Raw genomic sequence first — 576,716 nt, forward strand, 5'->3', positions numbered from 1 at the left:
CCTGAACATGTACCCCTGAACTTAAAATAAAGGTTGAAGGATAAAAAGACCATAAACCAGTCCTTGGAGCATAAAGAAAAAAAAAGGAATATTCTGTTGTGTCTTAAAATTCAATAAACAGCACACATCATAACCTTGTTCAAATGCATATTTTTTTCTTGGTTAATGTATAGGTTCAGAATTGGAAAACATAATTAAATTGTACCATATCAAGTACTTTCAAGTATTTTCAAATCCAAATTTGAAGAGAATTTGAATCAATCTATTAGTTTTTTAGCCCTGATTCTTTGCATTATTTTTAGTGATTGCTTTTGAATGACAACATACATCTTTATCTTCTCACAGTCTTCTTAGAATTAATATTAAGCCACTTCACATAAAATAAATTTTCCATTATATAAGTCCCCTCACCTTTATCTTCTGTCCTTTATGCTGTAATTGTCATATGCATTCCTTACATTTTCATACAGCAAAAATCTTATATACAATATTATAACTTTTCCTTTAAGCAGTCATATATATATATATACACATATATATATACATATATATATGAAATTAAGAATAAAATGTAATTTTGTGTTTATCCAGTTTTCTGTACTGTTCTTTATTCCTTCCTCAGGATCATAGAGTTTCCATCACTATCATTTCCCCTAATACTGAATGATTTCTTTTAGCATTTTTTGTAGCACAGGTCTGCTGGTAATTAATTCTCATTTTTTTAATCAGAAAATGTTGTTATTTTGCTCTATTTCTTGAAGGATATTTAGATTTTATTCTGGGTCTAGAATTCTAGGTTGAAGTTTTGGTCTTTCAGTAAGTTCTTGCACTGTCTTCTGGGCTTCATTGTTTTTGCAGATAGGATTTTGATTGCTGTTTTACTGTTTGTGTTATTTTTCCTTAGTTGCTTTTAAGATTTTCTTTTCAATTTTGATTTCTAGCAGATTGACTATGATGAGCATAGGTGTGGTTTTCTTTCCATATGTCCTTTTTGAATGCACTGAACTTGTTATTTTAGTTTATTTATTTCATATAAAATGGGTAGCTTCTCTCCTCAAACGAGGCAAATTCACTAAGAAAATTGAGGTGTCTGGAGATATCTTAATCAAAGAAAAGGTAACTTTATGACAGAATAGAATAAAAGATTATTCCAAAAACATTGATGACACATCAGATAATAGAAGTGATGTATTTGGGGAAAGGAAACCAAAAAAAATATTTTACCGGAACTCAAACCAGGTTTGAATTACTCCATTTTTCTATACTGTTGATCACCCATGCTATATTGTGGAAGAATATTAAAACTAAAGACACAAAACAGCACTGAACATGGAAGAGAGGGGGAAGCCAGTGCAGAATTTTTGCAACAAACAAGAAAAAATTCAGCAAAAAGGGTTATTTTAGAAAATGATACTGTTTGTGTTGCCTAATAACATAAGCTAATTTTAAAAAGGGTTCTGACATCTAAAATTAAAATGGCAGGCCCTTTATACAGAATTGGGCAAGTATCTTGAATATTATCAAACATATTTAAAGAAGCATTCTTTATTTGGGGTGCCATCTTTATTGCCCCCAGCATAATTAGCTATGGTGGAAAATAAGGTAAAGCATTTTAACAATCTACGAGAGTTTCATGAACGCAACTTCTTTAGTAATACCTATTAGTTTATCAATAGAAAAGCACTTTCTGATCACCTGTTTACACACAATTCCTGCTGCTGAGTCATTTACACATTAAAGAGTGCATTGATGTAGGTTGACAGAAACAACCAACTGATCAACCTGAACAAGTGTTTGCATTCAATAATAATTTATATTATGCATAAGCAAAGGTAGGTGCACTCATGATGGGGTGGCAGATAGAAAGACTAGCAATTTCTTGTTTAGACAGAAAGACCTGACAAGGAAGAGCTCATTAGGGTCTCTGGAGAGTGGCTGACAACTGAGGAGCTGTCGGCTCTGTCAAAAGACCTTTGAAAATAGTTCTTGTTTTTGAATCAGTATCTTCTGAATCACCAGCAGGGTGCCAGAATCACATTGTTTGCCTCCTTGCCTAGTTCCTTACCCTTCAGTGCTATTAGAATTTGCCCAAAGCCTTAGCTGCCTTCAAAACTTTTTTGCTTTAGTCTGCATGCTCACAAACAAACTGGAGTCTATTTTCTCAGATATCCCTTTATTTTTCCTTGCTTCTATTTCAGCTAATTACTGTCAGACTTTGCTTTGATATATGCAGCTACTGAGAATATGTGATTGTGTGTGTAAGACACACACACACACACACACACACACACACACAGGGACTAACCTTGACTTTGTGTCTATGAACAAAAGGAAGATGGTAGGAATAGAGAACTGGACTTGGAAAAGGACTGATTCAAATAACTGCTATTGAAAAACAAAAACAAAACTCAATCCAAACCAAAAGTCCCTGCATACAGGTCCGGTCTAGGTAACACACTTTGATGAACTGCCTCTCGGACTTTTTCTGCTTAGGCATAGCAGATTCTAATTTTCCATCCTGGAATAAGGATGTAATTCAAGATAAAAACGTGCTAGCCCTCAGCACCACCATTCCCAGATCTTCCTGTGCACTCCTCTCCCTGCCCCCAACACACACACCGGTATCATCCTCACAGCAGTATTTCCCTCAACTCCACCCTCTGTTTCCAGCATTGTTTATACCAGCACTTATCAGAGGTAGGAAGGAACATGTTCATAAATATATGTTTATGTACCTTTTTATGTGTGGGGAAAATCCATTAATAACAGCTAGCATAAACGGCATAAGAATGATTATCCCCACTTTACAGTAAGGCAGGCTGAGAAATGTTTATCACTGGTTCAAGGGTGTATGGTCAATAACGGACAGTCTAGATTCCTCCTACTCAGATCTGACTCCCAAGCCTTTGTTTCATCTTAACCAACATGCTAGCCTGTCACCCCTGAAGCCAGCCTCTCTATCTTTGGTTGGTGTTTGCAGCCTCTCTGGAAATTACAAGATGTATGGAACCTTAACTCCCAAGGCTCAGAGTAGTTCAATAATCCCTCTTGGTAACTCTACCACTGCTGCATTAATTCCTTTAATGAAATCACAAAACCTCTGGTGTGTGTAGTTACCCTGATTTTCTTCAAGATCTGACTGCTTCGGAAGTGTGATGGTGGTTGGGTCACTGATTAACCTGAAACAGGTATTATCATCATCTCCATTTTATAGTGAGGAAATTGAGACTTACTGGAGTTGAGTACAGTCAAGATCAAACTCAAGGTCTATTTGTCAACAAATCTCCTTGAGAATGGGAAACTTATCTTTGTATTATCTAGAGTTCTAGTCACACCCAATACACTTTTTCACTTGAATTGCCCTAAATAACTCCTTTCAGTATAACCTCTTTCCTGTGCCAGCTCTCTCACACTGAGCAGGACCTTCTAGTGTGCTCCAACATTCTGATCTCAACATGATCTCAAAATCCCCTTTATTTTCTTCTGTAACAAGTCATAATCCCTAAAAGAAGAAAGAAACATATTATAAAGATTTGGATTTGTTTTTTATTTTTTAATAGAATAACCACTTTCCCAGGGATGTGGGTAGGGTTAAGAGCATCACGCTAGAAAGAGAAGACTCAAGTGCCCAGGAATTAGCAACAATTGGGAATCTATAATAGCCTGCTGGACCTAAAGAGGCAAGAAAAGGATGGTATTAACGGAACCATTAACGGAGAGCTGGAGCCTTGGTAGCAGGGCTGTCTGACAGGAACAGTGGTTGAAGGAAAATGGAGTCACTCTCAAGGGTGGTGAAGCAGGAAGAGAAGAGAGGGAATAAATACTGTAATCTCTCTCTTCCCATTCTTCAGTCAACTGCTGGGCCTTCCATTAGCTGAATCCAACTAGGAGCCCAAGTACAAGGGAACTAGGGTGATTTAGGGTGCAAAGCAAGACAGAAAGCAAGGCAGAAAGAAAATGTATCTAGAGGGAAAAACAGAGAGCCACCATCTACCTCCCATCAATGCAACTCCTTAATACATATCAAAGAGAAATGAGTGTGTATAACTACCAAACCACATGCACAAGAATGTTAATAACAGCTTTATTTAAAATAGTCTAAAATGGAAATAACCCACATGTACCTCAACAGTAGAATGAATACATTGTGGTATATTCATAGAATAGAAGAGCACAGAGCAGTGAAACAGAATAAGCTACTCATAAGTGCAACAAGATGAATGAATCTCACTGATACTACATGATGTTTAAAAGCCAAACACAAGACTACTACTGAATGATTGCATTTATAAAAAGTTCTAAAATAGGTAAAAACCAACTTGTGGTGATAGAAGTCAGAATAGTGTTTACCTCTTGGTGTATGTGGGAAGGGAGATAGTGCTGTGTATTGACTGGGAAGGGGCAGGAAAAAGCTTGTGGGTGGTGGTCACTTGGGTTTAGAAATATGTAAAAATTCATTGAATAAACAGTTAACACAGGTTTACTTCAGGCAAGTTGTATCTCACTTCTAGCAACAATAACAATGACCATTACTGTTATTCTTACCCTGCATGGAGCAAAGTCATCCAGAATTGAGTTGTCTGCTGGGTGATAATAGCAAGTAATAAACTTAATCAAAATAAACTCTTCGGGTTTGTAAACTGTGTATTTCTCATCGATGACAAAAATGAAAACATGACTAAGATGCAAATGACGAAGGCAAAAACAATTTCCTCTTCAGAAAACAATTGAACAAGGAATTCAAAGAAGCCCTTTTGGAAACACAAGAAGACTGTCAGTAGCATTAATATTTTGGGGAGGGCAGGACTTTGAGGCCCTCAAGATCATGCCACGCTGGCTGGTGCCTGTGTTAAGTCTGGTTCACATCACTGTCCTAAAATGTTGCTATGTCACATGGGGTTAAAGCCTTAAAGAACTATGACAGATAATCCATTTTTATGAAAAGTGGCCAGAAATATTGCGTGACTGATTTTCAAACATAATTTATTTTTTCTTGGTAAATTGAGTAGAACATAGAATTGAGTGAAATCACACAAACCCACCTGGCTTGCTGTTTTCTCATTTACTACTAAGTCGGTTTTCAATGCACTAGTTATTAATATTTGTAAATAGGAGCTCCAATTACATGGCATTTTAATATCCTGACCCATAGATAAGAATTTAACAGATCTCTTTGCTATGATGCTATCTCAGTGGGCCTGATCCTATGGTGAAGAAGCCCTACCCTGGGAATAAATTGTTCCCCATAAAAGTGGAATTAACGTTTCTAAGCACCATGGCTCCATTGTGTAAATTGTTTCTCCATGGTATTCCACTGGGCTGCCAAAGATCAGCGTATAGAATTGAAACACAATAGAAAGGATGACTGGATTTCAGGATAACTAGATCTGGAATGAAGATCCAGGACAACTAGATTCAGAAGCAAAAATTCCAAAGATGGCCTCAAGACCAAAAGGGAATTTAGGGCTACTATTTGTGTGGAATGTGCATACTTCATGTCTCCAGGGCCACAGTAGCTTATAGATTCATCATATACAGTACTTCTCTGGTATTTCCACCATATATGAAAACTCCAGCCCAAATTTCTGTCAAATTCACATGGGAGTCCCCAAAAGTCATCTCGTATGTATTCTGTGAACAAACCCGCAAGGTTACTACATGTTGTTCACCACTTTCCTCCTTTCCCACCCAGCTCAAGCTGGGTGTGTCTCTTGTTAGGCCAGCATTGCTCTCCAGAGCTCTACATCTGTGTTGAGGCCCTATCTTCAACCAGTGGCTGGATTGTCACCAAATATTTTTGCTGATGCCTTAGTGCTGTCTCAATGTCAGAGAGATTTCAGTGAAACTGCTGTCAGTTTAGGGATTTTTTAGCTTCTCATAAAATATATGATCCATTAAAAAGAGTAATAATACCTTTAATAAATAAAATAAACAACTTGTACCTACCATTCAGCTTAGAAAATAAATCATCACCATAGCTTTGTAGATTCCTCTACATCCCTGAACTCCTTCCTCTGTTCCCAGCGTTTATAACTAAACCTCATCTAGGACATACTATTTGAGGTTTTGTTGATTTTTGGAATTAAGCAAGATCTTTATTTTTTTTCCAAAAAAAGGTCATTTGGGGCAAAACTGGAGAGGAGTTTAGACTGGAGCAACAGGAAGGTGGGTGGGGCAGCTTTTCCCAAGCAGGGATCCCAATAGTGCCACTACAATTCCCAATAGCCTAGGGCCAGCGCACAGGCAGAGAAGCCAAGTCTGGTACTCTGGTGCTGAGCCTAAAACCTTAAAGTAGACATAAATGCTCCCAAGTCAGTGGTATCTCCTGGCTACTTATAAAAGCAGAGGCAGAAGTAGAAGCAAACCATCTCTGGAGAAAAGATATTTTAATTTAGGTACATGGAGATTATATGTATTAAAATCAGGCAGTAAATTCAGATGCAAAGAACAGCAAGTACAGTCAAAGAATACACAAGCAACCATGGGTGAACATCAACAAAAATGATAAATAATAGCTAGAGATAGTGCACCTTTGAAGGACTGTAGATACTGAAATTATTAGGTACAGGATATAAAACAGATATATATGAAATATTTGAAGAAATTAAGGACATAAAAAAAGTAATTAAGCACAGGGATTTTCAATTTTCTGAAAGAGCCTAAACCCGGAGTTTTTAATCCTTTTTTTGAGTGGGAATTTTTTAACTACTTTTTTAATTCCATTAATCCTTTAGAACACTCAATTTCTATATATTTATAGAATTATACATACATAGAAATAGAAATATATAAAAATATACATCTATATTAAAATATATCATATAAATACATGGAGACATATCATATATTGAATATATATTTATATTTTTATTAATATATAGAAATTGAATGTTCTAAAGGATTAATTAAATAATCCCTAAGATTACAGCTATAATAATTGTATTGCTCTCCAATATGCCTGTGTTATCTGTTTCCAAATGTGTTAACATAAAGTTGTTCATATTTTCATTAAATTTAACCTTGCAGCATTTTTAGTTACCTTTTTTTTTCAGTCATAACATTGTGGCTTTTTTCCTCCTTTTTTTTAACTCAAGCTTGTAAGAATTTTATTTTGTTTTCCCACTGAATTAAAATTTTGTTTTGTTGGTCCTCTCTATCAAATGTTTATGTCTTATTTTATTTCTGCCCTTCCCTTTGTTATTTTCATCCTATACTTGCTTTTGGCTAATTCTGTTGCCACCTTTGAAACTGTGCGATGAATGATTCACCCGGTATTAGGTTCCACATCTACTTTCCTAGCCTCTACTTTGTGATGATGGTTCTGAAGACAACATGTCTCCTTTGTCAGAAGGCTTACTATTAATTTCCATCAATAGGAAGAACTAGGGGAAGAGTAAATGGCAGGAGAAGGGGAGAAGGAACTTGTTCATTTCTGCTTGTTTATTTTTTCCCATCAGATCACCCCACTTTGGCCTTTTACCCTGGCAGCAGCTGTTAATTACAGCTTTCAGATCATCGGGCCATTCCCACTAACAGAGTCATTGTGCCCCTTCACGACCACCAGCTGCAGAGCCCACTCATTATGTGTCTGCATCTCAACATCACAGGACCTCTTCCCAACTTCTGAGGTACCAGCACTAGCTGGTAGCTCCTCACTTCAGAGGTTAGGCCCCCATTGTGTGAGACCCTCCCTCCAAGCTCCTGAGATTTCAGTAGCAGCCTCCTTGGAGGTAGGTAACACCCTCCTTGGAATTCTGAGTCCTAAATCTTTGGGCCCCTCTATGAACCTTGTAAGTTTTGATCAGCTTCCCAATGAGCTTCCTGATCTCAGCTTCCTTTCATTCCTCCAGCCTGAGGGGAGGTAGCAGCTTTTTGTAATGATCTCTTCTAATGTTCTCATTTTCCTTTTCAGTTCCCCATCATCTGATTAACAAATTCCCTATATGAAATTATCTCTGTTGAAATACCTCGTGGGGTTTGTTCCCCTGAATGGACCCCAAGTGATACAGGTTGAACATCTGTTATCCAAAATGCTTGGGATACTCAGCCTGTTTTACTGTTAGATTTTGGAAGTGCTTAGGATTTTGGATTTTTTGGGCGCAGGGAGGTTGGAATATTTGCATACATATATTGAGATATTATGGGGATAGGATCCAAGACTAAACCAAAAATCACTAATGTTTTATATATACCTTACATATTAATATATAGCCAAAGGTAATTTTATACAATATTTTAAATAATGTTGGGCATGAAGCAAAATTTTGATTGCATTTTGACCGTGACCTATCACATGAGGTCAGATGTGGAGCTTTCTACTTGTGGAGCCATTTTGACACTCAAAGCTTCAGAACTCAATCAGTTTTTTAGCAGTTTGGATTTTGGATTTTCAGATTAGGTCAGCTCAACCTGTGTAAATGCTAAAGTTTATTTCTTTCCATTCTTTTTTCTATTATAAACATCTAAGGATTATGTTAGAGTCTTTGTTCTTGCTCCTTTTTTGTCACACCTGTATAGCAGAGGAGAATCTGGGACTGTGTCTCTCAGAATAATCTTCGCCATATGTCCTATGTTTGGATTTGGATTAGAGCTTCTCTCTTTCTTTAAGAAGTAAGGCTATGACTAGAAGAGTGGACATGGGCCTGATAGAGAATTCACAGCTTCTTTTGGGAGAGCTCCTTTTATTCAGCACTTCAGGTAGCCAAATTATTCGATGGGAGCTTCCTGGATGTTTTTGAGATTTTTATAGACTCCTGTGAAAGCCCCTGAGAATAAACTAAAATTTCTTTTTATTTGGTTTTTTAAAATTGTCTTTTGGTACATTTGCTTAACTAATTCTTAAGCCACACTTAACCAGTTCTTTGGGGTCACCTCATGTTTCCCACTGAAGTTTAATTACAGTAAGATAAACTGATTGACATATGTTTTGCTTTTTCTTTGTTAGATGACTCAAAACTGAGGCTAATTATCAGAATAACCACAGGAGATTTTAAATACACAGATGTCTGAGCCTCATTCCTGAAGCTGGGTTCAGGTAAATACATATATTTAAAGTTCTTCAGATGAATTTGAATGATCAATCTTGTTTTGGAACCTCTGCTCTGGCTTCTACCCTTTAATCCATCTGTTATCTTGTGATCTTAAGATCCAGCCTATGTTTTTCTCCCTTACTTGTTTTTCTCCTTCTTGGGCCCCAGAATCAAAATACACTTCACAAAGTCATTTGTAAGCTAGTGCTTCAGAAAGCAGGATTTAAAAACTCCTCCTGCCAGACATCATTCCCGAAAACAAGGATCACTTATTTTGAATATGATGTCCCTAACCATGTTTATTTCAGAATGACTGATAATGGTAGGCTCTGTGAGAACATGATGGACTATGTATTTCGATTTTATAAATGCAGAGTAAGTCAAGAATGCCAAATGGCAATGCCATAATCCTTCTGTTCTCTGCCAACCTATTACCTTATGGACTCAAATATGTCGCTCTTGAAGCAGATGGCTCTCACCGCTCTCCAGGTTATTACATAAGGAGATGAGGTGCAGTGGACTGAGTTTGCCTGATTTCCAGGAAGACTAGCACAATGCATGTAATAAGCTCCTGGGTGTAGGAAGACAACTGAATTCAGAACCAGGCATGTCTGGATTTAAATCTTAGCTCTGCCTCTTTCTGATGATGAGAACTTCAGCAATATGTGATGTTCACTTCATATATGTGGAACAGTGCAATATTTGTCCTTTGGTATCTGGCTTCTTTCACTTAGCATAATGTCTTGAAGGTTTATATATATTAGCAAGTGTTAGCATTTTCTTTTTAATTGAATAATATTCCACTATATATATAAATCACATTCCGTCTTCACATTCATCTGGCAATGGACCTTTAGGTATTCATCACAACTCTTAACTTTATTTTACTGTACTTTTTTAGGTTATCTGTCTGTCAATTTACTCTCATATTTGCACATCAATATCACCTTCTTTAATCTTAAATATACATGAATATCTAACAACAGAAGCAATCATTTTTGGCCAACTATAGGGCCATACATCGAAAAAGAGATAATTTTTACTTCCTTTCCTTGTTTAAAATTTTGGAGACTCAAATTCAGGAATTTCTTGCATCCTGAAAGCTTTTGACACTGAGTATAGTATACTTAAAGCCAGTATTTCTCACATGTCTATGTCAGAAGCCCTTGGTCTCTCAGCATCCCATAGAAAGGCATATGTAGACAAAGTCTGGCTGTATGGACTGAGGGCTTTTCTTCAAGAGAAGAGCCTGTTCCTTTCCATTCTCTTTTCTTTCACACCTCCTATGAGAGGAGCCTTCCAAATGGGTTAGAAAGGATGTCATCTGAGCTTGGGCACCATCTTGATTCTTAACGTTAAATGAGTTGCTCAAGGAAACTCAATTTGGCCTTCATTCTCTTGTCTGTAAAAATAGAGATGATAATATCATGTTTGTATGTTTATTGTAAATTTGAGTATTATGTATATAAAGCAACTGGCAAAGAGAAGGTACACAGTGAGAGACTTACTTTTTTGAGATTTTTTATTTTAAAAAATTCCTCCTAAGTTTATTTCTGAATGTCATTTTCTCTGAATTAAGGAGGCCACCTGATATGATTTAATGTAAGCACAGGTTAGAAATCCTTTTTCAGGAACCCATAAAAGTGATTATTATAACACGAAGCATACACAGACTGAAATCCCAGTCTGTAAAGGGATAATGCTTATCTGATTTTGCTTTCTCAAGGCACTGGGATCTTGATTGGCAGCCCAGCTGAGTTCAACCCATTTAGGTATCTAAAAATATAAATATATGAATATGTGCATGTTGTGGAGTTGGAGCGAGCCATAGGACTTTAAAAGAAGGCAAAATAATTTGATAAAAATTACTGAACCCACTCACTGAAATGCGAACTATATGAGAATATTTAAACAACAATTTTAAGTATACTTACATAAAACAAATGACAAATAATAATAGGGAATTGAGAGTCATTTCCATTTTCACTCCTGAACAGGAATTAGTAAAATGACAACAATAGCCAAGGGAATAATTCAAGTACAATATGCCATCTTTTACATCCTGCTGAGTATTTTGTATGTCCCGCATCCCTGTCCCAGCCAGGCAGGTGGTGTTTTCTTGAATTAGAACCCTTACATTGTTTCAGTTTTTGAACTGTTCACGTTTGCCTAAGCAGTTTTCAGCAGATTGTTATCAAACACTTATTGAGTCATGCCTCAAGGCTTATACTCCCTCAATGGTAGCCACAAATCAACTTCAGGCTGCTAAAGCTTGTCAGCACCCTGTCCCCACTACACCCAGTTTGCTTACTTTCTGCATTCAGACTTCTCTGACATGGGATGCCTATGAAAACCTGATTGGTACCAATGCATGCATAAATCTGGAAGACTGCCATCCTGTGAGGCAACCCTTGGTCAATGCAGAGCTGGAGACAGTGGATAAATACCTTCTCTTCTTCCTTTCATACTGACAATTCAGAGGCACAGCCTATATGGCTCTTCCAAGAGTTACAGTGGGACCAAACCCCAGTTGCCCACAGCTATGACTGGATAGATAATGCATTCTTATTTTAGCAGCCCCTCCTCCCCAATTTCACCCTCCCTAGTCTCCAACTTGTGGCCCTGAGATCACATCCCCAAGCAAACTACCTGGATAAAAGATGTGTTTCAGACCCTGCTGTCTGCCAGTAAGCCAGGCTAAGATAGTATCAGTAAGGCCAACCAATCAGCTAAGCAAAACTGCTGAGTGCCTGAGCTCACCTACAAGGGTGACATGACTTTGCAACAGCTGTGTACTGTGTCTCTCTAAGCGTTCTGTGTTCCTCCCTGTACTTCTGTTTCTCTGCAATGGCAGAGAAACTGATATATCGCTTGGTCTGGTGGGCCAGGACTGATGTTCCACCTCTACTGGGGTCAGATCACAAAACAGATTCTCCTTGGGCCAAATCACGGAAGTCATGACCCTCCCTGTGAAATACTCTTAAACCTCCACCTCCACTCTAGAGTAATTAGCTGTGGAGACTTTCTGTTTAACCACTTACCCATTAAGTCATATTGCTTAAACAAGTTCCCCCAAAATTCAAGGTCCTCAAATCTGTTTCCTATAACACCCTTTTTCACCACCCCCGTAAAACAAGAATACATCCTCCTTTAAATGTTACTTAGTGTGGCTTTTATTTTAGCTGAACAATGTCACCGAAGATGTAGAAATAGAAAATTATGGTATCACGTGGCATATTCTTGGCAAAATTCTCCTTGACCTCTTTTCACTTTCCTACTAGAGGATTTTCCAAGACCTGGTCTCCCCACCATGTGCTCTGAGCCAGAGATTGTTGTCTTGGTGGTGTTCATATTTCCCTGTTACTATAGGTGCTGTGTTTTCCCCTTGTGTATCCATTTCGGGTGGGTGGGGAGCATCAATCTGCAAACAAGTAGAGCCATCCATATTCTGCATATTTCGATCTGGCCTTGAAGAGATGACTACAGATGGGGCTTCTTTCACTCTAACCTCTATTATAGCCCAAATGCCTTCTGTTCTCTAGTGAGGCCAGCTTTGCTTTCTCTTTTTAATCAGCCATGTGTTTTTGCTAGGTTTTGTTTTGTTTTCACCACAGGCAGTTTCCCCCATCCTTCCAAAAGCCTGAAGGATTTTTCCCCTGACAGTTTTGTTTATCTTACTTCATCTCCCAATACAATCTCCCTTGTTGAATTTCCCTTTTTTTTTTTTTTTTTTTTTTTTTTTAGCACACAGAAGCACAGAAACTTTGGAGTTAGACTGGCTTGGAGTCTAATCCAAGTTCTATCATCTACTATCTGTGCGACTTTGAGTAGCTATGTCTGCTTCTGATCCAAAAATCATGTATTTCACATAACCACAGAATTTTTGCAAACAATAAAGAATATACAAGACAAGCACTTGGCAAATGACTATTTCTTCATCTCTCTTTGCTAGTAGCTATAGTTTTACTGAACACATAGGTGTGTCTTACTCTGTTGTTCATTACAGGCATATGAAATTTTCCCAGCCAACACTGGTTCTTTTCTCCAAGGTTCCATGCTCACTCTGTTCAAGACTATTCCTTAGTCAGTTTTCAGTGAATGCCCTTGGCCTTTTAAAAAATGTCTTGCATGTTATTGCACGAGTTATCTATTGCTGAGTAACAACAAACATTTATTATCTCATACAATTTCTGGGAGCCAGGCAGGAAGGAGCATCTTAGCTCAGCTCAGGGTCTCTCACAAGGTTGCAGTCAAGCAGTTGGCTAGAGCTGCAGTCTTCTCAAGGCTCTATGGGGGCTGAAGAACACAAAACATAGGATCTGCCATAGACCCTATCTCAGCAATCAAGCAAACTGTCTGATTCCAGATTGTAGATCTCATGATGCTTATTGATTTATTTACTGGAGGCTTAGCCTGGCACTTTCCGCCTAGGCAAGATATCCCTAAGTTAGGATCAAAGCCATCTTCTAAATTGGGAACTTAACGGTTTGAAGGTCACAAAACACAATAGGATTTTTACCCTGTGAAAATTTGCCCTGTCTCCACATGGAAATGACCAGGCAAATGCAGTCAAGCCAGTATTTTTCTTATGGAGCCACTTTGTATGCATTCCAGGGGCTGAAATATGCCTAGTGGATCCAGAGTGCCGCACTATCTAATTGAGCAAAGATTGTCTGGGATTGCAACATTATTTTGAGTAGATTTTGACCGTTCCCATATCAACTATGGGCAAACGGCATTAACTATGATACTGGCTGCTTTCTGTTTGTTCCTCCAAACCCATGCTTCAGTGTTTGGCGCTCTAGAAAATGAGCTGCATGGAAGTAATCAGCAGGCTCCCTTTGTGTCCGGAATTGGTGGGTTCTTGGTCTCACTGACTTCAAGAATGAAGCCGCGGACCCTCGCGGTGAGTGTTACAGTTCTTAAAGGCGGCATGTCCGGAGTTTGTTCCTTCTGATGTTCCGATGTGTTCGGAGTCTCTTCCTTCTGGTGGGGTTCGTGGTCTCGCTGGCTCAGGAGTGAAGCCAGGGACCTTCGCGGTGAGTGTTACAGCTCTTAAGGCGGCGAGTCTGGAGTTGTTCCTCCCGATGTGTTTCGTGGTCTCTCTGGCTTCAGGAGTGAAGCTTCAGACCTTCGCGGTGAGTGTTACAGCTCATAAAGGTAGTGTGGACCCAAAGAGTGAGCAGTAGCAAGATTTATTGCAAAGAGCGAAAGAACAAAGCTTCTACAGTGTGGAAGGGGACCCGAGCAGGTTGCCACTGCGGGCTTGGGCAGCCTGCTTTTATTCTCTTATCTGGCCCTACCCACATCCTGCTGATTGATCCATTTTACAGAGAGCCCAGTGGTCTGTTTTGACAGGGTGCTGATTGGTGCATTTATAATCCCTGAGCTAGATACAAAGGTTCTCCACATCCCCACCAGATTAGTAGATATAGAGTGTGGACACAAAGGTTCTCCAAGTCCCCACCAGAGTAGCTACAGAGTGTCCATTGGTGCATTCACAAACCCTGAGCTAGACACAGGGTGCTGACTGGTGTGTATACAAACCTGGAGCTAGATACAGAGTGCCGATTGGAGTATCTACAATCCCTTAGCTAGACATAAAGGTTCTCCAAGTCCCCAACCAGACTCAGGAGCCCAGCTGGCTTCACCCAGTGGATCCCACACCGGGGTTGCAGGTGGAGCTGCCTGCCAGTCCTCTGCCCTGCTCCCGCACTCCTCAGCCCTTTGGTGGTCGACGGGACTGGGCGCCGTGGAGCAGGGGGCCGCACTCGTTGGGGAGGCTCGGGCCGCACAGGAGCCCACGGACGGTGGGGAGGCCCAGGCATGGATGGCTGCAGGTCCCGAGCCCTGCCCCGCAGGGAGGCAGCTAAGGCCTGGCGAGAAATCGAGCGCAGCGCCGGTGGGCCAGCACTGCTAGACGACCCAGTACACCCTCTGCAGCCGCTGGCCCCGGTGCTAAGCCCCTCATTGCCCCGGCCGCTCCGAGTGCGGGACCCGCCAAGCCCATGCCCACCTGGAACTCCAGCTGGCCCGCAAGCACCACCCGCAGCCCCGGTTCCCGCTCGCGCCTCTCCCTCCACACCTCCCTGCCAGCTAAGAGAGCCAGCTCTAGCCTCGGCCAGCCCAGGAAGGGGCTCCCACAGTGCAGCGGTGGGCTGAAGGGCTCCTCAAGCGCACCCAGAGTGGGCGCCAAGGCCGAGGAGGAGCCGAGAGCCAGCAAGGGCTGTGAGGGCTGCCAGCACACTGTCACCTCTCACCTTGACCTCATCTTCTATTAGGGTATAGCCAATTGGAAGCTCTAGAAGGGGATTTGAATAGCAGGAAGAGAGTAAGTTGGGGTAGTTGTCTCCTAGCCCCTTTATAGCCAGGTGGCAACATTAACTGTGTCTCTCTACTAAAAGTCACAGCCCCTGTTAAAAGGGCCTAATGGCCAGGCGCGATGGCTCATGCCTGTAATCCCAGCACTTTGGGAGGCCGAGGCGGGTGGATCATGAGGTCAGGAGATCAAGACCATCCTGGCCAACATGGTTAAACCCCGTCTCTACTAAAAACACAAAAATTAGCCTGTCATGGTGGTATGTGCCTATAATCCCAGCTACTCAGGAGGCTGAGCCAGGAGAATTGTTTGAACCCGAGAGGTGGAGGTTGCAGTGAGCCAAGATCATGCCATTGCACTCCAGCCTGGGTGACAGAGACTCTGTCTAAAAAAAAAAAAAAAAAGGACCTATCTTCCCAGCGATCCACTTCAGGGCCCTATAACAACACTCCCCTTGCCCTTTCAGACTTCGAAGTAGTAACTACTCCCCAACATTATCTAACTTCAGGGTGTTTCATCATCACTTTTTCTTCCTAAGCCCTGCCAACAACTTTGTAAATAGTTCTCTATTAAACTCTTCTCCATTACCTAGTTTGAATGTGTCACTGTTCCCTGCCAGGACCCTAACTGTAAAGTGGCTGGTTTTAAACATCATAGCCTCCCAGGATACCTACAGTTACACTCTGTGAGATAGAGTCACAAGTAATTAAAACAATTGGCTATTGAATTACTCAGTTGTGATTTGATTGAAGCTTAGTGACTGGCAGCAATTTTCATTTCTAGCAAGTCTGTATGAACAATCATTTATTGCCAAAAGTACAAGGGCTGAATATTAACTAATTGAGGATCATCAATACTAAACCTGGCAAAATACCTCATGATTTAAAATAACGGGTAACTTGTATTGAGTGTCGAGTGACAAGCGTTGTGTCAAATGATACACATTTTTAAGATTATTTTAATCATCACAATCATTCTGTGTGGTATAATAATTTTGCTATTCAATGGCGATCATTAAAAAGTCAGGAGACAAGTGCTAGAGAGGATGTGGAGAAATAGGAACACTTTTACACTGTTGGTGGGACTGTAAACTAGTTCAACCATTGTGGAAAGACAGTGCGGCAATTCCTCAAATATCTATAACTAGAAATACCATTTGACCCAGCCATCCCATTACTGGGTATACACCCAAAGGATTATAAATCATGCTGCCATAAAGACACATGCACACGTATGTTTATTGTGGCGCTATTCACAATAGCAAAGACTTGGAACCAACCCAAATGTCCATCAGTGATAGACTGGATTGAGAAAATGTGGCACATATACACCATGGAATACTTTGCAGCCATAAAGGATGAGTCTATGTCCTTTGTAGGGACATGGATGAAGCTGGAAACCATCATTCTGAGAAAACTATCACAAGGACAGAAAACCAAACACCGCATGTTCTCACTTATAGGTGGGAATTGAACAACCAGAACACTTGGACACAGGGTGGGGAACATCACACACTGGGGCCTGTCATGGGGTGGGGGGAGGGTGAGGGATAGCATTAGGAGTTATACCTAATGTAAATGACAAGTTAACGGGTGCAGCACACCAACATGGCACATGTATACATATGTAACAAGCCTGCATGTTGTGCACATGTACCCTAGAACTTAAAGTATAAATAATAATAATAATAATAATTTTGCCATTCAAAAGATGCGGAAACCTGCCAGGCATGGTGGCTTACCTCTGTAATCCAGCACTTTGGGAGGCCAAGGTGGGCGGATCACTTGAGGTCAGGAATTTGAGACCAGCTTGGCCAATATGGTGAAACTCTGTCTCTACTAAAAATACAAAAATTAGCTGAGAGTGGTAGCGGGTGCTTATAATCTCAGCTACTCGGGAGACTGAGGGAGAAGAATCCCTTGAACCCAGGAGGCAAAGGTTGCAGTAAGCCAAGGTCCCACCACTGCACTCCAGTCTGGGTGACAGAGTGAGACTCTGTCTCAAAAAGAAAAAAAAAAAAAAAAAGGATGTAGAAACCAAGGCTCACGGAGAAGAAGTGCCTTACTCAATGCCATATAATAAACCAGAGATGAAACTGGTATTCAATCCCAGGCAAAATTCAGAATCTGCATGTCACTCAATTTTCCTTGATGAGAAAATAATTATGAATAATTGACAATGGTATGGCTTTGTTTATGTAAAAATATTTGCTAATTTCTGTATGGTATAAGTAGGCTATTTAGAATTAGAAATTATGCTACCACTTGTAACACTTCTATTTATTCCGAGCTTGATAGTTGATTTTGCAAAATAAGGAGAACTGGGTTTTTAAGTGTGGCCCACAAATATAAACAATTCTGAATTCACCAAATACACATACACACACACAGACACACATGAGTCTAACTCTAGCACTTAGCAATTCCTCAACTGGGAAGTAGTTAATACCAGGCCTTCTTATAAATCTCTTTATAAATAATGGTTGTGTTTACACAACCTGGAAATACTGAATTTTTCCCTGAATGAGTCATTGTTTTAGAATAGTGTAAACAGAGCCTGTGTTAAGGAAGAGGATGTCTTTGTCTAGTGAAGCTCTGAGCATTTAAACAGCTGCTTCGTTTCCCTACATAGGTGTTTGCATTTCATTGATGGAGTAATTTCCAAATAGCTTTCAATCAATATATAGTAGACAAGTGGTTGAGAATGATCTCTTAAGGGGGAATAAAAAAACAGAAAAAATGCAATTCAACCATTGCATCTTATTTATTTAATTTTTAGCATCTGTTATTAAGTAATCACCACAAAAACCATAGCAGGAATGTGAAATTTTGTGTAATGGTCCATATTTACAGCTGTTCATTTTCATAGAATTGGTAGTATTTGTTTGTGTATTCTTGTTTATTTTCTGTTTCTTGGTTTTTGTGTTTTTCTTAGAGAAGGCACTGTATGTGTCTGCACCATGATTTATACCCAAATTTATACCCAAATTTATACCCATGTAACGCTGTACTCCAGCTTTTCTAGGAAGTATCAAATTTTAAGTATACAAAATATACTTAAATATACTATGTATAATTCAGATATTAGCAAAACGTTAGGAGATTTTAAAATAAAACCTACATGACATTATTATTTTATACAGTCAATATTCACTTAAATTTACACACATATTAACTATATTATTTGTTCTTCATTTTTTCTTGTACCCATTTCAGACCGTTTTCATTCTTCCTGAAATATGTCCTTTAAAATTAATTGCTTTAGTGAGGGGTTGCTGAGGGCAAATTCTCTTATCTTTTTTCCTTTGCTTCCTGAAAAATTTTTTATTTTACACTAACTCATGAAGGATACTGGATGAATACAGAATATTAGTTTGGCAGTTATTTTTTCAGCACATTTCTAATATTATTCCACTGTCTCTGGCATCCTTTGTTGCTACTGATAAGTTAGCTGTCAGTCTAACTGCCACTGATTTGAAGCTATAGTGGACTCTGTTATGTGCTGCTGTTATCCCTTTTAGGGACTGAAATTACCCTCAAATACTGAGAATGCTAGAAATTGGTCTTAATGGAAGAGAGCCACTTCAACCAAATTCATGTCCCATTCCTGGAGGCAGGAATCTGAATACTTTTCTGATTCATAAACCAGGTGATATGAAAGGCCGCCAGCTTTGAGTGGGAGCCAGGGCAAGAAATGACTCTCCCAGCAGCAAGTCTAGGCTGTGATGTAGATGGTTTTGCCATTTGGGCCACTTGACTCAGCAGAACCTAAATAGTTAGAAGTTCAAATCCCAGTAGGAGTATCTCCTTTAGAGTTCTGAAAAAAGGTCATGCCTTCTGTAGCAGAGAATTATACCCTTTTTCAAAAACTGCTTAAGTGTGATAATTGGTACTGGAAAGGCTAAGTGCCTGACCATGATGCACAAAGTGATCTCAAACCCAAAACTTCTCAATAGGAGCTGGGTTCTACCAGACACACCAAATTGGACAGTTCCAGAAGTTATCCAACATGTGCTGGAAGAGAAATATCTGGGATCAAAGCCAGGGCAGGGCCAGAGGTACAAATGTAAGGCACAAGAGGTGAACCCATGTCACTCATGGTGATTCCATTCATGATTCTTCCTACCCCAAGCTGATGAAGGGGGAGGAAAGTCAAGCTTGATTCATAGATGGGCTGTCTCATGACCATGAATGTGGGTCAGTATGTGGGTATAAGCCAAAAATGGACTTTGGCTACACTACATTCCCATTAAGCGATGGACCTTGAAGGTGAGGTCTGTGAGGTGAAATTATTCCAATGGGCAGATCTTCAGGCAATAATATACCTCGTTTTCTTTATGTGGAAAGAGAAGTATCCTGATATAAAATATACATAGGCTCAACCAGTAGCTTATCTGGTTAGTTGGAGACTTGGAAGAAGAAATATTAGAAGATCAGGTATCAGAAAATGTGGAATAGAAGCATGTGGATAGAACTTTGGGCCTGAAAAGAGATCTTTACATTTGCATTATATGTTACCACTACTATAGAGTATCTTCCAAGGAGGAGACACCAAGCAACCAAGTACAGAGAATAACTTGGACAGTTGACATCAGTCAGCCTCTGTCACCTGCTATCCTAGAGCTGGTACAATGTGTTTGTAAATGTAGAACAATGACGACAGAGAAAAAGGCCCTGCACTGACCCACAATTATGGATTTCCACTTACCAAGGTTGCTGCTGAATGTCCAGCCTGTCAGCAACATTGATTAATGTTGATCCCCTTATACAGCCTCATCCATCGAAGAATCAACAATCCACTTAGTGGTATAAGTTGACTTCATTGAAGCCCTTCTACTCTGGAGGAAACAAAGATTCATTTTGAATTGCCAGTGCATATTCTGGATGTGAACTGAATTTCCTACCTACAAGACTTCAACCAGAACTACTGTTTAGGGCTTATAGTTCCAGCCACTTAATTGGATTCCCATATAACATTGCATCAAATCAATGAACCTACTTTATGACTAAGGAAATAGGGTGATGGGCAAATGCTATGAGATCCACTGGACTTATCACATATCACCCACAGGGTGAAAGACTGAGAGAGTGACATAAATGCTGAGTGGTCCAGGGGATTTGAGGAAACCTAGGATACGAGTTCAGGGGAGCCACATTTTATTTTCATAGGGTGTGGGCAACGCTATGGACATTGCTAGAAAATTCTGGTACATTCCTAAAGGCCTGGCTGGTACAGTTAATACAAATATATCAAGGACAAGGTTAACACCAAAAGACCAAGCAGAGGTAGTAGGGACCTGATAGGGATGTGTGGACCAAACACACTTCCAATGCCATGATGATTGTACATTCCTGGGATGGGGGGAGGCAGTGGGGAGGGCCAGGGCCAGGAGAACAGAGAACAGCCCTTGTAGGTAGTTTCACCTTTGAGTTAATGACCAAATTCTGGGTGGAATTAACAATTCCACTGAGTTTCAAATGTTTAAACCAGAAGAGACCATAATAGCTTTCAGTGACAAGATTAAGAGGTTTTTAACAGCAGCAAAAATGGGGGTGCCAGGGCTAAATAGAGCTCAGTAATATAAAAGGTAAAGTTATGTTAATATTTCTTCACATCTGAGCTGTGACTATTTCAAAACACTACACAGGCAAACTTTTTACATGTGGGTGCCCTAGCAAGTAACTTTCAGAATTTCCTGGGACCTGACTCAAAATTAGCCGTCATAGTCTATTCTCATCCCTTGGTGGAGGGAGGAGGAGGGAAAGAAGAATTCAACTGAAGAGGAGAAGATAAATTCACCTTACTTTAAAAGCACAAATCAGTTTTCTTTTACTTACCATTAAAATATTATTTAATGATTCACTTATAGGTACGGGCACCTTCATAAAATACTCAAAAATGCTTCAAAACTGACTCTCATACATGATTGACAAGAATGTAAGACTGCTCCATCACTGTAGAAAGCAGTTTAGCAGTGCCTCAATAAAGTTAAACACAGAATTAGCATATAACCTGGCAAGTCTACTCCTAGACATATGTCAAAAATAATTGAAAATAGGTGTGCAAACAAAACTGTTTACAATAATATTCATGGTAGCACCATTGATAATAGCGTAAGGGTAGAAACAACCCAAATGTTCATCAACAGATAAACGGATAAACAAGATGTAGTACATCCATATAACAGAATATTATTCAGCCATAAAAAGGAATGTAGTTCTGTTAAATGCTACAACACCAGTGAAGCTTGAAAACATGCTAAAAGTAAAAGAAGCAGACACAAAAGGCCACATAGTGTATGGTTTTATTTATTTGAAATATCCAGAATAGGCAAATTCATAGAGATAGATAGCAGATTTGTGATTTCCAGGGGTTAATTGGGGAAGTAGTTGGAAATGATAGCTTAAGAGGGTACAAGGTTTCTTTTTCATGCAATGAAATAGTTCTGGAACTAAATAATAATGATAGCTGCATAATATTATGAATGTTCTTAATGCTACTGAATTGTATGCTTTAAAATAATGGAACTTGTAAGTTTCATGTTATGTGTAGTTTTTCTACAATAAAAAATTATACAAAATTCAATTAATAGGCACTTTCCTTGTTCCCCAAGATCATTTTTTGTCTCTGAGAAAGTTTTCTGTAGTGTTAACTGAAATGGGTCAGTTCTTCCTTGTGGGAGGCAACCCAAGACTCTGATTGCATTGTGTAAAGTTGGTCAGCTGTTTTACAAGGCAAACACCTGGCACCAAACCCTGAGCTCTTTAAAGAACTGCTAGCTAAGCCTCTTCCCCAGGGTAAATTCAAGGAGAAGTGCTATGAGTCTGAGCTTGCCAGATTCGTGTGGGCCACACCCAGAAGTTAATAAGTTGTTCCAAACTCTACATGCCCCATCTTAATCACTAGTTCTGCTCCCAGTTTGTAGGTTCCCATAATCATGTGGCTGCTCGAATGAGAACAGCAAAAACCACTTACAATTTGGAGATGAGACAGAGTCCAGAAAGGGAAGAAAAGTCATGAAAATATAAATTTAGCTTGAGGTGTACCATGAACAGAAGGCAGAGACCTAGAATTAGGCCTTGTTCTAAATTTCAAAATTGTCAATATAGTGGTGTCTCTGAAACAGTCATTCGGGTGAGGAAAACTCTCAAGTAGGGGCTAGACTCCATTTCCATCAGTACAGGGAACTGATCAAAGAATTCAACATTTTAGGAATTTAAAACAGCAGATTCTTTGGTCTAGCTGATGACAACTGGTCAGAGCAGCTTGCCATAACTTAAAGCTGAGAAAACCAACCTGTGAGTAGCAAAGAGTAAAAACTACAGTTACCTCTACCCAAAAATAACAGTTAAAAGTACTAGCTTTTAAGTTAGAAGCAGGTCAGCAGTCAGCAGTAGAAAAGTACAAGTACTGAGAGGTAGGCAGGAGCCAGATAATATAAAACCTTCAAGTCTGAATTTTCTTCTAAGTACAATTAAGAGATACTGCAGTGTTTTAAGCAGGAAATTTTATGTCATCAAATTTATGTTAATAAAAGATCACTCCCTCTGGTTGCAGTGTAGACGATGGAAGATTGTAGGAATCTGAGAACTGAAGCAAGAATAACTGCCAGGACAAAAGCTAGATGATGGTGGCGTGGACCAAGGGTAAAATAATAGATGAAGATCTAGAGAAGTGGATGGATTCTAAATGTATTTAGGAGCAAAGTCTATGGAACATCCTGGTGGAATAGCTTGTTCTTTAAACTTCCCTCCTTCCTTGAAAGCCATCTTTAACAGCACATTTACAAATAAGAAAAAATCTAACACTTTAACATTGATGGCCCTCTAATATTATCTCTCACTGTTTCCTGTTCTATATCCAACTCTCTGTAGATATATACTTGCATATTTGGCTTTCCTTCTCTTTTTTAATCTTAAGACTTTACTTAATATATCTTTTAATTAAGGCATAATGTTTATATACATTACAATGAAGAGAGCTTAAATGTACAGTACAATGAGTTTTGACAAATGACAAATGTGTACACTCATGAAACCCAAACCATACCAAAGAGAATATTTTCAGTAACTAAAAAGTTCCCTGTCCTCCTTTCTGATCAACCCCAATGCCAACCACAAATGCTATTCTGATTTCTTTCAATGTATATTAGTTTTGGATTTTTCTGAATTCTGTACAAATACATTGATACATAATGCATCCTTTTAGTTTGGCTTCTTTAGCTAAACATAATGTTTGTAGAATCCATCCACATTTTTCACATGTCAGTGGCATGTTCCTTTTTTATTGCTGTGTAGTATCCCATCAAGTGAACATGTCACAATTTGTTTATTTAGTCTCCTGTTGATGAATACTTGAACTGTGTCCCGTTTGAGGCTACTATAAATAAAGTTGCTATGAATTTTTATGTACAAGTCTTTTTGTAGATACATGTTTTTATTTCTTTTGGATAAATATTTAGTGACAAAACTTGGGGGTCCTGCAGTATGTGTATGCTTAACTGTATAAGAGATTATCATAGCTTTCCAAAGTGGTTTTTTCATCCTACACTCCAACTATCAATGTATGAGGGTTCCTATGTTTGCCATTTTCTTTTCAATTTCGGCCATTCTAATTGGTGTGAAGTGATCCCGCATTGTGGTTTAATGTGACAACAAGTGATGTTGACCACATTTCATATACTTTTTGTCCATTTATATATCTTACTTTGTGACTTTCAGGATGTTTTCCTATTTTTATTAGATTTTGTCCTTTTATTATTGATGTGTAATGGCTATGTATTCTAGATACAAATTCCTTATCAGATGTATGTTTTGCAGAGATTTTCTCTGTTTGCATTTTACCTTTTTCATTTGTAATGTCTTATGGTGAGCAGAAATTTTTAATCTGAACAAAGTCGAATTTATCATATTTTTTCTTAATATTAGTGCTTTATGGAGTCTAAAAAGTCTTTGCTTATCCAAGTAGGCAAACTGTTGATTCTTTCTTATAGAAATTAACAGGCTGCTTCTAAGGTTACATGAAAATGCAAAAGATTTAAAATATCCAAAAATGATCTTAAAAATGAAAAGAAAATGTGGAGACAAAAGCTACTTATTTTAAGACGTACTACCAAACAACAGTAATCAAGACAGGATAAGTGCAAGGACAGACTGATAGATCAATGGAAAAAAAGAGAGTCCAGAAATAAACTCATACATATAAGGTCAACTGATTTTTGACAAGAGAGCCAAGACAATTCAACAGAGAAAGGAAAGTCTAATCAACAAGTTATTTTAGAATGACTGAATAAATACATGAAAAGAATGAATATTAACGTTTACCTCACACCACTCAGAAAAATTTATTAGAGATGAATCATGCAGCCACAGATGAAAACTAAAAATATACAACTTTTAATTTAAAAAATTATTTATCTTCACCTACATTTTTCTCCTCCCTATCATTTTCTTTGACAGATTACCCATACTTCAAAGCTGAGCTCAAATGTAGCCTTCTTCATGAAGCTTTTATGACCATGCCTGTCAGAAATAAGTGCTCCTTCTTCTAACTCTTACAACAGTTTCTTTGTGCTGTTGTAAACATTGTACTATGGTCAAGTGTGTGCATGTGTTTACATGTATACATATCACAACTGTCCTTCTAAATGCTGTGTTCCTTGACAAGGTGCTATTCTTCACTAAATCCCCTGAACCATGCAAGAGGATATACATCCAACAGACTGTGCAATGGTGTATGGTAAAACATCATCCTGCAGAGTACACCAGTACCTGCAACAGGGTCTAGGAAACCATCAATAAACAACTGATTGCAAAGTTGTAATTCCATACAGAAGTATTGAGGAAAAAAGAAGGAAAGGGAGGAAGATAAAGAGTTGCAGCTTGCTTATCGGATAGAGAGGGGAACAGTAGGATATAGAGGCAGATCAAATCCAAATGAATTTTAGTAAGTATGTCAATATACATTTACACTCTTGCTGGTAAATTTCTAGCAAGAACATATTGTCAAAATTGGACAGGACCTTTGTGTAAACAACTATAAAACCTTTATCAAAACGTAATGTGATCTCTGTAAGTTTTTCTTTTGATGCAATCTAAGAGCATTCATAAATAACACTCTCTAGAGAAATCAATTGGTAGTAAATTTGACCTTCCCCTAAATGATTTTCTACATATGTCTATTCACAGCAAACATCTATGAGACCAATATTGTGAATAATTTTATTACCATTGTCACTACTGAATATTTTGCTCTGAAAGACTCTCTTACTCTCTCTCTTTCTCTCTCTCTATATATATATGAATACACATACATTTTATAAAATGAATAATTTATATTTATTTAAAAATATATTATTACTTTGGTACTTCTTGCATTGTCTCAAGCAAGAATACAGTCAAGAAAATACTCAGGTTCATGTCTCACCCTGATTCAAAAAAGATTTTGGCATGACAAAGAAACAGCTCTAATGAGCAAGATGAAATGGGAAGACAATAATAAGTGACTTTTCTAAATTGCTCAAATTTTTAATTTTAGTTGAACAATATAATGAAGCCCATTAAAATCACAGCTTATTTGTGAGACTACATTTATAACTTTCTCAATAGACCCCTATTTATTCTCTGAAATCATACCTTTGTTTCAAAGACTGAATCATCCTGGTTGTATCGGTATCTTAGGATTGTCTCTTTTTCTTATGAAAATATATTTGCGTTCATAGGTAAGATATTTTTAAATGAACAAATAAAAATAATCTAAGAATGGCTGCTGCTTTATTGTCAAGGTACATTTATTTTACATGCAGGCTCTAAAGTACTTAGAAGAATAAAGCTATTACTGTCTTGTTATTGTTACCATCGCTACTGTTAATAAGATTCTGCAGAAACACTAGACTAAAGGGCAAGGCCATCATTAAAACTCTTGATGTGATTTCACACACTCAGCCACCTTACTGGTAACTCCCTCTTCCTCCCCCAGACTTGGTTTCTCCTTAATTTGCAGCACAACCCAAGGTTAACAGGAAGAGGTAGGCTGAGGAATTGCAGCATTCAGAAGCCAGTCTGCGTAATACAAAACAGGCCTATTTCTACTTCTCCAGGGAGATCTTTAAATATTAAAAACTTTTGTCTCTTTCTTTAGTTCTCTCTTTCTCAGGACAAAATTCTCAATTCCTTTAACTAATCTTCATCTGACATGATTTCTAAAAATGACAACCTTGGCTTCATTTTTGTAAATAATAAACAACTTTTAAAGCAAAATTTATCTTACCTTTTATTTACTTTCCACTTCATAAATTAATATATATTCTTTCTCAAAAACGTAGTGCATATATGTATAGCCTGAATCTGCAATCTGAGATACTTCTACAATTTGTAGTTATATTACAAAAAGCAAACTCTCTTCTGTGCTCCTGTTAATGAACATAATAATGTATCTTCTGAAACCAAGATAACTCTGACTTTTGAGAAGAATGTCTTTACAGATATCCTTCTGTGCCTTTAAATATTTATTTGTTATTTATATATATATATTCCTTCAATGGAAACAAATCTATTTTCTACATTGTTTAGTGTCTGCTATGGTAACTGACTGGAGAAGTTTGGAGATCAGGTGGGGGAGTGGCATGGAAGTGCACATAAAAATTGTTTAAGAATTTCTTAATAATCTGAATTTGAGAAAACTTTAGAATTTTCATCAAGTAAAATTTATATGATTTTAAAGCACAAACCTGGACCTTATGCCAGTTTCAATGCTCATTTAAATATCTTACAGGTTTCACATTGTAAGTTATAACAAAGTATGTTTTTAAAAAGGCATTCAGAGCAAGAAGTCACATGACTTAAATAGATAATGATTATTAGTCTCTTTGTTCATATATAAACTTCCAGTATTATTTTATATTAATGACAAAGGGGGAAAATCTCCTAGAAGCTGAATGAATCAGGCCAAGACTAGAGACATGATGATTTACTTCCTTATCCCTAATTCAACAGTGAGTTCATTATTTCAGTTAAGCTATAATGAGAATCTTAGTTCAGTCTAAATACTTCATAGGACCAGATACTAGAAATGCACTCAATCATAAAACACTATGTTTTAGTCTATTTAATATATTTCTACCCCGATTTAATGTTACAGTTCCCAAGACCTCATGTCCTATTTCTGAATGCTGAAAATATCTTCAACCTGATCTTGTATTTTTGCCTGAGTAAGATAATTTATTCTTAAATATGACTTGCTTCCCTCCAGTTATAAAGGACAACATTATTTTTAAAAATGGATGTAGCAAAAAGAAAAAAAATTCTCACATGTCTACAAGTTAAGTCAAGGCTATGAATTTCCCTGATGATAAACTAACTACGTGCTTGGGCATGCTATGATCTAATTTTTGAAACTCATCATATAATTAGCCACGTTGAGTGGCTTTCAGCACCGTGTCAGACTGAATGTCATGAAAAAAATGGTTTATAATTTGTGGACTTTTACTTCTAGAAGACAGTATACCTTTAAGTGAAAGAAAATGGTTTTATACAATAATAATATAAAGAAAGCCAGAAATGGAAAAGGCATATTTACTATTCCTAAGGGAGATCTTTGGTAGGCCCAGAGTAACCAAAACATGGCCTTTTTTTCCAAGGATGTCACACTCCAGTGGAGGAATGGGAATTAATAGAAATCATTATGATACAAAGCATGGTCTACGTGGCAGAAGCAATGTCTAAAGAGTGATTCATTTTGACAGGGGTAGAAGTTGAGAAAAGCTTCTCAGAAGGAAGTAACATTGAATTTGACCTCAGAGGATCAATTAAGCAGAGAGAAAGGGAAAGACTCTGAAGGCTGGGATTGGTAGTTTCAGCAAAGATGCAAATTCAGGGAAAAAAAATGTAAGGCATCATTTAAGGAGTAAAATTGTTTATTATAGGTAAAACACATGGTGACTTAGAGAACGTAAGGCCAGAAATTAGAGGAGAAAAGGGATTGAGGTGAGATGTGGAAAGGCCTTGAGTGACAGACATTGAAAACTCTATTTTACCATCAATGCTCTAGGCAGGCAAATAGCACAGTTTTGTGTTCGGCAAGGAGTTCCAGAGGCAGTGTCTGAAAGGAATTAGAATGAAGATAGATCAGAGGCTGGTAAACCAGTGAGAAGTTAGTTGCAATAGTCTAGAGAAGAGGAAAGAAGGTAAAGTAGGCTTGAACTCAGTATATGGCAGTAGGAGTAGAAAAGAATGGATGATTTAAGAGACTGTAAAAGTGTTACCAATAGGATTTGGTGACAGATGTCACAAGATTGAGGAAGAGGAGGAATCAAAGATAATCCCCAACAGTTTTCACCCTATTGACTAGATGGACGAAGATTAGTCACATTTATGCCTTTGTAACTTTGTAAAGTTCTTCTTTCTGCCCAAACTATCCATTCCTCATTCACTTTCTATAGATATCCCAGCCCTCCTTCAAACATTGAGTCACATTCCACTTCCTGTACAGCAGCTTCCCAGATCCCCTTCCCTACACTCCTTCTATTCCTAGAATTTATCACTTCTATACTTGCACAAAATATTACTTTTACTTCTGTATTCTATAATAGGTGATTACTTACATGCCTGTTTCCCCAAAAGTGTGTAAGTGCCTTGAGAAACCATCTTCCTCTCATCTTTGTATTTTTCATAATACCCAGTATGGTGATGTTCAGCAACTAACCTCTACAGCTGCTTCTATTTGTTACATTCCTGGATATTATTCATGGTTAAGGTGGTCCAAAGAGAGGCAGTATTGAGCAGTGATTCCCAAAGTGTGCTACATGTGTTAATGAACAAATATGGAAAACAATTTACAGTGTGATTTTTTTATTGGTCGCGTTTTTGTTTTAGCATGTGCTTGAACAAAGCTAGATCGCTACCTCATCAACTCATCACCCAATGGGAGTTAAGAGTGAGATATGTGAACTCAGAGTAAAACCATCTTTCCCTTAACCACCTGTGTCCACCACCAAGTATGAAATGGGGGTCTTCGATACCCAGAATTCCCTGCACTCTAAAATCCACAACCATGCCACCATTTTATGCCTGGAAACCACATTTATTGTTGTTATGTCTGTTACCTCAAGAAGCTTTAGAATCACAGGTAACCCTCACCCTCCACGTTTAACAGTCGCATAGCTCCATAATCTCTTATTTTGTCCCCATCTCCCTTCCCTCTCCAATTCCTGAAGCTCTTTACCCATAGTCCATCATCGGCAAGATCTTATATGTCCTCAGTCTCTTATCTGAATAGTTCCCTCAGCTTTTTATATAGCAGAAACTAGATTTGCTAGTTATTTTACCTTCAGCCTTCTCAGAAGGTGGCTATTTTTCTGCACTATATTCATCCTATTGGACCTAAAGGGTGGATGAGTATCCTGCCTGTTTCTTCATTAAAATTTCCAGATCGTTCTCCCTTCCATACTGTCATAACATCAGACTATCCCATCCACTACTCCCTCTTTGATATCCTGTATTAATCTCTAGACTACTGTCCATGAGATTGCTTTAAAATAATTCAACAAATACAAAAGGAGAAAATTAAAGCAAATGTGTCAAATATGGATGAGTGTAGAATCTGGGCTTATGGGGATGTATTTTGTTACTCTAATTATTTTTATATTTAAACTTTGAAAACAAAAATAAATTTTAAAACAACTACTTAATAAAAATAAAAATTACCACATGGACAGTATCAAACCCCGTACTCAATCTACTTGCAAATTCTGTTGCCTCTTAATTTAAAATACATCCAGAATACATTAATACTTACTGCCTCCACTGCTATCCCCTTAAATTAAGCTGCCTTTATCTCCTAATTAAACTCTTACAGTAGCCTTCTGGCCACTCTCCCTATGTCCACAATTTCCCCATGGCATCTATATTCTACACTAAATTAAGAATTATTTTTTCAATAGACAAGTCAGATTACATTACCCTACATTTCAAAATCTTGCTTTCCCATCTCTCACAAAGTAAAATTAAAATTCTTTACTTTGGCTATTGGGGTCCTACATGAATTTGTTCTCTTCTTTCTGTCTGTACTCAACTATTACATTTTCCTCTTTTACTCATTCTGTTCCAGCCACACTGGCCTCCCTACAAAAAAAAAAAAAAAAAAAAGCAAGTTTTAGCTTGCCTCAAGGTTCTTTGAACTTGCTCTTAGAAAATTCTTTTTGGTAGAATGACTTATTTTCCTTTGGGTATATACCCAGTAATGGAGTTGCTGGATCAAATGGTAGTTCAACTCTTAGTTCTTTGGCTCTTTGAGAAATCTTCAAACTGATTTTCACATGACTGGACTAATTTACATTCCCCCCAGTAGTGTATAAGTATTCCCCTTTCTTGACAGCCTTGCCAGTGTCTGTTGTCTTTAGACATTTATTTATTTATTTCCAACTTTTATTATAGATTCAAGGTGTACACCTGCAGGTTTGTTACAAAGATATATTGCATGTTGCTGAGGTTTGGAGTATGAATGTCTCTGTTTCCCAGGTAATAAGCATAGTACACAATAGGTAGTTTTTCAGCCCTTGCCTCTCTCCCTCACTCCCCCACCTTGTATTTCTCAGTGTCTACGACTCTCATCTTCATGTCCATGTATACTCGATGTTTAACTCCAACCAAATACATATAGTGTTTGGTTTTCTGTTTCCTGCATTAGTTAGCTTAGGATAATGGCCTCTAGCTGCATCCATGTTGCTACAAAAGGCATGTATCTATTGCCTCTAACTTTAAGTTAATGCTTACAACCTCCACTGCTACCTTCCTAAATTAAGATGCCTCTTGGTTCTTTTTTATGACTGCATAGTATTCCATGGTGTGTATGTGCCACATTTTCTTTATCAAATCCAAAGTTGATGGCCACCTGGGTTGATTGTGTCTTTGCTATTGTAAAAAAAAGAAAAAATTCTTACCCCCCAGGTAGCCACAGGACTCACTTCCTCACTCTCTGCTCAAATTTTAAACAGTCAGAGAGGCTTTCCTTGACCACTTCACGGAAAATAGCACCACTCCACCCAACTATGCACTCTCTATTCCCCTTTACCTACTTTATTTTTCTTCCCAACTCTCTTTATTATCTGGTATGTTTTATATATTTTTGTCTGTCTGTCTGTCTTGCCTGACTAGAATGTACCACCCTTGGGGGCAGAGTCACTGCTAGTTTTGTTCACTGTGGAATCTCCAACACCTAGAACGGTATATGAACATGGTTGGTGTTCAATAGATATTGAAAGAGGAGTCAAAGAGTCATAGTCCCACCTTTAACCCTGGATTTGGAAATTCAGCTTACACCCCTGAACAAAAGGAGTTCTACATTCCTCATGCCCTGAAATAATGTTACCTATCCAGGAGCAGGATGAAGAAGCCATGACTAAGTAATTCACTTACTGTTTGGGAATAAGATTGAGATACAGTATAGAAAAGATCTCAAGCTAGACAAGGGCAGTTCTCATGGGGATCTCCACCAGGTCCAGCCATCCCCCAAGCATATGATTCACTGCTGCCCCAGCAAGGAGGAACAAAGTTGGGTGTAGGCAGTGGTGGAGGGGAATACCCATGTTATCTTCCTAATAAATTTTAAAAGGCCAAGTTTCTATTTATGGGACAAGGGAGATATACTGGGAAAGGGATAGAACATTTTCTACCAAATTGAAAATAATGATGATGACTACCATAAAGAAGATGGTGTGGGTCTTTTTTCATTCCCAATTCCCTTCTAAGCCCATCAAAAACAAATTATTACACGATAATGAGCAGAAAGAACTAATTTTTTTAGCTTCTCCACCCACCAGGGTTTTCATTATTTGTATTCCATGCTCAAGAACACTGCCCACTCACCCACAGAATTGCACACAAGGAGAACTGGGTGTATTGTATTGAAGGAGATGATGTTGCTTTCTAAGAAGGGCATAGCTGTTTGTTAGGTAGAATAGTGATAGTTAGAATTTGTGGCAACATGAGTATATACTTGAGAATTTTCTAGAACTGAGCCTGGTGACCCTTGAACTTACTGATTATATAACCTTGGACAGGTTACTTAACCTCTCTCTGCTTCAATGTTTCATTCGTAAAACATATAAATAAATAATACTTCCTTCATAGAGTTATTCTGACTAGTAAATAATACATAAAACATCTCAAAATGTTCCTGGCACATAGATATAATCAATTAATTACTAATATTTAGTTTTCTGCAATCAACATTAAAATTATCCTTCATGTAACTCGAGAAGACATAACTATATATTTCTTCAATGCAAATAATGTACTTTTTTTCCCTTGGAGTAATGGTAAATAGAAAGTGTATTTTGCACTTGTTAATACAGGGGTTCTGATATAACCAACGGAAAATGGCCATGTTCTTATATTCCTCATTAAAAAATAAAATTGCTTTAACCCGTATAATCCTTTCTCCTGATAACTCTTTGCTAGTTATCCAATGATGAAAGACTGAGACTGTTGCTATAACACAAGTTTTCATTAAAGATTTCCTTCACATTCTCTTATAATGAAGACATTAGATAATACACTTGTGCAGGGAAGAGATGTAAGACAGTAGCTGAAATCAATGCACAAGCCCAATCTGCAACTGAGCTATTTGGCAAAGATGGCTTTATTTTGGCAATTTGTGAAAAAAGAGCAACAAGACATTAGATGCTAGGATACCACTTACCAGTTCCAGAATTCTACTATAGGATCAGTCCTATTCAACATTTTCTCCAAATGATTTGAATAAAAACTAAGAGGGCACACATATCTAATCTGCCAGTACTGGAAAGAATGGCAAGATGATGAATAGCACTGATGGTCAAGTGGAAAATTAAAAAGAGAAGAACAGCCTGGAATGCTGGACTAAAACTAGCTGTAAGAAAAGATAAACCGAAAATGGTGTTCATAAAAATATAGAGCAATGTAAATAGCAAAATTCCATACAGTGGCTGATCGGCTGATCATTTACTCAGGTCCTTTGCTGAGACATGCAGATATTAAAAAAATGAAAAATATTTTATCCCAGTTTCTCATAATACTCAGTCCACTTGAGGAGAGAGAGCTATAAAAAGAAAAGTGCAGTGATGGGCCATTTATACAGTACAGAGAAGCAAGCAGCATTTAACTCATCTAATGAAGAGTGACGGGGGGAAGAAGATGTACCAGTGAAGTAGACATCTGAGCTGAAAGGGTTTTATTCTGGCTAAAGGGCACAACATGAGAAAGACACACAGGTGAAAACTAGTAGAGTGTACACAGAAATCTCTGAGTGCTAAAAGGCAGAGCAGAAAATGGTGACAGATGATATTAGAGAAGCCGTGAAAATACATAGTCATATTAGGGAGCAGGACCTCAAATAATCCCATGTTACTTTGGGTTCTCCAGGGTTTAAAAGCCAAAAGAAAAGGAAAAGAAGTTTATGGAGAAAAAGGAAAAAATGAAAGAAAGAGTGGTTAGAGGGACATGGGACAAACTCTGAGAGTTCTGGGTCTTGGAAGCCATGGAAATAGAGTTTCAAGAAAGATGTAATTTACAGTATTAAATGTAACTCAGAGGTCCATTAAGACGAGAATTTTAAAATGACCTGTGAATTTCACAGTCAAACCAATTGTTAGACTCAGTAGGTGCAGTGCCAGTAAAGTGGTTCAGATGGAAGCCAAATTAAAGTATATTTTAAAAACTAAATCAGAAAAGAGAAGAAAGCATGCATTTCTTCGAGAACTTGGTAATGAAAGGACAGAGATAAGGTAGTAGCTACCAGAGAGAACCTGTTTCATTTGTAATGGAAGAGATTTGAGACAGTTTAGAGGCACAGAGGGCAGAGTCAGTAAGAGAGAAGAGCAAAAGAAGAATAAGACAAGCTTCCAAGAAGAAAGAAAAGAATGGATTCCATGGGTAGAAAAGTGAGTTTTGATAAAAAGAGGGTCATCTCAACTTAAAAAAAAAAATGGAGAGAAAATGGAGGATGACTGTGGCTAAGTAATTGGTTAAAGGTGTGTGGGAAGTTAAAGGTGACCAATTTTCTCAATGATATCTTATTGTCACAGTGGGAATCCTATATTTTTTCTTGCTTAAAACCATATTAATAGGAGATTCCGGATTCTTGACTTGACAATATAACATGTGAAAAAGATCCTAGGAGACAACAAGCTGATAGAGGTATTAGGAAAATAATGGTGGTCCCAATCTACTTCCATAGAGATAGACATCCAGACCACATGACAATGATATGTTCAGTTTTGAAAGGCCACATTAAAAAAAAGACTCTGTGAAATAAGATATTGTTCAGAAAAAAGGACATCGAATGATCATAATCCTTTAAAACCACTCAATGAAAAACAGTTGAAGGAGGTTGGTATTGTTTACCTTAAGAAAGGAAAATTTAGAAAGCAATCTATCATAGGTATTGGGAGAATATTCACTCTAAGGTGCTTTATGTAGCAAAATTTGGATATGACAAAGAGGTAGGTCTTATTTTAAGAGAATAAAATACTCATTTAGAGGACTGTGCAACTCTCCATTGCGGAAAGTGTTTAAGAGGTTCAATAACTTAAACGCAGGAGGGTTGCAGCAAGGACTCCTGCATTTGGAAAATGTTGGTTATCTTCCAACTTTAAGTTTCCATAAGTCTTTCTTTGAAATTGTTTACCCATTTTTTAGAGGTTATGGGATAAGATATGGAACACATTAGTGGTAGTATCTAATGGGATGTTGAACACATTGAAACAGGAGAGCATTTAAAATCACAGTGTTTAAAGTTTGCACTATAGGGATTTGGCACTGAATTTTACAACTTGGTTTAACTGCATAAGTCACTAAAAAGATAATTCACTGTTTCAAAGCAGTGAATTACAATTCATAGTAATGAAGTTTGAAGAGGATAACTAGCAGCTTGCAGGATCTGGAACTTGACAAAATTATAAAGTGGCCATTGGCAAGATCCACATAACATGTGGGGAGCAGGGAGAGTAGAGGTGTGTACATGTGTGTAGAGATAAACCAAGAGGGGTGAAAGAATAAGCAAATATATCATCAAGCATCCAAGCAACCAAGTTTACTAGAGAGGAAAGGATAAGGAGATGGAGTTGGTAGGACACTAAAGGACCCCCACCAGGCAGCCAGGAAATAATGGTCCATGAGTATCAAAATCTTATGTGAGAGTTGCTGAGTTGTCAGCAGGTGTCTTCCACCAACCAATTAGGTGGTCAATTGTTTCTGAGCCTAACTTAAGTGAAAAAGGGGGAGTTCATCATAGAGATATCAGGGTATCCTTAAAAAACTGGGCTTTAAAAGGGAACTGAAACCAAGAACTGAAATACAATTGAGACAATATCTCTCCTTTGAGCATCTACTTTTTTCTCAATCCCTCTGGCCTCTGTCTTTTAGTCTACATGGGACCCAAATGCTATAATTTAGTCCCAGATTCAAATCTTCCTCCAAGAACTATATTTATCAGCCTAATCTCTGTCGGGAACTTATTCTTGATCCAATAGACTATGACCAGAAAGGGAAGGCCCCATGGAATTAAACAGCTGCCAGGAATACTTTGCTGGTACATCATGGATGGGGTTATGGGGAGGCTATTTATAGAGAGTTGGAACTGAACAAAGAACAAAATATATACTCACCAAATATATACCAACAAGCTTCTGATATACCAACATAACTTCCATAAATCCTTAGATTCCTCCAAACAACAGAAGGCAACAAGAACCATGAGAGTGGCCAACTATAAGACGTGTTTCTCCAGATTAGACAGATGATATTCATAAATGCTGAAAGTCAATAACATAGAGCAATTACTTGTGTGGACTTTGCAGTTAGAACCTGTCTTCAAATTGTGGCTCTGCTAAGCACCAGTTGTGCGACTTGGTCTATTAGTTAATTTTTCTGTGCCATTTTTTTTCGTCTGTGAACAAGACCCATGTTAGCACACACCTCTTGAGTGCGTAAATAAAAGTAAATGGGATAACACACTTGAAGTATTTAGCACTGTGTGTGACACAGAGTGAGTGTTTCCAAAATGTTGCCCTGAGTCTCCTGCAAACATTTTAGATGACAACCCAAGGAAAGCAAGGTGAAAATCTGTTGTATTGCTTCACCTTTTGTCTCAATAACAGTGGAAGACCTAGTCCCTTTTAATCTTACCACACTCGCAAACCAGTCAACTCTAAACCATCCTGATGTTTTAGCTTTGAGGGAGGCTTTTAACAGCAGGTAAATTTCAAGCGTGGCAGCAACCTTTCTTTTTGGTGGCTGTTCCCTAGACCTCCATGGTCTTCTTGAAGGAGTGGCCACCTAAGAGTCCTCAAGTCTCATTTCAGAGACAATGGGTGGTAGTGGGAAAAGTTTCATCCCAGCTGACGTAATGTTGATTAACCAGGTAATTCACAGGCAATTAATACTGGAGGGTTTTTTTGGAGGAGGAAAAGGGGGATATCATTTTTTGATCCACTCTTGTTCATTACTTATGCAAATTGAAGGCAGAGGATAGGCCAGTGAGGAAGAGATATTTTAGGGCCAATGGGTATCTTAGGTCCTTGAATATCATAGAATAGCAATGCCTGACATTTGTATAACACTTTAGGATAGTGGTTCTTAATCTTTGGCAAGCACAGGAATCACCTGAAGTGGTAGCTAAAACACAGATTGCTGAGCCCCATACCTAGAGTTTCTGATTTATCAGGTTTGGGAGTGGGGCCCAAGAATTTGCTTTCCCAGCAGGTTCCCAGGCGGTGCCCATGCTGCTGGCCTAGGAACCACATCTTGGAACTCATAGATTTAGCGTTTGCAGAGCATTTTCCCAGGTGTTATCCCATTTAATCCTGACCATAATTTTGCAGGGAGGCCTTATTATCTTCATTTTCAGGGGAGGAAGCAAAGGAATAGAGCTCCATGCTTTTCCTCTCCCCGCTAGCTTTCTGAAGCAGTGCTAACAACCTATATTTGTCATGACTTGATGAAAATAGTTAATGGCACATCACTAATTCAATTTGTAATAATGGCAGCTGATGAAAATGTTGTTACACTCTTGAAGAACAAGGGCTGTTATGTTTTTATACTGCAAAGAGTGGGTACTCAAAACTTTTTTGCTGATTTTCTTTTTACTTTTATCATGTCATCTCACCCATAAAGTCTCTAAATACCTAAGTCTCAAAGTGGAAGGATGTCTTGGTGCTGAACATAAGTATCCAAAACTCAAGTATCCAGGATGCAAATGCTACAAACTTGAAGAGAACCTTGGGAGAGCTGCATTAATAGATTAACTAAATTTCCTACAGTTATGCTGGCTTTTTTTCCCAAGTACTTTTCACCTATACTGTGTACCAGGAGCAATGATTCTGATGAAACATTATTAAGGTTGTCTGAATGCGAGTAAGTTTCTGTGTGTATTTCCTTTTGCAAAACCAACTTCTTTTTCTGCTCCTTTATAAGTCTCAGCAAACCATTATTAAATAATGGTCAAGATGTGCGGGCTATTTTACAGACTATTTTCTGATTTAATATTAGACCTGATTTTTAGTCTTTTTATATAAAACACTAAGCTTCATTGTTGAATTGTATAACCACATAGTTTAAAATGGTAGACATTATGATTCTGAAAACTGAAACATTATTTTTGAAGAAATGGGAGTAAGGAAAAGAGCTTCAGGGGGTCTTTGAACTTACATTTCTATGGTTTCAGATTTCAGATTCAATTATTCCTAACTTAATAATAATTTAACCAAGGGTATAACTGTATTATCAAGAAGTTTTCATATAAACAAATAAAACTTTTTAAGAATACATGACATGTAAATAATTATAAAAAACAACCAAAGACTATGTTCTAAGGGGTTTATGGCCCATAAAAGTTTCTATGTGTTAATGAAGGTTGAATCTGTAAACCTTCATTCAACAAACATTTATTTTGCACCTATGATGTGCTAGGCACTATACTAGCACCAACTCAGTACACCATACCAAGAGGCTGACTATAGCTGAACAACCATACTGAAACCTGATATGAATCAGCACAGTTTAGTGTAACCGTATTCTTGGTCCTGCTGTGGCTAAGGCCATTCTGATTGACGGAGCTATGGAAAGCCCATTTTTCTAAGTACTTACGTAATAAAACAGGGCTGTTGAGGGGCTGGGAGGAAGTAGGGATGAAAAGGAAACATCTAGTGTACAATTACTGTGAATCAAACACTTGCATTTCCTCATTTACTTTTCACAATGACCTTGAAGTAGGCTTCAGTAACTCCCTATTACGCATGAAAACACTAAGAATCGAAGACTTCAAGCAGTGAACTTCAGACACACCACTAGGAAATGAGAGAGCCAGGTTTTAACCCCATTTCACCCTCAAATCATGGACCTGGCCTTTGGACTGCTACCCAGAGCAAGTGGTTACATGTAAATGTTTTAATATACTCCATAGGACCATCGTCTACATCTATCTACCCCATCCGTGGACCTGCCCTTTTCTGCCATACACCCCTGTCACCTTCTACTCTCCTAGGTTGGCCTGTCACACTCTTGAAATTTAAGGAAAGCAAGCATGTGATCTATGAAGCTACAGAAGCCATCAATGACTGATAAAGTATTAATGGCTGATCACTCTGGTTTACTTCACCAGTAAAGCAATTGACAGCTGTCCATTAGATCTAAAGAAATGAACGTCTAATACCGGAATTTCAGAAATTCTTAACAAGCCAATGGCGTAAAGGTTTTAGTGAAGAAGGCCTTTTAGAACCCTTAACATCATACCTCATTAAAAGATTTTACTATAGTTGTAAGCAACAAAAGTAGATTTTTTAAAAGTATTTTTAGTATTATCTCAATTATGAAAAGGACAAAAATAGAGGCCAAAAGGCCTGTAGAATATATATCAGAATATTACTGCAATAAGAGTATAAGTGACTTTTCTCCCCACTTCTTTATGTTTTTCTATATTTTCCCTTTTTTTTTTTCCTTTTAACATAAGCATGTATTACCTTGGCCATCAGGGAAAGAAAATTAAAAGCAAGGAAAAAATATTCCCACAAGGCAAGTGTCCATTCTAGCACCAGGAAAGGCAGCTTGGAGGGAAATGCCGTGGATGTACTGTGCCCACAGAGATAAAGCCTTACACAGCCAGGAATATTTTGAAGCAAGCACTGCTGGCAGAAACATTGAGGTTTTCAACTGCATGCGGCCTTCCTGGGGACAGATGATAACATCCTGTTCTGAGTTATGGGTACATGTTGCTGAATACAAGGTCGCAGTATTCTAATCTCTTCCTCTTTTTTTCTCCCATAGTAAACAAGACTGAAGCCCATTTGAAGCCATGAATAAAAAACAGAATCAGTTGCTAAACCCTGCAGCCTTGAACCTGTACCCATTATGGGACCTGAATTCCTATATGGACACAAAGAGTATGAAAATTCCAAGCCCAGAACTTGAGCAAACACTGAAATGAGGCTCTTGCCTTTCCCAGGGCTCCACAGAGGTACTCAAGATTTCTATTTGGCCCTTTAATATCTGCTTAGCCTTTCTTTTTAACATAATTTATTGTTTGTACATTATTTTCTATTTTTTCTTAATTTCCCTGAATATTTAAACACACTCATTTTAAGATTACATTCTTTTTATACTAATCTGAAGTTCCTTGGATGTAGACAGAAAGTCTACACCACTCAGAACACACATAGTAACATTATCCATTCCAAAATGTGCTCACGAAAAGTATCTATGATGCCAAAAGGAAACCAAATGAGAGAAAATCAGAAGAAAAGGAAAGGGAACAAATTGGCTGTGCGCGGTGGCTCAAGCCTGTAATCCCAGCAAGTTGGGAGGCAAAGGCATGTGGATCACGAGGTCAGGAGATTGAGACCATCCTGGCTAACATGGTGAAACCCCATCTCTACTAAAAATACAAAAAATTAGCCGAGCGTGGTGGCGGGCGCCTGTAGTCCCAGCTACTCAGGAGGCTGAGGCAGGAGAATGGCATGAACCCGGGAGGCGCAGCTTGCAGTGAGCCAAGATCTCGCCACTGCACTCCAGCCTGGGTGACACAGCGAGACTCCATCTCAAAAAAAGAAAAGAAAAGAAAAAAAAAACAGAAAAGAAAAGGGAACAAATTACATCCAAGGAAACTCAGATTACTACAAAGAAAATGCAATTTTAAAAAGAGTATGTTTAAACAGTCAAGAAGATAAAGTAGAAGATGCCCAAAGTATAGGCATCTTTATGACTCACAGGCCCTCATGAAAGAACTACCAGAGGATACACACTGGCAAGAAACAAAATGAATCCCATAAGCAAAGGGAACTAAAAGCAATTATGAGCAAATAAATGAATCTAAAGGAAACATGTTGACCTTTCACATTATACAGATATTACAGAAGTATTCAATAATATATGGTATTATAGAAGTCTCTGTGCTTTTCTATAATGTAATTATCTTCCTCAATTTTTTAAAAAAGCAATAAAAATAGCAACAGTTAACATTTATAGTTGTTTACCATGTTTCAGGCACTGTACTAAGATTTTATGATGGTTTATCTCATTTATTTCCCGCAACAACCTTGCAAGACATATCTACTTGTTATTCTCATTTTATAGATGTCACAACTGAGGTATAGAGCAGTCATTTTTTTCAAGATCATATAGATAGCAAACAATAAAAATGAATCTGTGCGACCTAGGGAAAGTCAAAATGCAATTTCCTCATCTGTGAAACAAATATATGGATAGTTGCTCTGACCATATTCTAAGGTTATGTGAAGTTGAAATAATACTAATACATGTTAACGTGCTTTAGAAATTGCACTGTACAACTTGAAGTTATAATAAAAATAGAATGTGTGCCAAATTTTAAGAAGGACATTTTGCCACTAGTTAATAGATGATGACATATTTTTATTCATCCATTCAAAATATTCTTTTAATATGGCTTCAGTAGCTAAATATAATTTTGAGGTTATAAAGTAGTAGTGCATTTTTCAGTTTGCTTGCTTGTTTATTTCTGGCTCATTTTGCTCCAGAAAAAAATTTCAGGCAGCTAACAAAGGGTATACAATAATAATTAATAATAATAATAATATTATAAAAGGACTCATCTTGTTTTTTATTTTTAAAATACAACTTAGATTTTATTTCTGAATATACACACTTTTCAAAAGCAACTTGTTATTAATTTAAAACGTAACTTTGCTCCATATGTCCTCTGTCACCACCCGTACTCCGACACACAAATTTAAGCAGCAGGAAAAGTTCATATTGTCTCTTTTAAAACATGAAACTTGCTAATTTTCATACTGCTGTGGCATGGTTCAAGCTAATGATGTCATAATGTGATATTAAAGTAGTAACTACTGGCCAGGCACGGGGGCTCACGCCTGTAATCCCAGCACTTTGGGAGGCCGAGGTGGGCAGATTACCTGAAGTCAGGAGTTCAAGACCAGCCTGGCCAACATGGCGAAACCCCATCTCTACTAAAAATACAAAAATTAGCCGGACGTGATGGCGCACGTCTGTAACCCCAGCTACTCAGGAGGCTGAGGCAGGAGAATCACTTGAGCCCTGGAGGTGGAGGCTGTAGTGAGCCAAGATTGCACCACTGCACTCCAGCCTGGGCAACTGAGCAAGACTCTGTGTCTCAAAGTAAATAAATAAATAAATAAATAAATAAATAAATAAATAAATAAATAAAATAAAGTGGTAGCTCCTGCAGTTATAACAGCCTAATTGGGCAGCTGACATCACAATAGTATTGCTAAAATGTTGGATTTTACTCGATTTCCATAAGAAAATGGAATCTGACACTCATTGCATGCTAATCATTGCAATTTAGTATGTCCCTTATTTATTTTGGATAAGCATTTCATTCTCAAATAAAGAATTAAGTGAGAAAAATGAGCTAAAATTCGATAGAGACACTGGTTGGCAGCCATTTCTTTTGGCTCCCATAATACAGAATTTTTAAGCCTATAGAAAATGAGAACAGATGTAGATAATGACACAATTTGTTATTTATGAATGCAGGTTTTCTCTGAAGATTTAGGAATTATCATGAGAACTATTCACTGAACCTCAAAAAAATCAATAAATATTAATATCAGAATGCAAATGTTTTTACTATAATTTAAAACATGAAGAATATTTACCCATTTTGCTTTTGAAAACTCCAGGCCAGCCTGAATACTTATTAACTGTGTGTCATCAGATGATTCAGAGAGCTTCTCTGAACTACTTGAAATTCTCAAGCAAGGCAATAAGAACACATCCTCAATAAAGAAAAGCTTGTGCATTGTTCTGTCTAAATTTCCACTGGCTCTCATAGCTTAGCAAAAAAAAGGACTGAATATGTCATCAAGAAACCTGGGCTCTGGCTAAGTGCAGTGTAATTCCTGTAATGTCTGTAATTCCGGCACTTCGGGAGGTTGAGGCGGGCGGATCACTTGATGTCGGGAGTTCAAGACCAGCCTGGCCAACATGGTGAAACCCTGTCTCTACTAAACATACAAATATTACCCAGGTGTGGTAGCAGGCACCTATAATCCCAGTTGCTGGAGAGGCCGGGGTGGGAGAAGTGCTTGAGCCTTGGAGGCAGAGGTTGCAGTGAGCTGAGATTGTGCCGCTGCTCTCCAGCCTGGGTGGCCAAGTGAGACTCTGTCTTAAAGAAAAGAAAAAAAAAAAAAAGGGAGAATCTGTCTTTAAAAAAAAGGAACCTGGGATCAAATATTAGCCTTACCACTTAATAGCCCTTTGTGATTTCAGGTAAGTTCCTTAAACATGAGTTACATTTTCCACATCTATAAAACGACAATAATGATACCTCCTGCAAAGGGTTATTTGAAGATAAAATGAGAACAGAACCTTGTATACAGTTAATTATATCTAATTTAGAAGTGAGAATATTCAACAAAATTATTAATTAACCTTTGGGAATTCTATTTTGACTAATATGAAGCTGATGACACCTATCTGATGGAAATTAAATGACAAGACATATGTACATATTGTCCTCAAGTTACCAGTTACGATAGTTTGTATGGGACCTTCCTTTCACTTAAACACTTAGAGAACATTGTAGGTTTATTAATTGGCCTAATTTCCATATTGTTGTGTCTCAGGTAATAGAGAGGCCCAACACAGTTGTATGGGACCTGACTAGAAGCATATATATATATATATATATATATATATATATGTATATATATGTATATATATGCAAATCTGTTATGACAAATTGGTTCAATCTTTAATATCATGAGTTCAGAGCAATGAATTGGGTCACTAAATTTATTTAATCATTAAAAGTCTATTGCTTTTGTTGTAAGACTACTGTTTGGGACCATTCTAAGAGAAATGCAATAAAGAATTGACTTAATGAAAAATCATCCAGCTAACACACTATGCAAACATCAAAGAGCAGAGAGACTTGTTCCAAAGCTTCTTGGCAATCATTTATTCCTATCCTCTACTGAATCCAAGATGTCCTGTGTGGTGCCTCAGGCAGCTCCAGGCAATAGGGAGAGGGAAAGTTTAGCTCCTGCTCCACTTCTTTACCTTGATTCCACCAGCACTGCCTTTACAACTTTCAAACACTGACCTTTTGTCTAAGATTACATTTGCACAAAGGGTTTGGTTACTTATAAAAATGTTTAACTAGCTGATATTCCAACTTCCTCATTTTAGAAAGGAGGAAATTGAAGGCCAGAGAGGTAGCACAGGTCACTTAAGATTCCTTCAGAATCAGGAGCAGAAAAAAAAAATGTCCAGTCTTTTAATCCAGGTTATTTCCACCACATTGCTTTCTTGATGATAAGATTAATCCCTATCATGTACTAAATGTTGAGCATCTTACTTGGTGTTCCACCTGTATTTACCAATGAATAATTGATAAATACATTCCCTTACTTGGTGTTTTACCTGTGTTTACCAATGAATCCAGCAAAATCTCTAAATATTTGCCTCATTTGAAGATAAAGTTCAAGAATGTTAAGCAACTTACACAAGCCTACATTCAAATCCAATCTAACTGGAAATCCTGTACATGTATTTTCCAAGTTTAGATAAACTTAAATGTTTCTTGTTGGCCATCAAAACAACAGATCATCCTAAGGTGACCCAGGGGGATAAAGAGAGAATGGGTAGTTTATTGCCAAATTTTGGCTCTACTTTTTATGTGTGCTTTATTAAAATTGAAGAACAATGAATATAGTTATAGAAAGACCAAATGAAAACCTTATTTGAGAATTGCTTTCATCTCTTTCTGCCCTAAGATTATCAATAATCACTTCTTATTTTATGTTGATACTATATTTTATTAGAATAAGCATGTGGCTTTTCCAGTCTTTGATGTATCATAGATCATGCGTTTGTACATATTAATTTCTTTCCTTGTTCAAAAGGTTTGCTGCTTATATTGCAAATCAAATTTGTACATGTGCTCACAGGAGGGGAATATTGCAAAGATGTTTTCCACTGGCATTATCATTTTTCAAGTTGCATGTTTAAACCAGTTTTCTTTATCTCTTGTATCCTTTAACTCAGATACATAATGTAGTTTTAGCATAATTGTGATACAACTCTGTTTTTGTCCTGTTTTGTTTTTTTTCAAATGTAAATCTGCATTTCATTTGTACAGAACATCAAGGTAAAAATATGTATGTAGTTCTTAAAAATCTCTATAATATGAAACTATGGCAGATAGATCTAAAAAGAGGCTATAAACAGAAAAGTAATATGTAAATGCAATCAAATTTTAAAAGAGAATGACAATAACATTATACTGAATAGAGTGGGGTAACCAGAAAGAGAACACAAGTATATCTCGTTTTATTCACCTTGCTCTATTGTGCTTCACAGATACTGCATTTTTTACTAATTGAAGCTTTGTGGCAATCCTTCGCCCAACAAGTCAGTTGGCACCGTTTTTCAAACAGCATGTGCTCACTTCATATCTCTGTGTCACATTTTCATAATTCTCAAAATATTTAAACCTTTTCCCTTATTGTCATATCTGTTATGGGTAATCTGTGATTAGTGATATTTGGTGTTGCTATTGTAATTGTTCTGGGGCACTGTAAACCTCACCAATCTGACAGCAAATGCAGTGGGTAAATATTGTATGTGTTCTGATTGCTGCACCATCTGGCTGTTCTCCCATCTCTCTCCCTTGCCTTGGGCCTCCCTATTGCCTGAGACACAACAATACGGAAATTAGGCCAATTAATAAACCTACAATGTCCTCTAAATATTTAAGTGAAAGGAAGAATCACACAGCTTTCACTATAAATCAAAAGCTAGAAATGATTAGCCTTACTGAGAAAAGCATGTGGAAAGCTGCAACAGGCCAAAAGCGAAGTCTCTTGTGCCAAACAATCAAGTTGTAAAGGTAAAGGAAAAGTTCTTGAAGAAAATTCCAAGTGCTATTCCAGTGAACATGCGAATGATAAGAAAGAAAAACAGCTTTATTGCTGATAGGGAGAGTTTTAGTGGTCTGGATACAAGATCAAACCAGTCACACCATTCCCTTAAACTAAAGCCTAATCTAGAGAAAAGCTCTAACTCTCTGCAATTTTATGAAGCCTGAAAGAGATGAGGAAGCTGCAGAAGAAAATTTGTAAGCTAGTAGAGGTTGCTTCGTGAGATTTAAGGAAAGAATCCACCTCCATAACATAAAAGCACAAGGTGAAGTAGTAAGTGCTTGATGGAGAATTTGCAGCAAGTGATCCAGAAGATCTAGCTAAGATCGTTGATGAAGGCGGCTATACCAAACAACAGATTTTCAATGCAGATGAAACAGCCTTATATTAGAAGAAATGCCTTTTAGGACTTTCATAGCTAGAAAGGAAAAGTCAATGCCTGACTTCAAAGCTCCAAAGGACAGGCTTACTCTATTGTTAGGGGTTAACACAGCTAGTAACTTTTTGAGTTGAAACCAGTGCTCATCTACCATTTCAAAAATTCTTGTGTCTGTAAAAATCATGCTAAATTGACTCTCTCTGTGTTCTATAAATAAAACTACAAAGTCTGGATGACAGCACATCTGTTTACAGCATGACTTACTGAAATATTTTAAGCCATCTGTTGAGACCTATTGCTCAGGAAAAAAAAAAAAACTCCTTTCAAAATATTGCTGTTCATTGACAATGCACCTGGTCATCCAAGAGCTCTGATGGAGATGTACATGGAAATTAATGTTATTTTCATGCCTGCTAATACAACATCCATTCTACAATCCATGAGTCAAAGAGTAATTTTGACTTTTAAGTATTATTACTTAAGAAATACATTTCAAGGCCACAAGTGGTGACTCATGCCACCTCTCTTTTGAGGGCAGAGGTGGGAGGATTGCTTGAGGCCAGGAGTTTGAAACCAGCCTGGGCAACATCTATACAAAAAAAATTAAAAAAAAAATTATCCAGGCACAGTGGCACATGCCTATAGTCCCAGCTAATTGGTAGGCTGAAGCAGAAGGATTGCTTGAGCCCAGTAGTTCAAGACTGCAGTGAGCTATAATCATGCCACTGTATTTCAGGCTGGGTGATAGAGGAGAGATCTCATCTCTTGAAAAAGACAAAAAAAAAAGAAATACGTTTCATAAGGTTATCGTTGACATAGATAGTGACTCCTTTAATGAATCTGGGCTAAGTACATTGAAAATCTTTTGGAAATGATTCACCATTCTAGATGCCCTTAAGAATGCCCATAATTCATGGAAGAAAGTCAAATATCAATATGAATAGGTGTTTGAAAAAGCTGATTCCAGCTCTCATGGATAACTTTGAGGGATTCGTGGCTTGAGTAGAGGAAGTAACTGCAGATGTGGAGGAAAGAATAAGAGAATTCGAATTAGAAGTGGAGTCTGAAGATGCAACTGAATTGCTGCAATTTCATGGTAAAACTGGAATGGATGAGGAGTTGCTACTCATATATGAGTGAAAAAAGTGATTTCTTGAGAAGGAAACTACTTCTGGGGAAGATGTTGTGAACATGGTTGAAATGACAACATAGGATTTACAGTGTTACATAAACTTAGTTGATAAAGCAGTGGCAGGGTTTAAGATTGACTTCAATTTTGAAAGAAGTTCTACTATGAGTAAAATGCTATCAAACACTATCACAGGCTACAGAGAAATCTTTCGTGAAAGCAAGAGTGAATCAATGCAGCAAACTTTACGGTTGTCTTATTTTAAGAAACGTTACAGTCACCCCAACCTTCAGCAACCACCATCCTGATCATTTGGCAGCCATCAACATTGAGGTAAAACCCTCCACCAGCATACACTAGGATTTGCTGAAAGCTCAAATAATCATTAGCATTTTTTAGCCAGAAAGTATTTTTTAAATTAAGGGATGTACACTGCCTTTTAGGAAAAAATGCTATTGCATGCTTAATACACTCGAGTGCTGTGTAAACATAACTTTTAAATGCACTGGGAAGCCAAAATATTTTGTGACTCACTTTATTGTGATATTCTTTTTGTTGTTGCTGTTGTTGCTTTTTGCTGTGATCTGGAACTGAACCCAGAATATCTTCAAGGTATGCCTGTATTTTTATCTTATTATTATTTAAACCTTTAAAACAATCTTTTACTGACAAATGGGATCTAATTAAACTAAAGAGCTACATCACAGCAAAAGAAACTATCATAAACAGGCAAGCTACAGAATGGGAGGAAATTTTTGCAATCTACCCATCTGACAAAGGTCTAATATCCAGAATCTGCAAGGAATTTAAACAAATTTACAAGAAAAAAACAACCCCATCAAAATTGGGTGAAGGATATGAACAGACACTTCTCAAAAGAAGACATTTATGCAGCCAACAAACATGAAAAAAAGCTCATCATCACTGGTCATTAGAGAAATGCAAATCAAAACCACAATGAGATACCACCTCATGCCAGTTAGAATGACAATTATTAAAAAGTCAGGAAACAACAGATGCTGCAGAGGATGTGGAGAAATAGGAACACTTTTACAGTGTTGGTGGGAGTGTAAATTAGTTCAGCCATTGTGGAAGACAGTGTGGCTATTCCTCAAGGATCCAGAACAAGAAATACCATTTGACCCAGCCATCCCATTACTGGGTGTATACCCAAAGGATTATAAATAATTCAACTATAAAGACACATGCACACATGTGTTTATTGCAGCACTACTTAAAATAGCAAAGACTTGAAACCAACCCAAATGCCCATCAATGATAGACTGGATAAAGAAAATGTAGCATGTATACACCATGGAATACTATGCAGCCATAAAAAAGAATGAGTTCATGTCCTTTGCAGGGACTTGGATGAAGCTGGAAGCCATCATTCTCAGCAAACTAACACAGGAACAGAAAACCAAACACCGCATGTTCTCACTCATAATTGGGAGCCAAACAATGAGAACACATGGACACAGGGAGGGGAACATCACACACCAGGGCCTGTCAGGGGGTTAGGGGAAAGGAGAGGGAGAGCATTAGGACAAATACCTAATTCATGCGAGGCTTAAAATCTAGGTGATGGGTTGGTAGGTGCAGCAAACCTCCATGGCATATGTATACCTATGTGACAAACCTGCATGTTCTGCACATGTATCCCAGAACATTAAGAAAAAATTAAAAAAAAATTAGTAGTTGCCATAAGGTTTAAAATATAACTCTTTAATTAATCATAGTCTAGCTTAAAATAATATTATAATACTTTGCTTGTAGTGTAATAAACTTACAACAGTATACTACCAACTTCTCCCTTCCATTATTCATGCTAGTATTATCAGATATTTCACTTTTACATACACTACATACCCAGAATAGATTGCCACTATTTTTGCTTTAAACAAACCATTATCTCTTAGTGATTAAAATAATGAAAAATAATTTTTATATTAAAATTTATTTTTACTATTTTTCAGAACTCTTCTTCTGTATAGATCCAAGTTTCTATGTGGTGTTAAAACCTTTCTATCTGAAAGACATTCTTTAATACTTTTTTGTAAGGTGGTTATCATGGGAATTAATTCAGTTTTTGTTTGTCTGAAAAAGTCATTATTTATCCTTTGTTTCGGGAAAATATTTTGCTGGGTAAAAAATTCTGGATTAACAGGGTTTTCTTTTTTTCCCTGCCAATTTAAAGATGTTACTGTACTGTCTCCTGGCTTGTATAGTTTCAAATGAGAAATCTATTGTAATTCTTAATCTTCAAGTTTTTCTTCTCTCTTTCTTCTCCTAAGATACCCATTATGTAGGTACTAGACTATTTGACATTGTCCTGCAGCTCTCAGATGTTCTTTTTAAAACTGTTATTATTTTTTTAACTCCTATATCTCTTACTTTGAGTAATTTCTACTAACATATTGTCAAATTTGTGAATCCTTTTCTTGTCTACGTCTAGTCTACTGATAATCCTGTCAAAGGCAATCATCATCTTTGTTACCTTGGTTTTTCCTGTGATTTTTTAGTTGATGAGTCAATCTAGTCCGAAGTTGAGCTGGGGTTGGGTTGTGATGTTGCTCTGATTACCCTCAGTGCACCACCAGTTTCAAATTCCTTTCATATTACCTCGTGCTTAGAGTAGGGTTTCTCTCAATGTTCTAACCACTTTCAACCTCAGCTTTAGGCATTTTTTTTTTTTTAAATGGAGTTTTGCTCTTGTTGCCCAGGCTGGAGTGCAATGGCATGATCTCGGCTCACTGCAACCTCCGCCTCCCAGGTTCAAGTGATTCTCCTGCCTCAACCTCCGGAGTAGCTGGGATTACAGGCACCCACCACTACGCCCAGCTGATTTTTTGTATTTTTAGTAGAGACTGGATTTCACCATGTGGGCCAGGCTGGTCTTGAACTCCTGACCTCAGGTGATCTGCCAGCCTTGGCCTCCCAAAGTTCTGGGATTGCAGGCTTGAGCCACCGCGCCCGGCCCCTGAGCCATCGCGTCCAGCCCCCGCTTTAGACTTTCTTGAGACACTGTGCCCCTGAAAGGGTCTTTCTCTATGCTTTGCCGGGGCCACGGTGGCACACTGTTGTGACATGTTATTTGACTTTGTTAACCTGATGTTTGAGTGATAGAGGGAAGTTTTCTCTTGTGCTGGTTCATCCTCTCTCTTAGGTGGGTCCTATGTCTCTAGGTCTTGGGTATAGGGCTTTTTCAGTGATCCTACGACTCTCCAACAAAAGGAGAATTCTAATGATCTGGGTAGAGGGTGAGTTTCTGCTCTTCCCCCTGTGATGAAGAATTTATTTTCTCTGGCACCTGATTAGCTGCAATAGATTTTAACTGTGCCATTGGAGCAATAGAGTTTTCTGTGCTTCCCCCCAAAGATGGGAGGCTTTTTTCCTGTAGGAAAGATATGAGGGAAGGATCAGGACCAAGTGTCATGTGTTTTCCACATTGTTTGCTGTGCTCCACCCACTGCCAGCTTGGTATCAAAGAGAAAGTGTTTTTAAGCTCCTGCCCTGTTCTCCATCTTTCTCAAGGGTGCACCGTGTAGTCTATGGAGAAGAACATGTGCACAAACACAAACTCCTCTTGCATCTGCAGCTCCTGTGGGTTCTATACACCCAGGAAGCCACCCTTGTCTTTTAATAATTCAATCAAAAATGTATCTGAATTTTTTTATTCACTTTTGTGACAACTCAGTCTTCCTCCCTCACTCTGCCCCAGTAAACCAGTGTCCAGGTAAGTCAGTGCCCAGGTAAACCAGTACTCACATCCCCACTTCTCCTTGGAGGTGCCTGTCTTTCTTCAGATTTGTGGCTAATTAGTTTCCTTGTGTTATCAATTTTCTGATGAGGTCAAGAAAAATTATGATTTTGAAGATTATCTGGCTTTTTGTTATTGTTAAGGTGGAAGCAACATTCTAGCTTTCTACACTCTGACCAGAGCCATGAAGTGTTTCTGATCTAACTAAATATGCAATATTATTATTTATTTTCCTATCTATGCCTACTTACTATTTTTAAAAGTATAAGAGAGTTCTTAGTAGGCCCATGTGATGGTTAATTTTAGGTGTCAACTTGACTGAGTTAAGAGATACCCAGATAGCTGATGAAACATTAATTTTGAGTGTGTTGATGACAGTATTTCTGGAGATCGGCATTTCAATCAGTGGACTTAATGAGCAAAACCCACACTCATCCAATGTGGGCAGGAACCATGCAATCAGCTGAGGCCCTAGAAAGAACTAAAAGGTAGAGGAAAAGCAAATTCTCATTCACTCTGTCTTGTGAACATGTGACAACATTCTTCTCTTGCTCTTGAACATCAGAACTCCACATTCTCTGGCCTTTGGTCTCCAGAACTTGCATCAGCGGCCCCCAGTTTCTCAGGCCTTTACCTTGGACATAGTGTTACACCATTGGCTTTTCTGGTCCCAAGTCTATTTAAAGTAGATGGAGAGAGGAAATGCAACACCTTGGCCTAAGAATCTAGACGAACTTTACAACAATCCCTCTACCTTCGCACAATATATTATGAAAATGGAAAATCAAATTTGAGAAAACTGATAATTACCTGAACAAAATCATGCAGTCAGGGGAATTAAAATGCACTTGGAGAATAGGAAGTAGGCCGCAAATAGGTATGTCTCTGCATCCAGGAACATTAGAAACAAGGCCAGAGAAACAGACAAATTAGACCATGTTGTGCAGTTGCCAATCAGATGTGAAAGTCTCCTATCAGCTAAAGGACTCAAATTGAGAGGCAATAAGAAAACAATAAAAATTCTGTGAAGGAGAGTGACATAGAGAAAGTGATCCTTTAAGAAAATGTGTCCGGTGGTCAGTTGGCAACAGATGGAAGGTAAGAGAATCCAGAAGTAGGGAAATGGAATAATAAATTAGTATAATAGTCTAGGAGTAAAAGGGTCAAGGCCTGCATTGCAATGCTAGCAATGCAACTAGGAGGAAATGGGAACAACTTGGGAGACATTGTAGACAATTCCTAAGGCTGGTTGACTGATTTGATAAGCGTGGTGGAGGGAAAGGAGAAATCAAATGCACAAGGCTTCGTGCTGCTATCATAGGGGCCCAATTTTCTCACTAGTATCTTCAATTCTTCCTTGTCCAAGACTTTTCTCGTTTCTGCTTTTAAACTTGCCCGTGCTTGAATTAGCATAAATGTTTGGAAAAGATAAAAAAACATTTATCTTCGAAATGTTTTTGAGGTAAACCATCTCTGAAATAAGAACTTGTTTTCCAGCCAAAACTCAATTTGTATTAAAACTGTTGTTTAAACACTCTGTCCAAACATGACAGATGTTGGAATCAATTGGTTTGCAAGTCTTTATTTTTTTCCCTCAGCTTCAATAAACAAAATCTTCTTAAGTTATTTTCCATCAAATACATTTACTAAATGTTCAAAATGCATATAGACCTCTATAAAGTTAATTGAAAATCAAATTCTTGGCCTTGAAAAACTAAAAAGAAAGGTAACATGGACATAACTTTTTCAACATGCTTTAAAAGATACAAGAGTATATTTTTTAAAAGCCTAAAGACACAGCAATAAAAGAATTTTCTTTTGTAGTTACCTCTCTAAATTTTTTACTAACTTTTTTCCTAAGGTTCCAAAGAAATTTTAGAATAATTTTCATAATAAGATTTTGTATTTGCTATAGGTAATACTGTATAAGTCAAATGAGTCTGAGGCTGTTTCTACATATTACCATGAACAATAAATATTTATTGACACTCTCCTTGATGAAGATAATGAGACTAACAACAGGCTAAATTTAATCAATACAAAAGGAATTTAGAAGTAAAACTCAGCCCTAAGGCCCCCTGGCTCGTTTCTACCTATTTACTCATCTATAAACTAGGACTTATAATAGAATCTAGCTTTTAGGATTGTGGGGATTAAATGAAATGATATGTATAAAGTACATAGTATGGTTCCTTGTACATAGTAAAGATTCAATAAATATTGCCTAATATGATTATGCTATTAATCTGTTTCATTTATTATCTACTTATATTTTATTAATTATCCTTCTATGTCAACTACTTATTAGGATCTTAATATTTTAATTTAAATGTAGTGTTCTTTGTGTACTAAAATATTAATGTTTGATTATATTTATAGCAAATTCATTTCTAACTTTTTTGTCTTTCAAAAAATTTGATAGGCATTTGATAATATTGCATTTCTTCTTTTATTTTACTTATTTATTTATTTATTTTTGAGATGGCGTCTCCTCCGTCGCCCAGGCTGGAGTGCAGTGGCGCATCTCGGTTCACTGCAAGCTCCACCTCCCGAGTTCACGCCACTCTCCTGCCTCAGCCTCCTGAGTAGCTGGGGCTACAGGTGCCCGCCACCACGCCAGGCTAATTTTTTGTATTTTTTTCAGCAGAGATGAGGTTTCACCATGTTAGCCAGGATGGTCTCAATTTCCTGACCTCGCGATCCGCCCGCCTGGGCTCCCCAAAGCGCTGGCATTACAGGCGTGAGCCACCGCACCCGGCCCTCTTAAGCACTTCTTCTTGAGATTTACCATTGCTTTTAAAGGTAGAAAATCTTTTCTGTTCCAGAAATACATACAAGATAATATGTTTATTTGAGCATCTTCCTTCTTCCTTCATCCTCTTCTTCTTCTTCCTTAGCTGGACATTTTACATTTAACATGGTACAGATGGAATTGCAGAATGGGGTTGTGAAGTGGGGCTCAAATTTAATTTTCTAGCAAACATTGCTTGAAATAAAAGTCTCACATGTGGAATAACTCTTTCTGTCATTATTGATTTATATTATATGTTCAGTCTGGCTCATTAACCTTATGTAAGATCCAGCTGCTCAAACCCCTACTACAAAATTCTAGGTTCTGCCTCCTGCTCTCCATTCTGACACTGCTCCCTCTGGTCTGAGCACTTGGTTGAATCTACTGCTTCATGCTTAAATTTCCTTCTGTCCCTACAACAAGCACTTTGGTTTACCTTTAGTTACATCTTGAGCGTCTGACTTCACTTGGCTTCTATTGGCCAATCCGCCCCACATCACATGTGGTGGTGCCCAAATCTGGTGCCCTAGGAAAGGGATCGGATAACTACCATGTTTATTACTACTTTGGCAACTTTTGACAGATGCTGAATTTTACTTCTGTTTTCCTCCAGGCTATGAACCCTTCAAACTCACAGCTATATTTGATAGCTAATTTAAGTTAATTTATTTAATCTAAGTTTGCAAAGGTCCTGAAAGCCGAAGCAATGATCTGCTCACCTCTCTAAATTCTAGCTCTTAAATAATGTCTTATTATGTCATGTTAGATTTTTCAATGCTTTTATGAAAGCATTTTGTATTTTATCTCGTAATTTTAGTTGTTTTCAGCCTTACCTTACCAGATATAGACTTGCTCTGCATTACGTCTTTCCAATCAAATACACGTTTTGATTCCCTATTTAAATTATGTTTCTTCATTACAGAATTATCCTAGGTACATAGTACAGTGCTTAACCCACAGTAGACACTCAAATAATATTTGATAATACAGACGTGTGCCACATTAACAACGTTTCGGTCAACAATGGACAACCTATATGAAAGTGGTCCCATAAGATTATAATAACACATTTTTACTGTACCTTTTCTATTTTTAGATATACAAATACTCACTGTTGTGTTACAGTTGCCCACTATATTCAGCGCAGTAACATGCTGTGCAGGTCTGTAGTCTAGGAGAAATAAGCTATACCATATAGCCTAGGTGTGTAGTAGACTATACCATCTAGGTTTGTAAAAGAACACTCTATGATATTCATATAACAATAAAATTGCCTAACAAGGCATCTCTCAGAATGTATCCCCATCATTAAATGATGCATGCCTGTAATTATAGAGATAGCAATGATAATGTCAGCCAATCAGAAAGCTTCGGATTGCAAAAGTAACTCCAAAAACTCTAAAACATTGACTCTTAAATATGAGATTTCTTACCATAAAATACTTTGAAATAATTATAATTGGAACACGTTTGTAACGAGAGAGAATCTAGATTCTGTCTAGAACATGCCTCTGTTTATTTGATTACAAAATATTCATAAGGCACTTGAGGAAGAAGTATGTATAAACACGAAAGTCAGGGAGAGGGAGGAGACACCATCATTGGTATGATTTTTCTGGTCTCCAGCAAAAGCTTGGGAACAAATTTGTTCTGCATCCTTGATTTTAGTAACTGTATGGAGAACTCCCTGATGTTTCAAGTGTTTGTAAAACCATGTCATCATTTGGATTTACCACATTTCTGTGTCCTCTGCTAAACCACAAGTCCATAAGGAGAGGGAGAGTTGATTTGTTCATGACTGTATTCCTAGTACCAAGTGCACTGTTTAGTACATAATAGGTACCAAATAAATTTTTATTAAATGAATGAGAGGATGCAATATGTTCAGAGGCATAAGACATGGCTCTGTCTTGCAGAATTTAAAATTTTCATACATTTTGTCATTTGTTGCTGGCAAGAACCAGCAGAGAGACAGCTTTGACACCATAATTTGCGAAGACCACTATCTTTTTTTTTTTAATGAAGGAATTGAGACCCATAGAATATATGAAACTTACCCAGAGTCACATTGTTTTTTAGTGGTAAAGCCAATATTTCTCTGAATTCAATGTCTAATATTCTTCCTTTATGCTACAATGCCTCCCTATGAGTGAAACACAAGTGACAAAACAAAACAGAAAATTACATTTAAAATATCCAGGATGACTATAAATGATTTAGAAATTCAAAGAATAAAAACAGTGAAAATTAAATACAATAGGCTCATGGAGGAGTTAGAGTTTAGGTTAACTCCTCAAGACTGTAAGTAAAGAGTAGAAGAGAGGTTACCTCAGGGAAAAGAATTTCAGAACCCTCATCAGGATTTTTTAAAGTCAATTTATGTTCTTGCTTTTTTTCTAATGGTAATGGTTGATTAGCACTATAAATATTGTGGAGGTAAGAAATGGTTCTCTCACAAGCCACATAACATAGCATGGGTATTATAGTGGCATGTGAGCCATGAGATTGGTACAAGTCTTCACTTTTGCCTCAAAAGACTATATCGAAAAATAATTAAATGGGAAATGTTCAGGATATTCACACAATACTTTACTAATCTAAATGATAATACTCAGCATCTGAGTCCGTGTTATGCCTAATGATGACTGCAGAGAAAAGCATGAAGAGCCAGTAACAAGTTCTGATTCCTGCAAAAAGCTAGCATGGAAATTTCACCACTTGATGAGAAGAGGGATTGTTCAGTGCAAAATTGGCAATGACCTCTATGATGATTTCAAATGACTGGGCTCTGTAGATTCAGATAAAATGTCGACAAGATATCCTATTAGTTAAGCATTTCTTTTTTTTTTTCTCAAAGCAATGCTTACTGGCATTATGCTGATTTAAGAAACCCCATTCTGACTGTTAATGAAAACTTAATGGAGCTGACATAAGTAAGATGATCTTAAGCTCTCCTCACTCTCTAAATTGCCTTTTTTGTTGCCTTCTGGAAAATTGCTGGGTCATTGAACACTGATGTCATGCCACAGTATGAAAGGAAAACTGGTGAACAACACTGGGAAGGTGAATTATACTCAGAATACAGCCAGGCAGGTCCTAGGGTCATATAAAAAAATGAAGAAGTAGGAGCTAAGGTATCAGAGAGAGGGTCAAGAAATCAGTAATTTAGAAGTAATCCAGGCAGACCTGATTTTGCTTCCCAACTCTACCTGTTAATAGCTTTGTTAACTTGGGGGAGTTACTTAAGTTTTCTCAGCTTCAGTTTCTTTATCACTAAGACAGATTATATAAAAATAGTATCTACTGCAAATGCTTATGTGAAGACTAAAAGAGAAAAATCAGGCAAAATATTTAGCATTGTGCTTGACACAAAGCTTTCTACTATCATCATCATTTTCTTGACATTAACAGGAACAAGATAGAGGTACAGCAATTAAGATATTTGAAAGAAAAAAAGAAAAATAATAAAGTGTAGCAGCTCAAGACAGACAAGAGTCAGAAATCCAACACAGCAGCAGGTCCTACAGCCACAAGTCATTGAAAGAGAATTTAGGGATCATCTAGTCAAATATCTCTGTTTTACAGATGAGCAACTCCATGCTAAGAGATGTCTCAATGACAAAACTAGTTTTGAAAACATTTTGGCTTTTTTTTTTTATAAAGTTAAACATGGACTTAGCATGTTTACATGGGCAACCTAGTCATTCCCTTCTTAAGTATTCACCCAAGAGAAATAAAAACTTACATCCACACAAAGAATTGCATACAATGTTCACAGCTGCTTTGTTTGTAACAGCCTAAACTGAAAATAATCGAATGTCCATCAACAGGAGAATGGATAACTAAATTTCATATAATTGAATATATTCAGCAATAAAAAAGAATGAAGAGTGGTGCACACAACATGGATGTATCTTAAAAGCATTATGCTCAGCAGAAGAAACAGTATAAAGAGTACATACTGTCTGATTCTGCTTAAATGAAGTTCTAAAGAATGCAAGCTATAGAGATTCAAAGCATAACAGTAGTTGCCTGGGTCCCGAGGGGATGAGGTGGCAAGAGTTTGTGAAGGGGCGCGAGAGAACTTTTGGGGATGATGGAAAGATTTTATATCTTTTATGAAATGTTTTACATCTTAGTTGTGCTGGTGGTTACACAGCATATAGATTTGTCAAAAGTCTTTAAAATTGTACAGTTCAGTTGGGTATATTTTATTGTATGTAAATTATACCACAATGAAGTCATTTTTTCTTGATCAGGTTGATCATATTCAAATAAGTTTATTTTAAAGACAGAACTACTTGATGCCTTATCCTTTCCTAGGGCAGAACTAGGATTCAAAGCCAGATCTTTGTTAACTAGTTAGTTAGTTAGCTAAATTCACAATTAGCTAGTGCTCACTAAGCTGAGCTTTGCTGAGTAATTAGTAAAACATTCTGGTCTTCTTGCTCTTATTCTGAGAGGTAGCCTGGTGAAGTGGAATAAATCTTGGCTTTGGAGTCACAAGGATGTGTCTTGGTGACATGGCTTCCCCTCTTACCAGCCGTGTGGCTTTGGCCACTTTGTTTAGACCTATCTGATCTACCTTTCGCTCATCTCTCAGTTTGGCATAAAACTCCTATTTATAAGGTTTCTATAAAGATAAAATGATACAATATAAAAAGTAACCAGAAAATGGTAGGCTAAGCACTTGATAAATTGTAGCTATAAATACTATTAATTTCTTTGGCCACAGACCCAGAGCTGTGTCATAGATAAACCTTGACTTGTGAGCTGGTGAAACAATCCCTCCAGGCTGCATTTAACCATTAGTGCAACAAATATTACTCAGTATCTATGATGGGCCAGGCAGTGTTTTAGACTCTTGGACTTTGGTAGAGAACAAAAGAGCTGCATTCTAGTAGGAGGAGACTGAAATGGATAAGCCAATACATGCATAATATGGCAGGTGACGAACTACACCAAGAAGAAACATTAACAGAGTAAGAGGAAAAGAGAATGATTAGGGATTATAGGAAGTTGCCGTTTGACAAAAGCTGCTTAGAAGCAGCTGATCTACTACCGTGATATTCGAACAGAAACCTAAAGAAAAGAGAGAACTGAAAAAAAACAGAGAAGGGGCTAAGCAGAGAAATAGTTGGTTGGAAAATATTCCAGGTAGGGGGAAGAGCAGTGAAAAGGCCCTGTTGCAGAAGTCTGCTTGTCACATTTTGGGATATGCAGGAAGCCTGGGGAGCTATGTGCATGGTTTTCAAGATTTAGAACAGTGCCAGTCATTTGCACAGGGTATGATGACATACATAATTTACCAACTGTTCACAGTGTTGAATTCCACCTCTCCTGTATTTGCAACTGAATTTTCCACTCAGAAGCAAATCTTCCTACAAAATTCCTATTGCTATTGTCTTGCATAGCTAATGGCTTTGGTACCAGGAGAAAGTAGTTACCTTTCTTTGTACACTTTGTAAATAGTAAGCATTTATTAAAATACAATTAAAATAAGTAGATAGTAGTCCAAATAAGCTTCCTCTTTGCTTTACAGAGATGTAAATCTGCACACTCAGTGTGATGGGAAGCAGCTGAACTCTAAGATGCCATTTGTCATTGACATGGGAAATAATGTTTTCCATTCTCATTATGGACCCAGGAGCAGGAAAGAAGCTGAATGTGGGGATGGAAAATGTAAGTGCTCAAACCCACCACTTCTCATTCTAATTTTCTCCTGTTCCTTCAGGATGAAAAGCACAAAATCAAAAAGCACTAAATCACAGAAATAGTCCATACATTATTTTAGCCACTATATGCTAATCTAGGTCCACAAAATAGGGTGCACTGAAACTAGGAAAGGAGAAGGCTAACCTGTCCAAGCGAAGGTCAGCCGTGAACACTTACTGCCTTTAACAAGTGACTGTGTGCTTTCAACACAGTCTAGATGGCAGCCAATGGCTTCTCTCACCACAGCTTGTCCTAGTCATCTGAGTTTTACTTCTGGGAGAAATCTACAGAGGAAGACAAAAAGTAGAGATACTTCCTTATCTCTGGTACCAGCACAATTCGCTTGAACTTTTCAATATTCTGGCCACATACTGAGGCACAGTAGAGTTCAACCCTAAGAAGCCCCAGGGGTCATTCCTGGGGAGCACTAGTCTAAAGCCAGTCATATAATGGCTCAATGTGGTTAAGAAGTGCAAGCAGGGTGTTAACTGGCACACCATAAAAATCATGAGAAACAAATGTGATGTCAGTGATAAATAAGGGTAGAACTAGGATCTATCTGCAAAATAATGAAGATGTGCTTGGCAAAGGAAGAAGGCAGTCTCCTTGGTTCTCAGGGAAAGGATATTTTGGTGAGTAAATTAGTTCATTCTTGCCCTGAAATAAAGAAATGCCTGAGACTGGGTAATTTATAAAGAAAATAAGTTTAGGCTGGGCGCGGTGGCTCATGCCTGTAATCCCAGCACTTTGGGAGGCCAAGGCGGGCAGATCACGAGGTCAGGAGATCGAGACCATCCTGGCTAACACGGTGAAACCCCGTCTCTACTAAAAATACAAAAAAATTAGCCAGGCGTGGTGGTGGGCGCATGTCGTCCCACCTATTTGGGAGACTGAGGCAGGAGAATGGTGTGAACCTGGGAGGCAGAGCTTGCAGTGAGCCGAGATCACATCAATGCACTCTAGCCTGGACGAGAGCGAGACTCTGTCTCAAAAAAAAAAAAGAAAGAAAGAAAGAAAATAAGTTTAATTGGCTAACAGTTCTTCAGGCTGTACAGGAAGCATAGTGGCATCAGTTTCTGAGGAGGCCTCAGGAAACTTACAATCATGGCGGAAGGTGAAGGGGAAGCAGGCACGTCTTACGAGGCCAGAGCAGGAGCAAGAGAAAGAGGGGACAGTTGCTACACACTTTTAAACAGCCAGATCTCCCGAGAATTCACTATTGCAATGACAGCACTAAGGGGAATGGTGTTAAGCCATGAGAAACCACCCCCATGATCCAATCACCTCCCACGAGGCCCCACCTCCAACAATGGTGATTACAATTAAACATGAGATATGGGCAGGAATACAGATCCAAATCATGTCATTCTGTCCCTGGCCCCTCCAAAATCTCATGTTCTTCTCACATTGCAAAATACAATCATGCCTTCCCAGTAATCCCCCAAAGTCTGAACTCATTTCAGCATTAACTCACAAGCCCAAAGTCCAAAATCCAAAGTCTCATCTGAAACAAGGCTAGTTCCTTCCACCTATGAGCCTGTAAATATAGAAAAACAAGTTAGTTACTTCCAAGATACAATGAGGGCACAGGCATTGGGTAAATATTCCCATTCCAAAAGAGACGAATCATCCAAAAGAAAGTAGCTACAGGCACCATGCAAGTCTGAAACCCAGTAGGGGAGTCATTAAATCTCAAAGCTCAAAAATAGTCTCCTTTGACTCCATGTCTCACGTCCACAGCACTCTGAGGCAAGGCCTTGGGCAGCTCCACCCTGGTGGCTTTGTAGGGGTCCCTTCCCATGGCTGCTCTCATAGGCTGGTGTTGAGTGTCTGCAGCTTTTCCAGGCACAGAGTGCAAGCTGCCACTGGATCTACCATTCTATGATCTGGAGGATGGTAGCCCTTTTCTCACAGCTCCACTAAGCAGTGCCCCAGTGGGAACTCTATGTGGCTCCAACCCCACATTTCCTCTTTACACTACCTTAGTAGAGGTCCTCCATGAGGGCTCTGCCCCTGCAGCAGGCTTCTGCCTGGACATCCATGCTCTTCCATACATCCTCCAAAATCTAGGCAGAGGTTCCCAAGCCTCAACTCTTGTACTGTGCACATCCACAGGCTTAACACCATGTAGAAGCTGCCTAGACTTAGGGCTTGCACCCTCTGAAGCAGTGGCCTGTGCTTTACCTGGGTTCCTTTTAGCCACAACTGGAGCTGGAGTGACTAGGATGCAGGGACCAGTGTTCAGGGCATCAGGACCCTGGGCCTAGCTCATGAAACCATTCTTCTCTCCTAGGCCTCTGGACCTGTGATGGGAGGGGTTGCCATGAAGTTCTCTGAAATGCCTCCAAAGATTTCTTCCCATTGTCTTGGCCATCAGCACTTGGCTCCTTTTTACTTATGCAAATTTTTGCCACCTGCTTTAATTTCACCCCTGAATGAGCTTTTCTTTACTACCACATGGCCAGGCTGCAAGTTTTTCAACCTTTTATGCTCTGCTTCCCTTTTAAACGTAACTTGCAGTTTTAGGTTATTTTTTTGCTCACGTATATGAGTGTAGGCAGTTAAAAACAGCCAGATCACATCTTGAATGGTTTTCTGTTTAGAATTTTCTTCCACTAGATACTCTAAATCATCATTCTCAAGTTCAAACTTCCACAAATCTGTAGGGCATGGGCATAATGCCACCAAGTTCTTCACTAAAGCATAATAAAAGAGCCCTTTTCTCCAGTACCGAATGTTCCTCATTTCCATCTGAGACTTCCTCAGCCTGGACTTCATTGTCCATATTACTATAATTTTGGTCACAACCATTCAACAAGTCTCTAAGAAGTTCCAAATTTTCTCGCATCTTTCTGTCTTCTTCTGAGACCTCCGAACTCTTCCAACCTCTGCCCATTACCCAGTTCCAAAGTCACTTCCACATTTTCAGTGCCCCACCACTTGGTACCAATCTTCTGTATTAGTCCATTCTCACACTGCTATGAAGAACTATCTGAGACTGAGTAATTTAAAAAGAAAAGGGATTTAATTGGCTCACAGTTCTGCAGGCTATATAGAAAGCATAGTGGCATCAGCTTCCGGGGATGCCGCAGGGAACTTACAATCATGCCAAAAGGTAAAGGGGGCGTGAGGCATGTCTTACATGGCCGGAGCAGGAGCAAGAGAGCAGGGGAGGAGGTGCTACATACTCTTAAACAACCAGATCTCACGAGAGCTCACTATTGTGACAACATAATCAAGAGGAATGGTGTTAAACCATGAGAAACCACCCCCATGATCCAATCATCTCCTACCAGGCTCCACCTCCAACATTGAAGATTACTAATTGAACATGAGATTTGGACAGGGACACAGATCCTAACCATATTAGTGAGGACTCTTCTAAAAGGCTGAAAAAGCTCTTTCTCAATTCTGTCTCTATATACCTCCAAGTAGCTTCTTGCGACTGATCGCATTCACTTTGGATAATCTGCACCTGAGCTCTGCTTTTATTAGTACAGGCGGTGAAAGTCAATTGTATTAACAAATATTCCAAGGAAAAAATAACTGAGAGAGAATTCAGTGAGGAACCTGGTTTTTCTGTGAGAGAATTTTGAGTGTTTAGTCAATTCAGCCCATTAGCCTGAACTAAATATTAAATAAAGAGATTGCAGTTTATCTGATGACTGCTGGACCACAAAAGCACTGAGTGGAAATCCAAATTCAATTTTAGACAAACCTGGAGATAAGGTATTGCACAGTTTCCTGAAGTTAATAGAATGTCACGTATAACTGCCCCACACGTGGGCCAACCAGTAGTGACCACTGTGCTTCTCATACCTGTGGATAAAGGTCTAATAGAAGTTGCTGCTGAATCTACATTAATCAATATATAAAGTTATTAATACCCAGAAAAATTAGAGGAAATAGAAATATTATAAAGAGTTATCTAAGTTCAACAATATTGCCTCTATTTTAAAACAGAAAATATAGAAAGTTTAGTATTTTAAAACTTTAACTGAAGATTAAAAACATATGTTCATAATAACATTGATGAATAGCAATAGCTACTGTGTGTTTTATATTTTTTATAAGTTCTCCACATATCATTTATCAAAAATAGCCCATATTTGTTAGCACTTTACTGATTTAAAGTGTTGTCAGAAAAGTTCAGTCATTTAGTGCTCATGAAATCTTGAAAGATAGGTATTATTACCATCTCAGCCATTTTCCTGAGGAAACCAAGACTCCATGATGGTTCATTATTTTCCCTTATTCCTACAGGCAAGTATCAATGGCAGCACCAAGATTCACACAAAAGGTCTTTGATTCCCAAATCCTTTGAAACTTTCCAATTCTGCCTTTTTCTGTAAAACCTCAAAACATAATTTTACACAAATGAAACTGATGATTGAAGAGTCTCCCCATATGCAAGGCATATTTCATTCATTCATATTTCATTTCATTCATTATCATAGATAATGAATGCAATTGTCTTATTTTGTATGTATGAGCGAGTGAGAAAGAGACAGGCAGATAGAGAGAGAGAAACACATAGAGAAGCCATTTAAAGGAGAAGGAAGAATGACCTTATTTCATCCTTCATGCCTTTCTCTGCAATGCCTCCTGCCCTGTCCACTTTTTTAAAACCATTTTTCTGTCTTAAAACTACCCATTGCCCTTGCCAAACACCAAAGCTAATTAGTTAGCACTTTCTGAAATCCATAAAATGGTGGTCCTTGACATTAAATAGTTTTTGCTGAAAACTACTTTGATAAAGAGGTTTCTGATGTTAAAATACTGCTTTTTCTTGGGTTACCCAAGCACAATGCAGACTTAATGTTTTTTATAATTTAAAATATTTTAAGGTATATCATATGCATAGGACAAAGTGTCAGAGTATCTTGCTGTTACTTACATATGTAGTAAGTTAAAACATGTAGTGCAAAGATGGCAAGGAGTTTAAATTTCAAGCCTACTCCAACTAAGTGGTAGTTGCTACCTGTAACACCATGTTGTAAACTACTCTGAGGCCAGACCAGGACCAATGACAGGGAGTCCAGAGATGGATTAACAATGCCTGTCATGGCTTCAGGAATGGGGAGTGGCACTTACTTCCCATCCTAAAGTTATTATATCTTGCCAGGCTTAGAAATAAAATATTAAAATGTCTTTCATTAAAAGGCAAGTTCATAATTTACATGCCAGTCTATAAAGAGAATCACATACTTATTTCTAACTCCCTGAGTTGGACTTCTTGGATGGGAAGTGAGGGTTTTAATCAATGGCATGTTGGGTAATTTTAGAGCCTGAGACAGCCTAGTCTGACATCTGACTGGGTGTGTTTCAGTGTTTCAGTACGTGGGCAGTAAAGCAGAGATGTTGGGAACAGAAAAAGGAAAGGGAAGAAGTGTACTTCAAGACTGACCAGGATATTCAGAAGTTTGCTAAACGCTGAGAATATCTGACCTGGGTTTGTCACATCAAAGTTCAATACATCTGGCCAGACCAAGTGTATAGTGTCACTCCTCCACTCCCACCTCCATTCCTGCCATCTGTCCCTGGGTTCTCTCTCAAATTCACCTGTGGCCCTGTTTGAAGACAGGAGACATTCAGCCTAAAGTTCTTACATTAATATTGAAATGCAAAACAGCTTACTTAATTAAACAAAAACTGCAAATAACTTTTATTATTTTCCTACTGTCATTTCATTAGGTCCATTCAATTTTGGTATACTTTTCTGAAACTGCCTGCATTTGTGGAGTTAATCTTTAGCATTCTTATTGGTTTGGACAGAGTTGGTTATTTGTTTGTAGTATCTTAACACCTAGAAGACAAACAACATAAATGAAAAGCTGAATGAATATCAACCCCTGCCGCCCACACACCTCCACTGTGTAGATAAAGAAGCTGTGGCACATCAGGTTAAAGCAACTTGTCCCAGGTCACACTGTTAGCAAAAGGTAAGCTGAGATGTAAGCCCAGACAATCTAATGTCAGAGCCTGAGCTCTGAACACTCTGCTTACTATGCTGCCTCTCTAAATAGGGGATAGAGTATTGCCCTTAGAAAGTTAAGCTATGAAATCAGCACAGAAATATGCAAAATCTCCCCAAGCAGGCAACATGACCATCTGGCCAGAGTAGACCTTCCCTGTAAACTCATTAGAGTTATTAATGTGATAATCTTAAAAGGGTAGTTGGTCAACCATGGAACACAGAAAAATGAGAGTCCCAGAGACAAAGACTAACAGTGCATGTGCAGTGCTAATCAGGGGAGAGAAGCATTTGGTTACCAGGCAAAAACATTAGGGCGGCTTCGCTGGTACCCCTGTAGTGGAGAAAAGAGCCTCTAGTTATTTTAGTTGAGGTGTATTTCTTTAGATCAATCAACTCTCTTTAATCTAATTTATGCTTACCAGGTAAATGCCTGATTAGTTTGCCTATAGGGAGGCTCTAGGCATTCAAGTATTTTGGTAACATACTAAAGTAGCATTCTCTGAATAAAGTATGGACTTTAATTAATGTTAATGTATCAGTATTGGTTCATTGATTGTAACAAATGTGCCACCCTAAAGTAAGATGTTAATAATAGGGGAAGCTGGGTGTGGAGTATGTGGGAATTCTCTGTACCATCTTTAATTTTTCTGTAAATCAGACTGTTGTAAAAAATAAAGGCCATTACATAATAATAATAAAGTAGGATTCTGCTTAAACACCAGTCTGTTTGTTTGTTTAGTGTGCTATTTCCCTGAACATTTACTCTACTTTCAGAAAACACAGCATCAGAAGTGGAGGGCCAACATATAACAGAACCCGCTAAAGTAAAGGCTATGTCATAAGGGCTATAACATTGTCAGCTGGTCAACCTTCCCTGGTGAAATGCCTTCACTTTCATAAGCTACCTTTGTAACTTTAATATGGCTCAAGATAGGGCCAAGGCAGGCAGGTGCAAGATCCTTGATGCTTCATCTTGCTGTTAAACTACAGCATTGTAAATTCTTAAGCAATTCATCCTAAAATTAGGAGTGATGAGGCTGAGCTTACATATGGGTACTTGTGACTTGAAAAGTTAGTTGTAGAACAAGATGAAAAATTGAAAACAGGGGAAACCTAGTCCCTACTAACTGGGTGGTATTGGACAAGTCATTTACTGCTCTGAGCCTAAATTTTTCATATAAAGAATTGTAGATTACTTACGCCACTCATCTATAGAGCCTTTATAAGGATCAAAATCCATACGAAATTCTTTTCTAAAGTGTATGTAACTACACAAACCTTAGTGTTGCTACCATAGATCTTGAGTATAGTGACAGCTCTCTTGTACGCAGTACTTACCACAAGCCGTGTGCTGTTCCAAGCATATTTTGTATATTAACTCATTTCATGCTCACAATAATCCTGTAGCAAATTCTGTGACGTGTCACTCCAAAACTGACCACAGGATCAAGACCCTTATTTCCCCAGCTATTTAATACAGTGTTGGCGAATGACCACTCAGAGCTGAGTTGCTCTCCAGAAGTTGCTTTCAGCCAAAGGAACTGCCTCATTCAAGGTTATGAGCCCTCACTGTGGGTAGTCCACTTCCAATGCCTAGTTGTTGCGGGTGAGAGAGGGCAAAGCCTCAGCTTCCTTGCCTTATTATGAGACCGCTCTCTAAAGGGCCATCCAGCTCCCCAGCTTCCATGGTGGGCTGAGGCCTCTGTTGCACCTGCATCTCTTCCCCATCCTGCTCCTCTCCCCCTGTTACAGCGCTATTCCTCAGAAGCTTCCCCAGTGAGCCATCTACACACAATGGTCTGTCCTCAGAGCCTGCTTTTGGGAGCATTGAACATAAGACGGGTGCTATGGAGTACTGTCATTTCCTTTTTAAAAAACGTTTATTTTAAGGCCAGGGGCGGTGGCTCATGCTTGTAATTGCAGCACTTTGGGAAGCCAAGGTGGGTGGATCACCTGAGGTCAGGAGTTCGAGACTAGCCTGGCCAACATGGTGAAACCCCATCTCTACTAAAAATATAAAAATTAGCCAGTTGTGGTGGCAGGCACCTGTAATCCCAGATACTTAGGAGGCTGAGGCAGGGAAATCACTTGAACCTGGGAGGCAGAGGTTGCAGTGAGCCGAGATTACACCACTGCACTCCAGCCTGGGCCACAGAATGAGACTCTGTCTCAAAACAACAACAAAAACAACAACAACAACAACTTTTCTTTTAGAATCAGGGGTACATGTGTCAGTTGTTAGAAAGGTATATTGCATGATGCTGAGGTTTGGAGTACAAATGAATCTCCATCACCCAGGTAGGGAGCATAGTGCCCAAAGAGTAGTTTTTCAACCCTTGGACCCCTCCTCTACTTCCCTTCTAGTAATCTCCATTGTCTATTGTTATTATCTTTATGTTCATGCGTATTCAGTTTTTAACTCTCACTTGTAAGTGAGAACATGTGATATTTGATTTTCTGTTTCTGTATTAGTTTTCTCATGATAATGGCCTCCAGCTGTATCCATGTTGCTGCAAAGGACATGATTTTGTTCTTTTTTATGGCTGCATAGTATTCCGTGGTGAATATGTAGCACATTTTCTTTATTCAATCCAGAGTTGATGGACTACTGGGTTGATTCCATGTCTTTGATATTGTGAATAGTGCTGCAATGAACATACAAGTGCATCTGTCTTTTTGGTAGAACAATTTATTTTCCTTTGTATTATCCTGATTGTCAAGAGGTATAGTAACTTACCTGAGTTCATGTGGCTAGTAAATAGCAGAGCCAAGATCTGAGAGCAGGCCATCTAGAAAATGTTTTTACTGTGACATTTGGCACAGGCATCTCTCTCAGTGAATAGACTGTGTCGGATGTGTTGTTTGATTAATGTCTGTGCTAGAAGCAGAACCCAAGGACATGGGTATTGGTTGCAGTCACAACTTCAATGGAAGAGAAAAGCTACTCTGGAAAAACAGTGAGATAAATTTAAATATGAATATTTGGGGGTTAATCCAGGATGGAGGAGATGAGAAGAGAGAGTGAAGGGAGATGTGGGGCAATTTAACTGAGGGAGTGCTGTGGGCTGTGTGATGTGTTTCTCCCTGTGACATGCCTTCCCGCAAATGTCTTCAGTAAAATCTGGCCGGGCGCGGTGGCTCACGCCTGTAATCCCAGCACTTTGGGAGGCCGAGGCGGGTGGATCATGAGGTCAGGAGATCGAGACCATCCTGGCTAACAAGGTGAAACCCCGTCTCTACTAAAAATACAAAAAATTAGCCGGGCGCGGTGGCAGGCGCCTGTAGTCCCAGCTACTCGGGAGGCTGAGGCAGGAGAATGGCGTGAACCCGGGAAGCGGAGCTTGCAGTGAGCCGAGATTGCGCCACTGCAGTCCGCAGTCCGGCCTGGGCGACAGAGCGAGACTCCGTCTCAAAAAAAAAAAAAAAAAAAATCTACCCAACGTGGGAAAAGTTAGACATTGTATTTATTTGTTAGGGCTGCCATAGCAAAGTACCACAAACTGAATGGCTTCAACAACAAAAATGTATTGCCACAGTTCTGGAGGTTAAAAGTTCAAGATCAAAGTGTTGGCAGGGTGGGGTCTTTCTGAGGGTGGTGAAGGAAGGATGTGTTTCATGCCTGTCTTTTAGCATCTGATGGCTTCCCTGCAATCTTTGATATTCCTTGCTGTATAAACACATCACTGATCTCTGCTTCATCTTCCCGTGGCGTTCTCCCTGTGTCTGTGTTCATATTTCCTCTTTGTATAAAGGCAACAGTCATACTGGTTTAGAGGCCCACATTAACCCAGTATGACCTCATCTTAACTATTTATATCTGCAACAACTCTATTTCCAAATAGGGTCACATTCTGAGATACTAGGGGTTAGGACCTCACCATATAAATTTTTGTGGCACATAATCTAATTCATAATCAATGTAGATTAGATTTCTTGTGCAAATGTGTGAAAGGATTGGGTTCTACATCTGAGTGAATGTGGTGACAAACAGAGACAACTTATCTACCATGAGATGAGGACAGTAAGATTATGAGTCCTGGGAGATAGGTAGAGGGGTCTACAGCTCTCTCAAGTTGAAAAATTGGAATTAGAGGCAAGCCTACATGTGTCTCAAGCAGTGACAGACTGCTATGATTTGAATGTTTGTCCCCTCCAAAACTCGTGTTGGAAACTTAATCCCCAATGCAACAGTGTTGGGAGGTAGGGCATAATGGAAGTTGTTTATGTCATGAGGGCTCTGCCCTAGTGAATAAATTCATTCTGCAATAAAAATGGCTTTCAGGAGTGGGTTCATCCGCTTCTGCTCTTCTGCCGTGCAAAGAACAGCATTCCTCCCCCATCCACACACACATACACACACGCACACACAGGCAGACGCACACACATATGTGCACACACACACGCACGCGCACACGCACACACACAGGATGCAGCATTCAAAGCGTCATCATGGTGGCTGGGTGTAGTGGCTCACGCCTGTAATCCCAGCACTTTGGGAGGCTGAGGCATGTGGATCACTTGAGCTCAGGAGTTCGAGACCAGCCTGGCCAACATGGTGAAACCCCGTCTCTACAAAAAAATAACAAATAGTAGCCAGACATGGTGGCATCTGTGTGTTGTCCCAGTTACTCAGGAGGCTGAGGCAGGAGAGTCACTTGAGCCTGGGAGGTGAAGACTGCAGTAAGCCCAGATCACACCACTGCACTCCAGCCTGGGTGACAGAGTGAGACCCTGTCTCAAAAAAAAAAAAAAAAAAAAAAAAAAAAAAAAATTACTATCATGGAAATGAAGACTGAACCCTTATCAGACATCCAACCTGCTGGCACCCTAATCATTTTAGACTTGCCAGCCTCCAGAAGTATGAGAAATAAATGTCTGTTCTTTATAAATTACCCAACCTCCAATATTCTTTTAAAATAGCACAAAACAAACTGAGATAAAGACCTAGCTAAAATCTGGATGATAATGGCTTAAAATGAAGTAAATTCAAGGGTCACTATCAATTGCCTCTCCAATATGAACTTAAGACCTTATAGAACCAACTCTATCCTTTTAACCTCCCCAAAAGATCATCTACTCTTGTAAATCTTCAGGTCCATTAAAAGGAATTACTTCTCCTATTTCTTTTACATGCTTTGATATGTCTAATACACAAGGAAATAGCTTACTGGAGATTGATTATTAGATTACTAGATTTCTGTAAGGGAGGTCATAGTACCTAGACCACTTGTGAAAATATACAATTTTTTATGATGCAGCACTGCTATGGCAAGACAAATACAGATAATTTTTCTTGATATCTGACTTAAAGAAAGGCTGAGAGTACAAGTAAAATAGTGCTATATAGTATAAAATTTTCTACTCAAATTACCTGAGCTAAATCCACCTCTGGCATTTACTAGCTGTGTGACTTTGAGCAATTTATTTGATGTTTCTGTGACTCGGTTCCCTTGTCTGTTAAATGGGGATAATAATAATAATAGACCCCATCTCAATGGGCTCTTATGAGAATTAAAGGACTTAAGGGAGTAAGACACTTAGAATGCTGGCTCTCATGTAGTAAGCTCTTGATCAATGGCAGCTATTATAGTATTGTCAAAATAGCAACTGTCTTTCACACGACCAAAATGTTTTGCCACTGGCGCAGTTATAAGATAGGCTCAAAATAAGCACAACTCTTAAAATTAAGTAGAACAGAGGAAATGTTCTGCTTGCAGACTTATTTTGACTGTTGGATGAAATTTAAATCACTGGTCAGGGGCCAGACAATATTCACCAAATACTTAGGCCATTTTACATATTTCAGATAAAAATTGCCCAAGCCCAGTCTCTATATCATCAGCCAAGGCAACTGCATACTTATAAATAAAACTTCTTGGCTCAAGCCTCTGATGATAATAATTTAATTATATGTTTAGTCCATTAACATCATCAAATAAAAATTCTGATTGCTTAAGAATATAAATTATATGAAAATCTGGCTCTCTGGAAACAAAACAAAACAAACAAACAAAAAAGAATATAAATACCAAGCCAACATGCAATTTCAGAGTAACCATTATCTTTTTCTCATTTTAAAAATGTTTTGATAGAATGATTTATTTTCTTTGGCTATAAACCAGTAATGGGATTGCTGGGTCAAATGGTAGCTCTGCTTTAAGCACTTTGAGAAGACTCCAAACTGATTTCCATAATGGCTGAACTAACTTACATTCCCACCAACAGTGTATGAGCATCCCTTTTCTCTGCAGCCTCGCCAGCATCTGTTGTTTTTTGACTTTTTAATAATAGCATTCTGACTGGTGTGAGATGGTACCTCATTGTGGTTTGATTTGCATTTCTCTGATGATGAGTAATGATTAGCTTTTTTCATATATTCATGGGTTCTTGTATGTCTTCTTTTGATAAATGTCTGTTCATATCATTTGCCCATTGTTTAATGGGGTTAATTTGTTTTTTGCTTGTTGATTTAAGTTCCCTATAGATTCTACGTATTAGGCCTTTTTCAGATGCATAGTTTGTGAATATCTTCTCCCACTCTATAGGTTGTCTGTTTACTCTGCCGATAGTTTCTTTTGCTGTGCAGAAGCTCTTTAGTTTAACTAAGTCCCACTTGTCAATTTTTGTTTTTGTTGCAATTGCTTCTGAAAACTTAGCCAAAAATTATTTGCCAAGGCCAATATCAAGAAGAGTATTTCCTAAGTTGTCTTCTAGGATTTTTATATTTTGAGATCTTATGTATAAATCTTTGATCCATTTTGAGTTGATTTTTTTACATGATAAAAGGTAGGGGTCCAGCTTCAATCTTCTGCATAGGGCTAGCCAATACCCCAGAACCATTTATTGATTAATGAGTCCTTTCCCCATTGTTTTTGTTGGTCTCGTCGAAGACAAATCGTTATAGGTGTGTGGCTTTATTTCTGAGTTTTCTATTCTGTTCTATTGGTCCGTACGTCTGTTTTTGTACCAGTACCATGCTGTTTTGATTACTGTATGTTCACTGCTGTGCTATTCACAATAGCAAAAACTTGGAATCAACCCAGGTTCCCATCAATGGCAGACTGAATAAATAAAAGGTGGTACATATACACCAAGGAATACTATGCAGCCAAAAAAATGAAATCGTGCCCTTTGCTGCAACATGGATGCAATTGGAGGCCATAATCCTAAGCAAATTAATGAAGAAACAGAAAGCCGAATATTGCATGTTCTCACTTACAAGCGGGAGCCAAACAATGAGCACACATGAACACAAATATGAGAATAGACACCATGGACTTCTGAGGGGGTAGGAAAAAAGGAAAAAAGGGTAAAAAACTACCTGTTGGGTACTCAGCATCACACAAAATTCCCATGTAACAAACCTCCACATGTATCGCCTGTATCAAAAATAAAAGTAAAAATTAAAAAAATATATATCTTGGGGGAGAAAATAATGACACCTCATAGACAATAACTGTTATGAGAAGAATTGGGATCCATTTAAAAATTACAATGCTAGATTGAGTTTAAACAAGATTATAAAAGACAGAGATCTGATTTATTCACCAAGTTTGACCGTTAAAGAAAACCCCAACATGATGGGGCTCCTATCTTAGCAAAACCTGCCCATTACCTCAGCTTTATAAATCCCATCACATAGAAGACAACAGAGGTTCTGCAACTGCAAAATGAGAAAATAAAAATATGTTTTTCAGGGCACCATTGAAGAATCAAGGAGAGATAATTTATATAAAAGCAACCTGAAAACTATAAAATGTATATGTCTTAGCTATTATTATACTTATAAAGGGAGTTATGAGTTCTCAATAAGTACTAGATACTATTATGTGAAAACAAAATATAGTACAATGTTCAAAAGAAGTTATATTTGTGTACCACTTAAGAGTTTACAGGACATTTTTATATTTATTATATCTGTTCACTCTCATACTATCTCTGAAGGAAGGCAGGCAGGCAGTCATAGTTATATTTGTTTACCAAGAATAACTCTGAAGCTCAAGATAACATACATGGCAAAGCCAAGACTAAAGCATTCATTTTCTTTTGTGATCTCAGATCATGGCTCTTTTGTGCTTCTTTCAAAACAAGGGATATACATGTGTGTTACCTTGAGCTTTAATCTCTAAACTTAACTTCACTGGCCATATCTTTCTTTTAACAGTAAAGTAAAAATAGCATGAGCTAGCTCCCCTCCTTTTTAAGTGAAAAGCATCTCAGAAGTATGGAAGAAGCAGCAAAGCCCATGCCACTCCCACAACATCTCACATACTATCTTCCGGGGAGAACTCAAACTAGAACCATTTATTTCAGATAAAGTTTGGCATCCAGAAGGCCGTCATACCACTTAGCTATGCTGCAAAACAAAGCCTCCCAAAACTAAGTGGCTTCACAAGTTTATTATTGCTCACAAGTTTATGGCTCAGCTGAGCAGTTCTGGCCTCATCTGAGCTCACTTGTGCATCGGTGGTCAGCTGTGGGTTGAGTAAGCAGCTCTGTTGCTCTTGGTTGGACTTTCACACATATCTGTGGATGGCTAGGTGTAGGCTGCTCTAAGTTGTCCTCCTCTGGGACGGTAGGTCACTTGTGAACTTTCATCCTCCAGGAGGTTACCCCAGGCTTGTTCTTACGGCAGCAGCAGGATCCTGAGAGAAGTAACAAAAGTGGGTATGGCCTCTTCAGACCGGGGTGTAGAGCTGGCATGTTGTTCCTTCCACTGCATTCTCTTGGTAAAAGCAAATCACAGACCATTCCAGAGTCAAGGGCTGGGGAAAGAAATTCCACTTTTTGATATGATAAGCTGCAAAATCACATAGAAAAGGGAATGGATGGATATGGGGAGAATTGGAGAATTCGGGTCATCGTTGCAAGCATTCTACTGTAGCCATTATTATATCACGGAAGGGGGAACCCTGATATCAGCACACATGTTACACATTTGCAGGGATTAGTTGTCATCTTCAGCACGTTACTCAAGCAAGGAATTTGATAATAAATTATAATAATGTATTTCTAACGCATCTTTGTATTCCCAGCACCTAGCATAGCATCAGACAAATTCTAAGTATTCCACAAAAAATAATAATGACAAAAGAAATGGGAGTAGAAAAATTACTGTACTAGAAACCAGGGAATCAGCTGTAGCACAATTCACACAGGACAAATCCCCTGTGCAACTTTGGACGGAAGTGATTTTGCCTCCCCAGGATTTCAAGAGACAGAGTTAAACTGGGCATTCTCTAAATCCTTTCTTTTCTTTTTAACTTTCAAAATATTAAGGCTGTAAGAACCCTAGAAATTATGTAGATCCAACCAGTCATTAGCTACATGGGGAGACTGAGACTAGGAAAGCTAATCACCTGGCTTGAAAGCACAGGTGGTTCATGTCAGAGATTAGAACTCAGAGCTCATGACCCCCAGCCCAGTACCCCATGCACTACTCTAACACATTGTTATTCAGAGCGTATTCCATGAGCCAGTAGCATCTGCATCCCTTGGGAGCTTCATAGAAATGCAGAATCTCTCAGCCTATCCCAGGCCTACTGAATCAGAATCTGGATTTTTTTTTTACAAGGCTCTCAGGTAATTAATATGTGTATTAAAGTTGGAGAATCTCTACGTTTCCCGGTAAATGCTTAAGGGCTGAAAAACTAAAATAATGTATTTCGTTAAGGGAATATTCCGTTGCATATCTTAATACCAAAACCTTTTTTTCTATGCCCCTCTCACTAATTCATTTAACAAATATCCCCTGAGTGCTTACTGTATATGAGGTGTTGCACAAACCTAAAGGGAAGGCTCTTGCCCTCCTGGGGCTCACGTGTCACAGGGGAGTCAAAGCTCCTTCCTCTTTTCCTGCATCCTCCTTTCTCCCTCTATGCCCTCCTTTTGCCCTTTACCTTCCCAACCTCCTCTCACTTCCCGTTGTAATAATTCCTGACTAGGATCTATCTCATTTCTGAAGTCGTTGGTTTAAGAGCAAAGCATTTTATTCATTTGAAATTCCAGTTTCAGAATAGTGATTTAAAATGTTGGAAAAATTTGACTTGGCTGACTTCCAAGCAGCTTACATTATAACATCAGCATGACCCTAAAACCATGTATAAAGAAGACTAAAGCACTCAGAACACTTTGGGGGGAATACTCTATGAATACACTACAGGTTAGTCATACACTTTAGTTTTAATTTTTTTCTAATGCAGTCTTTTCTCTGGGAAGATATAAGTTTGGAAAGCTGAGATACGGGAACAAAACGACGAAGAGATTTTTTTTTTCCTGAAATATTTAGCTGGCACATCTGCATGTATAATAAAACATTTATTTTCTCATTGAGAAGGAAAGGAAAAATGTTAAATATCAACAGATTATTTTCATTCAAGAACCTTGTATGAAACACAGACAAACAGAAATCTAGTAAGTTAACTTTTTTTTTAATTAAAATAATGCCAGATACAAAGTTAACTATTTTCTGATGAGTAACGCAGGATGGAGTCTTTGCAATAAACAGCTGGACCACAAGTCGTGGTGACGTGATGCTGCTCAATTTCACTGAGGCTTACACGCCTGGCATTTTAACTTCCACTGTTTGAAAGTATTACACCTTTCTTTTTTCGCACTCCCTCACAGTTCTAAAAAGCTCTGAACTCATTTCGTTCTTCTTTTCTTCCCTTGTCTTTTCTCTCTTCAAAGATATTTCATGATGATTCTGCTTTTCAGAACTTTAGCTGAGAGTAATGAAATATCAATCTTTTGCACAATGGCAACTACATCCCTTTTCTGCTCTCTTGGGATAGTCAGAATAGCAACTGCCCAGCGTGAACAATAGGACTTCTTCTCAGTTCTGAGAGATTGGCTGTTGCTGAACAGCAGTGCATAGAAATAATCCTTGGCAATCCCATGGGTGACATTTCTCTTTCCTTATCACCCATGCTGCACACAGCCGGAACTTGATAAGACACCCAGAAAGAAGATAATGGCTGCTATCAAGCTGTCTAGGTAGAAATAATAATAATAATCTGTTTATGGAAGAGCAGCTGTCCTATTGTTTTGCATTTCATGAAATCTCAGAGTCAGAACCCTCTCTTCCATGCCAGCCCCATCCCCATTCCTCATGCCAATCCAATCACTTTGGGGTTTTAATGATGGGCATTTTATTCCCTGATCTTTTGATACAATAGACAAGGATGCATGTAAATCTCCCATAATCATATCCAGTCACAGGATGTGCTTAAAAGACTAGAGAAGAGGCATTGTATTGGAAGATTTGAAAGCTGGGAGGACGTTGTAATGAATATAGGCAAGCCCGGTATTCCTTTTTAAAATATGCACAAAACCCAGAATTACTGCAAATGAATAGTTCAGTTATCATTCCAGTCTGAAAGCTTAACCCCCCAAGGATTAAGGTAGGTAGGTCTCAATTTCTTAAAGTGGAGCCCCAAAGAATTGTGATACTACCAACAAGGCAGGTCACAGCTATGTTCACTGCTTTTTTTTGTGCACTGAACAGAATAGCCAAAGGCTTAGGAGCAGCCTGGCAGTAATGTCATTGTTCTCGTTTCTTTTGAGCCAGATTGCTCTCCTGGCTAGGGAAATATGCGGTCACTTTATTTACCAGTGTTCAGATCAAGCATTCCTTTCATCACTGTCACCTTCACAGAGGGCAGTCTGTGGATGTTACTTTCCTGTCTTTATCTGTCCACCTATCTCTGGAGAAAAAAATTAAGCAGCCATGCCCTTCAGGGTGAATCAAACAATTGAAAAGAAGAAAATATGTCAGTTTCTTTTTGCCTCCATCCAATACTTAACCACAGCCAAACTTGCATTTTCATTTCTAGAGAGGGTAGACACCTTCATTCCTAAAACAGTTATCCCACAAGGGTCCCACCATTGCAGAGAGCAGCAGGCCAGTGTTGTCTTTGTTTCTCTTTCCTGAGGCTTCCTAGAAGTCATCACAATCTCCAATTTATCCAGGCTGAGCTCACTTTCTCCTTGTGTCTCCTTTGAGTTAGGCATGGAAATAGCTAAAGGAGAACAAAGAGGAAAAATATATGGGCTTGTTCAGTGGAGAAACAGCCTTGAAGAACTTCCCACTAACTAGTTCCAGATGTCTCTTTGCACCTGAACAAGTCTACGTCTCATCCTACAAAACAAAGTCACACCCAGCTGAAATCTCTCTCTCCCTCCTTCCCACCCCCCCTTTCTCTCTCTCTCTCTCTCCTCTCCAGCCTCCACCTTTTCTCTCTCTGCTGTGTGAGTATCCCATACCCCAGAGGCATAGCTCAAGCACAACTTGCCCTATGAGGCCTTCCTCTACCCTCTTCCACCTTCTCCCACCCCGCAAGAGAACAAGTTAATCATGGTATTTTGTACATAGCTGTATTATAGCCTTTTATGTTCTGCATCATATGCCTTTCTTGCCAACCAGATTGTGAATCCAAGAAAGTAGGTAAATGCCTTTGTATCATGTTATTCATCTTTGGGAAGGCAATTTAACAAAGTGATTAAGAGAATGGGTTTTGCATCAAACAGATCTGAATGCGGATCCTAGCTCTAACATTAACTAGCTGCGTGCCCTTGAGTTTTCTGGAACTCGGTTTACTAATGTCTAAAATGGGGCTATTTCATAAAGTTTTTTAAGTGACTAAATGCATTAAAATATATGTATATAAAATATTTAGCATAATGTTGATATGCAATATGTTCTTGATAAATGGTAGCTATTATTATAATAAATTATAATTAACTTGGTATTCTCAGCCTCTCATAATAAATTATCAATAAATACATATTGAAGGATAAGATAAAAGAACAAATGAAATACACATACTGTATATACATATGCATATATACACATACCGTATATACATACACATACATACACATGACAGTGCATATACATAATCATCCTTCTGTGACAAATTGCATTGCTCTCTGCTTATCTGAGCTCTCAAAATGCAATTGGTAGACCTGCAGAGGGTATATGAGAGAAGGGAAGAAACTGATCACAAAAGAGTTTGCAGGGAATGTTCTTGGTAGCAGTTGTACTCTAAGCAATGACCTCACGAAGCACATAGGTTTCCCTCTGTGAGTGCCAAATTTGCCAGCCTCCTTCTGACACCTGGACAAAAACACAAAAACATCATTCAACCCTTGGATGATGATGTTGATAATGATGATAATGATGACGATGATAGCTAACATTTACTGACCAACTTCTATGTGTCAATCCCTCTCTACTCTCCCACTGTAGCCCTGGGTTAGGTAACATTGTTTAAATTTTACAAATAATGCAAATGTGCCCTCAAGAAATTAAGAAATTATTTTAGTTTATTCTGAAAATAGGTGGATGTTTCAGGACCCAAACCACCACATGAAGGTAGCAAGAGCAGCGTGCTTCTCATCCATGACCAGGCAGGCTAGCAAAGGGAAAAGCAGAGGTGATCAGGTCTATGTCCGCTTGCTGGAATTAGTCATGGCAGAATTCAGGAAGCAAGGAGCCGTGGCCTTTGACTTGCACTTCCTTCTCCCAATAGTCTTTTTTTTTTTGCACAAGTCATTATAAATCGCCTGGTCTCATACCATGAATGACTGTAAAATCCTGGAAATGTCTGGATTCAGACTTGGCATTTTCCCCCCTAAGACACCAAAGGGGTTAATCTCTGGCCAGTAATCAAAGTCTGGCAGCTTCTACTCCACACATAATGGGCATTGTTGTTCCTAAGAGTTTGTCTGTTTTTTCTGGCGGCTTTACTGTTTGGAACCAATTCTAAAACAGAAAAGGAAAGAGTCAATCTGCATTTTTTATGCACACATGCAACAAAACATAAGGCTGGTCATAGAACTGTTGTTTTGCTAGATTTCCAGGAAAGTTGTTGGCTTACTATTGAGAGAAGATGACTTATTGACTAAAATACATCTACCTCAAAAGGGAATTCATTTATATATGTAAGTGAGACACACATAATATCCTAAGGTGCTGCCTTCTCTCAGATATGAAGCAACACATTACAACTGTATTAGCTGATAAGTGAACTGTGGCTGGCCCACCCATCTGCATAGAAAATCCATTTGTGTGACGTTATTAATGTGCATGCTCATCAACCTTCCCAGGTCAATTGCAATCTCAGGACATGTTTGTCACTCCCACCTGATGGGCCCCCAGATGTTTCCATCTGAAGCCACGTGAATATGTCTTACTAAGTCACCAATACAACAAAATCCCATTACAAAACACCCGACTCTATTCCAGTGGAAAAGGCCAGGTTTTCTTTTTCTTAAATTTCCAATCAGTCACAAATCAACACTTTTGTATAAACCAAAATCATGCACTTAGATGTCAAAATAATGCACTTAGAAGTCACTAGCATTCTTAAATTGTTATATAAGTTTCTAAATAATTATTCACAGTTTCTGTACTCACCTTGTCATGAACCAATAACAAGCAGTTTGCAGATCAAACTCATCCATGGACCACACTTTGCTAGACCACTTTCTAGATGAAGGTTTCCAAACTTTTTCTATCAAGGATGAGAGGGCAAATATTTTAGGATTTGCAAGGCATGACTCAATTCTGTTGTTGTAATGTAAAAGCAGCCAGAGACAATAAGAAAATTAATACACTGTGTTCAGTAAAACTTTATTTATAAAAGCAGACCACAGGAGAGATTTGGCCCACCAGCTATAGTTCACCAACCCTTGGATGATGATGTTGATAATGATGATGATGATGATGATGATGATAGCTAATATTTACTGACCAACTTCGATGTGTCAGTGCCTCTCTATTCTCCCATTATAGCCCTGGGTAAGGTAACATTGTTTTAATTTTACAAATAATGAAAATGTGACATCAAGAAACTAAGAAATTATTTTAGTTCATTCTGAAAATAGGTGGATGTTTCAGGACCCAAACCACCGTCCCTAGGCTCACACTATACTACATATATAATGATTGAGACATCTTTTTCACAATTAATAAAAAAATTTAAAAATACTAGTATAATCTTGGTCATTTTCTTCCCTTTATCTCCCCACCCATCATCCACCTCAACAGTACCAAGCTCTTAGTGAACGATCATTCCAAAGAGTCTGTATATAGAGCAAGAGCCAGACATGAATACAGTCTGAAACAAACACACTCATTCAAACATACATTTATTCATTCAATAAATATGTATTGGGTGCTTACTCTGTATCAGGCATGAGTCCAAGGAATGGGGCTATAGTAGTGAGCAAAACACACAAGATCCTGTCCTTAAAAAGCTTACATTCTAGTATGGGGAAGTAGACAATCAGCAAATAAATATATTATGTTGGGTATTAAGATTCAGGGTTCAAAGAAAAATAAAGCAGAGTAAATAAGAGAATAGAGAGTGACAAAGTGCTTTTTTTTTAATCTAACTCTTTTATTATCTCTTCTTCACCAACTAAGATATGTACACTCCCAGCAGAGCTGTACTTTCAAATGTATCTACTAGGTATAAGCGCACATTTATAAGATGTTTTTGTACCATATTTGTACCAGTTATATTCTGCATAATTGTATAGAAAAAGACACTGAGAAAGAAACTATTTCATTAATTCATGCTGCAAATATTTATTGAGCACCTACGCTGGGCCGGGTGATATTTTTAAAACAGGGAATCCAACAGTGAGCCAAACGGACAAAGATGCTTGCTCTCATGGACTTCCATCATGGCCAGGAGAGTGGGAAAATAAACAAAAAACATAATAAACACATGTTAGAAGGTGATATGTAAAATGGAGAAAAGAAACGCACAGCAAGATAAGGAGATCAGGAGTACAGAGGAGAAACCAACAGGTTATAATTTAAAATAGTTGAACAACTTTCTCTTGATCAGGTAGTATGCAACTAAAATAACCCCCATTTGAAAATCAAGCCCTGGTTTTTAGTTCATTCATTCCTACAGTCAATGTGTCATCAACTAAAAGAAAACACAGGATGTTTTGCGTTGAATGTTCTATTTAAGTCCATAGAAAGAAATGTTATTCTTTCTAAGTCATTTTTGCCCTTTCCTTTCCCTTGCTTCAGAAAAAAATATTAGGGAGCTGGCAGCTGAAACAATGTAGGGATGGGAGAGGGGAAAGGAAGGAAAAACTAAAGGCCAACATTCATGCCGGTTGACTGTTTTAACAAGGATGTAGCTGTGATCCAGCCCTCCTGGATCCCAGTACAGCCTTGCTAGGAAGCCCACAAAAGCAGTGAGGACAGACAGTGAGCATTTTCCATTAAGTGTGGCATTCACTTTTTTCAAAAAGTTATGAGATGTTAATATAGATTTGAATTTTAATCAGATTTAATATGGGAACAGAGTATTTTTCTGCAAATGTGAAATTTTTCTAGGCTTTTGGGAAAATGTCATCCATATAAAGGCTAACTACTGTTTTACCTATAAAACTGCCATTCTTCATTGGTTTTTCAGGAAAGAAAAAGTACGATGATACAATGAAATATTATTGCAAAGATTTCTTATTTCTTGTGAACATTAATGGTTTCTGAGGGTATTTTAAAAATCAAACTAAGAACGCTTGTAAGCTTAAGGCAAGGATTACAGAATTTCAGTTAATAAATCAAGAAAACAGACATAACAAATCTATTTCTTGATAATAATAGTAATAATTTAAGAGCTCTCAACAAATTCTTTAAAATATCATGTAGACTTAGTGCTAGAAATGCCAATAGCAGTAATTCTGCCTCAAACCAAAAGGGGTTCAAAGTCAGGACTGCATGTCCAGAAAAAAATATACTTAGTGGCTACCACTCTCTGCTGCCAGCAATGTAATACTATTATCTCAGATGTATTGTGTTAGCAGCTACTGTATATCAAGCATTTTTCTGAATCCTTTTACAGACTGTAAAATAAATACTTTAGCAAACCCTTACCATAGCCATGTGAGGGAGACATTGTTCCCATTTAACAGATGACAACATTGGCTTAGAAATGTGACATAACTACCCAAGGGCATACAACAACTAACACTGGAATCTAATCCACATGTGTCTGATTCTGAAAGCAGCACCTTGGCCCATATTTTCTCCCTTCTTTTTTTTCCTCTGCATTACTTTTTCCCCACATACTCTTCCAAAAATATGTACTTATTTTACTATTTTTACAAAATTTTTGGAATATAATTTTTACATATTTACTACATCTAGTTGATTGACCAATCAGTGTATTCTGTAAACCTCAGGAAAGAAGTCCTCTGGGTTGTTACAGGGCAGGCTGGATCCTGGGAGTCACTATTATCTCTCTTAGATAAATCAAGCTGTTTTCTACATGACTAGTTTATCTAACAATTCATTGGTCAGACATCAGATAGGAACTCTCCCCCATCCTCAATCCGCTTCCTACCCACCCTCAACCCCAAGAATTCTCTAAAGGCCACTAAAAATCAAAAAAACAACATCAGAATTAGCATTTGCTGGAAATTAGGAAAATAGTGACAGAATTCCCTAAACCTCCTTTTTTTCAAGTCTGACTTTTGTATTCCTTAGAGAAAACAAAGGCAAAACCCCTTAAAATTGTGTTTGGGGGATGGACCTTTCCTGCAAGCTTGATATTTTCCATCTGTGCATATATTTGGATGTCTAAGCATGTGTTTATAACATATAATCCCATTATTAAATATACAGAATAATAAGAAAATATATTGGAGAGAGGGAAAACTATTTACTCAAAGGATTTTTTTACATTAAAATAGAAATCTCTACTGCATTCTTTTGCAAAATAAATTGCTAGGAACTGTGAGATGCCCATTTTTCTTTCTAACTCAGACCAGACAGGCAGACTGAGAAACTAAGCAACCTATGGCAAAGGCAGAAGGAAGGTGTGCAATGAGGGAATGGGGCAGCTCAGCTGGTATGCTAATGAGCTCTCCTCAAAACCATTGGCCCAAAATGTCTTAAATGGACTTCCATTTATAAAAATTAAATGTACCCATTTTTAAACTCACATATATAACCTATAGAAAGATCTGCCTAGGTAGTAAACTTGAATATGTGTATCAATGAATGAGAACATTGGTCTATGGATGTCAAGTCTGGTATGTATCAGAAGCGCTTGGAGTGGTTTTTAACTTAGGTAATTTGGGCACCACAGCTGACAATTCTGATTTAGTGGATCTGGGAGGAATTCAGGCATGGGCATCTTAACAAGTCCTTCCGAATCCACCCACATCCAACCACCATGTACATATATACACGTGATTCTGAAACACACCTAATTCTAGGCTATTTAATGGAAAATGGTCGATAGTTCCTCTATGTTGAGGGAGACAAGGTAGACATTCCACAGGACACCCTGGAGGAAAGGAATCATTCCTGACTTGTCCAAGATGTTAACTAAAAGGTATATGCAATCTTTATAAGGAGAAACTGATGCCCACAGCTCCTTAACTAATGCATTTGGTTTATAGAGCGTATTTTATTTAAAATTTTAAAGGCTACTGAAATTCCTCTCTCGAAACTCTCCCTCACTTACATAACCTTAGCCCTATTCTTACATTACCTAGCCCATTCTCTTTACTTCTATTATTGCAGTTTCTGACACATAATTTCAAATGAAGATCGATAGATGCTTCTAAGGGAAAAAATGAAAAACATTAGCTTTTCTCAATGCTCATTAAATTCATATGCGCTCTCTTGGTCAGCTGGGGCTGCCATAACAAAATACCATTGACTGGGTGGCTTGAACAGCAGACATTCATTTCTCATGGTTCTTGAGGTTGAGAAATCCAAAATCAAGATACTGGCCAATTTGGTTCCTCGGTGAGGGCTCTCTTCCTGTCTTGCGGTCAGTCATCTTCCCACCGTATCTTCACATAGTCAGAGGTCTGGAGGCAGGGCACAGGGGAGAGAGAAGGAGAGAGCGAGCACTCTGATGTTTTTTTCCTCTACTTATAAGGACACTAATTCCACCATGAGAGCTCCACCCTCAAGGCTCCTAAATCTAATTACCTAAAGGCTTGCATATCCAAATATCATTACACTGGGAATTAGGGCTTCAACATATAAATTTCAGAAGGACACAAACGGTCTATAACATGTACAAGGATAAACATTATATTCTTCAGAGAAGAGGCCATAAGCACCAGCCAACACATTGATATGCCAGGCCATTGTTCCCCCTCAAATGAGTCATTCCCAGTGAGAAAATTAACTTATTTAAAAGAATGTGAATCAATCTTATTTTCAAAAGAAAAATGCCAATGTCAGTTTCCACTATATCAGTAATCATGTATTTGTAGAAACAGAATGCTAACAAAGAATAAAATTCAAAAATCCAGCACTCAAGTTACCAACTTGGTGACAGTTGCCTAGTTAGTGACATCAACTGTTCAAAGGGAAGCAGGGAAAAATGACTAAAGTTATTCAACCATCTCTTAAATCTGTAATTCTGTCTATGAATTAGCCACTCTACTTCATGCTTCATTGCATATTTTTTGGAGATAGCTAATTTTTCTGATTTAATTTATTTCTCTGAGTTTAGTTACTTTTCAGAACATATTTTATAGAAGTACTATAAAGGCTAGTAAACTTAAAAGATGTTTCCATTTATACATGCCAAGGGTAGAACAGTTTTCTTCTCCCCCTATATTTCCATTAGTTAATACTTTAAAAAGCCCGTGAAATAGCATCTATTCTGTCATTTTATTATCTGCTTGCTCCCCTCCAGCCATCATGGGAAAGATTTTAAGTACAGACATGCTATCAGATCTTTACTTCTGGAAATAAGGAGTTTCTGCAGTGAATAACAGTTACATTCTAATTATATTAATTCAGGCTGCAATTTCTTTGAAATATAAAGGACCTGCTGTCAGGGTGGTGTGGACAATGGAGGCTGAACATGTCAATGACATGACAAATTCCTCGAGCAGAGTGCCAGATGTATTGTTGCCCAGGATTCTTTTTTGAGAGCAAATTCAGTAAGCACTACCAGTGTCAACTCTGGAGTAAGGAATTGGTTCATTTGTTATCTTTCCAAGTTGCAGGTACATCTGCCAGAAGAGTCTGCCAACAGATGAATTGGTAATTAAAATCATTTCCGTGGCTATAGGGAGTGATTCCGAAATTGTTTCGCTTTTATTTCTTTCTTTTCCTGTGTAGAGGAAAAAATACTTTGGTGAATATTGATATGAATTTACCATGGGCAATACTAGAATTATGTGATTCATGAGTGCCTCACTATCCACATTCATACATGATCACCTTTGCTGGGATTTTAAGCTTTTCTTATAGAATTTTAAATTTCCATTCTTTGCCAGTTCTGTATGTTAGAATAATGCTTCATCTTATAAGTTCTTTGCAGATATAACAATACCTGATATAGGTCAAATACACTTAATAATACCACTCAATTTAAGAAACGGTATATTGTATCCCTTGCCTATTCAAGCTACTATGCTAAAATAAATAATAAATAATGTTGATAAATTTAAAATGTTGATAATTTAATTAAAATTAAAAATACATTATATAATATGAAGCAGGTGCTAGTGTAATATCTGCTCATAGTAGTTACCTAACAAATATCATTTTAGCTCTTCTTTTCTGTCCAGAAAGATACTACTTTGCCATCCACGTATCTATACCACATCACCATCATCATCATCACAACAATGAAAACAAAATAAACTAACATTTATTGACCATTTCCTATAAACAATCTAAGCATTTTATATGTATTCATTTACTTTATCCTTACAAAACTCTGCTTTGTATCCTTGTTGTACTATTGAGGAGGATCAGCCAAAGAGAAGTAACTTGCCCACACTGACACCACTAGGAAGTATCAGACCTAGAGATTTTACCCAAGTAGTCTGAATCTCAAGCACTCAAGCTTAACTACTTTCCAATAATGTCACGTAAGACCATATAAATAAATTAACTACAATAATTTTCCCAAATTGTGCAATAGCCCATTAATTGACTTGTCTTTTATTAGTCATTTGCTTACTCTTTTTTTCTTTTCTTCCTCTTCTCTTTCTCTCCTTCCTTCTTGTTCTTGTGTGTGTGTGTATATATAAAGAGATATATATTTATATATTATATATTACATATATAATATATATAACATATAATATATAATATATATTATATATTTATATAATATATATTACATATATAATATATATTATATATTGCATATATATCTATTATATATAATACATTACATATATTAGATATATAATACATTACATATATTATATATATATAATATATATGTAAAGAGAGACAGAGAGAGAGCTGCTTCTCTTTTTTAGCAACAAAGCAAGGTTTTCTACCATCCTCAGAAACTCAGAGGAGTCTTTATGAGAACTGCTAAATAGAAAATACTGTTCTAAAATTAAATTTTTAATTGTCTTATGGATTACTTTATTTAAAACTAGACAACAAAGTAGGTTTATAAATGTTGGTGACCTATGAGTTTACAATCAAGTTATTAGGATATGATGTGTGTATACATATATGGATATGTGCATGTAGGTACACATACATATATATAGCTATATATACACATATAATAGAGCATTGGAATACTTCAAATATGTTTAAATATGTGACGTCTTAGTGATCTTAACAGAAACAACAATTCATGTTTACCTCAGAGGAGAGAACCAACTCATTATTTTGCAAACTGCTAGATGAGGTAAAGAACAAAACATTTATCCTGGGTTTTGTTACTGTAGATACAAGTAGGAAATGGGGAGGGGAAGAAGTTTCTCCTTACAGAAATACCCTAGTCAATAAATGAAGAATGAATCGTTAGTGGATACATGTTATTTTATATTTGTCAAAACCTATAGAATGTATAACACCAAGAGTGAACCCAAAGAAAGGATGGACTTTGGGTGATAATAATGTGTCAATGTACATCCATCAATTGTAAACAGCTTACCACTCTAGTGAGGAATATCAATAATGAAGGAAGCTATGCATGGGTGGGAGCTGGGGGTACATGGGAATTTTACATACTTTCCACTCAACTTTGCTGCAAACCTAAAACTGCTCTAAAAAATAAAGTCAATTTTTTAAAATCATAAAATTAAGATATCACCACTTTGCAATAGCAAAAGAATTGATTAATCCAGGCAAAAATCCTCAATAGTTGTTAACATTTCACACATGCACATTTCCACTTATGGAAATATATACCACTATTTGTGAAGTAATCTTGCCAAAACCATGGAAGCAGAATCTGATCTCTAGCCGTAACTGTGAATTTAAAAGAAGTGCATTGTACAAGATGATGAATATGTTTGAGAACACATTAGGGATGGAATCAAGACAATTCAAATTATTAGAAAATCTTCAGTTAAAACAATCTCGTTTCTCCAATAAGACCAAGGAAAAGAAAAAAAAAGGGACCAAGAAAAAAAAAAGTAGAGATGAAGATAGAGCCTACAGGTTAAAAGAGACCCTAGAAATATATCAAATAATAATAAATCATGAACCTTGTTTAGATCTGGATTTGATTGTTAAAAAAATAGATGGTAAGATAATTGGAGATACGTGTATACTGACTACATATTAATTGATATTAGAAACTATTGTAATGTTTTTAGGTGTCATAATGGTATTTTATTTTAAAGAATCCCTATCTCTTAGAGACCCAAACTGAAAGATATATAGGTAAAAAGAAATTAATGCTTGGAGCTTTGTCTCAAAATAATGGGAAAAAGACCCAACCCAACTATATGCTGCATACAAGAAACTCATCTCACCTGTAAAGGGTTACAGAGGTTGAAAGTGAATGAATAGAAAAAGATATTGCAAGTAAATGGAAACCAAAAGGGAGCAGGAGTAGCTGTACTTATATCAGAAAAAATAGACTTCAAGTCAAAAGCTGTAAAAAGAAACAAGCAAGAACATTACATAATAATAAAAGAATTAATTCAGCAAGAAAATAAAACAATTGTAAATATATATGCACCCCACACTGGAGCACCCAGACATATAAAGAAAATATTATTAGACCTGAACAAAGAAATCCCAATACAATAGTTGGGGACTTTGACAATCCACTTAGCATTCAGCAGATCATCTAGACAGAAAATCAACAAAAAAAAAAATCTGATTTAAACTGCACCATAAACCAGATGGACCTGACAGACATTTACAAAACATGTCATCCAACAGCTACAGAATACACATTCTTTTCATCAGCACATGGAATTCTCCTGTAATGCCTATATATTAAGACTCAAAACAAGTCTCAAAAAAATTTTAAAAATTAAATTATACCAAGTATCTTATCTGACCATAATAGAATGCAACTAGAAATCAGTAACAAGAGGAACACTTGAAACTATACGAATGCATGGAAATTAAACAACCTACTCTTAACTAATGAATGAAGAAATTAAAAATAAAATTAGAAAATTCCTTGAAACAAAAGAAAATCAAAATACAACATCCCAAAACCTATGCAACACAGCAAAACCAGTATTAAGACAAGTTTATAACAATAAATACCTACCTCAAAAAATTAGAAACATTTCAAATAAACAACCTAATGATGCATCTCAAAAAACTAGAAAAGCAAGGACAAGTCAAACCTAAAAGTAGTAGAAGGAAATTATAAAGATCAGAACGGAAATTAATAAAATTGAGACTAAGAAAACATAATTTTAAAAATCAACCACAAAAAAAGTTGGCTTTTCAAAAACGTAAACAAAAGTCTCCCATCAACAACAACAACAAAAACTCCAGGACTAGATGACTCCACTGCTGAATTCTACCAAAGTTTTACAGAAGAAGTAATACCAATTCTCTCAAAAAAAACTGATGCAAAGGGAGTTCTTTCTTACTCATTTCATGAGACCAGCACAACCCTAATACCAAAACCAGACAGGAACACATACACAAAATGAAAATTACGAGCCAATATCCCTGATGAACAGAGACATAAAAATCTTCAACAAAATACTGGTAAACAGAATCCAACAACAGATCAAAAAGATAATATACCATGATCAAATGGGATTAATCCCAGGAATGCAAGAATGGTTCAACATATGCAAATTAACAAAAGTGATACATCCTATCAACAGAATGAAGGACAAAAACCATATGATCATTGCAATAGATGCAGAAAAAACATTTGAAAAAACTCAACACCCCTTCATATAAAAATTCTCAATAATTAAGTATAGAAGGAAGGTACCGCCAAACAATAAAGACCACATGTGACAGACTCACGGCTAACATCATATTGAATGGGGAATAGCTGAAAGTAAGAACTGGAACAGGACAAGGAGGCCCATTTTCACTACTGTTTTGTGATATGGTACTGGAAATCCTAGTCAGAATAATTAGGGAAGAGAAAGAAATAAGGGGAATCCAAATTAGAAAGAAGGAATTCAAATTGTCCCTGTTTTCACAGGACATGATCTTATATATAGAAAAACCTAGACTCCACCAAAAAACTCTTAGAACTGATAAACAAATTCAGTAAAGTTACAGGATACAAAATCAATATGTGAAAATCAGTAGCATTTCTATACACCAGCAATGAATTAGAAATCAAGAGGCCGGGCGCGGTGGCTCACGCCTGTAATCCCAGCACTTTGGGAGGCCGAGGCGGGCGGATCACGAGGTCAGGAGATCGAGACCATCCTGGCTAACACGGTGAAACCCCGTCTCTACTAAAAATACAAAAAATTAGCTGGGCGAGGTGGCGGGCGCCTGTAGTCCCAGCTACTCGGGAGGCTGAGGCAGGAGAATAGCGTGAACCCCAGGGGGCGGAGCCTGCAGTGAGCAGAGATTGCGCCACTGCACTCCAGCCTGGGCGACAGCGAGACTCCGTCTCAAAAAAAAAAAAAAAAAAAAAAGAAATCAAGAAGGCAATCCCATCTACAATAGCTACAAAATAAAATAAAATACTTATGAATAAATTTAACCAAGGAGGTGAAAATTCTCTACAAGGAAAACTGCAACACACTAATGAAAGAAATTGAAGAGAATACAAACAAATTGAAAAACATCCCACGCTCACAGATCAGAAGAATTAATATTGTTGAAATGACCAAACTACCCAAAACAATCTACATATTTAACACAATTCCTATCAAAATACCAATAACATTCTTCATGAAAATAGAAAAGCCATTCCCAAATATTGTATGGAACCACGCAAGACCTCAACCAAAACAATCCTGAGGAAAAAAAGAAAAAAAAAAAAAAGCTGGAGACATTACACTACCAGGCTTTAAAATATACAATATATTACAAAGCTGTAGTAACTAAAACAACATGGTAATCACATACATAGACCAGTGGAGCAGATTAGAGAACTCCAAAATTAATCCATATATCTACAGTCAACATATAACATCATATTGCATCAGATTCCTGACATATGCAACATATAACATCAGATTCCTGACAAAGGTGTCAAGGACATACATTGGGGAAAGGACAGTCACTTCCACAAATGGTGATGGGAAAACCAGGTACCCATATAGAAGATAATGAAATTAGACCCCCACATATCATCCTATACAAAAAACAACTCAAAATGGATCAAAGACCTAAATGTAAGACCTGAAATTATAAAACTACTAGAAGAAGACATAGGAGAAACACTTCAAGACATTGTTCTGGGAAAATAATTTTGGTTTTTTTTTTGGTAGAGATGAGGTTTCACCATGTTGCCCAAGCTGGCCTCAAACTCCTGGGCTCAAGTGCTGGGATTACGGACATGAACCACTGTGCCCAGCCTGGAAAAGATTTTATAAATAAGACCTCAAAAGCACACACAACAAAAGCAAAAACAAAATGGGATTATAACTAAAAAGCTTCTGAATAGCAAAGTAAATAATCAATAGAGTGAAAAGATAACCCACAGAATAGTAGAAAATATTTGCAAACTACTCATCCAAAGGGTATTAATATCTAGAATACACAAGGATCTCAAACATCTCAACAGCAAAATAAAAAATCTGATTTTAAAATGGACAAATGCTCTGAACAGACATTTCTCAAAAGAAGACAAACAAATGGCCAAAAAATACATGAAAAGATGCCCAACATCACTAACCACTAGGGAAATGCAAATCAAAACCACAATGACGTATCATCTCACCCCAATTAAGACGGCTATTATCAAAAAGACAAAAAATAACAAATGCTGGTGAAGCTGCAAAACCAAGGAAACTCTTACACACTGTTGGTGGGAATGTAAACTAGTATAGCCACTATAGAGAAATGCATGAAATTTCCTGAAAAGTCTACAAATAGAACTATCATTTGATCCAGCTATCCCCCTACTGGGCAATTATCCAAAGGAAAGAAAATCAGTGTATCAAAGAGACATCTGCACCCCCAGCAGCACCATTCTCAATAGCTAAGATTTGGAATCAATTTAAGTGTCTAACAACAGATGAACGGATGAAGAGAATGTGGTAGGCTGGGCTCAGTGGCTCAAGCCTATAATCCTAACACTTTGGAAGACCGAGGTGGAAGGATTACATGAGGCTAGGATTTCAAAACTAGCCTAGGCAGCATAGAAAGACCCCATCTGTACAGATGGAAAAAAAAATTAGCCACTCATGATGGTCCAGCGTACTGTAGTCCCAGCTACTCAAGAGGCTGAGGAAGGAGGATTGCTTGAATCCAGAAGTTGGAGGCTTCAGAAAGCCATGATCATACCACTGCACTCCAGCCTTGGTAATAGGGAAAGACCTTGTCTCAAAAAGTAAAAGAAAAGAAAGGAAATATGGTATATATACATAATGGAATACTATTCAGCCTTTAAAAAGAATGAACTCTTTTTATTCATGGCAACATGGATGAAACTGGAAGACATTATTTTAAATTAAATTAGCCAGGAACAGAAAGTTAAACACCACATGTGGAAGCTAAAAAAAAAAGTTGATCTCATAGAAGTAAAAAGTAGAATAGAGGATGATGATAGAGGCTGGGAAGAGAAAGGGGAAGAAGGAGGATAGGGAGAAATTTGTTAAAAGACAGTACAGCTAAGTAGACAGAATAAGTTCTAGTGTTCTGTGGCACTGTAGGATGCCAATTGCCAATAATAACATATTACATAGTTTTAAATACCTAGAAGAAAGGCATTGAAGGTTTCCAGTGAAATGAAATGATAAATGTTTGAGATGATGAACATGCTAATTACCCCTGATAGGATCACTATGCATTACACGTATCACAGCACCACTATGTACCCCATACATTATTATGTGTCAGTTTTTAAAATGTTTAAATAAAAAGTAAAAATAAGTAAAAGATAATGGGGGGAGTAGATGGTGATTGACAAAATTGACCCTGAATTAGTGAAATAAGCATGGAAGTTCATTATTTCATCTTCTCTTATATATATTTGAAATCTTTTCCAATAAAAGTTTATATATAACTTGGCAATTAACTTACCAAAGCCTGTTTTCTTATTTATTAAACAGAAATAACAATATCTACAGCAGAGATAATATCTCCTTATAGATTTTTCTGAAATTTTAAGTAGTATATTTAAATCACATGGCACACAGTGGCTGTTAGATAATTTGTGGGGACTCAGTTTGACCCACTTATTGCTGAATTGGCTGGTCTGAAGTTAGGGAGTTTTTGCGCTATTCCTACAGCATAGCAATGCTGGGAGGGTGAGCAAGGGACAAGAAAAACCTATGTCCACATGAGTCACCCTTTCAGGCACCACAAAGATGCTGGTGGGAGATTTTGGCTTTTTTGTTTTTGTTTTTTTTTAAAAGTTCAATCTTCAAATGAGTTACTATTTTTGGATTTGTGAGCCCTGGAATATGCTGGTGCTGGTAGACACACTGGGTTGGCTAAGTGTTTATTCAGTCCCAGGCAACTCCAGGTGCAGGTAGAGAAGGTGCAAATATATCTTATCTTCCAAAGCCATTTACTCAGGCTCCCCCCTCACTTCCACAGGCAGTTTTCTTTTATGAAATACCAAAAATATCAGATTATCTTCAAAACTAAATAATTCTAAACCTCCCAGTTTCCCCAACTCATTCCAATTCTCCCTGATTATTTTCTTTTTGCTTTGCATTCCTGTACTACTTAGCCTTACCCTTGTTCGCAAAAGACCAAAGTGTAAAGCAAAAAAATTAAACAGTGAAGTACAGAGGCACCAAGGCCGGAAAAGATTAGATTGCTCAGAGGCACAGTCTGCTTTCAGAGATGATAAGCCCTGAGTAGTTCTTCTGGTTAGTTTTTCAATGGCTGAATTTTTTTGGCTCTCTGGATACTGCTGGAGACTTCAGTTTGTTAAGAGCTAACCCTGGACTCTCTCCCGTTCCTGCCTGCATGTCAATTCATCTTATTTCTAATAAAGCCAATTCTTATTTTTCTAACTTGTTTCCAATTCTCAAATGTAGCTCCAAAGAAAACAGAAAGTAATTAAAATGTCAACACTTCCCTGAAAAAGAACATAAACTCTCTTTGGATTTTCTTCCCATTGGAAATGTTACTTTTCTCCAAGGTGCCTGGGCCCCATGTGTGGCAACCAGCTGTCACCCACAGCAGACCCATCAGGCAATGCACATAAATCCCCTCTGTTCATTACTCTCGTTTGCATTTCTTCTTCTTCCTTACCATTTTCCAAATGGAGAGATCCTATAAATGAAGTACTTATGCCTGTCTCTTATAATGGACTAATATCTACGCCAATGTAATATATCCAAATTGTATGCAATATGAAATAAGCTCCAGCAGCAATAAGCTATTTAATCTAATGTGGAAAAAGCAATGTGGAGCCTAACAGCTTATTATTTAGTGCAGTGCAATAAATTAACTAAGCACCATTTTGCATAATAAGAGCTGATTATTCCTTTTACCTTCATTTGGATTGGTTTGGATGGGTTATGACTGTCTTCAGAGTTAATCGGGTTTATGTGAAACAACTTCTTTTTTAAATGTATTCCATTAAAGAATGAAATAAGGAAGAGCAAACATGTGCCATTATTTTGCGATTGGTGTTTTTGAGGTTAGTCTTTTAGAAGAAAATTCCCCATTAACAGGCAAACGTTGTGACCATTGTCCCAGAACTCTTTAATTGGAAAGAAGCCAATATTTGTCTCCCTTCTCACCCTTTTTCTACTTTTCCCTGTAGATTCCTGCCATTCCCTTGACTCGATTTTTCAAAGCACTTTTAGTAAAACACTTGGTTTCTTCTTTCCAGTATCTCTCCAACCCTGGCCTCTCTCATCCCCACACCCAATTACTTAGCACTTTGAGGTACATATCAGACTGATCAGCACCACTGGTCAGTAAGTGCAGCCGTTCTATCTAGTGTTACAGCCAGACCTCCCACCAAAGGTCTCCAAAATGCATCAATAAGTATCAAAACACATGTCAACAACAATGGCTGCAGCAAATCATCATAACTAGCATTTTAGAGAGCTGAACATGATGCTAGCACCTTAAAGAGGCATCTTATAGTAACCCCATAAGGTAGATATCATCATCATCATCCCTATTTTACAAGTGGAAATTGTGTCTGATCAAGATTAAATATGAGGGCTTGATTCTGAATAACATCAAAATCTTTGTAACATGTTATATTATCTGCTGGGGGGTAAAAAATAAAACATGTTAGCGAAAAAGTCTCTCTCTGTTTCTGCATTACTGTCCAGGGAAAAGCAATTCAAAGTGGGTGTCCTATCTGCAGTGAGGCCAAACCTTCAAAATCACTTAGATGAGGTTATTTTTACAGTACTTAGGATACATGTGGGGTCTGCCACCTCTGCCCTTTATAGAGATTTGCATTCCTTTTCTGGATTAATAAACTGCTTGAGGTTAGGACGTGTATTTTCTACACAATAGGACATCAGTGTGGTATAACGTCTGAGTCAGAAAATCCTAGGTTTTTGGGTTTTCTTGTTTGTTTGTTTGCTTGCTTGCTTTAGAGACAGGGTCTCACTCTGTCCCCCAGGCTGGAGTGCAGTGGCACAATCAGTTCACTGCAGCTTTGACACCCTAGGCTCAAGTAATCCTCCCACCTCAGTCTCCTGAGTAGCTGGGACTACATGGATGCACCACTGCACACAGCTAATTTTCTAATTTTTTTGTAGAGTCAAGATCTAACTATGTTGCCCAGGCTGGTCTCAAAGAAAATCCCACTTCTGGGATCAAGTGATCCACCCTCCTCAGCCTCCCAAATTCCTGAGATTACAGGCATGAGCCACTGCACCTGACTGAAAACCCCAGGTTTTAATTTTGGCTCTATTTACCAGTAACTATAGCAAGCTCTAGTCTGCTTAAAATAAAAGTAGGTAAATATACCTCATAGAGCTGTTAAAGACAGTAAATGAAATAACATAAACACATAGCACAGGTGATAAAATCAATAAATTCTAGTTCTCTCTCTCTCTCCATACTCATTCCACCTCTAATATCTAAGCATCAGTTTTCTACACATGGAAATATTCCATGGAAGTGTCAAGGACAGTAAAGTGTGAATGAAAGCCTGACTGAAACTCTTTCCTTGCATTATTTTCTCTTAACGATAATTCATTGCCACATATTTACCCGTCTCACCAAAATGATATTTTTAAAAAGTGATTTTAATTCTACAACTTTTAATTCTACAACAATTCATAAAGTGAGTAAAGGTAACTGTCATTCTTATCTAATAGCCCTTTTCTTCTAAATTCTCCTTCTCTATTGCTTCATTTCTCTTCTCCAAGTTGTGGCAGTAAGCACCACTGATTATCTAAGGAAGCTTTGAATCAAGGTCAAGGACATCTAATTTTAAATTTTATCTCCTCACTCTTCTGACATGAAACTTTCCTTTCACTTTAGGAGGAAAAAAAAGAGCTAAGAAGAATAGCAAAAGACAAACCTGAAGTCTTTCAAAACTTTAAGGAGAAATTCAAGAAGAAGCCAAATTGTGATGTCATCCACACACATGAAAAATTATATGGCAAATTTTACTTAACATTATAAATGGCTTCAAGTTTTAAAGATGCATGAGGGGAAACATTATTCTTTGGACATATTTACACATTGTTGGGTTCTAAATGAAATGGTTCATAACAAAAAAATTATGGACAAGCCGGGCGCGGTGGCTCATGCCTGTAATCCCAGCACTTTGGGAGGCCGAGGCGGGCAGATCACAAGGTCAGGAGATCGAGACCATCCTGGCTAAAACGGTGAAACCCCGTCTCTACTAAAACTACAAAAAATTAGCCGGGCATGGTGGCGGGTGCCTGTGGTCCCAGCTACTTGGGAGGCTGAGGCAGGAGAATGGCGTGAACCCGGGAGGCAGAGCTTGCAGTGAGCCAAGATCGTGCCTCTACACTCCAGCCTGGGTGACAGAGCAAGACTCCGTCTCAGAAAAAAAAAAAAAATTATGGACAGTTTTCTTCAATGAATGACAAGTTGTTTCATCTTTGGTTTATGACATCTTTTCCTTTAGAGAACTCGAACTGTTTAATATTTTTTTGAGTTAAAAGAAGAACATTATTTGATGGAATTCGAGTTGATAAAATGACAGCTCAGAGAGATTAAGTAAAATATACAGAGCCACACAGCAAATTATTGTCCAATATTTTAAAATTTTGAATTGAGAGAGTGGGAAAGCTTTAAAAAGAAAAAAAAAGACAATATGCTGGGTAGAGCAGCTTACTTGAGAATTAAAATTTTGTTCTTGAGTCTCCCTCTCAATGCCCTAAGGGAATGCACAACTTAATTGAATGTGGGAGGCAGTGGGGGAATATATGAGATGAAACTTTGCCTAGAAATCTGGGAAGGGGAAGAAAAGTGATGCTTAAGGTTGAGCCTTCCAGAATGAATTGGACTTCCCAAGATCAACATTGTGAAGTAAGAGTGATGGGTTGGGGAGGAGAAGGCATTCCAGGCAAATGGCAGGCTGTGCTTGGCATGAAAACATGGGTGTAAACCTTTTATGTTGTGAACAATGAAGGGGCTAGAAGCTAGATCATGATTAGGTTTGCCTTTTGGAAGGATGAACATGACAAAAATAAAGGGTAGAGCTAAAATTGGGACCAAAGAGAACAGCTAAGGAGCTCTTATCGTTGTCAAGGGTGTTGGCGGGGGTGGGGGGGTCCGCTCTGTAACACTTATTTGAGTTGAGCAAGGTGGATCACCCATCAAAGCTGGTCCTCATGCTGCACATCCTACTCTTCTCACATATAAATCACATTGCATCTCAGCAAATTACAAATAATGTCATGTATCTCTGGGATGGCTCTAAAATGACTAATTTGTTCAAGCCATTGTTGAAAAGAAAGAAAGCCGAGGACAGGATCCTGGAGGACGCAGGTCAATAAATTGCTGAAAGAGCAGAGAAATCCATGAAGGCTCCCTGGAGGAAGAAGGAAATCCCAGAGAGCTAAAAGGTGTCAGGCACCAGAGAAGTCGATCAGACTCAGGGAAAGGAAGAGCATGGGAGGAGGCCAAGTAGAAAGGGCAGACCTACAGAACAAAGCCTGTAAAAGCAGAGTTTCAGGGTCATTGGTGGCTCCTGACAGAACAATTTGTATGGAATAAGAGTACAGTGATCCTATATTACAAGTAAATTGGGTCAGGGGTAGAAATGGCTGGTATGGAGCATTTTTTTTTTTTTTTTTTTTTTTTTTTTGGAGATGGAGTTTCATTCTTGTGGCCCAGGCTGGAGTGCAATGGCGTGATCTCGGCTCACCGCAACCTCCGCCTTCCAGGTTTAAGCAATTCTTCTGCCTCAGCCTCTCGAGTAGCTAGGATTACAGGCATGCGCCACCACACCCAGGTAATTTTTTGTATTTTTAGTAGAGATGGGGTTTCTCCATGTTGGTCCAGCTGGTCTCAAACTCCCGACCTCAGGTGATCTGCCCGCCTCAGCCTCCCAAAGTGCTGGGATTACAGGCGTGAGCCACTGCGCCTGGCCTGGAGCATCTTTTTAAGAAGTTTAGCTATGACAGGAAGGAAAGAGAGTGGCTATAGCCAGAGGGGCATGCGGAATGAAGGTGGGAACTTTTTTCATTTCTTTTTTTAAATGGTAGAGAGATTTGGGCATATTTAACGATAGTAATGAAGATAGAAAAAGAATATAACCTGGGAATACTAAGACCAGCAGAAACACAGATGTAAGAAATGAATGCTTTGGGTGGGGAGGGATACGGTTATCTGTGAGTTAAGAAAGGAGAATTTCATCAAAAGGAAGAAAGACAACCCTGGTTTCTGATGATCATATATAAAATGGCACAGTGGAAAGAACACTTTAGACTAGGAGTCTCCAGCCTTCAGTCCCAGTCCATGGCCTGTTAGGAACCAGGTCACACAGCAGGAGGTGAGCAGCAGGTGAGCACAGGAAGCTCTGTCTGTATTTACAGCTGCTTGCAATTGCCACATTACCGCCTGAGCTCCTCCTGTCAGTTCAGTGGCAGCATTAGATTCCAATAGGAGTGTGAACCCTATTGTGAGCTGCGCGTGCGAGGGGTCTAGGCTGCGCGCTCCTTGTGAGACGCACTCCTTATAAGAATCTAACGCCTGATGATCTGTCATTGTTTCCCATCACCTCCAGATGGAACCGTCTAGTTGCAGGAAAGCAAGATGTCAGGGCTCCCACTGATTCTACATTATGGTGAGTTGTATAATTATTAATATTTCATTATATATTACAATGTAATAATAATAGAAATAAAGTGCACAATAAATGTAATGTAATGTGCTTGAATCATCCCAAAACCATCTCCCACCCCGGTCCATGGAAAAACTATCTCCCATGAAACGGGTCCCTGGTGCCAAAAAGGTTGGGGGCTGCTGCTTTAGACCCTAAAAAGTCACTTACATTCAAAGTCAAATCCCAGCCTTATCTCTAACTAGCAGCGTCCCCTTTGACCAACACTTGACCTCTCTAAAACTCAGATTTTTCATCCACAAATAGTGATAAATACACCTACCTTAATGAATGAGGGGAGGATTTCAATTTCGATGATTCCCTGCTGACATCTCCTATTCTCTTCTCAGCTTGACTTTTCCCCCTAGCACCTATAACTTTCTAACATACTCAGTATTTTAGTGATTTATCTCGGTTATTATCTCTCTCTCCTAACAGAATGCAAACCAAACAAGAGTAAGAATGTTTTCCTATTTTGTTCACTGCTATATCCTCAGCGTTACAGTGCCTAGCACCTGGTAGGTTATCAATTTAAAAAAAAGTGAAATAAATAATGATTAGGATACTACAGAGCAGTTTCTCAACTTTGACACCACTGACATTTGGAGCCAGATAATTAATTTGCTTGAGGGGGTAGGGGCTGTCCTGTACCCCGTGAGATGTTTAGCAACATCCCTGGCCTCTAACCACTAGAGGCCAATGGCACCCCACCCCCAGCTGTGATGAGCAAAATTGTGCGCAGACGTTGCCAAACGTTCATGGAGGGGCAAAATCATTCAGACTTGAGAGCCTCTGCAACAGGGTAAGTACTAAAGATGGTAGCTTTTAATATTATTTTAATAGGGGAAGAAATGCAAAATCAAAGTAACATTTGATCATCAAATTCTCCCACAACCTGCTTAATTTGAGGTGGAGAAAAATACTGCTGCTGTGATGGTGTTGGCTTCACAGTAAACTGACATTTTACTTATTATTTTACCAAGAAACATGTTTAGAAGAAAACAGCTCTGTAAATCAAAAAAGTGTCTCCTAAGCTTCTTGTGTGTTAGTCGAATGTGAGAGATTTTCTTTTTTGTCACCTCTCTGAACAAACAATAATAGCAAAAGTAATCATTCCTATCCATACAGTCTTATAACATCAAAGCTAATAATGTATGGTAGATAATTCATGGGCCAACACTTTAAAAATACTAACATCTTAGCATCTATATTCTAATTAATGAAGGATTATAAGGTGCCAGAAGACACAGCTGCAGTTTTCATTTTTAGGATTATCTTTCCCTTCAAATTTTCTGTTTTTACCAGTCCATTCCTTTGCTTTAAATAGAAACCAGTGTCTTGTATTAAAATGGCTAATACTGATCTTTCAGAAACATGAGGATCTCATAAAATGGAGACTCTTCCAAAAATTGCTTTGGGGAGCATGGAAAAAAATATCAGCAATGACTTGTCTCCAACTTCTCCCTCCAAATACAGACACCACTAACTAGGGAGTAGTCATTTGATCAACAGAGAGCTCATGGTTAGGATGACCATGGTTAGGACTGGGTTTGCCTGAAACATTCCCGGTTCACGCCAGCTGTCCCAGTACACTAATTAATAGCAGCCCATTTTATTCTCAAAAATGTCTGGATTTGGACATTAAAAGTATATGGTCACCTTTTTCAGAGTTCATTAGCATTTGACTGTCCACACAAAAGAGAGGTGAGCAGAGAGGGATTTGGTGCCAACTGGCTTTTTGCTTTCCCGTCTCTGAGCCTCTGGCACATCTCAGACTTTTCTCAGCACTCTATGGCAGACCTAGCTACAAGGATAGTCCTTTCTGTAGCACAAGCTCAAAGGTAAACTATCTGCAAGTCAATAAATGAATCGGTCTTCCACCTAGCTTGTTGATCAATACATCATTTCTCCTCCACTTTCAAAAAAAGTGAAATGGAAATTAGCTTATCATGTGACAGAGTCTGGCTTGCCTTGGCCTTCCAGAAGGCATTTGGATTCAGAGAAGCCAAGTAGCGTGAGATTTGCTTGTGGATGAGGCTGGCCTCTGATTGCTGGGCCTGCTGAAAAGGCCTTCCGGACTGCAAGGTGCTAGCCAGAAGAACCCCCTGATAAAAGCCTCCTTGCCCCATAGCCTCATACTCCTCAGAGTAGAGTAGAGATGATATGTAAAGGCAGCCAACTGACCAAGAATATCCAGGCTTTTTATGAGTAAGATAAGCCTTTCTCTTTCAGGACCAAGAACACAGCTCAGGAGATTATACAAGAATCAGGAGTTAGCAACACAGCTATATGCCAGCTCAGATCAAGAGTCCAGGGGTCAGCAGTACAAAAGGGCTCTTATTCCAAAGTCAGGCCGAGGAGGAGAGAGACCAAGAACTCTAAATAGCTAAAAGGTAGTAACCTGAGATTAGACAATCCTTACTCCTTGAGCCCCACACCTTTCATTATTCAGCAGTCCCATCTGTAATATAGCTAATGTATTATTTATCATGATGATGATTTTACTGGGATTTAGCAGTCCCAACTAAGTAATATAATAATATTAGCTACTATTTATTAAGCACCAAATGTATGCATTATCTAATTTAATCTTTATAATAACTTTGCAGGCCAAGTGCACGATACATGGTTTTACCGCATACAGGTAACACGGATAACAGGGTGCTAGAAATCGTTCATGCTCTATAAACAATAATAATAGCCACTGTTATTGTATTACTCAATTGTCACCCTGTGTCTCTTTAAATACCAGAGTGAACTGCTTTCAGTTCTCTCATGTTTCGTAGTCCCTCTCATCTTAGTACCTTCACACATGTAGTTTCTTAGAACACACTCCAACCTCAAATTCCCATTTATTTATCCCTTGGCTCTCAGCATAGATGTGATTTCTTGCAGGGAATCCTCCCTGAACCTCCAAATTGAGATGAGAGGCCCCTCCTAAAACATTCACTCTCTATTTCCTGCTATCAAAGGTCTCGTTTTACTTGGTTAGAGTTGTCAGTTTATTTATCTGTAACTCCTCCTAAATTACAACCCCTTTGAAGTTAGGAACTGTGTCTCATTCCTCGTTCCCCATTTTTCCCCTTAGTAACACACACACAACACCTGATACACAGCAGTACTCAAAAAACATTCGTTGGATGATTACATGAATAAATGACCCATTTCACTCTGGTGGTGGGAACTGTGGAGGCGAATGGCATGAATAATGACACCTGACAATTAAGTAAGTACACACTTACTCAGAAGACATGTAACAGAGAGCACATGCTATTTCCATCGTCCTGTTATTTACATTACCTGTATGTGGTAAAACCATGTACCATGCACTTTGCCTGCAAAGTTATTATAAAGATTAAATTAGGTAATGCACATATTTGGTGTTTAATAAATGGTAGTTAACATTATTACATGACTTAAGCCTCACTACAATCCTGTGATGTAAGTATTGTTATCTGCCTTTTTACCATATGAGGAAACTGAGCCTCAGAGAGGCTAAAGTGATTTCATAGAAAATGGCAAAGTCACGATTCTAAATGATAACTGCCTGACTCTAAAACCCAAGCTCTTTCACTACAGCAGCCCAACTCGATGCAAAATGAACGGAAGAATGAAAGAAGGCAGGAAGGTATAAAGGCAGAAAGGAAAAAAGGAAGGAGGGAGGGAGGAAAAGAGGGAGGAATAAAAGGAAGGAGGAAATAAAACAGGAAGAAAGAAAGGAAGATCGTGATTTTTTTTTTCAACTGTACCCAACTCTAATCCTTGCAAAATTCTTCAAACAAGTATCATTGTATTGATTTTCATATAGCATTCATGCTTCAACTGTTACAGGTATGATTTGCAAGAGAACATTATAAAGACAATTAATTGACTGCTCATTGTAGCTTAAGCCTGTAATACCAGCAGTTTGGGAGGCGAAGGCAAGAGGATCACTTGAGCCCAGGAGTTCAAGACCAGCCGGAGCAACATAGTGAAACCCCGCCTCTACAAAAAATACACAAAAATTAGCCAGTTGTGGTGGCATGCACCTGTAGTCCCAGCTACCCAGGAGGCTGAGGTGGAAGGATCACCTGAGCTACAGAGGTGAAGGCTGCAGTGAGCTGTGATAGCATCACTGCACTCCAGCCTGGACGACAAAGTGAGACCCTGTCTCAAAAAATAAAAATAATCAAAACCTCCCATCTAAACGAGTGGCCACATCATTCGGCCATGATACCTCAGCTTGTAGCAACCAAAGCTCTGTCCACACTGTCCCTTCTTGCCAGTATGGCCTCAGTTGGCACATCAAGCATCCATGAGTTTTGTCCTGGTTCTGGCCTTGCTCTGGATTGTTGATGTGAGTCCTTGCGGAGGATGATGAGTCAGGATGCTTGATCAAGGACTTCAGCAAAATGAGGTTAAGGATCAATATGGAGAGTCATAAAAGTTCGCAAGGAGGTGGTGAAGGTGGCATCCCAAATTAGCTGCTTGAGCCTGGTTTACAAACAACTTTTGTCTACAGATAACAAATAGCAAAACTTCTCCTGCAAAAATAGCTAAGAAAGTGCTTCCTCATCAGTGGTATAATCCAGATAACAGAAAGACTGCACATGAGTCACATATGTTCTTTATGGAAATTTTCTTGGATGATTTCAAGATGATACATGTCATCAGATGTAGAACCATCCCAGTCAGTCTACTCAACCAAATTTCCTTTCCTTTTTTATAATTCCAACTCTTGTTTTAGATTCAGGGGGTACATGTGCAGATTTGTTGCCTGGGAATATTGTGTGATGCTGAGGTTTGGAGTACAATTGATCTCATCACCCAGGTAGTCAGCATAGTACCCAAAAGGTAGTTTTTCAACTCCTGCCCACCTTCTCCCCTCTCTTGTAGCTCCCAGTGTCCATTATTGCCATCTTTATGTCCATAAGTACCTAATGTTTAGCTCTCACTTATAAGTGAGAATATGTGGTATTTGGTTTTCTGTTTCTGTGTTCATTAGCTTAGGATGACAGCCTCCAGCTGCATCTAAGTTGCTGCAAAGGGTATGATTTTGTTTCTTTTTTATGGCTGCATAGTATCCCATGGTATATATGTGCCACATTTTCTTTATTCAATTCACTGTTGATGGGCACCTAGGTTGATTCCATGTCTTTGCTGTTGTGAATAGTGCTGTGATGAACATATGGGTGCCTATGTCTTTTGGGTACAACTATTAATTTTCATTTGGATATACATCTAGTAATGGGATTACGGGGTTGAATGGCAGTTCTATTTTAAGTTCTTTGAGAAATCTCCAAACTGCTTTCCACAGTGGCTGAACTAATTTACATTCCCACTACCAGTATATAAGTACTCCCTTTTTTCCACAGCCTCGCCAACATCTGCTGTTTTTTGATTTTTTAGTAATAGCCATTCTGACTGGTGTGAGATGGTGTCTCATTGTGGTTTTAATTTGCATTTCTCTGATAATGAGTGTTGTTGAGCATTTTTTCATGTCTGTTGGCCACTTGTATGTCTTTTTTGAAAAGTGTCCATGTCTTTTGCCCATTTTGATAGGGTTATTTATTTTTTGCTTATTGAGTTATACAAATTTCTTATAGATTCTGGATGTTACACTTTTGTCAGATATGTAGTTTACAAATATTTTCTCCCATTCTGTAGGTTGCCTGTTAACTCTGTTAATAGTTTATTTTGCTGTGCAAAAGTCATTTAGTTTAATTAGGTCACACTAGTCAGTTTTTGTTTTTGTTGCAATTGCTTTTGAGGACTTAGTCATAAATTCTTCCCCAAGGCCAATATCCAGAATGGTGTTTCCTGGATTTGCTTCTATAATTCTTTTTTTATTTTATTTATTTAATTATTTATTTGAGATGGAGTCTTGCTCTGTCGCCCAGGCTGGGGTGCAGTGGTGTGATCTCGGCTCAGTGCAAGCTCCGCCTCCCGGGTTCACGCCATTCTCCTGCCTCAGCCTCTGAAGTAGCTGGGACTGCAGGCAAGTGCCACCACGTCCAGCTAATTTTTAGAGACAGGGTTTCACCGTGTTAGCCAGGGTGGTCTCGATTTCCTGACCTCATGATCTGCCCGCCTCAGCCTCCCAAAGTGCTGGGATTACAGGTGTGAGCCACCACGCCCAGCCTAGAATTCTTATAGTTTGAGGTCTTATATTTAAATCTTTAACCTACCTTCAGTTAATTTTTGTATATGGTAAAAGGTATGGGTCCAGTTTCGTTATTTTCCATATGACTAGCCAGCTATTCCAACACTATTTATTTAATATGGAGTCCTTTCCCCATTGTTTGTTTTTGTCAACTTTGTCAAAGATCAGATGGCTGTAGGTGTGTGGCTTTATTTTTATCAGTTTCATTGTTCTATGTGTCTGTTTTTATTCCAGTAACATGCTGTTTGGGTTACTGTGGCTTTTAGCATAGTTTGAAGTCAGGTAATGTGATGCCTCCATTACCCCAGTTTTGTTTTGTTTTTGTTGTTGTTTGTTATTTGTTTGTTTTGCCTAGGATTGCTTTGGCTTTTTGGTTCCATATGAATTTCAGAATAGTTTTTTCTTTTGTTTTTTTTTTTTTGAGATGGAGTCTCGCTCTGTTGCCCAGAATAGTTTTTTCTAAGTCTGTGAAAAATTACATTGGTAGATGATGAGAATAGCACTGAATCTGTAGGTTACTTTAGGCAGTGTGGCTATCTTAATGACACTGGTTCTTCCAATCCATGAGCATGGAATGTTTTTTCATTTGTATGTGTCATTTATAATTCCTTTCCACAGTGTTTTACAGTTCTCCTTACAGAGATCTTTCACCTCCTTGGTTAGATGTATTCCTAAGCATATGTATAGCTATTGTAAATGGGATTGTGTTCTTGATTTGGCTATCAGCCTGAATGTTATTGGTGTTTAGAAATGCTACTGATTTTGTACATTGATTTTGTTTCCTAAAACTTTTTAAAAAAATTTTATTGTTATTAGACTTTAAGCTTTAGGGTACGTGTGCACAACATGCAGGTTTGTTACATATGTATACATGTGCCATGCTGGTGTGCTGCACCCATTAACTCGTCATTTAGCATTAGGTATATCTCCTAATGCTATCCCTCCCCGCTCCCCCCACCCCACAACAGTCCTCAGTGTGTGATGTTCTCCTTCCTGTGTCCATGTGTTCTCACTGTTCAATTCCCACCTATGAGTGAGAACATGTGGTGTTTGGTTTTTTGTCCTTGCGATAGTTTGCTGAGAATGATGGTTTCCATCTTCATCCATGTCCCTACAAAGGACATGAACTCATCATTTTTTATGGCTGCATAGTATTCCATGGTGTATATGTGCCACATTTTCTTAATCCAGTCTATCATTGTTGGACATTTGGGTTGGTTCCAAGTCTTTGCTATTGTGAATAGTGCCACAATAAACATACATGTGCATGTATCTTTATAGCAGCATGATTTATAATCCTTTGGGTATATACCCAGTAATGGGATGGCTGGGTCAAATGGTATTTCTAGTTCTAGATCCCTGAGGAATCGCCACACTGACTTCCACAATGGTTGAACTAGTTTACAGTCCCACCAACAGTGTAAGTATTCCTATTTCTCCACATCCTCTCCAGCACCTGTTGTTTCCCGATGTTTTAATGATCGCCATTCTAACTGGTGTGAGATGGTATCTCGTGGTTTTGATCTGCATTTCTCTGATGGCCAGTGATGATGAGCATTTTTTCATGTGTTTTTTGGCTGCATAAATGTCTTCTTTTGAGAAGTGTCTGTTCATATCCTTCACCCACTTTTTGATGGGGTTGTTTGTTTTTCTCTTGTAAATTTGTTTGAGTTCATGGTAGATTCTGGGTATTAGCCCTTTGTCAGATGAGTAGGTTGCAAAAATTTTCTCCCATTCTGTAGGTTGCCTGTTCACTCTGATGGTAGTTTCTTTTGCTGTGCAGAAGCTCTTTAGTTTAATTAGATCCCATTTGTCAATTTTGGCTTTTATTGCCATTGCTTTTGGTGTTTTAGGCATGAAGTCCTTGCCCATGCCTATGTCCTGAATGGTATTGCCTAGGTTTTCTTCTAGGGTTTTTATGGTTTTCGGTCTAACATGTAAGTCTTTAATCCATCTTGAATTAATTTTTGTATAAGATGTAAAGAAGGGATCCAGTTTCAGCTTTCTACATATGGCTAGCCAGTTTTCCCAGCACCATTTATTAAATAGGGAATCCTTTCCCCATTGCTTGTTTTTGTCAGGTTTGTCAAAGATCAGATAGTTGTAGATATGTGACATTATTTCTGAGGGCTCTGTTCTGTTCCATTGGTCTATATCTCTGTTTTGGTATGAGTACCATGCTGTTTTGGTTACTGTAGCCTTGTAGTATAGTTTGAAGTCAGGTAGCGTGATGCCTCCAGCTTTGTTCTTTTGGCTTAGGATTGACTTGGCATTGCAGGCTCTTTGTTGGTTCCATATGAACTTTAAAGTAGTTTTTTCCAATTCTGTGAAGAAAGTCATTGGTAGCTTGATGGGGATAGCATTGAATCTATAAATTACCTTGGGCAGTATGGCTATTTTCATGATATTGATTCTTCCTACCCATGAGCATGTAATGTTCTTCCTTTTGTTTGTATCCTCTTTTATTTCATTGAGCAGTGGTTTGTAGTTCTCCTTGAAGAAGTCCTTCACATCCCCTGTAAGTTGGATTCCTAGGTATTTTATTCTCTTTGAAGCATTTGTGAATGGGAGTTCACTCATGATTTGGTTCTCTGTTTGTCTGTTATTGGTGTATAAGAATGCTGTGATTTTTGCACATTGATTTTGTATCCTGAGACTTTGCTGAAGTTGCTTATCAGCTTAAGGAGATTTTGGGCTGAGACGATGGGGTTTTCTAGATATACAATCATGTCATCTGCAAACAGGGACAATTTGACTTCCTCTTTTCCTAATTGAATGCTCTTTATTTCCTTCTCCTGCCTGATTGCCCTGGCCAGAACGTCCAACATTATGTTAAATAGGAGTGGTGAGAGAGGGCATCCCTGTCTTGTGCCAGTTTTCAAAGGAAATGATTCCAGTTTTTGTCCATTCAGTATGATATTGGCTGTGTTTGTCATAGATAGCTCTTACTGAGATACATCCCATCAATACCTAATTTATTGACAGTTTTTAGCATGAAGCATTGTTGAATTTTGTCGAAGGCCTTTTCTGCATCTATTGAGATAATCATGTGGTTTTTGTCTTTGGTTCTGTTTATATGCTGGATTACGTTTACTGATTTTTGTATGTTGAACCAGCCTTGCATCCCAGGGATGAAGCCCACTTGATCATGGTGGATAAGCTTTTTGATGTGCTGCTGGATTCGGTTTGCCAGTATTTTACTGAGGATTTCTGCATCAATGTTCATCAAGGATATTTGTCTAAAGTTCTCTTTTTTTGTTGTGTCTCCACCAGGCTTTGGTATCAGGATGATGCTGGCCTCATAAAATGAGTTAGGGAGGATTCCCTCTTTTTCTATTGATTGGAATAGTTTCAGAAGGAATGGTACCAGCTGAAGTTGTTTTCCAGTTCCAGGAGCCCTTTAGCAGAGTCTTTAGGGTTCTTTAAGTATAGATTCATATTGTCAGCAAAGAGAGTTTGACTTTTTCTTTTCCTATTTAGAAGCCTTTTATTTCTTCCTCTTGCTTGATTGCTCTGGATAGGACTTCTAGTACTATGTTGAATAGGAATGGTGAGAGTGGGCATCCTTATCTTGTTCCATTTCTGAAGGGGAACACTTCCAGCTTTTGCCCAACCAATATGAAATGCACTGTGGGTTTTTCATAAATAGCTCTTATTATTTTGAGGTATGTTCCTTTGATGCCTGGTTTCTTGAGAGTTTTTATCATGAAAGAATATTGGATTTTATCAAAGGCTGTCTCTTTACCTATTGAGATGATCATATGATTTTGGTTTTTAATTCTGTTTATATGGTAAATCATGTTTAATGATTTGTGTATGTTGAACCAACCTTGCATCCCAGCAGTAAAGCCTACTTGTTCATGGTCAATTAACTTTTTGGTGTGCAGCTGGATTCAGTTTGCTAGTATTTTGTAGAGGACTTTTGTGTCTGTGTTCATCAGGATATAGGCCTCTAGTTTTCTTTATTTGTTGTATCTTTGCCAGGTTTTTGTATCAGGGTGATGCTAGCTTCGTAGAATGAGTTAGGGAGGAGTCTCTCCTCCTTGATTTTTTGGAATAGTTTCAGCGTAATTGGTACGCACTCTTCTTTGTACATCTGGTAGAATTTGGCTTGACTGCATCTGGTATGGAGCATTTTGTTGGTTGGTAGGTATTTTATTACTGGTTCGATTTCAGAACTTGATATTGGTCTGTGCAAGGTCTTGATTTTTTTCCTGATTCAATCTTGGGAGGTTGTATGTTTCCAGGAATTTACCCATTTCATCTAGATTTTCTATTTCCCTCTGAACTAATATAAACACCTTCTTCTTTTGTATTTCTGTGGGGTAGATTCAACCAAATGTCTTTCTTCATTGAACACATACTAGATGCCGTGCTCTATGCTAAACTCTAGGGTTAAATTGTGAACTAAGCAGAAATAATCCCTGCTTCATGGGACCTATTACAGGAATATATAGGTGAGTATGAACTATTATATTCCTCTTGGAGAAAAAGTCAATTAAAAATCTTTATTATATAGTGTACTGATTGTGGTAAAGAGGTCTAATTGAAATTTTAGTTATAATAACCAAAAAGTTGCCAATAATCCCCAAGAAGATAAAGCTTGCTAGGTTGATGAAGAAAAATATTTCTAAATATAGGCTGTGTCCTGTAAGACAGAATACTTTCTCATGCATTTCTTTCCAAGAAGAAAATGCGGTAACAAATCATTCTGACACTTATTGTTGCTAAACAATATCTAGGATCAGCAAAGTAAGAATACTTATTTCATTGAAGAGAATTATGAAACTTCAGGGCTGGGAAGGGGTTTTGAAATGGAATGTCATTCTCTTTGCTTTTACAGATGAGGAAACTGAGATTTTGAGAAGGCAAATGGCTTTCTTAGCATCACACAAGTAGGAACATGAGAGTTAGAAGGGGAACTTGAGTTTTCTAATTCAGTGCTCTTTCCTCCAAACCAAGCTGCAATGAGACCCTTTACTTTTTTTATGAGTACTAATTTACCAAAGAGGTAGTGATTTGCTTATAAACTCTCTCTTTCACACACACACACACACACACACACACACAATAAAATAATATGCTTTAGGCAACATATCAACTATATAGTAATCTAGCTTTCCACTACAAGTGTTACATGGCAAACAAAAAAAAATCTGTTCTTCATTAATTGAACCTCTAGAAATGGCTTTTACACAAAGCACAGTTGATTACTTAAGTTACTTCACTGTTTACTTGTGGGATTGTTTGATTTTACCCAGAAAACAGTTTAGCTTTTAAACATAAATACCCAAGTTTAACAGACCAGAACTCTTTCAAGGACTCATGATAAATATTATATTACTGTATTTGTTCTTTGGCAAGAAACATTTTTATCCAATTCCGGTACTCTCCATACTGTGGTTATTAAAGATTTACCATAGCAACTTAATTTATTTTATATACTCACATAGAATAAGCTCAGCTATAGTTGATTAAGAAAAAAAGAGAAGAAAAATAAATTTTAAGTGTAAATTTCTTCAAAAGTAAAGCAGATATATAATATGTATTATCCACATTCTAGAGCTGAGAATATTTTTAGATACCTTGAAATTTGGCATCAGCTTAACTTGAATCATCTGGCTCGAGGCAGGAACAGGAGTGAGAGATGCTGAAAAACCTACTCCACCTACCAGTGATGTACACTTCTATGGTCGATGGCTAGTGCTAGCCAGTTGTGAGATTTTAAGGCATTTAATTTTAAGGGATTTCTTTTCCTAGGCCTAAGTTTTCTCATGTAAACAATGAAAAACATGGAATAACTTGCCTGGTAAATCTCTTGCAGCAGCAGAATTCTCTGTGCCTTTTAGTTCTCATTTTTATTATTTACCCCAAAATCTAGATAAGACTCAACATATGTTCCAAGGACAGAGACATCTGTCATGACTGTAATATGCACAGCAAAAGAGGCCCCAACTAACGTCCAAAAGTACACATGAATCACACCTGTATCAGAACATGAATCGTGATTGAGAGAAAAATGGTCTAGCTGAGAACCCAAAAGTCAGATATACAGACTTCAAGTTGTTAAAAACATTAAATATGTAAATATTCCTTTTTATTTATTTTTTTACAAAATACTGTTGTCTATATAGTGATCAGATTTCCTGAATTTACATAAACAATGACATTGCAACTATGAATATGTTTCCTTACAGGGTGTGAAAGAAGAGTCATCATTCCTTCAATCTAAAAGGATTACATCAATTCAGGTAAACCATATTTTATGATATGCATTTATTACATACAATGTGATAATACTAACTCTACCCTTAACTCTAATGTGGGAAATCCCTAAAATAAAATGTCATAAGTTAACTTATATTCTTAGGCTTTACATTTTAACTGCAGAGATGGAATTCATGGTGGAAGCAATAATTGTTGCCCATAAATGAGAACAATTTACCTGAATGAGTACGGAAACACCTCTTTTAAAATCATATACTTTATAGAAAACATAACTTTCTAATAAAGTGTTAATTTTTCTTTGTACTGATTAAAGTATTGAACAACAGTTTCATAATGCAGTTCCAGAAAATGGAGTGACTGCCAATTAAAAATGTGGGAAGAGAAAGTCTCCATCTCCCTGAAGGAACATACAGAGTCCTTTTAAGATAAGTACATTTAAAGAAAATCGTTATGCACAACACTAACTTCATTGTAGGTTTTTGGCTCTCTTTCATATGACTATGTCTTTGCAGATGCCTTTAGTACCAGTGGGGAGTCTATACTGGAAATGCATTCTTCGCCACTTGGCAGAGTATTCACAGTAAATGAATATCAGAGCTAGGATTTTGTTGTTAGTTTTTTATCTGTGGCTGGCTAAAAAGACAGACTTTTACCTACAGGTTGGATTATACTAAACAAAAAGAAGGATAAGCAGATTTTCTTTTAAGGCAAGACCAAAGGAAGGAAGGAAGACCAAATCAAATTTTCATTTTGAAACAATGAACAATAGCAGACAAGTTGGTTAGCAGGGACACTACGTTTAAATATTTGTGTGTGTTTGCATGTGGGGGGGTCTGTGTGTCTCAAAATAGGAGCAGAAGGGCAGACTGAACACGTGTTCTTTCCCACCCCAATTACTCTGATATGATCAAATAAATAAATACATTCGTAACGCACTAGAAAACAAGAAAGGGTGGTGTCAACATCAAAGATGTTGAGATATTTATAAAAGATATAGAGCAGATAGGATTGAATTCTTCATAAAAAAAAAGACCAGAAAAAAACACATAGGAGAGAGAGAGTGCAGAGATGAGAGTGCTTATGGGAACTTCAGGCAGCCTTAGGAGGTCAAGGAGCAATTGTCACAGTGATTAACTGGGGCAGTGCATTTAGAGGGACTAGGCTGATCAGCCAGCCCCCCTACCTCCTGACTAAGCTGAGCAAAAGAGAGCAGGAATTGCCCTCAGGCTAAACAGATGAGCATGGGCTCTGAGACCAAAGAGATGGGACAATTCATTGTCACAAGTAGCTAGTGATACCCTTGAGACCAGCTGAAACCTCCTCCTAGCAGAATGCCCTGTCCTGTCCCCACGATCACTGCAGATAAACTCCTGTAATCCGAATCAATTTCTACTAAAATGTGAACAAGTTATTCAAATATGTATGCCAACAAAACTAAGATTCCAAGATAAAGAAAAATGTGGGATATAAGAAAGCATGATAAGAAAAAAATATATATATAGTTAAGTTTAAATCTTTTTTCTTTAATTTCAGCTTTTATTTTAGATATGAGGACGGGAGCTACATGTGTAAGATGTGTACACATAAATGTGTACATTATATGTGTACACATAAATGTGTACATTATATGTGTACACATAAATGTGTACATTATATGTGTACACATAAATGCTGATGAACTCTATAGTCAAAAACTAATTATAGTTGGAGGCATATTTTAAGAATTTAAAAGTAAAACTTCTGGTTAAACTTAATGGATTAAGTCTACATATTTACTTTATTTTATTTTAGAGTGCTACTAAAAACTTAAAAGTAAATTAAACAGGCCAGGCGTGGTGGCTCATGCCTGTAATCCCAGCACTTTAGGAGGCCAAGTCGGGCGGATCAGGAGGTCAGGAGATCAAGACCATCCTGGCTAACACGGTGAAACCCCGTCTCTACTAAAAATACAAAAAATTAGCCGGGCATGGTGGTGGGTGCCTGTAGTCCCAGCTACCCGAGAGACTGAGGCAGGAGCATGGCGTGAACCCGGAAGGTGGAGCTTGCAGCGAGCTGGGATTGCGCCACTGCACTCCAGCCTGGGCTACAGAGCAAGATTCTGTCTCAAAAAAAAAAAAAAAAAAAAAAGGAAATTAAACACGTACACAGGTATGCACACACATACAAAGAGACATTTTAAACCAATAAAAGCTAAAAGAATGGGAAAGGAAATGACAGCAAATGAAGTGTGGTAAAAAGAAAAGAAAAGAAAAAAGAAATGAAAGAATAAAGAAAGCAGCTGTGTAAGTGGTAACTGATTTGCTAAATCTGAAAAGGCTAAATTTTATGCCTGAAGAGAGGCATGCCAACAGGAAGCAAGACAATTTGTGCAAAAGAAACCCAGAATGACTTAGGAATTGGAGGCTCTGAGTATCTCTGAAGGTGAGGGTAAAGGGTAGAACTGAAGAATGAACTCTTAGAAGGAAGTTTGACTACTGTAATCCCAGCACTTTGGGAGGCTGAAGTGGGTGGATCACTTGAACTCAGGAGTTCGAGACCAGCGTGGGCAACATGGCGAACCCCCGTCTCTACCAAAAATACAAAAATTAGCCAGGCGTGGTGGCATGCGCTTGAGGTCCCAGCTACTTGGGGGGCTGAGGTAGGAGGATCACTTGAGCCAGGGAGGCAGAAGTTGCAGTGAGCCAAGATCTCACCACTGACTGTACTCCAGCCTGGGCAACAGAGCCAGATCCTGTCTCAAAAAAAAAAAAAAAAAGAAGAAGAAGAAGGAAGTCTGACTAAATAAAAAACAATCAGACCCCCAAGTGTCCTCCCTTATTCCAATATCTAGGTGATTACCTCTAACTAAGCTGAGAAGACAGAAAAGTAATGATTCTGGAGAAATTAAATCTGAGAAGCTCTGAGCTCCAGGAACAGGAAGCACAGCTAATAGATTAAATGAAATCCTATGGAAAGAACTCCCGCTAGCCGGGCATGGTGGCTCAGGCCTGTAATCTCAACACTTTGGGAGGCTGAGACGGGAAGATGTCTTGAGCCCAGGAGTTAGAGATGAGTCTGGGCAACATAGTGAGACCCCATCTCTACTAAAAATTAAAATTAAAAAAAAAAAAACGGCCAAGTATGATGGTGTGTATCTGTAGTCTCAGCTACTTGGGAGGCTGAGGTGGCAGTATTGCTTGAGCCCAAAAGGTTGAGGCTGCAGTGAGCCATGTTCATACCACTGCATTCCAGCCTAGGCAACAGATCCATGGACACATAAAAAAAAAAATGGCCTCCCAGAACCCTCCAAATTTGACGGTGGGATTATTATTCCTATTTCACCCAAGACAGGAGACTAGAGAAGTCCTCTCTGAGGAAACCATCCTGTCTAAGAGACAGAACTACTGTTGAGTTTGAATTCAGTCTGTACACACAGTCTTCTTGAATGATTTGTTTATGACCAGTGCGTTCTGAGAGTCCTGGTACCTCTCTGAATGAATGATACCTATGCCATATCAGCCTTGGGGGCCCCCAATTAATGAGTTAGTTACTAGAAAACTCAGCAGTCAATAAGACTCAGCCTCATACACAGAGCATTTGATCAGCTATTTACAGTATCATTCTTATTGTGAAGAGTCAACCAAAGATTACCAGGTATTAAAGTACGCCACCAAGATGAAAAGCAAAGACATAAATAAATAAATAAATAAATAAATAATATAACTCGGAGGGAAAAGAGATAATTCAAAGGGCAGAATAAAACTCTTAAAAAGTTACACTTTCAGGGAATGCTTACATACTATTGGTGGGAATGTAAATGAGTACAACCTTCATGAAAAACATTATAGCAATTTCTCAAATAAGTAAAATTAGTACTTTCATTCAATCCAGCAATTTCACTATTTGGTATCTACCCAAAGGGAAAACATCATTATATAAAAAACATACCTACACTCATATGTTTATCATAGCACTATTCACAACAGCAAAAATATGGAATCAACCTAAGTGTCCACCAATGGAGACTGAATGAAGTTATATATATACACACATTTTATATAAATATAAAAAATACATTTTTATATAAGTATATAAAGTATGTATTTATATATGTTTTATATATATATATATATATATATGGCATGGAATACTACTCAGCCATAAAAAAGAATAAAATTATGTCTTTTGCAGCAACGTGGATGGAACTGAAGGCCATTATCCTCAGTGAATAACTCAGAAAGTTAAATACTGCATGTTCTCACTTATAAGTGGGAGCTAAACAATGGGTACATGTGAACATACAGAGGGAAATAATAGACATTGGAGACTTCAAAAAGTGGGAGGGTAGGAGGGGGTGAGGGTTGCAAAACTACATATTGGGTACAATGTTCACTCTTTGGGTGACGGGTACACTGAAAGCCCAGACTTCACCACTTCACATACAATATATGCATGTGAGAAACTTGTACTCCCTAAATATAAATAAATAAATAAATAAATATTATAACCTCAGAGAAATATAAAAAGATATTATATCCACAAAACAAATCAAACAAGAATAAGATGCTATTTTTTAAAGAGACCATGAGAAATATATGAAAGGATTCTTTCTGATTGACCAGAATTTTTTAAGTAGGTAGAATTAGAAACATAAAGTTGTAGAAATTGCCCAGAAATTAGATCGAAATAACAGAGATGGAAAATACAACAAATGGGGGGAAAAAACACAATTATAGGATTATACACAGGAGATCAGAGATCTGAATTATTGTTTCAGAAAAAATAAATTGAGAGGAAAAATATCAATAATACAAGAAAAGGTACCACATAAATGAAAGATTATACACATTAAAACCTTCAGCATGACAGCAAATATCTCAGAGTGACTTAATGCCATACACTGAAGCATGGAGTTTGCTAGTAAAGAATTACAAATACTTACTGACCAAAGATAGTCATGAGCTCAACTGCTTTATGGTAAAATAATTAGCAATTGAGTCTTCCTGCAATTGAGGATGTAATCAGTCATGAGACCACATCATGCCAATTTTCATGACCAGTTGAGTTCAGAAACTTTGTTTCTTTGTGGTTCATAGAAGTATTACTCCTAGATAAGAAGACTACTGTCTTTCGCTTTGAGACGGGAGTCTCTTTTAGAACTCCAAACATCAAATGTTCAAGTCTGAAAGCTCATAACTGTCCAAAAGGAGTTACCCACTAAGTGACTTGAATTACGCCTAGAATTCATTTCTCTATCTGTTCAATTTTCATCCCCCATGAGAATCTTCAATAATGCTAGAGAAATATCTTCAACAACAGCAGCGTGATGACTTGCAAACATTTACTGAGTAGTTCCCATGGAGGCATGAAAATACACTGGAAAGCAGGCTCATCAGATTACAGGGAGAGATGAGCAAAGCAATTTATTTATTTAAACTTTTTATATGAAAAATTTCAAATATATTTTGAAATTTCAAAATTCAAAAAAGAAAAAAGAATATAATAAACTCCATGTACTCTGCTTCAATAATTGTCAACTCACAGTCAAACTTGTTTTATTTACACCCCCATCTAATTCCATTCCCCCCCACACCACTGGATTATTTTGAAGCAAAACCAAGCCATCACATCATTTCATCTTATGTATATCTTCATATGTATATGTATATATGAAGATATACATGAATTTATACATGAAGATGAAATGAATATATATATAGGAATGAATATATATGAAGATGAATATATTTGATATATACATATATAATCAGAAATAAGAACTTTTCCTTAAATCTAAGCACAATTCATTATCATAATTAGAGGTGATTAACAATAATATATAATATTACTAACTATTCAATCACATGTGCATGTGTGTGTGTATGTTTTGGAAACACTATAGGTTAAAACATAGTTGATTGTTTTAATTCTTGTAGTTATTATTATTTTATTGAGGCTCACATCATCTCATCTTTGCCTAGAAAAAGGCTTCCCTAGCTGGCTCCAAAGTGTTTTAGACATAGCCCCAAAAGTCACTGCTAGCTCTCTTGCCCTTCAGTATGATAAATTATTCCAGGTTCATGTTACACAATTCCTGCCCCAGATCTGTGATCAGTTCTCGCCCAAAGATCCCAGGTTCCTTTTAGTGCTCACAGTCTGAGCACTAGATTTTGAACCTAGTAAATGAACCCAGAGATACTCATTTTACCTACCTTGTCATTATTGCTAAGTCTTTTCAGTCAATAGAGCCAGGGAATTTATATTTTTACATTAAAATACATCACAATTTCAATTAATAATTACAATATAATTTAAAGACTAGAAGGTTTCTTTTTGGCTCTGTTTTTGTTTTCTGAGACAAGTTCTGGCCATCACCTAGGCTAGAGTGCAGTGGCCCAATTACAGCTCACTGCAACCTTGAAATCCTGGGCTCAAGCGATCTTTCTGCCTTGGCCTTCTGAGTAGCTGGAACTACAGGCATGCACTACCATGCCCAGCCATTTAAAAAAAAAATCTCTTTTGTAGAAATGGGGTCTTGCTGTGTTGCCTAGGCTAGTCCCAAACTCCTGGGCTCAAGCAATCCTCCCACCTTGGCCTCCCAAAGTGTTGGGATTATAGGTGTGAGCCACCACAGCTGGCCAAGACTACAAGGTTTTTACTTAAACGTTTTTTCTCTTAAATCTAAATTACCTTTCTTCCATACCAAAAATCCTAGTTCCTGATACCAACATAATTTCACTTGCTTTATCCCATAATGCACACAACAGTCTCAAGAAGAACGAGAGAGAGAGACAGAGAGAGAGAAAGAGAGAGAGAGAAAAGAGAAAGAGAGGGAGGGAGGGAAGAAAGGAAGGAAAGAAGGAAAGCAGGAAGGCAGGCAGGCAGATGTAAACAGTAACAACACTATCATCAATAATAATTTTAAAAAACAATGTAAAATTGTTTCACAATTCTTTTTCTTAGGAGATATCTACATACTGTATCATTTGAAATCATTCCTCTCTGTGAGTATGCCACTAATTTGAGACTTAGGTTCATTCATGTCATTTCGCTTTCAAATTTCAGAGATTGCTTTGTTTCATGATTATTTTTTATAGTCGTGTTAAACATTTATATGCTTTTGAATTCAAAACAAAAACAAAATAGATTCAGACATATCTAGCTGTGAATCCTGTCCCCCACCACCTGGTTTCCACCCTCCTCCATAAATAATCGTTTCCTGCAATTGCTTTTAGCATAAGCAAATTTGTATTCAGATTCCTAGTTAAATAGTAGCATGGTGGACACATTTTTTTTCACCATGACTTTTTCTTACTTAGCAGTAAGCCCTAGGGGTTATTCCATAAACTTACTGATTTTTTTTTTTAAAAGTGTGTTACTTACTAGCCCAGGTGAAAAATTTTGTCTATAAAATGGGACCATTAGTAGGCAGCTGCTGGGAAAAAGAAGATTTAATCCAAGAGTATTATTTTTAAAAATATGCAGATTGGGGCTTTATAGTAAACCTTCATAAAATGACTCACCAAATTCACAGCATCGAGCTGGGAAAAATTAGAGTAGGTGGCTTTGCTTCTTACAGGCATACACAGTGTACAATTTTACCATGCAAAATGCTTTTGCTACTACAATTTTCCTTTGCTTTGCCTTTTTGAAAAGTAATGTTCCTTCCTATTTTAGTAGTACCATTTGCATTCCTATTATTCACACTGAACTGTGATTTCCATTTTTATCTTCCGTTTTTTACTTGTTTTCATTCCAGCATTTCTCCTCTTGGTCTTTGCCTTTCCTTTATCTTGCCCTTAAATGGAGGCCTCGTGTGCTATGGGAACAGTGCCATGAATTTTCTAACCATCATGCCAGGCCTCATCCCAATTTAATGATATAAGTTCCCTTGAACCATTGCCAACAAAGCTAGGACATCCCACACACATTTGCTATGGAAACACCTTCATGACTAATGGTCTCTCAAATTAAGGCATCTTAAAGTTAAAGCTAGAAATGGTATTCATTTTTTCAAAACATATTCTGCAGTCAAGGAAAAATATATAGCAGTTCTCTAAAAGTTATGAGTTGCTGTATTATTATAATACCCAGTTTCTCTGAGAGGTAGACTCCTACAAACCCAATCTCAAGGTGTGTGCAAAATGAACGCAAGAATTAGTTGATACTCCTCTGTGTCTTTAACTGAGTAGCCTCTGTTCTCCTCTGCTGTGTGTTTATGAGCTCAGGTCTTTGGATTGTGCCAAGTTCTTTACCTTAGAACAGAAGCAGAAACATTCAAGACCCTGCATGATTTGGATGCTGCCAAATCAGCAGATCACATCCCACCACTTTTCCCTCTCACACTGTCATAGCAAATTACACAGACTTCTTCAGGCCCACCAGGCCACTTTGTGCCTTTGTCCAAGCTATTGCCTCTGTCTAAGAAGACTGTGCTCATTTCCCAGGGGAATCTCTGTTTTATTCTTAAACACCTTGTTCAGGCATCACCTTCTCTAGCACACCTTCTTCTCCTCCCCAGTGAGAGCCGGCCCTTTTCTTTCTTCCATCTTTTCTTATGTATCCATGGATCTGTGACTATCTAGAGGGCAAAATAGATGTTCATTTGTTCCCCACTATGTGGCACCATGCCTGATTAGTACTGGTTCTGCTCAACCATAAATGATGGTTAATTAAATAACGGAATGAGTCAATGGGCATGTGATGTGCTCTCTTAGGTGTAAAAGGGAGACTACACTACCACCTACATACATGTTGCATTGAAATATCTGACTTAGATTTCCTCTGTTTCACATCTCTGTTTGGAAGGAATGGGGTTTTAACACACATCTCTGATTGCTGACCATGATGATTACCATAAAAATGGTGAGCATTATGGCCAGATGGAAATGAGATATGTTGATTAACTTGAATGAAGCAAAGTGGGCTTTGCCACTCTCTGTTCTTTTAACAACCCAGTCTTTAAAATCCATGCAGACGAACATCCCAGGAATCCTTTTCATCTTATATTGGGCTTTCCTATATGATGCCTCAATGCTCCTTACATTGGCTCAGCCTTGGCATATCCTTCTAATTGTCACCTTCCATTCCCTACCCACTGCTCCTAGTTGAAGACTGGCCTGCCCTGGAGTCATGTCTACACATCCTAATGAATGCGTGGCAAAAGTTGCTAATTTGATTGATTAATTTATCCAGCCCAATGAGGCAAGACAAGAGTAGTGACTCCCTGGTTAATTATAGTATGAATAACCTGTGTAAAATTATAGATGGACAGGCCTTATTCTTATGTGTTTCTTTTCAACCGGTCTGGGTTTGACAAAGGATCTCACTGTTCTTATTAAAGCAGTTTCATTATTCCAATGCTAAGGCAAGTTTTGGAACTGCCCAGTGAGAAGCAGAGTCACAGGACATACCTTATGCTCTCTAACAAATGCCATCCAAAAAACAGACACCACTGTTGTCCATCTCCTGGATGACAAAGCAGACACTTTGCAACACAGCAGAGGAGGCAGAAGGGAAACAGCTTCCTTTGCTGGTGACCAGCAGAAGCCACCCCTATTCCACTTATGCCTTTATAATCTCCAAATGCAATGGAATAATTTTGCATCAGGTTCCTGACCACAGAAATGAAACTTTTTTTCTTATTACATTTGTGTGTTTGTGATAGATGTGATTACTAAACACAGGTTTATTCGGAAGTTAACATATCTGTTGCACAAAAAGCCACTTCTCCAGCTCTTACTGAAGGGGTCATTGAGAAGTCAGAAATTCCAGTTCCTAAAAAGCTGGATGACTTTACTAATGCTGTCTTTTCTCAGTATCAGGCTTTATTACACCTTTTCCCAGAAGCCACTCTTCGTTTCCTAACTCTATCACAGCAGGGTTCAACAGAGTAGCTTTCTCCTATGCTAAACAAATGATTTTTTGAGATTTCTTTTCCACTCACTAAGCTTCCAGTACTATCTAAGTTTGCCAAATATCTCAAAGGAATTAAAGATCTAATTTAAGAGAAGATGGCAAGTGCCTTCTCAAAGAAACCGGGAGTACCCATCCTTAATGGTAAGAGTGACAAAGGAGGAAGCAGCAGTGGCCCATTTCCTCAGCCTCACTGAGCAGCATCTATGAAAAATGAGCTCAGCTGTTAACAGCCCGGGAGGGACTGCTATCTACCACATCACAGTCAGTTGAGAAGAACAGGATGTTCTGAGTACAGCATGAACCTCAAAGCTAGAGTCAAAAACCATATTTCCCAGGCAAGTGTTTACCTTTGTCTTCAATCTTCAAGAGAGAACGTTTCTGTTCTATGAAGAGTTAAGAAAACCCTGCCTGAGAAAGGAGCAGTGCAGAACTGATACACCTCTTTATTTTCACCTTATTAATGAAAAGAAAGCTCACTCTGGGTTGATAACAACATACCAATATAGGAAGAGTGCCAAAGTAACCCTGGCACTCTTCCTATATTCTTTTTTTTTATTATTGTATTTTAAGTTCTGGGATACCTGTGCAGAATGTGCAGGTTTGTTACATAGGTATACAAGTGCCGTGGTGGTTTGTTGCACCCATCAACCTGCCATCTACATTAGGTATTTCTCCTAATGCTATCCCTCCCCTGGAACCCCCACCCAATGTCAGGCCCCAGTGTGTGATGTTCCCCTCCCTGTGTCCATGTGTTCTCATTGTTCAACTCCCAATTATGAGTGAGAACATGCAGTGTTTGGTTTTCTGTTCCTGTATTAGTTGGCTGAGAATGATGGTTTCCAGCTTCATCCATGTCCCTGCAAAGGACATGAACTCATCCTTTTTGTGGCTACATAGTATTCCATGGTGTATATGTGCCACATTTTCTTTATCCAGTCTATCATTGATGGGCATTTGGGTTGGTTCCAAGTCTTTGCTATTGTGAATAGTGCTGCAATAAACATACGTGTGCATGTGTCTTTATAGTAGAATGATTTATAATCCTTTGGGTATATACCCAGTAATGGGATAGCTGTGTCAAATGGTATTTCTGGTTCTAGGTCCTTGAGGAATCATCATACTGTCTTCCACAATGGTTGAACAGGCACCCTACAGAATGGGAGAAAATTTTTGCAATCTATCCATCTGACAAAGAGCTAATATCCAAAATCTACAAGGAATTTAAACAGATTTACAAGAGAAAAACAAACAACCCCATCAAAAAGCAGGCGAAGGATATGAACAGACACATCTCAAAGGAGGACATTTATGTGGCCAATAAACCTATGAAAAAAAGCTCATCATCACTGGTCATTAGAGAAATGTAAATCAAAACCACAATTAGATACCATTTCACGCCAGTTATAATGGTGATCATTAAAAAATCAGGAAACAACAGATGCTGGAGAAGATGTGGAGAAATAGGAATGCTTTTACACTGTTGGTGGGAGTGTGCATTAGTTCTTCCTTGATTCTTAAAGGAACCATGCTTAATCTCCAGGTCTACTTGTTTACAGCTGAAGTGAGCCCCCAAGCAGTTATAGATTAAATTAGTTTGCATCAGGTAAATTGGTTTCCACCAAACTGAATGAAGGCACAGAAGCTGGTTGGGATTCTTCTGTTAAACATTGTCTAGTCTCGGAAAGCAAAAAATAATAATAATGAAAGGAGGCACTAACAAGGAAATGAAGTAAGTTTAATGCCTAAAAATAGCCATGCTTAGTAAATACTCATTTCTCATCCTCAGTGAGTCCCTTTGTAAACTGCAGTTAAAAATGAAGGCTTAAGATGTGCAATCCAGGAGCTGTCAGGCCTAACTTCTATCAAGTATCACTGCTTAGTTGATAGCTGGTTGAGCATAGAATTTTAGAATCAGACATATCTGGTTTTCATCTGGGTCTACTTCTACTCATCAAGGGATCTTATGAAAGTGAATTAACCTTTCTGAACCTGTTTCCTTTCTTAAAAAGAACTATTGTGATAATTAAATAAGAGAATGCATATAAAGGTTGTATACAAGTTTTGTCACTTAAGACATACTCAGTAAGTATTATTATTATTACTAAATCAGTATATTAATCAGGACTCAATTGATTGTAAGTAAAACCGATCTCAGTCAAACTGACCTAAACATAAAAGGAAAATTGTTGCCCCACATGATTGAAAACTTCAACGGCAAGTTAGATTCAGGCACATATGGACCTGGGCACTGAAATGAAGCCCCAGGTCTTGATGCTCACCCGAATCTTTTTCCCCACCTTCTTCCATCTTGTGCCTTTGTTTTGCTGTTTTGCCTTCATTCTTCTGCAGCCTTTTTTCAGAACAATTCTACACTTATATTTTCCCACCTGAGAAACCTTGGCCCTATCAAAAGCTCGCTCTCTATACCTCATTTATTGGATCATATGCCCTTCCATCTCTGACCAATCACTGTGGCAGAGAGATAGAGAGGAAGAGAGAGAGGGAGAACTCAAACTGACCAAGCTTGAGTCGTGTGCTCAACCTGGAGCTGGAGGGTGATGCCAGCCACACTAAACCCACAGAATTGAAAAAGGGAGAAGGGAGTGACCCGAAGAAGATAAGGGGGGCCTGTTACTCAAGAAAGAGAGCATGAATGCCAAGCAGATATACTTGCAGTCCAAAACTTAACTTTTGTTTTCTTAAAGATAGTTGCCAAGAAACAGATGAAATGCAAACTTCACCTTCAAACTGAGAGAACAAGGTCTGCAAAGATGGAACAACTTCTCCCTTCTAAGGTGAAAGAAATAGGAATATTGGATTCATAACCCCTTAAGATGTTGACTTGCCATAGGTATCACCAAAGGACGTTCCAAGAATAGAAATGTTCTTGATGTCAAGCTAAAGTTTACATGTAGCTGGCCCTTTTTGGTCACCACATATGGTTTGGGCACGTATTTATTTTGATTCATTTTGACTCTTTTAAATATGTTTTATCTGTATTTTATGTTGAAAATATATCTATCTAACTGCTTTCTTTTTATATGGCCCTAACCATGTCTCACTCAGAAATAGTGTCCCTTCATTCTAATGTGACTTCTTCCTAGTGTTTCACCATGCGGTGAATGAAGAGGGGTGCTGGAAATGTCCCCAGATGTTCTAACATACTTGCCAAAGCTGATTACAGCATTTTTGTTTAATTAAAACAAACTTACATGACATATTTCTTTTCATAAAGGTAGTTTTTGTTTAATTGTAGAAAAGTTAGAAGATACAAATAAGGGAAAACAAGGAGAAGAAGGGAGAGAGGGAGACATGAATGAAGAAAGAGAAGAAGAAAGGAGGGAGGGAGGAAGGGAAAGAGAAAAGAAGACTTGCAGAGAAAACTTATCATCCCCAGAGAAGCCATCATTAGCATCTAAATGTTCAGCTTTTCAAAGCCCCCACCCCTTTTTTTTAACTATATATGGTGGGGTTATTTTTACAAAAATGTGATCATAGTCTTTTTTTTATTTTTATTTATTTATTTTTTTTGAGGCACGGGGCTGGCTCTGTTTCTCAGACTGGAGTGCAGTGGCTTCCTGCAGCCTTGAACTTCTGGGCTCAAGCAATCCTCCCACTTCAGCCTCCAGAGTATGTGGGACTACAGGTGCATGCTGCCACCACACCTAGTTCTTTTTTTTTAGTAGAGACAGAGTCTGCCCAGGCTGTTATCAAACTCCTGGGCTCAAGTGATCCTCTCGCCTTGGCCAACCAAAGTGCTGGGATTACAGGTATGAACCATTGCACCTGGCTGAATCATACTTTTATAACTTGCTTGTTCCACTACTCCATATATCTAAATTATTAAATATTATTTCTACTAAATTCTTAATACTAGGAGTTCTTAACCTTTGAGTGATAGACAGGTTCCTGTTTAAATCTCTTTATATTACATGAAAATGTTGAGCATATGGAGATTTTTCTAGGGAGATGGTTCACAGCTTTTATTGAGCTCCCCAAGGGTGCCCACAATCAAAAATTTTTAAGGCCACTGTTTTACACCCTCATTTTAAATGGTAAAAATAGATATATCTGGAAGAGATATAAACAGACACATATCATGATTTTTTTAACCAAATTCTTGTTACACATTTAATTCCATCCCACTTTTGAACTATTATAAACAATATGCAGTGAACTTAGCTTTTAAAACTTTAACTACATAACTATTTCCCGTGATACTGGCAGAAATGACATTGCTGGGAATTTTTTCAGTGTGAAGTAACACAGATTGACAAATTGTCACAGCACTTAACAAGTGACTTTTTACACCATAGAACCCACCTTGTTCAGATACTACAGCTAGAACTGTATCATGAGAGAGCCACCCTCCTGCACATACTGCAGGAAGGAGCAACATTTCCTGCATTTGTTTGGTTTTGTTACCGACTTGCCGCCCTGCCTGCCACTTTGAGGCACAGTTGCAGCGCCTCTGTTTACATTTTTGGAGGACACGTGGACAAGCCCAGGCAAAGCCGAACAGCACACGGTACATCAATCACACAAGGAACATCTGCTGATTCCCTTGGGGGAAACAGAATGATTCCGAGAGTTGGGGCACTGCCAACGGGAAATTCACACAGATGAAAGCAACAGAATTCATGCTTGCAGTTTCAAGGGGGTGGAGGAAGGAGGAGAAAGAGAGTGGGTAAGCAGCAAGGTGAAATACAGGGTTCCCCCCCGAGTCTCACTTGTTACATATGAAAAGGTTTAAATCAGTGTTTTAAAATATCGGAACTGGAAGTTGTGAAAGCAAAACTATTCTTTGGTTTCAGATGTATTTTCATCTAGAGACCTTATTAAGGAATTTGCTAGAATAGTTTTAGTGACCCAAAAATAAATATTGATTGGTTCTGTATGTATTTATAAAAGTATACCTGGTCTGGGGGATCTGAGGCTACTGGATCATAAGAGAGTACAATGAAACCAGAGTGTGCTAACCTGCACATCTTGAAGGACTAACATCTTCCAGGTTTGCTGTTGTTTACGTGCTGCCTGTGAAAAGCAGAGTTTTGAGTGTTTTCAGCACCAAAGTCCCCTCAAAGCAAAAGAACAAAACCATCAAGATGTTATTGGTAATTCATAATCTGAAGCTGAGCATATAAGAATTTGTCTTTTTTAATTGTGGATACATTGAATTTGGGCTCCCAAATGGTGTTCTTATGATTTCAGTTTTTCTCTCAGAGAAAATACTGTACCAACAAGCCCTGTCAGAAGTCACCTCCAAATGCATGGAATACCAGGAATGACCCCTCCCTTCCTTCAGATCTGATATTTCCTTGGCAAGCACTTTTTCTCAGACTATCTTGCCATCGAATTTCTATACCGCCTCAAGATGACACTTTGTCTAGCAAAAAGTGATGCAAAGCTCTTTTGCAAAAGCCCCTCAAATTAATACACCTTACATATTTTCACTAATAAAACTTTCCTTGGAAGCCCCATATGTGTAATTATGCTTTCACAGATGTAAACAACTAAAACACAAGAAGATTAAATGATCTCTCTGAGATGACCTAGCAAATCATCCACCAAATGCATGATGTCTGACAACTTATGACATACAAATGCTTACACTGACAACTCGCCCTCATCCTTGTTTCTGTGCAGAAAAATAAGGGAAATCGTTTACTGGCCCAGAAGACCTCACGATGGCAAATTCAATCAGATCCTCATTAACCAGATCAAAATGAGGCCTGACAGAGTCTTCATTAGATCTACAAAATCCTGTTCGTTTTAGCTCTGAGTCTCCTGACTTGTCCGTGTCATCATAAATTGGTTGTTTTGAAGTCAGAGAGGACAAAGTGCTTGCAGATGATGGTCACCCTGCCTGACCTATAAGGACAAGGTTCTGTTAGAAAAAATGAAACAGTGCAGCAGTGGCAAGGCCTGGCCAAAGAAATAGGTTTGCTAACCGGCAAGAAACAGAGAAAAGAAAAACCCAGTTATTTAAAAATACTGACCAAAATACTAACAACTACAAAGACATTGTCCCAGTCCCATCACGGAAACCAATGTAAACTTCTCTTGTGAAGCTGAATTACAGGTCACTTAAGTTCTATTACATACATTTTACATTCCCAGTCAGAAAAATGGCATCCTCTATATCTGAAAAAATTCATCTAACCCCAGATGAAGTCTTCTTTTTTTTTTTATAATGGAATTAAATTCTGTCACTTTTTTTAGCAGTGGTGCCAGCGAGACCAGCCACTGAAATAAGCAGAGTTAATGGCCATTGAGTTAACGGACTTGAGAGGGGCCAAAAAGCCGGCTTGCCAATGTGCCCGTGGCTTCCACCATAAAGTCACTCCAATGAATGGGGCACTGCATTTCCAAAATTCTCCTGTCACAAATGCTAATGTTGACCTATCACAGTGCCCAGGCCATCACAGACACTCAATGTTTATTGAATGAATAAAAGAATGATTGTTGCCTGTGAATGATAATAAGTTTTGATTATATTGGTTAGATTCTATTCCAAAAATATGTAAGTATCTGGAACATATTAACTCACTTGCTCTCACTATATGTGGTTATGAAATAGGTTCTCAGATTGGCCCTTTGCCAACAAGCCCAAGCCAGCTCTTAAAGAAATGGAACACTGGAAAGGAAAGCGTGGGACAGAGGCAATGAGATATGAGAAGGAGGGACTGGGAAGATCCTGAGGTTTGGCAGAGAAAGAAGCAACTTGATAGGTTAACTCATATCCGTGGCTTCCAGCACACTGTGGAGACCCATACCAATCTCCCAGAGGCCTAGAGGAAGAGTTTTACCATCCAAAGGAACTACTGATTAGTGGTTAAGCACACAAATTCAGGAGTTCAAATTCCTGCTCTCCTACTTCCTAGATGTATGACTCGGTGCAAAGTATTTAACTTCTGTCTGCCTTAGATATTGTTGCCCTGAAATGAGCGTCAGAATAACTCTCTCCTTGGGCCTTGTGAGGAATAAGATAATACACATAAAGCCCACAGAAGAGTGCTGGCCTGGCCTAGGAAGCACTCAGTTAATGCTAATTTTTATTCTTATCATTAATATCTCCACCTTATACTATCTCTAAGTAAGACAGTAGGGGTGAGCAATTTATCTCATACCATCACAGCTTCTACAAATACATAATAGAGAAGTTGGCTAACTGCGTCAACAGCGGTTGCCTCCTGTTAGTATATGTATCTCTGCATGAAGGAGATAGATATGTGCTTTTCACATTTATGCTCCTGCTATGGGTAAATTACTAGACCTTTCCTTGCCTCAGATGATGAATAGAAAAATTAGATAATAATAGTATGTGCCTCATTGTATTGCTGGAGAAGAGAGTTATATGATTTAGGCCAGGGGCAGTGGCTCACACCTGTAATCCCAGCACTTTGGCAGGCTGAGACAGGTGGATTGCTTGAGCTCAGGAGTTCGAGATCAGCCCGGCCAACATGGTGAAACCCCATCTCTACTAAAAATACAAAAATTAGCCAAATGTGGTGATGCACACCTGTAGTCCCAGCTACCCCAGTGGCTGAGGCAAAATAATCATTTAAACTCAAGAGGCAGAGGTTGCAGTGAGCCAAGATCATGCCACTGCACTCCAGCCTGGGCAAGAAAGTGAGACTCTATCCAAAGAGAGAGAGAGAGTTAGATTATTTAATTCCTAGACATAATCTAGAACAGTACCAAGTAGATAACAAGCATGGTCAATATTATTTCATATGGATGTGGGGGGTAGAGGTATGAGTGTGTGTTCCTCACAGTTTTTCTAAGGATGAGTACGATCTTGATAACCAATTTTCAATTTTAAAAAATCTGGGAACACATAGGTATTTACCCAAAACAGTTCTTTCACAGTATGGAGGACAGGTGCCACTGACATGATAAGGTGACAGAGACTTTGTTTCCTCAGCTTTGTGTTCCCCCTGAACTGGTCTGAGTAAAAAATCCATGCCCAAATCCGGGCTCTGGGGCGAAACCACTGTTTAATTCAGCAGCAGCGATTAAGGTCACCTAAAAAGATTATTGAAAGCATGATGCTAGCACTCATTACAGAGGGCTAGGGTTGATCCCTGGGTTAGCAGTCCTCACTTCCTGTGCTGCCCTGGGCATCAGTCTAGAATCACACACTCTGCATCCAACCTCAATTCCCTCAGTGGCCCCTAAGGGAGAGACTAATCTGCCATTTATTTCCAAATCGGTGAAATGGAAGGGCTATTTCTAACTCTGGGAAAGTGCATTGGTAGGAATGAGGCAATAAGCAGAGGAAACAAGTTTTGGGGGCTCTTTCCTCTGAATTTTAAAGTCAGAGTTTCCTGTGTAAGCAAAGCCGGGATTCTTTTTTCTCATTTAAGCCTACGCACCTACTGCGCACAACTTTGAAACTCAGAATGATTGTTCATAGCATAGTTCTGTAAAATAAATATACACATATAGATCCGTAAGATTCTAGGGGTGGGCAATGTATTCCTTACCCTTCCAACTTCTACAGATACACAATAGGTAAGTTGTGTAACTGCCTCAGCAGCTGTTTCCTATGCTTGGAATATGCGCGTCTGGATGAAGGAAAAAGACATGTGCATTTCACATAGAAACTCAGCGCAGTCCCCAAGTTAGGGAAATGGCAGTGCTGTGTAATAGCAATGAGCAGAGAAATGTCTGCTCATTGATATGTAAATGACAATAGCAGGCATTCTGCTGTGTTGAAGGAATCCCATGACTGGTTTGACCACAAGCAGGTTATTAAAGTGAAACAAGGCTATTTTGTCCATTATGAAAAGCACTGTCCTTTCCCAGTGAGTGGCACATTCAGGGCTATTTACATTTCAACAACCAACAATACATCAATATAAATACTCCTTTAAATCCACTTTCTTTTTCGAAGAACAGTAGCTGTTCAAAATCATGCGGTTACACAAGAATCTGAATCAAGCAGAAATAATTAAAAATCCAACATTCAGTCAATTCTATATATATTAAATCATTCATAAGTAAAGTCTTTCAAAGCCCTGGAGTAGAATTAAGAGAAATCTCATTTTGTAATCCTGGAAACTGAGGTTCAACTGTTATAGCCGGTAGCTATGTGTATTAAGTATTATTATGTAATCTATTTATTATTGTATTTACTATATGATAAAAATACTGTATGTGAGTACTTACTATTGAGATAGGCATATTCCATGTATGACATTATTTAATCTTCACCATGAACCCGTGAGGCAAATACCATTATAATCTGCACTTTAAAAATAAACAAACTGAGGCTTGAAGAAGTTCAGTAACTTGCCCCAAACCAGACACCCAGTATATGGAAGATTCAGGTTTCTTAACCAGGATTCTGATCTGCACTGCAGTGGTGTTCTTAACTGTCACCCACACCTCCTCTCCACAGAGATTCAATAATAGAAAGTGGATTTCAGCTAGTAAACTATCTTGGGCACTCAGGATAGTTTGCTTGTGTTAGACAAAAGACTAAAAAACCATAGTTCAGGCTGGATGCAGTGGCTCATGCCTATAATCCCAGAACTTTGAGAGGCTGAGGCAGGCAGATTGCTCGAGCCCAGGAGTTCAAGACCAGCCTGGGCAACATGGTGAAACCCTGTCTCTACCAAAACAAAACAAAACAAAACAAAATAATGAAAAGCTATATAGTTCAATCTACAGGAACATTTTTAACTTTCATTTACAAATCATTGTGAAAAATCCAGTTATCCATAATAAATTCTACCATCCATTCATTTTTGCATCCAACAAATATTTATTGAGCAGTTAATAAGTGTGAGGCACATGTCAGAACCTGGGGTTAGAGCAGTGAACCAGACAGACATGGCCCCAACTCCACTTAATTTACAGTCTACTGGGGGAGAAAAACATTAAAAAATAATCATTCAATACAATTGTGACAACCGTATGTAGGAGAAAAAGACCTCAAGGCAAGGAAAACCAATGAAAGAAAGACCAACTTAGTCTAAGAAAGTCAGAGAAAGCCACTATGAGAAAGTTTATATGTATATGTATATATATATATATATATATATATTTTTTTTTTTTTTTTTTTTTTTGAGACGGAGTCTTGCTCTGTTGCCTAGGCTGGAGTGCGGTGGCACCATCTCGGCTCACTGCAAACTCCGCCTCCCGGGTTCACACTATACTCCTGCCTCAGCCTCCCGAGTAGCTGGGACTACAGGCACTGGCCACCATAGGCTTGGAGACTGGGTAAGAGTTAGCCAAATACAAGAAAGGAGAGGTATATCAGGATGCTTTAACAATGTAAATATGCTTTAAAAACACTAAAAGGTATTTATTGGTCACTAAGAACAGTGTCAGATGCAGTTTGATCAAAGCTCTGGCTTTGTTTCTTAAAGACTCTAACTGTCCTTCCAAATTATATGTTGGTTTCAGTCCTTTGGTTTCTATCATACTATGTCTACCAACAACAACTAGAGCTTTTTTGTTCACATTCAGACAGAGTTCCCTTTTTATGCTGATTAAGCCTCCCCCAAACCAGTCCTTCTAACCAGTGGATGCCTAAACCAATCAATGTGGTAAGGAAAATTAAATTTGTATACTTTTGTATCCTAGGGTGGATCCATTTCATCCAAACATATGGCTGCTAGGCATAGATGTGATGTATATTGAAGAGGCAACCACACTTTCCATGTCAAAGAGAAAACTACTCTGGTCAAACAGAAAAATGTGTGCAAATAATCTTAGGCAGTAAGATTAAAAGTTTGAATATCTAACATAAGCCCAGTGTGAAAAACAGAAAATAAAGAGGAGAATGATATGAGATAAGTTTGCATGGTCAGAGAGGGGTCAGATTATGCAGGAGCTTGAAGCCCATGTTAAAAATTTTGGACATTTATCTCAGGTTAATGGAGAGCTTTTGTTGTATGTTATGATCAAGTCTATATATTAAAAGCATTCCTATATAGAAGAAATGAATTATCAAAAATGCATATTATATATCTTATACATATATGTATATAAACTATTTCTGAAAAATATACAATCAACTGGTAAATGTGGTTGCTTATAGGAAGAGATCCTTGAGAAATAAAGAGCTGACTTAGTAGAGAGACCTACTTATCATTGTGCTCACTTTTGAATTTGGCTTTATTTTTTAACTATATTCATGCGTTGTTTTTAAATTTTAAAAAGTAGTAAATTGTTTGAAGTGATTATCCTGTCCACAGAGAGAAAAATTAGAGGTGGGAAAGAGTGCAGGGAAGCCAGTTAGGAGACTACTGCAGCTGGCCATGCAGGAGATGGTGGTGGCTTGGCTTTGTATGGTACAGAAACAGGATTTGAGCCCAGGTCGTCTGAAGCTGAAGTTCCTGCCTTTCACCACCACTATAGCTAACAAACCTTGTATTTCAATGGAAGGCACACACAGGTGGGGCAGGAAATGACTACAGAGCCAGTTATTTCTGAGCATGAGATGCAATATGGTGAGGAGGCCTGAGAAAAAGCCAGAGCCAAAGGAATGGTTATAACAGGATGATGGGAGCCTGGGGAAAGGGAGCAAATTTTCATTTGTGCAGAGGTGCAAACTTATTTGATTTACCTGAGCTACTGATATCCCCAGTTGTAACATTATGCAAATGTAACACCTCTAAAAATGAGACACTGCATTCGAATTGAACTCTTGAGATTCAAGATTGTCAAATGGAATGAGAGCCTTGAAACCCCTTTAGCAGCCAGACCACACTGGGCAAGAAAATGGAAAGTTGCAGTCTCCTCTCACTCTGCAGCCTGACGTCATGAGCTTCACTTAGTCTGTGCTGGGTATAGGTAAGCTGAATAGCATGCAATAAGCAAGCACTAGTAAGTAAGGAGAGGATTACCAAGGAAATGAATAAATGTCAGGGGAAGTTTGAGTGATGACTATACACAATTAACAAAATATAAAATGCAAGGTTCTGGAAAATTCTAGCAATTGCATTAACTAGCTAACACAGGAGAACAGCTGGTAACATACCAGCTTCATCGAGTTGAGTTGTACCTTTGTAGAATCATCGAGTGACCATTTGGGAAATTCCCAATTGTTTAAAATATGAGAATTGACTACCTTGATGGGATATCAGGTGGGTATTCATATGTCCAGAAATCATATTTTTATACTATATTTGGAAGCCTGGGTATTTTTCTGTTTTATCTGTTGCCTTCCAAGGGCTATAGGAAAGGGGACATTAGATGAAGTGATGGGTCTCACCTTGAAGAGACAATGGAATTAATGTAAGATAGAATTAGAACGCAGAGAATAGAAGACATGAATTCAAGACTTAGGAGAAGAAGCATAAGAGATAAGTAAGGACCAGTGAGATGATGACTTCACTTAAATACTACTCTCCCACTAGTAAGACTTTCCTGACTAATTTGGCCCCAGGATAATTATGCCATTCTGTATCCCATTTCTCCTGGGCTTGGCTACACTAATGGACAGAGTAATGTGACTAACAGATTGCACGACGACCTATTTCAATCACATGCTTGTTTTTCCTTCCTCTGGGCTTTCTCTGTGATTCCCTCAACAGGGAACTCTATTTATGATGTTATTTCCATTTCACTAAGCTTAATTCTCCCTATCTGCAATTCACCTCCTTTATAAGGTTCTGTTCTTATCTCTCAAACTGGATGCAATCACTCCTTTTGAACCTCTTACCATTTCATGATACTTTCCTTGTCTCATTTATGGGTACAGTGCAACTTAGTGGTAACAAACATTTAGAGCTGGATAGGATCTGCCCCAATGTTCTCATTGAATAAATAAGGAACTTGAGTACCAGAGCAGACAAACGAGTTGTCCTAAGCTACACAGTAGCATAGCTCATACCAGGACATGTATCTCCTGATTTGGGGCTCTCTTGTCCTCTGATGGAAATGTTGGGGTTCTCTGCCACATTGTTACGTGCAACCAGCCCACTCATTTTTACTTCTATGAATAGAAACTGGGAAAGTGGGTTTAAACTTTTAATCAAGTATCAAACATTTACTACCTACTACTACCTACTACCTACTACTACATTTACTACCTACTACTAAACTATGACTTTACTCTTTCTGCAACTCTATTTCCTCATCTGTAAAATGGTGATAGTCATGTCATGTACCTCACAGTGTTATTGTGAGGAATAAATTGATATATATATAGAGAGATAGATATAGATATCTATCAGCTTGGGGCAAACCATAAGCTCTCTGTAGAAACTGGTTATTATGACTACTACAACTGTACATAATAGTTTTTTTTGTTTTTTGGGTGTTTTTTGTTTTTTGTTTTTTATGTTTGTTTTTTGAGATGGAGTCTCGCTCTGTTGCCCAGGCTGGAGTGCAGTGGCACAATCTTGGCTCACTGCAAGCTCTGCCTCCTGGGTTCATGCCATTCTCCTGCCTCAGCTTCCTGAGTAGCTGGGACTACAGGCATCTGCCACCAACCCCGGCTAATTTTTTGTATTTTTAGTAGAGATGGGGTTTCACCATGTTAGCTAGGATGTTCTCAATCTCCTGACCTCGTGATCTACCCGCCTCGACCTCCCAAAGTGTTTACACTTTGGGATTACAGGCGTGAAGCACTGCGCCCGGCCAGTTATTGGTATATTTGTTGTATATTTTATTTAGATTATATGCATTTTAAATTATCTGTCTAACTCAGCTTGTTGTACATAATATATTTATCATCTATTGCTGTGCAGCAAATTATCCCCATAATTTTTCAGTTTAAAACAACAAACATTTATTATCTCACAGTTTCTATGGGTCAGAAAACTGGGCATGGCTTAGAGTTTCTGCAAAGACTGTAATCAATGTGTCTACCTAGGCTGTGGTCATCTCAAGGCTCAACTACGGAAGGATCCACTTCCAGGCTCACTCATGTAACTGTTGGCAGACTTCAGTCCTTGCTGGATGTTGTCTGGAGACATCAGTTCTCTGCCATGTATGTCTCTCCTTAGCCACAACCAGCTGGCAGCTGGCTTTCCCCAGAACAAATGTTGAGAAAGAAAGAGAAAGAGAGAGAAAGAGAGAGAGAGAGAACAAATCAGAAGTCACGATCTTTTCGTAACCTAATCTCAGAAGTGAAAAATTTATCACTTCTGCTGTATTCTATTTGTTAGAAGTGAGTCATTATATCCAGCCTACTCCTGAGAGAAGGGGATTAAACAAGGATATGAATCCCAGGATGTGGTGGTCACTTGAGCCCATCTTAGAGGCTATCTTCCACACATAGCAAGGAGTGGGTAAAAGGTATAGTTATTAAATGTGTTATCCTTACAAGACAGTCCTTATAATTCTGAAAGATCATACATCTAATGGACTGAAACTGTGACCTGAACAAGTAAATGATGTCTAAGAGAAACACTCATTTGTTTGTTTATTAAACACTGGGGCTTTTTGTTGTTTATTTGTTTTGTTTTGTTTTTGAGACAGGGTCTTGCTCTGTCACCCAGGCTGGAGGGAAGTAGCTTGATCATGGCTTACTACAGCCTCAACCTCCTGAGCTCAAGCGATTCTTCCACCTCAGACTCCCAAGTAGCTGGGACTACAGGTGTGCACCACCAGGCCAGTTTAATTTTTATATTTTTTGTAGAGACGAGGTTTTACCATGTTGTCTAGGCTTGTCTCAAATGCCTGAGTTCATGTGATCTGCCCACCTCAGCCTTCCAAAGTGCTGGGATAACAGACATGAGCCATGACTGCTGGCCTTTATCCCCAATTTTATGTCAGACACTGTGTGGCGAATTAGGGATGCTAAGAATTTTTTAAGTGAACTTTTGAAAAATGAGTTCATTTAGAGTAGGATAGGATCTGGCCCAATGTTATCATTTAATAAATAAGGAAATTGAGTTTCAGAACAGACAAACAAGTTGTTCCAAGTCACAGCAGCACGGTGGGTACCAGGATATATATCTCATGATTTGAGTCTCCCTCATCCACTTACAGAAATATAAGGGTTCTCTGCCATGTTCTCCTGTGCAAATGCTTCTCCCATTTTCTCTTCTTTTTTTTTTTTTTTTTTTGAGACAGTCTCGTTCTGTCGCCCAGGCTGGAGTGCAGTGGCACAATCTTGGCTCACGGCAACCTCCACCTCCCAGGTTCAAGTGATTCTCTGCCTCAGCTTCCTGAGTAGCTGGGACTACAGGCGCGCACCACCACGCCTGGCTAATTTTTTTTTTTTTTTTTTTTTTTGTATTTTTCAGTAGAGACGGAATTTCACCATGTTCGCCAGGCTGGTCTTGAACTCCTGACCTCAGGTGATCTGCCTGCCTCGGCCTCCCAAAGTGCTGGGATTACAGGCATGAGCCACTGCGCCCAGCCCTCATTTTCATTTCTATGAATTAAGTCATAGAGAAGGACTAAACCAATGGGACTTACATGCTTTTTAGATGCTTGTGGTTTTATTAAATTAAGGCGTTAATATTAGGACACTCTTTAAATGAAGACAAATTATCATCTCTGAAGTTTCTATATTACTAACATAGATTTTCACTGACTCATTTTTCCCAACTGCCTTGTTCCCTGTACTGATATTTCATTTAAACTTTAAGACATCATCTGACAGAAAAACTGAGTTAGACATAACCTATGTTAGACAACTTCAGAGAGGGAAACAAATGCATTCTTCTGGAAACACAAACACAACTTGCCCCCAAACCATCCAAGCTTCCATTCTCTTCTTTTGCTTGTCTATTGAGGCTGGTTTTTGTTGTTGTTGTTGTTGTTGTTGTTTTGGTTTGGTTTTGACACAGAATTTTGCTCTGCTGCCCAGACTGGAGTGCAGTGGCATGATCATAGCTCACTGTAACGCGTGTACTCAAGCAATTCTTCTGCCTCAGTCTTCCAAGTAGCTGGGACTACAAGTGTGTGCCACCATGCCCGGTTAATTATTTTTTTTTTTTTTAGAGATAGGGTCTTGCTATGTTGCCCAGGCTGGTCTCAAACTCCTATACTCAGGCAATACTTCTCTCTCAGTCTCCCAAAGTGCTGGGATTACAGGCATGAGCCATTATATCTGGCCAGGCTGATGTTTATTTGTTGTTTCATTTTGCTTCCCTTCCACCAAAAAGCAACGTGTACATTGCGTGCATGTATCAAATTCAACAATGCCACTTTCCCCTCCTAGAAAAATAAAATAACCCTAACCCTATTCATGCCTGGGAATAGAATGTACTTCAAGAGGCAAATACAAGAATGTCATATGATATAAATAGACTCCATCAGTTCAAGGAGAGGGTGTTAAAACTGAAACATTGACAGGTAATTATCAAAAGTACCTTAGAAAAGCAAGTTTCTGTGGACGATAGCTGCAATTTATTATTATTATTGTTGCTAGCCTCCCTGATGTTCTCCATTTATGATTCGAGTAATCTTGTCTCTTTTGATGAATCTACCTTTTGTTTTTCATTAAGATGTCAACGCTCTAGACAAAAGCCCTGCTGAGTACAACAAAACCGAAAACCTGACAGAGGAAAAACCTTTATATCTTTATATCTACAAGCCCAAACACAATTGTCCCTGCAGGATGAAAATGCATATGTAAGAAAACATAGGTACACATAGACACACGCATGCACACACACACATAAATTATTCTTGACAGCCCTGGAAATTATGTTAGAAATCTTTTAGCCAGGTTAAAGTGGAATATGTCAAGAGTTGGCAGTTCTAGATCACAGAGAATGAAACCAGCAACCTTCTGTTCCTACTGACATCTTTTTGTCTATTTTGTGGGGATCCTGCTGAATCCCTAGACAGATCTGAAAGGAGAAAAAAAAATCTTTCTCCTTCAAAAATTTTCAAACCCCTCTAGAGATTCTAAGCTACACATGGTGTGCCTCCAGCATTGTTTATTCCTAGGCAGTCTGCTCCAAAGCTTGGGCAGCTACCTTTCAGAATTGTCTCAGCCCCTGTGTGGTAAAGGGATGGGCGAAGCATTCATCAGTCAGAGTCTATAGAGGTATGAGATAGACACACTGTATGAGCAACCAGCCCCAGCACTGGGTGTTTACGTAAGCATTTCCATAGGTTGTTCTTCAGAATCAACCCACTCCTTCTGAGATGTGTGGGGTTTTATCAGCCTAATATCCCAAGCCAGTGACAAAATCTTGGAGACTTGTCAAGACTAATAACTTTTCACCATCATACTCTCAACAGGGAATGGGAAATGGAATTTTCCCAGTGCTCAAGGCTGAATGTCTGTAGAAAATTAAAAAATAATAACAATTCAAAAAAACACTTAAAGTTTGAAGAAAAGATCAATGTAAATTAAACTCCCTCCATTCCCAACATTGAAAAAGTTTATTCTATGTGTCCCAGGGGAAAAAAAAAGAAACTTTTGGAAGAAAAGCTCAAATTTAAAAATATATCCTGAGCATTGATTTTCAGATAATTAGAAAAAGCTATTTTCTAAGTATCTCAAATCAAAAGTATGTGTATTCTGTATTAAGGTTTTGCTACCAAGACATAAATAGCCATGGAATATGAAATATGCTGTCCATATTACTTGACATTTGAAACCTGGCTAGTTCTAAGAGAAAATGTAAGAGCAAAAATAATTGTTTAAAAGAAGTTGTTTTCCCCTTTTGCAACCTCAACTCCCATTGCCTATGTACTCATTCAAGAAAAGAAAATATTGGCTGGGAACAGTGGTCCATGCTTATAATCCCAGCAACTCTGCAGGCTGCAGCAGGAAGACCCCATAAGCCCAGGAGTTCGAGGCTGTAGTGTGCTATAATCATGCCTGTGACTAGCCACTGCACTCCAGCCTGAGCAATATAGAGACTTTTGCCTCTTAAAAAAAAGAAAACGTACTTTAAAACAAAGAGCAAAACTAGAAATTGCATCTATTGTAATATTCCAGCTTTGTTTCTTCAAATGCTATTCATTCATGTATTCGTTAATTCACTCAACAAGCATTCATAGAGTTCTTTTTTGACTAAACACTGTAATAAGAAATAATGGATAAGTTACACATAGCCGCTACTCAGAGGAGCTCACTTCTCAGTAAGAGTGGCACACATATAAACAAATAATTATGTTCTAAGTGCTACATAAGAACTACAGACGCAGCATTATTGGAGCCCAAAATGCTGAGTGGCTAACACCAGCAGACTTGAAACCGTCTTTATAGAGGAGGTGATATTTTAGCTGAGTCTTAAAATACAAGTAAGGGTTGGCTAGGTAGGCAAGGTGGAAGAAAGCTTCACACATCTTAGACATGATGAGGGGATGGAGAAGGAGGTAGTAGAAGATAAGGAAAAGTAGGGGCCAGCCTTTAACTGACGAATTCTTCGTGCTAAGATGTTTGAACTTTACTCCACATGCAACAGAAAGCCATCAAGGATTCTTAAGGAGGAAAGATTTGATTTTTATTCAAATAATTCAGGTGGTATCACAGAGCAAAGATGAGAAGGTCCAGCTATAATCAGTATTTCACATGGCTACCCAGAATGCCCCCAACCTAGACCAACCATAATTGCTGCACAAGCTGGATCCTGTCCATTACTACATCTCCCCTTTTTATAATCTTTTCCCTATTTGCCTTTATTTATTCCTGCTAATCATCACCCTATTTGCCTTTATTTATTCCTGCTAATCGTCTATTCATTCATTCAACCATTTCATCATTCAACAAATATTTATTGAGCCTTTACTAAATGTAAGTAGGGGCTGGCAATCCAGTGGCACACAGCAGCCAGATGATCCTTTTGAAACATGAATATAATCACATTATTTCCTTTCAATAGCTTCTAATCCTATTTAAAATAAAACCATGGAGGACAGTGTCTGGACTTTGGAAAAGCTGATAGTCTAGCAGGACAAACATTTGTTTAAATACAATTGCAAGGCTGTGTAATGAACAAGAGGATGGCAAGCTATGGAAGGGAGGTGGTTACAGAGGCTTTCCTAAGGAAGTGATGGTTAGCCTGTGACCTTAAGGATGAGTAAAATTGAACCAAAATGCATGTGTCGGAAGTAGTAGGGGAAGAGGCAGACATTGCCCAGCAAGCGGGAAATAACCAGAGGCAGGAGAAAACATGGCAACTTGGAGGAAGTGAAATTGTCTTGCATGCCTGAAGAGTCAGACAAGCTAGAGAGATGGGCTGGAGTTTGAGCCTGCAGGGCTGTGTTGGCCATGTGCATTAGCCAAGTAGGCCGGGTTGTGCTGCAGGAATGAAACTTAAAGTTTGCTAGCTCAACAAACACAAGTTTATTTCTCTGTCAAATAAATTCCAATGCAGTTCAGGTGATATTCCAGGGCGGTTCTCCATGATGTAACTGAGACACCCAGGATCCCACTATGTTTTGATATTGCCATCTCAACATGTGGCTTTCAAGATCCCCACAGCAGGTAAAGACAGGGTGTGGAAGTGGCACACCACCTCTTACATGTGTAGGTCCAAAAGTAACACATTCATTTCATCCCCTCCTTGCCAGAAATAGCTGCAAAGTCCCAGCTAACTACAAGAAAGGCTGGAAAATGTAGAGAGCATGTGGGGCCATTCAGAAATTGCCAATGTTTCTGCTAAGGCATGCAGGTCTTAGGCTATATCCTAGGTAATGAAGAACCACAAGCAGAAGACTAGCCAGGATCAAGTTCATGTTGTAGAGATTACCCCAGCTATACTGTGGAGAATGAAACAGCTGGACAAAGAGAAACCAGTTAGGAGGTTTTCCAAGATTCAAGTAAGAAAAGATGGTGGCTTAGAATATGAAGGTGTCAGCATACCTGCTTAATGAACACCTTAATGCAGATATTTTTATTAAAAACCCTAACAAGGAAATAGTATAAATTGATACTTATAACAAAGGAGGATTTAAAGAATAATAACAATCACAGAATGTGTAAACTATTGTCTGAATCTACCCAGTAGTTTAACAGAGTATAAATAGCTGAATTCTCCTCCCATTGGTTAAGAAGGAAGGGGTACTGAAGAGCAATGGTTGTTGGGATCTGGGTCTATGGAATGGTGAAACAGAATAAAAAACACCCAGTGATATCTGACGGAGCAGCGGTCACCAACATTTTTGGCACCAGGGACCTGTTTTATGGAAGAGAATTTTTCCATGGACTGGGGAAGGGTTGGGGGGATGGTTTGGGGATGATTCGAGCACAGTATATTTATTGTGCACTTTATGTCTATTATTATTATGTTGTAATATATAATGAAATATCAATAATTAAGCAACTCACCATAATGTAGAATCAGTGGGAGCCCTGAGCTTGTTTTCCTGCAACTAGATGGTCCCATCTGAGGGTGATAGGAGATAGGGACAGATCATCAGGCATTAGATTCTCATAAGAAAGTGTTCAACCGAGATCCCTCACATGCACAGTTCACAGTAGTGCTCACACTTCTGTGAGAATCTAATGCTGCCACTGACCTGACAGGAGGCAGATCTCAGGCAGTAACGTGAGCAATGAGGAGCAGCTGTAAATACAGATGAAGCATCACTCACTCACCTGCCATTCACCTCCTGCTGTGTAGCCCAGTTTCTAACAGGCCACAGACCAGTAACTGTCCATGGCCTGGGGGTTGGGGACCCCTGTGATGGAGTATCTTGAAGCCAAGGCTAAAGCTGAGATAAAAGGAGTATGCAGAGCTGATACTCAGATAAGAACCTGAGTAACAAATCAGAAAAAGGATAGGCTGGGTACTGTGGCTCACACAGTACTTTAGGAGGCCCAGGCAGGAGGATTGCTTGAGCCCAGAAGTTTGAGACCAGCTTTGGCAATGTAGTGAGACCCAGTCTCTACAAAAAATTTAAAAATTAGCTGCATGTGGTAGCGTAGACCTGTAGTCCCAGCTACTCAGGAGGCTGAAGTGGGAGGGTCACTTGAGCCCAAGGAAGTTGAGACTGCAGTGAGCCAAGATTGCACCACTGCACTTCAGCCGGGCCAACAAAGGGAGACCCTGTCTCAAAAATATATATATATATTTAAGAAAGAAAAAGGATAAACAATTTTCTAGAACCAGGCAGCTGAGTCAGAAACTAGAGTATGAAACCAGAGAACAGAGGGATGGGCAAATAAGCACAGGAAAGTGGGTGAGGTCACAAAGTGGATATTCTGAATTGTTTTTACAGGCTTTCAATAACCCAGAGACTTGTAGGTACAACTGCAAAAGAGATAAGTTGGCAGTAAACATGTTTCTGCAGTCATTTAGCCATTAATCATCCCCCTTACTATGTGCAGGATAGAACTCCTGATTTTCACATCCCTCCCGCCAACTCTTCCCCATCTCCAGAAAATCATCTGCCATCCACTCAAGCCCCCTGCAATGAGCCCTTCTTGATTCCTCTTTTCTCTCAGGTGCTGCATCTTCACATCCAATCCATAAGCATGTCCTTTGACTCTGCTCTGAAATAGGGCCTGATTTCTCATCATTTCCACTCTACTCCAAGCCACATCATTGCTTGTTTTGACTGCAGTGATACCTTCTTAACTGGCCCCCATCTTCTGCTCCTGCCCCCTACTATATCTTCTTACCACAGCCAGAATGCTCCTTTTAAAACATAAATGTAATCATATTACTTTCTTCTAATGGTTTCTAATCCCATTCAGAATAAACCATGGCCTACAAATCCTTTAGGATCTGGCAGCTTCCTTCCTTTCCAATCACATCTCCAACTCTTTTCTTTATCTGTTACCCTCTCCAGGCATGCCAAGCTCATCTTCAAGTCATTGCTCTATTGCCTCCCATCACTTGGAGTCTCTTCCTACTGATCTTTGCATGACTGTCTCTGTCTTGTCATATAGTCCTCAGTGTAAATATTGACCCCTCAGGCAGGCCATCCTTGAACATCCAATCTAAAGAAGCCATTCATTACAAAACTGTGAATCTACGTTGATGCCCTGTGTACACTTTTTATTTTTCGCATTTTTTTTTCTCAGTTACCTTCATGGTGTCATGATCGTGTTTTTGTTATTTTGTGGTTGTTGTTTGTTTTCTCCTGCTAGAACCTCCAACGAAAGCAGCACCCAGCCAGGCATGGTGGCTCACGCCTGTAACCTAGCACTTTGGGAGACCAAGTCAGGTGGATCGCTTGAGCTCAGAAGTTCAAGACCAGCCTGGGCAACATAGTGAAACCCCATCTCTACACAAAAATATGAAAATTAGCCATGCATGGTGGTGCACACCTCTAGTCTCAGCTACTCAAGAGTCTGAGGTGGGAGGATTGCTCGAGCCCAGGAGGTTGAGGCTGCAGTGAGCCGAGATTGTGCCACTGCACTCCAGTGTGGGTGACAAAGTGAGACCCTGTTTCCGAAAAAAAAAAGAAAGAAAGAAAAAAGTAGCACCGCAACTTGCCTCGATCATTACTATATATACACAGTGTGTAGAACAGTTCTTAATGAACGGTAAGCACTTTCTTCTACTTTGTAGAATAAATAAACGAATGGAGAAATGAACAAATGAGTGAATTCCTCCCTCTTTCTCACGTCTGTAATCTCTTCCTCTTCACTGTCTTCTTATTCACCCCCTCCCACCACCCAGCCTAAAACTTTGTTGAAATCTCTTACATCATTCAAAAATAAAAATTTTCTTTAATCATCTCTAAATTCTCTCCATCCTTTCTTCTCCCTTGTTTATATAAACTTTTCAAAAGCATACTCTACAATTAGAGTATGTTCTTCTCTAGCTTCTGACCCTCCACCCTGGGGAAACTGTTCCAGTTGAGGAAACAAAAGTCCTCTTAAATGCCAAATCAAATGGCCATTTTCAGCCCTTGCATTACTGTACCCCACTGTTGTATCAGATGGTGTCTCTTCTTCCTCCTATCTTGACCCCTTACCATTTCTTCTTCCTATTTGTACCTCTCTGACTATTCCCTCTCTGTTCTCTTCTTAAGGCAACAACCTTGACTTCGTCATACAATTTTCATGATTCCCCTTTCAGTCCTCTACCATTTATTCATTGTCCTATGGCTCGGGTCACTTTGAATCCATGGTTCATGGCCCTTCTGTCTTTACTCTCTCTTCCTACCTGATTTCATCCTCTCTTAGGACTTCAAATGTCCCCTAAAATCAGATTTTTTAAAAAGCTCTACCTCCAGTCTAGAACTCTTGCCCAAATCTGTATATACTCAGATATCCCATAATCACTTCAAACTCAGCATGTCCAACTCCGTAAAGTCTGAGTTAGTACCCCCATTTTATAATAAGAAAACTGAGACTTAGCAGTTAGACATTTCACCTAAGAGCACTTAACTGGGGAATGGTAAAGCTGGAATTTAAATACAATTCTCCCAGTCACCAAAGCCCATTTTGTTCCACCATGTTACCATGTCTTTGTGTTACAAGAGTAGAAAGTTGACAATAGCCAAAATATCTTTCTAGAGAGTAGTTACATGTATGATGAAATGCCAAAAGATGAAATTTTACACTGCTAATAGAAAGGATAATTTTGATGTATGTTTAATAGGAAAAATGCTCATGACATATATTGAAATTTTTTAAGTGAGACATAAAACTATGTATATTAAAATCCTAATCTGGTTCTTATGATTAGAATAAAGTCTGGAAAGAAAACAAAAAACACTTAATGTTATCATTATGTGATATCATAATTATAGTTTAAATAATTGCCTTTTTCCCTCTACCAGCTCATTTCTGCTCTCTACTAATGCCCCCAATTTCCTTTTAGAGAATCACTTCTTCCTCACTTATGGATCTTGATGATAATAATTGAGGTTCTTTGCTCCCCGTAAGGGAAGTTGAAAAGGATCTCTGGCAGTTCCTTAGCCAGATCTTTTTGCTTATTAGTGCAGTATAAGCCAAAGAGCTTGCTGCATCCTAACATGAGCTAATAAGACTTTTTAGCTGAGCTACACTGGGACACACACACAAAAATGATATATTTCATTCAATTCTATTGCACCTGAACTAGGCAGTCAAGTTTTTACTACATTGATGCCTAGAGCTGCCCTTCTTTTTGTCCTATTTCTAAACTGACTCTCCGGTCTCCTGCTCGTTCTGGATGGGAAACACTCTTACATCCTTTTAATATATTTTCTTTTTTGAGCTGGACACAGTGGCTCATGTCTGTAATCCTAACACTTTGGGAGGCTGAGGTGGGAGAATTGCTTGAGGCCAGGAGTTTGAGAACAGCCTGGTCAACATAGCGAGACTCCATCTCTACGAAAAAGATTTTTTTTTTTTAAATTAGCCGGGTGTGGTGGTACACACCTGTAGTCAGTCCTAGCTATTCATGAGGCAGAGATGGGAGGATAGCTTGTGACCAGGAGTTAAAGGTTATAGGGAGCTGTGACTGTGCCACTGCACTGGGTGACAGAGCAAGACCATTTATCTAAAAAGTAAATACATGAATTTTCTTTTTTGACTAAATTAGCTCTTAATTGGTTTCTGTTACTTATAGCCAAAGAACTCTGACTGATAGATGTCTTTATTTTCTATCTTTCTACATTAAACGTGTTTTGTCTTTATATTCAAAATAAATAAGGAAATGAAAAATTAAAGATCCAGTCCTAAAATAGTAAAATATATGGTCAGAAATGCATGTGACTATAAGAAACCTGGATTAGATGTGTAGCTTAATCTCTACTAATCCATGACTGTTTCTGGTAAGTCACCCCACTCTGTGTTGTCATTCCATACTAACAGCAGATCAATGGCATTACCTTCATATACAGACAGGAAATATTTTGATCTGTGTTTCTAATAAGTTTGTGGCCAACAAGACCCTATCAAAGCAAGGCGTGGCTTATACTGGAAAATAAATGCATTCATTTGGTCAAGTGATCCATTTGTTGAATGCTTTCTTCACTCCATTCAGTGGGTATACAAAAATAAATGGTACCCAGTTTCTGTTCCTGAGAAATTCCTCACCATATTTTGAAGCAAATGCACAGCAGATAAATTGCAAAAAGATGTGGTAAGTGCTATTACAGAGATATGAACATAAAGCAGAAAGGAAAGAACCGTCAGTTTAAAGATTCTAAATACAAGAAAGAAAATAACAAAAGCCTCAGCATTAACTGTTTTAACTAAAAAGTATGTTATAGCCAACAGTGAATATATGCTTATTTGCAAAAAGGAAGATCAAGCTGATGAGAAAGCATGCGAAGTTTGCTATTATCCTTTCAGTGGCAAAAGCATATTAAAGGCTATGATTTTCATTTCTTTTAAAAAGTGCATCTAATAAGTTAAAGATAAAACTTTAATTTTTAGTATTAAATCCCTTTAAAACATTGTAATGACCTTGCCATCAACCTATTTTAATAAAAGAAATTCACCATCAGCATCCCCTCCTACTCAACTTATTTAGTATTTATTTATTTCCAAAATCCAATCCCCATTTTCTCAGTACCCAGAGTACTGAAGTAATGAAGTCCCACTGAAGGACCCACCTAGATTCTGTCTCTTCACCAAGTGTAGGGTAAAATGGGTGGAGTTCTCCTAAACGTATCTTTACATCATTCTACGCCTATTATGGGTTTCTTTCTCACAAGACATGATCTGATACCTGCCTACACCAGAATATTGACAGAGGCGGTGACTCACTCTGCCACCACTTCCAGGTAACATGTTTACATTTAGACTGAAGCCTTCTACAGAAAATATCTTAACTGAAAGAAAGAATAATGACCCTGTTCGTGGAAGTTTTGAATATGATAGACCAAAAACAAAATAAAACATCAAAAAATCTAGACCCAGAGAGTCTAACTCAGTAATTCTGATGAGAGGTCTTAGAAAAATAAATCCATCTGTATAAAAATTTTTAATATTCTCCTTTCTTAGAAGATACTAATATTGGGAAAGAAGTTTGGATATTTAAGGAATGATTAAATAAATAAACATTTCATCTTACCCCGAAATAGCCAAATAAGCTCCAAGCAAAAATCTAGCCCAGGAACATACACACAGAGATGCTTCCGGGACAGGCCACATGTGAAGCTGTTTATGTCTTATGACCTCTACTTTCCCTGTCTCTGCCCTTCCAGGGTCAACTCCAATCCTCACAGGAGCAATTTAGAAATAATGACAGAGGATGAACTTTTTTTTTTCTGAACTAGTTTTTTTTGTTGTTGTTTATTTCTTAAAAAAAAAAGGGATACATGTGCAGAACTTGCAAGTTTGTTACACAGGTATACATGTGCCATAGTGGTTTGCTGCACCTATTGACCCGTCCTCTAAGTTCCCGCCCCTCATCCTTCATCCCTCAACAGACCCTGGTGTGTGTTGTTCCTTTCTCTGTGTCCATGTGTTCTCATCATTCAGCTCCCACTTATGAGTGAGAACATGCAGTATTTGGTTTTCTGTTCCTGTGTTGGTTTGCTGAGGTTGACGGCTTCCAGCTTCATCCATGTCCTGCAAAGAACATGATCTCATTCCTTTTTATGGCTGCATAGTATTCCATGGTGTACATGAACCACATTTTCTTTATCCAGTCTGTCATTGATGGGCATTTTGGTGGGTTCCATGTCTTTGCTATTTTAAATAGTGCTGCAATAAACATATGTGTGCATGTGTCTTTACAGTAGAATGATTTATATTCTTTTGGGTATAAACCCAGTAATGGGATTGCTGGGTCAAATGGTATTTCTGGTTCTAGATCCTTGAGAAATCGCCATACTGTCTTCCACAATGGTTGAATTAATTTACATTCCCACAAACAGTGTAAAGTGTTCCTATTTCTCCACAGCCTTGCCAACATCTATTGTTTCCTGACTTCTTAAAAATCACCATTCTAACTTGCAATCAGATGGTGTCTCATTGTGGTTTTGATTTGGATTTCAAAATGATCAGTGATGTCGAGCTTTTTCTCATATGTTTGTTGGCCGTGTAAATGTCTTCTTATGAGAAGTGTCTGTTAATATCCTTTGCCCACTTTTACATGGGGTGGCTGGCCATATTACCTGAAGTAATTTATAGATTCAATGCTATTCTCATCAAACTACCACTGACATTCTTCACAGAATTAGAAAAAAACTATTTTAAATTTCATATGGAATTAGAGAAGATCCCACATAGCCAAGACAATCCTAAGCAAAAAAACAAAGCTGGAGGCATCATGCTACCTTACTTCAAACTATACTACAAGGCTACAGTAACCAAAACAGCATGGTACTGGTACCAAAACAGACATATAGACCAATGGAGCAGAACAGAGACCTCAGAAATAACACCAAACATCTGCAACCATCTGATCTTCAACAAACCTGACAAAAACAAGCAATGGGGAAATGGTCTCCTATTCAGTAAATAGTGCTGGGAAAACTGGCTAGTCACATGCAAAAAATTGAAACTGGACCCCTTCCTTATACCTTACACAAAAATTAATTCAAGATGGATTAAAGATTGGATGTAAAACCCAAAACTATAAAAACTCTAGAAGAAAACCTAGGCAATACCATTCAGGACATAGGCATGGGCAAAGACTTCATGACAAGAACGCCAAAAGCAATTGCAACGAAAGCCAAAACTGAAAAACGGGATCTAATTAAACTAAAGAGCTTCTGCACAGCAAAAGAAATTATCATCAGAGTGAACGGGCAACCTACAGAATGGGAGGAAATTTTTGCAATCTATCCATCTGACAAAGGGCTAATATCCAGAATTTATAAGGAACTTAAACATATTTACAAGAGGATGAGCTTTGGAATCAAACAGACCTGCGTTAATAAGTAGACTCTGACACTTATTAATAATATGATCTTGAGCAAGTTACTAAATCTCTCTGAACCTTAGTCTTTTCATCTGGAAAATGAAAAATTAATTTATTTCTTGCAGGTCTCTATGAAATTTAAGTGATTCTATATAAGCACCTCATCTGACACATAGAATATGTTCAATTCAGTGGCTATTAGTACACAAGGAGTCATGCTTTTGCTGGCAGTAACAATACACCCAACCTTGCCCTTCCCTAAAAATGACATACAGTTCAAAAAGATTCCTTCTTTTCCTTTCCAAATCCCATAAATAACAAACAATCAAACATGTCTATGCCTTATTTGATAATGTCTGTAAACCAGCCAATCCAAACCTGAAAATGCCAGCTGATGGCTTTGCATTACAAAGTACCTCTGCTGAAATGAAGATGCTTGGAGAGCTGAGACTTGAATTTAAAAGAGTGTCAGTTGTGTCCCACTGTTCTATCACGTGAGGTATTCCAGAATAACTGGTGTCTACAGAATTATTCATACAAGGTGTCAGTGGGCTCATAGGCTTCAAAGGAAGGTCAAAAAGAACTGGCCTCCAGTCTCAGCACATGAACCCTTGGCCACTCTGTGTGGGCCCAGGAGAGTGGAGGTATAGGTGTGTGAGAGAGCCTAAGGAGGATTATCATTTCCTGTTTCTATATTCATACTGTGTTCAGGCAGGAACTCTAAGTACATTTCTTACCCATCAGCATTTTCAGAATTAGAAAATGAGAGGGCTGAGAAGGAAGTTAGAAACCATCAGTGTATGTAGCATTTCTCAAGGTGTGTGGACTCTGCCTCCCATCTATGGAATCCCTAAAGATGGGGTCAGTAATCTTTTTTTTTTTTTTGAGACGGAGCCTCACTTTGTCACCCAGGCTGGAGTTCAGTGGCATGATCTCGGCTCACTGCAACCTTCACCTCCTGGATTCAAGTGATCCTACTGCCTCAGCCTCCCTAGTAGCTGGGATTACAGGTGTGTGCCACCATGCCTGGCTTATATTTGTATGTTTAGCAGATAACGGGATTTCACCATGTTGGCCAGGCAGGTCTCGAATTACTGACCTCAAGTGATCCACCCACCTCAGCCTCCCAAAGTGCTGGGACTACAGGCGTGAGCCACCGTGCCTGGCTGTAACCTGCATTTTTTTAAACAAGCATCCCAGGAGATTCTAAAGCATGTTTAAGATTGAAAACCACTGAGCCAACCCAAATGTTCCCATTTCAAAGTGAGGGCATTAAAGCCTGAAGAAAATGAATGGTTTGTATAAAGCAGTATCTTAACCTCAGTGCTATTGATAGTTTGGTGGTGTATAACCCTTCAAGGTGGGGAGCCGTCCTGTGTACTGTAGGATGTTTAGCAGCATCCCTGGCTTCTACCAAGTGGATGACACTAGCAGCCCTTCTGGTGTGACAACCTAGTGTTTTCAGAAATGGCCAAGGCAAAATCGCCCCGGGTGAGAATCACTGTCTAAAGTCACAGGGATCATCAGGAGTGGAGACAGACCAGCGTACAGTGTCCTGATTCACAGCTCAGCCATATCCCTGCATCTGCTGGCTCCTCTTCTCTTGCAGTGGGAAGCAAAATGAGAGGGAGGGGGTCCCAGGCCATAAAGGTCACTGGGTGAGAACATGGAAGTCAGAGCAAGTAACAGTGCTGCTTTTTGTGGGGGGGGGGCGACCTGGAACATTCCACCTGGCTTTTTCGATGACTTGTGCTTTTAGTCATGCCTACTTCTATTTGTTCCCCTGTTTAAACCTTGATCTTCCAGGAGAACTGGCAGGATTTGAATTGCCAACATCTTGGAAATCCATGCAGAAAGACGCCATATAAAATGTCTTTTAAACTGAGATTGAGTTAAAGGTTCTGCTGTGTAGAAACCAAGAGTGTCATATTCTAAATTTAGTGCCATGCCGGAAGAGGAGGGTAGTGAAGAGCAATGCAAAAGGAATCAGGAAATGTGGTTTCTGGTCCCAGCTCTTTCCAAACTTTAGCAAATCATTTCAGCTTTCTGGTCTACAGCAGTTTCTCATCAAATGGAGGGATTAAAGTAGGCCCCTGTATCTGTGCCTGGAATCATTCTGTGTCCTCCACCCAAGAGGCACTTAACACTGTCATCAAAAATCCAAACTCTACCTTTCTTCCAAAATCTAACTCTGGTTGTGTTTCCTCAATTTTCTTTGGTGATTATGATAATGATGTTGTGGTTGCATAGGAGAAAGTCATTGTTCATTAAAAAAACAATGCACTCTGAAGTAATTAGAAACAAAGTGTAATGATATCTGCAACTTACTCCCAAATGGTACCAAAAATTATAAAATTTGTATCTTATATATACAAATATATATATATTTATATAGTGAGAGGGAGCACAAATATACCAAGAGATTACTAAATGCTGAATCTCATTGAAGGGTATATGGGTGTTCATTTTATGATTTGTTTTCATTTTTCTGTATGTTTTAAATTTTTCAAAGTCAAACGTTGAAGAGAAAAACAGCTCCAATTTTGTCTCCTCCAGAAAGCCTTTCCTGAATTAGCTGAAATAATTCCTCTGGATTCCCATGGCATTTATGTACTCTGTGTTTATCACTTTCTACTTTGTATTATAGTTATTGAAATATTCACATGGCAGGTCATAAAATAGCTAAGGCAATACTCAACTATGCAGAGAACACTTGTTCTAAATCTGTTCTTTCTTTAGTCTACAACTTCTGTGTTCCTCCTCACAAGACCTGCTACCAACAGGAAAAAATATCCAAATAAATTTTAGTCCAATCTTGTAATCTCAAATTGATCACATAATTTAGTTACTTTAGTAACTGAGACACATTTGGATAAAGGCCAGGCCCTACCTGTTCCTACTCCCATTTTTATCCATAGGATGGCAGCTGGGTGCAAAAGAGAAACTGATGTGTTGGGAGATGTCATGGGAAGGGGCCCCCAAGATCAACTTATGAAACTGGCTATTAATAGTATATCCATTGTGCAGACTTTAACTCTACACCCAGCAACAAGGTCCCTGAGGGACATCTTGGTGTTACAAGAAGTAGAAGGAGGAAGTTTTATTTCTGTGTCCTCTGGAGGGCCTGGACAGTACTTTATACCTATAGGTTCTTGATAAATATCAGCATCCACTGTCTTTTTGGTCTGTTTCTCTGATCTCCACAATGTTCCTTCTGCTCACATCACTTACCAAAATGTCATCATAAGTAATAAATAATAAGTTGATATTGGTAAAAAAAAAACTAATTTTCTGAGTGCCTGCTATGTGCCAGGCTCTATGCCAGGCTTTTCACATGTAATATTTAATTCCCACAATAAGTAGATGAGTTAGTACTATAATTAATTTATAATAAGGACAAACGTTGGTCTCTGCATTGATGGATTGTTGAATTAGGCTTCCTTCGCACACTTGGCAGGCTGTATTTGAAACTCCCATTTTCCATGACCCCCAATTTACTTGTACAACCATATCTTTTCTCCAGCCATACTGTTTCACTTTTGTCTCCTATAAATGCTATGTTTTCTGACCACCTGTATTAGTCCATTTTCACGCTGCTGATAAAGACATACCCGAGACTGGGCAATTTACAAAGTAAAGAGGTTTAAAGTACTTACTGTGTCACATGTCTGGGAAGGCTTCACAATCATGGTGGAAGGTGAAAGGCACAGCTCACATGGCAGCAGACAAAGTAAGAGAGGTTGTGCAGGGAAACTCCCTTTTATAAAATCATCAGATCTCATGAGACTTATCACTATCACGAGAACAGCACAGGAAAGACCTGCCCCCATGATTAAATTACCTCCCACTGGGTACCTCCCACAACACATGGGAATTCAAGATGAGATTTGGGTGGTGACACAGCCAAACCATATCACCACCCTACCTTTTTAAGTCACCTTTTGCATTCCCTTCAGCCTCCTTTATACTCCTTCAAAATCCATCTTTTAAGAGCAAACTTCCCTTCATTCAATCAACACACTCTTATTGAACACCTACTTTGTGCTTGCTACCCATTGTCCTAGGTCCTAGAAAGACAATGCTAAGAAAAAGAAATGCAGGCCCAATCTCTGCCCTGGTGGACTTTACAGTGTCTAGTGATTAAGTTTCAGTCTTGTCCCAGTTACTTTACTCTAACAAGAAAACAATCTCCCTGCTTGCACCTCCTTTCAAATACTCATATCTGTTTCACCCATTGGACACTTATTAGGTACAGCTATGTAGAATTCGTCATCCTATTCAGGGATTCTTTATTAAGGGTAACAATAATAATAATATCAGTAACTTCCATTAATTGAATGTCTACCCTATGCCAGGCACTCTACATATACTGTCTCTCGTCCTCACAATGACATTGCCTTGAAAGAGGTAATTTTTCTCTTTTTACTAATGAAGCACTTGCAGCTCAGAGATGATAAGTAATCTGCCCAAGGCCACATAATTAGTAAATGACATTATCAGTGCAAGAACCCAGGTCCCCTGGCTCTGAAGGCTCTCTCCACAACACAGCAAGCTGTCAGACGTCTTTGTTGCATCATGCATTGAGGTAGTGAATAGTCCGTAAACAGTGAGGAAGGGTAATGTGAGGAAAAGAACATGGTTTTGGAAAAAAAACAGACTGGCATTCAACTCCTAGCTATGCCACTTACTAGTTATGTGACCTTGAACAAATTCCTAAACTTCTTTGTATTTTGTTATCCTCATTTTAAAATCACCACAGCAAAAATAAATAAATAAAGTCATGTATCTCGCAGAGCTGCTGTGAGGATTAAATGAAATGATAAATATCTGGAAAAGCAGCATGTATATAATAGGCTTCCGGCCAATGCTTCTTCTCTTCTTCCTTTGTTGATGCAGATCAGTTAAAAGTTTGCCATCTATCTTTTTGTTGCTCATATAAATTCCTAAGTTTGATACTAAGAAACACCTGCAGAAGGGTCTTTCAAGCACCTGCAAGTATATTAAAGAGGCAGATACAGGAACTGAGAGATAAAGGCAGTATGGTTGAGAGGAGATGGAAAACCAATCTAGAAACCAGGCAGTGGGAGGCTGTGTGGTTCCTTTTGTTAGGAAAACTTTTCAAAGGCAGAGTCCTTGAAGCTTTTGTGCATCAAAAGCATTTGAAATGCTTTCCTCGGGTGCACTTACATAGTATTGCTTCTGTGGCAAAGAAGGTATAGTCTTGTCAAAATGCTATTGATTTTTTCAGAAGGAATCTAGAGACTTCATTCACCAATGAAGCCCTGCAAACAAGCCCTAAAGCCCACTTTTTTTTCTATAAATTGGTCACCCACTCCAGAAAAGAACATGGCTAATTAACTAAAGGTTCACATTTATTCAATCTGTACTAGGTACTTTGATAGACCTTGTACATCTACCATTTCCTTAATCTTTAAAGAAAAAAAGCTTTTTAAGGTAGGAATTATAATAAAATTGACACTCAGAGAGGTTAAATATCTTGCACAAGACCACACAGTTAGAAATCGTTGGTGAGATTTGAACTGATTGTTTATTTATTCAACAAATATTTATTGAGTGACTACTATGGGCTGAGTCTGCCTGTTTCTAAAGCTAATGCTCTTTTCACTATCTAATTCTTCCTGGTAAAATAAATAACAGTATTCTCTGTCTGTTACAATGTTCTTTCAGAATGCAAAAGCAGTTTGGCCAGAACATGATATGCTCATGGCTCAGAAAAGATAATCGGGCAGATTGGCCTGGCCAGGCAAGTGTCCATATGTCTCAGCAGCACTCCACGTGTATCCATTCATCTCAAAGCTAGATTTTTAAAAAAGAATGGTCCACTATAGTCAGGAGTGCCATTCTCGGGAAAGTATGACTATCTGTGTTTGATTACTTCTAAAACTTTATAACGAGGATACACTTCAGAACATCTATTTACTAGAAAGTTGAAAAGAGGTGAAGATCAGTACACGCGACTCACTAAAAAAGGAAATTATAATTTTAGTGCCTTACTTTTATATAGGCAATAGTTCTTTCCAGTGTACTATTTACAACATAAATGATGAGATTTTAGCCCCATACCATTCTGTATGATCAGGAAGGGAATGGTTATTATGTCCATTTCTCACAAGAGGAAACTGAGGTTCAAGTTGTCAAAGTCATTGGTACTTTCCAAATGTCCAAGTTCACATCATTATTTAATGGCAGAACCAGGATTTATCTTAGGATCTTTCTGCTCTTTCCAATGTACAATCTTCATTGGTCAGAATGAGCTAGGTTGTATTAGATTGTATTGCAGTAATAAATGGCCTTCAGATCTCAGGAGCTCACTATAATAAAGATTGATTTCTTGTTCATGTTCCTTGTCTGCTGTGGGTTTGGTCTGCTTTGTGTTTACTCCAGGACTTAGCGGACAGAACAGCCTCTATCTGGATCATTGCCAGTAATGTGGCAGTGTGAAAAGTGCAATTGATGGACCTCACACTGGCTTCTAGGGCTTCTGATAGAAAGTGGCTTTCACCCTTATTTCATTGGCCAAAGCAAGTCACAGCATTGCCCACATGCAATATGGCAGGTGTGTATCATCCTTTCACAGGGAGGGGCCCCAAATAGGCATAAAATTATTTCAGTTATATCAGGGTAGTAATGTATAAAGTGGTTGTCAGCCTCCCTTCCTTGTAGCATAAAGTTATTCTTTAATAAATGCGGTACTGACTAAGAATTATTTTAGGTATAATGAGCCAAGCAGTCCACTTAAATCATGTAAAAATTAAATAATTCAATAAATTTAATATTTAAAAACCAACAATTCTCAACTATCACTGTTGAGCACTAAACCCTCTGCATTTGCGAAGAGAGCAACTTTCACTCTGGGAATAAACTTTCCGTTTCTGGCAAGAGAATTGGATAGCAACATTGAAGTTCTACTGTGAATGGGCGTCAGGGTGTCATATTTGAATGTGTAATGAGTAAACATTGGCAGAAACCCCCTTTGCCACGTGACTTCAAAACAAACACCAGTCAGTAGGGAACTACCAGCTGTGCCCAGTAGAAAAAAATGCGCTCATATATTTTTCTTCCATGAGCAAAAAAATCCCCGCCGAGATCACCTCCCCTCAGAATGTAGGGCACGAATGTGTTCTCACATGAGTTCAAGAACAAAACCCCACCTCTGGAAAGTCCTCCTGGCAAAGTCATTTAAACAAATTGCAGAGGAAGACAGAAGTAGGACATGAAACAGAGTTCAGGCATTCACAGAATCTTGCATTCCCTTAAATCAATTCTCAGCTAAAGGAAAAAAAAATACAGCAGAGTTGGGGAGTGGGAGCATTTAGCAAGAGTTTAAAGTAGCTGATTTCTAATGTTGACTACATTATAATGTCCCTTACAATCCTAAGATTCTATGACTCCATAAGTTTATGTGATGACAAAAAGTTTCTGCTTTTTCAAGTACAGAAAAAAAAAGAGAAGAGGCTATGTTTTATGTAATAATAAAATTTAACAGAGAACTGCACCCTCCCACCTCCAAAAAAAATGTCCTGGTGACTATAAAGTTGTCTTGGGCTAGGCAATCTGCATATAGAATTCTGTTCCTTAAAAATTTTTTGGCACTGAGTCAGAACTTGATTTGTAGAAATGACACCTCCCCAATACTTCTTTTAGAGCAGTGAGGGGGAGGTAGAATGAACTGAGTTAGAACTTTACCTTAGACTTTTTGTAAAGGTCACCAAAGGGAAAATCCATAAAGAGTCATTGCCCTTTAGTCACTTACACGTATGAAATGTGTTGTCCTAGGATGAAAGAGAATCATTACTGTACATCACATTTCGGATTAAATAATTGTTGTGTCTTGCTTTTTTTTCATGACTTTAAATAGAATTCAGGTTGAAATGAACCTGGATTAATAGGAGATGTTTCTAAATATGTCAGTTGTGCTTTTTTGATATGCATGGATGTCATTCTACTATTTTGTTGGCATAATTGCTAGCAAATCCCCATAACTGATATTCAAATTTTAGTATAGATGTAAGTAAAAGTGTGTCCAGTTATCAAAATATAGATATAAGTAAAATTGTGTCTTAGTTATCAAAATACCAAATTTCATTTGAGCAAAAGAAATGAGGGGAGAGAAGATGGATATATTAACTTCTCTGATAAGCAACATACTACCCTGCTGCTTTCTCTAGCTACTTACTACAGAAAGAGTGCATGGTCATGAGATGCATGGAGTCTCTAGTATCTAACTGAACACAAAGAAACTTCTCTAATGGCTAGTCATGTTAAGTGATACAAGAGATGCATCCACTGGAAAAGACTGTGGCTCACTTTGAGGATGAGTATAATGTCACAGGATCAAAATATTTGAAAGAGAGAATTTGGAAGCTAAGGTTAATTTAGAATCTATAATTGCTCAGAGTTTTCTTCCCCTCCACAACCAATTCAAGTCTCTCTTAGACTCCTGAATCAAATAGCTGGTGGAGCCCATAAGTAGTAGCAGAAGTCAGTGAAACTAAATAGAGGATCAATAATTGTATATACACACATATATATATGAATGTATGTATACACACATACATGTATGTATATGGAAGTGTATACATAGATATATATCTATACATTTTTTTTCTTTTTGAGACAGAGTGTCATTCTGTTGTCCCAGCCGAGTGCAGTGGCACAATCTCGGCTCAATGCAACCTTTGCTTCCTGGGTTCAAGCGATTCTCATGCTTCAGCCTCTCAAATAGCTGTGATTACAGTCATGTGCCACCATGTTCAGCTAATTTTTGTATTTTTAGTAGAGACGGGGTTTCACCGTGTTGGCCAGGCTGGTCTTGAACTCTTGGCCTCAAGTGATCCACCCGCCTTAGCCTCCCAGAGTGCTGGGATTACAGGTATGAGCCGCCATGCCATGCCCGGACTATATGTATGTATTGAAGATAAACACATACATATATGGAGATTATAGATACACATATGTATATCATATATATCCATACATCCATACATATGGTGTGTGTGTGTATATATATATATGTTTACTATATGCGTGCACACACACACACCCCCCATATATATATTTCCATAGGTATGGTGTGTATATCTCTATATGTATATACCAGATATATATATATAAAAATATATATGTATATACCTTACACATGTAGAGATATACATGTATCATATGTGTATCCATATATATGGTATATATTTAATCTATGTGTGTATCTATAATCTCCATATATGTATATGTTTATTCTCTATATATGTATAATATACACATGTATACATTTCCACACACATACATATATGCATATATACATATATTGATATATGTATGTGCATATACAATTATTGATCCTCTATTTAGTTTCACTGACTTCTACTACTACTTATGGGCTCCACCAGACATTTGATTCAGGAGTCTGAGAGAATTGAATCTGTTGCGGAGGGGAAGAAAGCTACGTGCAATTATAGATTCCAAATTAATCTTAGCTTCCAAATTCTCTCTTTCAAATATTTTGTTCCTGTGACACCATACTCAACACCTTCTTCTCAAACTGAACCAGACTCTTTTCCAATGAAAGTATATTCCATATCCATAATACATGGATATACATATACACACATATGGATATATCCATGTACATATATGGAAATATACATGCATATATGAATACATATATACATACATATTTATATATGTATTTGATTGATTATGGCACAACTAGCTACTCAACTGATTTTTTTAACAAACCCCAATGTTATGCCATTTACAAAAAGAAATGCCTTCTGGATTAAAGACAACTGTAAAAAATAAATACTTCAAGAAAATCTAGCATATCATATATACATATATGTACAATCTATTATGTGGAAGGAGGCTTTCTTGTCAAAATGGAGAAGATATAAAAGAAAAGAGAGACTTACTTGATCATATAAGAATTTAAAACATTTTGTTAAAAGAAAGATTCCACAACAAGGTCAGTAGACTAATGATAGGTTTGGAAATATTTGTGGCATCAGCAACAGTTGGGTTTTTTGTGTTTTTTTGTTTTGTTTTGCAAATTGACAAAAGCAAAGACAATGAATAACGGAAAAAAAGGATAAAGAATTCAAATAGGATATTTACATAGGGGCAATGACCAACAAGCAAATGAAAATATTCTCACATTAAATCATAGTCGGGGAAATGTAAATTAAAGTTACAATGATATATATATTTTTATGTCCATCAGACTGGCAAAAATTGAAATGATCAATAACCTCTATTAGTGGTAGGTATATGGAAAAATGGATGTTCATACATGCTGAGAAAAATTTAACTGTAAAAACTGTTTTGGAAAGCCATTTCGCAGCAGACATAAAAAAACTGAAGATACATGCACCATTTAACCCTGCAATCTCTCTCCTTGGCAACTCTCCCAGACCAATATTACATAGAGCATGTGTAAAAGGGCACCTAATGTCAGTGTTTATAATAGCAAGAAAAGGAGAAGGGACAGGGATCAAAGTAAATGCCAGTCAATAGGGAATGTCTGAATAGGTAACAGCTCATCCACACCATGGATTATTAGGCAGCAGTTCCAAGGAGTTAGACTCATTAGAGCTAAATTTCTACTTATAAGAGATTTCTGTACAGTTATGCTTTACATGAAAAAAGAGATGTAGAAAGTATATATTATGCAATGCTCATAAAACAAACAATAACAAAACTTCCCTTATACATGTGTGTAAGTGTAAAAAGTGTATATATGATATGAGCAAGGGGAAAAATGTAAAAGTACATATCAAGTCACAAACGAGTTACATGGCAGAGAGGGGTGTAAAGGAGGAAAGAAAGGGAAGTAGAAGCTAAGCAAAAGTTTTAATATACTTCTCTAAATAATATATAATTATATGTGTGAGATAACATATATGCATTTATGCAAAAACTATATATATGCTTGTCTATATGAGAAATTAGAAAAAGATTGAAAAGCTAGTCTAAAAGCATGCTCAAACCATGACATAAAAATTAATAAAAAATATCTAACATTTACAGAGCCCTTTCTATTGGCAGACACTGTTCTAAACAGGTACCAACTCAATCCTCACAACAACCCTACGATGGGAATATTAATATCTTTGTTTGCAACAGAGGAGAGTCCAACTTACTTCTCTACAACTTTAGAATAGAACATTTAGTTTCAATTGCAAAACTGAAATTAAGTCAATCATCTTATTTGTTTCTTCAGTAATTTTGGCTTGTTTTCTTGGATGTCTGGATTTAGAAGACAGACTCTAACAGGATATCGTAAATAAAGAATTTAACAGGATACCATAAATATATCTACTCAACTAGCCAAGGTTGGTGAAAGTCATCTAAATCAAGGGCAACTGTCTTCACAAGTAGCCTCTTCCATCCCTCATTTGTTCAACCAGGAATCATGGAACACCTTCTGCACAATTCTGGGCCCAGGGGATTTGTTGGTGGCTATGACAGCCTCTGAATATTTGATGGCTTGGAAGGCTAATAACTCATGTTGCCCTAGCACATTTTTACCTCTTATTCTGAAACTAGGTGAGAAAAATTACTGGCTTTTTTGACAAAATGATGGGGCAGAATTCTAATCCTTTCTGGGAAAGAGACAGCTTCCAAGAACATGGCAGCTCTACCTAATCCAAACTCATGCATGGAAAATAACAGTGAAAGAGCCACAAAAGCAGCCCTCGATAGCTGCCTATGACTGGCACATAGCAAATAATTTCTTCATCACTAGCATTTTAGAGAGAAGTTAGGGGTTGCTAGTTTTTCCTTCTATTTGCATATCTAATTTAAGTATTCTTTGATCTTCCACCTTTATGAAGAGATGCCAAGCACCAGATCATCAACAATAGAATGCTTGATGCTCAAACACCATGACTCCCCACTCCATTTCTCTCCATTCTCTTCCGAAATCCACTTTGTGAGAACCCCTACTAAGGTCACAGTGTTAAAACAGAGATTGTGATCCGGGTAAGGCTACAGAAAGTCACTAATGAATTTATTGAGCAAGAGATGCCACTGAGAAAACCCAGGGCACTGGTCTACCGCTCTGAGTTTGGACCCTGATGAAGTCCCGAATCTGTAAATACACAAATTAAGAAAGCACTTCGATGTCTTGCAGCTCTGAGTGTCCAAGAGCCAAGATGTTCAATTGCACATGTGTGTTTTTGCAGGCTTCTGGCTTTTCCTTCTCTCTCTTAATCTGGCTGCCTCTCACGCCACCTCTGGCAAGGTACACTCTGGGGAGGCCAGAACAAAGTTTCCATCCAGTCATTCCCTTCGGTTAATTATTAGCAGCTCTGGTAAAAGTTGTTAGTGGGGCCGTTGGAAACAACAAACTGAAAATATGTTTTTAGTTTAACCATAAAGTTCATTTGTTTGGGGATTTCAGGAATCCTGTCCTGAAAGGATTCCTGTCCTGCCCAAGATAACAGTGGGCAGAGGTGAGATGGTGAACTAAGAAATGATAGATAATCTTTTCTCTGTAACTAATTAGCTAGGTGACCCTGGTCAAAGGAGGGAAGGTAACTCACAATATGACAAGTTGGGAACTCTGTGTTCTCTCACTTAATCCTCATAAAAACATATAACCTATGTATTTTTATCTCCATTATACAAAGAGACTTAAATCCAAAACTCTCTAAACTTTGCATTAAACCGGCTTCATGCCATTTAATTTACCCAAGTTCCTGTGTTCTTACCTAAGAAAACAAGGAGTTGGAATTAGTTGCTCTCTAAAAGGTCTTTCTAACTCTATAAGACTATGAATCATTTGACCTAGCAGGAAATAAACAATATTTCTCTAATAATTTCCGCAAAGTTTTTCTCTTCTTGGCCTTTATTTCCCCGTAAATTTGGGGGGCAAGTAGATAAAATTGTATTCTTCACATAAACATGATAAAATAGCTGTTCGCTCATTAGTTGTCTAATGACAACCCCTGAGGCTATTGCTTCACTCTTGTTTATATTGCTCAGTTCCGTCAGTTTAGAAGACATTAAAAAGCAGAACTGAGTTGGCTGTTTTACGTTAGTGGTGAACTTTGTGCCTCAACTGTGTTGCAACCCCACAGTTTACTCAACTCCACCTGGCAATTCAGCTGTTTGAGATAAAGTAGATTTTCTCCTGGGGAAACCAGTAGCAATTTATCTTGTTCTTGCTCTACTGCTGGCATACAGGAGGTTGGGCATTTAATAGACAGTCATCTGCCAGTAGGAGGTAATAATTGTTTTTTAGATTAAAAACAAATGAAATATGAAGGGAGTTACTGCCATATAGGAGGAATTGGAGCCAATGCTCAAGTAGTCTTGTCTAGAGCCAATGTAAGAACTTCTGTTGGAAAACTACACTTTTATGTATATGTATGAGTTTCTGCATGTGCATGCATATGAGTGCTTTAGCGTCTTGTAGATGTGTGCATGACAGCGGGTAGGGAAACTCTGGAAAAATAGCCAGTGAAGACCCAAAGCAACTCTTATTTTCTACACTCACAAGTACTATAAGAGTTGGATCGGCCGGGCGCGGTGGCTCACGCCTGTAATCCCAGCACTTTGGGAGGCCGAGGCGGGCGGATCACGAGGTCAGGAGATCGAGACCATCCCGGCTAAAACGGTGAAACCCCGTCTCTACTAAAAATACAAAAAATTAGCCGGGCGTAGTGGCGGGCGCCTGTAGTCCCAGCTACTTGGGAGGCTGAGGCAGGAGAATGGCGTGAACCCGGGAGGCGGAGCTTGCAGTGAGCCGAGATCCCGCCACTGCACTTCAGCCTGGGCGACAGAGCGAGACTCCGTCTCAAAAAAAAAAAAAAAAAAAAAAAAAAAGAGTTGGATCAATTTCTTGTGCTTAAAATTGGGTTTTATTTTGTTTATCTTTTCCACATCCCATATGTAGCCATTTTCTAGGAAAAAATTACACTGATAGCAACAAAATAATTTTTCAAAATGTATATAAGAAACAGTGCAATGTAAGACATGTAGAAGAGAGCCAGAATATGCCTTGGTGGATTGATGAGAATGCTAAGCAACGAAAGACATTCATGCTGCAATCTATACAACTAAGCAGCCTGAAACCTCCTCCATTATTCAAGTTTGAATTCAGAAAGAAGACAATGGCCTTATTCAGCTCCAGTCAATCCTAGTGTTATGCATTGAATTATTTCCCCCTAAAAGTTGTTGACATGCTAACTCCCAATACCTGCAAATGTAACTTTACTTGAAAATAGGGTCTTTGCTAATGATCAGGTTAACATGGGGTCATTAAGGAGTGCCCTAATCCAATAGGACTGTGGACTGTGTCCTTATTAAAAGGGGGAAATTTGCACACAGAAGAAGATACACACACACAGGGAGAATGTGATGTGGATATCAATGCAGAAATTGGGGTGACGCATCTAAAGCCAAAGAATCCCGAAGATCGACAGAAAATCCCCAGGAGCTAGGAAAGAGACATGAAACAGATTCTCCCTTACAGGCTTCAGAAGGAACCAAATCTGCCAGCACCTTGCTCTTGGACTTCTAGCCACCGGAACTGTAAGTCAATACATTTCTGTTGTTTAAGCCACCCAGTTTGTAGCACAGATGCCCCTCAACTTAGGATGGGGTTATGTCACAATATTTTCAAATTATAAAGGATTTATCCAGATGTAGATACTTAATGTGTCACTTTTGCACCATCATAAAGTTGAAAAATTGCAAGTGGAACCATAATATGTTGGGAATTGTATTAATCCGTTTTCACACTGCTGATGAAGACATGCCCGAGACTAGGTAATTTATAAAGTAAAAGAAACTTAATGGACTTATAGTTCCACGTGGCTGGGGAGGCCTCACAATCATGGCGGATGGTGAAATGCACGTTTTACATGGAGGCAGCAAGACAGAATCAGAACCAAGTGAAAGGGGTTTTCCCTTATAAAACCATGAGATCTTGTGAGACTCATTCACTACCATGAGAACAATATGAGGGAAACTGCCCCCATGATTCAATTATCTCCCACCAGGTCCCTCCTACAACACGTGGGGATTATGGAAGCCACAAATCAAGATGAGATTTGGGTGGGTGGAGACACAGCCAAACTATGTCAAGAACCATATGTACTTTGTTACAGCAGCCCTAGGAAACTAATACACTTAGGTTTTCTCCCAGCCAGTTTCTACAACCACGAGTCTTTCCTTTCTCATCTTTATTGGCACAGTGTCTCTAGAGAAGAGAGAAATATTTAAGAAGAGTTGGATTTTTCCTCCACTTTCTTTTCCTTCAGTCTTGTCTTCTCTAATTTCCAAAGAGACTCTTTTTTTTTTTTTACTTTTATTTTAGGTTCAGTGGTACGTAATTGTGTATCACGGGGATTTGGTGAACAGTTTATTTCATCACCCAGGTAATAAGCATAGTACCCAATAAGCAGTTTTCTGGATCCTCACCCTTCTCCCACCCCCCCACCCTCAAGTAGGTCCCAGTGGCTGTTGCTCCATTCTTTGTGTCCAAATGTACTCAGTGTTTAGGTCCCACTTATAAGTGAGAACATGTAATATTTCGCTTTCTGTTCCTGCATTAATTCACTTAGGATAATGGCCTCCAACTCTGTCTGTGTTGCTGCAAGAGACATGATCTCACTTTTTTTTTTTTTTTTGTGAGACAGAGTCTCGCTCTGTCACCCAGGCTGGAGTGCCATGGCATGATCTCAGCTTACTGCAACCCCTGCCTCCCAGGCTCAAGCAATTCTCCTGCCTCAGTCTCCCAAGTAGCTGGGACTACAGGCACCCACCACCATGCTCAGCTAATTTTTATATTTTTTAGTAGAGATGGGGTTTCGCCATGTTGGCCAGGCTGGTCTTGAACTCCTGGCTTCAGGTGATCTGCCTGCCTCAGCCTCCCAAAATGCTGGGATTACAGGCATGAGCCACCATGCCTGGCCTTAAAATAAAAGTCCCCACTAACTCATTCTATGAGGCCAGCATTATTCTGATACCAAAACCTGACAGAGACACAACACGAAAGAGATATGTTTATAAGAAACTCCTCATATTAAAAAAAAAAGTGGCTGCCGGGTGCAGTGGCTCACGCCTGTAATCCCAGCGCTTGGGAGGTCGAGGTGGACAGATCATGAGGTCAGGAGATCACGACAATCCTGGCTAACGTGGTGAAACCCCATCTCTACTAAAAATACAAAAAAAAAAAAATAGCTGGGCGTGGTGGCAGGTGCCTGTGGTCCCAGCTACTCGGGAGGCCGAGGCAGGAGAATGGCATGAACTAGGGAGGCAGAGCTTGCAGTAAGCTGAGATTGCACCACTGCACTCCAGCCGGGATGACACAGTGAGACTCTGTCTCAAAAAAAAAAAAAAAAAAAAAAAATTAAGTGGCTAATTCTACCCAAAGGCCAAATAGAAAAGAAAAGAAAAAAAGGGCAGCTATTGAATTGATCTCGGAACTTATCTCCCCAAAACGTTTGAGCTGAGAACTCTTGGGCCTGGATGGCCCAACAGTAGTTGAAGAAGAGAACAGAAAAACAATTTGCCTCTAGAGAGTCCTTCAGTTCAGGTGTGATATCAAATAATCTAATTGGATTCAGATATTCTGCTTGCAATACATGCTTTAAGATAGCTGCAGTGTTTTTAAGCAGCTGATTGGGCCATATATTTAGATAGGTTTGGTTTTCCAGTTTTGCTACTGTTGTGTCTTCTTAGAGAATTATGGATGAATCCTGATACTTAGAATTAGGTTGGAGTTAGCTGTTGTGTAAAGGAGTAGCTGAAAGGACTGACATAGAGAAGATGCTTTCTCGTATTAATTTAGGAAGGAAGGTGGGTTCAAACAGCTGAGAGGTGAACAGATGGCAGTGCATGCCGGGAGTTCCTGGCAAAAAATCAGTCACTAGAAGGGGAGGTTGAATGGAATGCTTTTGTGTCCAGGTTGCAGGAGAAACAGGAAGCTGAGACTAGATTTGGCAGCTTCTAATACAAAATTTATTAAAGTGAATTGAATTTTATTGTAAACAAATGACAATTTATTTTTCATATCTCTGCTCAATTTCCTCAGATACTTTTCTTGTGAGAGTTGAGCCTCTTAAATCACTATTCTCAGAGAATAGAAAATTCAAATATGACAACGGGGTTTAAACTGTCCATATCATTAAGCTTTGAAAAGATGGCAGGAATCTAAGAAAAAGATCCAAATATTGAGAAGACGTATTCCTTTCTTTCCATGATAAAAATCACAGAAAAAAAAATACTGCATAGGCATAGAGTTAATAAAAGATTAGGATCTTGATCTTTCAATGAGAAAACCTGAGCTTCTGGACAGTTCTAGGAAAAGCCACTGGAAGCTGTTGTCTTTGTAATGAAGGGTTCTTCTGCCAGATAACATGTGCTGTTGAAAGGCAAGTCTTTGCTGCATGACTGGTCACTCTAAGCATGCCTCTGACAAGGACACTTTAGAGGTAGCCACTGTTTCTGAACCAAGCCAGTTTCAAATACTCTTCCTTGCTCAGCAATGGACTATACTTCTTTTTTCACTTTGAGGCCTGTCCCCAAAAGCTGTCTAATAAGCCTTATAGCAGATACCAAAGGCAATTCAAATTCACTTTGAATCATGCTTCAGGAATCAGCTGCCGCAGACAGTGGTGCAACGACACATGCAAATTTCAAATAGCTAAGATACTTTACTGAGGCTTTAAAACATCAGCTCTATTTTCAAGTCAAAGATAAATGTGTCTACTGCTTTTCTCTGGGGTCATCACGTTGCTGCACTCAAGGGGAAACTTCCACCAGGTCTGTCCACTCCATATTTTTCATCCTTCTCCCTATTCAGCAGGATGCCTGGCAGGTTACTGGAACTGTGCTGGATATCAAAGATATAATTTCTGGGGGCACAAGAAGGTCTTTTTAGTCCTTCTAGAATAACATGGAAAGAAAATTCAACAAGTTATATGATGAAGTGTGATAACTATTTTGATAGAGGAAGTAGAATGCTGTGGGAATAGAGAAAAGAATTTCTAATCTAGACAAGAAAAAAAAAAAAAACAGAGAATTCTTCCAAATGAGCAGAAGAGAGCCAGGGAAGGAAGAAAGGGGCATGTGCAATTAGTCAACAAAATCACAGCCCATAACCTAACTCTGATTGGTTCACAAATCAGCCAACTGCTTCTATTAACTTCTTCCCCCAGATATCCACTTGGTTCACTCCTTAATTTCACTTGGGTCTTTACTCAGATGTCACCTTTTTACTGAGGTCTTTCCTCACCACCCTATTTAAATTACACTACACCTCCAACACTACCAATTTCTCTCCCCAACATTCACCTAACTACATATTTTGACTGTTGTTTATTTTTTGTCTATTTTCTTTCATACAAATAGATGCTCCCTTAGAACAATTTTTTTCTGTTATTTTCACTGCTATATCTTAAGCATCTAAGACAGTATTTGCAACATAACAGGCTCTTCGTAAATACATTTGGGCAGTCCATAAATACTTGCTGCCACTAGCTGATGAAGGATCCAAAATGAATTTGTGGGACAGGGTATGCTAATGTTGATGATCTCCACCCAAATCTTCTGATAGTTACCAGTCTTGATTTCAGTAAGCAAGACTTGGCAGCAGGAAATAATAATAATGTTTAATGTTTATTGAGTGATCGTGGTATGCTAGACCCTGTTAATAATCAAATACATCACTTCACAGTTTCCTCAAAATAACTTTGGGAGGTAGGGACTATTATTATCTTCATTTTACAGATAAGGAAATGGAGACACAGAATGCTAACCAACTTGCTCAAGGCCTCACACACAGACATTTAGTCACACCTCTGATAAGTCAGGAGCCAGGATTTGAGCCCCAATAATGGATCCAGAAGACTAACAATCTCCAGAAACGGAACCCATTCTGTACTCTGACAACACCGGACACTGATGTGAAAGATTAAATCTATGCTGGTAAGAAGAACTACAAGAGCTTTGATTCAACATTTTATGCAGGCCTAGATAATTATTTGTTGTAGGGAGACTGTTCTGTGTGCTATCACATGGTTAATGGTGTCTCTCTGGTCTCTACTCACTAGATGTCTCATATCCCAAGTTGTGACAATCATAGGTGTCTTCAGACATTACCAATGTCTTCTTGGGGGAAGGAGACAGAGGAGCAAAATCACTCCCAGTTGAGAATCAGTGACTTAATGTACTACAATAAAACTCATTATTCCACAGTGTAGCACTTTTTTCAAAGCCCAGTGAAATTATGGTATCATTTCTCAAAGTTATTTACAGAAGTTCCTCAAATACTTTTATTCAGCATTTCCATGGGGACTTGTTTGCAGCTACCCCTAAAGATGAGATTGTTCTAGAAGTGGGTAGAGACTGAGAGGGGAGGTAAAATAGCAAAAATGACAAAAGAAGACATGAGGTGTTTAATCACCCTCTTTTTCTTAGGTCAGGGCTATGCTGCCTAGGGCCCTTGTGTTTCCCTAGATTTGAAACATCAACAGACTGCAGGGCCCTCTGGGCATATCACAGCTTCTGCCATGGCTCCTAGAAGCCTTTGAAGCTGACAAAAAAAGGATGGAAGCCACTCTCATCTGCACATGCTATTTTTGCATATGATGCTCCCTCTGCCTGGAACACTTCACTTCCACCTTCCCTTCATCACTTTCAGTGGTAACCCCCAGGCCTATTTCCTTGGTAAACGTTACCTTCAGAAATAATCATGTTTGTTCATTGACTTATCTGCTGAATGTCTGACTTCTTCACCACTCCCCAGTTATCGCTAGAACGGAAGCTCAATGGAGCAGTGACCCATAACTCTATTTCTAATTCCTAGAGAAAAACATGACTGATGCATAATATATGTTCAATAAATATGTGTTGAATTAATTCACTAATCCTAGACCCTACCTTATACTATTTAAGCTTTTTACATGTCTCTCTCTGAACCACAGACAAACCATTCATGAAATGATCTTTATGGGGAAGGCATGACAAGAGTCAAAAGGAAGAGTCTTAAGAGATGAGTCGCTGAACATCATACTATTGTAAGCCTGAAGGGGTGGTTTGGTTTAGGCAGCCCAGTAACCCTGGAAAAGACTTGCAGACAAACTGTTGTCTGTGTACCAAGATCTTCCTATCCTAGTGTGGGAACATTAGTCTCTATGTGACTCAGCAACTTTTTGCTCCTACTGTGCACTCCACCCTTGTTATTCCTTCTTGTGAAGATATCTTGGGACTTTGCCCAACTGACTCCGTGCTCACACTTCATTGTTTTGTCCTCTCTTCTTTCTCATTCAGGAGCTCTCTTGGGAATAGAAGATTTCATGTGGGATGAAGAGAAACACAAATGTAATAGAAAAACAAAACTGGGAAAGGAAAAAAATGTTTTTGAGTGAAACTATGAAGTGACTATAGGTTGATTCATCAGTAGAAACATATGGAAACACTTATCTCAAAATTCAGTAGTTATGAAACTTGAAACCCGCTTCAATATTTTATTCAGAGTTATGTATTTGACCTTCAGGAATTCCATGTTAAGTTTCTGCTCAAAGACCAAGGAAACATCTAATTGATTGATCAAAAGGTTCATAATTAGATCCATTTTTTTCCTGAATCCATATTGGAGAAACAAGAAATAGATGACCTAAAAAAAATCCTTGAGTGGATGTCTCACCAGCCAGGAAAATTCCAAATAAAGTTTGCTTTGTGTCCAAGGGCTGAAATGAGGTGACTGTAATAGAAGTGATAGCAGGGAGCAGGTTGCTATTCTGACCTTGGTCTGCTCAGACTGCTGTAAGCATGGCCATCATTATACAGAAGGTCCAGTCACATCACGTGGGCAGAAACTAGACATTAACTTCAAGTTTTCTTTCCAGTTTTTATTTCTAATATGCCATTCTTCTCCTGGTATAATGACATAATAGCACATGAATGGACTTTACTTGGCAAACCAATGATTCCAAAAATTATTTTCAAAAGTTACACAGTAACCATAACCACAGTGTTCCATCACCAGGACAATATAACTTCAAGTCTCTTTGGCAACTCCATGAGGGGAGGGGGAGGATGAAGGAGTAATCACCTTGTTCTGCAGTTTCCTAGTCAGGCACCTAATATTCTCATTCTACTCAGTCTGTCTGTCTCTCATTCTCTCTCTCTCTCTCTCTCTCTGTCTCCTCTCTCCTCTTCCTCTCTGATCAAATGAGTTACTCTTGCCTCCTCTAAGGTCTTTAGATTCTGTTGCGATCAGAAAACAGGCTTTGGAATCTCTGCTTCAGTACCTTCATCTGAATATTAAAAAAAGGAGCAAAGTACCAACTGTCAGCCTATGTTTATAAAGCAAACTATCTGAGAAAATAATAGAAGTTTATTGACATAGACAAAACAGGCTACATATAGTGGCTCTGATATATTAAATATTTTTATAGTGTACTCATATTTAAACATAGTCAACCAAAAGCCAAAGGTCTTATTAATTAAGCAAAAATCAGAAAGCATATTATTAAATTTTAGTGTGACAAACACCATAACACAGGAAGGTACCACAGGGATGAGATTCAGAGGATTAATTGGGCAAAGAGATCTAGAAATAAACTTTATTTATTTATTTATTTATTTATTTATTTTGAGATGGAGGCTTGCTCTGTCGCCCAGGCTGGAGTGCAGTGGCGCGATCTTGTCTCACTGCAACATCTGCCTCTCAGGTTCAAGCAATTCTCCTGCCTCGGCCTCCCGAGTAGCTGGGACTACAGGCGTGAACCACCACATCTGGCTAATTTTTGTATTTTTAATAGGGACAGGGTTTCACCATGTTGGCCAAGCTGGTCTCGAACTCCTGACCTCGTGATCTGCCCCCCTCAGCCTCCCAAAGTGCTGGGATTACAGGCGTGAGTCACCGTGCCCAGCAGAAACAAACTTCTTTATGGAAATAAAATTGAAAAGAGAACATTGCCAAATAAAAAATGTTTGCACCACACACTTGTTACAAACAGCCAAGATGTTATTCAAGACTATTGCAAAAGAGGAGAGGGATTGAACTCAACTCCTAATTATTGCAAAGACAGCTGGAGATTTATACCCAATGAGGAGAGTGAGGAGGTCAGTGGATCAACAATTGGTAAGGATGAGAGATTCTTGAAGGACTTAGCAGGATTATTTGCAAAAATGGGGCTCAACAGGCCAAATTAGAAGCCTAGACGAGAAGAAGTTTCAAAGGACCCTGACTAAAGTTGGCACAGAAGAGAGTCTTTGTCACTGTGCAGGTGATGGATAGAAACAGAAACTAAAAGCCACTGTACTACACAAAGTTGGAGAAAATTCTCTTTGTGGTTTATTGAGTTTAGGGAGATAAAAAGCACCCTGGTGAAAGGAACCTGCCCACCACATAGCCTGGGGCCTCCTAGAGTATTTAGAATGGAGCATGACATTCTAAGGACATCGGGAAGTGTTTACTGAGAAACCTGAGTGAAAGTATGTCTGAGTCACATGCGACAGCAATCATGAAGTCAGGAATTTATGGAACTCTTAGTTCATCCACTCAACATTCACTCAGCAAGTATTTATGGAGAGCCCAAACGTATTTATGGAGAGCCTATTATGTTGCAAGCACTGTCTTAGGTGCTTAAGATATAGCAATGAAAATAACAGAAAGAAAATTGTTCTCAGGGAGCACATATTCATATGGGAGGGAAGAGACAATTTTAAAACACAACAAATAAATAAAACAGGCAGTTAAATGAATGACATGGAGAGAAATTGGTAGCGTGGGGGTGTGGTGTAATTTAAATAGGGTGGTGAGATCTCAGTAAGAAGGTCACATCTGCATAAAGACCTAAATGAAATTAAGGAGTGAACCCAGTGGATATTGAGGGAAGACGTTAATAGAAGCAGTTGGCTGCTTTGTGAACGAATCACTGAGTTAGGGTATAGGCTGTGACTAACTGCCCATCTTCCTTTCTTCCTTCCCTGGCTCTCTTCTACTCATCCCTCAGGTTTTGACTTAAAAACTTCTCCTTTGGAAGCATTCTCTGTTTTCTTCTTGTCTAGATTATGAACACTTTTCTGTATCCCCACAGCATTCTACTTCCTCTATCAAAATAGTTATCACACTTCATCATATACATTTCTTTCCATATTACTCTATAAAGACTAAGAAAACCTTCTTGTGCCACTCAAAATTATGTCTCTGATATCCAGCACAAAGCAGGAGGCAGAATTACGTTGGGAATCAGACTATCTGGGATTTATATAGTGGCTGTAACACTTTCTTAATACGTGCCTGTGGGCAAGTTACTTGGCCTTTCTGTGCCTCAGTTTCCTCATTTTTAACAATGGGAGTACAGATCTAGCAAGTGCCTGACACAGCGTAGATGCTTGATATAGGAATCTAACAATTGCTACTTCCTCCAGAAACATTTCAGTCCACAGGGAGCATTGCTTTCTGTGAAGTTCAAAGAAAGTGTGGCCCAGTGAAATGAACATGAGTTTTAGATTCAGATAAAGCTGAGTCAGTTTGAATACTCATATCCAATATTTTGTAATTATATAAATGGGTATAAAAATCTTTATTTCAACAGTTTGTTGAGGATTAAAAAGAGACAACACACACAGGGGCCTAGCATACAGCAGGTACTCAACAGACGCTTATTCTGCCATCATCATTACTCATATTTATCTGTTATTATCCTTCATTTGCACTTCACTGTCTGATATCTTATAAGCATCTCTTGTGGAGTCATTTAACTTTTCCTTAGGCCCAAACTCTGGCTTCCCCAGTAGAGTGTAAGTTATTTGGGGTAGAACTATATGTTTCACTTCTCAGAGATTCTCATAATGCCTTGCACAAGACCATTCCCAGAGTAGGCACTCAATATGAATTGAATGAATAATAAATAGGAGAAAGAGAGCGAGAAAGAGAGGAAGAGAGGTTTTGATAAGTCAAGGGTTGTATGAAGAATAGACCTAGGAATGGTTCATGGAAATCAATGTAAATGACTCTTGCAAATGAGCAGACTGAAATATATTTAGAGCTCCCTTAGGGGAAAAAATTTCATTTCCATTCCTAGGATAGATATTTATCTGTTCAGAATCATTCAGATATAGTCCTGCCTGAAGAAAGAGGTAACCTCTCAAATTCTTTCTTGACCTATTATATATATTCTCTCTCTCTCTCTCCCTATTTCTGTGTGTGTATGAGTGTTTTTAAAATCAATGTATCAATAATTTTAGACAGAGAGAAGACAACATGATTGTCTGAATGAGATGCATATTTTTCCACAGGGTACAAATAAAATATTCCAAGAGATAACACAGTTAGATTTCAAAGTATTACTAAGAAGAACTAGCTATGTTTTTATTAGTTGAAAGAATCTCACTGCAAATAAACCAATCTGCTATTTTAATGCTAAACAGAAAAACTTTGAATTATGCAAAAAAATAATGCACAGCTTCTGATGATTATAAAATGCATTACTAAAGGCTATGATGCATCATTTATAGGCTACTATTGGAAATCTGAGCTCTGAGAGATGATTAGTTTAAATAACTGAAAGGGAAAGTGACTTGGCATATGAGGAAAGATAACTATTTCACAAAATAAGCCCACCAAATTTGAGACAATGAATTAAACAACTTACAAATCTGCTCAACAAAAGCATAGGTAAAAAGAAAGATCTATGAATCCTTTTATCAATTGCTTCTTAAGTATTTATTTATTTTTAATTAATTTAATTTTGTCACTCTGTCTTCCAGGCTGAGTGCAGTGGTGTGATCATAGCTCACTGCAGCCTCAGCCTCCTGGGTTCAAGCGATCCTCCCACCTCAGCCTCCCGAGTAGAGGGACTACAGGCACGTACCACCACACCCAGCTAATTTTTTATTTTTTATAGGCGAGGTCTCTCTATGTTGCCCAGGTTTGTCTCCAACTCCTGGACTCAAGCAATTCCCCTGCCTCGGCCTCCCAAAGTGCTGGGATTACAGGCGTAAGCCACCGTGCTTGGCATCTCCTTAAATATTTAAATACAGTGGTGTCTCTCACTCTCAGAACCAAGGACTGTTGGAATATCCAGAGACATCGTTTCAGAGGTCATGAATTTTGTAAATTTTTTTATTTTTATTTTTGCATGTTAACAATATATTTTTTAAATCTTGTATAGTTTAACAACAAAACTGTATTAGTTTTCTATTACTGCTATAACAAAGTACCACAAACTTAGTGGGTTAAAACAACAAAATTTGTTATCTTACAGTTCTGGAAGTCAGACACCTGACACAGTTTTCATTGGACTAAAATCAAGGTGTCAGCTAGCCTGGGCTTTTTCTGGAGGCTCTAGAGGAGAAACCATTCTTGCCTTTGCAGCTTCTAGAGGGTAGCCGCATTCCTTGGCCTGCAGCCTTCTTCTTCCTTCTTCAAAGCCAGTGATGAAGCACGTGTCTGAGTCTGCTACCATCGTCACATCTCTTTCTCTGACTAAAGACTGGAAAGATTCTCCAAGTATAAGAATTCAGATTATTAGATTGGGGCCACCTGAATAATCTCCCTGTTTCAAGATCCTTAAACATAGTCACTTCTGCAAAGTTCCATTTGCCATGTAAGGCAACATGTTTATAGATTAGAATATAGATGTCTTTGGGGAGCCATTATTGTGCAAAACACAAGAACTCTTACCACTTACAATTGGAACAAAAAAGCAGTTTCTTAGAATAATACTTTAGCTTTATAAATCAGCATTTTTCAAATTGGAGTCAGTAGACATGCGATCTTGAATACCTATGATATTTTTAAGATGTTTCTTTATTTGAGGAACACAGACATTTAGTTTTTTCTATTAGTTCTAGACCTGTTGTCTAATCAGAGATAAGATTCCTATAGGAAACAGTTAATTTTTTTCAGCTCTATCACCAAAGACCTCATCTGATAGGGATGCCATCTTGCAAATATATACTTTGGGTTCAAGAGGGTCTATGGTAAAGGGTACATAGCATTATACACAATGTATTCTCATTTCTGGAAAACCAACTCAATAATCGTTTTTTACTCCAGTGTATCAGTATCATCATTACCTGGTAGAAAGAAGAGTCCATTAGACAACTCTTCAAAGAATAACACAGGAGAAAGACTCTTACCAAGGGACTGTGAGCCTGAAGGAACTCACTTTTCCTGCTCTGTTATTTTGCTTCTTTATTATACAGAAGAAACAGGACATCTTTGCTCAATCAACATTAGAAACAGAAGCAGTTCGCCAAGTAGCAAGTGAAAGGTGTTATAAGCAGGCAAGGAACAGTGGGGATTGAACTTCTGGGGAATCTCTGGGCTTCCTGATATTCTGAGTCCTTGTGAATTTTCCTTTTTCTCTTTTCTTTTCTTTTTTTTTTTTTTTAAGATATAGGGTCTCCCTTTGTCATCCAGGCTGGAGTGCAGTGGCAAGACCATAGCTCACTGCAGCCTCAAGCTCCTGTACTCAAGTGATCCTCCTGCCTCAGCCAAGAAGCTGCGACCACAGGTGTGTGCCACCACACCCAGCTAATTTTATTTTATTTTTTAATCTTTTTAGACACAGGGTCTTGCTTGGCTGCCCAGGCTGATCTTGAATTCCTAGCTTCAAACAATCCTCCCACCTCAGCCTCCCAAAATGCTGGGATTACAGGTATGAGCCACCACACCCAGCCTATGAATTTTTCTTAAGAGAAAAATTCTACCTCTCATGGGATTCTCAAAAGTATGTGACTCCCAAAAAAATTAAGAACCACTGTTCTCACATGAGAAAGAAAAAAAAAACTAACCCGAGAATTCTGAGAAATATGATAATCAACCAATAAAGTGGAAAATTAGAAAGATTGGCAGGGAAGTGGAGAGGGCAGAAGGCTTATTTGTATGTTCATATGAGTAAAAAAAGTTCACTAAATCATTGTTTCAAGAATGACTATGAGCAGGGAAAGCTCACAGAGATTTTTTTCATCACCAGCTGTCTTTTTCTTTTCTACCACACTGCACAGCCCAGCACAGCCACCGGATCCTCACAGCAGTATGGAACTTGGCTTTTGCTTTTGGTTCTTGACACCATTCATTACTGTGTCTTCAAGTGTGGAGTCACAGCATTTATAAAGCATGAGGAGTGCAGATGTTCTAAAGACACATTTACACACACACAAACACACACATGCAGACACACAGCCTGTTGTAAAATGAGCTATTACTATTTACTCACATCTCCCCAAATGTACTCTTCCTATCAAATTAACCCAAAATAGAAAAAACAAAACACCACTCTGAGATATTTTTTTACAGCTCATTTTTAATGATTCAGTTTACCACCCCCGACAGCAGTAGCCCCAAAAAAGAAGAAAGTGCATTACTGGCCAATGTAATGGAACTCTACCCCAGAAACAGAAAGGTCATGAGACCAGTTTTCTGTAAATATTTACTCACATTAACCTATGTTTAATGTGTCGAATGCCAAATTCTACAACTGAGTCAACATATGCTGACCTCTCATTGTGTCTTTTTATCACTTTTTCTCACATAAAGAGTTTGGGTTTCCAAATCTCTGCCATTCCATTATAAATACAGCTCATTCATGTTTTGTTAAAACACTTCATGTTACTTCTCGGGTTCCAATTACCCAACAGAAGGTGCATTGAATTTGCCTGGGAAACAGGGACAATGTCTGATTGTAAAAGTTTATGGCATTCCCTCTCTCCCCTCAGAGTATTTTAGACATATAAGAAAGTTAAACCCTGGGGGAAAATATAAACAAGCTGCTTGGAATATACACACAATTACATAACCTATTTGTAAAAATTGCTACCACCATCTTGCTAGGCAGTACAAAAAGCAAACATCTATCCCTACATTACTTACACAGCTATTCTTTTCTTCATCTGCACCAATGGCTAAATGGCCTAAATGATAACTACATCACATCATTTGGCATAAACATACCAAGATTCTAAGTATAAAATTGTGAGATTGCATTCTGCTTTTATTAATAAGCAAGGAGGTAAATATTAGATAACATCAATAGCCTCACAGAAAATGACAATACCAAAATTCTAAGAATACCCCAGCAAAAATATATATTTAAACAATCTTTTTTGGTGATTGGAAAAGACATTTAATTCCCTAGAAAGCAAGAGACTTCATCATATATACATATACATATACATATATATGCACACACATATATATACACATACAAATACACACACACGTATCTCACACTGGATCTTGCACCTATAAGTACCTCATACATTCAACAAAATTGATTATATAATATGGGTGAGAGGAAAGAATAAAGGATTTGGACTCGAACCCATAACCTGGATTAGAATTTTATATTTGCTACTCACCAGCTGTTTGATTTGGGACAAAAGATGTTACCTCTCTGAGCCTTGGTTGTTTTCCTCAAGTATAAATGGGGAAAAAATGCCTTCTTGTAACAGTGTCGAGAAGACTTGCTTGTACCTAGCATATGGTAGGCAATGGATAAATGAAAGCCGTTGGTATTAATCATGTAATTGATCAATTCATTCACCAGATGCTGAGATCCTACTCTCTCTCTCTGGTACTGTGCCATCATGGAACCCTGAATATACTCTGATTTAATGCAATGGTATATATTTCAGCTCATATTTTTTTCTATTGTTCAATTTAATTTATACATATCTATCATCCATATGTAGATTTTATATATATGTAGAATATATATATATAATATATTATATATAGTTAATTAGTTTGTTTGTTTTTGAGACAAAGTTTCACTCCATCATCCAGGCTGGAGTGCAGTGGCACCATCTCAGATCACTGCAACCTCCACCTCCCAGGTTCAAACAATTCTCCTGCCTTAGCCTCCTGAGTACCTGGGATTACAGGTGTGCACCACACCTAGGTAATTTTTGTGTTTTTAGTAAAGACGGGGTTTCACCATGTTGGTCAGGCTGATCTCGAACTCCTGACCTCAAGTGATCTGCCCACCTTGGCCTCCCCGCATGTAGGATTACAGATATGAACCACCGTGCCCGGCTTAATTTATATTCTTTTTAAATTTATCTTATTTTATTTAGAGACAGGCTGGACTGCAGTGGCATGACCGTAGCTCATTGTAACCTTGAACTCTTGGCCTCAAGCAATCCTCCCACCTTGGATCATGTGTGAGCCACCCCACCTGGCCTTAGTTTATATTCTGTACCCTCTTTCTACCTGTTGAAGATACCTAATTCAGGTAAATCAATCTTTCCATCTTTTCTCTGGTGTTATTACATGATTTAGAGAGTAATAAAAGGAAAGATGTAAGCTCACGGTCTGGGGAAGGAGAAAAATAAAAATTAAAAATAAACGATCTATATTAAAACAATATAATAAGTACTATTGCAGTGTGATGATATTTTGAAATATTGGGACCATTTCTTATTTAGAACCCCATTCTTTTGCCCCGTTTTAATATTATGGGGGTTTGGCAAGACAGTATTATAGTTAAAAGCAGAGGAAAAGCTTTTGAGTTTGAAAAGCCTAGCCCCAAGGGAGCTCAGAGACAACAAAATGGGGTTAGACAGAGACTTCCCAATGCCTCCTCCCACCCTCCATTCATCTCACTCTCTACTAAGTAACACTGCTTAGTGTGGGGAGGAGAAGGAGTCAGAAGAAACTGAGGAACTTAGATGCAGCCGGGTCTGTAAGAAGGGTCCGTATGCAGGGGAAGGGGGAATGACACGAACCCCCCCAAAAATGAAGAGCTCCCAGAATAGAAGAATGCAACCCCAGAAAAGAAATATCAGCATGCTGTATCTGGGGGGGCAGGGTGGGGCGGGGAGGCCTCAGACAGCCTCGTTGAGTTAACAGAATGGCCTCTTGTTTCTGAGAGCAATCCAGAAAAGAGACAAGAGTCCTAGCACCCTGAACATTCCCATTTTCCAACACTGCCTGGAAATATACACTTTCACGTGCTCAGGAAGGGCACCAAAGTAGGGAGTTTGGCTGAATATGAAGGTCTTTCAAAGCTGAGAATAAGAGTGATGCTATATGGTGGCTCACGCCTGTAATCCCAGCACTTTGGGAGGCTGAGGCGGGCGGATCACGAGGTCAGGAGATCGAGACCATCCTGGCTAACACGGTGAAACCCCGTCTCTACTAAAAATACAAAAAAATTAGCCGGGCATGGTGGCGGGTGCCAGTAGTCCCAGCTACTCGGGAGGCTGAGGCTGAGGCTGAGGCAGGAGAATGGCGTGAACCTGGGAGGCGGAGCTTGCAGTGAGCCAAGATTGCGCCACTGCACTCATGACTGGGCGACAGGGCGAGACTCTGTCTCAAAAAAAAAAAAAAAAAAAAAAGGGATGCTATCGTCACCTGTCTGGACCAACAATCAAAAGAAGAGAGAAGGCAGAGAATGGGCATCAAGTGGAGCCTACCAAGAATAGGTGATGACTGAGAACACATTCCCTATCTCATTTGGGTCTGTATAAGCCCTTTAGGCTTCACGGGTTTAGACATAACCCCAGAGAAAAGATAGAAAAATATACCCTGATTTGTCTGAGCTTAGATAGCAAGAGGTAGAATGAGGGTTCCAATTGCAAATTCAATTGGGCAATAGAAAAAAATTGTGAGCTGAAATGTGTACCTATTGCAGTAAGGTCAAGGTATGTCCAGGGTCACAGAATTCCACAGAGGAGATGCTGGAAGAATCAGAAAAGGGAGCTTAACTTTATGATTGAAGGATGAAAAGGAGCTCTCTATGCAGGACCAGGAGTGCTCTGGAGAAAAGCTCTGTGCAATGGTACAAAGGTGGGCGTGGTGAGTTTGAGGACTAGGAAGTAACTGGCTGTGCTTGGTCTTAGGGGACCAGATGCGGAGTGGGAGGAAGTGCAGCTAGAAAGGAAAACCTGGATTAGACCATGAAAACTATTATATTGAATGCTCTAGTACTGCAGGGGGAAAATCCTAGCAATTATGTATAGAGTGATTTAGGAGGGAGAGATGAGAGGCTTATACTAAAATTAGAGACCACAAGTCCAATCTAGCTCAGACAGAACATGAAAACAGAACAGATGAAAAGAGAAAGCAAATGAAAATCAAGCAAAAGAAGGCATTTAATAAGTCTAGGAAGAATTAATATAAAAGAACAGGAAGAAAGGGATTTAAATGCATTTGCTTCACTTACGGAAGTCCTAGTTGTGTGTCTAATTTTGATTTTTTCAGAAATCTTATTAGAAAATCTTTTATAAAAGATATCAAATTCTAAAACAATAAAATATCTGCATTCCAATTTGGTATTTCTGGTTAGATATCCCCATTTCTGTACATTTTTAAAGAATAGCTATGTGACTAAGACACGAATGTGGTTAGCTTTGAAACAATGTTTACTTTTTCCATCAAAGTTCCATTTTCAATGAGATTTAGCTCACAAGGTAATGTTCTTTTAGGCAAGTACAAGATTTCTAAGGATTTCCTTCATTATTGCTAGGTAGATTTCTTTTTTGGTTAGGACTTTTCTTTTCTATTCTTGTTTAAAATTATTGCAATGTACTCTTCTTGTTGCACTATAGTTATGGGTCATGTAATAAGAGGAATTCAGTGTTTCTAAAGAAGATTGTGAAACATGCAGAAAGATGGATCAGAGAAAAACATCTTGTATGCTAATTTTAATTTCTTTCCATTTTCCTAGTTACAAATTGCAGCTTCTCAGGTGCCTTTTAGTTTCCTGCTGTGGTACATAGCAAAATTGCTGGAATATAAAAAGCTTTCCTTTGGACAGAGAAATAAGCATTTAAAAAGCAAAGTTTAGTTCAATACCAGAAAACAAAGTTTAATGCATTTCGTGTGTACTGCTATGTCCAGATGCACAATCAGCAAGTTCTTTCTTGCATAAACACTGGGTTTAAACGTTATATATCTCATCATTATGTCAATGCTAAACCAAAGTAGAGAGAAGTGATAAAATGGCCTGACTATCCTAATTCTAAGGCCTACACATCTCAAGCAGTGTTTTCCCTAATGTTTTTCTTTATTGTATTCATTTTTTCTGTTATAAAAATAGTTTAATCATATGACCCAAAGTAAACTGGAAAAGAAAAATAAAAATGCCACTTAAAAGACTAGAATATAGAAAGGCTGCCCGAGGCCAGCAAAACTGGGGTGTAATTGATTAGAAGCATTACAACACACAAGAAAGAATATATTGTAGAAAATGGGGCTGGAACAACAGTAGAAGCATAGAAAAAAGAAAGTCAGAGGGATTAAAATAATCCTACACTAGTTGGGCGCAGTGGCACACACCTATAATCCCAGCTACTCAGGAGGCTGAGAGCTCAGGAGTTCAAAACCAGCACAGGTAACATAGCAAGACCCCATCTCAAAGAAAGAGAAAAATAATAATAATCCAATTTGATATGCAGCAATACTGCTAGGTGTCCCATGTCCTGCAAACAGGGGCAAATGGGGGAAGAGTTCACATTCAGACCTGCTGGAAACACATTATGGGGAGAACTCACAGGGACAGCAATGGTAGCAGGTAGTGTGGGATTCTCTTGCTCATCAATTAGCAAATTGAAAAGACCGGATATCAGACTCCAGAAGAGAGACTCCCAACTCTTGGGTGGGAGGCTTTTACATTACACGATTAATATTGAACCCTCTGCTTACCTGATCAGGGACCAGGAAAAAAATAGCAATATGGAATAGAAGAACTGGGACTCTAAAGTGATCAGAAGCTGGGGCACAAGCCTCGCAAGTGTCCTGTATAATGTAGCAGAGTAGCAGCAGGGTTCACTACCTCTATGTTCACGGGTGGGGATGCACTCACCTCTCCCTGGAATAATGAGAACTGGGGTCTAAACCTTGGGAGATCAGTCTTGGACAATGATCCCGTTCCCAACTTTGTCCACACTGATAAAGACCCTGATTTTTGGCGGATCATTTGGCTATGCAAGATAGAGACTTCATTTCTTGGGTTTTCAATGGTGTTTCTAAGAGCCCATTCCAGAGAAGCTAAGCCTCCCAATAGACTGGCCAAATGAGGTTTCTGCAAACTTATAGGCCAGTTCCTGAACAGGGCAAACTTTTCAAGATTGTGGCAACTTATATAATCCCTTTGAATAATCACCTCACCTCTCCTTCCACTTCTTCAATCTTGCCTCATGCTTTCTTTTTTTGTTTTGTTTTGTTTGGTTTTTTGTTTTTGAGACAGGGTCTCACTCTTTCACCCAGGATGGAATGCAGTGGTGCAATCTTGGCTCACAACAACCTCCACCCCCTGGACTCCAGCGATTCTCCCACCTCAGCCTCCCAAGTTGCTGAGACCACAGGTGCACGCCACCATGCCCAGCTAATTTTTGTATTTTTTTGTAGAGATGGGATTTCACCATGTTGCCCAGGCTGGTATCAGACTCTTGGACTCAAGCGATCCACCCACCGCAGCCTCTCAAAGTGCTGGGATTACAGGCGTGAACCACTGCACCCAGCCATTGCCTTATGCTTTCTGTTCTAAACATTTAACAATCACAATCATAATGGGATGTAATCACCTGAACTGATTAAGAGCGTATGATATTTCAGTACAATCCATAAGTTCACAGAAAAAAGAAAAGAGTGTACGATAGCCTGTTGTGCTAGCTCTCATTAGCCAATAACATATGGTATATGAAGAACATGGGGGCAAAATATATATTCAGTGTCCTGTACAACTATGTGTGTCCTGCACAACTATGACTAAAAGACTATTCTGGAGTCATGCTGTCCTTGAGTGTAATTACTGGCTATACCACTTAGCAGCTGTGTGACAATGAGAAAGTTATTTGGTTTCTCTAAGCCTCAGTTTCCTCATCTGTAAAACAGGAAAAAGAATGGCATGGTCTCATTAGGTTGTTCTCATGATTAGACCAATATAATGTATCTAATGCTCTGAGAACAGTGCCTGGCATACAGTTGGTGCTACTAGCTATTATTCTTTTGTGAGTTGAGACAATCCCTATAAAACACTTAGCATTCTGCCTGGCTCAATGTGTACGAACATTAGATGTTGGCCATTACCACAATTATTAGCCATTCACTTAACAAACCCTTCTCCTTGTTCAGCCAGCAAGGCTGGCAGCCACAGGCAGTGGGCTCTTGCTGCGGCGGCCCTGCTGGTAAAGAGGGCTTCCACTGTTATCTAGCCGTCCTCCCTGAGAAGGTTGCCCTTGCTACTGCCCAACTCTGATAAGGAAGGGGAATGATTTCCAACGAAGACCTTCTAGAAACTCAAATGAGAAGCATCCCTCTCCACTTTCTTTCCCTAGTCTTCAAGAAACAGACACAAGGAAGGGCCAGGAAAGCTTGTCTGAAAGGCTCTGAACAGGCTGAGATCGCACAGCACAGTCCTCATAGGCACCTCAATGAACCATAAAACTTGCATTATTAAAATAGGCTTTCTTTTGAGAGCAGTTTTAGGATCACAGAGAAATTAAATGGAAAGTTTTCATAATCCCTCTGCCTCCACACATGCACAACTTCCCCACTGTCAACATCCCCCACCAAAGTGGCACGTTTGTTATAATGGATGAACCTACATGACGCGGTATCACTCAAAGTCTATAGTTTACATTGGAGTTCACTCTACGTGTGCTTTCTATCGGTTTTTAACAAATATATGACATGTATCCGCCTTTACAGTATCATACTGAGTTGTTTCACTGCCCAAGAAATCCTCTATACTCTGTCTATTCATTCCTCCTTCCCACCTAACCTCTAGCAACCACTAATCGTTGACTGTTCACGTTTCCATGGAATCACACAATATCTAGCCTCTTCAGATTGGCATCTTTCACTTAGTAATATGCATCTAAGTCTTTTCTATGTCTTTTCATGACTTGGTAATTCATTTGTTTCGTTTTTTGTTTGCTGGTTTGCTTGTTTTTGAGACAGGGTCTCACTCTGTAGTCTAGCCCGGAGTGCAGTGGTGCAATCTTGGCTTACTGCCACCTCGACCTCCTGGGCTCAAGTGATCCTCCCACCTCAGCCTCCCTATTAGCTGAGACCACAGGTGCATGCCACCATGCCCAGATAATTTTTGCATTTTTGTAGAGACGGGGTCTCACCATGTTGCCCAGGCTGGCCTCAAACTGCTGGACTCAAGCAATCCACCCGCCTCGGCCTCCCAAATTGCTGGAATTACAGGTGTGAGCCACTGCGCCCAGCCAACTTCATTTGTTTTTATCCCTGAATATTAGTTCATTGTCTGGATATACCACAGTTTATTTATTCATTCACCTACTGAAGGACATATTGGTTGCTTCCAAATTTTGGCAATTATGAATAAAGCTGCTATAAACACCCATCTGCAGGTTTTTGTATGGACATAAGTTTTCAATTCCATTAAGTAAGTCAAGGAGTGTGATAGCTGGATCATATGAATCATATGCTAAGAGGATATTTAGTTAGGTAAGAACTGCCAAACTCTTCTAAAGTGACTGTACTATTTTGCGTTCCCACTAGCAATGCATGAGAGTTGCTGTTGTTCCCCTTCTCACCAGTATTTGATGTTGTCAGTGTTTTAGATTCTGTCTATTCTAATAGGTGTGTAGTGGTATGTCATTATTACTCTAATTTGGAATCCCCTAATTACATAGGATGTTAAGCATATGATTATTTGCCATCTGTATATCTTCTTTGGCATGGCATCTGTTCAGGTCTTTTGCCTATTTCTTTATTGCATTGTTTTCTTCTCTTTCTTTCCCTTTTCTTTTCTTTTCTTTCTTCTTCTTCTTTTTTTTTTTTTTTTTTTTTTTAAATTTTAGAGACAGGGTCTTGCTCTGTCACCCAGGCTGGAGGGCAAAGGTGCATTTATACCTCACTGCAGCCTCAAATTCCTGGGCTCCAACAATCCTCATGCCTCAGCCCTGTGAGTAGCTGGGACTACAGGCATGCACCACCATGCCCAAGTAAGTTTATTTTTTCCTTGTTTGTTTGTTTTTTTTCTGTAGAGATGGGTATGTTGTCCATCCTAACCTCAAGGGATCCTCAGCCTCCCAAAATGGTGGGATTACAGGCACGAGTCACTCTGCCTGGCCTTTTTTCTTATTGTTAATTTTAAGAATTCTTTGTATATTTTGGATAGCAGTCCTTTATCAGATATTCATTTTTCAGGCTGGATATGGTGGCTCACCCTTGTAATCCCAGCACTTTGGGAGGCTGAGGTGGGAGGATTGCTTGAGCCCAGGAGTTCAAGATTAGCCTGGGCAACAAAGTGAGACACCCCACCCCCCCAAACCCCAGTATCTACAAATAACAAGAAAAATTAGCCAGACGTGATGGCGCATGCCTGTGGTCAGAGCTACTCAGGAAGCTGAGACAGGAAGATGACCTGAGCCCATGAAGTCGAGGCTGCAGTGAGCTGTGATCATGCCACTGCACTCCAGCCTGGGTGACAGAGGGAGACCCTGTCTCCAAAAAAAAAGACACATATTTTGCAAATATTTTCTCCCAGTCTTCCCCTTCTCTTGATAACATTTACATTATAATATCTATTATAACTGTTTTTCTTTTCTTTCTTTACAGCAAGCCTATTGCTATTGCTTTTGTGTCAGCCATGAAAAGAACACAAATAGATGGCAGAGACACCACGGTGGAAGAAACAACACACACTGCAGACACACCAACTCAGGAAGGACAGAGTCACTCTCATTGGCTAAATGTGTACAGTCCAGTTTGCTGAGCCAGTGCTTATTGGCTGACTGCCTGTGATAACAGAGCATAGGAACAATATTGATCACAGCATAGTATAAGAGATTATTAAGTATAATTTATTTTAGGGAAATATTTCAGAGACAAATACCATTCTGATGAGTCAAGCACATAAAATCCATGATAAAGAGAATGTTTTGGATGGGTATGGGAGGGAGTTTCAAGGGACCCTGCCTCCTCCTGGAGGGCTGCAGTGTTGCCCTTCCAAGTTAAAACAAAAACTGCCTGGAGAAATGCAAGGGGTCTTTGTGGGGCTCTGAAGACTTCCTGAATCTGAATAAAAATGTTTCTTTATTTGGTTAAGAAGACAAGAGTGCACAAATCCTTGAATCTGTCATAGAAGGAGGGTAGTCTGAGTCTGGCGTGGCCTTCGTGTACTGTGCTGAAGAACACAGAAATTTTTGAGATATTATGCACAAAAGTAGGTTTTGGGTTACCCAAGTGCACTGTTCCTGACACTTGAAATTGTACATGGAGGTAGCTTAGGTGTTGCCCAAATCATGCAGGAAGCTTGAAGAAGATACCTTACTCTCTTATGCAATGCCAAATATCAGACACGCACATCTCCAAATTTAATATAAAGTGCTGAGCTCTGATATTGATATAAAATATTAAACATATTTATAAAGGTCACTTGCTGTTGGAAGTAACTGCTTGAGGAGAGGCTAAGGCTCAAGACACTTCATGTGGGAGTGGCCATGTACTTCAGCCATTCTCCATCCAATCCACCACTAAGGAAGGGCTGCACGATCTTGAAAGTCCAAGAAACGGGCCGGGCGCGGTGGCTCATGCCTGTAATCCCAGCACTTTGGGAGGCCGAGGCGGGCGGATAACGAGGTCAGGAGATCGAGATCATCCTGGCTAACACGGTGAAACCCCGTCTCTACTAAAAATACAAAAATAGCCGGGTGTGGTGGCGGGCACCTGTAGTCCCAGCTGCTCGGGAGGCTGAGGCAGGAGAATGGTGTGAACCCGGGAGGTGGAACTTGCAGTGAGCAGAGATCACACCACTGCACTCCAGCCTGGGCGACAGAGCAAGACTCCATCTCAAAAAAAAAAAAAAGAAAGTCCAAGAAATGAATCTCCAGAGCTGCCTTCTAACTTCAGGACACTCTATGCTCACATTATTGTAATGTCACAGAGGCCAATACAAAAGAGTGAAGAGCTTTCATTCTCCCCTACACACATAGAAGCTTTGCTACATGTGCTCCTGGAGCCGGCTTACAACTCAGTATCCCCACTGCAGGTGGCATATTGACCCAGCAGAGATCCTGAGGTGTACCCTTTCTTTGTCTCTCCTCCTGTAGTTTATCAAGTAGAGGAAACAGTAAATTAGAAGCATCTGAGATTGATCACATCAGCTTTTAAGAAGCTTGCATTTTAATTCAATACAATCCATAGGTTCAGAAAAATGAAAAAAAGAAACTCGCATTTTAGGCCTATATTCAATGCTGGCCCTTATGCCAAGTATCAACAGCCATAATAAATGCCAAATACTCCATTTTGACTTCACTTTAACAGACTGTATTTGCCATTCTGATTTTTTATCTTTAATACATCTTTAAAAATACCCTGAAAAAATACACTGAGTCATAGCCCATAAATTAGAATGTAATCTTAAAAACCCTGAGTCCAACCTCTTCATTTTAAAGAAAAGTAAACTATGTTCAATGGTGATGAAATGCTTTTCATAGGTTGTCTGTGATAGATCTCACTCTGCCAAGGATCTTATTTAAGCTAAAAGACGTGATATGGTACAGTCTTGCTGTTTTTGCTATCCAAAAATCCATTTACCCTTCTATTGGGCCTCAGTTTTCTCAAGGGAACTCTTGCCTCCCTTCACCCCACTCCTCTGTACACTATACACCAAAACAGACACATAGACAGATACCCTCTCAGTCTATGCCATTCTGGTATAGTAAGTGACACAAACATAAAACAATCAGCACATGGCATTTGCTCTGACCATAGTGATTGGTGCAGAAATGGGCAGTGACTCAATCAGAGTGAAAAGAGAAAATGAGACTTTACTGGCAATGCTGAGACAAAGCCCTTCACTCTACCCACAGAGTTGAAGTACAAAGACGTAAGAACCAGAGGTATTATAGCTATCCTACAGTCACAAAAGGCCAGCCTGTGTCAGAATAAAACAACACAGGGGAAAGCAAAGCAAAGGATGTTTTCTTAATCCTTTTATCAAGCCATGCCTGAAGCCAGCCTTGAGCCCTTGAGTTTTCAGATACATCGAGTGAATAAATTCCTTTTCTAACCTAGTCTCAGAAGTTACCTTTGAACTTACTGTTCCTTTGCCTGGAACACCCTCCCCGATAAATAACCACACAGTTAGCTCCATCCCTTCCTTCAGACCTTTATTTTAAATAAAATGCTTTTCAACAAAGCATTTCCTGACTATCATATTTAAAATTTTTTTAAATTTTAAAACCTTTAACTTTTTTTTTTTTAAGAGATAGGGTCTTGCTATGTTGCCCAGGCTGGTCTCGAACCCCTGGACTAAAGTGATGCTCCCATCTAGGCCTCCCAAAGTGCTGGGGTCACAGGCATGAGCCACCACTCCCAGCATCATCTTTAACATTGTCTATACTCCTTCATTTTTTTTCCTTTGTAGCACTTATCAGTATCTAATACTCTAAATTTTATTAATTTCCTTCATTGTCTCACACTACAATGTCAGCTCAGTGAAGTCACATGCCTTTGTGATGTTCATCATTGTATTTCTAGTCTCTGGAAGAACCCCTGGCACAGAATGGGTACTCAATGAAAACTGGTTGAGTTGAGTGGATGAATTAATTTACCATATCTACTTATCTATTACACTGTCTACAGTGATTTTCATTTTGGGAGACTTCTTTTGTGTGTGTGTGAGACAGAGTCTCTCTCTGTCACTCAGGTTGGAGTGAAGTGGTGCAATCTCGATTCACCACAACCTCCACCACCCAGGTTCAAGCAATTCTCCTGCCTCAGCCTCTCAAGTAGCTGCAATTACAGGCATGCACCACCACACCTGGCTAATTTTTGTATTTTTAGTAAGGACAGGGTTTCACCATGTTAGCCAGGCTGGTCTCGAACTCCTGACCTCAAGTGATCCACCCACCTCAGCCTCCCAAAGTGCTGGGATTACAGGCGTGAACCACCGTGCCCAGCCAAGATTTTCATTTTAAGCCTTTTGCTGGTACTCATCATAGGCACAAAGAATAACCACAATAACAAACATGGAAAAGTTATGAAAGTCCCAGAACCTGACAATAATCTCATTGTCTTTCTTTCTTATCTGTAGATAAAGAGGACTGCCTGAAATCCCAAACACCTCAGCTTTCTCTTCTAAAGCATTGGAGTTTGCCTTTTTTCCTCTGCTGGACCTTACCTTTAGGCAGAGAGGTATCCTCCTACCTTCAGGAAGGAACAATTCAACCAAAGAAACAATTAAGTCAGCCTGGGCAACATAATAAGATCCCATCTCTACAAAAAATAAAAAGTTAAAAAAAAAAAGCTAGGCATGGTGGTGCACCTGTCTTCCCAGCTACTCAGGGAGGCCGAGGCAGGAGAATCACTTGAGCCCAGGAGCTCAAGGCTGCAGTGAGCTATGATTGTACCACTGCTGATGGAGATCCTGTCTGTAAAAAATAAATAAGAAACATACTAGGTACTGTTTTATCAAATTGAATAATTTGCATCTCAGCACCTTTCCTGACTCTCAGAAGAATGATCTCTCTTAGGAGTTTTCTCACATTTTTAAATAGCAAGAAAGATAAATGAGTATATTTTCTGTTATTAAAACCTAACCCCAGCACCCTTCTAATGGCTAAGATAAGAAAATACCCATAATGCAGCCCTGCATGAGGCCATTACCATTAATATTAACCTGCTTGGCAGCTCTAGGATAGAGTATAACCACAGCTATTGTTGTTCCTTCCCATGTTCTTTCCTGCAACTTTAAATTAACACATAGGCCCCAGGAAATTCTCCAAACTCTCTGTGGTAGTCCAAAGCTAATGGTGCCATATTACATTTTGAGCACTATTTTTTGAAATACACCATCTATTAGTCCAAATGAAAACTTGGCAAAACAAGGCTGAAGGACAACAAGGACAACTCATTTTGCATTGAATAGAATAAAGAGCAATAAACCTGCAGCCCTTAGATTTCTATTGGAAGGGTGGGGGAGGTGGGGCAGGGAAAGAATAAAAAGCCCTGCAGCCTTGGCAAAACTCATGCGTTACCTTTCCTTTGTGGGAGCAGATTTAAATAAACAAAGGCCAAATTTTTCCATGAGGACTTATGTTCCCAGATACAGTACAGTTGACAGGATAAACACAGATTAGTTAATCATTATTTCCTGCCATGTCCTGGTTATCATGATCTGCTAGAATTTATTAACAAGATTATAAAGGTAGGTGTGCAAAAGAAAACCAAAGAAGAATGTAAGAAGATGATATTAACTTCTTACACCAATACTAGAGCCTGGATTTCTACTTATGGGTGTGGACTCCCACTGAATTCATCACAGATTCCTTCCCTGTCTCCCTAATTAACACCCTCATGCATTCGTACATTGACTGGCTAAGATTAAGGTAAAATCACAGGACACTGTTTCACATGGACTTCTGACTCAAACTTTCATGTCATTAGAAACACGACATAATACTTTGAACATTTCAAATTTAACCAAAATTTCAACTTTTACAGACCTTTATTATTCACTCCTATGGACAAAGCCTTGCACTAATGTTCATCCTTAAACACAAACCTGACCATTTTCCTGACTTAACTACTCTCTGGAGCTACTGCCTACTAGAGAAGAGGTTAAGCATGATCGGATTGGAAAAAATCGAGAGATGAATTCAAAATGGGGGTTCTCGGACAGATTCTGAGAGGAGATGGGGTAAGGAGCATGGCCAGGGCTTTTAAAGCCATTGATGCATTCATTCATTCATTAGGTATGTAGTATGTACTGCTGAGCTGGGTAGAAGGAATACAATGGTGAGCAAAGTGGTCCAGATCTCTCTATCCGTAGAGTTTACAGTACAGTGGGGAGACAATCCTTAATCAAATGGTCTCTCAAATGTGTATAATTAAGAACTGTGGACTATTTGGTACAGGAGCTGTGACAGTGACCTAGTATCTAACTGTATCACTATTAGTCTGTTCTCACACTGCTATAAAGACATACGGAGACTGGGTAATTTATAAGGGAAATAAGTTTAATGGACTCACAGTTCCACATGGCTGGGGAGGCCTCACAGTCATGGTGGAAGGTGAAGGAGGAGCAGGGGCACATCTTACATGGTGGCAGGCAAGGGAGCATGTGCAGGGGAACTGCCCTTTATGAAACCATCAGATCTCGTGAGACTTATTCACTGTCATGAGAACAGCATGGGAAAAACCCACCCCTGTGATTCAATTACCTCCCACCGGGTCCCTCCCATGACATGTGGGGATTATAGGAGCTACAATTCCCATAATCCCAAGACGGGATTTGGCTGGGGACATAGCCAAACCATATCACTGACCTAGTCTAAAGGTAGAAAATGGGGAGTGGCAGATCATGGACGGCTTCCCTGAGAAGTGATCGTGGAGTGAGATCTGGAGAATGAGTGACCATTATGCAGCTAAGTACTGCTGGAAGAAAAACCAGGGAGGGCCCTTCTGGCCATGACTATGTTGGGAGAAGGCAGGGAGGCAATCAACTGAGAGGAGGTCTGTGTAGCTGAAGCCCAAAGAGACAGGACAAAGAATAGCAGCAAATAAACTGTGGGGTGTGTCTAGGGAATGACGGGACACAGTCCTGGCTGGAAAATAACATGCATGGCAGGATACAAATTAAACTGGAAATCATGATCTGGGCCTTGCACATTCTGGAAGAATAGGCAAATTAGGCTCAAGAATTTGAATGGCATTCTCTAGGCAATAAGAAATCATTACAGGCATACAGTGACAAGGTCAACCCTGTTTAAGGATGATTGTTCTAGAAGCAATATTGAAACAGACTTTGGCAAAGTGGGAGAGTAGGGAGAGCCCTGGAAGGAAAAGACAATAATTACAGGCAATTGTAATAGCCAAGTGAGAGAGAGCAAGATCCCAAACTAGGGCAGTGGGAAATGGAAGAAATGAACAGGTATAGAGATACTGTAAAGAAGAATCAGCAAATATGAGGGTTAATTGGATATGGACATGAAGGTGATGGGGGATGTTGGGGGAGACAGAGAGAGAAACTCACAAATGAATGAAAAGGTTTGAGCCTGAACATTATGAGGAGGAGGAGAAGGAGGAACATTATGAGGAGGAGGAGGAGGCCGCCAATATCAGAGTTTGGGAATAAGAGGGTTTTGGGAGGACAAGGCAGGTGGATCAATTGAGCCCAGGAGTTTGAGACCAGCCTGGGCAACATGGCAAAACCCCATCAAAAAAAAAAAAAAGAAAAAAGAAAAGCAAGCAAGCAAGCAAGAAAGAGAAAGAAGAAAGAAAGAAAGAAAGAAAGAAAGAAAGAAAGAAAGAAAGAAAGAAAGAAAGAAAGAAAGAAAGGAAAGAAAGAAAGAAAGAAAGAAAGAAAGAAAGAAAGAAAGAAAGAAAGAAAGAAAGAAAGAAAAAGAGGAGTCAGAGGCTTTGTGTGAGATCTGTTTCAGATATGCTGTTAATGGCATCTGGGGCAGCCAAATAGCTAATTCTGATTAGTTACCATCCTTCAAAAGTTGCGTTTGGAAACATAGATATGCAGGTCAGTCAATCGACAATATTTACTGGGTGGCTACTATGTGCCAGGCATTTTTTAGCTTAATTTTACTATGTGCCAGGCATTTTTTAGCTTAACTTTACTTATGTTTATAGAAATGGGGTCTCACTCTGTCTGTCCAGGCTGGAATGCAATGATGCGATCATAGCTCACTGCAGCCTCAAACTCCTAGGTTCAAGAGATTCTCCCATCTCAGCCTCCTGGATAGCTAGGACTACAGGCACATGTCACTGTGTTGAGCCAGGCATTATTTTATACACTGAAGACAGAATTAGAAATTAGACCAAATTTCTGCCTTCATGGGGTATTTCTTGTATATAAAAGGTAGTTTAAAAAAACAAAACCCATACGGAACCAACGGTTATGTCGTTAATCCAAAAATAAGCCATAAACAAGTGATATATAAGCAAGATATCAGTTCAAAGAATTGGTCATTATCTCATATCAAATTCACAAAATACAACTTTGTGAAGGTTAAGTCTCTCTCCTTAGGAGACACATTAGAATGCAAATTCAAATCACCAACTCTCATCAAACAGCGAAGTAGACTCTACAAGCTCCTTGTGAATTTCATCCAGGAATTTAGAGGACACAGCAAAGGACAGGATAAATAATAGATTCCTATTCTCTAGAAAAGAGAAAGAGGACATACCGAAATGCCACTAGCAAGGCCACTTAGACATCTTGGCCCTTCATCAACACTCAGAGTATGTAATGAATTTCAGAAATATAAATAAACCTTCTTTGCCATTTTTACTTCCACAGAGATGCCAAAATTATATCATATGGAGCAGCAGAAGTGCAAGGGCTTTCCGGCCTAATCATTTTTGAAAATGAACAGATAATGAACAAAATATAATATACTACCTAAAATTATCTTCAGAAGGAATGAATAACAAAAGATTATAAAGCCTCAAAATAAAAACAGGATCTGAAAGCAAAAATAAATTAAATAATTTTGATTAATTTAAAAGCTAAACATCAAACAAGGGGAATACACAAACATCTGTATATCTGTATCTGCATATAAAATCAAGGCTAGAGGTTAAAATTTTAATGATAGGAGATTAAAACTAAAATGCCTGATTTGTGCAGCTTGCCAATGGTTTATTAAAAATCTGGTTTATTTAACTAACTGTTGCTAAAGTTTCATGGCAGAGTAAATGTGAATGAACAGCCAACAAAATGTTGACAAATAATTCAGTTCAAACTGGGGGAAGAGGGAGCTTAGTCAACTAGTTATCAACACTACTTCATGTATTTTTTTATTTTTTATTTTATTTATTTATTTTTTTGAGACGGCGTCTTGTTCTGTTGCCCAGGCTGGAGAGCAGTGGCATGATCTCAGCTCACTGCAACCTCCACCTCCCGGGTTCAAGTGATTCTCCTGCCTCAGACTCCTGAGTAGCTGAGATTGCAGGTGCCCGCCACCACACCTGGCTGATTTTCGCATTTTTAGTGGAGACAGGATTTCTCCATGCTGGCCAAGTTGGTCTCGAACTCCTGACCTCAAGTGATCTGCCCACCTCAGCCTCCCAAAGTGCTGGTATTACAGGCGTGAGCCACTGTGCCCAGTCTCAACACTACTGTAAATCTATAATAATTGAAAACAGTGCACATTAGGCAAGCAGATCACAGAAATGAAGAGTACAGACATAGACCCCAGTATGGGAATTCAGTAAATGAAAAAGTTTCATTTCAATCCAATTAAGAAAGAATTGGTTGAAGCCTACATAACTGGTATCAGAATAACGAGCAACTTATTTAGAAAAATAAAATATATTCTCCACAGAAAAGGAACATCTTGACTGCACTGATTTGGCCCCAAGACTTTTTTGCTCTAGTTTTATTAATACAATTTTTTAAAATAATAATTTACCAACACTGATGAATTTTCCATGAGAATTTTTTTGGGGATTAAATCAATTTTATTTTTTCTTAATCAATTTGCCATATAGCATAATTAAAACATTTCTAATTATCACCATTTCTAATTTTTGTTTGTTTTTCTTTTTCCCCATTTCTATTTTTATCTTATTAAAATTATTTTCATTAAGACCAAAATTTATTTTCATTTAAATCTTCTAATGGCTTGCAGCAAATTGTATTTTTTTGAACAAATCTTTCAGTTAAAACTTTTGCTGCTCTTAGGGAAAAACTAGTATTAGAAAAAAATAGAGGCTGGGTACGGTGGCTCACACCTGTAATCCCAGCACTTTGGGAGGCCAAGGAGGGCAGATCACGAGGTCAGGAGATTGAGACCATCCTGGCTAACACGGTGAAACCCCATCTCTACTAAAACATACAAAAAATTAGCCGGGCATGGTGGCGGGCGCCTGTAGTCCCAGCTACTTGGGAGGCTGAGATGGGAGAATGGCGTGAACCCAGGACATGGAGCTTGCAGTGAGCCGAGATCATGCCACTGCACTCCAGCCTGGGCAACAGAGCAAGACTCCATCCCCCCCCCGCCAAAAAAAAAAAGTAGATTTTTTTTATTTTTATAATCTTAGAGTAGAAAAAAACCTTTCTATCCATAACCCAAAGCCAAAGCCATAAAGGGAGTTTTCTTCTACTACCATTGTTTCTATGAAGTCAAATATTACAGATAAAAATTTGTCAAAAATATTTTATTCTGGATGTAACTAATTAATAATTTATTTTTACCATGTGCACTTGTAAATGTCAACTTTAATTTGTGTTGATTACAGAATAGTAAGGTCAAAAATCCTGTATCTGATTATTACCTTACAGTTTATACACAAATAAATTCCAGGTGGATTAGAAATTGTACAGTACAATAATCCTAAATAACAAAATATTCGAGACAAAATAAAAGCAGATTTTTTTCAAAATAACCTTGGAGTAGAAAAAGCCTTTCTATGCATAACCCAAAAAGCAAAAGCCATAAAGAAAGTTTAACAGCTTTACCCAACCCAGATCAGCTCTCATACTAACATTTTCCAAATTTTCCATGGTGGGGAATATTAGGGCTAAGCGTCAGGGTTTCTTGCTGTAAGAGAGGGTGGAAGTAAGGGGTTAATTAATAACAGATGTAGGTGGGACCACTGGATATTCAAAGATCTTTGGAAATATATGTGAGATTGGGATTCTTAAATTACTTTCAAATATTTTTATCATTACAAATGTAACACATAATCACAATTAAAATTCAAAATAAACCAACAAATTTAGCATAAAGTAAAAGTACTCATGACCCTAGAATCTACTTCGAGATAACTACTATTGACAATTCAATAAGTACCATTCCAGCTTTTTGGGTTTTTTGTTTTGTTGGTTTTTTGTTTGTTTGTTCAGCTTTTTTGTTTGTTTTCTTTTTTACTGAGACAGAGTCTCGCTCTGTCACCCAAGCTGTAGTGCGGTGGCATGATCTCGGCTCACTGCAAACTCCACCTCCTAGATTCAAGCAATTCTCCTGCCTCAGCCTCTCAAGTAGCTGGGATTACAGGTATACACCACTACACACAGCTAATTTTTTGTATTTTTTGTAAAGATGGGATTTCACCATGTTGGCTTGGCTGGTTTTGAACTCCTGACCTCAAATGATCCACCCGCCTTGGCCTCCCAAAGTGCTGGGATTATAGGTGTGAGCCACTGCGCCCAGCCATTGTTCAGCTTTTTACTTGTCCTTACATGCTGGACCACAAACCAGAAGTCCAGGTTTCTTTTAATGCAAATACAAAACACTCTTAGATACTTTCTCACATACACCTAATGTTTTTTAATAGGGTCTTATTAGACAGAATTGATCTATCTGGTTTCATTGATTGAAATACTATCTGCACATGTCTGGGCACTCTTCAGTAAGCAAAGGAAAGAAGCAATGTAGACACTGATTAGTAAGTAGAGATTACTGCTACACCAGTACTTTTAGAACCTTTTTTTAAACTTTCTTCTCTTTGATATAAAAGAAATACATGTTTCCCTTAGAAGACATAGAAAAGTACGAAGAGAAAAACAGTCACCCACAATCCACTACACAGAGCCACTGCTGTTAACTTTTGACGAAGAAAGATTCCATACTTAATAGATGCAGAATAGCTGTGGCCAACAATCTTGCAAAAGCTGGAGTTCAAAAAGAAGGTCCCAGCACCGTAAGATACAGTGGAGTCAGTAGAAAGTCATACGACCACACTCCCAGTAACCTCTGATAAATAGGATGAAGAGGAAGTAAAAAAGTGGTCAGCAACTTCTTTTGAGAAATATGCTGTTGAAATTAACAAAGGCAGAGAGCTAAGGGCAGAAAACCGGGCACCTGCTTGGGGATGGACAGATTCATTTCCGTTGGCTCAGACAAGCTTGCAACCTTGGGCTGCCAACCCAACACTGTGGATTGGCAGAGGGAGTCTGGAATGTGAAAATATCTTAATAAGAAGTTTTATCAGATCCCCTCCTTTCCCCTCAAATTTGCACTCAGGGTGCACAGACATCCCTGGAACATTTTAAACCTGAAGTATTTGTTTGAAGGTCTGCATAGGATTTGACTGTGGAGAGGCCAAGTACAGAAAGGAAGCTTTAGAAAGAACTTCAAAAATTCGTTCCATTTTAAACTAAAAAGAGGGGAAAGTGTAGAGGAAATGGTAGCACTGACAACGTTTTTCAGACAAAGGTGATGGAAACCTTGGGATTATGGACAGTTTCTCACCCATCTCAACTTATCCTCAGACTTCAGAAATGGTCAAAAAGGATGGTTTAAGCCAGGCAAAAAGCTCAAAGCAGGGATGGAACTTTTTCTGCAAAGGGCCAGCGAATATTTACTCTTCGGGCTGTGAAGCAACTCCTCATCTCCACAGCTGTTGCACAAAAGTGGTCGTAGAGAATGCACAAATGACTTGGGGTTCCAATAATGCTTCACCCCTGGACACTGACCTTTGCATTTCACAGAATTACCATATGCCACAAAATAGTCTTTTGATTTTTTTTCTGTCATTTAAAAATATTAAAACTCTCCTTAACTTTTGGCTGTACAAAAACGGTGGCAGCTGGGCGCAGTGGCTCATGCCTGGAATCCCAGCATTTTGGAAGACCAAGGCGGAAGGATCGCTTGAGTCCAGGAGTTCTCGAGGCCAGCCTGGGCAACAAAGTGAGACCCTGTCTCTACAGAACATCAAATGTATTAGCTGAGTGTGGTGGCCCAGACCTGTAGTCCTAGCTACTCGGAAGGCTGAAGCAGGAGGACTGCTTGAGCCTGGGAAGTCGAGGCTGCAGCGAGCCATGTTTGCACCACTGCACTCCAACCTGGGTGACAAAGGGAGACTCTAGCTCAAACATAAAATAAAATAAGAAGAAGGAAAAAAACAAAACAAAACAGGTGGCAAGCTGGATTTAGTTCACAGGCTGGCCTGTAGTTTGCTGACCTCTTGTCTAAAAGCAGAGATCCTGACCCAAGTTTATATTCTAACATAGATAAGGGCAAACTGAGAACAGGGAAGCATTTTAAACACGGAATATTTCTGGTAAAATGTGGGGGAGGAGGGGTCTAGATGGTGAACACACTTTTAGTGCCAGCAATTCAGCTGGGATTATAGTGGAGTTGTGGGGGGAGAGAGGTACAGAAGACAGGACGACTCCCCAAAGGAGTCCACACCCAAGGTGTCTCTCCATGGAGTTGGCCCGTAGCAGCAAGGGAGAGAGGGGTGAGAAAACGCCTCCCTATCCAATTATGCATGCTCTACTTTCCCAGTGAATCAGGCCAGTGAAATGATCAGCAGCAGCAAAGTCAAATTTAATTCAGACTTTTTTTTTTTTTTGCATAAGATGAGGCCCTACTTTGTTCCCAGTTCTCAGATCACCTCCACATTAGTAATTCCAGGAAGTCTTTGTTTACCTGTATATACAAGGCTCTTATGCAAATTCTAGCAGCCAGCAAAATAAGCCTGAGCTTGGCCTTGATGGATTTATTTCTCATTTGCTGCAGGCACAGACCACTTCTATTGAAAGGAGAAAAATACCAGCCCCTCCACAGCCGTTTGCCCAGGAGTCCCGGGCCTGCCTGGCAACGAGCCTGTTTGCCCCTTCTCCAGCTCGGGCCTGACATTACCTAGCCATTGAATAGTCTGATGGGAAGGGTTCAATGCAGGGTTTGCACTTTCCCAGCCATTAGCCAGCTGCAACGCATTTCATTAACTTAGGAGTGTTTTGTACATCAAAGAGAGCCCCAAACAGTGTGATCAAGTGGAAGTAACAGTGCCTGGTCAACATTATAACTTGCAGCTTTTTTTTTTTTCATGGATATAATGCCATCTGGCACCCAGGAACAGCAAAGGCCAGTGATGGAAAAACCCCACCACACTGTTTTGCTTATTGGTGTAACAGTTAATCCTGATAAAGGACAATGCCACAGAGCAACTGCCCTGTTATTATCTTGTATGTCTATTGTCTTACCCGGGCCAAGCTGCCCTGAACCGGCAAAAGCAAAGGTTGCACATGGAATTGCCTGGGGAAAAAATATCTAGGAGACCTGGGAAAAAGGATGTTTTGTCTTTTTGTTTGTTTAATTGTTTAGCATGTGCATCCACAAGCACACGCACATGCACACACATACACACACACGGGAAGAGAAAGGGACTTAAAGGCTTAATCTTTGCAGACTTTTTGGGGAAACATTAAGTAGCTGGCTTTGAAATCTACTAACTAGAAGTCTCTTATAACGTAACATCATTATCTTCTCCTACATATCCCCTGCTTTCGATTATTTTGAAAAATCCTTTATCGTCTCAGATTTTAGATTACAGACCACCAAGCATCCTCCAAATAACAGACTTCTAAACTGGTTTCTGGTGGAAAATTTCTCACTGAAACCTTCACTGCTCTTTTAAAATTAAGGAGAAAAAAATTCTGAAATGACAGGTAATAGAGATTCTGAATAAACTCTTCTGTAGTGTTTTTTTGGGTAGTTTTCAACTGACAAATTAGGAAATAAAATGCTATGAATACGTTGTTTTTATTTTGACAATCTTTAAAACATAAAAGGACAAAAGCCAAATGGATAATCATCTCCCCCATAAAAGCAGGACAAATGATTGGGTTTATGGTTTTTTTTCCCACAGTTTCAAATGTCATCTCCTCAGTACAGAGACTGTTTATAAACTCTTCAGTGACTTTTTTCTGCTCATTGCACAAACTCCTCCCCTCTTCCTATCTTCCTTACTAGCCCTCCCTTCTCCACTACCAGGCCGCCTCCTCTCTGCAGGAGGGAAAGACTGAAATTTTAAGTAAGACACTTTCTTCTCTGGTGTAAATTCGCGTCAAGGGATGATTTTGCAATTGCCATATGAGCAATTATGTAAGCTTTTCAAAAGCATACAACATTTCTAGGGCAATTGTCATCTACACACAGTTATAACAATCTAGATGGTTTTAAAAATAAGTAGCTGTCACCCAATAACCAACCTGTGGTCTGAAATTTTCCCAGAAAATCCAACTGAATCTCTCTTCTTCCACTGTTTTTCTCTTCACTGTCATAAATTGTAGTAGAATTATAACATGTGTAAGAAAATGTACTAAGTTGCTATTTTAGGTTGGCATGGAAATTGAATTCAAAGAAATAAAGCCCCTAGCAGCCAGTATTAAGAAGAAAGTTCTCCAACCTTAAGTATCCTCAATACAATGACTGTTTTCTTCACTCCTTTCCCTCCCTAAGAATCAGTGAAAAAGAGACAAAATAAGCCAGAATGGAGTGTAACTGAAATTTTTGGCAGTGTGAGAAAAAAAGAGTATATGATAGCCAGCTTTCCGACATGTGGCAATCAGATATTAAAACTTGAATTATTCATTTAAAACATGCTTAATGCTTCACATTTTACAAAATGCTGTGAATCTTGCTATAGAAATAAACATTTGCTGGAAGAAAATTTCAACGGCAGATTAAGAAGCATTAAATTGAGAAGAAACATTAAATCAACTGCTCAAAGTAACTTAATTAATGAAAGAGCATGAATTCAAATCCAGGACTGACTGACTTATTTATTTATTTATTTAGTTAGTTAGTTAGTTATTGAGACAGGGTCTCACTCTGTCACCCAGGCTGTAGTGCAGTGGCATGATCTAGGTTCACCACAGCCTCCGCCTCCCAGGCTGAAATGATTCTCCCACCTCCATCCCCCAAGTAGGTGGGACCACAGGTGCATGCCACCGTGCCTGGCTAATTTTTGTACTGTTTGTAGAGACAGGGTTTCGCCATGTTGCCCAGGCTGATCTCAAACTCCTGAGCTCAAGTGATCGGCCCACCTCAGCCTCCCAAATTGCTGAGATTACAGGCATAAGCCACTGCACTCAGCCCAGGCCTTTTAACTACTAATGTATATTACTCTTGTTATGGCATGCATTCACTCACTAAGCATTAGGTAACTGCCTACCATGGACCAGACACTGTGGCAAACATTTATAAATTTTACAAGTGTAAATAAGAAGAGATTCCTGTTCTCATGGAACTCAAAATCTAAGAGTGGAGGCAGGCATTTAAACTAAGAATTACAACAGAGAGTGAAAGGTACTAAAATAAAGGGGGTAGTAAAGGTCTTCACTCTTCCTGCTTTACATTAATGTTAAAATAATGACCCACTATTGTGTTAAGTCAAATAAGCCTTTGCCCTCAAATTATCCTAGAAAAAAATCAATTACTTGTGGCATGTTTTAAATTCCACATTAGGTCTAATTTAATCTGTTGAGTGCTTCCTCTGATTACTCTGGATTTGTTGGTGCGTAATTTTAAAGTGGGGCTCTGTGGTTTCCCCATTCTCATTGTTCAGAAGAGATGTTCACTGCAGGATTTTGCTGACATGCTAACTATTTTAGCTGAAATTTGGAAAGGAGTGGGCAAAAGGAGACTAGTTTAGATGAGAAAATTACACATAATTCCTTTCCTCTCATTTTGTGAAAATCTTAGACTCACAGTTGCTAGGGATTAGAAAGAACTTTAAGCAAACACCTGTCTTCTGCAAGGTTTTTTTTTTTTTTTTTCATTTTGGAATTTAAGTCCAAGTTTTTACTTTCTAAATTGACTATTCAGTCATCATTTCTCTGTGGAATTAATTCCAGTCTTGAGCTGTTCATTGACATCTTCCCGATAGTTGTTTCAACATCTCAAATGTTCATTCTTTTTTTACTCACAACCAGGTTAAGTGTTCCCAAGGGAAAGTTAGTGACTACCTGGAGTTAGTAACTGGCTTGAGGCAAATGTGGTAAGTGGGAGAGAAATGATCAACAAATACTATGGTGCTTACTTTGAGTCTGACTTGATAGATACAGGAGACAAATGCCCGGACTGCTTGAAATTCAGTACATCTTCCAGAATTTTTAATTCAGCACCTATCAGTTTCAAACTAAGTAAAATCAACGAGATAGAGTAATATTCTTATATGATAGAATTTGTCTTCTTTTCTCTCTAAATTAGTTTTTAAAAGGAAAACAAAACTCAAACTACAATCAGTTAGGCATAATAATTTCCTATAGATCTTCCCTATTTCTCTCTCTCTCTCTCTGTGTGCGTGTGTGTGTATTTCTTTCATCTTTGTCTGTCTCTCTAGACTACAGTGTAAAACTAGAGAAAAGAGAGGCATAAAAGAAAAATAAGCAGTTGAGTCCCATTGTACATACAAAGAACATAAAATACTCTGCCATTATTATTGGTATATTGTTTTTACTGGTTTATAAAATGTTTTCTGATATACATAATAATAACATCTGCCTCACAGAGGTATTGTGAGGACTAAATATACAAGTGAAACTAAAAGATTCTACAATAGTTCCTGGCACATAAAAAGCTGTCAATAAGTGTTAGATGGTATTACTATTATTACTCATGCTAATTATTTTTATCACTGTTATTATTGTCATAGCTTGCTAACCATATACTGAAAATAGTTCAGCAAGTCCAAGTTCATATTTAGTTGATCATAACATACTTAATTTAAAAATGAAGGATTCTATTTCTAAACCCTAAATTACTATCAATACTTATTTCACTAGTGTGGGAACATTCATACTGAATTTCTTCCACAAACTAAAAAGTACAATCATACCTTAAGTATAACTTTATTTGAAGGTTTACTATAATAGATTTGCCGTTAGTTAGGAGTGGTGGTGCATGCCTGTAGTCCCAGCTACTGAAGAGGCTGAGGTGGGAGGATGGCTTGAACCTAGGAAGTAGAGGCTGCAGTGAGCCATGAACATGCCACTGCACTGTAGCCTGGGTGACAGAGTGAGGCCCTGTCTCAAAAAAAAAAAAAAAAAGAAAAGAAAAAAAAAAGATTGGCCGTTAAAATTATTCTGAATGATTCTAAATTCCCCAGAAAAATAGTCACAACTTAATTCTGGTCTACTTCCCCAGCCTTCCTAAATGCTGCTTCCTATTTTGTACATCTGATGAACTGGACACAATGGACAATTTGTCAGTCCCCAAGCATGCCTGTACTTTCACATCATTCTACCTCTGCACTCGTGGTGTTCTTTAGCTCGACAATATCCTCTCTTGCTTCTCCTTCTAAGGTTCAGCTCCTCTCCTATCCATTGTAAAGCCTTCTTAGCCAGAAAATATCCTTCTCCCTCTTCTCTGCTTTCAAAGTTCATTCTTCATGCTATGTGCTGAGATATGTCCTTCCTCCATTTTGTTCTATCCCACTGCATGGGAATCCTTTATTCATAGGTTTGTGAGCTCCTTCGAGTGTACAACCTATGTCTTCCTGAAGAATATTCCCAGTGCCAACTATAGTGCCTTAAAGAGGCCTTTATTGTTTGCCAGATTTTAGCAAATATATTTCAAGCAGGAAAGACCAGACCCATGACAAATTACTAAGCTCCTGGTTCATAATCAAGAGTTGAGAACACAGCAAGAAAAAAAAAAAAGACTGTTTTATATTGTTCATTTGGTGACCTTAGGCTTACTGAATCAGCATTTAACATAAATAACAAAACAGTATCACTTGTAATAGTCATAATAATAATAAAAATAACCATTCATTGAGCCAGCCACTTTCTCATATTTCATGAACATCAACTTGATTTTTTTGTTTTTGTTTTTGCTTTTTTTTTTTTTTTTGAAATGGAGTTTCGCTCTTGTTGCCCAGGCTGGAGTGCAATGGCATGATCTTGGCTCACCACAACCTCTGCCTCCCAGGTTCAAGCGATTCTCATGCCTCAGCCTCCAGAGTAGCTGGGATTACAGGCATGTGCCACTATGCCTGGCTAATTTTGTATTTTTAGTAGAGACGGGGTTTCTCCATATTGGTCAGGCTGGTCTCGAACTCCTGATCTCAGGTGGTCCACCAGCCTTGGCCTCCCAAAGTGCTGGGATTACAGGCGTGAGCCACCGGGCCCGGCCATTAACTTGTTTAATCCTCACAACAACTCTATTAGTTATGTTCTTCTATTATTCCCATTTTATGGATAAAGAAACAAAGACACATAGAGGTTAAGAGTTTCTGCCCATGGAATATAGCCAGGAAGAACTGGATGCACAATGAGAGGATAAAATTTGAACCCAGGCAAATCCCCAATTAACAACCACTACACTATATGTGGCTGGTCAAGGAAAATATGATGTTTTATTGAAGACTTTAACAGTAGATAAAGGAATAGAGTTTTTCTAATCATCTAAAGGCTGTTAATAGTGTTGACAATAACAAGTTTTAAATTCTGATTTTTCACTACTACTAAAGATAGATACACCAGATTCTCATTTATTAAATTCATGACCAAATCCAGAATTTGTAGGCTTTCCCTAATCTGGATCCATCTTTCCAATTCTATGTCATCTCCCACTAGTTTCTAGCACACGGGCTACACACTCACTGGCCCACTTACCCTCTATTCTGCCCCCCCCTCCTCAATAGAGAGCCAGGCTACCTCATAAGCATTACTTATACTGTTTTCCTGCTCTCCCTCTTCTCCTCCTCCCACTAACTATTTCCTCTCCACTTTTCATAAACTTACTTTTAATAATACAGCCATCACAGCTTTCTTTTGGTTAGTTTTTGCATGATAGAATTTTCCATCTTTTTATATTCAACCTCTTCAGTATATGTTAGGTATTTTTCTTATAAACAACATACAGTTAGTTCTTGTTTGTTTTTATTTTAATCTAGTCTGACAGTATTGGTCTTTTAGTTGCATTAAGGATTTAGCCCATTTACTTTAATATAATTATTATTAATGCACTTAGGTCTATGACTTTGCTATTTGCTTTTTATCTATACTATCTGTCTATATTATTTTTTCTTTCTTTTTTTATGATTCCATTTTTTACCTTCTATTAACTTGGTAGCTATACATTATTTTATTTCATTTTATTGTTACCTTAGAGATTATTACACTCATTTGTTTTAGACACATGGCTTATTGAAGTCTAAAATAAATACCATAGAACCAGTTCCATTAATATGCTAAGCCACTTTTATATTACTTTGGTTTTTTTCTGAATTTCCTGTTCTGTTCTATTTATTTATTTTTGTACCAGTATTCCATTGTTTTTAATTACTATAGCTTTATATTATATTATGTTTTATATATACAGTCAGCAAAAGCTTCTTTCTTTCACACAGGCCCATGATGCCTGGGCTTGTCTGTTTGGTTTTTCGGGGCTAGCCTAGCATAATTAGTTTTATCATATAGACTTTAAAACCTTTGTCTTGACAGCCAGATCTACCTCCCCCAGCCAGATCTACCTCCCCAAAAAAGAAAATCATTGTGATTTTGATTAGGATTGCAATAATTTTAGAAACAAATTTAAGGAGAACACATATCTTTATAATGTTGAGCTCTTTTAGCTAGAAACATCTTAGATCTCTCAGTGAAACTGCATGTATTTTCATATAAATAGTGCATGTTTCTTAATAAATTTATTTCAGTATATTTTATATCTAATAAATGAAATAGTTCCTTTAATTATATTTTCTAATTGGTTATTTTTATATAAAAATGATTGAATTTTTTCCATTATTAATCTTGTAAAAATAATCTTACTTATTTCTGATTATTTCTGATATACTTTATGAGTTGATCCATTTGGCTTTTGAAGATATGGAATTGTATGGTTTTCCAGCAGTGAGAAATGTGCTAACTTCTTTCCAATATTTATAGTACTTACTCTGTTCCTTCGAATAATAGCACATTAACTTGAGTGGGAATGAATCTCAAGCTTCAATTTTAGGCTTCAGCCTTAATTTACATAAACTAACCATTTATCATAATACCGATCCCCTCACCAAAGTGATTGGTTCAAGGATAAGTAGCACAGACCCAGACTCAGTGTGGTATGGCATGCCATCATAGTGATTTGTTGGGGGATTAGACATAAGATTCAAGAGCTTTCAAGGTTTTCAGAAGAGGAGCTCTTTCTTCTGCTGGACTGTAAGGTGTAAACACATGAAAGGCCTGGAATCAAACCTCTGTGGCCATTTTGCTGCCACGAGAGAAGCTGCACAACACACCAGGAAATGAAAGCTGAAATAATAGAGAGAAATCAAGTCACAACACACAAACCATGCCTGGACTAGATCTGTCCTAGAACTTTATAAAAGCAAACATATCTCACTTCATTTTTTAAACCCTTGTGCATTATTTGCAACCCAAATTATCCTAATGGATACACCAGCTTATTACTATATTCAAGAAACATGCCTAAAACCAAATGACAAAGGAAGTTTTAAAATAAAGGCACATGGAAAATTACACCACGTAAATATATGCAAACAGAAAGCAGAAATGTCAAAATCAAAATCAGATAAGAATTCAAGATCAATATCATTAAGCAGGAAAAAGAGGCATATTATGAAATCTAAAAATATAATTCATGAATTCTTGTAGACCAAAATCTACAGCAGTAAAATACATGAAACAAAACTGTAACAAAGACACGTATAACCTTTAAAAAAATCACAGTCATGATGGGGAATTTTATATCAGAATTTAAGTTTTTTAATTTGTCTTAATTATTGTTTTATTAAAACTTAATTCCTTTTATGGAGACGGGGTCTCACTATGTTGCCCAAGCTGGTCTTAAACTCCTGAGCTCAAGCAGTCCTCTCCTCTTGGCCTCCCAAAGTGCTAGGATTATAAGTGTGAGTCATTGCACCCAGCCTGGGAATTTTATATCACAATTTAGTAAGTCAAATAGATAAAAATAAATAAGGATATAGAGAACATAAGTAATACAATGTAAAGAAAAAGGGAAAAAATTCTACTTTTCCTCATCAAATTTCCACCCACTGCCTCTTTCTCATATGAACATGATGTTTCTCCTATCATTAAAAAAATGAAAAACTCTCCTAACTCCATCTCATTTTCAGCTACCATCTATTTCTTTTTATCTCTTTAGAGCAGAATTGTCCACACTCCCTACCCCAAATTCTTTCATTCTCACATGAACTAACTCCAAGCAGGCTTCTTCTGCCATCATTGGCAGAAACTGCTCTTGTCTCTATCACTAACGACCGTATGTTGCTACACCTGAGCACTTCTCCAGCCTTACCCTACTTGACCTATTAGCATCACTTAATACATTCATTGATCATCCCTCCTCTTGGAAACCCTTTCCCCACTTGACTTGCAGCATATACTTTGTTCAGGGATATATCCAAGATCCCTGTGACCTAAAATTTTCATAGTTTGAGAGTGGAAAGCACATCTTAAGGAACATATAAAACTATGTTTTTAAAACTAGGCTGAAAAATGTGTAATGAGTATTTATTTAGAATGACAAAAGACATCTCAAAAATTATAAATTTTAAAAAGTTGGCAAAATCACAAACATCACAAAATCAAAAGAAGCATTGCTGTTAGGCATTAATTCAGTGCCTAACATACCTTATTTAGTGCATTTTTTGACTACATCTTTGATTGTCTGTTTAACAACCATTTTGTTATATAAGTTTCTACAGAGACAAAAGGAATGTACGTCAGTCTGTCCTTTAGTATGATTGATGAAAATTTGCTATTCCTGCTGCTTGAAGTGCTAGTTCCTCAATCTTAACTAAAAAGTCAATTTCTCAGACAGAGCTTCTCTGACCCAACCTAAATTTGAAATCACCTATCAGTATTTTCTATTCTACCTCTCAGTATTCTCACTTGCTGTTCCATCTGCCTGCAATTCCCTTTCTCTAGACACCTTCACAACTCATTTTCTTACTTCCTTTAGGTCTTTACCCAAATGTCCGTAAGACCTTCCCTGACGATCTCATTTAAAATTACAACTAATCACCTCTCCCCCTACAGTATTACAACACTCCCATCTTCCTGCCTGCTTAATTTTTCTCCATAGTATTTGTCACCAGACAACATTCCATTTTCGAAGATTTATTTTTTTATTTATTGCATTACTATAAAGAAATGAAGATTAATTTTTGTTTGTTTATTGTCTATACACTTCCATGAAAATGTAAGCTCCATAAAAGAATAAGGCAAACTTAGTTGCCTGTTTTGTTTACTTCTGTATCCTCTGCACTGAGAACAGTGCTTTGAACATTGTAGGCCCTCAACAACTTGTATTGAATTAATAAATTTTTGTTTTATGCCCACCTTAATAAATTTTTAAAAGTAGAGATATTAATTAGCCTTTATCTAGTAAAACGAGGTAAGAAAATGACCAAAAAAGTTAAATACTTGAATATTGAGAACTAGTCTTCTAAAAACCTAGTTTATCTTAAGATAAAATCAAAACTGAGATTACAAATTATCTAGAAAATCTTCATATAAAGACTAATAAAATAGAATTTTTAAGTTGTATAAGAAAAAAGATAGATTTAAATGTTATTAAAAATGTTTAATTTATGAAGTATATAACTTAGGATACTTAAAAATAACCATAATAACTGAAAAAAGTTAAGTTATTAGAAGAAAATTAATAAAGGCTGAAATTAATGAAGCAGCAAACAAAAATAATAGCAATGTTAAATAAGTAAAGCTTAGATCCCTGAACTAAAAACAATGAAATAAAACTCTAGACATATTGATTTTTAGAATATGAAAAAATAGAGATGGAGAGAAAGAAAAAATAATTACAACGTTGAAATTGGAAAAAGAAATATAACTACAGATACAGAATATATTAAAATAATTATAAAATAATTTCTGAGGAAAATTAAGTGCAAATTAATATCAATACATTTGTAAGTCTAAAGGAATTGGATTATTTTTTAGAAAGTATTAATAATCAAAGTTGACCTTAGAATACAAAGAAAACATGAAGAAACCAAAGAAGAAGTTGGAGCATCATGAAAGCCATAGACCAAGAAAGGATCTAGACCCAGAAAGTTTCATTGCAGAATTCAATTTAACCTTCAAAATAGCAAATAAAAGTTCAGGGAGTATTTCCCTCTATCTCAGCTCTCACCATACAACTTAAGAGCTGAATATATTCTGAAAATTTTAACGGATCCTTTGGTTTCTGAACTCTTGCTACTCACCACCCAAACCTCAAAAAATCAAATATGACCAGATACTGTATTGTGCTACCTATCTGAACTTTTTCTTTCTGAACTCCAGCACCAATTAAATTTGAATATTAAGAAAATATTTGTAATTCCTATTTTATCCATTTTATTCAAAATACACTGGATTCCCAAAGGTGATTAAAAACTATTAAGATGATCTAGTAAGTTAACACAAGAATATCCAAACTTACTAATTTTAAAAAACACAAAAAAGAAAAATAATTTACTTACAAATATAAGTGCTAATGTTCTAAATAAAATATCAACATATTGAATACATACAGGCATGAAAAGAGTAACATAACATGGTCAAGTAGAAATGTTTCAGAAAACTATAATTATTATAGTAAATTTTTTAAAAATATATCTTTCGATGCCAGAATATAGATATATTTTAAGTAAATATGTCACCAAAAATTCCAAATAAACACTCGGAATAAAATAAAAAATATTATCACATCATTTATCTAAATAATCTTATTTCTGGTTTTATTCTGACACTTTTTTAAAGAAATCTAAATACTAGGGGTCTCCAAAAAGTTCACGGAAAATGCAGATTATGAAAAAAACCCATGCATGAATTTCAAAATTTTGTTGCACCAAAATAAACTTGTACTAACTTGTTCTAAGATGTAAGGACAACATCAGTTTGAAAAAAGCCCCTATAAGAGTAACATGAATTCTGCTAAAATTGAAGTAAGAACAAACATCAAATTTATGGTGAAGCTTGGGTAGAAGAGTGGTGAAATCACTGATGCTTTACAAAAAGCTTATGGAAACAATGCCCCAAAGAAATCAGCAGTTTACAGATGGATAATTCATTTTAAGAAGGCATGAGGCCAAGCATGATGGTGTGTGCCTGTAGTCCCACCTACTAAAGAGGCTGAGGTGGGAGGATGGGTTGACCCAGAAGTTCAAGTGCAACCTGGGCAATACTGTGAAACTCTGTCTCTAAAAAAAAAAGGAGATGAGACAATGTTGACAATGAAACCCACAGCAGCAGACTATCCACATCAATTTGCCAGACAAAATTCATCTTGTTCATGCCCTAATTGAAGAGAACTAACGATTAACAGCAGAAAAAATACCCTACACTATTGACATCTCAGTTGGTTCAGCTTACAAAATTTTGACTGAAAACTTGAAGTTGAGCAACTTTCCATTCCATGGGTGCCAAAACCTTTGCACCCAGATCAGCTACAGACAAAAGCAGAGTTTTCAATGGAAATTTTGAACACGTGGGATAAAGATTTTAAAGAATTTCTTCAAAGAATTGTAACAGGAGAGAAAACATTGCTCTACCAGTATGATCCTGAAGACAAAGCACAATCAAAGTAATGGCTACCAGGAAGTGGAAGTGGTCCAGTGAAAGTCAATGTGGAACAGTCAAAAGCAAAGGTCATGGCAACAATTTTTTTGGATGCTCAAGTCATTTTGCTTCATTTTCTGGAAGGCCAAAGAACAACAATATCTGCTTATTTTGAGAGTGTTTTGAGAAAGTTAGCCAGAGCTTTAGCAGAAAAACATCCAGGAAATCTTCACCAGAGAGTTCCTCTCCACCATGACAGAGTTCCTGCTTGTTTGTGTCATCAAACATGGGCAATTTTGTGAGTTTCAATGAGAAATCATTAGGCATCCACCTTACAGTCCTGATTTGGCTCCATTCGTTTGACTTCATTTTGCTTCCTAATCTTGAAAAATCTGTAAAGGGCACCCATTTATCTTCAGTTAACAACGTAAAAAAAGACTTCATTCACATGATTAAATTCCCAGGACCCTCAGTTCTCTATGAGTGGACTCATCATTTACAAAATTGTCTTGAGTTTGATGGAGCTTATGTTAAGAAGTAAAGTCTATGTTTTTTTTACTTTTATCTTTTAACTCCATTTTTCAAAAACACTTTGAAGTCTCCTCATATATTAAGTAACTTTTAATAAAAACAGCAACAAACATGTTATAAATGGTAAAATTTTAAAGCCAATGCCACTAAAATCAGAATCAAATCACAAATTCTTCTTACCACAATTTTTTTTTCAAAATTATTTTGGAGGATATGAATAATGCAATACGGTAAGAAAACTAAATAAACATTTTTACATAAAAAGATAAATTATGTTTATTTGTAGGTTTTAGACTGTGTGCTTAGAAAACCCAGGAGATGCAACTACAAAACTATTAAGACTAATAGGAAAACCTGGCAAAGTATCGATATGTGAGAAAAATATAGACAAACTAATCACTTTCTTTATATTAATATTATAGATTTAGAAAAAGACATATGCAATTATCTTATTTACGATAGGGATATACTGTAAAAAGTATCTAGAATATATTTAACAAGAAAAACCTACAAAAAATATGTTTTATGTAATTAAGATATGAATGAATGTAAACCTATACAGTTTTCCTAAATGAAATGACTTGGTATTATTAAAATGTTAATCCTACCAAGTAATAACATAAGTTAATACAACTACAATTAGAATTTCAAAAGCTTTTTGTTAAACATTGTCATAAAAATTAAATATGTTATAATATAAAAATTTAAGATATAATAGAAGAAAATTTTTCTGAATAAAGGAAGTCCTGAATATAAATTTTGAAAATGCCCACTAAGCCCCAGGAATAATTTAGTAGAGCTCACAATGTCATTTGCAAAGTATGAGAAATCCTGCTCTCCCACATCCTCACCAGCACAAAACAAAGAGACATAAATAATAATACCATGAACATCCATGTTCCCACTACCTTACCTTAAAATAATAAAACATAACCAATGAAGTTGAAGTTCACTGTGTACACATTTTAGATTCCATTCTCCAACCTCCTGAAATAGCCACTTTCCTGAATTTGGAGTTTATTATTCTCAACCATTGCTTTATAGTCTCATGTTATACACATATAAATGTTTAAATGTTTTCAAACTTTACATAAAGGATAAAAACTTGCATTCCTTCTTCTGCTATTTGTTTTGTTTTGTTTTGGATAACAGTATATTTATAAAATATTGATGCATTATTTAGCTCCAGCTCATTTTAGTTTTTCATCTCCCAGTACACAAATCATTCCCAACTTGTCTCTCCACATCTGAGTTCCTAGTTAATTTCTTCCATTGCCTTGTATTTTTCCACTGCCTTCTCTGTGGTTTCTTCTCATGCCTACCCTCTTTACCTCTGATTTGTTTTCAGTGTTGATTCTGGTCCTTCTAAAGCAGTTCAAAACTGTTTATATTTTCCCCTTCCATTTCTTAAGCATGCCAGCTCTCCTTTCCATTCACCATGGCTTTAATTCCTTTGAGAGGACAAAGGAAATTTAGTCTATTATTTTTATTTCCTTAAGTAATTCTCTTCTGAATATGTATTATTTGTCTTTCTTTTACACATCATTTTTTTCATTATATTTTTCTTTATGAATTTCAGGGAAGTCCCATTTTTCCTACTTCTTATTCATCTTTTATTAGACACAGTTTCATCTGGTGCTGATATTTGCCCAACAGCATTGGTGGATTACCATCATATCTGTTCAATGTTTACCTGATCCCCTTAAATTACTGTTCCTTACAACTTACGCTGGAAAGCTGGACACTTAGTGGTTGCAATATTTTTTTCAGTAATTCGGGTAACTAAGGACAGAAGAGAAGGTAGAGATAGGTGGTGAGTAGCTAAAGTTCAGGTATGGTTATGTTACCTACAGGCACTTTCCCAATTAATTTATGGATTCTCACTCCTGCCAATTCCATGAGGAAATTGTAGTCTTTCTCCTCCTCAAGGTGACAAGTTAACTCTATAGAAAGCCAGGGCAGTGTGAGGGCTCTTGGCTCAAAGACCTTTTGTTAGTAGTTATTAGAGTTCTTACTTATCTCTGTTTGGTCAGCTTTTCTCAGGAGATATTTGACTCCTAGGTACTCCTAGCCCTACCCCTCTCCCAACCCAGTTTCCTTGTAGGCTGCTCTCTTTTTGAGAGCAAGGCAAATAAAAATGTGCCTGATTAGGTCTCTCTTCCCCTGCACCTCCCTTACTTTTGGGTATGCAAGTGTACTCAGAGTAAAGATATGGCCCTCCAGTCTAATGTCTCTGAGAGTTCTTGAATAGGCCTTAAAATACTATAATTTATTTCCTAGTAACTTCATCATTTGAAACGAGGCTAGATCTATGTGAACTCTCTGTCTTTGCTGAAATGATCATTGTTTAACTGACAGATGTTCCTCTTAATATGTAGTATGAGACTGTGGCTGTTCCCTAGTTGATGAAGCATCACTATAAACATGGAATTTTCATAGACAGTAGGGGAATTGTGTGTTCTAATATGTATATGATTCATTTAGAGATCTTGTTTAAATTACAGGGGCAGGGCCTGAGAGTATGCATTCCTAATAAGCTCCCAGATTATGCCAATGCTACTGGCTGCAAACCACACATTAGTCAGGGCTCTCCAGAAAAACAGAACCAATAGAATATATATATATATATATATATATATATATAGAGAGAGAGAGAGAGAGAGAGAGAGAGAGAGAGAGAGATTACATATAGATATAATGTACACACAATCTCTCTCACTATATATAGAGACAGAGAGAGAGATTTTTTGTTGTTGTTGTTGTTGTTTTTGTTTGTTTGTTCGTTTTTTTTAGTAGAGTGGGGATTATATTTCACTATGTTGCCCAGGCTGGTTGCAAACTTCTGGCCTCTCCTGCCTTGGCCTCCCAAAGTGTGTGAGCCACTGCACCCAGCCCATATATGTATAAAGAGAATTGTTATAAAGAATTAGATCACCTAATGATGGAGGCTGAGAGAAGTCCCATGATCCAGTCCACAAGCTAGAGACCCAGAAAAGCTGGGGGTACAGTTTGAAGGCCTGAAAGGTGGAGAGGCAATGGTGTAGATTCCAGTCCGAGTGTAAAAGCATGAGAAACAGGAGCACCAAGGACAGGAGAAGATGGGTCCCAGCTCAGTCAGGCAGATCTAGAATTCAACTTTCCTCTGCCTTTTTGTTCTATTCAGGCCTCAACAGATTGGATGAGGGCCGGAAGAACAACGTGAGGTCTCCCCACACTGAGGAGGGCCATCTGCTTTACTCAGTCCACCAATTCAAATGTTAATCTCTTGCAGAAACAGCCTCACAGACACACCCAGAAATAATGTTTAACTAAATATCTGGGCATCCCATGGCCCAGTTCAGGTTGACAAAATTAACTACTATAGGTTATCTTCATGCAGCATCCAAAGGATGAAAGGGCTGAATAGCCTGGGCAAAAAATTAAAAATAATTAATAGCTAATATTTATTAAAATGTTGACTACATCCCAGCCACAGCACTAAGTGCTCTCTGTGGATTATCTCATTTAATTCTCACAATGGTCCTGTAAGGTACATTACAGTCATGCATCACTTAATGACAGGAATACATTCTGAGAAATTTATCAGTAGGAGATTTCTTGTTATGTGAACATCATAGAGTGTGCTTACACAAACCTAGATGGTATAGCCTACTACACTACACACCTAGGCTACATGGTATAGCCTAGTGTTGCAAGACTACACACCTGTACAGCAGCTTACTGTATTGAATACTGTAGGCGATTGTCACACAATGGTAAGCATGTGCATCTGAACATATAGAAATATAGAAAAGGTATAGTAAAATACAGTATTATAATCTTCTTGGACAACCGTTGTATACACAGTTCATTGTTGGCCAAAACATCATTATGCAGCACATGACTGTATTTTCATTTTATAGAGGAAGAAATTGAGGCACAGGGAGATTGGGTAACCTGAGATTAAACATTTAGCAAGTGACAGAATTGAGCAATCAAACTTCAGAACCTCAACTTGAAACATCATTTCCTGATGCAAACATGAGGACATATTGCTCTACCATACAGAAAGCAGCAGGGCAGCTGCCATGCTTGTATAACAACTATTTTTTTTTTTTTTTTTGCTTATTGAAACTGAAGGGATGTTGGGAAAGACAGACTGGGAGCTTTCTCTAAATTTTAATACAGCATCAGTGCTTCCTATAATGTCCAGGTTAGGAGAGAAGCAAATGGAGCTTTACTAAGGAAGAGAAAGTGATCAATACCAGTGAGAAAGGTGAAAAAAAAAAAAACAAACAAAAACGAAAAAAAAACCTAAGCAAATTCAGTGAGAAAAGAAAAAGCAGAACTTAGAGTCCTTACCCTTCAATTTAAGGAAGGAGAGTTATTGCCTAGCAGAATCTTGAAATAAAATTTCCTTAGAAAGCCCCAGAAAGTTTTGTGTGTATTGCAAGTCCAAAGGATAAGGAGAACTTCTATATGCTTTCTTCTTATTTCCACTGGGCAAAGTACTGCTCTATCAAGACTCAGCCTGCCATGAGGCTTTCCAATCAACTCTCAACCACCACAACAGTTAGGGCTTTTTCCTCTATGTTGCAAAGCACTTTCTGCATAACTCAGAATGCAAAATGTACTCATTCATTTGTTTATTTACATTTTTTCCTCACTAGACTGATTTTTTTTTTTTTTTTTTAGGACAAGGCCTTACTTACACACATAACTTGTACTCTAGGTAAACTGGAATACTCTATTCACTAAACAGCCTTAGCTTTACAGTCTTGACATCATTGCCTTTTCACTATTGGCATCCCTCAGCTCGTCATGAGTTCTACTAAATGCCACTTTTACTACGAAGCCTTCCCCGGCTTCCTTCCCTAAACTCATTTCACCGTACCTATATCATAACATAAAACACTGCCTTGTTATGCTTTGTAAATCTCTTTTCTGCATTAGATTATAGACTCCTATGACTAAGTCGTCATAACCTTTGAATTCTCATTAGGGCTTACTTAGCTGAATCATGCACAATGGCAGACATTCATAAAATCAGATATTGATTGCCTATTTAAAAAGAAAGGAAAGGGGTCAGGCGTGGTGGTTCACACCTATAATCTCAGCAATTTGGGAAGCCATGGCAGGAGGATTGCTTGAGTTCAGGAGTTCAAGGACAGCCTGGGCAACTGTCTCTACCAAAAATACATAAAATTAGCTGGGGCATGGTGGTGACACCTGTAGTCCCAGCTATTCAAGAGGCTGAGGCTGGAGGAATGCTTGAGCCTGGGAGGCAGAGATTGCAGTGAGTGAAAATCGTGCCACCGCACTCCAGCCTGGGAGACAGAGTGAGACTCCATCTCCAAAAGAAAAAGAAGGAAGAAATAAAAAGGGAATTAAAACAAATTTAAAAAAAAAAGGAAAAGAGGTTTAGTTACAATGAATGTTCCTGGACTGGCTAACATAGGCTCACAATAGCTTAAAATAAAGTTTAAAAACCTCACAGGCTCCTTTAAAGAGATCCTCCAGATCCTTTCATTTATAGAATCTTTCCATGTCCAGGCTTCTTTTTCTATTGAACACATCCCTCAACAAGGAGCCATTTTTTCCCATGTTCTTCAGAAAGTTACCATGTACATGTTTTGGGTATAAGAGAGAAGACACAGGAGCCACATTTACCTTCAAACTAAAATCAAAATTAAAACAACCAGATTGAAAAAAAGAAGAAATTCAAAATTCAGAAAGGAATCTTAGAGACAAAAACGTATTAAATTCAATTTTGTTTGAGAGGAAGCTCAGACTTTGCTCATTGTTGAGGTGCCATACCTAGAGACTGAGTAAATGCAGTGCTGATGATAGAGAATTACTGATTTATTCTCAAGCGCATTGTGTGGGCCAGGAGCATCTTAGAGAAGGACAGGAAAAATGTGCTTATTTGCACTCTTCCATTACAGAATAAGGAGAGATCTTTTGCAATTGCCTTCTTTTCTTTCAACTCCAAATGTAAGTGCTTTAATTTTCTACATATTCTCTATTTCTTTCTTGAGGCAACATGATTGGGAAGGGGTGCTGTGTGTCATGTAGAACCAAGAAACCCATTACAAATAAAGAGGAAAGTGTGGATTCTATTAAAAAAACAAAAACAAAGAATCATAGTAATTGTGGGCAAGACAAATTTATTTCTTCAGCCTTTGAAATAACGTCAGCAAGAACCGACTAGTGGCTGAGTAGACAAAGTAAACATAAAATTGTATTAAAAGTAAGGTTCTCGGCCGGGTGCGGTGCGTCATGCCTGTAATCCCAGCACTTTGGGAGACTGAGGCGGGCGGATCACAAGGTCAGGGGATCGAGACCATCCTGGCTAACACAGTGAAACCCCGTCTCTACTAAAAATACAAAAAAATTAGCTAGGCGTGGTGGTGGGCACCTGTAGTCTCAGCTACTCGGGAGGCTGAGGCAGGAGAATGGCATGAACCCGGGAGGCAGAGCTTGCAGTGAGCCAAGATTGCCCCACTGCACTCCAGCCTGGGCGACAGAGCGAGACTCTGTCTCAAAAAAAAAAAAAAAGTAAGGTTCTCAGTGCTCTGTTTACATCTCCTTTTTACTTACAATGGTTTATTCCATTTGTTGTCTTTGGTTTTTTTTTGTTTTTTTTTTTTTGTCATGAAGACAACACAGAAATCCAGATCTTAGGCTAGGGTCTGAGAACCCATCTTAACATCAAAATAAAACACAACAAAAACCAAGAATACTTCTAACAACTTGAAATATTTAATGGAGTACATACTCAGAAATAAAGTCTCCCTTCTGCCAGTTTGGAAAACTGGCACAGACAGGCAAAATGAATTCACAACTTGCAGCCAGTTTGTTCTTTTTTTTTTTTTATACTAGACATCAAGATTTGTTTTTTAAATAATAGAAGGATGTTTTGATTATCACTGTGGGACAAAAAGCCTTTAATTTTTTTATTTCAATCAATCAAGTTCTTCCAGCCTAGACCCATTTATTCTTCTTCATACTCAACTTCCTAAATTTATGTTAGGAAAAAGAATTTTACCTTACCTCAGGCAACAGGACTTACAATGGAGAAAACACCAAACAAAATGCCATTCGCTCCCACCCCCCAAATCATCTTGTATTTATAGCCAAAGTTTTATATCGTGTGTATTCATTTTCCATTTCCCTCACTAAGTTGTCCCTGTTGAGAAGTTCTTAGCACCTGGCCCCTAAGAAATAACTGTTTCACATTTAGCATCTTTTAACTAGTAATCACTACTCTCAGAGAAAAGCCCTGCAGCCTCCAAAGTAACCAGCTCTCTAGTTCCCTGAGATCAGAGGAAAAGGGCTTTTTTTTTTTTTTTTTTTGGAGAGGGGGTCTCGCTCTGTCACCCAGGCTGGAGTGCAATGGTGCGATCTCAGCTCACTGCAAACTCCATCTCCCGGGTTCACACCATTCTCCTGCCTCAGCCTCCCGAGTAGCTGGGACTACAGACATCTGCCACAGCACCCAACTAATTTTTTTTTTTTTTTGTATTTTTAGTAGAGATGGGGTTTCACCATGTTAGGAGGGTCTCGATCTCCTGACCTCGTGATCCGCCCGCCTCGGCCTCCCAAAGTGCTGGGATTACAGGCGTGAGCCACCACGCCCGGCTTGGAAAGGGCTTTTGAGACACACACACACACACACACACACACACACACACACACACACACGGTACAGAGAGCGCTGGGGAGAAGAGGAGGGAGGATGGAAGGAGAGGAGCAGAGGAATAGTGAGGAAAATAATACTATTTTTCCTTTCCTTAGTTGGAATAGTGAGGAAAATAATACTATTTTTCCTTAGTTAACAAAGTGGATTTAAGGCCAGACATGGTGGCTCACACCTGTAATCCCAGCACTTTGAGAGGCCAAGGCGGGTGGACCACTTGAGGCGAGGAGTTTGAGACCAGCCTGGCCAACATGGCGAAAACCCATCTCTACTAAAAATACAAAAATTAGCCAGGGGTGGCGGTGCACGCCTGTAATCCCAGCTACTTGGGAGGCTGAGGCAAGAGAATTGCTGGAATCCAGGAGGCGGAAGTTGCAGTGAGCTGAGATTATGTCACTGCCCTCCAGGTTGGGCTATTGAGCAAGATCCTGTCTCAAAAAAAAATAAAAATAAAAAAGTGGAGTTAAGAGGGCAATGAGGAGACATCTAAAAAGAAAATCAGAACCAACTTCAATACTCAAGACAGATATAAACCACAGATATAAAAGAAGCCTATGTGTAACTGACAGGGTATTGTGTGCATCCTACAACTATCACAAAGTTTCACGGCTACTCCTGGAGACGGACATACTTGCACGTGTTCAAGACCACAGTACCATGATGGTCACAGCAGCCAACACTTACTAAGGGCCTCGTCCTACATCTATTACCCCATTCAGGATTCCAAATACCCTCTGAGGTGGATATCCTTATCCAAAGCCCTTAGGGCCAGTTGTATTTCTGGAATTGAGCATTTTTTGGATTTTAGAAAGACAATATGGAGCATGTTCCTATAGCATAAATCATCTCCCATGGGAGCTGGAATTCAAATGCATTAATCTTCCTGCAGTAAAATGTGTGGATAGACATTAAAGTAGGTTGAAGACCACATTAAATAGGGTCACATTGGGGGACCTCAAGTTTTACTGCCAAAAATGTTTTTGCAACCCTAGATTTTTTAAAATCTCTTTTCAGAGTTTGAAATCTGGAGTTGAAGAATGAATATATTATGACTCCATTTTAAAGGCAAAGGAACTGGGAGTCAAAATGGATGAAGTGCTTTGCCTCTTGGCACTACTGCCAGTGTTTGAACTGGGATCCAACCAGGAAATGTTTGATTCCAGAACCTGTGCCTAGATCTCCTGGCCCTCTGGCTCTCTCTCTCGGTGTCTAAGCAAATGCAGGGTTCTTTTCCCTAGTCTTTCTGCCTATCCTGAAGACTTCATCTGTCTTCTCTGTTCTTCATTATTTTATCTTTCTCTGCAACCTTACCCACAAAAAAAGGACTGCAGAAAGAAAGAAAAAACACTGTTTTTCCTTCCCTAATAGCAGAGAGAGGCAACATCCGCTTTGGTCTACTGAGACACAAAGAGAAGGGAAGGGAAAGGAGGGGAGGAGAGAGAAGACTGCATGGAGGGAGGGGGAAGGGAGAAGGAAGGGGCGATGGGATAAAAAGGAGAGGGGAAGTTGGGAGGGTAAGGAACAAAGGACCTGAGCCTGGATCCACAAATCACCAAAGCATTAAAAAATCCTAACAATTTGGCTGGGCGTGGTGGCTCGCACCTGTAATCTTAGCACTTTGGGAGGCAGAGGTAGGTGGATCACAAGGTCAGAAGATGAAGACCATCCTGGCTAACACGGTGAAACCCCGTCTCTACTAAAAATACAAAAAATTAGCTGGGTGTGGTGGCACACGCCTGTAGTCCCAGTCACTCGGGAGGCTGAAGCAGAAGAATTGCTTGAACCCAGGAGTTGGAAGTTGCAGTGAGCTGAGATCGCGCCACTGCACTCCAGCCTGGCGATAGAGTGAGACCCTGTCTCAAAAAAAAAAATCCTAACAATTCAAGACATCGATGTTGTTTCAGTGTAAGTCTCTGTTGTCATCTCACACCTTCCCCAGAGATGGCTTCTTTAAGTGAATGTTTGCAGTAGAAAGATGAGACGAAGCTTCACATCTACATAGTAGGCAAAAAGGACAGTCCAAGGAGGCTGATAAAATGGTCACCAAACTGACCTAATCCAGCAGCTGCTGGATTGGGTCCAAGGCCAGAGGTCAGAAGAGAGGATGTGCCACCTGGGAAGGTGCAAAAACTTGAGAAAGACATTGGACTTTATCAGGCCAGAAAAATGGGGGTTGATCAATGCATCTCTGGAGGTACAGGGTGACCCTGGTTGAAATGGAGGTAACCTTTTGCATGCATACGTATAGAGCTCTCAGCACTCTTACCTTTACCCTCCCATATTCTAATGTGCTTTCCCCAGGGAAGAAAATGAGTAGCCGCAATGAGTATACCTGGAATTACATGTAACCCTGAAATGTCCATGGGACTATGTGGTTTGTGACTGTTTGTACAATGCCTATCAAATCAAGAAAAAGGCTGAGACTCATCGTTTGTGTTTTTCATTTGAAATCCTAATGGTTAAACTTGAACCTGGTGGTCAAACTAACACCCCAAAATATCAACCCCACATAAATCAGAGACCTGCAAGGGCACAGTAGATTCTGTATCTTCCGGCCTTCAAATCGGGGCAGCTTGTCTGATCATGAGTGCTCTACAGTATTACATTAACAGATGGGTATTTGATCTAGGTCTAAGGTCAAAGGTGGGATTTTAACATCACCCCTTCTTTCTGTAACCTGAGTCTCAACTTGCTATAATACTTCATCCTTTTTAAATGATGTGGCATGCGGCACTTTACCACCAATGCACAGCTGAGGCCTTGTCAATCTGCCTCCCTTGTATATTTCATGTTCCCAACATGAAGAGAGCACTCAATGCCAGTGAGAGCCCCTGCACACAGTAGGCACTCCCTAAATGTTGGTGATTTGAGAAGCTTATGAAAACTCTACCCTCTTGGTTCATAAATTTTGTAGGTGCTTTAGTTTAAATTAAAAATAAAAAAAGGCTTTGCATGTCATGAACACAAGGGCATTCTTTTCTGGTGCACTGATAGATGGTAGTAAAAGAAGTATTTTTTTTCTCTTTGTAACTTTATAAAAATCAGTGGCCAGACATCAAAATAAACCATATCTTTTAAAAAACTAACCTAGGCCAGGTGTAGTGGCTCACGCCTGCAATCCTAGCACTTTGGGAGGCTGAGGCAGGCAGATTGCTTGAGCCCATGAGTTTGAGACCAGTCTGGGCAACATGGCAAAACCCTGTCTGTACTAAAAATACAAAAACTGAGGTGGGAGGATCACCTGAGCCTAGGGAGGTCGAGACTGCAGTGAGCTGTGATTGCATTACTGCACTCGAGCCTGGGCGACAAAGTGAGACTCCATCTCAAGTAAAATAAAATAAACAGCCAACCTTGCACTGTGAGTCTTGCAAGAAGAAAAAATTTAAAAACTGAAAAAAAAAAAAACAACCAACGACATGAAAAAAAAACTATTCGGCACATTACTTTCTCTACACTAATTTAAGAAGGGCAAAGGCATATACATATGACTCACAAATGTATGCAGAAATCTTCCTTTTGCACCATTTCTTGAATTTTACTTTCTTCCTTCCAGTGCTAACTCTGCCCGTCCTACTCTCGCAGCAAGCACATATGTAACACACCCACACACATACACACAAGACTCTATTTTGTTCCCTTGAAATAAATTTCTAGTGAAAGTTCCCACTGAAAAAACAAACTATATTAGACCAGAGATCTGTACTCAAGGTATTGAAATATATTTTTACTCAACAATACCCTAAAAACCTTGAGCTATGAAATAGGCTACTAAGCAACCTCATTTCAATTACCTTTATCGTAACTTGATTGCCTAACATAAAGTGTTACACTAAATGACTAAGGTTAAAAATAACTTTGTCCAACTACACATTTGGATGTTTTAATTTCATTCTACACGGCAGAGTATTTTCCTATCTAAGTTGACAAGTTCAGTGTGAGTAGGTGGGAAGAATAAAAACAAAGGGATACTCATTAAGAAATGAAGGTAGGACTTTTCTCATGAAAAGAGAAGGGCAAAAATACCTTTCAGAGCCAAAGAATCATAGCCAGCATTTTGATAAAGGACAAACTTTGATCTGCATTGATGAATCTGAGAGATCTTCTGGGAGAGATGCCATAGATTATTACAACAAATTATTAGCAGATTCACAAGGCTATAATCACTATCCGTATCCATGGTACCCAGTTTCAAATTAACATGGTTATTTTACTTGTGTTCCCAAATTTAACATTAGGGAATTTTTGGTTGTGGGTCTGTTATCACTAGAAAAATAGATATATTGGTGCTGAAGATAATTTTGAGATAATTAGACAAGACAGTTTAGCATTTACAAGAACAAGTTTGGCAGTTGAAGAATCTATTTATATGACTTAAAAAGAAAAAAAAGGTGTCATGGCACCTGTGGTAAATGTTTGCTTTGGATAAAATTTCTAGATCTGCATGAAACCTCACATAATATCACTATTGCTTTTCAAAGCATAGTTCCTTACTTTTTTTTTCTCATTCATTCCATTCCTCTTTCCCCCACAAGCTTATCCCACCATTTTTAATCAAGTGGCCAGAATTATCTGGTTATTTTTAATTGGGAGCTTTGACAGGGATTCTTTCTTAAACCCAGAGATTTCTGCCTCCTTTTTAGCTTTGCTAAGACTCTCAAGAGTGGGAGAGAATCATATCTGATAGTGATATGGACCCAACATTAACATGCCAAAAGTATTCAATTTTTATGCAGCAAAAGGAAGACAACTTAGACTAGATAGCTACAGCAAATTTCAAAATGGAAGGCGACATTCTTACTTCTCAGGCTGGGGAGCATGGGTGGGGTAGAATTCATGGTGAAATGTATTTGAGAAAGTACCTTTTCATCCATCTTTGATAAGGAAAGTGAAACCAGAGAAATATTCATTTTTATGTCTTAACACCAGGGACTTTCTGTAATGCAGGAATAGGCCAGATACTTGCCAGCACCTTAAAAAAAGTTAAGTGTTCCATGCTGTTTAAGTGACTGAATGATAAAGTTAATGTACCCTTGCTTTTCTCTTCAGTCATATATACAAAAGACCAGGGGCTCTAAATGATAACAAGTCTTTGTACTGTAATCTCAGATTTGGTAAGGAATAGGTGTTTGAGATAACTGAATTTCCCAGGTATTTATATATCAACAAGAAAACTTTTTGTTTTCAACACTTGTCTGTTAGCTTGCCTAGCCATATGTCCTGCCAAAACATTGAGTGCCTTGCTGAACCTGTTCATTATACTGAACATCAATTCTTATTCTATATTTATTGATATACAGTTTTTTTAAAAAATCAGACTTATATTTTGAAGTTCAGGTCTTCTTATAAGCCTGTTTATTATGATTTGCAATTATCTCTAAAAGGGAGAAGAAGGTGTGTGGGGACAGGGCGGAAACTCTGCTGAATTTTCCAGAAATCAAAGTTGTGGTGACTCCTATGGCATGCAATAACCAGAAAACAAATAAAAAGTGGTCAGGAAAATAACTGCCAAAAATCAGGTTGGTTGACATTATAATAGAGTACCCAAGAATGCCAAATTATAATTATATATTTGGGGAGAGATAAGTCTCAAAGGATTTTGGAATTCACTCAACTGTTTGAATGGAATGTTCTTTCCCCAGATATCTCCTGAGCTGTTTCTCTGGTCTCCAAGTTTCTGCTTAAATGTCACCTTATCAGTTGAGGCCTTCCCTGACTATTTTACTTAAAATAGTTCCACTCCAGCAATTCCCTCCCTCCCTCTCTCCTTTTTCAGACAAGATCATGCACAATTTTGCACAACTCCAGGAAGTAACACTCACAGAACTAACACAGCAGCTCTGATCGTCAGCACCTGTCACCATCTAACACAGCATACATATTCTTTGCTTATTTACCTCTCTGAGGGCAGGGATTTTTGTTTGGTTCACTGCTATATCTCCAAGTGCCCAGAACAATACTGGGTGCATAGTAGGTGCCAAATAAATATTTATAAATGAACAATCTGTTAATCTAATTTTGGCATCTTCTAAAGCTCTGGTCTAAGAGTTGTCCCTGACTTTCATATCTTCCTGTCTAATGGGAAAATCAGACATGAATGCAAACAATTACAATGCAACAGGATCAGAAAAGAAACCAATGCTTGGGGAGGTGATATGTATTGGTTAGAAGCTAGTGCTTGATCTTACACAAATCTGGATGCTAGCTCCAAATCAGCCCATAGCTGTGTGACCTTGGGCAAGTGATATAACATCTCTGTATCATAATATTCTCAAATGACAGATGACTATAACAACAAATGTCTACATTTACAGGCTTGTGATGAGGAGTCAGTGAGGGGATGCACAAAGGTACTTAGCACAGTCCTGACACTCAGGAAGGCTGCAGGAAGTGCCTGAGGCATCAGGACAGAATTTTACAGAAGCAGAGCAGCAGAACAGGGGGTTGAAAGCTGCCTAGTGGCACTGGGATGGCTTGCCAGGAAGAGGCACGAATGAAGGAAAAATTGTCCTCAATATGCACAGAGTTAAATGTCACATTGACTTGTCCTGTGCTTAATGAGTGATGGGATTCCTTTTTAAAATGAGGAACAAACCTACTAGTGAAATGAATGTGTAATCAGAGTAGGCAGGAGCTTCTCCAATTGAAAATGGGTTATTAACAAGTCTTTCCACTGACCAAATCTGGCTTTAACCCACGTTATATCTTCACTGATTTGCCATTCTTTCTAAAATGGAGTGTAGAGGGGAAAAAAAAAGCAAAAAGCCCAACTGGTACTGAAATATTATGTATTGCTGTGCTGAGAAAGAAATGCCTAAAAACCACCACCACAGCCCACCAGTGCTTTGACAGCAGAGGTTTTGTTAAGCAGACCACATTGACCCTCTCAGGAAAAAAAAAAACAGTTAATTCAAGATCTGGTCCCAGATCAGGTTCCAAACGAGAACCTGAAAACTACAGGGGGAAAAAGGAGTAAGCTCCCTTTTCAATCACTATCCCTCAGTAGATCCCAAACTCATTAAGAACAGTGTTTTTAGGACAAGACTTTGTCTCTGATTCAAGAATCTTTCAAGACAGTGACACATAACCCTTAAATTGAATCAATTTCACAACGAATTGCACTGTAACTTAGGTCAATATTCTAAATGCTCTCTGGCAACTGATGTTGAGAATTTTGAGAGGAAAAGAAGTACTCAAGGCTAGGACTCAGCTATATAACACTGGCTTGACACTTGTCCCCTCTTCTTATTTTCATAACTCACTATAGAGTGACATAAACAGGCTAAAATGAAAAATAGGGGAGGAGAGAAAGGTATTATGTAAATGTGACATTATCACAATCTTTTTTGATTGATCAAGATTCTAACGCTTAGGCCTAATAATAAACAGGCAATCCTTAGTAAGCTTATGAGTCAGTGATGGGGATATGACTCAGATTTTACTTTAAGGATGAAAAACCCATAGCAAATTGGGCAGGGATGTACTATATTACCAACCCCTAAATCATAACTAGTCGAAAGGCAACGGTTTCTTCTGGAGACAATTTGCTTCATGTTTAAAGTAACCACTGCCGCATGTTTAGGAAGCAAAAATAAAAGTTATAAAAGGAGAGGGAAAACAACTTATTTCTAATTTGAGGCCTGGCTCCACAGCCATATTTCTGAATCAAACATTAAGCGTCCCAAAACGGAATTTTCTGCGGTGGCAAAAATGTTCTAGCTCTTGATCAGGGTGTAGATTATATGGGTGTGCAAAATTCCCTGAACTCTTTGCATTTGATTATACAGATTTTTACATCAACTTAAAGAAAATAATTTAAGTGGCCCATACTTTGAAAGTTATTGTCCAGGAGGTACGTATACTCAAAATGTAAACCTAAAATGAAACTATTTTTTAAATCCTATTTAGGCTGGGCGCAGTGGCTCACACTTGTAATCCCAGCACTTTGGGAGGCTGAGAGGCAGGTGGATCACTTGAGGTCAGGAGTTCGAGACCAGCCTGACCAACATGGTGAAACCCGTCTCTACTAAAAATACAAAAACTAACTGGGTATGGTGGCGTGTGTCTGTAATCCCAGCTACTTGGGACATTGAGGCAGGAGAATCACTTGAACTCGGGAGGTGGAAGTTGCAGTGAGACGGGATCGTGCCGCTGCACTCCAGTCTGGGCACTCCAGCCTGGGCAACAGAGTGAGACTCCGTCTCAAAAAAAAAAAAGAAAAGAAAAGAAAAGAAATCCTATTTAAATAAAACTCCTTTGCAAAAATGACAAGTGCTATATTTTAAAGATATAGAAAATATTCAAGATCTGTTTGAATTGTGCTGTTTCATACACCATGAAAGTGACTCTAATCTAGTAGCTCACAATAAAATCCATCTTTTTATGCCAAACTTTTAAAACGTTAAAGGGTCACTAATATCTGTATCGGGAAAAAAAAAATCAATCTAGCCGTTTGGAAAAACCCAGCCTTTGAGTTCCATTTGGGTCCTTTTTGGACCAACTCCCTGACACCTTCATTAGGAAGTAAACACACTGCTGGTTGCCAACGCTTTAAAAAGAGATAATACTGTTAACAAGGCCTATAAAAGCGAGGTGACCATATGTCCTGGCTGATGCTTATAGTCTGTGTTTAATAATTAACAGCACCCTCTTTTACTCTCAAGAATCACGGTTTGGTTGATAAAATTCTCAAATTTTATCAACCAAAATGGTCACTCAAATGGTTATCAATCAAATGGACACGCTACCTGTAAAGCCCCACGATTTGGCCTCACTCCCATTAATTTCTCTCCATTCCAGTTTCACTGGTCTTTGTCCAACCCCTCCTGTTCACCATTACTCTTGAGCCAGGTTTTGTGCATATTCCTCTCTCTCTCTCGCCTGCCTTCTCCACTTAAACCCCTACTCATTCCTCAGATCTCAGCTCAAGTGTCCCTTCCTCTGGGAAACCTTTCTATGGCAGTCCTATCTCTCTATTAGAGCTCTCAGGACACCACTTCACCACTTCCCTTTTCCTCAGCATGTCTCAGATCCAGCCCAACATTTGTTGGATAACCCTCTCTCTGCCACTAGGTTCCAAGCTCATTGAGGGCAAGCACAGTGACTATTTTTGCAACCCTAGTGCTTATCACAGTACTTGGCACATGGAGGGACTCAACAAGTATGTGTTTAATAAATGAATGTAAGAGATATAGGTGATAGACACAAGACAAAACACCACTTGTATATTAATGACCAGAAAATATCTTAAGAAAGTTAAAAAATAACTGAAAGACTTAAAGGGTAGTGGAAAAAAGTGCAAGAATCTGAGAGGGAAAAAGAGCTTGTATCTAGTGATATTACCTAAGAGCTCCATCCTTAATTGTAACAATGACTACCGGCTTGAGAGAGAGAAATATTCCTGACAACACTGGCCACCTAACCCTTGTTTTAATGGGTTCCAAACTCTTATTCTTACATCACAATCTTAAACATTATAGGGGCACACTGACTGACTTATAAGGCTACACACATAGGTTCAAGCATGGCCTGAACCACACACGAGCTTTAAGATGCAAGACTTCTGAAAGGGTCAGAGGCTGATTTTCCCTAGAAGTCTCTTCAGGTTCAACAAAGAATGGGTCCTTTGTTTCCTATAGGATTGCAAAATAAATTAGCACAAAGCTCTGCTGGCTATCTACTTCCCTGATGTAAACCATAATGCTATACAAGCCCAACAGCAAGCTATTCAATGAGGATATCTGCACACAGAAAAAGCAACTTGAGTATAAACTAAAAGAATCCGTGATCACTGACTCATTTATGACTGGCTAGGGGAAATCAGTTACATTATTAGTGATTCAGGCAAACATTGCATCAGGTTACATCACAGGAAGAAACTCAAATTCAAACTGACAATTTATAAAAAGGCTGCTTTTCTTTGCAGTAAAGGAAATACTCACACCACTCTAGATTAAGAAGATTGAGAACCACTGAGTTCTGTTTAAAAATCACTGTTTGAAAATCTCTTGCAAAAGCATGGCCAAATACCAATGGTTTGAAGGACTAAAAACCCTGGGAAAAGTCAACTTCATATAGCAAAGGGTTGTTGTGAGGATTAAAAAACATAATGGAAGCAAACATGCTTTGTACAGGGCTACATTGCTATATATGTTCGGTTGCATTACTCCATCTCTCAACTTAAGGTGTCTTCAATATAGACAAAGGATCTGAAGGACTCTTTTTTTACTGAGAAAATAGCTCTGAAAACCACAATGTTAGGCACACAGCTCAGGAAAGCTCTATAAAATAAGATGCAAGGCCTGTGTTGTCTATTTCCATCCTTCACAATGGAAAAGCAGTTCATTTTCCTTCCTATATTATTGTATTTCAAAAACGCAAGTACATTTCTTGCAGCTATAGGCTAAAGCAATCTTTCAAGAAACTCCTAACAATCATACTATGATCAAATTGTTAAAACACACACACACACACACACACACAAGAAAACAATCAGCTATATTTTGTTGGCCTCCATGATAGAGTATTCAAATTCCAAGAATCCAAACATTCACTAGCTATATGATTTCATGTTTACCTTGACAACAAATGACTTGTCTCCATTATTACACAAGGAATGATGGGCTCAGAGAGGCTAAGCAACTGGTCCAAAGTCACAAGTTGGTACAAGTCAAGATTTCAACTTATTGGTCTGAGTCCCAGACTAGTATTCTTTATGCTAAATTCCAACTGCCTCTCAAAGAAAGGAGCCTAATTGTAGACTGCTATATGCCTCCGGAACATAGTGAAAGAGTTTCAAGGCTGAAAATAACCAAAGATGGCCAACTCACAATGAGAAGTTAAAATACATGTTCCAACAGTGTAAAAGAAGGTAGATAAATCATGCATCACAATGTAACAATAGTTAAGAGTTTGGATTCTGTGATCAGAAAAGCCTGAATTCAAATTGTGAATTAGCTGTTTACGAGCTGTCTGGCTTTAGGGTAAATTACTTAAGCTCTCTAAGCCTCAGTTTTCTATCCATAAAATGAAGATAAAAAATACTGACCCACTTGCCAACCTCATCCAGTTGTTGGAAGGTCAAATTAGAATATATATTGATAACTTGAAGACTCACAAGTACAATTTGTGGGAAATACAACTCCATTTAGTCTACTGACTTGGGACAAAACTGCCATAAATCAAGACAACTACTAGAAAGTGTACTCAAATCTGCTCATAAAGCAATTGTCAAGTCTAATCATTTTATGGCTTATGGTCATTTATGGAATCTTCTCAAATAAAGTCCAATTTGTTAGTCATCTTTTCCTTCAAAAATTTAGGGATGGCTCAGAACAAGAGGGAAAAGATACAGGGCCTTTCTTGCTAAGCCATAACTACTAAAATAATTAAATCACCCATCTACAACTTCGATAATTCAGTTCTCTTACAACCATGCATATCAATGTTACAAAGACCCTAAGATTTAAAAAAAAACTTCTGAGAAACAAAAATGTGAATTTCAACACACAGCAACACATAGTTGAATATATGGGAACATAGATTTCAAATTGGTGTAACACAATTTGGATATCTGTTGGCTGTAAAGGATGACTTAGTTTTATTATTATAAAGACTTATGCAAATAAGTTAAACTTATACAAGGCAATCCTCTTTGTATTGCTACACTAACTTGTCATTTTAAGACTTACCACTTAAAGAACATAATTATGAGTTATTTTGGGGAGAGCAAATATTCATCTACTTTAGTGAAAACCTAAAGAAATAGTCTCTAAATGTTTCTGATCATGCATCCTATCAACAAAATTTTTAGTGTATGTCAAATATATGTATATTTGTTTAGAAAATGTGCCACATGCTTTTGCATGCACACATGAAAATACATACAAAAATATTCTAAAAGAATGACAAAATAACTTTGGAGATGACCATCTAGAGAATCACTAAAAGTAAATGTACTCACGGGTGAAGTATCTCCTATTAATGCTACAATTTGAAATTATACATAGTGTTTGATGTAATATTCTCCAAATACAGGGATCCAGTTAACTATAATGGTACTAATGTGATGTTATATGTCTGGCCTACACTTGGTCATTTTTCTACCACCAGGAATGAGTCACAAATGGCCTTCACAACTTAAAGGTACAAGAAAAGAGGCTATAATCAAGTGGTTTGTAACAAGACACCTTTAAAAATAGTCTCCCTTTAGAAAATACTGAGACATTTGTGCTTTCCATCCACACCTCCCCCAAAACCAGTTCCCATGAAGTTCCACCTGTACTACCACTTTCACCTGCATGTTCACAGAAACAAATTGAATGCAGAGTCTCCCTGACGATTCATGAACTGCAGAATCCCCAGAGTAGAGATTCCTAAACTCTGCCAAGAGACTGTGCTGTGCAAACCTCTCGATACACAACTATGACCATAGCAAATGAATTTTTATCACCAAACCTTGCAATTCCTTCTCAGTTTAGCTTCCCAGTTTTCATTTTCCCCATCCTTTCCCTTTTTATCCAACTCTAGATTCAAATCATTTCACCTTTGAGCATCAGTACTCTCTTCTAAGCATACGTAATTCCCAAAAGAACACTGCATCTTCAATACTAAAATGATAAATACCATGAAAAGGCTCATAAATAACAGTCAGAAGTTGAACTACATTTTTTTATTCCTATCTTGGACATACTGAGCAATACGAAAAGTGATAAGCCAAGTTAAACCTGCAGTCAAAAAAAAACTGGTGTCAATCATACTCCACAAAGTGTTGAGGAAATGGTATCAATCCTCAGGATTAATACAATCTAAGGCTTACTTGTTTAGGAGCATTTCAAAAATATAACACTTAACATCAGAAGAAAATGATCTATAGGGATAAAGAAAATAAAGATCTATAGGCATAACCAGAAATCAGATCTCATAATGTACAGATTTCTCTATTTACAGTCCCATATATTAAATGATTTAAGGACTCAGTTAAGCAGCTGGGTCGGCTGGTATTACAAACTATCTTACTGTAAAAGATTTTGTGATACTGTTATATTAGTTCCAAATATGAAAATAAACCGGTTATATTTTGATAGCAGCCATATATAAAAGTTCAGTGGCAGAGACTGAGAGATAAGTCTAAAATGTTGGCAGTCTGTATACCTTCAGATAAATAAGAAATCTATTCAGTTTTAGACAATCCAAGATATACTTTTTGAAGACTTCCATGCATAGATAAAACTATTGACAAATGTTCTCCATATAGCCTATCAAGAGGATTTTATCACATCATTTGAAATAGGGGTGAAAAGGGGAGAGGAAGTATCTTTAAACTTCAATATGCAAAGTACAACTTCAGTTATCATACCTCTCTTCTGTAAAGAGGAAGAAGAGAGAGTATCAGAAATGTTAAAAGTCACGCAGGGAGAAGTCCAATAGTAGATTTATTTGCTCCCAAGATTAAAGGGAGCCTGGAAACCTGTAGTCATTAAACACTAGCCATCGGGAATACGGCTTCCTTCCTTTTAACTTGAAGGCCAATTTCATAAACTGCAACACCTATACAAAACAAAATTAATTACTTGCAATGTGTGAGTTATAATGACTTAAGGAAACTATTTGTGCAATGTACCTGAAAGCCACTTTCTGGTGGCCTTTCCAGTCTATTATTATAGAAATATTGCACATAAGGATAAAGACATGAGATTCCCATTCCAGATGACAAAGATAACAGCCGCATTATCCTGCATGAACCAGGGTAACTCTTGCTATACAATCCACTTGAAGCCTTGTTTCAACATTACAGAGGGAGGCACTACTTAAATTTGGAAAAAAGGAAATAATTTCAAAACTACCTGTTAAAACTTAGAAAGTAACACTCCTCAAACTTACTGCCAATCACAACTATGAATTCCTGGTGCCAAAGGCAACAATAATTTTGAAAGTAGTCATCCTATCTTAAAAGGATTTATAATAAAATATTTCAAAACATTCCCCAGAAACAGTGAACAAGAAATACATCACAAACAGCTACTGTACCGCAGATACAGGTTCAGCTCAATTGTCTGGGGAAGGTAAGGTTAAAGTCACAGGAAACAGCTGGTCTCAGAGTGATGTGTGCAAGCCTTTTTCAAAGACAAACTTATAAACAGCTCCTCACAAGCCAGACATCACCTGAATTCTAAAATAAACATTTTTATTAACTGTTTCCATCATTTTCAAAGATTGAAAAAGTCTGATGTCAAGATCTTCAAAAACAACTTTCCATTTGAAAAAAGGCTTTATGATAAAAAAAAAAAATGGTTGAGGTACTTAGTTTCAATGGAGTTACCAGATGAAATGTAGTTGGTAAACAACAGTAGTCAGCACTGGGGTGAGACCCATTTAAAAACAACCCTACCTGGTGTTTTTATTGTAATTCAAGTTTGAAATACCGAGGAGCTTTTTCACAGAATAGGTTTAAAAATAAAACCATAACAATTGGCAAGGGTAGTCCATGTGTTGCGGGTCTACGAATTCTAACTCTCGAGAATGGTGTGCCAATAATATCCACAGACATTTGTACTCTAAATACCTGCATATTCAGTGGCCTATTCCTGTGTTGTCTACAAAATCAGAATAATTTATTCCTGGGTGTAGAAATAACTTCTTAAAAGTTATTTGAGATTACTAATTTCAAGTAATTACTAATTTTATTTCAGACTGCGTATTTCCAGTGTCAACATGTTTACATATATACCAAAAAAAGGCCACTATATGTTAACTGTGTAGAGCAAAATTCAATTTTTCCACTTTCAATTTCCACTGAAAAACGCTGTTATCCTCTACAACTAAACAGCAAGTCCTTCTATTATATGGGGTAGTGAAGTAATCTACACTACAGCATTATCAAGGTTCACTTAGGTTTTTAGTATTTATCTGAAATAAAAGTCTGAAAATGAGGAATCGAGAAAGTCAGCATTTCAACTTTTGAGAATAAAAGTTCATAAACATACCTTTTGTTGAATTCCAGCTTATGTGATTTTTATGTACATCTTGCAGGTGATGAAAAGCAAAAAGCAACCAATCTCTCTGTGGTGTTTAGCCTGTTCTTTAAGACTATGGGTCACCTGCCCCGGGGAAATTTCTAATTGAACAAAGAATCCATGGGGCAAAGTAATTGTTTTTCAAAGGTGGGTCAGAATGGAACATTTATATCTTCACTTCAACAGGGAAGCAATGAAATGTAATCCTTTGAGTATCACATTTTTGGTAGATGCTACCGTGGTCTCTTATCCTTATTTCATGAGATCATTAGCCTGTGAATGTGTCCATGTTTTGACTTTAGAAATTTTTAAAACATGCTACTCCTGTGTTTCCTGTAAAACCTAAACATGTATATACAGAGCATCTTCATTCCTCATCAAATGTTTTTCCAGCATGACCAGTGTGCAACAGAGATTCAGTTTATAGAACCTGTCTTCTAAGAAAAAATACTTTTAGCTAAACCTCTATAATCATGACAAGAGATTGATTAAAATGCCAAGATAAGAAACGATTTATTATAGAGAGAAGAAAAATTTCTCATCCAAAATATAGAAATCTGTACAACTTTGCCACAATCAATATACATGAACTGTACAAATTTACACCAGTTCATAATTTACCAAATAAAAGATGACTAACAAAGTTCACAAAATAGATGGTGGTTTGTGGAAAAGACTTTTACCCAATTAAGTACAAGGAAAGTTACAAACCAGACCTCCACTTTCTAAAAATAAGAAGTTTACTCAGTCTTAGAAAACTACAAGCTAGCAAATGTACAGAGAGCTGGCTGGTGCTAACACCACAGTTGAGACAGTGTCTTTTTAAGGGTCTTTTTTAAAGCCTGTTGCCATGGCAGATTCTGGTCACTTGCTACTTTCAAGGCCAAAAACACAATACAAGGTCTGACCATTTCCCCAGGTCATGCTTACTAGTTTGTCTTTATGTACATTTATACATATTTAAGTGCTAGGTAAAAGTCTTGTAAAATTTCCAGTACTACCATGTTTAAAACGTTTAACTTTCCTATTAAAAGCTGCCGAAAAGGTTAACAATAACAACTTTCAAGTGTAATAGTGCAAATTCCCCTGCGAGATTTACTGCAGAGAAAGATTCTTTGAAATACAGATTTTCTTTAAAAGGATTGATGTAAAAATTTAGGTATGTCTGGGAGAAACTGAAACCACCCTAGGACTTCCCTCCCTAGCAAATAAAGTGATCATTTACTTGGACTCACAGGCTATTAAAATTAATCATTGAAAGGTACTGTCCAAACTATGGCACTGTCACTTAAAATTTTTTTTTTTTTTACCATTCTATCTTGTGCCAGATCTTCACAGCTGTGACATGGTTTAAATTCCATAATCCATCCCCAAGAGGAGCCCACCCAAAGCAAAAATCAAATTTATCCATCATCATCAGATGATCCATCCACAGACTATATCTTAACCTGATACAGTCATCATATTGTAGTTTTTGGAAGGGCTCGTTCTGCCCAAGAGAAGTTCCTCCTTACAGCTGATTCGGCTGTCTACCATTTGCACGTTGGTGCTGTTTTGAGTGCTACCTCCTGCTGGTGAGGCTTCATACAGCACACAGATGGAGCCATCCTCTCCAATTCTGTAGGACACTTCATAGGGGTCAACCCAGAGTGTGAGTTCACTTGGGAGAAGCCTGAACAGCTCCTGACTGCTCAGTCCAATCCGCTGTGCTGCCTGTCCAATCAGAGGATCCATTTTATGGTTGATGCGAATACAACGGTAACCCGATCCCTTGCATGGCTTTTCTGGGAACCAGTGATGTTTATAATGTTCTATAGAAGAAAAGAAGAACAGAGAAACAACGCTTAGGATCGTTAGCTCCCACTGCGGATTCCTCCTACCCCAGGCTCCTTTGAGGAGCGAAAATGAAAACTATCAACTTTTTAAAATGTCCAGGATTGCATCCGTTGTTGTGCATGTGCGGGGATGGAAAAAGCGGGCAGGGTTTTAGAAATAACACAGTAGTACCGGACAAAACAATCTCCAGGAACCAACCGGTTGAGCCGCCAAAACAGGAATCAGGCGCGCAGCCTCGGCCAGTCGGGAAGCCACTGGCACCTATGGCCAGGCGAGAAACTGTTTACTTTCTCCACCCCACCCCAGATGCACACAATGGAGTTGATGGCTTTGGAGATGAGAAGCGCCACCGGACTGTTAACCCCGAAGGGAAGAAAAACAAGCAACCCTAAACCACGCTCTGGGCAGGGCTGTTAATTGTGCCGGTGACAAATCCGATGATTAATGGGCAGGGGCAGGAGGCGCGGGGAGACGGCACGTCCGTTCTGAGCTGGCTCCGGGGCAGCGGCGCAGCTTCCCACCCCGGGGCTGGGCCGCCGACCACGCAACGGTTGGAGGGGGCTGAGGAAAGGGGACGTCGAACCCACCCCAGCCCCACGGCTCCTTTGTCCCCAAATCCGCCGACGGTCCTCGGACCGCAGCTCCCGCCTCGGTGGGCTTAAGTTTCTTTGTTGTGCGTGTTGTCTTCTCCTCTCCGTTTTGCCAGCTGGGGGGAAGGGGGCGCCCTCCGTCCAGCCCCTAAAGCCTCGCGGGGAACCGCTGTTAGCGGCCACCCAGCGCAACCACACCGGTCCCGCGGCGGGGCCCAAGCGCGACCGGCCCCGGGGCGCTGCCGAGGTTCCCGCAGCCCCGACGGCCGGACTCTGACCCAGGGATGTGGGGCCCGCGTCCCTCCGACGCCCTCGCCCTGCTCACCTGCCAGCAGCTCCTGCAGGCTCTGGCTGAAGGTCTGCAGCTGTCGCTCGCTCGTGAGCCCCTTGGTGCGGAGAAACTTGGAGATGAAGGACACGGCGGCGGCGATCTCGCCTATCATGGTGGCGGCCCGGGTGTAGAAGGGATGCATGGGGGCGGCGTGCGGGGGCGGCCCGGGGCGGCTGGGGCTCGGCGGCGCGGCCCCGACGGCGGAGCAGCCACCCCGGGCTTCCTCACCGGGCGGAAGGCTGAGAGGAAGAGAGGGCGTGAGGGGCGGACGACTACTTTTGTCTTTCTTTCTTTAGACTAAAAAAGTTATTTTCGAGACAGGAGGCGGCAGGAGAGAGGAAGAGACGAGCGATGGCGGCCTGGTCACATCGCTCGGACCTCCCCAGCTGCCTCCGCCTCCAGCTCCGCAGCATTCGAAGATCTCAATAGCTGCATTTCCAGCTCCGAGAGGCGAAGAGATGCAAGCGCCGTGCAGCACCCTTTATAGTGCCACGAAAAGGAAGTGGCGTAGCTGGAGCGTGATGGCCGACTCCAGCCAATCCGAATATCGCACCATTGTGACGCAAGCCGGTTCGGAGCCGAAAGGGGCGGGAAAAGAGTTCAGGAGGCGGGTCCAGAGATAGGGAAGAGAGGGAGGAGCTGACGTAATCCGCTTGTAAACAAATAAACCCGGAGTGGCGGCTGGAGACCCAGTTGCTTGTGTCGAGGGAGGGAGGGAGGGAACAGAGGGTGCGCGTGTGAAAGCTCCGCCCCCAGCCCTAGCTCCTCCTTCCCGCTTCAGCAGGTCCAGGCTCTGCGCCAGTGCATCCTTCTCCAAGAGTGCGCTGCCTGGGCCCGCTTGCCCTGGAGTGTAAGTGCTGGGTAAATAAGAACCGCCTGGCGCAGGCTGTGTCTACTCTTCACGCCGCCTTCTCAGATCGGGCTGCATGTCCCCACTCCGTGTTTACATCTCGTTCCCGCTCCGGGTCTCGGTGACTGGCTCCTCAAGCCGGAGACGCGTGTGGTGCGGCGCGATGCGGGCGCCAGCGCTGTGTGTGCTGGCGGTGCGCTGCCTTAGTGCGGGGGAAAGTGGAGGGAACGGTCCTGCGGGGCGTTCTGTCCAAGAAAAAGGACTGCAGCCTCGGGGAGCCAGGGTCCCCTCGCAGACGAGCTGCCAACGCCGCGGAGCCATTTCTGTTCCACCCTAGGGGAGGAGTAGGGGGATATCTTTTAAAAGTTTAATTGCAAAATAAGTAGGTTAGTAAGGCCATTTGTGGTTGCTGTTTCAGTAACTTCAGCAGTCAACGGAGAGAAGAGTGGAAACCTTACTGGATGCGGACAGGAGAGCCAGTTACTGAAAGCAGATATAACGCGGATCCTGTAAAGAGTGGTGTGTATCCAAAAAAAAAAAATCTGTACAATGTATTTTAAAACTTGTGTGCACAAAACTGAAGATTTTCTTTTTTACCTAGTCCAAATGCCGTCCTAGCCTGAGTCCTGCTCTTTATAAAAATAAAATAAAAAGAATTTGAAGCTTGTGAAAGTATTAAGTGTAGACATTCAAGTTTATTTGAAACCCTACCAAAAAAAAAAAAAAACAACCTTAAAAACCAGTGTAACAGGAAGGCGGGAGCCTGCTAAAACGATTAGGCCTAAGACAGGGTTAACCCCAACTCCATTAAGGAGAAGGGGGAAAAGAAAAAAAGAAAGATGAAGGGAGGCAGGCAGATGGAGAAAGCAAACAGGAGGCAGAAGTTGAACTCTACCAGATGGAAATAAATATCCCGACCTTAGTTGATCATCAATATTGCAAAACACACCACTTTGAGTGTTTTTTTTTTCTTTTTAATACTGAGCTAAAGGATATAGAAATGAAGCAAAAATAATGACATTATAAAACAGGAGAAAACGTTTTATTGTTTAAAAAATATGTAAAACTCGATTTGAAAAAATAACTTCTAGATTATTTTTTCATTAGTACACATAACTAAGTAGTTACATGTGAAAAAATTAAAGAGTGGTTTTTTTTTTTCTTATAGAACTTTTCAGATAGAACTCTGCTTAAAAATAGTAATTTCACTGGAGGCATGAAACCTCTTTTACTACTCAAAAAGAAGATCGAGAAGCAAAAGTAAATTCATGAAATTACCATAACACTAGAATAACAACTCCTGGTCTCCCACCTAACCTGACCCACCCTTAGTTCCCTGCTTTCACTTACATTGTCGTTAATGTGTCACTGAGTACAAATTAGGAGTCAAGTGAAAGTTTTTCTCTTCTAAACCTGGTCTCCAACTTGGCCTCTCGGTCATGTGCTTAAATTGTCTCATCTAAAAAACAGAAATATTAAATCAACAAAATGCTAGGATTGGACTCAGACTTCCCCCAAGCCCTTGTTCTCCATACTATTTTTAACTGCCTGCACTAGCAGCAGCAGGACCCCTTCTGAAAGCCTTATAAAACCAGTTGAACAGGGTTAACAGAAAGTTTAACCCATAGACTCAGGGAGAGTTACTTCCCGCACTGAGTTTTTCAAATTATATATGTGTGTTTCCCACCTTAAATCATCCCATTAGGAGACAAACTGATTTGAGAAACTACAGTAATTTTTAACTTGGGAATCTACAGAGTACTCAGAAAAAAACTGGAAATAAACATTAGTCTTAAACGTAAGCCTTAGATGGTACATAATGTTCATTGCTAATAGTTTTCAATTCCTGACATATATATGTTTAGTCACATTTTCTGGAAGTTTAGTCAGGCCCTTCCCATCTGGGAAACAAGCAGGTATTTCTGGACAGCTTTTGAATTACAAAGGTGCTTTCTGTGTTGTTGTGCTAAGTTTACCAAGGCTCTCCCAAGTACTTTATTATTATCATGCAATTTGATAGTAATTTATGAAATTTTTTTTTTTTTTTTTTGAGATAGAGTCTCGCTCAGTCACCCAGGCTGGAGTGCAGTGGCGCGATCTTGGCTCACTGCAGCCACCGACTCCCAGGTTTAAGTGATTCTCCTGCCTCAGCCTCCCGAGTAGCTGGGATTACAGGCATGCACCACCACGCCTGGCTAAATTTTGTATTTTTAGTAGAGATGGGGTTTCACCATGTTGGCCAGGCTGGTCTCAAACTCCTGATCTCAGGTGATCCACCCGCCTCGGCCTCTCAAAGTTTAGGGATTACAGGCGTGGGCCACCACGCCTGGCCTGTCTAATTAATTTCTAAAACTTAGAACATTTCTAATCAAAGTATTAAAAATCTTAGGAATGCTGTCAAAACAAATTCAAAAAATGAACCTGGGTTTTAAAATAAGTTGACAAATAAAAGCACAAATATTAGATATTGTTTCCCCAGTTGGACCCGCCCTTTCCCTGAAGGCACATTAGGGCCAGGGCCTTCCAGACTGAGCCAGAGGCAACCTGCCTGTTGCTAGTCAGCTAGCTGCAGTCACTAAAGTTGTGCTTATTACGCACCTACTTCCAGATAGAGTGCTAGGTGTCTAGAAAACTCACAACTTAACCAATAAGTACAGAGTCAAGTGAGAGTTCTTGAGAGAGTGTTAATGGCAAATAGAGACAGGGCACTTATTTATTTGTGTGTTGCGGGGCAGAGGGAAAATAAGAAAACCCCAAAAGTGAATGATCTCAGCTAAGCCAATGAAAGTGACCCAAGATTAGTTCTCCTTGGAGGAAAGGAACGGGCTTGATCTTGGAGTATCTCAAAGGCATAAACCAAGGAGGATAAGTATTGTTGAAAAAACTGGTAGATGGAGGCAGGCATAGGGTACTTGAGAGTACTCTTGAGAGTGTTTTTAGCAGACAGATTATATGATCAGATTTATCTTTAAATAAGTTAGCTTTTCTTGTGGGCTTATGTCTTCAACTAGATACCTATGCCTCTTATTTATCTATTTTTTTGTTACCCGCAGAAAGGAGAAGACCACTTTTAGTTGCCTCCCTGCTAGCACCCTGACTTGCTCTGCTTGAATAAGAATCCAAGGACACAAGCTAAGACATTTGCACTGGGTTTAGATCTACTGCGATTCACAAAACACAAAAGAACTTTCAGTCAGAGGGTGACACATAATGATTTTAGACAAAACTCAGTTTCTTCTGGTGGAAGCTATTCAGATTGTTTGGAGAGTGGGAGGAAAAAGGAGTGAAGCATCGCTTAACAACAAAAGTAATAATGCAGGTTATTATCATTTTATCATTAACAATGCATCAGTGCTAAGTGTTTTACATGCTTTCTATCTCTCTCTTTTTATTTATTTATTTATTTATTTTTTTTTTTGAGACTCACTCTGTTGCCCAGGCTGGAGTGTGGCGGTGCGATCACAGCTCACTGCAACCTCCGCCTCCTGGGCTCAAGCTTATCTTTCCACTCAGCTTCCTGAATAGCTGGGACTTCAGGCACGTTCCACCACGCCTGGCTAATTTTTGAATTTTTTGGTAGAGACGGGGTTTCACCATGTTGCCCAGGCTGGTTTTGAACTCCTGGGCTCAAGCGATTCACTCACCTCAGCCTCCCAAAGTGCTGGAATTGCAGGCATGAGCCACCGCACCCAGCCATGCTTTCCCATTTAATTCTCTAAGAAACCCAATCGAGTGAGTATAGTTGACAGCATTTAACATATAAGAATACAGTCTTAAAGAAAATAAGTAATTTACCCAAGGTTTTACAGCCAGATTTGAACTCTCAAGTCATGGACTACAAAATTTGAGCTCTAAATACCTGGTAGGGTTTTCAAGGGAGCTCCTGATATTACCTTTCCTAAAAAGGACCTTGAGAAATAAAACCTGATAAAGTTAGAAGACCATCTGGAGATGAGTAGAGATAGTAGTAGGAAAAAAAAAATCAAAACTCAAGGCAGCTGAGGGGACATCTCATAGCTGACATAATCTGTAAGATACAGCTACATTTATTAAAAGGCCCACTGGAAAATGAAACAAGGAACATATTAAAATGTTAATCTGCCAAATAATTTAACTGGAATGAAAATTATCCCTAGGTACAGATAAGAGAAAGTAGCAAAAGTGCTTTCTATTTAAGACCATTTAAACTTTTCATTTCCCCTTTGGCCTAAATTGACAAAAGGAACCAGGGGCCTGGTCAGTTCCACAATCTCTCTTGCCCAGCAACTGAGGCGGGCCCTGGAGGGTTCGGTGGGGGAGGTGGGAGGGCAGCAAGGAGGGATGGTTTTGTGTCCAGGTCACTGTTGAATCTGATCAGTGGCCTCCGGGAATTCTCACTCAACTTTCTACTGCATAGCTGCAGGGCCATTTCTCAAAGCTGGGCTCCTCCCCAAACCTTCTCCTTCCTGGTGCCAGAACCTCCTGGCCTATCTCTTTTTAAAGCTCTCACCGTCTATATTGTCACCGGAGGCAACCACGTGGTGGTCAGGGTTACTGAGTGTTTATCTGCACCCCCCAGCTGCCAAAGACCTCTTCAATTTTAAGGTTTAACAGTAGACAGCCGGGCGCGGTGGCTCACGCATGTAATCCCAGCACTTTGGGAGGCCGAGGCGGGCAGATCACGAGGTCAGGAGATTGAGACCATTCTGGCTAACACAGTGAAACCCCGTCTCTACTAAAAATATAAAAAAATTAGCCGGGCGTGGTGGCGGGCGCCTGTAGTCCCAGCTACTGGGGAGGCTGAGGCAGGAGAGTGGCGTGAACCCGGGAGGTGGAGCTTGCAGTGAGCCGAGATCGCGTCACTGCACTCCAGCCTGGGCGACAGAGCGAGACTCCCTCTCAAATAAAACAAAACAAACAAACAAACAAAAAACAGTAGAGTGGGGAAAGAGTTAATAAGAATTAACTCTGGAACATTGGAAACTTTGAAAAATCGTACAAAGTTCTTACAAATTATGATCCTGGAGTATAGTATTTATAACTTTCTGAAGGGGGAAGTGGGGTACATGGACCTCCCCTTCCTTGTATTCATTTAGTTTTTGAAACAGGGTCTCTCACTCTGTCACCTAGGCTGGAGTGCAATGGCAGGATCACAGCTCACAGCAGCCTCTACCTCTCGGGCTCAAGTTATGCACGGCCACTCCCCCCACCCCTACCCCGCAGCCTTGCCCATCTCAGCCTCCTGAGTAGCTGGGACTACAGGTGCGCGCTACCATGCCCAGCTAATTTTTTTGGTTTTTGTAGAGACAGGGTTTCCCTATGTTGCCCAGGCTGGTCTTGAACTCGTGGGCTCAAGCGATCCTCCCTCCTCAGCCTCCCAAAGTGCTAGGATTACAGGCGTGAGCCACTACGTTCAGCCTCCCCTTTCCCTTAAACTAATGAAGCAAGGGATTGGGACTTCTCACTGGTTCTCCCAATGTGTTCCCCAAACCAGCAGCATCAGAGTCTTCCTGGGAACTTGATAGGAATGCAAAATTTTGCCTTCATTCTAAACCTGTGAATTAAAAACTCTGGGGATAGGGTACTGTCTAGGTACTAATGTTGGAGAACCATTGCTGTGAAAAAGTAATGGCAAAATTCTGTAATTAAAAACAACACTGAAGAGATACCTGCACTTCCATGCTTATTGCAGTACTATTCACAATAGCCAATATATGGAATCAACCTAAATGCCCATCAGTGGATGAATGGATAAAGAAAATGTGGAATATATACACAATGAAATATTCAGCCATTAATAAAAGCATGAAATCCTGTCATTTGCAGCAACTTGAATGGAACTGGAGGTCATTATGTTAAATAAAATAAGCCTCCTTTTTCCTGTGCTGGAAAAACAAAATAATTTTAGAACAATTGAAGAAAAATAAGCCAAGCACAGAAAGACAAATATTGCGTGTTCTCACTCATATTGGGAGCTTAAAAAGTGGATCTCATGGGGATGGAGAGTAGATTGATGGCTAGATGGCTACTAGATGCGGAGAAGGCTAGGTAGGAGAAGGGATGAAAAGAGATTCACTAATGGGTACAAAATACAATTAAATAGAAGATTTACTATCTAGCATTTGATAAATCAATACAGTGACTATATTAAATAGTAATCTATTTTATATTTCAAAATAGCTATTAGAGAATAATTTGAATGTTCTCAGTATAAAGAAAAGATAACTGTGTAATGTGATGGATGCCCCAATTACCCCAGTTTGATTATTACCTATTATATGAATGTGTCACAATATCACATGTACCCTGAAAATATGTACATCTATTAGGTATCAATAAAAATAACCTGGCCAGGCACGGTGGCTCACGCCTGTAATCCCAGCACTGTGGGAGGCTGAGGCGGGCAGATCACGAGGTCAGGAGATCGAGACCATCCTGGCTAACACTGTGAAACCCGTCTCTACTAAAAATACAAATAAAAAATTAGCTGGGTGTGGTGGCAGGCACCTGTAATCTCAGCTACTTGGGAGGCTGAGGCAGGAGAATGGTGTGAACCCAGGAGGCGGAGCTTGCAGTAAGCCAAGATTGTGCCACTGCACTCCAGCCTGGGCGACAGAGCAAGACTCCATCTCAAAAAAAACAAAAAACAAAAAAAAAAACCTCACTTTTTTTCAGGTATATACCATATCCAATAGAAATCTTTTTCCTTAAAAGAAAAAGCACATCAATTGAATAGGTAAAAGCTGCCTTTAAAATGAACTAAGTTTTCAGTGAGTTATTTGCTTCCTTTAGGTTCTATAGTCTGGGTAAACTCCATTCTTCCCAGTTTCTGAGACAATAAGCAAGCCACAGCTACTCTTGTCCAGTAATGGTGTTCACATTTTGCTCTCGAGAGAGGATAATACTCAGGAAGCTTGGTAGGATACCCATATAATCAAATGTTGGCATATTCTATACTTTATTTTTACTTTTTTTTTTTTTTTGAGACGGAGTCTTGCTCTGTTGCCCAGGCTGGAGTGCAGTGGTGCAATCTCAGCTAACTGCAAGCTCCGCCTCCCGGGTTCACGCCATTCTCCTGCCTCAGCCTCCTGAGTAGCTGGGACTACAGGCGCCCGCCACCACGCCCGGCTAATTTTTGTATTTTTAGTAGAGACGGGGTTTCACCATGTTAGCCAGGATGGTCTCGATCTCCTGACCTCGTGATCTGCCTGCCTCGGCCTCCCAAAGTGCTGGGATTACAGGCGTGAGCCACTGCGCCTGGCCTATTTTTACTTTTTGTATACTTTATTTTTACTTTTTCTTTTACTTTCAAAGAAAAACAGCAGGGCTGGGCATGGAGGCTCACACCTGTCATTCCAGCACTTTGAGAGGCCAAAGCAGGAGGATAGCTTGAGGCCAAGAATTCAAGACCGCCCTGGGCAACATATTGAGAACCCCCTGTCTACAAAAAATAAAAAATTTACCTGGGGTTGGTGGTGCGTGCCTGTAAGTCCTAGCTACATGGGCCACATGGGAGGCTGAGGCAGTAGGATTGCTTGAGTCCAGGAATTTGAGGCTACAGTAAACTATGATGGTGCCACTGCACTCCAGCCTGGGCAACAAAGCAGGACCCTGTCTCTTAAAAAAAAAAAAAAAGAAGAAGAAAACAAAACAGCAACTTGTTTTTTTGCTTTTTTTGTTTGTTTGTTTGTCTTTATGGAAACTCAAATTTAAAATCTCAAAGTAGATTAGAATTTAGGTGCATTAAGATGAAGTCACAGCCGGGCGCGGTGGCTCAGGCCTGTAATCGCAACACTTTGTGAGGCCAAGGAGGGCAGATCTCGAGCTCAGGAGATCGAGACCATCCTGGCTAACATGGTGACAGAGACAGAGACTCTGTCACCATGGTGTCTCATGGTGTCCCTGTCTCATGGTGACAGAGACAGAGACAGAGGAGCGAGACTCCTGTCTCTACTAAAAATACAAAAAATTAGCCGGGTGTGGTGGCGGGCACCTGTAATCCCAGCTACTCAGGAGGCTGAGGCAGGAGAATGGTGTGAACCCAGGAGGTGGAGCTTGCGGTGAGCTGAGATGCAGCCACTGCACTCCACCCTAGGCCACAGAGCGAGACTCCGTCTCAAACAAACAAACAAAAAAAGATGAAGTCACAACATTCTCTTTAAACTAGGTAGTCAACTAAAAAAAAAGAACATTCATGTTGCAGAAGTACTGTATAACAAAACAAATAAATATAAATATAGAAGGCCTACATATAGATATCCAACATGATTGTGGAAAAGATGTGGACTCTCATGCATCTGAATATACATCAGCGGGAATTCAAGGATTGAAATCCTACTAGTAAATACAATTTAGGATATATTCACTTAATGGGGCATAGCAAGTTAGACACTTAAATTCCTGAAAAGACTATGTTCTAGCCATGGAAGAAAAGTTTTCTAAAGAAAAAAAATAGTTATGACTGGCATATCAAAGAGCATGTATTTTTCTTTTGAGACCAAGTCTTACCCTGTTGCCCACGCTGGAGTGCAGTGGCATGATCTCAGCTCACTGCAACCTCCACCTCCCAATTTCAAGTGATTCTCGTGCCTCAGCCTCCTGAGTAGCTGGGACTACAGGCGTGAGCTACCATGTCCGGCTAATTTTTGTATTCTTAGTAGAGATGGAGTTTCACCCTGTTGGCCAGGCTGGTCTCTAACTCCTGACCTCAAGTGATCCACCTGCCTCAGCCTCCCAAAGTGCTGGGATTACAGGCATGAGCCACCGCACCGGCCAAATTACATGTATTTTCTGATGAGGATGAGGATGAGGATAAAGTGATAGCCTCCCCACTATTTTGTGTTCTCTCATCCATTTACTTAATAAATACTTATTTTCCCTAAGTGAAGCAGAAGCAGTCTTCAGCTAGATAATATAGTGGGCCTTCTGAATCCTCAAGTTCTGCACTCATGAATTCAACCAACCATAGATTGAAAATATTTGGAAAAATCTCTGGCACAGTGGCTCACAGCTGTAATTCCCGCACTTTGGGAGGCTGAGGTGGGAGGATCACTTGAGCTCAGGAGTTCAAGACCACCCTGGGCAACATGGCGATACCCCATCTCTACAAAAAATACAAACATTAGGCATGGTAGTTTCAGATACTTGGGAGGCTGAGGTAGGAGGATGGCTTGAGACTGGGAAGCAAAGGTTACAGTGAACAAAGATCACGCCACTGCACTCTAGCCTGGGCAACAGAGGGAGACCCTGTCTCAAAAACAAAGAAAAGAAAAGGAAAATATTCTGAAAAAACAAAACAAAAAAAAATAATACAACAATAAAAATAATACAAAATTTTAAAATACAGTATAAAAACTCTTTACATAGCATTTACATTTTATTAAGTATTGTAAGCAATCTAGAGATGATTTAAATTACAGTCATGAGCTGCATAATGACATTTCAGTTAATTAGAGGCCACTTGTAAGAAGATTCTTCCCCTAAAATTATAATACCGTAATTTTACAGTTCGTCTTATAAATATCATTATGTTTAGATACACAAATACCATTGTGTTACAATTGTCTGCAATATTCAGTACCTTAACATGATGCATAGGTTTGTAGCCTAGGAGCAATAGGCCATATACCATATGCCTTAGGTGTGTAGCAGACTCTACCATCTAACTTTGTGTAAACACACTCTATGATGTCTGCACATGATGAAATCGCCTACTGACGCATTTCTTAGAACTTTAAGCAATGCATGACTGTATACAAGAGGATGTGCATAGGTTGTATGCACATACTATGCCATTTTATATTAAGGACTGGGGCATCTTTGAATTTTGGTATCCTTGGAGGTCAGGGACCCAATTCTCTGAGGATACCCAGGGAGAGCTGTATTCACAATCTGATGTGGTTGAATGTTGTTGGGTCGAAGAAAACAATTCCCCAAAATATGACACTTTGCCATACTGACTGCTTTGGAAATTGAAAGTCCTGAAAAATTAGCCTCAGAACCACGGTCTCTCTGTGACCTTTCTCCTTTCTCCCTGCCTCTCATATCCTCTTTCCCAAAGCACCAAGAGAGACTCTGGAATGTCCTTATCTGACTAAGAGAGCTTAAGTGCAGTTGTCTTAATACTCCCTTCCAAGAAATCTGGTCAAATAACCAGGAAAGAGCAACCACCAGAGAAGAGCAGAGACTGGAGTTACTATGCTAAGACAGATTTTTCATCTATTCTTCTGAGTGCAGCTCCAAGAAATTACCTGGGGGACTCTATCTGTGAAATATGACAATGGTTGTTCTTGCCCAGCTCCACTCCTCACCTTCCCATAATGTCTGCCTTCAGCCTCCCTAATCTATCCATTCTCCCTAATGACTTAATACCTATCACAACAATTATATACATTCCCCATCTCCCCTTGAAAAAGGGTATATAAGTGTCTGAATCTGTGATATTCTGAAATATACATGTGGTTTCCCTCCTGCTTCCTGGCATACAACCCCTAAAATCCTTGGAATCTCCAAAGTTCTTTCTTTTTGTATGCTAAAGTAGACTGATAGCTTCAGAGTAAGACTGGTCACCTGAAAGCCAAAAGCATGATTAGAGGGTTGGGACTTTCAGCCCTACCTTCCAACTTCCACCAAGAGGAAAGGGGCTGAAGGTCCACTTGCTCACCAGTGGCCAATGGGTTAATCAATCATGCTTATGTAATGAGGCCGCCATAGAAACCCAAAAGGACAGGGTTCAAAGAGCTTCCAGATAGCTGAACATACGGAGTTTCCTGGAGGGTGGTGGGCCCAACGAGGAAATGGAAATTCCATGCGGGTATACCTCACCCGCCTAGAGAGGAGGTCTTCGGAATCCCAACTTGAAGCCAGTAGACCAGAAGTTCCAGAGGCCTGCTTCTTGATGAATAGATAATGAAGAGAAAAAAAAAAAGGAAGAAAGAAAAAGAAGTTCCAGAGGCCTGCTTCTTGATGCATAGATAATGAAGAGAAAAAAAAAAAAGGAAGAAAGAAAAAGAAGTTCCAGAGGCCTGAGCTTGCTACTGGTGTTTGGGGTGGTGGGCAGTTTTGGGGTCTGAGCCCTCAACATGTGGGATCTGACATGATCTCCAGGTAGATAGTACTGGAATTGAATTGGAGGACACCCTTTTGTGTTCACTGCAGAAGTGATTGGTTGGTTGGTGGTGGAGAGAAATTCCCACATATTTTGGGGTCACAGAAGTCTTCTGTGTTGATTGTTATTGTGTTGGCTTAAGAGCAGAGAAAAAACATGGTTTCAGAATTTTTTCTGAAACAGTACCACACTGGGTATTAGGGCAATTACTCTGTGATTTCCTCCCCATGCATATTAATAAGTTTGCATACCTAGTCTCCTGTTCTACCTGTTGCCAAATTTTCAGTGAACCTTCAGAGGGCAAAGTGAAAGTTTTCCCTTTGGCCCTAAAATATGAAAGCAAAGCATCCTTTTATTAGCATTAAAGCATGCGTTAAAAACATTCCATATTTGCATGGTTTTTATTTAAACCTTTCATCAAGCAAAATGTAGAAAATATTATCTTCTGAAAGCCAATTTGAATTTTAACTGTAATGCTGATCATCAAACTCAAAGAATGGTTGCCATGTGTTTTTTTGTTGTCGTTTGTTTTTAATGTCTGACCCTACTGCTTATTTCACAAGTAGATTTAAAAAATGAAACAGTAGTAAAAGATAAACCATTAGAGTACTCAAGGAATGGTTCTTTTCTTGGTTTTCTCCCTTGTAGAAACAAAGCTGTCTGTACACTATTTAGATGATGGGAGATTGTAATAGTTAAGAGAACTTCTATCTTTATACTCAAAAAGTTCTATCCTTAGTCCCTTTGAACAGATGATGTTCTTGCCTTTTTTTAAGGAGCTTTATTGAGATATATTTTACATATTATAAAATCCTCCCATTTCAAGTGTGCAATTCAAGGATTTTTAATTTACTGAGTTATGCACCATTACTATAATCAGTTTCAGAACATTTTCATAACCTCTGATACAATTTCACCTTGCCCCCTGCCCCCACCGCCGCCCACCTCCACACCCACCTCGCCCCCAGGAAACTGCTAGTCTATTTTCTGTCTCTATAGATTTGCTTTTTCTGGTAATTTCATATAAATAAAGTCATATAATAAGTGGTCTCTTGTGTCTGACCTATTTTGCTTAGCACAATGTTTTTGAGATTCATCCATGTTTATCATGTATCAATAATTCACTATTTATTTACTTATCTATTTTGCAGTTGTATCTTCCTAGAATTTTCTCCTGAGAAAAATTATCTATCAGGAAAGCTTAATTTTATAGTTGCATGGCAGGCTGACCTCGACAGACTTTTGAAGAGTATTTCCACTTCTTTCCATGGCCTTTCCCTTTCAAACATTCTTCTCTCTTATCTAATGCCTTCAAGATGTCATTTCTTTATGGCTTAACCTAGGCAGTCCCCTCCTAGCCCCTTACCTGATGCAGAATTAATCGTGCTCACTTGTGGTGCCTAGCATATTTCAAACACCCACACCCCAACATCCAACTGCACAAGGAATAAGTTAACTGAATGAGAGGGAAAGTTTCTTCCTCAAGACACTCACTTCCTAGTATCCTCAGGAGAGGGAGAGACACACATTTCAGGTTGGAAAGAGAGTAATGAGCGGACTGTGGTTACATCGTCCAAGGACAAATATTCGCCAGATAATTTAGCCAAGAGGATTTAACTAAACAGTTAAGCTCTTAACGGAAGCTTTATTTAGGCTAATTCTAACAAACACGATCAGCAGACAAGTTCTTTTTAAAGAAAGTTCTCTTTCATCTGACTAAAAAGAAGGAACACATTTAAACCAAAACAGGAACTACTCTGGCAATATATGTGTGCAAAAATAAGCACCCTATGGGGCTCTTTTTAAATTAGCCAGAGTGCACAGAGAAATCTTTGAAAAGAAAACTCTGGGGGAAAAACATTTTTCTTGATTTCATAAACACTCATTGTTTAATCATCTGAAGAAAAGGCAAACTTATGATTAAATTCCCCCTCCTCCTAAACTGATGAACTCTTAGTTCACCTCCTCTCCCCAGCCTGATGTACTTAAGGAGGCAGGAGAAGTAACTTGAAAACCAGCCTACCAGAGAAGCAAGAAGTGGCCTAGGAGGTCCTAGCCTCAAACTGGATGCACACACATAAGGCTGCGCCTTGCAGGTCTGGCACAGAAAATAGTGTTGTCAAGTTGCAGCCATAGTATATTAATATGCTATTTACATTTCATAAGCAGTGGATAACTGGCTTCAGTTTATTTTGCTAACTTAAAAAAAACCATTAACTTCTAGGACATCACACCTAACCCTTTCCTCTCCCCCATGAGCAAGACAGTCATAGAATTTCAATCAGGACCCTTAGAACCTCTGAGACCAGCTGTAGCTTCCATCCTTACCAATTGTTCAGATATGGCCAAAGAAGTGCTATTTATATGCTTTTCTGGACTTAATCTGATGAGAAGAATGAGTCTTAAACAGAATCAAGATACAATTATGTGGCTTATGTGGCCGGGTGCAGTGGCTCACCCCTGTAATCCCAGCACTTTGGGAGGCTGAGGCAGGAGGATTGCTTGAGCCCAGGAATTTGAGACCAGCCTGGACAACATAGTGAGATCTTATCTCTAAAAACAAAAACAAAAACAAAAACAAAAAACTTGAGGTGACTAAATATGAAGCAAATACTTTTTTGATCCTCCTACCTCAGCCCCCTCAAGTAGCTGGGACTACAGGCATATGCCATCATGCCCAGCTAATTTTTGTATTTTTAATAGAAATGGGGTTTCACCATGTTACCCAGGCTATGAAGCAAATACTTTACAGATTTAAAAATAAACAAAAAGGCTAATAAGCTGTGTAAATAAGATAGGAAGAAATTTTACAAGAAATGTGGGTTTGGAGAGCATTGCTATAAATAAACAATAAATTTATTTTTGAGCTTCCTGATATCAATTAAGAAAAAAGAAATGCAATAAAGCATATGGCCTTCTCTTAAAAAAAAAAAAAAGAAAAAAGAAACTATCAAAAGAAAAACACATATTAGCATTACACTCGAGTTAGTGGATCACTTCATAATTAGATCTTGATAGAAGGAACAACTTCACATAATTTTGTAAGACATTCATGCTTCAGGTTGCTCAGTTTTTTTTTTTTTTGTTGTTGTTGTTGTTTTTGAGATGGAGTCTCGCTCTGTCACCCAGGCTGGAGTGCAGTGGTGCAATCTCGGCTCACTGCAACCTCTGCCTCCCAGGTTCAATTCTCCTCTCTCAGCCTCCCAAGTAGCTGGGAGTACAGGCGCACACTACCATGCCCGGCTAATTTTTGTATTTTTAGTAGAGACAGGGTTTCACTATGTTGGTCAGGCTGGTCTCAAACTCCTGACCATAGGTGATCTACCTGCCTCGGCCTCCCAAAGTGCTGGGATTACAGGCGTGAGCCACCGTGCCGGCCCAGGTCACTCACTCTTAATTTGACTCTCCCAATAACTACTGAGTACAAGTTTACTGCAAAATGTCTGATGTGTAAGTGTTCTAGTTGTTAATAAATACATTCCATGAATTTGACTGTCTGCTATGTATCAGGTACTGGCTAAGCACTGGAGCTACATCCGCTTACAGAAAAAATCTGTCCTACACTTTATGGAATCTAGTAGAAAGACAAAACTAAGCAAATAGCATAAACAAGTACATATTTGCTATTCTGAAAACTGCTATGGGAGAAAAATAGAGCAGCTATGAAAGTGTAACCTAGATAGGGACAGGGCAGAGGGACCTCACAGAAGTCTTTCCTAAAACAGTGATTTTTACTGAAGGATGAGTTGGAATTAACCTGGATGGAGGGTGGCAGAATAAGAGCTGCTGTTGAGACTAAGAAAACAAGTGTTCAAAGGGGACAGAGGTATGTTCAGAGCAGAAGTTTTTGATCTCTTAGTGAAGAGAATAAAACGAGAGACACCAAAGATAAGGCTGGAAAACTATGTGAGATCAGAATCTGAGGCACCTTGTGATTGTATTTAAGATATTCATCATATCTAAAGAATGAGGAAGAAGTTATCCAAGAGTTCTAAACCAAGGAATGACATGATCAAATTTGCCTGTTAAAAGTTACACTCACTCGGCAGGGCGTGGTGGCTCATGCCTGTAATCCCAGCACTTTGGGAGGCTGAGGCAGACTGATCACTTGAGGTCAGGAGTTTAAGACCAGCCTGGCCAACATGGTGAAACCCTGTCTCTAGTAAAAACAAAAAATTAGTGCATGCCTGTAATCCCAGCTACTCAGGAGGCTGAGGCAGGAGAATCGCTTCAACCCGGGAGGCAGAGGTTGCAGTGAGCCGAGATTGTGCCACTGCCCTCCATCCTGGGTGACAGTGCAAGACTCTGTCTCAAAAACAAACAAACAAACAAAAACACTCATTAAGCACCAGGGGCAATGGGGACAAAGCATTCTAATGTTATGAAAATTTGAAGGTGAAGATCTGTCCCTTATTTGCTTTTCAGGAGAGATATGAGAAGATCTATAAGTAAGACTGGATCCCTTAAGAATGCAAGGCTGCATCCCTTTAGATCTGCTCAAATATTCAATAACACTGTACTTGAAGCCCCAGAAATCTAGATCAGTAATGGTCAAAACTTGTTCTATAAAGGGCCAGGCAGTACATACTTTTTGACTTTGTGGACCAGAGGAGCTTTGTCACAACTATTCAATTCTGAAAATTTTTTTACATTTAAATTTTGTCAATGTTTATATATCTAGAGGGTACAAATACAGATTTCTTACATATAGATATTGCATAATGGTGAAGTCTAGGCTTCTAGTGTGCCCATCACCTGAGTAGTGAACATTGTACCCAATAGGTAATTTTTCAGCCTTCCTACCTTTTGGAGTCTCCAATGTCTATTATTCCACTCTCTATGTCCATGTGTACCCATTGTTCAGCTCCTACTGATAAATGAGAACATGTGGTATTTAACTTCCTATTTCTGAGCAATTTCACTGAGGATAATGACCTCCAATTTCACCCACATTGCTGCAAAAGACATGATTTCATTCTTTTTATGGGTGAGTCATATTCCATATTGTATATATGCCACATTTTCTTTATTCGTTCACTGATGGACATGTAGGTTGATTCCATATCTTTGCTGTTGTGAATAGTGCTACAATAAACATATGAGTGAAGGTATCTTTTTGATGTAATACTTTCTTTCCTTTTGGCTGCATATTTAGCAGTAGGATTACCAAACCAAATGTTTTACTTTTAGTTATTTGAGAAATCTCCATGCTGTTTTCCATAAAGGTTACACAAATTTACATTCCCACTAACAGTGTATAAGCATTCCCTTTCCGCCATGTCCTTGCCAACATCTGTTGTTTTTTGACTTTTCAATAATAGCCATTCTGACTGGTGAAAGATGATACCTCATTGAGGTTTTAATTTGCATTTCTCTGATTAGTGATATTGAGCTTTTTTTAAATATGTTTGTTGGCCACTTGTTTGTCTTCTTTTGCAAACTGTCTGTTCATGTCTTTTTATTTTTATTTTATTTTATTTTAAGTTCCAGGATACATGTGCAGGATATGCAGGTTTGTTACATAGGTAAACGTGTGCTATGGTGGTTTCCTGCACAGATCATCCTATCACCTAGGTGTTAAGCCCAGCATGCATTAGCTATTTATCCTGATGTTCCCTGCTCATGTCTTTTTCTTTTGCCCACTTTTGTTTTTTTGAGATGGAGTCTCGCTCTGTCGCCCAGGCTGGAATGCAGTGGCGCAATCTCAGCTCACTGCAACCTCCGCCTCCCAGGTTCAAGCAATTCTCCTGCCTCTCAGCCTCCTGAATAGCTGGGACTACAAGTGCCCACCACCATGCCTGGCTAATTTTTGTATTTTTAGTAGAGATGGGATTTTGCCATGCTGGCCAGGCTGGTCTTGAACTCCTGACCTAAGATGATCCACTTGCCTCAGCCTCCCAAAATGCTGGGATTACAGGCGTGAGCTACTGTGCCTGGCACTATTTTTTTTTCATTTTTTTTGAGACGGGTCTTGCTTTGTCACCCAGTGCAGTGGCAAGATCTCGGCTCACTGCAGCCTCAACCTCCTAGGCTCAAGTGATCCTCCTTCCTCAGCCTCTCAAGTAGCTGGGACTACAGGTGCACGCCACCACACCTGGCTAATTCTTTGTATTTTTATTTTGTAGAGATGGGGTCTTCCTATGTTGCCCAGGCTGGTCTCAAACTCCTGGGCTCAAGGGATCCTCCCACCTAGGCTTCCCAAAGTGCTGTGACTACAGGCATGCGCCACTGCACCCAACCTTTGCCGAGTTTTTAATGGAATTATTTGGTTTTTCCTTGTTGAGCTGTTTGAATACCTTGTAGATTCTGGATATTAGCTTTTTGTCAGATCCGTAGTTTGCAAATAATTTTTCCCATTCCAAAGATTGTCTCTTTACTCTGTTGATTATTTCTTTTAAGCTTTTTAGTTTAATTGAATCCCATTTGTCTATTTTTGTTTGTTGTATTTGCTTTCAAGGAGTTGGTCATAAATTCTTTGCCTAGGCTAATGTCCAAAAGAGTTTTTCCTATATTTTCTTCTAGGATTTTTATAGTTTCAGGTATTATGTTTATGTCTTTAGTCCATCTTAAGTTAATTTTTGTATTTAGTGAGAGGTATGAATCTAGTTTCATTCTGAATATGGCTATCCAATTTTCTCAGCACTATGGGGGTCCTTTCTCTGGTGTATATTGTTGCTGACTTCGTTGAAAATCAGTTGTTTGTAGGTATGTGGCGTTATTTCTGGGTTCTCTATTCTGTTCCATTGATCTATGTGTCTATTTTTATACAAATACCATGCTGTTTTAGTTACTATATAGTCCTTTGGTATAATTTAAAGTCAGGTAATGTGATGCCTCCAGCTTCATTCTTTTTTCTTAGGACTGCTTTGGCTATTCAGGCTCTTTTTTGGTTCCATATGAATTTTAGAAGTTTTTTTTTCTAATTCTCTGAAAAACAATGTTGGTAATTTGATGGGGATTGAATTGAATCTGTAGATTGCCTTGGGCAGTATGGTCACTATAACAATGTTGATTGTTCCAATCCATGAGTGTGGGATGTTTTTCCATTTGTTTGTGTCATCTATGATTTCTTTTATCAGTGTTTTATAGTTCCTTTTATAGAGTTTTTCACCTCTTTAGTTAAATATATTCCTAGGTGTTTTATTTGTTTTTTATTTTTGTAGCTATTGTAAATAGGATTGCCTTCTTGATTTGGTCCTTGGCTAGATCGTTATTGGTGTACAGAAACACTACTGATTTCTGTAGGTTAATTTTGTATCCTGAAACTTTACTCAATTCATTTATCAAATCTAATAGTTTTTTGGTGAGGTCTTTAGGATTTTCTAGATAAAAGATCATATCTTCAGCAAACAGGGGTAATTTGACTTCTTCTTTTCCAATATGGATGCCTTTTGTATTTTTCTCTTGCCTGATTACTCTGATAAGGACTTCCAGTACTATATTTAATAAGAATGGTGAAAGTGGTCATCCTAGTTCTGTGCATTTGCATTTGTATTTCTGTGGTATCAACAACTCTGCTATTATAGTGTGGAAGCAGCTATAGACAATACAAATTTGGCTGTGTTCCAATAAAGGTTTATTTACAAAAACAGAAGAAAGCAGATTTAGTTCTTGGGCAATACTTTGTCTATCCCTCATCTAGATCAACAAGCATCAGAGAGATGATCACTATTGTCCTCTAGGTATGGGGATTTAAAAGGGGGGGGCAAAAAAACGGATGATCATGATAGAAGATTTTGGAGGCCAGAGAAACCATCTAAGCAAAAACACTTTTAACAGGATAACTTTACTCCCTTAGGGCTTTAGTTTTGAGCAGTACTGCATTGTGATGGGATTGCCAACATTAATTAAGTACAAAATGCACCTTTTGTGAGCTGAACAAATTGACCCCGTGAACAGAATTATCATCCATGTAGATTCTGAAGTGTATAAGCTCCTTAGAGCTTATAAGACACATGGATTTGTGTCTGTTTTGTTCAATGTTTTTTTTCTGTTGTTGTTGTTGTTGTTAGTTTCTCTTTTTGCTTTTTTTGTTTTGTTTTGTTTTTACCCCAGCTGGATGCAAGGATACCCAAGTTTTGTGAATAGAATAAGATGTTAATGAGGTGTACCTCACAAGATGAATGTTTAATTAATGACCTTTCAGCAATACAGCTCTTGAAAAGTCATATCACTATTGGTAAAACTCCTTTTTATTCCCAGCGTAAAGATTTTTTTACCCAAACACATTAAATATACATACTAAGAGAAATTGTCTCAACATTATGATTCCAGGCATGAACACACTCACCAATTCACTCAACAGAGTTTCTAGTCAAAATATCACAGGAAAAAAAATTAAATGGAATCCGCTATTTGGATAATCCCAAACATGTTTGTTTTGCTTGTGAACACCAAGCAAGAAATGAAGATATAGCATCGTCATCTCTTATAACCCTTTGGTCTGTGTGTGCATGTACTATTTCCATGCGGTGTATGTACATTGTTTGTGCTTTGCATTTTTGTGCCTGAAAAATGATGTTTAAAGCTTATTTTAAGCAAAACTGACCTCAGTAATAATAAGATTCTTCAAAAGATTAAAAAATACATAAGAAAAATAGTGCAAAAAGAAGGAGATTTCCAAATCGAGATTCTCTCACTTCTTCCCTGCACATCCATCACCCACTATCAAGTCATCTCTTTCTCCTTTGCTGAGTACAAAAATTATTCATTGGATTACTATGCTTGATTACTTTCAAATTCTTTATTATTACTTACACAGATGTGCTTTTATTATATACATATGTGTATGGAGACATACTAAATATGTATATAATTTTTGAAAATTGTTTGGATGTCTTAGGTTAAGATGTACTACATAAAAACTTTCTCATTAAAATGAATGAAGTTTGTTTTGTTTTGTTTAAAGAGGTCACTTAAAAGCAGGGCTTTAAGAAATTAACGTTATTCATCAAGGTATAGGTCAATCAATTTCCGTTGCAATCCAATGTATTTTAATTAGTACAACATAAAAATATTGTTCAGAGAAAAAGTTTATACTCTTCACACTGCTAAAAAGCTCTATGACACACACACACACACACACACACACACACAGCCCCTAGGCCTGGATCCTAGAACAGTATCTAACATGCAATAGGGACTCAATAAATATTTCTTGAATACCAAATGACTTTTAACCCATAGAAACAATATTGGTTTTGCTAAAAAGATGCTAAGCTATTTAGACAAAAATTGTTTAAAAAGTGTCATGATGATGCCTACAGCATAAAAATCTTCTCTTTTAGATAAGGAACAGCATTGAACTTGTTGTTTTTTATGGCAGAAAAGCATAAGAAACACTAAAATCTGCATCATGTTAGTGTAAATGCTTCAAAGGAGAATTAAAGACAAAGAATGATTTCAATCACATTTAAGATTATAATTTGCTCAAAGAAGTACATAACTACCCAGCACTGTGACTATTTTGTTCACCAGTACATTCACAGCACTTAATATAGTACTTGGTAAATAGTGGCATCAATACATATTTGAGGAATGAATGAACTCAGAAATTCTGTGGCAGTAAAAGCTCTGATGGAAGATTAAGAATCTTGAATCAATATCAAAATCATATGGCCTGGCTAAGTGGTACCTGTCTATGGAATCAAAGATTGATGAGAGATCCATAAATATTGCAGAAGGAGTCTTGGGTTATTTTTAGCTGCATTTCCCATCCCCTATAGATTTAAAAGTACCAAAAAGGTCAGTAGTAGAATAGTGCTGTTCCAAATGTTCCTTCTTTTACAGGCAGAATATTAAATGGAGAAGCCAGACTTTCAACACATAGAAAAGAAAGCTAGTTCAGAATGTTGAGAGACTTGGGAGCTGATTGATTGAAGGTGGCACTTAGAAGGTTGCCCTTTTTAAAGATAAAGGCTGATACTGTGACTCTGTCCCAGGGGACCTGAGTAAAGAACTCCTCAGAGATGTGGGACCACTATTCAGAACAAGATTTGGAGAGCTGGGGCAGAGAAGATTTTACCTTGGGGATTTCTTCAGCTGCGAGTAGTAAATTGGTTATGCCTTAATGAATGAAGTTTGTCAAATTTTAAGATAGGATGTTATTACGCCTTTTAAAAGAATGAGGTAGAGTATAACATCTGATTTGGAGTTCTTTCCAGCATTTTAAGGTCTTTAAAGAAAACAAATTGGAGAAAAATAAATAAATATAGATCATGCTGTACATATAGTATTTATCTGTGTATGTGTATATATATACAAACACACACACAAGTATCAAAGGATTATATATGCATAGAAAAAAGTTTAAGGCAACACATCAAGGGGGTACTCCTCTGAGGGGTATGTTTAGAGAGGTAGTTATTTACTTTTTATAATCCTGGGTACTGGCTTTCTAGATGAAAGAAAGTTAGATTGCTACATTGTATATAAAACAAATTCTATTTGAATTACATTACTAGAATAAAAACCAATAAAAGAAAAATCAGGAAATGTGTAGATTTACAAGTGTGACTTTCTTGGTCTGTTTGTGATGCTGTAACAGATACCATAAACTGGGTAACCCATAAACAACAAACACTTATTTCTCACAGTTCTGGAGACTGGGAAGTCCAAGATCAAAGCACCAGAAGATCTGGTGTCTGTGAAAGCCTGATTTCTGATTCACAGAGGGCCATCTTCTTGCTATAGCCTCACATAATGGAAGGGGCAAGGAAGCTCTCTGGGATCTCTTTTACAAGGGCATTAATTCTATTCATGAAGTCTTCACTCTCATGACTTAATCACCTCCCAAAGGCCCCACCTAAAAATAGCAACACATTGGGGATTAGAGTTTCAAGATGTGAATTTGAATTTGGTGGGGAATACAAACATTCAGTCTATAGCAGTGAGGATGGGTGGAAAAACTTTCTAAGTAATTCAGGAAGACAAGAATTCATAAAGGAAAAGATTAAAACATCTGTGAAAAACAAAGCAAAACTAGACGTTTGTGTATGATAAAAAGCATCATTAAAAAAACAAGATAGAAATGCTAGGGCAGGAACCACCATCATCCGGTAATTTGCCAAAATGATGAACACAACGGGAAAGATGAGAGGCACCCCATATGTGATTTTTAGGCCTTTTAGAAAACATGAAGTTGTTCCTTTGGCCATGTACATGCAAATCTGTAAGAAAGGTGATATCATAGACATCAAAGGAGTGGGTACTGTTCAAAAAGGAATGCCCCACAAGTGTTACCATGGGAAAGCTGAAAGAGTCTACCTTGTTCCCCAGCATGCTGCTGGCATTGTTGTAAACAAACAACTTAAGGGCAAGATTCCTGCCAAGAGAATTAATGTGGGTATTGAGCACATTTAGCATTCTAAGAGCTGAGATTGTTTCCTAATGCTTGAAGGAAAATGATCAGAAAAAGAAAGAAGCCAAAGAGAATGGTACCTGGGTTCAACTGAAGCGCCAGCCTCCTCCACCCAGAAAAGCAGACTTTGTGAGAACCAATGGGAAAAAGCCTGAGCTGCTAGACCCTCTTCCTTATGAATTCATGGCATAGTAGGTGTTTAAAAAAAAAAATCCAAGACCTCTGGACTGTAAAAAAAAAAAAAAAAAAAGAGCTAGGCTAGGCAGAAAAAGGAACATTGGTGACACATGTGAGAAACAAGGAATTAATAGTAATATTAAATATATAGTAAATAAAAATTAAGGTATAATAATATCTTCACATAAAGAACTACAAATTGAAAATGATAATTAAACAAAAGAAAAATAGGCAAAATATAAGAATAGGCAATTTATTAGAGAAAAAAGTGGACAATAAATATAGTAAACATGCAATCTTAGTAGTAGTCAGGAAAATGCAAAACAATACAATATGCCAGTTATTATCAGATTGATGGATAGTAAAAGATTAATGTCTGGTGCTAATATAGTTATAGGGAAATGGAAACATCATACTTTGTTTATGAAATAATAATTAGCTATAATCTTCTTGGAAAGTATTTGGTAGAATTTATCAATCAAAAATATGCTATGCTTTGACATCCCACTTTTGATAATTTCTTTAATATAAATTTTATAGAAAAAGTCAGTTTTTATAGAAAAACTCAATATATAAAAACATATAGAGAAACACATACGTTCCCATACACATGTGTTAAGGGTATATGTTTATTGCAGCATTTAAAAATAATGGCCCCAAACTGGAAATAACCGAATGTCTATCAATAAGAGAATGATTTTGTGAATGATGAATCATTCATACTATAGTAATTTCATATAGCTAATAAAAATTATTATATCTGTGTACATTGACCAAGTCTTAGAAGAATAAATATGATACATTTAAGTTAAAAAAGCAAGTTGCAGAGATATGAATATGATTTCTAAAATACTGTAATAAAAAGAAAAACCCTAGTGAGAACAGAGAGATATTAAAGGGCACATATTAAAGTATGAACATACTCTATGACAATTTATTGGTAAACCTCAGTGTAATTTTTTTTACTGCAAAGAACAGTGATTTGAAGGGAAAATTAGATCAAGAGGAATTTATGCCTCTATACCATTAGTAAGGGGCCCCCAAACATGAATTATTGACCATAATTGCTAGTCTTAGGGCCTCTTGTAGTCATCTTGGTTTTTTTTCCCCTCAAATATTCTTTATAAAAGTACTTATTAGTAAATTTCTATGTTGCTTGAAAATAGTGTTAAAAAGTAAGGTTTTGAAGCAAGTAAAACCTTGTAGCAATTGACTGCTAAGCTTTTCATTGTTTTATAGCATTCCTTAGCAAATAAAAAACCAAATCAAAATCCTGTTTCCTGTTGCTCAGATTATGGGTGGGCCTTTTCTAGATGAAGTAAATAGTTACAGACTGCATGGAACACAGAAGACAACATACAAACTGAGAAACTCTGTCTTGTAAATGTCATCTTTCTGAGCTCATCATCCAAGCTGAGTGTACAGTCATTGCAGAGTAGTGTTAAGTCAGAATAAGGGTTTTATTTTGTTTGTTTGTTTGTTTGTATTTTAGGCTAGCCAAGTGAAGCAGTGGAAGTGGAGGAGGAACAAAGAAATCTGTAACTAGTTTTGATCAATTAGTTGTAGACACCATGCACTCAGACCAGCCAAGTCAGAATAAGTTTAAAGCAGGAGTGATCACCTTTATCCCCAAATTACCCATCTCAGAGATGGAGATAAACAGAGAAGGCCTAAGGCCTAAGTAATAGGTAGTTATGACTTATCCACATAGTACCTCCCTTCTTGGAAATCTCTGAAATACTCTCTCATTTTCTTTCCTCCCACTTCCATCCATGGCTACAGGAGTAGTCATGATGGGTACCTAAGCATAGCCAGTGAATTTATTCACTGGGGGTTTTAGATCTGGAAACACTGGAGATTAAGATGATCTCTGTCCTGTAGTTGTATGCTCTGCAAGTAAAATCTTGATACCGTTGGCAGCCATTTTTTCCTACTATGTAAAGAATACACAGAGAGAGAGAGAACAAAGAGAAAAGGAGATAAAAGGTATAGAGAACACCTTGGGGATATTTAAGCTCCTGGCTCGAGTTGTTCCAGAGCATTATCCTGTCCTGTAGGCTGGCCCTTCTTGTGACTTGGTTATTCACCTTCCCCTTAGATTCTATGAGACCCCAATAATCTGCCAATAAGTTCCTTTTATACTTTTTCTTAAGGTAGTGTTTTATTTATTATCCCTTGTAACCAATACAATCCTAAATAATTAAGGATTCTTATTAAATAATTAACATATTGATAAGAATATTCCAGATGTAAGGACCTTGAGTTAACAATTACAAATATTAAGTGAAGGCAGACACATGTCCTTCTCCTTCCACTTGGGCTCTGACATACCCTCTGGAGCACTCCAACTCCCCCGTCACCCGCAGCCTTCCCCTGAAGCTCATGCCTACCATGCTTAGTTCTACTTAATTTTTAGGACTGACTTTTCAGGAAAGGAAAGGGAAGAGGACAGGGAATGTCAGTAGAGCGTTTTACAGAGCATGAGGTCTGCATAGCTGGCATATGGTAGAGATCAGACAGGCATGCTCCTGACTCTGCTACTCCATTATCATACTGCTAAACACCATGAAACACTGTGTAAGTTTGCGCTATTATAGTTATTTTAAACTGTTTTTATATTTAGTTGCTTACTTTTAAATTTATATTTACACAGAATTGTTTTTAAAGCAGGAAGTACAAGAAACTGATGTGGAAATACACATTATTAATAAGGAGCACGGATTTGACTTCATTAAATTTGTAAACTTCTGAACACTAAAAAATCAGAATAACAAGGAAAACATGAATGACAAACTAGGAAAATATATTTTTAGTAGTTTAAAATAGTTAATATCTTTAATTAGACAGAAGAGCTGGCATCTTTTGAATTTCTCATTCAGCTAAGAGTCAGTGTCCACAGAACAGCTTACAAGTATATAATCACATCTTTTTTTCTTCTTTGAGACAGGGTCTCACTCTGTCACCCAGGCTGGAGTAGCGTGATCTCAATATTGGCTCACAGCAGCCTCGACCTCCCAGGCTCAAGCGATTCTCCTGCCTCAGCCCCCCAAGAAGCTTGGACTATAGGTGCATGCCACCACGACTGGCTAATTTTTGTTTTCGTTTTGTTTTTTTGATAGAGACAGGGTTTCACTGTGTTGCATAGGCTAGTCTAGAACTCCTGTGCTCAAGCAATCTGCCCACCGTGGTCTCCCAAAGTGTTGAGATTACAGGCGTGAGCCACCCCACCTGGCCAGATTATCATATTTTAGAAGACTCTTTTCAGAGTCTGTCCTCTACCTGAAGAGATCAAATCGGGAGCTAGTGTTATACGCCAAAATGATAAACAACAAAGAAAAACCAATTTTAAACATACGACATGCATTCACATCCATGTACACCCAAGCAGAGAAACAGGCAGTGAATATGAAGAGGTAATTCCCAAATGAAATCCATTGATGAGGGACGGGGGAACAGAAAGAGTATAGCAAGGGTAATAGCAATTGCTGGTCCTGGCCTTTGATACCTTATGAGCAGCCTCTGGGGTTCTCTTTTCTGGCAATTTTGGGAGGCTTTAGGGCTATTTACATTTTTCCTCAGAAGACTAATTTAGCCTGTGGTCTTCCTAAATTCTCTGGATGATTATTTTTAACCTGTGTCTTTAAAGCTGTCTACCAGGCCTGGCAAGAAGATACAATTTGAAGCACAGGAAGGAAGCCTGCAGAGCTACCTCTGGGATGGACACTATTCTCTGAGGTGCTGCTTCCTCTTCCCCGCTGCTAAAAGTGAATTATTAAAGGGAGATTAAAATAAGCTAAAAATTTAATTAACAAAGTAATGAGATCATCAGAACCAGCAGACATAATAAAAACAGGACAGATCCACCCACAGACAGTCCTAAGTCAGAAATAACTGAAGATAATAACTTGTTCTGAGTAGCAGATGTGACGTTGAGGGCAGGGACGTTTCTTAACCAAAGACTTGTAAATTCTCCACTGGACTACCCCGGAGGCTTACGTGCCCTGATGTGTCTATGGGCTTTTAGGCTCTCAGCTGTTTGCAAGTTCTCTGCACTCTGCTGACCTCAAAGAAGTCACATGCAAATTTCTTTCTTTCTTTTTTTTTTTTTTAATGTGAGACGCAGTCTCACTCTGTTGCCCAGGCTGGCGTGCCAATGGCACCATCTCGGCTCACTGCAACCTCTGCCTCCCTGGCTGAAGTGATTCTCCTTTCTCAGCTTCCCTAGTAGCTAGGATTACAGGCACCTGACAACACGCCTGGCTAATTTTTGTATTTGTAGTAGAGACAGGGTTTTACCATGCTGGCCAGGCTGGTCTTGAACTCCCGACCTCAGGTGATCCACCTGCCTCAGCCTCCCAAAGTGCTGGGATTACAGGTGTGAGCCACCACGCCCAGCCGCAAATTTCAAAACTGTAGAGTTGGAGTGTGTTTCCTTAAAAAGTGTCGTATGCGTGGTACAAACAATGCTCCTATTTTAGATTCTGTTTTTGGCTGGGCATAGTGGCTCACACCTGTAATCCCAACACTTTGGAAGGCCAAGGCAGGAGGATTGCTTGAGGCTAGGAGTTTAACAGCAGCTTAGGCAACATAGTAAGACTCTCATCTTTATTTAAAAAAAATAGATTCTGCTCTTGGGGAATGTTCGTCTGGTTTATAGCTCATTTCCCTACACATTCCCATTCCAGTCCATAACTGATTTCTTTATGGACACCAGGGGTGGGTTTTATAGAATGTGCGATATCTATTACTTTAGCTGAGGAATTCCAGACCAGCCTGGGCAACATAGTGAGACCCCATCTCTACAAAGAAAAAAAAAAGGAAAGAAAAAAAAGAATCCTATAGAAAACCAGGTTGCAACAGTGAGAGGTAATAATACTACTAAAGTTATAAGCAAGAATAAACGGTGTCCCAGAAGAAAGCCTTTGAAAGTAGGCTCTGACATTTTGCTAGTCTACAAGCACATTTTAAAGCAGTTGCAATATTAAACTACTTTAGAAATTGCTGATTTCGGATATTAGTGACAACATTTTAATTACAATAGCATTTAGGATAAAAATGATATCAGTTGGCATGATAGTATATTTATAAGAGCATTTCATTAAAGCAATTACACTTTTGGTATTCACCTCTCTCCCCATGAGAACTATGGTATCAGTTGAGCTCATAAGAGCTCGCTTCAGCCAGAGACGGGTGAATCCGGAATCCATTTTCCAGGCTTCACTTTACACATTCTAAATCTTATCAGATTTTAAGCAGGTGAAACAACAGAAATGACATACAAATCAACCATTCCTCCTTTGGTTTTCTTCTTTGCTTTCTACTGGAGAAGGTTGAAACTTAGGGTTTTAATGATTTGTACACCAGTCTTTCATGCATTATTGCCATAGAACCTGAAGAGTCTGCGCCTGATAATTACCCACATTATCCTCATTTAATTTCTTCACTGAAATACAAGGCAGACCTAGATTCAGAATAGGTGATGAACTAGACCTGTAGCATTTGTTTTACTGAAAGACAAAATCCAAAATTCAAATCAGTGAGAAAGGGGAAAAAACAAACATCCTTCAGATGTGACAAGTATTACATGGAGGTAGCAATGGCTGACATGTCCTATTCAGCTAAAAGGTTCAATGTCAGAGGGGGGATAAATAAATGCCGCCAGGCAGGGAGTGGTTTCTATGGAGGATTTAGCATTTCCCCTCTTGACTAGGATTATAGAATAAAGAAGATGCTCTTTAAATTTGTGGACACCACTAAATTTAAAGGCTAACATATCTTATGAAGATGAATTAGGATGAGAGTAGGGTTTGCCAGATAAAATACAGGATGCTCAGTTAAATTAGAATCTCAAACAAACAACACTTTTTTTAGTATACAAACAATTATAATTTTTAAGTGTGTTTTAAGCAACATTTGGGACATACCTATATGAAAAAATTATTCACTGCCTATCTGGAATTCAAATTTACCTGTGTTCCCTGTGGTTTTTATTGCCAAACCTGGCACCGCTAGGTGGGGGACTTGTTGGGGAAAACAGACTATAAACAGTGATGAAAAAAAGGTATAAGACTTAGAGCAGTGAGCAGCTTGTTTTGGAACTCAAAATGATCCCATATATCTAAAGAAATTCTTAGACTGCAAAACAATAAAATTGGTTGAGAGAAGAACCAACCTTCTGAGATGGTAAAGCTAAAAAAACAACAGTGAAAACCTTGGTTGTATGCTTCTAAATGGCAATTTTTCTAAAATTTTCATTTTATGTTTATTTATTTATTTTTAGAGATGGAGGTTTTGCTATGTTGCCCAAGCTGGACTCAAACTTCTGGACTCAAGTGGTCCTCCCTCCTCAGCCTCCAGAGTAGCAGGGACTACAGGCTCATACCACCTATGCCAACTTGGGCAGCTTTTATTCTTCCTTTCTTTCTTTCCTTCTTTCTTTCTTTCTCTTTCTCTTTCTTTTCTCTCTCCCTTTCTCCCTTTCTCTCTTTCGTTTCGAGACAGGGTCTAGCTCTGTCACCCAGGCAGAGTGCAGTGGCAAGATCACAGCTCACTGCAGCCTCGACCTCCCAGGCTCAAGTGATTCTCCCACTTCAGTCTCCCGAGTAGCTGGGACTACAGGTGTGCACCACCCCACCTGGCTAATTTCTTGCTTTTTTTGGTAGAGATAGGGGCTCATTATGTTGCCCAGGCTAGTCTCGAACTCTTGGGCTCAAGCAATCCTACTGCGCTGGCCTCCCAAAGTGCTGGAATTATAGGCATTAGTCACTGTGCTCAACCTTTTCGCTAATTCTTTTTGCTTTTCCAATCTGCAGGTTTTCACTTTAGGTAGATAAGCAATAAGTGTTTTTGAACGAAGCAATTCTTTCCTTAAACATAACCCCCTTTCCAGTGCGTTTACAAGGTTCTTAACAATTATTGGCTTTATTTTGTAAGAAAATCATGACACTTGCCTATTTCTTAAGAAAAAATCAGGGATATTTGTGTAGCCATCAAAGTGAGAAAATATCCAAGTTTGAGTGAAACCAGAGTCATTAAATTGTGACTACCCAGTCCACAGGAGTTCACAGACGCAAATTACCTACTTGGATGAATCTGTCCCCAGGATAATTTTCAAAACACTGAGCTCAATTCAACCAACAAGCTAATCAGAAGAGATCCACCTTGAAAGAAAAAAGTCAGGCAGCAGCCTTCCAAGGACTTTTTTCTATAACCCTCTCAGCAAGGGAGTGAGGACCTTTTAAGAATTAAGCTTTGTAACTGCCCTATTGTTATTTGTGGACTCCCTCTGCTATTGTTTCCTCCATAGTGATTGACAGACAAACCCCTAAAATGAGAAGGATCAGTGCGTCTGTCTGTAGAGAGTGACAGCGTTGAAGCAAGACATTCAGAAGCCAGCCTGACACAAAGGGGACAAGAACAACTGCCACCCCAGCCCCCATCTCATTCCAACCCAAGAGACGGTGAGTCTGAGTCTAAAGAGAGTATGAGGGTCCAGGTGTGGTGGCTGACGCTCCTAATCCCAGCACTTTGTAAGGCAGGAGGATTATTTGAGGCCAGGAGTTTGAGATTAACCTGGGCAAAATAGTCAGACTCTGTCTCTACAGAAAAAAAAAGAAAAAAAAATTAGCCAGTGATACAGGAGTTAAGAAGAAATCATTTTGGCAGATAGTGAGAGTACGGGAGTCCCTGATAAGGTTTTCCTTTTAAAGAAAAGCAGCCCCCAGATCATTTCTTTTCTAACAAAGCAGCCTGTAAAATCGAGCTGCAGACATAGACAAGTAAGCTGATTGCACAGGTGAATGCCCTGGCAGTTGTGACAACAGGAAAAGGCTACCTGGGACTACGCATGATCAACATGGCGGCTCCATCTTTCCTTCTCTTTGCTAGCCACATGTGCAGTAAGGAGCAGATGAGATGGTGCTGGCTAAGCGGAAAGCCCATTTACATAATAAGATTAGGGTGGGGCGACCAGCCTTCCCTGCGCTATGTAAGGGACACCCCTGGTCAAACCAATCCATGGGCCCTACGTAAATCCGATACTGCCTCCTCAAGCCTGCCTATAAAATGTGCTGTGGTCTGCCATAGGCCAGCTTTTCCCTTTCGGATGCCCCTCTGTCGAGAGAGAGAGGGAGAGAGGGAGAACCACAACGCTACTTTTCTCTCTCCTCTCTCCTTTCTTCTGCCTATTAAACTTTCCGCTCCTTAACCCACCCACGTGTGTCCATGTCCTTAATCTTCTTGGCAAACCGCGGGTACCTACGCCCAGACTATGACGTCGCTTCATTAGGTGTGGTGAGAGGTGCCTGTAGTTCTAGCTACTCAGGAGGCTGAGGCAGGAAGATCCCTGAGCCCAGGAGTTTGAGGCTGCAGTGATCTATGATCACGTCAGTGCACCCCAACCTGGGTAACAGAGAGAGACCTTGTCCTCACAAACAAACAAACAAAAGGAATAAAGAGAATGGAGGAATAGATTTGGCTCTTGAGGGAAGGGAGGCTGAGGAAGGGAAATGTGAATTCATTTGTACATATACAAATCCATTTGCATGTATACGTACTTTGGGAAGTAGGGTACATATCTTCTATTGTATTTTTAAACTTTTAATTTTTTGTACTTTTTTCACTTTTATTTTACTTTGAACCCTGAGAAGCTACATATTTTAAAGAATTTTAAAGATGGCCTTGTCTGAAAGTTGGACAGGTAAAATGACTTTGAAGAAACAGTTGGAGGCCCAGCACAGTGGGCACACCTATAATGCTAATATAGTATTTGTTGGGAAGCCAAGTCATGAGGATTGTTTGAGGCCAAGAGTTCAAGACCAGCCTGGGCAACATAGTAAGACCCTATCTCTATTTTTTTTTTCTTCGAGATGGGGTCTCACTCTGTCACCCAGGCTGGAGTGCAGGGGCGCTATCTCAGCTCACTGCAACCTCTACCTCCTGGTTTCAAGCTATTCTCCTGTCTCAGCCTCCCGAGTAGCTAAGAATACAGGTGCCCCACCACCACACATGGCCAAGTTTTGTGTTTTTAGTAGAAATGGGGTTTCACCATGTCGGCCAGGCTGGTCTGCCCACCTTGGCCTCCCAAAATGTTGGGATTACAGGTGTGAGCCACTGCACCCAGATCCTATCTCTGTTTTAAAATAGAAAAAGAAATAGTTGGAAAAAACTTGCTTCTTTTTCTAAGCAATAAGATGTCATGGTAGCATATTTTTTTCATGACAATCCTATTGGTTCCTTACCATTTCCTAATTCTTAAAGGAATAAAACATTAAATTTTAAATAAATAAACTTTTTGAAGTACATTGAAAATCTTTCTGTTCTCTTTGCTTATTCAGACTCATTTTATATAGCAAAGGGAAATAAGAAGATAATGAAAAATTTACCTACTTTACACTTTCACTCATGGTCAAGACCCCTCTGTTTACCTATGTCAGATTAATAATTGCTCCTTAGTAAATACCAAGGCCTTCTGAAAACAAAGACATCCTCAATACAGCTTCAGAGCCTGGCTCTGGGGTGAAGCAGCTTTAGAACATACCAACAGTATTTGTTGTAGAAATATAATAGAATCCTTGTGACATACTTTGCTCATGTGCTTTTCTGTCTGAGGACAAAACCTCTATCACAGAAAACATAACACCTACACTCACCAAGAATCTAGGTGTGATGGGAGGGGAGGTGGAGGTGAACTTCACAAAGTCTAGAGATCACCCATTTCACACATTCCAAGAGCTGAAAATAAGTGTTCTTGCACCTCCAAAGTTATTCTCACAAAACGAGGTGCAATGATAAGTTAACATCTAGGTTTCAGTTACCACTTAGCTGCAGGGGAGTTTTAGAAATTATTACACTGATGAAATTAGATTTAATAAAATATTTCTTTTAAAAAGAAGCCTTAAAGAGAGCCTATATATTGCCATGTGTCATGGCAACCTGTGATCAATTAAGCAAATAACTTAGAGATCAGTGACCTTTTGTTCCAGTGAATTGGTAATCATAAATGTATATACATTTTGCAATACAGTCTCCTCTTTTAAAATATATGCATTTTTTCATAAGCAGAAGACTCAAATGTTCTTTTTTTAATGCAATGCTACAGTGCAGGATTTTAATCTGTTATGCATTGATATCCATGTGTCTGAAATGCTGGATGCAACTCTATTTGAAGCAAGGCGTTGGGCACTCAAGAGACCATCTTCTGTTTAATCTAGAGGGTGAGAATGGCCTGTCCAACCAAGTCTGTGTCCTTCTTTCTCCCTTATACTTTCATTTTGCTCCTGTACCTTTGAATAGATGCGTAAAGAACTTGTGAGAACTATAAGTTTTATCTGCTTCAGCAAGTTCTCCCTATGCAGGGCATGGTGGCTCACACCTGTAATCCCAACACTTTGAGAGGCTGAGGCTGGTGGATCCCTTGAGCTCAGGAGTTTGAGACCAGCCTGGACAACATGACAAAATCATGTTTCTACACAAAATACAAAAATTAGCAGGACATGGTGATGCGTGCCTGTAGTCCCAGCTACTCAGGAGGCTGAGGTGGGAGGATCAATTGAGCCCTGGAGGAAGAGGTTGCAGTGAGCCCAGATGCTGCCACTGTACTCCAGCCCAGGCAACAGTGCAAGATCCTATCTCAATAAAAAGAAGGAAAGAAAGTGCTCCCTCATCACCCAAGATAATGCACTTTTTCCCCCCTCTTTGTTACTATAGCTCCAGAGGATCCATTTAATATGCACCTTTCTAAAAATATTGCAAACTCTTTAATAAAGTAATCTTCTTTGTGCCCCCATGACCTGGCTCTGTATGGGACACACAATAGATACTCCCTAAATGTAGGTCGAGTGCATGGGTTAAAGTAAAAATAAAGTAAATGGCGAGAAGGAGTTCCATATTGTTGGGGTTCAGAAAGCAAAATCCTGAAGACTAGCACTTTGGCATGCTGAGAAGCTTTAGAAGCTGCCTAAGAATCAAAACCCTTCTAACACCTTGTCCTGTCCCTGCCTCTCCAAGAACAGGGTGAGTTTCTCTTTCAATTTTTCTTATCTGATCAGGAAAACTTTTTTCCAAGAGAAATGCAATTGTCTTAAGACTCCCTTTTTAGAAATATCATCAAAGAACCAGAAATGATCAACCACCAGAGAAAAGCAGAGACTGGGGTCACCATGCCCAGAAAAACTTTTTATTTATTTATTTTTTTTGAGAAAGGGTCTCTCTCTGTCATCCGGGCTGGCGTGCAATGGTGAAATCTGGGCCACTGCATCACTGCAGCCTCAACCTCCTGGGCTCAAGCCGTCCTCCCATCTCAACCTCCCAAAGTGCTGAGGTTACAGGCATGAGCCACTGCACCCAGCCCCAGACAGACTTTTCATCTGTTCTTCTGAGGGCAGCTCCAAGAGATCACTTGGGGGACTTCATCTGCATAAAGCAACGTGCGACACAGTTCCACTTCTCCCCTTCCCATAATGTCTGCCTTCCACCTCCCTGACCCATTCATTCTCCCCAATGATTTACTGCCCTTCAAAAGAATCTGCATTCCTCGTCTCCTCCTTCCCCTATGAAAAAGGGTACATAAGCTTTTGTACCACACTGGGTATTTGGGTAATTACTCTGTGATAGCCCCCTCTGCCCTTGTGCACGTTAATAAATTTGTACGCCTGTTCTCTTATTAATCTGCCTTTTGTCAGTGGCTTTGCAGCAAAACTTCAGAAGCAGAGGAAGTTTTCTCTTTGTCCCTCCAAGACATTTGGAAAACCACTACTGTAGTGGATTGACTAGTGTCCCCTCAACATTTTTATCTGCTCAGAATCTTGGAATGTGGCACTATTTGAAAACAGGATCTTTACAGATATGAGTTATGTATTTCAAGATGAAATAATCCTAGATTTGGAGTCTACCTTAAATATGACGACTAGTATCTTTATAAGTAAAAGGAGAGGCCAGGCACAGTGGCTTATGCTTGTAATCCCTGCACTTTGGGAGGCTGAAGTGGGAGGATTGCTTGAGCCCATGAATTCAAGACCAGCCTGGGCAACATAGTGAGACCCCATCTCTACAAAAAATAAAAAATAAAAAGATAGCTGAGTGTGGTGGTGCATGCCTGTAGTTCCAGCTACTGGAGAGGCTAAGGTGGAAGAATTGCTTGAGTCAAGGAGTTCAAGGCAGCAGCGAGCCATGATTGTACCACTGCACGGCAGCCTGAGTAAGAGTGAGACTCTTGGAAAAAAAAAGAGAGAGAGAGAGAAAAAAAAAAGAGAGAGGGAGATTGGAGACAGATATCCATAGAGAAGATGACCATATGAAGATGAAAATGGAGATTGGAATTATGCTGCCATAAAGCAAGATACACAGGAACCACCAGAAACTAGAATAATCAAGGAAGGATTCTCTTCTAGAGTTTGCAGAGGGAACATGGCCCTGCTGACACCGTGACTTTAGACTTCTAGTCTCCAAAACTATGTGAATAAATTTATGTTGTTTTAAGTCATCTAATTTGTGATCATTTGTTATGGCAGTCCTAGAAAACTAACACACCATCGTTTGGACTGCAACTGTGATCCTAGATGATTGCAAAAGGGCTGCAAACTTATTTTCTCTTCTCATTCCCAGAGAACTAAGAAAAAATATATAGATACACCTCAGAGATAGTGCGGGTTTGGTTACAGATCCCATAGTAAAGATAATACCACAATAATAAAAAAGAAACTCATAAAATTTTTGGTTTCCCAATACATGTAAAAGTTATGTTTAAACTGCTATGTCTGTTAAGCTGCAGTAATATCATGTCTAAAAAACTCAGTGGACAAACTTTAATTAAATTTTTTTTTATTTTTGAGACAGAGTATCTCTCTGTCACCCAGGCTAGAGTGCAGTGGCACGATCTCGGCTCACGGCAACCTCCGCCTCCCGGGTTCAAGCGATTCTCCTGCCTCAGTTTCCCATGCAAGTGGAATTACAGGTGCATGCCACCATGACCGGCTAATATTTGTATTTTTAGTAGAGACAGGTTTCACTATGTTGGCCAGGCTGGTCTCGAACTCCTGACCTCAGGTGATCCACCCGCCTCAGCCTCCCAAAGTGCTGGGATTACAAGCATGAGCCACTGCGCCCGACCTAAAAATATTTCTTGCTAAAAAAAATGCTAATGATCATCTGAGCTTTCAGTGAGTTGTAATCTGTTTGCCGGTAGAGGGCCTTGCCTTGATGTTGTTGGCTGCTGACTGATCAGGGTGGTGGTTGCTGAAGGCTAGGTGACTGTAGCAATCCCTTAAGATGAAACAATAATAAAGTTTGCCACGTCAATGGACTCTTCCTTGCATGAAAGATTTATCTGTGGCATGTGATCTGTTTGATAACATTTCACCCACAGAACTTCTTTCAAAATTGGAGTCGATCTTCTCAAACTCCGTCACTGCTTTATCAACTAAGTTTGTCATATTCTAAATCCTTTATTATTTTAACAACGTTCAGAGCGATCTTCCCAGAAGTAGATTCCATCTCATGAAACCACTTTCTTTGCTTAACCATGGGAAGCAACTCCCCATCTATTCAAGTTTTGTCCCAATATTGTAGTAATTCAGTCACATCGTCAGATGCCATTTCTAATTCTAGGTCGAGCTATTTCTATCACATCTGCCGTTCCTTCCTCCACCAAAGTCTTGAATCCCTCAAAGTCATCTATAAGGAAGAAGAATCAGCTTCTTCCAAACTCCTGCTAATGTTGATATTTTGACCTCCTCCAATGACTCATAAGCGTTTTTAATGGCATCTAGAATGGTGAATCTTTTCCAGAAGGTGTTCAACTTTGCCCAGATTCATCAGATGAATCACTATCTATTGAAGCTGTAGCTTCATGAAATATATTTCTTAAGTAAGAAGATTTGAAAGTCAAAGTTACTCTTTGATCCATGGGCTACAGAATGAATGCTGTATTAGCAGCCATGAAGACATTAATCTCCTTGTACAACTCCCTCAGAGCTCCTGGGTGACCAAGTGCATTGTCAAAGAGCAGTAATATTTTGAAAGGAATCTTTTATTTATTTATTTTTTTCCTGAGCAGTAGGTCTCAATGGTGGGCTTAAAATATTTAGTAAACAATGCTGTAAACGTATTTCCTGTTTGAAATATCTGCAAGTTTGAATTATTGAGCGAATCACCAAAACTGAACATGAGACACGAAGTGAGCATGTGCTTTTGAAAACAATAACACCAGTAGACTTGCTAGACACAGGGTTGCCACAAACCTTCAATTTGTAAAAAATGTACCAACTGCAAAGTGCAACAAAGCAAAGCACCATAAAACAAGGTATGCCTGTATTTAGACTGAGTAAGTGTATAACGTGATATCCGAGGACATACACATAACTTTACATATGTCATAATTTACTTATGTAATTTACATATTTTACATATGTAATTTACATAATTTACATATGTCATAACTTTACATATGTCACAATTTTAATTGCTAAAATTATTTCCCCATTTGACAAATGAGCACATAGGGGTTGAAAGAGTTTAAATAACTGGTGTCAAAAAGTGTGTAACAATAAGACTAACATTTGAGTGATTACCATGTGTTAGGCACCATGCCAGGCTGTTTATATAAATTATCTTAGCTCATCCTGACAGCAAAACTATACAGCTGGGTACTTTTCAATATTTCTCTATTTTAAAAATGAAAGAACTGAGGCACAGAGTGTAAATGATATGCCCAAAGTCTCTGGTACTTGGCAGAGGAAGAATTTGAACCCAAGGAGAATGATTCTAAAGCCCAGGTCCTATGCTGTATGTGGACACTGTGTCTTCACCAGCCCCTCCATCCCTGCCTCTGATTTCACAGGCACTCCACACACCCACTAACTGCCCTTTAGCATCCTGTAATTGTGATTCTATTATCTCGGCCATTTCCAATAGAATGCTTTCTTTAACTCTCTTACCAGTACTCTTATCACATCAAAACAGCAATAAAGTATGCTTATTTTTCCTGATTTCAGAGTTAATCTTTACAAAATGCTTTGGATATATGAAGCAAGTCTAGCAGCCAAAATATTATATAGGTTTCTACGATGTGTTCTGTTTGGGATTCCAGCAGCAAATCCACTCTGTTTTTTCTACATTGTTTGATCACAGTCAGTATTCTGCGTTTAGGCAGTTCTGAAGGGACCTTCTTATTTGTCACAATTATACAGTTGTAGTTTGATAAATGTTCAGCACCCTGGTACAACAATTGATTCTGTTTTTGTTGTTTTATCCCCCTTTTCCAGAATTGTATATTTCCACATATGCTGGACAATAGGCAGAAAGTGGAGACCCAAAGAACTTGTGATATGACGGACATAAGAAGCTTCAGTTGGCCTCAAATGTCAAATAATATCCTTCCTGAATAATCAAGAATGTCAAGCTTTTACTTTCTACATCTTGGACTGTACTTTGTACCAATCTCAAGTCCCATATGATGCACTTTCTAGGTGAAAAGTTTTTTTTTACAGACCTTAAATTTTTCTTTATTTACTTTTTAGAGTGATGGTATATATTAGTTTCACCACGTTAGTAATTCATGCTATATAAATGATAAGCCAAAGTAAGAAAAATAGTGAAATGAATTGCAAATCTAACTACATTTTTTAGTTTCCATAATCACCACAGAAATTGCTGTTAGTGCACTTGATCCAAGAAGAGTCATTCACAATCTCTCCCTTGCATGTTTCCCACCTGGATACAGATTCGTTTAGAGGTCAGCCTCTGACACAAGATCAGTCAATCCAATGCCTGCCATTATAGTTTTGGAAAGGTGCCTAAAAAGACATTAATTTTCCTCCAAATGACAGAAACTAAAGGCAGGTGAATGCGGCAGCTATTGGTGTACTTGGATGCTGAGGATCAGGCAGAGTGGCTTGGTAATGAGAGAGATGAATGAGACAGACACCCAGAGAGAAAGGAAATTAAGGAGCAGTAAAAGCATTTTACACCCCTCCCTCCACTCTGCCAACCCTCAGGGCTCATACACTTTTGCTAACTATATCACTTATGTGCTGTTGTATACCAAATTACCTCAAAACTAAGTGGCTTAACACAACAGCATGTATTATCCCACAATTTCTGTGGGCTGAGAATCTAGACAGGGAGTAGTTGGATCCCCTGTGTCAGAGTCTTCCACGAGTTTGCAGTCAAAGTCCTGACTGAGGTTGTGGTTTCATCTGAAATTTCAAATGGGGAAGGATCCTTTCCCAAGTTCACTCATATGGCTGCAGTAGGATTCAGTTTCCTGCAGACTGTTACACTAATAGCCTCAGTTTCTCACCACCTGTTGGCCAGAGGCTGCACTCAGTTTCTTGTCACATAAGCTTCTCAGCTCACAGCATGGCATCTGCCTTTGTCAGAGTGAAAAGAGAAAAAGCCACCAAGAAGGAAGTCATGGTCTAATCTTGGAGGAGAATCTTATGACTTTTGCTGCTCTCTTCTTGTTAGAAGCCACTACATCCAGCCTCTACTCATGGGAAGGAAATGACACAAGGTGTGGGTATCAGGAGGCAGAAATCTTTGAGAGCTGTTTTAAAAGCAACCTAACACACTGACATATTTCAGTCCTTAGGCACTGTAAAATAGCCCAAATATCCCTGCAGTACATCTGAATGCTTGCCTAAATTCTCCAAAATTCTTTTCTATTATTTACAATCAAAACTTCTTACATATATCGAATAGTTTAATTAAATCCAAATTTAGAATCAAGAGGCAATTGTATTATGAGAAAATATATTACTACATTTCTAAGTTCCTTTGTCACACATACACAAACACAACTAACAGAGTATTTAATAGTGATAAAGGCTGAGATATGAGAAAACAAAATACTAGGAATTCTTACTACTAGGAAAATAAATCCTATGAAGATGAAAATTGCTGAAATTTTCAAGTAGATAGTGAAAATACATGGTGGTTGTGGCATTTCTTCCTCTCCTCCCCTTCTTCCTCCTCCTCCTCCTCCTCATCCTCCTCCTCCTTCTTCTTTTAAAACCCTAAATACTTTCATGGAGGTCATTTATTTTTCCATGCTTTTCATTTTCTAAACATCTTAGTTTTCTCTCATCATCTTATACAGTGGAAAAAGTAAGCAAAAAAAATAGGATAACACTATGATAAATTTGAATGTTTCTCTGCTTCAGATTACAAGGTACGTTTTTGTGGTAATTATAAAAATTGAAAAAAAAATGGTGAAAACCCCTTATCTTGGGTTACTGTGTCAAGTAGGAAGTTGAGCAGCATTTCAAAAAACACCTTTAGCAAAAGTCCCCTCCCTGGTTTTTCCTGCAAACATTAACCTCAAGCGTTTAGTTCCTTCCATATTATTTATACATTTAACCTCAAAATTTTATTTAAGAAGTCACAAGAAGATCTAAGAAAAGGCCCAAATGTCAGCCATCTGTGGACCAGACCTGAAAATCTTCCTGGAGGAGATGAAAACCTCTCATTTCATAGAACTGAAAAAGGGCCATTGTATAGACCAGCAGCTGCGGTGCAGCTCCTCCAGGTCTCACCACTGAATCAGGAATCCTATAAATATGCACCTCAACCACATAAACAGTTTCTCTTCAGTTTCTGGATTGGAGTTTATCTTTGCTGTGCAGAATCAATTTAGCTTTGGACAGAAAAATTTGCAAGAAATCAAAAAAGCGGGTTTAAAAAGCAAACAAAGAGACAGGATGGGCACGATTTCCTAAACATACCAGAACAGAGCCATGTGTTGGATGCTATATAAGAAAGCAAAGAAATTCCCAAAAGATTACCTCAAGTTGGTTTCTCATTTTGGTAAAGATTTCTTGTGTCTCTTGGTTCTATCAATTTAAATAGAGCCTGAAAGATACAATGACAGTATAAACTATGTCCAAAAGACCTCCGAATCGGAAAGGGAAGTTTGGTGCCTCCCAAAAGGAGGGTGAGGGGCAGGAGAATATGGTGAATATATATCACTTTTCGCAGGCGCCTCTTCTGGATTTTGACCGTTATAAAGCAGAACAAATAGATAAAGAAAGAAGACTCACAAATGGCTTTTTTCATTAAGATGATATACCTTTCATTTCTACTTTTTCTCAGTTGATAAGCCCCAAAATAACACAGAGACACTGAAAAAAGCCTTCTTACAACCTTCTTACAATTTTCTATACTGCCAGTTTCACCAGCCTTTTAGGTGTTGGTTGGGACCCTACTGGCCTCTAACGCTGGTTTTTTCAGTAGTGTATCCACCAACTGGTTCTGATTGGCACTTTTCATCTTCAAATATGCGATGTTCTGCCTCACTGACAATGGCAGATGGGCCAGTAAATCTCAATCTTGACCTCACATTAGGATCACCTGGGAAAGTGTTAGAAAAACAAAATCCCAGTGTCCAGGCTTCTCCCTGGACCAATCAAATCTGAATCTCTAATGGTAGGATTCATGCACTGATATTTTTTGAAGCTTCCCAATGACTGCCATGTGTGGCCAAAGCTGAAAACCCCTGTTAGATTCTATTTTGGTATATTAACTATGATCTTAACTAATGAAAGTTGCTGAACTGCTGGGGAACTTGACTAAGCAATGGAATATCCCTTAGAAACACAATGAACACCCACTAATTTTAGGCAGTAACACAAAATTATTGGGGCCTTAATATTCTCTTTAGAGAAATACATTCCACAGAATTCCACAAGTTGTAGATGACATGTTCTCGCTTATGAAAGAATATGCCACCAGGTTCATAGGAGAAAAAATATGGTGCTGCTTTTACTAAGCCACCAAAGAGAACAACATAAGAAAATCATCAATTCCTAACTATGGTGAAAGTGCCTATAATATATCACAAACATGAGAAGCAACCTTTTCACCATTAAGTGGACTCTGACAAAGCAGTTAATAGAATCTTGAAGTCTAGAAGGAATCCTTTAAGATGTGTAATAATACTATTCTACACCTGAGGAACTTAGGGTCAGAGATAAGTGGCTAGTCTGATAATTTACTGCTCATGAGGGGTGTTATAAAAACTGCCCTTGTCCTCATTCCTAGTCCAGGGGTTGCATTTTTAATGTACACAGAAGCATTTAATTTCATGTATGGCCAATAGTAAACGCTCAATAAATTGTAGCTGTTGGGAGAAGTAATGATGATAGTATTAATGATCACATTGGTAATAATAATGTCTACGGGGTTTTCCAGTGTTATAAACACTGCCTTAAAATCCTTAGCAAATAAAAAACTATTTCTTGCTGGGCACAGTGGCTCATGCCTGTAATACCTGCTACTCAGGAGGCTGAGGTGGGAGGATTGATTGAGGCCAGGAGTTCAAGGCCACCCTGGGCAACATAGCAAGACCCCATCTCTAAAAACAACCAACCAAACAAAAACCTATTTCTTTTGTTGATGACACCTTATTTATTTGAAACACAAGAAATTTAAAAAGCAAAATAATAAACAGGGGAAATAAAAAGCCTTTCATTTAGAGCTGCAATGAAAATTTAGCATAGTCTTTCACTATTGAATGACTCATCAGTTGAACACTTTATGTAATTAATTATAAAATATATGTAATTTGATCTGATTTTGTCTAGAAGATTCTAGAGTATCATTTTCCTTATGCAAATACTATACATATGTTTATATCTAAAGAGTTAAAGGTACTTTCACAGGTTATTTAATTCAATTCTCACATACAATTAGAAAACGGAGATATTATCCCTCCTTCTTTAAAATTAAAAAAACATAAGCTCAGAGAATGAAAGGGGACGTGGCTAAAGTGGCTCCACTAATAAGTGGCATGGCCAGTAGTTCATCACAGGTTTTCCACCTTTGAGACTGTCCTTAGGTTACTTCTTTGGACTATGTCACTCTGGCCTTTTGAATAATTAACTTTACAGAGCAAGAGTGTAATGCTATGTCCCTGGCTTTCATCAGGCAAAATGTGAAACACATCCATTTGAAAACTTGCTTTTTGAAAACACAGGACCTCATTATGTTGTTCAGTGTCTCTCCTTTAAATTCTCAACGACAAATTATTCTCCGAGTTCAGAGTCAGGAAAGTATCTATATCATCCACCAAAACCGGGAGCTTTCTTTTGTTAGATCTAGAGAGTTATATGATCCATTGAATGTCCCTCCTTGCCTTGGCTTCTAGGGTGCTCAGAGCAAAGTTTTATACTTAGTCACTCCGGTTCTGGTTCTTCTCAATCCAAGTTTCTATTGCATCCTCTCTCTCTTCCCCTTCACCTCCCAAACCACTACCACCTTTAATATATTACTTTCGCTTTTTGTATTTATCAGTGATTCAATTTTATTTTACTGTGATTTTGGTAAACATCCGTAGTGTTCAACTACTTGGCAGATTTGTCCCCCTTTTTGTGATAATAGAACTCTAACACTTCTTGGTTACATCACATGTTTTACTATCTGATGATTATGTTGGTCATCAATCCTTCTTCTGCAAGGAACACAATATAACAACATTACAATGCATCTTTGTTTTGTTTTTGCTGATTTGGGTAGAACATAGCAAAAATAAAAATGCGTTCATTTTCTGTCATTTTGGTAATAAATCTGAAGCCATGCTTAACAGAATAGTTTTAAGTTTAAAATGAAATAATTTTATAAATATTTTACCCTTTTAAAACAAGGACGTCTCAGTTCTTATGGCATCAAGATGCTCAAATTAAATTCACAAGGCTCTTCAGGACCAATTATATCGGTGTTTAACCCTCCCAGTGTCTTTTTTGCATCTTAATATCATTGATTTCTTTACCAATAATGCCAAATACAGAAACTACCCCTGCTTATATGGCTTATATGTGTACTTTGTGTATATGTGTATATGTGTACTTTGTGTATATGTGTATATATATACTTTGTTTCTCTAATTGGTATTATTCAGATTCAGTGCCTCAAAATTGGCGATAATCTCACCCATGGTCCTCTTCTCAAAGGTTCAAAATGTGGCTTAAAGTATTTTATGTGTGCATGTGTGGTTCACAGAATCAGTTTTATATCTTTTAGTTATACCTCCTGTTACTGACTGTTTATGCCTCCTCAAAACTCATATGTTGTTTGGGCATGGTAGTTCGCGCCTGTAATGCCAGCATCTTGGGAGGCCAAGGTGGGAGGATTGCTTGAGCCCAGGAGTTTGAGATCTGCCTGGGCAACATATATCTCCTCTCTACTAAAAATAAAAATAAAAATAAAATTAGCTGGGCATATTGGCATGCACCTTTAGTCCCACCTACTCAGGAGGCTTAGGTGGCAGGAACACTTAGGCCTAGGAGTTGAGTCTGCAGTGAACCATGGTTGAGCCACTGCACTCCAGCCTGGGCAACACAGCAAGACCCTGTCTAAAAAAAAATGTATATATATATACACTATATAATATATATATTAAATATATAATAATGTATAATACATATATAAATATATATTAAATATATGCGTGTGTTTGTGTGTGTGTATATGTATGTATATGTTAAAGCTTTAACCCCCAATGTGATGATATTTGGAGATAAGACCTTTGTGTGGTAATTAGGGTTAAATTAAGTCATGATCATAAACCTTCAGGATGAGATTAGTGGTTTTCTAAGAAGAGGAAGAGAAAGGGAGAGAAAGAGGAGAGAGCTCTCCATCATGCTGAGGACATAGCTAGATGGCAGCTGTCTGAAAGCCAGAAAGAGAGCTCTCACCAGACACAGTCTCTACCAGCACCTTGACCTTGGACTTCCCAGCATCCAGAACTGTGAGAAATAAATTTCTGTTGTTTAAGCCACCCAGTCTGTGCTACTTTGTTATGGCAGCTGAAAGTGACTGAGACAGCCTATGGATGCTTCCAGTCTGTTTTCAAATAAGTTATAGTCTTTCCTTTTTATATGCTATAAATATAGCAATTTGGAAAAAAAGTCTGGTAAAATCAAGAATAAATAACCGGCTGGGCGTGGTTGCTCATGCCTGTAATCCCAGCACTTTGGGGGAGGCTGAGGTGGGTGGATCACCTGAGGTCAGGAGTTCAAGACTAGCCTGGCCAACACAGTGAAACCCCGTCTCTACTAAATACAAAAAATTAGCCGGGCGTGGTGGCGCATGTCTGTTATCTCACCTACTTGGGAGGCTGAGGGAGGAGAATCGCTTGAACCTAGGAGGCAGAGGTTTCAGTGAGCCAAGATTGCGCCATTGCACTCCAGCCTGGGCAACAAGAACAAAACTCCTCCTCAAAATAGATAGATAAATAAATAAATAACCAACTTTGTAAAGTGGTAGTTTATCTCCATGACGAGAAGATTTCCCATTAAAAGGCAAATCTTCCTTTTCAAAAGTTTGAAAGAGTTCCTTAAAAAGAATATCGTCTGGTTAAATATAAGTTGCTGGAGATTGCAAAACCCTAAGAAAAGTTTTTGGCTTTTATCCCATAACAGTTTCATTTGAGAGTAAATTGGATACATTTTCATTCATGCACAACTCTGACATTTCCTCCTTGTTTCTTCCCCCTTTATTGACAGGCAAACAAGTACATACAGTCAGTTTCATTCTGTTCTTTCGATTCTTTCACATTATCTTTTTTCCTCCCCTTGGAGCAGTATGGTATGGTGGAAGAATTCTGGTGTCAGAGAAAAACTACCATGTGCCATTCACTGTGCAAGGTGCTTGGAATAGAATGATTAAAAATACAAGTTAAAATTTTCTTAATTTTTTTTTTTTTTTTTTTTTGAGACAGGGTTTCACTCTGTTGCTCAGGCTGGAATGCAGTGGCACGATCTCAGATCACTGCAGCCTCAACCTCTCAGGCTCAGGTGATCCTCCCACCTTAGCTTCCCAAGTAGCTGGACAACAGGCCCGTGCCACGACACCCAGCTAATTTTTGTGTGTTTTGTAGAGAGGCGGTTTCTCTATGTTGCCCAGGCTGGTCTCAAACTGCTAGGCTCAAACAATCTGCTCTCCTTGGCCTCCCAAAGTGCTGGGATTACAGGCATAAGCCACTGTGCCTGGCCCTAAAATAAATAAATAAATTAATTAATTAAATAACACATTGCTTTGGTCAAGAATCTCACATTCTGATAGAAAAAGTAGACAAACACATAAATGTGGGTCCAATAGTGCTCTTTCGGAGCACTTTGTCCTACTAGTTTTATTATAGCTAACAACTCTTATTATCTCTCCCCTTCCACTTCTTTTAATGCCTCTTTTCTTTACAAGGTTATGAACTCCATGAGGGCAGTATCTGTTTTGCACACTGCTCTATCCACACTGTCCCCAGCATAATTATCTAGGAATTGGGAGAAAAAAAAAAAGTCTGGCAAGCCCCTTGAAAAATTCAGTGTGATATTATTTTTAAAGCCATTCAATGTTAAGTGACATTTCCACTTTAATCTTAAGAAGAGGAGAAAATCTCAACCTTCCATTGTTACACAACCTGAGAGCTTTTACTCCTAATTCTTTACAAATCAGTTAACTACGTGTAATTCCTATCACTGGACATCATTTCTTCTCTTCCCTGATTTTGTATTAGTAAAGAATCAAGTCAGGTACCAGTTCTCACCCTCTCAGACTAAATACATTAAACCAGCAACAGTGAAAAAAGAAAATGAAATTGGCTTCATTTTCCATGCACACAAGGATGCTCAGTTTAAATAATAGCCTTCAGTGTTCCATGGTTAGACTCTTTCTACACATTTCTGGTGTCAGGCTGCAACCTGGTTGTCCTTGCAGTAAATAAATCAACAGGGTGCATAATCTTGTTCTGTAACCTCCTGCAAATCCCAGGGATGTGCAGATTTCATCAGCTCCAAGGTATATGAGGCTGGAATTTGAAAAGAAAATCCTCTCACTCTTAAAGAAATGCCCTTAGCAGGGATTTATACTGATAAGTCACCTTCACCTTTAGTGATGTGAATGTGTGTTTAATTCTTTTACCAAGAAGAGTTTACGGAAACTGGGATCCTGAAGGAATGCTGGGTTTTTGTTGCTGTCTGCCATTAACTTATTTTGTTTTCTAAAATCTGATTCCTCAGAAAAAGGATGCATTTGAAATTATAATTAAAAACAGTTAATTCTTGTTCAGTTGATATTATATTTCAAAAGATATGCATTTATAATTTATTATATTGTGTCCTACAAATTAGAAAACCAAATCAGAATAATGTTCACAATTTGGAGAAATTTCAGAGATTCTCTAAGTTATTTTTCTACTTTCAAAAATGATGGGAAAGGAGAGGGGAATATATGGGTATAAAGTAAGGAGCCCCTCTGGCTCTGAAAATCAACTCAATGGTAAATGGCTGAGATTTTCTAGCCATTCTGACCCTATTTGAGAAGATTATTTTGCTTTGTTAGATCAGACCTTGTGTCAGAGAACCAAGTGTCAACTTTCTACTTAAAGGTTAAGCAGCAAGAGTCAGTACGTCTGGTTACACAGAACACGATCTCTTCTTGACCAGTAGCATTACTCTTCCTCTTTGCTGCAGAAACAGTTTTCCTAGAGATCTCAGAACAGTTCTTATGTGTAGGAAAGAAACTTTCACCTCTGTATTTCTCCCCAAGCAGCAGATGCTACAATATAATAGGAAAATAAGAATTTTATTGAGTTTTCTTAATGGCATCAACTTACTACCCTCAAGTCTGTTTTTTTTTTTTTGTTTTGTTTTGTTTTGTTTTGTTTTGTTTTTTTTTCAAGTCCTAAAGGCTAGAATCTACAGCTTTTTAAGAAACCCCATCCTGGCCGGGCACAGTGGCTCACTTTCAGAGGCCAAAGGGGTGGATGGCTTGAGGTCAGGAGTTCGAGATCAGCCTGGCCAACATGGTGAAACCCTGTCTCTACTAAAAATACAAAAGTTAGCCTGGTGTGACGGCCAGCACCTGTGATCCCATTTACTCCAGAGGCTGAGGCAGGAGGATCACTTGGACCCGGGAGGCCGAGATTGAGATCGGGCCACTGCAATCCAGCCTGGGTAACAGAGCCAGACTGTCTCAAAACAAACAAACAAAAACCACAAAGGAGAAGATTTTGCTATTGTGTATACTAGAATATTATGTCTTCAAAAGGTGTGAATAATAATTTATTATTGAAGAGTAATCTAGTTTCATCACATTGTAACTTTCCTTAAGAGCAATTTATAGTGTTTAAGAGACAGAGAGGAAGAGAGAGAGAGGTCTGCGTGTGTGTGTTGGCGGGGGGATTACTAAAATCTCTTAACCTCATAAGTTTGTCAGTGTAATTTGATCTTTCTGTCTGAGGTGCATAGGGAATAGCATTTACTGAGACTAATGTTACCAAGATGGTGAAAAAACTGGCCATTAATATATAGGCTTTCAAATGCTGAAGTAAATGTAAATAGGCAATGTTACCCTTTGTTACTTAGTTACTTAGGAATACTATAGTTTCTGCCCCCTTCCCTACTAACTCTCCTTTCTCAGCACATACTCTCCACCACACAAAATCTGTTTCTAAATTTATAATCAAATTACAGGCATCTGGAGAACCCAGCCACTGAAGTAAATTGTTTTCCATAAGTCATGTTTGTGATTTGCAAATGTTGAAAAAGCAAATACTAAAATTGTAATTTTTAGATGATATATTACCATTGGAAACATTTCATTTAAAAACAACCATATAACCCCAAACCCTAAGCCTGGAATATTTGATTTGGCTTTTTTTGCAAAAATCCATCTTTTTTTCTTTTTTTTTTTTTAACCCAAGTCTTAATACATATGATGAAAATTAAGATAATTAAAACCTAATATGGAAAAGTTTTAAAAATACTTACAAGTTGATGTTATCCTTCCTTTAGTACACTTAAAAAATTGAATAGGCTCAGAAATGTTGGTATAAATTCAATTCACCATATGTCTGCTTAATAATTATTTGGAAACAACAAGGAACAGACCTCCCACAGACAACTCTCTGTGTTACTAGATTTCTTCAAAGCATGGACTCAGAGTACAATTTGTCTGGATGACACAAAGGCTGATTGGGAAAAAAAAAGAATACAATTTGTTTTGAGCTCGAGAATGGGTAAGAAGCAGGCCCCAGGTAGACTAGCGAATGAATTTAACGGTTTGTTGGATGGTTACTCAGGACGACCTTTATTTAAATATATACAATGGGCCAGGCGAGGTGGCTCATGCCCGTAATCCTAGCACTTTGGGAGGCCGAGGTGAACAGATCAACTCGGATCAGGAGTTTGATGGATCAGGCAACATGGCAAAACCCCGTCTCTACAAAAAAATACAAAAATTAGCTGGGCGTGGGGACAGTGCACCTGTAGTCCCAGCTACTTGTCAGGATGAGGCGGGAGGATTGCTTGAACCTGGACAATCGAGGCTTTAGTGAGCCACAATCATGCCACTGCACTCCAGCCTGGGTGATAAACTGAGACCCTGTGTCAAAAAAAAATAAATAAATATATTTATGTATATACATAAATATTTACATTTATATATCTATGTATTTATATTTATATAAATGTCTATTTATGTGTATTTATATTTATATAAATGTCTATGTGTATTTATATTTATATAAATATATATTTATGTGTATATATATTTATATAAATTTATATTTATATAAATATATATTTATGTGTATTTATATTTATATAAATATATATTTATGTGTAAATATAAATATATATTTATGTGTATTTATATTTATATAAATATATATTTATGTGTAAATATAAATATATATTTATGTGTATTTATATTTATATAAATATATATTTATGTGTAAATATAAATATATATTTATGTGTATTTATATTTATATAAATATATATTTATGTGTAAATATAAATATATATTTATGTGTATTTATATTTATATAAATATATATTTATGTGTATTTATATTTACATATTTATATTTATATAAATATCCATTTATGTATTTATATTTATATAAATAATTTGTATAAATATCTATTTATGTATTTATCTTTATATAATATGTATTTATGTATCTATCTTTATATAATATCTATATATTTATCTTTATATAAATATCTATGTATTTATCTTTATATAAATATCTATGTATTCATCTTTATATAAATATCTATGTATTCATCTTTATATAAATATCTATGTATTTATATTTATATAAATATCTATTTATTTATATTTATATAAATATCTATTTATGTATTTATGTTTATACAGTAGTTGGTCCAAGGGTTGTGGGCATTGTTAAGCTTATTTAGCACTCTTTCTCCCTGCACATCACAACCATGCTTGACTAGCTAAAGTAATGATAATAATAATACTAAAAATAAAAATAAACAAATATATACAATCAATTGTAGCCTTTGATCCTTTTGTATTCAAAGGCATTATGAACTCAACATTAGAAAATGTGGAAGGAAAGAGGTTATAATGGCCTGTAGAAATGATGAAATCCAGAATTTAAAATGTGTGCAGTACCAAGGAACGTTGATGCTGGAGAGAAAAGATTGGGGCTCAAGTTGGCCAATTACCCAGTTTTAGCATCTTTATTTCTAATATGGCAATGTAATAATTATTGCTCTTGGTTCTCGTAAAAATTAAAATAGATGAATATGGAAAATGTGAATTATAAAGCAAAAGCACTATGTAAGTAAGATACATTATTATTCTTTGAATTATACAACAGAAAAGGTCTAGGATATCTACATATAGTAAAGTAGGTTTTTGGTGGGGGGATAACATTGGTGTGTTAGATCTGGCTCTTGCTGGTTTGCACTGGCTTGTGACAGCTGATAAATTTTTAGGAATTATGTGAGATGGTTGACATCATGTTGATAGCCTGAAATTGGCTGTGGTGAGAGGGTGGTATTTATACCATGGTCATTGTCAAATAACTGCAGAGAGGGTTTGTTGCCCTTCCTCACCTCCCTCCCAAGGATCAGTTGACCAACACATCATTGGGTAACTTATTCTGTATGTTTGGATACTGTTCTAGTAATCTGTTACTGTGTAAGAAAAGCAGTCCAAAACTTAGCAGCTTAACCCAACAGCTATGCTACCATCTATTATATCTCACATTCTGTGCAGTGACTGGTCTCAGCTCAGTGGTTATTCTGCTTCATGGATGGTCAGCTAGGGCTGCAGTCATCTAGAGGCTTGGCTGGACTGCATTATCCAAGATGGCTTATTCTCAGGTCTTGTAGTTGGTACTAGCTGTTGATTGGGAGGATGCCTAAGACTGTCTGTAGGAGCATGTAAATTATCCTCTACCTGGTCCTCATGTGATTTGAGCTTCTTACAGTATTAAAGCTGGGTTTCCAAGTGTGAGCTACAGATCTCTTAAGGCCCAGTCATCAGAATTATACAGTATTACTTCCATTATAGTCTATTGATCAAAATAAGTTGCTGGTAAAGAATTTGCTACCATGTTTAATTCATCACAGGTATTATGATATCCACATTTATATAAACCCAAGAGTATTCATTAAGTTGTGGATGCTAACATTTTAAGTAATTCTCTCCTCTAACTTCTTACACTGGAGATAAGGTTTACTGCTTTATGCTACATATTTTGTCAAGCTTAAAGTTTCCTTTAGTGAGGTCGGGCATGGTGGCTCATGCCTGTAATCCCAGAACTTTGGGAGGCCAAGGTGGAAGGACTGCTTGAGGCCAACAGTTTCAGACCAGACTAGTCAACAAAGCAAGACCCCATCTCTACATAAAATTTTTAAAAAATTAGCTGGGTGTGGTGGGCACCTACATTGGTGGTGTGCACCTGCAGTCCTGGCTACTCAGGAGGCTGAGGTGGGAGGATCTTTGAAGCCCAGGAGAGCCACTCACTCTAGCCTGGGTGATAGCATGAGACCCTGTCTCAAAAAAAAAAAAAAAAGTTTCCTTTAGTCTTGGTGTTCCACCTATGTAACTGGCCAAATATATCAAACTACTGAAGACTTTCTGAAAATAGAATTTTTAAAAAATTTACTACATATTCTTTAAAACAAAATGAGTGTTTAAAGGGGTGTATCAAATGTTTTGAAAAACGAAAGGAAGCCAATCATAAGCCTAATCAGAAATCGTTTGAGTGGCTGCATGATTCAAGTTTGTAAGGCTGCAAAAGACAGTCTCGCATTCATCTTGTTATAGAAACTATAGATATCTCTATCTATTTATCTATCTATCTATCTATCTATCTATCTATCTATCTATCTATCTATCATCTATCTATCTATCTATAGATCAATCAATCTATCTAGACAGCTAGGTTAGATGTAGACTGGAATGCTACAATACTGAAGTCTAGGGAGGTCTTGTGATTAGTAAACATTATAGGATATGGGATATGGTCAGTTAGAATGCTCCCAGCTTCAAGATATAGAAAACCTAATTAAAGGAGATCTATCGTTTCACATAATAAGCAGTCTTGAGTTTGGTGCTTGCAGGGTTGCTTAATTTAATAGCTCATTCATATCAAGGTTTTTGCGTCTGCTTCTTTGTTTTTTCTGTGGGCAATGGCCCTCACAGTGGGTGGCACTATATTGTATTGCCCAGATCCAGACATGAATTCCTCATATAGCAATGTCTACAGACAGAGCAGCCAATGGGAGCAGGTGGAGGGAGCGGGTGAATGGTGAAGGAGTGGTAGCTCCTCATCTCTCTCTCTCTCTTTTCATTTGGGAAGAAACATCTTCCCTAGATAATGCTTCTCAAATTCTTATTGCATCTCTTTGGCCAGAACTGATGCCCATCCTTTAACCACTCACTAGCAAAGGGGGATGGATTAATCATGGTTCAGTTCAGCCAACCTTCTGGAACTCTATGGACAGTGGTCTAATCTTTCTTGAACACATCGTTATCTGATACCTGGACAAAATTGGAAATGTACCAGCAAGGAAGAAGTGGGATATGGCTACTGGGGCAATCAACAGTGTCTTCCAGGTTTATCCTTAAAATCTCAATATGGTTCTGTGGCATCAATCCATTTAGTAGCACCATTTTTCAGGAGCTAGAAGCACAAAAACATGGTGAAAGACCCAAGAAGCAGGTGTAAGCTTCTAGACAAGTAGGGTGTGGTTCAGGGCAGTCTTAGCAGAGAACAGAACAATTACAGAAAGTAACTTAGATTTACTGGGCACTGACTATGGAACAACCACTGTGTGAGGAACCCCTCCAGCCCATCCAACATCATATTTAATACTCAAAAGGAAGATATTATTAGCTCCATTTTAGAAATGAGGCTCAGAGAGAAAACTGTTAGGAGTTAGTAGAGCTAGACAGTAAAATTCAAGACTTTTTAACTCCAAGGATAATCTAGCTCAACCCATGTTGATGAGCAGCTATTTCACGCTCCACCTGATAGTAATACTCCTCTTTCCCCATTTAATTCCCCAGCATTTTCACTTCTCAACCATCCCCATACTAATGTTGAAATGGAGGAAGGCAGTGAATAATAACAGCCAGAAGCCTCCAAACTTTCCAATACATCCCAATCCATCCTCTCAATGTTCTGTCCTGAGGAAATAATGAGAAAAGCAAAAAATAGTCATACAAACCATAGTGACAATATATTGCAATCCTTTATTTAATGTCACTGACCTCATCAATTTGACCAATTTAAGGTGGACTGATGATTGGATGCATCAATATCAAGGGTGAATACCCTGAATACTCAGATTAAAACTCAAATTGGTTTTGAGATTCAGAATTATTTCGATATTGGATATTTTCACGGTTAATGGTACTAAAAGACCTCACTGCATAAATGCTTTGACCTCAGAAATTTGGTGAGATATAGAAGGAGATTGCCTGTATGTCCTTATTCTTTCTAGCTGTTCTGATGGAGAAAGTGGATGATTGACCTCTGCTATAGAGGACATTGCAGCAAGAAAACAGCCATTAGACTCTTCATCTAACTTTCCTTACTAGGCAGCCAAGTTCATCAAAGATTATTATGTTTTCCCCTGAATCTTCAGGAGGCCATTGTATATAGGCTTCTCCTTTGGGAAATATTTTCGAGAGGAACATATTCTACGAGGCTTTCTTGTGGGATGAAGGTAGCCAGGGCTCCATTTTGGCAGGATATTTTCAGCCCATAGATTTGGTTGATTACGGGCCTGCAAACACACTGCCCTATGTTAAATAGAGTGAAACAAAATTACATCACTAACCATAACATTTTCTAACATATAATGTTTCTTTTTTGTCATAGAAGATACTTCAAAGGATGGCAAACATCCAGAGGGAATTGCAAAATTCAGGCAATTACTCAGATTCTCTAATCCCAAAATGTTTTCTTAAAATATTTTTGCAAATGGCCACATAATTGTCTATCTAGGTTTTGCAGCTTTCATCCTAAAAAACAATGCCATTTAGACTGTGCTTTAACTTTAGGTCTGAATAAGTGATATCATGATTATAACTCTCTCTGTCTCTCTTAATAATGTCTTGTTTTCAGTAAAAGAGATCAAGAACTTGGTGATAATGGAATGGGAAACAAAGGAACAGTAACAAGTAAACCGCCCAATAGGGCCTTTATCCTTGTTTCTCTTGGCTCAAAACACCCCCTGCAAGGGGCAAACATTTCTCTGGGGAGATGATCCAACCAACAGTTTGAGAAAATAGTGCTTCTAGAAGCCTTTGGTTGTGAGAATGAATTGAGGTGATTAGAAGGGTGCTTGCGTGGCCAGATTCTTTGTTTCAGTACTAAATTGGCAGCTGCGAAAGATGGAAGAAAAACTGACTCGAAGAAAAGAAAAGCAATTCAAACAAAAACACATTGCACTGGCTATCGTGGTCCTTAGGTTCTGGGGCAATTGTCCCCAGTGCCTCTGTGTGGGGTATGTGTGGTACAGGCTTGTATTGGGGAGGGGAGGGAGCCATCCTGCCACTGGGCATCTGGAGGGAAAAATCCATCCAGCTGTTGCTAATGGATGGTCTGATTCATACATAATGCAAGCAGTCAATTCTGCATGCCCATGCATATTATCAGATATATATGTTACAGAGGGAACAAACAGTCATTTTCAACCTCCAATCCTTCTGGGGAGGGAAGAATGAAAAACCCTTTTGTCTTTTTGTGTACCTTGAAGGTGGGTCTGAAGCTAGGTCTACAGGCAGAGCCTTGGGGGAATCCCTGGCACCCCCTGGCAGCCCTTCTTTGACTTGTCTGGAGGAGAAATGTTTTGAAGCATATGTTAGTAAAATATATATCTGATTATTAACTCACTTCGATGGGAAACATAAACTCTCTGCTTAGTTTCTCTTAGGATTTCACACACAACGCCATCAAAAAATGTATCTTAAGCTTTTTCATCACCTACTCTTTCTATTTAATCTCCTTCAGACATCATGATCAGGAAGAAATTAATTTCCTGCTTTGGTGAGGAAAGTTTTAGCTTCCAAAATTGACCAGACTTTCCTTCCTGCTCTCTGTTTTTTAATCCCTTTCTCTTTGGACCTTACAAAGAAGAAATCTTGTAATGACAAGGGTATACATTTAGAACTTCTTTCCAACTAAACCCTGCCTGCCATCTTTTACTGAATTACTATGTTGTAGGGTGATATGTTTGACAGATATCTAAAGAAAATCAGAAAGCTGCACAATGTCCACATTTATGAAGCTGATAAGTTATGAATACATATGATGAATCTATATGGTGAAGTTCATTAGTCTCCCTCCCTCATGCGTCCTTTTCCAGAACCTTCTGTCTCTCTTTGTCACCTCCATCCACAAGGTATAACAGAGACAAACATGTTACGTTGTAACTCAGATCTTAATTTGGGGTGATTATTTCAAGGTTAGCTAATGAAGTAGGACTTTTTTTCCTTGGGACAAAGAAAAGAGGACATTCTTACTATTCAGAGCTGTAAAATTCCAAGATGTTGGCTGTAATGTTTTCCACATGTGGCAAAAGCTGGTCTGTAGTGACAGAAAAGGTTAATCCTGACAATTTTGTTGTGTGTGGTTGCAATTTCTTTTTTCTGGGATCAAGTCATATTCCCTTCTTGATTTCCCTGAAACATCTCAGTGTTCTCATTAATAATAAATCATCGTCTTTGCTTAAACTAGTTTGAATTAGGTCTCTGTAACTTACTGGGAAAAGAGTCCCAAGTGATACAGCAGGTATCGTTCAGAAGAAAGTCAAAACTTTGCTCCTGGTGTGGATCTGTGTTCCTTGCTGTGAAGAGAGGGCAACACCTTGGCTTAGTGAAAAGACAACAGGGTTTATCACTGACAGTTGTTTTAAATTCCTGTTTTGTCATTTACTAGCTCTGTACACTTGAGTAAATCACTTAGCTTCTCTGATATTATTATCTTCCCTGCAGTATTGTTCTTAGGTTTAGAAAGAGGGCGTGTAAAATAACAAGCATAATAATGAACAGTAACTCTACTCTAAAACTTCCTATTGCAATGACTTGAAAAGGACTCTCAAAAGTATAAAATGTCACAGCTGGGTGCAGTGCCTCATACCTGTAATCCCAGCACTTTGGGAGGTCAAGACAGGAGGATCGCTTGAGCTAAGGAGTTCGAGACCAGTCTAGGCAACATCATGAGACCCTGTCTCTAAAAAAAAATTATTTAGATTAGCCAGGCATGGTGAGACATTCCTGTGGTCCTAGCTACTGAGGAGGCTGAGGTGGGAAGATTGCTTGAGCCCGGGAGTTGAAGGCTGCAGTGAGCTATAATGGCGCCACTGTACTGCAGCCTGGGTAATAGAGCGAGACCCTGTCTAAAATTAAAAAAAAAAAAGGACTAGATATGGTGGCTCATGCCTGTTATCTCACCACTTTGGAGGGCTGAGGTGGGAAGACTGCTTGAGCCCAGGAGCTCGAGACTGCAGTGAGCTATGATCGCACCACTGCATTCTAGCCTAGGCAACAGAGTGAGACTGTGTCTCTAATAAATAAATAAGTGTAAAGCTACAAAGCAGAGTCAGAATTTATTTGGCTCAGTTTTTCTTCTTTGCTCCTCTCTCTCTTCCCTCCTTTCCTCCTTCTATCCCTTTTCTCTCTTGTTTTATTTTCCTTTTAGAGAACCAGAGATGGCAGAGGAGTTCAAGTATTCATTCATGATTGCTAGGGGTCAGCTCCAGGTGTAGTGAGAACTCATTATGAGCACACGTTCTTGCCAGAAGAATTTTCTCAGTTGTTACAGATTCTACTGCTCTGGGTCCAGGATTCTCAATGTGACTCTCTGTCTTAGGTTGGAGGCCTCAGGCATTTAGAGGCAGAGATGTGCACACAGTGGTTGACTGAGGAGTGCTCTTGGGAGCAGCACCTGTAGGCTAGCCAGAGAGCCAGCAACAGAATGGGGCAGAGGGAGAAGTTGACCTGGGAGGCGGGTGCAACCGGGGCCTCAGCCCATCCATCCCACACACAAGGAGCTCTGGAATTGAGATGACCCTTCAGAGTTTTCCCTGCATCCAGGGTGGATCATGGAATGCAGGTAATTCCCAGGAAGGGGAATAACCTGGGTCAAGTCTGTTTTCATCCAACGGCAAATTCTAGAGAGAGGACCCTCCACAGTCAGCAGTTAGCACGCCCAGCAGTTGGCAGAATGAAGGGTTCTGAAGTGGGTATCTGACCTGTGCATCACAGCATCCACCACTCTCCAACTCAGGAGTAATCTATGTCTTTCAATTCATCATTGTAGTAACTGAATATTGAGCAAAGGGCTCTTTATACAACACAGGAGTCAACCATATAAAACACCTTAAGAACATATTTTTATTCTTTTAGTTAAAAAAAATATTTTTTGAGACAGGATCTCACTCTGTTGCCCACTCTGAAGTGCAGTGGCCCAGTCATGGCTCACTGCAGCCTCGACCTCCTGGGCTGAAGCAATCCTCTCGCCTTAGCCTCCCAAGTAGTTAGGACCATAGGCATGTGCCACCACACCCAGCTAAATTTTTGAAAAATATTTTATAGAGATGGGGGGTCTCCCTATGTTGCCCAGGCTGACCTCAACCTCCTGGGCTCAAGCAATTCTCCTGCCTCCGCCTCTCAAAGTGTTGAGATTACAGGCAAAAGCCATCATGCCCAGCCAAAAACATATTTTAAAAATATTACTTTTTTCCCCTTAATCTTGGAGTATCTGTTGACTTCTGTGATTTGAGAAAAATATTCTTCAGTCGCAGCCTACCACAAGAAAAAAAATCCTGTGGCAGAAAGTAATAATAAGACATTACCAATTGTAGCGTCCTTTTTATTCTCCAAACGAGGCGCTGAATTCCCTGATTTGAGGCCATCACTTCCATTTTAAGATGGTGCATTTTAAATCCCTAGATGGGCTGATCCTAAGAAATGTATCCACTAATCTCTGTAATCCAATAGGGCACAGAGACAAAAGACCTGCATTGTCAGCACAGGCTGGGAAAGGGCCCGATGTACTAAAACTGATGAGACATGAAATTCAGGGTCTTTAAGGGCTAGATAGAATGGATTAATAAAAAAGAGGGAATAAATAGAGGAGAATTTAAACTTTCACCCTGCCTCTTTATGTCTTTCATTCAAAAGAGGATGACAATATACTTGATTATTTTAATCAAGTTGAAAATCGTTCTCTCTGAGGATGTCTGAATGATTCATTATAAGCTTTATTTGAGTCTCAAAGCTGGGGCTTTTACCCTTAAATGATTCTGCTGTGAGAACTCCACATTTAGGATTTTGTTGATGACTCAATTATTATTTTATTTACTGGGCTCCTACAATACTAAAAGTCATTGAGTAGCCCTACTTATGTTTTCCAGTAATTCTTTTTGCTACCAATGTGCCTATCTAAACTCTAGTCAAGTGATTAAGTTCATAGTGGGAGAAAATATTACCTATTGTTTTGCATGATGCTTTTGAAATAATGTATTGATAGGACAATATACTTTTAAGCTAACAATGTTGATTCATGTACCATAGTAGATATTCGTGGGTGCAATGAATGTCTAGAATTTTTTTCTTTCTTTCTCCTGGAAACTATTGGCTTTCTAATCCTAATCATATTGTTATATCAGGGAATACAAAGTTTTTATATGACCATGCCATGCGCCTGCCAGAGTTGATTGTTCTAAGGGGGAGCATTTGACCAAGACTGGGTCAATATTTTCTGTTTCCAGAATTCTAAAGCCAGAATGAGGGCAGAGAAGTAAGACTATCATTGCCAGTGAGATCCTCCAGATGTAGGCCTTGAAGAACAAAGGTGGCCTTAGTCCTCACCAAGTAAAGCATGCCATTATATAGCAAGAAGGGAGAAAACTAATAGATGGAGAGAGAAAAAGCAAGCAGACAATGTATAAGTACCTATTTCCATTTTTTTTTTTTTTTTTTTTTTTTTTTTTTGATACAGATTCTTGCTCTGTCACCCAGGCTAGAGTGCAGTGGTGTGATCATGGTTCACAGTAGCCTCGACATCCTGGGCTCAAGCAATCCTCTCACCTCAGCCTCCTGAGTAGCACGCACCACCATGCCTGGCTAATTTAAAAAAAAAAAAAATTGTAGAGATAGGGTTTAGCCATCTTGCCCAGGCTGGTCTCAAGTTCTTGCACTCAAGCAATCCTCCCACCGCGGTCTCTCAAAGTGCTGAAACTACAGGTGTGAGCCACTGAGCCTGCCTTCCAATGTTTTTTGAGAGCTTAAATGAATCCCTAACCTTCACAAAGTTTGACCGGTCGGCCCTTATTTGATTATTTCTAATACCCCAATATGCTTTCCATGAATACCCTTTTCTGCTAGCCCAAACTGTTTATATAATCTCTAATTAAATAATATGGAATATCAGAACAATGGTGATTAGTTTCTTAGGGCTACCATGGCAAATTACGGCAAACTTGCTGACTTAAAATCATAAATTTGTTCTCTTAAAAGTCCAGAAGCCAGAAGTTGAAAATCAAGGCTTTGGGAGAGTCACATTGTCTCCAAAGCCTTCAGGAAAGAATCCTTCCTTGCCACCTCTTGCTTCTGGTGGCTGGAGGCTTTCCTTGACTTGGGGCAGTATAACACCAATTTCTCTCATTGTCTGACATTGCCCTTTTCCCTGCCTCTCTGTATCTCTCACATCTTCTCTGTCTTTCTCTTATAAGGACATCAGTCACTGGATTTAGGCTGGACCCTAAATCCAGGATCGTCTCACCTGGAAATCCTTAACTATATCTGCAAAGACCCCTTTTCCAGATAAGTTCACATTTACAGGTCAGTTCCTGGTGGAAGCATCTTTTAAAGGGCCACTATTCAATGTACATTTGATTCTCATGCAGAAGTGATTTTGCCTTCTAGAGTTTATCCAGCTTGGAAACATTTTTGATTGTCACTATTTGGGTGGATGGTGGTAATGACATGTAGGGGACCAAGGTAGGGCTACTGCTCAGCATCTTACAATGCCACAGGACAGTCCCTCACAACAAAGGATTATCTGATTCATGATGTCACTGGTGGTTGAGAAACTCTGCTTTAGACATATGACTATTGTAATATACAATCTCGCTAATGCACTGTTCACAGCTAATACAAATGCAAACTAAATACTGAGACTGATCTTATAGAATTGACTATCACTTAGGGGAGTCATTATGACATAATTTAATAAATAACCCATTGAAATTAATAGAAGTGTCATGAAGCAGAATAATTACCTAATTATTTCACACTTGTAAAGTCTTATAGTCCCCCAAAAGCTTACACTGTTATTTCTGTAAGCTTAAAAGTCATATTTTTCACATTTTAATCTTTCTGAAATTTGAAATGAATATAACGTATACATTTAATGTGTACATTTGATGTGGCATTGATTCTTACTTTGCTTTAAAAACTGGCCCAGGCACGGTGACTCATGCCTGTAATCCCAACACTAACTTTTCTTTGTTTCTTGACCTTGAAATTCTTGAAGATTGTGTGCCAATTACTTTTTAGGGTTCCCTTCAGCTGGGGTTTGTCTGATGTCTCCTCATATTTAGTATAGGTTATGCATTTTGGCAGGAATGTCACTAAGTGGCATTGTGTTCTTGTTGCATCACCTCAAGAGGCATATGATGTCACTTTGTCCTTATGTTGGTGATATTAGCTTTGGTCAGTTACAGTGCTGTCTGCCAGGTTTATCTACTGAAGAGTTACTATATTTTACTTTGTAATCAATAATTAATTTGCAAGGAGATACTTTGAAACTATGTAAATATCCTGTTCCTCATTAAAATTTTACCACTAGTTTTAGCATCCATTGATGATTTCTAACTTTGTGGCCGCTTCTCTATATAGTAGTTGACACTGTGCTGTCAGGAAGAGCTGTCCTTTCTCCCTCATTTACTTACTCAACCCTTTGTTCATGGTATTATACAGTGGTGGATTCTCTGAATGTTTGCATTGGTCAAGATGATCCTAATGGACACTAAAGTTTGGAACCACCATTTGAATGAAGAAAGTGATGTCCAAAGAGGTCAATTAACTTATTCAAGGTCATCTAATTAGTGGAGGACTAAACCCCTCTCTCCAAAATTCATGTCTGTATGTTCTTCATGCAGTAATCCCCAGATCTGAAGAGTGGGCACCTATTGATTATCTAAATGTGAATCACCTGAGAAACTTGTTAAAATGCAGCTTCCAGGTCTCATCTCCAGAGATTCTGATTCAATGCCTCCGGTATAAGGCCTTGAGATTTGTATAGAAAAGGGAAACAACTCATAAAGCACTTTTTATCTACTTACCTCAGTACTTTTTAGAAGGTAAATATAAATTGTGATGTTATATCTTTGTTTTTAAGATAGCATGTATAATAAGCACTATCAATTTAATAAGTTATTTTTATATTTATTTGTTTGTTTGTTTATTTATTTATTTTGAGACATTGTCCCACTTTTTCACCCAGGCTAGAATGCAGTGGCACAATCATGGCTCACTGTAGCCTCAACCTCCAGGCTCAAGCAATCCTCCTGCCTCAGCCTCCAGAGTAGCTGCAACTACAGGCACCCTCCACCACACCTGGCTAATTTCTGTATTTTTTGTAGAGATGGGGTTTTGCCATGTTTTCCAGGCAGGTCTTCAACCCTGAGATCAAGCACTCCCAAAATGCTGGGATTTTTATAGGCATGAGCCACCACACCCAGCTTTATTTACTTTTTAACTTTTGTGGAAGGCAATCAACACAGTTACTATCAGAAGATGAGTTCATGCACCTAAAAGGAGGGACAGCAAAGGCATTAAATGCAGCTTTCAGGGAAGTCCTTTGTAAATGCCCTGGAGTAGAAGTCGCGTACTTTAATGTGCATAAAAATTACATTGAGACCTTGTTAAATGCAGATTCTGATTCAGCAAGTCTGGAATGAGTAAGAGTCTGCATTTCTAACAAGTTCCTAGGATCCTACTGTTCTGAGCATGACACTTTGAAAAGCAATGCTTAGGCGGGGCGTGGTGGCTCACGCCTGTAATCCTAGCACTCTGGGAGACAGAGGCAGGCAGATCACGAGGTCAGGAGATGGAGACCATCCTGGCTAACATGGCGAAACCCCGTCTCTACTAAAAATACAAAAAAATAGCCGGGCGTGGTGGCGGGCGCCTGTAGTCCCAGCTACTCGGAAGGCTGAGACAGGAGAATGGGGTGAACCCGGGAGGCGGAGCTTGCAGTGAGCCGAGACCGTGCCACTGCACTCCAGCCTGGGCGACAGAGCAAGACTCCGTCTCAAAAAAAAAAAAAAAAAAAAAAAAGAAAAGAAAAGAAAAGCAATGCTTAGTCAACAGCAGGCATCTTCAGACCTGCTGCCCATTTTTGTAAAGTTTTATTGGAACACCTAGTCGTGTCCGTTTGTTTACATGTTCTCTGTGGCAAAGTTGAGTAGTTGCAACAAAGGCTATTTAGTCCACACATCTTAAATGTTTATTAACTGACCCTTTTGTAGAAAAAGTCTGAAGACCTCTGGTCTAGAGTGATTACTATCACAGAAATCTGCAATCAGAATGTGTTAAGTTTGCGTTTGGACTTTGCCACATTTGTCTTTGTGCCTTGTCAGTCAGCTTCTCTGAATCACAGTTTCCTGTCTGTGGGGAGAGGATAAGAATAGCACATGCTTTATAGAGCTGTTGAAGGATTAAGCAAAACAATACCAGTAAGGAGCTTAGCACACAAATATAAGTGTGCTTCAGATACTTGGGGACCGTGTATAAAGTTTATATCCCAGCCGGGTGCAGTGGTTTATGCCCATAATCTCAGCACTTTGGGAGGTTGAGGTGGGAGGATTACTTGAGCCCAGGAGTTCGAGGTCAGCCTGGGCAACAAGATTCTGTCTCTACAAAATATAAAAAATTAACTGGGTGTCGTTGTGTGCACCTGTAGTCCCAGCTACTCGAGAGGCTGAGGTTGGGGGATCGCTTGTGCCTGGGAGTTTAAGGGTGCAGTGGGCCATGATCGCACCACTCACTATGGCATGGGCATGGGTGACAGCAAGACACTGTCTCAATAAATAAGTAAATAATACAAAATGCAATAAAAGCTGCCTAGAATGCATTTTTTTTTAAAGTCTGCATTCCTAGGCTTCACTTGTGAAGATTCAATTCAGGAGGTCTGGGGTGGGGCCTGAGAATCTGTTTTTGAAACATGTTTTCCAGAAGTTTTTTTTTTGTTTTGTTTTTTTGAGACAGGGTCTCACTGTGTCACCCAGGCTCAAGTGCAGTGAAGTGATCTTGGCTCACTGCAACCTCTGCCTCCTGGGCTCAAGCGATCCTCCCACCTCAGCCTCCTGAGTAGCTGGGTCTACAGGTAGGAGCCACCATGCCTGGCTAATTTTTGTACTTTTTGTAGAGATGGGATTTTGCCATGTTAGCCAGGCTAGTCTTGAACTCCTGGCCTCAAGTGATCCACCCACCTTGGCCTCCCAAAGTGCTGGGATTACAGGTGTGAGCCACTGCACCCGGCCAGAAACATGCTTCCCAGAGGATTCAGATGCAAGTGATCCACAGGGCCAAGTATTGAGGGAAATGTTTAGCAACTTCTCTTGTTCACTTCATGTTCACGCCCCCATCCCATTCTGCTTCCTTCCTTCCACCCTCTCTTCACTATCTGTATCATCCTCAGGAAGGGCTGCTGGGCCTTGCTGCTCTGCATTTCTCTGGCTCCAGGTGCTCCACTCAACCAGCCCTATGCCTAAATTTGTTCTCCAGCTTGTCCGCAGGACTCCAGTTTTAGACTTTGATCCTAAATTAACAATACCTCTGAGTGGACATATTACTTACTTCATGCTCAGAACTGCTTTTGAATGATTAGGTTTTCTCTCCTTTGCAGATCTGTTATTGCCCTCCCTTGATCCCATTTTAAAACAGTGTTCTGCAAGTCAACCTGGCTATGGCCTAAACTCATATTTCGGATGGAGTCCGACCATCATTTAGATGGTAGAAACTAGAATAGACCACTGAGTGTGGGTAAATGGTTTTTACTGCTATTGTCAGAGGATAGTTGATGGAGCAACTGATATCTGGTGCACAGGTGCTCTGAGAAGGTTATTATGGTTTCTGAACATGTGGCTCTTTCCTTTGAAAGTACTGTGCCCTAGAAATAGTAAGTTCAAAGTTTTTTGAAAACCAGTGTGATTCATATCCCGCCTCACAATATATAGTCACTAATATAACAGACGACTTTGCAAAAGATTTCTCAACTGCCTACTTACTCCCCCATGTGCCTACACACACATATACAACAGCAACAAACCCTTACTAATTTGAGTGAATTTTATTTCTGAAGAAAGAAAGCTATAAATGAGCCTGAGCAACATAGCAAGACTCTATCTCTGCAAAAAATACAAAAATGAGCTCTCCGTAGTGGTGTGCACCTATAGTCCCAGCTACTCAGAAGGCTGAGGCAGGGGGATCACTTGAGCCCAGGAGTTCATGGGTGCAGGGTGCAGTGAGCTATGATTGTATCACTGTACTCCAGCCTAGGTGACAAAGCAAGATCCTGCCTCAAAGAAATAAAAAAAATAAAGCTACAAAATAAATATTGAAAGCCTGAATATCACCAGTTTAAACCCCAGGATTTCTTAAGAATATTTTTTTGACCTGTCAAGAATTCAGTGGTGTCTAGTAATTTTCATTTTGTACCAGTAATTAGCTTAGTAGTTAACAAAACCAGACTCTGAATCTTTTCGAGTAGCCTCAAATTGCCCTTTGACACCTCAATTACTGGAGGAATAAAAGGTGTCATTTCTGAAGACGTGAAGAGTATTAGAGTTCATTTCTGATCTAATTAAAAGTCACATTTTAATATCTTTTTTACAGTTCAAAATTTCTAGTCTAGCGCTACCTATGACCCTTGATTAACACTATTCTCAGAGTGTGATTTTTTCCTCAATATAAGCAAGAAATATCTAGCTTGATGAGAGTCTAAGATATTTTGCAAATGCTTTTAGTTTTTTTTCTATGTAAGGTAAAGGAAAAAGAAGAGTCATATTTATCTAATTTTCTTTCTTTTTTGGTAGAGACAGGGTCTTGCCATGTTGCCCAGGCTGATCTGGAACTCCTGAACCCAAGTGATCTGCTTGCCTCGGCCTCCCAAAGTGCTGGGAGTACAGGCGTGAGCCACTGCATCTGGTCCAATATTTGGCTTATTTTATATCTAGTCCTACATACTGACATTTCTTTAGTTTAAGAAATTGAAGCCCTGACTATACATACAAACTATTTTGATTGAAATTCACTTAAGCCGAAATAGTTGCATTTGGTTGATTTTTATATTTTATTATTCCTTTTTGGCACAAAATGTAGTTGTTCAACTTTTTTATTTTTTTCACTTCTTAGCAGCATGTTGAATTTTAAGATACTCTCTTCCTTCGTTGCCTGTTTGTGCCCATTTTCTCACCTCATTCTATAGTTAGGGCATATTAATATATAGAAGCAGAGTTGTAACCATGAAAAGCTGAACGAATGGAGAGAGTTATGTCAAGCATGATAAGAACATGAAGAAGAAACTAGTCTTGTGCTATGGTTTTGATATTTGTCCTCTCTAAACCTCATGTTGAAATTTGATCACCAATGTTGGAGGTGGGGCCTAATGTAAGGTGTTTTGGTTATGCAGGTGGGTGCCCCACAAACAGATTAATGCTCTCCCTTCAGGAATGAGTGAGTTCTCACTCGATCAGTTTTCAAGAGAGCCAGATGTCTCAAAAGAGCCTGGGACCTTCCCCTGCTCCCCCTTACTTCCATTCTTACCATATGATCTCTGCACACACCAGCTCCCCTTCACTTCCCACCATGAGTGGAAGCAGCCTGAGGTCTTTACCAGATGCAGATGTTGGCACCATGCTTCTTGTATGGTCTGCAGGACCATAAGCCAATAAACCTCTTTTACTTATAAATTTCCCTGCGTCAGGTATTCTTTTATAGCAACACAAAACAAAGACATTTGTATTTGTGCATCATTTTTGGGAAGAATCATGAAAACCCAAATATGAATAAAATAGAAAAAAAAATCAACATTCTTTCTAATCTAAGAGAAAAGCTCGGTATCATAGCAATGATGCCATTTATTGATTACTTTTTGCCAGGCTATGTGCCAAACGATTCATTCATTTTTTTTATTCATTAAAAAAAAAAAAATTCATTGGCCAGGCACAATGGCTCACGCCTGTATCCCAGCACTTTGGGAGGCTGAGGCGGGAGGATCACTTGAGGCCAGAAGTTCAAGACCAGCCTGGGTGAAATAGCAAGATCCTCATCACTACAACAACAACAAAAAAATTAAATTAGCTGGGTGTGGTGGCATGTGCTTGTAGTCCTAGCTACTTGGGAGGCTGAGGTGGGATGATCACTTGGGCCTAGGGGTTTCATGTTACAATGAGCTATGATCACATCACTGCATTCAACATGGGTAACAGAGTGAAAGCCTGTCACTAAAAATAATTATTGAGCTCCTACTTCTTGCACTGTTTTTAGTCCCACACAGCTGAGGATAAAACATTTTTTATTCTTTTCTTAATTTATTTTTTATTTTTTATTCTCAGATGGTGTCTCACTCTTGTTGCTCAGGCTGGAGTGCAGTGGCACGGTCTCAGCTCACTGCAACCTCCGCCTCTGGGTTCCAGTGATTCTCGTGCCTTAGCCTCCCAAGTAGCTGGGATTACAGGCACCTGCCACCACTCTCAGCTAATTTTTATATCTTTTAGTAGGGACTGGGTTTTACCATGTTGACCAGGCTGGTCTCCAACTCCTGACCTCAGGTGATCTACCCACCTCAGCTTCCTAAAGTGCTGGGATTACAGGCGTGAGCCACTGCACCCGGCCACAGTATTTTTTCTGCCATGAGAGAAGGCATTCTAATCTTGGAAGAGAGACACTAAACAAAGAAACAAATACATACATTAAGCGTAATAATAAAAAGAATGGAGAGACAGGTGATTGAGGGTACCATTTTATATAGGCTATTCAAGGAAGACTTTAATAAGCTGGAGTTTGAACGTAGACCTGAAGGAGGTAAAAGAGTGAGCTCTGAGACTATCTAGGGGACAGAATGTTTCAGGCAAAAGGAAGAGTAAATGCAAAAGCTGTATGGCAGAATGTGATCAGCAGTTTTGAGGGACAGTGTGGCAATCAGTGTGACTGCAGTGGAGTGAGCAAGGGGGAAAATGCTAGGAAACAAACCAAGGAAGTGAGTGGGAGGTAGATCATATAAAGCTTCAAGATCATCATCAGAACTTTGGAATAAACAAGGGAGATGGAAAGCTACTGGCATGCTTTGAGCAAAGGAGGAACATAATCTGAATTAAGTTTTAAGTTTCATCACGTTGATAGGTTGAACTGTAGGAGCCCACAGGTGAAAGCAAGAAAACCAGTTAGAAATGCTTGTAACTTATGTCTAGGTTGAGAGTGACAGAGATTGGCTGGTTGTTTATCAAACCCATTTTCTCTTTCTCCTAGACACAGCTGGATTATTTCTCAGATGTCTTTATAGTCAGATATGACTATCTGACTGAGCACTGGCTGATATTATACAAGTAGAAGTAATGTATGCCACTTCTAGGCCTGGTCCACAAAACTTCTGATGTGCAACCCACCGTGCTCTGCTCTTTTCTTTCTGCAGCTTTAGATGCTAACATTGAAGATGCACAACCATGAGGATGTAGGAGACTGGATCCCTGAATCACTGCTTGGATGATAGCAGCAAGCTTCTTTGGCGTTAAACAACTTAGATATTCTGATAAAGCATCTACTGTTGCCTTAATTAAGGAGAGATGGATAATATTTTCTTGGATGAAAGTGATAGAGGTGAGGATGAAGAGAAGTGGTCAGATTCTACATACAATTATCAGAGAAACAGGAGTTCCTGAGAATATGGATATGATGAGAAGGTAAGAGAAGAGCACCAGATGATCTGAACGCTTTCGCCTTGCACATTTGGAGGAAGGAGCTGCCATTTATTGTGCTGGAAAGATTGGAGGAGGAATAGTTCCACAAGCAGAAAACACATAGTATAATTTTGGATATGCTACTATTAAGATGCCTGGTGTTATGTTATCTTCATAATTTTATATAAATATTATTACCTTAATTTTTAAGCTGAGGAAATAGAGTCCTGGCAAAATGATTTGCTCAAGGGAGTAAGTTTTAGGACAGGAATTGTTTTGTTTTGTTTTGTTTTGTTTTGTTGAGACAGGGTCTCACTGTCACCCAGGCTAGTGTGCAGTAGCATCATCGTGGCTCACTGCAGCCTCGACTCCTGGTTCAAGCAATCTTCCTGCCTCAGCCTCCCAAGTAGTTTGGACTACAGGAACACACCACTATGCCTGGCTAATTTTTAATTTTTTTTTTTTTTTAGAGACTAGGTCTTGCTTTGTTGCCCTGTGTGGTCTCAAACTCTTGGGCTCAAGCCATCCTCCCACCTTGGCCTCCCAAAATGCTTGGATTACAGGTGTGAGTCACCATGGCTGGCAACATTTTATTTATTTTCCAAATTTTTTTAATGTTTAAAATTGACACATAGTAATTGTACATGTTTATGAGTACATAGTGATATAGTACATGTAATGTATAGCGATCAGAGTAATTAGCATATCCATCCTTTCAAATATTTTATCACTTACCATGTTAGGAAGATTCAGTATCCTCCTAGCTATTTGAAACTGTATATTACTGTTAACTGTAGTCATCCTACAGTGCTATAGAACACTATAACTTATTCTTCCTATCTAGCTGTAATTTTGTATCCTTTAACAAATCTCTCCCTATCTGTCCCTTCCCCCTACCCTCCTCAGCCTCTTCTACTTTTTACTTCTATGAAATCAACTTGTTTTAGCTTCCACATATGAGCAAGCACATGTGGTGATTAACTTTCTGTTTACTTCACATAATGTCCCCCAGGTCCATTCGTGTTACCACGAAAGGAGTCCATTCTTTTTTATGGCTGATTAGTATTCCATTGTGTATGCATACCATGTTTTCTTTATCCATTCATCTGTTGTAGGATATGTAGGTTGATTCCATGTCTTGGTTATTATGAAGAGTGCTACAATAAACATAGGGGTGCAGATGTTTCTTCAATATACTGATTTCCTTTCCTTTACATAAATGCTCAGTACTGGGATTGCTGGATCATATAGTTAGTTCTATTTGTAGTTTTTTTGAGGAATCTTCATACTTCTTTTCCATAGTGGGTATACTAGTTTATATTCCCAAAAAGAGCGTAGAAGAGTAGTTCTCTTTCGGCACATCCTCACTGGCACTTGATTTTTTTTTAGTTGTTGGTTTTGGTTTTGGGGTTTTTTTGGCTTGTTTTTTGTCTATTTGATTAATAACCAACCTAACTGGGGTGAGATGATACCTCATTGTGGTTTTGATTTGCATTTGTTTTGGTGATTAGTGATGGTGAGTTTTAAAATATATATTTGTTGGCTATTTGTATGTCTTTTTTTTTGCCTTTTTTCTTTTTCTTTTCTTTTCTTTTTTTTTTTTGACGGAGTTTTACTCTGTTGCCCAGGCTGTAGTGCAATGGCGTGATCTCGGCTCACCGCAACCTCCACCTCCCAGGTTCAAGTGAGTCTCCTGCCTAAGCCTCCTGAGTAGCTGGGATTACAGGTGTGCACCATTGGCTAATTGTTATATTTTTAGTAGAAACAGGGTTTCACCATGTCGATCAAGCTGGTCTTGAACTCCTGACCTTGTGATCCACCCACCTCAGCCTCCCAAAGTGATGGGATTACAGGTGTGAGCCACTACACCCAGCTTGTATGTTTTCTTTTGAGAAATGTTTGCTCAGATCATTTGCCTGTTTTTTAACGGGATTTTCTTTTTTTTTTTTCTTTTTCTTTTTTTTTTTTTTTTTGCTTTCGCTGTTGAGATATTTGAGTTTCTTGTATATTCTAGATATAAGGCCCCTGTTGAATGAGTACTTTGCAAATATTTTCTCCCATTCTCTAGGTTGTCTCCACTCTGGACTGTTTCTTTTGCTTTGCAGAAGCTTTTTAGTTCTATGTCATCCCATTTATTTATTTTTTGTTTTTCTTGGCTGTGCTTCTGACATGTTCATAAATTGTTTTTGCAGACCAACGTCCTGAGGATTTCCCCTATATATTTTTTTCTAGTAGCTTTTATTGTTTTAGGTCTTATGTTTATGTCTGTGATCCATTTTGAGTTGATTTTTGCACAGCATGAGAAGTGGGGGTCTAGTTTCATTCTTCTGCATATGGATATCCAGTTTTCTCAGTATCATTTATTCAAGAGATGAGACAGTTATTTCCCCAATGAGTGTTTTTGGCATCTTTGTCAGAAATCAGTTGGCTGTAAATAAGTGGATTAATTTCTGGGCCCCCTATTCTGTTCCATGTGTCTATGTGTCTGTTTTTATGCCCCAGTACCACCTTGTTTTGGCTACTATAGCTTTGTAGTGTATTTTTAAGTCTGGTAGCGTAATGCCTCCAGCTTTGTTCTTTTTGCTCAGGATTTCTTTGGCTATTTGAAATCTCTTGTAGTTCACTATAAATTTTAGGATTCTTTTTTTACTTTCTGTGAAGAATGTCTTTAATATTTCGATAGGGACTTGAGTTCTTAGCCACTCCAGCATACTGTCCTTTCCCAGAATGTATTAGAAGAGCAAATGTACCCAAATATATTAAATACATGTAGGAAATTAAAAACTTCAAAATTTAGATGGTACTCTCTGACTTAGTTAATTTAAAGAAGAGAAGGGGTGGACAGAGGAAAAAAGGGAGAAGAAGGAGAGTAAAATGCTATAAAAATGATTTTATTTTAGGAGAAGGGGAGTAAAATGCTATAAAGATGATTTTATTTTAGGAAAAGCAGAATTGAAGTGCATTTTTCATTTGCATTATGTAACATGAAACCTTCCTTCTTATTCTGAAATGGGCATCCTTTTGCTCTGGGGAAGATTAGAACCATTTCAGCAGGAATACTAAGAGGAAGTTGGAATAAATATTGTCTCTAAGATTTAGAGTAGGGTATTTTAGATTCCTCAGCAAGACAGAAGTTTTGAAAGCAGGACTTTGCAATGAGCAACGAACTTACTTCTAAACTCTCTTAGTGACCCTTAATATTAAAAAGCAGGCCTAGACTCCCAGATCGTGGAGTTTCTTCTAGAGCATAGTGAGGATGACTCTTACCATTTAGACTGAGCTGTGAGGTTTAGTGCCCTTAGGAAAAAGAACATCATGCCTTAGAGAAAGTCCATCCCAGAGATTTGAATAAGGGGAAAGCCTGCTCTTCCAAAGCTAGTAACATATAAAAGAAAAATGAAAATTGTTCAGGCACGATGGCTCATGCCTGCAGTCCCAGCACTTTGGGAGGCTGAGGTGGGTGGACTGCTTGAGCTCAGGAGTTCAAGACCAGCCTGGGCAACATGGCGAAACCCCATCTCTACAAAAAATACAAAAATTAGCCAGGCAAAGTGGTACGCGCTTGTGGACCCAGCTACTTGGGAGGCTGAGGTGGGAGGATTGCTTAAGCCCAGGAGGTAAAGGCTGCAGTGAGCTGAGATTGCACCACTGCACTCCAGCCTGGGCAACAGAGCAAGTTCCTGTCTCAAAAACAAAACAAAACCAAAAAAAAAAAAAAAGAAAGAAAATGAAAATAGAGAGACAGTAAAGGATTCTCTATCTAAATCTACATTCTGGCATCAATTTCTTCCTCTTAGGCTAAAATTTTGACTAGGGGAGAACATGATAAATTCATTTTGATGTGTAAGTTCTTTCTTAAGGCAGCTGTATTGGTGGACTATTTTCCCAGGCCAACCCAAGAGAGTGCTATAGACTGGATGTTAGCGCTTCCTCCCAACAAATTAATATGTTGAAACCTAGTCCCCATTGTAATGGTACTTGGAGGCAGGGCCTTTGGAAAGTAATTAGGTCATGAGAGCAGAGCCTTCATAATTGGATTAATGCCCTTGGGAAAGAGTCCCAAGAGAGCTACCTTGTCCCTCTCACCAAGTGAGAACAGAGTGGAGAAGGTACCATCTATGTACCAGGAAATAGACCCTCACCAGATACCTAATCTGTGGGTATCTTGACCTTGGACTTGCCAGTCTCCAGAGCTGGGAGAAATAAATTTTTGTTGCTTATAAGCTACCAAGTCTATGGTTTTCTGTTATAGCAGCTCCAGCAGACTAACACAGGGAGGTTGCAGGTTTTTAGATAGAGCCCAGCTTGTGGCATGGGACTGCCTGTGTCCAGTATGGTATAGAACAATAGTGCTATATTGATAAAGGGAGGCAACTCAATACATAAGCTTGAAAAAGTTTTTCTCCTTCCTGGTGGCTTAAGTAGTTGTTCACAGACTTTACATATTCCCATGTGACCTGACGAAGCAATATAGGAAGTGCTGAGAGCATGGTAGATTAGCTAAGTCCTGAGGTTGGAACAATGAAGCTGTACAATGCAGCGAGTTTGCTTCTTGATGTTGCAAGTCCAATATTTGAATACAAGTTCTGGTAAGTTACAGGCCAGAAAAAACCAGCCATATCTCAGGTGATTATAATCTAGAAATAAGAACAGATGAGCAACTTCATGGCAGAAACCAGTGAAGACCTTCTGATAGTCTGCAGATCAGAGGTCCCTCACAAAGTTACTACCAAATTGTGAGCTGTCACTCTCTCATACAAAGATGGCATCTTGAGGATGAGCAAGGAGAAGGAAAGCAAAACCTAGAAAGCTGAGCAATTATCTGAAATATTGTGAGTCATTCAAAAGAGATTATTCAAATGGAAACATTGAGACACCATTATTTGGTAAATTTAAAATCTGTCACCTCATCTCTCACTGGAGTTAGGGTTCATGATGGAGATACGAAATCTGATCACAGCTATAGAAAAGCAAAAAGTTTCTCTTTCTTTTTCTTTGTCCAATTCACTCTCTATGTATGGTGAATGGATGACCCATTCCACCTGTGAGGGTTTTTATTATTTATTTATTTATTTATTTATTTTGACAGGGTCTCACTTGGTCCTCCAGGATAGAGTGCAGTGGGGTCATCTTGGCTCACTGCAGCCTCAACCTCCTGGGCTCAAGTGATAGATATGCCCACCTTAGCCTTCCCAGTAGCTGTGACCACAGGCATGTACCACCACACCCAGCTAATTTTTTTGTATTTTTCTGTAGAGACAGGGTTTCACCGTGTTGCCCACGCTGGCCTTGAACTCCTGGGTTCAAACGATCTGCCCACCTCAGTATCTCAAAGTATTGGGATTACATATGTGAGCCACTGTGCCTGGCCCCACCACTGAGTTTTTATTCAAATGTTACCCTTTCTCTCTCTCTCTTTCTGTCTCTCTCTCTCTCTTTTTAAAGAGTTGGGGCATGCACCACCATGCCTGGCTAAGTCTTTACTTATTATTAATTGAGACAGGGGTCTTGCTATGCTGCTCAGGCTGGTCTCAAACTCCTGGTCTCAAATGATCCTGCCACCTCAGCCTCCCAAAGTGTTGAGATTACTGGTGCTGGCTCCTATGCTGTTTTATAGGTCAGGTTGTCCCAGCTCCAGTTTTGTAAAAATGCTTTTTGTATTTTGGCCTTGATGGTAAAAATATAGACTAATTCACGAAATAGTTTTTGAGTGACTACTCAGTGCTGAGTAGTCTTTCACTGGGGAGACAAAGGATGAATAAGCACAGCCTTTTACTCACATTTATAAGAGACAAGTTGGGGAGCAGGACAAATTAATAATTAAAGCAGAGTGCAAAAAATGCTGTAATAGCCGGGCGCGGTGGCGCACGCCTGTAATCCCAGCACTTTGGGAGGCCGAGACGGGTGGATCACGACGTCAGGAGATCGAGACCATCCTGGCTAACATGGTGAAACCCCGTCTCTACTAAAAATACAAAAAATTAGCCGGGCGTGGTGGCGGGCGCCTGTAGTCCCAGCTACTCGGGAGGCTGAGGCAGGAGGATGGCATGAACCCGGGAGGCAGAGCTTGCAGTGAGCTGAGATTGTGCCACTGCACTCCAGTCTGGGTGACAGAGCAAGACTCCGTCAAAAAAAAAAAAAAAAAAAAAAAAAAAAAAGCTGTAATAGAGATATGTATGAAGCTGTAAAGCATTAGCAGGTGGGATAAATGGTCCCAGCACTTTGGAACCCTATCTTTACAGAAAGTTAAAAATAAATCATTAGGGTAGGTAGTACTAAGTAGAGAGGAAAGGGAAGAACGTGATCTACTCAAGAATTGAGGAATCAAGAAAGGATTGTTGAGAGAGAAGGCAGAGGCTGTTATTTAATGGGAGAATAGTTGAATACAGATCAGAAGGAGGTAGGTGATGATAGGTGTATCATCAGTGGGAGGGATGGTCCAGGACCATCATGAGAAGACGTGGAAACCAAAGGACCGTGTGCTCAGGGAATCAAAATTGTTTGTTTGGGCTGGGACATTGTATTCAAAGTGAGGGGTGGTAGAAAAGGAAACTGGGAAGGTAAAGAGAGGTCAGCATGTTCTTAGGAAGGGTGGTGAGTAGCATTCTGATGGGTATGTGCTCTACGCTGCTGATCCTAATAAAGGATTTTAATGGAGTCAGTGCCATGATCTTTGATTTTAATAGCCCTAGGAGCAGTATCAACAGGGATTGTTGAGTTGAGAGAGACCAGTTATGCCAGATGCTAAGTCTAGGCTTGACATAATTTTCAGCATTTTCAGTGCTAAAGATCACCTTTCATTTCAGTCCTGACAGCCTGGGGAATGCCATAAATCAGACTCATCTACTCAGGACCTAAAATATCACACACTTCTTTATTTTTTTATTTTTTGTAGAAAGGAAGTCTTGCCATGTTGTCCAGATTGGTCCCAAACTCCTGGGCTCAAGCGATCAGCCACCTCGGCCTCCCAAAGTATTGGGATTACAGGCATGAGCCACTGCCCGCAGCCAGGTTTTTGGTATGTATTAACTAAAAATACAGATTTCATTAGACATAAGAAAAGAGAATTGGGTAAATTATTTTATGAGAAAAGTTGAAATAAAAGAATAAAACATGCATGAAGAACTTTTTGCCAAACTATACCTTATTGCTAGTAACTCAATGAAGACAGTGTCTCAGGCTATCAGCAATTATAATTTTAGTTTTATAGAACATCAAAATCATATAACAGCCTCAGAACGTGGATTAATACATGGTTCAACATTAAATCCTGTCTTCAATGATGACACTTACATGCCATCAGATGATATTAAACTATAAACTTTGAGAACTCCTTTCTCATTTTTCTCTAAAGTTATTTATCTAGCTAAAGGGAACCACTATTTCCATTGTTAAAGAAAGAAAATAAATGAGATTTCCTCTAATAAAAAAGTCCATTCTTATTCTAAATCCTAGCCAAGGAGCCCCACGAATAATGCCAAAAGACAGCTTGCCGTTTCATCTTTCACCTGCATGCTAAGTTTTCATAGATTTAACTGTAACCATTAACTGTTTCCTATCACCAGCTTTTTATCAGAAAAATCCATAGTTAGAAACATTGGAAAATCATTTCAAGGAGTGGTTCTATGGGCAAGCAAGAAGTAAGTTTTTCTATTTTGAAATAGCTAAAATGTCTTTGTAGAAAATTACACAGAAATAATCATATATCATACAGCACACTAAGAGATGTAGTTATGTGCCAAGACGTGGAATTATGAAATCAGAGCTTGAAGAGAATAAAAACGGCCAAGACAACTGCGGTAAACAGCAACAGTGCATTTTACTTTTATATTTCCCACAATGCCTCCATAATGGAGTTTCCTGACAATAGAGCAAGGTTACCCTACAGGGACAAGGTAAGAAAGAAAGAATTCCCAAGGACCAATTAGAAGGCCAGAGTATGCCATGGGTAGGTCTCCTTGAACAAGGGATTAAACAGAATGGAAGTGCAAATACATATTCAAATCCAACACGACAGATGGTGAAACATTTGTGGGCAACATACAATGTGCACCCCTCTTCTAGAGATGCTGCCCAAGGTTGAATGAGAAGTTTTCTGGAGGCTGGTTAGCAAAGAATTTAGATTTAGATTCAAATTATACTCATGCACAAATCTGCTTGTTATTTCTTGTGAGACTTGAGAAAATGTGACCTGCACGTTCATTCAATTGTCAAATCTTTTTTGGGCACCCCTTCTGTGCCAGGCTTTGGACTAAGTGCTCGAAATTTAGTGATAAACAAAGGAACAGGTCCCTGATCTCAGGAAATTCACAGTAGAGATATTAATTATTATTAATTAATTATTCTGGTAAGTGATAAAGGAAAGATTCATGTGCTATGAGAATTTGTAAAAGGGGACATCCACTAGCCTGGGGTACAGCACAGCTCTGTCCCTCAATTCCTTTATTGAAAATATGGAAAACAGAACAGGCAGGGTGGCTCATGTCTGTAATCCCAGCACTTTGGGAGGCTGAGGCGGGCAGATTGCTTGAGTCCAGGAGTTTGAGACCAGCCTGGCCAACATGGTGAAAACCCATCTTGACAAAAATACAACAACAACAAAAAAATTAGCTGGGCATGGTGGCATATGCCTGTAGTACCAGCTACTTGGGGGGCTGAAGTGGGAGGATCACTTTAGCCTGGGAGGCGGAGGTTGCAGTGAGCCAAGATCACACCATTGCACTCCAGCCTGGACAACAGAGCAAGACCCTGTCTCAAACAAAACAAAACAAAACAAAACAAACAAAACAGAGGAAGTGATATTTCTTGTTTCACATCATTGTTGTAGGGATAAAATTAATGAATATATGAGAATATGTTATATAAAAGTTAAAAACGACATATGTTTTAAAATGTTGTCACGATGATTTCTAGGATATGCTAATATCCCTGATAATTTGCTATAAATCAGTCTTTACTGCATACACCAGTAATCTGTACAGACTTCAGTTACTTAGTTACGTTCTAGATACTAAATCCTCAGTAGGTGGCTGGTAATGGCTGACAGGCTTTCCAGCCAGATGGGAGATCCTACATAGAAATGAGTTGGGATAAAAAAGCAAAAATAACATTTTCTTCACCATACCTGTAGTCATGATGCCTAAAAAAAACCCCAACCTGCATTTTATAAGCTTCAGTATTTTCATATCATCTCACTATATTTCATGTCATCCAATAGCATGCTTATATCATCCAACAATATTTTTAGCTTTTTAACAAGATAGTTTTGCTATCTGATTTGACCTTTTTATTTGACGTATATATATTTTTAAGAAACAACTGTCAGGTGAAATATTTTGATTATACATTTTGAATCCATGATTTAAGTATGTCTGACAGTCATAAATGTCCCAGAAGGCAATGAGATTCATGTCCCAAATTTTATAGCTTTATGTTTAAATTCTGCAGCCAAACTAAGTATTTCTTTTTTTCCTGAAGATAATTAAATATTATTATAGTGGCTGTTTCTGCCTGAAACAATTTCTTTGACTTGACATTTATTACTATATTTTCAGCCAGGGAAACACAGTGTTCAACTTTCCAAAGTCCAGATTTCCACACATGTACTATATTATTTTCATCTCAAAATAAAGGAAACTACTTGTACCTTGAAAAAGAAGAGGCTCAGTCAGGCACAGTGGCTCATGTCTGTAATCCCAGCACTTTGGGAGGCCAAGGCAGGAGGATTGCTTGAGCCCAGAAGTTTGAGATCAGCCTCGGCAACAAAACAAGACCCTATCTCTACAAATAATAAAAATAAAAAATTAGTTGGGCACAGTGGCACAAACCTATGATCCTAGCTACTCGAGAGGCCGAGGTGGGAGGATCATTTGAACCCAGGGGGTTGAGACTGTAAGGAGCCATGGTTGTGCCACTGTACTCCCGCCTGTGTGACAGGGCGAGACCCTGTGTCAAAAGAAAAATAAAGCAGAGGCTCAGCTTTTCAAATTGTAGGATCCTTTTTTTTTTTCCACTACCATAAGGCGTTCTGATTAAATCTACCTTAGTTACAGGGTCTGGTTTATGGATGGAGACAATAGGTAGCATAGTAGCTGAAAAAGAGAGAGAGAGAGACAAAGTTTATATTAACATTTAGTGGTTTTATTGCAACAATCTTCCACTGAGTTTATAAAACAAAGCTCTTTGCCTAAGCTCTTTTACGTAACTATCTATAGTTATAGTTTTATCAAAGACTTCTTTCTTGGGTTTGTATTGGGGTTTTTTGTTTATTTTGTTTGCCTGTTTATATATCTCTATATATATATTTTTAATTATACTTTAAGTTCTAGGGTACATGTGCACAACGTGCAGGTTTGTTACATATGTATACATGTGCCATGTTGGTGTGCTGCACCCATTAACTCATCATTTACATTAGGTATATCTCCTAATTGCCTGTTGTTTTTAATGCATATACCTAATCCCACATTTCTTGATGTCATTTTGCAAAGGAAAAGTTTGAATTTTCTGAGACTTTCTTTTTGAGAGAACACAGTAGCAACATTTAATCTCATCTTTGGATCCCAATCCAGCCACTGGTATGCTTTGATACCAAGTAGGAAAAGGAAGTGCTTAAAAATGTAAAAGGCTCTCCCTCCCTTTGTTTATTTACTCCTTTTCTCTATTTTTATTCTGGCATGCTCTGTCTCAGTGACTCAGGGGAAGGATGATGTCAAGCTGTTGTCAAGCCAATTGCATGGAAAGAGAAGAATTAACGTGTTCTCCCTTCAAAATGATGGATTCCATGGCTCCACATTCATCATCTGGCTCATGATTACCAACTCTTTGCAGTCCATTGCAGGGTGACCTCGTTAGCACTATCTGTGCACTTTCTGTGATAGCGGGCTGCCTGGAGGCCCTGCATGTGTGGTTCGGGTTAATGAGGGTCTGAGTCATCAAGTTAGAAACTCACCTTTCCAGCCATCAGATCCAGAAATGCTAGAAAAAGGCACAGGGCTCATAATCAGACATGCCATGTTGACGAAAGAGTAATGTCTCATCCTGGTGAGATCGTCCACAGGACCTGTGCTGAATAATTGTCAGGCAGCCATGAGACCACAGTAAGCTCCCATACTATCTAGAGGTCAATTTATCATCCAAGATGGCCTGCTTTGCAGATTGCTGCATGCATACCCTCTGCAGCACCAGGTAGCAGGCAGCAGGAGAGGTAGCCCCACAATAACACAGCATGTGTCCCTAGAGCATCTTCTTATTGAAATGGGAGATTTAAAACCTTTTAAAGAAAACTAATGGTCCTGTTTGCTGTCTAAGGATAAAGACGAGTACATTTTAATGGTGAAATAAAGAAACTTCAAATAAATTTTTCACTTGAAGCTGGCCTTCTGAGTCCCTCTCTCAAACCTGCCCCCATCTCACAGTTTCCCACTCCCCTGCTGCTCAGGATACTTCAGTGGGAAAGTTTAAACAAAACACACTAAGACAGTGTTTTCCAAACAGTGGGTCATGACCCATTAGTGGACTGTGAAAATAAATTTAGTAGATCACAACCAACATTAAAAAATAAAAAAAAGAAATAGGAGCTGGGTGCAGTGGTGTGTGCCTGTAGTCTCAGGTACTTGGGAGGCTGAGTGGGGAGGATTGCTTGAGTCTAGAAGTTCGAGGCTGCAATGATCTATGATGGTGCTTGTGAATAGCCACGGAGTCTAGCCTGGGCAACATAGCAAGACCCTGTATCTAAAAAAAAAATAAAAATAAGAAAAGAAATAAAATAGAACATCTGGATTGCAATGAAATGCATTCTTTATTGGATATAGTGATAAAAACTCTTTCAAAGCTGTTGCCCTAAGTGATAAATTTTGGTAACTTCTTCCTATATAAAATAATTATTTAAAAAATCCTGAAAATGAATAAAACAAATGTTTTATGATGATTGATACTAGCCATATCTGGTGATTAACAGGAGTAATAAGGAATAACATGCTCACTCCAACGCTCATAAGCCTTATCACCTAGATATTTTTTCTTGAAGCAATCTCCACATTCTCCATAGTGGAGACTATAACTGATTCAGGGTATGGTGGAGCATGTGTGTGTGTGTGTGTGTGTGTGTGTGTGTGTGTATGTTTGCATGTGAGTATGTAATCTGGCTCCTGTGGAAAGAAAACACATTGCTGGAAGATGAAATCACTGGACATAATTCTTTATTTCAAGCCTTTTCAGTTACACAGCTTCTTTTAAAAGTTTGACATGCAAAATTGTTAAATATCAAAATGCAAATCATGTAATTTCTCTTCCAGATGTCCTGCTTAGCTGCATATTTTTTCAGCCTGTGTATGTAACCCCAATGCTCAGTAACATAGCTTTCTGTTCAAATCATCTGTTTCTATGACCTTTGCCTTTATTGATTCGTTTTCTTTTTTCCTATTTTTAATGTTGCCTTTGAGATTAAAGTCATTTTTCTTCTGCAATAGTAAGTGAACAGTGACTTTGCTACTAGGAAATAAATTTTTTGATAAGGAAAAAAACGATTGGTAGCTCCATAAAGTGTTTTATTGTCGTTGTTTTTGCTGTTGTTAATGAACCTACTCAGAGAGCAATGAGATGTAAACACTGTCTCCCTCTCGCATAAAAACAAAGGTTATATAGCTAGAACCCAAAATGATCTAAAGAATAGCTAAAATGTATTGAGCACTTATTATGTGCCTAGAAATTTGCTCAGCTCTTTAGAGGTTTAGAGCGGTTTGGATGTCCTGCTCAAATCTCATGTTGAAATGTAATTCCCAGTGTTGGAGGTGGGGTCTGGTGGGAGGTGATAGGATCATGGGGGTGGATTTCTTATGAATGGTTTAGCACCATCTCCCTGGTGTTGTCCCTGTGATAGTGAGTGAGCTCTCACCAGATCTGATCATTTTAGAATGTGTGGCGCCTCCCCTCTCTCTCTTGATCCTGCTTTCTTCATGGAGTGTCTGCTCCTGTTTCGCCTTCCACCATGAGTAAAAACTGCCTGAGGCCTCCTCAGAAGCAGGTGCAGCTATGCTTCCTGTACAGCCTGCAGAACCATGAGCCAATTGAACTTCTTTTCTTATAAATCACCCAGTCTCAGGCATTTCTGTATAGCAAAGTAAGAACACCTAATACAGAGGTATTATCTCATTTAGTCCTCACGGCAACTTTAAACAAGAGGCTTTATTATTATCCTCACTTTTCTGAAGCTAAAACTGACTCAGAAATGTTAAGTAGTTTGCCTAAAATGCCTTAAGTAGGCCAGGTGCGGTGACTCATGCCTGTAATCCCAGCACTTTGGGAGGCCGAGGCAGGTGGATCACCTGAGGTTGGGAGTTCAAGACCAGCCTGACCAACATGGAGAAACCCCATCTCTACTAAAAATAGAAAATTAGCCAGGTGTGGTGGCACATGCCTGTAATCCCAGCTACTTGGGAGGCTGAGGCAGGAGAATCGCTTGAACCCGGGAGGCAGAGGTTGCGGTGAGCCAAGATTGCGCCGTTGCACTCCAGCCTGGGCAACAATAGTGAAACTCTGTCTCAAACAAACAGACAAACAAATAAATAAATAAACAAAATGCCTTAAGTAATGGATCAAGGATTCCAGAGAGGTGGCCTAACTCCCCTGGCGTTGTTTCCAAACACTGACTTCTTGCTAAGACTCTTAAATCACCACACTCTGCTATTATACACTCTGCCTTCTTTACAAAATAAAAAAAAAAATTGCAAACAGCAGGTAATATTTCTCATATTTATTCACACATTTACTCACTCAATCAACAAATATTTATTGACTATCTGCCACATGTGAGGATCTAAGCTAGGTGCTAGGAATACACTGATCAATTGAGTCAGAGATAATAAATCCATAGTGCAAAGTAAAATACGTAAAAATGTATGTTTCACAGGCTCAGTTCCAATCATAGTTCTCTGTGAACTATGTAAGTGCTTGGGAAAGGAATGAGGAAAAGAGGAACATTCTGTAAAGTCAATTTTAGGAGCTTTAATAGCAGTACTTCAAGAGTGTATCACAAATTAATTTTGCAGCCAGTATCCACTTATTTCTAAATATTGTTCCTAAAAAGAACGATGAATGCAATCAAATTTTAAAGACTATTTGCTTAGCTTCATTATTATACTAAAGTGGCTAATAAACTAGCTAGTTTTTAAGTACTGTCTCATTCCAATGTTTGGGGAAGCTTGGAATTTAGTAGTAGCTACAGCTGTAGCAGCAGAAGAGTCCATGGTATTTAGGAGGAAAGGGACTTTGGTGAGCTTGCATTACCATTTTGCTAAGTAGCATGAGTTTCTTCACCATAAAACACATACCCATTTGGTTCTTCTTGGGTCTTCTTCCCATCACCAACATTCAACGGTGCACAGTCATAGAGGGATAACCCATCAACCCCTCTATTTCTATTTATTTATTTTATTTAGAGATATGAGGTCTTGCTGTATTGCCCAAGCTGGTCTTGACCTCCTGGGCTCAAGCAATCCTCCTGCCTTGGCCTCCCAAAGTGCTGGGATTACAGGTGTGAGCCACCACGCCTGGCCTATCCCCTTCATTCCTAGATAAACCATTAACACAAGAAGGCTTCAGCAAAGTTCATCTGGTGCAAGGTGTAAGGAGCAGAGAGTGTGTGGCCTCCAGTGTTAGCAGGCTTGGGGTCAAAGCCAGCCCTGTGTCCTCTTTAATGGCTGTGTGACTTCCAGCAAGTTGTCCAACCTATTTTAAATTTTTAAGCTCTTATAAAATATTTCAGCCACACAGAAATGATATAGGTGATATAGAGAATGATGTAATGATTACTCATATATTCAATTCCTAGCCTAAAAATAAAACACACAAATAGAGCAGAAGCCCATATGTATATTTTGGTTTGACCTCATTTACCTTCATCAGAAAAGAACCATCCTGAATTTGACATTTGTCACTTCTGCCCATATCCTTAAACATTTACTACATATGTATTTTTGCCTAGGTAGTATGTACCACCATTTGGCATGTTTTGCAAAAAGTACATGAATTGTATTATATTGTTAATATCCTCTGTCACATTTTTCACTCAACATTCTGTTTGGGAGATTTATTCATCATATGATGCCTTTGAGTTTTAGTTTCTTCATCTGTAAAATGAATACAGTAGACACATTGCATAAGGTTGCTGTGAAGATCTTAAACAAAATAATAGAATGTGCATGGCACAGTATTTGGGACATTTGTAGATGCTTCAGAGAATGTCATCCTCTTTCCATACCTAGTGAAATAATGTTCTGCATCTGGCATCTGAGAGGCAGCAGCCACTTGGCTTGCTCAACTGTAATGTTCAAATTACAATTTGCCACTAAACATTCCCATTGGTATAAAAATGGCCCCACACAGCAAAGGCGAGCTGATTATAGGCATTAGCATCTAATGTTCCCTGAGAGGACTCCGCCTAAGTATGCTGCTTTACATAGCTATAGTCATAATTTCCCTCTGGTTCTTCAAAATCAGAGTTAGATTTCTGAATATGGAAAATATAAGAGTAATGCTCAAATGCATTCCACACATGGAATACTCTGAAAATTCTATGTTAATCATCTCTGAAGACATTACACAAGCATAAGCAAATGGCACTGTAATTTAATATGCTCCACTTCTATTTTTTCCTCAGCCTATTCTTTCCACACACTTGTATATAATTCCCTATTTTTGTTATTTTGTATTTAATTGCCTCTGCTAAAGCAAACATATTGCAGAATTGCCAATTATCTTATAAATATGTATTGCTTTCATTGAGAGGGCTTTCGTTTTTCTGGAATTCCAACAAATTTCAATCAATCATTTATACTACAAAAATCTAGTAGTTTAGAAATCTTTTAAAAATTTGCCTGAGTTTTAGGTTTCTTATAACGTTTGGTCTAATGTTGGCTGAAGGCATGTCTCTATAATATCAAAACACATGGTAATTCAATCATTTCAGTAAAATTTACTGTCAATTTGTTAAAGGGGAAAAATCAAACTGATAGCTTTGTACAGGGTAAACAACTGATTTATTAATTAAATCTTTTACTTTTCTCCAGTTATTTATTTGTTGTATAAATGTAGGCACAGTTGTAGAGAACACAGACATCTGCTTGCAGTAAAAAACATTAAAAAAGGGAAATTCTCACTATCTTAATGCAGTAAAATGTGCGGAATCACATACTAACAGTAATCATTTGGTGGGAGGAATGGAGCTTATACTCCAAAGGTTTATTATTTTTCAACTGAACTTGACTTCCACATAAAAGCCAGCACCAAGCCCTAAATGTGAAATACAGTGGATGGCAGTTGTGTATAAATCTGATTAAAAACGTTATTTGAGAATCCTACTTCCACCAGCTGATTTAAGAAGATGAGCTTGGTCATTTGATAAAAAAGAACTAGATTTCTAAACTCTCTCTCTCTATATATACCTACATATATATATGTATATATGCAGAGGACCTAATTGTTACAAAGGTAATGCCTAAAGGATCACTTGGTAGTGTTTTTTGTTTTGTTTTGTTTTTTGTTTTTTGTTTTTTTTGAGACGGAGGCTCGCTGTGTCGCCCAGGCTGGAGTGCATTGGCGCGACCTCGGCTCACTGCAAGCTCCGCCTCCCGGGTTCATGCCATTCTCCTGCCTCAGCCTTCTGAGTAACTGGGACTACAGGCGCCCACCACCACGCCCAGCTAATTGTATTTTTTGTAGAGACGGGGTTTCACCATGTTAGCCAGGATGGTCTCGATCTCCTGACGTCGTGATCCACCTTCCTCGGACTCCCAAAGTGCTGGGATTACAGGCGTGAGTCACCCACCACGCCCAGTCAGTAGTGCTTTTCTTGAAAGGAGCTCAGCCCAAGGTAGATTTAGTGGTGATTTTCAAAACATCCATAAAAGATTATTATTCCAGAGCTATTAGTTTGGCATAACTCTTGTTCCCCTTTTGTAATTACGATCTGGTATGCAATTGCTAAGGAGATGTTAAAAATGTCTATATTATTTACATTGGACATTATTCTTCAGAGGTGGTAAGAGCTACCTGCAAGTCATACAATATGTTACCAAAATACTCAGTTGAACTAAATATTTTTGTTTTTCAAATGTTTTTCATATTGCTAGAGATGGGATTTCGCCATGTTGGCCAGGCTTGTCTAGAATTCCTGGCCTCAAGTTATCTGCCCACCTCAGCCTCCCAAAGTGCTGGGATTATAGGTGTGAGCCATTGCGCCCCGCCATAATTGAATTAAATATTTTAAACTGAAGATTCAGTTAACATTGACTCGCTTGGCTCCAAGACCTCCAACAACAGATAGGATAAAATTGCATTGTTGCCCAGGCTGAAGTACATGGTGCAGTCATCACTCACTGGAGCCTCGACTTCTTGAGCTCAAGCAATCCTCCCACCTCAACCTCCTGAGTAGGTAGGACCAGAGGCACATGCCACTGTGCCCAGATAATTTTTTTATTTTTATAAAGGCAGAATCTTACTGTGTTGCATGAAGCCTAAACTTCATGGCTAGCTCTTCAGTCCACAAATCACTGAGTAACAGATGTGTATCATGATCAGCAACTAATCACGTCACATCTCTCAACATTTGTCAGTGAATGGTCACTGAGCATCTGTTACTCGGTTCACACATAGACAGCAAAGCATGCAGTTGTATTGCCTCCTTGTCTCCCAGGGATAAACCTTTGTGACATTTTACAAAAATGAATAATTGAGAGAGGGAATTGGCCAAAAAAAGTGAAAGTGCAGCAAAGAAGCAAAAATGATAACACTGAAAGTGAATTTTGACTTTCATGTAAATGGAGTTATAGAAGAAATAGCTGATTGTTGGAAGGGTGACAATGTTGCCTTTGGAAAGGCTCAATCTGTGGACAGAGGAACTTAACTAAAGGGAACTTATCGGCATAAATGAGGAAATAGTTGTGATGAAATGGATGAAAATGTCCCAGAGGAAGACACCAGAATTTCTATGTCTCAACTAATCGTCAAGCACTTTTCTAAGTTTTGGATTAGCTTCTAACATTTTATCCTTTACACTGCCAATGTCATGAAATATCTGTGAGAAATCCTTTAATGGCAAGATTTTTGCTGGTGTCTTCCTCTGGGACATTTTCATCCATTTCATCACAACTATTTCCTCATTTATGCCGATAAGTTCCCTTTAGTTAAGTTCCTCTGTCCACAGATTGAGCCTTTCCAAAGGCAACATTGTCACCCTTCCAACAATCAGCTATTTCTTCTATAACTCCATTTACATGAAAGTCAAAATTCACTTTCAGTGTTATCATTTTTGCTTCTTTGCTGCACTTTCACTTTTTTTGGCCAATTCCCTCTCTCAATTATTCATTTTTGTAAAATGTCACAAAGGTTTATCCCTGGGAGACAAGGAGGCAATACAACTGCATGCTTTGCTGTCTATGTGTGAACCGAGTAACAGATGCTCAGTGACCATTCACTGACAAATGTTGAGAGATGTGACGTGATTAGTTGCTGATCATGATACACATCTGTTACTCAGTGATTTGTGGACTGAAGAGCTAGCCATGAAGTTTAGGCTTCATGCAATTACTCACAGCTAATATACCATGGTAGCTAAACTTGAACCATGTTGTTGGAACTGGTGTTACTTAACTCAACCATGGTAACTGAAATTTGTGCATTTTAGAACCATGAGAAACAAGAACTGTCTGCATTTGATTTCTTAAAACAATTCTTGGGGAAAAGATTAAAACTGCCATAATCAGTGTCACAATAAGAGAACCTGAAGCATTTACTTTTGGGTACCAACAAAGCATGTGTCTCAATTTTAAATCATTAATAAAAAATGTAATTTTATCCTTAATTTTTTCCAGTGTAGAAGTTTTTTTTTTCTTTTTTTAAAGCTAATCTTATTGCCACTCACTCCTTGGAATTAATAAATGTAACTATTGATCAAATTCACAATTGAAATATTTTGTATTGACATGCAAAATAATTTCCTAGGATCACACTTGAGTAATCAACTATTAGTTTCTTTTAGAATTTATCTTACATTAGCGTAAACACACACACAATCTCTTACTCATCCATGCATACTTAATGATGTATATAAAACAATGACATTGAACCCATAGAATGTACAAAGATCAGAATACAGATGTAGAAATAGTGCTTACATATGGAGTTTACACATTGAATTATAACATACATACACAAAGTCAGTTCTGCTATAATGCTTGTTTGAGAATATGCATTTGTCCTATTAGGGAACAATTTGAACACAATGCAAATTTTGCATTTGCGTATGCACAATTTCACACAAGAGAAACACTAGGTATGTGCAGAAAACTGCACCCAGATGAACGAAGCTGCACAGGGCTACACAAAAGGCCCACACTTCAGACATCTACCAGCTACGTTATTTCACCATGCATATCCTGAGCCACATTTGTCCACACCCATTGTGACAACTGTCTGTTAAGTTTTAGATAACCCTTTACAATTTCATAACAAGTAAAAGCTATAATCCTTCAGATGCTTTCTTCCACAAGCAAATTTCAGGTCCCTTTCAAAGTAAAATCACATATTTATTATAGTATTTGTGCATTTTTTAACCATTTAAGATGGAAAAAACTGTGTTACTGCTTTTTTAAATTGGTTTCTATCTTTTTTTATGTGTCAGTGACAATGGTACGCCCTAACCCCATAAGGCCTGTGGTTTTTATTGTGCAATTTTGCATAGTGCACTGATTTTTTTTTTGAAATGTACACATCGTGTTGCATAGATTTATGTAGACTATAAAAAGAATGTATATGACTTTTTCTCTCCAAAGATTAAAATTTACTAGTATAAAATTATTTAAAGTCTGAGTGGTGGAGCCCATGGTGTGACATTGCTTTTCAGGGCTTTAAACATCTTCTATGTGAGAAAGCCAAGTTTAAAAAATAGTCAAAAGGATGATTACCCAATCGAACCTCTAAAAACAAACCCATGACCGTGAAGGCTGTTTGCCTATTCTATCAGTAAATTCATAGTTGATGAGGAGAATTTTCAGCTTCTGCAGAGAGGCTCTATCTGTCTAGCTTTGAATTGTCTAAACTAGTTGTTCTCAAACTTGAGTGTGCCTTGGGATCACCTGAAGGGCTTGTCAGATGCACGTTGCTGAGTTTCTGGATCATTAAGTCTTGGGTAGTACTCAAGAATTTGCATTTTCAATAAGTTCCCAGATGGTGCTAGGGCAAACTTATCCACTAGGCACAGTAACACAGCACCTAAAAGTTGGACACTAAAAGTCCAATTTACTTTTAGTGAACCATGAAAATAGTTTGATTTTAATCTCTCTTCAAATCAGAATAAAATAATGAATATGATAATAATGAATGTATATGAGGAATCCAACCTAGAATATATTCATCTTTATATTAACGCAGTATAAAAATATTAATTCTATTTGTTTATGTATTTCTAATGAAGGAGGGGACATGTGAAGGCAAAAGGGCCCCTGGTCCATGGAAGTCATGATGTGGCCCTGGCTGATGCAACTGCTGCTGCAGGAAGCATATGTTGAGAAGCGCTACTCTGAACTCACTGATCTTTTGAGATTTGTTAGTGTTCTGCTTTTCATTCTGAACTCTTTTGACTCTGTGCTGTTTTTACTCAGAAGAAATAAAGTTTTTAAGCCCCCTGCAATGCAAAGGAAGTCAATGGAACAACAAGCTAGTTTAAGCTCAGGAGATGTGAGGAACAACACATGGTCAGAAATGTGTTTCTGATGTGGTCTTTCTATTCCTCACTCTGATGTAAGTTTTAAATTACAACTACATGTGTTGTACCTCCATCATTGCAAAAGAACCAGTTTAAAGATCCAACTAGTGAAGAATCTGGTCTATAAGACAATGCCTTAATAACACTCCAGATGCCATACTGTTCAAAAAACACTTACACTTTTCCATTTAGGATCCATCTGTTCCTCACAACCCCCTGTTCCATAGGTATTGCATTGTACTGAGCAGCAATATTCTAATATTTGGTAGCAATAAGAATAAACAAAAAACGTCCCCCACCCCACAAATCACTCACAGGATAAGCAGAGTTTAGACAAACAGCCCCTTATTACCATGGGGCAACTCTTATTTTTGTTACAGCTCCTGTGTTCCTACTCTTTCCAAAATCATTGCTACAAAAACTCAATAAACAATGAAATAAATGCATTCATAGTGTACTATAACACCTTAAGCATTCTCAATACTCTTTCCTACTTAATATAATCACTAATGAAAAAGAGGTTATATATGAAACAAGCAAAGCTTTTGTTGTATTTTTGAAATTTTAGACCTTTTATACATTCATTTTGGAAACTATGAAACCTACTGACTGACAGGCAAAAAGAAGAAAGTAAAAATAATTCATAAGCCCACTTCAGAGATAAATAACCATTGGTAATATTTTGTTATTATTTACATATATTGTTGGTTTTCATGTATAGTATTTTTTAAAATAGATGATACAGTTTATAATGTTTACAATTTTACTTTAAAGCCTAGCAATATATTACAAACCTAAAGAATAAATCATGGAGTTAAAATTTTTGCATGAAATTCCATATGAATGGAGTTTCTGTTCTTAAATAACCAATTCCTTATTATTGGAGATTTAGGTTGTCTCTTATTTTCTGTTACAAACAAGGCTCTGAAGAACATTTTTTGTGTGGATGGTCAAATATTTATTTCTTTAATTTAGGGAAATGGAATCCCTAGGTTAAAAAGACTGCTATTTTTAAGGTTTCTGACTCATATTTTCAAATTGTGCTTTAGCTCCAGGACTCCTCCGATTAACATCAACAAGGAGGTACTATGCAGTGAAATTGGCTCCACTATCTGATATAAAAAGACCAAATAACTCTGGAGGTACATTTAGCAATAATTGAAATCTGGGGCAAAACACATAAAATGTCGTCACGAATTGATAAGAATGCACCAACGCAGGCTGTGGGGTGGGAGAAAGGAGACGGAGGAGAAGAGAGAAACTGGACCGTGAGCAATGTGCTCTTCACTTCCGGTCCCTGGCTCCTTTACCATGCATCAGCTCCTGAGGGGTCTATGTGGAGACAGAGGAATATCTCCACTTCAGCTGAAGAGGCAGTGATGACAGGAGAAAAATTACAGATTTTAATAATTATTAAAATTCTGCCCTTTAAATTTTGGTGCCTTGGGGCAAAGTTATGACCAGCTCATCTAAGTTGTAGTTCTGAGGAACTTCCTGTCTTTACCTTGGTGGTCTTGGAGAAGTGATACAACCCAGCCCCCATGGCAGATGACTCTAGAAGAGACCCTTCCAAAGCAGGATAAGTTTCACCCTTATGGGAAATCAGGATGGTAAGTTTCACCCTTATTGGAGTGGTAGGGCTCCCTGGAGTGTTGTGTTGAGAAGGATCCTGAGCTGCAACCAGAAGAGGTGGGCAGAGGGCTGTGATTGGTTGATAATGTCTGTTATGGGCACAGGAATGGAGATTAATAGACTGACACCAGAGTATTCATTAGGCCTTTTTTTTTTTTTTGAAACAGAGTCTTGCTCTGTCACCCAGGCTGGAGTGTACTTGTGTGATCTGGGCTCACTGCAACCTCTGCCTCCTGGGTTCAAGCAGTACTCATGTGTCAGCCTCCCCAAGGAGCTGGAATTACAGGCAAGCACCACACCTGGCTAATTTTTGTAGTTTTAGTAGAGACAGGGTTTCACCATGTTGGCCAGGTTGGTCTTGAACTTCTGACCTCAAGTGATCCGCCCTTCTTGGCCTCCCAAAGCGCTGGGATTACAGGTGTGAGCCACCGTGCCCTGCCTATTAGGCCTCTTCTAAATTCCCTTTTAATTAATGCAACTGTTGGTCACCAAAACAACACTCCTTTGATTTACCTACAGCCAGTCCTTGTACACTGCACACCTTCACCCCAATTATAGTAATAGGAATCCACCTGCTCAAGGCATTGTTTTTCTTTAAAACATATTGTTTTTAATAGCGACAGGGTCTCATTAGGTTGCCAAGACTAGTCTCAAACTCCTGGGCTCACGTGATCCTCCTGCCTCAGCCTCCCAAAATGCTGGGATTACCAGCATAAACCACTGTGCTCCTCCCTTTTTATTAAGTGAAAAATATTTTAATGAATTTGTGTGTTTACAGTTTTTTTCCCATTTTCCCTGTTTTCTATTTTTTTAAAAAAGGTGAAAAAGTATAAAGTCTATTACCATAAATTTCAGCTTCCTGTTTATATGAACATTTAATATAAAGTAGAAAAAGGAAAACATAGGGGAAAAGAAAACAGAAGGAGAGAAAGTGAGGGAGATATTAGCTGAAATTTGTAGAGGGGAAAGAAATGTACACTTTATCCTGCAGAGAAAAAAAAATGAAGGTAAATATGGACATGAGTTGGGAAGAAAAAGGAAAAAAGGAGGAAGCGAGAGGGAAGGAAGGAGGGATGGAGAGAGTTCTCACAGTTCTTGAAAAGACTAACTGTGCTAGTAAAAATGAGCAGAGTGAGTGAGTACAGACAGAAGAAAATCTGTTTAGTCTTATCAAAGTTAGTTGATGTAGGCTTTGAGATGCTGCCTCATTGGGAGCCCAGAAGAATTTTTGTTGAATATGCAATTACATGAAGAAGCCAACAAATAGTACCGGTCAATTTCTTCTAACATCTTGCTTCCAGGAATGCTTCGCTTCTATTAAGGCTGATAGTTTGCCTAAGGACAATGAATCAGAATGGTGACATCTCATAATATTCTCATATACAAATTCTCCTAACTCAATAAAAGTAAATGCAAATCTGCTGTCAGAAGCTATAGTGTCTGGCAAAACATGTGATATAAATAATTGGTGTGGGGTTGTCATTTTGACAGCAGGCATTTGAAATGAAACTGAGGTTGGACTGAGGCCACTGGCATTAGTTTTAACACTTGAATAATCCTGCAATATCAATATGCAATTTTGACCAAAAATTTCTTGAGTCACTTCCTAGGAAAATGTTTGTGCTTTTGGAGTGTTATGTTTAATTTCTTGACATGTACTAGACTAATCTGGTCTTTTGTTTTCTAATTCTTCTTGAAAAATCAAATTGATTTAAAATTTTAAAAGGTGTACACATCTAATTTGACATGTAAATAACACATCAGCATATAAAATTAAAACTGAGTGTCTCTTCAAAAAGAAGGAATGGGCCGGGCATGGTGACTCAGGCCTGTAATCCGAGCACTTTGGGAGGCCGAGGAAGGTGAATTGCTTGAGTCCAGGAGTTCCAGACCAGCCTGGGCAACATGGCAAAACCTTGTCTCTAAAAATAAAAATAAAAAATTAGCCAGGAGTGGTGGTGCGCTCCTGTAGTTCCAGCTACTTGTGAGGCTGAGGTGGAAGGATCGTTTGAGCCCAGGAGGTCAAGGCTGCAGTGAGCCCTGATGGCTGGTGCCACTGTACTCCTGGGTGGCAGAGCAAGACCCTGTCTCAAAAAAAAAAAAAAAAAAAAGAAGGAATGTTCCTCAATCCCCAGGAGTAGTTAAGAGTTTCCTAAACCTGCACATCCTGCACATGTACCCCTGAACTTAAAATAAAAGTTAGAAATACTTTTTTTTTTTTTGAGCCAGAGTCTCGCTCTTGTAGCCCAGGCTAGAGTGCAATGGTGCGATCTCGGCTCACTGCAACCTCTACCTCCCGGATTCAAGCGATCCTCCTGCCTCAGCCTCCCGAGTAGCTGGGATTACAAGTGCCCACCACACCCAGCTAATTTTTTGTATTTTTAGTAGGGACTGGGTTTCACCATGTTGGCCAGGCTGGCCTCAAACTGCTGACCTCAGGTGATCTGCCTGCCTTGGCCTCCCAAGGTGTTGGGATTACAGGCGTGAGCCATCGCGCCCAGACAGAATTTTTTTTTTTAAAGTTTAAAAAATAAAAAACAAAAAACAGTTTCTCCTTTGGCTGTGCCTCCAATGCATCAGGCACACTCTTCAGCCTCAGGGCCTTTGCCCTTCCTCTTCCTTCTACCTGGAATGTTATTTTCCCACATATGTCCGTGGCTTGCTCCTCACTTCCTTTAGGAATTTCCTCAAATATCACCTTGTTTTTTTGTTTTTTTGTTTTTTTATTTTTGAGATGGAGTCTCGCTCTTTCGCCCAGGCTGGAGTGCACTGGCACGATCTTGGCTCACTGCGAGCTCCGCCTTAGCCTCCCGAGTAGCTGGGACTACAGGCGCCCGCCACCATGTCCGGCTAATTTTGTTTTTGTATTTTTAGTAGAGACGGAGTTTCACCATGTTATTCAGGATGGTCTCAATCTCCTGACCTTGTGATTCACCCACCCTGGCCTCCCAAAGTGCTGGGATTACAGGCATGAGCCACTGCGCTCGGCCAAATATCACCTTCTTAATGAGGCCTTCCCTGACTATCTTCTCCAACACTGTAGCCCTGTCTCTGTCCAACATTCCTACCCCCGCTCCACCCCACCAAGGACTAGAAGCTCCATGAGGCAGGAGTTTTTTGTTTGTTTGTTTGTTTTGTTTTTGACAAGGTCTTGCTCTATTACCCAGGCTGGAGTGGAGTGGAGCAATCACAGCTCACTGCGGGCGCAAACTCCCGGGCTCAAGTGATCCTCCCTCCTCAGCCTCCCAAGTAGCCGGGACTACAGGTACGTGCCATCACCCTGGCTATTTTTTTTATTTTTTTTATTTTTAGCAGAGGCAAGGTCTCACTTTGTTGTCCAGGCTGGTCTCAAAATCTTGAGCTCAAGCAGTCCTCTTATCTTGACCTCCCAAAGTGCTGAGATTACAGGTGTGAGCCACCACACTCTGCCAACAAGGATTTTTTTAGAACTGTTTTATTCTTGCTGAATTCCCAGAGCCCAGAAAAATGCCTGACACATAGCAGGTACTCAGTATATATTTGTTGAATAAATGAATTTACACTTATTTTTAGAAATATTGGAATATGTTATTATACATACAATTTGACAGCTTTTTAAATATACTCAAAAGTGGATCATAGATATCTTTTCATTTTGGTACTTAAAGATATCCCTTATTTCTTTTAATGGCTACATAGTTTTTTTCTTATGAAACAAGTACTATAAACTGGCCATTCTTCTTCTTATTATTTCATTTCATTTTAGTTTTTTGAGACATGTTCTCACTCTGGTTGCCCAAGCCGGAGTGCAGCGGTGTAATCACAGCTCACTGCAGCTCCAGCCTCAACCTCCCAGGCTCAAATGATCCTCCCACCTCAGCCTCCTGAGTATCTTGGACTACAGGCACATGCCACCATGCCCAGCTACTTTTTAAAAATATTTTTTGTAAAGATGGGGTTTCCCCACGTTGCCCAGGATGGTCTCAAACTTCTGGCCTCAAGCAATCCACCCACCTCAGCTTCCCAAAGTGCATTCTTATTTTGATGTACATGTGATTTTGCTCCAATTTTAATTAATTAATTTATTTATTGGGGAGATGGGGCAGTGCTCCAATTTTTAATACAAAAAAATAATGCTGCAATGAATATCACTGCTCATATATTCTCTTCGGGCGCTTTCAATATGACAATAGAGTCCAGGCCACCAGACACTGTTTCTTGGCAAAACTTTCATATACAGTGAGTCCTCAATGTCATTGTAAATAGATTACTGGAAACTGCTACTTTATGCAAAACCATGTATAATGAAATCAAGTTTACCATAGGCTAATTGATATAAATAAGAGTTAAGTTCCTATGGCATATTTCTGGTCACAACAACATCACCAAGTTTCTATATAAACACTCAAAACCCTTATAATACTAAAAATTGAAGTAAATAAAATAATTTGTATTCATTTATTTATCCATTTTCCAACCCTCTGATTCCAGGTCAGGGTCTTGGGTGGCCAGAGCCTGTCCTGGTGGCTCAGGGTGTGAGGGAGGAACGAACCCTGGACAACATGCCATTCAGTTGCAGGGTGCAGTCACATGCATACTCACACTCACTCAGACTGGGGTCATTTAGACATGCCAGTTAATCTAAAGTACACAACTTTGGGATGTGGAAGGAAACCAAAGTCCCAAGAGAAAACCCACCCAGGCCTGGGGAGAATAGGGAAACTCCACATTGACAGTGGCCCAGCCAGGATTTTCTTTTTTTCCTCATCAACATTATAACAAAACAATGTTGAACAAAATGATATCATATGAGGACCTGCTGTGTACAATTTGCAATTTGCTGCATTTTTTTGTGGCTAAGAATATGTGATAACTACTTTATGAAATACCATATCATTTCTCTTTATTATTAGTTCATAAATGAGCAAATAATTCTTATTCTTTAAATTCATCAAATAGTGTATCCAACAGAGTCCCTAGCAAGAACAAATGGCACACTCAAAAAGGGTGGCAGAAGAGAGTTTAGTAAAATCATTTACAAAAGTGTAAGCAGGGTTAAGGGAAACCGTCAGTAGTCAGTAAAGCACCCCAGGGTTGGCAAAAGTGGGAAGCCGTTACTGGTTCTGGCTGAAGGGGAAAGAGAGGGAACAGTTCCTAGAATATAGTGAGACCTGCAGCTGCAGAGAGAGTCATTCACTGGAAGCTGTGTTTTCAAATAAAATTATGTAGTCATCGCTAAGCTATGGCCCCTTCAGGGAGAGAGCTGGGGGAACAAAGACCTGAAGCTCTCTTTCCTCTTACCTTTCAAGTTCCCACTAGAACCCTTCACTGGCTGGACCCAACCAGAAGCCAGGGGGCAAGGAAGCAGTCCATAGAGTATCAGCTCCCTGAGCCCAGAACAGAGTAGAGAACAATGGAGAGTGAATCTGGAGGGACAAATCAAAAATATCTAGCACCAATAGTTTTCTGTTAGCTTTGCTTCTTCCCTCCACATTTGGTTAGCTCACTGGCCATTACCAGGGAGTTCTAATACCAAAATGTCCATAGTAGACAGCACTGCCTACACAAATAGAATTTGCAGCACTGCCTACACAAATAGAGCATTCAATGCTCTTCTAGGCTTACAGACAAGAAAGGAGTTGTAAGCACAGTAACTGGGAAGCTCTAATGATGCAAACATGATAGGGTGCACCACCACAACTAGTACTAACCTTTTTGTTTTGTTTTTTTTTTTTGCTTTGTTTTTTTGAGATAGTCTTGCTCTGTCACTCAAGCTGGAGTGCAGTGGTGCTATTATGGTTCACTGCAACCTCGACTTCCCAGGTTCACATGATCCTCCTGCCTCAGCCTCCACTGTAGCTGGGAACACAGGTGTGCACCACGAGGCCTGGCTTTTTTTTGTTTTTTTTAAAGTTTTTTTGTAGAGGCGCAGTCTCACTTTGTTGTCCAGGCTGGTCTCAAACTCCTTAGTTCAAACCATCCTCCCACCTCAGCCTGTCAAACCGCTGGGATTAAAGGTGTGAGTCGCCATGCCCATCCTGGTATTTTAATCTTTAAAGCATGATTTTGGAGCCAGATAATTTTTGGGATTGGATCCTTACTTCTGATCTTTGCTAGCCATATGAACTTGGGCTATCCAATATGGTAGCCACTAACCACATGTGGTTATTTAAATTTGTATTTATATAAACTAAAAGTAAATAAAAATTCACTTCATTTGCTCTTCCTACAAGTCAGGAGCTCAATAACTTACGTGGCTAAGTGGTTACCATATTGGGCAGTACAGATATAGAACTGTTCCAGCATTGTAGAGAGTTTTATTGGACAGTGCTGGGCTTAATGCTTAAACTCTCTGAACTCATCATACAATAGCACTTAACTGGTGAGCTTATCTGAGGATTGAATAACTTACTATACATAAAGTTCTTAGCAAACTGCAGGTCACAGAGTAGGTGCTCAGTAAATGGTAGCCATAGAACTGACAACAGTAACAACAAAAGCAGCAACATAATTGTGACATATCATATCCCTGGGGATACTTTCAGCAATATTCTTACACAAGGCTTTCTGCCAAAGCTGTGGAGGCTTCCAGGCTTCAGCAATAATCACACAGCTGTTGCTGATGAGAACTCTGTGTCACTGAGCTCAGAGGCTCCTCATTATGAAAGCTCCTTGGCATTGCAGAGAACTGACTAGCAGGCCTCCATCTTGCAAGTGTGGTCCTGCACGTCTCTTGAAAACACTGCTCCAGGCCGGGCGCAGTGGCTCACACTTGTAATCCCAGCACTTTGGGAGGCTGAGGCAGATGGATCACCTGAGGTCAGAAGTTCAAAACCAGCCTGGCTAAAATGGCGAAACCCCATCTCTACTGAAAATACAAAAATTAGCCAGGCATGGTGGCACACGCCTGTGCTCTCAGCTACTTGGGAGGCTGAGGCAGGAGAATCGCATGAACTTGGGAGGTGGAGGTTGCAGTGAGCTTACATCACGCCACTGCACCCAAGCCTGGGCAACAGAGTGAGGGTCTATCTCAAAAAAAGAAAAAAAGAAAGAAAAACACTGCTCTGTCCCAAGACATTTTTCCATAATCTTTTGAATATGATACGATTCCTGTTTTTTTCTGGTGGCTTGAAATGGCATGCTCTGTCAACATATTCTTTTCACAGAAGCTGATTTTGTTTCATTTTTCTTTGTGTCTGCAAACAGAATATGGTTTTAATCTCCCACAGGACTTGTAATTATCATCTTAAGCTTCTAAGTAACCATACTATTGCATCTCTATATCATGTCAAGTAACCAGTTTGATTCATGTTTTAATGGAAATTGTTTAGTTATCATGTAGTCAAATTTACAGAATATATTAGTGATTTGGGGACATAGGTTTTAGAATCTCTAGAATGAATCCCCTATTCCTTAAGTGGAATGAGAAAACCATTGGTCAGCCACCAAATATAACTCATTTCTTCCACTTTTCTCTATTTCCATTATTCCATCTCCATATTCCAAATCACCATTATTTTTCTTCTCATAATCAATTTTCCACCCTGCTTAAAACATCCAATGCCTTCCTGATGCTCTTAGAAAAGAATCCAAATGCCTGTCCATGAGCTTTTATTTTCTTCAGAGAACTTACGTCTAGCTGTAATTATTTATCTGCTCTCCTGTTTATTTTCAGTTTCCCCTCCTGCCACTGTTCCTGCAGATTTCAGCTCCATGGGAGCAGGAATCTTGTTTCCTCACTGAACATTATGTTCTCAGCTCCTGGAAAAGTGCCTGTTACAGAGCAGAAGCTTTCAAAAGGCTTCAAGGCCATCTTCAGGCAGGATGTAAAGAGTAAGCTGCAAGCTTTTAATTTACAACCTAGTACCATGTTTACTGCATTCCGATGTTTTTCTCCCAAAGCCCAATAAATGGTTTTTAACTTTGTTATGTTTGTGCCATAACCACTCCGAGTGGTCTAGTGAATCCTATGAATTCCTTTTCTAAATAATGTTTAAATGCATAAAATTTTGTAAAAACAGGATGACAAAAGAAGGCAACTGCTCAGGTACAGCTATCAAAATACTTAAAAATTTCAGAGCTTCTTTATCACTGTGTTGAAGAACAAGCTCTAGCGGAGGGCCTAAAACCACTGTTATTTTCAGACTACAGCAGTTCATAAACAATATTTTGAGATGTCTGTAACAATTGTAATAAGATATAAATAAATCTGTGATTTCTGCTGGTGACAAAGTCACAGGTACAGCTGCCACTTCTGGGGCTTGTTGCCTTTCTTCTTAGTTAAAGAAACTGACAAATTTCAATTAGAGGTTAATAAAAATGCAGATGTAATTTTTTTTTCATCCACATTGATAGATCTCTTGGATTCTATGCATAGACCTTGGTGGTTCCCTGGGTCTCAGGTGAAGGGACTTGAACTGAATGTGAGAGAATGTGTGTTCAGGTGTGCATTTCTGTGCATCGTGGCTATAAGCGCATTCTCAGCCATGGTGCTCACCTTGGATATTGTCTGCCACCTCAAAAATGATCCAAGACCTTTTTTAGTTACTGGTGTCATTTATTCATTTGTATTTCAAATACTGGGAAAGAAACACAAAAAAAGCTCACTTATGATTCCATCATTAAAAAAATATATAAACCAGGTGAGAATCACCTCTTTCTAACCACCTTACCTCCTAAAGATCATCACTGTTAAGAACTGATGAATATAATGCATGATTTAAAAAGCAAAATAGATGTGTGTGAATGTGTGTGTGTGTGCACCCGCGCATCAAACATATATCTACAAGAATGAAGTGATATTGAACAAATTCATTTACTCTTGGCTTTTTGTCACTTAATATATGTTAGACTTGTTTCCAGATTACATTTTATTTTTTTAATGACTGCTTGATATTCTTTTGTATGATGCACCACAATTTATTGATATTTTCTAGTAAGTGCTTTTATTTGCCACCACACATAATGCTACAATGAGCATCCTGTATGCATGCTTTTCTGTATCCTTGCTAGTATTGTACAAAATAGATTCCTAGATGTGGAATAGTTAGGTCAAGGAGTATGTTTACTTAAGATTTTAATATAGATTACAAATTACTGAAACAAAAAGGTATTTAATTTACATTTCAATAAGAATATCTATTTCCTAACTCTCCTACCAAAACTGGAGATATATACAATTATCCACCCATCAAATTGGCTAATACATATTTTAAAAATATATAACATATATATTTAAAATATAGTATATTTAAATCTATTTGCCACTATATAACATACATTTATATTTTATATATTAACTATATAAATATTTAATTATAATTATAAATATTTAAATTTAGTATATATTCATATTTTATATATTAAGAATCAAATATATGTAAATACATATTCCCTTTTTTTTTTTTTTTTGAGATGGAGTCTTACATTGTCACCCAGGCAGGAGTCCAGTGGTGTGATCTCAGCTCACTGCAACCTCCACCTTTCAGGTTCAAGCAATTCTCCTGCGTCAGCCTGCTGAGCAGGCTGAGTAGCTAGGGTTACAGGTGCCTGCCACCACACCCGGCTAATTTTTGTATTTCTAGTAGAGATGGGGTTTCACCATCTTGGCCAGGCTAGTCTTGAACTCCTGACCTTATGATCCACTCGCCTCGGCCTCCCAAAGTGCTGGGATTACAGGCGTGAGCCACTGTGCCCGGCCATATTTGCCAGGTTGATGGGTGAAACTGTTAGCTTACTACTTGAATTAATTTACTTTCCCCTGATAACTAGTGAAATTGGTAATTTCTTCATTACTTTATTGATCATTTATATTTCCTTTTCTGAGAATTGCCTCTGAATTTATAGTATTCATTAGTATTTATACCTGATATTAATCTTTAACATATTAATTAGTATATGTTATTTTTATATAGAAGATGACAACCCTTTATCAGTAGAGGATGTTACAAGCACTTTTTCCTAGTCTGTCTTTCTCCTTCGTGTGTGTGTGTGTGTGTGTGTGTGTGTGTGTTTTCAAAAACAGGTGGTCTCAATTATCCAAGGAGAACTGATACAAGAATTCTATTTTAAGTAAGTCTGCTTTTAAAATGGACCAAAATGTCATAATAAATCTATTTTTCAATGCATTTACTCTTTACCTTGTAAAATAAAATGGAAAACAAGGAATTAAGTTGATTTTGTCTTATATTAAGTTTAATTCTAAAACTTAGTTAATTGTTAAAACATGCAAATGCAACTATTTTAGTTTGACAATGAATAAGATATAGATCAAATTTGTATTGCAGCACTTTAAAAAGACTGACACAATATAAATGCTTTCCCAGTATAATCATTGCTACATGTTTTGCAATAATATGAGAGGGCTTTATTCTTTTGTCTAAGGTCCCGTATAGCAGTTGTTAACTGTCTGATCATTTGTTGGTGACTTTGTCAATGATAAAAACAATTCTCCACGATCACTGCTATCAACTTGGTGACATCCTGAGATATTTATGAGAATTGTAACCTCACAAGTAAAACTTATATGAAATTTAAATTGCATTGTTTATTCACTATTTCCAACATTAGACCATCATTAATTCATTAACACAATGAGTTAAAATAGGTATTAATCACAGAAGTAGAGGGCTTAATATTTATTAGTGAGCATTTTTATATTATGACCACTTAGACTTCTGCTGAAACTAAAGGATCTTCAGTAATGAATATTCGGAAAACTGCAACCCTTAGAGTAAAATCTATTCTTTTATAATTTTTTTTCCCATTGTGTCTTCTGGTGTCCCTGCCATGCTTAGTTTTTTTCCAGCCTGGTGATAATATTTTCATATTTATTTTTTCCAATAGTTTTATTGTTCTGCTCTTTATAATTAGATATTTACTTAATCTGGGATTAATCCGTGAAATATATTAGGTTGGTGCAAAAGTTTTTGTGGTTTTTGCCATCACTTCAATGGCAAAAATCGTAATTACTTTTGCACCAACTAATAGTTCTCTAATCTTGTTAGAGGATTTTTATTAGAAGACTTTTGTTTGTTCATCCAAAGAATAACTTATATTACCAACATGCCTCAGTCCTTTGGATTTTATAGACCAGCAAAGTTTAAGTACTTGTAGAGCTGACATACAGTTGTCAGTCTTTAATTTATCCACCTAGGGGCTTCAAAACGAAAATATTTCCATCTACTAACCCCATCATTTTACACAAATGACACCAAAAAGTAAAATCTTAGAATAAAACAATTCAGATTTATTAAAACTTCACTGTTTTAATCTTATCTCTCCTCTTTCACGGTAGATGGGTGAGAATCTGATCACAGAGCCAAACTAGTGTGGGGGCCAGTATTTGGGATCAGCTGCTTTAAATAATAACCAAACTCTCCCATGTCAATTAAATGCACACTCACTCATCCATAGCCAGGGAGTCCATTTCAACCCCTGCATCTTAGAGCAGAGAGATCCCCAACCAGAGTGGAGCGTCTGTTCTTATACATGGTAATGGCAATACTCCATCTTCTTTCACGTTGTAAAGATTCTGAAGCTCTTGAGCATGGTCACTTAACTGGAAGAAATGAAAAGCTGAAATGGATAGGACTTGCCAAGAATCACGAAGACACTTTCAATAGAAAGCACCTAACACTGAGCACAGTTCACAAAACCCAATTATGAACAATTGGTTGTGCTGAATGAGGTCAGTTGCACCATGATCTGATGAGATGAGTAGGTCATTAGATTGTCTAGTTGCTCAAATAAAGGCATCGGGTGAAAAGTTGCCATAAGAATCAGGTATTCTTAGTATTTATTGTTGTGCATATATTGTTGGATGACACATTGTTGAAAATTTGTATTTGGTGGTTTGTTTTTCTGTTCCTCCATTCACATTTACATAAATTATTTCACCCATACCCAGGAAGATTACATTAATACCATAATGAGATTTGAATGTCAGTGGACGTGTTCCTTTGTTTATCCCTGTGTCTGGCTGTGTAAGCTACTTATTTATATGGTAGTTCTCAATAGCACTTGTACTGCTATCATTTCATTCATCTCAAGTTCTGTGTTATCCAAATAAAAATGAATCTCCACAGGCATCAGTTTGGGATTGTTGCCTTTGAAATATAATAGTAAACGGGCTGTCTCAGCATCTGTGGAGCTTAGCTCATTCCATCACTTTCCAGAATTATAATTCCCCGATTGGAGTCTCAGAAATGTAGTGATGGGAGAAAACGGCTATGAGAAAAGAGACAACTGATCAGAGAATTCAGAGTGCTAGAAGATGAATTTTTATGTCTTTGCACTTTTTCTTTTCTCTGGACAGGTGTATTTTGCAGAAAAGTCATGTTTTTTAAAAGTTGCCTATATGAATTTCTATGTAGCAAATCACAGTAGTCTATTTACTTCTATAAAATTAAATGTATGTTTTTCAGGGGGAAAATATTGATCGCCACATATTAAAACTCATGCATGTATCACAATTGCATTTTAAGAGCAAAAAAAAAAACAAACTTTTTAAATAAAACATGAGGAATAAACCCAAGAAATAAATTACAGAATAGAAACACAAGGGAGCTTCAGTCATTTTTGCATTTGGAAGAAGCCTGAAATTTTAAAAGAAAAATAACAACACTATTGTACTGAACAGAACATGCCAGGGGCAGAACTGAACAACTGTCTTATGAAAGACATTTTTCATTTTTAACGAGAGTATGCCTGCGTGTACAAGATGACAAAATAATCAAGTGAAGAGTGAATAATTCTGCACATCAACAGGTTGTTTCATGTTAAATTGATGCAATGCCAACCAGTTGGTTTGGCTATTTCCCCCTTTGGAATATTTGTCTAAACAAATACTCTTAAAGGAAGAAAGCAGCTGAGCTTCAGTAAAATAAGACCTCAACTTAGAGTCCAAAACCTATGGCCATTATTTCATTCCTTTTCATAGCTGAGTAGTATTCTATGGTATATATATATATATATATATATATATATATATATATATATATATATACACACACACACATGCCACAGTTTCTTTATCCACTCATTGACTGATGGGCATTTGGGCTGCTTCCATATTGTTGCAACTGTGAATTGTGCTGCTATAAACATGCATGTGGAAGTATCTTTTTTGTATAATTACTTCTTTTTCTCTGGGTGGATACCCAGTAGTGGGATAGGTGGATCAAATGGTAGTTCTATTTATAGTTTTTCAAGTAATCCCCACACCGTTTTCCATGGTGGTTGTACAAGCTTACATTTCCACCAGTAGTGTAAAAGTGTTTCTTTTTGACTGCATCCATGCCAACATCTATTATTTTTTGATTTTTTGATTATGGTCATTCTTGCAGGAGCAAGGCAGTATTGCATTGTGGTTTTGATTTGTGTTTCCCTGATCATTAGTGATGTTGAGCATTTTTTCATACGTTTATTGGCCAGTTGCATATCTTCTTTTGCGAATTGTCTATTCATGTCCTTATTCCACTTTTCAATGGGATTGTTTGTTACTTTATTGCTGATTTGTTTGAGTTTCTTGTGAAATCTGGATGTCAGTCCTTTGTCAGATATATAGATTGCAAAGATTTTTCTCTCACTGTGGGTTGTCTGTTTACCTTGCTGATTGCTCGTTTTGCAGTGCAAAACCTTTTTAGTTTAATTAAGTCCCATCTATTTGTTTTTGTTGCACTTGCTTTTGGGTTCTTGGCCATGAAGTCTTCACCTAAGCCAATGTCTAGAAGGGTCTTTCCAATGTTATCTTCTGGAATACTTATGGTTTCAGGTCTTAGATTTAAGTCCTTGATCCATCTTGAGTTGATTTTTATATAAGGTGAGAGATGAAGATGCAGTTTGATTCTTCTACGTGTGCCTTGCCAATTATCCCAGCCATTTGTTGAATAAGGTGTCCTTTCCCCAGTTTATGTTTTTGTTTGCTTTGCTGAAGATCAGTTGGCTGTAAGTATTTGGGTTTATTTCTGGATTCTCTATTCTGTTCCATTGGTCTATGTGCGTATTTTTATAACAGTACCATGCTGTTTTGATAACTATGCCCTTATAGGATAGTTTGAAGTAAGGTAATGTGATACCTCCAGACTCATTCTTTTTTCTTAGTCTTGCTTTGGCTATGCAGGCTCTTTTTGGTTCCATATGAATTTTAGGATTGTTTTTTCAAGTGAAAAATGATGGGCTGGGCGCGGTGGCTCACGCCTGTAATCCCAGCACTTTGGGAGGCCGAGGCAGGTGGATCACGAGGTCAGGAGATCAAGACCATCCTGGCTAACATGGGGAAACCCCGTCTCTACTAAAAATACAGAAAATTAGCCAGGCATGGTGGCGGGCACCTGTAGTCCCAGCTACTCGGGAGGCTGAGGCAGGAGAATGGCGTGAACCTGGGAGGCAGAGCTTGTAGTAAGCCAAGATCGGCCACTGCACTCCAGGCTGGGTGACAGAGCGAGACTCAGTCTCAAAACAAATAAACAAAAAAAAAGTGAAAAATGATGAAGAATGTGAAGAATGATGGTGGTGTTTCGATGAGAATTGCATTGAATTTGTAGATTGTTTTGGGTAGTATTATTTTCACAATATTGATTCTACCCTTACATGAGCATGGGATGTGTTTCCAGTTGTTTGTGTTGTCTATGATCCCTTTCAGCAGTGTTTTGTAGTTTTCCTTGTAGAGGTCTTTCACCTCCTTGGTTAGGCATATTACTAAGTATTTTATGTCTTTTTCAGCTGTTGTAAAAGAGGTAGAGTTCTTGATTTGATTCTCAGCTTGGTTGCTCCTGGTGTATAGCAGAGCTGCTGATTTGTGTACATTAATTTTGTATCCTGAAATTTTGCTGAATTCATTTATCATTTCTAGGAGCTTTTTGGAGGAGTCTTTAGGGTTTTCTAGGTATACGATCACATTATTAGCATTAGCAAACAGTGACAATTTGACTTCCTCTTTACCAATTTGGATGCTCTTTATTTTTCTGTTGTCTGATTGCTCTGGCTAGAACTTCCAGTACTATGTTGAATAGAAGTGGTGAGAGTAGGCATCCTGCAAGGAGACTCTTGATATATATGGAACCTCAGCTTTCCCAGGCATGAGCCAAGAGTGTCTTTACACCAAAAAGAAAGCTTTGCTACCGCTAGTATAATTTGACAACCAAATAATTTTTAATCATTCACTAATTCATGCAATAAAATATCCTTTGTTGCCTACCATGTGCTATATGCACATTAAGGCTCACTTATTTGTGAAGATGATATGCAGCAAATGTTAATATGATATCATAAATACTATAACAGACTGGAGAAAAGTATGGGAGGAAGAAAGTTGGTTCATTCCTGAAAAGTCACATAGAGGCAGATATTTAATAAATGATATTGGTAAAGATTAAAAAACAAAAGGATTCAGCTATAATGGAATCATCTCACCATCCCTGTATGTATATGTGCAATGCATGCATGTGTTTATGTGTGCATTTTTGCATTTTTTCTAATTTATTTGTCAACTTCATAATTTGGAAAGTCTTTTCTTGCATCTTGCTGCTCACTGACTTAACTCCCACATGAACGCTGATACTAGGTTACCAGTCACAAAAGGCAACACAGCAGCTAATGGAATCCTGTCTTTCAAAGATGTAACTAGTTTTGATGTGACTAATCTTGCTGTTCAGTCAAATAAAGCAGCTCTGTGCTGACTGTAATATTTAATTTATACAGTTTAGATGATTGCTTTTTTTTTCTTTTCAATACAGGGCTTCACTTTATCACCCAGGAGTGCAGTGGTATGATCACAGCTCACTGAATTGTCGACCTCCTGGCCTCAAACTATCCTTCCATCTTGGCATCCCAAGCAGCTGGGACTACATGCATGCACCAGCATGCCTGGCTAATTAAAAAAAAAATTTCAGTAGGGACAGAATCTTGCTATGCTACCCAGGCTGGTCTCAAACTCCTGGGCTCAAGCAGTCCTCCTGCCTTGGCCTCCCAAAGTGCTGGGATTACAGGTGTGAGCCACTGTGCCTGGCCTACTGCCTTTCAATGTAAAGAAAAACTAAAATAAAATGAAATAAAAATCAGCCATGGTATATAACCTGCACATGATCTGTGTTCCTATATTTTTATTGTCTGACATTCAGAATAAACCACAATCATCATTTCTCCAGATCCTCAGATCATAATCACCTGGAATATTTGATTCTCTGGAAGATGTGAGAATTTCTCAGCTTATCTGCTCCTAAACAAATTTACTTGCTAAGGAGATTTCATAAGAAGCAATTTAACTCTGGGCCTCTTAAGTTTATATAAAATGAAAGAAAGGCATTAGATCTCTGGGTTTGCTCCCTCCACTGACATCTGGTTTTGCCTTTTCAGCCATAGAGATTCTAAAGGCAGTGCCCCATAGAAATGATTTAACTGTTCCATTGTATTGTTAGTGTCTGTAACTGCCCAATACCACAGGTTTGAGATCATGTGTGGTGTAAGTGGGCAGAGGGTAAATAGATTGAGTACCTGAATCACCAGAAAATTTTTCCAAAGTGTACATCACTTTTTACGCTCCTCCTCACCCCAATCAGTTGTAGAACTAGCAGTCAAATGGCCTAAAATGGCCTGTGGGTGTGTTCTAAATAGAGCTTAGGGCTTAAACCATTCCCATGTCATTACACATCTTGTCGAAAATTGTGTTTATAGGGAGCACGAAGGAAGTCCAGGAATGGAAAAGATTAGCTGGGAATTTTTTAGTATAGATTTTTATCGTCAAACGGAGTTTTATTGACCATTTACATAAGAACCATTAACAGCCAATCAGGAAACTTCTGAACCAACTTGAGCCACCTTACTTAGCAGTTAACTCAAGTTCCCTTATGAATGCAAAATAAGTAAGTTTCACATAAATATGCTGGTAATACATTGCATAAGGGTATCTGCTTGCCTTGTTATAAGCCACTGCTGAAGCCAAGAAACCAAATAAACTTGAATAATGCTTGAGCATAATCATGCAGACATGTAAGATGGAAAACTATGATTCACAGATAAAGGAAAGGACTTACTGAGACTCATCAGCAGAGTCTTAGCCTAGGTTTCTCCAGAAGCAAATCCTGAGTCAACCTGGTGTGTAGGTTTAATTACTTTGGAAATGTGATCCCAGGGAGCAGGAATGAGGGCTAAGTGAAAGAAGGGAGGAAGAAACCTGATGAAAGGAAGGCTTCTCCAGTTGTCCATTGCTGTGGTTAGCTGATGCCTGTTGCTGCAGGATCTTTTCTTTTTTTAACTTTTATTTTAAGTTCAGGGGTACATGTGCAGGTTTGTTACTGTAGGTAAATGTGTGTCATGGGAGTTTGTTGTACAGATTATTTCATCATCCACGTATTAAGCCTAGTACCCATTAGCTGTTTTTCCTGATCCTCTCCCTCCTCCCGCCCCCCACACTCTGACAGGCCCCAGTGTGTGTTGTTCCCCACTATGTGTCCATGTGTTCTCATCATTTAGTTCCAGCTTATAAGTGAGAACATGCGGTATTTGGTTTTCTGTTCCTGCAGTAGTTTTCTAAGGATAATGGCCTCCCAGCTCCATCCATGTCCCTGCAAAGGACATGATCTCACTCCTTTTTTATGGCTGCCTAGTATTCTATGGTACATATGTACCACATTTTCTTTATCCATTCTATCATTGATGGGCCTTTAGGTTGATTCCATGTCTTTGCTATTATGAATAATGCTGCAGTGAACACACATGTGCATGTGTCTTTATAATAGAATGGTTTATACTCCTTTGGGTACATACCCAGTAATGGGATTTCTGGATCAAATGGTATTTCTGTCTTTAGGTCTTTGAGAATCACCACGCAGTCTTCTACAATGGCTGAACTCATTCACACTCCACCAACAATGTATAAGCGTTCCTTTTTCTCCACACCCTCACCAGCACCTGTTATTTTTTGACTTTTTAATAACAGCCATTCTGACTGCTGTGAAATGCTATCTTATTATGGTTTTGGTTTGCATTTCTCTAATAATCAGTGATGTTGTGCTTTTTTTCATATGATTGTTGGCCATATGTATGTCTTCTTTTGAAAAGTGTCAGCTCATGTCCTTTGCTCACTTTTAAATGGGGTTATTGGTTTTTTCTTATAAATTTGTTTAAGTTTCTTATAGATGCTAGTATTAGACTTTTGTCAGGTGCGTAGTTAGCAAAAAATTTTCTTCCATTCTGTGGTTTGTCTGTTACTCTGTTGATAGTTTCTTTTGCTGTGCAGAAGCTCTTCAGTTTACTTAGATCCCATTTGTCAATTTTTGCTTTAGTTGCAATTGCTTTTGGCATCTTCATCATAAGATATTTGCTTGTGCCTATGTCCTGAATAGTATTGCCTAGGTAGTATTGCCAGGGTTTTTATAGTTTTGAGTTTTACATTTAAGTCTTTAATCCATCTTGAGTAATTTTTGTATTTGTTGTAAGGAAGGTGTCCAGTTTCAATCTTCTGCATATGGCTAGCCAGTTCTCCCGGCACCATTTATTGAATTCCCCATTGCTTGTTTTTGTCAGGTTTGTCAAAGATCAGATAGTAGGTGTGTGGTCTTATTTCTGGGTTCTCTATTCTGTTCCTTTGGTTGATATGTCTGTTTTTGTACCAGTACCATGCTGTTTCGGTTACTGTACCCTGTAGTATAGTTTGAAGTTGGTAGCCTGATGCCTCGAGGTTTGTTCTTTTTGCTTAGGATTGCCATGGCTATTTGGGCTCTTTTTTGGTTTTACATTAATTTAAAAATAGTTTTTCTAGTTCCATGAAGAATTTCAATGGTAGTTTAATAGGAATAGCATTGAATCTATAAATAGCATTGGGCAGTATGGCCATTTTAACAATATTGATTCTTCCGATCCATGAGCATGCAATATTTTTCCATTTGTTTACATCATCTCTGATTTCTTTGAGCAGTGTTTTGTAGTTCACCTGGTAGAGATCTTTCACCTCCATTGTTATCTGTATCCATAGGTATTTTATTCTTTTTGTGGCAATTTTGAATGGGAGTTCATTCCTGATTTCGCTCTTGGTTTGACTGTTGCTGACATATAGGAATCCTAGTCATTTCTGCACATTGATTTTGTATGCTGAGACTTTGCTGAAGTTGTTATCAGCTTAAGAAGCTTTTGGGCTGAGACTCTGGGGTTTTCTAGATACAGGATCACATGGTCCACAAACAGGGATAGTTTGACTTCCTCTCTTTCTATTGGGATGCACTTTCTTTCTTTCTCTTGCCTGATTGCCCTGGCCAGGACTTCCAATGCTACGTTGAATAGGAGTGGTGAGAGAGGACATCCTTGTCTTGTGCCAGTTTTCAAGGGGAATGCTTCCAGCTTTGTTGCAGGATCTTTTGAGGAGGCTTAGCAGATGTGTTTGGGAGCTATCCATTGGATGATATAAGGGGAAGTGGTATTCACTGGCTCCCACCCCACAGTGATCAAGGGTATTAGATCCCCAGTACTTTTGGATTGTGCAAGTGTGAGTGATGTGGACTCCCACAAACATCCAAAGCTGACTGTCAGAAAGTTGAGGTGAAGTATGCCAGCTTGCACCTGCTAAAGCTGGTCAAAACTTCATAGAACTGGTTGTCACAGCTCTTATTAGATAAGAGGGTTGAAAGGATTTAAAGTCTGCCCAAGAATTTTCTGGTATATTGAAAAACATAACAGCTTTTGAAACTAAAACAAACAGAGGTTTTTCACAGTGAGGATATTCAGTACCCAAACCAATATTGGATATCCAAAGGAGGATCTTTAATAAATAGAAAGCTTGGGAAATGGATTTGAAGTAAAAAGAACAGGTCCTAAATCTTTCTGGCAATGTGAACCTGGACAAGTTACTTTCAATTTTGCTGAGCTTCAGTGTCCTGATCTTCAGAAACAGGGATAAATAATATCCTCCTCATGGAATTCTTGAGTGCTAAATGAGATATTGCAAGTCATAGCATGGTTAGCATTTTGAAAAACGAGGACTTATCATGATAATTATTAGCAATCGATCAGAGACAGCACACAGGGCACTGTGGAGGGGCCCCTCCATTGTTAGGGGCTGTAGATTTCAGTTGGCCAGGACTAGAGGAGAGAAAGAGAACAAAGGTGGTAACAGCTGGTGGGAGCTAGTGGAAGAGATTTTTCTGGACCCTGGGGGACTACAGATTGTGCAGAACAATCAAAGCCAAGTTGGGGGTTGGCAGTCAGAGATCACACTGAGGCCAGAGGTCAAGTGTGGTTACCCCTGGTCAAAAGCTAGGAAATAGAAACCTCAAGCTGGAGGTCAAATCCCTGCCAAGGGTCAAAGGCAGGCAAATGGTCATGCCAGTAGATGCACAGCTCCATTAGAGGCCTTCCTTGTCAGGAAGCTTATTGTGGATTCCCTGCTACCCTGAAACAATAGCTGATTTCCTAGGGGTGGTTAGCCAGGTTTCTGAGAAATCAAAGATGCATAGCCTTGCAAATGATCATGCAGCAGTTAACAGAAAAGTTCTAACTGAAATGTCTTTATCATGTACTTATACCAAGAAGATATGTGCTATTCTCAAGGATGCGTACTACTTTGAGGAGTTCTTGTTTACAATGTTCAACTTCAAGGGGTGACTAATTTTTCTGATTTTGTTTGACTTGCCTGCATCTTTCTTCCCTGGTCCTATAAGTTGGTATTATGGCATTGGTATTATGATCAGAAATCTCTTGAAATAAGCTCCCTTAGCCTCATATGTCTAAATGCCTTATGTCTTTTTTTTTTTTTTTCAGGGTCTTACTTCATTGCCCAGGCTGGAGTGCAGTGGTGTGATCATGTCTCACTGCAGCCTCAACCTCCTTGGCTCAGGTGATCCTCCCATCTCAGCCACTGAAGTAGCTGGGACTACAGGTGCACACCACCATGCCTGGCTAATTTTTTGCATTTTTTTGGTAAAGATAGGGTTTCACTATGTTGCCCAGGCTGGTCTTGAATTCCTGAGCTCAAGCAATCCACCTGCCTCAACCTCTTAAAGTGTTGGGATTACAGGCATGAGTCACCATGCCCAGCCTGTGTTATGTCTTAAAATGTTTTACATTGTTCTACCCTTTACCAATTCCAAACATCCATCCACTCATTCAACCATTCAGAGATGAAATTACTTATTCATTTAACCAGAAAATATTGAGTATGTATCTTCTACATTACTGCCTCAAGGGATTGTCAGGGTAAACTGAGATAAAACACATAGGATATCTGGCAAATAGTACACACTCACTACAGGCTTAGTGCTGGCTTATGTACTTGTCTTTTATCATATGCTATATATCTTATAAAATGTTCCATACTTTTATTTCTCTATTAGACTAAGAGTTTACATGTGACATATAAGGAGATAGGTGTGTTGTGATATCTCATTGAGGTCTTGATTTCATTTAAAGGCTAATGGTGTTGAAGATCTTGTCATGTGCTTAATTTCTATCTGTGTATCTTCTTAGTAAGGTGTCTCTTCATATCTTTTGTCAATTTCCTAATTAGATGTTTGTCTTTTACTGTTAACTTTTGAAAGTTGTTTATCTATTCCACATACTAATCTTTTGTTGGCTATGTGCTTTGCAACTATTTTCTTCAAGTTTGTAGTTAGTTTTTCCATCCTCTTAGCAGAGTTGTTCACAGAAAAAAAGGCTTAATTTTGAGTAGGTCTAGTTAAATCTAATTTACCTATTTTTTTCTATTATGGACTTTGCTTTTGGTGTCAAGTCTAAGACTTGACTTTTTTGTGTGTTTTACATTTAAGTCCATTACCTATTTTGAGTTAATTCTTGCATAAGGTGCGAGAGCTAGGTCAAGATATTTCTGCTCATGAAAGCCCAATTGCTCCAGCACCATTTGTTGAAAATGCTATTTTTCCATCACTAAATTGCTTTTTCACCTTTGTCAAAAATCAATCGGGCATATTTTTGTGGGTCTATTTTTTGATTCTCTGGTCTGTTCCATTGATCTATGTGTTTGCCCTTTGCCAATACCGTACAGTCTTAATTACTGTAGCTTTATAGTAAGTCTTAAAATGAGGGAGTTGATTTCTCCCACTTTATTCTTCTTTTTCAAAATTGGTTTAGCTATTTTAATTCCTATGTTTGTTCATCTAAATTTTAGAAATAGTCTTGTCTCAATCTACAAAACTCTTGCTGGGATTTTGATAGGAATTGCGTTAAACCTGTATATCAATTTGAAGAGAACTGACATCTTCACTATGTCAATATTTCAATGCATAAATATGGTATGTCTCTCTCTAATTAGTTCTTCTTTGATTTCTTTCATCAGCATTTTGTATTTTTCAACACATAATTCCTGTATACATAAGTACATATTTTTTGGTTGATTGTAAATGGTATTGTATTTTTAATTTTGGTATTCATGTGTTCACTGTTACCATATAGAAAGACAACTGATGTTTCTCATGTGTGCTTTTTTGTATTCTGCAAACTTGCTAAACTCACTTATTGATTCTAGTGGGATCTTTTATTGTTTTGTTTGTTTGTTTATTTGCTTAGATTCCATGGCATTTTCTACACAGGAAATCATGTCATCTGGGAATAGGGGAAGTGTTATTTCTTCCTTTCTGAGCTGTATGTCCCTCATTACCTGCTTAAAATGTAACTGTTTTAAATATTTCCTCAGTATACATTTAGAACCACATAAGATGCTGTTATAATTTTTGCTTCAGCCATCAAACATGATTTAGAAGACCCAAGAAAAGAAGCAATCCATTGTCTTTAACCATATTTTTGCTCATTGCACACATTTTATAAATAAACATTTCTCATATTTTCTCTTTCTTCCTAACATTCGAAGGTCCATATTTTATTATTTCCTTTCTGTTTAAAGAACTTCCTTTTGCCATTCTTCTAGAGAAGGCCTGCTGGTAAAAAAAAAAAAAAAAATTCTCTTAGTTTTCCTTTATCTGAGAATATCTTGATTTCCCTTTCATTTCTAAAGAAATTTTCACTAGATACAGAATTCTGCATTGACAGCTCTTTTCTTTCAGCACTTGAAAAATGTTGTACCACTTCCTTCTGTCATGCTTTCTGATAAGAACTCCACTGTCATTTGAGCTGTTTTTCTTCCTTAGGTAAATTGTTGTTTCTCCGTCACTGCTTTCAAGACTTCTTCCTAGTCTTTAATATTTGGAAGTTTGATTATGATGTGCTTTAGATATAGATTTCTTTGGGTTTATCCTATTTGGGGTTAACCCAGTTTCTTGATTCTATAGGTTATATCTTTTGTCAAATTTTGGAAGTTTTCAGCTATTATGTCTGGTACTTTAGCAACCCCAAACTCTCTCTCCTCTTCTTCTAGCACCCCAATGACACAAATGTTAGATCTTCTGGTATAGTGCCACATGTGCCTGAGGCTGTTTATTTTGTTCCCAGTCTATTATATCTTTGTTCTTTGTAAGTTTATTTGTTTCATTTTTAAAAGGAGAGATGTATATACAAAAGTCAGAAGATAAAATATTTCAGATTCTTTCTGATGAATGAGATTAGTAAGCATTTCCTTTTAGAACACAACATCTATGAATTTCAGCCCAGGACTTCAGCCTGAACACAGACCAATCAGTTGAAAGCAGTTGGTACAGTCAGGATCCAGGTGCCCCAGAGAAAAACAACAATACATTCTTTATCTTATTTAAACCACACCACAGAGAAGGTACTACTAGCATTACCACTTTACAAATGAAGAAGATGAGGTTTAAAGAGAGGCAGAGTAACTTGCTAGAATAACAGCCAATTAATGGCGGAGCTAGGATAGAAACCGTGGGGCACCTTTGAAATTATGCCTCATAGACTTCCAACTACAGGATGCATTATTGATTAAGGGACCCAGCTACTGCTCACTGAAACCCATTGCTGGGAATACTATGATAAGTTTGTTCATTGATAATACGGGGTCCTCTGACAGCTAACTTTGTTTTAAGAACTCCTCAAGATCCTTGCCAAATCTCTCCTGGACTTTACTATAGTCTAGGACACTTCAACCCAACCTTCCCTCCCTCCCTCCTTCACCTGGGGTCAGACATGTATCACTGATGATAACTCCCCCAGGCTTTTCCAGCTTCCTCTCCCATTTTCTCCAACACTGGCATTTTCTCTGAAAAAAAAAAAAAAAATCCCTGTATATTTTATCCCATTTTATCATCTGTTTCATGGAGGACCCAATGAATACAATCAGGTAATTCGATGTAAGAGCCCAAGCTATTGAACACCACTATGAACGTGGGAAAAAGAGAAAAAGTGTTTCTGTGGGATTATTTGACATTTCACCGAGAGGAACAAAGAAAATATGTGGGAAGATGCTATAATTTCTTAAATGAAATGCAAGTGCAAGTTGTCATTAGTTAAAGTTCATACAACATGGTTTGCCCTGGGTTCTGCCTGTGTTCTGCCACTGGCCAAGGTGTGGATCATTTCTAATTTATCATTTAGTCTAATGATGGCCTTCTTGTGAGAAGTGCAGGCTTATCATTTTAATGTTTATAATACTTAACATAGCACGTGATTTATCAGGCATGTTGGTAACATTACAACTCCAAGTTGTTTTTTATCCAAATAAACTGAAATTTGGCAACAAGTTTGTAGAAATTGATGTAATTTGCACCCCAGCAATTATCCCCTTCATCACCATTCCAATTTTCTAAATTATCTTTAAACAAGGGTGTGGTGAGTTCCTGGAGAACTGATAATAAACTACACAACCCGTCCTACTTGTCCTACATCAGCAGTTATTGAAAGCTCACCTGTTATCATCTTGGCCTACTCAACTGGAAAGCAAGACTGAGTGTGAGAAGCTCTTGCTCGCTTAGGCTACACCACCTCATTTGAATGAATCGCTTAGCTATGCTCAATAACTAATGCAAAAATGATTCTGTTATTGTTGTTAAATGGACTCCTGACACTGAATAGTGTCAGAATAAACTGAAGCTTACCAAAATGCCAAGAATATTAAGCAGGATATTTCAGAGTATATTGAAATAAGAAGAAAAACATGGAAAGATAAGCTGATTACTTGGAGTAAGTAACACATGGTTCATCTGTGACAAAAACAAGGAAAAGTCATTCATTCCTCTATGATTTCCTTTTTACCATCAAAGACAATAAATTGGAAAATATAAAAAATAGAAGGTCAGTTTAAAAAGGGAATGAAAGCTAGAGATAGATGTGCAGATAAGAAAGTACATGACCATTTTATGAGCTCAAGTCTGGATGAATTACATTCCAAGATACTAATAATCATGGCAAACATTGACTATCAGATGCAAGGGCTTTAAGTGCCATATATATATTATATTATATATATTCTCTATGCCATACATATATATGTATACATTATCTAGAATATACATATTCTCTACGCCAATTAGGGGAAAAAAACGTAGAAGGTAGATGCTATTATCCCCATTTTTCAGATGAAAAAACTGAGGCCCAGGGAATTAAATAGCTTGCCCATGGCAGGGCTGGGATTTGAGCCCAGACAGCCTGACTCTGGAGCCTTCTAGCCAGTGGATGGCTACAAGTCAGCAGCATTGTTATTGCCCAGATACATGTTGGAAATGTGGAATCTCAGCCTATGGAATCAGAATCTGCATTTTAATAAGATCTCCAGGTGATTCTTATGTACACTGTGGTTTGAGAAGCACCGTCCTTGAGCCCATACACTGACCTGCAGTCATATGCTTTGCCACCTCCATCACACTAGAGAACTGTGAATGTGAGTACAGGTCCCTGCATATAACTTTTTGGGAATCATTAAGTATGAGAGGGGTAGAAGGAAATTGGTGATAGATAAAAACCAGGATTTTCAACAGGTTGTCCTCATGTTTAAAGGAGGAGGAATCAAGAGGCTAAAAACCAGTGTAACTGATACAAATTCATGGCAAGTCCCAGGTTAGAAAATTCTAAAATGATCACAAAGAACCAAATTGGGTTCACTAAGAAAGCATTCTATCCTTTGGGAGGCCAAGGCAGGCAGATCACGAGGTCAGGAGTTTGCGACCAGTCTGGCCAATATAGTGAAACCCCCCGTCTCTACTAAAAATAAAAAAAATTAGCCAGATGTGGTAGTGCGCGCCTATAATTCCAGCTACTTGGGAGGCTGAGGCAGGAGAATGACGTGAACCCTGGAGGCAGAGGTTGCAGTGAGCTGAGATCATGCCACAAAAAAAAAAAAAAAAAAAAAAAGCACTCTATCAAATTAACCTGATTTCTTTTTTGGACTGTCACATATATATCAGGAAATGATCACAGTTATGTCACACATGGATGTTAGCATCAATAATCAAATTTGGTAAAGTCTTTCATGATGTACTTGTGGATAACATAGACCCATGGGGAGGACTGGTAGCTAATGGAATAATTATATCTAAAGGAGGCTGATTAATGAATTATTGCACATAAGCAAAATGGTTCTATATCCTTTCATTTATCCAAAAATGTCTATCGAGCACTTCTTATAATCCAAGTACTCTTCTTGGTGCTGGAGATACAGTGATGAACAAGATAATATTCTGCTCTCATGAAATTTCACAACTAAACAAATAAACATAATTACAGATGTTAAATAAAAATAAGCATGCACATTATCTAGAGTGGGAAGGGAAGCCTGTCTGAGGTGTTGACATTGACCAGAGACCTGACTATTAAGACAGAAGCAACCATGAAGGGATCTGATGTAAGAGCATTCTAGACCAAGGAACTAGCAGGTATATGAAGACCTGAGGCTGGAGATATAAGGTTGACATGTTGGCAGAACAGTAAAGAGGCAGATGAAGTCCAAGAGGCCAGGTCAGTGCAGTGTTGAAGGCTATAGTGAATGCAAAGGCATTCAACAGAGAATTTTAATTTGGAGCATGATGTGACCTGATTTTTTAAATTAATCCTGTGCCTATGTAGTCACTGATTTGTTATTTTAAAAGATCATAGACTGCTATGTGGGTAAATTGATGATAATGGGGTGTGGAAGAAAGCTGGATCTAAGTTTGATTCAGTTCTAATCATTTTAATCAGAAATTCAGATGAGAATTCTGCAGGGATATTGGATTTAATGATTAAATTAGTACATACAGCTTAGTTAAGGTCTTATATGAAAGATTTAAGATTTATAATATAAGAGAAGTCTGGAAGTAATGTCCCAAATTAGTGGAAGAAATGTAAAAGGATAAACATAAAGTTTTGAGCTTAGGCTAAAAAAAAGCCTCATAAGTCTAGTATGAGTAGACAGAAACCTGGTTTATCTGGATTTACAGGAAAAAGACAGGTGTTGGTTAACTATTGACCAGTTTGAGACAACATTTAATTGTTTTCAAAATTCTAATGGAGTTTTGGGCTGCATAATAAGATGAAAACAACAACTCTTACACTTGAGTACGTATCAGAATCACTTGGAGAATGAAGCACACACATCCACACACATGAATGCACATAGACATCACTCTACAATTTTTTCTGGCATTATCCCAGATATATCTCTAAGAGTGGGGCCCAGGAGTCTCCATTTTTAAAAAGTTTAGGTCCACAAACCACACTTGGGAATCACTGTTATTGAGTTTCTAATACAAGTATTTGTACTATATTCTCAGCTCATTAATCCACACTGGGCTTTGGGTTCAGTTTAGGGACCATGGGTATAGAATGACTAAAAGGTAGCAGGATTTCTTAGAGAAAATAGTGGCAAGTCCCTTTAAGGTATGGTGTATATAGTTATTTTTTAATTCCTTCTTTGTTTCTCCCTTATTCTCTTCCTGGAAAATTCTTCTATTTTTACAGTGATGGAGAACAAATAAGTAAGTAGCTTATGTTTCACTATTTATATAGCTACTTTCTTATGTTTTACCATATAGAATATATAGCTAATTTTATATATTCATAAACTTTTGACAGTTAGTTGTTACATTTTCTAGAATTAAACACCCCCTTTCTTGCCCCAGGAACATAATGGAAAGAAACGTTACCTAGCGTAAGTCCGTGTGCATGCTGTAAGAGGGACATGTTGAGGAATCAGAATAGTTTTAATGAAAAATAAAAAAAGATAGCGTGGAGTAGGCAAACCACATTATATGAATACTGGGAAACATTGGGGTGGTTATATTGAAAAGGTAACTTTTAAAAAATGGTGAGCTAGGTGTAAGAACTAATCATGTGAGCCTCAGAAAACAGGATTAAAATCATTTCAGATGAGGAAGAGCTTTCTAATAACTATTAATATCTAAACATAGAGTGAATTACCTCTGAAAGAAGGGAGTTCTTCATCCCTGAAGAGATCAACAGAAGATATTGAGGGGACATCTACATTGAATGAGGATATTGACCAGGTGTTTGCTAAGATTCCTCCCAGCACTAATAGTTTGTGATTTTATTTTACCACTTCCATTGAGTTGATCCAAATGATCTGCCATCATACCCTGTTTCCAAAGGAATGCAATCATGGACTTAATCTTATTAAGGCAAGCTGTAGCTATAGTACAGCATTGTAGATCAATAGAAGGATTATCTTTAAACCATAGCCATCTTCCCATAGCATTCAATATAAATCCTTACATGTTTTTAAAGGGCTCTGACCTACATAAGGGATGAGCTTAGTGTAGGGACGGTTGACACCCAACCAAATGGAAAGAAGTAGACTTAGGCTACCACTGCTAAGGCAAAAATACATAAAATAAAAATCATTCTAACTGGCTTTAAATATACTTGTAATTCACTCAGACAGAGCTAACATTTTCTTTTCAATCACTGTTTTGGTTACATAGAAATGAAATTTCAAATCACTCTTCTACAGAAAATCAAGGTATTTAAGCTTTCTGGCATAATGTGGAACTCATTAGAATTTTATACTTAGATTGGAATTGACAAGTTTTAAATTTTTAGATTTTATTTATTTATTCATTTTGAGACAGAGTCTCATTCTGTCACCTAGGCCGGAGTATAGTGGCGCGATCTTGGCTCACTGTAACCTCTGCCTCCTGGGCTCAAGCGATTCTCGTGCCTCAGTCTCCCGAGTAGCTGGGACTACAGAAACACACCATCACTCCCAGCTAATTTTTGTATGATTTTTGTAGAGATGGGGTTTCACTGTGTTGGCCAGGCTGGTCTCAAATTCCTGACCTCAAGTGATCCACCCACCTCAGCCTCCCAAAGTGCTGGGATTACAGGCATAAGCCACTGTGCCCGGCCAGGTTTTAGATTTTTTTAAAAACATCTATGCTTATGAAACTTAAAAATGTATATCCTATTTGTTTGGATGATCTAATAAACTAAAATACTTGCTTCTAAAATAATACTATGATTTGATTATATATTGTATGCCCCTCTACATCTCTGTGATCGTAGATTTATCACCATTTCATAATTAAACAAACTGATGCATAAAAAGATCCCAGATTTCAATGGGAGTCTTACAGCAAATAAGAAAGAAAAAAGGAATTGGTCTGCTTTATGTGGGACCCTGTCTCATTGTCTGGATTATGATTTTTCCCTCAATTCTCAGTCCTCAACTCGGGGATTTGGACAGATTCCCAAGAATGACTGCCATAGGGAGCCACTGTTACAGATAGGAAAGTGTCATATCCCTTGGCATGTTGGGGTGTATAAAAGTGGAGAAATGATGCATCTTAAGCAACCATCCTTGTGCTCTTACTCAAGATACTAAGATAAAGCAGCACTGATTGGTTTTCTTTTAAAGACATTGTGGCAGACACTTGCAATGCACACCTCAAAACCATCTGCCCATCCTCAGTGTTAGCAGAACCTTGTTCAGGAGGCAACATAGCCAGTTTAAAACGCTGGTCTTTTTTGCTAGCTACTGGCTTCCCTGACTTTTCTTTAGAGGTGGCCATGTGACACAGTTAAACTCCTCGGAAATGTTGTCTTTCATAACAAGAAGATAGATGCTTTGTATACTGTCATGTGAGAGGTGATGTTTAGGATTCCTCAGCCATCCTGCAACCATGAGAGTTAGGCCAAAAAGTCTCAGCAATGCCAACCCAAAGTCACTGGAAATAACTAAGGAACTACCAGCCCTGGACTTATTTTTAAGTGAGATAATGAATGGTTTGCATGTTTTAGCCCAAAATAAGTTATGCATTCTGGGCCAGGCACAGTGGCGCGTGCCTGTAATGCCTGCACTTTGAGAGACCGAAGCAGGAGGATTGCTTGAGCCCAGGAATTCAAGACCAGTCTGGGCAATACAGTGAGACCTCACCTCTACAAAAAAAATTTAAAATAAATAGCTGAGCATGGTGGCATGCACCTGTAATACCAGCTACTCGGGAGGCTGAGATGGGAGGATCACTTGAGCCTGGGAGGCGGAGGCTGCAGTGAGCTGAGATCATGCCACTGTACTCCCGCCTGGGTGACAGAGTAAGACTCTGTTTAAAAAGAAATTATGCATTCTGTAATTTTCAGCCAAACACATTATAATTTATAAGCCAATTAGCATTAGTCATTCAAAATCTTTTGCTTGAAATGCTACTTGGATTAATTGTCAGAATAGCACAGCAGTTAAAAATCTGGAATCCAGGTTATACAGTGAGGGTTTAAAGTCAGTGCTACCTCTTAACCTTGCAATCATTAGCAATGTGATTAAACTCTCTGTGCCTTTGATTCCTTACCTGCAAAATGAGAATAATAATAGTCCCTACCCACACAGTTGTCACAAGGATTAAATTAGTTAACACATGTGAGGCATTTTGAAAAGTGACTGGGATATAGTAAGTGCTCAGTAAATGTTAACTATTGTTATTATACTAATGATGCTGTCATTGCTGAAAACTCCTGTGGAATTTTTCATTTGAAATTGCTATTGGAAACTGCCTGAGGATCACACAAGGAGATCATCAGACTCTTTGTTGGTAGCTGTATCTATTTTTTAAAATTACTAGACATTATTTTTTAGAGCAGCTTTAGGTTTACAGAAAAATTGAGCAGAATGTACAAAGAGTTTCCATATAGCCCTTCTTCTCCAGCCCCAGTTGCCCCTATTATTAACATCCTGCTTTGGTGTAGTATATTTGTTACAATTGATGAACCAATATTAATCCATTATTATTAACTAAAGTTCATAGTTCTGTTGTTGGTGGTGGTGTTTTCCTTTTGAGATGGAGTCTCACTCTGTCACCCAGGCTGGAGTGCAGTGGCTCAATATCAGCTCACTGCAACCTCTGCCACCTGGGTTCAAGCAATTCTCCTGCCTCAGCCTCCCAAGTAGCTGAGATTACAGGAATGCACCACCACGCCTGGCTAATTTTGTATTTTTAGTAGGGATGGGGTTTCAGCATGTTGGCCAGGCTGGTTTTGAACTCCTGACCTCAAGTAATCCACCTGACTTGGCCTCCCAAGCCATTGGGATTACAGGCATGAGCCACTGCGCCTGGCCTAAAGTTTATAGTTTACATTTGGGTTCACTCTTTGTGTTGTACAGTTTCATGGGTTTGGACAAATGCAGAATGTCATGCATTCAACATTACAGTCGCATACGAGACAGTTTCACCACCCTAAAAATCTCCTGTCTGCCACCTACTCATCCCTTTCCTGCTTGTTATTCCAGCCCTGGCTACCACTGATCTTTTTATTGTCTCTACAGTTTTGTCTTTTCTGGAATGTCATATAGTTAGAATCACACAGTATGTAGCCTTTTTAAACAGCCTTTTTCACTTACCAATATGCATTTAAGCTTCCTCTATGCTTTCTCGTGGCTTAAGAGCTCATTTCTTTTAGTCACTGAATAGTATTTCATTCTATAGATGTACAATTTTGCTTATCCAGCCGTATCTATTTTTGATCTAAAGTGGTATTAACAAGTTTGATTGCTCATCTTTACCAAAAACCTAATTTTGGTTTCCTTTTAAGGGTTGCCAAAAAATTAAATCCATCCTCTTAAGGCCACATATTAATCATTGGCTATTCAAAAGCTTATGCTATAAGCACTGAAGATAACAATACTTATTTAGAAATAATTTTTTCCCATTTGGATATTAGATACATTTTTATTTTCACTTTTCACATGTGTTTGGTGTGTAGTCTATAGATCATTTGGTAGATATATTTGAGCATGTCTTATATGCCAATAGTTGTGTATACATTGGGAGATTAAGGGAAAAAATCCTTCCTATTGAGGGTTTTAGAGTACAGTGTGGGAGACAGACATGTACAGGAACATCAGGACAGATAGTGGGGGCAGGAAGCACAGAGATCTTTGTGGATACATGAGAGGGTCTCTTGACAGAGACTGATGGGGCAAGGGGAGTGGGGAGTGGTAGGAATTAGCCAAAAGAAAGCAAAACCTTTCCTAGCAGCAGGTGCAAAGCAATGTGAGAACGATGTAGTAGAGAGGAACTTCAAGTTCAATATAGCTGAAGTACATGGACAAATGCAGATGAAGAAAGGAGCATGTCTTATATCAAACAGCAATAGTTGAATAGTTGAATTGTACTGAATACTTACTATGGGCCAGGTACTCTTCTGAGCTCTTGCCATATCTTTGCTTTCATCTTCACAATACCCTGTGAAGTAAATACTATTATTTTATTATTTCCATTTTACAGATGAGGAAACTGAAAGCTGGGGAGTTGATTTATTGAGTCTGAGCTGGAATCTCAACTCAGTCTGGTGCTAGGACACATCCTCTTATCTTCTATGCTGTAATGACTCTCAGGGATATTGTGTCATAAGGATTTTGATCCCAAAGGTAACCAGGGGAGACAGGAAGAATTTTACAACAGAAACACAACATAATCTGTGTATTTAGATCATGCTTTCAAGAAAATTTGCATCTTTAAAATTCCTTGCTTTGCCTAGTATATCCTTTTTTTTTTTTTCTCCAGATAGAGTCTTAGTCTGTTGCCCAGGCTGGAATACAGTGGTATGATCTTGGCTCACTGCAACCTCCACCTCCTGGTTCAAGCAATTCTCCTGCCTCAGCCTTCTGAGTGGCTGGGATTACATGCATGTGCCACCATGCCTGACTAATTTTTGATTTTTTTTTTTTTTTTTTTTTTTTTTAGAAGAGACAGGGTTTCACCGTGTTGGCTGGGCTGGTCTCAAACTCCTGAACTTAAGTGATCCACCCACCTCGACCTCCCAAAGTATTGGGATTACAGGTGTGAGTCACCACGTCCAGCCTTGACATACAGACAGAGATTGATATCTTAACCCCAATGATATCTTCAATAGTGTGATGTATCCAGCAGGTGGACAAAAAGATTTAATTGAGATAATGAAGTGCCAGGCATTTATTTCTAATTAGGCAAAGTGGCAGAGACTCTCTGCCTGAATCCTACATATTCTCTAGAGACTTCCTTGTGTTCCAGCAATGCCTCTGTTAGGTCTCTAACCTAACCTAAGATGCTATTTTGCTAGCTTGCTCTGGCTTGTTTAATGTTGTTGTGATTGTCTGAGAACCCCCAAAACTGCAGCCAAGAAAGTAAGGCCACAATGTCAGTCACTGGAAACATGCACCTCAGAAGACACCTGGTCTACAAGTCACTTTTCCAAGAGGTCAGTGGTTTTGGAGAAGTAAGTATTGTGGGTTATAGAGAAGATGTGGGTCTACAAGAATAAAGATATTCGGCCAGGCATGGTGGCTTACGTCTGTAATCTCAGCACTACGGGAGGCCGAGGTGGGAGGATCACCTGAAGTCCGGAGTTCAAGACCACCCTGGCCAACATGGTGAAGCCCCGTCTCTACTAAAATTACAAAAATTAGTTTGGTGTGGTGGCACTCGCCTGTAATCCCAGCTACTCGGGAGGCTGAGGCACAAGAATTGTTTGAACCTGGGAGGTGGAGGTTGCAGTGAGCAGCCTGGGTGAAAGAGTGAGACTTTGTCAAAAGAAATGAAGATATTCAAAAACCCTTGGAAGCTGTTAGATACTTTAAAAAATGTTTAGATACATTATGGCATCTTAGTGAATCAAAGAAATTTGCTGGTAGAATCAATATTCCATAGATGAGGGTCCAAAAATATAAAGACATAGGAATTCAGTGAAAAATAAAATCAAGCATCATTTTAGTTTCTAGTCTAGGCACTTTAAGGGCAAAGATGAAAAAAATGTTTTAAAATCCAGTGAGAAAAATAAACAAAGGGGATAATAACAGAGATATCTACATAATGTTATGGAGAATAATAGAGAGGAATGGTACTTGTTCTGTTCTGGGAGTTCACAAGAGGTTTTCTGGAAGAGATAATGCTTTAGCTGAGTATTAAAAGATGAGTCAGACATAATTAGCTTGTGAAGAAGGGTAGGATGGGCACTCCAGATTGAAGGAATAACTCCTGCAGAGGCACAGGGCTGGAAGCACACGTGGGAAATTAAAAGAGTATTACAAGCATTATAAAGGGAAAGAGGGAGTTATTGGGAGGTAACATTGGAGACGGCAGTCAAAGAGGGGCTGGATAATTAGTTTAGTGTTTAGTTCTCTAAATGATGGGGAGTTTTTAAAGACTTTCAGCATTTTAGATAGATTATTCAAGCTGTCATGTACAGTCTTAACTAGTTAAGGCAGAAGGCAGAAGGACTAGTTATGGGCAAACCAGGATGACTCTAAGAGCTTGGATTATGGTAGTAGCAGTGGGTAGAAATGAAAGGAAAGAGATACATTTAAAGAAAAACTAATTAGAATGTAAAATCAGCACAACATGGTGATAGATTGGATATATGTGAGGGTGGGTGGAGACGGAAAAGTAAAAGGTAACCAGTTCCAGTGACTGGTGAGGGTAGCACCACTAACAAAGCTAGAAAATTGAAGAGAAGAGCAAGTTGTAGGCTAAGATGTTGACTTCAGTTTGGGGCATGTTGTCTGAGGTGTCCACTGTACACTCAGGTTGAGAAGTCTAGGCTGAGGCTCAGAAGAGAGCTTGGGGCTACAGATATAGATTTGGAGTTCATCAGACTGCAGCGGGTGGTTGAAATTCTGAAGCTGGGGAAGGTTACCCAGGGACAACAGGAAGAAGCATGGCAAGATTAGCTGGCCCAAATTTTCCAAATGGATGTCTGGTGCCAAGTTAGGGCAAAGTCCAGGTGGCTTCAAACTAGTTGGGTCTAGTTATGAGAGACTGCCATAACATGCTCTGCTCAGGGATTCGGGAAATTGGTTTAGAGACAGAGCAAGTTGCTCCAGCAATAAGGAAAATAAATCAAAGGACCCAAGCCAAAAGCCTATAGCTAGTTATTTAAGGAAATCCCCACATTCTATCTCTCAGGAATATAGGTGGTTTACACCCTACAGGATGTTTACCTTTAATTTGTTCTTGCTTCATTAAAGTTACAGTGAGACAGGTGTGAATGTACAAGACCATGCCCTTTCTCAATGGTGAATGATTTTTCAAGGACAGAGTCCGACAATTTGCCGATAGTAAGTTCAGAAGCCTCTCCTGACCTGGTTAGGAAAAATTTGCAAGGGGCAAAGTAGTTGCTTCTGTTGCTTGTTTCAAGCCCTTAAACATGTGCAGATTATCCCAAAGACTACTGGGCAGATGCTGTCTTGCCCTTAGGAGTCGCCTAACCCTAGAGAAGCGTCATTTGGGAGACATCAAATTCCCTGAGCTTGTCCACATACAATAGCTTGTGAGAGCTCCTGAGGAAATAGAGATGATTAAAGAAATTATCATCGGATGGCATGCAGGTCTGTCTTTCCCACCTCCTATGACTTTTGCTACAAAGCAGATGGTGCTGTGGCACTTGTTAGAAGCCTGGGCCTAATTCAAGAGCATTATCTTTGCTTTCACTAAAGCTACTGAATTTGAGGGGACCTGGGGAGAATTAATATACCTCAATATTCCTCTAACATCTTTTCCCTGTGTGATACATCCATTTTCACCTGCTGCTTTCATATTGTATTCCTTTCATCCCTCTGTCTCATATTGAAAGCTTGCTGTGCTGGAATGCCACCTCTATCATTCTTAACAGGCTGCACACACCGTCAGAGTTTGGCAAATGACAATGCCCTTCTAGTGGAAATCTTTTCCCAGGGCCTCTGTCCCAAATGCTCCAGGCCCGCAGGGGTTAACTAGAGTCCCGCCCATGAGCCCATCTCTGGGAAGCTGACCTGCTTCTACTTGCCTGGCTGGGAACTTCTGCAGCCTATTTCATCACCTTCTTGAGTTGGGCAGGGGGGCCGTGGGACAAGGGTAAAAGCCATTGCTATCGAGAAAAAGCAAGAGTAGCAATTAGTGAAATTTAACAGTGCCCTTTAATAAATAATTCACCTCACTTTCCAACCATATCTACACTGTGCCTCTCCTCCAAACCCACTTACAGATCCTCTCCTGCCCTTGGAGTCATTATTGCCCTCAATTCAAGTGTCTGAAAGCATGACTGATGAAAGGTAAGACTCCATTCCTGGCTAGCCGCCACTGGCCACACCCCACGAAGAATCCCAACAGCTCAGTTTGAAGACTTGTCATTAGGTAAGAACCCAATTTAGCATCTCTATGTGTGGTTTGCAAGTTCTTTATACCTTGTTAGTCTAGATTTACGGATAGATGATAGATTGATAGACAGATAGATAAATAGTGTGATTTTTTATTGTACATGTCAATTTGGCTGTACCATGGTGCCCAGAATAATGAAACATCATTCTGAATGTTTTTAGGAAGGTGCTTTTTGGATGAGATTAAAATCAATAATGGTAGAGTTTGAGAACGGCTTATTAAACTTTATAATGTGGGTGTGCCTCACTTAATCAGTTGAAGGGTTGAATAGAACAAAGACTCATCTCCGTCAAGTAAGAAGGAATTCTGTCAGCACACAGCCTTTTGATTCCAACTGCAACTCTTCCCTGAGTCTCCAGCCTGCTGGCCTCCCCCATCAGATTGTGGACTTGCCAAGCCTCCACAATCATGTGAGCCAATTCTTAAAATAAATCTCTCTCTCTCCATATAGATAGATAAAAACTATCATCTATCCATCTGTGTATCTACATATGTGTGTGTGTATCTGTCTATCTATCAATCTATCTACATATCCATCCATCCATCCATCCATCCATCCATCCATCCATCCATCCATCTACCTGCATTAGGATTCTCCAGAGAAACAGAACCAACAAGATGTGTCTATATTTATGGATATACACACATTTAAAGGTTAAATATGTCACTGTTTTCTGGCCAGTTCTTATGAGAACACACTCAAGTACCTGGACTGTTCCAGCCCAGCTCTGTAAGGCAGTCCCCTCATTGAGGAATATGAGCCCCCTCTCTCTTCAGAGGAAATCGCCTCCCTGCCTTTCTGAAACACAACAGCCTCACTTTAACCATTTGCCTTTTTTGGCCTCCCCATATCTGTGTGAATAGTTATTATTCATCTGCTGGACCTTTCACAGAATGCTGGTTGTAAATAGCACTCATCATCCCCCCTATCACCACGCTGGTAATGAAGAGAAATGTGCTGGTAATGAGGAGAGCAGCCGCCATTATAGTAATGAAGAAAAATGGGCAGAAATGCCAGAGGAATGGCACCTCCACTATTTCCTGGTGTAACTGGTATGAGGTAATTGCTTTTTTTCCCATCCTTCCTGCCTTCATCTTCACAAACCACTTCCAAATCCCTTACATTCATCACAAAATAGAAAATTGAACTAGTGCAATAAATTAAAAAGGCAAAAGAGTTTAGCTTTGTGGTGCTAATCTTGAAAGAAAGAAATAAGAATGGTGACGGAATTAATAAAAAGGATAATCGTTTTGGGGATTATTCCTTTTTGTTGTTATTTTTGTCACTACAGACTAAGCCTTCTGTCAACTCCATATAAAGAGAGACTCCAGCAGGAATAACTCTGAATATGCTCTAAATACATATGCCACAGCCACTACCACTACTGAAATAGCACCCACTACATGCAGGAGAATAACACACGAGGCAGGTCTATTCTCACTCCTGCTGCTGGGAAACCCAGGCCTAAGATCAGCGTACAAATCAGGTTTGTATCTACAATGCCTGCTGTACCAAAATAAGCCTTGTTAGGGCAATATTTATAAGTCATGCCATTTTTCTGTTTTGCCCATTTTCAGCACTATACTCTGGTAGGGGTTACTTCAGGTCTAGTCCCTGGAAAGACTCTTTTTATTTTGTTTTATTTGAGATAGGCTCCGGCTCTGTCGCCCAGGCAGGAATACAGTGGCATGATTCTGTGCCTCCTGGGCTCAAGCCATACTCCCACCTCAGCCTCCCAAGTAGCTGAGACGATAGGCACATGCCACCACACCCGGTTAATTTTTGAATTTTTAGTACAGACGTGGTTTTACCATGTTACCCAAGCTGGTCTCGAACTCCTGGGCTCAAGCAATCCACCTACCTTAGCCTCCCAAAGTGCTCGATTACAAGCATGAGCCATCACGCCCAGCTGAAAGATTCTTAAACTCAGGATTTTATAAATCCATCAAGAGAATTAGTAATGACTGAGCCCATACTCTGAAAAGAATTGTGTGCAGATGCTAAAATTAACTTAGGTGTCTGCTATCATTTTAGAGATATGCCCACAGATTCTTTGGTACCTCTGTCCTACCCCATCCCTGTAAGTGTGGGCTGGACTTAGTGACTTGTTTCCAGGGAATAGATTACAATAGAAATGATGGGATGCCGCTTCCATAGTAGGTTTCGAAAAGACTGCAGCAAAAATGGAAACAACATAATACTATTTCACTGCATGTATATATCATATTTTATTTATCCATCCATCTATAAAATGTGGTATATACATGGAACAGAAAATTATTCAGCCTTAAAAAGGCATGAAATTCTGATGCATGCAACAACAGGAATGAATCTTTTAAAAATTTTTTTAATTTTTTTTTTTTTTTTTTTTAGAATTGGGGTCACACTATGTTGCTCAAGCTGTTCTTGAACTCCTGGACTCAAGTCATCCTCCCGCCTCAGCCTCCCAAAGTGTTAGGGTTACAGGCATGAGCCACCATACCTGGTCAACAAGAATGAGTCTTGGAAACATGCTAAGTAAAATAAACCAGACAGAAAAGGACAAGTATCGTATGATTCAACTTATAAAAAGAAAAAGGTACCTGGAGTAAGCAAATTCATAGAGACAGAAAGTGGAGTAGAAGATACCAGGAGCTGGGGATTTGGTGCATGGAGAGTTACTGCTGTTTAATGGGTATAGAAATTTTATTTGAGATGATGAAAAGGGTCTAGAAATAGGAAGTGCTGAGAGTTGCGCAACGATGTGAATGTACTTAATGCCACTGAATTGTACACTTACAACAGATTAAAATGGTAAGTTATATATATATATACACATATATATACGTATGTGTGTATGATATATATATTTACCTTACCACAATAAAAAATTACCCCCTCTCCAAAAAAGAGAAAAAGATTGAAGCTTAAGCTTTCATGTTAAATCTACCCGGCTCCTTTTCTCTTGGACCACTCACTCTGAGAGAAACCAGCTACCATGTCTTGAGGCCACCCAGGGAGTTCTGTGGAGATGCCCACATGGCAAGGAACTGAGACTTTCAGACGACACCACTGAGGAACTGAGGACTCAAGTTAACTGCTTTGTGAGCTTTCTGGAGGCAGAACCTCCAAGCCCATCCAAATTAGATGATGTATCCTCAGCTGACAGCTTGCCTATAACCTCATGAGACACCCTGACCCACGACCACCTAGCTAAGTTACTCCTGGATTTCTGACTCTCAACTGTGAGATAATAGTTTGTTGTTTTAAGTCACTAAATCTTGGGATAATCAGTTACATGGCAATAGATAATCAAATACAGTATAAATAACTCTATATCCAAACTCACAATAATGTTGAATAATATAAATGTATAATGTTAGATAATAATATTTATCTAAAATGGACTTCTACTCCATTCCACAAAGCAACTGGGGGAAACTTTAGCTACTGAGGTTAAGAAAAATGTCTATGTCCTGATCCTATTTCTATCCTTTCCTTGCTTTCATTTAGTTCTCTAAAATATGGCCATCCTCTCTCAGGTTCCATATGGTTCCCTTTCCCACATTTGTCTGTGTGGGAATGGGTATTTTTATTCAACTGCATAACATTCTTGGTATCTCTGCCTGCAGTAACTCAAAATGCATACGTCAAGTGCAGAATCTGTATTTCCACTGTATATTTAGAGCTCCAGATAGTACTTGGTTATTGCATAGACATGCACTAAATAGGAACTCCACAAATAACCCCTACTACCTGCTTCTTTTTTTTTTCCCTCTCACTCTTCCTAAATTCTGCCTATCTTTATTACAGTTATGATAAAGGCAGTTTGTATAGATTATATATAGCTGTGGAGCTAGTAATTGTAACAACCAAAACCACAACCATAACAATTGTAACCAACCATTTCACCACCGATCAATGTCTGATGGGTGTCTAACTACAAGCAACATATAAAAAGGAAGCCCTGGGAATCTGGTTGATCCAGGAATAGCGTTACCTATATGACTTCTGTTTGTTTGTTTGTTTTGTTTTTTGAGATGGGTCTCTCTGTGTTGCTCAGGCTGGTCTCAAATGCCTGGACTTAAGTGATTCTCCTGCCTCTGCCTCGAAGTAGCTCAAATTATTGACACTCACCCCTAATCCCAGCTCCAACTATCTGACATTTGAAGAATCATTCAGTGATGAAGGAAAGACCCAAACAATATCAAAAAACCGAGTTGAGGTGGCAAGACATGAGAAAAACAAGAGAAGACTTCAGCAGAGGACAATGTGTGTAATAAAGTTCACAAAAATGGGTAAGGAACTATGTTATGAAGACAGGCATCTAAGTCAATCCTCATGGGCACCATGGCTCATACCCGTAATCCCAATACTTTGGGATGCCAAGGCAGGAGGATCACTTGAGCCCAGGAGTTCAAGGCCAGCCTGAGCAACATAGTAAGACCCCATCTTTACAAAAAATTAAAAAACTAGCTGAGCATGGTGGTACACGCCTGTAGTCTTAGCTACTCCGGAGGCTGAGGTGGGAGGATCACTTGAGCTCAGGAGTGGAGGGTGCAGTGAGCTATGATTGTGCTAGTGTACTTCAGCCTGGGCAACAGAGGGATTCCCTGTCTCTAAAACATCAATTAATTAATTAAAATAGTCCATCAATCCATAAATACCGAATATGTTACAGGTCATTCCTTTGCTCAAGTTTGGGTCAGGTTTTTAATCTATTTTTTATTTTTTTTAGAGATGGTGGTTTTACCATGTTGCCCAGGCTGGTCACGAACTCCTGGGCTCAATCAGTCCTCCTGCCTCAGCCTCCCAAAGTGCTCGGATTACAGGTGTGAGCCACCATGCCCAGCTGGGTTTGGGTCAGATTAAGTTAGACCTCAGAAGGAATTGATATCATAGGACCTCCTATGTTGTATTAAGAAGTATTCCATTCTTTCTCCCTTGCAAACACCTCATGGGCATGAGAAAGTCATTAGGTATTGGCATCCTATAGTCCTTTAAGCATTTGCAAAGCAGTGTATTGAAGTAGGAGATAGTAGATAAGGGCCCTAGGTCTCCTGCCTTCTCTAGCTCTACAAGATGACCAGATAACCTTGGATATGCCTTTCACCTTTCAGGCTCTCCACTTTGTCTTCAGTAAAATGGAGTCATTCTACCCAAGATGTCTGAACTGGATCAAATGATCCATTGCGATTTCTTCCAACTATTAAATCTACAACTCGATGGGGCTGATTTCTGTTGCCTATAGGGTCCTGCCTAGGGCAGTCCTAGGGAGCCATCTTAGCATGGCCACCTGGATAGATAAAATAATTTTTTCATCTCTACACTGCATGTCCTCCAATCCAGAAGGGAAGCATAGTTTTTACTCTGAAAACTCAAGAATTGTGAGTTGGTTTAAGAGCAAATGGATAGTGAGATTGTGAGCACCTACAGTCAGTAATTTATTTCCAGAGAAATTCTTATCTTAGCAGGAAAGTAGCCCTCCAAGGGGTGGAAACCTGGCTGAACATTCCATTCAATGGGGAAGGCAAGCCTGGAAACTCTGCCTAGAGCAACAAGGGCATTCACAGAAAACTTGGTTTGGGGAATATACATGGATGGTGTCCAGCTATGAAGAAATAATTTTCAGAGGCTAAACTATGTCACTTTCACTGTTTTGGCTGATTCTGATGGCAAATGAGGTTAACTGGTGCTCAGAACATCTTCTGGGAAAGTGAAACAGCAAGCAATTGCTTATTTTTTTTATGAGTTTTTCCATTTCTCATTGAAAGGAAGAATTCTTGTATGGGAGTTCTTAACCAGTAAATGTGGGTAGATCTGGAAGCCTGATTTGATGGTGCTCACGTCAGTGGCCTGGGGTTGTTAAGTTCCCCGAGGAGGAATGGAATAATCTACTGGGAACTCCCCACCCCCATCTCTTGACCTTAAAGCTTTAGGGAAAATGAAAAGCAGCTTCTCTTTGACAAAAAAGGTTGGGAAGCCTTGCTGTGATGTATTACTGTTTCTTTAAAGCTTCCATGGAAATGAAAGATGTTCTCAAGCAAAGGTAGGTCAAATCTATTAAGAGAGTGGGTGAGGTGTTTCCCTCCTGAAAACTGGAGAATAACAGAAAAGAACTTTTTCTGACAAACCAACAGTATCCTTTTGTTTGTTGGAGTTTGTTTGTTTCACATTTATTTACTGAATGTTAGGGAGAAATACTTTAATTTGGGTATGAGAATAGCTAATTACTAGATGAAAAGAAGAAAGGATTTCTAAGATGGAGCCCCCCCCTCCCCCCACTGCCCCCATAGCTTACACATTGTGTAAACCTGCCTTTGATCCCATCCCACTTTCTTCAGCAATTCCTTTTCCATACTCTCAGCTCCTAGAGAGTCATCAGAAAGCTGAGCTCCAGCCGGACTTGGAGGCTCATGCCTGTAATCCTAGCACTTTGGGAGGCCAAGGCAGGAGGATCAGAGGGAATCAGGAGTTTGAGACCAGCCTGGCCAACACAGTGAAACCCCATCTCCCCTAAAAATACAAAAATTACCCAGGCATGGTGCTGAGCACCTGTAATCCCAGCTACTCGGGAGGCTGAGGCAGAAGTGCTTGAACCCGGGAGGTAGAGGTTGCAGTGAGCCGAGATTATGCCACTGCACTCCGGCGTGGGTGACAGAGTGAGACTCTGTCTCGAAAAAAAAGAAAAAAAAAAGAAAAAGAAAAAGAAAGATGATCTTCATCCAGTAACACTGGCCTTAAAAGGCATTTTATTTTTCTCTCCTGCTTCAAAATGGACCCTCTTACTAGAATTAGTTCCATCTTTGGGGGAGATGGGGAAAGAGAAGACCCGAGCAGATCTTTCTTCAAATTCTAATCACATTTTTGAATTAATATGATACCTGCCATCTGTTTATTTCCTGGAAGCTGGGAAGATTCATTTGATATCCAAAAAGCCCTTTAGAAAGCCTAAAAAAACACATGTAAAGACCGTGTAGTGATTTCCTATATCCAAGATTTCTGGGTTTTTTTTGTTTTTGTTTTTGTTTTTTATGTTCCCTGGACACTGGCAATGTTTTGGTCATATAGAGAAGGGAAAAATATTAAACCATTTTTATCTTAGCTGACCTTTACAGAGACAAGAAGTGATTTTGTTTGAATTCTCCGTTTTAGTTTGGGACACTAACAGCTGGGCAGGGATTTTGCTGAACACTTTGTGAGGTTTACACTCAACTTCCTTCTTCAGATTGCTATTTTATATTAAACCAATAGAGCACTGTTATTGAGACACCAGACTGCTACAACTTCAAGAAGATCCTAAACCAAGTAACTTTTTCTGGACCACTCGAGTCTCCATGAACGTAAAAGTCTAATATACTTGAAAAATCCATTGCAGCTCAGGAGACATTATAGTGGGATGATCTACAATCAGACTCTCTGGATTTGAAGAATCTTCCTACCACTTATCAATGCTGTAAGTTTGAGAGACAATAGAGGTTAAGAATACAGTCCTTCCTTTCTTCCTTCCTTCCTTCCCTTCTTTCTTCCTTCCTTCCTTCCTTCCCCCTCTTTTCTTTTTCTTTTCTTTTCTTTTTTTGAGATAGGGCCTTACTCTATCACCCAGGCTTGAGTGCGGTCACACATTCATGGCTCACTGCAACCCCAACCTCCCGGGTTCAAGCAATCCTCCCACCTCAGCCTCCCCAGTGGATGGGACTACAGGTGTGTGCCACCACCCCTGGCTAATTTTAGTATTTTTTTGTAAAGAGGGGATTTCCACCATGTTGCCCAGGCTGGTCTCGAACTTCTAAGCTTAAGTGATCCACCCGCCTTAGCCTCCCAAAGCGCTTGGATCACAGGCATGAGCTACCACTCCCAGCCTGAAGAATGCAGGCTTTAATCCCAGCATTTTGAAGGGCCGAAGCAGAAGGATATTTTGGGCTCAGAAGTTCAAGACCAGCTTAGGGAATACAATGAGACTCCGTCGCTACAAAAAAAATAAAATAAAATAAATAAAATAAAGTAAAATAGTACAGGCTTTGGAGCTAGACTGCTTGGAATCCTGATTTCATGATTTACTTGGTGGATGATCTTAGGGAAATTCTTCAAACATCTGGGCCACAGTTTCATGATCTGTGGCATGAATATCATAATGGCAATCTATCTCTACATGCTGAGGAGACTAATACAATAAGTTGATACATGTCAGATGCTTTGAACAACACCTAGCACAGAGTAAGTGCTCAATAAATGTTCGTTATAGTGATGCTATTATTCTTTCCCAAATTTTTGCACTTCTGCCAAAGCAATGGCAAAATCAATAAATAAAGGGAACTAACCAAAAAAACTCTGGGGAAAGTGCTGAATTTGGCAAAACTGGGAATCAGGCAGCTCATATTCTTTGGCATCCACTTTCCATTTTGCTGTCTCCTGTGAGTGTCCAAGCTCGTCCTGTAACACTGCACCCAAGCTCAAAATTATTTTCTGTGCTCTTCTTCACACCTACCCTCATCAATCAACTTTCACCTACGCCGGTGCTGTTCCCTGAGGACTTTTGCTCTGAACCAGATGAGAAAAAATATCAATCAAATTTGTTTTAAGGTATTAATGAATACTGACAATGTTATGCTTTTGAAATAGAACACGTGCATTTAAAAAATAAAGATTACCTTATTACCATGAGAAGCTACCAAACCTGAATAGGTAACATGCAGGGTGAGTAGGTATGATATTTTGGGGCAGGTCGAACATTTGATTCACCGTGAATCACAGATAAGCTGCTATTTAGACAACCCATAGAGCTTGTCCTAGAGTTAACTGTTTAATACATAGGGTTATAGACAGACCTTGGGGCTAAAGTGGAATGCGCTGTGCTTAAACACAATGTTATTAGGTTGACAGGCATGGCATCAAAGCCCTAGTGCTACTGGTGCCACAGTTCCCAGGGCCACTGTCAACAAGTCGTGACAAATTGGACAAGCCAAATCTTTCAGTCACATCTGATTTTCCTGAAGACACAGGTACACCTGCCAAAGATGTTCCAGGCAAGAAAGCCAAGACTGCAGGATAGAGCTAGCAAATAGAAAAAAATGGCAAAGGCCTAGCACCAACCTTCATCAATTAGTATAGCTCTGGGATAGGTAGCTTTCTGAATTAGAAAAAAAGGCCAAGGGTAAGGGGATTTGAGTTCTAATCTAACTTTACTATAGTCTTTAAGAAACTCATTGCACTTTATTTTTGAGGGCCCTAGTTGTAAAACTAGGGAAGAGATGACTGAGAGGACTATCTCCTCATCCTCCTCCAGTCAAGGGTTCCAATGGGATTCTGTGGAACCTTTAAAGCCCCACAGAACAATTTAAAGGCCACTACAATGGAAGGCAATGGAGTTTCTTAACCAATGGAAGCTATGGGGAAATTAAGAGGCTGAGTTTAATCTAAGGGAGGGGAAAGTCATATGGAATAAAGTGGAGAGTAAGAAGATTGGACACAAGATCACCAGCTAGAGGTTTTCATAGCAAAAACATAGTCATATAAGATAGGGTAGGCAAGTGACCCTCAGCACTGGCTGCACCCTCAGGAGATTTTTTTCTTTTTTTACATCGATGTCCAGGCTTTATCCCAGAGCAGTTATATGAAACTGTCTGGGTCTAGGGTCTAAGCTTCAGTACAAAAAGCTCTTCATGTGATCCTAATGGTGATCCAGTGGTAAAAACCATCAGTGCAGTTTTTGTTTTTGTTTTAGTAATTAAAAGAAAAAACTGTATGTAAAAGACTTCCCCTGAGAAAATTGCCAGCTAATTAGATAGGAGAGAGAAAGGTCAAGAAAGACTCTACAACAAACTAAGGAGGGAGATTGCCTAAGAGAATGGAAAAGTCATGACAGAAATCTTGGAAATGGTGGACAGCAAATGGTTTTAAGGAGGAAAATGGGTTTGAATTGAATTGGATAGCAGGATATCTGAATGATTCTATCACTTTACAAAGTAATGGTCAGCACCATTACAAGTACAATTACATGATATTACAATTACTTAATTGACCATTACAATTCAAGGGTCAATATAACCCTTGAGTTGACTATTCATTAGCTTTGTTCAAAAGCCCAGCTGAAACAAAACACTAGTGAAAAAAGATGAACTAAGAGGACACCATATATTCCACATTTGTTTTGTTGGCTTGTTTAATTTCTACTGGAGGTTATAAATTATTTGTATGTTTATGAAAGCTATGTACCTAATTCTCAGAAAAATACCACTACAAACACACATATAAAGTTTTGTACGGAGCCCACGCTAAGAATCTCTTCTTTTTAGAGGAATAAAAGGGGGTACCAAGCCAAACAAAGTTTTTATTGTTATCATTATTATTATTAGTTATTGTTATTTTAAGATGGGGAATTACAGACAGAAGGGAAATATAGGTAGGGAAGGTTAGTTAGAACAGGCGTGTATTATACAAACAGCTTTTTTTCTAACAATGAAGTCACTGCTGAGTCTCAAGATGAGGCATTATCTTTCCTAAATGCTTTGGAGCATTTCATGTGTTCTCCTCGTTCTTTATTCTTTGATTAAAATGTTAATGTATTATGTGTACCTGCCCTCACAGCATCCTGGCAACCACAGGAAAACATGCCAGCTCAAAACAACTATCTGCATTTTTAATAACGCCTAGTATTCTCTACAAATAGGATTTCAGAGTCCAAAACTTTTGATTTAGAAAATGAAACAGCTCTTGTTAATTCTAATAGAAAAAGGCAGCTTGATTTCCAATGCTCTGTTTTAATTTGGGTTTTACCAGCCGGTGATTTTATTGAAAGTGAAATCCGTATTCCTGTGTAGCTTAAGCATCTCAACTCTAAAATGGGAAAAATCACAGTTTCAGTAACAGAATTGAGAATGAGGTCCTGGCATCTTTCTTAAAAGGAATTTGGATAAGACTTCTCGATAAATGCTCACAAATTACTCACACCGTATGTCTAAATATACACAAACAGGTTTAGAAAACCTGGTTGGAGTCAACGAAATAATTAGGGATGTGGAAAATAAGTGGGGCTTCTTTATGAGGTTCTTATCCACATGGGCCACGTTTGCTCCAAGGCAGTGAAGAAGGGAGTAGGGGTGGTGTCAAGGTCATGACCAAGATGGAATTCATGTGCCCAAGTTCTTTCTATCTCCATGAAGAAGTTTTGCAACTAGAGATGAGGAAAATGGACTCAGACTGAATCTATAAAAGAGATTTTCATCAGACTATGGGAGGATAAAGATGGGACAGCAGAATCCCTGCAGCTTACTTGGAGTTTGGGCTCAGTTCTGGCTTACTTAGGGTTTGGCCAAACTTTAGTAGTCTATCAAACCTGCAGCTTACCCAGGTCACAATTGAGGTGAGCCCCAAAACTTCACAAGGAGCATTTTGAATCCATCAGTTGAATTAAACAAACAAACAAACAAACAAACCTGAAAGGTATCCCCCTATGGGCTTTGCCCTAAAGAAAATAATGGTTTGTAAGACTAGAGGTGGCATTGACTCATAATCCACCTGAGTTAACTCCCCTCACATTGACAGAAGAGGACTTCTTCATATAAAAATACTCTCGGCCAGGCGCAGTGGCTCACACCTGTAATCTCAGCACTTTAGGAGGCTGAGGAGGGTGGATCACCTAAGGGCAGGAGTTCGAGACCAGTGTGGCCAATATGGTGAAACCCCCGTCTCTACTAAAAATACAAAAATTAGCTGGGCATGGTGGCACGCACCTGTAAACCCAGCTACTTAGGAGGCTGAGGCAGAAGAATTGCTTGAACCTGGGAGGCGGAGGCTGCAGCGAGCTGAGATCGTGCCATTGCACTCCAGCCTGGGAGATAGAGTGAGACTTCATCTCAAAAAAAAAAAAAAATTCTCTATGGGAATTTTGTGTTCTCTTATCCTTAAGGGCCTGCCCATCTTAATCTATACCAGGACACAAATTTATCAACAGCTGGAGCCTGGATTTGAACCCCGGCCAATTTTTGGTGACGATCTAAAGCTTACCCTGCCTGTAGTAGAGAGGAGACAATGTTAGCATTTCTGTATTGAAGCTTTGAACCAGAGGATTGACATTAAGTTAGTCTGATACTGACCTCAACATTTCTTCAGACTGAAACTCCCAAATGAATAAAAAGACAATGCCTATGTCATTGCTCCTGTTGTTTCTGTTAGCATAACATCTTTGATGCATGTTTGCACACTTCTAGACTGTTGTCCTCTCTGGGCCATCCCAGTGGCTGAATCAATGGCAGAAGTTATCAGAGGGAGTGGCCTTCAGATTGCTGGCCAATAGAGGGAAAGAGGAGACAAGGAGAAGTCACAGATAGCAACTGCCTCTGGCACATAGCAAAACAATTTATCTTGAAATCAATGTATCAACTAGCTGCATAAATTACATAAATTATGTTCTGGTTGTCCACATCATCTTCAAAACAATAATCACAAAGATAATAATAATAATAAGAGCTAGGACTTAATCATCCAGCAGTGTCCTAAAAGTATTCATTCATTTAATCTTCATAACAACCCCATAAATACTGCTATTATCCGCATGTGAGGAAACTGAGGCACAGAGAGGTTAAGTAACTTGTCCACGTTAGGCCACTAGAATGTGGCAGAGCTCAAATACTAAAGATGCATCCTGTTGACAACATCATGTAGGTACCTGTGGTCAGCAAGGTAATGGCCCCTCAAGGATGTCCATATCTAGAATCTGTGGATATATTATATTACACGCCAAAGGAGAAATGAAGTTGTAGATGGAATTAAGCATGATAATCAGCTGACCTAAAATAAGATTAATCTGGATTTTCTGGGTAGAATCACAAGGGTTCCTTAAATGTAGAAGAGGGAGGCAGAGGAGTCAATGTCAGAGTGGTATAATGTGAGAAAACCTTGATTGGCCATTGCTGGCTTTGAAGATGGGAAGAGGCCATGAGCCCAGCAATGCAGGCAGCCTCTAGATTCTAGAAAAGTCAAGAAAATAGATTCTCCCCTAAAGCCCACAGGAAGAATGCAGCCCTGACAACACGTTAGTTTTAGTCCAGTGAGACCCATTTTGGATTTCTGACCTCCAGAACCATAAATTTCACATAATAAATCTGTGTTGTTTTAAGCCACTAAGTCTGGACTAATTTACATAGCAGCAATAAGAAACTGAGGCAGTACCTTATTCATAAGTTGCTTTGGATAACATAGAATTTTTTAAGTGAGAGCTAGAAGGCATCTTTAAAGTGGGTATAACTTAACTATTCTCACTTTAGAAGTGAACGGAAATGACTTTTCTGAAGGTTCCCCTCTCCTTGAAGCCTAAAATTACGTGATTCAAAACAAAGACCCCTATGAGTCTACTCATTTGAACGGGCATATAAATGACTTAGAAAAAATACAAGAGCATCTTGCTTATAATACTGCCTGTGTAGTAATGGATTACCTTGAGTCTAGGTTCAGCCTACACTCCTGGGAGCCTCTCAGAACTCCATCTTAGCCAGGTTCCTCCTAAGAAGGGGATGTAAGAAGGAGGCAAAATGAGGGGCCTTGGCATCACGTAGAAGTGGGCTTACATCCAGCCATGCCACTGACTGGCTCGACCTTGAAAAGCCACTTCACCTCCCTGAACCTTTTTTTTCTTTGATTCGTTGATTATAAAATCAAGTTTGATTTGCTTATAAAATCAATGGTATTCAACTCATGAATTCAAATCCAGGGTGTAGACAAAGTCTTCAATACACTTTAGTTCCCCTTCCTGTGCTTTCCTCCATTCTTCTTGAGTCACAGCCAAGGATGGTCATGCTTTTTTTCTGGTCAAGGAGTGAGAATTCTTTTTGTCTTGTGCAAACTCAAGGCAGAAAGTATCTTTATTTCACAGGAGGCTGAAAATTCACAGTAATTGGGGAATAACATTTAAGATATTTCCTTTGTTCTTTTTTTCTGTTTTACTTTCTCCTCTCTTTTACAACACAGGCACTGTTCCCTTGGCATTTGCAAATTTACTTTTTTACTTCTGCAGATGTAGGTGGATCGATTCAAGAAGAGAAACGGTAGCACAAAAGAGAAGAATTTTCCCAGTGCAGAATTCATTTCGGAAAGGAGTGTTTTTCATAATTAGCTCAACATTTGCATGTTTATGAAGTCCCAGACACTGTTCTACATATTTCACGTGGGTTAATCCATTTAATCCTCACAACACCATAAAGTAAGTACTTACATTAGTAGACAAGAAAACTATGAGGCACAGAAAAGTTAAGCAAATTATCCGAGGTCACATAGCAAAGTGGCAGTATTAACATGTGAACCTAGGCAAATGTAGCTTCAGAACGCAGGCTCTCTACCACTTCAACAGCTTATTTACCTCCTTTTCCCAGGAGCTCATTCTATAAAAATTGAGCAAGATAGATGGGAAAAACATATTAGAAGAAAATGAATCACGAAGAGCATCTGAAATAGGTATGGGCTGGGCACGGTGGCTCACGCCTGTAATCCCAGCACTTTGGGAGGCCATGGTGAGCATATTGCTTGAGCTCAGGAGTTCAAGACAGCCTGGGCAACATAGTGAAACCCTGTCTCAACAAAAAATATTAATAAAAGAATTAGCTGGGTGTGGTGGGTTGGGAGGCTGAGGCGGGAGGATGGCTTGAGCCCAGGAGGTGGAGGTAGAAGTGAGCCAAGATGGCACCACTGCACTCCAGCCTGGGTGACAGAGTCAGACCCCGTCTCAAGAGAAAAAAAATAAAAGTTAAAGGAAAAAAACCAGTCTCCAACTGATTTGATAAGAGATCAAATGACCCCACTTCATTTTAAAAATTTAGAAAATAAAAAAGAGAAATAGGTATGGAGCTTACACCATTGAAATCTGATGCTGTTTTCAAATATCCATAATAAAAACACTAATGTCTTAAATATGGGGAGGTAACTCAGTCTAACCAGCCTTGTTTTTCTAAGTAATGGCGTCAGAAAGCCAACTAAGAGTCCTGAGAAAGGGTTTGGGGTTTGCTATTCGTTCCCAGTGCTAAAATTCCTTGACCAAAAACAATCTCAAGATTTCCAAGGGTGGCCAAAATATCAAGCCTGCTTTCTCTGAGGGAGGAAATATTTCCATTTCACGGAGATGAAGTGGACATTTTCTCAGTTGAGTGTTTGATAGTGTTTCTTTACTGGAAATAACTACACGTCTTCTTTGAGAACCACACTTCTAGGTTTTTTTGTTTTGTTTTGAGACGGAGTCTTGCTCTGTTGCCCAGGCTCTGGAGTGCAGTGGCGATCTCGGCTCACTGCAAGCTCCGCCTCCCGGGTTCACACCATTGTCCTGCTTCAGCCTCCAGAGTAGCTGGGACTACAGGTGCCCACCACCATGCCCGGATAATTTTTTGTATTTTTAGTAGAGACGGGGTTTCACCGTGTTAGCCAGGCTGGTCTCGATCTCCTGACCTCGTGATCCGCCCGCCTCGGCCTCCCAGAGTGCTGGGATTACAGGCGTGAGCCACCGCCCGGCCTTTTTTTTTTTTTTAATCTAAAATAAGGCCACTAGTACTACTTCCTTCCTCCCCTTTCAATGCTAAAGGAGAAGAGATCAACTCATTTAGTTCTCTAACTTACCTAGAAGCTGAGCTAGGATTCGAATCCAGTTCCCTAACTCCTCTTCTGGTTCTCCTGCCACTCAGCCACATGGATTTCTTTCTCTTACACACAGGCTCTTTTTGGCCACGGTAAACACACTGACCTTTGAAATATGGAAAGAAAAGCGCTTTGAAATAAAACTGGCACAAACAGCAGTCAGACAGCCGTCATCTGGAGGCTGAAACAAAGAGGAGCATAGTTTTCAAGCTGTCTTCGTAATTACACGAAGCAGTTATCACTCAGGCCCCAGTCTGCGCATTGCCCCCCAAACAAACAGCCGAGGGCTGAGAGAGCACATAGGCCACTTTGTTGCGCCAGCATACTGGGGAGTGGAGAGCCCCCCAGCTAAAATCACATGTGGCTTGGAGTGTTTTCCAGGACTTCAGGCTTTTTCCTTTCTTCCTTCCCCATTAAACCCCTCTGCTCTTCTTGGCAAAGGCCTTCAGGTGAGGTAAGCGCCAATTAACAACAAAGAGCTTGATGTATTTCAAGTTTATGGCTTAGAGCTGTGTTCTCATGAAATATATTCTCCTCTGGTCCAGAAGCCTTGATGGGCAGAGAGCAAGAATTCTGAGTGTGGTTGAAATTTGGTTCATTTTTGCTACTGCCCTAAAAGTGATTTCCCTTTTGGGGGTTTGCTCAAATAGAAAGCAACGAAAACAAACCCAGAAAAGGGCAAAACCAATTCTGAAAACTTCAGCTGCAAAGATAACTGGAGCAGAAGGCTCAGCAAATTGGGTTTTTTGGGGAAAAAAAAATGGCCTTAAATTTCTTATGGGTTCTTTGGAAATAAATATAGCCAGACTTTGGAATGAGTAGGAGGGATGAGAATATCCAATCCAAAGGATCTCTAAAGCCTTTTCCAGCTTCCAAATTTGGATTTGATTTTTCTATCCTGGGAATGGTTTTAATCATGTTACAATCATTTGAGCGTTATCACGTCAATTTATAAAAAATATTTTTGTGAATTGTTTTTAGGCTACAGTGATATGAGATCTGACCAATAAAATGATCTCATTGGACATCTCAGAGCCCTTAAAGAGCAAGAGGTTTGGCAATAGGAATATAAATAGGTTAAAATATATTCCAAAACAATTCCTCTAATCATTAATTGTACTCCATTGTTTAATATTTTCAGAGCCTACTGAATTTAGCAAAGGGAAAGACAGATGCATATTAAAATGCATGCAAATGCTACACACAAGCCACATTTTAATATATTGTTTTGCATTCATAATTTTAGTCTTGTGATTTGTATTTTCATTTGCTTGGGAACAAAGACTTTCTTTTTTCCGCACTTGGGAAACAAGGCAAGACTTGTTTCTGCCAGCATCTTAATAGTATTCCTGAAAAAGCAGCAAACTTAATGGTTCAGGAACTACTCTCCACCACCTGCTTACTGGCCTCTAACAGGGGCTGCATTTACAATGCATTGAAAAGGTGAAAATACGCAATCAATCAGTTGCTTTGTTGCAGAATGGTGAGCAATCATATTTTTGTTGTATTAAAACTGAACAGAATCATTTTTTTAAAAAAATGTAAACTGCTTAAACGTACAGCCTCTTTTCAGCTACAGGGAGTGGCAGAGTGACTTGTGCATTCACCAAATTTCATTCCTTTTTAATCTGGGGACACATACAGACCGTATTGCTCAGCTTCCTTTTCAATTAGGTGATTTCTGGCAATGGAATGTGGGGCAAAATAATGCTTACAATCTCCATTCAAGTCTAGCCCCTTGAATCTATGGTGCATTTCCCTATACTTGTGCTTTTCCCGTGCTCCTGACCTTCTGGCAAGATACAGAGGATCAGGTGGAGAGCATCAAGGGCACTAGAGGAGCCTCTTGATGATGGGAGGCTGGGTTTTCAAATAAAAAGCATGGAACAGAATCTCTGACCCATCTGTCTCCTTTGACCAATGACTCACAAAAAACTATGACTCTCAATCACTGTGTGGTAGTTAGTCTCTAATGGTCCCTATCTGCTGTATTCATACCCTTGTGTGTCCACCTCCTACATGCTACCAGGATCTGTGTGACCAATGACATATGGTAGAAATGATGGGATGTTACTTCCAAGATTGAGCTATAAAAGACTGCAGTTTCCATCTTGGGTGCTTTCTCATTCGTTCTCTCTCTTGGATTACTCTCTCTGGGGGAAGCCAGCTGTCATGTTTTGAGGTCACTCTAACAGCCTGTGGAGATGCTCACATGGTGAGGAATAGGGACCTGCCTCCAACAGCCAGCAAGAAATTGAGGCTTGCCAATAATCAGGTGAGGAAGCTCGGAAAAAAATTCTCCAGCCTAGTTGATCCTGTAGCTCCAGTAAATAGTTTGAGTACCACTTTGTGAGAAACATTGAGCTAGAATTACCTAGTTAAACTGCTCCTGGATTCTTGACCCCCAGAAACTGTGTGAGATAAATGTTTGTTGTTTTAAGTAGCTAAGTTTTAGGGTAATTTGTTACACAGCAATAAATAGTACATAACTATGAACAGGACTGTAAGGTTCAAAGGGTGAAGACTTTGGTTTATTCTTGAAATTTCACCGCCTAATGAAGTGCCTGGATGAGAGCAGGCTTGAATAAACAATGAATGTGGTTTTCAGTAAGATTAATAGTGTGGTTCTTTACATATGATGTGCAAAGTCAACATGTTAGAGCAGCTACCACTTTAAGGCTAGACAGTGAGGTTACTACATATCTCATCCTGGAAGATGGAATCAACTGCACCTAGATTCAGAAAAATCTAGAATCACATTTCTATCAAATGCATAGATAACAGTTTCCAAAACGTTTGTATAAAGAAGAGAAAAACTCAGCTATCTAGTTCTGTTTGTGTGTTCAGATTATCACGCTTATGCTTGTACAGACTAGGTTCTCTTCTAATAGCTACACATGTTAATTTATTTAATCCTTACAACAATCCAGTAAAGAGCATGTTGTTATTCTTCTGATTTTAATGATGAGGAAACAATATGCTCTGGACTTGCATATTCCTAGGATCTTGAAGTTACCCATTATACTCCATTGCCCTCTCATTTTAACTCATCAAAGAGAACAGAGCTGAAAAGTACAGGAAAGGGTCACTGAATGGATGAAGTGGATGAAGAGATAGCCCTGTAAGAACAGAAAAGAATAATTAAAACTTTTAGATTTGACAAACCCAGGAAGCACTATGATCAAAATTTATGAAATCCTGAAGGAAATGCATTTATTTACCCAAACTGATACACATCACAGGAATGGGGCCCGCCTTGATGTTTATTAGAGATCATTTAGGAGAACCTGAATGCATGCTGCTTCCAAATGATGGGATATACGTTCTGCCTTCATTCCAGCTGCTTAGAGACAAGACCCACCATCCCAGAGACTGCAGTGAAGAGGAAAAGAATATCCCAAACCACAGGCAACCACCTCCTTGTGGCGCAGCCAAGAGCGGTGTGCTTGGCCTCCCTGCTAATTAGCAAAAACCCTCACCAATTCCTTCCAATGCTTGAAAATCAATGCTAGCCTAAAAAAAAAAAAAAAAAAAATCAGAACTGGGCCAAAGAAGCACTGGGAATGAGTAGACATCTCTGTGTCTGCCTCTCCTGATAGTCCCGTTTTTGCTTGTTTTTCATGGGAACATGTGTATATGGTGACAACTCAGGGTATGTAGTTGCCGCAGGCAGCTTCCTCCGTTTTCTTAGCTCTGTGTTGTGGGAAGGAATGAAAGTTGCTGTTTACAAGGAACACTGCCAATGGGCTAATGGGAATTTTTCATGACTTATGGATGTTTGCAGAACTGAAGGCTTTTGAAATCTGATTTCAAAGCTGACCTAAAGTCTTGGTGACACAGATAATGACCTGTGGAAAGAGGTAATCATGAACACAGAAAATCCTCACTTACTCCGTCTTTTAGGAATTTTGGTTGACGAAATATGCTCCTCTTAATTTTAGGTAGTAAGACAGATTGTCAATCTATAACAGTTGGTGTTAGGCAGAGTTTTAAATTTATCTTTCACTTCATGGGGCAATGAGTTTGCCAAAGAAATGAATGATGCCTTAAACTTTTGCTGGGAGAATATTACAGTTGGGTAGAATAATATGCTACAAAATGTGGAAAGACTGTTTACATAGGAAGAAATTGATATGTCAATTACAAGTTACTCTCAATAATTTATTTAAGCAGGCCCTGAAGGGTCTAATTCTCACAGGGACCAAGTTTGAATTCTTACACTTGAAAAGAAAAATGAATGCTTTATAATGTTCCCCAATTCCAAATGTTCACATATTATGCTGGTAATTGTTTTCTCCAAATCATTCTGAATTGATGAAGTCTTGCTAAAGACTTAAAGAGCCTGCATTTATATATCTTTGTAGTCCTTTCCAGCTGTGGCTCACAAAACCAATTACTTGGCATTAATTCATCATATATAGGCTTTTCCATTAAAAAAAGGATATATATTTTTTCAAAACAGCCAGTGACTGTCATTGTATAAACAAATTCAAAGTCCACTAACAAATGAATCACTAATGTGCAAAAGGCCTTGTTCAGGGCCATCCCCAGAATGAAGGGGCAGCTTTAATGGATTCCGGATATTCTCCTACACTTGACCCAGTATGTCACATGTGTTTGATTACCATCCTTTCCTTTAATTAGTTCTCTCATGCCCACACTAGGGATTGCAGAAGCTGGATTTAAAAATTGCCGGCCGGGCGCGGTGGCTCACGCCTGTAATCCCAGCACTTTGGGAGGCCGAGGCGGGTGGATAACGAGGTCAGGAGATCGAGACCATCCCGGCTAACATGGTGAAACCCCATCTCTACTAAAAATACAAAAAATTAGCCGGGCGTGGTGGCCGGCGCCTGTAGTCCCAGCTACTCGGGAGGCTGAGGCAGGAGAATGGCGTGAACCCGGAAGGCGGAGCTTGCAGTGAGCGGAGATCGCGCCACAGCACTCCCGCCTGGGCGACAGAACGAGACTCCGTCTCAAAAAAAAAAAAAAAATTGCCATTGGCTGGGCACAGTGGCTCACATCTGTAATCTCACCACTTTGGAAGGCCAAGGCTGGAGGATTGCTGAAGCCCAGGAATCTGAGACAAGCCTGGGCAACATAGTGAGACCCCATCTCTCTAAAAAAGAAACAAAAATAAAATTAGCCAGGTGTAGTGGCATGCTCCTTATAGTCCCAGCTACTCGGGGCTGAGGCAGAAGAATTTTTTGAGTCCAGGAGTTGGAGGCTGCAGTGAGCTATTGTCACATCACTGCACTCCAGCCTGGGTGACAAAGCAAGACCCCGTCTCAAAAAAAAAAAAAAAAAAAAAAAAAAAAGAAGAAGAGGAAGAAGACGAAGAAGAAAAAAGAAAAATTGCCATAAACTTTTTCTTTTCTTTGGCTTTTACCTGAATGTTCTCCTTTGCTTAGCCTCAGTTGGTAACCCTGAACCCCAGTAATGACCTTTACCCACTTCATGTGCATTCTAAGCTGACTTTTGATTCAGACTCATGCCACCCTAGACTCTACTTGTCAGTATAGGGAGTTTATCAAACTTTCTTGAAGGACTGAGTCCACAAAGAAACTAGGAAAAAAAATTCTCAGTTCTAAGAGCTGAGACTAGGTTTCCAAGACGATTACCAATTCCTTTCCACAAAGAATGCTGGTTTTCCTCAAAGATCAATGAGCAAATTTGATCACTGGCAGTAAGTTGATCTTTGGTATAGCATCTCTTGGGGTCTCCATAATTCTCAAAGAAAGATCTTTAAAAAGCAATACTTTATGTATCCATTCATGTATTTTTTAAATGGGTGGTTATAACAGGAAAGAGAAAGTGATTGCGGGTGAAATAAAGAGCTGTCAAATGGACAATGAATTTAAAGAATGATGCCAGGATCTCAGTGTAAGCTCTATTTTAAAATTTATACATATAAATATCCAAATACCTATTTTATGGAGAATTGGGTCCTCCTCTGTCCTCTCCTGATCATGTAACTTGAGTGAGTAACTTGCAGGCTCTGCACCTAAGGCAGAACAATTTAGAGGGATTTCATGGATTCACAATAGGTCCAAAGTATATTGCTTTCCACTACGCTGGGTAATCATTCATTCATTCATTCAACTTATATAGATGCTGTTGATGCCTGGCCATATCCCCTTGTCGTTGCCACTTTAGTGCATGCCTGTGGGACTTCTAACTTTCAGAACCTGCATTTCTTTGCCTGAGCCCTTTCTCTGGCCCAAAAGTTGCTTGACTGCTCCATGGAGCAGGCTGAAAGCACTGAGAATTAGCATCCTCCCACCCTACCCCAGAAGCCCTCAATCAGTGAGTGATGGAACTGGTATGTAAATATCCACTGAATGGGATAACTCTGGAGTGTGTGTTAATATTGGTTCCCCAGTAAGAATGAGCTCCAGCGGCCCACTCTTTCCTGACTGCCTTCCCTTCTGTGCTCACTAACGCACTTTCCTACTGTGCTGTTATCTTTATCTCCAGAGTAAACTTCTTATACTTGAGCCATTGTTTTGGGTCTGCTTCTGTATACAACTAGGATACAACTGACCAGCATTTACTGAGCTTCTACTGTGAGTTCAGTATTTAGTTGGGGAGAAGTACATCTGAATGAATAATTACCAAGTGATAATTACAATGATAGATATCCACACAGGGTTTTTCAGAGCATGCAGGAAGGAATTCACCTGGTTTTGTGGAGACTTTAGTGATAGAGGAGCTGGGCAGAGATGTGAGGTCAGATAATTGTGCAAAATCACTGTTGTCTTTACATCCAGCTGCAGAACCTTTAGACACTTCAAAGTCATTACGTCTCAACTGAACACACGATCACAACAAACTTTTCTTCTTGTGTATCATTTCCTGATTAATGGCATCTTCATTCACTTAGTTATTCAAGTTGGAAATATTTGCATTATCTTTCTTATCAGCCACATCACAAAACTGAAATGTTTCTTATAAAAAAATTAACCCTACACAGCTCAGTGTCACCTCGATGATCACACTGGTCTCTTTTTCCAAGCATGACAAGTACATATTCTCCTAAGGGGATATAACATTTTTATGTCCCTTGCAACATGAGCAGCCCTCAGCAGTCATGTTCTGTGCCCTACAAACCCGTCCTACTGAGCCACAGATGATTATGCTGAGGATTGTCACCTTCCTCGTGGACAGCAACCCACAGACTGGCCAGCGACCTATTAGAAAGCATGGCATGAAGAGATGGGATGGGCCCATTGGACTCTTTCTCTTGGAATTTCAAACAGTAAATACTGAGAGGATGAGGCAATAGAGTGGGAGTTAAAGCAGAAGAATGCTGTGAGACAGAATCATGGCCCTGAGGAATGATGGGAAAGTGAAGTTCTAAGGGAGTAAAAATTTTGAGTTGGAAGAAAGTATGAGGGAGATACAGAAGACAGAGGAAGCCAGTGAATGAGGAGAAAGGTGAGAAGCAGGTGCAGAAACAGTGCCGATGAAATGCCAGTGGTGGAACTCCCAAGTGAAGGTGCTGGCAACCTGGCTCCTCTGTGATTCCAGCTCTTCCTGGGGCTGGGTTTCCACACAAATACCCTGTGTGGATGTCTATCATTGTCATGATCACTTTCTAATTATCTATTCACATGTGGTTCTCCCCAGCTGAATACTGAACTCACAGTAGAAGCTCAATACATAGATGTCCCTACAACCAATGAATATTTTGCATATTTATCCTGACAACAAACCTATTATTTTTACAATTAACAACACTAATCGAGAAACTCCTAAATTTTCCCTGCCCCCTATCCTGTTTGTCTCCTACCAAATACCCCATTGCCATCTGAATGATCTACCTAAAATGCAAATTTAATCACCTAACTCCCCTGTACCTCCGCTCTGTACTCACAGGGCACCTAAATAGGTGCATTCTCTCCACCTTGGTGTCTTGTGCCTGCTCTCTTCTCTGCCTGGAATTCTTTCTCTCCCTTGACTGCTTTACCTGTGGTATTGTCTACCTATTAAACTGTATATCATTCTACAAGATCTGATCTAGATCTTCATCTTGGAAGCCTTCTATGGCCTCCCAAGGAGAACTGAGCTCTTCTACCTTTGCGCCTTTACTGTGACAGGGGCTATTTAAGCAACTGTTTGTTTATATTACTTATACTTTTATCAGTATTTCTCAAAATATGATCCAAAGAACAATTACTTCAGAAATACCTGCCTATAAAAATGCAAAGTCTTCATCCTCATTTTATTTTTACTATTTATTTATTTATTTATTTATTTATTTTTGAGACGGAGTTTGGCTGTTGTCATCCAGGCTGGAGTGCAATGGTGCGATCTTGGCTCACTGCAACCTCCGCCTCCCGTGTTCCTTGTCCTCATTTTAAATAGGCATCCCTGGGACCTCTGGGGTTACTAAAGTTTGGAAACCACCCCATTGAACTTTAAACTCCTCAAGGGCAGGCATCATCTATTACTCTTCCTTGTATTACCTCTATCTGGCACGTGGTAGGTAATGAACTGAAAAACAGTTCATTGCTTTTGAGCCACGGGTTAGCCTTCTGTAACTCCTGCTATGTGTAACCTTTTCAAACAAACAAACAAAAAAATTGAGACAGGGTCTCATTCTGTTACCCAGGCTGGAGTGCAGTGGCATAATCACAGCTAAAGTGATCTCCCCACAGCCTCCCGAGTAGCTGGGACTACAGGTACATATCACCATGCCCAGCTAATTTTTGTATTTTTTGTAGAGATAGGGTTTTGCCATGTTGCCCAGGCTGGTCTCGAACTCCTTGGCTCAAGAGATCCACCTGCCTGGGCTGGGATTACAGGCATGAGCCACTGCTTCTGGCCTTAGGTGTAACCTTTTACGAATGCAGGAGCTCAGAATCCAGCCTTTTTCACCACCCTATCTACCCTACCCCAGATCCTAACCCAGGGCCCTGGCACATGATGGACACTTAATAAACACTTTTTCACTGAGAAAAAGATGAAAGAAAAGATGGTCTACAGAAGCTGAGTGCTGTGCAGCAGGGCAGAAATGCAGCCAAAGCATCAATAAGATTAGCACAAGGACTGTTCAGTTACTCAGGAGGAGATGCTAAGTAAGAGCAGGAGCTGGCAATGCTCTGCTGTTCCTTTGTAGAAATCCTTGATGTGGGCTGTGAAATGTCAAATCCAGATTTGATTAAGCGCAACTCCAAATCCCTAAGGCAAGTGTGTATCCACGGTCTTAATGTAATTATTGGAGCCACCTCCGTCTGCTACATACTTTCAAAAGGGCTGAACTAGCACCCCATCCATTGATACCGACTGCTACAAAATGAGGCCTGCAATTAATTCATCACGTCCCAGGCAGATAATGCCTAAGAAGCTTCATCTGGCTCCTTCCTGAAAATTGAAGCATTAAATTGAACAAACAAACAAAAAATCCCTCTCATCTGCTGAAAATTCAGGAGGAAGGGCGGGTCCTAACAGCCACAGTGAAAATCAAAGTTTTGCTTCTTTTGTTGTCTGTTTTGGAACTTTCCACTTCCTCCTTCAAATGATAACCTATCAACTTTCAGTTCAACTATATTTTAAATTTTTTAAGGCAGAAGCCAATAAACAACACGAACTGTTACAAGGGCAACGGACTTCTAGTAGAATGAGTCAGTAGATACAAGTGGGGAACTTGGCTTCCTTTGCTTATACTCACTTGAGGTTTGGGCAAAAACATCAGGCCAAAACCTCGTCTGGATTCAGAGTAGGCACATTCAGGTCTATCAGATTAAACCCAAATGCCACAGCTTCACTGGAGCAGCCCAGATATTTCCCCACTGCATTCTCAGAGGGAAGAGGGATGAGGGCATCTGCTCCCAAGCTCAACCACAACCCAGAGCTCCACTTTGTTATGTGAAATTCAGAACACATTTGTTCCCGCTCTCTTTCTTTTTCTTTCAAAATTTTCTCCTGCCCTTTACTTAGGGTCTGGACGGAATCAAAATCCTGAGAGCCAAAGACACCAGGGGAAAGGCTGCTTTATTGTGAAATCCAATCTCAGTGAAAGCAAGATGGATCAGCAATCTTTTGACCTCACCCAGTGGCAAAGTCTAAACTGATCCACATGGTTTAGAGAACTCGGAAAAGATCTGATGAGTTGTCACACCGCTAACACTTGAGTTTTGTTTGTCATCCTATATAGAAATGATTCCAGAGTTTTTTCAAATTTCTGGAGCTTCTTAAAGCAAGACCAACAAGTGTCTGGGTGACCTTAGAACCAATCTATGTTTCTGGGACTCTTGAGATCAGCCCGGGCCAGATATTTAGAGGCTATAATGTCATACCACTAACACTTGAGTTTTGTTTGTCATCCTATATAGAAATGATTCCAGAGTTTTTTCAAATTTCTGTAGTTTCTTAAAGCAAGACCAACGAGTTTCTGGGTGACCTTGGAACCAATCCATGTTTCTGGGATTCTTGAGGTCAGCCCAGGCCAGATATTTAGAGGCTATAATGGACACTATTGGATCAATCTGCACTAGACTCACCACAGGAGATAGATCATTTCCAAACCAACGTCTAGCTTGGGGGAGGCGGGAAGTAAGTGGATTTTCACTATCTTTTGGTTCCCATTTCAAGAGCTAATCCCAGACATGGCAGTGACATTAAGGCTTGAATTCTTGCAAAAGCTGCCACTAGAAGGACTGGCTTAAATATCATAGCAGTTTTTATGCACAAATTATATTAGACGTAGATCGTACCTTTCAGGAACTTCCTTGCCTAAAAGCACCCATTGCCTCATTCTCTCTAGACCTACATATGAAATCTAAACTCACATAAATCCCTTCCAGCTTGCCCTCATCTCCCCTTTAATCTTCTCCCTATCCTTGCCATGCATTCTACCCTCTGGCCCGAGGACTGACAATTTTTTTTCTGCAAAGAGAGAGCCAAATAGTAAATATTTTGGGCCTCTAGCTCATGTAGTCTCTGTCATACCTACTCAACTCTGCTGTTGTAGACAAAAGCAGTCATAGACAATATATGCACAAATGAGCATGGCTATGTTTCAATAAAACTTTATTTACAAAAACAGTGGCTGGGCATAGTGGCTCATGCCTGTAATCTTAGCACTTTGGGAGGCCATAGTGGGTAGATCACTTGAGCCCAGGAGTTGGTGACTAACCTGGGCAACATGCAGAAACTCTGTCTCTACTAAAAATATTAAAGGTAGTGGCAAAAACCGCAACTGCTTTTGCACCAACCTAATAGAAAAATTAGCTGGGCATGGTGGTGTGTGCCTGTGGTCCCAGCTAGTTGAAGAGCTGAGGTAGGAGGATGGCTTGAGCCTGGGAGTTGGAGATTGCAGTGAGCTGAGATCACGAGACTGCGCTCCAGCCTGGGAGATAGAAAGAGACCCTGTTTCAAAAAAAGAAGAGGAAGAAGGAGGAGGAGGAGGAGGAGGGGGAGGAAGAGGAGAAGGAGGAGGAGGGGAAGAAAAAAGGCACAGTAAAGAGAAAGAGGTGTTATTTTAGAGTGCTTAGGAAAGGCCACTTTGATGAGGCCATATGGGAGCAAAGATAAACATAAAGCATGAGTTCAAGCTATGTGGATATGACAGGTAGGGAAAATATTCTAGGCAGAGAGAAAAGCAAGCGCACATGTTTGGTATATTGGAAGAAGAGAAAGGAGGCCAGTTGGGTTGGAGTCCAGGGAATGAATGGAAGTTGAGACCAAAGAGGTAGATGTGGTAAAATTTTGTATGTCCTTTCAGGCCGTGTAAAAGAATTTGATTTTTATTCTTAATGAGACTGGAAACCATTGAAAGAAGAGTGATATGATCTACCTTCTTGGTTACTGGGATGACCCTAGCAGCCATGTGAAATAGACTTTAGGAAGGTAGGAGTAAAAGCAGAGAGACCTAATAAGAGGCTATTGTACTAATCCACATGACAAATGATGTCCAGGGTGATCAGAGCAGAGGGGCTAAGAGTTGTCAGATTCTGAATATATATTGAAGGCAGAGATGAAAAGTAGAGTGTGAAGGAAGTATGGAGCCAAGGAGGAGCCAAAATTTTTTACCTGATTAAGTAGGAAAATGTAGTTTTCCTTTATTGAGATGGTGAAGACTATAGAAGAAACAGATGAGTGGAAGTAATGAAGATTTTTTTTTTAATGATGTTATGTTGGACCTCTCAGTGGAAATGTTAAGTAGGTAGTTAAGTAAGTGCTTTGGAGTTCAGTAGCAATGTCATGGGTAGAGGTAAATAGTTGGGAGTTACCTGAAATAGATGGTACTTAAAGACACGAAATGAGGTTGGAGAATCACTTGGGAGAAGTGAGAAAAGAAGAGATCAGGGACTGAGCTCTGGGGCACTCAAATGTTTTGAGAGTGGGAAGATGAAGAGCTAACAACAACAGCAACAAACTTATAAAGAGTGACTAGTGAGATAGAAAGTGAAGTGAGAGTGACCTCTCAGGGGCTAAGTGAAGAAAGTGTCTCAAGAAGGAGGAAATGAACAACTTTGGGAAGTATTGCTAACATATTGAGCAAGGTAAGGACAGAGACATGACCCAGACTGAGCAGCATGGGAGCCACTGTTGACTTTGACAAGAACAGTTTGAGGAGGGGTAAAGATAAAAGCCTGTGTAGACTGTATATAACAGAGAATGCGAAGGGCCTAAATGGTATCTTCGGTCTGGGATCTCAAAATACTTTATACTCTATGATAACATTTTTCATAATGAGAATTATTGACTTACATAGTGATCTTAAGAGCAATTTAAATGTTGAATCATTTATAAAATTGTTAATCATCTTTTACTTGTTTTTATTTTATTTTTGTTTTTCACATTCTACAACACAACACTAGGCACATAGTACATACTCATTAAATGTTTGTTAAATGAATATGAAATTGTAATTTAAGAAGGAAAGATTTCATATAAATGAATATGAATGCCATTTTGACTGCAAAAAGTGACACTTAAAAGCAGAAGTTTAAAAGGGTGGAATGAGTACTATGTGCTATATAGCATTGTGACACTATGGATATTTGGTTATACCCTGATCATGTTACTCCTCTTTCAGTTCTTTAAATTATACATATATCATCCTGTATAGTATATAGTGAGATCACTCAGGGGAACTAGTCCAATTTTACTAAAAATGATAGTGAGGCTCTGGAGGAGATAGGAAATTTGCCCTCATTCTGTAGATTGCGTATACTTGGTAAAAGAGTCCACAAAATTTGTATCACTGCTTTCTTTTGAGGTTCCAATGTTACTAATTCACCATAATTGTAAGAAAACTCCAAAAATGTTCACTTCCTTATCTTTTAGTTAAAGATCCACTCAAAAAAGTGAGAATTACTACAATGAGTTACTTTGGGATCTGAATAACATTGGATTGATTAATTCTCTCTGTTGCAATGATTATTTGAGCATTCAGTCCTTAGAGTTATGACTATTAAAGCACAGAAGCACAAATTATTACATGATGATTAAAGTGTCTTTGTGGATATACTGCTCAATAAAATTAACACTGAGATCTGAAACACCATGTTCAAAAGTCAAATGATTTTTCCAAGCGGAAAAGGGAGCCTCATTTTGGCAGATAAAAATTGCGATACTTCTATCTCTGAGTAAGGATTAGTGTAGTCAGTTATTGAAAATTAGTGATCTGACTATATTGTATTTATTTAATATAGGAAGAAGTCTTTATAAATGTTGGGTGAGTCATTTCATAAGACTAAAGCCAAGCAAAATTAGAGCCCTCCTGGTTGAAGGTATTTTTATTGCAATGAGAAGGTTTCTTTCTGAGTATTAGACATACAAGTGTGGTCTAACTTTGGCATGGAAAGTAAGTCATGAATTCTAAGGCAGAGACTCTTAATTTCTTGAATATGTAATGCCATAGACATATTTAGACACATTTACTATAAGATGCCAAAAACATACGCAATCAAGGAAATTAAGTAGAGGCAACTGAATATTTTTTTCCTTTACATTCCACTTGTCAATGATCTCAAGGACCAAATACCTGTTCTTTATACAAAGGGCATATACAAAGGTTTTACAGAAAAATAACCTTATAGAAAAACTCTTATGAGTTACTCTTTAGTCTCTAGTGAGTTTCCTGTTTTGTAGGTCATAAATTTAATAGGCTGTAATGCTATTCAAACAACACAGATACTTAACATACCATGAAAAGCCCATAAGCTATGGCAAATTATGAAAATATCTCAATGCTGTGGTCACAAAAGTGAACAATCTTCTTGACAGGAACTTCAAAGGTAAAATGAAATTACATTTCCCACTTATTTCTGAGGCATTGACCGGTAACCTTAGTCTCCTGTGATTTCACCCATGCTGCTTCTAGAGATGATGTTCTATCCAGCCAGTCAACAATTCTCAAGCGGAGTGGCTCTAGAAACTCAGCTCTTGAAAACATCACGGAGCTTTATCAGTGATAAGGCCAAGAGGTTGCAACTACTATTATCTTTGGACACACAAAAGAATCACCTGGTCCAGGTCAGAGAGCACTTTTCTGGTGTTCTTGGTGTCAGTATAATGTGCCATTTAATTAGGAGTCTGGTTTAAAGAGCGCACCTAGCAAAAAAGCAATCAAATGGCAAGCACACATTATCATGATTAATTTTGATAAATACAAATAACAGAGATTTTTCATTGTCATCTAATAATTATAATGATATATTCATTTTCATTTTAGAATTTGAAAAATACACAAAAAGATATAGAGAATACAATATGACAGTCAGCACTCAGCAGGAGGTTGTACAAACATGAATGAAGGAAGCTTCTGTTCTGTCTTTATATTTCTTATTTTTATACTTTTTAAGGGAAAGGGAAAGTTTAAGAAATTTTATTTGTTAGAATCTAGCATTTTATACTTTCTCTACTAAAAGTAACAAGTCAATTATCTTCTCCAAAGAAATTATGACCACCAGTTGATAAAGGGGATCAGATGTTCACTCAGTGAATTTTTAGTGATTACAGACAGGCACTGTTTGCATCAAATTCAACAATTGGCTTTTAAATATGGCATTTCCTGTAATCACTCTTGAAAACAGGGTAACAAGATAGCATGCATTCTGTATTAAATGGTTTCTCTGCAAACCAGGGTGTTCTCTGCCCTGCCTTGCCCCAGGTTTGAACAGTTCTGAACAGCCACCCTTCCTTTCTCCCCACCATTGTTCACATTCTATGCATGAATAAGAAATGCTCTCATTTCTCTCTTTCCTTGTTCTTTTGTTTCATCCTTCCAGTCTTCCTTTCCTCCTTCAAATATTTTCAAACTGGTAGTATGTTTTTTGAAAGGCAGTTTAGTATAGTGGTCAGTATAAAGGCTTGGAGCTAAAGAGCACTGGGTTTCAGTCTCAGGTCTGAGACTTGCTAATGGTGCTCCCTTGGGCAAGTCATTATACTTAACTCCAAGCATCAGATTTTTCACATGTTAAATGGTGATATCCATAATTACTTCCATGGTTATTGTGGAGACTAGGATAATAAAATTAAGAGACTGACCGGAGTACAGCATGAGTCATAGATACTATTATTGAAAAAAATTGACTTTGTAAAAAAACATAGGAAACGTTAAAATTATTTCATAGAAATAATATTTGTAAGGACATAATGGAGCCACTAACACACTGCAAAATGAGCTCAAGACTTTAATAGAATGGAATACAGACCTTTGACACCCAACTCCAGGCAAACCTCATTTAGCACGGACACCCAGAAAAGACTGAGATAGAAAAAATATATATATATATAAACAGCTGCTAAGCTGGCATTTAAAAATTGTATATTTCTGCTCTTCATTTGATCCAAGAGCATATATTGGAGAGAATATTTGGCCTAACAAGCTGAGAATGGGTGGTATGGGTCAATTAAGGTTATAAAATAACACAAAGAGTAAATCCTTATCAGAGCTTTCTGCTTTACAATAGATGAAAAATCGAAGAGAGATTTAATCAGCTTACATGGGCCTGGGTGTCTCTTCCTTACTCTTACAAGAAGGAATCTTGCTTTATTCTGGCTATTTCCTGAAGAGAGCCCTTCTCCCTCCCTCAAGTATTCAGGCTAATTACAATTGGAGAGGGAGTTTCCAGGCTGAATAAGAAATCAAAAGGGAAGGGAAGGGGGGCGGCAGTGGTGTGGATTTCAGAGAAAAAAATAACTTAAGAAAAAGTATGTTCTCAGAGGGGGGAAAATTAGAGAATTAGGTCACTGATTTGGAGCCAGGAAAAATCCACATAAGTGGAAATTGGAGCAATGAAAGTATTTCATATTAACACATGCAAAGGCTGAATGTGCCCAGCCCAGGGGATGTTCTTCTCCTTCCTGGACAGTGGCTAGAGGCTGAAAGACCTCTAGGCTTTTCTATGTCTTATTCATTCGCTAATCAGCACCATTCAGCCAACAGCACACGTGGTCATATATGCAGTGCCCTGGAAAACTAGAGGTCCACATAGCAATGGTTATAATCAAAACCACTGGAGACGCTCATTTCAGCTTCTAGAATATCAAGCTTCAAAGGCAGACATGCCTGCAATGAAAACCAGCACTTTCTTTTGCTTTCTCTCTTTTCCCTTTTTTTCTTTTCTTTTTTAAGTTCTGTTAAGTCTAGAGTTTTAGATTCAAGTATTTGACAATTATACCTCAACAGAGACAGAATACATTTTGCCTCACGCAAAGATACAAATGGTTAAAAGGGCAGGCAAAGTGTCATATGTCAGCAGACACTAGTTGAGGTTAAACTCTGCTGATGTGACTAGAATATTGACATCTCAGTTAAAGTCAATATCTGGAAATTGGTGATGTGGCTTGGAATACATATCTCCTTAATGACTTTCCAGTAAAATATGAAAATACCAAATAGTACTCCACATATCTGAGAATCGTAAACTCCTTTCCCTCATGCTTTCACCAAAAACTGTCAAACCTTATTGTTATCCAAATTTTAGTTGAAAATGGAATGAAGCACAAAATACAATCCTAAAAATCTTGCCCCCCACCAAGAAAAGCTGTACTTTCCCCTGGGCTGGGCACGTTCAGCCTTTGCATGTGTTAATATGAAATACTTTCATTGCTCCAATTTCCACTTTTGTGGGTTTTTCCTGGCTCCAAATTCCTTTAAGGCTAATTAGGTTGCAACTGAGGAATTACTGGGCCTAAATTTGGGGGTGAAGTCCTATTATATTGCTCAGGAAGAACAAGAGGAGTGCTCTTTTATTTGCCTGTTTATTCATTTGTCTCTGATTGCTGTGTTCTTCTTTACTTACCTTTCTGCAGCTTGCCCAACTTAATATGCATGTTGTAGTTGACTGGTAAGGGGCAATTTTCATTTTCTTTTGTTTATCTCACTAATCTGGGATATTAATGCCTTGCTAAAGTCTTATTACTCTGTTTTAGCTCAGTTTGACTTTCTAACTTGGTGTATAGCACTTATGATTCTGGCTAGATCAGTGATTTTGAACCCTAGTTCTATGTGACAATTTAAGGAAGAACTTTTGAAATACACCAATCCCTGGGCCCTGACCAATCAAGTAATATTATGTGGACCAGGGGTCTGGGAGCTAACCAGTACCCTTTAATACAAAAACGGCAAAACTCTGTCCCATCTGCTGTGTTAGATGTTTATTGCTGTGTAACAAACTGTCCCAATACTAATGGCTTAAAACAATGATGATTTACTATTTTCCATCATTCTGCGAGTCAGGGATTTGGGCAGGGCCTTAGCTGGCTGGTTCCATATGATGTCACCTAGAGTCATTCAGCTGCATTCAACAGTAACTGGATTGGGCCTGAAGGTCCAATAAGGCTTCACTCACTTGACTGGCACCTCAGTGATCTTCCACCTCCACTCTACGTGACTATGCTAGGCTTCCTTACAGTATGGTGATCTCAGGTTGGAAAGACATTTTAGATGATAGCTGGCTTCCAAAAGAAAGGACGCAAAAACTGCTGGCCCCTTCCAAGGCATAGCTTGAGAAAATCCTAAATCATTTCTTCCAATTTCTATTTGTCAAAGCAAGACCTGAGGCTAGGCCAGAAGAGGGGAAATCAACTCTTCCTCTTGAAATGAGGAGTAGCATGCACATACAAGGTCTGAGGAACTGCTGGTCACCACACTTTAAAGACTATAGAATACATGCCACCAGTTCCTGATCTCAAAGCCATGGCAGACATTTCTAACCCAACATGGTGGTTTCCCCTGTTGGTCCTGGGTATAGTTTGAGTTATTCTCAATACTACATGACATGGTTTGGCTGTGTCCCCACCCAAATCTCATCTTGAATTATAGCTCCCATAATCCCCACGTCTTGGAAAGGACCTGGTGGGAGGTTATTGAATCATGGGGGTGAGTTTTTCCCATGCTATTCTTGTGATAGTGAATACATCTCATGAGATCCGATGGTTTTATAAAAGGCAGTTCCCCTACACACTCTCTCTTGTTTGCCACATGTAAGACATGCCTTTGCTCCTCCTTTGCCTTCTGCCATGTTGTGAGGCCTCCCCAGCCATGTGGAACTGTGGGTTCATTAAACATCTTTTTCTTTATAACTTACTCAGTCTTGGATAAGTCTTTATTAGTAGCATGAGAACAGACTAATACACTGCACCTCAATGGTCACTGCCAGTAGATTGGAGTTGCCATGAAGGTTAAATTGTTTAACACATCTGCTCTATTGGAAAGAGCTGAAGTTCTATTCTCTCCCTGCTGTGGCTTATGGTCTTCTGAAAGACCAGGAAGGTGCCAGTAGGACTCATGGCCCTGCCTGTGAGGAAAGTCAGGCTCACGAGTTTTCACTGTAATCCTGTGAAGTAGGAATGGCAAGTTTTAAAAAAATTTTTTCCTGGTTTGCAAATGGAGAAATTGAGGTGGACTGAACTCAAGGCACCATTTTAGGTGCTACAGAGGACACAAAACTTACTTAGACATTATTGCAATTCTCAGTATCATTTTCTGGCAGAAGAAAGGCGTTTAAACAACTAACTCTAATACCTAACAGAATGAAATGAAGGTTGTCAGAGAAGTATGGACAAAATGATCCTGTAAGTCAAAGACAGGAAAAATTAAATCCAACAGGAGGGTCTGGCTGTATTTCATGGGGAACAAGGATGATAACAGGATAGATTCTTCAGGAAAAAATGATCTGAACATCAGAGAATTAAGAGAAACATTGGGAAAATAGAGCAAGTCATAATTGTTTTTTGTAAAAACATTTCCTTTATGATTATACTATAAAGAAAAAGATGTCATTTCATGCCATTATATATTTTGGTTGCCAAAATTATTCTCCTCCACCCCACAGAAAAAAAATTTTCTGGGTTAATTTATTCCTTTTTAGTGCTAAGCATTCCTGCGTAATTGTACATCTATACTATACTTTATATCTAATATTGTAAGTGTGTGTGTGTGTGTGTGTGTGTCTGTGTGTGTGTGTGTATTTCAGACAGGGTCTTTCTCTGTTACCCAGGCTGGAGTTCAGTGGCATGATTACAGCTCACCGCAACTTTGACCTCCCAGGCTCAAGCAATCTTCCTACCTCAGCTTCCCAAGTACCTGGGGCCACAGGTGCATGCCACCACACTCATTTAATTTTTTAAAAAAAATTTTGTAGAGACAGGGACTCACTGTGTTTTCCAGGCTGGTCTCAAACTCCTGAGCTCAAGCCATCTTCCTGCCTCAGCCTCCCAAAGTCCAAAGTCCTGGAATTATAGGTGTGAGCCACTGTGCTCAGCTAAAAAAATTCTGTATTTTAATAAAGTCAGTTTCATAATTTTAGTTTTGTTTTTCAAAATGAACATCCAATCAAACCTATTATATTTCACGATTTTACTATAAAATTTAAGACTTTGCTTTTAGTTAATTTATAAGTGACATTTTTCTGCTACCAATTATTTCTGAGTAATAAAATTAATGTATGAGAATTTACTATCATAGTGTGAATGCTTAATAAATGTTAATCATTTATTATTTTAAGTAAAATTGGTGTTTTAGAACAGCTTTAGATTTACAGAAAAATTATGAAGATAATACAGAATAGCCATATATAGTAGTCCCCTTTTATCTCTGGGGATGCATTCTAAGACCCCCATGAATGCCTGAAACTGCGGATAGTACCAAGCCCGATATATAGTTTTTTCCTGTATATACATACCTATGATAAATTTGAATTTATAAATTAGACACAGTAGGAAATCACCAAAAATAATAAAATAGAACAGTTATAACAATATACTGTCATAAAAGTTATGTGAATGTGGTCTCTCTCTCTCTCTTTCTCTCTCTGTCAAAATACTTAATGTTAATATTTTTGAACCACAGTTGACTGTAGGTAACTGAAACCATAGAGAGTGAAATTGCAGATAAGGGGGGAACTACTGTATTGGTTACAATTAATGAGCCAATATTGATACATTATTCTTAATGAATGTCCATACTTTGTTCAGATTTTCTTAGTCTTTATCTAAGGCTTTTTTCTGTTCCAGGATTCCATAGAAGATACCACACTACATTTAGTAGTCATGTCGCTTTAGGCTCCTCTTGGCTATGACAGTTACTCAGACTTTATTTTCATGACATTTGCAGCTTTAGAGAGCACTGGTCGGGTATTTTGGAGAATGTCCCTCAACTGGGATGTGTCTAATGTTTTTCTTATGATTATACTGGGATTATGGATTTTGAGAGGAAGGCTGCAGAGATAAAATGTCATTTTCATCACATCATATCAAAATTACATGCTATAGACATGGCATTCTTGATGTTAACCCTGATTACCTGGCTAAGGTGGTATTTGTCAGTTATTTCCATTATACATTTACTCCTTTTTCTCCCTTTCCAAACCTTGCTTTTTGGAAAGCAGTCACTATGCACCACCCACACTTAAGGAGGAGGAAATTATGCTCCACTTCCTTAAAGGCAGAATAACTACATAAATCATTTGGAAATCATCTGCATGGAAGATTTGTCTATATCTTTCTTCTTCTCCTCCCCCTCCCCATTTATTTGCTTATTTGTACCAGTATGGGCTCATGGATGTTTATTTTATATTTTGGGCTATCATTCAATAGTGCTTTGTTTTAATTGCTCAAATTGTTTCAGCTTTGGACATTGGGAGCTCTTTCAGTTGATTCTTCTTTCCTTTTAACACATTCTCATTCATGTAAGGATGCTTCTTGTTGATATGGTGCTTCGTTTGTTTGTTTGTTTTGAGCACTTCCTTACTTTCTGGCACCATGAGATGCTTCAAGCTCAGCTTGTACATTTCCTGCCCCCATCCTAGACCAACCATTTCTCCAAGGAGCTTTGGTTCTTTCTGTTGGAGAACAGCATCAGAAACCAGGATCTAGATGCAAGATGTGCTCATTCCTACTCTGTATTGTTGCCTCTAGGCCCCCTTAGCTGACAGAACAAGAAAATATGTGTGTATGTCAGCCCATGTATATTGATATATCTATAAACATTTCTATATGTAACTATCTACATCGGTATTAAGCTAAACATGAGTTCACACAGATGTCTCCAACTCTAAATCTGTTGCTACATAGATCATTCTGGCCTCCTCCCCTTACTCATCTGTAACCCCCCAATTTAACAGTGATAAAAGTAGCTTCAAATACCTGGCATCCATTTCCTTATTTCATTCATGTATACATGTATAGTGGCATCAGAATTGTTAACCAATACCTATCAAATAGAGCACAGTGCTTATGTATAATTTTTTTGCTTTAGTCATACAGACTTCACTCATTTCCAAAATTACTCAGTTCAGCATCCTTCCCCCAACCCCCTCAGTGAGGTTATTTCATGCATTTGTAATAAGCTAGGTTATTTTCTCATATTCTGCATTCCATTCAGCCTTCTAAATAATTTTTGTAATTTGCATACATTAACGGTCACTCTTTATGCTCTAAATTTCCATGAGTTTTGGCAAATGCATGGTATTATATAGTCATATTCACTATGCCACTATTATTTTTGTTTAACAAAGATTTATATGGTATTTACTATGGGATAGACCTTAGTCATTTCATTTCTATAGCAACCTTATTAGACAGATACCATTATCACATAATCTCTGCTTCAGGTACAAAAATTAAAGCATAGAGAGGTTAAGTAACCTCCTTAAGATCACAAAGCTAGCATGGGTAGACCTGGTTGAAAACCTAGGGCATTTGTCCTCCTAACCATTGTATTGTCCCACTTCCCGGGAGTCATGATTATTTCTTCTCCTACTTTACTCTCATGGTTTTCTTCTATTCATTTTTTCCCTCCTGAAAAAATGTTTCTTTTGCTACACACTGAATTTAACTCTTACCTGCTACAATTCTTTACTAGCCTTCTCAATTATTAGTGATTTCAGAAATTTTAGGAGTGAAGACAGATAGGAGCACCATGCTGAAATCACCCGACAAAAGCTGACAGTTACTCTGAAGCTACTAGCATGCTGTTCATGTAAGTGGATGCAGCTGACTTGCCTTTTCTGTTTTGGAATCAAAGGCGATTAAGTATCAAACTTGAAATCTAGAGGAAAGGCAATTTTAAAAGTTAATACAACCTTTCAGTCTTTTGCAAATGGTTTTCCTTTCCCTACCATTCTCAGGAAAAAAAAGAAAAGAAAAAAGAAAGAAAGAAAAACTCAAAAGTAGCCTATCTCTTTTAGAAACTCTAGAAGCTGTTGAAAAGTGGATCATATTTTGGAGAACTGGATTCTAATCACCTCTACGTATATTTGGGAGAAGACAGTGCCTATGTTGGAAATATTCATAAAAACTTTCAAGGTGATACAAGATCTGGATAAGAAGCTTTCACTATTCTCTTCTCAATGGATTTAGAGCAAAAATATAAGTTAAAAGAGTAGGCAAATTTATCCAAGCAAATATCACAGGGGTATTAAGAAAGAAGGTCATCCAATTAACTAATTACTTCTTACATATCCTGGCATACTAATCAAAATCAGTTGCTATCAGAAATCTGGGCTCAGAGAAAGCAGGCAATCCAAGTTGGAAATTCACTTGGCTTTTAAAATCTCAAAAGGCATCATTCACATGTGATGGCTATGGTACAACTAAATATTGACATGATATTTCTTGGAATTTGAAGACATTTTGCTTTTCATTGTACTCCCTATCCCTTCCTTGTTTCAGTCCTGTGTACATGTATAGTGATATCAGAATTGTCAGCCAATACTGAACTTGATCAGATACAGCACAGTGCTTATGTACAGTTTCTTTTACTCTAGTCTTAGAGCCTCCACTCATTTTCAAAATTATGTGGTTCAACACCCTTCCCCAACCCTTTCAGTGAGGTTGTTTCATACATTTGTAATACAGCAGGTTGTGAAAATTATGTGGCCAATTGGCAGCATAATTTCCTGAAACTTCAGGGAAAAGTTCCAATGGATAAAAAGGTGAAGGGAATTAATGTCTATTGAGTGTTTATTAGGTACTCAACAATTTTTATGTATGTTCCATTTAAACCTCATAACAACCTCATAGAGATCTTGTAGACCAACTAAGGAACTTATTGTTATTTTTAATGTAAAAGGAAGCTGTTAGATGTAAAAAAACACGAGACTATGGGAGATACTCAGTTTCTTTCCCACACCTGCAGATGGTAGAGTTAGGACTGGAACTCAGGCTTTAAGTTTTTTAGCTTCATATTCATTTGTTTCACAACATCTGTCATTAACCTCTGAGGTCCTGCACCGGTTCTCACCGGATCCTCCCACCGCCAAGCTGGTGGGAAATAGGTATAAGTAGTGAGAAGGCAGTTATATGGAAGAACAGTAAGAGAGAGAGGAGGAGGGTACAAGGTAATGAAGTCTAAGCAGGACACTGGCAGGCCAGGGAAGACTTGAAGAGGAGCCCATACATGGATAGGTTGACTTAAGGTCCCCAGTTTAATTCCAAGTTACTCTTCTTTTAGATCCAGTTCATGGAAAGTTTCCAAATGCCCATTAGGGGGTATCTCCCTTCCACTGGAGGCGTCATGCTAACCAGAGACCTGAGGTGTTCCAGACTTTCTTCAGCATGGCAATATTTCCTGTCTTTGGCCTATTTTCCTTGGGCCAAGCTCCTTAAAGGTCTTGGCTTCTCTGCCAAAGAGACCTGGGATCATCAGGCAATAATCCTCCAATTTATTGCCCCTGTTCTACATTCCTGATCCATGACTATTTGCAGACCTTGGGACCAGCTTTCCAAAACCCAGCATAAGCTGCTTTAATTTTATCATTGTCCTATAATTTCATGGAAATGGCTGCTGCAAAGCCAACAAATGACTAATAAAATCCCTCAGCCCACTCATTTTTAATGTCATTCTGGAACTCCAGAACAGAGACCATCTGGTTACAGTGCTTACTTTAATATAAAAGAGGAGCTGAATTGAAAATCATATTTCTGAGAGAACACTGAAACAAGTTATCTGTTTGTAAACCCAAAGCACCGCACAACAAGTCAAATGTTTCCTTGAGCAGTGATAAAATACTCTAGGTGCTACATACTCAACTTTGTCTGTATACACACACACACAAGCAGACACACATGATAGACAAACATCAGTCAACACTCTACCATTAATAATTGTTCCATTCATTGAGTATTATCCTTGTGCCAGGCAATGTACAAAACACCCCGGATTATTTTGCAAGAGTACTATTAGCACTGTTAGTATATTCATTTTATAGGTGAAATAAATAGAGGATAAGTAAACTTGCTCGAAGTCACACAGCTAGTAAATAACAAGGCCAGGCTCAGGACCAAGGTCCATCAGTTTAGTTTCTACACATGTGCCCTGAGCAACTGAGTTGTTTGACTTTGTGTGTGTGTGTGTGTGTGTGTGTGTGTGTGTGTGTAAAGATTACCCCAAGCAATAACTAATTTTTCAACTAGGTGAAATAAGTTTTTTTTAATTTTAAATTGTTTTAAATTGTGGAATAATTTTATTTATTTATTTTTATTTTCATAGGTTATTGGGGAACAGTTAATGTTTGGTTATGTGAGTCAGTTTTTTAGTGGTGACTTGTGAGATTTTGGTGCACCCATTATCGCAGCATTATACACTGCACCATATTTGTAGTCTTTTATTCTTCACCCCCTTCCCACCCTTTCCTCCTGAGTCCCCAAAGTCCATTTTGTCATTCTTATGCCTTTGCATCCTCATAGCTTAGTTCCCACTTACTAGTGAGAAGATGTGATGTTTGGTTTTCCATCCCTGAGTTACTTCACTTAGAGTAATAGTCTCCAATATCATCCAGGTTGATGCAAATGCCATTAATTCATTTTTTATGGCTGAGTAGTATTCCATATGTACCAGTTTCTTTATTGACTCATTGACTGATGGGCATTTGGGTTGGTTCCACGTTTTTGCAATTGCGAATTGTGCTGCTATAAACATGAGTGTGGAGGTATCTTTTTTTATAATGACTTCTTTTCCTCTGGGTAGATACCCAGTAGTGGGACTGCTGGATCAAATGTTAGTTCTACTTTTAGTTCTTTAAGAATTCTCCACTTCCCGAGCCAAGATGGCCGAATAGGAACAGCTCCGGTCTACAGCTCCCAGCGTGAGCGACGCAGAAGACGGGTGATTTCTGCATTTCCATCTGAGGTACTGGGTTCATCTCACTAGGGAGTGCCAGACAGTGGGCGCAGGCCAGTGTGTGCGCGCACCGTGCACGAGCCGAAGCAGGGCGAGGCATTGCCTCACCTGGGAAGCGCAAGGGGTCAGGGAGTTCCCTTTCCGAGTCAAAGAAAGGGGTGACGGACGCACCTGGAAAATCGGGTCACTCCCACCCGAATATTGCGTTTTTCAGACCGGCTTAAAAAACGGCGCACCACGAGACTATATCCCACACCTGGCTCAGAGGGTCCTACGCCCACGGAATCTCGCTGATTGCTAGCACAGCAGTCTGAGATCAAACTGCAAGGCGGCAACGAGGCTGGGGGAGGGGCGCCCGCCATTGCCCAGGCTTGCTTAGGTAAACAAAGCAGCTGGGAAGCTCGAACTGGGTGGAGCCCACCATAGCTCAAGGAGGCCTGCCTGCCTCTGTAGGCTCCACCTCTGGGGGCAGGGCACAGACAAACAAAAAGACAGCAGTAACCTCTGCAGACTTAAGTGTCCCTGTCTGACATATTTGAAGAGCGCAGTGGTTCTCCCAGCACGCAGCTGGAGATCTGAGAACGGGCAGACTGCCTCCTCAAGTGGGTCCCTGACCCCTGACCCCCGAGCAGCCTAACTGGGAGGCACCCCCCAGCAGGGGCACACTGACACCTCACACGGCAGGGTATTCCAACAGACCTGCAGCTGAGAGTCCTGTCTGTTAGAAGGAAAACTAACAACCAGAAAGGACATCTACACCGAAAACCCATGTGTACATCACCATCATCAAAGACCAAAAGTAGATAAAACCACAAAGATGGGGAAAAAACAGAACAGAAAAACTGGAAACTCTAAAACGCAGAGCGCCTCTCCTCCTCCAAAGGAACGCTGTTCCTCACCAGCAACGGAACAAAGCTGGATGGAGAATGATTTTGACGAGCTGAGAGAAGAAGGCTTCAGACGATCAAATTACTCTGAGCTACGGGAGGACATTCAAACCAAAGGCAAAGAAGTTGAAAACTTTGAAAAAAATTTAGAAGAATGTATAACTAGAATAACCAATACAGAGAAGTGCTTAAAGGAGCTGATGGAGCTGAAAACCAAGGCTCGAGAACTACGTGAAGAATGCAGAAGCCTCAGGAGCCGATGCGATCAACTGGAAGAAAGGGTATCAGCAATGGAAGATGAAATGAATGAAATGAAGCAAGAAGGGAAGTTTAGAGAAAAAAGAATAAAAAGAAATGAGCAAAGCCTCCAAGAAATATGGGACTATGTGAAAAGACCAAATCTACGTCTGATTGGTGTACCTGAAAGTGATGTGGAGAATGGAACCAAGTTGGAAAACACTCTGCAGGATATTATCCAGGAGAACTTCCCCAATCTAGCAAGGCAGGCCAACGTTCAGATTCAGGAAATACAGAGAACGCCACAAAGATACTCCTCGAGAAGAGCAACTCCAAGACACATAATTGTCAGATTCACCAAAGTTGAAATGAAGGAAAAAATGTTAAGGGCAGCCAGAGAGAAAGGTCGGGTTACCCTCAAAGGAAAGCCCATCAGACTAACAGCGGATCTCTCGGCAGAAACCCTACAAACCAGAAGAGAGTGGGGGACAATATTCAACATTCTTAAAGAAAAGAATTTTCAACCCAGAATTTCATATCCAGCCAAACTAAGCTTCATAAGTGAAGGAGAAATAAAATACTTTATAGACAAGCAAATGCTGAGAGATTTTGTCACCACCAGGCCTGCCCTAAAAGAGCTCCTGAAGGAAGCGCTAAACATGGAAAGGAACAACCGGTACCAGCCGCTGCAAAATCATGCCAAAATGTAAAGACCATCGAGACTAGGAAGAAACTGCATCAACTAACGAGCAAAATCACCAGCTAACATCATAATGACAGCATCAAATTCACAAATAACAATATTAACTTTAAATATAAATGGACTAAATTCTGCAATTAAAAGACACAGACTGGCAAGTTGGATAAAGAATCAAGACCCATCAGTGTGCTGTATTCAGGAAACCCAGCTCACGTGCAGAGACACACATAGGCTCAAAATAAAAGGATGGAGGAAGATCTACCAAGCCAATGGAAAACAAAAAAAGGCAGGGGTTGCAATCCTAGTCTCTGATAAAACAGACTTTAAACCAACAAAGATCAAAAGAGACAAAGAAGGCCATTACATAATGGTAAAGGGATCAATTCAACAAGAGGAGCTAACTATCCTAAATATTTATGCACCCAATACAGGAGCACCCAGATTCATAAAGCAAGTCCTGAGTGACCTACAAAGAGACTTAGACTCCCACACATTAATAATGGGAGACTTTAACACCCCACTGTCAACATTAGACAGATCAACGAGACAGAAAGTCAACAAGGATACCCAGGAATTGAACTCAGCTCTGCACCAAGCGGACCTAATAGACATCTACAGAACTCTCCACCCCAAATCAACAGAATATACATTTTTTTCAGCACCACACCACACCTATTCCAAAATTGACCACATAGTTGGAAGTAAAGCTCTCCTCAGCAAATGTAAAAGAACAGAAATTATAACAAACTATCTCTCAGACCACAGTGCAATGAAACTAGAACTCAGGATTAAGAATCTCACTCAAAGCCGCTCAACTACATGGAAACTGAACAACCTGCTCCTGAATGACTACTGGGTACATAACGAAATGAAGGCAGAAATAAAGATGTTCTTTGAAACCAACGAGAACAAAGACACCACATACCAGAATCTCTGGGACGCATTCAAAGCAGTGTGTAGAGGGAAATTTATAGCACTAAATGCCTACAAGAGAAAGCAGGAAAGATCCAAAATTGACACCCTAACATCACAATTAAAAGAACTAGAAAAGCAAGAGCAAACACATTCAAAAGCTAGCAGAAGGCAAGAAACAACTAAAATCAGAGCAGAACTGAAGGAAATAGAGACACAAAAAACCCTTCAAAAAATCAATGAATCCAGGAGCTGGTTTTTTGAAAGGATCAACAAAATTGATAGACCGCTAGCAAGACTAATAAAGAAAAAAAGAGAGAAGAATCAAATAGACACAATAAAAAATGATAAAGGGGATATCACCACCGATCCCACAGAAATACAAACTACCATCAGAGAATACTACAAACACCTCTATGCAAATAAACTAGAAAATCTAGAAGAAATGGATACATTCCTGGACACATACACTCTCCCAAGACTAAACCAGGAAGAAGTTGAATCTCTGAATAGACCAATAACAGGCTCTGAAATTGTGGCAATAATCAATAGTTTACCAACCAAAAAGAGTCCAGGACCAGATGGATTCACAGCCGAATTCTACCAGAGGTACAAGGAGGAACTGGTACCATTCCTTCTGAAACTATTCCAATCAATAGAAAAAGAGGGAATCCTCCCTAACTCATTTTATGAGGCCAGCATCATTCTGATACCAAAGCCGGGCAGAGACACAACCAAAAAAGAGAATTTTAGACCAATATCCTTGATGAACATTGATGCAAAAATCCTCAATAAAATACTGGCAAACCGAATCCAGCAGCACATCAAAAAGCTTATCCACCATGATCAAGTGGGCTTCATCCCTGGGATGCAAGGCTGGTTCAATATACGCAAATCAATAAATGTAATCCAGCATATAAACAGAGCCAAAGACAAAAACCACATGATTATCTCAATAGATGCAGAAAAAGCCTTTGACAAAATTCAACAACCCTTCATGCTAAAAACTCTCAATAAATTAGGTATTGATGGGACGTATTTCAAAATAATAAGAGCTATCTATGACAAACCCACAGCCAATATCATACTGAATGGGCAAAAACTGGAAGCATTCCCTCTGAAAACTGGCACAAGACAGGGATGCCTTCTCTCACCACTCCTATTCAACATAGTGTTGGAAGTTCTGGCCAGGGCAATCAGGCAGGAGAAGGAAATAAAGGGTATTCAATTAGGAAAAGAGGAAGTCAAATTGTCCCTGTTTGCAGACGACATGATTGTTTATCTAGAAAACCCCATCGTCTCAGCCCAAAATCTCCTTAAGCTGATAAGCAACTTCAGCAAAGTCTCAGGATACAAAATCAATGTACAAAAATCACAAGCATTCTTATACACCAACAACAGACAAACAGAGAGCCAAATCGTGAGTGAACTCCCATTCACAATTGCTTCAAAGAGAATAAAATACCTAGGAATCCAACTTACAAGGGATGTGAAGGACCTCTTCAAGGAGAACTACAAACCACTGCTCAAGGAAATAAAAGAGGACACAAACAAATGGAAGAACATTCCATGCTCATGGGTAGGAAGAATCAATATCGTGAAAATGGCCATACTGCCCAAGGTAATTTACAGATTCAATGCCATCCCCATCAAGCTACCAATGACTTTCTTCACAGAATTGGAAAAAACTACTTTAAAGTTCATATGGAACCAAAAAAGAGCCCGCATTGCCAAGTCAATCCTAAGCCAAAAGAACAAAGCTGGAGGCATCACGCTACCTGACTTCAAACTATACTACAAGGCTACAGTAACCAAAACAGCATGGTACTGGTACCAAAACAGAGATATAGATCAATGGAACAGAACAGAGCCCTCAGAAATAACGCCGCATATCTACAACTATCTGATCTTTGACAAACCTGAGAAAAACAAGCAATGGGGAAAGGATTCCCTATTTAATAAATGGTGCTGGGAAAACTGGCTAGCCATATGTAGAAAGCTGAAACTGGATCCCTTCCTTACACCTTATACAAAAATCAATTCAAGATGGATTAAAGATTTAAACGTTAGACCTAAAACCATAAAAACCCTAGAAGAAAACCTAGGCATTACCATTCAGGACATAGGCGTGGGCAAGGACTTCATGTCCAAAACACCAAAAGCAATGGCAACAAAAGCCAAAATTGACAAATGGGATCTAATTAAACTAAAGAGCTTCTGCACAGCAAAAGAAACTACCATCAGAGTGAACAGGCAACCTACAACATGGGAGAAAATTTTCGCAACCTACTCATCTGACAAAGGGCTAATATCCAGAATCTACAATGAACTCAAACAAATTTACAAGAAAAAAACAAACAACCCCATCAAAAAGTGGGCGAAGGACATGAACAGACACTTCTCAAAAGAAGACATTTATGCAGCCAAAAAACACATGAAAAAATGCTCATCATCACTGGCCATCAGAGAAATGCAAATCAAAACCACTATGAGATATCATCTCACACCAGTTAGAATGGCAATCATTAAAAAGTCAGGAAACAACAGGTGCTGGAGAGGATGTGGAGAAATAGGAACACTTTTACACTGTTGGTGGGACTGTAAACTAGTTCAACCATTGTGGAAGTCAGTGTGGCGATTCCTCAGGAATCTAGAACTAGAAATACCATTTGACCCAGCCATCCCATTACTGGGTATATACCCAAATGACTATAAATCATGCTGCTATAAAGACACATGCACACGTATGTTTATTGCGGCATTATTCACAATAGCAAAGACTTGGAACCAACCCAAATGTCCAACAATGATAGACTGGATTAAGAAAATGTGGCACATATACACCATGGAATACTATGCAGCCATAAAAAATGATGAGTTCATGTCCTTTGTAGGGACATGGATGAAATTGGAAACCATCATTCTCAGTAAACTATCGCAAGAACAAAAAACCAAACACCGCATATTCTCACTCATAGGTGGGAATTGAACAATGAGATCACATGGACACAGGAAGGGGAATATCACACTCTGGGGACTGTGGTGGGGTGGGGGGAGGGGGGAGGGATAGCATTGGGAGATATACCTAATGCTAGATGACACGTTAGTGGGTGCAGTGCACCAGCATGGCACATGTATACATATGTAACTAACCTGCACAATGTGCACATGTACCCTAAAACTTAAAGTACAATTAAAAAAAAAAAAAAGAATTCTCCACATTGTATTCCATAGCGATTGTACTAGTTTACATTCCCACCAGCAGTGTAGAAGTGCTCCCTGTTCACTGCATCCATGCCAACATCTACTGTATTTTTATTTTTTGATTATGGCCATTGTAGCAGGAGTAAGGTGGTATCACATTGTGATTTTGATTTGCATTTCCCTGATCATTAGTGATGCTGAGCATTTTTTCATATGTTTGTTGATCATTTGTACATCTTCTTTTTGAGAATTTTCTATTCATGTCCTTAGCCCACTTTTGATGGGATTGTTTGTTTTTTGCTTGTTGATTTGAGTTTATTTTAGATTCTGGATATTAGTCCTTTTTCATATGTATATATTGTGAAGATTTTTTCCACTCTGTGGGTTGTCTGTTTACTCTGGTGACTGTTCCTTTTGCCGTGCAAAAGCTCTTTAGTTTAAGTCCCAGCAATTTATCTTTGTTTTTATTGCATTTGTTTTTGGTTCCTTGGTTATGAACTCCTTGCCTAAGCTAATGTCTAGAAGGGTTTTTCCAATGTTATCTTCTAGGGTTTTTATAGTTTCAGGTCTTAGATTTAAGTCCTTAATCCATCCTGAGTTGATTTTTGTATAAGATGAGAGATGAGGATCCAGTTTCAGTCTCCTACATGTGGCTAGCCAATTATCCCAGTAACATTTGTTGAAAAGGGTGTCCTTTCCCCACTTTATGTTTTTGTTTGCTTTGTTGAAGATCAGTTAGCTATAAGTATTTGTGTTTATTTCTGGGTTCTCTATTTTGTTCCACTGGTCTATGTGCCTATTTTTATGCCAGCACCATGCTGTTTTGGTGACTATGACCTTATAGTATAGTTTGAAGTTGGAGAATGTGATGCCTCCAGATTTTTTCTTTTTGCTTAGTCTTGCTTTGGCTATGGGGGCTCTTTTTTGGTTCCATATGAATTTTAGAGTTGTTTTTTCTAATTCTGTGAAAAATTATAGTGGTATTTTGATGGGAATTGCATTTAATTTATAGATTGCTTTTGGCAATATGGTTATTTTCACAATATTGATTCTACCCATTCATGAGCATGGGATATGTTTCCATTTGTTTGTGACTTCTGTGATTTATTTCATCAGTGTTTTGTAGTTTTCCTTGTAGAGGTCTTTCACCTCCTTGGTTAGGTATATTCCTAAGTATTTAATTATTTTGCAGCTATTGTAAAAGGGGTTGAGTTTTTGATTGATTCTCAGCTTGGTCACTGTTGGTGTATAGAAGAGCTACTGATTTGTGTACACTAATTTTGTATCCAGAAACTTTGCTGAATTCTTTTATCAGTTCTAGGAGCTTTCTGGAAGAATCTGTAGTGTTTTCTAGGTAAATAATCATATCATCAGCAAACAGTGACAGTTTGATTTCCTTTTTACCGATTTGGATGCCCTTTATTTCTTTCTCTTGTCTGATTGCTCTGGCTAGGACTTCCAGTACAATGCTGAAAAGGAGTGGTGACAGTGGGCATCCTTGTCTTGTGCCAGTTCTCAGAGGGAATGCTTTCAACTTTTCCCCATTCACTATGATGTTTGCTGTGGGTTTGTTATAGACAGTTTTTATTATATTGAGGTATGTCCCCTGTATGCCAATTTTGCTGAGAGTTTTAATCATAAAGGGATGCTGGATTTTGTAGAATGCTTTTTCTGCATCTATTGAGATGATCATGTGATTTTTGTTTTTAATTCTGTTTATGTGGTGTGTCACATTTATTGACTTGGTATATTAAACCATCCCTGCATCCCTGGTATGAAACCCTCTTAATTATGATGGATTATCTTTTTTATATGTTGTTGGATTCAGTTAGCTAGTATTTTGTCAAGGATTTTAGCATCTATGTTCATCAGGGATATTGGTCTGTAGTTTTCTTTCTTGGTTATGTCCTTTCCTGGTTTAGGTATTAGGGTGATGCTGGCTTTATAGAATGATTTAGGGAGGGTTTCCTCTTTCTCTATCTTGTGCAAGAGTGTCAATAGGATGAGTAACAATTCTTCTTTGAATGTCTGGTAGAAATCTGCTGGACTTTTTTTATTGGTAATTTTTAAATTACCATTCAATCTTGCTGCTTGTTATTGGTCAGGGTATCAAATTCTTCCTGATTTAAGCTAGGAGGGTTGTATCTTTCCAGGAATTTATCCATATCTTCTAGGTTTTCTAGTTTATGCACATAAAGGTGTTCATAATAGCCTTGAATGATCTTTTGTATTTCTGTGGTGTCAGATATAATAAATCCCATTTCATTTATTAGTGAGGTTATTTGGATTTTCTCTCCTCTGTTCTTTGTTAATCTTGCTAATAGTCTATCAATTTTATTTATCTTTTCAAGGAATGAGTTTTTTGTTTCACTTGTCTTTTGCATTTTTTTGTTTGATTCTTTCAATTTCATTTAGTTCTGCTCTTTCCTTTCTTCTGCTGGGTTTGGGTTTGGTTTGTTCTTGTTTCTCCAGTTCCTTGAGGTGTGACCTTATATTTTCTGTTTGTGCTCTTTCAAACTTTATGATGTAGGCGTTTAGGGCTATAAACTTTCCTCTTAGCACAACCTTTGCTGTGTCCCAGAGGTTTTGATAGGTTGTGTCACTATTGTTCAGTCTGAAGAATTTTTAAGGCCGGGCGCGGTGGCTCACGCCTGTAATCCCAGCACTTTGGGAGGCCGAGGCGGGCGGATCACGAGGTCAGGAGATCGAGACCATCCTGGCTAACACGGTGAAACCCCGTCTCTACTAAAAATACAAAAAATTAGCCGGGCGTGGTAGCAGGCGCCTGTAGTCCCAGCTACTCGGGAGGCTGAGGCAGGAGAATGGCGTGAACCCGGGAGGCGGAGCTTGCGGTGAGCCGAGATCGAGCCACTGCACTCCAGCCTGGACGACAGAGCAAGACTCCGTTTCAAAAAAAAAAAAAAGAATTTTTAAATTTCCATCTTGATATCATTTTTGAGCTTATAATCATTCAGGAGCAGGTTATTTAATTTCCACATATTTGCATGGTTTTGAAGGGTCCTTTGGAGTTGATTTCCAGTTTTATTTCACTGTGGCCTGAGAGAGTGCCTGGTGTAATTCCAACCTTCATAAATGTATTGAGGCTTGCTTTGTGGCCTATTATACGGTCTATCTTGGAGAAAATTGCATGCACTGTTGAATAGAATGTATATTCTGCAGTTGTTGGATGGAATGTTCTGTATATATCTGTTGTCTATTTGTTCTAGGGTATAGTTTAAATCCATTGTTTCTTTGTTGACTTCCTGTCTTGATGACCTGTCTAGTACTCTCAGTGGAGTATTGAAGTCCATGACTATTATTATACTGCTTTCTATCTCATTTCTTAGGTCTATTAGTAATTGTTTTATAAACTTGGGAGCTCCAGTGTTAGGTGCATATATGTTTAGGATTGTGATATTTTCCTGTTGGACAAGGCCTTTTATCATTATATAATACCCCTCTTTGTCTTTTTTAACCACTGTTGCTTTAAAGTTTGTTTTGTTTGAGATAAGAAATAACTACTCTTGCTCACTTCTGGTGCCTATTTGCCTGCAATGTCTTTTTCTATCCCTTTATATTAAATTTGTGTGAGTCCTTATGTGTTAAGTGAATCTTTTGAAGGCAGCAGATAGTTGGTTGGTGAATTCTTATCCATTATGCAATTTTGTATATTTTAAGTGGAGCATTTAAGCCATTTACATTCAATGTCAGTATTGAGATTGAGGTACCATTCCATTCACCTTGCTATTTGTTGCTTGTATACCTTGTTGTTTTTTTTTTTGTTTTGTTTTTTTAAATTGTATTTTTGTTTTGTAGGTCCTAGGAGATTTATACTTTAAAGAGGTTCTGTTTTGATGTGTTTCCAGGATTTGTTTCAAGATTTAGAGCTCCTTTTAGCAGTTCTTGTAGTGGTGGCTTGGTAGTGGTAAATTCTCTCAGCATTTGTTTGTCTGAAAAAGACTGTATCTTCCCTTCATATATGAAGCTTAGTTTCACTGGATACAAAATTCTTGGCTGATAATTGTTTTGTTTGAGGAGGTTGAAGATAGGGCCTCCCCCCCTTCTAGCTTGTAGAACTTCTGCTGAGAAATCTGCTGTTAATCTGATAGGTTTTCCTCTATAGGTTACCTGGTGCTTTTGTCTCAAAGCTCTTAAGATTCTTTCCTTTGTCTTAACCTTGGATAACCAGATGACAATGTGCCTAAGTGATGATCTTTTTGTGATTAATTTCCAAGGTGTTCTTTGTGCTTCTTGTATTTGGATGTCTAGGTCTCTGGCAAGGCCAGGGAAGTTTTCCTCAGTTATTCCCCCAAATATGTTTTCCAAACTTTTAGATTTTTCTTCTTCCTCAAGAACACTGATTATTCTTAGGTTTGGCTGTTTAACATAATCCCAGACTTCTCGGAGGCTTCGTTCATATTTTCTTATTGTTTTTTCTTTGTCTTTGTTGGATTGGGTTAATTCGAAGACCTTGTCTTTGAGCTCTGAATTTCTTTCTTCCACTTATTCAATTCTATTACTGAGACTTTCCAGAGCAGTTTGCATTTCTATAGATGTGTCCATTGTTTCCTGACATTTTTATTGTTTTTTATTTATGCTATATATTTCCTTGAATATTTCTCCCTTCACTTCTTGTATCATTTTTTGGATTTCCTTATATTGGGTTTCGCCTTTCTCTGGTGCCTCCCTGATTAGCTTAATAACAAACCTCCTGCATTCTTTTTCAGATAAATCAGGGATTTCTTTTTGGTTCGAGTCCACCGCTGGTAAGCTAGTGTGATTTTTTTGGAGGTGTTAAAGAACCTAGTTTTGTCATATTACCAGAGTTGGTTTTCTGGTTCCTTCTCATTTGGGTAGGCTCTGTCAGAGGGAAGGTCTAGGGTTGAGAGCAGTTGTTTAGATTATTTTGTCCCATGGGGTGTTCCCTTGATGTAGTACTGTCCCCCTTTTCCTGTGGATGTGGCTTACTGAGAACCAAGTTGTAGTGATTGTTATCTCTCTTCTGGATCTAGGTACCCAGCAAGTCTACCAGGCCCTGTGCTGGTACTGGGGGTTGTCTGTACAGAGTCCTGTGATGTGAACCATCTGTGGGTCTCTCAGCCACGGATACCAGCACCTGTTATGGTGGAGGTGGCAGGGGAGTGAAATGGACTCTGTGAGGGTTCTTAGCTTTGGTGGTTTAATGCCCAATTTTTGTGCTGATTGGCCTCCTGCCAGGAGGTGGCACTTTCCAAAGAGCATCAGCTGTGGTAGTATGGGGAGGAGCAGGTGGTGGGTGGAGCCCTAGAACTCCCAAGAGCATATGTCCTTTGTCTTCAGCTAGCAGGGTGGGTAAGGAAGGACCACTGGGTGGGGGCAGGGCTAGCCACGTCTGAGCTCAGACTCTCCTTGGGCAGGTATTGCTGCGACTGCTGTGGGGGATGGAGTGAGGTTCCCAGGTCAACAGAGTTATGTTCCTAAGAGGATTATGGCTGTCTCTGCTGTGTCATGCAGGTTGTCAGGGAAATGGGGGAAAGCCAGCAGTCACAGGCCTCACCCAGCTCCCAGGCAATCTGAAGGGCTGGTCTCACTCCCACTGTGCCCCCACCAACAGCACCAAGTCTGTTTTCAGGCAGTGGGTGAGCAGGGCTGAGAACTTGCCCCAGGCTACCCGCCTCTAAGCTGCAAAAGCAAATATGGCTTTCCTTCTTCCCCTACCTGTGGAGTCTGCACACTGGATTCACACCCTCCCCCAAGTTCTGGCCAGAAGGGCTCTTGAACAGTTCAAATTGTCACAAAGTTCAGCTGGAGATTTTCTTCTCCCTTTAGCCTTTGCTCAGCATCTCTGGCCACCCTCCCAAAGGACCCCTGTGAGGCTAGGCAAAAACAACTTGCTAGGGGGCCCAGCAAGCTCCCAGGGCTTTTCCCACTGCCTCTTCTACTCCTGCATTTTTCTTGGCTCTCCAAATTGACTCAGCTCCAGGTAAGATCAGAATCTTCTCCCGTAATGTAAGCCTTCAGTGTTCCGAGTGGAGGTGTGTGTTTGGGGCCAGATGTTCTCCCTTTCTCACTTCCACAGTTTGAGCACTCACAGTATTTGTGGTGTCTCCCAGGTTCTGCAGAAGCCATCCGCTTCCTTCAGGGGGTCTGTGGGTCCTCTTGGGTTTCCTGATTTATTCCTGCAGTTGTTCTGGAGCAAAAATTCACAATGCAAGCCTCCACACACTGCTCTGACCATCTGAGTTGGAGCTGCAATCTAGTCCTGCCTCCCATCCATATGATCCATGATCACAAGGTAAAGTCCCACGATAGGCTGTCTGCAAGTTGAGGAGCAAGGAAGCCGGTGGATCAGTCCAAGTCCCAAAACCTTAAAAGTGGGGAAGCTGACAGTGCAGCCTTCAGTCTGTGGCCAAAGGTCTGAGAGCCCCTGGCAAACCACTAGTGTAAATCCAAGAGTCCAAAAGCTGAAGAACTTGGAGTCTGATGTTCAAGGGCAGGAAGACTCAGCAAGTCTCTAAAATTGTGGAATGATTTTAGATTTGCAGAAAAGTTGCAAAGATAGTACAGAATTTCCATATACTTTCTCGCTTAGCTTTCTCTAATGTTAACATCTTACATAACCATGCTACATTTGTTGGAACTAAGAAATTATCATTGATACAATTATGATGAACTCAACTACAGATGTTATTCAGCTTGCAGAATGGTTTTTATTTGCAATTTTTCTTGTAACTTCTGATTTGATCATCTTTTTTAAGCCTCTATGGGGTTTTTGTTTGTCTGTTTATATTGCAGGTGGTTGAGTGTAGTTTCCAATTGTGTTGAGTTATGTATTAAACCACCTCTGCCCTTGACTGACACTGGGGACCCCAAGAACTTTGCCACTTTCTCCTCTGCTAATCTTCTGTATTTTCAACTTCACCAGGTTTACTCTCCTTCCTTCCTTTTTTCCTCCCTCCCTCCCTCCCTCCCTTCCTTCCTTCCTTCCTTCCTTCTTTCCTTCCTCTCTCTCTCTCTCTCTCTCTGTTTTGTTTTGACACAGGATTTCACTTCTGTCACCCAGGTGGAGTGCTGCAGTGGCACGATTCTGGCTCACTGCAACCTCCACCTCCTGGCCTGAAGTGATTCTCCTGTCTCCCAAGTAGCTGGGACTACAGGTGCACACCACTTCGCTTGGCTATTTTTTTCTGTTTTGGTAGAAACGGGGTTTTGTCACATTGCCCAGGCTGGTCTCGAACTCCTGAGCTCAGGTGATCCAGCCGCCTTGGCCTCCCAAAGTGCTGAGATTACAGGTGTGAGTGGCCATGCCTGGCCAACCTCACCGGATTTCTTTACATGAATTTCAATCTTGTGATTCAACTTGGTTGCTCTGCCTCTGCTTTTAGCTATTTCTTCTTAACAAAATTTGTAGCCCGACTCAGAACTCAAAAGTTCTGAGCCTCAGTTTCTGCATGTCACATTGGTTTTCCTTCAGGACATATTTTATAATGGGAATTTAATTGTCCCTCTAGCTTGACCCTAAGGTTATTGTGTTCTTATCATAAGATTATACTCTTACTGTACTTATCTCAGTAATCACAGTTCATAGGAAGGACCCAAATCTCCTGCTCTGACAATTGATTTTCCCCATTTTATGGAGGATGTAGAAACCTAAAGTAATTGGTTCAGAATTACATAGCACATAACTGGAAAATTAAAAGACCCAGGGAACGAGGGAGAACTGGGTATCTAGGTATTCTTTAGTTGTTAGGACAAGTGCAGGTTAAAATAAAAAAAAAAACAACAGAAATCAAACATCATGGAAAGGTATGTTTCAGAAAAGAGCTTAAAAGTCTTTTCCCTGCCAAATGTCAGAAACACTTTAATCCACATTTGGAAAGGAATGCTGTCATTAGTTACAGCATTTGACCAGGCAAAACAAGTATTAAAATCAGACTTAACATGTCTGAAACAAATTTCCTTCCTTCCTTCCTTCCTTCGATTTTTTCTTTCCTTTCTTTCCTTTCCTCTGTCTTTGTTTCTTTCTCTCTCTCTCTCTCCTTCCTTCCTTCCTTCCTTTCCTCCTTTTTTCTGAAACAAGTCCCTTATCTTACCTTCCTGATTTATTACTGGATCTGCTGTATTCCCGGGCACCCACCTAGGAAACTCAGTGTCACCTTTTATTCTCTCCACACTGACATACAAACCAATTGCCAAGTCCTGCCAATTTTGCCTCTTCTGCTCTCATTTTTACTCTTGTCTTTCCATTTTTACTGTCATCATTTTTGTGCTTAGGTGATCTCATAAACCTGTTGATCTATGTGTTCCTACTATACATGTGGACAGATTAGGTTCTGATAGACAGTAACTGTCAGGCCTCTAATTTGCTCAGAAACTTCAATGACATTCCCATACCTACTGAGATCAGAATAGACTCCTTCCTCTGGCATTTGAGCTCCTCCATCCTCATGGCCCACTTTTCCAGTTTTATCTTTTTTTGAGACGGGTCTCACTCTGTTGCCCAAGCTGAAGTGCAGTGGCATGATCTTGGCTCACTGTAGCCTTCACCTCCTGGGCTCAAGCCATCCTCCTGCCTCCGCTTCCTGAGTATTTGGGACTATAGGCATGTGTACTACCATGTCCAGCTAATTTTTGTAATTTTTGTAGAGATGGGGTTTTGCCATGTTGCCTAGGCTGGTCCTGAGCTCAAGCGATCTGTCCACCTCGACCTCCTAAAGTGCCGGGATTACAGATGTGCAGTACCTCACCTGGCTGTAGTTTTTAGCTATTATTATTCCTTTACCATGTACACCATGAATCAACCATGCTAGTTTATGTTTTTCCTTGAACATATACTGCCACCAGCATCTTAGCATATGCAGTTTCTTCTGCTTGGAAGGGTTCCTCTATTCCCACTCCTAATCTGCGCTTGTTGGCATACAATATATCAAGCGTTGGCAAATTATAGCCTAAAGGCCAAATAAAGTCTTATTTGAACATAACTACACCCATTCATTTAAGTATATAGTCCTTTTGGCCAGAAGTGGTGGCTCACACTTGTAATCCCAGCACTTTGCGAGGTTGAGGTGGTGGATCACCTGAGGTCAGGAGTTTGAGACCAGCCTGACCAATATGGTGAAACCCCATCTCTACTAAAAATACAATAAATTAGCTGGGCATGGTGGCCACCTGTAGTCCCAGCTACTCAGGAGGCTGAGGCAGGAGAATTGCCTGAATCCAGGAGGCGGAGGTTGCAGTGAGCCGAGATCGCACCATTACACTCCAGCCTGGGTAACGGAGCAAGACTCCATCTTAAAAAGAAAAAAAAAGTATATAGTCCTTTATAGAACATGGGTGCTAAACTCTGAAATACATCCTTAGCCAATATTGATTTCTCTGTGTATCCAATTCAACATGTTTCAGCAAAAAATTGTTGTGTTCCTACCATGTGGTAAATGTACAAAATCAGAAAAGTTATGGCCCTTCACTCAAGGGGCTCACCACGTGAAAGTGATGACACAATTATAAAACTATACAATTCCTCTACAATATACCAAGTAGATGAATAGCAATCCATAGATGAGATACCTGTTAGCACAGAATAGGGAGTGGTGAACATTTTGGAGGGGATGAAATGCTAGGAAACAGATGATTAATAGCTGAGGGGGATTGGAAATTATATATAGAAGTTTATCAAGGTGACAAAGGGTTAAAGACACTCCAGAGGAACAGCATGTACAAAAGGGTTGGACATAACCATGCGTTCTCTTTAGGGAACCTCAGGTGGGCCCTTACAAAAGCAAAATGGAAAGAGGATGGGCTTGGAGGCAGACTAACCTGGATTTGAATCCTGGCTCTCATGCAGATTAACTGGGTGACTTTGAGCAAGTCTTCAGATTCTTTTAGCCCATTTTCTTTTCTAGCAGTATTTACATGAATTAACTGATATGACATAATTGAAACATTATGGCACATCATTTGACATAAAAAATGGCGACAAAAAAAAATTATTGTAGTTCTCATCAGTATGTAGCAAAACAAAAAAGTTTACATAGGTTAGCATGAGACAGAAAGAGTAGAGAGAAAGGCACGCAGGCCTCAAAATAAAAAGACAGCTGTTTTTTCCTCGGTATCTCATGGTCTCTATTGTTCCAACCATACCTGTTCCTTCCTGCATTATACATAGTGGTATGCTGATCTAATCCTTTCTTTCCTGTGAACTCCTGGAGGGAAGGGACCTTTCCTTATTCTTCTCTGTGTCTCTCAAAGTGCTTAGCACTGTGTCATGTATAGAGCAGGCCTCTAATGAATATTTGCTGAATTTTTAAACCTTAGATTATGAAAGTCACTTTCACAGTAATCAACCCATTCTTTTCTATGAAATTGAGACTGAGTTGTAAGGTGTTTCATTGATTTGAGCTTTCCCAGATTGATGATCCCAATTCTAACTTGTAGATTCCAAGAAGTGGCATTTGTTCGTGTTTCTTCTCTCTTTCCCTCACTCTCTCATTCAGGTTCACTTTTCCCTTTTAGAAACGTCCTTCAGCCTCCCTCCCGGTGGCCACTGCTCTTGCAGGCGTGGCTTCTATTTATTGTTACATTCACACCAAATTGCTCAGGATTTGTATCAGACCTTTTTCTGATAGGCTTGTGGGAAGGAAAATTAGAATAAACAGGAGCGGATTATTTTAGGTCTTGAGAGGAAGACAGTATGTTTTTGAATCCTTCCACAAAAGCAAGCCTCATCTGCCATATATATAAGGTCAGTGCTATGGGTCACTGATAGTTAACACAGATGTCAACTTGACTGGATTGAGGGATGACTAGATGGCTGGTGAGGCACTGTTTCTGGGTGTATCTTGAAAGGTATTGCCAGATATTTGAGTCAGTGGAAGGGTAGAGGAAGACCCACCCTCCAAGGGCGTGGGCACCATCCAATTGGCTGCTAACACAGATAGAGCAAAGCAGATAGAAGAAGGGATAAGCAGCTTGCTGAGTCTTCTTACTTTCTCTGTCTCTTCCCAAACGAGACCCTTGCTTCCTCTCCTCCTGCCCTTGGACATCAGACTCCAGGTTCTTCAGCCTTTGGATTCTGGGACTTGCACCAGGGGCCTTCCTGGGACTTTTGGGCCTTTGGCCTCATACTGAGGGCTGCGCTGTCAGCTTTTCTGGTTTGAGGTTTTTGGTCTTGGAATGAGCTATGCTATGGGCTTCTCTCTTTCCCCAGCTCGCAGACGGCCTGTCTTGGGACTTTGCCTTGTAATTGTATGAACCAATTCTCTCTATAAACTCCCTTTTGTATATACATATATCCTATTGGTTCTGTCCCTGTGGAGAACCCTGACTAAAACAGGGTCCTAGAAAGAACACAACTCATAATTATAGAGTAATATTATAGCTGTCATATACTGAAAGCTTTCTATGTGGTAGACACTTTGTGTAAGTTACGTTCATCCCTGATAACACCAATGCAAGTTACTATTCCACTTTACAGATGGGAACCTGAGGCTCAGAAAGGTAAGACAGCTTTCACTAGTCCACACAGGCTAAGGGGCAGAGCCCAGCTCTGTTTACTTTTCCAGGGTTCCTGACAATGCCCTTTGATTGCCCTGCAGCTGGGAAGGAAATAAGCTAATCTTTTAGGCTTCAGCTCTCTGCTGCGCATTCCTCCTTTCCAGCATTTTCCATGATGGTTTTCCTTGGAATACTGGCCTGAAAGCAAGGCTAACTACATAATTTGATGAGACCAGTGCAAAATAAAAACACAGCTCTTTGTTGAAAAAGCCGGAAAAAAAAACTACCCTCTTTAAAGTTATCAAAATATAAAACCTTTTCCATTATTCTGTCTTTTCTCTTGACTTATCATGGTTTATTATTTAATGTCATTCTAAGTAAAGAAAAATTAAAATTTTAAATTATTAGCATAAATTTTGCTGTTCATTTTTATATCGTGTGATGCCAGTTTTGAATGCAAATGCAAGAGCATATGCAGAATTACTGAAATGACACAATTTCTATTTTGCAGCTTGTATATGCATATGTATTTTGTTCTTTCCACAAGAGAGGAAAGGCTGCCCTGTTTTTATTTCCCTTCCTGATATAGTCACAATTCTACCAATACTCTCTATATCTGGCTTATTGATGAGTAAGAAGGACTGAAAGGAGAAGAAACTATGGCTTGAGACATATTCCCCTTTCCTTCCACATCGTTTTTGGCAAAAGTAGCTAATACAGGGAAGTCACATGGGTAAGAAATCATATCATAGGATTCCCAGATTGCCAACATTTCTTAGAATTCACTTGCCTTCTTTTTCTGTTCAAAGCACACTCTGGTTCAGACAGAAAGTGTGGGCTTTTGGGGCTGTCAGTATCCTCAGCTTACTCAGTTTTAAATGTTATCTCATACTCACTTTCCGTCTTGCTGATCTTGCCTGCTTCATGGGACCACCAGAATTATGTTTACAGGGCATCACAAACACTCTATGAGAGTAGAGTGGCAAGCAATGGCAGACACATATATTGTGCCTGTCTTCTCTGTTCATGTGCATGCTCCATTGTCTCATGAGACTCCACTTGCAAAACACCAAGGTGTACAATAAAATTATTGAGAGTTTCAAGTTGACGACACTAGAGCATTAAATCAAGCAAGTAGCCCCTTGAGCACAGGCCCTGGGTGACTGTGTAGGTCATATACCCATGAAGCTGGCCCTGCCTGGGTGATGTTAAGAGGTTGGCTCTAGGAGGAAGATTCTACAAGCCAAACTGTGAAAACTTCCTCTGATCTCTTATCACACTTAACCACTTACCAACTTTCTCTCACAGACTTTCTCTCACCACTGGGCTCTTTCAACAGATCCCAGTTGAAAATCTTCAACTCAATCAGGCTTTGAGAAGCAAAGGACAGCCTGGCATGCTGGCTTACACCTGTAATCCCAGCACTTTTGGGGACTGAGGCGTGTGGATTGCCTGAGGTCAGGAGTTCGAGACCACCCTGGCCAACATGGCGAAACACTGTCTCTACCAAAAATACAAAAACTAGCTGGACGTTGTGGCATGCACCTGTAATCCCAGCTACTCAGGAGGCTGAGGCAGGAGAATCACTTGAACCTGGGAGGCAAAGGTTGCAGGGAGCTGAGATTGCACCACTGTACTCCAGCATGGGCGACAGAGCGAGACTCCATCCCCTCGAAAAAAAAAAAGCAGCAAAAAAAATTTCAATGATAGAAAGAAATCCAGTTGCTTAAAACTCTATTCTTTGCCTTGTGTGCATTTTCCTTTTGTTTTTATTCAATATTCAGCAAGGATTGGCCAAGTAGCTTCTGCTATGAGGGAGATCTCTTTTAGGAATGAGAGTATACAAAAGTAAAGATGTTATATCTCTGACCTCGAGACAGCCATGGTCTGCTGCCTTCTGACACTGACACTTTGTACTAAATGTGTAATTTAAATTAAAAAATGTTCCAGGCAGCTCCCTCATTTTGCTCCTTTTTATCCCAGCAGTGTGGTTTCTGAGATAAATGTGAGGGCAGGTGCCCTAGGGTCATTTTCCTAGATTAGCCCTCCATGCTCTCTCTTTAAGAAGTGATTTTTTAACACAAACTGCACCCTATATTTAAGTAAATAAGGTACTCTCCTTAATCTTGAATGCTTGGCCAAAATTTTCAAAACTCTCTAACTATGGCTTTCTAACTTATTTCCAGATTTAACCTCAAAGAATTATACAAGGTTTCAAGTGTCTGTGGCTTCTCCTATTTCCCTTAACTCCTAGTCAACCATTTCACTGCATTGAACTTCTCTTATCTTGCCTTTTTAACTCCTTTTCTTAAGAGCATTCTTTTTTCATTTGTTCAAGAAACACTTTTTTAAAAAATTGTTTTAACTGACACAATAATTGTACATGTTTATGGAGTAGTGATGTTTCTATACATATAATGTATAGTGATCAGATCAGGATACTTAGCATATCCATCAGCTCAAACATTTATCATTTTTTTGTGTTGGAAATATTTAATCCCCTCCTTTCAGCTATTTGAAGCTGTATGTTATTATTAACTATAGTCCTCCTATGGTGTTATAGAACACTAGCATTTATTCCTTCTGTCTAACTTTTTATCCTTTAATGAATCTCTCCCCATTCCCCCGACTTTAGAGCATGTTTTTATCTCAGGGCTGAGGGTGGTGAGCACTTCCACTTCTACACTGGAATTTGCAAAAGATCAGCCATGAATGGTTATAGGTCTGTAGACACTTTAATATCACTACTGAGGTGACAGTTCCATTTTAAAGATGCTGGATTGGAAAATTATAGCTAAAATGACACTCTTTCCTGGAGTAGTGATGAAATTAGTGATGGGAGAGGGAAGAAATTACTCTTTGTTTAAAATCACTTTGTCTGCGACTTGGGAAATGGGATTATCATCAATTCTGCTTAATCATGGCCAAAGTTCTATTTATTTATTTATTTAGAGACAGAGTCTGGCTCTATCACCCAGGTTGGAGTGCAGTCACCTGAATCTCAGCTCCCTGCAATCTCTGCCTCCTGGGTTCAAGCAGTTCTCCTGCCTCAACCACCCGAGTAGCTGGGACTACAAGCACGTGCCACCATGTCCAGCTAATTTTTATATTTTTTGGTAGAGATGGGGTTTCACCATGTTGGTCAGGCTGGTCTCAAACTCCTGGCCTGAAGCTATCTACCCACCTCAGCCTCCCAAAGTGCTGGGATTACAGGTGTCAGCCAGTGTGCCCGACCACAAAGTTCTATGTATTGCTTATTAGTCATACATCCATTCACGCATTCATCTATTATTTCAACAGTTTCTTACAGGTTTACCCTGTGTCAGTTATTGTACTAAGCTCTGAGAATACAACAGTAAAAAAGACACGGCCCCTGCCCTCTAGGGAGTCCTCACAATGTAAAGGTAATGTAATATAAGAAGAATATGGGAAAGGCAGCAAATCTGTTCATGAGGAAGATTAGGGAAGATGGTGTTTTCTGGTTTTCTACAGAGATGAGGTCTTGCCATGTTGCCCAAAGTGGTCTTAAACTCCTGGGCTCAAGCAATCCTCCTGCCGTGGCTTCTTAAAGTGCTGGGATTACAGGCATGAATCACTGCACTGGACCTTAGGGAAGATGTTCTGAAACAAAAAAATAGCTTAGCATCTTGATCACTGGTTTTCAAATTTTAGGGAACTCTTTAATTCTATAGCTGTAAAGCAGCCAAGAATCTTCATGTTACACAACTATCACAGGTGATTCTAATGCAGAGGTCTTCAGAGTACTCTTCAAAAAAAAAATGTATCTTAGCTGCATTGTATTCCTGTATGTGTTATTCCTGAAAACCAAAATGCAGTATTATTTTCTTTTTGCAATGAGAAGCATAATTTGATAACTGCATTACAGAGAAAACCATCAGTCAGTTTTATTTTCCTCCCATAAAAAGAGTGTGAGATTTTTGTCATGATGTTCAACAATCATTTGTTGAGCTATCAAAGGGTTTGGCCCAAGACCCACCATTACTGTGAAGATTTGAGCCATGCCAATGGTCAAAAATATTTTTGTAGAAAAGAGTCATGAATTTTCTTGAGAATTTGAAAATGGATACATAAGAGAATGCATATAATTGTAATAAATAAATAGCATATGGATTTAGAGCACATTCACTTTAACAGAAAATTTCACTCCATTTCCTTAGCTTAGTAATTATTTCTCTAAAGATGTAGGTGTTTAGCAACATTTTAAAGAACTGGTTTTTAAAACACTGAAGCTGACATTTTTGAATTAACATTTTATTAGAACACAACCTAATTTATAAATCTGAACCATGAAGGACCCAGCAGATAATTATAGTCTTGAAGGCGCTTCTAATCTACCTTAATGGTATTATATCAACCAATCAACCAGGGACCATGTTTAAATTTTTAAACAGCCATTAAACAATTAAACAGCATAACAAATTATGTTTTGGATAACTGTCACAGCCTAATTTTTTGAGCATTCTTTAAAAAAAAAACTATAAATGGTTCATTAGAGGTACTTCTGAAGCCAAAAATGCTAATGCAAGTCACATGGAAATCCTAAAAGGAACTTGGCATGAAACAGGGAAGGAACTTGCTGCTGGAAATAGCAGATTAAACAAAAACTTAATCAATGTAGCTATAACTGAAGCGTATGTACTTAGACACAGCAGACTTTTACGGTAAACACACTAATGGTCTAACGTTCTATGTTCACATCAATTTTATATGCTTTCATAAATGCCTTTGTTTAACCAATTTTATGATCAATTAAACTATACCTTGCTATGCCACGAATAAAAAGAGAACTTCGTGAGTTTTAAAACACCAGGCCAAGTGCTGCAGAAAAAAAATATTAATCTTTGCATCCTATATCCTATCTTTGTTGACACAAATTCCTTTGTCCTACAACTGAAAGAAAACAGTTAGATGTTTTATAGTGATTGCCACTGTGCCTGTTTCATGGTGTATTTTTTCCTGAGCTGTGTTTGAGAAATTTTAAGGTGGTGCTTATTATTTCCTTCTTGGATTCCATTATTCTGTGTTCCAAGTAACATTACGTATTCATTAAATCCCAACATTTATGTGATGAAGATTTTATCACATTCTCTGCATTGCTTGTTCTTTTTTGGTGTTTTAAAAATACTGTTTTTCCGTTTACATGACTTTAATTCAATCCCACATAATAAAATCATCTTTGGCTGAGAGGGTATAAAGGCAAAATTCCTATAATCACACAAGACTATACATTTTATATGGCAGGCCTAACTGTACTTTTTAGGAAATAAAATGTTCTGGGGTTCTTTATTTTGAGGTTGAGCCAGATGGGAACATGGCCCAAGGAATCTAGAAAGAATTAAATCTGAAATGCTTAATCAGCTTCAAGTCTGTTTACCAGCATTGAAGCTCAACTGAAAAATAAACCCTAGTTGCAGGAACGTGAAATTTATTACACCAGTTCAATCAAAACAGTTGCTTAATTCAGTGACTATTTCAGTTAAATCATTTATGTGACTGGGCTAGAAGGCAGAGATTGAAGCAATAGGTGTCAGTGAACTTTGTTTCTGGTTCCAGTTGCCACTACCAGTTGTGTGGCTTTGGGAAAAGCATGTCACCTCTTTGTGCCTCCATTTTCATAAAATGACAGGTATGACATCCAGTAATCCCTAACATCTCTCCTAGATGGAAAATTCAATAAATCATTTAAAGCTGTTATTCTATTAGCATCATTAAAAGGCAAATCAGAAAAGAGGATACTGAGAAAGGACATCAAAGACCTTAGCCTGTTGACATGGATCTACTCCTTCTGGTATAAACTATTGACTTATCCCAGACCACAAAGCTTACTCATTCATGGGTTGACATCTTCGCAACATCCTCGGGTTAGGGATGAAATGAAACCTACTCCAACCTTTCTAAAGCAAATATACAAGACCTCATAGTGTAGCCGTTTTAAAACATTAGATTCATACCTGGGAGTGCGCCAGTGCTGTAGCCTCTTCCTCCCTGGGAGTATTGCAAAGGTAAACAAAAAATAAACAAGATAAATGGAGGATATGGGAGGGTGAGGGGAAACGCAGGAGAGTAGCTCTAATTACCATCTGCAAATGTGCATATATCTGCAGGTGCCAGGGTCTATGAATTCAAAATCTCCATAACCAATCAACCAAAAGGAGAACATTTTCACACATAACATGTGAAAACCATATTACACTTACATTTTTAGCTTGTCTTGCTATATATATATATATATATATATATATATATATATATATATACACATATACATATGAATTTAACAAAATGAGTTGTAATCTTCAGAATGTGACTATGGTTGCTTCAATAAATGCTAAACATAGAAATTTTAGGGCTAGGTTCACCCCTAATTTCATCCCAGAGGGCTATTGATATTAATATTTTCTGCACTGTATTAGCATGGAGTATAACTCTAAAATATTTCCTTGTGGGAAATGAATATTTTAAAGATCCAGCCCATTCAGTGCAACCATCATTTCCATTATAACTGATTTTCCTGTTAGACTGTGTATAGGTCTTGAAGCCTTAGAAATATCACAAGGTTTTTCACAGTGCAGAGATTCCATATTCAACATATAGTACACTGAAATCCAAATTGGATTTTGAAATGTAACATTTCAAAACCAGAAGCAAATAAAAACATATTATTCACAGAAGGATTTCTCAGAGGGCAATATGATAAAGAGGAGATGTCCTGGGTGGTTTTACTCCCAGTTCTAATATAAACTCTGTAAACTTGGGAAATTAACTAAATTTCAAGGAGCTCAATTCTGTCATCTGTAAAATGGGTATGATAATACTTTCCCTTCCTGATAACAAAAGTAGCGTTGAGATCAAGGGAGCAAATTGATGTGAAATATAATCCTTAGCCCACCCATTTTAGACCACGCTTTGCTAAATTTTGGTGTTCACCTAGCTTGGTCTATTCATATCAACACTGTTATTAAAATTGTCACTTGGGGGTTCAGTTATTTTAGGTGTCATTAACAGCAACTGAAGGAGGTTTTTAATGATATGAATGATTGAGAATGTATATACTATGGAATGAGAACAAGAAACAGTTCACCCTAAGTTAATTATGTAACAAATAAGTGTAGTTCTGGTGTTAGCATTCAATTTCTCCTCATTGGAGAGTTGGCCATTTCTCTGCCTTATGGGATCTGGAACCCTTCTCTTTCCATCTCCCAATTTTGCATATCTCTTAGTGCTTGTCCTCTGTGTTTCCTATAATTACCAGACTGGTTGGCATGGTTAGTTCCCTATATCTGGCCATTTGCTCTTTACAGATAATTTCTGGATTCCATGGAATTTGCATTGGCAAGTTCCACATTCCTGGTGTCCTTTGGGAAACTCTGGAATGCTGGTTCTTTCCTATCGGGAATGGAGTTTCTGCTGAATGTGCTTCCTGTTTTGCTTGGTTTTTATTTTTGTGATTATTATGTGTTAAAGGTTGTAGGGGATTCCCTTGGATGCAAATATCTACTGCCCCTGAGGCATTTTACTGTGAGGAACACTTAACCTGTCTCTCTATCCTTCCCTGTCCGGTACTCCATTTCTCTACACTGATTTGTGAGAACAGCGGGGGTTGGACAGGCCCATTTTGGGCAAGATAAGAAAAGCATTAACTTGTGTGACTTGACAATGGTTCCTCTGTTACACCAAATTTATGGAACCCAAGGTACTTCCTGGATCCCTTCTTCGTGACCATTATCATTATAACTGTCATTTATTAAGTATCTACTATGTTCCAAGTACTTCAAAGCTGTAATCTCATAGAATCCTCATAAAGATTCTGCTACGGGCAGGTCTTTGTTCTTAGAGCTCCCAAGATGGTGGCAGGCCACTCCCAAGATGGTGGCGGGCCACTCCCAAGATGGCAGCAAGCCTTTTGTTCTCTGACTTGGGGTTCTTGGCCTCACAGATTCCAAGGAATGGAACCTTGGGCCACACAGTGAGTGTTATTGCTCTATTAGAAGCCGTGGGTCATGGGAGAGAACCGTGGAACCCAGCAACTTGTGTTCAGCTCGATTAGGAGGAACCCAGGCACTTAGCCGCTCAGGAACAATGGCGAGCCTCTAGCCCGATTGGCAGCGGCAATGGGTGTCTCCCTGGATCAGAAGCACAGCAGACACCCTGCCAGATCCAGAGGCATGGAAGTCAGCAGTGGGTCTGCGATGGCAGCGGTCAACAGTGGTGGATAGTGAGCAAAAGCTCAGCTGGAGCTGGAACAAACATGGACCAGAAGCGTGTGCAGTTGCAAGATTTAATAGAGTGAAAACAGAGCTCCCATACAATGGGAGGGGACCTAAAGTGGGTTGCCACTGCTGGCTCGAATGCCTGGGTTTATATCCCGATCATTATCCCTCCCCTGTGCTCTCAGGCGATAGATGATTGACTATTTCTTTACCTCCTGCTTTTAGCCTAATTGATATTTTAGTGAGCTCTCTTTACTACCTGATTGGTCGGGTATGAGCTGAGTTATAAGCCCCGTCTTTAAAGGTGGATGGGGTCACCTTCCCCAGCTAGGCTTAGGAATTCTTAGTCAGCACAGGAAATCCAGCTAGTCCTGTCTCTCAATTCCATGAAGTTTCATATCTTACAGATGTGAAAATGCACACATAAAGAGATAACTTCCCTAAAGTGACAAAAGTAGGTGTGGTCAGGACCATGTTTTAATCCCAGTGTTATCTGCTTGGGCCAAAGCCCTTGATTTAATCACAGGCCTCCATCATGCCCATTGTCCACTACAACTGTAACCACTCAGGAATCAAATGCTTAACTATTTAATGTCTATTTTTATGGCAGTTTTTTTTTTAGCAAAGTTAAAGATTTTAATTAAAGTTCAATTAAATTTCCAAAAGCTACACTTGCCTTTGGTTACATCTTTTTAGCAATACAGTGGTGGAGTCTTCCACTTAATTCCTTAAAAAAAGTTAACATTGTGTGTTCTTAGCATCACAAGTTCTGAGTGACAAGCAGCATTAAAGGGCATTTATTTGATGTCTGAATTTCCTCTGCAACATCTAACAAGGCTCACCTCTGTTTGAACAAAGCATCTCATTCCCTCCTCGGAAAGTGGGGGCTGTAAGATTGAGTCTCTGGTTACTAGGCGAAAAATGTCAGTATTAGATTGGCAAGGTAGGTGTTGGCCCAGCCAAGTCACATGGAATCAGCATCTGGACATGTGACATACTTTAGTTACTAGGATTAGTGTTGAAAAATTTATTTTGTCTTTCCCTCATCTGTTGAGCGTGTTAGCCACTAAAATATAGGAATGTAAACTTCCAACAGAGTTTTCTATTCCACCCTTTGCATTCTTCCCCCAAGGGGAAAGAGTCTACCTTGGACTGGCAGGATTCCAAAAGACAGAGCTTTTCCAAAAGACATTATCGAGCCGTTATTGATGATTAGCAATGATAATAAGCTAATGTTTCTTTATACACTGTCAGGCACTGTGTTAAGCATTTTTAAGGCATTCTTTTATTTACTCCAATGAAAGTGAAATACCACCTACGGATGTGATGAGGACTAAATGAGATAAGACAGAGCACTTAAAACCACGCCTGTCTGGGCATACTGTAAGCCTCAGTGACTACAGCCATGATTGTAATCAGTGACTGTATTTCCTTACTCTTAAAGCAGAGACAGGAGCAAGCTGGTGGAATCGCCCTCAATATTAACTCACATTTTTTACCTGATACCATTTCCAATCTTCTGTGAAATCCTATCCAGACCCTGTACTGACTCCCCTGGCAATTTCAACAAGAAATATTCTACCTTTCACTGCCAATTTGTTTTGGTAGAGGCTGATCTGCAGTCTGAACATAAATGAAAGGGAATCCACCCGCAATAATAAAGAGTGAGCCTGGCCCATCATGATCAGAGACTGGCCCCTAACATGTTGACACAACGGCTGAACTATTTGAACACTGGAATGAACAAGTTGCAACAACTCCTGCAAGTCTCAGGAACTAATGTACGGACAACGACGCGCATTTCACTGACAGAGTCCTGATAATATATTGCAGGAAAACCCACGGGCCAGCCGATAACACTCAGCGTTAATTTGTTTACCCAAAAATTAGAGGAAGGAGAAGTTGGTGATTTGCAAAAAAAGAAGTTTTGGTAACAAGCGTAACGTTGGTGTGTAATTTTCCTAATTGAATTGCCAAATTTCTACCCACCACTGATCTTAATTTATAATAATGCTTCCATCTGTCTCACCTCCAGCATAGGAAATGGGAAGAGGGTGGTCTCTGCCTTAACATGGTAAGAAGAATATCTGCAGGTAGTAGGTAATCTTTAAATTACATGTGTGATACTGGGAATTGCATATAAGCAAATAAGGAAGCTCATTACTTTTCCAGATTTCAATTAACTGTATATTTGTAAAAATGCTTTCAGTTAGCAACATTTTGAATGGTAAAGGGATTGAAATTTACCTAAAAGAAAACCTTTTATAATGGTTTAGCAAATTTCAAGATTATCTAGGGCAGTCTGCATGGCCCTCAGATCATAGTGAATTAGTAATTTCTTGTGCAGAAATTGTCAAAAAACAGGAGGAAGTCAGGTGCCTATCTAGAAACATAAAAATTGGGAATAACACAAAAAGGAAACCTTGACTTCCTACTAGGTATATTAGGCATTTAATTTAAAACTTCATTTACTTTTTAAAAATTAACACAATACATGTTCACAATTCTAAAAACTCAAATACAACAAAACGTTTAATATAAACTTCTTACCCTCTCATTCCCAATTCCATTCCTTACTTTCAAACATTTCAGCAGTTTCTTCTATTTATTTCCATATTTGTATACTCTCTCTCTCTCTCTCTATATATATATATAGCTATTTCTTGATTATTTTGAAAACTTACTGACCACTGAATAATGACCTCCTCCAGGTAAAATGAGGATATCTTTCTTTTACATCAACTCCTGTCCCCATAGGCTTAATGTGATTATATAAAAATTTCTAGTTAAATCAGTAGAACTGGGACAGGCCACAAAGGCTGATCCAAGCCGAGAAATTGGAGAGAATAATGATTTTTTTCTTGGCTAAAGTTGTGTATCCTTGGAATTACTATCAAAGCAGCAAACATGCAATGCAAAAGATCCACCTAAGCATTAGGCTATATATGTATCAACTCTGGCTCTTAGTACCTCCCTTGCTTCCTCTCCCAAGGTGCAGCCTGGGTTCAAGGTCCTAGCAGTCCACACATTGTGAGGACTCCTCTAGATCAGACCAAGCAAGGCTCTGAGGTCATTGCTGCTGAGCTGGCCTTGGTGATGGTGATAAGCATTAGTGCCACGCCAGCACTCCAGAGCTAATACACTATTATAATATACTGATTGGGCTATAATGTACAGTTTTAAAATTCTGTCTAATTTTTTTTAAATCTATAAATTAAAAAAAATCTTCTTCTTTATGTTGATTTCCTGAATACTAAAAATAGTATAAGGGCAACAATTATTCTTGGTACTACTTATGTAATTTAATCATTAAAAGCTACATGTAGATCTAGTATCATGACACCAGAAATTTTCCGAAGAATTTTTTTTTTTTTAGTTTGAGACAGGGTCTCACTCTGTTGCCCAGGCTGGAGTGTGCAATAGCACAATCATGGCTCACTGCAGTCTTGAATCCTTGGGCTCACGTAATCCTCCCATCTCAGCCTCCCAAGTAGCTAGGACTATAAGTATGCACTACCATGCCCAGCTAATTTCTAAATTTTTTGTAGAGAAGAGGACTCGCTACGTTGTCTAGGCTAGTCTTGAACTCCTGGCCTCAAGAGAGTCTATCTATCTATCTATCTATCTATCTATCTATCTATCTATCTATCTGTCTAGTAGAGACAGGGTCTCGCTATGTTGCCCAGTTTGGTCACAAACTCCTGGCCTCAAGCAATCCTCTTGCTTTGGTCTACCAAAATGCTGGGATTACAGGCATGGGCCACTGTGCCTAACTTAAAAAAAAAATAAATAAAAATAAAAGTAGACTGTTTTAGAGCAGTTTTAGGTTCATAGCAATACTGGATGAAAGGTACAGAAATTTTCCATATACCTCCTTCTCCTACACGTGCATAGCTTCCCCCATCATCAACATCTCCCACCAGAGTGGTACATTTGTTAAAACTGATGAACCTGCACTGGCACATCATGATCCAAAGTCCATAGTTTACATTAGGTTTCACTCCTAGTGTTGTGCAGTCTATGGGTTTAGATAAATTTATAATGACATACATCTATCATTACAGTATCATACAGAGTAATTTCACTGCCCTAGAAATCCTCTGTGATCCACCAACGGTCTTATTATGTTTTTCCACAAAACTGCCTACAATCTTCTTTAAAGCTGTATTTAAAATAGTTAATGAATTTGACATTTCTGACAACCTTTATTGACTTTTTCTCTGTTGATCATAAAAGCCATAATATTTTTACTGAGAAAATACTCTCATATGTGCTGAGGTATTTTGTAACTGCAGAGTCAATTCTGCTCAATGAAGGATATTCTTAAGGGGGTTATTGAATTGTATAAATATTTTGGTCTAATTATTTTAAAGGTACTATATCATACCCTTTATTCAGAGTGCCTCCTTTTTTTCAAATACATTTTAGGAGACAAAATACATTGAATAAGTTTTTTCTATCTGCAATTATTTCAATGTTTTGCCAATTTTGATGCTGCAAAAATCATAGGCTTCTTAGTTTTATTTCATTCGCACATGTAATATAAATTACTATTTTAAAGTAGAGGTCCTTGAAAAGATTTTTCTTGCAAGTTGAGATATTTAAAAACACAGAATTTCAAAATTAAATTTTGTTCACCAGGCAAGTTACCATTGTTTAATTTGTTCTGTTCCTTCCTTGCTTTTGTAAGAATAAATTATGTCTTTCTATCTGAAAAATTTGTTTTTAATAACTATAATCACTAAAAACTTCGAGAGCCAGTTTGGTGCTCCATTTCTTTTGAATATTTTGATTAAAGTTTTTCTAACTATTTTTGAAAATTTAGAGTTCTCATTTTGGTATTATTAAATTTAGACTTCTCATTTGATATTATTATTAAAAAATAGTTCTTCAAAGGCTTAAATATTTATAAAATCTAATTTAAGATAAGCAACAAAGAGAGAAAATAGATACTTCCAGAATATAATTTTTTTGTTTAACTTTCTTAATGTCAGCTTCATATAAACAAATACGTTATGGTTCACTTCAAATATATATATATATATATAAATAAATATATATATAACTACTTTATATATTAAACTGCTTTATATATATTATATATAAATATATATTATAAATATACAAACTACATATATATGTATATATATGTGCTCAGACCACAGATATGTAACTATATATAAATATATAAACTACTTAATATGTGTATGTTAAACTATTTGTAAGTTTTGACAACTATAGCTTTGATTTTCCTGCTGCTTATTTAAAAGCAACTATGGATTATGTATGCACTATAATAGGCTTTGGCTCCGTGTCTCCACCCAAATCTCATCTTGAATTGTAAGTCAAGAATTGGGGTTTGAGAACCTCCACCTAAATTTCAGAACATGTATGGAAATGCCTGGATACCCAGGCAGAAGTGTGCTGCAGGGGCGAGGCCCTCATGGAGAACCTCTGCTAGGGCAGTGCAGAAGGGAAATGTGGGGTCAGAGCCCCCACACAGAGTCCCTACTGGCGCACCACCTAGTGAAGCTATAAGAAGAGGGCCACCATCCTGCAGACCCCAGAATAGTAGATCCACCGACAGCTCTCACCGTACACCTGGAAAAGCCACAGACACTTAATGCCAGTCCATGAAAGCAGCCAGGAGGGAGGCTATACCCTGCAAAGCCACAGGGGCAGAGCTGCCCAAGACTATGGGAACCTAACTCTTGCATCAGTGTGACCTGGATGTGAGACATGGAGTGAAAGGAGATCATTTTGGAGCTTTAAAATTTGACTTCCCCACTGGATTTTGGACTTACATGGGCCCTGTAATCCCTTTGTTGTGGCCAACTTCTCCCATTTGGAACTGCTGTATTTACCCAATACCTGTACCCCCATTGTATCTAGGAAGTAACCAGCTTGCTTTTGATGTTACAGGCTCATAGGCAGAAAGGACTTGCCTTGTTTCAGATGAGACTTTGGACTGTGGACTTTTGGGTTAATGCTGAAATGAGTTAAGACTCTGGGGGACTGTTGGGAAGGATGATTGGTTTTGAAATATGAGGACATGAGATTTGGAGGGGCCAGGGTGAAATAGTATGATTTGGCTCTGTGTCCCCACCCAAATCTCATCTTGAATTGTACTCCCATAATTCCCATGTGTTGTGGGAGGGAGGCTGTGGAAGATAATTTGAATCATGGGGGCGGTTTCCCCCATACTGTTCTCATGGTAGTGAATAAGTCTCGTGAGATCTGATGGTTATATCAGGTGTTTCCACTTTTGCATCTTCCTCATTTTTCTCTTGCCGCTACCACATAAGAAGTGCCTTTTGCCTCCCGCCATGATTCTGATGCCTCCCCAGCCATGTGGAAGTATAAGTCCAATGAAACCTTTTTCTTCCCAGTCTCAGGTGTGTCTTTATCAGCAGCATGAAAATGAACTAATACACACTATAACTAATTCCAGGTAAATTTCTGCTCTATGAGTTTCATTATTTGCTTTGCCAAATTTCATATCACATTATTACTGCAGAAGCAAACATTGTATCTTCAATGTGGAACCTTTTAATTGATTTTACAATAATATTCCTAATAATATTTGGCATTTTGCCTTTAATATTATAAAATGCAATTCCAAATGGTTCATTTTGATTGCATGAAAGAAACCTTTCTATTATTGGAATTCACTAATTTTTGTTTAACATTCAATGACATTGATATAAAATTGGCATAATTGAACTCTAGGAAGTTTATATTCTGCTAATGAAACCAATACTTAAAAAAACTTTCATCTTTAACATGTATAAAAAAGATTTGAAATTATAAATTAGCAAAATTAACTTACTAGTCGTTTGATCTAAATGAAGTCATGCATCATGGAGTGATAGGCAAATGCACTTTCTTTAGTAGCACATGTTAAATTGTCATCTTCCAGTACAGTTTGGTTTAATTAATAACTTTTGAAATAGATGCTGATATTTATTAGATTTGTGTCTTCTGGCTGTCATGTGATTAATGGTATTACTATGGCTTCTATGATAAGAAAAAAAAAGGTGATAGTGTGGATTAGTGTTCAGTCCACATTTACTTTCTCCCCTGATGGATGCTGGATTATTCATATGACATGCGTTAGCCAATGGAATGTGGCAAACCTGACAGGAGTCAAATATTTACATGTTATGTGATCTTACTTGTTTGCATTCTCCTATAAGCTTCCATGAAAAGATCATGGCAGGCTGGGCATGGTGGCTCACACTGGTAATGCCAGCACTTAGGGAGGCCAAGGTGGGCAGATCACTTGAGCCCAGGAGTTCGAGACCAGCCTGGGCAACACAGTGAAACCCTGTCTCTACAAAAAATACAAAATTTGGCCAGGCGTGTTGGCCTGCACCTGTAGTCCCAGCTACTTGGGAGGCTGAGGTAGAAGGATCACCTGAGCCCAGGAAGTCGAGGCTGCAGTGAGCCAAGATTGCACTACTGCGTTCCAGCCTGGGTGACAGAGTGAGACCCTGTCTCAAAAATAAATAAATAAATAAATAAATAAATAACCTGGCTGATTCCTTTCTCAGTCAGCCAAACCTCAATCTGCAGACTCTTGAGGATAAATATAAATGCCTGTTTGCGAAGCCACTGTGTTTCAAAATCGTTTATACACAACATTCTGGTGACAATGCTAATACAGATGGGAAATGTTGACAAACATTTTATGCAAGTTAGCTATTCATCCCCTCAAGTTTTCTGAAAAATGGAAATTAGGCACATCATTTTTAATTAAACATAAACTTTTCTTAGTTTAGTTGTCTAGGGCTAAAAGAGCTTATTGCAAAATAAAAAAAAATATTATCTAACAACAAGATAAATAGTTTTAGATTTCTGAAATAAACTAAATGACAAAACCACTGTAGGAAATGTATTAAGACCACTCTTTATGTGCTCTTCACATAAGTGCAGACTCTACTGCCCACTCATATTTGGCCTACCCTTAACCTATATTTCCCACATTGCCACTGCCTTACCTCCTGGGGACTTCACACATCTTGCAGAAACAGAACAACTAGGTGTTACACAGTGGCTAGCAGAGTCCTGGCATTCAATATTACCTCTGACTAAAAAATGTGAGTGTCAGAGTGCATTTCCTTTTCTTGTCAGCAAGAAATGCTGTCCTCTGAAGGAAAAAAAATAGTTATATTGCATCAAAAAGGGTAAAGGCAGCAGGATCACTTGAGGCCAGGAGTTCAAGACCAGCCTGGCAACATAGTGAGACCCTGTCTCTACTAAATGAATGAATAAATAAATAAATAAAATAAAGCAGGCATGGTGATGCATACCTGTAGTCTTAGCTACTCAGGAGGCTGAGGCAGAAGGATGGCTTTAGCCCCGGAGTTTGAGGTTACAGAGAGCTACAGTCACACCACTGCACTCCAGCCTGGGCAACAGAGTAAGACCTTGTCTCTAAAAAAAAAAATTAAAGACAAAAATTTAAAAAAAAAAAAAGGGTAAGGAAGAGAAAGATGGGTAATTGCTGGTGGTCATTCAGGTTTAACCATGTATTAAAGTGAGTATACTGGTTATTACAAATGCATCTCATGTGCTTTAGATGAAACTTTTAGCAGCAGCTGCAACTACAAAATAGAGGCCTATAAGACCATCATGGATTATTTTAATGCAACTAATAATCATAATTTGTTAAGAACTGATAAATACCAGACAAATAAAAAGGCAAATATGATTCTAGGACAAGTGTATGTTGGGATCATCCCAGGCAAACCATGATGGATGGTCAACCTATTTATATGTGACCTGTTTTTTCTCTCTGGATGCCTTTAGAATCCTATCTTTGGCTCTGGTGATCCGGATGGTCATGATAATATACTTGGTGTGTATCTTGTTTTTGTTTGTTCTATTATGTAAGGGCTCATGATCGTCATTTAAAAAAATTATCTGATAAATTCTTTCCCTCTGTTTTTTCTGGTCTCTCTAGGATTCATCCTTGTCATAACTCATGGATACATCTCTTGGACTGATCCTCAGATTTTCTTTTCTTTCATAATGTTTTCATATGTTTGTACTGTTTTACTTTCTGGGAGATCTTCTCGATTTTATTCTGCAAGTGTTTAATTGAATGTTTTAGTTCAGCTAGCATATTTTAAATTTCCTATGTTCATTCCTGTTCTGATGATTGCCTTTTTATAAAGCATTCTTTCTCTCTCTGAGGACATTAATTATGATGTTGTAACGATTTTTTCTACTTTCTGCACTATTTCTGTATTCTATGATTTCTCTGTTTATTTGGTTTGGTTCCTTATGTTTTTCTCTCAAACTTCTGGAGGTATATGTTGTCTCCCTGAATCTGTGAGGGACTAAATAGCTACCTGGACATACTCTGTGTGTGAAAGAGGTTTTTAACTGGTCAACTTTACAGTAGGCTAATCTGGCAGGGATCCAGTATTTTGCTCTGGGAAACCAAATTTTCAGTATCTGTAGATACTTTTTCTTGGACAGGATACTCTAATTTCCCACCTAAGCAGTATAATCTTGATGTCTAGCATCTTGAAATACAATCAGAGAAGGAGGTTCATTTTTACTTTTCCATGTATCAACCTGTATGTAATGCTTCATTTTTGCACCATTTTACAGGAGGACATCACATTTGCCTGATCTTGTGTGCCTGATCTCTCTGACTCCGGAGTCTCTTATAAGGTATTCAGAAAATGAGCATTGTATCTCTTGCAGAGTGAGTAAGGAATAGTCACTTGATGTTTAGGGGTAAAGGAAAGGATTTGGTATCTGGTTCTTCAGCAGATTCTCAACAAGTTTCCAGTACTGCCTGCTGTAGTACCTAATGCTTCTAATGTCTGAGCCTCTCCAAGTTTTGCAATATGAATTAGCTACTTCTTGTTGGGTTTATCCTCTATAATCTAAAGTTTCAACTCTTTCCCTATTTTAATCAGTATTATGGTCACAGTTTAAATCAGTTATCACCCTTCCGGTTTCTAAAATTAGATTGACATCTATATTTGCTTTTTTTCTCATTTCCCCTCCTTCTTTATGGATTTATAGATTATTTATTCTTTTATTTAACTTTGGTGAGGGTTTGGCAGGGAGCAAAGATAAATACACATGTTCACTCTGCCATGTTTAAGGGGAAGTTTGTGCTAGTCTACTGCATTTAATCATTAGCAAGGTTGCCAGATTTAGCTAATAAGAATACAGGAGGTCTCAGTATAATTGTTTATTGCTGCCATAACAAATTTCCACAAATTTAGTGGCTTAAACACAGCACACACTTATTTTCTTACAGTTCTGGAGGTCAGAAGTCCAAAATCAGTTTCACTGGACTCAAGCTGAGGTATTTGCAATGCTGGTTTCTTTAGGAGGTGCTGAGAGGAGAATTCATCTCCTTGCCTTTTCCAGCTTCTAGGGGCCACCTGTATTCTTTGGCTTGTGGCTCCTTGCCCCATCTTCAAAGAGTATCATTGTAATCTCTGCTTCTATCATCACATCATCTTCTATGACTCCTCCCGCAACTTCCGTCTCATAAGGACACTTGTGATTATACTGGGCCCACCAGACAATTTTGAATAATATCCCCACTGCAAGATCCTTAGCTTAATCATTTCTGCAAGTCCCTTTGGCCATATAAAGTAACATTTACAGGTTCTGGGGATTAGACATAGACATATTTGGGGCTATTATTGAGCCTACCATGCTCAGTTAAACTGGAATTTCAGATAAATGACAAATATACATGGGGCATAATTATACTAAAAATTCTTCTGTTTTTATGAAATTTAAATTTGACTGGACATAGTATTTTATTTGAAAACCTATGCTTAGAACAAACTTACGGAATAGTTGGTATTTACAGCTTAGCAGTAAAAAAGTTGACATTGGAAAGGTTAAATAACATGCCCAAGTTCACACATACTTTAGTGGTAGGAGAAAGTTTTAAATCTAAATCTGTTTGACCTCAAAGTTCATGCTTATTTCATCCATCTTTTCTTTGTTTCTTCCTGTATTTCTTTTTTTTCTCTCTCTCTCCCTCCCTTCTTTTCTTCTTTCATTTTTTAAATTATGCTTGCTGTAGACTGAATGTTTGTGTCCCTTCAAATTCATACGTTGAATCCTAACCCCCAATGTGATGGTATTTGAAGGTAGGGCCCTTGGGAGGTGATTAGGTCATGAGAATGGAGACCTCATGATGGGATTAGTGACCTTATAAAAGAGATCCCAGAGAGCCCCCCTTGTCCCTCCTGCCATGTGAAGTTACAACAAGAATATGGCAGTCTGTGAACCAGAAAGTGGAACCTCACCAGACACTGAATCTGCTGGTTCCTTGATTCCGGACTTCTCAGCCTCAAAAACTGGGAGAAATAAATTTCTGTGGTTTATAAGCCACCAAGTATAGGTATTTTATAATAGCAGCCCCAACGGACTAAGATAATACTAATACTTAAATACATTCTCCCTGTAAGATATAAACAGCTGCCCATACTTCTCTGACCACACAAGTTTGAATCTGAAACTTATGTTTCAGATCCAGTTTAGTTTCCATGAATTGATGAAACATTAACAAAGTAAGAATTTCATATGGCTTAACATATATATCACTTGGCATACACAGAGAACGAAGTGCTCTGATTAATAAAATACTATAGTTAATAGAAAATCAAATATAAATCATAAAAGGAGAACCGCTTTCCAAATATCTAGACAAAAACACATGATATTTAGGAGTATTTTTATATGGAGAATAATTTTTTCTTGGTGATCCAAGAGATATTTTAGGATCATAGAGGAACTCTGTATTTTTATTCCGAATATTAGTATGTTATAGATGTGCCAATGTAATGATAAGAGTAAACAGAGTATTCTATTAAACTCCAGTGAATACTAGAATTTCTTATATTAAAATTATTAGGATCTCATGTGTTCTGGTGATTTCTACTGTGTATATCAGAGGCAGCAAATATGTTCTATACTAGATAGTAAGTAATTTCAGCTTCGTGTGCCTAACAGCCTGTTGCATTTACTCAGCTCTTCATTTTATACTAGAAAACAGCTATAGATAATATACAAGCAAATTAGAGAAGCTGTGTTCCAATAAAACTTTATTGAGAAAATGGGCAGTTGGCTGGATTTGACCTGAGGGCTATAGTTTGTTGATCCCTAATTTATATGCGGATGGTCCTTAAATTTCTACCACATTTTCTAACATTTCTCTTTAATGATATAGTTATATTTCTAACATTGGCACCTTAAGCCTAAAAGATCTAAAACAAAAATCAGAATATTATTTCTAAATCAGATGGCTGTACTACCAAATCTATTTCTCTTATAATTTCTCTTTCATCTTTTGTTCTCCAAAGTTCACTTCTCTTCTTTGCTTTCCAACTCTTCCAATCAGTTCTTAATTTTCTCATTTCTACTTTCAAGATATGTTTCATATCTGTCTTTTTCCTTCATTTCCTTTGTTACTGTCTTAGTTCAGGTTTTCATTAACTTGTCTGGACTCTTACTGTGGTCTCACATGTAGCATCTCTACTTCTGTAACCTTTCTGGTTCTTCATAGCTACCCCTGCCTGTTTAATCTTCCCATAGCATAGGACTGAACATAACACTTCTTAGTTCAGGAGACATCATAAGCTCCCGATTGTCCCAAAGCAATGTTCAGTCTTTCATAATCTGGATCCACTCAACTTCACCAAATATTATTTCTCATTTGACTTCCTTATAAGCTCAATTCCAGCTGAGGTAGACAACTTACTTTATCTTTCACGTAAACTCTGTGCTTTCCATTCTTCCTATCTTATATATTTTCTTGTGTTATTTGCCTATTTGTCTAGAACTGCACTGGCCAATATGGTAGATATTAGCCATACAGTTCCTCAGTAGAATTAGCTACACATCAGGTGCCCAACAGCTACCACACTACCTCACTAGTATGGTAGATACTAGCCAGATGTAGCTACTGGAAAGATAAGATCCTCTTCTAGACAGAAAAGATATAGAACACTTTTTTTTTTTAAACAGAGCCTCCCTCTGTCACCTAGGTTGGAGTGCAGTGGCACAGTTTTGGCTCACTGTAAGCTCTGCCTCCCAGATTCAACTGATTCTCCAGCCTTAGCCTCCTGAGTAGCTGGGAACATAGGCGTGTGCCACCACGCCTGGCTAATTCTTGTATTTTTAGTAGAGACAAGGTTTCACCATGTTGGCCAGGCTGTTCTCAAAACTCCGGGACTCAAACAATCCACCCACCTCAGCCTCCCAAAGTGCTGGGATTACAGGCATGAGCCACTGCACCCAGCAGAACATTTTCATTACTGTAGAAAGATTTATTCAATAGCACTGCCCTAGAACTTCCTCCTCACATTGCCTCACATTTAATCCTGTGTGATTTCTATTGCCTAGAAATACTACCCTTATTTCTGGTATGCTATGGCACACCACCCCTTTCTGTCATAGCATTTTATTGATGTTGGGCTTATGGTGTTACTACCTCCGATCCTGGAATAGAGTGACTTAAAAATATGCTATGCTCTGTATAGACTGCTATTTTCATTTGTTTCTTTATTAAATTTCTTTGTTAACAATTAATCCCAATCCATTATATAGTAGGTATTCAAAAAAGAATTTGACAAGCCTCATTGAAATATTCTTTAAAGTTTCGTATATATGAAAACATTTCTCTAACAAAGAGTAATGACTTTGCTTCATAAATTTACCAGTTGGAATTAGCATGAAATTTGGGACAGGGAAACTGTTTGTAGGAATATTATATTTTAGAAAGCCTAATGATAAATCGACATGATTTCCATCAATTTATTTTCACTGGTTTTGGCAGGCAGCATAGTGTAATGAAAAGAAGATGGATGTGGGTACCAGACTACCCTACTTTAGAATCCTGTTTCATCGATTACTGAGCCAGCTTAGCCAAGTGACTTAATTTCTCAGAGCTTCATGGAGATGGTAATAGCTACCCGCCTTAGTTGAAACTCCTTGATAGCAAATGGTAGAAATAGAATCAAACTAGCTTTTTAAGAATAAAATGTTAATGGACTCATGTAACTGAAAGCGTCTTCAACATGGCTGGATCCGGGTGCTCAAATAATGTTATGGCTCCATTTTCAGGCAAAACTCTGATACATGATAGTGAGATGGCCACTAGCAGTTGCAGGATCATATGCTCTTTACAACTCAGGATCCAAGAGGAACAAAAGAACTTTTCCTTAACTCTAGCAGCATTCCAGGGGGTACTGTCATTGGTCTGTCTTTAGTCAGGAACATCCCTGTATCAACTGTGGCTAGGATATGAGCGGTCAGATAAGCCAAGCCTGGATTAAATTGATATGAGAAGGGGCAGGGAAGTGCTGGGTAAAGAAGGGCGGGGTCCCTGGCTAGGGCTCCATCCTTGAGCCTGTGCCCATGGACCTAAATGACGACAGGCATTTCTGTTTTCATGCCCAAAAAGTTGTCTTTTGGCCAGCCACGTTCCCCATCCTGTGCCCATAAAAACCCCGAGACCCTAGTGGACACACACACAAGTGGCTGGATGTTGAGAGGGGCAGAAGAACACATCAGCAGACACCAGCAGGCCAGTGATGGTGGAATGATGCATATGCCGAGGAGAATATGGCTGCGGGCAGTTGGAGGACAGTCCAGCCCCTAGGCGGCCTGACTCCAGGGGAAGACCACCTTCCCACTCCATCCCCCTGCTGGCTCCCCATTTATCCCACTTGGAGCTACCTTCATCACCCCATAAAATCTTATGCTCAACCTCCAAGTTCACATGTGATCTGATTTTTCTGGTACGCTAGGGCAAGAACCTGGGATACAGAAAACCTCTGTCCTTCCGATAAGGCAGAGGATCTAATTGAGCTGATTAATATAAGCCGCCTACAGATGGCAAAGCTGAAAGAGCACCCTGTAACCCGCACTCACTGGGGCTTCAGGAACTGTAAACACTCAACCCGAGACGCTGCTGTGGAGTTGGAGCCCAAAAATGCTCCCTAGGACCTGCCCATCTGCATGCACCCCCTAGGGGTTTAAGCAGATGGGCACCAAAGAAGCAAGCCACACCCCTGTTGCATGTCCCATGAGGGGGATAAGGTGACTACTCCCATTTCAAAATGACCACACTGAGGCCTTGGGCAAGGGGAACAGTCAGGCCCACCCAGGCCTATGAATGATATAGAATTGCTATAGAATGGAGGCTGGCTGTTTCTTTAAAGAAAGGAACACAGGACAATCAAAACAGGTTATGTCCTCTAATTTAAGAGGTGCTACATTGTACCACTCCAGAGGGCACTCTTACTGTATTCAATGTGAACAGTGTCTGCTTGAGTTGGGCAACATATAGGATCTCTCTCCATTATAGGTTTGGAGGCCTGCTGGAGATGGGCAACATATAGGGTCTCTCTCCATTATAGATTTGAAGTGATGGTTAAATGGTAAAATATAGATAAAATGCCAAGCAATTAGTAGATACTCGAAAAAATCTTTTTATATTTTGCACCAATCTTTTCCACTTAAACTGAGAAAAAGGCATATTATTCAACACTGATTAAGGTCTGTATTAGACCACTCCAGAGTTACTAGCACTTGTTCTGAAATAATAAAGAAATTATAGTTTCTTCTAATATTTCACCTCATATAACATTTTACAGTCAATGCAAAGGGTCATGACTCTACCAAGATTAAATAGTTTACAGATGGTCCTGCACTTAATTATTAGTACCTCTAGAAATACCAATATTAACCCAAGGTTGCTTTGTAACTGTGTTATAATTCAAATAATATGGTAGATGGAAATCTGGCCTCCATTGACCTTTACTTCAACCAGAGAAGTTTTCTATTTGTCAGTTTCACATTCAACAGATTGACATTTATCAGTTTATCAACAGTAAAAATTACTTTTTTTGCTAATGCAGAAATCTTCAAATACATAACATAAGAAGTTGAGACAATTTTTTTTCCTACATAGTCAAGTCCAGAAGTAGGCCATGCAAACTCTGGTATGATAGTTCCACTAAATTATTAGATACCCATGTTCCTTTTGGCTTTCTCTTCCTATATCTTTAGAGTCCAGCCCTATCTTCATATTTTTAAGAAGTCTGCCAGAGCTATGGCCATCAGGTTGACAATTCATACAGCCTGGAGAGAAAGGGAAAGAGCAAAAAAGGTACCTGCCATTTGATTTAGACCTCTTAGAAGAACTTTTTTGGACATCTCATATTGTATCTTCTTTTGGCTAGCTCTTTGTAATATAACCACACATGTAAAAGAAAAGTGCAGAATCTAGTTTTTATTGTTTTCAGTTGAGCATACTGCCATCCCAAATAAAAATTAGGGATTTGTTAATAAGAAAGAAGGGGAGAGTAAACATTGAGTTGGCAACTAGCATGCTTTATCACTTACAAATTAGCATTATTTCTAAGATTTTGTTTGCATAAAATGTTCTAATCTTTAAAGAAAAAAACCTAAACACTCTTGATGTAATCAAACTCTGGGACAAGAAGGTTCATCATACCATTAACTCAATGGTGTGATGCTCAAAGAAGGCAAAGTGGTGGCGACATTCACAGGTTAGATTTGAAAAAGTGTTAAACAACTCTGTTCATTATGAACATTTTGAATAAAAGTTATAGCCCATGGGCACCCTTCACTACTTCCCTAGGATGCTTTTGAAAATGGAGTTCGTAGATTTAAGCATGTTTTCATTCAGCAGTTCCTTATCACAGTGTGCCTGTACCCACTTGGACCAAGAGCGGGGTTAAAATGCAGCCAAACAGGAAGTGGGTGGTGTGTGCAGTGCCACATCTTGGAGCTGTCACTAAAGCCCAGGCTGCCCTCTGGGAGGTCCTCAACTGGGTACATGTTTCAGCCCATCCAGCTCTCATTCCTTTCTTCCCCTTCATGACCACAGGGTAGTGATTATCTCAGCAAGGCAAATGGCTCATTAATGTAGTGGGGAGCCAGATTGAACATTTGGAAAACACCCACGTATTTAAAGGGGCCAAAATGAGCTTTCTGCTCAAGCTGCCAGCTGGTTTGCCTGTAACATCAGCTTGCTCAGAAGAGGGGAGGAAATCATTTTTGCCAGTACTTATTCAGGTTGAAAAATTATGGCTTTATTTTTATTTTAGCAGTCTCTCAAGTGAAGGGTTGATTGCATGATCTCCTTTCTTCACTGCTGGCTTCAACCCTACATGTTCCTCAAGAGCCAACTTGTCTCATCTTCAAGTAGTTTGCCAGATCGCTGAAGGCCTTAGGAGTCTCTCCTAAAACATGACTCCATTCACTGATAGCACAGACCATGTATTTGGTATTCATCACACATTGCTTTGTTGGGTTAGTTGCCTTTTTCTGTTTGGGTCTCCCATCTCCCTAACTGAATTTAAGGCCTCTAAGGTCTAGGGAACCATGTAATTTATTATCCTAATTGGAACACTTTTGAGAATAAAAAGAGATGTTATTAATAATTACATTGGGACACCTCCCACAAACCTGAACTCTCTGAGCAAATTATGTGTGTCAACTCTATTAAGGTCAAAGGACATTATTTACTGCTTTTCTCTGATCATCCACAGGGTCTAGTGTAATTCACTTGCAAACGGACATCAAACTCTTAAAAATAGGTAGCTTAGCAAAGCAACAAACAATTCCGCTTACAACAGCCATAAAATAGGTGGAAGAGGTGAACAGGTTCCTACTAGTGGGAGATTTAATATTTCAATATAGGAAGTAACCACAAGGTAGAAAGATTTCAATAATCAGATAAAGACTGTTCACAGTAGAAACCAGTCTAAAATTTATGTTCTTACCATTACGAAGCCATGGGGTCCAAACAGGCACTCTTAGCACAAGAGTAGAAAGGAAAAAGTATTTTCAATGGGCATTTTCGTAAAGTGTATTCTTGTTTCGGAAGCATCAGGCATCCTAATCATCACACTGACATCCACATGGGACTGTGCAAAAGGAAACAGGGACAGAATCAGATAGAAAAATAGACTCATAATCAAGACATTATAAATTCTCTGCAGTTAGTGCCCTTCCCTAATATAAAGTTTCCATGTCTCCGATTCCCCTCCCTCTGCTCCTCTCTCTGTTTTGCCTACATCCTCAGATTCATACATGTCACCATTTCAGCTATGACATAAAGACATTTTGTCAGGCAGAAGAAAAGTTGGGACCTTCTCTCCCTGTGTCTCTTTCTTGGGAAAAACTTTTCTGGAACTCTTCAAGATGACTTCCTTTGATATTTCATTGGCCAGAATTGGCCTCATGACTATTTCTAAACCAGGCACTAACAAAGGGAAGATTAGGGACTTGTCTTGGACATAGCACCCCGATGCTGGTAAGGAGGGGAGGTTATCTTTTCCTGAGGCCTCAATTCAAACAGTCGCTCCAAATGTTGTTAAAGATAACTTTATTTTTAATCAGATACTGTGCCCAGAGTGGTAGATCAAGTTACAGTCCTCTTGTAATGTGGATAGTGACATCTGAAACATGAGTTCTCTATATAGTATACATTTTGTATATATCCCAGCATTTTTTATAACTTTCATCATTACTGTTGAAAATGACATAGGGTGATATTTGCCTTCTTCATTAACTCCTACTAAATACATCTTTCTATCTAAATTTCCAAATTTTTTGTTTATACCTTTTTTTTTTTTTTTTTTTTTTTTTTTGAGACAGAGTCTTGCTTTGTCACCCAGGCTAGAGTACAGTGGTTCAATCGCAGCTCACTTCAACCTCTGCCTCCCAGGCTCAAGCAATCCTCCCATCTTAGTCCCCAGAGTATCTGAGACTACAAGTATGCGCCACCACACCTGGCTCATTTTTGTGTTTTTGGTAGAGACAGGGTTTTGCCATGTTTCCCAGGCTGGTCGTGATTTCTGGACCTCAAGAGATCTGCCCACCTCAGTCTCTCAAAGTGCTGGGATTACAGATGTGAGTCACTGCGCCTAGCCTGCTTTATGTCATTTTAAAATATAACACTTGGAAATGCCTGCCCTATTTTATATGTATAGGCATGCTTTTCTTATATCCCTCTTCTACTGGACCCCATCACATTATAATACAATCTCCTTGAGACTTGACAGAGTCTTTCTAGGCTGACCATGTAATTTTTGAGAATGAAGAGGTCAGTGGCTCTAAGCAGACAGGGCACTAGGGCAACTGGCATAAATCAGGATTGTTCTGGGCAAAAGAAGATGTATGTCCCTCCCCACTTCCATTTAACATCTCCACAGTGTCCTGCACACTTTAGACACCATTTGAATATTGGCTTATGTGAACTTAAGTCACTTCCTATTGAAAAAGTATTTCAAGCTTCACTAAAGTCGCAATTCCATTGCTTTGTCCACAACAACTGGTTGTCCCTGTTGACCCATTGCAAGAAAAATTGCAGATCAAGTCCAGAACTAAAGATACTTCTTACTTCTAGCCTTAGAAAGAAGACTCTGAGGCTACTAATAAATGCCATACTGTTTCCCTGATTCCTTAGATTCGAATAGTTCCTATTGACATCTGAAACATGAGAAGATCCTTTAGAGAACCTCAGACTTAGAATTCTGGTTTATACACATGACACATTAAGAGAAAACTAACCTACAGTGGCATTATGGCATCAACAATCAGATAGCAAATGTAGTCTGACAAAGATTTATCCCGGCACGTACTGAATTTTAGAAATACGTTCCTTTTTTCAGGATTTTGGAAATCCTAGAAAAGACCAGGATTTGGAGTCAGAACACCTATGTTTGAATCCTAACCTCCATTACTCCTTCTCTTCAAATAAAATCTCATCTGAAAATCAGGGATAATCATAGTACCTCTATCTGTAGAGCCTTTGGGAGAATTAAATGAGATAATGTATGTGAAAGTGTTCCAAACACCAAAGCTCTGTATGAATGCATATTCTCCTTTTCATTCACTATTTAAATCAACTCTTAATTCTATCTCTCTCAAGCAGCCTGAGGCTGGGTCACCAGAACACAAATGTACAGTTACAAGGCTAAAAAAAAAACCAAAAAGCAAAACAACTCATTGTTACATGATCCTTGACAACAGTTGGACAGACTTTTTCTTAAATCAAATGAAGTGTTTTGGCAGCCTGTAAGTGTAGCCTAAAGTATAGCAAGAAAAGAGAATTATTTTCCTTAGGGAGAGTAATTTTAACAGAAGTTCAACTTACACATTTTTAATATCTGTACTTCGAATGTACTGCTAAATGCAAAATGAATATAATTAGTTATGAGATATCTTGCCCTCGGCTACAGTACCCATTAAGCTTCAGCATAATATATAATTCACAACCTATTCATACTCTGTGGTACATTTCAGGACTTCCTATACTGTAGTCTCTTAAAGCAAATAGTGTATATAGTTTCAGAACCTAACAGTTGTTCCTTCATAAGGGTTAGGAGTGGATGCAGCATATCTGTGGTCTTCAAATAATTTAGCCAGTCATAAAAATTTATTATGTACAGGCACTATACCTTTTCATGTATAGGTCACTAGCATGTAAATGAAACTGGCACAACAAGGTAAATGTGTATAAAATACATCACAGAAGAGATAGATTTCTCTGATGAGCTATTTCAGTGATGCAGTAGATAGCAAATGATGATTTTGGAGTATTTTAGAGCCCCAATGTAGAATTTTCAATTTCCCCAGTTTATCCTCCAGAAATTATCACTGTGATATACCTGTGATTGCTGAAAGGCTATCGTACATCTGTAAATGGGCATGCCATTCCTGGTACCTTCTAACTTTGTGATCACTGTCCCCATGCATAAAATATGGAGTCCTGCAGAGCAGCTAGAGAAAGGGTAAGTAGCTCAGAGTCTGTATCAATGGGGAGCTGTTTAAAAATTGATGTTATCAAGTAGGTTCACACATTAAACACCCAGAAAATGTTGGGCCTCCTCCTATGTGGTTTTCCTGAATTCTTGATGCAACCTAGAAGAACTAACGTTAAAAAGTAAAGAGCACAGTACAGACAGTAAGAGTTCTGTTTGTGAAGACTAATACAGGAAGTGATGCTATGTCTGATTCTAGAATATGGTTAGAGTTTCACAGACAAGAAACAAGATCTGTAACTTGATAATTATGTAAATACAGACCTATGTGCAATCAGTCTAGAAGCTCCCTGAAGGCAGGGATGGGTTACCCATATTTTGTCTAACACTTCTTTACATTCTTCTAAGGTGCGTCTTGGACACAATAATCATTGTGAACATACTTGATAACATCAAGTATTAAATTGGGGAAATCAAAAAATACTCCAAAATCATCATTTGCTATCTACTGCATTACTGAAATATCTCATCAGAACTCTCTTTTCTGTGATTTATTTTATACACATTTACCTTGTTGTGCCAGTTTCATTTACATGCTAGTGGCCTATACATAAAAAGGTGTAGTAAGTGTTTTTTATCTAGTTGAAAAGGCTTTAAAAAAGACTTTTGTAACTTGTAACTTTTTCACTGGTTAAGTAGCATCTTAGGAAACAGGGAGAAAGCATTTCAGTTCATTATTCTTCTTCATTTACTGAGTAAAAACCATATGCCAAGTACCATACCCCTGGAGAGGGTATAAGGAGTCTGAGTGTATTACAGCTCTTACCCCCAAGAAACCACAGCAGTGTGGCTAAGTGGAAACTCAAACAAAACAGCATATCAGTTGACAAAAATTTACACATATACATTAGATTCATCGTTGCTGGATATTATAAACCATTCCTGCCATAGTTGTGAAGGACCTATTTGATCTATAGGTCTAAAATGAACCTGTTTGATATCAGAAGCATATGGCAGTAATTGACTTTCAACAATTGACTTTCCAAATTATCTATACCTAAATAATCCCAGAAAAATTATTCAATTTCAGTTATTTCAATTCAGTAGTTTGTTAGGTAGCTGAATTCTTTTTCAGTTTATGGTTGTGGTTTGTGGGTCCAGCCTACAAGAGCTTAACTAAATCTCTAAAACTCCAACATGATTATATGAGTGTATATATACACACATAAATATATGAATATATGTAATTTATATGCATATGCACACACATATATCTGAAACTTGAAATATACCATTTTTGTTCTCTCACTGTCGAATTATGAAGCACAGATCTAATGGTCAGGCTTTTCACCCAGACTACTATAGCCAGCTGTCTTTAGGAGAGTGTGGCTGAGTCCTTGTTATGCAGACAAGAAAAGGAATATTTGAAAGTGCAATGGCCCTGCAAGTGCTCAGATATTCATTGCACACCATGATGATTACATCTGAGAATCTGTTCCTCCTTTATTCTATTTTTTCTTAAGAAATGGTCTTCTCTTTAGGAATGAATATGTGGAAGCAAAATGACTAGTTTATAACAGGCAGTACTCAAAAATGTTGTGAGTACAATGCAGAAACCTAACAGTGAAATTGCAAACTGAGAAAAGGAATCAAACAAGGGCAGAAAACAAGCGTTAAGGCTCGAGAATAAATTACGCATAGGACAAATTGGTACTCATTTTGAGAAGGAGAGGAGAGGTGAATTTAAACAGTCAAGTAATAAAAAGTCATTGTTCGGTAGAGGCTGTCTAGTGTAATGTTTAACAGCATGGACTGTATCCCAAGAATTGAGTCTGAAACCTGAATCTCCCACATACGAGTTCTGTGACATTGAGCCAGATCTTAAAGTCTCTAAATTTCTCTTTTGTTTTGTTTTGTTTTGCATGTAGGGAGAGGAGTATATACTTCCTAAGGTTGTGAAAAGGATGGTTCATAATAAAAGTATGTAGCGTTATTGAGTACATACTATGTGTAGGAATGTTACATGAATAAATTTATGAACCTTCATATTAACCCAATCTGGCAAGTACCTGCACTATTATCACTATTCCTATTTAGTATTTAAGAAAACTCAGGTTTGACTGGATTAGGTGACTTGTCCAAAGGGATACAGTTCAGATTTTTTTTGTTTTTGTTTTTGTTTTATGTAGCATAGAGACTTTTTTCAACTTTTAGATTCAGTGGGTATACATGCAGGTTTGTTACCTGGGTATATTTCATGATTAAAGCTGAGGTTTGAACATGGCAGAGTGATTCTAAAGCCCGTGGTTAAAGGACTATGCTGTCATATTGGCATGTAAAGTGCTTATCATAGCTTAGCATAGAGTAAGGCTTCCACATGCAAATCAAAAGAGAAACATTAAACATTAGCTGAAGAGGAAAACCAAATCACCCACCAGGAGGAAATTGACCTGGCCCTTTCTCCCAAGTGTATCACATGATATGATGTGTGCAGGTGTCAGATGATGCTGAGATGGCCGACAGAGCTCAATTCAGAAACAAGTGATGAGCTCCTTAACAAATTCCCTCAGGAGAGAACTGCCTCCCCTCCCCTTTCAAACGAGGCTGACCTTGAAGTTGTGCCTAAATTGCTCACCACAATCTCAGGCTCAACTTGCTAACTCATCTATCCAAAACACATGCATCCCCGACTTCTCCCTATTTCATGGGGTATCAAAAATAGAGACTTGAACCTCATAAAGTTAGTACAGGCCGGGGTGTTCACCATCTTCATAGCTGATTTACAGTTGCTTTATTAAACTGCCTCTGATCTGGTCAGCAGGCTATGAATGTGAACACCTAGTTAGAGCTGACCTTGAATCCCATTGGAACAGTAGACTTCTTTATTACATTTGAAAACCTAAAAATGTTCAAGGGGAGGTGGAAGGGAGGAGAGGCAGGCAGAGGGTGCTAGGTGCTTTGTTCAACCACCATGGTTCCCTCTGTCGAGATGGAAGATGGCTGTTGCTTAAAGCTTCTGCCCATCTTTGTCCTCTGGAAATATTTGTATTATACAAATCAAAGAATGGAACGCACCTGCCTCCTCCTCATTCTTCTCCCCTCCCCGACACTGGAATGAATGCATACTCTTCACACAGGACCCACAGGAAACCTGTTACCCCAAGTAACTGTTGCATTCTCATGTGTTCAGTCACAGGAAGAATTTCAGTTTCTCTCTTCCCCACGATTGGAGATGAGGCTGAGGTCACGGGAGAGAAAGAGCCCTGTCTTGTCTCCCAACAAGAGGGGTCTGTGCAGCTGCTGGGCCCACAGCAGACAGAAGGCACGCGGCAGCTGAGGCTCTTTAGAAGGCTTCCCACCCACTTCCTGAGTCTGGCTTTGATTTCTTAAAGGGCAGATGCACTTATTCCAGAGTCGCTCCCTGATTCAGCTGTCGGGGGGAGGGTGGAATAAAAAGCTAAAGCAACCATTTCCTTTTCTGTAGCTCCTTTGCTTTGTCTCAGATCCTCTTTTCTGAGTTATCTGCTACTAAGTCTGTCTCTCCTTCCGCTCAGAGCAGCAGTGGCTGAGTTTTGTCGAGTGCTAGATAATCACTGATCTTAATTATAAACAGCCTCAGCTCAGAGGAATGGTTTTGATAGGAAAGTCAACACCAGGACGCAAGATGGGTAGGTAGCAAAATGGAACCCAAGCCAGTTTTCCAATAAAAAACAGACAAAATATATTTATAAGTAAGATTCAATTCATCCTCCACGCAGTAGCAGCCTGGAGGCTCCTTGTGAACTGACCTCTGTCTACTGTCCCCTTTAAACTTTTTTTTTTTTGATACGGAGTCTCACTCTGTCGCCCAGGCTGAAGTGCAGTGGTACAATCTCGCCTCCCTACAACCTCCACTTCCTGGGGTCAAGCAATTCTCCCGCCTCGGCCTCCCGAGTAGCTGGGATTACAAGCACGCATCACCACGCCTGGCTAATTTTTTTTGTATTTTTAGTGGAGACGGGGTTTCGCCATGTTAGCCAGGCTGGTCTCGAACTCCTGACCTCAAGTGATCCGCCTGCCTCGGCCCCCCAAAGTGCTGGGATTACAGGCTTGAGCCACCATGCCTGGCCACCCCTTTAAATTTTATGCTTCAGTAATAGTGTTGATTTTACCTCCAAAATACAGAGCTGTTTCATGCTTCTGTGCCTTTGTGGACTCTTCCCTCTGCCAGAAATGCCTTCTTACTGTGTCTTCCTGGAAATATCTTATTTGACTTTTAAAAACTGGTGCAGACATCACCGCTTCATCTCCCTCCAGTGTTTTTCATTTAATTGGTCTGGGATGTGGCCTGAGCCCTGGGAGTTTTAAGTGCTCCCCAGGTGATTCTAATCTGCACCAGAGTTTGCCAATCACTGCTTAAGGCCAGCAGTTTTCAGACTTGAGCAGGCATCAGAAACAGCTGGAGGGCTTGTTAAGGCACAGATTGCAGGGTCCACCCCCTGAGTGTAGAATTCAGTAGCTCTGGAGAATTTGTATTTCTTTCTTATTTTGTTTTCTCTTTTGTTTTGTTTTGTTTTGTTTTGTTTTACTTTTATGTTTTTGGATCTTGTTGCATACCAAGTTTTTTTTGTTGTTGTTTTTTGTTTTTTAAGGGATTTGCTGATGTTTTTACTATTAGTATTCACATTATTTCCTTTTTTAAAAAAATTTATTTAAAACAGACAAAAATTTTATCTATTTATGGTGTACAACAATGTTTTAATATAGGTACACATTGTGGAATGGCTACATCAAGCTAACTAATATACGCATTACCTTACATGCATGTCATTTTATTTTATTTATTTATTTATTTATTTATTTATTTTTTGCAGTGAGAATTTGCCTTTCTAACAAGTTCCCAGATAAGGCTGATTCTGCTGGTCCTGGGATCAGGTTTTGAGAATCAATGCTCTATTCAAACTCGCTAGCTTGCACAGGTTCCTTACATTGCACTTGTCACCCTGCATTGTCATCCACTTATTTGCATGCCTATTTCTGTCTTTTGAAGGTAAGGACTTTAGCTTTTTTATCACATTACAGAGCACTGCACCTGGTGTATAGTAGATGCTCAACACATGATCACTTAATGAGTAAATATTCAGGGTCTAGTTGTCACAGAGAAAGAAAGTCATGTACAAAATTTATGTCAACTTTTAAACATAAATTATTTAATCCAATAAATATCCCATGCCTCTAAATTTAAATCTAGAAAGGAGTTCTCTAAGCCTCTATGAATGACATCTTGGATTTTGGTGACAGGATTGTGTTGGCAAAGTACTCCTCAGTACACGAGGATAAAAAGGCCCTGTGCAAAAGCAGATTGGATTACATTTACAACAACAACACCTCTTTTTAAACTGACATTTAATGATTATCTCTATCAATAAAGGCCTTTTAAGAGCTCTCCATAAAATGTTGTGAAAAATGAGAACATTTAAAATACAGACAAACAATGGGCCCCATTCATACAGCTTCTTCACATTATTTCTCCTGTATCATGGATCTCAACCAGGCTCACTCACCCTTCTCCAGTGAAGTTGGCACATGTTAACCATATTGATCGTCTGATTACAAATGTAGACTGTGGCAGGGAGTATTTACAAAAGGAACCCATTTGTCCCTGTTACTTGTATGTAGATATCGGACTTAATACACACTCAACTACAAAGCAATAGAACCAGGTAGTAAAATGTTACTCCCAAGGAGATTAGACTCCTATACAGAAAAATGATTTCATTGTTTCATATAACCATATAAAGTAAGTCCAAAGAGATGTTTTTAAAAGTTTCCTAATCCTTACTAATTTCTTAAATACCTACTCCTCAAGAAGAATAAATTCTCTCTCTATTCATTGATCCATAGAATATTTCTAAAAACCTAATAATGTGTTGGCATAGGTCTTTCTGAACCCAAAACCCAGACCTATGTCTTTCTGAACAAAATATGTGATATTGTGTGTGTGTGTGTGCGTGTTGCTTGCTGTCCATTTCAGCAGCCTTCTACTTTGATGACAACCTGATTATTCTGGAAAAAAGCAGTTGCTGTCCTTAGTGGTGCAGCATGTAGTTATTTGGAATTTCAGTAGTATCCAGGTAACATTTTTCATTGAGTCAGTGGGGAAACAGAAGATGAGAAACTCACCCTTCTGAGTTTCTGGTCAATATTTCTTGATTGGAGCTCTGGGTCTCTGGGTCCTCTCTAATTGTTACCTAGAGACTGGATCTTTAGATTATAAAAATATCAAAATACCTGGATATTGACTTTTTGAATTCAGTATATTGCAATTGAATTCCACTTCAACAATAGCAGGTGGCCAATGGGTTGAGTATGATCGAATCAGGAATGAAAGATTCTGTAGACTGTACCTTTCTTTTCAAAAATAAAATTTTGAAAAGTACAGATTTGCCTAAAATATATGGGTAATACATTCAGAGTGCAGACTGACCATGTTTAAGTTGTAAAGCCTGCCGTATGAGGAAGCAGAAACAGATGTAGTAGCTGTTCCCTGCTGGTATGTGCTCTATGTCTTTGGTTGGTTGGGTGGTTGGCTGGTTGGTTTGGTGTTTGGTTGAGTGGATGGGTGGGTGGTTGGGTGGTTAGGTGAGTGGTTGGTTGGTTGGGTGGGTGGGTGGGTGGTTGGGTGGTTGGGTGAGTGGTTGGTTGGTTGGTTGGTTGGTTGGGTGGGTGGTTGGGTGGTTGATTGGTTGGTTGGTTTTAAAATTATCATGACTGCCTTCATTTTTTTCTGTTTCTTCCTCCTCAATCTTAAATGACAGGACTATGAATGTACCCCTGGCAGGCTGTTCCCAATTCTTCAGGGCCCAAGTCAGGAGTGCAAATGGAGGCCTACATGCCTTATGTCTAAATATTTTAAAGTTATAACTGAAGCATACAGACTGCCCAATAAAATATATTTTATCCCCTTCCTAAACTAGTATATCTTCCTAATGACAAATTGTTTTAAATATAAAAGCTATTGTTTTTATACATTTGAAAATCTGTAAAATATCAAAGATGACTGAATTAATATTGTACATGTCTGTGTATTCAATTGATGGGCTGCCAAAGTTTGGGTGAAGAATTAAGTAAAAACATATATAATTTAAAAAGTATTTCATATGCATTTTTTAAAATGTATTTCTTTGCTTTTTTTTAAGTAAATCACAAGTTTGATTCTATTGATAATGATGATCTAAAGGATCAAAAATTAAAATGTGATTATGTCCAAAATATTCAGTTTGAGTATATTTTAATCAAAAACATAAAATAAAGCAAACCTGAAATATAAAAATGATTTTTTTGTTTTCAAAAAGTTATTTTTCTTCTCAAACATTCAAATTATTTTATAACATGAAAAGAGAAATATGAATTATAATTAAGAGGTATAACAAATATGAATAAAGATTATTAAATAAAACTTATATTTTATTTTCTTAAAAAGTAATTAAATATCATTAAATGTTTATAAAACTTAAACTAATCACAATTCCACAGGGCAATGTACATTTAGTTACCAATGTAAAGAACCGATATCTTGCTGGACACATGCTTTACAAAGGAAGAACTGGACAAGTTAAAATAATTTGTTTTTATTTTCTTTATCTAAGTGTGCCTGTCATTCAAATACTCCCTGTCTTCTTAAGCATTTTCTGACTTCCACATTAGCAGAAGCACAATCCACAAATCTTCATGGCATGTGGATGTAGTTTTTTGTTGTTGTTGTTCTTAGGACATAGGTCAACTGATTTGGAGAAGTATTTTCCTGGGGCCTGAATGGTGTGCACCACAGAAGTGAATGTTTTAGGATTTCAGTAATGCTGTGATGGCTCCGAGTGTAAGATTCCAAGTCATAGAGGCCCCTATGTGTTTGCTAATAAATGTAGTGTTTCTGGGTTTGCTATATGCAGGGCACTCTAGGGCTTGGAATTCATGGGGACTTTTATTCTCATATACCTCTGCTTGGCTCAGGCCTTTAGAGATTCTCAATTGGATTATAAGTGTAGCCTCATTTCTTCTAGACTCAATTTCTCCTTGTGGCTCAGAAATACACATAGGTGAGTGAAGAATCATTTTCTCCCTCTTTCAAACCCAGATTCTGAGGCTACTTGTGAATAAATGAAATAAAGCAAATAAAAATATTATCAAATATACCTGTGGCTAAGGAACCACTCAGCCTCTTTTACCCAAAGTTCACCATACAAAAACTGGAACTGCCTAATTTGGCAAGAACAGTTGTGGCCTGATTCCAATTACTGACAGGTGAATGGTATTCAAGACACAAACATTACTTGATGATTAGTGCATATCATCCTTTACATGATTAGGTTCAGCTGCAAAGCATAAAATCATAACCAATATTAATTGAGCATTCATTATGTGCCAGGTAGTTTGCTAAGAGCTTCGTATGTATGATCTCATGTGGTCCTCCCCATTGTCTTGGAAAAGGACTGAACCTTTAGGGAAGTTAAGTAGCTTGCCTAAGATAACACAGTAGGGAAGTAATAGCAATGGGATTTAAACTCAGGTTATCCAATGTGAAAGCCTGTGCACTTAAACACTATTCCACTCTGCTTGCCTCTGTGTTACTGGCATCAGATATAGGGTTGGGAAGGTCTGTGACCAGGTAAGGTCAAGATAGGGTAAACTGAATCAGCTGCCAAGTTGTACCCCAAGGGAAACAACTGCCAATCCAGTATGACAAATCCAAAGGAACACAATAGCCTTGTGTTTGATTTGAACTGATGTCACTTCCAAGGAACTAGGTTGGAGTGTGGACATCACAGCACGTTATAGAATCTTTAAGCTGGTGCTCGAAATAAACTCAATGTGCTGGAAAGGCAGAACTCCAGTCTAAGGGAAGACGGAAACAGAAATAACATTTTTGGGCACTTACTACATGCTAAGGCTTTCACACCTTCTGCTCATTTAATTATTGAAACAAACTTGTAAAGCAAGTATTATTTCCCCCATTTCCCAAATGGGAAAAGAAGTTGTGTAACTTGCCCATGACCAAATAGCTAATAAGAAATGGAACCAAGAAAAATAATCTAAATTAGCTTGATTTCAGATTTGGGGATATTATTATTATTATTAAACAAATCACATTGCCTCTCCAACACTTCGCTGGACCCAACTAAAGGACTAAGTTGGAAAACAGCAGCACAAAGTCGCACCCTCATACCTAGTTTCTTACTCATGTTAAATGATGCCAGTAAAATGCCCTGCAGGTTTGGGGGAAAGGCCTTGACTCAGGGCAGATGGATATGTCCAGGAGTAGCAGCCAAGACTAATTAATTCCAGAGTCCACCCATGGGTAGAGCTCATAGCCCCATACATCTGACCTAGGTCAAGACTGACTCACAAATTGGGCTGGTTTGAGTCCCAGGACATGGACCAAAGTGATGAGACAGATTAGGGCCAGCAAATACTGAGTTGTGTCCTGTTGGTGGGCTCTGCTGGGATGCTTAGCCTAATTGTGCTTCCAAGAGTGAGATCATTATGTTTTTTTCTTCTAACCTAGAAAACCCTTGTAGCTCTTAAAGCTATACCATATGATACCTGTCCATGACTGGACCTATACTTAACAGAAGTACCTAAGACTCAGATGGTCCTTGGAGCAGACAAGGACATCAAATTACTAACTGCAAGTGTGTAATAGAAATCTATTTACTTCAGGTAAAAACCTCTTTCTAGAACAACAACAACAAAAGATTGAATATTATGATGGATTTTTAATTAGGAAATGACCAGAAACAGTGATGAAAAAGGGGGCTTAGATAATATTAGAAGCACATTGCTTTGGATACATGAATAGGAAAAGTGCAAGAACTGGAACCTGTAAGCAAAAATCCATGGAATGTTCAGTTCAGCTGCTGAATTGCCCACAGCTGTCTGGGATATTCTCCTTTTGAACCAGGCTTCTCTTTGTCTATTGAGGTAATCTGTTCCTCTCTGTGCTCTTTTCAATTTCAATATCCATTGTCACTGTCATGGACAAAGTTATGAAGACAGCCTGACTTACACCTACTTGGTCATGGGCTCCAAAAATGAAATGAAATGTGTGTGTGAGGAGGGTGAGTCATTCTTTCCTATTGGAAGTTGCTAATTAATTGGGTGGTTAATAAAGAGAATATGAGGCTTTATATATTCTGGGCTAGAGGATACAGAATTCAAATCACTGCCACATGCCATTTCATGTCAACCAACATTTATAGAGCACCTACTATGTACAAGACACTGCAGAAAGTATGAAAACGGGTAAGCCACAGTCCTTGTTCTCAGGAAACTCAAAATACAGTGTCAGAGATAGAGGTGAACAACTAGCAATAAAGTCAACCCAAATAAAATAAGAGCTAAGACACATGTACAAAGGATGCACCATGAGGGCAGAGAAGGAGCCTCTGCTAAGAAGAGGTAGTGTTGATGGGTGTTAGATGGAGGGGAGAAGGTCATTCCAGGATGAAAGAAGAATGAGCCAGCCAAGAAGTCTCAGAAATTTCAGTCAGAGAAGGAAAAGGAGAACTGAGAAAGTGTCATGATAGCTAGTAAATATGCTCAAATCTTCCTATCCCCCAAATATCATCCATTGTCTGTGCTTCATGTCAACCCTTTGCCCAGTTCTCCTCTTCCCTGCATGGCCAAAGTTTTTACTGTTTTGTTCTTTTCTTGGCAAACTAAATCCTCAGCACCTTTATATGTAGTGAAAGGTATGCTCTTCCCTGCCTTCCCCACCTCACTCAGCTAAAACTTATTTTACTGAGAACTGCTGATACTCAAGATTCATGCATGAGGTGTGACCTCTCTTCCAATATGCCTGGGACACCACGTAATGATCACTGATATTCGTTGGACTGCTGCTATGTGCCAGGCGTTGCTACAATATGTATATAAGTGTTTCCTACAATATGTATATAAGGGGCCCAGATCTGAAGATGGCCCTCAATGATCCACACCTCCTGGCTACACCCTTGTGTAGTCCCCTTCCACATTGTACTGGGATTGGTCTGCATGGCCAGTGCAAGACTACAGAAGTGACAGATGCCACTTCCTAGTTTAGTTGTAAGAGATTATGGCTTCTGCCTTGATTGTTCTCTCTCTAGGAGCACTCATGCTGCAGAAGTCATTGAGAGCCCATGTGGTAGAAAGATGAAGCCTCCTTCCAACAGCCATGCAAGTGAGCTTGGAAGTAAATCTTTCAGCTCCTATCAAGTCTTTGGATTGCAGTCCTAGCTGAGAGCTTGACTGCAACTTCATGAGCCAGAGCCACCTAGATAAACTATTCTTGAATCTGTGATCCTCAGAAACTGTGTGAGATAACGAATATTTGCTGACTTAAACTTTAAGTTTTGGAGTAATTTGTTATGAACAATAGACAACTGATACAGTATGTATGTCTATATTATTGTTTTTTGAGTATAATTCACATAAGATAAAACACACAGATCTGGAGTGTTCAGTTCTGTGGGCTTTGAACATTGCATACAAATGTGTAACCATTACTCAAAAAAGATATACAATATTTCCATCACCCAGAAAAGTCCCTTGTCTCCTTTTCCAACTAATTCCTAGTCTTCTCTCCTATCAGAAAAAAGAAAACCCACCATTTTTGTTTCTATCGTTGTAGTTTAGTTTAGACTATTTTTGAACCTCACATAAGTGGATCACCCAGTATGTCTGTTTTGTATCCAGCTCACCATAATGTTTTTGAGATTTAACTGGGTTGTTGTATATATCAGTAATTTTATCCTTTTAAGTCTATTGCTGATTAGTATCCTATTTCATGAATATACCATGATGTGTTTATTCATACTCCTGTTGATGGACATTTGGGTTGTTTCTGATTTTTATTTATTGTGAACAAGGCTGCCATCATTGTACAAGTCTTTTTGTGGACATAAGTTCTCAGTTCACTAGAGTAAATACCTAGGAACAGAAATCCTGGATAATATTATAAATGCACATTTAACATTATAAGAAACTGACAAAGATTTTTTGAAAGAGTTTGTTTCATTTTACACCCCCACCAGCAATGTATGGGAATTCTAGTTACTTCACATTCTTTCTAGCATTTGGCCTCATCAGTCTTTTGATTTTTGTCATTTGCTGGGAGTGAAATGGCATCTCATTGTGGGTTTAATTTTCCTGATGAGCCATGATGTTGACCATCATTACTGGCCACTGACATACCTTCTTCTATGAAGTCTCTGTTGAAGTTTCATCATGGGTGCCACCTGGACTCTCTGCTGACAGGATGTTCCCTAAAATCACTGCTTGTTGAAGCACATCTGTATCGGCTTCTCCCTTGAGCCCACACCACCCTTTCCCTCAGCACCCTTCTCTTATACACAGTCTTGCCTCCCTCCCTCGCCATCTCTGTCTCCACCCTCCTTTTCATTCTAGGCTCAACAAATCTTGCCCTGAAAACTGCTGCCCCAGTAATAACCTATTAAATATCTACCCCAGTTCTAGCACTGGGCTCAGTGTGGGAAAATTAAAAACAGAAGAGTAGTGGTAGGCTGGTAAATATTTAACAGCTGGCTCTCTGGAAAAAAAAATTAATTAATTAAAAAGAAATTTTTGCTTGTGGGAATAAGTTTATCAGAGCTACATTTATTTTTTTTTTAGTTCTTTTTTTCTACGTATTTGGCTGATATATACATATATAATTGGTTTCTTAATTGATATTTTCATAACTTTTAAATTTTTATTGATCTTAATTGATTTTTAATTGACTAAATAAATTTTATTAAACTTACACATTAATTCTAATAATCTATATACAAATAATTTGCCTAGATTTTCAACATATTTAATTATATGTCATCTGGGAATAATGAGGGATTTACTTATTTCACTCCAATATGTATACCTTTCTTTTTTCTTTTTCTTTTTTTTTTTTTTTTTTGTGTGTGTATTTGTTTGTTTGTTTTGAGACACAGTCTCTGGAGTGCAGTGGCATGATCTCTGCTCACTGCAATCTCCACCCCCTGGGTCCAAACCGTTATCACACTTCAGCCACACAAGTAGCTGGGACTACAGGCATGTGCCACCATGCCCAGCTAATTTTTTTGTATTTTTAGTTGAGACGGAGTTTCGCCATGTTGGCCAGGCTGGTCTCAAACTCTTGGGCACGTGCAATTGGTCTGCCTCAGCCTCCCAAAGTGCTGGGATTACAGGCATGCGCCACCACACCAGCCTACTTTTATTTTTTCTTATTCTATTGCACTGTCTAGGATCCTCCCTACCAATGTTGAAATGAAGCAGTAAGAGTGAGCCTCTTTGTTTTGTTTTTTATTTCTAGAAAAATGTTTCCATTTCACCTTAAAATCTGATGTTTCTGTGGATGTTCTTTAAAGTTTATAATTTTTTAAAATTTCTAGTTTGCCAAAGGTTGGTTATTATGGAAAAAATAAATTTAAAACACCCTGATGTATATACCAATTTTCTGTGTGATAAATACTCCCAGCACAACCACTTCCAAGCTATCAATGTAACTTCACTAAAGGTGGAGCTGGGAAGAGATACAGAGTAGCCCACCTCATAAACCATGTTTCCACATGACAATTGTCTTTCATAATAAGCCCATAGGAGCCTTCCCCCAGCACCACTGGTAAGGGCTAACAATTAATTTGGAGGAATGATTGACAAATAAGAGAACAGCACAAAATAACATACAGTTAAGTCTTCTTGTGCATTGCAAAACTGTAGACAGATTAGAAGTAAAGAAAATGCCAAAAGCTGAAAGTAGTGGTTCTCACCCTTGTCTACAAGTTGGAATAATCTGGGAAGCTTTAAAAACATTCTAATACATGGGAACTACCCCTAAATATTTAGAATTGGTCAAAAGTAAGGCCAAAGCATTGTTTTTTGTTGTTTGTTGTTTTTCTTTCTTTTTTAAAAAACCTCATCAGCAGATTGGACCTAGATGATTTTAAAATCTAGCGAAGGTTTAGAACCACTGGTTTAAAGAAGGATGAAGGTTTTGACAAATTTGGATAACTGGAGCAGTGTGGGACGGTACCCAAGCAAAAGAAGTGGAACAAATAAATGAGTGGTAAATGCTTCAGGAAGATTGAGAAAACTCGCTAGACAGGAGCTAGGCAATCTTAGACGGAAGTGGCAAGAAAAATAAATGATTTTAAAGCTGTAGATAAAAGGTTCTTCTGTGAGAACCTGGCCCCATCTCCACAGAACTCTAGGTTTCCAAAGAAAGCGAGCCTCAGGTTCCCAGCAAAGGACCCTTATTTCCCATGAGGGCTGATGTGACATTGCCAAGTCAGTGGCCTTGAGAGTTGGGGACTTGGACAGGAAGATTACTCTGCCTCAGACCCTGGAAAGCCAGGAGAGAATTCAGACTTCTGGCATATTGAGCTTAAGCAGATTTTATTTAAAAGAAAATTCAGTCTGGTATGTCTTAGTTCTGGTAGGTCAGTATGCTTCCAACTTTGATGACCATGTGAATCACCCAGGTGTCTTGGTAAAATTCAGATTCTGATTTAGTGATGGGGCCTGATAGTCTGTGTTTCTAACCAATTTCCAGGTGCTACTGATGCTACTTAGGGTCATAAGGCTAAAGTTAACAAGGCATCATTTACTTTAGGGTTGTTTTACAAGAAAAACACCATGCTTAAATTGACTTGTGCTCTCATGTTTGGCTGGGGATTTGGGCCTATTTTACAGCAGAAATCTGCCCTTTATCCAGAGCCTGGGCAACCTTTAACACAAGCTCCCCTCTCCTGTCTTCTCTTTCTAAGTTATTTTTCTATTGACCTTCTAAATTGATCTTCTCAGTCCTGTGGGAAATTCTTATCTGGCTAACTAGACTTATGTCCAGATGCCCAATACTCATCACCTTTTGGGCTCCCACTTATGTGTAACACACGTGACACCTATTACAGATGTTATTATTTCCACTCCTCAGCTGAGGAACCTAAGGCTCAATGAATGATGGAAAGTTACCCCAAACCTCCAAGTTAGTGGCCACACCAGGATATAATCCAGGTTTGTTTGTCTCTCAAGCTACCATTCTTTCTGCTTTCAGTGGCTTTGAGTCCACCCAGGCCCAGCACAACAAACCACAAATCTGCTGACCTAGCTCCCAAACCTCAGCTGAAAACTACACCTCTATTCTGGGGACCTGCAATTTATTTATTTATTTATTTATTTATTTATTTATTTATTTATTTATTTTATTTTTGAGACAGAATCTCACTCTGTCACCCAGGCTGGAGTGCAGTGGTATGATCTCGGCTCACTGCACCTCTGCCTCCCAGGCTCAAGCAATTCTCCTGCCTCAGCCTCCTGAGTAACTGGGATTACAGGCACCCGCCACCACACCAGGCGAATTTTTGTAATTTTAGTAGAGACAGGGTTTCACCAGATTGGCCAGGCTGGTCTCAAACTCCTGACCTCAAGTGATCCTCCAGCATTGGTCTCCCAAAGTGCTGGGATTACAGACATGAGCCACTGTGCCCGGCTAGGACCTTCAATTTAAAGTGCATCTCCATCAGAAAGAGCAAATGGAGGTTGTTTCAGACATGATGCAAAACAATATACTTACTTACTGAGTTGAAAATAATTTGAATAGTCTTTTTCAAACTATCCTGATATAGTTTGAATATATGTCCCTGCCAAATCTCATGTTTCATTGTAATCCCCAATGCTGGTGGTGGGGCCTGGTGGGAGGTGTTTGGGTCCAAGGCAGATCCCTCATGGCTTGGTGCTGTCCTTGCCATAGTGAGTGAATTTTCATGAGGCATGATCATTTAAAAGTGTGTGGCACTGCCCCCCCCCTTGCTCCTGCTTTTGCCATGTGACACACCTGCTCCAACTTTATCTTCTGCCATGAGTAAAACTCCCTGAAGCCTCTCCAGAACTTGAGCAGATGATGGTGCCATGCTTGTACAGCCTGAAGAACTGTGAACCGATTAAACCTCTTTCCTTTATAAATTACCCACTTTCAGGTATTTTCTTGTAGCAATGCAAGAACAGCCTAACATGTACACTCTCAATTGAATTCAATAAATATTTACTGGCCGGGCACAGTGGTTCACAACTGTAATCCCAGCACTTTGGGAGGCTGAGGCGGGCAGATCACCTGAGATCAGGAGTTCATGACCAACATGATGAAACCCCATTTCTGCTAAAAGTACAAAAATTAGCTGGGAGTGGTGGCAGGTGCCTGTAATCCCAGCTACTCAAGAGGCTGAGGCAGGAGAATAGCTTGAACCTGGGAGGTGGAGGTTGCAGTGAGCCGAGATCGCGCCACTGCATTCAAGCTTGGATGACAAGAGTAAGAGTCCATCTCAAAATAAAAAATAAAAATTTACTGAGCATATACCAGGTGCTGGGCAGTGCTAGGCACCTAGTGATACAAAGAAGAAAAGAATGGAAGGAAATACAGATACAAGTACATTTCATGTTGGCCTTAATGCACTATCAACTTTTACTAGGAGTGTAAGAGTATGAGTCAAATAGGAAAAGGAATTAATTTTATGGGGAGGGCAGAAGGATGTTGTTCTAGGTATTTATTGACCTTAGGGGGTTAAACATCAGGAGTTATATCATCCCTGCCTTTTCATTAATAATGAATAATAGCTAATCATTATACTAAACCTTTATTGAACACTTGCTGTGTGATAGACGCTGTCAGTCACTTTCCCTGCATTACTTCATTTCATCCTCACAATGACCATAGGAGTCAGGTACTATTATTACCCCCTCCTCACAGATGAAGAATTGGAGAATTGGAAATGTTTAAGTAACTTACCCAAATCCCACAGCTAGAAATTGACAAAGCTCGAATTCAAACCCAAGTCTGTTTGATTGCAGAGCCCTATTCTTGATCTTCACATTTGAGAAAATGTAGCTTAATGAGGAGCCTAGCAGGGTTGGGATGAAAGGGGAACCATCATTTAATGAGCAGCAATTATGCATTAGGCCATGTGTGCAGGCCAGGATGCATCACACCTCATCAGGAACACGTCTCCAAAGACAGATCCTGGATAGCAAAATAAATTTATTGGGCGATACTGGGGAGACTTACATTCTAGGCTTGCTCAAGGCAGTTGGAGTATGGAAATATGATGAACATTTCTGTTACTCTCAAAATCTCCTGTGTCGGTCAGTAAATTGTATGGTCACCCCAGGCAATACTATCATGTAACACCACAGAAAATTGTGTCCATCCAGGTAGGAGAAAACATCCTGAGAGTTAAAAAAAATTGGCTATTCAGTTGTTCAGTCTTTTTCTTTGTCTGTCTCCATCTCTCTTTTCAATTTTCATTCACTGAACAATGCATTCTCCTGTGTTTCTCAGCACTTTATCACACCCTTAATGATTCTAGACCTTGTATATCCTCAGCCTTGGCTTCAGAATGTTGGAGACATGATGCCAATTCCAGTTCACAACAAAGCAGCATACGTAGTAACCCAGATTGTCTCCCGGCCACTGAATATTGACCCAATGCTGTTCATTGCTGTTGAGAGCACTAAACTTCTCTTCAAACCAACCAGCAGCTGCAGGAGTGAAAAAAGAGTGTGAGACAATAGCGTCTGAGTTTACCAACACTTCGATCATTCGAAGCCTTTACAGATAAATCATCTTCAAGAGAATAAGTGCTCCCCAAGTGTATACTTATGCTGGCGGTTGAAGGGATCTTGCCTGTAGATGCTCTGATGCTTCAGAAAAGAGAAAGGAAAGGAGGTCTGGGTCCCTTGTCCCAGCCTGTGGGGTCTCTAGAGAATTCGTCACAACCACTCTCCTACCCCCTAAAATATGGAGGTTGGGCTGAGCCACAGGCAGGCAGGCAAATCTACTGCAAGCTCCCTTACATTTTTCTATGGCGTTCCATGGGGTAAAGAAAGTTTCCCCAAGGATTTTGCTTCACTCTAACAATGGGACAGAAAAGAATTTAGGAGGAGAGCATAAGTCCATTTAAAACTGCATATAAATGATATATTGTGATCATATACATATAGTGATCAACATCTTGCTCTCCCACTTTTCAGAGCCCTTTCCCACACATGGGCTTGTGTGAAGCTGAGTAAAAGGAGCAAAGGTTTTGGGGTCCGGACTCGAGTTCGGATCCTGGCTTTTCCACTCACCATGTTGCTTACCTCTCCAAGCCTCAGTTTCCAATGTTTCCACTAAACAGCTTTGTTGTGAATGGAGTTAGATAATAGAGGTAACGCCCCCAAAACATGGTATGCACTTGAGAAATGATAGCTCTCCCATCATCCACAGCACATCACACACAGAAGTCATTATCCAGGTGTTTGTTGAAGAACTAGCTTCATTTTGCAGATGAGAACACTGAGACTCTGAGAGGTCAACTGACTTGCCCAAGGTCACAGCTAGCAAGAGGGTAGTTTTCTCATTACAAATCTGTGCCCCAAGCAATATTCTTTTATGCAACCTTTGGGTTTGGAGTTGTACTTCTAGGTAGGTCAGATACCAGAATGAAGAAAAATATTCAGGAAGGTCTGTTCTTTGAAATCAGCCTTTGATCTTCACCAAAACTGCCTTGCAATTTTCAATCATGAAACCTTTGCAAAGGGTTGTTTCCTCAGAAGCCTGTGTTCAAACCTCACACTTCTGTGAAATAACTGCTTTATGCCTTAAGACTGTCGATTTGTGTTTGAGTTCAGACATTTGGTAAGTGGAGGATGTTTTGAAGGTATTATCAGTCACTGTCTCATCCATAGACTGGATGAAAGGGTCGGCATCACAGTCACATGGCTTTGCTAAATTGTCCTGTGTCTTATCTTTGTCTGACAGCAGCAGAGCACACCAGATAGGAGGGCACTGTCAGAACACTCTTGAATACCTTAGCCTATGCCAAAAACAGATGAAGATATGGTTGAAGAAATACGGCTCAAGTAACTAAGAATCATTGCTACATCAACTATTGTAGCATGAAGCTGCATTGGCTGTGTTTATGGTCTCTTTTAGCTTAAAAATACTATGCCATTTTATTCCACTCCTCTGCTCCATACCAGTTTTATTGTTGACCTCTTGACCTCTTAAAAGTTTGGTCACATCTGGGGCATCCTGCAACAGCAGTGCTTCCTATTGAAAAAATTAAATTGAGGTGGGCCAAGACCTGGTCTGTCCAAAATATGTAGCCCTAAGCACCCTGCTCTTTGTAAACGATGATAATATTGCCGACCCAGGGACAGAGTTCTTTTTTGCGTGCAAATAAAGCTCAAAATCCAAGAGGCACTGGTACCATTTTTTAAAGGCCTACACCAGTAAAGACTATCTGCTCCTCCATCTATCCTTCTCTTTGACCTTCTAATTTTTACTCTTCAAATATCTCTTGGTCACCTGTTATATTTCAGGCACAGTGCTAGATACAAGGACTGTGGCTGAACTCTCATAGAGATTATAGTAGGAAAGATAGACAAAAACAAATCATTTCACAAAAATTTAAGAAGAGGCATGCTTCAAGGAGAAGGATGCCAGGAGTGGGCAGATAGGACATCCTAAGAGAGACAATTTAGCCAAATGCCTGAGAGAATGATGGGCTCTGGAATCTGCCCAAGAGGCTCAAGTCTTATTCTTCCTCTCACCATCCCTGTGACAGTAGCCAGTTGCTTAATCGCTCTGTGCCTCAGTTTCCCCAGCTATAATATGAAGCTATAATAGTACCTTCCTCTCAGGGTTGCTGTGGAGATTAACTGAGATAGCACATGTGAAGCATGTAGAACAACATCTGGTACTAGCAAGTGTTCAGCCTGGGGTGGGGAACATACCTGACCTGTGCTACCTGTGGACCTCTCTAAGCAAGTAAGCTGGGACATGAAAATAAATAAAGATAAGCATAGCAAACCACCATGACACATGTTTACCTGCGTAACAAACCTTCACATCCTGCACGTATACCCCAGAACTGAAAATACAAATTAAAATTAATTTAAAAAGAAATAAAAGTAAATAAGAAAGAGGTTGGGAGGTAGAGGAGAGAGAAAATGCAGAAAGGGGATGGGTAAAGGAAATGTAATGAAAAGGTAAAGACCCCAAAGCAGATGGGGTATGGCACTCTGGAAAAAATAAAGGCCGGTGGCTTAGGAGGATTGAAAGCCAGATGGGAGTAGCTGAGATGAGGCTGGAGCTATCAGAGAACCAGATCCTGGGGCACTTTGTAGGCCAGTTAGTTGAGGATTTTGGATTCCAAGAGCATCCAATAATTTGACCAATCATCCTTTCAACTGGAAATCCCTTGCAGAAACGTGAACATTACATTATTTATCTTTAAAGGAACACACTCTACTTGATAAGGAGGTGAACAGAGAAACCTTAGCAGTAAAATATCTTGGGCTTGTCTGTAAATGATGCCCTTCCCCAAGTGTCTCCATCTGTATTCTTAATCTCTGTCCCTGCAGGCCATCATTGCTGTCAAATATCAAACTACCCTCATAGAACTGATTAACTGATTTTCTTGTCAAATGATTACATTCAGATAATTATATTATGGCTTTTAGGGACATATGATCAATTTTTATAATACATCCAGAAGATTCTTGAAGACACTAAAATTTAATCCTTGTTCAATTCTATTGTCCACTATTTTTTGGTTTAGGGCTATAAAATATGCTATCTTCTTGATTTATCTTACATTTTTCAAGTTTTTTCTTCCTTTTCATTAGCTTTAAAATTAATTAATTCAAAAAAATTTTTGAGGGAAGGTCTCATGTCACTCTGTTGCCCAGACTAGAGTACAGTGGCATAATCTCAGCTTACTGCAACCTCTGCCTCCCAGGCTCAAGCTATCCTCCCGCCTCAGTCCCCTGAATAGCTGGGACCTTACGCATGCACCACCATGCCTGGCTAATTATTGTATTTTTTGTAGAGTTGGGGTTTCACCATGTTGCCCACGCTGGTCTCGAACTCTCTGGCTCAAGCAACCCACCAACCTCAGCCTCCCAAAGTGCTTGGATTACAGGCATGAGTAACAGTGCTTGGCTAGCTTTAAAATTAACTCTTAATAACCCCTGAAAGACATTATTGTTTTCAACAATGATGAAAAAAACTGATAAAATAGGTTGATCATGAATCTTGGAATCTTCAGTCCTGAGTTTGAATTCTAACTCTGCTGTGTGACCCTGGGCACACAGAGCAGTTGCAAAATAAAGTAAGAAGTTCAGTGCCTCTTTAGAAATCTTGCCCCTGGGAACAGTGGGTTGGCTCTTATGTATCCTGCAGAGGAGATGTTTCCCACACTGTTTCCCAAATTGCAAAAATAATTACAGTAGTACTTATATTTCATTGTAGTAAGGAATACCTAAGATAATGTTTATGAATACATCTATCTCTAGTGACTAGTAAGAGGGAAAGAAGGAAAAAAGAGAGGAATGGAGGGAGGGAGGGAGGAAGGGAGGGGGGATGGAGGGAGGGAGGAAGGGAGGGGGGATGGAGGGAGGAAGGAAGGAAGGAAGGAAGAAAGGAAGGAAGGAAGGAAAGAAAGAAAGATTTGTAGAGAGGAATTAATTATATCATGACAAAAGTTGCAGATGGTACCATGACTGAAATGATCTATTTAGAAATCATTCATAGGTTTCTCCTAATTACATCTTTTGAAATTATGGGGAAAGGTACATTTTAAAAATATATTTGATGTTATGACTTTCTCTCATTCTATTTTGATACTCTTGAGGAACAGGCACTCTATGTAACTCCTATCAGGGCTTAGTCTTTGGAATTTATGGCTCTGTTGATTAAAAAAAATAGTAACTTTAAGAAGTCTCCTTTTGGGAGTCATCTATAACTTTTCTGATGCATTTTTGTGACACGTGTAGCCAAGTTGCTTCTTTACATTTGTCATCTTCCAGAACTAAACTCACATTGTGATACTGGTGTCTCGCACATGACGTCAAGGGAAGTGATTATGAAGAATATTGGGTGGAAGAAGGGAAATTGAGACAGTTTAAATGTCATTCACTAGTTCATTTATTCATTCACCAAACATTCATTGGGCATCATCCTCAGTGGTACCAGAAAGTTTATTTTATAAAGTACACTTGGTTCCTGGCCAAAGACTTTGTAATGTTGACTAGAATAGAAGGTTACATTAGTAGCCCTGGTAATACAACAAGGGAGCCTGAAGTGAAAGTTTAAATGCTGCATTTTCAGGGATTGAACATTCAAGGGTAATAAGCTGAATTGACTAAGATTGTTCTTTTGAAATGATAGCATTGACTTCTAGGTTTCTGAGTTTCCTGTTTAAAATTTATGAACAGTATTGGTTGAACTCAAGAAAGTTCTTTTAAGATCAATGAAATCCAGTGGCTCCTCTGCTCTGAGGCTGCGGATGTAGGAATGCTAAGATAAGGTGTTACCTGACAGTGACAATAACAACAATAGACAAGTAGTCACTTCCACAGCCTTGAGTTGTGTCCAGGGTGTCTGACTGTGCAGAATTTCAATAGTGTTTTCCTCCTAAGCCAGAAGCTTGGGATAAAATGGCCCCAAACCCAGCATGTAGGATCTCAGGAGCCACATTTTTCCTTTTTTCTCCACTAATGGTACTATGTGGTGCGGATAAGAGTGTTGTGTGTTGTGTGTGGTTCCATTAAACCTTCTTCCACACTTCTCTTGATGATTTGAACACATCCAGGGAGGAATGGATATGTTTGAACACCTGTTTTGCTTTTTGAATCACTACTTTATGGTGCCCTGAGGGAGGAGGGATTAATACAGTGGAAATGCCTTCCTGATCTTTCCATTTAGGTAGGACGCTGAAATAGCACCTCTAATATGCATTCAGGAATACAAGTACAAATAAAGCAAGTCCCTTCTCTCAAGGAGACTAGTGGGGGAAAACAGACAATATAGTATATGATTAAGTATAATAAAGTATTGTGTACAGGAGGGTAAGGGAATAAGAATAGATGCTGAGTGAGCCAAAGGACGAAGACATGAATTCCGTTTAAAGAAGGGACAGGGAGTTAGAAACAACTTTCAAAAGGGTTGAAATATCTATTACAGGATTCCCGCCAAATAAACAGGCTATGTAAGGTATTTAATCCTTCCATTCCAGGTTGGGAGAGAGAGAGCAGTTGCAAAATAAAGTAAGAAGTTCAGTACCTCTTTAGAAATCTTACCACTGGGAACAGGGGGTTAGCTCTGATGTATCCTGCAGAGGAGATGTTTCCCACACTGTACTTATCTATGAAGTCAGTGCACCTCTGGAGAAGATCTGAGGTTCAGAGCTGACCATAATGTAAAGGGAAGAGAAAGCTAGACACCTGATTTGAGAGACCCTCCAAAAGACCCTTCAGCCTGTATGTTAGTGTTTATTGGTGCCACTTGCCAGTGCTTTAGAATTATTCTTTCTTTCCCTTTAAAAGCCATTATTCTTTTCTTTCATTCCTGCAATAACTGGGTCATCTGTTAATAAATACAATTTTTTTGAAGCTGTTAATATTTCAGTTAACATTTGGCTGCAAGGGTAATGAAGGAGGCATGGTTAGGGACAGAGAATAAATAGAACCCACAAACATCACTGTTCTAATAGAATGGAATTGATGTGTGTGTGATGTGTTCTTTCCTGGAGTAGCCCATCTATCAATCATATTCTGGAGACTAAGTACTGCAAAAAGAGTAGAAAGAGCAAGACGAAACTTGTGAATACCATTTTTAGACTTGAAATAGTACTAACATAAAGGCAAGTTATTTTATTTTTAAGTTAACTTACAGGGGATTTAGAAGGCACCACTCAAAACTATGTAAGGAGCAGCAGGGTTTAAAAAAAGTGGTCCATAAATTCAATCTTGAAAGAAAGACTAAGGGGGCCTGAAATCCCTTTTCAAGAATGTCAGAATTTCTAAAAGATCTTGAATTAAACCAGGGGTGCCAATTCAAGTATGGTTGTCTGCAATCACTTGTTTTAATATTTAAAATGTATAACCCTCGTTTATTTTTACCTAACCTCATCAATCTGAAGCACAGAAATATTTGTACCTCCTATTTAAAATTTTGCAAAGATTATGTTGTCTATTTCCGTATTGAAAAAGAATGTGTCTGTGTGTATGAGATATTAATGCTAAAACAGAGTGCTAACAAAATGCCCTCTGTAATATCTGAATCAGTGTACCACGACAGAATTGCTTAGCTCTATAATTTTCGGACTATATGCTTCATAGTCTTTTCTTTATTCTTAAGCTCTCTCTTCAAAGTCAGCCAAGGAGACGATGAAAAATTATTTCCTAAATCACAAGATCACTTTAAAAATATCTTTTCCATATACAGTGCCATCCTTTATTCACCATGCAATATTCAATTCTGCCTCTGCTGGCCTAGGACTTCCTTAGACATTTATTGGAAATCTGCCTGAAAGAAAAGACATAAAGACTTTAACCTTGATCCACTGACAGTAAAGTCATTAACCAGCTTCTCCAAAATGAAGACTTTGTCTTTGTTTTCCCCCTTTATGCATTCTTTAGAGTCTCCTTTTACTTATTTAATTTTTTTGACACAACTCTGTTCTTTCCCTGATCATTAATTTGGGAGACTTAGCTTTTATGGGGGGAAAAATAAAATAAATTCTAAATATTGAGCATTTACTATGTGCTAGGCATTGCGCTAAGGGCTGGGGCTATAAAAATGGACAAGTCCTTATTCTTCCCTCTTTTCATCCCCACTTCCATCTAATCCCTGAATGAGGCCTGTTTAGTGTAACTCTAAAATATTTCAACTCTCTATCTGCTTTTCTCCATTTTCCTCTGCTGCCAACATCACCTTTTGCCTGGTGCACTGTAACCATGCCACAACTGCTTTCCTGTTTTTATTCTTGTCCGCTTCCAACTAATTTTCCTTCCAAAACTCAAGTGATCCTTTAACATATAAATCAAATCATGTCACACTTGTGTGAAACTTCCTTCAATGGCTTGCTATTTTGGAATAAAATCCAGGCACTTGGCCCCTGCAGGATCCTGTAGGATCTGGTTCTTGTTCCTTCTCCAACCTCTTCCCCACTCCCTGCATCACTGCAGCTGCACTTCTCTTCCTTCAGCTGCTATTTCACTTCACAGACAAGTTTCTGTAGAAAGTTCTTCCACTCAGGCGTTACTCATACACAGGGCTCCTTCTCATCCTTTGGTCTCAACTTAAATGTCCCTCTTCAGAGAGGACTTCTCAGACTGACCATTTAAAGTTGCTCCTCTCTTGTTTGTTATTGTTTCTGATCTTCTTCATAACATGAATCCAATTTAGAGTGATTATATCAGTTTACTTGTATATTGTTGGTCTTTAATACTAGAATATAGGTTTTATGAGGGCATATATTCTTTCTTATTTATTTCTGTTACAACCAGTGCCTATTTATTTATTATTTATTTATTTATTTATTTTCTCAGTCTGCTTGCTAGGGAAACAACCAGTGCTTAGAAGAGTACTAGTACCATAGTAAGTGGTCAAAAACATTTGTTGAAGGAATAGATAGAGACGTCTTCAGTGCCCTGAAGACACAGTCTTCCATAAAATGGAAGTGCTGAAGATAAGCCCAGAAGGTTGGAAAGCCATAGGAGTATGCAGCCAGGTTCTATTGTTTAAAAACTTTTTATTAAATGAAGAAAACATTCCATCCTGAATACATTTCTGTGGAGCTTTAGCATTTTTAAATAAATATTCAAATATAATATCTCATTTTATCTATATAACAATCAAAATATTTTGTTATTTTTATTGTTCTACCTCATGTAGTTGAGTGATAATTCACCTTATAGACCATTCCTGAGGTGATTGTAACACGTGGGAGAATTGAGCCTATCATGGGAATGAACACACAAGCAGTGGGTCAGTGTGAATCACCACAGAAAGCTGAGGCTGCATTTCAAACTCCAGCAACACCACAAGCTCCTGAAATGAAGACTCCCAAGTTTCCTGATTGTCTAACTGGTTAGAGTCAAAGGTAAGCACAGAATTCGAGAGATATGCAAAATCCAGATGACAGGTATCAGGCATGTTGTAAGTAAGGCCATATTTGGTAAAGAGTGAGGTGGGCTTATGCCATATAAATAAAGCTCAGGCAACATCAATAATCAGAGGAGGAATTCATACAGAAAGGAAAATAGTTTCATAAGACAACGCAATGAGGATGCCGCTCAATGTGACATTCTTCATCTGTGCATTCAGACAATAAATATGAATGATTTATTGCCTAACCATATATTATATTGAGAGCTGAGACCAGCTGGACTTCCTGGGTCGAGTGGGGACTTGGGGAACATTCCTGTCTTACAAGAGGATTGTAAAATGCACCAATCAATGCTCTGTAAAACGCACCATCCAGCACTCTGTAAAACGCACCAATCAGCAGGATTCTAAAAGTAGCCAATTGTGGGGAGGATTGAAAAAGGGGCATTCTGATAGGACAGAAATGGAACACGAGAGGGGACAATAAGGGAATAAAAGCTGGCCATCCCAGCCAGCAGTGGCAACCCGCTCAGGTCCCTTTCCATGCTGTGGAAGCTTTGTCCTTTTGCTCTTCACAATAAACCTTGCTACTGCTCACTCTTTTTGTCCGTGCCATCTTTAAGAGCTGTAACACTCACTGCAAAGGTCCGTGGCTTCATTCTTGAAGTCAGCAAGACCACGAAACCACCAGCAGGAACCAACTCCAGACACATCTTGGGGGCTCCTCTGGGATCTCACCACACGGTGAGTACCATTGGACCCCTTTCGCTGCTATTCTATCCTATTTTTCCTTAGAATTTGGGGGCTAAACAGCAGGCACCTGTCAGCCAGTTAAAAGTGACTAGTGCAGCCACTAGACTAAAGACATGGGTGTCAGGCTTTCTGGGAAAGGGCTCTCTAACAACCCCCAACTCTTCGGAGTTGGGAGCGTTGGTTTGCCTGGAACCAGCTTCCGCTTTTCCTGCACTTCCAGGCTGAGCCAAGGGTCAACAGAGAGGAGAGCCATTCAGCTCCAGGGTCCCAACAAAAAGTTGGTTGACCCTGCAGCCATGAGCAGAGCTCTCAAAGTTACGTTGCCTAAGCAAGACTTGCCCATCTATCCTATCTATCCTGATCCTTGCATCCTGGGTCCTAACACCTGTCAGACAAACTTCCTCCTACCCCTCTTCTCCAAGGATAGTCCTGCTTCTAAAAACCACTTCCTGTCCCTGGTGCTCTTCTAGTTTCTCCTGTAAGGGTGATTTCTAATACAAGTTTTGGCACTCTGTTCCCTTCCTTAGGCACCCAGGCTCACCAATCAGAAAGAGCCAAATTCTTCAATGGGAAAAAGGCACCCTGGGGCACATAAATTTTGCCCAAACCCCCGTCGTTGGGGGGACCATCTGGAATTTTAGGATCCCTCCTCAGACTAGCAGGCCTAACAAAGGCTATTCCTGAAGCTAGGACAGGGGGAGTCTCAGAAATTTTAGACTCCAAAATTGGGGGGATATCCTTCCTATTCATATGATGAGAAGTGAAGACAAAAGGCTTCACTCTTCCAACCCTGGAGATCCCGTCCCTCCCTCAGGGTATGGCCCTCCATTCCATTTTGAGGCATATCGTCTTTATAGGACAAGGGTAAGGTCTCAATACCAACAGGAGTTAGGGCTCTAACAGGTTTTCGAGAATGCATTGGTAAGGGCCACTAAATCCAAGCTTTCTCGGTCCTCTTTGTGGCCTAGGAGGAAAACAAGTGTTTCCACTGTTGCTTCAGTGAGCACAACTATTCAGAACAGCAGGGTCCAGGGACTGTCGTAGGTTCTTGGGTGGGGTGGGCAGTGGGGGTGTGGAAACAGACCAAAACTGTGGGCGTTTTTTTCTTTCAGATGGGAAACACTCAGGCATCAACGAGCTCACCCTTGAAATGCATCCTAAGCCATTGGGACTGATTTGACCCACGAACCCTGAAAAAGAAGCAGCTTTTTTTTTTCTGCACTATGGCCTGACCCCAATATTCTCTCTCTGATGGGGAAAAATGGCCACCTAAGGGAAGTATAAATTACAATACTATCCTGCAGCTTGACCTTTTCTGTAAGAAGGAAGGTAAATGGAGTGAAATACCTTATGTCAAAGCTTTCTTTTCATTGAAGGATAATCCACAACTATGCAAAGCTTGCAATCTACATTCCATAGGAGGACCTCTCAGCTTACCCCCATATCCTAGCCTCCCTACAGCTCCCCTTCCTATTAATGATAAGCCTCCTCTAACTCCCCCACCCAGAAGGAAACAAGAAAAGAAATCTCCAAGGGACCACAAACCACCGCCCCCCCCACCCCTGGGCTATTGGTTATGTCCTCTTCAAGTTGTAGGGGGAGGGGAATTTGGCCCAAGCCAGGCACATGTTCCCTTCTCCCTCTCTGATTTAAAGCAGATCAAAGTAGACCTGGGGAAGTTTTCATTTGATCCTGATAGGTATATAGACGTCCTACAGGGTCTAAGGCAAACCTTCAACCTCACTTGGAGAGATGTCAAGCTTTTGTTAGATGAAACCCTGGCCTTTAGTGAAAAGAATGCGCTTTAGCTGCAGCCTGAGAGTTTGGATATACCTGGTATCTTAGTCAAGTAAATGATAGAATGACAGTCGAAGAAAGGGACAAATTCCCTACTGGTCAGCAAGCCATCCCCAGTGTGGATCCCCACTAAGACCTAGACTCAGATCATGGGGACTGGAGTCACAAACATCTGTTGACCTGTGTTCTAGAAGGACTAAGGAGAATTAGGAAAATGCCCATGAATTATTCAATAATGTCCACTGTAACTCAGGGAAAGGAAGAAAATCCTACCACCTTCCTCAAGCAACTATGGGAGGCCTTAAGAAAATACACTGCCCTGTCACCTGCCTCCTTTGAGGGTCAATTGATCCTAAAAGATAAGTTTGTTACCCAGTCTGCTGCAGATATCAGGGGAAAGCTCCAAAAGCTAGCCCTGGGCCTTGAACAAAATTTGGAGGCATTATTAAACCTGGCAACCTCAGTTTTCTATAATAGGGACAAAGAGGAACAGGCCGAAAAGGAAAAGCAAGATAAGAGAAAGGCCACAGCCTTAGCCATGGCTCTCAGACAAACAAACCTTGGTGATTCAGAGAGGACAGAAAACGGAGCAGGCCAATCACCCAGTAGGGCTTGTTATCAGTATGGTTTGCAAGGACACTTTTAAAAAGATTGTCCAATGAGAAACAAGCCATCCCCTCACCCATGTCCAGTATGCCAAGGCAATCACTGGAAAGCACATTGCTCCAGAGGACAAAGGTTCTCTGGGCCAGAAGCCTCCAACCAGATGATCCAACAACAGGACTGAGGGTACCCAGGGTAAGCGCTAGCTCATATCATCACCCTTACTGAGCCCCAGGTAAGTTTAACCATTGAGAGCCAGGAAATTGACTTCCTCCTAGACACTGGTGTGACCTTCTCAGTGTTAATCTCCTGCCCCAGACGGCTGTCCCCAAGGTCTGTTACTATCCAAGGAATCCTGGGACAGCCTGTAACCAGGTATTTCTCCCACCTCCTCAGTTGTAATTGGGAGAGTTTGCTCTTTTCACATGCCTTTCTTGTTATGCCTGAAAGTCCCCCGTCCTTATTTGGAAGGGACATACTAGCCAAAGCTGGAGCTATTATCAATATGAATATGGGGAGCAAGTTACCCATTTATTGTCCCCTACTTGAGGAGGGAATCAACCCTGAAGTCTGGGTATTGGAAGGACAATTGGGAAGGGCAAACAATGCCCACCCAGTCCAAATCAGGCTAAAATACCTCACCACTTATCCTTATCAAAGGCAATATCCCTTAAGGCCTGAAGCTCATAAAGGATTACAGGATATTGTTAGACAATTAAAAGTTCAAGGCTTAGTAAGAAAATGCAGCAGTCCCCGCAACACCCCAATTCTAGGAGTACAAAAACCAAACAGTCAGTGGAGACTAGAGCAAGATCTTAGACTCATCAGTGAGGCTGTAATTCCTCTATATCCAGTTGTACCCAACCCCTATATCCTGCTCTCTCAAATAACAGAGGAAGCAGAATGGTTCACTGTTCTGGACCTCAAGGATGCCTTCTTCTGCATTCCCCTGCACTCTGACTCCCAGTTTCTCTTTGCCTTTGAGGATCCCACAGACCACACATCCCAGCTTACATGGACGGTCTTGCCTCAAGGGTTTGGGGATAGTCCTCATCTGTTTGGTCAGGCACTGGCCCAAGATCTAGGCCATTTCTCAAGTCCAAGCACTCTGGTCCTTCAGCATGTGGATGATTTACTTTTGGCTACCAGTTTGGAAGCCTCATGCCAGCAGGCTACTCTAGATCTTTTGAACTTTCTAGCTAATCAAGGGTACAAGGTGTCTAAATCGAAGGCCCAGCTCTGCCTATAACAAGTCAAACATCCAGGCCTAATCTTAGCCAGAGGAACCAGGGCCCTCAGCAAAGAACGAATACAGCCTATACTGGCTTGTCCTTGCCCTAAGACATTAAAACAGTTTTGGGGGATCCTTGGGATCACCGGCTTTTGCTGACTATGGACCCCTGGATACAGTGAGATGGCCAGGCCACTCTATACTCTAATCAAGGAGACCAAGAGGGCAAATACTCATCTAGTAGAATGGGAACTAGAGGCAGAAAGATGCTTCAAAACCTTAAAGCAGGCCCTAGTACAAGATCCAGCCTTAAGCCTTCCCACAGGACAAAACTTCTATTTATACATCACAGAGAGAGTGGGAATAGCTCTTGGAGTCCTTACTCAGACTCAGGGGACAACCTCACAACCAGTGGCATACCTAAGTAAGGAAATCAGTGTAGCAGCAAAAGGCTGGCCTCACTGTTTGTGGGTAGTTGCGGCAGTGGCCATTTTAGTATCAGAGGCTATCAAAACAATACAAGGAAAGGATCTCACCATCTGGACTATTCATGAGGTAAATGGCATACTAGGTGCCAAAGGAAATTTATGGCTATCAGACAACCACCTGCTTAGATACCAGGTGCTACTCCTTGAGGAACCGGTGCTTCAAATACACAGGTGTGACTTTTCTCCAGAGGATGGGGAGCCAATCAATCATGATTGCCAAGAAGTTGTAGCCCAGACTTATGCTGCCCAAAAGGATCTCTTAGATGTCCCCTTAGCTAATCCTGACCTTAACCTATATACCAATGGAAGTTCATTTGTGGAGAATGGGATACGAAGGGCAGGTTATCCCATAGTTAGTGATGTAACAGTACTTGAAAGTAAGCCTCTTCCCCCAGGGACCAGCACCCAGTTAGCAGAACTAGTGGCACTTACCTGTGCCTTAGAACTGGGAAAGGAAAAAAGAATAAATGTGTATACAGATAGCAAGAATGCTTATCTAATCCTACATGCCCATGCTGCAATATGGAAAGAAGGGGAGTGCCTAACCTCTGGGGGAACCCCCATTAAATACCACAAGGAAATTGTGGAGTTATTGCACACAGTGCAAAAACCCAAGCAGGTGGCAGTCTTACACTTCCAAAGCCATCAAAAAGTTGAAGAAGAAAAGGCAGAAAGAAACCATCAGGCAGATGCTGAGGCCAAAATTGCTGCCAGGCAGAACCTCCCATTAGAAATACCTATGGAAGGACACTTGGTATGGAACAACCCTCTCCAAGAGATTAAGCCCCAGTATTCCCCGACCGAAACAGAATGAGGACTTTCACGGGGGCATAGTTTTCTCTCCTTGGGGTGGTTAACGAAAGAAGAGGGAAAGGTACTCATACCCAAAGCCAGCCAGTAGAAAATACTTAAGACCCTCCATCAAACTTTTCATATGGGTATTGAGAACACTCATCAAATGGCCAAATCCCTATTTACAGGGCCAGATCTCCTCCAGACCATCTGACAAGTAGTCAAGGCCTGTGAGGTGTGCCAAAAGAATAATCCCTTTGTCCCTTTGGGGCCTTATGATGAACAAAGAATAGGGCACTATCCCGGAGAAGACTGGCAGTTAGACTTCACCCATATGCCTAAGTCAAGGGCATTTCAATACTTGTTTGCCTGTGTTGATACCTTTACAAATTGGATAGAAGCCTTCCTCTGCAAGACAGAGAAGGCTCAGGAAGTTGTTAAAGTCGTTTGTAATGGCACACATACTCCCTGTATGACCATTGACTCCTGGACCCCCTGCAGCAGTGCCCCCAACACTAATGAATGCCTTCTCATTCCCTCTTTCAGTTACTCTCTTGAATGGTTCCTAGTAGATACAAAATGATTTTTTCTCTAATGGGAAAATAGAACACAGGGAGTCACTCAGTTTGCTCCCAACACCCCTATCCACCCACTCACCAGAGCTACCTTGGCAAGTACTCTAGGAGTATGGGAAAATGAAAACAACAAACTCACACACCTTTTTAACATACACAACCAGTTCTGTCTACCCAGCCATGGCATATTCTTCTTATGTGGAACTTCCACCTATATCTGCCTCCCCACCAACTGGACAGGCACCTGCACCTTAATCTTCCTAAGTCCCAACATTGACATTGCCCCAGGAAATCAGACCCTATCAGTGTCCCTCAAAGCTCAAGTCTGTCAGCACAGGGCTATACAACTAATACCCCTACTTATAGGGTTAGGAATGGCCACTGCTACAGGAACCAGAATAGCCAGTTTATCTACTTCATTATCCTACTACCACACACTCTCAAAGGATTTCCCAGACAGTTTGCAAGAAAAAACAAAATCTATCCTTACTCTACAATCCCAAATAGGCTCTTTGGCAGCAGTGACTCTCCAAAATCACCGAGGCCTAGACCTCCTCACTGCTGAGAAAGGAGGACTTTGCACCTTCTTAGGGGAAGAGTGTTGCTTTTACACTAACCAGTCAGAGATAGTATGAGACGCCACCCGGCATTTACAGGAAAAGGCTTCTGAAATCAGACAATGCCTTTCAAACTCTTATACCAACCTCTGGAGTTGGGCGACATGGCTTCTCCCCTTTCTAGTTCCCATGACAGCCATCTTGTGATTACTCACTTTTGGGCCCTATATTTTTAACCTTCTTGTCAAATTTATTTCCTCCAGGATCGAGGCCATCAAGCTACAGATGGTCTTACAAATGGAACCCCAAATGAGCTCAACTCACAACTTCTACTGAGGAACCCTGAACTGACCCACTGGGCCTTTGACTGGCCTAGAGAGTTCCCCACTGGAGGACACTACAACAGCAGGGCCCCTTCTTCACACCCATCCAGCAGGAAGTAGCTAGAGTGGTCATCGCCCAGTTCCCAACAGCAGTTGAAGTGCCCTGTTTAGAGGGGACAGTGAGAGGTGAGGCCAGCTGGACTTCCTGGGTCCAGTGGGGACTTGGGGAACTTTCCTGTCTTACAAGAAGATTGTAAAACACACCAATCAGCGCTCTGTAAAACGCACGAATCAGTGCTCTATAAAACGCACCAATCGGCAGGATTCTAAAAGTAGCCAATCGTGGGGAGGATTGAAAAAAGGGTATTCTGATAGGACAGAAATGGAACATGGGAGAGGACAATAAGGGAATAAAAGCTGGTCACCCCAGCCAGCAGTGGCAACCCACTCAGGTCCCCTTCCATGCTGTGGAAGCTTTGTCCTTTCGCTCTTCACAATAAACCTTGCTACCACTCACTCTTTGGGTCTGTGCCATCTTTAAGAGCTGTAACACTCATCATGAAGGTCTGCAGCTTCATTCTTGAAGTCAGCGAGACCACAAACCCACCAGCAGGAACCAACTCCAGACACGATATGACCTATAAATCTATTAGTAAAACTTTTCTGCAAACTTGAGAGTAATTTTATGTATAACACACTAAGCCTCAGAAACTTTGAAGATATGTTCTCAGGGTTCCTTGTAACAGGCAGATCTTGAACAAAAAAAATAGTTATTTCAACTTCAAATCTGGTGCTATTGTCAATATTAGGTAGAGAGGTTAGGACTTGAATTTCCTCAGAACTTGACAATTCCTTCAAACATTTGGTGATGTAATTTTCATCCAATCTAGTGGATTAGAAATATGTTTAGAGCACCTCAATAGGATCTTTTAATTTCTGTAAATAAAGTGTGCTTTCTGAATATATTGTACTACATTAAACCATGGAGTGGAATAAAGAAGATATAAATGCACTGGGCTGGAAATGGGAAAAGAATAATTTTAGGCATTTTCCTCATTCTGTTTAAACAGACTGAAGATTCTTTTTGGCAGGAGGCCCATGTTTAACCAGTGTTACTGAATATAGAATAATCATGGGTGGGGAGTATGTTTTCCTTAATTGAGTATGTTTTCTTGAGATAAATGTGGATCTCAGGCTCCTAACTAGTCAAAGCAAAAGTTTCCAAATTGTCTGAGGTTGTGAAAGCCTAGGAGGCAAGACTTTGTGCCCATGTGAGACAAAAAACACAGAGCAAGTATGCCTACAAGGAGGTTAAACTAGCATTGACGGATTGGACCACTTTCATTCCATTCACTAACCACATCCTCCCTAGTTCCTCTCACCTAACTCCTGAACATCTCTTACCACCCTCTGTTAGGTCATGTCCCAGGGAATAATCTGCAGGAGGCTGTCCATCCAGTGCTTCCTCCACTACTGATCTCTCTTTGCTATCTGCCTCACCCAAGACCTTGTCACATGCAAGGGGTTTGTGTTTAGGCAGTTTGGCCAGATAAGAAATGGAGTGACTGGTTGAATCCTCTTTCAGGAGCCTTAAATTGTCCTTACTCTGAAGGGACTAGTCCTTGAACCAAATGGGAATAAGTTGCCCCTTCTCCTCCCTCTGTCCCTATTGAACAAAGAGAGCAAAGGAGGCCAGGATGCCCACTCTAGCACTATTCTCATATATTCAGTGAATGACTTCAGTGCCAGCTCAGCTGCCAGAGATGAAAATGACAGATGTCCTTTAAACATTAGGTTCCAGGGAATCACTTGGCACCTGAGTTGACCTTGACTCCTCACAGATGATGTATTAGTTTCCTAGGGATGCCATAGCAAATTTTATAACCAACGAGGTGGTTAAATGACAGAAATTTATTCTTTCACAGTTCAGGAAGCCAGAAGTCCAAAATTGAGGTGTCAGCAGGATTAATTTCTTCTTGGAGTCTCAGAGGGAAGATCTGTTCCATGCCTCTCTCCACACCATCCAAGCTTGCTATCAATCCTTGGTACTCCTGGCTTGTGAAGCTTAACTTCAATCTCTGCCTCCATTGTCACTGGGCCTTCTTTCTGTGTCTTCTCACCATCTACTTCTTTCTGCGCCTGTCTCTCTCTGATTCTGTGTGTCACTTCTTATAAATACACCAATTATTGGATTAGAGCCTTCTCTATTCCAATACTGCCTCAATTTAACTAATTACATCTGCAAAGACCCTATTTTCAAATAAAGTTCTGAGTGGGCATGAATTTTGCCAGAAATGATGGCAAACATTTTTTCCTGTATTCACCATTCACAACTTGCCATTGGACCACTTGACAATGCAAACTGCCTATCTAGTAATGTCAGGGCAGCTAACAAAGTATCTTTTCCCTACATATGTCAAGGCCCGAAATTTCCAGCCTCACATTTTTCCTTCTTTGGATCAGGCTTCTTTAGATGTAAAATTGCTCCCTGACTTGGTCACATGTTAAAGTGTTATTCCTTATCAATATCTTAGTTTTCACTAATGTGATGAAGCTGAAGCACTCAATCATTCAAGTGGCCCAGAAAAAAGAAAATGCTAGTCAATTTGGATAGCCAGTTACTTGGTGCCTTGCTACTCAAGGTGCAGCCAGCCCAGGGGTCATCAGCATCAGAGACTGCTAGAACTGCAGAATCTTCCCAGGGTATATGCAAACTTACTATATCAGGATCTGCATTATATCTCCATCCCCCAAGATATCCACATGCCCATTAAAGTTGAAAACTGCTGCTCTAGTAAAGCCTTTATAAAGTTGGGCTGGGGGAAAGTGTGAAGGGGGCTTTAGCTGGGATATGCATAGAGCCTAGGTCATTGGATAGGACACCAAGGCCAGTTGAGGTTCTAGAGGGTGAATAAGGGCACCCAGGAAATCTTGAGATGAAACAGAGAAAGAGAGAGAAATGTGCAACAATAACTACTTGGAAAGGACACAGTCTAGGTGCTTTATTTTGTGCAGATTGTTTCTTTTAATGTTACAACAACCCAATGAGTTGGGTGCTATAACCAGCACTATTTTACAGACAAGAATGCTTAGGCAGAGAGGTTTAGTCAATATAAGGGTGGGCATTTCAGCCTGGAGAGTAGGACCCCAGAGCCCTGTTTCTTAACCACTATGCTCTCCTGACTACCAGAGAGTACAAGTAGATGCTAAAACATAAGCAAACTAACTACTTTAACACTTAATTTTAGTTCATATGCCTGTTTGAACTTGTTTTTCAGGTCACATTATTCTGAAGAAGATATGAATAAGCCTGGCATTCATCTGTTTCCTTCATTTGAATCAAGTCAGTCAGTTGCTCATGGAACTCAACCTCGAGTCTCTCAGATCCCCAGCCCAACCATGGGCTGTGAGACCTGAGTGCCTCTTTCACATCCAACAACATATAAATGACAACGACATATGACCAGACCATCCTGAGCCTGGTGTCTCTCCTCATAGGCCTGCCTTTCATGAGCATGCCTGGGGAGAGATGACTAATGCTGTTTCTCCAGTTTTGTCCTCTTCTGGGTCATGGGAATGATTTATTCTTACTCAGCAAACCAGTAATTGTGTGTTATATGTGAGTGGTAAGATTCTTAAGGAGATGTGGAATCTGACTGCCTGATGTGATTCTCAAATGGCCCCAACATTTTACACAATTGTTTGTAATTAAATAAAACCCAAATTACATTTGGGATGAGAAATGTATTTTTTAACTTCTTTTGTGTTTGGAAGGACAAGCAATTACCATGGCTGTTTCTGATTCATTTACACTTAGCTCCTAAAAATATTGCCCTCAGGAAGGATGGCTGTTTGTTTGCCATGTCAAGAACATTTTATTTGGTTTCCTTTTAGAGAAAAAATCCACATGCAGCCAATTTTAAACTGACTAGAGTGTCTCAAAGATGTTTGGAAATTTCAAAACTCTGTTTTGCCCCAAACACCTTCACAACCTAAGTGGGGCTCTGGAGAGAGATGCAAAGGAGATGGAATGTGGAGTCTCACGAAGAGAAGGTGCAGAAATCAGAAAAATACAGTGAAACTCAGAGAAACTCATGATTTCTATTAAAATGTTTATATTTGTTCATCTTGTATTGCTATAAATAAATGCCTGAGACAGGATAACTTATAAAGAAAAGAGGTTTAACTACCTCATGGTTCCATAGGCTCTACAGGAAGCATGGCTGGGGAGGCCTCAGGAAACTTACAATCATGGAAGAAGGTGAAGGGGAAGCAGGCACATCTTCACATGGCAAGAGCAGGAGGAAGAGACGGAGGGCCAGGTGCCACACACTTTTAAACAACCAGATCTCATGAGAGCTCTATCACATTAACAATACCCAAGAGATGGTGCTAAACCATTCATTAAGTACCACCCCCATGATCCAATCACCTCCCACCAGGCCCCACCTCCAACACTGAGGATTACAATTAAACAAGAGATTTAGGTGGAGACACAGATCCAAACCATATCAATGTTCATATTTTCTGAGGACTGATTTTTAAGTTGCATCTGAATTATACTTAATTTTAGTGATTATCAGTACTCTTATCATATAATATACATATACAATTATGGACTTTTTTTAACAGACGTTAATCACTGTGCATTGGTCTTGGCCTACAGAGTACAGGAAAAAAAATAACTGCATTGATACGACATCTTACTAGTTTATTTGATCCTGACTTTGGGGTTGAAATAGGGTAACTATTATTATCCTCTTTTACAGGTGGGAAAATTGAGCCTCAGAAAGGATACGTGACTTCCCCTTGATTACACAACAAATATATAGCAAAATCAGAACTGGAAGCTAGTTGTCCTTAACTCTCAGGAGAGTTTTCTCCCCCATGGCACCCACACATTGGCAGGCAGGTTGGAAAAAGAGGCTGGAGAAACTTGAACATGTAAGATTTGTCAATGTAAAGTTATCACCTTAAATACTTAGCATTAATTAACTGAACTCATTACTGCAATAATCTATAACGCCTTCATAGAAATCTTGATGACTTGCAACAAATAAACCAACTGGGTTCTGTAATCTCTAAAATGTCAGCTGCAGTGTATTTCACAAGACAGTAAGAACTGCAGATAAATAATTGTCTGTGGCTAGATGACACCCATCAAGTTCAAAGAGGGTAGAGCTTGCAGGAAGGTAATGTTCCCTCCTCTCTAAATCTCAGAACCATGTGGTTGTTTCTCTTATTTCTTTGTTTCTTTTCTAAGCAGAGAACCTAGAACATCCTGCTATTGTGATCAAAGACTACAGCTGGTCAAGTACCTTCATTACAGATTCCCCGCTAACTTAGCATAAGGTTTTATGTTTATCCGGCTAGGAGTTAGGCTGTGGTTTTACCATTTGCTGTAGCTGTGGTATCAGGGGCTAAAATTTCCTGTGCCCTTGCTTTCGTCTCCCCTGTTGTGCTTGAATTTTCCTAGAGACTCCTGACATAGGGACTGAGGCTTGCAATTCTTTGAGCTGTAATCCCTTGTTATTTACTTGGAGCATCGTTGCTGTGTTGGTACTGTGTCGGGGGAGAGAAAGAATTCTACAGCCCTGTGATTAGATCTGTCTTTCAGTGAGCCTGAGTTGGGTATTTCCCTTTCCCAGGTCGATGAGGCCCCTGGTAAAACCCCCGTGGGATGGGTTCTTGTAAAGTATTTTCCCTTGAAGGAAATCCTTCTTAAGGAGAACAGAGAGCTCTGGGCTTATTCCAACACGGCTATTTCTCCGCCCCAACCCCTCAACCCCAAAGGGAAAGAGGAGAGGATTTTTCTTCAGGTTCCATAGTGGAAACCTGATGTTACTCCTGGAGGTACAACTCAGGAAGGTATGGGGAGGCCCCTGTGATTGGGCCCGCTGGGAGTTTTTAAGTCTCAAACTTGTCCACACACAGCTTACAGCAGTTTGTTAATTACTGCTCAGTTTCCTGGCTTCTGCTCCTGGTAAACTGAAATTCTCTGTATCCATCCGTCTGACTCCCCTGTTCTCTGGGAGGCAGTTTGGCCTGTGATCTCAATTTTCCGAAGGTTCTAAGAAGAGTTTCCAGTTTTCAGTTTGTTCAGTTTTTTTTTTTCTTTTGTAGATAAGGGTGACAACTTCCAAGCTGTTCACTTGTCAGATCTGGAAACTAGAAGAGCGCTCAGTTTTTGTATACATTTCTTTTTCCCTGGCTTCTCCTGAGCCTGAAATCTTTCCAAATGGTAGTTGTGGTCCCAAGTCCAAGAAGTGATAAGAAAAACAATGGGAATTAAGATTTTAGATAGAACAAATGGAGTGAACTGCAAGGCAGGGCCCCAACTTTGTAACTGCGTCTCTCTTCTCAAGGTGTTCTGAATCCAAACAGGTCCATTGAGGGCAGCCCTGTCCTTCCAAAGCCCACTGCTGAATTTGGGTGATGCTAGTAACACAGAACAGTCTCTTATGCTCAGGTCAGGCACATTTACACACAGGCCAATTCTTTAGGGCTGACTCTTGGAAACGCAATTGAATTGTTCTGTGTTGTAGATATTTGGGTACAAAACACATTTGCTCCACATTCTCGAGTGTGACATTCGCAGATCAGTGAGTACCAGTGAAAAGGAAGAAGCATGACACACAGAAGTTTCAGAAAAAGGATGCTGGGTTTTAGGCAAAGCAGCAGAAAGGGAGCACTACGAAAGGCCCTGAGTTTACCAACAGCCACCTAGGCCTCTACACAAAGAGCCGGGAGAGAAGAGAAAAAGAGGACAGAGTGGCAGAAAGAAGACATTCTAGTCCTCTTCAGCCTTATTTTGGTATCTAAAGGATGAAAAATGAGAGGAGTGAACCTACTTCTTTAAGGAAGTTCTTCTCAAACTTTCATTGTGCCTCCAAATCACATGGGAAACCACGTAAAAATGCACATTCAAATTCAGTGGGTTGGGTGCAGGGCTCAAGATTCTGCATTTCTTTATTTCTTTCTTTCTTTTTAATAGAAATGAGGTCTTACTGTGTTGCCCAGGCTGGTCTGGAACTCCTGAGCTTAAGCAATCCTCCCACCTTGGCCTCCCAAAGTGCTGGGATTACAGGCTTGAGCCACTGCACTCAACCAGATTCTGCATTTCTAACAAGCACTCAGGTGATGTTGACAGCACTGGTGCTCAGACCACACTTTGAGGAGCAAGGGTCTAACAGACCTTCCAAAGGGGCATTTCTTAACTCTCGCTCTATGCTCACCTCTGAAATAACAGCAGCCACAGCCACTCACTTTGTTCCCTAAAAACAGCATGTGTATTCTTAGCCCAAGGTGATCTGCCTTCTGGGACAGCTGTTGGCCTCTTCTCCATGTCTGTAAGTCCTCGGCTTTCTTTTCTAAGCCCAATCCAAGTCTCTGTCCTTCATGAAAACTCCTCCACGACTTGGGGTCTTTGTAATCAGTGGCTCCTTTGGACTTCTGTACCTTTGTTGGGCTTAGCATTTTTACAAGCATCGGTTGCTACTGACCTTTTAAATTTGTCTCCTAACTAGATTTTAAGCCTCTTGAATACAGGACACACACACACAGAGTACGCCTTGTCACTGTTTCATTCCTCAGGCCAAAAACAGAGCCCTGCTCATTAGAAGATTGTGCAGTGTAGTGAAAACAGCCCAGGGAGATATGATTTCAATTCTCAGCTCCATCACGCAACAGCTACTGGACCCTACATGGAGTATTGCTCCTTCAGTCTTCATGGTAATGGTGGTGATGGTGGTGGCGGTGGTGATGGTGATGGTGGTGGTAGTGGTGGTGGTGTGCAGGTAGAATGTTTATACTTCACAGGGTTGTTGAGAGGAATGAAGAAAATAAAGTTAGCCAAGTGGCAAACCTAGCGCCTGGCACAGAGTCAGAATCAGCCCTCAGCACATTTAAGTCTTCTCTCCTCCAATTTCTTTTGCTTTTCTCCTTAATATGGGTTGTGAGGGTACATCCTCATCCTGACAGTCTCTCCTTGAAAAATATTATATCAAGTGTGACAATATTGGAAGATTTTCTTCCATCTCATTTAAAGGGCCCACAGATATTCAAAAGAAGAGTCCCTACATCATTAAAAAAAAAATACTCAGACTCATAGCTCAGAGTAGCAACACACATATCAATTTCTGATCTGATCAGGAAAAAGGGATATTTTAAGTCAGTGTAATCAAACCACATGAAACCAATTTTCCATGTGTTTCCCAGTGTTTGCCCTTTCCATCAAAGTTTTTTCATCTGTGTGGTAACTATCAATGTACCCAGTTGTCTCGGGTTGGGGTTTATGCCTGAGCAATGGACTGCCTTATGTTCAGTGGTAAGAAACACAAATGCATAGCCACTTTGGGAAAGTAACCTGCAAAAGCAAATTGCCCTTGCTTGGGCTGGGACTCACCAACAATGTATGGGAACAAAGATTGGTATTAGGAGACCCTTTTTGGGTAAGCTGTGCCAGACAGACAGGCTTACCAGATTGCAAAGGAGATACCAGATCAATCTCCTGGCAGAGCAGAGAAGGTGAAGTGCATGTGAGATGATGGAACAAGTCTAGGTTTGGCAATCCAGACATGCGGATTTAAATGCCAGCTCCTCTCTTGTTAGCTGTGTTACCTAAGGCAAATTTCTCAACCTCTTGAACTTAATCTATAAATATGGAAATAACATTGTCTACCTTATACTATTGTTTGAGAAATTAATGGAACTATATATCTAAGTCATGTAAAGTACCAAAGAATGTACATGATTGTAAGAGGAGCCCAGTGAATGTTAGCTCCCTTCTAGCATTTCAGGAAGAGATGGCACTTGGGTGTATTGCTGCGGTGGGAAATTAGAAGGGTCTTGCTGTCCTCTGTCTAGCAACACCTGAGATTGGGTGCCTGAGAGGGAGGGAGGACTAACAGATCCAGTTTTTGATTTCTTAAAAGGTGGTATCATTGTTATCCCTCTCCCTTCTATTCTCCTCCTTATTTTTCCACTACCTCTTTTTCTTCTCCTCACCTCTCCCCCTCCTTCTTCTTCATGTTCTTGTTTTTCTTCTTCTTCCTCCTTCTCTTCCTCTTCTTCTTTTTCCCCTTCCTCTTCTTCAAATTTGATTTAAAGGTAGAATTGATTCCTTTCAACTGAAATACGTGGCTTATTTACAGCTATTAATGATATAATAAACCCAGAAAATAATTAATGATTGCTTGCAAATTGAATTGGATTATACTAAACTGTTGGTTCCTCTGCAATACAGTAGCTTTACTTGGTCTTTATGAGCAAACTGTCATATGCTAGGCTTTCTTCACAGTTTGAAGATCTCTTTTGGTATAATTTAAATTCAGTTTATGAACTCTGGGCACCACCTCCTACAAAGCAAAGGAGAATGTATCCTTGGTTGTTTTTAACTTAAGGCAAGTTCATATGGGAATTACAGAGATGAAATATGACTACCAAAGTCCTCTCAGTGACAGGGGACATGAAAGCAGCAGTTAACCATACAGGAGAGGCTTGGCAGAAGTTAGGGGAGGAGTTTTCACATTTCCTTATATTAAATTTTGTGCCAGAACCAACCATTTAGGTGACCTAGAAGTGTGCAACTAAAAATTGATACTTGTTTTTTTGTCATAAAACAATATACCCCACTGCAACAAATTCAAACAATATACTCTATTATTATTTCTTTATTTATTTCTTCTGCTGACATAAATTGTTTGGGGGCAAGCTGAGAGAGTTTTCTTCAACAGAATTTTAGTCAAAACTACATTACACCTGCTACCAAGCAAAGCACTCTCAGGCTGCAGTTTCCCTAGCTGTCATGGATAGAAACAAGGTTATCACAGTGGAAACTATGCCCTTATTCAAGAGTAATTCACTTTATAGCAGCCAAGTCTCTAACTGCAGTCCAAGGATAAAGAAATCAAGAGCAGTGATCAGATGACATCCAAGGCTTGAAGCAGCTTAAAGATCTTCCAGCAAAGTCAGACTTTCTTGGGTGACTTCTCTCAAAGTCTTGGGGATTAGCTTCCAATGTGTTTCTATGAAAGGGAAATGTTGAGAAATAAAATAAAGTGGTGAAAGGTTAGGATTAAAGAGGATTTTGTTCAATGTTGAGCCCTGTGAAAATATCACATGTTCAGATGAATTTGAAAAAGTCCAGTAGACTCTTAGATAAAAAAGAAGTATGTGTAGATAGAGGTGGCTGGTCAAATGGAAGCATTAATACTGCTGAGATAGATGGTGACTGATTAAATGGAAGCAGCCACACATCCATTCATTTCTCTGAAAATTAGCAGCTGTTGGCTGATAGACACCTTTCCTTCACATGCTCTTGCTGAAGTGATAAGAAGTGAAAAGAGCTTGAGGCAGGACTATTTTGAGTTCCAGGCGATCTGTGTTGCTATGAGATCTGAGATTAGTGGTTAAGTTGGTGCCGGATGTCATCCAGCAGCTGATCATGAAACCTCTAAAAGTTAAGTTCATTTCTCAGAAATCATCTGAGCATGTGGGCTGTTCAAGAAGGTGATTGAATTGCTGTTTCTTGGGATTTCCCCACCCTCAGTCCAAGTGAACTAAAGGGATTAATGGCCTTGATCCTGTAAGCATTTTTTTTACGCACCATGTTAAAATGTAACATGTTCTGTCCTTTTGTTCGAGGAGCCACTAATTCAATTGTTGCCCAAAACTTTATGCTGATTACTTTGTAATTATACCAAAATACCATTTTAGCTTCTTATTAACCACTGAGTTAAAAGACATTTATAGAAGCATGAGATGTCAAAGTCAGGTGAATTAGTGAAAAGTAGGCACAAAAAGTTATGGGATTCATGTAGCCTGAAATTTACATCTGTGTAAACCTTTGGCAGTTTGGCAGCTAAGTCTGCAGCCTCTGAGGGTGGTAAATGGCAGGAACTATGCCCATGTGTGAATGGTAATTTGCATTCTATAGTTAGGAGTGCCTATTTAACTGCCCCTGGCACTATGTAATTTTCTGTGCCTCAGCTTACTCTTCAGTAACATGTGGTAGTTAGTAATATAGTACCTATGCCACAGCATGTTCCTCACATGTAGTATGTGCTCAATTAATATTAACTATTAGTATTGCTACTATCGTTGTTGCTATTACTACAGAAAAGGCCCATGCATCCATCTCAAATGACTCATACCAAAGACTGACTTTAGTAAAGAAGACCAGGAAGGTTAAGGATTAGCCTTCAGAGTCAGGCTTTCATAGTCACAAAGATAGTGATTGGGGGAGTAGTGATAATGGAGGAGCTATTAAGAAGGAACACCATTCTTGATCTGAAGAGACAGTACTTAGAACAAGTATTTCAAAAAAAGAATGCTACCGTTTCCTAGGTTGGTACACTGAGGCTTCTGGGGCTGGAATCTGCTTATTTATGAGATAGATTATGAGAATCATAGGTTTGTAAGGAGCCTTCAGGGTCACCTAGTTCAGCCACTGCTAGGTGAGTTTTCTTCAATAAGAATTTTAAACCTGCCTAAAGTGTTATCTGTGGTATCCACCCGCTTCTTCTGCCTTATCTTTGGTCTCCTTTCTTGTCCTTCTCAACCCCACACAATGTGTCAGCACACACAGTGAAACTCCCTGTCCAAAAGGAGAAAAGGCTAAAGGAATTCACATTGAAACAGTTGTGCTAGGCTTCATCCCAAGAATGTGTGCTGGTGTATGTGTGTGTGTGTGTTTTTAATAACTTTTCAAAAATAGAAAAAAATTTCCTAAATATCAGCTTAGTAATTTTCCCTGACACTAGTCATTTATAATGCCAGGGAAAAGACATTTACACTAACAAATGAGTCTTGATCACTCTCCTTGTGTTCTAGGAAACTGTATTAGCCACGGTTAAGTAGTAGGAGGGCTTTGAGAATGCAGTAACTTCCATTTAGATTGAAAATACAAGATCAAATAGAATATACTAAAAGTGTATAGGCATAAGTATAACAACCTTCTCTTGGGAATATAAAACCTTATAGCAATGCAAGAAATTTGGCTTAACAATTACATTTATATAAAATTTTAAAACTTTTTGTAGAAAGTAAGATTGATATATAGTAACTGGGTGAAGTGGTGAGTGAAAAAGCTAATGTGATCCTAGTGTGTCCGGAATGGGTGGGTTCTTGGTCTCACTGACTTCAAGAATGAAGCTGCGGACCCTCACGGTGAGTGTTACAGTTCTTAAAGGCAGCGTGTCCGGAGTTTGTTCCTTCTGGTGTTCCGATGTGTTCGGAGTATCTTCCTTCTGGTGGGTTCGTGGTCTCGCCAGCTCAGGAGTGAAGCTGGGGACCTTCGCGGTGAGTGTTACAGCTCTTAAGGCAGCGCGTCTGGAGTTGTTCGTTCCTCCCAGTGGGTTCGTGGTCTCGCTGGCTTCAAGAGTGAAGCTGCAGACCTTCGCGGTGAGTGTTACAGCTCATAAAGGCAGTGTGGACCCAAAGAGTGAGCAGCAGCAAGATTTATTGCAAAGAGCAAAAGAACAAAGCTTCCACAGTGTGGAAGGGGACCAGAGCGGGTTGCCACTGCTGGCTCCCGCAGCCTGCTTTTATTCTCTTATCTGCCCCCACCCACATCCTGCTGATTGGTAGAGCCAAGTGGTCTGTTTTGACAGGGCGCGATTGGTACCTTTACAATCCCTGAGTTAGTCACAAAGGTTCTCCACATCCCCACCAGATTAGCTAAATACAGAGTGTCCACGCAAAGGTTCTCCAAGGCCCCACCAGAGTAGCTAGATACAGAGTGTGGATTGGTGCATTCACAAACCCTGAGCTAGACACAGGGTACTGATTGGTGTGTTTACAAACCTTGAGCTAGATACAGAGTGCAGATTGGTGTATTTACAATCCCTGAGCTAGACATAAAGGTTCTCCACGTCCCCACCAGACTCAGGAGCCCAGCTGGCTTCACCCAGTGGATCCCGCACCGGGGCTGCAGGCGCCTTGCGCCCACACTCCTCAGCCCTTGGGTGGTTGATGGGACTGGGCGCCGTGGAGCAGGGGGCGGTGCTCATCGGGGAGGCTCGGGCCGCAGAGGAGCCCATGGAGGGGGTGGGAGGCTCAGGCATGGCGGTCTGCAAGTCCCGAGCCCTGCCCCGAGGGAAGGCAGCTAAGGCCTGGTGAGAAATCGAGCGCAGCGCCAGTGGGCTGGCACTGCTGGGGGACCCAATACACCCTCCGCAGCCACTGGCCCGGGTGCTAAGCCCCTCATTGCCCGGGGCCGGCAGGGCCGGCCGGCTGCTCCGAGTGCGGAGCCCGCCAATCCCACGCCCACCTGGAACTCCAGGTGGCCCGCAAGCGCTGCACGCAGCCCCGGTTCCAGCTCGCACCTCTCCCTCCACACCTCCCTGCAAGCTGAGGGAGCCGGCTGCGGCCTTGGCCAGCCCAGAAAGGGGGTCCCACAGTGCAGCGGTGGGTTGAAGGGCTCCTCAAGTGCCACCAAAGTGGGAGCCCAGGCAGAGGAGGCGCCGAGAGCGAGCGAGGGCTGTGAGGACTGCCAGCACGCTGTCACCTCTCATTAGGTTGCACAGACAGATGTGCAGCTGCTGAAAATAAGGATGTTATAATTTTCCTGCCCTCTTCCCTGGTCAGAGCATATCAGAATCTTGTAGGCCGGGTGTGGTGGCTCACGTCTGTAATCCCAGCACTTTGGGAGGCCGAGGTGGGCAGATCACGAGGTCAGGAGATGGAGACCTTCCTGGCTAATGTGGTGAAACCCCATCTCTACTAAAAATACAAAAAATTAGCCAGGTGTGGTGGCAGGCACCTGTAGTCCCAGCTACTTGGGAGACAGGCAGGAGAATGGTGTGAACCCGGAAGGTGGAGCTTGCAGTGAGCCGAGAATGTGCCACTGCACTCCAGCCTGGGCGACAGGGCGAGACTCTGTCTCAAAAAAAAAAAAAAAAAAAAAAAAAAAAGAATCTTGTAATCTGATAAGAACACCATATTCTTCAAAGGGCTATAGACACACTGAACCCCAGTCTGAGAATAGTGACCAGAATTGGAAAGGGACGCTAAATGAGTTCACTTGAGTAACAGCTGAAGATTCTGGAAGATACTTAGAATAGGGTCAGAGATACCTTTAAATATCCAAGGACAAGGACAAGGATGTACCTGTATGAATACAAAGGTTAAAACAAGCACCAATATATGGTACATTAAGCACTAATGTTTATTGAGAATGTATTACATGTCAGGCACAAGCCATGCAATACATGCATTAATTTATGAGGAAACAGACTCTGAGAAATAATTGTCCCAAGTTGATGGAGTTTGGATACAAACTCAAGCAGTCTGGCTCTAGAGCCTATGTCTTAAGTATTAGCTTATCTTGACAATGCAGCAAAATATAGTTCAACTCAACAAAAGAAAAACTCCCTAACTGCCCAGGATGTTTAAAGGTGAAATACATTATCTTACTCAAAAAAAGTAATGAGTTCCCTGTCACTAGAAGAATGTTAGGGGAGGTCATATAACCACTTGGAAGGCTAAAGCAGAGATAGCTAGTTTTCTCCACTATCTATGTTCTCCTCTTTTTCCTGGTTGTACACTTGGACTGCATGTGCCAGTCTCCTTGCTGTTAGGTGTGGGCTGGTGGCTGAGTTCTGGCTGATGAAATGTAAGTGACAGTGGTACCTGCCAAATCCAGGCTGCCCTTTAACTGCCCCTTCCACCCTACCAACCCTTTGTGTGAGCCTCACCCCCTTGCCCCATCTGCTGGCTGAAAGGGGAATACTTTGGTTATCTAGAAGAAGGAAGAGCCACAAGATGGAAGGAACTTGTATCCCTGAATGGCATAGCCTCTTCCTGCTAATCTGCAATGAAATAAGACATAAGTGAAAAATAAGCTTCATTGAGGTGAAGCCAATAAAATTTTGAAGTTTTTGTTAAAGCAGTCACCCTGTTATGATGAATACAGAGGGCAGAATTTAAGTACTTGATGAGAGATTAAACTCATTATTGTTTAATGTCTACTCATCTTGACATTCTTTGACTTTTGGATCAAGAAGCAAAGCAGATTTTGAGAATATCCTAATTAAAAAAAAACCTTATAACCCCCAATATATTCCTGGACACACATAAAAACCTGTTTGCTTTCACACTATAAAAATCAATGCACTGAAGGAACAGTTCCTCTTTCTCCTTAGAGACTATTCTTCAATAAGTTCTCCTCTAATTGAATAGGAAACCCAGCTACAGTTAAATTAGGAGGAATGTGCATGGCTTACTCTGAGTCTGGCCCTAAAGACCTTTAGACAATGGCACTTGTCTAGTGAACTTACAACTGAGCTGGCAGGTCACAGCCTTGCTTAGCTGCTTGAGAAGTATTTGTAAACATGGGAGGTGTCAATGCACCCCATCTCCCAGAGCATCATGGCAGCTCTGAGCTCTGCTACTTATCTACCCTTGTACTAGGTAGGGTTATTTGTCATAGGGAAGAAAATCTGATTCTAGTGAGCTAACATAATAATAATAACAAAAAAGTTGAGAGGTAACTCAAAGAAAGGTGAATTACCAGGCTTTCGAAAGGACAGGGACCAGAGCATGTGGATGTGATGTCTCCAAGATGCTACTGTTGGAATGGACCATCTTCAAAATGTCTTGGTCCCTGTATCAGGTAGCTAAATATTCCAATTCCTGGAAAAGAACGTCTGACTGGCCAGCTCTTGACTGAATTAGTATTCTGTTGCTGCTGTGACAAACTGTGACTAACTTAATGGCATAAAACCACCCAAATTTACTACTTCAAAGCTTCTGTGGGTTAAAAGGCTGAATGAACTCAACTGGGTCCTCTGTTAGGGGCTCATATGGCCAAAATCAAGTTGCCAGTAGGGCTGAGCTCTGTACTGGAGTCTCTGGAGAAGAATGTTCTTCCAGCATCATTCAGGTTGTTGGCCAAATCCAGTTTCTTGTGATTCTAGGACTGAAGTTCCCATTGCCTTGCTGGATGTCAGCCAAGGACCAGGTTTTGCTCCTAGAGACTGCCTACATCCTTCCTCATGCTTTACCTGTAATCCTCCCCAGCATTGGTGAACGAATCCCTCTTATACATTGGGTCTCTCTGACTTTTCCTTCTGCTGCATCACTGATTCCAGCAAGACAGTGTTCTCTACTTTTAAGGGCTCAAATCATTATGTTGCACCCACCAGGTTATCCAGAATAATCTTCCTATCTTTGTTTTGTTTTTGTTTTTAAACAGTCTCACTCTGTAACCCAGGCTGGAGTACAGTGGTGCAATCTCAACTTAGTGCAACCTCTGCCTCCCAGGTTCGAGCAATTCTCCTACCTCAGTCTCCCAAATAGCTGCAACTACAGGCATCTGCCACCAGGCCCAGCTAATTTATGTATTTTTAGTAGAGACGGGTTTTTACCATGTTGCCCAGGCCAGTCTCAAATGCCTGATCTCAAGTTGTCCACCTACCTCAGCTGTCCAAAGTGCTGGGATTACAGGTGTGAGCACTGCACCTGGCCTAGTCTCCCTGTCTTAAGGTTTGTAACTACATCTGCAAAGCCCTTTTTGCCATGCAATGTAACATATTCACAGGCTCCAGGTATCAGGGCATGGACATCATTTGGAGGCCGTGCTGCCTACCACACTCACCCTTTCACTGATAAGCCCACCAAGCTGGCCTTCCATAAGCAGAAGTCAATCCTCTAAGGGAAATCAAGGTGCCACTCCTAAAAGAGGAGTGAATGGGGTGCTGAGAAGATGACAGCAATAGCTCTCTTTTACTTTACTTTCCAGTTAGAACTGACATCCACAGCCAATCTCTGAAATAAGCAGATCCTTAACTTACAGGTATCTGAGCAGCTAGGCTCAAGACCAGACAATTAAGAAGTATGAAAAGATGAAAGACAATAAATGATGGGTTTGATCTTCCTATGTCACTCTGAGCAGTGAGTCGGGAAATTCCTTTCTTCAATAAATCATTAACCAACACCACATCAGCACCATCACGTAAGGCACTTTGTTATGGGCTACAAAGTTCCAAAAAACTCCATGCTCTGTATTTGAAGAGTTCATAATATAGGTCAGTGGTCTGCAAACTTTTGAGGACACAAAAATTACCTGGGAATTTGCTAAAAATGAAGATTCCTAGGCCCACTGCTATGGTTTGAGTGTGGCGCCCCCTTCAAAATTCATGTTGAAGCCTAATCATCAAGGTAATGATATTAGAAAGTGGGGCTTCTGGGATGTGATTAGGTCATGAGGACTCCTCCCTCATGCACAGATTAAGGCCCTATCTAATGGGGTTGCGAGAGTGAGTTTGCTGTTTTCAGCTCTTTTTCCATGTGAGAACACAGTGTTCCTCCTCTCTGGAGGACACAGCATCAAAGTGCCATCTTGGAAGCAGAGATCAGCCTCCCCCAGATAATGATACCTGCTGGGGCCTTGATCTTCGACTTCCCAGACTCCAGAACTGTGAGGAATAAATTTCTGTTCCTTAGAAATTACAGTCTCAAGTGGTCTGTTATAGCAGCACAAAACACACTAAGACATCCACTGCCAGAGACACTGTTTCAGATGATGTGGGTAAAGGCCCCACAAATCAACATCTAATATAATGTCAGCTACATAACAGGTGCTCAGTAAACAGTTTTGATGAATGAATGATTATAATTTTTTTAGAGATGGGGTCTTGCTCTGTTGCCCAAGGTGGAGTGCAGTGGTATGATCATAGCTCACTGCAGCCTTAAACTCCTGGGCTCATATTATTCTCCCACTTTAGCCTCTTGAGTAGCTGGGACTACAGGTGCATGTCAGCACACCCTGATTAAAAAAACAATGTTTTGTAGAGACAGGGTCTCACTTTGTTGCCTAGGCTGATCTCAACCTCCTGGCTCCAAAACTGTTGGGACTACAGGCATGAACCACCCATGCCTGGCATGAATTTAACTAATGCATCCATTGATTCTAATGCAGAAATCCATTGATTCTAATGCACCATGAAGCACCTGTGGAGGAAAGTTGACCATCTGGGCAAAAAATCAGGCAGTTAGTGGAGATCAATTGAATAGGGTGCTTTGGCTTTGTCATTCAAAACATTCAGGCAAAAAAAAATCAACACCCCTTATTTATGAAGTTGATTCCTGCTTCCTTTTAAAGAAACTGAATTTAGTCTAAAATAAAGTAAGAAAAAAATCTGGAAGCAGAGAGGAAATAAGAGACATATCCAGGAATTTTAAGCAGAATGAGGTCATAGGAAGTTGTTGTTTTCCTGCATCTTTTTATTTTTTTTTTTAAGCAGGAAAATTCCACCCATGAAACAGATCAGTTGATCTTGCACCTGTGCTCCTGTGTCTGGCACTTATCTGGGTCAAGTTGGGAGAGCAGCCTCCGGTCCTGGAAATAAACAACCAACCCTGTCACTGGGACATACAGCATGTACAGCCATTCTTATTGCCAGACGTCCTCACCCAGCATCCATCAGGGAGCAGGTTCCATGCCATTTAGGCAGCATACCAGATGGACAAAATCACACAGGGCCATCTGACCAAACTGCCTTTCCCTTCACACATCCATCTCCCAGGTCCAGATCCTTGAGGTACCTCCCTTGGTGTTCTTGTAAATGTATCCAATATGATTTGCTTTCAGAAGGGTTAAGAGAGCAGGCTTTGAATTCAGATGGCCTGGACTCTACTCTTATTGGAATGTTTCTAGGCATGTGCCTTAGGATAAATTACATAACCTGTCTGTGCCTCGGTTTACTCATCTGTAAATGGAAGATGCTAGCAACACCTACATCGTAGGGTTCCTGGGAGGATTACATGAGATAACGCATGTAGAGCACAGTGCCTGGTCCTCTTAAGTGCTATAGAATAGGTGAATGGTGGTGAGATATCATCTCCCAGCATTCTGGCCTTTTCTCTTGCACCATTCTAGGACAAGCCCTGACTTCAGAGTTGTACCGGGCAATTGCTATATAGCTAGAAATCCTGGTCTGGGGATGATTCTGTCCCACCACTGCCCACTGTGGGTACAGTGCTTTTAACCATGCACTCCCACAGGTGAGCACACGTAGGCTACGAGTGGCCCTCAGCCTGCCTCATCATGGACCTGTGTTATAATAAATATGTTTAATTGTGCTGTTTTCTTATAGAGGAAAGTCCTGATGTTAGTTGCCTTGAAGTCAGACACCCAGAGAGAATCACAGGTTTTCAGATTAATTCATCGCTTGATTCTTATCCCTGAAGTCATATCTCTGGATCTCTGGTTCTCACATTATAAATTTCAATGATTCTTTTTCTATATGGCCATGTCATTCATATCCTGTGTAATATGGGGAAACTGAGGTATGAATGACATCATTCAAAAAGCACCTGCAATTTTTCTTTGCCAAGCACTTACAGCTTTTTCTCATGTTGCTTTCAAAAAGTCATTGAAATATTGTTCACATATTTTGCAGATGAGGAAATGAATATTCAAATGCATTAGGTATCTTGTCCAAGTTCTTACAGCCAGAAAGTAGAGAAATGAATTTGAATTACAAATCTTCTACCTCTTGGCTTATGCTCTTTTCATGACACTGGGAATAAATGTCTGAACAAGCATGACTTCATGTTTCAACTATTTATCAAATACTTGTTTTCTACTAAGATCTTGCACTCACTCAGTGGGATCCCCTGAAGCCTGCTGATTATTTGTCCTTTGGCATTTATCACTCTCTGTGGGACCTTACTCTCCTATGGTAAAGTTTTATTGTTATTAAAAGTATTATTTGACAATAAATGTAGAAATCCTACAGATCATACTCAACAACATGTCTAATGTCAGCACACAATGTCTAACAATCATTTATGAATACTTTATGTCAAACATAAGCAATAACCTAATTAAGGAAGGTATTTTTAATAAATTGACACTTTTTGACATAACCATATTTCAAGTGGCTCCATTGTTTTGTTTATTTATTTATTTATTTATTTATTTATTTATTTTTGAGAAAGGGTCTCACTCTGTTGCCCAGACTGGAGTGCAGTGGCAACATCATAGCTCACTACAGCCTCGACCTCTCTGGGCTCAAGCAATCCTCCCATCTCAGCTTCCCAAGTAGCTGGGACTACAGGTGTGTACCATCATGCCAGGCTAATTTTTCGTATTTTGTAGAGACGGGGTTTTGCCTGGTCGTCCGGGTTGGTCTCAAACTCCTGGGTGTTCCGCCCACCTTGGCCTCCCAAAGTGCTGGGATTATAGGCATGAGCCTCAAGTGGCTACTTTTTAGGGTTGAAATTTATATTGACTGTCAACTAGCTTCCCTAGTTAGTATTTGGGATCTGCTAACTAATTTATATTACCATCCAACTTGTCAACATTTGTTGAAATATAACTGTCCTCACTTTTTTTGTGTGAACATTGAATACACTTTCAGACTAAATTTGGTTTATTACTTAATGTCTTATTCTTTATTAGAGTTAATAATATTTCTTAATACTTTGCCTTCCACAAATGAATAACTTGTTTGTGATGGCTACCTCTTTTTTTCTCTTAGCCTGTCACAGGTATTATGGATAAAAATTAGCACGGCTGGGCAAAAACAATGAAAGAAATACACTTGCCTGGGAAAGCTGGGGAGGGGTAAATGAATATAATTCAAAATACCATATATTTATTCAACACTGTTGGAATATATGTCCTGTTGGAAATGTAAAAGTGACATATGTTCTCTTCCTGGGTCTCAGACTTTTAGGATCTAGTTGAGGGAACTGGACTTATACACAAAATACAATTCAACAACATTATGAGCTAGAAAATCCATGAGCTAAAGTCTTTGGCAAAGACATTAGGTAACATGAGGAGTCAGGAAAAGGAGAAATTACTGTGGGCTGGAATGGTCTGGGAACATGAGATGGAGGAAGTGGCTTGTTACTGGAGAAAGGATGAGGTTCAAAGAGATGGGAAAAAAAGAAAGAGAGAAGAAAGAAAAGAAATGAGGAAAAACAAGTTGCCAGAAAGAACAAGGAAGAATAGAGGCAGGTAAGCAGTGGATTTTGCCCTAGGGAAGGTAATATAACTAGAGACGGCAGTTTCTAACAGGCCATGATGAATAAGATACACTTTAGCCCTCATTGGTACGTGCAGAAATTCAAATTTGGAAATTCAAGCTTACATGACAGTAAATATATGTTGGGAAAAAAATAACCGGTAAACATTTACATCAGCTCTTTTTCCTAAAGAGAAACCTATTCCATGCTATGAAATATTTGTCACAATTCTGTTTTCAAAATACTTGCTCTACTTTTCCAAGCCACAAGAGGAAACATTTTCTCTGCCAACACTCTCTGACCTTAACCAGTTTCTCCACTACGTCTACTCTTAAGCTCTCTTTAGAGCTGTGTGTATCTCGTCTTTATGTAAACCTCCTAGATGATATACTTATGGAAATATTCAGGCAACTTTTTCATGAACTTTACCAGGAAAGACATTTCTAGCAGGAGAGCATGAATAGAAATGGACTCTTCCCCAGTCTCTGCTGGGTTCTGACTGTGGTCACTCTAACTATAAAAAGTGTGTAAAAATCATGAGCAGATTATTTCATTTCCTTGGGGTCCCTAAAAATTTCAAGGTATCTGTATTAGCACAGGAAGATTTAAATTGATTTCTCAACACATTCAGATATCTTATGAACTTTATTAAGATAAATTTCCTCCAGCATTCAGAAACTCATATATTACAGAATAAAAAATAAAGCAGAAAATTAGTGTACCTGGCTAAAAATGAGAGCAGGGTTCTATTTCATTTTGGAAAGTCACTAAGACAGTAATAATACCATTAATGATAAAATGTTAACATTAGTTAATTATTAGATGTGTTTTTGTATGCCAGCCACATAATATATACTTTTATATGTATCACCTACATTTCTAGATGTAAATGTGAGGGAATTATAGTAGTATCTACCTCGTATGATTGCTGGATGATTTAAATGAGCTGTTGTCTCAAAAACTTGGTATAGAAAGCAGAAACTTTTAGTTATTAAGATTCTTACTATTCCAATATTTGAATAAAACAGTGACCTGCTAAGAAACCCCAATAATATTCTGATACATCAAAACCTTCTGGCATTAGATGTTTCTAATCTAACATCTTCATATTAATTTTTTTATGTTTTGATTATCTACATTCAGTAGTGAATGTGTTTCTAAACGCTGGATGCATTTTTAACTAAATGTGTTTTGTACCACATTTTGACAACTTTTGTTTTAACTATGATTCAGCTTATAACAAAACAAAACAATGCATCTTCTCTCCACTGTTAATAAGGTTAATGAAAAGTTGACTTATGAAAAAAATCCTAATTTATGCACATTCTCATTGTTTTCCTTGCTAAGGATATTAGTACTTGACGATTCTGTAACAAAGAATTATCATGGGATGAAACTTTGATGCAAATATCTTATCAATACAATGTGCTTGATTTTACCTAGATGAGATTTTTCTTTTCTTCTTTCTTTTTTGAGACAGGGTTTTGCTGTGTTACCCAGGCTAGCCTCAAACCCCTGGCCCCTGGCCTCAAGTGATCCTCTCACCTCTGCCTCCCAAAGTGCTGGGTATTACAGATGTGAGTCACTGAATCCAGCCTCACTTAGTTGGCTTTCTTAGTGAATTATTTTATCTGGTTCTAAAACTTTTTGATAATACTCTCAAATATTTATGGATTTTATAACATAATTTATGGATTACGTAGTTATGAATTTCATAAATGATTTTGTGATATTGCCACAGATCATCACCATTATACAGGATGTATAACATAACCATGGTTTAATATATTTTCATAAACTATAGACCAAACAAAGACTGGTCAGGACCAGGGCACGCATGCATTTTATATGTGTGGTGCCTATTGGAATATGCCAGGCCTCCTGTGAAAAAAATCAGTAAGTGCTTATCTCATAGGACCAACGGCCCAACATTCCTGAAGTCACTACCACACTTTGCACTTATCTCCATGTGGAAATAGATAGCCACTGTTGAATTCTGGTGAGAACGACACGTCTGAAATCTCTCAGCTTCACAACCCCTATTACAGCCCTCAGAGAATCTTCTCACATAGCGCCAAACAACAACTTTAGGAAGTGATGTTCCTAGAATGAATCAATTTCTAAAATTAAAAGTGAAAACAATGACAAGGAGAAGGGAGGGTCAGAGAGGAAAGGCTGATGTTACTAAAAGACAAAAGACAGTATAACCTCTTATGAGGATGGTCCAGACACTCAGGGAAATGCAGGAAGAAATAAAAGATAGGAGTTTGAACCACACTGTGATGGCTAACTTTATGTGTGGACCCGACCGATCTATGGGACACCCAGATAGCTTGTAAAGCACTATTTCTGGGTGCGTCAGTGAGGGTGTTTTTGGAAGAGATCAACACTTGAGTCAGTAGACTGAGTAAAGCAGATGGTCCTCACCAATGTGGGTGCACATTGTTTAATCTGTTGAGTGCCTGGATAGACAAAAAAGGCAAAAGAAGGGTGAATTCCCTTTCTCGTCTTAAGCTGGGACAGCCATCCTTTCCTACCCTCAGACATGAGAGGTTTGGATTCTTGGATCTTTGGTCCCAAGGGCTGACACTGGTGGCCACCTCTGGTTTCAGGTCTTTGGCCCCAGATTGTAAGTTACACCATCAGCTTCCTTGGTTCTTGGGCCTTGAGACTCAAGCTAAAATACACTACCAGCTTCCCTTGTTCTCTAGTGTAGGGACAGCAAATCATGAAACCTTCTGCCTCCATAATCATATAAGTCAATTCCCGTAATAAATCTGTGCTTATATATCTATAGCTTTCCTTTTGGTCTGTTTCTCCAAAGAACCTTAATGTACACACTATATGACCTAACCTGTAGTAATGATAACCTTATGCAGGTTTGAATAAGATGATGGTATTCTCAGTATCTGGGAGGTATGGGCTAGAGTGATGAACCACCGCCATGAGCCTAGGACTGAGGAGATTTCTGAAATGTGGAATATTTGGTGTCAAAACCAAGAGATAATATAGCCATGTGGAAAACATGTAGAACTATCGTATGATTCAGCAACCCAACCACTGGGAATTTACCCAAAGGAAAGGAAACCAGTATATTAAAGAGAATCTGCACTCCCATGGTTATTGCAGCATTATTCTCAATAGCCTAGATATGGACTCAACCTAGGAGATTAGATGAATGGACAAAGAAAATGTGGCATATGTACACCATGAAATACTTACCAGCTATAAAAAAGAATTAGCCAAAGCAGTGGTGTGTGCCTGTCATCCCAGCTCCTTGGGAGGCTGAGGTGGGAAGATCTCGAGGCCAGAAGTTTGAGACCAGCCTGGGCAAAATAATAAGACTCGGTCTCTAAAACAATTTAAAAATAGGCCTTCCTTAAAAAAAGAATAAAATCATGTCATTCACGGCAACATAGATGGGACTGGAGGATATTACTGTTAAGTGAAATTAGCCAGGAACAGCAAGTTAAACCCCACATATTCTGATTCATATGCGGAAGCTAAAAAAACGTTGATCTCATAGAAGTAAAAAGTAGAACAGAGGATGCTGGAGACTAGAAAAGGTAGGGAGAAGGAAGGGAGAGGGAAAAATTTGTTAACAGGTACAAAAACAAAATTACAGTTAGTTAGGGAGAATTAATTCCAGCATCCTGTAGCACTATAGGATGACTATAGTTAATAATAATACTTTAATTAGTCTCAAATAGCTAGAAGGAGGATATTGAATGTTCCCAACACACACAAAAAAATGATAATGTATGAGATGATGGATATGGTAGTTATCCTGATCTGATCACTCTACATTATATGTATCAACACATCACTATGTACCCCACAAATATGTAGAATTTTTATTTGTCCATTTAAAAAAGATAACAAATTTAAAAATAAAATAAAAACTAAATTAGTGTTCCATGTAAACCTGGATGAACTGGTCACCCTACGTCTGCCCATCTAGATGGCTGGTCAAAGTTTCCCAGGCTCCACATCAAGTTGTTCCACTGCTCACTGGAACTTCCCTAGTCAGGTTGGGCAAATAGTAATTTACAGCAATAGTGAATTTATCACTGACATTTCTTCAGTTCCCCTCTTTGGCATCTGCTTCTTCTTTTCTGTAATGCTGTTTGTTGAAATGCCCAACATTCTTTTTCTTCCCTAGAGCTATTCAGGGTGACCTTTCTTTTCGCATTTTCCCATGCCACTTCCATTATATCAAAATAAAACAGTCCTGTGTGGCCACTGCTCATGACCTTGTTTCCTGCCATGTGAAGATAGGATCGGCTGCTCTTTCTTCTCCTCCTTTTTTTTCAGAGACAGGATCTCTCCCTGTCACCCAGACTGGAGTGCAATGGCACAGTCGTAGCTTGCTGCAGCCTCGAACTCCTGGACCTCCTCAGCCTCCTGAGTAGCTGGGACTACAGGTGCACACCACCATGCCTTCCTAATCTGATATATATATATATATATATTATATATATAAAATATATATATAAATATATATATTTTATATATTATATATATAATATATATATTTTATATATAAAATATATATATTATATATATATATTATATATAAAATATATATATTATATATATATATATATATTATAGAGATGGGGTCTTGCTCTGTCACCCAGGCTGAAGATCAGCTGCTCTTTCTAATCTGTGGTTAGATAAGATCTGTCTCCCAGGGGATAAAATACTACCTGGAATAAAGGTATCTTTAAAATAATCCCAGAGAAGAAAACATTTTTATAGTATGACAGAGGCAGAGAAAACAGAGAATATTTGTTAAGGCAGGACTTTCACCACTCCCAGTACAATCATCTGTCTGTTACCTGCATACCTTACACGGGCTGGCACTGCTGGGGGTACAAAGTAGATGCCAAACTTCACAATGGTTAGATTCATGTTTAAAAAGCCATTGGATCAAACCTTTGTGAAAGTTTCCAGCTTTTTTCTGTTCCAAATATGTGTCCATTATAAAAGAATCTCAAGAGCATAATTGCCAAGATAGTCTATGTCCATGAGTATTTCAACATCTCTCATGAAATCTGTTCCCATCATTACTCAAGATATTGTATGAACAGTATTCCACATAAACTAGGTGCTCAATAATGATTGATTGGCCAATGGAGGGTCATTATTTAATGCACTACAATCTTTTATGCAAGGGGCCCACAGGAATCAGTATGATCCCATAGGAATCCTTTTCTTTTCCATTGAAAAAGAAACAGATAGTGGCTTGTATTAGGTTTCTTGTGTGTGTTGTGAGGTGGAAAGATATGAAAAGAAATTTGATCAGAGCATAAATCTGAGCCCATGGGATAGGAAAGAATGAGGGAATAAGGAAGAAAACACAGATTATAGACAGGAAAATCAAACCTATTAAAACTGATAATTTTCGAATACTAAAAATGTACATTCATTTGAACAAAAAGATTCTATAAAGCAAGATTTCTCTGTTCTTACCAGCACTACCATGCCCAAACTACCTTAGGAAATGAATAGCAGAGTCAAACTTAAAAGCACCTGAAATTTAAAACAAAAACCAATTTACATTTTATTTAAGAAAAGCAAACAGATGGGCCTGCTAACAATGTCAAAGTCTCGTTTACAAAGAAAAAAACAAATCTGGAACCTGAAGTCAAACGAGTTCAAAATAAAAAGCAAACCAATAAACAGAAACCAACATAAACAGAAGTTACTACCATCTCCCTCAGCCTGTGAAATTCTGGAACTTCTCTTTCTTTCTCGCCTTCTTCTTCTCTCACCTGGAAGACGAGCAGAGTGAACACATCAGGGGTTGTCAGTTCCCCAGATGGCACCACATTCATAAACCACCGACTCCAGGAGAATGTAGGAAGCTTAGTTAAGGCCAAAGTTCTCTTTGGATCTTCCTCATGGGCTTCAAGGCAAAAGAAAAAAAAGTTTGCTTGAGAATATCTTCATATCTATTAGTTTGAACCATGCAAAATTACAGTTTTTATAGGTAAAATGAGTGCATATTGGCAATTTCAAATGATTAACCCTAATACATTATGCTTTTGGGTATAGAAATATTCAGATCTTAAACATATGCTGTTACATACAAAATCAGGTATATTCCTGCTTCTATAATTAAAGCAAAGAGAATTTCTTTTGGTCACTACTCCTTCTGACATGAGGTATGAACCAAGTTCAGGACCCCTAAAGGTCTGGGTCTGGGTCATTTCTCCACCTCTAACTTGTGCCGCTTTCTTGGTCAGTCATTGTGTTCTGAGCTGTCTCATAAAACATCTGCTATGACTTTACTTTCTCCTGATAGGGTGGCTTTCCATCGTTGGCACTTCGTTGGCCTTATTGGTATGCTTTATACACTGGTTCTCGTTTCCAAATTGGCATTATTATTGTTATGATTCCTGCTGCTCTCCCACATTTCCCATCTTTCTCCTGATCTCTCTCACCTGTACATTTCTTACATTTTCTCCTGTGCTTCCTTCTTCCCATCATCATTGCCCAAGTGTGTCTTCTTTCTTCTCCTTGTCACATTTCCTTTGCCCGCTCTCACATATGCAGAGATGGCTCTTGGTTTTCCTTCTGAAATCTCATAGTTTGGAGGTAAACTTGTTAGCAAGGCCACTGAGAAGAGAACAAAAGGGAAACATAAGAGAAACCAAGTCACTATCTCTCTCATTTCCTGGTTTCTAGAAGTAAGACCCAAAGAACTCACTGTTTCAGTGCTTTCAGCTCAGGCCAAACTAGGGTGATCAAACTGAGCTTCTGAGTGCTGATCAAAACCTATAAAACCAAGTAGACAGACCATCTACAAATCTTCACTGTTAAATACCATAAAGAATGAAAAGGTCACTAATTGGTAAGACTATATGTGTGATAATTAAATTTATGCATCAACCTGGCTAGGCTAAAGGATGACCAGGTAGCTGGTAAAACATTATTCTGGGTGTGTCCATAAGAGTGTTTTCGGAAGAGATCAGCATTTGAATTGGTGAACTTAGTAAAGCAGACGGCTCTCACCAATAAGGGCAGGCATCATCCAATCTGTCGAAAGCTTGAATAAAACAAAAAGAGGAAGGGAAAATTTGCTTCTTTTCTTCTTGATCTAGTATATCATCTTCTCCTGCCCTTGGATGTGAGTGGGCCTTCAGACTTAAACCAGGAGTTACACCTTTGGCTTCCCTGGTTCTCAGTTCTTTGGACTTGGACTGAATTACACTGCCAGGTTTCCTGGTTCTCCAGCTTGCAGATGGCAGATCATGGGACTTCTTGGCCTCCATAATTGTGTGAGTCAATTTCCATTTTATTTACATATCCAGTTATGCATTGCTTAACAATGGAGACAGGTTCTGAGAAATGCATTGTTAAGTGATTTCATCATTGTGCAAACATCATAGAGTGTAACTACACAAACCTGGACAGCATAGACTACTACACATCTAGGCTACATGGTGTAGCTTGTAACCTCATGATAAGTATGTATAACATCATGATAAGTATGTATGTATCTACCATATCTAAATGTAGAAAAGGTACAGTAAAAATATGGTATAATCTTATGGGATCACCATCATATATGCAATCCTTTGTAGACTGAAATGTCATTGTGTAGTGCATGACTGTATACGCACACATACACAAACACACACAAATATACTATTGGTTCTTTTTCTCTGAAGAGCCCTAATACAATATGTTATACATTTATATTGACTCTATTTCAAAATTTATGGTTTTGGTGAAACATATGTGGAGATGGGGCATAGGTGTGTGAACTGGGATAGTGTCCTGCTGATGAATGGGTGGGAGGCATCATTTGGGACAAGCCCAGGGCATCAGCTTATAGATATCAAGAGCTCAACAAGAGCACTTTATGGCAAAACCTCCCACAAGACCTCTCAGAAGTTGAGAAACTGCTAAAAGTTTCTTTATGACAGATGACATTTATGGATAAAATAGGGATTAGCAGGATTCTTTAAATACTTTCGAACACTAACCTTCATTTCTACCAGGCAGTGGGGCCCCAAGTGCAGGGCCATAGGAAGTACAAGTCTGGGAGATACTAGGCTGCACTGTCTGTAGAGAATCTGAAAAAATAATAGAGTCACTGAAATGCAGTTTGGTATAATTATTGCCATGCATCATAATTCTAAATCATACTAGTGGTCAAATACTCTTCCCTGAAAAAACATTTTCTTGGTTTGAATTCTAAATAATTGTTGTGGTCACCACTGAGCTTTTAAATATATAAATACTTTCAAGTTTGCATATTTTTATTACCTGTTCCTTAACAAACATTGAATTCAACATGAAAATGATTATGGGAAACATTCGGGTATACAGTCCCTGACTCTTAAGGACTCAGGTAAATACTTAGGGTATTTCATGGCCCTAGTCTTTGGGGTACCACATGTTTCTTCTTCAAATCACAGATTCAAAATCAAGAATGATAACACAGTGATTGTGTAGACAAAATAAGTGAACCAAAATTGCTTGCTTCTGTCATTCTATGGAACCACTGAGAGTTTTTACTTGTGCTTAAAATTTTGAATAGTAAAACAGAGTGTCAACTTCATGCTGGAATATTTTTGGCTTTTTAGACACAATTTTAAGTACATGAAGTATTTTTACAAGACTAAGTAACATCACTGAAATTACAGCTTTCTTCTTTTTAAAACTGGTATTTGTTATAAAACTAAAGAGCGAATCAAGAAAAGCATAATTATTACTGATTATTACAGGATTATTACTGAAAAAGAAATGTACGGAATAGAGGAGGAAGGAGTTAACAAATGATCCACTCTGGGTGTTGAAAACACCAATAAGCCTGCTTCCAGGAAGTGCCTAAGACAGAGCTGGCTCAGCTTGCTGGGTCACAGCATGTAAGGAAACTGCTGGGCTACATGCCACCATCCTCAGTTGTCCAGATAGATAATCCCATAGCCCCATGGGGAAATAATCTTTAATTATGATATAGCTGACACCATTCAAAGCACTATGCTAAGTCCTTTATGTGAATTAACTTTTGTCAAATTTATTTTTCATAAATAACCCAAATATGTATACCACTATTATCCTACCTTAAAGAGGAGAAACTGAGCTCCTAAAGTTTAAATATCTAACCCAAGTTAAGACTGCTAGTCACCCTAGGCTATTAACTCAGGCAGTCTAACTCAGGTATAATAACATTATGCTACTGTTTGCAGCTTTGACTATGCCTGAATTATAACGTCATGCTATCTAACTAAAAAGCTAAGGGAAATAAAATGAGCCATAGGGCTCAATTTCATAAAAGGAGAGAAAATACTGGGGAAAAGTGATAATGCAGAGTTTAAAATATTTTTGTAAAAGTGCCAGAGATTGAGTATAACAAGTGTGACCAAAAAAAAAAAAAAAAAAAAAAAAGGAAGAAGGTAAAAAAAAGAGGGAGGTCTGAGAAATAGAAATATCAGAGGAAGGAAATAAAGGAGGGTGAGAGTAAATTCTCTTTTAGCATTCAGATTCCACAGATTCCACAAATCACATTTCTTTTTTTACCAACTAAGGAAAAATAACACTTGACCTAACATTTCATTGCAGTTAGCTAAAGGATGCTAGAAAAACTATGTTGCAGTGGTTTGCTCTAATTTCTTCAGGAATAGAGAAAAGTGACAAAAAGATCAGAGAAGAGAAGAAAGGAAACTATCAGAAAAATACAGAATTGGAGTAGGATATAACATATTTGGGTTGAAGGTAAAATTTTATATTGTAATCTTAAGTATCTTGCTACTTCAGTTTGGTCCCTGGAACAGCAGCATCAGAATCTGCCGAGGGCTTGTTAAAAAGGCAGAATCTCAGGTCCCATCCCAGACTCACTGAATCAGAATATAAATACTGACAAGATGCCCCGGGATTCATATGCACAGTAGAGCTGGCGAAGTTCCATTGTAGCCTGTGATTGTTTTCTGCAACTTAGTATTTCTGAGTTTTCCCAAGGAAGAAAACCCAGGCCTTAGCTTCTGGCAGACTTGTGTTTCTCCTTTACTTACTAGCTGCATGACTCATGAGCAAGGAAATCAAACTTTATGTGCCTGAGTTTCCTCATCTATAAAATGGAGACTATAATAATCATCTCCTAGGCTTGTTTTGAGGATGTTCAACAAATGCTCCTTTCATTCCTCTATTTACAGACCTGCCGCAGACAATTCTGCTAGCAGCCTTTGTGCTATTATCTGTTTTCTAAACTTAGTAATTGAGTGTGATCTGGAGACTAACTCTGAAATAAATAAGCTGATTATTTATTTATTTTCTCAAAACAACAGAATACGATTTAGCAAATTACTTCTTAAGATATTATTTTACATTTCTATATTCTCCTACCCTGAGTTGATGTGTGAGCAATATGTCACTTTCATAAAGCCAGGTATACATTATGGACAGGTAAGTAAAAAACATATTATTTATTCTACGTTTTTGTCCAAAAATTTTAAATTTCAACTGTTGCGCGTGTGTTGGTAATGTAAAACAAACTCAGTACAGTAGTATTCAGTACAGTATTTAAGCCCCTGTACTTAAACATATTCCTCGTACCAATGAAGTTACATGAAAAGCAAATTTGTGTGAGATATCGTAGATGGAAGTAAATTAGTCTTTATGTTCCCCACAAATTGAAATGCATTTCAAAAACTCTGTGTGTGTATGTGTGTGTGTGACAGAGTGTGTGTGAGAGAGAGACAGAGAGATACGCTTTGGTTGCCTCCATAAGCTGGCTGCTATGATTAATAAGACCAAGTTTTCTAAAGAAAATGAGATCATAACAAAAGCCCTCTTTATGACTATCTTTTATCAGGGGCAAAAAGGAAAGAGACAAAACAGCATGAAATGATGAGACCAAGTGATGAAAATTCATTCACAATGATTGCTTTCAAGAGTAATTTCTCTTGGGTAATTCAGCAGCCTGTTACTATGGCTCTCTGGAGTGATAGCTAATGTAAATGAAGCCTCTAAAAGTGGATTATCCTGACAAGAATATACTCAGCCAATAATGCAACAGAAATCCATTCAAAGCATTCGGGAAAAATTCAAAAGAATAAATATTCTTTTTTTTTTTTTAAAGTTAATGACCTACGATCCATTTCTTCCCTGACTAACAAGCAGCAAGCACTTAAAAATATCCAGCCAGGATGAAATAGAAACCCACCTGACTTGTTAATATTTTTGTTTGGTCCCAGGGACTCAGATTCTAAGCCAAATTCTTTGAATGATCTTGGCAAATGTCTCGAATTATTTTTGCCAACTTTTCTTTATCTTGGAAAAAAAGTTTCATGAATGGGTGTCAAAATTGATTAGTTTTAAAAACCTTTCTTGCAGATACGTATGGCACCCTAAAACTGTATTAGAAAAAAAGTAAGTACTCTGTAGTGTGAAAAATTCTTAAAGGACACCCTCTTTTACAAACTCACAAAAACAGCCTTTGGAATACCCACATGAAGTAGCTGTTGTTATTGCTTTCTATATACCTACATCTTGTCTATTATAAAAAGACTGGTTTTTGGCAGGTGTGGTGGCTCACACCTGTAATTCCAGCACTTTGGGAGGCCAAGGCGGGCGGATCACCTGAGATCAGGAGTTCAGGACCAGCCTGATCAATATGGTGAAACCCAGTCTTTACTGAAAATACAAAAATCACCCGGGTGTGGTGACGGGCGCCTGTAGTCCCAGCTACTCGGGTAGCTGAGGCAGGAGAATCACTTGAACTCAGGAGTCAGAGGTTGCAGTGAGCTGAGATCATGCCACTGCACTCCAGCCTGGGTGACAGAGCAAGACTCCATCTCAAAAAAAAAAAAAAAAAAGACTGGTTTTTCAACAGCTATTCCCACCCCTCTGCATGGAAATATTCACCCAGTCAATTGTTTTCCTAGTTTGGGTAATGGCCCTCTGGGCAGGACTGGAGTGGGGCACACAGGAGAAGCTGCAAACTATGTTTAGAAGCATGTCTGGGAAATGTCATGCAAGAAAAGACATATTTAAAGGTAGGCTTTGCATGAATGGAAAAGGAGAGTAATTCTATGTAGAGCAGAGCCTCTTACTTGCAGTGAGAGAAGCAAAAGTGGGGAAGCAAGAGGAATTATGCTTTTCATCAGCCAAATTTGCAGGTAGGAGGATTGGCTCAGTCATCTTGGCTGAGGCTCATGAAACCAGGTGTAAAGAAAGTGGACTAGATTAATTTCATCCATTACAGGAAGAGGAGCCGTGAAAGATAATCCAGAAATCATTGGGATTTGATGGTAGAAGGTATTTTGGGACTATTCCATTTGAAATGAGAAGGTACCTGACATTCTTTGAATTCCTTTCAAGCAAAGGATTAAATTTACCCATGAGTTGACTCAGAAAAAACATAAAAAGTATTGTTGCTCTGCTCAGAGTTTTATCTAACTCATTCTCACTTCTTATTCCATGATGAAATGACATAAATGAGGTTTTTTATTGTTGTTGTTGTTGTTTTCTGGACACAAGGCAAGGTAGCTACCTGGGCAGAGCTGTTTTATTTCTCTATGCCGTGGAGAGAAATTGGTTAATTGGCCATGGAAGGCAGTCATTAAGATGTTCCCATGCGAGTGAACTTTCCAGGGTTCCCAGCTTCTGCATCCTTCCCTGTCCCTCAATTCCATTGTTGGTGATGACAATGTCTCTCCCATCAGCCTCATGAAGTTCTCTCTCATTTATTAAAATTTGCTTTCAGGAAAAATTTTGAAAATGTGTCCAGTAATGCCTGATTGGCCCCTTATCCTAAAGGCTTAAACTGGAGGAAGGAAGCTAAACTGAGAAATCTTGCAAATCATTGAGCCAAAAACGTATTAATAGCAAGATCTATCATTTATTGACTAGTATGTGGCAGGCAGTGCCCTTTTATTTAGGCAGGGAGAGTTGATGGGGGGGGCGGGGTTCACACATCTTAAAGAGGTGCTATCTCCTCCTATATAAATCATGTAAGTCAAGAGAGTAAGGAATTGTCTTTGTTTGGTTATATTCAGGGGATTAGAGTATACAGTAGAAGATCCCAAGAAACCTTGGGATCATTTTAGACTAAGAAATGCCAATACCGCCGGGCGCGGTGGCTCACGCCTGTAATCCCAGCACTTTGAGAGGCCGAGGTGGGCGGATCACAAGGTCAGGAGATTGAGACCGTCCTGGCTAACGTGGTGAAACCCTGTCTCTACTAAAAATACAAAAAATTAGCCGGGCGTGGTGGCGGGCGCCTGTAGTCCCAGCTACTCGGGAGGCGGAGGCAGGAGAATGGTGTGAACTCAGGAGGCGGAGCTTGCAGTCAGCCGAGATTGCCCCAATGCACTCCAGCCTGGGCGACAGAACGAGACTCCGTCTCAGAACAAAACAAAAGGAAATGCCAATACCAGCAGAAATAGAGCCAAATCATGAACATAAGCTAAACAAATGTTGGCAGTGTAGCCTAGTGGTTAAGAGAGCAGACTCTTAACTAGAACACTGCACTCCATGTCCTCACTGTAGACCCTCACTGTGGGGTTCTAATTAACCCCTGTTACTTACCAGTGGCAGTCTTAAGGCATTCCTTAAGTTCGTTGTGCCCCAATTTGTTCATCTGTAGAAGGGGTAGGATGACAGTAGTGTTTACTTTATAGGCTTACTGTGAGCATTAAATGAGTTACTACTGTATTTGTAAAGTGCTTAAAATGCTGCTCCAAAAGAGTTTGTTAAACACTTAAGAACTGATTTACTTGCATCTAAACTGACAGCTCTCAATAACTGGAAATGATCAAGCATAGGCCCTGGAATATAAGCAGGTCTACATGAAGGCAAAAATGTTCGTTTCTTTTGTTCAGCCCTGTGCCTAGATCAATATCTAGTGATCATGCTCAAGAAATATTGTTGAATGAATCAATGAACCTACCGAGGTAGTTACATAAAAGAGTTCTGCATGAGTACAAATCTGGGCAAAGTGACCTCCAAGGAAATTTCCACTTTTAGATTCTGTGATTTCCTTAAGGAACTGATAAATTGGTGTGATACAATGTAAAAAAATGTGCCTATATGATTTGAGAAAAACTTATTTTCTCTCCCTCTTTTTTCCTTCCTTCCTTCCTCCCTCCCTTCCTTCCTTCCTCCCTCCCTTCCTTCCTCCCTCCCTCCCTTCCTTCCTTCTCTTTCTTCTTTTCTTTCTTTCTTTCTTTCTTTCTTTCTTTCTTTCTTTCTTTCTTTCTTTCTTCTCTTCTCTTTCCTTTCTTTCTTCCTTTCTTTGTGCCTTTCTTTCTTTCTTTCTTTCTTCTCTGTCCTTTCTTTCTTCCTTTCTTTCTTTCTGCCTTTCTTTCTCTTTGTTTTTCTTTCTTTCCTTCTTTTTTCCTTTAAGCAGACCATGTCTGTTAGATGAATGCCTTTTTCTAGTTAAAAGGTTAAACAGGAAAGTGAAGCACAATTATCAAGGGTCTCCAGTCATCTCCACATGTTCTTAATCATTATCTTCTTTTACAGTTTCATATCTCCAGGCCTTTCATTGGGTCAGGTTGGCATTTCGCTGCCCTTTATGTGTGTGACAAGTGAAAATAAGGAAAGAAAAAAACTCAAGTGAAGAAAATCAGAATCTGCGCAGCAGTTCCTGGGCGTTTCAGCTGCTTCCCACATCACCTGCCTCATCAAGCCCCAGCATCCATCTCCTTGCTCATCTTACACCCTGTGTGCATGACAGGCCCACCATTCATTTATCAGAGCAAAGGCTCTCCCACTATTCTGGTTCACCCCCCTACTTAGCCAGATATACAAGAATATCTGCACGGATGACCTGCCTCACCTGGGAGCTCAGAGGAGCTCAGATTCCATTACTATCGCACCAAGGACAGATCTCCCAGCAAGAATGACAGAAAAGACTAACTGCCCCCAAAATCTCCCTTCCAAAACACAGTTCTCTTAATTCTCCCAAGAAACCAGAATGTGACTGCTCACCTCTCTAAGGACCTGAAAACAACTGGCCATTTCAGCTATTTAAATCAACTTTAAAAAATCCAACCGCCAAAATATTAAACCATTTTGGTTGGAATGATAACATAACTAACCTGCTGACAGCTGCTTCTGCTAGGTGCAAAAATGGAAAAAAAAATACTTCTAATCAGGTCAAATCACTCTACCTTTGGGATTCTAAATTTACTCATATTCTCAAAGAAATATATTCAGTCATAGTGGGGAAAATAGGATTATTCCTTTAGCTCGATAAGCAACCAGAAGTTCTTCCTTCAAATCTTGACATTTAATCAATCAGAAATTGATTTTTGGAAAACTGTTTCCTATGAAGCTATCTCTGCCTGAAGGATTTTTCTTTTACAATCCAGACTATAGAAGGAAATTCACAACCTGGACTTTCACCTCCATTGGTCAGAGTTTTACTGACCAATTCCCACCTCTGCCTTACACCTAACGGAAGTTTATGCCTGTTTTCTCTTCACATACCCCAACAGTTACAAATGGTTGTTATTATTAAGCATCTTTTATTTTGTGGCCTCTGATTACATGGTCCCCTAAATTTTGACCTAATCACAAAAGATTGGTAAAATTTCTTAACATATTAATAATATTTTGTTTATGTGTCAATATCTTAGCATGTATCAATTAAGACAGAGGTCTTAACGTTCTCTTTTTGAAAGAGAATATTAGGATTCAGAGATATTAAGAGATTCTCCCAGGATCACAGTTAGGTAACAGAGCTGGATTTTAGTCCAGGTCTGTCTACAGCTCTAACGTATATACACCCTTTGTATAACATGTCACGAATTCAGCATAAAGGGATCTTCAGTGATCTAAGTCAGGGGTCAGCAACCTTTTCTAAAAAGGACCAAATAGTAATATTTCAGGCTTTGTGGACCCTATGGTCTCTATCATAACTGTTCAAATCACCATGTAGTGTAAAAGGAGCCATAAGCAAAATATAAACTAACGAATGTGGCTGTTTTATGGGATTTTTTTTTAACTCTTTATTTACAAAAGCAGGTGGCAGATCAGAACTCACTTATGGGCCATAGTTCTCTGACCCCTGACCTGAGAAAATCTTATATTTATGGACAACATTTAGACTGTGACTTGCCAAGTAAGAACAAGAAGCTCTGTCAACTGAAGGTCAAGGCTGGAGTTCTGAAAGCAAAGAGCTGTCTGGTGTTAATGATAAGTGAAATAGTTAAAGTTAGAAGATCCCAGTTATAAGAAGCACAAAGAATAATGACCATAGACTCCTGAACAAGAATGTCTGGACTTCTGGCTTAGGCACTCTTGTTGTATGGTCCAGGCCAAGTTACCTAATCTCTCCAGGCCTCCATTTTCTTATCATTAAATGAAGATAATAAAAGTATTTTCCTCAGAGAGCTGTAAGAATAAACTGAGCTAACCCATGTCAAGCACATAGAATAGGGCCCAGCCTATATTAATTTATCAATAAATGCCAGCTACATATTAGTTCTCTATATTTTTATTCATTATCATAAAATGTTTATCTACAGATTGGCATTGTAAGGATGGAGTTAAAATTGTATGTATGTGAAGGGAAATTATTCCTGTTACTATTGATCTGCATCACATTACCCCAAATTTGATGGCTTAAAGTAACAACATTCATTTTGCAAACAAATTTGAAATTTGAGGAGGGCTTGTCTGGGAAGACTTGTCTCTGCCCTATGTGGTATCAGCAGGGGGAGGCTTGACGGACTGGCACATGCCCTTCCAGAATGGCCCACTCGCATGCCTGCCAAGTTGGTGCTGGCTCTTGGCTGGGAGCTCAGCTGGGGCTGAGTGCTAGGGTCCCTGGGAGGTTCCTTGTGGCCTGAACTTCCTCACCACAAGGCGGCTGCGGTGCGAGAGTGAGCATTTCAAGATAGAGCCAAGATGACACTGTATTACTGTGTAAGACCCAGCCTGGGAATTAATGTAGCCTCACTTCCATCCCACTCTATTTTTAAAAAGTGAATTATTAAGGTCACCCCATATTCAAGGGGATAGGAATTAGACTTCATCTGTATTAAGAAAAATGTTTTTAAAAATTGTAGACATGTTTTAAAATTCTAAAGTCCACTTACTGGCTGCAGATTATTTATATATACATGCAAGATACACTCCTACATTCTCTTCTTAGAAGGCTCAGTTGCAGGTACAGATGAAGCTCTTCAAGTGAGATTTCTTATGTATTTATCCTCTCAATCTGAAGACTTGTAAACTAAGAGACAAGTTATTTGCAACCTACATACGCAATATTCAATGGTAAAGTATACATAGGACAGCCACTACAGACACTCTTGTTTTAAATAGAGGAAAATGAGAGCACATAACAGTCATTGGCTCATAGCAACTCTGATATCCAGACAGCAAACACAAGCAGGTCTTTTTTTAGGTCTCAGTCCTACTGCCTGGATTCCCTACTGCTCTTGGGTCTTCCCTCCAGGTTCTTGGTTCTTGGACCTCTTTTCATTTAATACTATTTCTGTTCCTTTAAGTTCAAGCTGGCAAAATATGATTGTACAATTCTGTTTAAAATTCCAGGACTTCCTGTGATTCTTATTGGGGAATACTCCATTAGACAAGAATCTCTTTGACATAAGCCATTCTCTACCTGAGATCCCTGTAAGGCTGTGATGGGACCACATAACCTTAAAATTATTAGAAGACTCATTGTTTACTGAGAGAATATGCCTAGCATATGCTTAGATCCTTAGAGGAACTCTGTTTCAAAGGGCTTATGAGACATTACCTTATATCTTTCTAAGGTACAAACAAAAGGTCTTTGGCTTTTGAGTTTGATCTTTGAGCTGACACCTTTTCTTAATTTGAGAATCCCCTGCTCTATGGAGAGACTGACAAAGAGAAATAGTTTTATATTTGAATGTAACATCTTGGATCTTTAATAGATTATCTTAAAATTTTCCTGAAAATGTAACAGTTCCTTTTTTTAAAATTCATTCTCCCTACACACTTATTATATATGACTAAAAGAAACTCCCTGGCATTTTCAACATTCTGGTTAGAATTTTTCTTAGCCCAATCTACCAGTTTATTAGGTATATTTGTATTTTCCACGTCACTGTAGGTGACAATCTTGCTAAACTTTCTGCCACTACATAACAAGGATCCCTTTCTCCAGTTTTCAGTAACAATCTACCAATAGCCTCCTCAAGGTCTACCAAGCTTCTACTAAAAATCTCTTTCAGCCCCTTCCAACTTCTGCCCACCAACTAGTCCCAGAAGCAATACCCATGTTTTAGGTTTCATTATAGCAGCATCTAGTTTCGAGTTCTCAGAACCTGTTTCGATCATGTTTCACTGTTTCCAAAACATCCCAAAACAGTAGCTTAAGACAGTAACACTTATTTTGCTCACAGGCTGTACGGGAAGCATGGCTGGAGAGGTCTCAGGAAATATACAATCATGGTGGAAGGCAAAGAGGAAGGAGGTATGTCTTACATGGCCAGAGCAGGAGAAAGAGAAGGGGAAGGTGCCACACACTTTTTAGAAACCCAGATCTCATGAGAACTTACTCACTATCATGAGAACAGCAAAGAAGAAATCTGTCTCCATGATCCAATCACCTCCCACCAGGCCCCTCCTCCCACACTGGGGATTACAATTCGACATGAGATTTGGGCAGGGACACAAATCCAAACCATAACAGTTGGCAACCCTTTTTTAAAGAAAGTAATGACATCAACTCCTTGGGGATGTGGATTGGGGGAGAATATTGGAGAGGATCCAGGGGAAGTGAAGATATCAAGTTCTTTATACATAAATAGATCTATCTTTTTAGGGAAGTAGAATATGTCATTTAGGATAGGGAAAGTTGAAGATGTTACTCTATTCAGCTTTAGGGAAACTCCAAGATGTAACACTATGTCCTGTGAATATTAGTCTTGTGGAAAGTGCTCCATTGGAAGAAGACAGAAAATGTCCTGCTGCACAGAGATCCATATCTTCATGCCACGTCTTGCAAATGCAGTCAGGGAGCTTGCTCTAAATTCGTGTTGCCTTTTAGGAAGTTACAGAGCATATTTCTTTATATCTTCTTTATTTTTGCCCTTGATAGGAGACTGCCAGGGATTCAGTTATTATAATTTTACATTTATTTATCCTTTTCTGGGAGCATCTCATACCTTTTTTACTAGAGAGGCCAAGGTCACAATTAAGATTAGGGAGACAATACAGAGTCAAGACACCTGAATTTTGCCACACTACTCTTGGGCCACTTTAATTGGTGTTTCTGGGCCTCATTTTTATTACTATTATTATTAATTATTTTATGGTGTGTATAGGAGCTGGAAGATAGTGACTTCTATTAGAATTTATTCTTATAAACAATGCTGTATGGCTCTTGGATTAAGAAGTAAATAGAAAACAAAAAGGGTCTTTGAACTGCTGTCTCTTCTAGGTCTTCTCAGAGTGCTACTGGGAATTAGATGGGATTAGATGGGTGAATTTCCTTTTTCTTTTGTTTGAGAGGTCTAGATTTTTGAAGTATCTAAACCATCTTTAGATCTAAGTTAATCTCCAAAAAGCTTTATTGCCTGAAACATTCCAGTTCTAGGAAGTTTGCATTTCTCTGAGTGTAAGGGTCTGGTCTGTAACTCCTTGAGATCAGGAATGTGTCTTTTTATCCCCATAGTTCAGCGCCTACCCTAGTGTCTTCCCTACAAGTGATCATTGAATGAAGAAAGGAATAAATTCCTTCTTCTCTAACATACATCAGAGACCTCTGACCCTTATTGGGTCCCCCTTCCCTATTGATATACCTCTCCATCTCCAGACATCCACATGGCCTCCTAGGGGTATGGGATTCTTCACTCTTCTCCTGGTACAAGCTCCTTGCCTGAAATTTTTCTGACCCACCCCCATTTCTAACCGTCACAGGTTTAGATTTTCTGAAGCAAACATACAGACAGAGTTCGAGTTACAAGACATTTAATAGGAATCGACTCTTGTGAAAGGAAGAGGGGAAGATGTGGGACTGGGCTCAGTGAGAAGCCAAGCTGTGACACAATGAAAACCTCAGCCCACCCTGCACAGAGCTCAGGAATGAGTGTCACGTGTTAGAGCTGACCTGGGTCAGGTCAACATTGCTGGGTGTTTCTGCTTCTGCCTCGTTCAGTTGTCAGATGCAAGCTGACCTGGGAAGGGTTTGACTGGGCAAGATGGCTGTCTGCAGATGAGGTCAATCAGAAGGGGCTGACAGCCAAAAGTGGTTTGCTCATCTCACTACCCACAGCTGGGTGGCAAGTCCTTCAAGAGGGAGCTGGATGATGCTTCTCCACCTCTACCACACCAAACAAAGCATTTCTTTCTTATTCTTTTTCTTCCTGTCTCCCTTCCCCCTCCCCCCTCTCCCCTTTTCTCCTCCTCCTCCTCCTCCTCCTTCTTCTTCTTCTTCCTCTTTTTTCTCCTTCCTCTTTCTTTAGAGACAGGGTCTTGCTTGGTTGCCCAGGCTGGAGTGCAGTGGCAAGGTCATAGCTCACTGCAGCCTCAACCTCCTGTGTTTAAGCAATCCTCTCACCTTGGCCTCCCAAGTAGCTGGGACTACAGGCATGTGCTATCATGCCCGACTAATTTTTTAATTTTTACTAGAGACAGTCTCACTATGTTGCCTGGGCTGGAGCATTTCTATTCATGGGTTTTGTTCCTCTGGAGCTGTGCTGTTCTCTTTGATAACATGAATATGGATTTGTATTTACCCCCTTCTGGCCATCTTAACTAATGGCCCAAAGGAAGGCCAGTGGTGAAGATGTTTCTCTACAGGGAAGTTTCTAAGTGTTTCTCAGCCTACATGTGTGAGTGTATTAATGGGAATACTGGGGATAATTGGATAGAATGTATGAAATTAGGATTGGCCTAAACTATCTGGTCCAAAGTTTATCCTAGTGGCCCTAATAACATCTCCAGTGATGGTCTTTCCTGAGGTTATAGAATGAGCTATAGGAAAGAGTGATAGTACAGGAATGAGAGGATTGGATCGTCTTTTCTCTTTGTTCTATTCCTCTATGATTATTTGATTTCTTTTTTTTGTGATGGAGTCTCACTCTGTCGATTATTTGATTTTTGTTTCAGATTAAGGCCAGCTTTCTTTGACTGAGCAGACCCACGTATATGGGAAACGGCCACACACCAAATTAAACCATTCACTGACACCCGGGCACACCCATTTTCACCACTCTGCTCTTGCCCGTGCCATTGCCTTTGCATCCAAGGGATTCTTCCTTCTGTGGCAATCTGTATGACATCCTTACTAAGAAGGCCTCCCTCAGTGCCCTTGGCCCTCTCACAGCCCTTTCCATGGCCTTCTCCACTAGACTGTGAGGAACCCAGTGTCTGGAACAGTTCATGGCATTGTTGTTAGTGTTGTCATTTTGTTGTTAAGCCTTCTGCTGTCAGTGGTCATTTCATATGTTTGCATATTTACGCCCTGCCTCTTTTTGGTATGCAGTGTGGACCCTATTGCACGGCTACTTGTGTTTCAGTGGCTTTGTCCTATTCCACCTTCTATGCCACTTACTCTGAATGCCTGGCACATTGGTAGGTGCCCAATACCAACTTGGAAAGTGAATGAATTTGTTTTCTCATTACCTTTTGAAATGCCTATACAGATGTTCCTCCACTTATGATGGAGTTCATTCTGAAAAGCTCATGATAAGTAGAAGATATTATGTCAGAAATGTATTTTATTGTATTTTTTATTTTTTAATCTTTCTTTCTCTTTCTTTCTTTCTTTCATTCATTCATTCTTTCTTTCTTTCTTTTTCTTTCTTTCCTTTCATCTTTCTTTTAGTAGAGACAATGTCTCACTATATTGCCTAGGCTGGTCTTGAACTCTTGGGCTAAAAGCAATTCTCCTGCCTTGCTCTGCCAAAGGGCTGAGATTACAGGCATCAACTACTGCACCTAGTTGAAAAATGCATTTAATGCTCCAATAAACCCATCATAAAGTCAAACCATCAGCAGTCAGTGACTATCTGTATACCTTAGGACTAAGTTAGAAGTTGGAGATGGTAAAGTTTCTAAATTAGTACAAGCACAGGAGCTCTTATTCCTGCCATTTTATGAAAGTCATGTGAGTATTGGTGACCATCACTAATGGGGCTGGTAGAAACTTTAGGACCAGTCTGTCTTAGTCAGCTGGGCTGCTACAATAAAAAACCATGGACTGAGTGGGTTAAACAATGGACATTTACTTCTCACAGTTCTGGAAGATGGGAAGTCCAAGATCAAGAAGCCAACATGGCTGGATTCTGATGAGGGCTTTTTCTGGAATGCAGATGATCACCTTCTTGCCTTGTCCTCATGTGGAAGAGAGAGCAAACTCTCTAGTCTCTCTTTCTTTTCTTAAAGGACAATAATCCCATTATGGAGGCCTCATGCTCATGACCTCATCTAAACCTAGTTACTTCTTAAAGGCTCCAACTCCAAATACCATCACACTGAAGGTTAGGGTTTCCACATATAAACTTCGGAGGGACACAAACATTCGGTTCATAACAAGTGCATTCTACAGGACTCCAGGGAGTGTGTTGGCTACCCTTCATCCCACACAGCTGCAACAATCCTAATCCACTGATATCAAGTCACCATATATTTGAAATTCACTCAGTTCCCAAGAAAATATCTGCTTTCATAATCATTTCTCAGCTAAGGAATGAAAGCTATGATAAGAAAGTCTAGCACTTAGTGGGAAACAAACTTGAATTAGGCCAGGACCCCTTAAATATTGTCACTATGAAATCCAAGGGCAGTATTTACATGCTTTTCCTTCATGATGACCTTAGATTTCGCTTCTTTATGCTGCAATCAACTGAAAACATTCCACTGTTGGTAATCCTTTATCTTCTAACAAATCTAATTTAGTAGATCTTGTTACTCCTTATTTTTGAAAATATTAAACTAAACAATAAGTGATCTTTCAGGGAAATTCTGCAAGGGAAGTGGCTTCTAGAGAATGCCTCTTCTCCAAAAGGCCTAGTTCTATTTCTGATATCTAATCAGTTCTGCTCCCTTTAAATAATTACTGAAACTAGTTTATTGTTTAAATGACCTCATTTGAAAGTGGGACTTTCCCCTTTGCCTTCTTCCCTTTTAATTTCTGTTTTTAATTAATGTAAGTGCAGTCAGAACTGACGGTGTCAACCTTTCCTGTAACTGTGATTGCCACTTGTGGACATTCTGTACTCATAAGAGTGATTCTCACAAGTTCTTTAAGTTTTTTGGAAGTGCAAACCCAACAGGAAGAAAGAATAGGACTCCCTGCATTCTATTTTGCTCTGCAGTGAAGATGCATTGTTGAGTAATTTGCTTTACATTCAGATATACCCAGATTCCCATCTTCCCAATCCATGTGACTTGGCTAAGTTACAACTCTTTATAAGCCTCAATGCCTGCAACTGAATAAGAAAGTGGTAACCATCTCATGGGGCATTGGGTAAATGAGATAATACTTATGAAGTATGCAGCACACAGCCAAGAGCGTAACGTGTTCAATCAATGATATCCATTATTATTACATGTCAAATCACATCTGACTTCTGTGATTCTACTGGGGAAAAGGATGCAAAATCCTCTTGCCGTTGGGGTGTCAAATATTTTAGTACTTATTTCCAAATTCATTGGAGGGGTCTTTCCCTGAAGTTTACAGATGTGGAATACACCATTCAGGCAGGCTTTCTTCAGTAGTGCAGGTCATTTCAGGGGTTCTCCACATTCTAGAATAATTTTTTTTTTTACCCACTACAGACACATTTACTGGCAAGGCCCATGATAACAAAATGAAATTAATACAGGCTTTACAGTCAGAGACCTAGGCGACCTTGGGTAATTCATTAATATCTCTGAGCCTCTATTTCCTCAGCTTTGAAAGAGGCATAAGAATTGCTCTGAAGAATAATCATGAGTATAAAATAAGATAAATGAGATAACTATGTAATATGCATTAGTTTAGCACCAAGCCATATACAAAGGCACAATAAAGAGAATCTAATATGTTTCCTTTATTCCCACTGCTATGAACTGAATGTGTGTGTCCCCCGCCCACCGCAAATTCATATGATGAAGCCCTAATCCACATTGTAAAGGTATTTGGAGGTGGGGCATTTGTGAGGGAACTAGGTTTAAATGAACTCATGAAGGTGGAGCCCCCATGCTGAGATCAATGCCCTTATTTAACAAAAATCAGAAACAACAACAACACAAAGGAAGACAGCATGAAATCTCTCTCTCTTTCTCTTTTCCCCTCTCCCTCTGCCTTCATCCCCATCGCCATGCACCCGCAAAAGAAAGGCCATGTGAGGACATAACCAGAGCCCTCCCAAGACCCTGACCCTGCTGGCGCTCTGATCTCAGACTTCCAGCCTCCAGGACCATGAAAAATAAATGTTGGTTGTTCAAGCCACCCAGTCTATGGTATTTCAGTGTAGCAGTTTGAACTGAGATACCTATTAACAGATGTTCCTTTCCTTCTTCTCCCTCATTTTTATGGCACATTACCAGTGTTTGGTACTAAATACTAGCTGTTAATTCTCCCTTAGTAGAAGACAATAGAGTAATGCTGAGTTGGTCTCAGCTGTGGGAAACCTTTTGCCCAGAGAGAAAAATTAAGTCTCCTAACAGAAAGCTGGCACTTTCCCTTACTGGGCATCAGCGAAAACCTGATTCCCATGGGTAAAGTGAGTAATTGCTAAAGGGAAACAGATCATGTGCATTTACATAGTCAGAGATGTTTTATGGGATTAGGTGGGTGATGAAGAGTAATCATTATAATAATTTTACAACCCAGACATAAAAGAGAAAGAGCAGAGAAAGACCAGTTCTCTTGTGAAATATTTGCCATTTAATATCTTTTTATCTTTGGGCAAGCCAACTTATTTTCTTACAAATAAGCAGTAACTAGACACAGATATTTAAGAGGAGAAATGGACCTTAGATGTTCTGTGGCATAATTTTCCTTTCACATAGGGGAAAACCAGGACCAGAGCAGCGGATGAAGATGCCAAGATCAGGCACTGCCAATTGTTTTGACTACCTCTAGGGAGATCCTCTCATGACTCACACATTGCCTCTCTCTTGAAAATGAGTAAAGAGTTGCCCAACCAAATTCTTGAAATAAGGTCAGTTATAAATGCCTATAGCAGCTACCTTCTTTTTTATTATTTAGAAAATGATCATTGGAACTTGTTATCAGAAGACACAGGCTGAGAGGGAAGGGATGTATTTTTTCACATGTCAAGGAACCAGGGGTAATATAACATTCACATTCTAGAGAAAGGTCAAATAATAAATTGCCATAAAATACAGACTGCTCATGAGCTGTTTTGAAATCTTGGCTTCTTGTCAAAAAACTAAAGGTGGAGGAGAGTAAAATCCATAACTGTGTGCTTTTTGTGTAGGTGTGTTGGACTGAATGTACATATGATTGGATCATAGAGATGATCAAAGAAGTGTATACTATTCCTCAACAGAAGAGGACAAAAAACGAAATTGACATTTGTTGACATTTCCTTGGCCTTAGAAGTGTTTGTAAATGACAGAGTTAGGATTTGAACCCAGTTCCAGCGAGTTTAAAGCCCAGGTTATTTCCCAATAAGCCAAAGAAATTTCCAATGCCAACCTATTCCTGGCATCTTTAGCAGCAAGAGTGATTATAGTTTCCACAGACAGAAATTGTGTACAGAGTTGGGTGAAAGAACAGTAGCTCCAACATGCTTGGCATCAAGGCTGTGACTGCACGAACTATTCCAGGAAAACTAGTCATCACAGGTGATTGAAAAGAGAAGATATCTTTTAGCAGACTAAAATCTGCAGGCATCTTCATCACTCCTTAATGCAGACAGACAAAACTGATTGGCTAGACTAATAAGATCAGACTTTGTTTTGGAAACTAAATGTCTATTAAGACACGCGAGAAGACAAGATTTCCTAAACATAGACTATGAATAGACTATGAATAGTCAAGAGGGAGGTCGAGGAAAAGGGAATTCCCCTTAACATGGCAGATCAAATATTTAAATTTTAATGACATATTAGATGGAATATAAGAAGTTTTTGTGTTATGAAATAAAAAGAACTCATTCTTTTAAAAAATGGCAATCCAATATTTATACACGTTCTTCTATCTTATAGCATGACTGAATTCGAAGTGTTCTTGTTCATGTCTCCTTCTCTGAGAAAGAGTAAGTGCCTCCACAAACACATTCACTGGGAGTCCAGAAGTGGAGAGTATCGTGTTTTCACTGTTCAAGGTCACGTAGTGGTTCCTGGCCCAAACAAGTAGGAGCTTTCTAAAATTAAAGGCAACTATCCATAAAGGTTCCTTCATCTGCTGTCTCCTAGTCCATTGGCAGGACTTGGCAGGGAAAGCCCTCTTCTTGATAGAGATATTGGACCTCCAACCTATCTCTTCATCTTCTCCCATACATCTCCTCCATACAGGGTTGTCAGGTCAGTAATCCCTACTGGCCATTTAGAAGGTGACATTTATCAATTATAATTAGGTGACTTAGGAGGCTTACTCAACTCCCCAGAATCTCAGTGTCCTCATCTGTGAAACTGGAAATAATAAAGCCTATTTCATAAACCTAATTCTTCATATTAAATGGGATAACATATATAAAGCACTTAGCACATGCTATGACCCCAGAAGATACAGATTCACAGAGCAGATGGAGCACTGCTGTGTCTCATGATACTCAAGCTTGAATATCAAGCTTGACTCCCATTCTGCTAATTCTCCCTCTGGCTACTAGGACATCTTGACTTTCAGGGTCTGGACTCTGGGCCTTAAGGGAAAGCTAAGACTCGTCCTTGTATTTCTACTTTATGTAGGTAGAAGCTGATCTGCATTAGGGCTGGTTGCTCCCTTCTCCCCATCTCAAGCCCCAGAATCTCTTCTTGTATTAATCTCTCTCCCAAAGTTCTTGCTGAGGTCAGATTTCATAGTCCTGCTTTTTCAGCACCTGTTCTTAATTAGTTCAAACTTTTGCAGGTTTTCTTTCAGGCCATATTTTATTTGTTTCCTCAGAAACTCCTCTTAGACTACATCCTTTATCTCCAGACACCTGGGATCCACATTGATTCTTTTATTTTCCACAATTTCTAACCCTGAACAGCTGCATGAATGTAAGCAAGCTTCTAAGCATAGATGGGTGGGTGGTTGGGATGTGTACACGTTATTCATTCATTCAGTCATACATTTATTATTTATAAACTACTTATTGAACACTTCCTAGTGCTTGGAATTTTTTTAAAAATCTCAAGCGATATGCATATCAATACAAAATAATTTCAGTTCTCAAGAAACTTAATCTTGGGAAGGATAAACAAAGACTTATAATACAATATGGTGCAAGATTTACAATAAAGCAGTGGTTCTCAGCATTGGCTGAATAATAGAACCACCTGGCTATATTATATAGTGATGCTTGACTCCAACTCAGACCAATGAAATCAAAATCCCTGTGAGTAAGACCTGGGCATTGCTATGTTTTGATAGCTTTCCAGGTGATTCCATTCTGCAGGGAGGTTTGAGAATCCCTTGGATAGAGGGAAGTATGGGCTGCCTTGGGACCACAATTAAGAGGTCCCTACTCTAATTGGTAAGGTGCTAAAGGCTGCAAAGGGAAGATGACATCTGAGCTAAGTCTTTTTTTTTTTTTTTTTTTTTTTTTTTTGAGACAGAGTCTCGCTCTGTCACCCAGGCTGAAGTGTAGTGGCATAATCTCGGCTCACTGCAACCTCCGCCTCCTGGGTTCAAGCAATTCTCCTGCCTCAGCTGCCCCAGTAGCTGGGATAACATGCACCCGCCACTATGCTTGGCTAATGTTTTGTATTTTTAGTAGAGATGGGGTTTCACCATGTTGACCAGGCTGGCTCAAACTCCTGACCTCAAGTAATCTACCCACCTTGGCCTCCCAAAGTGCTGGGATTACAGGCATGAGCCACCACACCCGGCCCTGAGCTAAGTCTTGACAAATGAGTTGCCCAAGTGAAGATGTGGGAAAGCCATTTCAAGGGCAGAGGAACAAGATGAGTTCATAGAACTGCCTGTAATTTTGGGTACAGTTTAGAGAGTGCTAAATGCTAAAGCATTTAGCCTGTCTCTGGCAGGCAAAAGGAGAGTCATTGAAGGATTGTTAAAAAGGAAATAATATGGTCAGTATTATATACATCTGAAGTACCAAGACATCAGTTGGGGAGCAAATTTTACTTTCATTGCATCTTGCCCCAGCAGAACTATCTCCCTTTAATAAGACCTTTAAAACTGTTGGCACCTCCCTGGCTTCAAACATTAGAAACAGGAAACTCTACCCATGAGCTAACCTTCACCCCATCCTTTCCTGAAACAAAGAACATCTGTTCTCCCACTTGGATGTGCCTGGAGTAAAGAGGGGCGCCTAAGTATTCTCAGTTGACTACAGAGAAATGATTGGCGTCACGTAGATTAGTCATACATACATGCAGATGATGACATAGTCAAATGTATTGAGACATTTTAGTTCCAAAAAGTAAGTGTTTTGTTTCTGATACAGTGCTGTCACCCTTGGCCAGGGAAACCCAGGGATCATAGCTGCTACAGATAAATTATGATTTATTCCTTGGAAGAGGGCCTGAACTCAAAAGAAATTAAGTAGTAATAACACTTGAAAATTCTCTTTCTCCAATTTCAGTATGCAAATCTATTTACATATCAACCAAGCCTTTGGGACAGGTTAGTTATTGTTTGTGGTGGTAGTGGTTGTGTTGTTTATGTTTGAGTTTTGTGTTTTTCTTTAATTCTGAGATACATTATCAATTTAATGACAACTTTGCAGGATAAAAAAGGAGGAGGAGAAAGAAGGGGAGGAAGAGAAAGGGGAAGAGGAGGAGAAGAAGGGAAAAAAGAGAAAAAATGATTAAATTTAATTTGTGTTCTAATTGTGAAACAATCTAATTTCAAAAATGTTAAAATCTGTGTGTTGGGTTAGAGATGGGAAAAGTATGCTGTATAATAAAAAAAAAATCCCCAGGAGGAAAATGAAATATTTTTAGAGGTACTAGGAATTTTATAGTCAATGGGATCCAAAGCTGTATTTTTAGACAGAGAAATCTGAGGCACAGGTAGACGAGAAATTTTCTTCAAATTCTCGAGGGAATTACTTAGTAGTGAAGCTGGAATCAGAAACCTCATTTCTCAGCCTCAAGTTTGGTTTGCTTTCCATGACACCCTAGAATATTCCAACTAATATCTGAGAAGCAAAAAAGCATCTCATCCTTTCTACTCATATTTCTGGCTGAGGGAACTATTCAAAGAGATAAAGTACATGAATAAATAAAAAATGTGTATCACAGCTAAGTACATCTTAGCAAAGAAATAAGCAAAAGACTATGGTGCCTCAGTTCTCAACACTCTCTTTTGTTCATTTATTTAGTGGCTGTTATCTTGAGTAGGTGATTCTTGCATATCAAATTGCATTTTGGTGTGTCAAAGTGACTGGTTTTACTTGTTTGTTGGTTCCTAAAGCTAATTATTATTTTTAACACCTTTTGATATGCTAAATCAGGCTAATGAGACTAAAATGGGATTTCTCATGGGTTTATTAGTCATCAACACCATCTTACATATGTGTATATATGTTTTAATGCTTTCAAAGTGTAAATAAATGATTATACTTGAGACTCATACAAATATCATAAAGCAGCTTTTTCCTTAGTATTCCTCCTAGAAAATAGATATTTCATTGGCAGAGTCGTGGTGAAAGATGTGGTGTCATACAATAAATTTACTTCAGCCAGCTGTGCGAGCTTAAGTTACCCAGTTCTTTTCTGCCTCAGTGGCCTCTTCTGTAATATGGACTGATAGGGGATCTCACATGCCTGTGTTTAGAATTAAGTCGGATAATTCATGTAAAGTGCTTAGCAAGTCACCTGGCCTATTATAACTAGCCATTATTGTTTGCTAGAACATTTATCTGTTCACAAATTATGCATTGATTGCCTATAATAACTAAACTTGAGGAATGCTTATTACGTACCACGTACTATTCGAAGCACATCACAAGTAGTAACTCATTTCATTTTTATAATGACTCTTTGAGGTAAGAACTATTATTACCATCTCTGCTTTACAAATGAGGAAATTGAGGCATAGAGACGTAAAGTCACTTGTTCAAAGCCTAGCATCTGGGAAACAGTAGAGGTGGGACTCAAACTCAGAAAGCCTGGCTATAGGCTCTGCTCTGCTGTCTCCCGGGATTGGCCACATGCTAAGCATTGGGGCAACAGCAATGAGGCCCATAGGGTTTCTGCTCTCAAGGAGATCACTATAAATCAGCCCCGGGAGATGATCCCTAAAAGAGAAGTACGTCGTTTGCAAAATGACAGCACAGACGCACGAGTTCTGAACTCTTCCTCAGAGTTTGGGGAAGTTGTTTAGCCCTGCTTTCTGCCCTCTCTATGGGTCACACACATACTCCGAGTGAAGAATGACGGAGTTACCCATCTTCTGGCTCCTTCCCGTGACACTGGCTACCCTATGCTAAAAACCAGCCCCCAGATTCCACATCCCTGAATGTCTTATTTACAGGTTCTGTCATTTTCATGATAACCTTTCTAATGTTCTAAATTTCCTTTCTGTGGGTTGTCAAGCAAATTCATTCTCGGCAGTCAGTAAGAACTCCTTGTTCAAAATGCCACACATTACAGAGTCAATGATTCTAAACACATTTTTTTTTAGTGCATCCAACTTATAAGCTGCAGTGCTAGAAACAAATTCACACTCCCTTTACACTACAGTGCCATCTTTTCCGAGGGTGGGGCTCGCGTTTCTTCACCATCCAGTTTCTCATACGTAGATTATGATTTCTGCTTTTGCCAAACAGGACATTGTTTGACCAAGTCCTTATGGGAGGAAGCACAGCCCAGTGAGCAGAACAATGATTTGAAAGTCCTGGGTTCTATTTTCAGCTCCTCTGTTGACTAGCTGCGCATTCAGCCCTAGGAAGGTCAAAAGCAGAATGGCCTTGCTTTGACGACTTTCTCTGCATGTACAGCTCTAGATGGAAAATATATCAGGCATCTGGCTCTCAGCCTTGAGGAGCTGGTCTTTGGAGAATACATGTGTAGTCACACTTTGTTTTCATTTTTAAAGCAAAAGAACAAAACAAACTCTCTAGGGGGAAAATGGGCTGGTAGAGAATGGAAGAGAGAAACCTAATAACATTTTAAACAATCCAGGAGTTAAGGGATTGCTTGAGTCATTCAGATCAAAGAAGGCTCTTTGGCACAAGTTGGAGTCTCCGGCATTTGAAAATGGAAGAGGCAAAGAGGAGGAAGCTTTGAGAGACTTTTTCAAACCGGGACGGTAGCAGATACTCAGAACTCTGCCTGTAGGGACCAGGCGGGGAACTCAGGCAGGTTAAGGCCTGTGGGCAAACTGGAAAGCCCAGGCCACCTGTGAAGTGGTCTGCTGCTAGTGATACCAGATGCTTGTTGTGGAAGAAGGAAGTTACTCTTGCCAGAACAGCTGAATTTTCAAGAGAAACTGAACATTGAGATTTTTGTCATTAGAACCCCTGATTTTTTTACATGATGAAATCTAATCATCATTTTTAAACTTTTAAAGGGGCACTGAGCAGGCAAGATCAAACATATAGCCTAAGCAATGTACTCCCCATGTCTCTTCTATATGTAGATGGGGTGTGGTTCCTTAAGGGCTTTAGTTGTATGTTCTGTGAATGAATAGAGGCTAGATTCCAGACAAAAATGATTAGCAGTGACTCAACTTTAGCTGCACTTTGGAATACCTGGGTGTTACCTGGGACTGCAGCCTGAGCACTGGGATTTTATAAATGCTTCTCAAGTGATTCCAGCATGCAACCATGAATAAGAACCACTATGTTAGGATATTGCGAGAAGGTTTAAGCATTACAGAAAGTTGGGTTTTAACTTGATAAGATACATAATCTTATCAAGACACATGTGATCTCTGAACATGGATCAGGGAATTGACATTCAATATAAATGGCATTTTCTTTTCTTTTTTTAGACTCTTTTGAGAGTTCCAGTTAAAAACTCTCTAGCATCATTGCTGATGGCCGTAATTAATATCTTTGGGTTCATTAGCAATCAGCTAACAACAGACATCCATTGGCAAAACAAGGGTATAGTGGTAGAGGTCAAACACAACGAAAGCCAAAGGACAAGTGCAAGCCCTGAGCACAGATAAGTATTTACAGGGAAAATTAACTTTTTTTCTGATGGCCATGAAGCAAAATAGACAGTAGAGCAAAGGGAGCCTTTTACAAGAGCAGTTCAATCTTTGTCCACATTCTAATGGCTATAAAACTCACCATGAAGCTAGCAAATGGTGCATACAACTAATACTTTCAGTCTTTTCTTCCTTATTTCACAGGTCTTATGCATTATAAATAACACGACTAAGTCTCAGCGGTTGTATCCATGGCTAGTTCTTATTTCAGCTTTGGTTCCTCTTGCTATTTACTATGTTTCTCATAAAAGATGTTAGTGTGGATTGAGTATATGAAATCATGTACAATGGAATGTTAAATGGGGCATTCCCTCTTGTCTAGGTATATCAGAAGAGGCCCAATACACTTGGTGCCAAGGAAGCTCACCTTCTAAAACCAGATGGTAGCTTGCCTATAAAAGGATACACTAAGAGGTTCTACCCAAGTTATCACATTGGCAGCCTCCAGCTTATCAAGAGAGACTTTAAAGAACTTGGCAGTGGGGATCTTTCTAGAGGGCGTTGTCAATTTAGGAAGCATCTTCGTCTTCATGCCTCACCTTTCCGATAAGTTTGTTTCTTCCTTAATGCAAACAAAATGAGAGACACTTTGATGGGACCACTTGCAGAGCTTGACATGTGTCATCTGGATTTTAACAGACAGATATCATTGAGATATCTGACTCACACCTGAAAACACTGTAACTAGAACTACTCTCTCTCTCTCTCTCTCTTTCTCTCTCTCTCTCTCTCTCTCTCTCTCTCTCTCTTTATGCCTAAAACAGAGCTATGTGGAGGCTAAGCAGGACTTCCAAAATTTGAAACAAATAAGGAACCTGTTCAAAGAAGGCAGATTGAGGCATCTTGAAAGAAATTGCCTGGCAGGGTGTCATGACTCCATTAGGGGGAACGTACCATTTGAAGCCAAGAGAATAAAGAAGTCATGGATGACTAGCTTGAGAAGGCGTAACTGGAGTCAGGGAAACAGTTACTGAGAGAGATGTCCTGCAATGTAGGGAAAAAGAGGGAGCTTCCCCAAACTCAACACAATGCTCTATGAAACACACATCAGTTGGGATGTTCACTAAACTCAGAGGATCACAATGACAGATTATAAGAGCGCCAGTCAAGTTAGAACTTCTTATTCCATCTTACGACCTTCCTCTTCCTCCCCTACACTCCTCTGTATTCTTCCTCTTGCTCCCCCACAGCCTCTATACTCTGAGAAGCAGTCTCTTGCTCTGCTCCTTCTGTGAATTGTTAATTCAATTATTTCAAATTTCTCACTTCATTCTCTGTCTAGTGGGTGTGAGTCCTGGGTGTCTGGGGATCTCATATGTGATTTATTGTGGTCAGAATGCAAAAATATAGGCAAAATCATAACATAGTAGTTAAATTTATAATTATTTGGATTATTGAAATACATCTATAAAAAGTATTTTATAATTTGTTTTGAATACTTTGTCTTTGGAGAGGCCAGAAATCACAGACAGGAAAGGAGGAGGAGATAGAGAGAGGAGAAGATGGGGAAACCAACCTGGCCTCTCCTCCTACTCCTGGATTTCCAATCTGATAACAGAGTTGTGAGAAAAGACAGAGCTTAAGTTTACATGGATAAGACTTTTGACTAGACTTTTTACTACCTTGGAAAAAAGCTTTTTTAAAAAATTTATTACCTGTTGGTAATCAGAAAAGCCAAGAGAGAACTACTCAGAGTTTTATTAGTTAGAGGAACCTGGGGATTGAGGGTGAGTACTCAAAATGTCAGGTTTGGAGGGGCAGAAGCAAAATTTAAAAAATTGTTTATACCTGCAACCTGTCAAGTCCAGTTTACACAATAATACAAAATAAACCAATTTAACTTGAACACATAAAATGTTTTCATGATGTGGATTCAATTTAACAAGGGCACAACATGATACCACAGTCATCTTTCAAAATTCTCATCTTTAGGATTCAGCTTTGGTACCTTAAAGATATATTGGGTTACAGCAACATTTCTGCAGGAAGCTAATATGTATTCCTTAAAAAGAGTTCCATGATCAAAGATATTGGTGACAAACTTGTTCACTCAAAAAATAAATAGAGGCCAGCCATGGTGGCTCATGCCTGTAATCCCAGAACTTTGGCAGGACAAGGCAGGAGGATCACTTGAGCCCCAGAGTTGGAAACCAGCCTAGACAATATAGCAAGACCCTGTCTCTAAAAAAGAAATAGCTGAAAGTGGTGGCATGTGCCTGTAGTCCCAGCTACTTGGGAGGCTGAGGTGTGATGATCATCTGAGTCCAGGAATTTAAAGCTGCTGTGAACTATGAAGGCTCCATTGCACCCCAGCCTGGGTGACAGAGCAAGACCCTACCTCAAAAAGTAAAATAAATAAATAAGTAAGTAGGGTTTTTTTTTGTTGTTTTTTGTTTTGTTTTGTTTTTAACTGTAGGTCTCCTAGAATGTTTTAATGTGTGTTGTAAGGGAACAATTCTATAAGAAAGAATACCTGGTGGTGGCATTTTCAAGCTCATTTGTTCAAAGGCTGTTATTATTCCCAAATATTTAGGCTTCCATTTATTAAATATTTGCTGAACATCTACCATGTGCAGGCATGGGGGATGGGTGTTGGGGTTTAATTAAATATATCAAATGGGCTCCTCTCACTCAAAGATCTTATGATCTAATGGATTGCTTATTTTAGTCCTCATCTTAGTTTGAAAATCTCTTTGGAGAGATCTGTTCTATGCCATTTTTCAGATTTCTGCCACTGCAAAACTATTTGTTAACACAAAAATACAAATTACCTGAGGAAGAAGTTGTGTTGTAAAATAGATGTGTTTTTATAAAACAAAATTTAAAAGTGCATTCACAACCAAGCATAACAAATATGCTTTGGTCACCTTTCCTTTCTGTCCTTGATCAACTTCAGCTGATTATGGAAAATTCTTGATAAAGTTATAAAGTCATCCACCTCTTTTTTCTCTAGGTCTAACTCCTTTCCTTGTATTGGACGTCAAATCCCCACATTCTACTCTTTCTGCTCCCTCAGAAAAGATCTGACATCAGTCATTCGGATTGGTGTGGGCTTCCTGTGAGATATTTTGACAAAGGTTTTCTTTATGTGTTAGCACTGAACAGTTTTGGCAATTTTCTTCCCCTTCACCAGCCTACTACACATGACCACACAGGTGTTTACATATGTACATACACACACGTGCACACTTACCTTCCTTCAAAACAGGCCAAATGCAACATCTTGTCTCCTTCTTGCAGGCAAAGTAGGAGACCTGTGTTGAGTGACAGAATTCCTTTACCTTCTGGGCTATAGCATCCCAGAGAATGTCCTCACCTGGGAGTTTTCTATGCATGGCTTTCCTTGATTCCCAGGAAGATCTACATCCAGTTAACTTAACTATGGCAGCTGAATCCTGACAATGGTGTGAAGGAAAACATGGTGGATACAAATGAGCACCATGGGTACAGCTTGATGATGTCCAGCTTTATGCATAATGTGGACTGGCAGGGCCTTTGATCATGCCTCAATAGCTGTGAAGATAGCAGATGGCAAAAGAAGTGGTAGGTTCTAAGTAGGTTCCCCTTCTCTACTGGTTGCCACAGACTCAAAAGGAATTTTTACTACAGGAAGGGACCCAAATATTCTAGCCTAGCCTCTATACTCTGAAAAGCAGTCTCTTGCTCTACTCCCTCTGTGAATTGTTAATTCAATTCTTTCAAATTTCTCAATGGATTCTCTGTCTAGTGGGTGTGGGTCCTGGGTGTCTGGGGATCTCATACATGATTTCTTGCGGTCAAAATACAAAAATGTAGGCAAAATTATAACATAGTAGTTGAATTTATAATTATTTGGATTATTGAAGTACATCCATAAAAAGTATTTTATAAGTTGTTTTAAGGCCTTGACCTGTTCAACATATTTCTTAAATGTATCTCAATTCCTTCTACATTTTGCTATCATACGTATCGCCATTTATGTCTAGGCTACCATCATCTAAGACCACAATAATAGGTACCAACTTATCTTCCCACTTTTGTCCTCTGCAATTGAAAAATAAATCAGGGTTTTTACTTCTGACCAAAATGGAGGTCTCAGGTGTTTGACTAAAGGTAGTATAGCACTGTGATGCTAAAATAAGGGAAAGCAATGACGTGACATTGAGTGATTGTGAGTGGCCAACCATCCCCATTCTCCTAGTTTGCTTGGGACTGAGGGAGTTCCCAGAACATGAGACTTTCAGTGCTACCACTGAAAATGTCCTGGCCAAACCAGGATAAGTTGTTCATCTGAAAGCCCTGTGTTTTTACCAATTGACAGCTTGTAGAAAGTTTCCAGTCTGTAGTACAGGAAGGAGAGACTCTTATATAGCTTGCCAGGCTTGAGTTGAGGAGATAGAAGCAAAAATTTAGAGAGACAAGGAGGCTAGAATTTGAAGGGTGAGTAGTAAAAGGAAGAAAGCTGCACAAAGAGGGAGACAGTAGACTACAGATGTGCAGAAGGGTCCCTTTCAGTTAATTGAGTTCTGATCTCACCATTCATGAGAGATGTCTTAGTCTGTTCTGTGTTTCTATAATGGAATAGCTGACACTGGGTAATTTATCAAGAAAAGAGGTTTATTTCAATCATGCTTCTGGAGGTTGGGAAGTCCACAAAGCATAGCACCAGAATCCACTTGGCTTCTCGTGAGGGCCTGTGCTGCAATAGAACATGACAAGAAGTAGAAGGGGAAGCAGACAGAGATCAAACACAAGAGGCACCCCACTCTCCTAAGAACTAATCCATCCCTGTGAGAGCTAATTCAATCTTGTGAGAGCAAGATGGCACTTCTCACAATCTTGTGAGAGTAAGAACCCACTGACCACCGTGAGAATCGCACCAAGCTTCCCATGAAGGCAGAACCCTCATGACCCAAATGTCTCCCATTAGATTCCACATCTTAAAGTTCCATCTCCTGGCATTGCTGCACTGGGAATTAAGGTTCCAACATGAGTTGTGGAGGAGACACTCAAACCGTAGCAAGAGGCAACTATCTGAGACTGGGGAAAGAAATATCAGAAAAAAGTAAGTGAAAAACCCATGGACCCTCACACAGGGCTGCAATTAGTTTGTGATCCCAAAAGAAGGAAAGGAAATTGTCATAATCCAATAAACATTGGGTAGAATATTCAGAGGAGCCCTGTGTTAGTAATGAGGATAAATTAGCCTTAGGCTAAAGACTATTCTGGACCCATCCTAACAAAGCTTACAGGATAGGATCCAATTGCTTCCAAATAACTGTGTTTCAGAAAAACAAAAAACAAACAAAAAAAAACTAACATTACTTAAAGAAATATAACAAAATCCATAAATCAAGGAGCAAGTCAAGAAATAGAAAAAGAATCAGAAATGATGGAGATGCTGGAACTAACAGACAAAAATCTAAAACTATTATAAATATTCCCTACATGTCCAGTAAGGTAGAGGAAAAGATGAGCATAATAAAGAGAAAAATTGAAGATATTAAAAAATACTCAAATGGAACTTCTAGAGAAAACAATTATAAATGAGTGATCAAAAAATAAACTACAGGGTTTTATAGAAAATTGGACACTGTAAAAGAAATATTGGTGAACTTGAACATAAAGCAAAAGAAAATGACCCCAAACAAACACTGAGAGTAAAAAAAAAAAAGACAAAAAACCCCCAGAAAATCAGTGAGATATGGGAAAATATAATTGTTATAACCTACAAGTAATTGAAGTTCAGGAGGAGAAGTGGAGAATGGAATATTTTGAAATAATGATGACTAAAAGTTCCAAAATTTGATGAAAATGATAACCCAAAGACTCAAGAATTTCCATGAACCTCAAGCAGAAGAAAGGCTTTTAAGCAATAAAGGAAGCTAAGAAAAATCATAGTAAAATTGGCAGGAGAGTGGGAAGAACAGTGAAAAAAACATTTTTTAAGAGCAACCAGAGAAAAAAGATAGGTTACATGGCAAGGAACAAAGGTGAGAATAATGCCATCCTTTTTGTCAGAAACTATTTAAGCCAAATAATAATAGGCATCTTTAAAATATAAAAATGAAAAAAAAGTTAATCAAGAATTGTTTATACAATGAAAATATCTTTCAAAAATCAAGTCAAAGACAGATTTTCAGACAACAAAAGGAGGAGATGACTCATAATCACCAAGTGTGCACTTAAACAAATATTAAAATAAATTATCTAGGCAGATGAAAAATGATAACAGGTGGAAAATTTGGGCCTACACAAAGGAATGAAGAGAGAAATGAATAATATGTAGATAAATGTAGAACAGATTTTTTATTCTTTTCCAGCCTCTTTAAGAGATGAATAACTCTTTAAAGTTAAAAACAAAAAAGAACAAATTCTGGAGTTTGTGTCATACATAGAAGTAAAAAGCATGGCAACCTAGCACAAAAGGTTAAATAGGAAATGGATGGATACTGATGCAAGGTCCATATACCATGAGTGAAGTCGTATAATATTACATGAAGGTGAACTGTGATAAATTTAAAATGCATATGTACTGTAAACCTCAGAAGAACCACTAAAAATAGTTATGTCTAACAAGACAATAGTAAAAATAAAATAAAGTAATAAAAATAACTAATAAAAATAATAACAGGGAGAGAGGAATAAAAAACAAAGAGAAGACAAGTAAATAGAAAACAAATAACCAATATAGAAGATTTAAAACCAACAGTATCAATAGCTACACTGCATGTTAACAGTCTAGACACTTGAATTAAATGGCAGATACTGGCGGGATTGGATTAAAAGGCAATACCCAACTATATACTGCCTGAAATATAGTACTTACCAAGTGGATTTTTAAAATTAATAATAAAAGAATGGCAAAAGATATACCATGCAAACACTAACCAAAAGAAAGCTGGAGTAACTATATTAATATATGACATCTTATAGTTCCAATATTTATAGTTGGAAAATTAACACCTCAATCTCAGTAATTGATAGCAAAAGTAGACAGAAAAATCAGTGAAGATACAGAAGACTTGAATAACACTGTCAATCAACTTGACCTAATTAACATTTATAGAACACTCCATACAACAAGAGGAAAATCTACATTCTTTCCAAGGTCATTCAGTAAGATAGACAATATCCTGGGTCATAAAACAAGGCTCAATCAATTTAAGAGAATTAATGTAATACAAAGTATATTCTCTGACCACAGGAGAATTAAACTAGAACTCAATAACGCAAATATATCTGCAGAAAACTCCAAATATTTGGAAACCAAACCATAGGTCAACGAGGAAATCACAAATGATATCAGAAAAGATTTTCCCTGAATGAAAACAAAACACAATATATCAAAAATTGTGGAATGCAACTAAAGCAGTGCTTAGAGAATTTATAGCATTAAATATTTATGTTAGAAAAGAAGGCTTTCTTAAATCAATGATCTCAGCTTCCACCTTAGAAAACTAGAAAAAGAAGAGGATATTAAGCAAAAGTTAAAAATAAAAATAAAAGCTACCTTTATTGAACACTTACCAGGCATTATCTTAAGTGATTTATGCTAAGTGTCTTTTCCAATCTGGTCATAACATTATGAGTTAGTCATGATTAATATCCCACATTTCAGATGAGGAAATTAAATCTTGCTGAACTTCTGTAACTTCCAAGTTTATGTAGTTAACCAAGAGCCAGAGTTATTATTTGAACTCAGGTCTCTATGCTGTTGTAACTTCAACATCCTACAGATTGAGTGTATTTATACCGTTAAGCATATTTTATTATCTTCAGGTTTGATATTTCTTTGTTGCATATATATTATACATATATATAAATACTATATACACATACATACACGAATTCTTCATTTACCTAGAACCAAAAGGACCTTCTCCTAGCATGCTGGAGAATGTCTAGAGACCAGACATTGCTATTATCATCTCTGAAAACTGTGGCATCAGTGAAATGACCTACCATGAAGGATGTCACTGGGAAGTCTGTGATGGCAGTCCATGAATAATTTGCACTTGTTCCTGCCAGTCTTTCAAGCTACATGATCTCGAGTCATGGAGATATGGGTGAGCAACTGAGTATCACAGTGCTCTCCATGGCCACCATAACTCACTCAAGTCTTAATATCTTCTCGCAAGGATAAACCCAGCCTCCTTAAAACAAAATCAAGCTCATGTTCTTTACATGAGAAGCCAAATTCATCTTTCTCCAAGCACAAAGTAGTAAAGAGTGCTGGACATCTGATTTCTATTTGTAGAACTGCCAGGCAATTATTGTGTGTCTTGGGCAAGGGACTTGATTTTCTAAATCCTCAGTTTTCTCTGTTGCAAAATGGAAGCAAAAAGATCTCTCCAATGTCCTCTCCTTGTTTGCTGCTTTCTGCATCTTTTCTCCTACACAATTGACAATTTTAACTGCCTTATCGGTATAACTACTGAAGAATCAGTTCCCAATATCCATGAAGGTAAAAGTCAGATATTATTATTCATCCACTCCAAATCCTCCAATGACTTCCCATTTCACTAAAATAAAAATGTAAGTCCTTACGATGTCCTCACAACATAGTTTCTCCCATCCCTCTGTACAGCCTATTATTTCTTTGGCTTTATCTATTATTCCTTCCCTCTGTATTAGTCAGCTGGGTTCCCGTGATGAAATACCACTGACTGAGGAGCTTCAACAACACAAATGTATTTATTTATTTATTTTATTTTATTTTATTTTATTTTATTTTTGAGACAAAGTCTCACCCTGTTGCCCAAACTGGAGTGCAGTGGCAAAATCTTGGCTCACTACAACCTCCACCTCCCAGGTTCAAGCAATTCTCCTACCTCAGCCTCCCGAGTAGCTGGGACTACAGGCATGCACCACCATGCCCGGCTAATTTTTGTATTTTTAGTAGAGATGGAGTTTCTGTATGTTGGCCAGGCTGGTCTTGAACTCCTGATCTCATGATCTGCCCACCTCAGCCTCCCAAAGTGCTGGGATTACAGGCGTGAGCCACCATGCCTGGCCACAAATTTATTTTCTCACAGTCCTAGAGGCTGGAAGTCTAAAATCAAGGTGTCAGCAGATTTCATTTCTTCTGACGCCTCTCTCCTTGACTTGTAGATGACTGCCTTCTTGATGTGTCCTTACATGGTCTTTCCTCTGTGCACGCACATACCTGGTATCTCTGTGCATGCCCAAATTCCCTTTTCTTATAAGGACATCAGTCAGATTGGATGAGGGCCCAACCTGAAGGCCTCATTTTAACTTAATCACATCGTAAAAGGCCCTATCTCCAAGGACTCTTAGATATATTAGAGGTTAGGGCTTCAATGTGTGAATTTGATAAGGGGAGGGACATAATTCAGCCCATAATACTCTCACTTACTGTGTTCCAGCTAAACTGGTCTTCTGCATGGTCTTCAAACACACTCTTGTCTCAAGGCTTTTGCACTGGCTATTCCTTCTCCCTGTGCCGCTGCAAAGAACGATCATGTTTGCCGCAATCTTGTAGTTTTAAGGACCTTTTCATAACCTAATGCACATGTCAACCCATGGCCAGAACCCTATGTAAGATTTATCCCCAATTTTTTTTTTGGCCTCCTTGCTCCTCTCTTTTAATTTGTTCCCTTTGGCTTCCTTAAGTATTAACTCTAACAGATAACAGCTTTACAGTTTGGCTTCCCTTGTTTTATTCAACTCAGTTTCAGGTTATTATAATGTCTTCATTTCCGATGTGGCCGCCATATTGGATGGTGCTGAATCACCCATTCAAAAGAAATGTGTTAATGCCAGTTTATGTGCCAGTCATCGTTAGTATCTGGAAATACACAGGAAAATATTAGGGTTAGGATTAATGAAGACTAATGAATTCAGTAGTGGTATACACAGAGTATCATCAGAGCCCAAAAAAGGAACATTTATATGAAAGAATATCAGGAAGGCGTCTGGAAAGAGTTGGTACTACAGCTACAGTTTGAAAAATGAGCAACTTAGCCAGGTATACAGAGGGGAAGAGAATTTTCTAGACTCTGTTAGCATCATGCATGAAAGTATGGAAGCATGAAACAGTATGATACATTTACAGAAAAGCGCATGTAGAGAAGTATGAGATAATGGGGCTTGATTGATAGAAGGCTAGAGAATAAAAATCATGTGTGCTAAGATAATTTATCTTGAAAGGTCCAGGGAGCATTTTAAAATTCTTAACAAGGGAATCATTTGGTCGGATCTCCAATTTAGAACGTTTAGTATTCCATCATTGAAGACAGTGACATGTAAGAGTGAGTTCTGGATGAAGGAAGCCAGGTAGGGAGTTACTGTAGTAATTCTTCTATGAAGAAATGAGGACTAGAACAAGAGCAGAGGCAACACAAATATAATGGAAGGTACGGCTATATGACACAGTAAGGAAATTGAATCTATAGAATTGGTGCTGGGTTTAAACATGAGAATTGAACGAGAAGAAAACTCTAAAATAAATCCCAGGTTTCTGGGTTTGGCAAAGAAAGAGATGATGATATTATTCATCATTAGAAGGGAGAGAAACATTAACTTGCAGACACATTGAGAGTAGTGAAACTTCCGTAAGAGCTGTCCAGTGAACAGGTATTTTTATACATTTTGTCAAGGGCAAGAAAATTTCCCATTGATTGGGGCCTATTTAGTTGCCTTCTTCTTCTTGCAAGAGTACTATTTTTCTCAACACACCTTGTAATCTTAGGCAAAGGGAAGAAGGCTTTTATTTGGAGTTGCTTTTATATGAGACCAAGTATAACTAAAAAGATATAGCATATCCTCAACCCCACCCAGCCCCCATTCATTGCAGCACCTCCTAAGGTGTAGATGTCCCCTGTATCCCAAAAACGTGAGTGGTGACTAAGTGTGATGTGGCACAAACGTTGACCACACTAAAGTGACCACATAGTACTTCGCTGCTCCCACTGGGAAACAAAACATAATACAAATATACAATGCTTCACAGAGTAGCAGGTGATTCTTTTTTTTTTTCTTAAAGTCAGATTTATTGAGGTATAGTTTACACTAAACAGTTTACTTTTTGTAACTTTTAAGTTCAGAGGCATCTTTTGACCTCAAAAACCTAGTTAAGTAAGCAAAGGAGAACTTTTTTTTTGTTTTCATTTCACTGATGAGGAAGCTGATGATTAAAGAGGTTAAATGACTTGTCCCGGGTCATACTTAGTCTTGAGTAAGCAAGATTAAGTCTTCTGACTCTTAATTCTGCTTTTTCCAAGATATCACAGAGGATCTTCCAGAACAGCTTACTTAGAAAGGACATATAATCTGTTCCTCATAACAGTTTTATGGTAATAGGAATTTAATCTTCTAAGTAATCAACTCAGGCTTTTCCACTTACCAGTGAAATTGCAGGAGGAAACTATAGAACTTGAAACACTATCTTCCACATTTCTGTATTGATCCTGTTTGATGGTTTGTGATATTAAGGGAATACATGACTATCATCTAGTGTTTCAAGACCAAGCCCTTCAAAGTAGAGTAAGCCACAACATAAAAAGTGCTTAGTTACCTTCTTGGCTCTAGAGAGTCATTAAATCCAACCTTTCTCTTCTGTCTAGCTGCCTAGGAGTGGCTTCTGTTTTAATCATCATCATCATTATTTGTATTAGTCTGTTCTCGCATTGCTATAAAGAACTACCCGAGACTGGGTAATTTACAAAGAAAAGAGATTTAATTGACTCACAGTTCCACAGGCTGTACAGGGAGCATGGATATGGAGGCATCAGGAAACACAATCATGGTGGAAGGTGAAGGGGAAGTAGGCACATCTTCACATGGCAGAGCAAGAGAGACAGAGTGAAGGGGAAGGTAACACTTTTAAACAACCAGATCTCAGCCGGGCGTGGTGGCTCACACTTGCAATCCTAGCACTTTGGGAGGCCAAGGTGAGTAGATTGCCTGAGCTCAGGAGTCTGAGACCAGCCTGGGCAGCATGGTAAAAACTCGTGTCTACTAAAATACAAAAAATTAGCCGAGAGCGGTGGCACATACCTGTTATCCCAGCTACTCGGGATGCTGAGGCACAAGAATTGCTTGAACCCAGGAGGCAGAGGTTGCAGTGAGTTGACATTGTGCTACTGCACTCCAGCCTGGGTAACAGGGTGAGACTCTCTGTTTCCAAAATATATATACACACACACACACATACACACACACACACACACACACACATACATATATTTATTTATTTATTTATTTATTTATTTATTTGTGTGTGTGTGTGTGTGTGTGTGTGTGTGTATGTGTATCTGTATGTGTATGTGTATATATATAAACAACCAGATCTCGTGAGAACTCTATAATGAGACCGCACCAGGGAGATGGTGCTAAACTATTAGAAACCACCCCCATGATTGAATCACCTCCCGCCAGGTCCCACCTCCAACACCGCAGGTTACAATTCAACATGAGATTTGAGTGGGGACACAGAGCCAAACCATACCACTATTTTATCATTTCTATTAAGAGTTCCCTGCATTTCAATCTGGCCTAGAATACCTGCTGAGATCATATTCTTATGGGTATTAAGTGATAGTGTCATAAATTACCATCTGCAAAATACTATTTCAGAAGCTGTAATTCTCTGTCAAGTTCTCTGTTATATTGCTACACTCTGCAGATTTTTAGAAAGTTAAATATTATATATGTATACTTCTGCATTAATGACTTTATTTTGATTCTTGTGGTATCTCAGGAATGTAATATGCAAAGTTTGTATAGATGTTTTTCTTTAGTGTAATGAATTATTAGGATATGACTCTTTTGTAAAAGGGAGAAAGAACAGTAATTTGAATCCCTGCAGAGATAGCAATGTATTTGGAGACAATTTGAAATGTTTTATCTTTATCTACTAAAAATTCCAGGTTGAAAAGAATAAAATCACCTCCTCTCTCTAAATGCTTTACTCTGGTAGTATTATTATGTAATTATTCACAAAAAGGTGTGTTCTTGTTACACAATCACTACCTTCTCCTTGGAGATTTCAAAAATAAATAGATGAGAAATTATGTCCCTCAAAAAAGACCACAAAAGTTTATCCAGAAAACTTTCCCTGTATTGATTTTTCTTTAATAAATGAAGCTACATGTTTTCATTTTTAAGAAATATAAAACCTTAACTTGTTCTTCTCTCTTGATACAGTTTAGGAGGTCTTGCATGCATTCTCTAACCTCACCTCCTTCCCCTTTCTCCAACTACACTGTCCTCTTTCAGTTCACTGAACACTCCAAGCTCATTCATGCCTCAGGGCCTTTGCATATCCAGATATCTCCTTCTGCTCACTCCTTATTACCACCATGGTCCATTTGAACTGGATCCTCCCAGTTTTTTCTCTATCACTTCACCCTATTCATTTCCTTATTACAATTTACAAAAACCAAAAAGTGTTACTTCTTATCTCTCTTGCCAGCTCTATCAGAGCTGCTACCACATCTGTGTTGGATGTCATGTATAACCAGCGGCTAGTTCCATGCCTGGTACATCATTGCTTAATATCTTTTTGTTGAATGAATGAATGAATGGATGAATGACAAAAATTCCTAATCAAATTTTCTGTTGCTACCTTTTATACTTACAACTTAATATTACATCCTTATACTCTAAACTCATACATACTTCTATAAATAGGAGAAACTTTACCTACAGAAATAGCACACTAAGATTGTAAGCAGGAGAAAGATAACTGAAGTTTTTCGAATTTAGAATCTATTCTGGTCACTTTCTAATGAGTTCCAGAATCTATGTTCCCATATCTTTGGGAAGCAAATAATTGACTGTTAATAGCTTTTCAAATATGTCATCAGAATGGCAGATGAGGCCTGAAATTCTCAATGGATTGACAAAAAGCCCCTGTCCTCTTGGTAGAATGAAATATAGTACTTGTAACACTTCCTTACTTCCCCCAAATTACTTATTCTTTAAGTTACAGAAAAGGAATTCCACAAACTACAATGAAAACTCAAAGGAAGTAATTACTTTAGGTAATATACAAGTTAATACTATGTCTTTTGTTTGGTTTTTCTTCAGACAGAAAATAACCCAAACTTTTTTTTTAATTCATTCTTGAATTTTAGAAACCATTGTTAAAGTATTAATCATTTCTGAGCCATCCGTAGATTGAGTTTATTCATCCTTTCTTTAAGTTCCTCTCAACAAACTTAGCCATGTTTTATGATGTATAAAACATGCTAAAATATTTTTAATCTAAACCAAAATGGATTTTGGTCAGGTATGCTGACCCTGAGCAGTCAGTATATGACAGGGAGACCAAAACAACCCAACCAGTTCTGATTTTACACAAGTTCCTTGCCTTCTCCTTTAACATATATCGGAATTGCTACCTTAGATGGTTCAGTGTTATGGGAAGTTGACAGACAGAAAATGCAGTATTATATTAGGTCAAAGGTTGACAAACTTTTCCTGTAAAGTGAATATTTCAGACTTTGTGAGACATGTACTCGCTGTCACAATGACACAACTAAGCCATCTTAGAGGGAAAGCAATCACAGACGATATATAGGTGAATATGCATAAGCAGGTGCCTTACTTCAGGCTGCTGTCACAAAGTACCATAGACTGGGTGGCTTACAAACATATTTCTCACTGTTCTGGAAGCTGAGGAGTCCTAGGTCAGAGTGTCTCTCTTCTCAGTTACAGACTGCTGTCTTCTTGTATCCTCACATGGCAAGAAGAGGACAAGAGAGCTCTCTGGAGTCCCTTTCATGAGGACATTAATCCCATTCATGAGGGCTAAAACCTCATACCCTAATCACCTCCCAAAGGCTCTACCACCTAATAAGATCACACTGGGTGCTAAAATTTCAACATATGAATTTTGGGAAGAACACAAACATTCAGTCCACTGCAGTGTGCTATAATAAAACTTGATTTACAAAAGTACACTGTAGGCCAGACATGGCTTGCAGACCATAGTCCGACAACCTTTGAATTAGGTGATCACTACAACATGTAAATGAATATGCATTGTGTCTTAGTTCAGGCTGCTATAACAAAGTACCATAGACATGGTGGTTTACAAATATGTTTCTCACAGTTCTGGAAACTAGGGAGTCCTAAGTCAGAGAGTCCCTCTTCCCAGATATAGACTATTGTCTTTTTCTTGTATCCTCACATGGCAAAAAGAGGATAAGAGCACGATACCTAGATGTATTTGTGATGGGGAGTCAGCCATTTTAACATTTATTAAACACCCACTAAACTCCAAGGTTTCCAGACAGTGTCATAAATAAGCTTCACAACTGATCTGTATTCAGTAGATGTGAAAATTGAAACTGCCTGGTTATTAATCTGTGTGGCCAGGCCATGAACCCATTCTCTTCCGTCAGGTTCAGCCCTTAAGCACACATGCCACAGAGTCAAAAACAACCTAGGTTTGAATCTTGCTCAGCTATTTACTGATGGTGTGCTGTATGGAAAATTACTAGACCTCTGTGTATCTCAGAATCTTCCCCTATCTCATGGAGTGGCTAGGAGGATTAAGAAATAAACCACAAATAGCACTCGCTTAGAACAGTGCTCTCTGCTCAACGCATGTGGCTAGCTTTGACCACAATTCTGCAGACACTTCAGGTTCCAGAGAGTTCTTTCAGAAGTTCCACAAATGTTTGATTTAAATGCTGCTAAAAAATATTTTTCACTACTTAAAATACCTTAATAAAAAGAAACATATATTCATGCAATGTATACCAAATTGAACACATATTCTCATTCTATATGTTAACTTGTGTTGTCAGTTAACTTTTACACAGACATTGAAGCAAAGCTTTTCCTGTTCTTCCTGTTTATTTAAAAATTTTGCAGAGAATTCAAGGTAAGCTGATAAAAATAATTCTTACCATTGTAACCACTTAGCTGTGTGAATCAGAATTGTCTTGACACTGTGCAGCTGAAGTAAAAACAATCTAAAATTGGAGGCTGAGGTGGACATAAGATTCTCATCTCTAATATTGTGTTAATCAGAAAAACTTTATTATTCCCATTGATTGGCTTTACAATAAGTAAATGTTATAAATCGGTTTTAAAGCCTTTATATGAAAATGACTCACTTTTTCTGTTTTATATATTTAAGGTTTCATGTAAATTTTCATTTGGAGCTAAAAAAGACATTTTTCAGCAGAAACATTTAACTAGTACTTAACTAGTCAAGATCTGCCTCTTTAGATTGGGGCTTTTTTTAGATCAAGACTTGATTCTTACGTATCTTTTTTAAAAATTAGACTCTGATAATTAGGTCAAGACAAAGAGTTACCCAAGCAGAGTTCTTCATTCTCCTTTACTCTCCTACCCACATCATTATGTCCTAGTGGCCTTAATAGATATTTTCTCCTTAGATCTTTATAATAATCCTCTGAGTTTGCCAGGCAGGTGATATTAGTCTCATAAATGAAGAAGGTGAATGAGACTCAAAGAATATAAATGACTCCCAAGGGCATATGACTAAACAAGTGGTAGGGTCAAGACTCAAATCAGAAGGCTTCTGACTACTAATCGAGAGTTTTTCCCACCCGTTTTGATGTCAAAGATGGCTGAGATTTTGGGGAGGGGCTTTGGGAGTTCAGAGGTGACCCTTTAGCCACTGCTGAAGCTGATAGAGATGCAAGATCAGTAAACATATCTTATTCTTTGTTTGTTTTTCCATAGGTTGGCTAGGCTTTCTAGTGATTAAAAAAAGCAATGTAGACACTTGTAAAGTGTTTTAATTTATTGTCCTGGACTCTGTCTCACTTGTTGCAAGAGTCATTTGACATGACGCCTTGCTAAGAAATCCACACGTAGGTCTCAAATTCAGTCCTGGTTGATTTCCTAGGGTCTATGCTCCATGAGGGCAGGGACAGTACTAGATATTTGTGTCCACAAACATCTAGAGGCATCCAATTCTTATCTGTTCATAAATATATGATAGAATCAACCATCATTCTATACATTTTTCTTTAGATCTTTTTTCCTTTTGCTACCATTGCTTTTTGGACCATTATTGCAGGCATATCATAAACTTCCTTGGTAACTCTTGGCATTTTGGTCCTGCCTCCCTCAGATTTTTTTCTGCATAATCTCAAAGCATCCAGCAATGCTTCTCCAGCGCCTCTCAGAACAAGGCCCAGATTATCCTCCTGGGATTCAAGTTTCTTCATGATATGGGCATGCCTTATGAATACACCTTCGCTCTGGTCTCATCACCGTCCCTGCAGTCCTCTCTCTATATGGGACATGCTCATTGCTGCTTTGTGTCTCTGCCGTTGCTTGTCTGTTTGCCAGCTTTCATTTCTCTACACAGATCCAAATTGTACCCATGATTTCCTACCTAATTCAACTCTAATTTTCTATGATCCCTGCCCCAGTAATTTTAGCCCATAAGAATTTTTATAGCACAAATTTTGTACTTAATGACACTTGTATTATTTCATGGGTTAGTTAGTGCAATCTCTATGAGGCTGTAGGCAATCAAGTAAGATATTTAAATTGTACCCACATTGTCCTACCTTCCCACACTGTAGACACCTACTAAATTGGAGTAATGTGTAATAAAATAATTTATAGATTTAAGTAATTGAAATCATCCCAAGGCACAGAGAGAACAAACAAACATATTCCTGAGACATGTCTAATTCATGTGCCATGGTTATCTTGAGATAATTTTCCACTGTACTTTTAATAAAAGAGACACCTAAATTATTTCATAGTTTGCTTTTGTTTTTCCTCCTTGAGCATTGCCATGGTTATTGATATTTATTAAATCAAATCTGCCACTGAAGCATATATAACCACTCAAGAATGAATTACAGCAAATATTTAACTGCCTGCCTGCCTTTGAATTGGTTAATCAGAATGAGTGATGCATTAGCTGGTTCAACTCCTTTCACCTGGAAAGATGGCTATCGATTCCCTTTATTGTGATTTAAAAGATTTGAGGAAAGTCTAAAAGCATTTCAAAAGATTTCAATAAGTAAGACATAATTCTGCTTTTCATAACCACTAAATGAAAAAAAAAACTAAATACAAAAAAGATTCTTCGAGTAAAATTCTGTCATTCTCCACTTTTTATTGTGTTAAAAAAATCAACTATAATATGAGTGAAAGTCAAGTTCTGCTGGTATGTATGAAATGAGAAGAGAGGTGCTGTAGGTTATTAATAACAGGGGATGTTTTGTACCTGTTCTGGAAGATGAATATGCATTTTTGTGTTGGAGCCAGTCCATAAGTCAAATTCCTTTAAAACAGGCAGAGGCCAGCCTTGTTCTGGCTGCAGCCTGCACGGCCAGAAAAACAGAGGAAGAAGCGCCTTCCACCAGCATGAAATGTTATCCACTTTGATATGTAAACATTCTTCCTTCACCTGAAGTTGATGTCAGGGTAACTAAAACACAAGAACTTGGTTGACTGAGCAGAAGCAATCTGTTGTATTCTTCTGTTTTTCAAAACCAGAGATAATCAAGGACTGTTATGTCAGATGCTAGCTGACCTAACTTTTGAGTGGAAAACGAACCAGGAATCTGAGATAACTGGATAGTCTCCGCATATTTTTAAAAAATCAGCATGTCTCTTGAAACTGCTCAGACTTAGCTGATTTTTGTAGTTGTTGTTGTTCTCTTTATAGTTTTTTTTCTTTTTTCTCTGTATTCCAGACTCCTGGCATTTAATCTATTGGGTGGGAATAAATGACGTAAATTGTACTCATATTTGCAAAAAGCCCAAAAAAGATGTTAAGGCTGTTAACAACAGACGTCTACGCTACAGTTGAAATGGGCTAGGTGAATTGAGACAGAATTCTATGAACATTTTATGAAGCTTTCCTTAAATTTCTAATTGAAAATTGCTACTGTTTGTGTTACTGTTGATTCATTTCATTTAAGTCTTGGTCTTGTAGATTCTATTGATACCCCATTCTTGGGGATGAAAAACAATGTTAAATGCGCACATTTGTTAGGAAAATGGGCTGGGTGGGAGACGGAAGGCTTTGGCCGCCATCCTAGGGCATTCCTGTGCATTGCGATGGTCAGCATTTCTGTATCTAAACATCGAAAAAGTACAATAAAAATACAGTATTATAATCTGGGACCACTATCATACACGCAGTCTTTCTTGACCAAAACATCCTTATGCCGTGCGTGGCTGTGCTGAGAAGGAGGAGCACTCGTCCTCTCCAAGCACATCCAATTTGCCTCAGTCCTCATGACTCCCGCCCTGTTACCAGAACTGAGCTCATTTGTTATTGAAGTTGCTTTTCTTATACCCAGCCCAGTTTTCCATTGATGCTTCCGCTTATTCTATGTAGGTATTTTCATTTATCACACAATATCCCTAGTCTAAGACTTCATTTGAGGAAAGAAAAAAAAAAAAACCTCTGCTGCTAAAAATAATTTGAAAACTCCTAGACAATAGGACCTTTCAAATCCCTTACAATTCTAACAACCAGTGAATTCATGCTTCACAGCCATTCAGATCTATACGTATGAAATACAAGACATATGTGTTCAACTTTCCTTCATCGCCTCCTTTAAACTTTCTTTTTTCTTTTTTGAGTCAGTCCCTGCAGGAACAGACCAAGTGAGCCCATTAAGAGAACAGTTCATTCCCACCTGCTACCTCGAGCCAGCCAACAATCTCAGCCTCACCACTCCATTCTTGATTATGTAGAACCATTCCAATCCTGAGTGACAGGATTTGCAAAGACAGCTGTTGGGCTCCACAAACATTTGGAGGAGGGGAAAATGTGAGGTTGGTTGCTACATTCTCCTACTTCTTTTTACTGAAAGGAACAGCTGCGATCTTCACATGTAAGATGAAGTAAACAAAAGCTGACAATGCCCAGCACCATTCAGCAGTAAGCATTCAAATGGATTTTTCCTCACCGCGTTTGCAGGCCCGGCACAGTCTCAGTTCCCCACAGCACAGAGAGGAAGCAAGGTCTTTGCATGCCCTGTTCACTTGGCCAAACATTGCCCTAGATGTGCAATTCAACCCATATAAAGCAAGCGTAATTCAAGAGCCCTGACTCTTTCACCATTTCATGATGGCTTATTACTCGCACACGGCATTGTCAGGTTCCAGCAACTCTGTGTGCAGCAGGCAGAAATGCAGTGTTTATCTCTGACAGGCAAACATTCTTAGGCTCATCGGCATGAGTATCCACGCTGAACTGGCTATCGGGGAAGTAGATCCCTGCATGGGAAAGTCAAGGTATGTTTAGAGGGACTCGATGATTCAACCCCATTGGCTGGTTCATTCCTTTTGTTTCCTCTGCCTTTTTATTTGCTTACACAGAAAACAGAGCATTCATTTATTTCTTTTCCCTCTCTCATCTCTATTAACCACTAGGGCCATCTGCCCATCTGAAACTGTCTTTGGCTGCATGGTTGTGAATCCAGGTGACAGTGAAAATGAAGAAGTGGTGATTGTCCCTGCATGTTTTCTCTGAAGGGTTAACTAAAAAAAAAAAAAAAAAAAGCCTTTGTGTCTGTTTCGAGTTCTCCAGTTGAAATACTGTACTCATTGAACTGCAAGAAATAAAACCTGCAAGTAGGCACTGTGCTAATGTAATAGAAATGTGTTAGACAGGGGCACTATTTCTTAAATATGCTTGAATTAAGCAAGTTCTTTTAAAAAGTGGGTGGGACTTTTGATGTTTTACATAGTTATATTTTCAATTTCTTGTGCTCAGTTTAAAACTCAAGATTCTTTGTTTCTGTGTGTGTCATTAGGGCAGGTGTTGGATGACAAGTAAATGCACTGAAAAATGAAAAAAAAAGATTTGTGCCCTAACCTCCATGAATTTGGTGACTTAATATATCCATACAGATCTGACTTTTAATCAAAGGTGCTCACAGGTGGGGTAAGGGATAAGGAGGAATTTGTCTACAGGATCCTTTTATCCTAAGTTGCCTTACAACATCCAATTGTGTTACCGTTTTTTTTTTTTTTTTTACAAACCCATTGCTAGGCTAAGAAGTATTGATTCCATCTAGTTAAACATGTCGAGTGAGAGGAAGTGATCAATGGATTACTTCTTCAAAACATTTATCCCCCCTAGTGGAATCCTCTGATTTTTATAACATTAAAGAGCCAGGTATAGGAGTTGGGAGAAGAATTTAAAATTTGAAATGTCTTCTTTTTTCAACTCTGTTCATGAAAACTCTAGTTAATGCATGTGATTTCCTGGGTCTCCCTCTCTACTTCCCTCCATTATCACCACCTTTTGTTGCTGCTGGGGCTGTGGGTGCCCTGAAGGAGCATGAGATGGCCTTCCTCAGATATCTGGGTTTTAAATTCAGTTCGTATCTCTTAAGTGAAGTGGGTAGGGCCAAAAATGACTCACTGCCCAGTGGTGCCTGGAAACATTATCAGCAAAGACATTCACCTAGGGAGAAAATAAACACAGAATTCTCATATGGGCCCATCTTTCCAACCATCTCCTGGACTTTGGTAGTCTTTTCTGAGCCAGATATCTCTCTAAAGTCACTTGCTGTCAGACCTTTTTGTCTCATATTTAGGAATGGCTGAAGTTCTTTATAAATCCCAGATGAAACAGGAGGAAAACTACTTTGAAATGATCATTTCCATGATCTCTAAAATGCAACAAACCGTATTTCTTAAGATTAACGGATGCGAGCCTATGACAGGTTCAATGTGGGACCAACTCAAGGGAAATTGATGACCGAATTATTAAAAGGCATTCATTACATCGCAGTTTCACCTGAAGAGGGGGTGTCCCCCAGTAGTGCTTCTGCAGCAGAATTGCTTAGAAACTGCAGAACATCCACAAGGCAAGCACCCCAGGCCATTGTGTCTGACTGTCTTTCAAATAGAGGAATGGCTAGTTGCCATTTGCTGAGGGCATCTCCTGCACTGAGAACTGTGTGCATATATGGATGATATCGCCGAGACTCACAAGTATGCAAGATAGAAACTAGGTGCATTTTTTTCAGATTAGGAACTTGAGAATGGAAGATAAACTGAGAAGGGGAGCAGGGGAGGATAGGGAGAGATTGGGCAACGGTTAAGAAGTTACAGTTAAATAGGAATAAATCCTGGTGCTCTATTGCACAGCAGGGTGCCTGTGGTTGACAACATTGCATTGTCTATTTCAAAGTAGATAGAAGAGAGGCTTTTGAATGTTCTCACCACAAGGATATGATAAATGTTTGAGGTAATGGATATGCTAAATACTCTGGTTTGATTATTACATAGGGTATGCCAGTTTCAAAGCATCACATTTTACCCCATAAATATGTACAACTATCATGTGTCAATTAAAAATAAAATTAAAAAAAATTTATTGATAAAAGAATAAAAAATAGCATGCTTTTGGCCACTCTATTTGATAGGCATCATTTAAAAAACATAAGACTATAAGGCTGGGCATGGTGGCACATGCACCTGTACTCCCAGCTATTTAGGAGGCCGAGACAAGAGGGCTGCTTGAGCCCAGGAGTTCGAGATCAGCCTGAGCAACACAGTGAGACCCTCATCTTTAAAAAATATACGTAGTATAGATGATGTAAAAGGACCACCTTTCCAAATGAGTCAATTTCTTCCTTAATTTAATACATTCCTAGGTAGTAAGTTTTTAGAGAGCTAAACTAATTCCTTGCTATGTCTTAGGTTACCATTTATAAGTGTTCTTATGGGGGTTAGCTTCATTTTATGTACTAAACACTTATTTGAAAGGATCGTTGCCTTTTTCCATGTGCTAATTTGTATAGAGAGTTTACGTATTGTGGGAATTTAATTTATTCCTGCATTTTATCCAGGAAAATAGAGCCAGATGCTTTTGGACACTTGTTATTTGCTTTAAATAAGATATCAGGTTAAGATAAGAAAAATATATTGATTGGATATTGCGTCTTCCTCTGGAGAACGTAAAACCTTTCACGTCCTACATCTCATCATACCTTACAACTTTAGAACAGACTCTAATAAAAGGAAAATGTTTTAACTGTCCCTTTACTTATAGAGGGCAGGGATGGGAAAGTGCACTCAATTATACTAACAGAGCTCTCAATTAATCTAAATTCAAAGCGAAGGCTCCTGTTGTGGATCAGGGACCCTGAATAAACATGCTTTCTAGGAGACTTCACCGCCAGGTTCCAAGAGAGGTCACAGTACTCCTGCACTCCTGATGGCAGACCCTTGGATTCCATTGCAGGCAGTGACACACCAAGAGTAAGAGGAGCTGGCTTCAGCCCTGTCCACGTGTGTCTGCTGGCTCGCCCTTCTGTCTGGCATCTCCACGCCCCTCCTCTTCCGGACTCCCTTGCATGACCTTCCAAACAGAATGAGCTGTTCTTCCAAATATGACCCTAACTCATTCAACAGCTGGAGGCAAGAGCAAACTAGAGCTCATGCAAAGGGTATTAGCATTGAGTCTTTTTTTTCCCCCTCTTTCTCTCAGACTAATAGATATTTGGAAAATTCATCTAAAAACCTTTTTTAAAAAAATTTCATTCATAAAAATAGCCAAGGGGTTTCTCAGAGAGTTTCCTTTTAGCAAGTCTTTTGGAAGGAATAAATGTCTACTTTATTATTTTTCCTTCCTGTGCCTGACCTCGGAGAGGATTAGAGGGTCTGGGCAAGGAGAGGAGCCTCACACCCAGCCACCCACACTTTTCCTTCTGACGAGACCCACCGCCATGCCATGCTCTGTACAAGTTCTCTGGAGGAACATAAGAGCCACCTTATGTGTGAGGGAATAAGACCATGCTTTGAAGAGCCAGACTTTCTCCTTTTACTTGCTCTTGAAATTGTTTTCACTCTGATCTGCAAGTCAAAGAAATGATCTATTATACATGTAGGGACCTCAAAATCTGTTTGACTCTGTGCAAATAAGGTACAGTCCCTGCCTTCTTCCTATAGTTTTCTTATCACTAGGGGACTTGAAAAGGATTTAGTTCAACAACTGAGTCAGCATGAGCTCACACAAAACAAATCGTTTCACACCAATGTCAATTTCTTTCTTTCTTCCCCCCCGCCCCCACTTTTTTATTTAAATAATTCGGTCAGGGAAATCCCACATGCTTAGTATCATTTTGTCAGCAAGGTACATGACAACTCTGGTCACAATAGAAAGTCGTTTAGTGAATTAATGTCAACTCTGGAAAAAGTGGCTAATGTGTCTTGGGGAGTTTGGTCCTTGCCTGTACACCTGCCTGAAGATCACAAGAGTAAGAAGGACAGGTAACACACACTGAATGACAGGATCAGAGGTTAGCAATATCTCAGAAGCCTGCCATATGAGCCAAACCCAATACAAAACAATTTAGCAATATTAAGTAATTATCACATTTTGTACTTCAATAAAAAATTTAATATCATGACTTTGCGGTAGGAAAGGCCAAGTTTAATGTTGGTTAAAAATAGTTTGGAGATTATATTTGTCTGTCTTCAATATGATGTTTCTTTCAAAATATCCCAAATAATCTGAATTAAGAGTAGAAATAATATCTACCATTTATTGAGTACCTACTATCTGCTAAAATAACAAATTTATAATGAAGGTGTAACTATTCCCATTTTACAGATGAAAAAAATGGAGGAGGTTAAGTAACCAGCACTAAGTCAAAATGGCTAGCAAAGATCAAAACCAACATGTTAGCCAATGTTAGGCAGTTCAAGTCCTTTCCTCTGTGCCTGAAATGAAAGAAATTTTCCAGGAATTTTGCATTGGTTATTCATATCAAGTATAAAAAATGTTATTCATTTCAATGAACCAAAATTAAGTCAAGACACTTAAGGACTGTCTAGAGGAAAATGACCAGGATAGGAAAGAGTCTGGAAGCCATGCAAGAAAAGACACAGATGGTAAATATTTAACATGAAAAATAGAAGATTTGTGTGGGATATAGGAGATACCTTCAAATAATGAAGACCTGTGGTCAACTGGGGCAAATATTTTAACCCCAAATAAGTTCTTCAACAATAACAGTTTCATTACAAATAAGGGAAGAGAAAGTGCCCAAAATGAGCATTCTCAGTCACTAGATGCAGAATCAGAAAGCCACCTGCCAGGGCTGTTATTGAGTGAAATTCTGACTTTGAAAACATTTGGCCTATACGAGGGATTCTTAATCTGATATCCATGGAAGAACTTTAGGTAAAGTCTTTGAATCCCTGGAAATTATATGAAAAATTGTATATGTGTTTTTTTTTCTTGGGAAATGGTGGATATATTTCTTCAAATCCTCAAAGCAATTCTACAATATTGGTGGGGCAGTGAAAGGAAATCACTTCCAATTCTACAATTCTGTTTTGTAAAAGTAGTCTTACCCTTCACAGAGGTGCACCCAAGAGAACTGTGTGATTGATTTAATATTAGGGGTGAATGAACATAAACAATTGAAGAAAACTTCAAGGTTTTTAGCCTTGTAACTAAGATGTTCATACAATTTTTAAAAATCTTTAATAAAAGAGAAGCAAATTTAGTGGAAGATAATTAAGTAGAAATAAATAGGCAAACTGAAGCCTGTCTAAGATTCCAGTACTGAGAGTACTGAGTACGTAATTCAAATATTCTTTTACATCATGGCAGAAAAATGCTGAAATCTAGGGATATATGCTGACTAGTAACTGAGTCTTATATAAATAATTTTTTTAAAGCCACTTGAACTTTAGAACCATAAAATGTTATAACACTAACTGTTCTAGAGACTACTTACTTCAGTCTCCTAATGTTACAACTGAAGAAATCATGTCTCAGAAAAACTAAGAGACATATTCTGGATTCTGGGGCCTGGTTCCTGATTCACGTCTCTGTCTGCAAATTTAAGGAAAAAAAATTCTAAAACATTCAAATCTGGAATAAACCTATGCATTTTTCAAGAAGAAAATATATATATAAAAACTAGTCTTAACTACATATAATACACAAAGGTCCACTTTGTTATGGTATAAGGCAAGACCGTAAGGAGGTCTTATGCCTCCTTATGAGGCATAAGATTGCCCCTTACGAGTTTTAAAGTATGAATTCCACACGTCAGCATGCTCTGGGATGTTTTCACAGTATTTTTAACATTGGTCCTCATAGTCTTAATTTACCTCTGGAAATTTCCATGGATGATTAAACTATGAAGAACAAAGAAGCACATGGCTGTGTTATTTAGAGTTTAGTGAATTAGGTCTGCAAGTCTGTTGGTTTCCTTTTAGATGTTGTCTTGTCCGTTTCTAAGATCAGAGGGAGACCAGCTCCAGGAGTGCTCATGAATGCATCAGTGGTCTTCCATACCATCTGATGAAAAGATTCATTCTGTGTCTCAAAAGGATATTCCAGATCCAGTTCTGAGTCAGCAGGTCTTTGGTGTATATATATATATATATATATATATATAAATTTTTCCACTGCTTTATTTTTTTAAATTCATCTGACAAGGTCAAGGTGGGATTGAGACAAGAAAAATTTGGAACTAGTCCCATTTGAGACTTATTTCCTTAAAAAAGGAACTGTTTTTTAATAATCTGAAAGTTTACATAATTTTGACATGCAAGTTATATACGTGTGTGTGTACGTTTGCATGCTTGTGTGTATGTTCATTTTTTTTAAAGAGACTCAAACTAAATAAAATTTTGATTGGGGGTGTTGCTGAAAGGACTATAGTGTCAGCTGTTATAACTTCAGCTTTAAACACTAAACCAAAACATGGGCTACATGTTCCAATTCATACTGAAGCTTTATAATATATGGCCTTAGAGTAGAAGTATAATGATCTCTTGGGAGAGGCAAGATCCAATTAAAATTCAGTTTGCTGTCTTTTGGAAAGACATAAGCAGTTATATATCCTTTGAGACGGTCTTAAGAAATACACACCTGAGCTTTAAATGGCCACTCATTTGACTGTGAAGTTGAATTTCAATTCATCTGGGAGTCAGAGCACAAGAAAGAATTCAAATAACAACACTCTGATATTTCCTGGTGTGTTACCAGGGAGAAAAGAGCTCCTGGAAAATGAACGCCTTACACATTTGCAGATATTACCAACCACTTATAAAAACAAGGCTATTGTTATGCATAAAAGTCATTCCTTTTAGGGGAAGCCTAAGAGTGAATTGAAATGTGGCTGACATTTCTACCACAAGATAAAATGTTTTTTTAATATCATGTTTAAGTTCTCTTAGTTAAAAAAGAGAAAAGGGAAAAAAAGAAGAAGAAAGAAAAATATCTATAATCCAGTATTCAGAAGCAATTCCAGACACTTCACCCATGAAATAACTCACTGGAAGACATTACATTTCTAAACACAAAAGCTATTAGCAGCCTTTTCTAATTCTCTTTTAGTTCAATAAGGGAATTATTGACCGTATTTTGCAATCCCACATGTTTTTAAAAGACAAAAAACATAGTACATTGAACAGAAAACATACGAATGCTTTCTATTTAATTTATTAGTTCATGACTAAGATGAAACACTCCAACATATACAATAACCTCCCCACCCCCACTTCACTCTGAGGTTCTTTTGGTTACTTCTTTTTTACAACAAAGGTTTGATGTATTCTTTAAAATATAAAAAGAAAAAGCCACTATATTGCCTCAGAACTACTCCATCTCACTGCCTCACTTTAAATTCTGATTGACTGTAATGAGACCACAGACAGATTGATGAAATAAATTTAGATACTAAATAGCATTGTACTTGGGGTGATTTAGTTATATAGCTCATTTATTTCTTCAACAAATTTGTTGAACAGCAGTATTAGTTAAGGCAATGCAAGCTGATGTCATAAATAAACCCCCAAATCACAATGGCCTAAAACCTTAAAGGTGCAATTTTTATTCATGGAAGCAGGGCAATGTAAGTAACTACAGGATTCAGGCAGCCAGAATTCTTTCATCCTGTGTTTCCATCATCTTCTAGAGCTTCAAAGTCTTCTGCATTTATCCAAGATAAGAGAAAAGAAATTTGAGAAGGTGTACCTGTTTTTAGCCATCTTCTGCTCACTTGCTCTTGGAATTAACAAATCACACAACCATACCTAAGTGCAAAGTGGTTGAGAAATGTATTTCCTGATGGGACAACCACCTTCCAGTGATAACTTCACACTCTGAAAGGGCTCAGCTGCAACACCTGTAATAATACTGTGCTGGACATTGTGGAATTTTCTAAAAGAAACAAAACTGGGACCTTGTCTTCCACGAGCATGCACGTTAGCAATTTTTTGCAAGGAATTTATTCCCTTACCAATAATAATAGTTAATATATATATAAAGTTTGTTATGTATCAGGCTCATTATTGGACCAGAGGCTGTGTGGGTGGTATTTCAGGACTCAAACCCTGGTATCTGCGCTGTCCAAATTCATGCTCTTGCCTCCTGCCCTCCGTAGACTTCTAATCACTTAAGGCAAGAGACTCAAGTCTAGTTCTCTTAGAAGTTCCTACCACAGGGCAGAGCCCACACCAGACAGTGAAGGAATGTGGATTATACTAAACAAAACCCTAGGATCGATTGTATAGGTAACTGTTGGCAATAAATTAGAGCTCAATTCCAACTCATAAAAAGCTGTACTCCAAAATACAATTCACCATAAATGAAAGCTTTTTAAAGATATGAGTTGCCTATACTATAAATATTGATTTTTTTTCATCTGAGTCAATTGAGATGCAAATGCTAATTTGAGTAGATGAGCATATGAGCATTAGTGGAAAAACTCACCTAAAAAGGTACAAGAGAGAGCAAGATGCCCAAGATAGATTAACACAACACTTTAACCAGAATGTTCTATCATTTTCTTTCTGCACATACACCTTCTAACTTGCAAATCTGTCTTGCTTCACATGATCTCTTCCCATCTAATTTGATGGGTTTTTCTCTGAAAGAAATGAAGGGAGGATTCCTCCAGTTCTTGTTTTCTATGGTAATTATCCTAAGTTTTAGGGGAAGAATTTTAAAAGAGGAATTCTAGGCACTTCTCAACTTGGAGCAGAATAGAGATGTATTCCAGTAAGGAATATAGTTCATGGGCATAAGTGACTTGAATATGAGGTAGAATTGGGGGTAAATAACCTATGAAATGTATAGATGATATTCTATCAGACAAGAGATATTACCTATAGTTTTACAAAAGAAATAAACTTTTAGCTAGGCCTTTTAGAAACATGTAAAATTAACTGAGTTTACCAAGTATAGAAAAAATAGGAAATTGTCATTTAGAAGGGCATGATCTATTCAGCTAGCCAACCAAGAAATATGTCGAGTGCTCCGATGCAAGGTAGGGTATGAAGAGCAGTGGGGAGAAGGGGGCAGTGAAAAGTGCAAGACAACACCTATTCCCATATAGGTCAGCAGCTAAGAGCAACAACAAAAGAGAACAATGGGCATGTACAGTGCATCCACCTGTACCAGGTAACATGCCAGGTGAATTATTCAAATTATCTCATTTGGCACTAATGCATGTAAAGTACATAGCAAGGTGCCTGTCACAGAAAGAATGTACAATAAGTGATAGCTGTGATTTAAATGCCAGTTTTATGTGGAGGTTATTATCTGTTTTCAAATTAAAGAAAGTGAGGCATGGTGAGGCTATGTGATGCTATAAACTGAATGTTTTTATCCCCACAAAATTTATATGTTGGAACCTAATCACGAAAGTAATCGTGAGGCCCCGTAAAGGTAGGGTCTTTGGGGGTTGATTAGGTCATGAAAACTCCACCTTCATGAATGCTGTTATAATAATAATAATTAGTACTCTTATAAGAGAGGACTGGGGGAGCTCATTTGTCCCTTCTACTATGTGAGGATGTAGCAACAAAGTACCATCTTTGAAGCAGAGAGTGAGCTCTCATCAGACATTGAATCTGTCAGTACATTGATCTTGGACTTCCCAGCCTCCAGGACCGTAAGCAATAAATTTCTGTTGTTTATAAATTATCCCATCTGAGGTATTTTCTTACAGTAGGCTAAGATAGATGATATATCCAAAGCCCCTTAGCTGGAGAAACCAGACATACACGCATGGAAAGTTCAATAACAATGAGATTCTTTGTGAAAGTTGCTCTCCTGGCAGTTCTATTTTACTAGTAGAATATTCATCTTAGTTCATGGGTTGTTATTCCTCAATCTGGCTGCTGAGTGCCCTTTGGGTGTTTATGATTTTAACTGCCTGCCCCTGGTTCTAGTTGCCTGGGTTAGGCAATGAGGGTATTTTGTGCAAATTGTGTCCTGAGTGCCTATGCTGCAGCTCCCCATGAGTCTTCCATTCTAATTCTAATCAACTTCCAGCTATCTATCTTAAGCAGAGTACCTTTTAGGACAGGGTGATAGGGGGAGCCTAGAGGTCACATGCGAGGCCTCCCATCTGTGGAGGTTTAGTTGGAGAGAGCTGACAATGAGATGATTCCTGTGCAGCAGTAGTCATGAACCTGGGGCAGGAATGAGAGCACCATGCTATCTCCCAGGGCCCAGAGAGTGTGGCCCTGAGAGACAGATCAGTGAAATCTCTAAAGAGCAATGCGCCAGATTGATGAGATTATCTTGGGGGTACTTGCTAGTCTCTTTGGCTTCGGAGGGGCGTGGAGGGAGGGGAACAGATAGGCTCAGATCCTCTCTGCCCTTGAGGCTGGTCAAACATATTGCAGGTTTGTAGAGAAGTGTCTTCTCCTTGTACTTGTACAGATGATTTGCTAACCGGACCTGAAACTGTCCTATCTCCCTCCATTCCAGTGACTCAAGTGTCCTCAGAGCTAATCCAGGTAACTAGAGCCAGGGGCAGGCAGTTAAAATCATAAACACCCAAAGGGAACCCAGCAGCCAGATTGAGGAATAACAACAACCCATGCCCCAAGATGAACATTCTACTAGTAAAATAGAACTTCCAGAAGAAACAGATGACAACTTTAACAAAGAATCAAAAGTATACTTACAAAAATTGAAAAATAGCATTAAAATAACTTTCCAGCATTCAAAAACATGGCTTTTCAATTAAAAACATCAATTCAGTTAAGGAAAGGATGGCCTAGGATGAGACAGACTCACTTGCAATATAAGACATTATAGGGTAAATACCAAATGAGTCGTTTTGATTCTCAGGTGGAATTGACCATTAGACTCACCTGTTAAAAACACAGACTTCAACTTACCCAGCCCTAATAAATCAGGAACTCTGGAAGCCGAGCCAATGAAAGTGCATTTTGGTTGGAAGTGGCCACTGGTTTTGGGCACTGGTTATGGGGGCTGTGGAAACTGGCAGTACATGTTGAATGAGTTATCAGGGTGAGAGATCACTGGGTCTGCAGGGATGGTGGTAAGGACCGCGGGAGAGAGATGAGAACTGAAATGAGCATGAGAGGTGGGTAGAGTTTATTGATAGTGACCTAAAAATATGAAACAAGGATTGATGAATGTTTTGTCTGCATGATCCCAAGTTTTCACCAGATTTAGACACAAATACTTGTCACACCCGTAGATCAAATAGCAAGTCTAAAATTTTTTAAAGTTTAGCTTTAAATAATATAATACACATCAGATAAATAAGAAGTTGAAGTATCGCGATTTTGCAAATGTTTAGGAAGCTTGTGTTCATCCGGTTCACATTTCCTTCACTCTATGTGTGCATGTTTGAAACTGAAATATACAAGTTAAATCTTTAGTCTTACTTTTTTAACCACTGACAATGATGATGGTCCATTTATCTCCCAATGTTCCATTTCAAGACAGATGGATCAGTTTGTCAAGGTCTGAGTAGGAATAAATGGAGTGCTCCAAAGGCAAATCTGTAGTGGTGTGTTCAATTTGATAAAATCACGCTTGCATATTTTTTTCCTAAATTTCCTGAACCACTCCACTAAGGGAGACAACCTAGTACTTCTTGGTTTTTTTCTCTTCAAATGGCTGCTTCTGAGTCACAGATGTGAAATAACAGGAATCAAAGGATTCATGGATCAAGAAAAATGACTCCTGATCATTTCCAGTAGGTTATTTCCTTGGAGCTGTTCTGCTCTGCCCCCAGGAGGTGTAATGGATTTGAACTAAATGTAATCAAAAATTTTCACCTGCATCCTTATTTCCTGAAAGTAGCTCAGTCCCATGAAGCTGAACTTTCTGCAGCTGTGAGACCCACGGCATGGCTGCTTCCTTAGGGGAAATAAACTCGATGTTTCTCTGAGTCAGAACCACAGAACAACAGTCTCATGAAATGCTCTATGCCAAACAAAAAGCACTCTGCACTCAGATTTGGGATGAGATTCACATGCCATCAGCTCTCAGAGGGTGATAGAGCACATCCAAGCTTCTGGAGCCCCTGCAGCAGAGAAATCATTTTATTCATAACTCTCTGTAACTTAGTCACTTGTATTCATTTTTGAGTGCTGCCTTAACAAAGTAACAACTGGGTAGTTTAGACAACAGAAATGTATTGTCTCACAGTTCCAGAGGCTAGAAGTTCAAAGTCAAAGTGTTGGCAGCTCTGTCCCAAGCTTCCCTCCTTGGCTTGTAGATGGCTGATTTCATGTTCACAGGGCATTCTCCCCATATAGGTGTCTATCTCCAAATTCCATCTGTTTGCAAAGACACCAGTCATAGTGGATTAGAGTCCATCTAACGACTTCATTTTAACTTGATTACCTCTGTAAAGACCCTATCTCCACATAAGGTCACATTCTGAGGTACTGAGGTTTAGAACTTACATCTGAATTTGAGGAGGGAGATGTAATTCAACTGATTATACCACTGAATCCTTTTTTTCCCATGTCATCTATTAACAGCCTGAAGAACACGTTTAGAGGGATGTTACTGTGGCTTCACAGATACCATGCTCTTCCTCAATGGTTCCCAAATGCCATTTGCAGAATATATGCAGAATCACTGGGAGTGCTTTTTAGAATTCTAAATCTGCCAGGCATGGTGGCTAACACCTGTAATCCCAGTACTTTGGGAGACCAAGGCAGGCAGATCGCTTGAGCCCAGGAGTTCGAGACCAGCCTGGGCAACATGGTGAAACCCCATCCCTACTAAAAATACAAAAAATTAGCTGGGTGTTGTGGCATGCACCTGTAGTCCCAGCTACTTGAGAAGGTTAGGCTGCAATGAGCCATGAGCCCATGATCCTCCACTGCACTCCAGCCTGGGCAAGAAGAGTGAAACCTGTCAAAAAAAAAAAAGAAGAATTATAGATTCTTGGGTCTCACCTCCACAAATTAAAATCCACTGGATCTAAGGAGGAACTCAGGAATTTGCAATTTACAAAGTTGCCCAGAACATTCTGATGCATCACCAGGTTGGAGTTCCACAGCCAGTTAGTGCTCCCTTATTATTTTTTAGACTTGATTTGGGCCATAAATCTTATAATAGCTACCTAAGAAGTACACTTCTTCTTTAAACAATATGAACATAGAATTGTTTTCTCATCTCTGTTTTTATTACATCTTCTATCTTCCTCCACTGCAGTACAAACCACTTGATGTGCATAGATTCTGCCTTACTCATCTTTTTATTCTCAGTGTGTACCAGAGAATCCACACATAAATAACATTCAATAAGCGTTTATTGAAGAAATAAATACCTCCAGCAACACAGGCAAACTGTACAATTGTTTCATCATTTAAAGAAGTTCCTGGCCGGGCGCAGTGGCTCATGCCTGTATCCCAGCACTTTAGGAGGCCAAGACAGGTGGATCTCTTAAGCTCAGGAGTTCGAGACCAGCCTGGCCAACATGGTGAAACCTCATCTCTATTAAAAATACAAAAAAAAAGGTAGCTGGGCATGGTGGTGTGCACCTGTGGTCCCAGCTACTCAGGTGATTGAGGCAGGAGAATTACTTGAACCTGGGAGGCAGAGGTTGCAGTGAGCTGAGATCACGTCACTGCACTCCAGCCTGGGCAACAGAGTGAGACTCCATCTAAAAAAAAAAAAAAGAAAAAGAAAAAAAGAAAAAGAAAAAAGAAGAAAAATGTTATTGACATTGACATATCTTTATACTTGAGAGAATTCAGCTACTCTTAAGAGTTTAACCCGTGCAGCCATGCCCGCTGTCCTGACTCATTTTTACTCCTGCCATGATAGCTTACCTGTGGTTTCAGGACACATCTTTCTTTTTCCAGCCTCAAGGATCTTTTGCACATGCTATTTTGGAACTCTTCTGCCTACCCTCTTTCTCCACCCCATCCCCAGTTGCCACGACTATTTCCAAATGAATATTTGTTCTGCCCTTCAAATTAGAAGTGGTGCCCCTGTTAAACGTTTTCATAATGCTTCATTTTTTTTCCCATGGAGACACTGATCATGCTTGTAATGAATAGTTCAATGGTTGCTCTCTCTGACAAACTCTAATCTACATGTAGGCAGGCTTCATGTCTGTTGTGTTCATTTTTGAAGCCACAGAAACTTGAACAGAGTAGGAACTCAAATATTAATTGAGTCGTTATGCGCTTTACCATGATTATGTGTTTTTTCCCACCATTAAACTGGGAGCTTCTCTACAGCAGGGACTAGATTTAATTTATTTTTCTATTTTTGGCACCTGGCACAGTGCCTGGAAGGCAGAACAAGCACAATAAATTTTCTTAAAATTTGTAAGGTTTTTGTTTATTTGAATGGTTGTTTAGTTTTTGCCTTGATGAAAGCCTGGGATAGAAATTTAGAACAAGGTTGGATGTTGGTGATCATATAAAAATAGATTTGTTCTTTTTTGTCATTAGAGCCCAAACTTAAAAAATATGTCAAATAAAAAAATAAACTAGAATAACAGGGAACATTTAATGGAACCAAGGCACCTCAAACAGCTGACATACTTCTAAAAAGCAGAAAGTAATAGTAAGGGAGATAATAGCATACGAGTTAGTTTTCCAATTGCCAAAAGATCACTTCAAATACAGCTCTTGGCAGTCATCTTCTTATGGAGAAACTGCAACACTTATGGAATGGCAATTCCACCAATCCCCTTTTTCTAACAGCAGAAAAACCTGAAGGAGACAAGCCCAGCTATAGTCCAGCTGGGACCTGTGGCAATAACCTGACCTAAAGTTACATAAGTGATCAGGACCGTATGTGGTCCGTACCCCTCTGCCTGAGGATGCTACGCAGCTGTTTAACTCTCTCAAACATTTTGTTCTTTTACTGACAACCCACTGCAGTCAAGTTGTCTATTCCCATAATATGGAATATTGGGTCTATAGTAATTTCCTATTCCTATTTCTAGGCAATCATGTAAGATAAGGGGAATGGGCACCTATTTCTCTGGGGAAGGTATAAATGTGTCTTTTATCTCTTTCCAGTATCCCCACTGTGTAGAGCTGGTCCACAATGGAGAGGAGGAAAAGTTTTGCATTGGACCAAATCACTGCCTTAGAAGGAAAGAGATTGCAATCCCATTCATTTTTAAGATCTGCAATGGGTTGGGATGATACCCATTTAAAAAAGAAAAAAAAAGAGGTTACCTCTTTGGCCTCTTTGGCAAAGGATATGAACTAGTAATAAAGCCTCAGCATCAAGGCTTGGGAGTCTGGCTCAAAGTGGCTAAGACTAGAAGCATCTTCTAACATAAATATGGCAGCATTAGGAAAATAGCTTGGCCTTTAGAGAGACCCAGATTATCTTCACCTTAAAAACTACCAAGACCCTGGTCCAGCAAGACCACCATCACAGCAGTAAATACATAGCCACCAACTTCACAGAAGGTTTTCCACTGAGACATTGTGAAAACCACAATCCATTACCGGTGGATGAGTCCCAGCTCTCTTACTACCTGGAGCTTCCAAGCAAGACTTACCTGTCCTTTGTTCCAGATTGGTTCCTGGGATCCTGGACCAACACAAAGAGAAGAGGAAAGCCTCAAGGGAAATAAAAGTGAAGGTTTCAGTGATAGTTTAAATATATATTTTTAAATGTTAGCTTTTTTTTAAATACTTCACAGTGATGGATGGAGTATTTCAACCACAATGGCAAAGAATGAATTACCGGCAGTGTCAGAGTTTCTTGTTGCTGTGGGAAGACAGCTGCCATGTTGAGAGGTGCCTTGTGGAGAGGCTCATGTGGCGAGGAACTGAGACTGGCTTCTATCCAACAACCAGTGAGGAACTAAGGCCCTAAAGTCCTATAGTCCACAAGGAACTAAATCCTACCAACAACTACATGAGTGAGCCTGGAATCTGATTTTCCCCAGTGGGGACTTAAGGTACCTACAACCTGGCTGTTATGGGCTAAACTGCATCCTGCCCAAATTTATATGTTTGAGTCTTAACTCCCAGCACTTCAGAACATGGTTTTGTTTGGAGACATAGTCATTAAAGAGGTAATGAAGTTAAAATGAGGTCATTAGGATGAGTCCTAATCCAATAGGACTGGTGTTCTTATATGAAGAGGAAATTTGAACACAGACACATATACAGGAAAGACCATGCGAAGAAGACACAGAGAGGAAACGGCCATCTACAATCCAAGGAGAGAGGCCTCAGAACAAGCCAACCCTGCAGATACCTTGATCTAGGCATCCAGAATTGTATGAAAATACATTTTTGTTATTTAAGCTACCCAGTCTGTGGTGCTTTGTTATGGCAATCCCAGAAAACTAATTAACTAATTGACTGCAGCCTTGCAAGGGACCCTGAACCAGAGGACCCAGTTAAGCCATGTGCAGATTCCTGACTCACAGAACTAGGAGATAACAAATGTTTGTTGTTCTAAGGTGCTAAATGTTGGGAAAATATGTTATGTGGCTATGTTGTTTTGCACATGTGCCACATAATGATGTTTTGGTCAACAACAGACCACACATATGATGGTGGGCCCATAAGATTGTAATACTGTGTTTCTATTATGCATTCTCTATTTATAGATACACAAATACTTGCCACTGTGTTACAATTGCCTACTGTCTTCAGTACTGTAACATGCTGTACAGGTTTGTAGCCCAGAAGCAATAGACTATACCATACAGTCTGGGTGTGTAGTAGGCTATACCATCTATGTTTGTGAAGTACACTCTATGATGTTCACATAATTATGAAGTTGCCTAGTGATGCATTTCTCAGAATGCATGCCCGACATTAAGTGACACTTGGCTTTATGTCTATCATGCATTTAAGATATTGCAATATAGTTAACTTATGTTTTAATACACCTCTTAATTCTGTTTTGATCCCACACCAACCAAGATGCAAAACTAATTTTTTCGCCCATTTCCATAAAAAACACAATTACAATGGGCCTAATGTGGTTTATGTCATTTTCCCTGAAGATTTGTGGTGGTATAGGAAGCAGTCACAGCACCCTGTATAAAGCTCTTCCATGGCCTGCCCCCTTTTCGCAGTCACCTCTATTATTTGAAGGAATGGTCCAACCAACCTCAAAGCTCTGGAAATTTGCCCCAAAATAATTTTACCCTGAAGCCATTGAAGCTTAAGTTTCAGACCCCAGTTTCACATTCCTGTGAGTTCTGCAAGTCACTGGGAGCTATAGAGTCTTCTACGTAGATTTGGGAAACAAGGTGAAAATACCTCAAGAAATCTCAGAAGCCAGGGGCCTGCATCTCCAAGCCTCTGGCAATTTTCTTGTGGTTTCTATCCTCACTCTAGATATTTGCTTTTGAGACTGATTTTGAATTCAGAATTTTATATTCTCTCAAAAAGAGAATTCTCCAAATTCTATAAGCTTCAGGCTCTACAAAACTTGTCTATTCTGCCTAACTAGATTTATCATAGCACGTACCAAAGATGGCCCTGCCTCATGAGGACTTTTCATATCAGACCCTTAGATAATAATATTCCCTCATGTAAGTAATAATATTTCCGCATGTAGTTATGTATGAATAATTTTCATTCATCTATATCATGTTGGCCATAGTCAGTGTCCATGTCCAATTTATTTTTTGTGTCCTTGGTGCTCAGAAAGTTACCAGATGTTCAGTCAGAATTTTATTTAAAATATTTTGATGAACTAGATTTAAAGATAGATTAAATTAATTCCTACACATGATTTAATTTAATGGATAAAATAAGGGACTGAGCATTAGCCTGAACTGTGTACTTGCATTAGCCCTGATGTTCCCCAGAGGGAATAATATGTGAAGAATACTGCATAGGCTGAAAAACAAGAGTTCCCAGCAGACCAATATTCTTTCTTTCTGCAAGCTGTGAGACACCTGGGGAAAGTTCTCCACATTTGGTTTTTCAGCTACTCCACCCATGACTAGAAGGAAGATTTTATTTTATTATTTTATTTTATTGTATTTTTTAACAGTAAAAGAAAAATTATTGTTATTTTAATGAAAAAGAACCACCTGGAAAGTCTAGTGACATTTTTGAAGGCAGGGACCACTTTTTCCAGGGATTTGTTTCCCTATGCTAGTGCTCCATTCACCCTTGCACCACTTCAGCAAAGCACATAGTAGGTGTAGCAGGGAGATGTTAAGATGGAAACTTGGCCCTGACCATAGGCCAAGCCAGGGTGTCTAGTCGGGATTTATCCATAAACATCAATATTTATCACTAGATGATATATTGATTTCTTATCTGCCTCCTATACCTATTGATCTATTTTTCACAGCTTATAGTGGGGAGGGTCATGTTCAGTTATTATCCTTAAACCAAAACAATCTCTTCTTGAAAAATAGGATGCTATGCTCTGATGTTTGCAGAGGCCAGGAAATTCTTGCTCTGAGAGTTCCAGAAAAAAAGATTTGTCCAGATTTGAACTAATTTCAGAAAAACAAAACAAAAACAAAAAACCATCCAAGGTTAAGAGGTGACTTCTGACTCACAGAATGAACAAGAAGGCAGGGGAAAAAATAAGTCCCCCAAGATTCAGGTCAAAGGAAATGAACAGAAGGATGATGGAGTGGCCCAGAGGAGGATCACGTGACAGAAAAGTCAAGATAAATTAGTGGCAGGACAGAGGAAAAGAACTAAAGACCTGCAGGATCCTGAAAGAAAGAATGAAAGGAAGCAGATGAAGATTCTAGAGCCCAGCTGAATAGCCAGGCCGCCTGAGGGTAAAGAGGGAGAGAAAGAGGAAGCAGTGAATCAAATCAAAAAAGGATAGAAAAATACAGAGAAACAAGCCAGGGCACGGTGGCTCTCACCTGTAATCCCAGCACTTTGGGATGACAAGGAAGGCGGATCACATGAGGCCAGGAATTTGAGA

General features: G+C 39.1%; 1 protein-coding gene, 9 long non-coding RNA genes and 1 pseudogene across 19 annotated transcripts, besides 48 other annotated features; 6 read left to right on the plus strand and 5 right to left on the minus strand.

The window, feature by feature from the left end:
* Nucleotides 1-7,127: 7,127 nt before the first annotated feature.
* On the minus strand, nt 7,128-60,211 carry LOC105369901 (uncharacterized). Its single transcript, XR_007063580.1, has 6 exons — nt 59,679-60,211; nt 55,877-55,962; nt 51,839-51,913; nt 35,990-36,136; nt 20,056-20,185; nt 7,128-10,431 (listed from the first exon to the last, which is right to left on the minus strand). It is a non-coding gene; the product is annotated as an uncharacterized LOC105369901 (long non-coding RNA).
* Nucleotides 17,874-18,074: a silencer, noted in NCBI's record as "peak1883 fragment used in MPRA reporter construct". NCBI's record gives its function as "represses an SCP1 promoter by STARR-seq MPRAs in K562 erythroleukemia cells {active_cell/tissue: K562}" and the evidence as "EXISTENCE:reporter gene assay evidence [ECO:0000049][PMID:32103011]".
* Nucleotides 53,350-53,554: a silencer, noted in NCBI's record as "fragment chr12:92356292-92356496 (GRCh37/hg19 assembly coordinates)". NCBI's record gives its function as "represses an EF-1alpha promoter that drives an FKBP-Casp9 reporter gene in an ReSE screen in K562 erythroleukemia cells {active_cell/tissue: K562}" and the evidence as "EXISTENCE:reporter gene assay evidence [ECO:0000049][PMID:32094911]".
* A 15,598-nt stretch (nt 60,212-75,809) lies between the features above and the next one.
* LINC01619 (long intergenic non-protein coding RNA 1619) lies at nt 75,810-233,665 on the minus strand. Of its 5 annotated transcripts, none has more exons than NR_046160.2 (6): nt 233,441-233,665; nt 84,204-84,363; nt 81,122-81,196; nt 79,931-80,027; nt 78,390-78,477; nt 75,810-77,531 (listed from the first exon to the last, which is right to left on the minus strand). It is a non-coding gene; the product is annotated as a long intergenic non-protein coding RNA 1619 (long non-coding RNA). The 5 variants fall into 5 exon arrangements; NR_046159.2 differs by lacking the exon at nt 233,441-233,665 and adding an exon at nt 232,485-232,547; NR_132340.1 differs by lacking the exon at nt 81,122-81,196.
* Nucleotides 112,398-112,931: an enhancer, noted in NCBI's record as "NANOG hESC enhancer chr12:92415340-92415873 (GRCh37/hg19 assembly coordinates)". NCBI's record gives its function as "activates a minimal SCP1, AML or CMV promoter by ChIP-STARR-seq in naive H9 embryonic stem cells {active_cell/tissue: H9 hESC(naive)}" and the evidence as "EXISTENCE:reporter gene assay evidence [ECO:0000049][PMID:30033119]".
* Nucleotides 125,807-126,101: an enhancer, noted in NCBI's record as "tiled region #2068; HepG2 Activating DNase matched - State 2:TssF". NCBI's record gives its function as "activates a minimal TATA promoter and a strong SV40 promoter by Sharpr-MPRA in HepG2 cells {active_cell/tissue: HepG2}" and the evidence as "EXISTENCE:reporter gene assay evidence [ECO:0000049][PMID:27701403]".
* Nucleotides 125,807-126,134: a biological region, named in NCBI's record as "Sharpr-MPRA regulatory region 2068".
* Nucleotides 125,825-126,134: an enhancer, noted in NCBI's record as "active region_6718". NCBI's record gives its function as "activates an Ori minimal core promoter by ATAC-STARR-seq in GM12878 lymphoblastoid cells {active_cell/tissue: GM12878}" and the evidence as "EXISTENCE:reporter gene assay evidence [ECO:0000049][PMID:35858748]".
* Nucleotides 168,519-169,718: an enhancer, noted in NCBI's record as "MED14-independent group 3 enhancer chr12:92471461-92472660 (GRCh37/hg19 assembly coordinates)". NCBI's record gives its function as "activates an origin of replication core promoter dependent on BRD2, BRD4, P300/CBP and CDK7 cofactors, and independent of MED14, by STARR-seq in HCT116 cells {active_cell/tissue: HCT116}" and the evidence as "EXISTENCE:reporter gene assay evidence [ECO:0000049][PMID:35650434]".
* Nucleotides 169,067-169,361: an enhancer, noted in NCBI's record as "tiled region #4469; HepG2 Activating non-DNase unmatched - State 23:Low". NCBI's record gives its function as "activates a minimal TATA promoter and a strong SV40 promoter by Sharpr-MPRA in HepG2 cells {active_cell/tissue: HepG2}" and the evidence as "EXISTENCE:reporter gene assay evidence [ECO:0000049][PMID:27701403]".
* Nucleotides 189,887-190,181: an enhancer, noted in NCBI's record as "tiled region #10753; HepG2 Activating DNase matched - State 7:EnhWF". NCBI's record gives its function as "activates a minimal TATA promoter and a strong SV40 promoter by Sharpr-MPRA in HepG2 cells {active_cell/tissue: HepG2}" and the evidence as "EXISTENCE:reporter gene assay evidence [ECO:0000049][PMID:27701403]".
* Nucleotides 198,544-199,082: an enhancer, noted in NCBI's record as "NANOG-H3K27ac-H3K4me1 hESC enhancer chr12:92501486-92502024 (GRCh37/hg19 assembly coordinates)". NCBI's record gives its function as "activates a minimal SCP1, AML or CMV promoter by ChIP-STARR-seq in primed H9 embryonic stem cells {active_cell/tissue: H9 hESC(primed)}" and the evidence as "EXISTENCE:reporter gene assay evidence [ECO:0000049][PMID:30033119]".
* Nucleotides 223,432-223,501: an enhancer, noted in NCBI's record as "active region_6719". NCBI's record gives its function as "activates an Ori minimal core promoter by ATAC-STARR-seq in GM12878 lymphoblastoid cells {active_cell/tissue: GM12878}" and the evidence as "EXISTENCE:reporter gene assay evidence [ECO:0000049][PMID:35858748]".
* Nucleotides 225,846-225,905: an enhancer, noted in NCBI's record as "active region_6720". NCBI's record gives its function as "activates an Ori minimal core promoter by ATAC-STARR-seq in GM12878 lymphoblastoid cells {active_cell/tissue: GM12878}" and the evidence as "EXISTENCE:reporter gene assay evidence [ECO:0000049][PMID:35858748]".
* Nucleotides 231,112-236,680, minus strand: BTG1 (BTG anti-proliferation factor 1). The gene is made up of 2 exons (NM_001731.3): nt 236,222-236,680; nt 231,112-235,281 (listed from the first exon to the last, which is right to left on the minus strand). The coding sequence occupies exons 1-2, from the start codon at nt 236,367-236,369 to the stop codon at nt 234,914-234,916; spliced, it is 516 nt and encodes a 171-aa protein (NP_001722.1). The 5' UTR covers nt 236,370-236,680; the 3' UTR covers nt 231,112-234,913.
* Nucleotides 232,765-233,054: an enhancer, noted in NCBI's record as "active region_6721". NCBI's record gives its function as "activates an Ori minimal core promoter by ATAC-STARR-seq in GM12878 lymphoblastoid cells {active_cell/tissue: GM12878}" and the evidence as "EXISTENCE:reporter gene assay evidence [ECO:0000049][PMID:35858748]".
* Nucleotides 235,082-235,321: an enhancer, noted in NCBI's record as "active region_6722". NCBI's record gives its function as "activates an Ori minimal core promoter by ATAC-STARR-seq in GM12878 lymphoblastoid cells {active_cell/tissue: GM12878}" and the evidence as "EXISTENCE:reporter gene assay evidence [ECO:0000049][PMID:35858748]".
* Nucleotides 235,342-235,391: an enhancer, noted in NCBI's record as "active region_6723". NCBI's record gives its function as "activates an Ori minimal core promoter by ATAC-STARR-seq in GM12878 lymphoblastoid cells {active_cell/tissue: GM12878}" and the evidence as "EXISTENCE:reporter gene assay evidence [ECO:0000049][PMID:35858748]".
* Nucleotides 235,652-235,701: an enhancer, noted in NCBI's record as "active region_6724". NCBI's record gives its function as "activates an Ori minimal core promoter by ATAC-STARR-seq in GM12878 lymphoblastoid cells {active_cell/tissue: GM12878}" and the evidence as "EXISTENCE:reporter gene assay evidence [ECO:0000049][PMID:35858748]".
* Nucleotides 235,652-236,441: a biological region, named in NCBI's record as "H3K27ac hESC enhancer GRCh37_chr12:92538603-92539139".
* Nucleotides 235,661-236,197: an enhancer, noted in NCBI's record as "H3K27ac hESC enhancer chr12:92538603-92539139 (GRCh37/hg19 assembly coordinates)". NCBI's record gives its function as "activates a minimal SCP1, AML or CMV promoter by ChIP-STARR-seq in naive H9 embryonic stem cells {active_cell/tissue: H9 hESC(naive)}" and the evidence as "EXISTENCE:reporter gene assay evidence [ECO:0000049][PMID:30033119]".
* Nucleotides 236,122-236,441: a silencer, noted in NCBI's record as "silent region_4700". NCBI's record gives its function as "represses an Ori minimal core promoter by ATAC-STARR-seq in GM12878 lymphoblastoid cells {active_cell/tissue: GM12878}" and the evidence as "EXISTENCE:reporter gene assay evidence [ECO:0000049][PMID:35858748]".
* BTG1-DT (BTG1 divergent transcript) lies at nt 236,919-276,618 on the plus strand. Of its 2 annotated transcripts, NR_135037.1 has the most exons (4): nt 236,919-237,077; nt 237,496-237,596; nt 240,131-240,396; nt 257,953-258,394. It is a non-coding gene; the product is annotated as a BTG1 divergent transcript (long non-coding RNA). The 2 variants fall into 2 exon arrangements; NR_135036.1 differs by lacking the exons at nt 240,131-240,396; nt 257,953-258,394 and adding an exon at nt 274,960-276,618.
* Nucleotides 237,032-237,331: an enhancer, noted in NCBI's record as "active region_6725". NCBI's record gives its function as "activates an Ori minimal core promoter by ATAC-STARR-seq in GM12878 lymphoblastoid cells {active_cell/tissue: GM12878}" and the evidence as "EXISTENCE:reporter gene assay evidence [ECO:0000049][PMID:35858748]".
* RPL21P106 (ribosomal protein L21 pseudogene 106) lies at nt 259,200-259,751 on the plus strand (annotated as a pseudogene).
* Nucleotides 262,879-262,938: an enhancer, noted in NCBI's record as "active region_6726". NCBI's record gives its function as "activates an Ori minimal core promoter by ATAC-STARR-seq in GM12878 lymphoblastoid cells {active_cell/tissue: GM12878}" and the evidence as "EXISTENCE:reporter gene assay evidence [ECO:0000049][PMID:35858748]".
* Nucleotides 299,878-299,967: an enhancer, noted in NCBI's record as "active region_6727". NCBI's record gives its function as "activates an Ori minimal core promoter by ATAC-STARR-seq in GM12878 lymphoblastoid cells {active_cell/tissue: GM12878}" and the evidence as "EXISTENCE:reporter gene assay evidence [ECO:0000049][PMID:35858748]".
* Nucleotides 350,097-454,666, minus strand: LINC02391 (long intergenic non-protein coding RNA 2391). Of its 3 annotated transcripts, XR_007063403.1 has the most exons (7): nt 454,425-454,666; nt 448,365-448,508; nt 379,318-379,441; nt 363,356-363,450; nt 359,755-359,813; nt 351,328-351,412; nt 350,097-350,180 (listed from the first exon to the last, which is right to left on the minus strand). It is a non-coding gene; the product is annotated as a long intergenic non-protein coding RNA 2391 (long non-coding RNA). The 3 variants fall into 3 exon arrangements; XR_007063404.1 differs by lacking the exons at nt 363,356-363,450; nt 379,318-379,441; XR_945205.3 differs by lacking the exons at nt 350,097-350,180; nt 351,328-351,412; nt 359,755-359,813; nt 363,356-363,450; nt 379,318-379,441 and adding an exon at nt 447,650-447,821.
* Nucleotides 388,816-388,905: an enhancer, noted in NCBI's record as "active region_6728". NCBI's record gives its function as "activates an Ori minimal core promoter by ATAC-STARR-seq in GM12878 lymphoblastoid cells {active_cell/tissue: GM12878}" and the evidence as "EXISTENCE:reporter gene assay evidence [ECO:0000049][PMID:35858748]".
* Nucleotides 388,936-388,985: an enhancer, noted in NCBI's record as "active region_6729". NCBI's record gives its function as "activates an Ori minimal core promoter by ATAC-STARR-seq in GM12878 lymphoblastoid cells {active_cell/tissue: GM12878}" and the evidence as "EXISTENCE:reporter gene assay evidence [ECO:0000049][PMID:35858748]".
* Nucleotides 415,914-416,414: an enhancer, noted in NCBI's record as "H3K27ac hESC enhancer chr12:92718856-92719356 (GRCh37/hg19 assembly coordinates)". NCBI's record gives its function as "activates a minimal SCP1, AML or CMV promoter by ChIP-STARR-seq in naive H9 embryonic stem cells {active_cell/tissue: H9 hESC(naive)}" and the evidence as "EXISTENCE:reporter gene assay evidence [ECO:0000049][PMID:30033119]".
* Nucleotides 416,415-416,915: an enhancer, noted in NCBI's record as "H3K27ac hESC enhancer chr12:92719357-92719857 (GRCh37/hg19 assembly coordinates)". NCBI's record gives its function as "activates a minimal SCP1, AML or CMV promoter by ChIP-STARR-seq in naive H9 embryonic stem cells {active_cell/tissue: H9 hESC(naive)}" and the evidence as "EXISTENCE:reporter gene assay evidence [ECO:0000049][PMID:30033119]".
* Nucleotides 422,175-422,676: an enhancer, noted in NCBI's record as "NANOG hESC enhancer chr12:92725117-92725618 (GRCh37/hg19 assembly coordinates)". NCBI's record gives its function as "activates a minimal SCP1, AML or CMV promoter by ChIP-STARR-seq in primed H9 embryonic stem cells {active_cell/tissue: H9 hESC(primed)}" and the evidence as "EXISTENCE:reporter gene assay evidence [ECO:0000049][PMID:30033119]".
* Nucleotides 440,179-479,237, plus strand: LOC105369902 (uncharacterized). The gene is made up of 3 exons (XR_945203.3): nt 440,179-440,241; nt 477,073-477,280; nt 479,151-479,237. It is a non-coding gene; the product is annotated as an uncharacterized LOC105369902 (long non-coding RNA).
* Nucleotides 453,649-453,738: an enhancer, noted in NCBI's record as "active region_6730". NCBI's record gives its function as "activates an Ori minimal core promoter by ATAC-STARR-seq in GM12878 lymphoblastoid cells {active_cell/tissue: GM12878}" and the evidence as "EXISTENCE:reporter gene assay evidence [ECO:0000049][PMID:35858748]".
* Nucleotides 454,219-454,268: an enhancer, noted in NCBI's record as "active region_6731". NCBI's record gives its function as "activates an Ori minimal core promoter by ATAC-STARR-seq in GM12878 lymphoblastoid cells {active_cell/tissue: GM12878}" and the evidence as "EXISTENCE:reporter gene assay evidence [ECO:0000049][PMID:35858748]".
* Nucleotides 469,851-470,395: a transcriptional cis regulatory region, noted in NCBI's record as "candidate enhancer chr12.2878 targeted for multiplex CRISPR interference". NCBI's record gives its function as "positively regulates BTG1 gene expression with high confidence in K562 cells {active_cell/tissue: K562}" and the evidence as "EXISTENCE:mutant phenotype evidence [ECO:0000015][PMID:30612741]".
* Nucleotides 479,238-480,578: 1,341 nt separating the features above from the next.
* LOC107984467 (uncharacterized) lies at nt 480,579-488,138 on the plus strand. The gene is made up of 3 exons (XR_001749160.2): nt 480,579-480,673; nt 484,345-484,590; nt 487,683-488,138. It is a non-coding gene; the product is annotated as an uncharacterized LOC107984467 (long non-coding RNA).
* Nucleotides 491,151-491,300: an enhancer, noted in NCBI's record as "active region_6732". NCBI's record gives its function as "activates an Ori minimal core promoter by ATAC-STARR-seq in GM12878 lymphoblastoid cells {active_cell/tissue: GM12878}" and the evidence as "EXISTENCE:reporter gene assay evidence [ECO:0000049][PMID:35858748]".
* Nucleotides 494,512-495,045: a transcriptional cis regulatory region, noted in NCBI's record as "candidate enhancer chr12.2880 targeted for multiplex CRISPR interference". NCBI's record gives its function as "positively regulates BTG1 gene expression with high confidence in K562 cells {active_cell/tissue: K562}" and the evidence as "EXISTENCE:mutant phenotype evidence [ECO:0000015][PMID:30612741]".
* Nucleotides 494,512-495,083: a biological region, named in NCBI's record as "CRISPRi-validated cis-regulatory element chr12.2880". NCBI's record gives its function as "regulatory_interactions: BTG1".
* Nucleotides 494,834-495,083: an enhancer, noted in NCBI's record as "active region_6733". NCBI's record gives its function as "activates an Ori minimal core promoter by ATAC-STARR-seq in GM12878 lymphoblastoid cells {active_cell/tissue: GM12878}" and the evidence as "EXISTENCE:reporter gene assay evidence [ECO:0000049][PMID:35858748]".
* Nucleotides 495,676-496,125: a transcriptional cis regulatory region, noted in NCBI's record as "candidate enhancer chr12.2881 targeted for multiplex CRISPR interference". NCBI's record gives its function as "positively regulates BTG1 gene expression with high confidence in K562 cells {active_cell/tissue: K562}" and the evidence as "EXISTENCE:mutant phenotype evidence [ECO:0000015][PMID:30612741]".
* On the minus strand, nt 510,920-523,833 carry CLLU1-AS1 (CLLU1 antisense RNA 1). 2 transcript variants are annotated; one of them, NR_164161.1, is made up of 4 exons: nt 518,929-518,982; nt 513,381-513,470; nt 511,833-512,007; nt 510,920-511,294 (listed from the first exon to the last, which is right to left on the minus strand). It is a non-coding gene; the product is annotated as a CLLU1 antisense RNA 1 (long non-coding RNA). The 2 variants fall into 2 exon arrangements; NR_144319.2 differs by lacking the exons at nt 513,381-513,470; nt 518,929-518,982 and adding an exon at nt 523,744-523,833 and having other exon boundaries at nt 511,848-512,007.
* On the plus strand, nt 512,365-521,836 carry CLLU1 (chronic lymphocytic leukemia up-regulated 1). 2 transcript variants are annotated; one of them, NR_027932.1, is made up of 3 exons: nt 512,365-512,669; nt 516,212-516,768; nt 519,868-521,836. It is a non-coding gene; the product is annotated as a chronic lymphocytic leukemia up-regulated 1 (long non-coding RNA). The 2 variants fall into 2 exon arrangements; NR_027933.1 differs by lacking the exon at nt 516,212-516,768.
* Nucleotides 523,725-524,024: an enhancer, noted in NCBI's record as "active region_6734". NCBI's record gives its function as "activates an Ori minimal core promoter by ATAC-STARR-seq in GM12878 lymphoblastoid cells {active_cell/tissue: GM12878}" and the evidence as "EXISTENCE:reporter gene assay evidence [ECO:0000049][PMID:35858748]".
* Nucleotides 525,488-525,547: an enhancer, noted in NCBI's record as "active region_6735". NCBI's record gives its function as "activates an Ori minimal core promoter by ATAC-STARR-seq in GM12878 lymphoblastoid cells {active_cell/tissue: GM12878}" and the evidence as "EXISTENCE:reporter gene assay evidence [ECO:0000049][PMID:35858748]".
* Nucleotides 525,568-525,627: an enhancer, noted in NCBI's record as "active region_6736". NCBI's record gives its function as "activates an Ori minimal core promoter by ATAC-STARR-seq in GM12878 lymphoblastoid cells {active_cell/tissue: GM12878}" and the evidence as "EXISTENCE:reporter gene assay evidence [ECO:0000049][PMID:35858748]".
* Nucleotides 536,417-536,526: an enhancer, noted in NCBI's record as "active region_6737". NCBI's record gives its function as "activates an Ori minimal core promoter by ATAC-STARR-seq in GM12878 lymphoblastoid cells {active_cell/tissue: GM12878}" and the evidence as "EXISTENCE:reporter gene assay evidence [ECO:0000049][PMID:35858748]".
* Nucleotides 536,847-536,916: an enhancer, noted in NCBI's record as "active region_6738". NCBI's record gives its function as "activates an Ori minimal core promoter by ATAC-STARR-seq in GM12878 lymphoblastoid cells {active_cell/tissue: GM12878}" and the evidence as "EXISTENCE:reporter gene assay evidence [ECO:0000049][PMID:35858748]".
* Nucleotides 537,047-537,116: an enhancer, noted in NCBI's record as "active region_6739". NCBI's record gives its function as "activates an Ori minimal core promoter by ATAC-STARR-seq in GM12878 lymphoblastoid cells {active_cell/tissue: GM12878}" and the evidence as "EXISTENCE:reporter gene assay evidence [ECO:0000049][PMID:35858748]".
* Nucleotides 537,847-538,096: an enhancer, noted in NCBI's record as "active region_6740". NCBI's record gives its function as "activates an Ori minimal core promoter by ATAC-STARR-seq in GM12878 lymphoblastoid cells {active_cell/tissue: GM12878}" and the evidence as "EXISTENCE:reporter gene assay evidence [ECO:0000049][PMID:35858748]".
* Nucleotides 557,147-557,441: a silencer, noted in NCBI's record as "tiled region #8533; K562 Repressive non-DNase unmatched - State 23:Low". NCBI's record gives its function as "represses a minimal TATA promoter and a strong SV40 promoter by Sharpr-MPRA in K562 cells {active_cell/tissue: K562}" and the evidence as "EXISTENCE:reporter gene assay evidence [ECO:0000049][PMID:27701403]".
* Nucleotides 557,147-557,661: a biological region, named in NCBI's record as "Sharpr-MPRA regulatory region 8533".
* Nucleotides 557,154-557,661: an enhancer, noted in NCBI's record as "OCT4-NANOG hESC enhancer chr12:92860096-92860603 (GRCh37/hg19 assembly coordinates)". NCBI's record gives its function as "activates a minimal SCP1, AML or CMV promoter by ChIP-STARR-seq in primed H9 embryonic stem cells {active_cell/tissue: H9 hESC(primed)}" and the evidence as "EXISTENCE:reporter gene assay evidence [ECO:0000049][PMID:30033119]".
* Nucleotides 557,418-557,567: an enhancer, noted in NCBI's record as "active region_6741". NCBI's record gives its function as "activates an Ori minimal core promoter by ATAC-STARR-seq in GM12878 lymphoblastoid cells {active_cell/tissue: GM12878}" and the evidence as "EXISTENCE:reporter gene assay evidence [ECO:0000049][PMID:35858748]".
* LINC02397 (long intergenic non-protein coding RNA 2397) lies at nt 557,513-574,781 on the plus strand. Its single transcript, NR_144532.1, has 2 exons — nt 557,513-557,836; nt 572,852-574,781. It is a non-coding gene; the product is annotated as a long intergenic non-protein coding RNA 2397 (long non-coding RNA).
* Nucleotides 557,768-557,857: an enhancer, noted in NCBI's record as "active region_6742". NCBI's record gives its function as "activates an Ori minimal core promoter by ATAC-STARR-seq in GM12878 lymphoblastoid cells {active_cell/tissue: GM12878}" and the evidence as "EXISTENCE:reporter gene assay evidence [ECO:0000049][PMID:35858748]".
* Nucleotides 558,638-558,697: an enhancer, noted in NCBI's record as "active region_6743". NCBI's record gives its function as "activates an Ori minimal core promoter by ATAC-STARR-seq in GM12878 lymphoblastoid cells {active_cell/tissue: GM12878}" and the evidence as "EXISTENCE:reporter gene assay evidence [ECO:0000049][PMID:35858748]".
* Nucleotides 574,782-576,716: the final 1,935 nt, after the last annotated feature.

The sequence above is a fragment of the Homo sapiens genome, chromosome 12 (assembly GCF_000001405.40).
Source record: "Homo sapiens chromosome 12, GRCh38.p14 Primary Assembly".
Classification (NCBI taxonomy): domain Eukaryota; kingdom Metazoa; phylum Chordata; class Mammalia; order Primates; family Hominidae; genus Homo; species Homo sapiens.

Bases quoted from the DNA above. Each gene is read 5' to 3' on its own strand.
- BTG1 (NM_001731.3), bottom strand. From the start codon at position 236,369: ATGCATCCCTTCTACACCCGGGCCGCCACCATGATAGGCGAGATCGCC. The intron at 235,282-236,221 runs GTGAGCAGGGCG...TTTCTTCTATAG, and splicing joins CCTGCAGGAGCTGCTGGCAG to AACATTATAAACATCACTGG.